This window comes from Ooceraea biroi, chromosome 3, assembly GCF_003672135.1.
Source record: "Ooceraea biroi isolate clonal line C1 chromosome 3, Obir_v5.4, whole genome shotgun sequence".
Classification (NCBI taxonomy): Eukaryota; Metazoa; Arthropoda; class Insecta; order Hymenoptera; family Formicidae; genus Ooceraea; species Ooceraea biroi.
In genome coordinates this window covers 14,990,885-15,567,600 of record NC_039508.1, presented here as the reverse complement: position 1 = coordinate 15,567,600, position 576,716 = coordinate 14,990,885, and the positions used below count along the sequence as shown (strand labels likewise).

The 576,716-nt window shown below is 42.0% G+C and overlaps 16 protein-coding genes and 2 long non-coding RNA genes across 30 annotated transcripts in view; 8 read left to right on the top strand and 10 right to left on the bottom strand.

Annotated features, from left to right (window-relative positions):
* Positions 1 to 200,256, bottom strand: part of LOC105277220 (neuronal acetylcholine receptor subunit alpha-7) — a 204,143-nt gene extending 3,887 nt beyond the window's left edge. Inside the window, exons 1-15 of one of the 8 annotated variants that reach the window (XM_011335431.3) lie at positions 199,178 to 200,256; positions 196,633 to 197,157; positions 142,354 to 142,493; positions 135,691 to 135,735; positions 113,963 to 114,072; positions 97,953 to 98,133; positions 80,193 to 80,268; positions 76,554 to 76,748; positions 66,222 to 66,308; positions 48,757 to 48,843; positions 10,981 to 11,090; positions 9,372 to 9,586; positions 7,923 to 8,123; positions 7,205 to 7,357; positions 1 to 6,023 (exon numbers count right to left, since the gene is read on the bottom strand). The exon at positions 1 to 6,023 is cut by the window's left edge and continues 3,887 nt beyond it. In XM_011335431.3, the coding sequence (XP_011333733.1) occupies positions 7,273 to 7,357; positions 7,923 to 8,123; positions 9,372 to 9,586; positions 10,981 to 11,090; positions 48,757 to 48,843; positions 66,222 to 66,308; positions 76,554 to 76,748; positions 80,193 to 80,268; positions 97,953 to 98,133; positions 113,963 to 114,072; positions 135,691 to 135,735; positions 142,354 to 142,493; positions 196,633 to 196,774 (1,674 nt within the window). In that variant the 5' untranslated portion in view covers positions 196,775 to 197,157; positions 199,178 to 200,256 and the 3' untranslated portion in view covers positions 1 to 6,023; positions 7,205 to 7,272. The other 7 variants (XM_011335428.3, XM_011335432.3, XM_011335433.3 and 4 more) reach the window with 7 other exon arrangements.
* LOC105277219 lies at positions 179,190 to 183,874 on the top strand. The gene is made up of 2 exons (XR_893573.2): positions 179,190 to 182,783; positions 183,256 to 183,874. It is a non-coding gene; the product is annotated as an uncharacterized LOC105277219 (long non-coding RNA).
* A 16,491-nt stretch (positions 200,257 to 216,747) lies between the features above and the next one.
* Positions 216,748 to 409,145, top strand: LOC105277218 (toll-like receptor 3). Its single transcript, XM_011335426.3, has 6 exons — positions 216,748 to 217,720; positions 274,931 to 275,002; positions 331,425 to 331,484; positions 352,177 to 352,218; positions 397,693 to 399,359; positions 399,423 to 409,145. The coding sequence occupies exons 1-6, from the start codon at positions 217,634 to 217,636 to the stop codon at positions 400,048 to 400,050; spliced, it is 2,556 nt and encodes an 851-aa protein (XP_011333728.2). The 5' UTR covers positions 216,748 to 217,633; the 3' UTR covers positions 400,051 to 409,145.
* Positions 409,146 to 409,964: 819 nt separating this feature from the next.
* On the bottom strand, positions 409,965 to 412,643 carry LOC105277214 (mitochondrial fission 1 protein). Of its 2 annotated transcripts, XM_011335423.3 has the most exons (5): positions 412,459 to 412,643; positions 411,756 to 411,965; positions 411,563 to 411,668; positions 410,556 to 410,652; positions 409,965 to 410,478 (listed from the first exon to the last, which is right to left on the bottom strand). In XM_011335423.3, exons 1-4 carry the CDS (start codon positions 412,501 to 412,503, stop codon positions 410,564 to 410,566), a joined length of 450 nt encoding a protein of 149 aa, XP_011333725.1. In that variant the 5' UTR covers positions 412,504 to 412,643; the 3' UTR covers positions 409,965 to 410,478; positions 410,556 to 410,563. The 2 variants fall into 2 exon arrangements, with proteins under 2 accessions (XP_011333725.1, XP_011333724.1); XM_011335422.3 differs by having other exon boundaries at positions 409,965 to 410,652.
* A 45-nt stretch (positions 412,644 to 412,688) lies between these two features.
* On the top strand, positions 412,689 to 420,315 carry LOC105277216. The gene is made up of 2 exons (XR_002193117.1): positions 412,689 to 412,777; positions 416,929 to 420,315. It is a non-coding gene; the product is annotated as an uncharacterized LOC105277216 (long non-coding RNA).
* LOC105277215 (maf-like protein Cbei_0489) lies at positions 413,154 to 415,772 on the bottom strand. Its single transcript, XM_011335424.3, has 4 exons — positions 415,592 to 415,772; positions 415,195 to 415,436; positions 414,985 to 415,131; positions 413,154 to 414,134 (listed from the first exon to the last, which is right to left on the bottom strand). The coding sequence occupies exons 1-4, from the start codon at positions 415,679 to 415,681 to the stop codon at positions 413,996 to 413,998; spliced, it is 618 nt and encodes a 205-aa protein (XP_011333726.2). The 5' UTR covers positions 415,682 to 415,772; the 3' UTR covers positions 413,154 to 413,995.
* A 5,053-nt stretch (positions 420,316 to 425,368) lies between the features above and the next one.
* LOC105277213 (larval cuticle protein LCP-17) lies at positions 425,369 to 434,165 on the top strand. Its single transcript, XM_011335421.3, is given in 6 exon segments — positions 425,369 to 425,486; positions 425,489 to 425,503; positions 425,506 to 425,540; positions 431,190 to 431,326; positions 432,016 to 432,290; positions 433,757 to 434,165. Coding segments are annotated over 6 exon segments (570 nt in total). The 5' UTR covers positions 425,369 to 425,383; the 3' UTR covers positions 433,762 to 434,165.
* Positions 434,166 to 434,382: 217 nt separating this feature from the next.
* LOC105277212 (endocuticle structural glycoprotein SgAbd-8-like) lies at positions 434,383 to 437,754 on the top strand. Its single transcript, XM_011335420.2, has 2 exons — positions 434,383 to 436,339; positions 436,756 to 437,754. Exon 2 carries the CDS (start codon positions 436,757 to 436,759, stop codon positions 437,150 to 437,152), a length of 396 nt encoding a protein of 131 aa, XP_011333722.1. The 5' UTR covers positions 434,383 to 436,339; position 436,756; the 3' UTR covers positions 437,153 to 437,754.
* A 3,001-nt stretch (positions 437,755 to 440,755) lies between these two features.
* Positions 440,756 to 444,043, bottom strand: LOC105277211 (endocuticle structural glycoprotein SgAbd-4). The gene is made up of 2 exons (XM_011335419.2): positions 443,923 to 444,043; positions 440,756 to 441,639 (listed from the first exon to the last, which is right to left on the bottom strand). The coding sequence occupies exons 1-2, from the start codon at positions 444,037 to 444,039 to the stop codon at positions 441,256 to 441,258; spliced, it is 501 nt and encodes a 166-aa protein (XP_011333721.2). The 5' UTR covers positions 444,040 to 444,043; the 3' UTR covers positions 440,756 to 441,255.
* Positions 444,044 to 453,776: 9,733 nt separating this feature from the next.
* On the bottom strand, positions 453,777 to 456,422 carry LOC105277210 (endocuticle structural glycoprotein SgAbd-2). Its single transcript, XM_011335417.2, has 2 exons — positions 456,341 to 456,422; positions 453,777 to 455,950 (listed from the first exon to the last, which is right to left on the bottom strand). Exons 1-2 carry the CDS (start codon positions 456,350 to 456,352, stop codon positions 455,561 to 455,563), a joined length of 402 nt encoding a protein of 133 aa, XP_011333719.1. The 5' UTR covers positions 456,353 to 456,422; the 3' UTR covers positions 453,777 to 455,560.
* Positions 456,423 to 463,981: 7,559 nt separating this feature from the next.
* LOC105277209 (larval cuticle protein 65Ag1) lies at positions 463,982 to 465,484 on the top strand. Its single transcript, XM_011335416.1, has 2 exons — positions 463,982 to 464,063; positions 464,838 to 465,484. The coding sequence occupies exons 1-2, from the start codon at positions 464,052 to 464,054 to the stop codon at positions 465,222 to 465,224; spliced, it is 399 nt and encodes a 132-aa protein (XP_011333718.1). The 5' UTR covers positions 463,982 to 464,051; the 3' UTR covers positions 465,225 to 465,484.
* A 101-nt stretch (positions 465,485 to 465,585) lies between these two features.
* LOC105277208 (endocuticle structural glycoprotein ABD-4) lies at positions 465,586 to 469,877 on the bottom strand. Its single transcript, XM_011335415.2, has 2 exons — positions 469,681 to 469,877; positions 465,586 to 466,953 (listed from the first exon to the last, which is right to left on the bottom strand). The coding sequence occupies exons 1-2, from the start codon at positions 469,690 to 469,692 to the stop codon at positions 466,516 to 466,518; spliced, it is 450 nt and encodes a 149-aa protein (XP_011333717.1). The 5' UTR covers positions 469,693 to 469,877; the 3' UTR covers positions 465,586 to 466,515.
* A 3,726-nt stretch (positions 469,878 to 473,603) lies between these two features.
* Positions 473,604 to 486,121, top strand: LOC105277206 (sodium- and chloride-dependent GABA transporter ine). 3 transcript variants are annotated; one of them, XM_011335412.3, is made up of 12 exons: positions 473,607 to 474,110; positions 475,669 to 476,491; positions 479,375 to 479,562; positions 482,109 to 482,243; positions 482,570 to 482,795; positions 482,902 to 483,169; positions 483,425 to 483,653; positions 483,921 to 484,033; positions 484,263 to 484,403; positions 484,485 to 484,685; positions 485,008 to 485,184; positions 485,486 to 486,121. In XM_011335412.3, the coding sequence occupies exons 2-12, from the start codon at positions 475,683 to 475,685 to the stop codon at positions 485,654 to 485,656; spliced, it is 2,658 nt and encodes an 885-aa protein (XP_011333714.1). In that variant the 5' UTR covers positions 473,607 to 474,110; positions 475,669 to 475,682; the 3' UTR covers positions 485,657 to 486,121. The 3 variants fall into 3 exon arrangements, 2 of the variants coding, with proteins under 2 accessions (XP_011333714.1, XP_019886524.1); XM_020030965.2 differs by lacking the exons at positions 473,607 to 474,110; positions 475,669 to 476,491 and adding exons at positions 476,500 to 477,212; positions 477,318 to 477,767; XR_003406325.1 differs by lacking the exon at positions 485,486 to 486,121 and having other exon boundaries at positions 473,604 to 474,110; positions 484,513 to 484,685; positions 485,008 to 485,149.
* Positions 486,122 to 486,221: 100 nt separating this feature from the next.
* Positions 486,222 to 493,666, top strand: LOC105277207 (1-phosphatidylinositol 4,5-bisphosphate phosphodiesterase). The gene is made up of 19 exons (XM_011335414.2): positions 486,222 to 486,672; positions 486,813 to 486,872; positions 486,972 to 487,112; positions 487,418 to 487,497; positions 487,630 to 487,765; positions 487,975 to 488,075; positions 488,178 to 488,344; positions 488,444 to 488,654; positions 488,756 to 489,014; positions 489,248 to 489,445; positions 489,588 to 489,735; positions 490,174 to 490,331; positions 490,543 to 490,945; positions 491,096 to 491,266; positions 491,340 to 491,474; positions 491,536 to 491,710; positions 491,794 to 491,997; positions 493,119 to 493,365; positions 493,552 to 493,666. Exons 1-19 carry the CDS (start codon positions 486,502 to 486,504, stop codon positions 493,618 to 493,620), a joined length of 3,234 nt encoding a protein of 1,077 aa, XP_011333716.1. The 5' UTR covers positions 486,222 to 486,501; the 3' UTR covers positions 493,621 to 493,666.
* Positions 493,667 to 493,891: 225 nt separating this feature from the next.
* Positions 493,892 to 508,991, bottom strand: LOC105277202. 2 transcript variants are annotated; one of them, XM_026968199.1, is made up of 23 exons: positions 508,758 to 508,991; positions 506,329 to 506,699; positions 504,462 to 504,568; positions 504,206 to 504,354; positions 503,246 to 504,115; positions 502,600 to 502,793; positions 502,467 to 502,509; positions 501,716 to 501,871; positions 501,249 to 501,375; positions 500,987 to 501,166; positions 500,735 to 500,893; positions 500,471 to 500,647; positions 500,228 to 500,379; positions 500,082 to 500,143; positions 499,591 to 499,923; positions 499,252 to 499,519; positions 499,102 to 499,175; positions 498,778 to 498,997; positions 498,268 to 498,686; positions 495,613 to 495,797; positions 495,061 to 495,335; positions 494,660 to 494,798; positions 493,892 to 494,582 (listed from the first exon to the last, which is right to left on the bottom strand). In XM_026968199.1, exons 2-23 carry the CDS (start codon positions 506,568 to 506,570, stop codon positions 494,383 to 494,385), a joined length of 4,731 nt encoding a protein of 1,576 aa, XP_026824000.1. In that variant the 5' UTR covers positions 506,571 to 506,699; positions 508,758 to 508,991; the 3' UTR covers positions 493,892 to 494,382. The 2 variants fall into 2 exon arrangements, with proteins under 2 accessions (XP_026824000.1, XP_011333707.2); XM_011335405.3 differs by lacking the exons at positions 493,892 to 494,582; positions 494,660 to 494,798; positions 495,061 to 495,335; positions 495,613 to 495,797 and adding an exon at positions 497,714 to 497,989 and having other exon boundaries at positions 508,758 to 508,989.
* Positions 508,992 to 509,359: 368 nt separating this feature from the next.
* On the bottom strand, positions 509,360 to 512,477 carry LOC105277203 (RNA polymerase I-specific transcription initiation factor RRN3). Its single transcript, XM_011335408.3, has 8 exons — positions 512,079 to 512,477; positions 511,680 to 511,883; positions 511,317 to 511,536; positions 511,118 to 511,223; positions 510,893 to 511,045; positions 510,333 to 510,809; positions 510,060 to 510,238; positions 509,360 to 509,964 (listed from the first exon to the last, which is right to left on the bottom strand). Exons 2-8 carry the CDS (start codon positions 511,881 to 511,883, stop codon positions 509,666 to 509,668), a joined length of 1,638 nt encoding a protein of 545 aa, XP_011333710.1. The 5' UTR covers positions 512,079 to 512,477; the 3' UTR covers positions 509,360 to 509,665.
* Positions 512,478 to 512,938: 461 nt separating this feature from the next.
* On the bottom strand, positions 512,939 to 516,590 carry LOC105277204. Its single transcript, XM_026968364.1, has 6 exons — positions 516,491 to 516,590; positions 515,826 to 516,396; positions 514,518 to 514,667; positions 513,834 to 513,989; positions 513,367 to 513,493; positions 512,939 to 513,284 (listed from the first exon to the last, which is right to left on the bottom strand). The coding sequence occupies exons 2-6, from the start codon at positions 516,150 to 516,152 to the stop codon at positions 513,046 to 513,048; spliced, it is 999 nt and encodes a 332-aa protein (XP_026824165.1). The 5' UTR covers positions 516,153 to 516,396; positions 516,491 to 516,590; the 3' UTR covers positions 512,939 to 513,045.
* A 378-nt stretch (positions 516,591 to 516,968) lies between these two features.
* LOC105277201 (sn1-specific diacylglycerol lipase beta) lies at positions 516,969 to 525,278 on the bottom strand. 2 transcript variants are annotated; one of them, XM_011335404.3, is made up of 14 exons: positions 524,312 to 525,278; positions 521,389 to 521,487; positions 520,915 to 521,127; positions 520,355 to 520,671; positions 519,694 to 519,837; positions 519,417 to 519,585; positions 519,195 to 519,318; positions 518,978 to 519,121; positions 518,799 to 518,910; positions 518,623 to 518,715; positions 518,297 to 518,451; positions 518,081 to 518,218; positions 517,871 to 517,989; positions 516,969 to 517,198 (listed from the first exon to the last, which is right to left on the bottom strand). In XM_011335404.3, the coding sequence occupies exons 2-14, from the start codon at positions 521,481 to 521,483 to the stop codon at positions 517,021 to 517,023; spliced, it is 2,001 nt and encodes a 666-aa protein (XP_011333706.1). In that variant the 5' UTR covers positions 521,484 to 521,487; positions 524,312 to 525,278; the 3' UTR covers positions 516,969 to 517,020. The 2 variants fall into 2 exon arrangements, with proteins under 2 accessions (XP_011333706.1, XP_011333705.1); XM_011335403.3 differs by lacking the exon at positions 524,312 to 525,278 and adding an exon at positions 521,827 to 522,105.
* Positions 525,279 to 576,716: the final 51,438 nt, after the last annotated feature.

Genomic DNA, 576,716 nt, shown 5'->3' with positions numbered 1-576,716 from the left:
CGGCGAAGGTAATCGAGAAGTCTAGCCGTTCTACCGGAAAGAGAACCGCGCGTGTGGAAAACCGGTGCACCGCTTAACTCTTTCTCTCTCAATAAATCTCTTACCCCCATGACACAAATTTGTCGTTAAAAGTAAGAAATAAAAATGGAAAGTATCAAAGTATCAGAAAAGATATTTGTGTTTCATTAAAATGTATATCTTTTAATACAGTTATGTTAAACTGATTATTATTTTTTGCTTATTGTATTTTAGATGTTCCATTTTTTCCCCTACCCTTATAAAATAAAGTTCTTATGAACATTTACCTACTCTATAATTTTTGTGCGTAATCAATCTACTGATATCTTCAAACGCTGCTACAATAACATCCGAGAACAGCCAAATGTTTTCCGAATTGGGAAATTATTGGAGATCGGAGAGATTAAGCGTGCAGAAAAGTTTTCCAGACGAATCGCGATGGGCTGAAGAGAACTTGCGCGCAAAGATAACCGTGTCTCTCTCTCTCTCTCTCTCTCTCTCTCTCTCTCTCTCTTAAGTCGGCCTGATTCGTCGCGAGTTTCAAACTATTACGCAACATCGGGTAACTGAGATAAATTTATACGCGTAGCGCTACACACGAATCGTCCCTCGCGATTGTTGTTTAGATCAAGAATGCAATAGCAACGACTCTACTCAAATTCTACTCATTTATCTCCGATCGAGAGGCCGATGATAAAGAAAGTTTTCCACGAGTCGAATTATCCCGGGGCGCGACGAAACAATGCTGCGGGCCATCGCTAGAAAATCGACTCTACTCGCGGCTCCGCATTAATCCGAAAAAGCCTACGAAAATTGATGCACGTCATTACCGAAGCGCCGCTCGCGTCACACGACTAAAACGTGGCTGTTATTCTGACAATTCGTCATTCGTTATATTATTTAAATTCGGTCGACGAATTTCTCGGGATATGTCGTGGTGTCGCTTGAGCTCCGTTTCATTGCGCGTTTGTGAATTATACCGCATATCTCGAATATTAAAAACGCAAATCGCAGGTCGCTTAGCTTACGGCTAAAATCGTGCGCGATCCTTCGCGATATCGCGCGCTCCACGCCCGGTGGAGGAATTAGAAGTTAGCAATAATAGTAACAATAGTAGCAGAGCGGTGTAGGTAGGTAATAGTAAGTGTAGCTTCTAGCGGTAATAGTAATAGTAATAGTAGTATAGTTAGTAACGACATTAGTAATAATCATAGTAGTAGTAATGATAATCATAATAATAATATTAAGTAGCGCTAGTAGTAGTGGTAAATAGTAACGGTAATCATATCGACAGTAATAGTCCTGCGGTGTGATAATAGCACTAACGCGATGATCGTCGTTTCTTTCGGCATAAACAATACTAATAATAACCACGTGGTCTCACACCAATCAAATGATTACCGTACATCGAGCTTAATTCTCTTAATGTTACACGGATTCGTTTCTCTCTTTTTCTTAATTTCTTCCTTTTTTTTCTTCTTTCTCGTGGTACAATGTTTCCCGTCTGCCGTGTGCGTGTGCTCGTAACTTCGTCTCTCTCGCGCTCTCCATTCAAACGCTCTCGTTAATTGCGTACGGGCGACTCAATCGCAGAACGATCCTCTGCGAGTGTGACGCGTTTTAGTCCCTTAAACGTACAAACACCATGTAAAATTTTTCTTACGCTGTGTACTCGCTAGATTCGTTTTAGTGAGCGTTTTGGAATTAACAATGCGCTACTCTCCCGCGCACCGCCTTTACCTCTCTCGTATCGCATATATAAAAAAATCTCCGGTATGGGGGCAACGAAGATATATATATACACACACATACATTTACGTGAAAGGATACGGCCCGTATTTTCGACGTGCGTTTAGCGTGAAACCCGGCCGTCCGATTCTGATTTTTAATTCGATTCCAGTATCGAAAATTGCGTTCGGAGATAACGTGAGCGACACGACAATCGGACGAGCCGGTTTTTCATGCTGAAAGCGCGTTCGTGATACGGATATCCATGTGTGTACCTTCCTTTCTCTATTGTAGCAGGTGTCGTTTCACGCGGGTATGCCATTCGAGGCTCGCAGATTGCGCCTCGTTCTCGTCGAACTGATTTGTACGCGACAGTTTCGCCCTGGCGGCCGATTTCACGACGGCGTCGCGACGCGCCCTCGGATTTCTCGCTTCCTGTCCCTTTGTGTCTCCGGTCCGCACAGCCGCCAATAGTGGCCGTCGTCGTTTTACCTCGTATACTTATCGATTACGTGACGCGCGCGTGATGAGTTAGAAAATTACGCTAGATCGGAGGACGCCCTGGGTGAATCTCCCGTCGATCGGCCGTGCCATCTCGAAATCATCGGTGACCTCCGCACGATGTCGATCGTCCCAGCGATTCTGCAAGGTCCGTTTAACCCGCGGATTTCTATTTTACACATCGCATCGGCCGTATCGAGTCTGCAGAACCGCGTAGAAAAATCCGCGGACAATCTGCTCGAGTGAGCAAAACTGATCTCTCGATTTAACAAAGCTCGTTCGAATGAATATCAGCTGCTCTCCGAATAAATTGCATAATTACCGAATCAATCATTACTCGAATTAGTCGATTCAAGTTAATTACGATTATTAATGCAGCCGTGTCGAAAGAATTTCTCTAGCGGCGTAATAATATCTTAATTACTCAACGCTACGATCTACGTATCTAAAGTATTTCAACGCTTCGCGTATTCTAATCGACTGCCATTTGATTATTCCTGCGGCAAGCTGTATAAGCAACAGCTCGCAGCTACGAGATTTTAGAATAATATTGCAATGATGCACCAACAATATTCTCCTAGCAACGTCGCGTCGAGAGATCGCGTGGTGTAAACGGTCCTTCAGTCTTCCTCTCCCTGCATGCTCATAAATTCTATTCGCGTTTCGTTGTGCTCAGAATTGCTCCTTGCATCGCGTACCTCGTCCCATTCCCTCGCGTGCGTCCCGAGGATCGCATTATACCGCAATTCTTTCGTTCTCGCGCTTCGTGCTCCGCGAACGCTGCAAACCTACGTCGCGCGATATGATTGTCGGCAATGATCGACGATCACCGTTCCCCGAGAAACGTTTTGCAATGATTTTTCTTTGACCTGATTTCGGTTCTTTTTTGGCACGCGATCGAGCATCGTCGATTCAGCTTGCTATAGCAAACAATTTCTTTCAAATATGTGGATAATTATTTTATCGCCGTAACGTTTTTGAGTGGTGCATTCGCGTATTATGTATGTATGAGCGTGTGTGTATGTGTGGGAGGGCGAGATGTGTGCGGTTGTGCGTGTTTCGTCGATGACAATGTTCATTCGTGTACTAACCAGATCGCTGCACGATGCACTCAAGTTCTACGTCAAGTTTTACGTCAAACATTCTCTCGTTTACGTACGTATTTATCTGAGTATTTAGCCGAACACTCTAACGTTATTTTCATCATTATCATGCATTTTCTGTTCGCGTCAGTTGAACGACTACATCATTTCGTCATTTCGTACAATTTCGTTAAGTGAGGCAGGAAGAACAGAAAAGGGAGAGAAAGAGAGAGAGAAACGGACTACGAAATTTTTGACGTCAAAACCTTCAGCGAGTGCAACGTTACAACGACAGTACGCAATATAAAATTCTGGATAATACGAGACCAAGTCCATTCAGTTCGAAAAACTGCACGTGTTCAGCGATGATAAAATAAATAAGACGGAAAGTCAATGACGATACGGTACTTCGACGAAACTCGTTCGCGCAAAGGAAACGATTCGTATAGTCCACGTCACACACGCTAACGAGTGGATCCGCAAGTCGGTAATTAGCTGCGTGCGTTGTAAAAAGTACGAACTCACGAGTTTACGCTAATGAGGACTCCGGAGGTCTCCCGCTATCCGTCCTAAGAATTAATTGTTTGATCAACCCACGCGAGGTCACGAGTTTCCTTTGTAACATACGCGTACCGACGTCAATAATGATTGCGGATCATTTGTCGACTGCCGTCGCAAATATCGCGACGGATAATTGGTGCTCTAACAATTCTTTCTTTCCGTAGCGCGCGTGTAACTGATACACTTCCGAGGTACACGCGTGACCAATTTGTAGAGAATTCATATCTGTGATTTTACCTCCATAAATTCTGCAAGAAGTAATTTCGGCAAAGTGCGAAACGTGAATAATGTTTGAGTGAGAAAGCATGGCGCAATTCGGGTCACACTTTTCACGAAGTTACAGCTCGTCGAAGGGTTTGACAGCGCGTGGCCGAGCAACGAAGCTGTGCGATCCACCGAGATATATAAATCGCTGTCGCGGCCCCCTTTCCTCCCCCTAACGCGTCGATCGCTCCCTGGCAGCGCTTGATCACGATCCACAACGGATTCACCGAGGTCCCCGAGGACTCGAGTACGCGTGGCTCTGTACGGAAAGCAGGGGTGGTCCAACTTGGCAGTTTTTTTCTTTTTTCGCGGTTTATTCGCCCTCGCCGCGCTTGCCTCTGCCTGCGTTGTGCTCGCTCGCCGTTCGCCCTGCATACTCGTGCGGCTCGTACGACCTGGACGAACGAGCGGACGACCGATCGATCGACCCTCCTTCCGCCGACCGGCTGAATAAAGCGACGCGTTGACCGCTCTCTCTTGTGCGCTTGTAAAACTTCTCGCGTGCACACGCACCGTGGTGAGCACGCGCTGTGTGTGAAAACGTCCGGCGGGTTTTTGCGGAAGTGCGGAGGGATCACTCGCGCTTGTGCGCATCAGCTCTCGAGCACGACACGGGTGGACTTTATTAACGGGAGAACGTGGAAAAATATATCGAGCGTGGGGAGAATCGATCGTGCGATCGTTGACGGCGCGAGCTTGTTATCGCGTGCCTTTGCGGATCTTGGGTCTGGGAAACGGCACGGTTAAAACCGCACACGGTTGGTCGCGCGGATCGCGCATGGGAGGGAAGAAACAAGAAGATCCGTCGATCGGGTCACCCCTCGTCCCGGGGTCTCGTCGAGTTGGTCACGGCGCCCACGCGCGTTCACCCTGTCGATCGTCCAAGCCGCACTTGACTTCCTACCGTTTTGAGATGGTTGAACACCCCTGACTCGAGTTTCTATTTGGCAGTTATTTTAAAGTCCGTCTCGGCTCCCCACGAGAGACCCTCAACAGATCGCGGCGTTAATTAATTACGACTCGGTCGTAACGCGCGTGCGAGCGTGCGTACGTACGCGCGCGCGCGCAAAGCGACTAACAGTAATTATATCGTTAATTATTATTTTCATTATTATAAGAAATATTATCGTTATTGTTACTATTATCGAAAGGCCGCAACAACGCTCTTCCGAGGACTGCGCGATCTCCCTTTCTCGTGACGCCGTCGACTCGTCGCGCGTTCCCCACCGCGTCCGCGCGAGATCACATCGTTCGCGATCGCGAGCGTGATCGCGATCGATGGGAGCTCGTGAGATACATTTTTAGACTTACTCGGCGGCGCGTCCTCTATCTCGCCGACACCTACCTTCGTCTACGATCTAGAGGCACCCCCTAAATCTTCGTCCAGCTCGCGTCGCGCGTCGACTACCTACCGGTCTCGCACTACGGAACGTTAATTAAGTCACTTAAACGAAAGAACGCAGCCGCAACAGAGCGTGACGTCGGCGATCGGATCCTTGCTCCCTTTGTTCGTCGTCTCCTCTCGAATCCGGAATCGTCCTCCCGGCGGGTCCATCCCGGAAAAACGAAGCTGCCACAGCCGCTACTGGAAGTCCGTCTTCCCCGCGAACGTCGTTGATGATCTCACTCTTGCCTCCTTCCTTGACTTGCATGTGAGTGAAAGCACATCGCGTGAGTATCGGGCGACCCAGTGATGGCGGTTCCCATCGTGAGGAATCAGGAAATGCGAGAACGTTTCGAACATTCCCGGGGGTGAGTCGCGCAGAAGGGCGCGAAAGGGACTAACGAGTCCATCTCTCTTTTTCCGCGCTTTCCCGTCACTTCGACGCGCTCCGTAGCCGCCTCCTCGAATCGCATCGGACGTCGTTCCTGCAAAGGGGAGGAAAGAAAGCGCTAGTGTAGCACGACAGTGTAGCATGTCTGACTGATGATTTCTGGAGGATCGATTTTGGGGGAAAGGACTTTGGGTTGTGCCGATTGATTGCTTCTCGCAAGCTCACTTTGCCATTAAGCTTTCTAGAAACAAGCTTTTAGTCTCTGCCTTTTTAAAGATCGAAATGTTGAGTTTTTCCATTAAAATCTTACGAATACAACTTAAAACTCTTGAATATCACTCGGTCAAGGAAAGCTCTAGGAAATAACTAGCAGAAAAAATTAGCTCAGGAAAAAGGAACGAAATAAAAATGTACTTTTTATTTGCAATTTTTTTCTGGAAAGGTTTAAGTAAAGAATAATTTATATAAAAGACAAATTAGAGATTATTAATATATTTTTTGGGGTGTAATTACGCAATTTTAATTAAAACATTGAGTCTTCTACGTAGTTTGCCATTTCATTAAAATTAAAATTCTGTTAATTTATGGTCCTTAGCAGTAGAATGCGTTGTCATAAAAATTAATTAATGCTGGCAATATTATGTTATAATTGCACGGAATTACTTAACATTGTTATTCAGACACGAACAAGCAAAAATCGTTATTTCGCCTGTGTTCTACGCAGAGAGACTATATTATAAGCAAGCAATAAATATTTCTCACACTGTAATTTACATGTTTAGTTCGATACTGCATACATATTATATGCGAAGTCAATTGTCGATAATCACAAGCAACGAGTATCCGGATACTTGAAATCGTAATCCGACGGCCGTGTATGTCGGGTTAATACATCAATAATAATACGAATGCACTCCAGAATCACTGACCAGCAATTAGCGCGACGAAATAGCGAGATGGTGGTATTCGTATTGGCGCGATTGGAAATTTTCAGCGCGCGGCGGCCAACGAGCCAAGCTTGTTTCACGACGCTTGTTAACATTACCACGCAGTATTAACTGCGTTATGGTCATCCGGTCCGTGTCATTCGCACGTAATGATCGCGGATTCGGACCGCGCGGTGCGAATTTACATGCCGATTTCGGTCTCGGGCGAGCAGAATTAAGTGAATTAAGCTTGCGAGCGACGGAGCTTCTGATAAAATATTTTCGGCACGGGGAACGTAACATGGATGCAAGGAGGACAATCACAACAGAATGCAATTTATATCCTTACCTAAATTCCAGAAGGCGCTATCTCTGGTTTTTTGTGCATTTTTTCGGTGGTTCGACCGGGGCAGTCTATTACTGGACGATTATGTGTGGCGCGCGACACAGTATCACCACCGTAGCCAAAAGCGTGAATAACGTGAAGATGAACAGGCAAAGCCTTGATTTCACAGAAGAGAAATTCGAATGTTAGTACAGTCAATTACTAGCCGTATAAGTTAGGCACATAAAGATAGACATTTATTATCTGCTTGGCAAAACAAATTCGCACAACTCGGAGATAGAAAATATCCTCTCTACATTTTTTTATAACAGATATAATTGTGGACGGAATTGTTAAATACGTCAATTTTGATTGATATTACTCGGTGAATAAACTTGGCGTTTCATTGAGTAAACAAATTCACCCCGCATAAAATCGAACTTGTGCTACAAGTGAACTCTCTCTTCATGCAATTAAAATTATTGCGCGAGCGTACTCGGAATAATTGACGTTGCTGAGCAAGTAGATCCCAAATAATTACATAATGGATTCGCTCGGAGTTAAGTTATTCCAGGCCGGCGGCCGTAAGTTAAATGTAAGTCGAGTTTTCCGTCTCTTGCGCGAAAAACGAGAAACTGAATCCCGAGCTGCGCCACGTAGAAACGTTATCCCTTTGCCCCGTGACCTTCCGCGAGCTGGTGCACAAACTGCGAAACCACATGAAAGATTTAAAACATCCAACCTGTCGACCACCATGGCGGCGAACTTCCAGTCGCTAATGACCTCATCATCCTCGTCCGCCTTTTTCATGCGGCTCGTAATGAACTGCAATTCCTTGAGAATCGTATGGAGTTCTCTCTGCATACCGCTGAGGGGCAGCGATGCCGAAGTCTCCTCGACTGTCGCCGGCCTGGCCGACAGCGGTGTGCCGTACGCCGACCTGCTGTAAAAGGTCGTGTAAATTATTACTCTTGATGGTATCTCCACATTGCCTCTCCGAATCGGCAGGGCGTCGATAGAAATTTTGCGCTCGGAGAACTTGAGAAATTCTGACTTGCCGAAGTGTCAGGTAATGGTTGTTTAAATTATTGAAACGCGTCTACTGCGATATGAGACGCGGAGAGAGAGAGAGAGAGAGAGAGTTCCTCGGCAATATCATACTCTGAATATTAAACGTTCACCTTCCGCATGTTGGGAAACGACCGTCACGACTATTTGCACCTTTAGACTTGTTCGTGTAGACATAATGAATGTTTTAATATGGATACATTTCTATTAGTAACATAGATATCTTTCTATTAAAATTCGGACGGAGAATTCGAAGGTACACTATTCTGAAACTACATTACATCGTATCGGATCTTTGTCTCTGTTATCGAGTTTGCGTAACGACGTGACAGACAGGAGAGAAAGAGAGGAAAGAAGGAAACGAATTGCTCAGCAAAATCGTCTGGTGAACGAGATAGGATTATTGAAGGATCCGGCAAACGAAACGTCCGGATGGAATATTGCGTTAACGATTCGCAAAAATCAGTTGGAAGGAGAACGTGCAAAGATTTCGGGAGGGAAAATACGAAAGTTCCGGTTTCAGTTAACCGAATCGGCGTTTATCGAGGGTGGAAAATCTCGATATTCGATATTTCGGCGATGTAACTGTTATAGTCATTTTAAGTGACGAATCTCGACTGGCGAATCTCGTACAAGCAGATCTCCACCGTTCACAGTATTGCAGAGCAAACGCTACGTATACATTACGTGTACTCTTGTAATCTATTTGCAGTCGTGTCTTCGATCCTCGCTATACTGCGATAGGTGCAAAACAGCGCGTCCGACCGCAGTGAATGCGCGTATTAAAGTACATGCAGCCGGGGTGTATTTGCTCGGAAATATACGTATTCCGCGCTTGTTGCTGCCCCTTTGATCACTCACAATGGATTATTATGCGTTCGCGTTCTCTGTTTTTTTTCCTTTCTATGGTCTTTTTTCGCGCAACTCGGGATTATGACGCGATTTCTGTTTCCCACGAATAACGCTCGGCCTGTCGTCCGACCGCTGAAACAACAGCGGCAAGCGCCCTTGTTAGCGAAAATGGTGCAACTAGCCAGGAAAATAAATGTTAAGCCTCTTTGACGCCGTGGGATTTTCGCCAACCACGACGAGCTGAAGGGATTGAACGGCGAATCGGTGATACCTTATATAGCCCGAGGCAGGATTGGCGGCGCTGTTCCCGTGGCGAAAATCGTCGTCAATGTCTAAAACATTCGCCAGTAAACTCTTACTGCTCCTCTCCTGCAGCTCCAGTTCCTTCATCCGATTACTCATGAGAATGGTCTTCTTCGTGATTTTCTTGCCCGGCCGACTCATGCGCAACAGGCACGGCAGCCATTGCAGAAACAGTAATTTCACCTGCGCGAACAGTTATCATTCCATTAGACTCCGTCACGCATATCGTATCGTCAATTTGGTAAATGTTAACGTTACTTTTAATTGTAATAGCTTTTTTTTATATGGCGACTTGTTTTTCAATAATAGTGTTTCGTGATGAAGAACATAAAATAGATTCATGAATAAATAACTAAATTTTTGTTTTGTCCTTTCGTGCATAAATTTGTTAAACAAATTGCGCATTTCTTTCGCTAGAAATCACTCGACAATTTTGGAAAGGAAATTCGATTTATAGTGATAGCACATTTGGTAAACTGTGGAAGTGTACATTGCGGATGTTTCGCAAACGGAGCACACTTGTTTGTCCAGAGTGCATTTCTGGCATGTTGACGAAACTTGCACTAACCAACAAGTCGAGAGCAAGTGCTAACACCTCGAAGGCATTTTAAAGTTCCAAGAAGAAAAGCACTGTCTTTAATAGTCGTAATAGTCGTGCAGCTTACTGTGCAAAATATATTGCTAAACATTACTCAAAGTACCTTTTGCTTATGATCATAAAATTATTTTGTGCAATTTTGAATGTATAAATAATGCTTCTAATTTTTTCTAAGTTTCTATTGTTTATGCAATGCAATTAGGAAGTAATCCGATTAAAAATATTGAGCCATGATTTTAGTAATTATCTGGGAAAATTCCACTGGTAATAATAATGCTTCCAATTAAATCGGGTATATTTATGACCGCATTTTATCACCGTAAATTATAAATTATTGCTTTCCCAAATTGTTGCCCATTCGATTATAGAGCATAATGGAAAGCAATTAAATTTGTAACGATGTCAGTATAATGCGAATGCAACAATGACGAAAGCAAGTGCAATCTCGGCTAATCCGTTTAGTTAAGCGGCTTATTCCGCTAGGTATCTCAAATGATTTACTTTTATTTAACACTGAAATATTTTACTGTGGTTTGCTACGGTCGACCAAATTATGCTTCTGGAGTAAATTAAAAAAATCCGACTATACGTATGTTTAGTTAATTTGCTTTTGAATGTGAATGTAACGCATTCCGCAAATATTGTGCTGGTGGTTAAAATTTCAACGTACAAAAAGCAGCGTATGCGCTCTACGTAAAGCTACGTAGGCACCTAAATAATTTATTGAGCAATAACCATATTTATTAGCGTGATAAATGTTTATTTATCTATTAGCGTTTATTTGCAGTTATTAGTGTCGTCTACATACGGAATTACTTTGGCAAATTGATATTGTTTATTTCGACGTAGCATCATTAATAACATACTATATTTATCGGTGCATTCGCATTACTTGATGCAGCTATTTATTATTAATTATAATTATAAATTAACTAACTATGTACTATAATAATTACGTCTAATTGTACGTATTTCTTACCCAATTTGGCATCACGTATCTGTCGGGTGATCTGTGATGATAGTTGAGCACCAGAACGGTCAGCACGACGCTGCTCGCCACCATGAACATGATGCAATTGAAGTATGATCCTGAATCGAGGTATTCCCGAAAATCCCCGGAGAAAGAACACAAAAAGAAAGCGATTAGTCACGGAAATGGCGTAGATCGACGCTGTTAGCCCGCTCTCTCGACGAGAATGAAAGATTATTCCCTCGGATTCTTTTAGCTCGGCTCAGATCTCGTAATCGCCTCAGCTTGCGCGAACTCATTTCCCTCCTCCGTTTCCATTTGTGCTCGACGTGCATCCTTGATAATCTTTCATTCGCTTATACGATTGCTCGCGCGTTTTCGGTGCGCACGGAGGGATTCGACAATTCGTACGTTCGGAGAACATTCGCTTACTGACTGTTCCACCGCGAAATTTTATCGAAAAATGAACATGACGAATAAACGCACACACAGTCGAAACTAATGCTATTTGCAAAAAAGAGAAATAAACGCATTTTTAATGGACTTTCGTCTAGTATTATATTTATCGAACAGGAGTACGATTTTACGTCTGCTTGAGCCGCTTAAGATTTCGCGCTTCGTTTTTTCCAATCGCAACTCGTATCGTACCGTACATTAGCTTGTTTTATTTCTATCCTCGATCGAAGAAACTTCTGCCGGTTTCCCCAAGTGGTGTATCGAGTAGCGCAGTATTCTCCAGACGCGATGAAAATTCGAATCCCTCCGCGCGAGTAAAAAGACACACACTCCACGATGACACACTCGCAGTCACAACACACGGCGATTCGGTGTCACCCGAATGGACCTATCACGGGATCGACTCTCGCGACTCACACTGGAGGCGAAAGTTGAGAAAGAAACGATAGAAACAGGCGAAACAAGCAAATTATCTCATCTGATAATGATCAGAAAAAATAATACAGCTATAAAGGAGAAAATCACACGTATACACGAGAAAAAACAGCGTACAATACATTCAGCAATAAAAAAATCTCTAAAAAGCATGATGAAGAGAAAACTTAGAAGATGTCGGTTAAACTTGGTTTTCTATGCAGTTTGAGCAAGCAAGAGAAATGTCTAGAAGGAAAATGTGATGGTATTTGTACAAAAGACACTACAATTTTCGAAATTCTCCACGGTCGTGCTTAAAGTCAGCGCTTCTCGTTTCGCTGGAATGACAAAAAGATAACGTATGTCAGTTTAGATAAACGAAAGTAAGAGAACAGAGAAAACAGAGCGTACTTACTTGTGCGTGAGGTGCGTGTAGACGTGTAGGAAGAAGAGAAGACGAAAAGACATGTTGCGCAGAGAAGTAGCGACGTAGAGAGAACGCTCACGCTACATCATGCAACTATCGAGAATGCAGCTCGACACAAAATGCATACTAGGGCTACCTGTAACCTGCTACGACTCATTGTCGTCGATGCACATTTAACAATACCCAGAAATGATAGAAGTACACAGGGATGCATATCGTGAGAACGTTTAAGCTGCGGTTCAAACTACGCACTACGATCGGATTGGGATGCAACTCGTCTGTCGACTTTTGTTATCGGCGCCGTTATATTGCACCTTTGCGATTCAGTCAGAAATCCTGTCACGGCGCGGACAGGACTTACGCTACGACTTAAATTGCCTTGCGGCTTTGTAAGAACTAATGCAATCGAAGTTTACTTCGATCACGCAAGCGGTATTGCGTACGTACGGTATGTCGGTTAATATATAACTTGTGATTATTTTTGTATTTCTTTTATGTTATCGGTCGTACTGTAAACTTCATCTTCTCCCCCTTGTGATAGAACAAACGTTTAAAAGTGATGAAAATAGACCTATCAATGCATAGTGTCGACGCGTAAGATCGAGCGGATTTTGATGCAGTAGTTCTTTTAGTAATGTTCCGTTTCTACAAGAATATCATTTGAATATCCTACCTTCTCCCGAACTTCTTACTTTTTTACGGCCGAATAACCAGGCCGTTTTACGTAATGCGTTATACTTTGCGCGGATGCGAAACGTTTCTCGCAAATGAAAGATCTTCGAGCGATACATTTTTACTTGCCTCGTTCTGGTTGCGCTCTCGGACGCAGTCGAATATTTATTTCCCATTTTGCGAATGCGAAGATTCGCTCGTAATTCTAATTACGGAGCCTTTCAGCTTAATTATTGAATCGTCGTAGTCGGGCAAGCACATCCGAAATGCCGCGTTAAGATAAGTGGTCGCAACGACCGAACGAGGCGCGCGAAAATAAGAAAAGGAAACTGGAGAGCTTCGAATGTCGGCGAACAAAATATTAAAAAGACTTCTTAGCTTCTTCTACGGTTATCTCGATGGTTGTGTTGAAGGGTTCCATAAAGCTCGGCACGATGTCTCAGGTCTATGATTAATCGCCGTATACGGAAGTGGCTATTTTCCCCCCGTCTTTATTAATGAACCCTTAAAACTTGCCTGCCATTAACGTAGCGGCTGCATATTTATGCGTTTCAAGTTACTTAATCCCTCTACCGCCTGTCTGCTAAAGGTAGATGCAGGATCGACATAAAAAATACATATCGAACATACATAGCGAAGTACATAAGAACAACACGAAAGTGCTTGCGGTACCGCGCTCTGTTTTTATACTTCATTATTCATTCGGTTACTCACAGTGCTAAATTTGACTTGTAATTTGAAAAATAACCGATGATTACTTATACTTATTTATTGACGGGTAGCACGTTGCAAGTTTTCGCGAGCAAATTTGTTTTTCACGGCTATCGTCGATCAAACAATTGCATTTTCCCGAATGCAACGTGACGCGGTGGCTTTCATATTAGCGCGGCGTGCGTCGGGGGAATGATATTTCGCCGGAACTGCCTCGACGTGTGTGCAATGTCGCGCGGCTAGTGATATTTATTTCAGATATTTATTTCATACGCACGTACGACGAACATGCAACGGAGTGCATGCAGGGCTTCAATAATTACGCAATTACATTGGAAAGCGTGAAAATTTCGTTCGCGGCTTTATTAACTGGCTCATCGATCGTTCAATCTGCAGCGCTAATCCTCATGATGTCCCTCATGTAAAATACGTTTTTTCACAAAAAAAGTTAAGACTTAGTCTGCTTGATAATTGATAAATCCTCGGTTTCAACGCAAATACATTTACTTGTCGCATTAATGTCACACGTGCTTGTCAGTAAAAGGATGTTTATCCGAGTTTGTACGTAACGACTGTTCGCGATGTAAACACACACCATTGCAATATCGTAATATGTATCTTTTGCGATATGTATCTTCATGTGTGGTAAAAAATAATCCGACTTGCTTCACGTGACGTATTTCGGTCTCGTTACGTTCTTCAGTTAAATCGTGATAAAATAGCCAGCGTCGTCGAATTTTCAATTCAGTGAGAGATGGTCCGTTTAAATTTAAATTATTCCATTGAATTAATTAGTTGTTACATGCGCTGTAATGCCAACCCGGTTAATACAATGGTTAATGCAGAATTTACGGCCATTGTAATAAACGTCGATATTTCACTGGTCTGCGAAATAATTTGGCGAGAAAACAATGACGCTTAATTGATAAGTTGAAAAATCACGTTTGTTACAGGAATATGTGAAAAATCCAACACGAATTTTATTTTATACGTAATTGTTTCGTATTTTCCGTACAGTCCTGGCGGAATTTATCGATTATATCGTATGAGAGGTATTATTAAACGGTTGAGAAAAATAAAACAGACACGAAATGAAGTGGAAATTTAAAGAATCAAATGTCGGCATATTTCGCTTTTCTGCTAACCTATTTCTTTGTGGTACTTTTCTTACTTGCGGTTTATAATTACGAAATACCAACAATACAAGTATTATAAGTGGAATAACTCCTCTATTAAAGAAAAGTGACAATTCAAAATCCGTTTTTTTTTCATGATTTACAAACTAATTTCTATGAATTACTGCTGTGCCGCGGTTTTATTCACATAACTTTATGACGCTATTCATCTTCGACAACGCTCTTTTGAAAAGTTTCACAAGAGTACTTGATGAAAAGAGTACAAGTTGTTAATTACACATTAAACTTAAAGTTTTAAAGAGATTTATTTTAAATACTGCTAAATTTTCGCTTGATCTATTCTAGACTCTACTGTTCGAATACAAAATGTATGTTCATAAAGAGAGTTAAAAGGCTTTTAATTTTTATTTAGCATATTAACAGTTTGCGTGTAATAGACTGATAAAAATATTATTTTTTATTTGTATTATATTCTATTATAGAATATAATACAAAATACATTCTCGAATATCGATATCGGATATTACACTATTGCAGAGACAGAACTAATAACTGTCGACTCGTTAAATGTTTTATTATAAAAAACCTATCGATTGTAGCAATTTTTATGTACCTGGCTTCCGCTTCACAGAATTGGCATTAAATGCTTTAAAATGTATTCTATTTGTACGAACAAATAAATTCCATTATCGATGTTCTTCTTGTCGTTTTGGGAACTGGACCAAGGACCTCGTTTCGTTTCCCGGTCGCATTTCCTTCCGAGAAGCTGCTCGTTTTTACCTTTCCCTTCATTACTTCAACGACGAACCGACTCATTCGTTATGTAGTCACGTAACAACTATTTCCACGTCTCTTTTTCTCTCCGTACATATCTCTTTCTCTCTCTCTCTCTCTCTCTCTCTCTCTCTCTTTGTCTTATCAGTCGAATTGCATCCCTTGACGCCTTTTTTATACGCTATACATCCCCCGCTCTGCTCATTCAAGTTTACTGCTTTACTCGATTTCCGCATTTACGTACTACTTGCGGAGTCGTGAGCCGGACCTTGATTACTCGGAACAGCTGGTTTTATCGACTACGAATGCTCTATTTGCCGCATTTTACTTCCTTCTCTGTCTCCGCCGGCATACTTAGCCGCGCTGTCGCGCAAGCATTTTCATGCTTACTATTTCGCTACAGACGAATTCTTAATATTATAATAGCTTTCGACAATTCCAATAATCGAGCACATCACGATGCCTGTTGGGGTGTTCGCTTCTCCTCTCGACGAAAATTCTTTTCCCGCGTTTCGCAGTTTCTATAAATAAGATTTTGTCATTCAATCAGAGTAAACTCATTCCCAGTATGTGTAACACGAAGTTTGCAACGAAAAAACGAAAAGAATTCCATGCAATCAGAAAGCGGATATTGTCCTCTCGACACATCTCGTACACGTTATAGCTTGGTAAACGCTTAATAAACGCATGACTACCACGTTATCAAAAATTGCACTCGTCGGAAAGAAAAATATAACTGATAAATGTCGTGCACGGGGGTAGTTACGTTTTTTGATTACCAGCAATGTGCATCAACTTTTCTTTCATGGCAGCCTCATTTCTGCTAATTCCGTTGTTGTCCTCCTACGATGTCGTTTTGCAGTTACGACTTCCTCCATTTTCGTAGCAGCCCGGCAGCATTCGAGCGGCTTTACACCTGCATTACCTCTTGATCGCTCGATCTCAGGGATGGATTTTATCCTGTTTTTACAATAGTGTTCTTACATCGTTCTGAAACGAAGCGTTGTTTACAGAGAGAGTTCTCTGAGGGACTTCATACCAGCTAGTGATTGTTGCAAATTTTAATATATCCATTGCTGTCCTTTGATGGTCTTTGAGCACGATTGTTCTCATCACGTCTCCGGCTGCCATTTGCTCGTTTTCTGATCGCCAATTCCATCGTGGTGACGCTCAGCTTTTCCATTATTCTCCCGGTTGCCGCTCCAGTGTCCGTCTTACATTGTGTCCTCATTATTCACTCGATTTTTGCTCGCGATGTCACGTAGAACCTTCTGTTTTCTCGTCCGTGATGCTCTTTCGCGTCTTTGAGAAACGAGAGGAGAAACACGCGATTGCATTTAAGGATCTATCGCTGCTACGACATTTTTGCTTGTTCTCTGTTGTCTCCCAATTACTTTGAGTAATCACGCTCCCGCGACTGCGCTCGTTTCCGCATGGAGAACACTTTCCCGTTCGGCTTTTCATAAACGCTGCTTTTCGGTTTGACTTTTATTTTTTTTTTGTCTCCTTCATATATTTCTACTTTCTTTCGTTTTATGTCCTGCGCTCTTTTTGTGGTCGTCCTTGATTACTGTGAACGTGCGTTTATAACTCGGCCACGTGCCAACACCTTTTACGTCCTCCAACTTTTGTGCAGTCATATGGGACTTTCCGCTTGGGAGTGTCCGTGCAGTGCTCACGCAAGCAATATTCTGAAACGTTTTTTCCAAGTTGCGCTATTTATTTTACAGCCTCGTGTTTCGTACATTGGTCGCTGTACTTTTATCATTGAATCAAATTATTTGCGTATAACTCGCCATATTTTTTTTCAGTCGGAGTAGAAATTTACAGCAAACGAGAAGTTCACAGAGGAGAGAAAATCTGTTTGAAAAATGCGTCGTGACGTATCGCAAGAGGATTATAACAAAGATTGCGCTCTTGCGATTCCACATCGGAGTTCCATCATGAACTGCTACTGTCAATCCTGACTTCTTCGTAAGCTTTCGTTCTCAAGTGGAGCATCGCACAGGATCTCTCGACGAAGACTTACTCCTCATCTTAAAATAATTCTCTCAACGGGAGGGAAGGGGCGATTCGTATCATTCGATCCCTGTGGAAAACGATCGCAATTCTGCACGAGAGGGAAAGAAATGTGCCAAGGTAGAAAGAAAAAGAGAAAGAGAGAGAAAAAAGAGAGAAAGGGAAGAAAAGAAAGGTAAAAGAAAAACCGCCCTTCTTATTGTGCAGCCACGACGGGAAATAAAATAGCGAACGTCCTCGGATAGGACTTTCGTCAAAGTTGCATGATACTCGGAGACTGCAGCGGTGTCGTTTCGTAAGCCGTCTGTAAGAATACGGAAAAAGGAAGTACGAAGATAGAAGGAGCATGGAAAGAGTCACCCCGTGGCACGGTCGAGTGACTCTCAGACCATCCACCTGCTCGATTGAATTCCTCGACCGACCAGAAGAGACGCAAAGGGGTCGCGATGAGTGCAACGATGCGTTATCTTCTGCCCTTTCAGTATTTGCATAAGTAATACCGTTTGCTGACGGGAACGGATTACAAATAACTGGCAATTATACGTCGAGCGATATGCCGAGCAAAAGCGCCTTGTTGCAAATTTATCATTGCCGTAATTAATGAAGACGGAGCGACCAAACGAAAAGAAAACGACAATGCTAAGAAAAATGCAGCTGCTGGTAATTAATTGTTTTGTGCGCATCCTCGTGCACTTCTTTGGATTGGCAATAAATTCAAGCACGTAAATTACGTAAGTACGATCCGGCACATAGATTACGTAGGTACGATACTATAACAATCGGATTTTTCTTCTTCTTGCTCATCGTTTTCCGAGAATGAATATCTGTATCTTGAGCTCAGACCACTCTTTAACCCCTATTCTCCTTCCTCTATGCAAGTCTGATTGTCTTTGATCGTCTCCCTTCGAAATGTGGGAATTTTTCTCAGGGAATTCCCCGGGCAATCACGCTGAGGACGTGATCGAATCGCAAGCTTCGGTTGCAAACTATTGAGAATCTCTGCTTTACGCCACGACCATTGTAGTCGGCGACGATGTAGCCTCGTTTCGCTCGCGTGGGTGGGTACGCCAGAGAACGACGTGCAACACACCCATACGGAGCCATTTAAATAAGTCACGCGCGAGTTCCCTTACGATTTTTATCAGTATCGTCCACCTGTCGGTAGATCCCGTGCTTCTGTGGGTGTACTACGTGGTTGGTGGCTATACACGTGCGGGGGTGTAAATAAATAAATCACTGTGAACGCTATACGAGCTTCCGCACCGCTGTTGCTCCATTGTGCTGGCCGTCTGCTCGATGCTCCACTATCGTTACCATAGTAATTCTTCCAGGGCATTATTTAAAGCAAGCAATCCGGTATTTACGGGCTGAGAGAATTTCGAGAGAGACGACACACCACCGTCCATGTTTGCACCGGACGTTACGAATAAATAATTACGAGTACACTGCATTTCTCAAATGTCGTGATGGAATTTAAAATATAGAGATGATGAGATGTACAGCGAGATTAAGAATAATAGTAAACTGTATATTCTCGCGATATCTCCGAGTATGTCACGTTGAAACGGATGCGCTATTATTATCTTAGAAGATGGGTGAGTTATTTCAAAAAACAGAAGCGGGCGGCTTTAATTTCGTTGAGAGAGACAATTTCTGACTGGTCACGTAGCGTTATTGCAAAATTCATATTTCTCATAATGAAGATTCAGTGGCTACGAATCGCTTATGCGACTGTTGCACGTATGTAGAGGGAAGTCATAAATTTCGTTGCACCGAGTCGCAGTCCATATGTTAGCTTGACGTTTCGGAATTTTATTGAATGCACTTGCCGTGCCGTTTACCAAATCGGCAACGGATTCTCAAGGTTTTACGTATCTTCTGGAGAGTGCATGTTCCGCCTGGGATTATCATTGACGGTTTGGCACTCGTTTATGTGTGGCTTCGCGGATTGCTCTTTAAAGCTCTTTCACGAATATGTCAGAAATGTGCAGTTATTACATATTACAAATCCTTTCGTCATATGAATTTTCATGTTGGTTGCACCATGAGATTCTGACGCTTTAGAAATTAAAAAATTCGAATCGTACAATTTCTCTTTCTCTGTCTTTTAACGTTAGTTCGCGTCTGAACAATACAGCGTTAAAGGGAGTTAATTCCAGTGCACGATTTTTTAGTACACGCTATAAATTTTGCTATATCACATTATTTTACGCTTTATCGTTTATGAGAGAAACAATTTTTTTATTTTAAAATTAGATTTGAATGACTTATATATTAAATGCCTTTAGTTATAAATCTGGAAAAAAATTGGAAATAAAATTTAAGGTGTATTGCACTAAAATACTAACAGATAAAAAAAACATGTAATAAAATCGTTGGATATAAAATATATAATGAAAACAATTTCAAAGTTTAAGTTTTAGATGCATCATTTCTATATATTATTAATAATAATGCAGGAAATAATCAAGATTATTAAAACATAACATAAATATTAAATATTGAACATTTCCGTTTGTATATTCGAAGTGGCTTTTAAACTGATGATAAACATAACGAGAAGAAAGGAAATCTATGATAGATACATTATTGCCGAGAGATGAAGTTGGTAGATAATTTCGAATTTACATTTACATAATGCAGAGTGCAGCTTGCGCCCGATGCTACATTTATAGCCGACATACCAGTCTACCCAAGCAATGTAATGGAGGTAGATGTTCAAATAACAAGTTACGCATATACACATGAAGAGAGAGCCGACTGCTGGCAGCGTGTGACGCAGAGAAAATACGGGAAGATAGCAATTTGCAACGGTGGGTACGGTTTACATTCTCGAACGGTGTCACCCAAATTGCGCGCCGCTGCACGCTTATCAGCAGTAAAAATGATATATCGTCGGGGCCAGGACCACGCAAGGGCTTAATGGCTCGCAAAGTTAAACCTAACTGCGTTTAATTGTAAAATGAATCACGCCTAAGCGCCCCGACGACGGTTTGCGCGGACACCACGAACGAATCACGCAGAAAATAAAATTTGTCGCGGCTTGCCCCGTGAGATGTGCATTCGTGCAAATTGATTCGCGATTCCCCTGCGCCCAATTGTGCGATTCAGCAGACTTGACGGAGTCTTATCGCGACAGCTAGTTGAGTTTAACTTTTACACGAAGCGAGGATCGCGAGAGTATAATTCGTTAATATTTACGAGCCCGTTACTATCTTCAGTCACAAAGTAACGAAACTATGGCTTTCGGGAATATGAGGCAGATTTCACCAAGACGTTTTTCTGAAAATTCATAGTAGACATGATAGACTTTTATACGTTCGATTGCTAATCTTAATTGCTGGTATAAAAGCTATATTGGCGGCGATCGTTGACGCATTGCAGTTAGATAGTTTCGCGGTACATTCTCCGTAATTATCTAGGAATGACAAACGACTGCGCCTGTGCGAAAACAGTTGCGGTTTTCTCTGATATCATCAGCCGAGAGAAAGAGAGAGAGAGAAGGAGAAAGAGAAAGAACCGAAAGTATACGGAAGATAAATACGATCGGGAAAATGCGCTATTCAGTTATGGTTGATTCCAATAATTTCTCTTTCCATTATTGTGCAACCGCATAGATTATGTTACAGCGGGGTAAATTCCCGACATTTGCATCTCTCTTCGAAATGGACCAGCGTTCTCGCTCGCGCGATCGGCTTCATATTTTCTCATATATATATATATACATACATACATACATACATATACATATATATATATATATATATATGTGCGTATGTATCCCTTCATAATGTGCTATCTCTCGTTTTCTCTCTCGTTTCTCCTGGCCAATTCTCGCCGCTGGCGTTATTTCTTCGTTGCGACGTACAATCATGCGCGTATCACTCGCCTTCCACTCGTAAATTATAATTATCGAGCGCCGTTCCTTCTCGCAGCGAGACCAATTACGGAGATCCTGCAAGCTACATGAATTGAGGTTTCCGAAATACGGTGGATGGCATTGTGCCAGATCATTAGGACGAAGTGCCGCGTCTATCGCACACGTTAATCTTCCGGCACGCAGCAAGAAGCGTCAAGATTCGGGGTGCAAATGTTCGTGCTGAATAATCCCGCGAACCCCTAACCACCCTAAACACCTTTAACCTAAGCGTTATCTATTCGCACGATGTTTTTATTGATTCGCGGATTACCTTCGCAAATATTTTCCGCATACATCGCGAAAACACGAAGCTCTCCGTTCCCAGTGTGAATATTTTCGCGCGCATACTGGTTTATTATTTTCCGAAGCGTTCCGCGAGATTTTATTCTGTTCTGCTATCTTTTACGCTCTTGATGACATTTCATTATAGTTCTGTTTCGCTATAGTTTTCAGTTCTCGACAATATTTCGTTCCCATCTATCTTAGAGCATTTGCGCTTCTATCTGTGTTGGTTCTTGGCATGATATTGAATATGTATATTCGCTGTCGTCTCAATATGACTTTAAGTTAATTAGCCTTAAGATATCATGATTATCACTGATTAAAACGTTTGTATGTCCTGATCTAATTCGATTTGATTCTCGACACCAATCGTCCTCATCAATATTGAGCGCAGGTATTCCTGATGCTTTCTTATATATGTATATAAAGAACTCGGTAAAATTAGGTTGCGTCAAAATTTGTGATATTCATACCAACGACTCCCGTTACCGTTAAAATAAATGAAATGTGATAAGGTCGCGATGCATAATCCGAACCGGTACGCGTAATTCTAGAATAATAAATAATTTCCACGTCCGGAAGAGTTATGTTAATTTCATATTACTCGTAATGAATGTTTTACATGAAAGGTATGCGTAATCCGCACTGAAACATCGAGATAAATTCGTACATATGTACGTAATTAAGCCTTAGTTTGTATGAACTTCGTATCGTCGCACCTCTGATTGTGAGTAATACGTCTAAGCTTGAGTTTTAAGCCGTGCTTGAAATATCGATTTTACAGATACGATGGAAATATTCCTTCTGGAATTTTGTACTTTCCAAGTACTTCGACTCTACAATTATGATTACAACTATGTCTGCATATAATCGAGCGGTGCCACTTGAGAAGCAGTGAGCAAGACTAGCGATAATAGGTGATACAGGGAGAAGAAGAAGAAGAAGAAGAAATAGAAAAAAGAGAGGAGAACAGGAGAGGGAGCAATAGGCGAAAAGAGCGATGCACTTTCCATGTATTATCGTCTAATATGCTCCATAAGTGTGGGACTCATTTTGTTGCCAGCAGCAGAGTCAATCAATGTGCGCCATGCACGAAATATACTCTACGTACTGTATGAATCGCGCGAGACACTTCGGATGCTCGAATGCGCGTCAAAGAAACGACAGGGGGGGAGAGAAAGAGAGAGAGAGACAGAAAGAGAAGTACAGTGGGCGATAGAGAGAACGAGCACTAAGTTCTGCAAAATTCGAGGCAGAGCCTAAGTTTCTACGTGAGGTATGCACCAACCAGTTGTTTACGGAGGAACTTTTAATAAGCCTTGCCTGAGAAATAGGGAGAAAAGCGACTTCGTGACTCTCGAAATACGTTCCACAGAGCGAGAGACAGAGGTGGAGGCAAAAACAGACGGGGGGGGGGGGAGAGAGAAACAGAGAAAGAAAGGGAGTGAGACACACTGAAGGCAGAGAAGCTAACTACCAAGTTTGACATAGCATGAGAGGAATAAACGTTGATCGTTCTACGATGCTGTACGTCGTGCCGTACACCTCTATCGCAACGTGTATACGCGACGTTCCAGCGAGTTGACAGATCGACAGCAGAGGGTAGAAATCCGCGAGTGGAGGAACGACACGAGATCGCGAGGAGTTGCGAAGTTAGAACGGCGGAGGAGTGGCAACGACAATGGCGGCGGGTGGTATGGCGGTTTATAAGTAGCTTGGTACAGAGTAGAGTGACTTGTCATACGCTTTACTTATCGTACGGCTACGCAAGTTGAAGTTTCGCGACTGCAGAGCAGACAGGAGGCAGCCTACAAAAGAGAGAAAGAGAGAGAGAGAGAGAGAGAGAGAGAGAGAGAGAGAAAGAAAGGAAGAGAATTATAAGGGTAGTTTCTTGGTAGTAGTTACGCAGAGAAGGAGAGAACTCTTGATTCTCGAGTGGTATTACCGAGTTACAAGCCGTCATTCGGCGCCAATAATTTTTTTACGATCGACATATTTCGAGCTCTTCGCGAATTTCGAAATGTCTCTCCTTTTTTCCACAAATTCAGAATGGATCTCTCACTGAGTACACATTGTTTCGTGTACTCAGCGCTTTAATTCATCCAGGATATCTGATCTTTCTTCGGTCCTGCGACAGATTGTCCCAATTCTACTCATTGTAACGATTAACTTATCTCCGAGACGAAAACGAGATACCACTCGAGAGCGGAGATGCGGAGTAGAAATGAGAGTAAAAAGAAGAGAGCGAGGGAGGAAGAGGCAGGCAGACAGGTGGTCAGAATAGATACAGAGAGATAGAGAGAGAAAGAAAGAACGGCGGAAAGAGACAGTGCTGGATAGTAAGAGACCATTTCCTTGATTCAGAGCCTTCGGTGCAGTTTACACTCTCACGTACTTTTACCACTACCAATGCAATACTAAACTCGTAAATTCGAGGCGCTAGCACCCGGTCGGAAGGTCAGAGACTCTGCGTAGGAGAGAGTTTGCAGATTGAGATCGAGCGTGATAGCATTCGTAGTTTCCACATTCACACACACGCACGCGCAAGCCTCCTCTTCGCGTTCTCCGATAGCGGGTCGCGGAGCTAGTGGAAAAAGAGCTAAAGACCGAAGCAAAGCGTGTCAGATCGCGTGCACATCGGCGATTGACGCGAGTTATGAGCGGTAAGAGATCGGGTGAAAATGATTTCATTTATGAATTCAAATTTTTATAATAATTCGATGAACGCACACGTGAACCGTGAATAGTGTAGCTGATTATTAGTTGCATTCGTGTTCCGTTCCCATAAATACGTATTGATATTAATTAAAATTTGATTGATATTTATGGGAAAGGTTCACCGAAATGACTCAAGATCCAGGAAATGTGCGACATCAATACATGCACACACACATCTCATTGAATTGCGCGTACTCTCATCTAATTTGGTAAATGAGTTTGTTTAATCGCACAGTTCACAATTTGTCACTGCTACTTTCCCGATGTGCACGCGGTTTCAGAGGGAGACAGGTCTGAGAATCTCTCTCGTCGCGCGCTAAGAAGCGTGCGCATCGCTCGTAGGGAATTGGCAGAGCGACAAAGCGTTGCCCGCTTGAATGGGAGAAAGCTTGCGCCGTTCTATTGAAACGCATCAGCTCGCAATTTAGAGCCCTTCGGCGCGAGCGAACACGCACGCCGCCCAAAGGCTCGCCCACACGCGTAATCAAGGGTTGTTAACGTAACGATAGATCCTGCCGACGTGTTCGCAACAGTCGCGAAAGACGTTAAGTAGCTGGATTGATATTGGCGACAGAAGGCCAGGTGGACGTGTCTCACCGTCATATTTCGAGAAGATACAAAAGAACATGATCTTTGTTCAATAAAAAATATATCGATTGGAGAAATATATAAAAAGATCGCTTGATTACTATAAATATAATTCCTGTTGCTTAATTACTAGTAATTTTGTTATGTACTTTGCGTTTTGTGCAGAAAAATATGACGGTGCGACATTTATAGATTTTGGACTGAGATTGCATAGCAGTTTATCGCTGAAATCGGATATTTCGTTCGCATTCAGTCACATACGGCCAACGAAATCATGACGTTGCCTCTATTCAGTCAGACGTGAGCGAGCTTTTGGTAGGTCGATTATCATAATGATCATCGTTCCCCCGTTTCGTGTGCGTTATATCTATACACGTAACTACGTTTCTCCATCCGAGCGAACCCGTGCGCATTGCGTCGCATAATTCACATTTCGCGTGGCGTATAACTTGTGCGACATGGAATTGCCGTTATTTTGAAAGAGTCGCGAGAACTTGGTCGAACTCTATTAAGCACCGTCGATGTGTGCACCGCTCCTGCAGATGCGATTACGCGTTTCCTGCGTGCGATACGCGAGTTATTTCCGTACAAATTTATCACGGCGCGTTATCGGGAAAGCTATCGGGGAGCTACGGAGTTAACGAGCTACGAGATGAAAGAAATTCGCTAGGAAAAAATGCGCAATGCGTACGAGGACGCTTCTGTCATATCGCGAAACGCCATTCGTGAATCACTTTTATGCGAGAATTCGCAGCTCCGCAGTAGAAGCGCCACGCTGAGTCGTATGGTCTCAAGCCCCCACATTCATATCCCACATTTATCGTTACGTATGATCCGTCCGATCCTGGCGACCCAAGATAATCCTGCATACGATCTCCATAGCTAGCTAGATAAAATACGGAACGTCACGACCACATTTGTCGTCCGACGTGGGACATGGATGCGGATCTTTGAAAGCGCGGAGTCTTCCTCGGAAGGACCGCGTAGATTCCTCCCGTTTATCGATGATGACTCTCTAACGGTGTGTGCGATCGAACGAGCTCATATTTTCGTTGGATGTCAAGTTTCATGCGCGATGATAAATAAACGACGACGGTGCGAAACGCATAAAGTGTTTAACGCACATGCACGCCCGCCGTATCTCGTGGTTGTAATTAGGAATGACATATCGCAGTTTAATTGCCCGGCGGGCGATTTATTCGTTACAAAAGCTGTGTGTGTATAAAACGGTACATACGTTCGTGTTGTCTGCATGTATGTACGTACGTACGTGCGTGGGTGCTATGTCTGCCGAGTGTGTGTGTGTGTGTGTGTGTGTGTGTGTGTGTGTGTGTGTGTGTGTGTGTGTATGTTACTGGTCACTGTGCCATTCGTCGATTCATTAACACTGCGTTTGCGATCGATGTTTTATCGTCGATTCTTATTTTACGCGCCATTTATATTTACACTCTCGGATCTTAAAACTTTGTCGCTGCGATTTATCGCGGTTATTCGCGGTCAGTTACAATGCGGAGACCACGCCGGAAAAAAGCAATAAGATGCGCATTGTGGCCGAGCCAAGTACCGCCCTTTCCATTGGCCAAATTTATCGTCCTGCCCAGCGGACGACCGTTAAAAGGACCTTTTCCGCTTTTTGCATCATCGCGTCTGCAATCCAGCCAACGTTTCCCAGTTTTGTAAATCGCGTCGAAGCACTCATGTCCGTGATGTAAAAAAGTTAACTTTAACGCGCAACTCCGCTGCTGCATTTATCGATTAATTATTCCTCTAATGGTCAACGGCGACTGTAACACATAATAACGAAATACGCGATACGTAATTATATCTTCGTTACGTTTGCTGAATTATAGACGCGAATTTATGTTGCCGTAATACTCGGCGGTGTATATCAATCATTCCATTTACATTCAATCTGGCAAGTTCAGGTATACATATTCCAGTTAGCTTGCTTTGCCGTGTAACCATTATCGTCATAGAAATAACGTAATATCATGTACGCAGTAAATGCGTACAAATAAAATAATCTTCTATCAGGTTTTAGTATATGTATTTTAAAGTGTCTCTAAGTAGTGGAGAGCAACTTGCAACAAAACAAAAAAATACATAACAGGGATGAGAATTATAACGCTCGCCGACTTTATTTCAAAGGATATGCATTATATATATGTATAAGACACAATGTCAGATAATAACAAAAATTCCTTGAACGTGACAATAAGATGAAAGTAAGTCCAATATGTGTTTCCGAGTCGCATCAGTATTTGTTGCAAAAACCAAATGTAAAGTCTGCGGATTGCGTAAATGACATGGTAAACGATTCGATTCGCAACGTTGCCATACGCCGATATGCAAATTTAGGCGACGTGATGTGGTCGGGATCGATATGATTATCACACAAATTAGATCGTCGAAAATTCGCAATGTCGATCACCGGCCAAACAAATATCACGTGTTCTTTCGAGACCACGTAAATGACTGCAAGCGCTTACACGATAAGCGCGCGCGCGTTAATTAATTTTCACAAATCGGTTCGTTCGACCATTCTAAACCCTGGACGCCTGCGACGAATGCCTGCCGACAAAAGCGCTGCTTGCGATAGCAGTTGTAATGACGCACACGACATGCTAGTCAGATTCAATTATTTTATTTCCGCGTGGTGCGTCAATGGCGACGTGATCATGATATCAAATTATATTACCTCATGGGATATTAGATATCACTCGATCGGCCGCGATTAGTTGGAGGCACGTTTCGCGGTCGTGCTTGTCGTCATCGTTGTTGCCGCGAATAGAAAGAATGGCCGCAATGGGAGTTTGTCCGAAATCCAATCTGACACCATTAATTCGATTCCCGACATACGCGACACACATACGCATATTTTTCAATCCATCGCTGCAAAATTTAATTTGATATTTAAATATCAAATAGTCCGGAACATGTACACCGACTCCGTATTTTTGCGTGTCATGAATAATCGAGGATAGACAAAAGAGGTAGAGAAAGGAAAAGAGAGAGAGAGAGAGAGAGAGAGAGGCACAGAGAAAGAGAGAAAAAAAGATAGAGTGATCGCTGAAAGTTATTACTGGATAGAAAATGCATTCTGATTGAGAGATAAGACACAAGATAGATCCGATACATAGACTCGTTAACAATAGTACAGACTTAAAAACAGAATGTACAAATTACATTTACGATTAACATACACACATACATGTATGTGTACGTGAATTAATATGTCTCGTTTTTCTTTCTTGTCTGTTTAGTCCGCACCGATTTGCATTCACTCGATTATTGTGTTCGAGCGCGTTTGTCGATATCAGTCATACTCGTTTTTGCGAAATTTGATTCCAACGCTACGAACGGCAGCTACGAATGTTTTACCGATAATGAAACAGCCATTTATATTCCATACTCTCAACACGATTAAATTAAAATCATAATTTGTTATTGCGTATACATTTTTTTTGCGCGATCGCGTTGGAAATTCGATACGTGTCCGCGGGATAGATATAATTGCGCGATAATACGAAATTGTTCTGTCGCCCCGAAATGTGAAAATATATGCTCCGAAATGTGAAGAGGGAATGGGTCGCGAAAGATGTGCGCCAAATGCAGGAAGGAAATTTTTCGCGCGTTCGTGTGTCAGCCGAAGCAGCTTATGCTCGCTCGTGTCTTTGAATTTACATGAGCCTTTAAATTTCCACGTGAATGCTCCGCTCGTTCTGTGCGGTGCATTCGATATAAGTATCCTTAGAAACGAGAACGGCCGTCACAAGAGCGCGTACTTTTGCCTCTACTTTGCGAATTTTCGGCCGGTCAGAAACTGCTTTAGAAATTAAATACCACGCGGAAGGAAATTTCAGATCTTTTGACTTTTGACAGATCTTCAAGATAATCGGAGTCTCGTCTAAGCGTATGAAAGAATCGAGATATATTTCGCTTTCACGAATCGGTTCACTTTTTTCATCTGCCTTGTAACGTCTTCGCCATAAATTTTCTTTACTAAATAATAATAAAAACATAAAGACAACTTCGTTACAGAGTTTGTTTTCGCGATTTCAGCTTAGCATTAAGTATGCTCTATATCGGGCGAAAAGGACTCGTTGTAAGCGCACGGGATTACGATAGCGCTTTTTCTCTTTAATAATGTTTTCCGAGCAAGCCAAGCAGAGGAGGGGAATTTTTTTCAAGGGAATATCACGCGTCAGGGAGAATTCGTTCGATAACGACGCAAGTTAAAGCTGATTATACTTCGGAGCACGCTTTCGAGGTTGATTGCAAGGAGTTGGCCGGAGTCGGTTTTGTGCTTCATTTATGAGCCACTTTAATTCGTAGGGAAATACGCTCAAAGGACTCACGATACTGAGTCGAGTCAAGCCCGAATTGATGTATATGACATAGGATTACGCAAAGTAGCCCGCGATGACGAGATGGAGTGAAGCTTTTATGAGTGATGCGCTTATTATGTTGTAATTCACCACCTGCTATAACTGCTAAAGTTTTAACGCTCGGAAACACATTTAACTCTATATAGCGCATGCCGTGTTCTACGTTTCATTTCCTGCCCGCCACATCGAATAACAGCCGGTTGTCTTTCCCCGCGCTTCTTACTGGGACGTTTATCCTTTTACTATACGTCGCTCATAAAGATTCATAACGTAATAACGGTGCTCGTGGCAGGATGAGATGATGTGCTCGGCAATTTGTCATCCTGAGATGCATCCTTTATTATAAAGTCGTTAGCGTTCGGGCGAAGATTTTGGAAGAAGATTAACTAAGACACTTAAAAATTGAACAAACTTCCGGACTAATGTAGGTGATACTTACTTTTCTCAATTAATTATAAGTTGAAGGATTAACAAAGAATTTTATTGTCTTTGTTCATTGAAAGTTATGTATATTTTTATTGCAAAATATACATATTCTACTAAAATATATATTATTATATATACTATTACAGAAGGATTAATGTTCAGAAATAGAAGTGTACTTGTACGGCTTTACATTTATACGGTATAAATGATATAGATTATAAAGATTATAAAGATTAAATAGAGATAACGAGGATGTGATAAAGATGACGAGAATGTAGCGCTGCAACAGCGCAAATAGATTTCGTATCATCAAGTAATACTGAGAAAATGAAACTGAAATTGATGAACTATTTGCTATTAAAAACGATATTATGAAACTTTGTTTATGTGATGCGAAGTTACTCCCGCTAATGCAATCTGACTTCTGCACAATCCAAGTTCGCATCTATACGACCCCTGATTGCGAAATAAACCCGTGCTTGAGCAGCTTAATCCTTCCGTAATTGTTTCTCCCGTTACCAGGATATAATTATCGTTTCTTGACCGTCGCACGTATTCCATGCGCCTTTATGCGTCGGTACCTTGGTAAACAGTACGTGACCCTCAGGTTGCACGTGGAAATCGTCGCTTTTGGCCAATGGAAAGTATCGATGCGCTAAAATTGCTATGAAAACGGTTAATAATGTAACAGTCCTTTTAACGGTTAAATGTGATTTAGCTTTTCAATAAATATAATATTCAAAAATTGTCACGCACAAATATCTATAATATTCCGCCGAAAATACATTTAATTTTAATTTCCGTAAATTTTTTGAAATATTCGTACAACGCAACACGGAACAGACATCGTTTGATAAAAAGATTATTGTTACTGTTGCTAGTTACTGTTTTATAACTGTACCACTTTAATTTGTGATTAAACAGTTTTATTCTTGAGTGAATAGCGTTAACTAAAAATAGCGTTAACTAAAAAAATAACTTGTTTAATATAAACTATCTAAAAATGTCACCGTGTTTCGTGTTCTGCGATCAGTGTGAATGATATCGATGTAGTGACTAAGTTGTGGAAATGAGAATATGGAGAATGGAGAGAGGACAAGTTTCATCGGAAATTGGCTTCTTCTTATAAATGCAAAAAAGAAAGTAACGGGAATTCGGCGAAAAGGCGAAAAACTCATCACTCGCAACGCGATGCCAGATACAATAGTTTCGATTTAGCACAGGCGACAAGTATCTGTCAGCGAGTTTGCGAGCAAGCGTTTTCGGAGAAAATTTCGAAGATCGTGATTGCAGTTGCCGCGTTTGTCAAGTCTTACCTGATGCTGCATCAACGTGCAAGCATTACACTCGTGAAAGACGTGTTAAGCAGTGATTACATTCAGCAGACATTGCCTGTAACATACACACGCATATCCACTCTCACCTTGCACTCGTGGCACATTCACACCGCATCGTCTACTTGCACTTCTATCGCGTCCCAGATAGACACGATCGACAATATTATCGTATCGCAAAATTGGGTGCTCATGCAGGTTATAGATACCTACATGTACCATTTCAATCCTCGTCAAACGCGTTAATAAATATTTTCTTGTTATTCTCGTGGATTGAATAATAATGAATGGAAATTGTGTGATTGTATCCAATAACTCCTCTGGATTGCATGTACGTGCACCATAACATTTTCTGTATAAATTGTTTATTGTATTATCCAAGAGAAGATATTTAAAAAGAGAGTATTGAGTAATAAATTGAATAGATTTAAATCACTCGTTCGATCGCATGAAAAATAATAATTTTCACATATTGTTTTATTGTCCCAATTGATATAACTTTTTTATAAAAATAATCCATATGCATTGTGTTAGCGATATTCATCTGCATCTTAATTATTAAGAAAACGTTACACGCGTGCGGAATATTTATTATTATAAATTAATTGATGTTTTTTGATAATTCCAGTTGACAAATATCATTAATATAGCGTAGAATATCACTGCGATGATCTTATCATTATTCATATGACAAGTTATGGGAAAGTTGAAGGAGAGAATCTAGACGGTCCCTTTGACGTGAATGAGAGAGGACGCGACGTGCGGGGAGTTTTCCACTTTCGAATTTATCGCGAAACTCAGATTGCTCGCGAGATCGATCTCTTTTATTTTTCTATATCGCGTCTTCTTCAATTTACAGTTCTTTGAGCTCTCCAACGAGTTCGTTATAATCACATAATTATTAATTAAGCAAATTACGCGTGTATCTAAATGCATCGCGTTTGTAAACACATCAATATTGAGTGGGAAGAAGAGCCGCGCCTGTTAGAGACCTTAGCATTCTGATTGAGAATGCGCTCGATACCAATCTTTGCAATTGCAATCTTCGCACACAGGAATCATACCAATTTAAAAGACAATTTACTTGGAAGTCACGCCTTTCTAGTTTCCAATAGACACAGAGTCTCTTTTATCCGCTTCACGAAATAGTAGTTGAGCCAGATTATCGCGATAGTATATTGATTACCTTCTGACATTAAAGCGGAAATTAGCTTACGATGTAAGTTAAGATATCTCGGCATGGGATCGCAGGATATTATGTAAAACGCAAGCTTTTTGTTCTTAATGGTCGTGGAGCTGATTGAAAAGGTAATAATAAGTGCTTGCTTCGAATTTAGATAGGCGAGATCGTAAATTGTTATCGATAATAAATTGTTTCGCAAAATTGTAACGAAAGATAATATTCGAAAATTCGGTCATTGCGAGCCTTGCCGATCTATTCCCGCGTTAAAGAAAGGGTGAAACTCCCCACAGCGTCGAATCAAGCCTCATCGGGGTAGGCAGGTAGGAAAGGTGGATCGGTACCTATAAGTGGCACCGCCTCGGAGGTTCGCGTCAACACGTGGGCCACCAGCAGGGAAAACACCGTCTGTGACAACAGGATGGTCACACCTGCAACATCATACACACACACACCCGCCTGATTTCGTGTCCTGCATCAGCGTAGACGACGTGCATGGGTGCGCGAAACCAATCCGATCGATTGATCGATCGGTTCATCACCGCTGCATCTCTTCGTTCCTCTTTCTCTGTTTCTCTTTCTCACTCTCACTCTTCCACTTTATCTCCTTTTCGAGAATTATTCTCTGAATCACGTGGAATTTTCCTGCGAGCAAACATTGCGCGCAAAAAGAAAAAAAATATAAAGAGACCGAAGATGGGAAACGCGTTGCGGGAGAACTCGCGAGGAAGAATAGGATCGACATTTTCGCGGAACTTCCGCGCGGTTGCAACTGCGACCATTACCATCGGTCGCGATGGCAAGCTCCACCATTTCTCTCCCTGCTTTCGTCGCGCCCGGTTTCACGGAGGAACTCTTTAGAGCAGTCACGCGAATTTCATCGGTGTCATCCAACTGGGGGCTCCCGGGGAAGCCGGCGGAATACGTGGGTGGATTTTGCAGAATCGCCTACGAGGATATGAGGATCGTGGTGAGAGAAGACGTAGACCTTCCGGGAAACCCGACAGTCCTCTGCGAATTGGTGTTGCTATTGGTTTTTCCAACGAACTCGGCGGATATCAGCGGGCATTTGTAACGGATCATCTCGGTCACCAGATGGAAATGATCGCAGTCGGAAAACATTAATCCATTAAAAGGAAAATGCAATGTCATTCTACGTTTATTCTCCGAATAAACGAATGATCCCTCTGCGTTAAACGCGGAAATTCTTGCGATGGAAACAAATATCTTTGCGATTCATTAATTTGTCATGGTATTGTGTGCCATTTGTCGCGATCAAGCTCAATCGCCAGCAAGAAATGAATCTCCTGGGCACGCGTGCACGTCGTCTACGCGACAAAGATCCAGATAAATTACATTCAATGACAAAACGATCCTTGTTCACGAACTTCTTGCTCTAGCTTCTCGTCCGAACGACCGTTTTTCTTCCGAGAAGAAAGGCATTGTCACACCGGCGGAGTGTCAATGTCGCTTGTTTAATCCCAAGTAGATTGGATGTTATGAAGGCCGACTATTTTGGGGATCAAAGGGTTCGCGTAATCCACCGAGCTGACCGATAAATTGGCGCGGGCTTAGAAAACTGATCGAACAGAATCGCAACGTGTATCCCCGATTATCGGATGCACGAATGTACTTGCTGCCGCTATGCAACAACCTGCGTCGATCCTTGCATAGACGAGACTTTGGCTCTGTCCGACAATTCGAATGATCAATTCGCGTCCAAGAAATCTACTTCACGAACCGATTTCTCGCGCTAATTCCTCTTCGCTCAAATCGGCTTTATTCATCTCCGGACGTGAGGATTTATCGACGTCTTGCGGAAAATTCGTTCAATTTCGAAGAAATGCGACACGTGGTATCGCCTGTCCGTCCAAGAATTCACGGGTAACCAATCTCTGCAATAGATTCGGACCGTGCCAATTCATCGGCGATTCTCGCGAATCGAGAAATTCGCGTGAACCTTAAAGCTGCTCGTTGCGTGGAAGCGTGTGATAGTGGTCTCGCTGGCACCAAGATTGGATCCGTACGTGCGCCGACTTCATGACGAAATTATGGATGCAAATCCGTGGACAGAGCGGTCGCATCACGATCCTGTTCAAAAGGAATCGTCTATCCGTGCGTGTCATCCATCCTCGATGATAGAGATCCGGCTTTACATTTTGTCCCGGCAATCGTTATTAAATATAATAAACATCGTACTATTCTTATCATAAATATTCTACATGCATCATAGTAATTTTATTTTAATATTATTATTATCATTATTAAAATTTTTCTATCATATTCATTATGTTATTATTATTATTATCGAATGATGAATTTGGAAGACTTTTTGCTCGATTGTCGCAAACTTTACTTCTTCTTCTTTCGTGTCAATCTATTCTATTTCCGCATCAGATCAAAAGAGATTTACCGAGCTCGAGATGATGATACAAAATAATACTCCTGCCGGAACCTCGTCGCCTAATTCTCAGTTTCGCGTCGTCCTTTGTTCTTTCCCGAGCGGATTTTCGCGTGAACGTGCACTAAAAATTGCGCGCGCGCATTTTTGCGCATAAGAAGACACACAAGCGCGAGAGATGATGGTCGTCTCTCTGGTACGCACGAGATATAATATAACATCAACGAATATTTCAGCACGATCGCTCCACGTCAGTTACCACGCTCGTCAGCTACTGTGCACGTCCTGTATGAAAGCCCTTCTTTGACGTCCCTTTGTGGCGCGACGCTCGCAAGCGCGAATGTATTATCAGCTACGTAACGCAGTGACTATTATCAACTCTCACGGCTTTTCAATTATCATAAATCGATAAACTGATTAATGTGCATATTGTTTATTAAATTTTTCTTTCTTTCACGAATAACAATAGCCTTCAAAACCAACAAGCGAGCGAGAGTTAATAACGTCTACAAGCGGAAGCGTCGATGGTATCTCGCTTCGCACGATCTGAATCTTACCTCTTGTCCCGCTAAATCATTATCACGGGTACGCATCGTCTTTAAATAAGCGGATAGGCGGAGGAGAGAAAATGATAGATAGAATGAACGAGGAGAGAAGAGATAGAACGAGAAGAAGAAGAGTACGAGAAAAAAAGAAAGAGAGACAGAGACAGCACGAAACGAATGGTCGAGAGGATGGAATATGTCGGGTTTGGAGATAGATCGTGCGGGAGGATTCAATGGTAGAGAAGAGGAAAATAGGATCAAGCCAAAGACTGCGTGAGCAGGACCGACAGACGGAGAGAAGACTAGAAAAAGAGACAGACAGATAAACAGAGAGAGAGAGAGAGAGAGAGAGAGAGTCTGGATCAAAGGATGGACGGAGCGAGAGAAAAGCTCAAGCCGATTCCAGTTACCTGCGCTGGGATGATGTCGGCAGATGCCAGGGTACATTGCGCTAAACATCTCTGTCGACACGAGAACGAAGGTAGATACGATCCATAAAACGCGAATTAGCGCGTAATCGCACGCGACCAAGTACCGCAATTGTCATCGCGGTTTTATCGTAAAGTCGAAACTTTCGCGAGAGCGCGGTGACGGAAACCGCGATTCTTCTTCGCGCTTCGGAACAACTCCATGCTGACAAAACGTTCAACTTTCTTCTTCGAGGACAAAGATGTGCGAGTTAACGCAAAGTTAACAGCCCAGTCTGCCAATTAACACTGTACTTATCGTGATTAGTTACGTGAGCGGGATTATACGATTGAAAAACGAGCGAGACGTTATTTGTAATCCTCGCGCAACGCTCGATCTTCCGTAATTTATCAAAGAAAAATCGGCATGTCGTCACGTTCTGGCGTGAATTATGGTTTCACGCGCGTGCAATGGAAATGGAGAATTCCAGTACGATCTTCGAGAATTGTGTGAGTCGCATGAAAATTGCAACGTGACGTACGTTACCTTATTTACTCCTGAAATGAATAACGCGAGCTCTGAAGAATATTTGAACAAAGCGATCTCTCTGAGGTGAGACAAATCCAATTAGCGATGCGATCCCGGCGCCTGTCGCCCGTACTCGCTTGCACTCTTTTGTACTTTGTAGGACGAGATTTGCAACACGTGGACTCACGCGAGTTTGCACGCGCTGAGATGCGTCACGCGCAGTAACGTTTCTCAATGATATCGCATCCGTGCACAAAACTATTAATTGTGTTTTATCAAATAACTCTCTTGACTATATATATAATATAGATATTAATATATGTATATATATAATATATATATCGCTCGAAACGAAACATATCAACACCAACCAACAGACATTACACGTGTATACTTAACGTAGATATGTGGAAAGCATATATATAGTGTTACAGGCAATGTCCGAGTATACAGGCACTTTCAGAAAACCCAACGAACCAGCAGCTTGCAAGGTGGAAATGAAGAAATCAGGGCAAAGAGAAAGAAAGTGAGTGTGGTAGAAGAAAGAGAGACAGAAGAGAGAAACAGACTGAGACTGAGAGAAAAAGAGAATAAGACATAGATAGATATAGATAGAAGTGTAAATCGATATCCTCTGATAATTATGCAGCAGCAAAACGGTGGCGAAACAAAGAAACGATAAAAAAGAAGAGAAGCTCGCCAGAGACAAATAAATCGGTCAGATTGCATCGGTACTTTGTCGTAAGAGATATAGATGTTTTCCAGTGTGATGATAGTGATGGTCATAGTGCTGGTACTGGTGATGATGGTGTGACAGTAAATCGTGATGGAAAGAAGGAAAGTAAAAGTTATCGAACGTGACTCATTAATATTGATAATGTTGATTCATGCAGGTGAACAGGTCATAGGTCGTATTGCGATGCATTGAACGAAGGAAACGAAGAAAATGAAAGATTTCAATGTGGAATGAGTGTATCCGTGTATGTGCATGTGTAAATATATATGTACGTAAGTATATGTGTGTACCTATGCGTAAAGTATTCGTAAAGTATTTTTTTCTGAACAACTACACGCGTCACCATGTGAATGCAAGATTGTTTTCGAATTCATTCCACGTCGTTGTCGTCGTCGTTGTTGTGTCGTGTGCCGCAACTATAGATGATAGACGAAGTATTGAGTATTCCCAGGTATTCGACAAATCGGAAATCGAGTTCTTCGGAAAGACGCGCGGACGCCTCGTCGGTCTTCTCTCCAGCCGTGCTCGTCGGATATTCAAGTTGACGGTACCATCGCCGTCCGAACTGGAACAACGGCTTGTCTTTATCGCGATTATCAGAGGCCGCGGAAATGGGGGCAAGTGCAACGAGGTGTTCCGTCAAATTCAATTCCTCTTAGAGCCGCGGCATTATCCTTATCCGACTGGTATCTCTAAAAGCGGGTCTCATCGGAGAGACGATGTTTAATTCCTCTCAATTTCCTCCTGTTCCTCCCACCACCCCTCGCGGCACCATCCCTATTCGATTCTCGCGGAATCCTCGCGCCGTAATGCGCGACTTCTCCGATTTAAACGAAGATTGCTCAGCGACGTAATGCGTCTGTCGTACGATGCACCACTTACGGTAATCAGGATATCGAGCTATATGCATGGCTGAGAAAGTTGCAAGAAAAACAAGAGAAACTAACTGATAGTAGGAATACTTTCAACGAAATTTTTCCACCACGTTGATGGTGTAAAATTTAGAATACACGTTCCTAAGAAATAATAAATTAATATAACCGCACTGACAGCCACTATATATGACATTATGACATTCGCAACACGAAGTTCAAGTCACACGAAGTTCGAGCCAAGCGAGAGAACCAATCAGCGTCGCAGAAAAGAGGCCTCAATATTCGATAAAAAAGACCTTCACGAAGTTAACACGCCTTTTTTAGAATAGGAATATGTTTCTATCCTTCATCAAATGTAAGGTGACAGGCTTTCTGTTATTATCCTTCGCATTTTCCTCCATTTTCCCTGGATGCGATAGAACCTTTGCGCTTGAACATTAAGATTATCTCACCGACGACGTAGCTGACTATGATAGTACTTACCTCGACATTTGCTCTTTCTTTCCCTCTTTTTCTACAGAAATTAATGGCTCTGCGTGACTTCTATCCGATTCGCGCAGAGTCCACTCGCGATTTCCACGCTGAAGTCCCCGAAAACTCGAGTCTGTGTACGATCGACGAAAATCGTTATTTTTAATTGCATCATCGCGCAACGAAAAAGAGACGATTTTGACTGCGCGTCGCGACGCGGTTCCGTTTTTCTTCGTTAATATATAGAACTTGTAGCTTTTCGAGTAATTGGACGAGTTATTTTTTGTAAGTAATGTTGCTCGCGACGCTAAATCCATTAGTTAACAAAGAACCATATGCGAAGTCGTCGAGTCAGAAAGGACCGATCCGCATCTTAGTTATGCTGTCTACGGGATAAAAGATCCGCCATGCGATTTCTTATTCGCGACGTTACGCGCACTCAACGGAGAATTCGTTTCCAAGATAACTCCGTGAATTCTCCACTTTAAAGAAGAGTCTAAAGGATCGCGTATCCTTAGACGACGCAGATTCGAGATTTGCGAAAATCATCGCGATCATTGCATTCCGCTTGCGTTGCCACGTAGAGAAGCTTAATGCGCACGATTTTGTTCAACGTTTCTTCATCGGAACGTCACGTCTCTACATGTTTCCACTCGCGACGTTTTTTCCCGGCGAGATTTCCGACTATTCGCAACGTCGTTCTAACTACCGTGGGAATGAAAGGAGAATGCGAGATACTATCGAGGCATACACAGGGGGTGTGACATTTTTTAGCTACATACGAAGGGGGAGAGCTTTCATGTCGCAACTACCAAAACAACGAAAGCAGCTCCGCAAAATTACGAGAGAGTCAAACGAGAAGCGTGAACCTTCGTACTCTGTTCGTGATACTCAGCCCGCATTCGAGATAATTAATTGCAACGGAAATGCGCATCGTGAGACATGAATTTCGTGGCATGACAAGTGGTAATATAACGTTAATTAATAATAGCAATATAAGGACGAGAATAGAGTGATATTGTACCAGCTCAAAGGGTGAACGAAAATAAGCCGTTCGCGCTGAACACACATAAGAATTCTCTCTGGAAAATAATTATGCATGTCACACAGCAAAGTTTTGGGGTCGTAATATGTTTCGCAAGCAAGGAGATACGCAATGCACATACTTAATGCAAGAGTTCACGCATTTGTCTAAAAGACGTTTACAAGATTCAGCAGTTGGTGCTTCATTGTGCGACAATGATTACAACTTGCTCACCTTGCAACTTTGATTACCGTTCACTTACAGATGCTATTTTCAGTACATTTCTTTTTGCAACGTTGCTTTTGTCAATCCGGCGTACTTAAAATCTCGAAGTAAAGATATGACCGCGTAGTCCTCTTAATTCGGTCGTACGAGTTTGACAAAAAAAGAGTGTATTTACAAAAATCCATTTCCGTTTTGATATCGCCGACTTCAGGCAGACAGACGTGCCAATTGTCGTTCTGGATGTCGACAACTAAAAAATGTCACTCGTCGGCGGACCGTCCTCGGAAAACGTGGGGAACCGTCGCGTCATCGTGCGTACGTACACCCGCTATTTGTACAGGCTGCCATTGTTCACGGCGAATAATGAGGGTGCTTTTTAACTCGATGCTACCGAGGCAGTGATGTACAACCGTAGCGTTTCCAGGAGCGCGTCTCGTTATACGACAATGACGCATTACGGCTGATGTTCTCGCGAAGCGGTGCGAGGATCGACCGTGAAATAACGTGCTTGCCTCTTTGCGAAAATGCAAAAATGTTAAGTGCACGCGATACGTCTTCCTCGTCATCGGTGTCCTCGTTATCGACGTGAAATTAAATTGCAACGACATGGCTTGCACCGCAGCGGAGGAAGATTTCGCGATCATCTGACAGGTAAAGAGAAAATTCAATCTTGCAGACATGAAAAATAAAATGAACATAGGATCCTCTCTCTTGTATGTCCCGGAGTATATTCACGCAGACTATTTTTCATTGTGGTGCAAACTTGCTTAGTAACTTGCGAAATTTTTATTCGATTATTACCGTCATGTTTTCAGTGAACGAGCAATGAAAATATATCTTTGTTAACGAGTATAATGCGTGCGTGCGTGTGTGTACGTGTGTAAATTTCTGTGGCATTTTGTGCTGCTTAACATGTATAAATATGTATATAGGTATGAAGCGAAGGGGGAAGAACAAAGGGAGAAACAGCATGTATATAAGTGTATATAGTGTGTAGAAAAATATATAATATGAATATAGAGATATATTTGTGTGTAAAATATATATATAGATATATATAATAGATACGCAATTTGAAGATATCAAAAAATAATAGCGAAGCGGCAGCCGTGGGAATGTAGGAAAGGAAACCAAAGACGTTGCGGCAGAGCAAACAAACGTCGTTCGTCGGGGTTGGTGGCCTGGCTTCCGTTCTTGTTCCTCGCTGTTCACCATTACTATCCGCGAATCGCTGTAACGATGAGAAAATACCTCCACGAGACTCGGAATACGATCGACCTTCCCGTAACGTTATAATAAGACCGAATAAGCTCAGAATCCTCATTCTATACACCATACCGCACTGTTTGCGCTAAAATGAATCCTCGCTCGTGAAAATAAATGAAGGGAGAGAAATAAAGCGATCGTTCTATGTTTTTATATTTAATGCAAACTTTTATTTAACACGAATCTGTCATAGCTATCATTATTTGCACGTACGTTGATCCTAGATTGTTTTGTGAAAAAGCAACGTGAAAAATGACAAAAGGTGTTCTCGGTTTCGAAGCCGAGGCGAAACCGTTTGAGCTTGATAGGCGAATGGAAGTGCGGTGTATCGTTTACTCGAGGATCGCGAAAACGGGATTCAAGTTTCTCTCGTCCTTGGTACGTGCGTTCTTCGCGTTTTCCCGTTCCTCAGGCAGCGTCTTCGCGCGCGGTGCGCTAAAGCTTTTATGCAAATCGTGATTAGCCTTTTCGTCGAGACCGGAAAGCGCTCGTCTTCACGCTTTCAACGCGAGCTGGTAACGTCGTTCCAACAATTTAATACAAAGCCCTCTTGTTTAACCGGGCTATTATCGCTGGTGTCGCGATAACGGCACCGGCTAATTGGCCGAATTTTATTTCGTGGTATAAGGTGTAGACGGGGTAATGCACCGTGAAAACTGCGACGCTAGTTACGGCGCTGCGCGGGTGTGTAAAAGTGTCTCACCTGTTCGCGAAAGTATACAGAGTGCTCCGTGAAGTGCCCTGCAGGCGGATGAGGCGTTTCATAAAGCTCAAAGCGGCTCTATCTCAGGCGGGATTTAATTCCGTGACGTGATTGCGAACGTAACAAGAACTTTGATAATTATGAATATTTACTAATCAGCGATGCATCTTAACAAGACAAATATTTCCTTTTCGTCTTAGCCATAGATAAGCAAAGAAGAAGTTGAAGGCCGAGAAATTTCAGCGGTATCAAAAACAGAAATACAATAACAGAAAGTAAGATACGGACTTCGCTTTTCAAAATGGAATGATACAATATCGCAAAATACGTGCGAGAGATTAGTTTTAGCAATGCGTGATTCGAATGGCGTTAATTGCGTCACGATAAAAGTCTTTTTAAGTCGTTGTCGTGCAAACAACGAGCTCAAATGTAGCCAATTTTCCGAAACTAAGATTTCGGAGCACCCTGTATGCTGGACACGTATGTGACGTGTGTGGGCGTGGGAGAGATACGCGGGTGCATTGCCCACGCGAGAGACAGGACTTTCTCAGATATTCTACGTTTGTCTCTTTACGGCCTGCGACTGTGTCATGCATGCCACGTCGAGCGTGCACGTGTTCGCGTCGTGTCGTGTCGTCGGTGGTTTATTGGAAAATCAATTGCACGTAAGGTGAATTATTCGACTCGCTCGGGGAAACACACGAGGCGCACCGTACGGGGAGAGAAACCAGACGGGGATAGTAGAGGGTGTGCTATGTCGTCTTGCGTCGAGCCGATATTGAAACCGGGGCGACCTGGTTGCACGCATTCTGCAAGGATTGATGCGTTGTGTCCTAAAAACGTAATAGCTCGATGGGAACACCTAGTTCGCGCTTGTGACTTCCACAGAACGCGATAAAATTCCGTACCGAATGAATTCGCTGTCCATATTTCAAACGACCTAGATTGCTTTAAAGTAATAAAATCTAGTGTCGATCGAAGTGTCTTATTGCATGATATTATTTTTACTTGAACGTTTGTGTTTGTTCACTTTTCCAAATGATGATAAGAGCTTACACGGTCCATGGATGAAACGAGAAGCGAGTAAACCGACTCTCATATTGTCTCTTTGTCGTTTGTTATATTGATCTCTTATATGTACATTAAGAAATATATATTCACACGCGTAATGTTCTTAGTATCCAAGTTACACTCGCCGATTTAATAAATTGTTCCGGATGTTTAAAACACGGAAACATCGTTTCGTCGTTTTGGTCGATAAAGCTCACGAGCATCAAACATTATCGTGAAGGTTGAGCGTGCTCCGAGAAAAACAAATCTCGTCTTGCTCCTTTGTTTCGCAAAAGATGCTGAGCGCAACACGCGGTCTTCCGGCTGCAACTAGACTCTGCATCGTTGGCTCTATTTGTGAAGAGCCATGAGGAAGCCAGGCCAATTGAAACCGGAGAGTTCCGAACGTGCTCGGTGCCAAGTTAAAGAATTACGGAGTCACAACGATTTAGAAACGTTTAAATACGTAAGTGGAAAATTTGATTAAAATCTGAAACAGATAGCAGATTCATTTTGTCTGTTATAAGTGAAATGAATGGGGCGAATCGAATTTCACGTTGGAAACTCGTTTGTTGATTAATTTCTGTCTACTTCGACCTATTTCTACTAATTCGTCCTCGAGATTCTACGATGTTCATATGAACAGATGATCAGATAGAAGATTTATTTTAAATCTGGGAGAAAGTATAGCTCGTTTGAAATAATAAATCTTCTATCTATGTGTCACGTAATAACGGCGTGTATGTGGTACTGGAGGGTGAATTGGATTTTAGATTGAACACTCCGCTCGTTGATTCACTTCTACTGCGCCTTGCTCTAGTAACTTTCTCGATCGTCAGGAAGTACAGTCTATCCTTGATCATTCCGCGAATTTTTAGCTTTATTATTTTATTTTGGATTGTTTGATTAAAATGTACAGTTTATTAAAAGCTTCCGCAAGCTATATTCGCTGTCGCCTTTGGTATTTTTAAATCTGACTTTTATTCTCGATTTAAAAATACCGAAACTAAATTTGCCTTTAAGTGCTATCGCCGTTATTATTCCATAATATAATTGGGCGACGATTCTTATAATAAAATTAAGTTTTTAAAATTCTCGCAAGTAACTTGTTTGCAATAAAACATAATTAAATTGTAAAAACCGTATATGCATGCAAAAATATATTTTCAATAGATGTTACGAGATAAAATCTCTTTGGCACATAACATGTTCGAAACTTTCCGGCTCGGAGATGAGGGATCGTCTCGAAGCTATCGGAGAGGCGAAAGATCGCGAAAATCGGAGTTATATCCTCGTCGCGCAGGAAATACGGATGCGTGTTTTTCCGCTCGGAGAACTCGAAGCGAAGTAAAGAAATAAAGCTATGCATCGTTTACGCATACAGACACACTCAGACCATTCGTGCCATCTCGTTCGCACAAGTTTTCCGCATTCCGTGCACTCGCATTCGCGAAGAGTTTTTCGCTCGGACTTCGAACGCGAAGCCGCTCGTTTCATTCGCGGGGCGATTCCAGGAGCCTCGTCCTGTTGCTGCAACGCGCTAATTCCAGAGCTGAATTTTACGTTACCGATTTATACGTGCAATTTGCATTGCGCGAGAGTTCCTCGCAGTTGCCTGATGGAAGAGAAAACTCATTTGCTCCTTCGGCTCGCTTTTATCGTCTTTTTTTGTGTAGTTCTCTCGTTGCTGATGTCGAAACTCGTTAGAAAGTATACGAAAATGCTCTAAAAATGGAAGATGATAATACCTCTACCGATGTCATCTATAATATGGACATTTTTCTCGTCGATCGTATCTTATGTTATTTACGGATTAATCGAGCGTTTTGCTTAATTGTCTCATTAAATATTGTTCCTTTCATCTCTCCTGTCGAGGAAAAACTTGATGTTGCGTTAAGTATGAGTTCACCACTCACGATCGGTGCTGAATTCATACTTCCAAATCGAGATTTCGTACTCGCGGTGGCGAAACGTTAGCGACGTTCCGAAATGAGGGTACAAACGGAGCGACATGGCATCCCGCGATTTCGCGAGCGTTTATAAATTGAGATACGCGAGATATAGCGTCGCATTGATGCCGACAACATGCGAGAGTGTCGCGCCGAGGGGAAAAAGATCCTCCAAATGACGCCGATGCGCGCCTGCATCTTGCTAGATTAGACATGGTAAAACGGGTGCGCGGAGCGCGATGTCAGCGCGTAACGCGAGCACGTGGATGGAAAAATGAGAAAATACGAATGTGCGTTTCTACGCGAGGGTGGAACGGGGAAGAGAGGTGAGCGTATTCTCCTCCTTTGGGTTCTCTCCTTTTGAGAGAAACTCTACCTTTTTGAGAGAAACAGAGGGAGGACGTAGCTCCTCTTGTGCGTGCAAAGCGCACATTTAATTTGCACAGGACGGAGTTTCTCTGTCTCGCGGAGTATCGCTTTCCGCTTATTGTTAGCCGGACATTTGCCATTACCTGTCCTAGATCGAGCTTTGCGCACAATGATTTCATTTTAATCATATTATTTTTCCATAGTCTGTTAGAATTATTATAAACATGTTTTTGTTTGCATCTTATTATTTTACGGAATTAAACGAAATTGCACGTGGGACGTAATATTGCAGCTCGATCACTGGCATAAGGAATTCTCTCGCCTGTTTGCAACTGGCGCATATATTTCGTGAGAGATACGAAAGGATACCGCAGTCGTTGCTGCTGCTGCGCGAAGAGGAATTATGGTGAAATGAACACGAGCAAATATGCGATGATGAAATGAATGCGCGAATATGGAGGCAACTCAAATAGAGAGATACTCGGGCCAGGTCGACCATACTTTTTTATCGTTTGCATTTCACCCGCATTTAATTTCCGTCACCGACGCTGAGATGGGTTCCCGATTTTCATGCGAAACGGCCGTACGTTCGATTACGGCGCTTACGATGTCCTCAAGGCAAATATGATAACCGAGTGACCACGCACATAGCAAAACGATAACGCGCCGTACACGTCCCATGTTTGCTTCACATCGAACACTGTTAATTAGCAGGCACTTTGCGAACGCGCAGAGAACTTCGTCGTGCCGGCTGGTCCGCGCACCCATTTTACCTACTTCGTGAAGCACCCTCCTCGCTGAAGAGTACACTTTGTTGTATAATGGCAGAGGGAATATCTAAACTCCTGCGAGAAAAATGTCCCTCGTGGAATATGAATTTTCGTGCGCGCGTGCAGTAGCTGTACGAACTTTAAAATACATTCGCGAGAAATGAAATCTAACGGAAAAGGAATGGAGTTAACATAACAAAAATTAATTTCATATGCTACGAATAGATAAGAAAATTCTTTGGCAAATTTATATTAATGTTTTTAATGCGAATCTATCTTAACATTGTTTTCTTTGATTAAAATAATGTCAAAATAAAATTCATTTCTATAGAAGACAAACATTTTGTCCATTTACTTTGCGAAATCGGTGCTTCGATATTATTGTATAAATAATAAATGGCAAAGTTCACTAATAAAAAAACATGAGACCGAAGTAGTGAAGCCTGTTTTTCAACAACTGCCGAATATTTCAATAAAAAGAATGTAGAAAATAATTCAGGGATCTGAATGTACATTACATAAAAACATGAAGCGGTGAGTAACAAAAAAACCCTGTTTGGCACGTTACACGAGGACGCATCGGATTTCTTGCTCCGTGACAAGTTCGACATAGCAACGCGGATGCAAAGTCGCGTCGTGGAAATCGATGGACATCGGTCCGAGCGCGTAGTTCCTCTCGTGGATGACAGATATTAATTCTCAGCAGCTGTCTTCCTATTGGCAACGTTCCCTCCTTTCCAGAATACACGCAAAAACGAATTTCTCTTTGATTTCCCGTTAATTAATTTCGCAAGTTGTTGGGCACGTGGAGAGCGTGCTTGCTTTCTTCTTGCTCGCGAATGTCAGCGTCGCCGAAGAGCGAGGCCAATTCTTTCGACAGCTTTCATATTACCGTGTCGATGCACCGTGCCACACGCGGCGAGGGTAAGGCTGCATGGGTGCCGATTACAGAGTCGCAACGTTGACAGCGGATACGTAATAATCGGTAAAGGTCGATTGACGCGTTTTAATTTACTTCGATCAGCGTAGCTCGATGAAACCGTCGAGGTGTCACCCCCGCAAAACGGATGGCGCACAAATGCCGAAAAAAAAGAATGGACCACGGAGACAGGAGAGACTACGAATCGACAGCTGCGATCGGTTCTCGCGATGAACGATGACGTTCCGCTCTTAAATGAGCTTCTCATGATGTAAGATCCGCGGTCGCGAGAGAAAATCTTTATAAAATGATATTTCTAAAATCACAGTTATATTATGCCAAAAAACATAAAATAAATATGACACTTCCAAAATGTCGTGAATAATTGTTCATTAATTTTTATGCAGTTTTTAGGGAATATTTACGAAGTAGAAAATAATTATGAATAAGTAATGAATTAAAAATATCTATCTATTCTTATCTAAGCGTTATTTATTAAAACATAAGTATATGCATCAATAAAAGTTGCTTCGGTTCAAAGAAACAAAGTAAAATAAAGTTTCGGACATAGCAAAAACATGTGGGACAAGTTACTTGATAAATTATGTCGAATGCGATGCTATACTTCTCGGCCGTAGCGATGCAAACTTATTCAATTAAAGCCGATCAAAGTTAGCGCGAGGAAATTTCCTAGGCGCATTGAGAAAGTGATAACTCTATTTCTATCGTCTTTCTCTTCGTCCCATCGAATGGACTTTCGTTTTTGGCAATAACTACTACAGACGTACTGGACTGCTTTCCCTGTTTCTTCTCCATTTCCTCACTTCCGAAGATATCTCTTTGGCGGTCCTTCGATGTTCTTTTTATTTCTCGCAAAACTTGGTAGATTGACATCTTCGTATCTACTGTTACGATGAAAGTTTCTTGGATCCGATTGAATTCTTTACTATTCGTGAAAAGCTATGACTGAAGTGGCGATTTCCAATTGCCCGAAGATAATAAATTTCTCAATTGATTTCACATTCGCAATGTCTTTGGATAATATCATAACTGGATAATACGGTATATAACAGATTATATTATTTAGGAAATTGAAAATTTATGATAATTTTAAGAGATTAAAAAAATTTATTTAATAATTGAAATCGAGCGTATTATTTCACTGCAAATTCTTGGCATCTTCAAGTTCTCGAATGATATAAAATAAGCCCTTTTCAAAATTACGTATCTATCGAATTCCGAATCTAGAATTCAGCTTTATATCTACTGATACGAATCGTATGGTCCGATTTCTCAAGGACTATCGAGTTATCGAGAGTCACGTTTCCGCTCCTTTTCTGGTCTATCCCCGCGATTTAAGAAACAAACGATCGCAACGACGAATCTCTGTTTACTTATGCGCTTCTCGATAAAGAAAGATAACTTTACCCGTTAAATTGATGCGGAACAACGAGTCTCCTCTTCCACCAGCTCTCGCGAATATTCCATGATTTTCAATTCTCCTTCATACGGGAGAGCGTTTCGTTTCAGCTGCAGGGCGCCACGCCTCTCTCGCTTACGCTACGAAATTGTCGTACGAGATCTTCGGGGAAGATAAAAAAATGCTCCTCGTAATATTATAAATAATGCGTATTCATCAACTTTGAAACTGTTCCCACATGATATGAAGAAAGTAAAAAATAAAGCTTTACAAAATTGCCGTTTACTGTTCTATAACATTTCCGATGCAAGTCAGCAGCAGTGACACGGTAACGTTATCCTTTTTTTAATGGAACGAGAAAAAGCATCGATTTTTCTACACATTGAAAATTTACAAGGGGCAGACCTTCTAACCCCGGAGTACCCCTGTATTTCTGAACCCTTGTGATTCAATTTGAAGGATGGAAACCCCTGGTATAAAAAATGCAGACATATAAATAGATAAAAAGATTCTCGCTTGTGTTTAAGTATTAACGCGCGAGGAGCCCCCGCGAAGATTCCCGGTTGACTTTCCGCGATTTGTATTCGCCAGAGATCCATTTTCGATCTCAATACGTGCGAAACGATACGTGATCGCGATTGAGTGATCCGACTTTTCGCGCAGTGTAAAAACTCAGTTGTACCTAACAGGGGTATTGCGTCGGAGACCTGGGGCAGGGTCTCGGCGACGAGGTTCAGGAACACCGTCAGCGATAGCAAGATGGTCACTCCTGAAACAGTCGTAGCCCACCTATGCTCAATGATCTGTTCTCGTTCGTCGTATCCGTTCGCGAGCGGCGTCGACAGCCACGTCGTCACCCCCGCGTGCAGCAGGTGGAGGACGCGATCGTCGATCGACACAGTCGCACGTCCTTCTTTGCCTGTCGATCGTCTTGGCGATCGTCGACGAAGAGAAATCGTCCGGAGCTGAACCGCGCGTCACGCTGACCATTTTCGACCGGGAAATGAGGATAGGAGTTTATTCACGGCCCGCGATTCAGGGCGCAATGGAAAGGAAAGGAAAAAAGGGGTTATTTTCGGCGACGCGGTGGTGGTCGATCGTAAGCCGGGGCAAGTTTTGCAACTGCACTTCGCCTCGGTGGAATTGTCGACGGAGATCTCACGAGGGCCAGTGCCCCGTGCCGTTTTAACCGGCGATGTTTTCCCGATAATCCCGGAACGGATCGACCGCCTGGTTCCGCAGAGGATTCAGCTCCGTCCGAAATTTGTTTCTTTTCGCTCTGCTCGATTTCGAATCCCCGATTTGGGACCGAGGGTAATAATAGCTTTGTTAAAGATAGATAATCCACGGCGTGTACTTAAAATTTACGAGTAAATACTTGTACGAAATAATCGAATCGCAGTGACGCGATTTTAACGCTTAAACGCTAACTAGTTGCTTCAGAGCCAGCTCGGGAGTATGCATTTTGAGTCATTCGCATCAAATAATACTGATTAGCCCGCAATTTACGAAATTATAAATTTATATTAGATATATAAATAGAAAAATATGAATCTTTAGTATACTAAGTGGTATAAATATAATGGCTGAAACCACACATGACAATATCGCAAAAAATATACGGAGTAAAATAAAGATATTATTGTTATATAAATAATATAATTAATATAATTGATAAAAATGCACGCGCGTGCTACTTTTTTTGCTGTAGGGCACAAAGCGCATCGATAATAGATTAATTTTCCACACCGTAGTTTCTCTGCAGGGTATTAATTCCGCTATTAATAAAATTCTATTTAATTTCTGAGAGAAGTATCCATTAAGAGAATAATAAATCGCATGCTGAGAACAAAATTTGTTTCGCTCTATTTAACATCTCTTTGCCGCAACGCTGGTTTTACAGAAGTGCAGACGTGGAACTGCGTTCTTTTTTTAGTTAGATTCAATGGCACGATGCCGAAATTGTGAGTTACACGAATGAATCACGGAGACGAGAATGATTGCGTTGAACCGATTTTTATTTATCGACAAAGTCGCGGGGCTGGAACGGTGGACACACAACTTCCGTTTCCAGGACGATCCGCGCGAGTATGACCCGTGGGAGGATGGAATTTCGATTTAGTGAACTCCGACGCGGTTATATCCATCGATTCGCGTGCTTCGGACGGTTTTACTATTGGCATCGGGCCGGAACGCTCATCCCTGGAAAATTGTACTCCATTGTACGAGAACGCGCGAACGCACCGTGCGTCCCGCCGCATCGTAACGATCTAGTCGAACGAGTTGCGACGCTGCGGTTTAGTCCTTTGAGTTTCAATTGACTGTTATGCGACTGCAAAATCCAGGCGTAAAATCCCTAGCAAACTCTTCAAAGCTCGTCGTGAGATAGAGATCGCGATTTACTTCATTCGAGGAAATTTACCTCTGCTTGGTACGAAAATCTTACATTTTGCATTTGCAATGCAACGCGCAATTGCAATGTTAAAATGAACGGAAATGTGAATATGCTGCCGAAATGATGAAAAATTTAATTCAGCATGATATTATTTGACATATAAATAGACCTGTGAGAGTTGACATATCTTGAATAATTATTGATTAAAGTGACACAAATGTAGTCGTAAATGAGAGAAGCTGATACGCTTGCATAAAATAGAGGCTATTTGGAGAATTAGATAAGTTATTCAGCAGCACTAACGTCTAGTTAAAAAAAAAAACAGAAAAAACGGTGGAAAAATTCACAGGATAGTATGATGAACCAGAGTTTTTCCTAGAATAACGAGAGTTGGAATGCATTTTTTACTAAATTCACGTACGCACACACGTACACACGTCAGAAACGCATTGTGTGCGCGTATGTGGAAATGGAAAGAAAATATATTTTCGATTATATTTAAATGATTTTATGACTGAAAATGACGTATCTAAAATGAATTAAAGTGAGCCTGTGTTGACGTAAAAACATTTATTTATAATAAAATGTATCATATTCTCTGCAATATGTATAACGATGTTTTTACAGAAATGCAATATATGCTTCATTAAGCGTCCTGCTTTTTAATGGCACTTTTATGGTACGGTTATGGGAAAAATTTATATCCCGCCAGAGAATTTAGAAATCCACCTGAGGAAAGAAATCGCCATCATCACTGAAATAATATAAGAGAAATTCTGGTCACGAAACGAAGCAATTTTGAGTAATTAAATTTACGGTAAAAAATTAATTGAAACACAAAGACACAGAAATTTTCTATAATATTCACATCTTTTCTCCTCTTGGAAATTGCACGATTACGCATAACGCGATGATATCGAGCGTCATGCCGTACTTTCTTCCTTTCCTTTTGATCACGATGGTCATCAATAACACTTTTTTGTGTTTCACCAAGAACAGTTTTTGCGACAGGACAAATTGTTCGAGGGCGATGTCGCGCTGTTGGCGCAAAATTATTATGAATCGGAGCACCGGCAATTTACTTTGAGAGGCGATTTCTCAGACCGGTCGAAACTCTCGGGTGTCGCGGGAAAATGAAAACGGAAAGGGACAAGAGGCGGAAGAAAAACACGAAGTCAGTTTGGTATGCTTCCTCCATCTTTCCTGTCTTATCTTATTCTCGCGGAAAGAGGAATAAATTTTGTATATTCCTTTCTCTCTTGCACCTCTCTCTCTCTCTCTCTTTCTCTCTCTCTCTCTCTCTCTCTCTCTTTCTCTCTCTCTTTCTATGTCTTTGTTCTAATGACATCGCTCTTTCTCGAACCTCTTCGTTCCGCCTCAATCAGAAAACTTTTCGCCATAATGCCGGTCGTTTAGTATCGTCGGACGAAGGACGGCATTATTATAACTCGCCGAACTATGAATTTACTATGAGAGAGGTAATACCCTTTCGTAGTAGACGTACGAAACTTCGGTGTCGAGAGAGAAGAAAGATAGAGAACGAGATCAAGAGGGTGGAAGAAGGAATAAAGTGTCGTCCACCGTGAAATTTCGTCAGAATTTTCTTCTGGCTTTCGCGGAATATGAGTGACTCGATATGGGAACAGTAGGGAGAGGATGTGGGGTGATGGTTATCACCTAAGTTTTGCTGAAGTTTCCCCAATGTGGAAAGAAGGGAGAGCCAGAGAAAGAGAAAGAGAGAGAGAGAGAGAGAGAGAGAGGGGGGGGGGCAGAGAAAAAGGGAAGAAGTGAGGGCAAAAATGGAAAAACCGTGGGCTGCATACTGCGGAGTGAAAAAGTTCCCTCGTCCGAGGCTTAGATGACGTCTGGTGACACGTGGAGAGTATTTCGGGAGGTGATGTCTATCGATTCCCGAGTAACTTTCCAAAGTGAAGCGTGGATGCGATATTTCCATCCTTTGAAAGACTCAAATTTAATTGGGGACCGTAGCTGCGAGTCATCAAAGTTTTAATGGCTACGTGAAAATTGATAAAGTTTTACTTTTGTTTTATAAGTTGGATATAATTCCGTCTATCGCTATAATAATAAAGATATTCTTACATTGCACTTGTAATATATTAATGATTGCTTTGTTTAAGAATGACCATGAGAAAGGAACAATTATTAAACCAGAAAAATATAAACCAGATCTTTAGACGTGAAGTGGATATCCTCGGACTGTACGAGGCGAATTTCGTTCGATGATTTGATTATTTTGTCCAGTAATATTATCGACGCGATTAATACGTAATAAAATTAGCAGGAACGGCTTTAAATTCGAGAGGATATCGCGGAATTCGATTAAACGTTCCGTAGGTAGGCAGCAGGAATGTGCAACAACGAATGTTATTGATACTAATCGATCGATTAACTAGTTTGTATGCGGAGGCGAGAGCGGTCATAATTAATGCAATCAGAAACCCACGAGTGTTATAATCTATCGAGTGTCTATCGGCTTCACGCGCGCGCGCAATAGCTATTCAACGTCGTTTTATTGCAATTAGAGTAGCGGACCGAAATTATCGACGAGGCGGAATATAACGTGCGTGCGTAAAAATCACCCGCTACCGATGTATCGCGTACGATAATTGCTAAATCGACAAACGCGCGCAGCGCTATTTCCTTCTCGACAGAAACGCGATGTCATTATTCTGGTTCCGATCCTGAGCGAAATCGGTAACGATAAATCCGATAAACCAGAGTCGCTAGACATCCTATTTTCACCGAACCTCCAAGTCCACTTTTTCAACGCGAAAGCTCAGATCCGATACCTTTCCCTTTTTTAATCAGAACGTCTTCTTTTTTCCGCGATGTAGAATGAAAGTAATTTCGGATAAAGTATTGTGACGGTTTGTCACAATGGACATAAGTCGTGAGTAAATCCATTTTCAATAAGGATATCACATATCTACTTCGAGTATCTATATATTTCTTTCTTCTCTCTCTCTCTCTCTTTCTTACTTATATATTTCTAAAAAATGGAAAAACAGATTTCTCAAACAACATAAAGATATTCTAAAAGACGAAAACATAAATTCTGCGCTAAACCACGTGAGCCCGGAAATCTATCAAGCGAAGCTAAATCGACTTATCGACACCGATTGCCGTATTAATCGAGGCATTAACGTGGGCCTTGTAATATGCTGTACCTGCGAGACGTTGTAAAATCGCGTTCCTCTTCCGCCCATCGGTTTCCTAGCGCCGTTAGGCTTCGCCGGAGTGCTCGTAAATGATTAAACTACGAGACTCTACATTATTCCGGGCGTTTAACGAGCCAGCCGCCGCCAATTACGATCGATCGTTCGATGGTGCATTACAGAGTCGCGCGCTACATTTAACGCTACCGTTAAAATGAACGAACCAGAGTCGAGGGTGAGCGGGGGATCCATTATTCCGGCGGCAGGCGAGGCGTGCCGAAATCCCACACGATGAAAACCGGTAATCCGGGCTGTGCCCAGACGTGAGCCGGAAACCAGGCGGAGACTTTGCTGACGGCTTTGCCGATCCCGGTCGTACGATCAAGGCGGCGTTATCCTCTCCCAACTCCTTCCTATCAATTCAATTAGGCCGTCGCGACGCTCGTGGGACGGCACGTGTGCTCCGGGCAACCGTGAGTGAGAGAGAAAGATCGTGGAAAGTAATCTGCCATCGATTTAGCGTCAATCGGTTTGCCGAATTATATCGTGCTACCGGGTCGAATAACGGAGAATATCGCGAACTTCAGGAACGATGCGAGCAATTTAACTTCCGATAAACTGGACTGGCGTATTCAATTTTTCACATTAGCGTATTTTACGGGTTTGTTTGTGTTAATTATATATAGTATACATTTATAATAATTTACTTGTGTATGGTAATTAATAATAAACTTCGACTCTACAGTCTAGCGGGTATTAGACTTTTTTCTTTCGATTACGCGGTCAAATAGCTGGCATTTCAAGCGATTTGACCTGTTCCCTTCAAAGATATACCATCGATTGAAAGCTGATCCTTCCCAGGAGGATCTTATTTGCATTTAATTGGCCCTGCCAGAGATGTTCCCATGGAGACGTCACTGTTCGCTCATTTTCAATCGTGAGCGTGTTCTCACTGACCATAGATAAGCATATATTGATTGTCACATCAATAGCCTCTATGATCGTTCAGGATACATCAAGCGATTGTCCATTGTTACATCATTAGTCTACATGGCCATCTAAGATGTCACGAATATGTCCAACAGTCCCATCAGGACATCTCTGTAGTTACAAGATGCAATCTCTGTATTATTACAAGATTATTGCAATTATTTAACCAAAAACTGACAAGTAGTTGATAAAAACTTTTCGTCAGGCTTTTATCAATGTAATAACTTATCCATGCAGCTAGACTCATTTTTTTCTACGTTGTGGAAAATTAAAGATTGCAATCGATCGCTGATGCATTATCAAAGTATCATCTTTCTATATTTTCTTTCTATATTTTCTTTCTATATTTTCTTTTTTTCTAAGAAACGTTAAAAGGTAAGATTGGCGCAACGAAAGAAAATTCTGAGGTTGAAATTGGTGGGATGTGGTTCCCGAGCTGGCTCGTATATTTTCCCGCTATTTTCGATACACCGTGGACACCGTGTCTCTTCCTTACTCCTTCCGACTCGCTCTCACGCACGCCCGATTTCAAACGGACAGCTTTGCGTTCGCACTACGATCATCGACGGCACGAGATCAGGCCGCGGCTGCGGAGAATTGGTTTTTCTTCCGCGCGCTTATACATGCGCGCCACCGAGGATCTTCTTGGATCGAGCGGACTTACCTTACGCTTCCAGGCTGGAATGGAGGAAAGAAGTCAAGGGGTGTAGGGAAGACACAAAAGACTTGATTACATCGCGTGGTGTACATTTAAGGCCCCGCAAGCTCTGTAGTCGCCCGCAGGTGTGAGGAACGCGCGGCCTCGTATGCAGCAGCTTCCCTCTGGCGAATCGAGAGATGCACTCGCTCGTGTAAGTCAAAAGTCGTTATATTGGAGGGAGATTGGGAAATGGAAAAAAGGCGCGAGTCGCACAATAGAAATGGCTTTCTCTCTCGAGTCTCAGATTGTCGTTTTTCTTGTGCGAAGCGTTGAGAGAAACGTATTAAGATACGCGATGAGTCGATTGCAAGAAAATTCGCATTGCTGTCGATGTGCAGGAAACAATAATTGGATGATGCAGTGATTCTTGCTGGAACAGATGTGGGAAAGATTGAAACCACGAGTAGAAAACATGGATCTGGAAATATCTTTGTTGTATTGTGGAAATCGTATTAGTTATTAGAGTAAAACCAAACAGATGAAATATCTCCTATATGAACCATCATGGATGTGCATGGTCGACAACAATCGCTGATCAATCCAGTAATTGATCAATGCCTTCCGTCAAGACAGTTTCGAGTCGCGATTAAGCGACTAACGTCACGAATTCTCCGAGCCCCATCGAGCGCTCCTCAAGATCGTTTCTTGTTTCTCGTCTCTCTCAGTTCGTCGATCAGATGGCAAATGATGAAGCGACTTTTTTGCCGTCGCTTTCGACGTGTGACAAGGATTCCGTGAGGTGTGGATTACCGATACTTACCGGAGTATCTTGGATTCGAGGGAACGGCGCTTGGAAAGTGCGCTTTTTAAAGGAATCACTGATGTGGGAAGAGACACTTTCTAGAAATCTAAGCCCTGTCACGAAAGAGCACAACGGATTAAATGAATGCACATGCGATCGATCGATCGATCGACCGACCGATCGATTGACTGGCGAGGCAGCCCGATGTCTAATCAATACAAAATCGTCGCACCTGAGCATTACACGTACGCACCGCTATTACGCGATGCGGTCGGCAAACAGCCGCTATCAGTAACCGATGGAGCCACTAACGCCTTCGAAAACGCTTCGAGTCCAACCGCAGACCGGATTGCAGGGAGACAATTAACCGAGCCGGCCTGAATCACGAGACGGGACGGGCGATTTGCGATCCCGCCTCTAAATTATGAGACGAGACAGCAGCAGTAGGATCCTGGATCTTGGATTGCGCTACTGAACTCCAAACAGTCGAAATTCTAATTGATAAGAACGACTGTCGTGTAATACTTCCTAATCTGTGTCTTTCGTGCGATCGTCAGCTCGTCTATCTCGTGCCACGTGTCAAGATGACTCGCATCTTCTGGCCTGGTATTAATTTAATCTTGCCCTTGCGCAGCAATAAACGTGCATATTTGCGAGGTTGATCCTCCTCGTAGAAACGTCGTCTGGGAAAGCGCAGAGTAAGCAAAGTAGAATTCCCCTCGTCTCTGCAATGATTTTCTGCGTTTATCTGTATTCGTACAGGCGCGGGAAAATCGATTACTCTGCATTTCGATAATTTTGTCTTCGGCAGAGAGTAGTAAACCACGTTTCTCTGTTTCATCTCGAGTACTTGCAAAGTACTTGCATTTCGAAGGCACGATTGCCTTCCAAGAAGAAGCTAACGAAGCTGACTTGAGAGCAACGAATCGATACACATCGAGTAATGGTCTAGACAATTGAACAATTAGGCAATATCAGCTCAGCAACATTGTCAAGAAGAGCTGATCTGTCAAAGACTGGCTTTTCAATTTATTGGTTGATCAATTTAAACATTTGAAGAGCCAAACGTACTTATTTTCGAATACGATTTGTGACTTGTGATACTCTCGTATAGAGAACAATGTTTTAGAAACGTTGGGTGCATTCAAAAGACACAACCGTTCTACAACAATACAATTAAGTAAATATTTTCTGAACGCTTCCGTTCACTGAGAATATTTGCAACATGTTCACTTGCAAATAGCAAACTGTTCAGAGCAGATGCTGTTTTTTTGTTTGTGAGAAGTTTGTTATAAACTTATAACTATGCTCAGTGATTACTTTTCACTCAGTGAGCGTTTCTTCAACAGATGCATTCCTCAATAAATTTCCTCAACAGTTGATGTCTCCGAATGCATTTTAAAAGCGCTTCGAGATATTCAAGAAAATCATGATATTTATTTATTTGTGTACTTTTATTTATATTCAGATTGTTTTATTTACAATACAACTTCATTTAATCTGAAAACCGAATCATGTTGGAAACAAAATGGAACGCTGTTTTGGTTAGCGAAGAGCTAAACAGAAAGTTTGCGGATTTTATGTTTCGTTGCATTCACAGTAGAATTCATTGTACCATTATGATGTTCGACTGTGGTAATAAAATCTTCACTGATATTTTCGACAGGGCTGTCAGGGGATTTGTCGAGAATATCGCTTTATGGCTGCATTGAATTTACATTAGTCGAGCTTACTCGATAATGCATTGATAGATAATGCGTACTGGACAGTCAGCATAAGACTTAGGCTTTCGAAATTAGGGTGTGCTATTACAGTAGCCCACTTTTGCGTATGTAGTTCGCCAACCAATACCTATTGATTGAAAATTCACAAGATACATAGCACAAGCTACTTTGACGAATCCAGATTTAGTAAAGTGAAACATAATCGTATAAGTTGTTATTTATATTTTTATGATATGTTCTTTATGATTAGTGATTATTAAGAAAACATTACGATCTCTATTAATTGTTATATTGCTTAACAGATGTGCATAAAACTTGACTTTCCACCTTGATCGATCAAACTTAGTCTAATATATTATAAAAATAATAAAAATAGAGAAATATCTTTATTAAATTTAGCATAATAAAATTAATTTGGTACTGTGACAAATTGTTTTGCGCCTTTACTATTTCGAGTTTGAAGATGCTTATAAAAGCAGACTAAATAATATGAACGAAAACTGGTTTATTCTGCAGAAATGTCTCGTGACAATTGTATCTCTGTAGCTTTCAAAACGAGTAATCCAGTGTTATTTATTAACAATGATTACGTCAAAATATCCGTGTTGTAGTGACTTCTCTCTGAAATGTTTCATTTCTCGGTTGCCTATTGCCCTCATCGATCGATGCTTATATATAGCAGCATATCCGATATTTTGAAAACTTTTGATACCGTCCGTTTTCGCTATATCGGGCTGAATCTCGAGATTCAATATCGTTGCTCCCAGAGATCCGTGATGGAAATTGAAATTTGCATCGGCCGCGGCGTGCCCTCTTCGAGATCACGGCGAATAAATGAAACGCCCGAGCGATTCGCAATGCGGATAACGTCGGGTTAAGGGAGATACATGAATCGTAAATCGCGCTGCAAGCACGTGCGCCGACAACAAGAACGGTGATACAAAAGTTTCTGACTTCGCATTAAAATCGCTCGGCGATAATATCCTAATTAGGAACTTTCCCCAACAGCCGCTAAATGGACAATTAATGGCGCGAAATATCGATGCTACACCGTAGCACCATAGCTATCGTTGCATGCGCGAATGCCGTAAAGTTTTAATTAAACGTTTCGTATTTTACGCGTGAGGCGTACAACATGTAACTTACTCGGAAAGCCAGTCATACGGTCTCATTCGAAAAACTCTCAATGGCAATGAAAACTTCGTAATTTAGATTGAACGCTAGTAATTTCTGCGTCACGTCACTGTAAAAGCTTTTCGATGTATTTAACATCGTATGTAACGTGTTCGTAATGCGGCATGAAAACCACCATGTTGCGGTAAAAGAAAACAAAGTTACATCAATGAAAATACGAATATCTTCCCGATGGATGAGTAACAACGGAAACGCAGTCGTTTTGAAACGCTTGAAACTTTTTCGGTTATTTAACTCGAGTGCATTCTTCCATTCGTGTGCGAGAAAAATTCCTCTTTTTGCGCGAGCGGTGCTTTACGCACGAGGCATTCGAGATCTGAATTTTAATTCTACAATTCCAAACTAATTCTCCGATAGATTTTTTCTAGATTTTAATGATGAGCATTAGCGTTAATGCTCGGAAGTATTCCGGGGCATTCTGCATGCTCATCGTGACGAACAAAAGAAAGTTCCTTGAATGCGCCAGAGCGTTCTTTTAGGGGCACATTGCCACCGCGCACGTTCGCGCGCATACATCGCGTATTCTTTTCAAAATCCGGCACATACGGGCGGTTAAAAACAATTATGCGGCTGCACGCTGAGCAATTTCGCGGTGCGGTACAGCAGTGAAAAGTAGCAGCGGGCTTAAACATGCATCGTCCCGTCTGGCGGCATTAAAAGCACCACCGTTAAAACCAGGTTTTCGAGATAGACATAAATTATGGTCGCGGCGTGTTCGCGCGTTATCGTTGGCGCGCGGGCGCGATATCGGCGCATCGGAAGACGATGGTGTACAACGTGCAGGATGATGCACGTATAATGTGCACCGGCAGATGCTCGCACAATCGCCTTCGATGTAGCTGACGGGCCTGTCTTCCCTCTCGACTGCTCTGTGCGATAGCTCGTGCGCTCCTGCATAAATTTGCATGGCGCGCGGCGATGATCGGTGGCGCTCCAAGGTGCACGATAGTACAAAGCGGACCCGGTTCGTCGGCCGCCGTATCGGCTTTCCGTCTCATGCGCTATTTTCTTGTCACCGTTATGGATTATTCCGTCGATTTAAGCCGAGAGCCGAGGGGCTGCACGCCGCCTCGAGCACGGACGAAAACTGAAATTACGGTGCTGTCGCCTACGTGCCGATTTTGTCGATTAGCGCTCGAAGCGCGATTTATGGAACTTCCCTGTAGATTGCCACAGGAGAGAATCGGCTGCGCTCTTCAATCAAAATGCGTTAAACCTTTCGAAGCAAAGACTCTCGATCATTACGAAATGTGACAGTCAAATATCATCGCAGTTAAGTGATGTGAAATCTAAGATTTCAGATCTAAGAATCCGAGCGTAAAATTTAGGATCTTAAATTTTACGCTCGAACTCTGCACTCGACGTTAAACACGGCTGCGATAATCACTCGCAATTTTCACTATTGGATAAATGCCATTCGGAAATCAGATGGCCAGATTTAGTGCCAAATGTGGGATGTGAAAATGGGCGGAACGGGCGGAACCGATACATAACGTTGGGAATGCAGCCGGACGTTTTGCAGCACGCTCGTATATACGATCGTTAAATACGCGCTTGGATACTATTAGGATTACTCGTATAATTGAAAGGATATTTGAATTGTTTAAAACTTTGCCCCGTTAATTATTCGCGTCCAAGAGATATTTCTGGCATTACAGCTTCATTTACGTTGAAACATGGAAAAGAGAATGGAGAATAATACTTAGAGTGAGGAATAGTCCGAGGAATAGTAAAGGCGCTATAATTTTGACGTCACTACATAAAACGTGCAATTTCTTGGATCGTTGCAGCTGAAAAATAGTTTTACGGCTTACTCGCGACACGAGACTTGCAATTTCGCTGACCTTAGGACTTAATGAAATTTGCGAGCGACGTTTGTATGTTCAACCATGTACATATATACGAGACAATCAACATCCACATCGATACCACAGTGCTTTTATTCGTCAATTTTCAAATTATTTGATTTCAACCCATTTGATGCGTTTCCGATAATTAGAAACCCCACGTGAAGCGCTTCGCGATAATTAGAAACGTTTCATCTTGCCCCGAGTTCCCGTACGCGATATGCCTGTTTGTAATTTTAATTTGCAAAAATGTCGCTTTATGTCACTTATACAGTGGATGTCTTGATTTACTGTCGATGTAAATTTCAGTAATTTCATCATTTTAATCGTTGGAACTTTTTATTTGCGGTACAGACCGTGATCACGCGTGAATCGATCTTGTGTGTGTTAAATTTCGCAGAAAGATTTCTCTTCGAGAAGGCATACGACAACAACGATATGCATGACAGCTAAAAGCCATATTTCGCGACTGACGAGCGTTAATCGTGTGGGACAGACACTAGAAAGAATGTTACGCGATTATTCATCCATTCGTTCGAAGCGATTACAAAATCCTCTTCACATGGTATGGACGGACAATTTAAATAATGAGATCATTCAGTCGATGGAAAAAGATTGAAATTGTTTTTTATCTTTTGATGAAATGATATTTATCTCTATCTGTGAGAGTCCGCTGTCAGAAATATCTCAGAGCGAAATTCTCATAAACGAATTTTACGATTCACAGCGGGTAAAAATCAAACGCCCTGCTTTTTCAAACAATTATATCTTACTGTCTTCTTCAAGGATTGAATAATTCATGTTTTTTTAATTCAATCGATAATAATAACTTTGTTTTTTGAATCTTTCATTATTTTGATTCGCAAATCCAGACATACAAACAATTCAGACTCAGAATATAATAATGTAGTTTCCAATCTAAAAATCTGAAAAACTCGATTATAACATTTCGAACTTTTCGAACGATTCCATGTCACTTTCTTGAAAGTGAATAGTAGAAATTGCGATGTTTGATCGACTAAGAGTGGAAGGTCAAAGTGGCCACTTATCAAGTCCTTGATTGCCTTAGCAATCTGGCACCTTTGCACGCTATCTCGACTGCATAATTCATCGAACCAGAAGCACGACTTTATGCGAGCAAGCATGTAATTAGCAACCCGCCAAGTGCTTCGTGCTGAAGTAGCGATTTCATTCAACCGCCTGCGGTCACGATTCACGCAAGCAACTTTCCTTCCCCTCTGAAAAGAGCGAAGCTTCTGTTCGCGTGCTGAAGTGTCACGATTAATCGACAATTACGAAAGAACGATTAATCGGTGGATTTTTAATCGCAATGACGATGCAGATCTTTTTACTGGATCCAGCAGGATACCTGTTGCCACTTCGTTAAAGTTGAGGAGCTCTCACACTAAAGTCGTGCTTTTTACGGGCGCGTCGAGTGCGATGAAAAAGCGTATTATTCGACTTATCAAGTGAAGATTGCTAAATACATAATAAGAAGCGTTAATATAATGGACTAACAAATTAAAATAAATAAATTCAAAAACGAAATTTGTTTTTCTATCTCCCAAACTCGGTAATATCTGAAATATACAAACCTCTTTATTAATCCTTACGTTAAATTAAGCTCAACTGTTGATTAAATCGAGATAATAACGATCAGTGTTTATGCATCACATGTCTTCGCGCTAATTAAAATGAGCTTAAGTAAACGGCTACATGAGATCAAAGCGTTCACCAAACGCTCATTAGAAACTAATTTCCTCGAGCTGCTAGCTCTTGTCGATTAAAAGGTGCCAGGAATGGCTTAGCAATTCCGGCTTCCGGAAGCTGTGGATGATCGATTTATCTGTCTCTCTTACTCTCTCTTTCCCTGATGCTCTTTTCTAGGAAGCCAAGTACATTAGATGTATTTCTTTCGATACTTCCGATCGTTGGAGGGAATGGAACAACGACGGGATAGCTGAATGGCACCCTGAGAAAAGGACGGAAAAGGGCACTTCGTGGAAACGAAATAGCGCCTAAACGAATTTGCGTTCAGTGCCGCTCCTATGGGGGTTTGTTTTAAGATGCATCGCACGGCGCATTTATCCCAGCCACAGACTTTAATTAAACTTTCTTTCCCAAGGGAGAGAAAAGTACGTAGCAGAAACAGGGCACCGCTTCTCCTTGGGTGTATGCGTGTATATATGCGTGTATACATGTACGTGTGAGGATCCTCTTTTTTCTTCTTCTTCTTCTTCTTGTTGAACAAACAGAAGGGACCAGCTTCTAGAAAACAATCGATTTTCCTTGCACCGTGCATTGTTGCACTGGACGACGTTCATTATGCTTTGTTGTGCCAACTTTAGCCTAGCTTAAAATGCGTTTAATTCAAATCAAATTCCTTTTCTTACTGTCTTGAATCGACAAAAGAGACTGGAAAAATTGTGAATCAAAATTAATCGACTCAATCGTGGAACGATTTATATTTGCGTCTCATTCGGATCTCACCTGTTAGCGGTAATCTAGGACGCCACGTGTAGTAATACGATTGCAAATGCAAAAACGCTCTAATTCAATTTATGCATTGAATCGCGTGTACTTTGCGTCGTGCATCAGAGATACGAGTTCGATAGAAATGAATCCCTAAAAGAGTTAATTCAACGTGCTTTCTTAGCAACGGCTGCTATCGTTCGTGTACCGTGAATTGATTTTTATCCCTGCAATTTTTCTTTAAGCAAGTCGTTTATCGTTGCGTCGAGAGGATCATCAGGATTATACGTTTCGCTTGCACACGACTGCTTTACCACAATTTTATTTAAAAAGATGAAAGGTATTGTAGCTAGCCGACATCAAGCTTTTATACATCGAGAACATCTTTCGTCAAGTCAAAATACATAATACGGCAAATCACATTGAGTTTAAGATCTGTTCTGCGATTTTGTGAGCGGTTAGCACGCTGTTTAGAGGAAATACTAAACAGGCTTATACATAAGTATTATAGACATATGTATGTGTGGACACTTAGAAGATATGATGTACAACCATTTATGTATGAGGTTCTACAAGGAAATCTCAAAGCCTAGGACAAAGAATCGGAATACAGATTCACTGTACATGGATATCGTAAAAACAAATCATTCGGAACGTCGCAAACTAAACGAACTAAATTCGGCATGACAAGTGTCAAAGATGTGAGTATCTTTGTGATAGCTATAAATTTCATATGCGTTTCATATAGCTGCAAGATCGCGAGATCGTTCGTGTTCCATTCTCGGAAACCGTTTAATTCAGCTCGTAACCATAGAAATTAATTTTACGGCGGTATGCTACAGCATCCTCGCACTCGTAAACCTAATTTGTAATTGATTTTATTGGTCGCGACGTCATCGACGCGACCATAGTTCGGCTCGTTTGTCGGATTTTACTTCTGACATTCACATCTTTACTGCTTGCTATCCCGACGTAACGATCACCATTGCGCGATGCAAGTGTAAAAATAAAATCGTACATAAAGGTCCTGGAGAAAGCCTGTTCCGTGTCGTCGTTGGCGAATGAGCGCTCCGACGAATGCGCACGTACGAGCATAATTGAATATCGAACAGAATCGCGTTATTTCCGGCAGCATATTGTAAATACATCCGAGTACGATATCGCTTCGATTTCACGATGTTCCCGAATGATCCGTTTAGGACAATAATTGCGACAATCTGAATATCGCATTCAATTTATTTATGTCTCAAGGAATATTTTCTGACAGAAAATGCTCCAGATTTTACGACGAAAGTATTGTTCTCTTCTCTCCCTTTCTTCCTTTCTCTCTCTCTCTCTTCTTTCTCCACTAAACTTCGTTTGAATTGAACGATCCATTCAAAACAGTAATTGCAACGTTCCAAATGTTTCGCTTACGATGCGTTCTCGTTTTTTCATTCCAAAGAGGAAAATACAAGGAATATTTTACGATAAGGTAAGGTGCGATCGCCTTTTTTTGTGATTCGAAATCTCTCGGCGAAATATTGTTTTTTCTCTATTAAAAGTTGGACAGCAATTTCGACGAGAATATAAGCGGCAAATTCAATTTGACGAGTTTAACGCGCCAGAAATCTGGACAGAGATCGGTCCTGCGACGTCTCCTTCATTTCACTCTCCGACGAGAGCGGGACGAGAGAGGTCGGGTTTCTCGAATGGCTCGTGCCACTAAAACGCGATAAACCGGTGGCAGGATTTGGGAGCTCTTAACGTTGATCCTTCGCGACATTCCCTGGTACGAAACACCAACTTGTGACTTACGCGCACAACGTACGTACGCGTCCGAAATCGCCGCGCCTGACAGGAAGATGCTTTCTGTCTTTCTGTCCCTGATGCACTCACCAGGAGAAGCGTCTGCGTCGTGTCGGACATAAAACGGAATTGCCGGCCGTAATCGCGAGAACTTTAACAATCTCGACGGACAAATAATTTCGCGGGACAACGTAAGAATAGACGATCTCAACTTTCTAGTAGGCTCCTGGGGAGCACTTTTAAGACATCGCCTGGTCGCGCAGATAAGATCGCGTTTCCGTGAAATTAAGCGTAACTCTGGGCCGAGGAGAGAAATTAAGAGAAGGATATGGGATAATAAGTCCCGACAGGGAGAACGGGCAGGAGGGTGTGGAAGCTGCTATCGACTCTCGGGAAACGTATAATCCTGATTCTCGCGGCGACCTTTTATCTCTCCACCCTATTTCTGACTTGAGCTCTCTGAGCGAGCAGCCCTTTAGAGCGATAGGTCGCCCGAACACGCCGGCCCTTTCGAGAAGCAATCGAGTTGCCCTTTTCGGCGTGCTCGGCTCGTGAACTCGTCGAGCGCTCATTATTCGAACGATAGAACTGACTCACTTGTCATCCTAGACTACCTCCGTAATTCGTCGTCTTCGATTTTCCACCTCTTACTGTCACCGGTTACTTCGTCGAGGCTTTCCAGGAGTTGCGCAAAGGATAGGCGAAGGAGCGTTTGCAGGGCGCGCCGTTCTATCCCTGCTATCAGCGATCGACTAAATAATGTCTAAAGCTCTGCATGTAATATATGTACCGCTTTGATATTATTAACCATTCATACACATTTTGAATTAAATATTATCGCGAGCACAAGCGTAAACAGAGAATTAATTTAACGTAACTGTGTATTTACTCTATTTGACATTTCTGTATAATTACGATATTTCCAGATTAGTAATTACGCACGTATTATCAACACGCGTAACGTTAAATAAATAAAATCTTCGACAGATAATCGCGACGCGCCCTGCGTTTCATGAATATATATATATATTATATACACATATGAATATATATGTACATAGACACTGTAAAAACACGCTTGCCAGATGCGAGTTACCGTTGCTTGATGATCATAGATACCTATTAAAGGGACAGCGTCCGAGGTTGTCGGCATACTTTCTGCCACGAGGTTCAGGAAAACTGTCAGCGACAGCAGAATGGTCACTCCTGCATAGACAGGTCGAAAAAATTACACATCATCATTGCGTTACAACGCGCGAGCCTAACGTTTACCTCGTAGGGCACCTAGATTAGGTCCAATTTATTAGAGATCGTTGAAAGAGATCGGATAGAGTTTCGGGCACGAGTATTCTCGATTTCCTCGAGTAACGCGGGTCAGCTCGAGTTGCCCACTCAGACTTCTGAGTTTCCTTTGCCCAAGTTCGTAGCAAATTCTGACTCGTAGCCGCGTATCTTGATTACGATCTGTCGATTGATAGCGCTGATTTGCGAGTCCAACACGAACTGGGACGCGATCTGCGCACGGATCGACTCTGTGAGATTGCGTCTTCGTGTTTTCGATCGTGGAACGATACATGTGATTCGGATGATTCGATCGAGAAAGGATGATAGATTGAAACTTTCTTCCTTCCTGAACTGATCATCGTTTCATTCTGCAATTCCGACACTGTGGCTCTCTCATATTTAAGAAGCACAATGTTGCATAAAAAAATCATTTATACGTAAATCTCCGAGCTGAAAAACTCAGGAGCAACGCGATGAGAGAAGAATGAAGAGAATTCGCTTAGAATCTGCTGCATCAGCGGAGGAAGCGGATGGTTTATGGATGAGGAGAACTCGCTACGTAGCTACAGCGTAATATTAATAACGACGGAAGAACGCCGAGAATGATTTGCTGGAATTCGCGCCATGGTTGCGCAAATTATGCGACGGCTTGCAAACATTCGGAAAGACATGTCTGCAATCGAGAGCGCGTGATTGGACAACCGCGTGGATAACCGCGAATAATCGACGGCTGTGTGGCCAAGCCCCATCCACGTAGTTTCTAATCGCCCTCGGGGGTACTCAAGGGATTACCTCGCGAAGTTCAGGACGTGTAACGGACGCTGCGTGGATGCACCGTGCCGCGAGGAGCCGCAACATTAGGCGACTTCGGTGAACCTTGCCTAAGTCGCCGGCAACTTCATTACCGCGCAACAACCTTCGAAGTGACCAGTGAAATTCGATTATCTTGCTGCCGCTTTCTGGAATTGGGAACTTCTGTGAGCGATTGACAACTCTCGCCCGATGAAACGGACGGTTTGGCTGCAACTAATTGGGTCACGCAAATTCGGAATCGTCATGTGAATTCATATTGAGAATCGTATGGAGAACTCGATTAAGAACTCAGTATAGTTGTAAGTGAATGCTAGTTGAAGGGTTACTCTGTGCAGGGATGGCGCAGCGAGGAGTAGAAGTGTAAGCGTAATATGATACAAGCGTGATACAAGTTTGCATGGGAATAGACTTTAATGAAAATAAAAAAATTCTCGTACAGTGAAAATGCCTCATAACATGGAACATTTCCACGCGTTATAATTCATTGGAAAATGCTCTATATTGTATCACAGTACATTTGTATTAATTATTATTTATCTTGTTCGATGTAATAATAGGAACAATAAAGTGTACGTGTGAAATTGTGTAAATTTCCATGGAAAACCAACAAATCATGAAGTTGCGAGTTAACTCGCCAAGTTCGTAGTATTATGATGGCTTTTGGAAACGTGATGTGACTTGACAATGAGTCATTAAGCTTGATGCATATGTACATAGTTAAGTTATCTGAGACTCCGTCGTGGGGCACAGTAGCTTCACCATTACTCAACGAATTCCCATCGTCATTAAATTGCCGTTTGCAGAAAGTATGATATATTCGCTTCGTGTGCTTCAGCGACGAAATGGCGATCTCGTACACGGCAATCAATGGAGTTAATTAGAGAGAAACGCATGTGTACACCTGAGCCTCGAGCAATATTACTGGTTGAATAATTTATGCCGAATTTAATTACGCGCATCGTCGTGGATGTCGGTTTTATGGATGGCTTCTTGATTGGCAAAAAATTGGCAATAATTCCCGAAATAATTCTCGAAATAGTTTCTTAAAAATAATAAAAAGAAATGCGGTATATTGATTGTTTTAAGTACTCATTACAGATTCTATACATTTAAGATATAGACGGAAATTTACTGGAAATCTCTTAGGATCCCTTGTAACATCATCGTTTCGATAGCATAAGTCGAGAGTGCAAATCATGTAACTCGCACACGTGAACAACATCTAAATGTGAATTTTTTTTGTACGTTTCAATTCGTTTAAAAATCGTTTGAGTAAGATACGATTGCATGGATCGAATGAGAGCACCGTACTTCGACGAGATCGACGGGCATAAACCGCGACAAGGTGCGTCCGCGGTGGGTGGCAAACCGCCAATAACATCGGGGATTGTCGGTCAGCGGGGGTGAGTGTGCAGCCTGAGAAAGGTTGACCAATTAGTTCCTTGTTACTAGATCCGAACGCTTGCTGGAATACTGAAACGCGTGAGATCGATGTTTTTTTTAAGCTCACGTCCATAATTTGCATGAGAAACGCTCGTCGTACGAGCTCTGATCGTGCAACGCACATCAAGGATTTTTAAAGCAGTAATGATAGTTTTCATTCAAATAAAAGTTTTCTGTCAAAACAGATATGGGATTCCTGATAGTACAGAATTATAATAAAAATTATTCAACTTTTTAAATTATTTCTTAAAAGTGGAAAATTAATTCCTACATTCCAGATAATTAACGTTGATTTATATAACTCTATACTTTTCGATATTATTAGAGGACTTGGAGCTCTAAAGTACGTACTAAATAATTTCCTTTTTCTTTATTTTACACTTGATTATCTGTTGTATTTTTATATCTACGAGTAGAAGTTATGTGTTTGTTGAGAGGCAGGCCAGCTCTACGTAGGGATTCACCCCGTGCTCTTTGTCATGATAATGTTCAATCAAACGCAGCCCTGAACGAAGGCGGGCTAGCTGCGCAACGCACACAATTCCCTCGTATTTACTCGGTTAATGAAATTCACGGACGGCCGCAACGCACCCCCTTCCGGAATTTACGACGGTGTGATGTTATGTAAATTTCGTTCGCGCGCATTTTTAAACATAATCAAACGCAGTTTAGCGCGATATTGTTGTTAAAAAAATGAGGATTTTAAAGCTGTTTGAAAACTCTCGCAATTTTCGCGAGAACACTGTTTCCTTTCTCTAATTGGCAGTTTGCATGTATTATAATTCTTTTCTTATGTCTCAATGGACGTCAATGAGTGTCGCGAGAAATCTACGAAGATACGTACGAAGAGTCATTACTGACGAAATCTCAGAACTTCTTAATGATTCCGATATATCGACATTTCCGAGATGAATGTGACGTGGTCTACTGAAAGTTCCAAAGTCCCTAATCCTTGTGTGATCCTTGCGAGGGAAAGTTCTGTTGGAGAGTGCGCGGGCTCATGAAGGATACGCTAGACTTCGCCAATGATTAATTACGGGGAGTAAATAAATGTTCAAAGAAAAATACGAGGTTCAGGAAAACGTACGGGAGCAACGACGCTTTTTGATAAATCGAATCGACGTAGTGAAAAATTTCTTTTCCGCCACAATCGCTTCAACCATCGCGCGTGCGATAATCACGTCGATTATAGTGCCAGTAAATTATTACGTAAAGTATGTTGCAAAACTTTAATGCTCAATATTTTTAAAAGTTAGTTAGAGATGCTATCGGGAAACAATACGAAAGTACGTTGGTACTAACTTCATCGACTTAACGTTACAACATAATAGCAGCCGCTGAAACCAATCGACAGAAATGTAACAACGAAATGGTTGGCGATGAAATCTCTCTCCGGCCAAGGAAACGATTTCGAAATTCCATTTCACATCCTTGTTCTTATTGCTGGACTGCAGGGAAGACTTTCGGCAAGGAAAGAAAGAAGTTCTTGCGGCTTAAATGGCAACAGTATTTTACTCGCGGTTTTAAAGCTCGACCGGACTTAAAGGAAACGGACAACGTAAAACCAACAATAGCGAAACACCCGTGCACGACAAAATGCGAAGACAAGGCCAAAACAATGCCACGGAGGTCAGAAAATGAAGAAGACGCAACGTAAAGATACCGCGAAAGTTTCGGACATTTTGTCGAAAAATTCTTCAATGAATTGCTTATTCTGTGTCAGTCTTCCCGTTCCCTATAAGACCCTTTACAGGATTTATTTCACCAGTTTCATAACACGTCACTTGACAGCTGTGGCCAAAATTGCACAGATTTCTCATGTAAAAATGTTGTAACCGGGTCACGGAAGCTTCATAGCCAAACAGTAGCATGTTATTTAATCGCGTTACGCAAACACCGGATATATGTGTACATTTAAAAAAATTTTTAAGATCAAACCAGAGTCAGTTTATTACATCGTGAGCAAATTTAATACAGAAAGATTAATGATGTATTAATTAATGATATTTTAAGAGAGCAGGAAATGCGTTTCTACGCTGATTTTCAGATAGGTTATTTTCATGAAAAAAAATTTAATTGCATAATATGTACGCGTGAGCTTTTACGCATGATATCATGCGCACCGCGTAGCAAAGGGCAGTAATCATGATAATTTTCAAGACGCTCGCTCGTTTGCGTTTAACGGCTCCCGAGCCACATGCTTCGTATAATATATAAATTAGACCGTTGGGATGTTAAATACCGCAGAACATCTCGAATCGCAAGAAGAAAATGTAAGAAAATCTGTATATATTCTTCGCGAAAAGTGGAAAATTACAGAATATAGAAATAAAGTAAATAAGTAAATAAGGTACTAGTCTAGAGATTAGAACATAAAAAAACTCGAGAGCAAGTATACAAGCTGGAGAAAAACTAACAAGAAAATATAATTCTAATTTCTCAAGAAACAAATTTTCGTCTTATCGCATCTTACCGCTTTGCGAGCGATAAAAAATTCGCGGCAATTTAAATTCGTTCTGCAAATAGAGAGCAATTAAAACGTTGCCGTAGTAATTAAATTTATTTGGTTTGCTAGTTCGTAAAATGTAACAGTTTGGAGAAAGTACGGAGAGAATCAGTCTTCTAAAGATTAGCGAAAAGGATATTTAGCTTTCATACTGACGACAAATTTCATGTTACCCTGACGAGGCAATTCCTCAAAAATGTCAGAATGGAACGATCAAAATCGGGGTTGCCGCGGTAAAGGTGCTTATCAAAAGTTGGAAATGCCAGTTGGCGTCGAAGAAGTAATTCGTTTACCCTAATCATACCGTCGCCGGAAATTGCGTCGGCGCGCACATGGGGTAATCCCGTGGGATTAACGACAGGCGGTCGCGTGGCGCAAAAGTTATCCGCGCCTTCCTTTTCGCTCGCGACTTCTCATCTATCCAGCGCAGCGAAGGGGAAGTTCGCGAAAGAGCGCGATAGTATGTCGCTGGAATCCTTAATAAGGCAGCAAGAGTGCTATCAGACTAACGTAGATAGAGTCACCGGGCGCTGCTGAGCCCGGAATTCTTTTCTTGTTTTCACTCGGTGAACCTTTACGAGCCATTATTAAATACAGAAGGGTGGAACTTTAGCTGGCACAGATTGAGACCAACGTGTAATTCTTGGCTCGTTTAATTTTTACGATACCAGAGCGACGAGCGCTGGTAAAACCGCTTTGAAATTCTCGGATTTAATTTATCAAGTTGGGGACTGGCGTATAGTTTCCATGATAAAGGTGTTTAATTATTAGACCGTATTCTCAAGTTCTGTTCGTTGAATTTACCGCGACTGGCTTCAGCACTGTTATTAAAATCAAAAAGAAGAGAAAGAGATACTGTTAATATTCAAGGAGTGATCGAAGATTAAATAACACTCGCATACAGTGTGTACACGCACGGAAGTAAGCGTATTTTGTTGTTGTAATATCCAACCTGTGAAGTATGACACATGATAATGAGGCGCCTTGCATACAGCCATGTTGCAATGCCAGGCTATGCTGCAACTTGCTATAGTCGACAGCGTCAAGCACAAATTGCGCAAGTCGAGCACTCACGTTTATGGCCTTTATTCAGTGTGATTACTATGTCGTGTGATAACGGTTAACAACGGTTAGTTGAAGTTAGTTGATGCAAACTCTCTCTAAAAATTAGAGATTGCGAATAGAGATTGCGGCAAAAAATATATGCGTTTTTGAGAAACGATGCGAAAAATGGATATGGCAGAATTTATCTCACGAATAGATAAAATTCCGTCGAGATTATAGTCTACCCAACTCTTGTTCGGTACTGCTCGGTATATAGATCACGATAGACACGTGAAAACATACATTGAACTTTATTCGCGTTTGCGAGCATTTTTACCTCAGCATTCGGTACGATTGCGTCCATTTCCTGCTCTTTCTATCGATAGGATATCCCGTCGCTTGCTTTCCTAACTCGTCCGAAAATCACGAGGCGCTGAATAATAAAGTTGTCAATTTCTGACAAGCCTCAATACGACGCACATGGTTCGACCGTATTTTTTTATTACGTCGAAGTCGCATATGCGGCGGGATATTGACGAGTACGGGTTGTCCTAGAACAACCAGATTTTAATTTTACTGACAGCTGCTTTAACGAACATGCGAGAATTCGACTTTCCTATGGAAAATATTCCGTGAGATATTATCATCCTATTACACTCTTTTGATATTTAATATTACATATCTTTTTATTTAAACCACAAATTAAAATTTCGTAAAAAATATATTCAAAACCTGAAATATAGACAAAATTTTATTACTTAATCGCATTTCTCTCTCTTCTCCCAGAAAAGACTCCACGTTTTCACAAAGAGTATTCTAGTCTCACTCGCGTACAACTCAGAAAATATTAACGTTTCGACATTTTAATTACAAGAGAATCTACTCCAAGTTAGTCAAAGAATTAATTAAGGTTAATGGTTCTGGAACTTCCTGTATAATCTGTATCTCAATCGAACATCTCGGGGGAAAGGAACGGAAGCTGTAAATTTCTTACTTCATAATTTAATTTACGATGTAATTTAATCGAAACTCATTGACGTCACAATAAAGCGGAACTTAACGGCCAATAAAATCTCGATCTGTCGACATTCATTTATGAAATGACATTGATTCGGCGCTTCGACTACGACGAGAGCTGCACTGGACACCAAGAGGAAATATTTTCACGGTAAATTTTGCGAGCTACCGAAAATAATGCGCGACGTAAAGAGTGCGCGATGCCCAGTTCGTCTCTCTGACACACCATAACGCCATAACGCTCGTCGAGAGCAACCTCGGACACGAGGGCGACGACATCAACGCGAAGCAGCGCCGACATCGATTCTGGGCTGTCGTTTTCGCGAAACACCACAGGGAAATTCAATTTTCGCAAGCGACGAACGAACGAAAAAGTTGTTTCTCAAATCGCCCTGAGATGACCTGCCAAAGTTCATCTCGAGATGAGACCGTCACTTGCAATATTTTTTCAATATTATAAAATTATAAGTGATAATAATAAAAATGTATTGATTTTTATGTAACAATACACTCCACTTCATTAATTTAATAAAAAATCAAAGTATCTAAGAAATGTATACTAGACGTTGTAACTTTTATGTAACTCTACATTTGTATTTTGTTATTGTAAGAGTTGGGTATCTTTTATTAAATGATTTGTGAGGATTTCGAGGAAGAGTTAATAGGAGGATATGGTATCCCTGCACAGAGATATCGCCCGATAATTGCCACGTCTTTCGGAAGATCTCTTAAGTATGACAGATGGAAAAACGACTGAGGGACTTGGCACGAAATTCACGACGAATTCATCATAATTACAGAGGCGCACTTCCGAGTACTTCCGTGCGAAAAATAACGGAAAACTCCCTCGCGGAAGAAAGGCGGTATTAGCGGTCAGCGCGAGGAAGTACGTTCGACTATCCGTCGAAAATTGACGATTTGGACGGCGAGCACGTGCCGACGTGAATGGAAACAGGTACATACTGTAAAACGAGTTTGCTCGCAATCGGAGCTGATACACTGGCGAAACGATTCCCTAATATCTCACTTTGATGTTCCGCTTGGATTTTATCCAGCCCGTCGATTGCTCAAGAAACAAGATAGCAGTTATCCGGTCCGTCTCGGCGTGTTTGGAAAGCTTGATCGAAAATCGAGACGGGAAAAACGAAGCGGGAAACGGTCGCACCTTTGGAAGATTACGAGACGAAGCAGGACTTATGGGAGCAAGAAATCAAGTGAGATAACTGATCGAGATGTTGTTTCGTTCCTCGGCTTTATGGCATGGCCGGTCTCGGCACTGTTCGCTGTGCAATTTTTGCGCAATCTTACAAAAATCGTGTGAGGTATTCCTCAAGGGAGAAGCCCCATTATTTTTGACACGTTGAAAACTTCAACGAGAGGTACATAGGGACTTCTACTCTCTACGAGAGCTGGAGATTGGATCTGTCGGTGCGCTATGAATATTCAGAAGTGCGCGGGGTGTCATTTTCTACAGCTCATTCAGCGTAAGCTGAGCCAGTGATCGCAGGTAGTTATTCGAGTATTAATCTTGAACAATTGAGAATCTGGATATCATCGATACTCCGTTGATCGTTCGATTCTCGATTGACGAACAGAGAGTCCTTCGATCTTCGGTGGTTAATCGACGATTTCTCGTCGCTTAACATTTCTATTAACAGGGATTGTTTCGTTACGACGGAAGTGACTGCGGATACATTTGCTCGAACAGGACACATCTGTGTTCGTCGATACCGTCGGCCAGTTCGAGGATAGTACTCATTGGAAGACTTGGGGGAAGCACGTATGTAATATTTCACGTGGCCTACCATCGCTACAGGACCAAAGGAGCCGTTCGAGACAGGCTTATTTCGTCGAGCCTCTAAAATATGCATCGCCGACGGCGTTTACATGTCGAGAGATACACGGTGCACCATGTAAGATGCAGCGTACTCTTACGGTTAACACGATGTACCGGTTGCCCGACATATCCAAAATTCAAATCACGCAGCACTCTTCCTAGAACGACCCTTCGTAAATGTAAATGTAGACGTATAAACCCGCGAGACCTCGAAGGCGCCCATAGACATTGCAATTTTACGAGGCGACATGGTGACCCCGTTGGCGTCTGTCGCACAGAAGACGCATAAGCACTAGAGGTATCGACACGTAGTAAGACGAAAAAATGACTTGGGCTAATCGTGAAACACACAAGTTGTTTCGAGACTGCTGTTCCATGCGCGCGACGAGACTTCGAGCTTCTTGTACGTCGCACTCATTGTCAGATTGTTGAACGAAGAGAACATGAGACGATCCATCTACCTAAATGTAATGACAAAGCAAGATGATAGATCGAAGACCGATAAAACGTTGGACCGATAAATCAAAGGAAAAATCGAGATTAATCAAGAGACTATTCAAAAAGTAATGGTTTCCTATTTCACCAGCAATACCAGAGACGATAAAAACGCGACTCCTATTGATGGCTGGGTAATTGCTGGAAGGTGTGTTCGATTAATCGATACGCGAGTGAAAGTGCATGCGCACCATTGTCGGCGATAAATATCCGGGAACGAGAGCTTTCGAGAGCCCGGCGACCCTCTGGACGATTTAACAACAGCCGGAAAAGTGTGCGTGTGGTCCATGAGAGGAAAAAGAAATAGTCTTCCTGTATAGATCGCCGTTACATGAGAGTCGCCCGACGGAAATGTTGCACGACGTCGTTTGGTCATCCGTGATCGAGGTAGAGTCGATCTTGACTACTTCCTTCCGTCGTCAAAACGAAACAAACGTAGGACAGTCAGCAGTGGCGCCGAGAGTATAAAGTATCAACGGAAAGTACTTACAGAAAAGTAAATGTACGTAACACACGCGTGTAGATATGTAATATATACAGCATATCATTTCACAGTACACCACGTCTTACTTTACCAGGATAATCCCATAACTTACTAATCAAAACACATCGCTCACTAATTCAGAGTACGCAACTCGGAAACTAAGCTAGAAAAATCTCTATCGGTAAAATACGAACGAATGCATGAGCTGAAAGCTTTAGCGAACTAGTTTCAACTTTCCCGATATCTTAACACGATAAAGAAGAACTTTCTAATCGACTGAAAAAAATTCGCTTCTCAAACTTTGCAGGAAATTTGGGTCTTGACGGCTCGGGAAATTTACGCGTGCGAAATCATCGCGTCTTGAGAGACCTACACGTCTCGCGAGCTTCTATATTCTAAATTGAGTCTCTATCAAGTGTATATATTACATATCGTGTGAACAGTAACAATTCCAACGAACCAACCGAAAAGAAAGGAAGAGATGTGTCTTGGCTGGTGTGCAGGCAGGCATGCTACGAGTTACGTTACCTAGGGTGAGTTTCTCGCCGGAATCGGGCGGCAGGGTGAAGCCCAGTAGGGCCATGCTCGATATCAGCACGCAGGGCACGATCAGATTGAAAAAGTAGTAGAGGGTCCTCCTGCGTATCTGTATCGTAAACGTGACGTCGACGTACGGCTCCGGGCAGCACTGATACATTATCGTGTTCTTCTTCCCCGGCATACCTGAAAAAAGTGCCAGCACCAATGTACACGCCAACATGTCTGTCCGACGAGTTAAAAACAAAAATAGCACATCAATAGTTCACACCACAGGGTGAATTGTTCGTATTCCGATCACACTCTTGATCAGTTGCCATTCCTCTCACTCTCTCGCTCTCACCCTTTTCACTTATTATTATTCCTGTACACATTTTTCCGCACCATTGTTCTTACGGGACAATATTCCCGTCGGAGAGAACACACAATGAAGCTGCCTATCTATCTATCTCATTTGTACATCGGACTGTACTTTTTTATTATTACCTCCGTCCTCTATCTTCTCTACTTCTTGCTGTACCGTGATCCTGAAGGGATCTCTAAAATCCCGAGACATAAAGCAGGGGTCTATACTTCATCCATCCATCTGTTTTATCGCGAAACTACGAGGACTCGTGTTGGAGATCCGTAAACGCCATCGAATTATAGCGGTATCTCGCGCCGAAAAGATTTGCGCGAGCGGAGACATGTCGACCTTACCGTAACGATTCTTTTACCGTTACCGCTCACGACCTGGCTTTAAACTACCCTGAGATTACGTCTGGTAGTAAGAAGCGAGAGTATCTCGCAGAGTTGCAAAATGCTCATCCTATTCTCTCTATCTCGGTGACTTTGTCTCAGCCTGTCGCAATGAGTTAAGTTACCGGCGAACAAATGGCGGCGACATATGCGCCTCGCGATAAAACGGAACTCGCCTCGGGACTTTAAGTACAAACGCGATGCACCCGCTGGCGCGTATCCTCCACGTGAATAGATTCACTTGACGAAAGAGGATTTTCCGATTGCTTTCGAGAACTTTTTGAGAACGAAGAATTTCTTAATAGCCTTTCTGATCGCGAACGTGCTCTCGAATTGATCTTGAATGTCGCGATATGTTGGACACTTACTTGTTGCTGGTCCCTTCCTTGCTGTTTCTTCCTCTTTGTATTCCGACGCGCGACCGTGCCAATGCGTCCGCCTCGAGATAATTAACGTGTCTCGGGAAACACTCAGCGGCTTTAAGGACGACACTCTTAATTACGCGCGCCACGCGTGGATGTGTCGGCGGATGTGCACCACTACGTGCACAAGCGTGTCGAGTGTGTCGTTTTGCCGGTCGGAGCAATAGGTCGAAGGCATCGAGCAGGCATTCTTCTGTTTTATTTTTCGGTATCGCAATTGAACACACTTTGTCTCCGCCACCTTTTAAAACAGCCGAAGCTTGATATCGATTAGCCTCGCTTCGCGTCTCTTTATTCAACGCCTCCGCTTTACATTGAAAAAACCATTGACTCGACCTTCGCGTGAACGTGGCAAAGCGAAAGTACATACGTGTCGATGCAAATCCTTTCATTTTGCACGCGTTATTTCTTACATATTTGCGAAAGCTATCAATATATCTCTCTTGCTGTTTCGTTTCTGATGATAGAACACGCCTTTTCCTCAGAACAGATTTTTCCCACACATGTGGATGTCTCCAGAATTTTTTTTCAAAACATTAGATCAAGACTACTGCAAATACCTCCTTGCAATTTTGGTGCATCGAGTCGCACGACGAGTCCCAAATCCACTTCCAGAAAATGCACGCCACGCATGAGAACATCACTTTCCGATACGTGAACACGCGAGGAACGTGATCGTAAAAGGACACGAATCAATAAATGAGGCATAGAAGAAAGAAGAAGGGAAGAACATGGCGAAGAGCGTCGTATCACCGCGAACGGGGACCGTCATAAAGTTATACCCGTTGCGACATCGCGAGACACGAAGGTCTCATAAAATCTTTCGATTTCTATTCACCCGTGACATCAATCGAGACTTTGCGCGAGACATGAAAGCTCCGGGACACTGCGATGTAGCATCTGCGAGCCTGGCGAAAAACCGGGAGGGATGCGGTTTACTTAACGACTTCCATCAGCATTCCTTTACACCCCGATGACGCTGTTTCGTATCACCGGAGAAATTTGTGTCCTAGAATTTGCTGAGAAGCTGTGACGAACCGAGGTGACGGATTTTCTTTCGCGATATACTCTGTTGATGTAACTTTTTCTTTTACAAAAGGCAGTGTTGGAGAAGTAGTGAAGTGATATGAAGAATGCAAAATAAGTTAAGAAGTTGTTTGCATATATTAAGTCAGTGCTGATTAAGGTTTTGCTGATTTTGTAATTTTTCTTTACTGAATTAATTTTTCTGCACCGAACTAATATAATATATAAACAGAAAATAGAAAAACTTGAGAATAAGAATGCAAAACGAAGTGTTAGTTAACTTCTTATATAATTACAATAAACGAATCGAGATGCGAGTAGAACTCAGCTACACAAATACGTTGCATCTGTATGAATATGTAACAACGAAACTACATGAAAAGACGTAACTCGGAATAGTCGTATGCTCGTTTAATGCTTCATTGCTTCAAGGAACATGAAGCTAGATGAGGCAGCTGGAGAACTTGTCGTTAGTTGCAAATGATAGTCTTCCAGATGAAGATTCGCAGAAGTAGCAATCCCAGCATCCGATCCCACGTCATTGTCGAACATGAAAGACTGTACAATCAATAGATAGCTATGCGATCATATGTAGCGTACATATGAAATGTGGACGAAAGGCTATATCTTGCTATTAAAGCTAAAGCCGCGTAATTACTGGACGCGGAAAATAGAATTGTTAAATTCCATAATAGCTCTGCCCTTTGCGATATATTATTGCGTTCTATTCGTAATTCCATTTCCATTCTGTACTTCCACAACGTACACGCTGTACAAACAGATTCGCAAATTGCGACGGATTAACATAGGTGCATTATCATTGTGCATGCGTGCTGAGAACAGACGAGGATTAAACCTGAACGCGAAACGGTAAGAGAGAATTTAAATTACATCAAATCTGATTCTTTTCTCTCTCCTTTTCTCCAAATCTAACTAATTTTCTTACCGAAATAAATTATTTCTCGCCCTTGAACGCTAATAAAACAATTTCGATGTTCACGAAAGCATGCTGTGAAATGCTTGAAAATTCCTTTCGATCGATCGGTTCTTGACGAGAGACAAAGTGTGTCACATTTGGATATATCAGAATCTGACAATAAAATATAATTCCTGACGATGCTAGCTCTCTATTCTATAATACGCTTCGATATCTGCGATTACGCGAAAGATCTCCTCGTTTTAATGCATCGTTGATCCTACTTGACTCAGCGTTCTACTTCCGGATTAACGCTGCAGAAAATGGGAACGCATAATGTATTCGTCAACGTGTCAGATCGATTCGAAATTTTATTTTTAGAGATTTTATCTTCTAAAGAGACATTTACGTTTATTATGTAAGTATTCTCATACACATAACGCACATACACACAACGCACACGTACCAATACAAAGGCAGATTCTGATTGGCCTGACAAGTCGTAAACTTGAGGCCTGTGAAACTCACCGATGAGGTACCATTCCCCGTTCATGATGAAATTGGATAAGTCACCACCCTCCTCTGAGTTGAGTACCAGATCGAGCTACCAAGGTCAAAGTTTGATTAAGACGGGCACGTATCTACACGACGGGGGCATTCCGTTAGGTAACTCGAAGCTGAACGTGCACATGCAGCTACGGATTCCGTTCGCGTCTACATCTACGAAACGGTACGTCCGCAATCTCGGCGTTACGTGATAAGGCGTGCAACAGGGGAGGGAATCTCCGATAGGCCATGGGATGGTGCGAAGAGGAGACCCGGTGATTTCTCTTTCTCGTAAGCAGCGCGCCGTGCATGTACAGCGCGCCTGGAAAAACATTCGTGCAGCCGACAGGCGGAAAACTGGCCCTTTATCATCGCTGAAAAATTACTCGTCGCGCAGTCAAGGAGTCTTCAGTGCGCTCGGTGAAGTGCTCACGACTCGTGCAATTCCATCGCGAATGCACGGAACTTGCGTTTCTCGCCGCTTTCTATGCGGAACTTGAAATCATATCGCACACGTCGCGAATATTTGATAAGGCAGTGTGTGTGTGTGTGTGTACGTTGGTACGATCCGCGAAACGCAAAGAAACGGAAGCGAGATCGACTTCGGCAACATCGCGGACCAATATTTCACGGTAAGGAGTTTCCGGAAGAAATTTTTTCAAGAACCCTGTAAGCTTCCCGTTTGACAAGCTGAAGGTGCGATAAATGAAATATTAGGCTGAGAGGGCTGCGCGAAAGGTAAAATCAATAGCATCCATTTCCATATAATCCCCCGTGACAACGATAAAATATTAACTTTACGAGATACCTTGATTCGCGTAGATTTCGCGCCCGATTGCTCCGTGCAGATGCCTTAATTTAGATCTGACACGAGGGTCGTCCGAAAGAAAATTTCACGGTCTGCTACTTCCCCACGGATATCGCAAAGTAATCATATTAAAGTAATTAAAAGAAATCCTGGACGGGAGATTCTTGCCTCAGTCTCTGTTCCTATCTGCACCGGGCAGGATCGGAGAACGGGAAATAAAGTGACGACGTTGGAGATACCTCGTAGAGAGGATTTTCCGGTTTCTTCTCTGTAAGTCCCGTATCGCTCTCGCCGGATATCTGTTGCTCTTTGATGTAGAGCCAAATGGGATATGGTTTGGCCGGTTCCTGCAGACGACCTCTGGTCATCGAAAAAATCACTCTCGACGTACAAGATCAGCCCGGTTGTTTCAACATTCAGCCATTTACGAGAGTGCATTAGCTGTCTACGCGTGAGATCAATGTCGGTCATAAATATAGCGGATAATTTTATTCGGATTTTCGAACATCGCGGATATATCCGTACACGTCTTGCAAATGCTTTTTCGCTCGAAGCTTTCTCACGATTCAGACGAATGTTATTCCTCGGGGATGTTATTATTCGCAAAAACGTTACTTTCCAATATTCCAGGACACAATGACGGTAAAACGAGTTCGATAAAAATTCAATAGTCCCCGATGCACTTCGTACGTCTTCGAGAGATACAGTAGTTTTTCTTTTTCAAGATACATATAAAAATCTGTGCGTACTGGGAAAATCGAACGAGAGTTCCCGACGTAGTAATTTAAGAAGGAAGTGTTTGACCGGTTATACATGTATATGTCGTGTTTATTTTCTTCCCTTTCTTAAAGAGATCTTTGGTTAGATTCGTTCTCAATCAAATAATCTAAGCAATCAAATTGACTCGTTTGTTTCCCCCATCGTCGTTCTCTTTCTTCCCTGTTCTCGTTTTCTTGATTCTCCCCTTGCTCCATGATAATTTTGATGAGCATTTTGACGCTATGTAGCAGGTGCCAGTATCGTGAAATTCTCGACGCGCGAAAATTATAGCTGATACACCGAGCTCGTAAAGTTAGTCCCTCATAATTCATCGTGACACATATATATTTTGCTCCATAGCTTAGTTCGGTCTTTATTCACGTAGCGGCTACACGTGGTTTACCGTGGCAACGTGATGCATCGGGAATGGACATCTCGAGATGCAAATGCGCCGCCGCCGCGCAGCGCCTCAGCCTCTTAACTAATTAAATTCAATCTTCATACATAACGTCCCTTTATCCGACGCGTTTAATCAAGTCGATGATATTAAGCAACGGTTCTGCGACGGAATCAGCTTCTCGCGCGTGTCGTCGTATCTGAGCCAGTTAAACGAGCCATTTTCCGCGATCGGCCGCACGGTCCCATCTGTAAATCCGCAATTGAAGCCGGTATAATTTCCGTGAGTTCAATTTTCCACGTCATAGATACGGATAAATATACCTGACGTCGATTACGCGTTTCCATCGATTTGAATAAACAGGGATTATCTTCGCGCAACCGTAATATTGAAATATGAACTCAAATTATACCGGTTTGAATTCACGTTGCAAATGGATTGGCGCATGCATGCGAACAATTAATCTGTAGTTTGTTACAGATGATGCAACTAGACATCATCTCTCGCAATTCTCGATTACAAAATAAATAATATTGTTATACTCCGATACTTTATTAGAGAAGTTGGTTCCTCCATCGATGTCGGCCGATGGAGTGATTCCAATTTTCAATTCTCAGGCTTTTACATCGCATCAGTAAGCAATGATTATCTGCGCGCTTCCGTAAACGCGATTCTAAAGTGATGCGCGAAGAAATACGCGGCAGAACGGACTTGACACGACGGAAGGATTGTTAAGTTCAAAAATTCGCGATAATCAGCGATAATTGAGTTCAAAGCCAACTTATATAACATCGCGGATGTGGCCGATTGGTAGACCCCGTTAACATGCTCCGCTGTTAACGAAGGTACATAATTCGCGTTCGCTGATGTCCACATGACACGTACAGTATTAGAGATACGCGCGAACGCGCACGTTTCCTTTGTAATCAGGGATCGGGAATGCAAACTGTAATTTCGACGAGTTGAATTCTCGATGCTTTAGACATGGAAAACGCGTCTTGCGGCACTCGTCACGAATAAACATGGGAACCGTTTTCGCATGCATGTGCAGCACCGAAATTCGAACTCGTCCGAAATTACTACTCCCGGTCCCGATTTCCGTTTGTTGGTTCGCGCGATAGCGCAAACACGTACACGGGAACACGTGACAAGGAGATAGAGGGAATCAGCGTGTGAGCGATGAATATCACCTACGCGTCGTCAAGAAAGCATGCAGCTATGCCACGCACGACACGGTACGGCCATTAATTTCTGTACATATATATACACACATAACATGCGACACACACGCTGTACAGATATATCAATCAATACGGTTGATGTTGATTCGTTGAGTGACGGAGGGCGAAATGGATTGAACAAAGTTCGGGTGTACGACATAGAGACGACATAGTTTTTGCTTTGCACAAATCTATATATAGACATAGACAATTTATGTCATGGGGGAGAGCAGTCGATATATGAGTTGGGGCTGGGGAGAGACAACGTTTATATGTGGCGGTGGAATAATTGGTGGAAATGCGCTCAGACTGCATTTCGACAGCGGGAGCAGTGCAGCCTGCGGCGACGGCGATGGCGATGTAGCGGCGCGTAATCGGGAATCGAGAACGGGTTACGATATTTCGGCACCTGTCCTATCGAATCGCGATTGACCGCGGTGCTCGTAAATTCTGTCGCGGACTACGCGAAAACCTGCATAGGGCGTCTCCATCTCGTTGTCGAGAGCTTCGCGGGCTCGATGCTTCCAATTGAACACGCGGGGTTTATTAACCGCAGGTTTTATTGGTTGATTCTCATTCGACTATTTCTAACGAGTTCTGTTTCACAGGTTTCAAAAGTCTATGGGAAATTTAGAAAAGAATTGGATTAATCTGAAAAATACATGTACAACGTTCTAGTTTTAAACACATTTAATTTTTAATCAATCTGAAACCAATTATTTTTTTATTCTTTGTTATATCTTCATAATTAATTTTTCCTAGAAATCGTTATATTATTAAGAAAAAACGATCACAAAATTAAATTACTCGTAAAATATTTTTTAATAACTCTTGACGCGCACGTAGAACAAAAGTCCGATATTACGTTTGCCGCATTCTGTCAAAATGTATAACTTTGAAATATATTTAATAAAAGTTTAAAATATGTCTATAATAATATATAAAATCGTTGAAAATTTTAATATTAATTTAGTATATCTTTTATAATTGCAAATGGCAAGAGCAAATAGCTTCATAATTCTTTATAATCAAACAAAAAACATTGTAGTTGCGTGCAATTTTAATTATAATAAAAATGAATTAGTCTCGTTGATAAGCTTGTGATTCTGTGACAAAGCCGTGATTTAACCACCAAAATTTGCCGAATGATTCGCAGCATCTCGAATGTATGAGCAGACCAAAGTGAACTTGTGCGAGAGAACGTGAGCGAGCTCGGTATTGATTACTGAATCTCGACTGATCTCTCTCTCGTTCCGCTCGTAAATATCGAATTCGCGATACCGTCCATATATGCACGCACACGTGCGTACGCTGTTTGGATGCTTTGCACAATCGAACAGGAAAATCGTTGCTGCGTAATATTCAACAATGTAATATATGACTGTTCATTGATTTTTTACCTATGGTTTGTGAGCAATATAGAACTGCTAAAATATGTATCGGAGCGTTTGCTTTAATTTGTGACGGGGTATCTTTGGTCAGACTTTGCAGGGAAACCTAAAAAGTCGGTACTTTTCAGACGTGAGGTCTGGTAAAACAGCAAGAATGGAAACTTTGCAACGTGTACAGTACTTTGTCGTCGGTATGTTATTTCGACTTCGAACTTTGACAACGCGGAAATGATATCCACGTAATACTTCACCGGTACGAAATAGCGCGCGTTATAAAGTTACGGTGCGGTGAAGTTACAACGTTCAATGCTGACTTGCCAGTTTGTTTTTGCACGAAATCGCAAGATTGAGGTAAGACTAAAAGGAAGGGTGAGTTCCGCCGCTGCCGCCGCGTGCTGCACTGTAGAAAGAAAAGGTCGGCGGTAATGGCACCGCCCGACGTTGCGATGTGGTTTTATGGGCGAGAGAGGGTTGGGAGTTTACGATCCTTTACGATCTACGATTCTCGTCCCACGCAAATGTAGAGAGAGGAGATCGCCCGCCTCGGCACGCCCTGTTGTCTCGTCCTGGTCCTTAAGCTCGAGTCTTCACCGATAAGAAGGGTACCTTCTCGTCGTCAGCTCCACGCTCGTACAGCAATCGACTTATGGACAACGAGTGGGCGACCTAATTTTATCGTATGTCGATCGACCGTTGAACGAGACGTCGGCGTTCCGAGCCGAGACAGCGTGGACGAGCCGGGCGTGCGAGCGATCTACTCGCGCAATCATGGGATGTCCAACTTCTCGTCGAGTAACACTTAAGGGCTAACAAGGTGAACACAGCTTAATGTATTCATCGAGAGAGGTCGGTACATCTTTTTATTTTTTCTCTTTTCTTATTGGTTTCGGCACGTGGTCTTACATGAGTGCCCCAGCTCGCACGCACTGCACGTTTCATGTGTCAGATCGTAATTATGGCTTCACTCTGCAATTCGTGATCAAGTGCGCCGAGGAGCACGCAAGTAAGAGCGCATCCGAACAAAGCGCGTCCGCTTCGCGCATACGCGTCGCGAGTGATCGCCTGTCATAACGTCCCCTTTTGTAATGAGGTTTGCCTTTTTGCGGCAAATATTGCTATTCATTTTATGAAATCTGTGTCGTTATCGTCGTCCTGCAGCATCATTTGTATTATCCCTCATTGTCTCTGCAAGTGGAAGCTCGCACGTAAAATGGTGTATTTTACAACTTTGTTTTATCATTTCTAGATATGCTCGAGCTTGATTACATGTATAATAATATAAGAACAATTTATTTGAGTGTGTGCTAATTAATTAATGATAAAATCATGTTGTATTATCGCTGTGTGTAAGTGAAATATGAATTAAAAATTGTGATTACTGCAATAATATTGTATTAACTCGACAACGAGATGAATTTTAATTATTCAATGTAAGAGGACATACACCGAGCACAGGAAACACGTACCGGTATTGATTTTGTGTGTACCGCGTGTAGTGTAATAAAACCGAATTGATCTCACGTTGTGGTCATTGTTTAAATGCAAGCTGAAAGTACACACAATCGATCTTTGATGTCATTCTATGTCAGTACCGAGACAGACAAATCGAAACTGTTCACCGCACCGATCGATACCAGCTGCTCAAAATAAATGTCCGCAGCTCGCGGCCCGTTGATTTACTAACCCCGGGGTTTCAATTCGACGCGATCGAGAAACGTATTTCGCAGTCGGACGGGCCGATAGCGACCGTTCGTCTTGCCACGAGGAGGAATAAATTTCAACGGTGGGAATTTCGTGAGAGAACGGCCGTTCGAGGATGCGGTACTGACGGATCGACGACTCCATGCCATCATGGGTATACGACGGTGAACGGAAGCGAAGAACGGCGAGGAGAACTTGTGCGCGGAACGCGAGCAAGGGTGAAGGGATGCGCGCGCGGAAGAAGGAATCGAGCAGCTGCTTCAGGAGAGAAGTGTCCCGGCGGGTCGTTGCAGCTACCGCGATGCGGTAGCAACACACGTGCAACAGGTGAAAGGCAGGTATCGAGCACCCCGTTTATTTCCCGATGTCTAGTATCGCCCCGACGGAGAAAAATTTTATTGTTGGCGATCCCGAAATCACCCGGCGCGTGTCACGATTCGATTAGGAATTTAAAAAATGGCACCCGTCGCATCACGTCCAAATTTTTCGTTTTATCGTATCGCTCGTCCAACGAAATTTTTCGTTTTATCGTGTCGTTTGATGCATTATTGTTTTGTTCACTCTCATTCTCTCTCTCTCAGATCAGTTGCTTTTCAAAGTTCCCCCGAGCGCATATTCAATTACGTATGCGCGAACGAGGCGGATTATCATCAGTATGCAGGAACACTCTGTTATGAGCGAACTTCTCGTAGACGAGTACCGCCCAATTAAGAATAATCTCTTCGCAGCGCGTATAGAAGCGAAAACCTTGAGCATCTCGCTTCAAGAGAAATTTCTCGGTCATTTTCTCCCCTACGGTAGATACCGCCGAGTGCAATCGCGCATTTGCATTTCTCACCATCTTGCTCTTTGAATGAGATTGCGTCTGAAATTTTCTTTACGCTTTGAATTTTCGCGAACGAGTTGAAATGGTAGGGGAGAACTAAATTACCGCGCAAAGATCGTTTGTTCTACGTATTTCAACGTGGCACGAACGAGGGTAATACGAAAGAAAATGCTGGCAAATGAAAATCTGCGAGATTGCCCGCAGTCTATCACTCGGGAACGCGAGCGGCATGAGAAGCGTGCGCCTTGTTGTCGCTTAGCAACAAGAAACCATCATGTGTGGTATACCTACCGTATATATGTGCAACATAAACCGCAAGCCGCTGATCGGCATATGTGCGAATATTTAGTGACGTGTTACGCACGCTTACTGGAGATTAGACACGTGCAAGTCCGTAATTGCACGGCGAGGCCGTGCGTAAATCCGTGCTCTGCTAATTAAACGCAATCAGAGGCAACACAAATACGGTTTTCTTTTCCGTCCCTTCTCTTGAAGCATGATAGCAGAAAAAAATTGCGATCTCAATTATCTTTACTTTCGACCATCAAGTATGACATTAGATACATTGCATGTACGATCGGCTTGCAAATTGCGTAAATGCGTATGTATGTGTAAGTTTAATTTATGGATCTTCACATAATTAATGAACATGTATCAATCTACATATTATTTACGCACGATTCAAATTAATGCAAAATTATTATGGTATCTACCACTGTCCTTTCGATACATAATATATATCGTGGAAATGATACGGCACTGTACACAGATTTGTGTATTCAGTTCGGGGCTCTTTCGCGGTCAGTTTATGTAATCTGACTGGTGTAATAATTAGCGCACAATTAGTATATCCTGCACAATTATTATATTATATCGATATCAATGAATAAGATTACCGTTACGTTTACATGCGATTTGTTCGATATTTCCACTTGCATGACTTTCGGGAGCATATTTAACTAAGGAAACTGGTTCATTGCTCTCTGTGGTATAATTAATTCACTATCTCGAGAGATCGATATTTCTTCTTGAAGGATCACCTCGTGATCTCAAGATAGCGATAACGACAAGAATCGAGGGCAAGACGAGGCCACACCGATGCGCACGAAGCGAACGCGAACTTAGCCTAAGCTTAGCATGACGAGTACTCATTTCTTGGATTCTCCGTTACATTCTCTCACATTCTCGTCCCGTCACTCAAACCGATTCGATCCGCGGTCTCTCCACGAGTCGTCGACCTGTTCAATTAAAATTATTTAACCACTGTTACGTTACGGTCCGTGCAAAGTCGGCCGGAGCAAAATGAGAGTGCAGAAAATGACACCCCGGACGCCAAAACTTCTAGATTAGATTTTTCATGCTCAGCGCGATGCATTTTTCCGAGATCCTCGATGAAACTCGGCTCTTGAGCTGCGCGTTAATAATCAATTTTCTCCCGTGAGAAGCTCGGTGTTACGACGCAAGCGTCGTGTAAGTTACACACTTAGCCAGATTCACTGTTCTTGTTAAGTACACGAGTCAAGATTGTGACAAGTATTACTAGCAGATTTTGTATAATACGTTGACTAACGATTTACCGGATGTTTAATCAATCAAATCAAAGTACAAAATAATCCGCAGTACGCGGATATTTCACTTGGATATTCAATTAATCCTGTGGTATTCGTCCTCTTTCAATTTTTTGCGTATATCCTCACGTGCGCATATAGTATGTGCATTACGTGCATATCTTGATCTGCAGAGCGGTTCATTGATTTGTATTATGTCACATCTGCAAAACAGACTCAGGATAAACTCAGTTTATGATTAACCGTTCGCGATTAACCCACTGACGACGGCTTAACGTTGGTCCGCGATTCTCGCTTTATCTACCATATTGTTGCGAGAATTTACGGCTCGACTATCAACAGTCCGGCATCTTGCAACAGTTGTGTACAAGTTGTTAGGAAATGCTGTTCCTCTTTCTCTCGTTGCAAATGGCTCCCACGAGACTACGTTGCTTATGTTTACTGACATTTCGTCAAAGAGATGGTCATGTCATATCATGATCTCCGGCAAGAAACTGCTTCGAATTTCGACAGAAATTTCGTCGGTTGAACGCTGATAATACTTGTCACAATTGCAAAATCGCGGAATCTCAGGAATTATACATGTAGATGATTGTGCCATCGTTCGCATTCTGTTACGCGTTTCATCGGATATTGCCAGAAGAAAAGTTTCAGCAATATATTGTATTGTACGTTACTGTCGGATTGTCGGCCGAGGGAGAGGTTGACGGATCGAAGCGATCTGGGGTGCTTGGCACGAGGATCGATCGAGAATTAGCTCACGCGAGTATCGGATAGAAGCGCGCGTTCGCGATGGAGAATCTCAAGAATGGGGACTTGCCTGTCGCTGGCATAGAGACGTCACTCAGCTAGCGACTCCACAGAAGGTAGGAAAATTCGGCTAGGATTGATGGATTAGCGGATCGGTTGCAAATGACTTGATCCTCGGGCGGTGACCGAGGTGGGCGTATGACTTCTCGACGGACCAGGGAGAGACAAGAAATAAAAAATCCGTGGACGAGGAGATGGATCCTGCAGGAAAAGGGAAAGACAGATAGTGGAGGAAGGTCGGGAGAGGAGTTCTCGCAAATTGTTCATAAACGAAATGGCCGGAAGCGCTGGCGATGACGAAGCGACCGGAAAATTGCATGGAACGGGAGCGTCGTCGTCGATTATTCAGCCGAGTGAACGCGAAGTCATCTCTCTTTTTCTCTTTCTGTCTCTCTGCTTGTCTCTCGCCTCGGATAAATCGACTCGAGAGGAAAGTGATCCTTGGCTGCTGCTGGCCCGATTAAAGCGATAGGCTCATGGTGCGTAGTCGCGGATTACGCGCGAGCACTTTCATAATCTGCCATCGAGTACGAATAAGAGCGACGTTAATTTCTCCTCCTTTGACGCGACCGTTTTCCCGATCAACTCTTTGATCGGGACCGAGTAGTCTTCGCGCTAGTTATTATCGGTAATTAACGGTGATTTCCTCGTAATTTCGCGGAATTAAACGAGCCACGGCTAAAACATTTTAACGTAAAGTCTCTACGAACGTGAATGTACTCTTCAGACGCAGCAATCACATCGCTAATTACTGATTAAGTGTTGAATTAATTCTTACGGAAAACATATGTGTTACGTCAAGATATCTGCCAGCAACGACAGATTTATTCACTACTCCGTTGATTATATTCGATTGAATACTGACAATTTATTTTGATTGAGCGATATTGCATTCGGATCGAGTAAGTGATATTGTCGACATATAGTCAGACATCAATCTATCTCCTCGTAATTGAACAAGATACAAGATGTTTCTACGTTTAAAAATCAATATATAAAAATTCATATAGATACCTTAGTATACGTAATACTTACAAATAGCAAATCAGGTATTATTTAATGTTAACATTAGCGAAATCTAGGTTAAAAACGCTTAAGAAAAAAACAGCTCTATCATCTCTTCATATACTCGCAACATTCCTCAGTAACGATTTTCAACAAGCTACTGAATACTCTTGAATGCTATCCGGCTTCGTATCGTACATAATCCCGAAGTACGGCGAAATACGAAGTAACGCGAGGTGCACAACAGGCTCGCCTTCCTCTAGCTACGAATTACCGTCGTAATAAGTTATGCACATCATGCGCACCAAGGATCATCGTTGCATGCACGAGATCAGATTGCCGAAGCGATAAAAATACGAAACAGAAAGATAGAGAGAGATTTAATATAAGCGTGAGTACAAGCGTACATGACTGGTAATCGTTATAGAAATAAAAACAGAAGGAGGAAGGAAAACGATAACTGGACTCAAGAGAAAGGCTCGAGGAGGATTCACGAAGAGCCAGGGGGCTTGGGAAGAGTACCCTTCGCGAGATTTCGGGATCGGCGTGGGACAATCGTTGCGGAGTCGATAGTAGAACGACGTGGACATGTGCTCCATGCAAAATGCATTTCCAGCTCAGACATAATCACGTGGTCCCTGCTTTGACTGTCGATGTATATGTGTTTGTGGGAAAAGGGCATGTATAAGTATAGTTTTGGGGTTGGTTTTGTGTCTCGTGGTCGTCCTACACCTCCTCCTCTTTCTCTATGTGTCTGTGGTATTTCCTTTACACGAGGGGAATCGGGGGGAGACACGCGAGGAGTAATCTGTGTTTGCACATATAACCGCGGAATTACCACGTCGCCTTTTCCACCCGCTCCTCTCTTTCCCCGTTCTTTCTCCCTCTCGTATTACTTCCGTAATGCACTCGTCTCTGTATGTATGTATGTATATATATATGTATATGTGGATTTATAATATATATAGCGAAAGCTCTCTCGTTCGATACTCGAAGAAAAAGCCCGTGAAAGCAAAGTAACACCGGCAAGCGACATCAGCCCATTATATAGCGCCCTCCTCTACGTAGGAAGGTTTTATATATATATATGCCGAAACAATCATTATATAAGGTCCAACATAGCTATAGCCAATTAGTGTGCCCAGATTGCGCTCGTGACGTGGATACGAAATCTCGGTTGTATCGACTGCATTAATTAACAAGTCGCCCCAGCACTCCCAAGAAACCCTGATTGACTTGATTCAAGCGGGCAATTAGAACAAATCGTGCGGGAAAAAATAGATCAAATTGGTACGCTGATGAAGAATCGGTTTAACGTCGCGCGACCCAATTGCGAATCGCAGACGAACATCGCGTGCAAAATTAAAACTTCATTGTCACGAATAAAACGCGCGCGAACGAGTTCCCGTGCGTCGGAAATGGTAGAGATGTTTATACCCGCCTCGTAAAATGTGTCCATCTCTGCGGCACAGGAGCACTACGCTCGCCCATTATCCGTGCTTTAGTGCGAGTTGAATAAATAAATTTGCTTATCGGAAAACTAAATTTTTATGCACAAGCTCGGAATCCACAACGTGATTTGTCGTTTCCGTTTAATCCATTCTCGTGAATCCGAATGAACGGCCTCGGTCGCAGTGTGTCGAGACTTAGAAAAACGAAATAATAAGAGCGAACGTGTGTGCATGTAAGTGTAACTGGAATGGTTGCAATTCTATTATGAAACACGAGAAAAGCTTTAAGCTGTTGTTAAAATGGAAGTGAGAAAATGGACGGAACTTAATCGCGAATTTAATTAAGGAGAAAAAGAAAAATCGGAAAATACTCTTTGCCGGACTTCATTAGCAGATGATTGTAATGGTGAATAAAAAGGGCTTTGGGCGCAAAGTGGCGGCGTCGTCTCCGCGGAAAAACGCGCTTTTGTCCGAAACGGTTTCGAAGATTTAAAGGAGTGCATAGTAATACTCCAGTCGAGTGATCGATTCGGCGACGGGCATCTGCGCGCCGTTATCTCGCGCGCGAACGACAGCGTCCTCGTTATTAAAGGCGACCATCGGTCGGAAAATCGTTCTCGTCCCGTGAAGGTTTTATGAGTGACGCTAATAATACTTCAGTTCGGCCGGTATGATCAACGGTGATTCGAGAGACATTGATCCCTCATTAAGATTCCATTATTATCGAACCTTACGGTCGGCGAGAGGTTCGACGAACCGACGCGCGGATATTCCACGATCGATTTATTACACGACGGCAACAAAATGGCTGGGCAAGAAGCTGCCATGTAAAAGCTAATGGATTATTTATCATTTAAGAGGCGTGTTTTGCATTTATCAGTTAACGGAAAACTTATTGTGCCACTGCTTGTTGTCCAATTATGTTACATAAACTTGATCTCTTTTAAAGGGAAACGAAAAAAGTCGCACCGTACGAAGACACGATAGTTAACTAAAGATGCAGCGGTTAAAATATTCCGCGCGCGGTTAAAGTGCTCGAAGACATTGCAGCTCGTGTCGCGTTTAAAATTTTATTCTCCCAAGCAATTTAAACGCTGAATTAAAAGCGAGCGACTGTTATGAAGATTTAAGCGCAAATTAAATAGTGAAGTATTCGAAGCTGCACTGGGATAAATTTTGTCCGCGTCGCGCGATCAAGATGGACAGAGACAGATGATATGCGAACTGACACGAGAAACTTCACACGGGTTTAGACAAATAATAATCAAATTTATTGCTTTCGCGGGCTGGAAATCGATGAGGCCGCGACCGTGCGTTACAGAAATGCAAAAATTATTTATTGTCTGAGAGATAACTCCTGTATGAAAAGCGGTGCCAATCTTTTTGGCCGCATTGACGTTAGCCGTACTAAAGCGACGGAAACAAAGAGGAGAATAATGGGGTTTATAAATCTGTCAACAGCAATAGCAATGAAATTATACGACGTGCATAAGAATGCTGAAACGGGCATTTATTTATTGTAAAATGCGACGAGACCGCCATATGCGCCTAATGATATTATTAAAGTCAATAACATCAAATCGAGAGAAAATCGTTAAAAAATATACTCAGAACACAAAATCGTAAAAATTATACGTGTTGATTTTAGAAACTTTAAATTCTAATATTTGACAAAGATACATATTTGGTTTCAGAAATAAAAAACTGTTCACGAATGGTAACGTGTATTTATGTGCATCGCTGTTCGTGTGTGTGTGTGTCGATGTGTATGAAATGAATCTTTATATCCAGTTTCGACTTACAAGCCGATATTTCATCTGGATAAAAAAAATATTCCCTTTTGAAAGATAACGATGACAATAATAGCGCTAACAATGGACTCTTTCGCGATGGTGCGTTTAAAATTTTGTATTCGACACTTGTTGTTCTCATTCTGGTGTGTTCTGTCGTCGCGATAACCGCGTTATTCGCCCGTTAGCAAATATTCGCCGAGCTTTACGATGCGGTGCAGCGTTTTACGGTGCATCAGAGTCAAACGGAAAATCACGATTTATCATTTTCAGTTTATTTTATGATTCTGCATCGTCAATTGTCGTATGACTCGCAAACGTCGCGATAAATCGTTATCGTAAAGTACGCTCCTTCCTCGCTCGGGATCGTAAAAACGGTGTCGCAATAAAGACATCGAACAGTCCATGCTAAATTTGCGTATGCATATAAAAATGTCTTTTTATACGTTGCGACACATGAAACTCGCCACACTAAGGCAACACTCAAAACTCCCTTCATGTAAAAAAAAGTTACCATTAATGCATGTAATTCTCCTACTATCGCAATGTCATTAAACAATCATTAAAACAAAGTGTGAATAGAACAGAAGATAATTAGGTATATACCACTTTTGAAAATCAATATATTTTTTAACAAAATACTCGCATTTCATATTCATCGTAATGAAAAAGGATAAAGTATTCAAATGCATTAAGTGAATTAATGGATCTTCTTTAACTTTAAGTCAGGCAGAATCGTGAAATAAAATACCGAGTTATAACAATTCTCATTTCCATCAACTTCGTGTGTCAAGAAATGACTTCGAGGGCCGAGCACTGACGTGCTTCGCGTTTGTTAGCGAGCAGTTCTTCGCACGAGATAGTCTCAGGAGGCTCGGAAACTGTCACACGGACGTGGTGAAGTGTCGAGGAAGCGTCGTAAGTAAAATGAATTTAACATTTGGCGTTTATATGCGGGCTGCAAACTGCGCGTCGTGGGAACGACCCCGACAAACTCGTGACGTCGCGAGTTAGGCGCGACGCCTCGCGTATACGCTTTAATATCTGGTGCACAAACGCGCGCGCCTTGGTTTCTGTACATTACGACGACAGCGAGCAGTCGACGTGACGGTGACAAAATTTATCACCTGATGCGAGAAAGTAAAATCGCAAGAGATTGCATCGGATCGCGATTTTTCACCGGCGTTCCACACTAATGCGAATTTGATTATACAACGCACCAAGATCACGATCGTTTGTACAAACGTACAAACTTTGAATTCTCGTGTTGGATGCTTTCTAGCTGCAGATTTAAAGTTAGACAGAAATTGTAAATTCCACACAATCGAACCGAGGATTTTGGTAAATTCACATAAAAAACTGCTGAAAATTTTGAGTATTTGGCATCCTATTTGACATTATATTTGACGATGGAAAAACTTATACGAGACTACATCGTAACAAAAAGAATATCTTCTCGTAACTTCCTCTGGAGCGGAAACATCCAAGAACAAAGTCGCGGTCATTGTTCAGTTATCTGCGGCGAGCTTTACAGAAACGATAATTAAGGACGATTAGCGCATAATCTGAAAAACACAAAGTACGTATCGCGAGGAGTGTCCCTTTTGAAGAAGGCAGTGGCAATTTATCCTGCATTGTGGATAAAATCGTCGTTGACAATGCATCGTTGAAATATCCATGATACAATCTACGAGGGTGTCGAGATCGTTCCATTAACGGCGGTCGCCACGGGTTACCCGCAATTCGGATATAATCGAGTTGAGCTAGTTTAGCAAAATTTCACTCTCGGCCCAAAGTGTGTCCCGGTATAAAGTCATGTCTAAAAGTGAGCTCGCGTCTATAAAACCAAACGACCCGCGTGATATAAATCAATTTCTTCCGCAAGATTTAAATGAATTATCTTAACATCGTTTCGGACGTTTCGTTAAAACATAACATTAATCGCAAGTTTACTCGAGCGATTAAGTTTTCCAGGGGAAACATTGACATGCAATCAACGATAAGCAATGATAAACGCAAATCATGGACTGTTAAGAAATTTGTGCGACGGTGTAACTACGATCGAGCGAGGTGTAGTCGTGAGCTCTTCGACATTATAGAAACAATTACCGTCATCGCGTGGTTCAGCGCATGCAAATAGTGTTTTTGGTAATAGTGCGTCGAGATCGTTCCATTAATGGCGATCACCTCAAGTTACCCGCAATTTGGAAATAACTGTACGAGGCAAGATCGAATCCGACGATTCGGACCGCGCGCTGTCGGCATATATCCGCACGGTAATCGGTTCCCGATGCTGCACCATTTACGGAACACTGCATGTAAGTGCACGTAAGCTCCCGAACTAATTTGTGCAGTGAGAACATTCAAAATCAATCGCGTCGAAAGCCGAGAAGCGAACGAGATAAAAATCGGCAAAATCGCACATAGAGTGACGTTTTTCCTGTTTCGATGGATCTATCGCGGAAAATCTATCCTGCTCGTTTAATCCTGTTGCGGAATTTTCAACGTGCCCGACGGAGACGTGATGAGTTCAAACGGAAGACGCGGAGAGAATCATAACGAAGGATGATCCACGTGACCACGATATCCTGCTCCGAAGTGCTGGGTGTCCCTGAACACTTCCCTATCTTATTCCGTCCCTTCCCTGCCGCGGCATTCGATTTCTAGCTCACACATACGGTGCGTGTGATATGTGTACGTGTACGTAACATGTAATGCTATATATCATATATATATATATATATATATGCCTATGTTATGTATATAGATCCGAGCTGAAGCTACGAAGCGTGAGAACGGCTATCTATGGAGCATCGCTATTGTGTTGCTGCACTTGTGAGTTTGTGTCGGACAGAAGAAGAAGCCACGAGGTGCCCTGTCATGGGCGCGGGATGGGATTTTTCTGGTTTCGGCTGAGGGGTATGAGGTGGGAGGTGAGTCGAGTCTCTCGTGGCAGCAAGGGCTCCCTGATGGCGAACGGACACCGAAAGTGGCTGCCATTTGCGACGTCGATAGAGCGCCGAGGATTCCCCGCGGTCCTCCACTCACCAGAAGCGATAGGACACAGCGGGATAATCCTTGATAGTTTTCCGCGTGAAAATTCGGCAAACTCGTCAAGCGAAAAAGTGGCAAATCCTTGAAAATTGATAATTAGTTGGTAAAAAGTGCGATTGAGACGTTTTTATGCGCTGCAATTCCGGTGACGAGTTAGCCCGTAATTGCTTATTAATTGTAAGATACACGTCATTAGGAAAGTGTACAAGCGTTTATCGGAAACAGAATACTGCAAGCTTTAATGACTTCCATCGTATTAAGCATTTACAGAAAATATAAAATTTATGGATTGAAATAAATAAATATACAATTAACACATTAATTGTAAATGTACAATTAACACGTTAGTCGTAAATGTACAATTTATATATTAATTGTAAATGTGCAATTAACACGTTAGTTGTAAATGTACAATTAACAAATTAATATGAAATATGAAAGAAAGAAATGTATATTAAATATAAAAATGTTAATTTTGTAATGTCCACACTGTTGGATGCAATTTACGCTGTTTGAAAAATCATGACCAATTACAGAAATGATTAATGCTCGATTAATGATTAAAGAAAGAAGATATTAAACGGAACTGACTCATACAATTTCCTACTATCCAAAAAATCTACATTGATAAATACCAGGAACTTTCAAGAAAAATCTCACTTTATATTAAGATCATTACTCATTGCGAGGTCAACGAAAACTCTCTGGCGGATCTCTTCGAGATCATAAGCAAATGAAAATGCGATCCTCTTCCTCATCGCGGTCGTACGACGGTTACGTCGGTCGCACTTGGCACAGCCACATTTCGCGGTCCCTCGCCCCCTTCCACCCTCTGCGTCCGGTTCACCCGAATAAAAGCGCGTAATAGCTCATTCGGAAGTATTTAAGGGATCGATAATAATCTTGGTGCTCTCGGTGTGTATTGAACGTGTGTTGGTGTGTAAGTGGAGACAGTAGTGTACCTGGTTGCCGTCGTAGGTCCAGGATCCGAACTTCATTTCACAGTGTTGGTCGTCAAAGGGGAACCAAGTGATGTCTATCTTGCATGTGCTCTTGAAGATGCCCGGAGGGACGTACAGGCAACTGCCGTTATGCGTGACCACCACGTTTGTTTGGAACGTCCCGTCGAAACCCTCCTCCGCACTAACGTTTCATATCATACTTCCATTAATTACCCTTATCAGTTGTCGATCCTGATCGTTTTCGCGGTCGGTCTAATTGTAGGCCCCCTTTAATTATCGCGCGATTGAGCGGGGCGTCGTCGATTGTTATGTGATTCGCTAGCAAGATCTCGCACGAAGGATATCGACAAGCGGAAGAACGCGGATGTCGGATTTGGATGTGGGTGACAAGGAGACAAATGGAGTACTCCGGAGACACAGGAATTCCTCCATTCTAATTACATTTACTTGTGACGTTGCATTACTCGTCAGAAATATATCGTCTCACGAGGAAATTAGATGAGCTTGTGATAGAAGACGATTGGAAGTTCAACCAACCTAAAGCGACTTCCATCGTTCCGCTTTACGGATGCGTTGCATTTCTCGGAGAGCCTTTGGTTCGCGCTATTGCCGTTTATCTCGCGAAACGTAACGTTTGACCGTATCATTCACGCAACGTCGTGAACGAGCAATAAAACGTGAATCACGAAGTTGAAGGAGAGTAATAAAGAGGATACTCATGGATGTTATTCATGAAAATGCAAACCGCTTAGGACCGCTTTTACGAGAGCCCCTTTAAGCGCGACCCGGACCGCTGAGGAGACGACGAAGAACAGTGAGAAGGTGGGAGAGGAAGGGTGCTGTGAGCATCGTCCGTGTTCGCTTAATCCCGTAAGAATAATTTGAAGCGAGCACTTAAACGGTGTTAAAGGATAAAGGTGGATACTCACGCCGGTCTCAGAAACCTGCGCGCGAATTTTTGCGACATATTTATCTATCAGAGCGGCTTATTAAGTTTCCGAACACTCGCGGCAAGCCATGAGAGCGCGCGAAAGGATATCCCTGTTCTCCCGGCGATAAAAGACGAAGAGGTGTCTTTTACACCGCGACGCTTAATGTGCACTCGGTGAGAGTAAGTCGAATATTGAACGATACCTGTGAGATAACACGTAAAAATTGATATTGCGCGCTCACGAAGATGCTCGCGAAGACTCTTGCGAAAGCCGAGTACTAGTATCGATGTTAATGTTCTTTCGCAGTCGCTACGCGACGATGCTGTTGACGTGAGTCAACGAGCGGTATCGGCAACGCCGTTGCCGAAGGTTTCGAGGATGTCGTTCCCGTCAATCGAAAATCGATGCTGCCGTACCGTTAAAGCTCTTGCGCTTGCCGCTACTTTTACGCGTTATCGCGAAATGGACAAAGGAATAAAGCAGGCCGGAGGACAGTGAAAAAGGGCGCTTCAATGGGTTTCTCTCTCGCGTAGAATGGAGTTAATTAATTCGTGCGGGGGAATAGAATTTTCAGCACCGTTTGCATTAATCGTCATCGTATGTGTACGTGTGTGTGTGGCTTCGTACGTGATCTTGCCCGCTTATCCGTTTATCCGTGATATTAAATGCGGTCCCGTCAGCGGTTTTGTGTGTTTTGTCATTTGGCCTAGATCGCACACTGGGGAGCGACGTCTCTCTTTTGGCGTCGATTAATGCGCGTTTAATCGAACTCGCGCGCGCGACCCGACACCAGGGAAAATAAACTTTTGTGAAATCGATCGGACCGAAAAACCGGCCGAATGGGATCTCTAATGCGCGTTTATTCCGGCGAATTGGGGATAGCGGCGTCGTCATCGTCGTTGTTGTGTGGCTAATAAAGACTAACGAGAAACGGGGCTTTACCCAAAAAATGTGTCCGGTTAATTAATCTCACTCGTTCACGACGAAACAAGACCGGTCAGTACCGGCGAGTGCCGGGCATTGGATTTCGTTGATCGTATTCCTATTTTACGGAAAACTTCGTTATCCGTCGTCACATTTGTCTCTGATAGCATGCGAGGAAACGCGTGTTGCTCGATACGCCGGATAGGATGCGCGTTTTGCGACGTTCCGTCATACTGACAGCCTGTGTTGTGCGGGCGCGTGTGTCAATTAGCCTGTGTAGAGAAAATGTCGTGCTCGACCGGGTCTGGGATAATTTAGAACACCATGAGAAGCTGGACACGCGGCTGCCGACATTATCGATCAATAGAGATAATAACGTGTAGAATTTAATGACCAAATCGTAAGGGGCTAATTAACGACGCCGAGGGTCACGTCAGTGTACAGTATATAACGGTGATTCTCGACCAGCGGATTATTGCGAAATTGGCAGATTGCGGCGCATCGCTGACAGAAACGTCAATTATATCAAACTACGCGACTTCAACTCTCTCGGTGAGGCTTTATACAATTTCTCCTTGAACACTGACAGCGCAAATAAAAATGTTGCTGCCTTCTATACCTGTGTGAAGTTAGCACCCCATTTTTGAAATTTTGAAATTCTAAAAGTTGTTCCAGATTGTTCTAGACTTGTTCCAAATTGTTCCAGAAGATCAAATTTATATAATAAAAATTTTCGCAGAAAATTGAAAAAAAACAATTTTTTACCTGGCACCCCATTTTTCGAAAATCAAACTTTTAAAGGTTGTTCCAGGTTGTTCTAGTTGTTCTAAACATTGTTCCAAAGTATTAGATTGATTGGTCAAAACCTTTACGAGATATCGAAAAAAAAGAATTTTGGAAAAAATCGTTTTTGGACATTCTTTCCCAAACAAAATAACTTACAACATTGTCGATTTAGAATATATTTATAACCGTGTAGAACAACTCAGAACAAAAATTTCAAGACCATAGCAACAATATAAGGTCCACTTTATACTCTTTAATGGAAAATAGTATTTTTCTATTTTCTTGGGTAAAAAACTTGTTCCAGGCTTCCCGCTTTAGAACTATCGTTTTCTCGAGTAGAACAACCGGGAACAAAATTTATACGCCCCGATTCTAAACCTAAGGATGACTTTACTCTTGTACCCTACTCCAAAAATTTGGTTTTTCGCGATTTTCTTGGATATAAAACTTGTTCCAGGCTACCCGCTTTAGAACTATCGTTTTCTCGAATAGAATAACCGGGAACAAAATTTATACGCCCCGATTCGAAACCTAAGGGTGACTTTACTCTTGTACCCTACTCCAAAAATTTGGTTTTTCGAGATTGTCTTGGATATAAAACTTGTTCCAGGCTTCCCGCTTTAGAACTATTGTTTTCTCAAGTAGATCAACCGGGAACAAAATTTATACGCCCCGATTCGAAACCTAAGGGTGACTTTACTCTTGTAACTTGTAAGGTTACGAATCAGGACGTATAAATTTTGTTCCTGGTTGTTCTACTCGAGAAAACGATAGTTCTAAAGCGGGAAGCCTGGAACAAGTTTTATATCCAAGACAATCTCGAAAAACCAAATTTTTGGAGTAGGGTACAAGAGTAAAGTCACCCTTAGGTTTCGAATCGGGGCGTATAAATTTTGTTCCCGGTTGTTCTACTCGAGAAAACGATAGTTCTAAAGCGGGAAGCCTGGAACAAGTTTTTTACCCAAGAAAATAGAAAAATACTATTTTCCATTAAAGAGTATAAAGTGGACCTTATATTGTTGCTATGGTCTTGAAATTTTTGTTCTGAGTTGTTCTACACGGTTATAAATATATTCTAAATCGACAATGTTGTAAGTTATTTTGTTTGGGAAAGAATGTCCAAAAACGATTTTTTCCAAAATTCTTTTTTTTCGATATCTCGTAAAGGTTTTGACCAATCAATCTAATACTTTGGAACAATGTTTAGAACAACTAGAACAACCTGGAACAACCTTTAAAAGTTTGATTTTCGAAAAATGGGGTGCCAGGTAAAAAAATTGTTTTTTTCAATTTTCTGCGAAAATTTTTATTATATAAATTTGATCTTCTGGAACAATTTGGAACAAGTCTAGAACAATCTGGAACAACTTTTAGAATTTCAAACTTTCAAAAATAGGGTGCTAACTTCACACAGGTGCCTTCTATTCTCCGTCAAACATTGCCGAGAAGAGTGACGTAATATACGTCACACGTAATATACGTCAGCCATCCTCGTCGTCATTACTTTGATAGATAATATATTGTAATAGATTGCGGCAAGAAAGTTACAGCACTTTTGATATAACGTAATATAATTCCGTGTAATGAAAGTTAAGATTCAGCTTGACAATGCATTGCGCTCGATACCACGCCATCGTAAACTTCTCGCGAATCTTCTAATAGTTTTCGTTAACACCTTTTGACCCCGCGACAGCGGGATGTGACTACACAGTTTCCGCTCGAAGAGAAACCAAGTATCTGAATGTCTAATGAATGTCTTAGCAATTGTTCGACGTTAAGTACTTGCACGGCAAGACGGCAAGTGTATTCGCAAGGTGGTTAAAACTGCACGAAAGTTACGTGAAAACTGCGACCCGCAAGCTGTCGTGTACGAGATCTCTTTAAACGTTGTTGGCATGTATCGTTTAGCGAACCGCAAAACGGAGCGGAAATATATTCAACGCGATCAAATATCGTGTGCAGGTGTCAAATTTTCAATGATTAAATTATAAAATTAGTTCAAACATATTCGGACCTGTCCAATCTGATTTTTTACTTGGTGAAACACGCGATGTCGCGATGGAAGAGACGAATGAGCGCAAGGTGCATTTGCAAGTAATAAAAAGACATTTAAATTTTAAGCATTGTTCTCACCCTCTTCGTGGCGGCGCAACATAAATAAAGCGGTACTGGATTTCATTGCCATCCGCCCGACGATACACGAGGGTAGTTGCAGTCAGTACTGCACACGATAATCGGGCTGCGTTGCACATGTCTCCGCTCATTTATCCTGAGCTTAGCCGGCCAAAAGCCAACGAGGAACAAGGAGGAAAGCCGCGCGAAGGAGAGAAACAGACAAAACGGGGGTCAGCTCTATGTTTCAGTTTCACCGTTGCGATGCTACGGGGGTAACTTGTGAGAGGCTTATGTACTTTATCCGGTTCCCTAAGCAAGCATCTCTGCCGGAGAGAACGCGGCACCTGGCGAATGTTTGTTCGAAAAATTCAATTTTGAACGCCTCAATTTCCAAACGTCTGTGTGGAAGGAAGAATTGTCTGTGTGCTTTGGATTTTTTCGAAATAGCAATAGCGGAGACAAATTGTGCAGGACAACCGAGAACATGGAATACCCTGATTTCTTCGACCACACAGAACGGAGGACAAATAATGGTTTTAATCTAAATTTAAATCAATGATTTTTGTGAACTAAATCTGAGTAGGAATAAGTAAGGGATAAGGTAAATTATGAACACAAAGTTTCCTAAAGTTTTAACTAAACTTCATCTTAGAAATCCAGAAATTATCCAGAAATTTAAATGAATCCGTTTAAGATGGGATTTTGCAAATCCTTGTAGAAACTGCAGTTTTTAATATTTAAAAAGAATTGTCCTATTAATAAACAGTTATGTTTATATATCTAAGTAACTCGAAGAAGAAAGTAAATCTTACCAAGTCATTAATTAAAAATTGGCTTTAATTTTATCATAGAATGTATGAGTAAAAGAACATCGAATAGTTCTGTGTACATGTATAAAATAAAATTGTTTCATGTAACATTGTAATTATGCGCTTACACGTTAACAAAAGTAACAATTACACCGTTGTCGCATTTGTAACATCTCCAGTGCGGCGATAATCAAAGCGTCAGCGAGTAAATAAAGCGAAGATTGAAGTGGCCCGGAACAGAGCATGGTGGAAGGATATTTGATGATGGACCCTGATGATGAAACACGGCACGATTAAAGGACAATGTTTATCGGGCCAAGTTCTCGCTCGCTCGCACTCACTTTGCGTGCTCTATCCTACGGTTACGCCGGCATGCATCAAAGTCCATGCGCTGTCGCGCTCATGAATTCTGAGGGGCGTTTTCGTCGATTGTTCCACGTCGAACAAAGGCGGATCCCGCTGCGGTGCCTATTGTCGGGCTTTCGGATAAATTCTGTTTTCGAGGATCGCTGACCCCCTTCCTCGGTCCCCGGTGTCTCTGGCTATGTGTCTGGTTCTCTCTTCGCTGTCCGCGAGCTCGCGCGCACAACTCTCGTCCGTGCTCCACGTCTCGCGATATTCATGAGACGGGAGTGCTCTGGCGAGAGCAACAAGTCGCGCGCTCTGGATAGCAGTAGGCGGCCACCCTCCTTTTGTTCCGCGAGTAACGGCCATCCCGTTCCCACCTCATTGTGCCGCAACGTTGTGTGTGCATCTTTAAACAATATCGACGAGGCGAGTACTTAAGACGCGATTTAACGTGCGCGGTAATCCACGGCAAGTATTGGCGTTGCAAGAAAAGAAGTGGCCGCAATTATTATTATTATTATGGGGCCGATTAAGAACCACCCGCGCGCATCGCTTCGGCATTGCAGCTCGGGTGTCTTAAGGGAGACTTTACAATGTTACTTTCAGGTCAGCTGAATAAACTGCCGACGAGTTTCGCGAAACGGTAAGGCGACACTCGGTTCAAGGAGAAGCCGACGCGGTATCGAGATGCATTCAATCAACAAACTGACTCTTGATCAACATGTATTTTTATTTTCATTATATTTTACATATTTAATCGATTGTATAGAAATATTCTTCAAAATAAATGCAAATATCTTGATTCGCAAAGAATAAATAACGAGTTAGTGTTTTACGAATATGTTTCTTTTTTCTCATTCTCTCTTTTTTTTTTGTAAAATTTCAGCAACGTTAGTTATAGTTTTCAACATGTCTACGACTGGAAATATGACGCAGCCCGTTCTGCGTATTCCGTGTAAATAACGCATAAAAGTGAAAATATTACTCGATCGGGGGTCGACAGGAATATAAAAATATTACGGATCGATGAGACAGGGAAAATCCTGCTGTCCACCCGTGGTGGTTGCAATGACGCGCCCTGTACGTAGCACGCAGACGCTGCGCGTTACAAAATTTCGAAATGTCGATCGTTCGCATCACGAGCGGATTCTGTGGACATTGTCCACAGTAATGTAATGTCAGTCCAATATTCTCGTGTGTACCTTTGCGATTCTCGATTATGACAACTTATCATGGTCATATACGCGTCCGCACACACGCAAATACGTCGCTTGTGATAGGAATTACAAGTTCGCAACGTATTGCACGTGACATCGATTGATCAACGATTAATCCAACGCCGGTTTCTCTTGGATCTGACCGGTGGTCCAAGGATTGTGTTCCTCACACGCAGAACTTTATACGCGCGGTGATTCAGATATCTTTGATGTACGCGCAATTCTTTAAACCTTCCCAGATTCGTGAGAAATTTGTTTGATTTTGTTTTCTTGAAAAGAACACCGATTTGGTAAAGATACTATGAAAGAGCACGATGTTGTAAAAGACAGACACACAGCAGTTTTGTAAGAAGGCTATTTGTAGAGAAGAGAAGATTGTCATTCCAACTACAAAGTTACTAATGCAACAAGAGTTTTAGAGTTTTTTCCGCGTTAGAGATTGGCTAAAAAGAAAGACGAACGATCAAGATGCGTAGTCAGTAGTTCGTCAGCACGACACAGCATTTTCTAGTGATTCACCTGTGAATTATCTTCAGCTACAATAGAATACACACATGTCACTAAGTGCATGAGTGTAGAGTGTCTGCGTGATAGAGTTTGTATATATATATATATATAAATATATATTCCGTGCGATTTTCCTCCGTGCGAGGATATATCTGCGTGCCAGGAAGAAAGCCGAACAGAAAAAAGAAGAAAAAAAAAATATTATTAGATATCAAGCACAAACGACAGGCAGCGACAGCCTTGTCTCGCATCACGGTGAGATCGTAAAATCGCTGTCCGTTTAATCTCGTTAGACCTTATCGTTATCATAAACCCGGAACATGCAACGACTAACGAGCCGCGTATCCGCCCAAGCACCTTCGTCGCGCAGAGATTGAAATGTCAAGCGTGGAATTCGGGTTGCGCCCTCGAGGCCGAATTGATCGGTAGGCGTCTCCGTCCTCGTCATCTATGCGTTTCATGTTTACGCGTTTACGCGTCGACTCTGATCGATTTAACCGTCCTCGAACCGTAGTTCTGGTTCTCGTCGATGATTGGATTTGAGTTATCACGACTGGGTTTTTCGCGAGCGACGTTATGCATCTTTTATCGGTGGTCTAACGTTTCTTTTACAGTCCAGGACGGTAGGGGTTTCACCGACCCTGCCACGAAACCCGCTCCCTTTCGGTTTTCTCGCCACAATACGCTTACATAGGTGAGTCCCAAGCCACGTGTATCGGTGACTAAAATATCGCAGGAAACTCGTGTTCTCTTTGGTGATCGCGAAGAGAGAGGTGATCAAAATTGCGTTTTTCCAGTTCGCCCGTTTCGATAAAATTTTAATTCTCAGAATTTAGTTATCAAAAGATTTAATATCGCGAGTATCGATTTTTAATCTAAACAAATTGCAGAAAAAATTGATGGTCAATTATATATTAATCGAGTTAGAGTTCGAGTTGAGTCGAATGTAGACTCGAATTTTGGGACGGTTCTGTGTATGTATGTGCATGCCGTTTGTCCGGGTCGTTTGTCGCGCTCCCATGAGCAAATAGTACCAACGACGTAACGAGGTGCGGTAGCCCGCTCTCAAACTCCGTACGTCATAAATGTTCGGGCGAACTGTCGAGAAGTTAACGGCGCCAAATCAGAGAGAGACGATGCGCAGCCCTAACTCTCTCCTTTGCGAAACTAGGTAGCTCGCGGCGAGTCGCGAGTTGTGAATATTGCAAACGATACTGATTTTCGGCCTTCTGATTGCATTATCTCATGTGCAGTTCGGAAAATAATAACGTTAATAATAACATTATTCGAGTAGGCGACAGCAAATAACGATGAGAACCGGGGAATCACATCTATTACAAAAATTCGTCAAGTTCGCGCTCAGCAGGTCGTTGCGAATTTTCGCTGACGCGTCCATCAGAAAAGTCCCCTCGCGGAAATGTAGCGATCTTGCAGCACGCGTTCATGGTGACGGAGATACTTTGTCAACCGTTTGTCCCCGTTTGCAGGCTCGTACGCGCGATATCAACGCCTCAGATTAATATACGCGATTTTTCCGACTGTCCCCGCGAAGAAACAAACGAGAAGATGGATATTTCCTCGTGTACAACTCGCGCGATGCTCTCGGATGCTATTTCGCGCGGAGAAAAACGGACTGCGCGATCGGGACGGTACGAATCTCGAATGGAACATTTCCTCGTCCGACTACGTAGCTCGGGACCTCATTATCAGAATGCATATTCGTCCTGGTTAATAATCCGGAGTTTCAACAGTGTGCGTGAATAGAAGGGAGCAGGCACCGGGCCTGGTCATGCGGTGGCCCGCAGTAACGGGGTGGCCTGACGTCGCGTCTCAATTAATTATTCACATAATTACAACCACCGCTCGCTGAACGCCATATTCGCTGTCGGCACGACGGAGCAAGCTCCGAAGGCTTGTATGATTTATGTACCCGGCGACTCCACACTTCGGGCATTGTGCCGGAAAGAGTGAACCGAGTCAGAGCGGAATGCGATCGTTGCATAAATAATTCTATTTGATTATTGCAAATTAGCTTATACGAGAATTCCCTTGATCGTTGCTCGAATCGATCGAGCTTGATGCATTTCTTGTTGCGCGAAACAGATTGTATCCACATGACTGCACTTGAATTTCGCCAATATTATCAGTAGTATTTCATGATATTTGTTTCTAAAATAAACATAAATTTGACTTGATAACGAGAGAACATGCTGTTCAATCTGGCGTACGTTCGTTTGTTATTCCTCGATTATGCTTCATGTTACTAGAGACAGCAGTGCTTTCAACTCGATTGGAGAGTCCAAGAAGCATGAACGAGAGATATACATATCAGGTGGAGCCGAATGTGCGGGAGATATTGTGAAAATCAAATACATCCTCAATCCGACGTGAGTAAATAACGGGAATGATTACGAGTCCATATTTGTATGTAGATCGAGGAAATAGTATACCCGCGCGGGGCGGCGCACGGATGGATGCGAACCGTGTTCTATATAGTACGGGTATCCCCAGAGTGGCGGCCGATGGAATCGTGACCGCGTTCGTTCGAGAGCGTATGATTCGATTAAATAACTGGATCAAGTATGTAAATTAGAGTAGTGTCTCTCTTCCGACCGAAAATCGCACGTGGATCAAACGCGTTCAACTTGGTTCGATTAAGCGCACGCGGAGAATTATTATAAATTTATATATTTATATAAACGGGTAGAGAGAGTCCTATTCGATTGCATCGTCTCTGGATGGATCAAACAAATCTCGCGAATACGTTTCACCGGATTCGATCGAATTCTGCGGCGGTTCCTGTCTCCGTTGCGGCTCGTATGATATTTGCGTATAGATGTATGTGACCCGTACAATGGGTTGACAGCGGCATGGATAACCACGTCGTGACTTGCCTCACATTCGTGTATCACATTCGATTGTCAAATTCGTATGGAAGTGTGTCAATACGATCGAGTGCACCCGCGTTTCTTAGATTTCTTATTTCATACCTCACGAAACTTTTGAAATTTGCCATCTGAGAATTTTTCAAGATTTCTGACTGATTTGTGATCAACATTATGCACGAATTCCATGTGTAACAAAGCTGGTATCCGCGGACAGATCTTTTTAAAAATGATATTTATGTTAAATCTTACGGAATTTAGACAAAATAAAAACAATTCTCGAAAAAGCACAATATACTCTTCAATGTAAGTCTTCCAGTTACATGTATGTGATGTGTACTTCAAATAAGAGTACTGTAAACCAAATCTGATAAAAGAATAAAACTGTGGGTAAGCCCTTTCCAGACTCTTGCGTGTTATGGAACAATATAAAATGTACAGTATTATTTTCCAATATTCTGAAGCTAAGAACCGAGCGCGTAGTTTCGGCCATGAACGAAATGAAAGACGTTGCCGCAGCCGCTTCATGTACTTTTCAGTAGTAGCTCGTTGATGCGGTCGGCGCGAGACGAACATACGTACTTACAGCCGGGAAGGTGTTCAGGCGAAACGGATTTTACGAGCCGCGCACACGCCAGTACCGAAGCTCTAACCCCGCGGGTTAACGGCGGCTTAAATTCAACGGTAACGTCCGGAAGTACCTCTGAGCGGTATACTCGAGATTCGTTTTACGGTTTCGCAGGAAGCGCCTTTCCCCATGGAGGGACCCGCGCGTAACGTAACCGCTCCCTGAGGCCTGTTACAAAATGGAGGCACACGCTGGACCCTCTTCGTCGTTATCTTATTTACACTCCAACTTCTCTAACAGAATCGAGACCGGCGTCTTCAAAACTCTAACGCCCGTAGGACTCATCCCGCATATAAGTGCGTAGCGCGCATTACTATGAGACACTCTACTCCTTGTTCGCATTTGCGAAAGGGCAAAGGGAGACAGCTGCGTTCCTCATTTCAGTGAAACGGCAGAAGATAATGTCAGACTTTTGAAGATGTCAGTTATATTGTACTTCATCCTGGCACAAATTTATCCGAGATCTTAATTTAACGTGAAAATTGTTAAAAGAAAAGTGGAGATCTAGTACAAGATTTTGTATAATTTCTAATCGAGCGAAACCAAAATCGGTACCATTGTGTACCAGCAGTATCTTTCTGATATGATTTTTGAGAAACTTTTCTGAACTCTTGAGAAAAAGGAAAAGTATATAACGGTGTCCTACATTTACATACTACACGGAACAACGAGGTCGGAATGTACTTTTCGCTCTTAACAATGGAGAACGTGACGGCAGTTTCGATTCGTAGACGCGCAGCGAGCACGAGCTTCGAATGAGTGCACGTAAAGTCGATTCATGATGGCGGACGTGTAAATCAAACCTCGTCGGCCGGCGGTTGTTTCGTCGACAATTCGAGCCGCGATTGTTTTCGGAATACGATAGCAGGTAGCTCGGCTGCTATCGAGACCACGAGACGTCAGGTAGATTTCGCACAGTGCCCCGATAAACCACACGTTCACCGATGCTCCTATAAATTTTTCCAGTCGATAATGGGAGCACATAAGTTAAATGATTTAACGGTCCACGACGTATTTATCGGAGAATCGACGATATAATTTTAGGCGATGATTTATGTGCCGTGGACTTCGAATAAGGCTGAGAAAATATTTATAGTCTATCATGATGAAAGCCTCATGGTCAACATTTTGCATACGCATAGATTGCTCAGCAGCAAATTTTTCGTATTGCACAGTTCAGGATTATTTGTTTTTTTTTTAAATTCAGGTTTCGCTTGATCGATCTCTATTATTACTTCATAAATAACATTACATATTCTATCGCGATTACATATGTAATCTCGATATTACATCAATGTAATTTTGCATAATATAATAATATCATTTATTATCGATTTTTATATTTTGAGAATATTGCAACACGCAAATGTATTTCCACTGAAATAATTTGGTAGCAGAACAGTACGAATGATCGCGAATAAATTTTACCGCGTCGGGACACGGCGATACATCGCGTCATGACGAACTATCGACGAAACAATAAGCGACCATTATGAATTGATTCTGGTATTCGCGACGGAGCGAGCAGTAAATGGAAAATGATCGCTGGAGAGAGCTGTCAAAATTCAAGTTTGACGAGTCACCAATGTTCCTATCGATCTTCAGTGTCACTTCTCGTTAACGAGCCACCACTTATGCAGCCGTCTAAACCGCATTCGTCGCGCATTAGAGATTTAATATCCAAGTTCTCCCATTGTTCACATTTTGTTATTTGCATCTTTCTCGAATTTCACATCCAGAGACGTAGGAATCGTAAGGAAAAAGAAACTCACAACGAACGTTCCTGAAAAATTGATTCTGCGCGCGTGCCGCGAAAGTCGTCCAGCAGTGGTCCCGGTAGTACCGAGTCATTGTACGTCCCCGTGATACCCACAAAGGCAAAGTTTCCACGAGACGAGACTTTAATTAATTGAAGCGATCCCACACACTTTACCAGCGCGCCGGCGGTTGCCGGCGTGGAATTTCTCTCCGGACCGGCTAACTTGGACGGTTGTTAGTTGTGGTCGGACGTGGATTCGGCCTGTCCGACTAACTACTTCTTCCTCTTTCACTTACTGTCTTCTCTCTTTCCGTATCTTTCCATATTTGGCTCTGTCCACATATATATCTCTCTCTGCCATTTGTACTTTGCTTTTATAATGCTCGAGTAAATCTGTTCAACATTTATCTCACTGCTACAATCAATATTCTAATTGAAAATTAATTAATTCTATTTGTATTAAAATTTATGCAATGTTACTGACATTAAATTATCATAGTACAAATTGTGGGTTCGGTATTATTATATCAAATCAATAATTCAAATTTTTAATCATGTGAATCTAAATGAAAATTTTGTACGTAGAAAAATGTCTACGAGCTGCAAGCAACGCCCATCTTGTTAGCTCATTCAAATTTTCATTTTGGATAGAGACCTGGTCCTATTTGATTGTTAATTCAAATCAGATCGAAATCCGTCAGTTGGTGACGAATATCTAATTTTCGCCTGGTTGATCGATGGCTAATCCAAGACCCGATCGAAAATAATCGGAGCGTGTAACGTTTACGAAGAAGGGAAAGAAAAATCTGGTTCAACTTTGAAATCGAAACACGCTGTTATTTCATCCATCACTTTTTATAATTAAACCGCCCGGATTTATTCACTAGCATTTCGTTTTCAATCATGACGAGAATTCGGTGGGCGCGTTTTACTGCCGATATAAAAAATATTCCGAAACACACTTTTCATTTTTCCATTACCAAAGTTTTTCTTCTCGGTTCACAACAGATCGCATTCCCTTCCGTCTGATCTCTCTGCATCATGCAATCGACCCGATCGGAAACGTATGGCTCACGCATCAGTCGCGTTGCATTAGTGCGGCTATGAGAATGGGCATGATGAAGCGGCACGATCATCAACGCGTCCGTTTCGTTATCGCGCAAATCGGCTGGCAGTGAACGGCGGGCGTATTAATTTCGCGGATCGTCGAACGTGAATCGCATTAAGTGCATTCACGTACGGCGACCCAGCGGTCGAATACAGCTGCACCCTATAAATACCTAAGACTAATTATTCTAGAGGCTATGATAGAGAAAGTGGCTGAGAATGTGAGCCGGCCATAGGGTCACTTGTTTCGAAGAAGAGGAGATTCAATTCGGATGCAATCGCCTCACGTTATGAATTTCCATCGTTTCCATCGACGTTTGCTTCGCGAGATTTCAACTGTAACATCGTGATCGTTCAAACAATTTTCCTCGTGAATGTCCGTTTTCCGCGCGGAACGCGCGACCCATGACCGACTTCAGAATTTCTTGAGAAATGAAAATGACTAGTACTTATGCAATCGTTACTCTATAGAATTTCAATTAAAATCTGCATAATAACTGCGTTCGAAAGTTTAAGCGATTCGACCCGTTTCCGGACTTCGCGGTTTGTTATTCTTATGACGGAAAAACGCAACACGTTGAACACGACGCGAAACGAGAAGCGAGTCGATCCGCTCGAAAAGAGAAATTTCTACAATCGGGATCAATAATTACGTGGATACAATATTTACAAATGAAAAATGTAGAAATATACATAGTAAACAAGTATATAAATATGTAATAAGTATATACTCGGCTCTTACTAGGATTCAAGTAAATGCATGCACTCTTCAGGGATCTCAATAAAAATAAAAAAATGTATGTATATATATATGGATATATATATAAATAGATAGATAATACTTTTAAATAAGAGATGCGAAGCAACACTAGTGTAAAAGTTACGTACCCTTTTCAATCTTTTTCTTTTTTTTAATATTACATTTGCAATACCATAACGGCATGTGAAAAGAGAGTACGAGGTATATCGAAAATAATATACACTCCGAACGGAGCGTCTTCGAGGAAACAAACTCAAAGTTAATGAAAAAACTTTTGCTGCAGTGGCGTTACTGCTGCGCTATTTCTTAGACGTCGCAGCTTTTCTGAAAAAGACATTCTTAAAAATCTTAATTCCCTGTTTCAGGAGTGCACACAGGAGGTATGCCTTCCGGACAAATGACAGTCATTACGTAAGTCTGGCGGTGATAGTTAACGCGCATACATTGGGGAGGAACAATGAGTGCGTTTCATTTCTGCGATAAGAAAATTGCAATGTTTTTCTCCACGGTTTCATCGCCCGATTATATTTTCTCGAGTGTCACGCTATTTGTGAATCGTTGTTTGCGCGATTCCTGACTTCCCGATGTTTTCGCGACATAAATATTCGCGTTTAAAGTATTGTCAGCCTGAAATCGCGATCACGACCCATTGGAAATCTCGTGGCTTATCCTCATCGGTATGTAGCGATTGCAGTTAAATCACGGCGGATTTAACGTGATTTTACGCGGATGACTGAGGATTTCGTATAACGCAAACAGGTCGAATATTTTTATTCGTGTCTTTAAACTATTGTATACTCAATGCGGGATTCAGTTTTATTTCCCGTTATTGTCAATTGAGAATAATTGTTATCGGCTAAAAACAATTATAACTTTACGGGTCTAAATAGACACTTTTTCAGATGTAATTTCACGTGAAATAATTTGAAAAAACCGCGAATCTTTTGGAATTTCAACGCGATGCATGTGGCCTTGGAAAATCAGTTTACAGGCGTGTTTTACGGATGTCTTTTTACCAGTCATATTTTATTAACACGATGATCACGGGTGTAGTTAATACGCGGCCTTTTTGGTCTGTCCACTTTAATTAAAAATTCTATTACGGAACCGACGCCCCTCTTCACGTGCGCGGGCGAGACTGAAATATTCCTGACAAATGTTGTTAGTCGAAGTTACTATAGCTTGTCAATACAAAATGAGAGTCGCTAAGCAGATGTAACGAGGCCAGATTACCTGTTGTACATAAGAATATCCGGTTTCCAAAGCTTGTTCGGCGTAATTCGAAGGTCCTTCACTCCGCCGTACTCGGTCTGGTTCCACTGGAGGTTGTAGTCCGTCCACTCCTGCACATGGAAAAAAAGAAACAAAACAACAGATTAGAGCGAATTAATATTGCGTGCTCTGTTTCGAATACTTAAGACAGGAAATATGAAAATCCACAATACGCGCAATAACATAAAATGGATAATTTGAGACAGTTATTAATTCGGATTTAATTATAAGTACAATTTTCCTATTTAAACGCGATAAACATTCCTTCGACCAATCCTCATTATGCGAAATAAATGGTCGCATAATTGTCAATTTTCGTCTCTCGGGTCAAGTAATACAATTATAAAATCGATGTATGCGCTTGACATTCGCTTTTACGTTCATATTATCGCCGTTTTCGAATTATAACGCGCATAAATACTAAGGCCATTGTAGCGAACGAAAATAACTTACTTGATACAAATTTATAACGATGCAAGAACTGCTCCGTGCTCGAAACGAATTTAATTTCTCAATGCAATGTTGTGTGATAAACAATATTAGATGTACGATAAATATTAAGTAAGTAGTTTTATTTTTTGTTTTCGATTGCTATTTTATTATATAACGTTTGCTGCCACAAAGTTATATCGTGTGCAGTACAATTTTATAGTTTGTTGTACATTTTCAATATTTCACAGAATCCCGATAGAATTCGAAGCAACAATTAGTGAATGTTACGTGGAACATGTATTCCGAACTGTACGTCATCCATTTTCATGCATCTATCGTAATACGGATCGAAGGATTCGCGGAGTTTTTGATCGCGAATAAATTTACACGAGTTAATTAATCCCCGTTATACGAAAGATTAATTATTCGCCCGAATTCTAATAATTGCCGACAAAGTTCGGCCGGTTAATTTGAGCGGAAGCGATGAAATTTTACGGAAAGGCTGCTGAAGAAACTCGACCGTGAACTCTGTCATCAAATTAGTCGGAGTGCTCGTAAACAGGCGGAACTCTTCTGGACCGTCGATCTGTGACGGCAGTTACGTCGTCCCGAACATCTCGGGTCAGAGTTGACAAGAGGAGTTAAGAATCGCGATTAACCACGACGGAAGTTTCTCACGAAGAATTGCACCTTACACGATTCGGTAATCGCGACTCATTCGTAGACTAAATACGGGACGCGATTAATTTCACGGAAGCTGTGATTGCGAAGATAAACGCTCTCGCGAATATATCGCACGTCCGACAAACGGATATAAACGGATGAAATAAATGGACAATAAGCGTACAAAAATAAGAGTAATATCGTTGCCGCATCCGTACACTTCCAAACATTATGCAAAATCGAGTAATTTAAATTAGAGTTATCGCTGGTTGTAGACCGGAGCGTAACTCTATACTTCATTTACATCACGCGCGCCATACGATAAAGCTGCGAGCGTTGTTAATCCGACGCAACCGCTATTGCCTTATACAGAGTGCCGTGATTTATGCGGGAAATTATTACGAGAGGAGGGAAATGTATTACGGTCAGCACGAGGGGCGGAGGGGGAGGGGTGGGCGGGAAAGATATCCGGGAAAATCTCGTAAACTCGATAAATCATATTTCCTCGGCAAGCGAGTTAACGTTCGCCGGGGAGAGGGATTCCTCCTCAAAACCGTCGACCCTTCAGCTTAGCCCGGATATTCGACGGAGTCACGTATTCACGTCGCTAAATATTCATCGCTACAGGCCGCGGCACGGCCGCGAATCAGAAAACTGCAATCTCTCGAGTGCGAAGTTCACGAATTCGAGAGGGATAAGGCCGCGGCGGCATGCGCGACCTGGTTTCGCGATCGCGTCGGCGGCGACGGTGGCGGCATGCCGCTTGCATAGGAAACGCACCGTGCCGCGCACGCGGCAGCACGTTTCATAATGTATACTTCAATTTCCGGTCCGCGCGGTAAGTCCGCGACGTTTGCTCATTAGATTACGCGGCTGAATTGCGCAAACGAGGGATTCAGCGTGCCCGCGCGGTGAAAGTATCCGTTCTCGTCGGTCGACAGAGGCGCCGCGGCGTGTCCCACGATGAACTGAGATTCTCTCAAGTTCCGTTTCCGCGCGATAGCTGTCGTTTTCCACGGTTTTGCATCTCACGGAAGCGAGACGTAATGAAGGTTGTACTCTTGACAACGGCGACGACGATAGCATTCCTCGAAAAATAAAATCTCTCCTTCAATGTGCGAACGTCACTGTCTGTTTTATATCCACCGCGCCAGATTTCGCAGTGTTGAAAGCGGATTTCCCCCTCGTCGCTTGGTGATCCCGCTTTGCAAGTTGCTCGTGAAGCGCGACTCTTGACTACATTTATCCTTTGTGATCCAATAATTTCGTTAAATAGATCAATAAACATTGTATTTGATAGGTATCTTAGTATTTCCTTAATGGAGTAAAGTGGATGCCTTTCGAATATCGGTTTATTAATTGATACGCTACTATGGACGGTATATTGATCTTCTAAATAATAATGAATTTGCTTGATTTACTTATTTAATGCAATGCTAGCTCAGACTTCGTCATAATAGCATTATGTAGGACATGGTAACACAGTTTTCAAGTTTGCTCGAAAATCTCCACGGGAAAAATGCGTCGCATTGCTTCATGGGGCTAGTTTTACAACAGTATACAAGTACTTATACTGTTATACTGTTACTTAACTTTGTGTTCTGTGTATTCCCCTATGCAGTATACTTAACGAGCCATACTCTCGTTTCTCACCATCCTGGACGTTGAATCATGTACAATCGAACCCCTTTTTCCACGACAAAGTGTACGCAGTGAATAAGAAAGATGGAAAAGAATGAGGTCATTGATCATGATTAATATTAACGCAAATTGTTAATGAAAATTGCACAAATATTCAAAGATCTAGACAAAGAAATATCCGTATATCTTGATAAAAATATTTGCTGCACATCTCATTTCCTACATTTGATTTACGCAACAACAAAAATATAATTTAATTAATATTGCTGCGCGAATTTCTGTTTTCTTATTTTATTTGCTGAGAGATATTTCCTGCGTCGACGAGAGTGGAGGTATATGAGCGGAATGATCCGCGAGGGAACGCCCGAAACTCCAGTGATTAAAGAGAAAAATACGATAACACTTCCCCGTAAAGCGTGACAAAACTGTGGCGCCGTATCAGGGGTGGGCTAACTTCTATTGAAGTTTGGATTAAGTAAACGTTTCGACATAACAACGCCGATGCGGGGTCCATGTCGATGATGCTGCACGATAAATAAGCCGTTTTTGTGTACCGTGTAGCTATAAATTTCTAGAATCCATAATAACAGCACGGACATTAGGGCCAACCTTTATTGGGGAATAAAAAGCCCTGTTTTGCATGTACGGAGGAAATGCGTGAACTTTAGGCAAAGTATTAAACACCTAGCAGCTGCAAAATAAATGTGCGAAATAAGAGCAAAACAAATAAGTTTGTTAGCAATTTTAGGGGGAACACTTGGCCACGATTGAAAGCGAAGTATACCGGTACGCTGACAAATTTCTCTATTGAAGGGAAAACTTTTAGAAAGCCAGTAGATTTTTCTCTTACGTAGGAAACTTTTATCGAATCAAACTTTTGGCCATTTATCGAGCCGCAACGATGTTGCAGTGTTGTAACAATATCTTATATCTTCGCGGTACAAGCGGTGCCTAATATAACGGAGGAATGTAGTTCAGTTCAGTCTGCACGCTTTCACGCGAAATATATTGTACCGATGGGAAATGAGAGTCAATTGAGTCATTGAAAGTATGTGCTTTTCTCTTTCATCGATCACAATGTTACAAAGATATAAACAGTTTCAAAAGATGTTTCATTCAAACATTCCATCCAATTCACGAAAGTAGCGCGCCTGGAGAGAGGAATTGCCCACTAAATTTCATCATTTTCGAGAAAAATAGTCACACTCATTTTGCATCGTTTATTAAGGCGAAACGTGTCGTAAATCACTATGACCAATGCGAATTAAGAAAACCACACGTGTTACGCGAATGCGTTCTCTCCCCTGACCGAAATAGTGTGCGGGCAGCTACGCACACATGCTATTCGTCTTCGGATGGCCACAATGGGTAGGCGTATGCATTCTACCAGCTTCCTCGCGCGCGTATTAATGCAACGCGTGCTTCGGGTTAAGGTCGGCGGCTATATATGGCGATCTTCCGAAACCGCAGCCTCTAGCTGGGCTGCCGCACAATCGTGACACCGCGCTGACCGGATTGGCGATTCCGAGGATCGGATTCGTCCGCGAGCTGAGATAGTAAATTACGCAGGCGGTACTGTATATCCGAAGTTTCCCCGCAGCCCGTGATTTACAATTGTCAGATCAAGTTACGCGAATTAATTATAACGCGCATGAGCCATTTTGTAAGGGCATTCTGCTTCGGTTCGGCCAACTCTTTGCGATGAGTAAATTGCCGACGAGTAGTTCACAATTTTGCGACCCGATATTTTCTCTCTCAACGTTACGCGAATTTATTTGCGCTCGCGAACGCGTTATATTCTGATATTTTATTGTATATTTTTCTATTTTTTTTGTTTCATTCATATATATATATATATATATATATATATATATATATATCATATGTTTGTTAATCCACTGCTTTTATCGTGTAGATATCACTTTACCAACTGCGATGTCGAATTTGATTTATTAATTTTAAGTATATTTATAGTGCGTAATAAACATGACCTATTCTACTTTTGAACTATTTTCAAACTATAAGGCTTCTGTGAAGTACGCTAGATGTAATATAAAAATGATTTCCATCCGTTTCAAAGTGTCATATAGATTTACGTTACGACAGATACGGTATAGTCGTACCAGAGTGAAATATGTATCCAGTATCCAGACATGATGTAAAATCATAAATGTCTAAAAGGCAAAAAATATTCTACATCAAATAATTCAACAAAGTTAAAGTCTTGTCTGTTAAAGGGAGCTAAAGTTCATACTGACTCACATGACATACATTCATTCTGCTGACACATTAATTTTTGCAAATGTCTTTCATATAATAACAAAAATGAAGAATAACGAAAATGTGCAAAATTGAGAATATCGATTAAATAATACTAGCCCTGTAAAGCTGTCTTACAAACTTTGATCGCGTGTATCATAGTCTAGCGCAAGAGAAGCTCTGTCATAATCGTAAAGTTAGTACTAGGTATTCGTTTTTGTTGCATAGTCGGAGACACCAATGGTGGCCGGAAATTTCAGTAGTCATATCACTGCGCAGCCAGGAACGGTACGATAGATATTATTGATCTCGTTAGAGTGATTAGAATTATCGGATTATGCGGCGAAGGAGAAGCGCCCGGTTAACTTGCGTAGGTTGGCTCCCTCATAGATTGTAGTAAAAGTCAAGATCACGTAGTCATCTGAACTGTTAATTCCACGGATGATAATTCACCAAAATATATGATCTTCCATATTTTACATAACTTGATACGTTATGTTACAACATTGGTTGTAACATATATCCCGTTTACTTAGCGTTTTTAATAACGAATATATGTTACAATTCCAATATCATCCACATTTTCCAGTGGAAGGAAAAAATTTCTCAACGTCAAGAATAATAGGTGCGCGCTACTTTATCGTGATTGTTTTTTACCTTCTTTCTCTAGAGAGGTATAATCCGTTCTTTATTCATCCAATGTAATAATTGAGGATACACGGCTTCTCTTCTCTTTTTCTAAAAACATAATAGTTTCATACAGGGGATTGTCCGATATTAGCGTAATAACGTGATGGTACAGAAAGCCGCCGCGGATCTTAGGAAAAAGAGGTCAAAGCGCAGTGTCAACCGTTTCCCTCGAGAATCTGGATTATTCTCTATTATTCACAATTTTATATGTCTCGTACAACTCCGTTCGAAAAATCTTTAACCTACTTATGCCAATAATTCCATAGGAATGGCCTAATTGAATACCGAAGACACAGTCAATTTAACCGATGACTTTTCGGATGAGAGATAACGCCTTTTAAAGTTTAAGTATAAGTCCGCAAATCTCTGTTAAGCACAATAGAGACGTTGTTAAAGCGCACCTGGTTTCCATCAAGGCCAGCTTAACGGGACCGGCGGCGTTGGACGGGTGTATACGTGAGACTCGTGACACGAGCAGCAATTAATTCAATTTTCGTAAAGCGCGACAGCAGGCGCAGCAGATCGGGGGAATACACGCGGGAGCAACATTCTACAGGGTAAATTATCAGTTTCGCATGCGCACTTTATCTTCCTCTCTCATTCTCCGAACGACTTTATAAACGACTTTATAATTGTTTAATGTCGATTAAACGGAATATGATTTAGAGAGGCCTATTGTTGGCGAATTTTCACCGCGACATACCACCACAATGAGTGCGCACGCGCTTAGAAATGAGCGGACATTAATTAGTGCGTTGCTTGCAATCAGTCATGTTAACTCGGTTAACCACCGACGATTCGTTTCCCGATCGACGGAGCGCGCGTTTGTTTAATGACTGCAGATTAAACAAATGCCTCTGCGAGCCTTCCCTCAAAGAATCATGCGTGCCGGCATTCAACAAATTACCGACAAGCGACGATGTTAAAGCCGCAAACGTGCATCTGGATTACGTGTAGAATCTAAATTTTCTGTGCGCTACAGCGCCGGACTTTTATCGGTTGTTGTGTTCCTGTCCTCGAGAGACTTCCTTCATTCCGTATGCATTGTTATTCACTATCTATTTCGGTTATAACAAGCAACGTGGGGAAGCACGTAAGCTGCATTTTCAAATCCCGACCTCGTAACGCTTTATGCCTGCGTATCAACTAGGGATTGCAGCAGGATGCACGCGTACGAATGCATATGCCCATCGTCTATTTCGCGAAAGCTCCATGCACAAGGGCAGGAAGTGCATGCTCGAGAAAGGACATACACTGGCCGTTCGTAAGCACCGATATCTTGTCTTGTCTCTTATTCATTTTACGTACGTGTGCTTTTGTCCGGAATATACGAGCGACGCGATAACATTGCTTCTTGCGAAACATGTCCGAAGTTCCCTCGAATTTCGATTCTCTTAAACTCGGGGAAATACATACTTCTCTCTTTTGATAAATGCGAGCATTTCGGTAGGACGAGATTGCGGAACATCGGGGTCAGCCCTTTGAATCGTTCTGAGTTTGTCGTATGATGACATCGTGACGACATCATGTATGCCGCGCACGACACAAAATAAAATTAAATTTGATAAAAGATCGGCCGTGACCACACGTCGCGTGAGATTTACGTACGTGATTGTGCACGAGCGCCGCTCGCAATTATTAATCGAAAAAATTTACTCTCTCAGATTTGTGTCATGGTTTTACCCAAAAACTCGCTCCCGTCAGTCCAAGCAGTAGTATAACGATATTCATTCGTCGATCAGACTCCAATCCGCGATTTAATCCTCCTTGAATAGCCGTAGCGTGCGTAGCCAATATTTCGAAAGATGACCAGACAATGTTTCGTTTACCGAACAAGGTCAGAATAAAATTGCGGAGATAAATCAAGACTACAACGCGTCATGTGTTATGATTACACGTCGTAAGAGAGGACGTTTGATTTCTCGCTTGCAATTAGGTCGACCAATCGTGCCGGCGGCGGTCGTAAAATCGTTAACATTTGCAAAACGTTCGCCATAACGTGACATGCTGAACGCTTCGAAACATTTAACGTGACGTGTTACGTTATTGGTCAGCGAGCGTAATCCTATATCGATGCCAGTACATTCGCTGTACCTTTGACACCGTATCGAGTTACAATGGCATTAGAGTTCACAGTTGAAAACAGATAATATCGCTTTCTCTCTCGTATTTCTATAATTGGAAATCTCGGTTTACGCAAACCTTGGATGTTCAACTGGTGTGATCTCCCGCATGTGTGCGATATGATTTGGGCAAATCGCGCTCTTTGAAAACATCATCTTTCTTAGCATTCATGTAACTGTAATTTGATCACATGTAGATCAAATTATTAATTGTTTGACGTAATTATGAGAGGAAGTAGATATCGAATTTTCTGATAAACTCTATGCGATTTACTTTCATGATTCTTTCTTAAATCATTCAAGGTTCTCTTCCCCTAACGCTAGAAATTCGTATTTTTAAATTTATGTATTATTAAATCGGCAACGCAACCGAGAGGTGGATGATGTATACTAGGTACAAAGTGAGAAAATGTCTCAATTTGAGCGGAGTGCTTTTAGCGCGCTTGCATAAAGCACATTAATGTGGATGAGTTATCGACGGGATTGCATTACACGTGATTCTACAAATTATCACGCCGCGAGTAAATTAACTAGCACAAATTCGAGAGATACTTTTCATCGGTAAGTTGAGTATCGCATAATTGAAAGATAACAAAGTGACAAGGTAATTGCCTTCACAGTAATGTCTCAAGTCACTCGTGACTGTGCGAGTTCGGCAGACGCACGATTAAATCATGGGCGAATTATCTCGCGTGACTATCGAGTTTTGCTTCCGGCGATAAATAATTGGACGCTAATATACGCAGAAAGCGCAATTCGACGAAAATCCGGTGATTTTACGCGAAACGGATTACCGGCTAGGGGAAAAGCGATAATACCGCAATTACGATACCGCTTGGAGGACTCGTACGTCCTTTGCCGGAACTTCGGATGTAAGCGCGAATTAGGGATAATTACTGCTGAAATTGTGACGTTCCTGGTTGAGTGGTCCTATAGGACGATGTACAGGAGAGCGCTGCTGTGCAGTTAAACAAAATTTTGGATGCACACGGTAATTAAGGATAATTGCTTGCGAAACGTTAACAGGATCTGTGAAGCACCTAGCATGCTGCGCGGACAGCTGCAGGTCTCTACGAAATTTTGGATGCGACAAATTAGAGTTGATGCAAAGACATTCTGCAAACCTTGGTCATATAAAAATAAGCAATTTCTCATTTGGAGTATAGAACAAAAGAAGTCATCGAGCTGAGATGAGTTCTCACGTGAATTTCTTTCGTTCAATGCAATTATAATACGTGTGAATATTTGGTCGCATAATATCCCTCGTATTGATGAAAATAAGCACGTCGAGTAAAATATCGGAACACACGCAATTGACGATTATTCACGATTGCTGCGACAAGCAAATCAAATTCGAAATACTGAATTCAGTTTCATTCAATTATAAAGCGCTAAATAAAAAAAAATAGTAAAAATGAGCCGCAGATACACTCGCGCGAAATGTAGTGCGCGCGTGCGTATGGTGTGCGACGTGCAAAACCGATTCCCCTGATATGATATTAAATAACTCGCGAGTGAACGGAGATATTGCACCTTCAATTGTACATTGCAAGTGATACGGTGGCGGGTGCTTATTTGCATACTAGTGAAATTATGAATATGTCGATGAAGAACAAACGAACGAGAAGGATCGAAGCGTGCTTCGAGAGAATTCAAGCGCAAGCTTTTAAGCGCTATCGGTCTGAACTTTCGTCTAACGAAGGATTTCTGTATATGAAAATGGTGCCTGGTAATTGGAGATTTTATGCTGGATCTCTCCTGTGAGTGGCACAACAATTTCGTTGTATAGAGCGTTGTATAGAGCGTAGTATAAAGCGTGGAGTCATACATCGCAGCTCGTTAAGCGCCGGTCGATCGGGATTATTCATATTGCATTTGAACATGCTTGAGCTAGCACTATTTATATCAACCAGGAACTATGTAAATGTTTTTACTTAATTAGCGCGTGTGTCTTGGAACGTTTACGGCGTCGTCCCCGTTTATCTCTCGCCAAATAACTGATTCCGCCATAAAATCGCTCCTCCGTGAACGAATTAATCTCGTTTAATTTCGACGAATTTCATATCAGACGATCGTTCGTGATCGTTTAATCAGAATTATTATCCGGGAATGAGCGCGCGCTTAAATGTGTGCGGGATCACACCGTAAAATGAAAACGATAATCGCTGTATCGCTGAAAGGTCCATTTGCGAGAATAAGGAGTGAATGCGTAAACGAGGTTTTCAGAAATTGTTCAGAAGGAGAGAGAATGCGGTCGATTAAATCTCTCGAGACAAAAAAACAAACGCGGGCGTTATAATTGCCTACGTTCTATTATCATTTCATTATATCGACGATAAGACGTACATCAGCGCCTCCGCCGAATGATTTAATTTAATTAAATTCGCGAAACGCGCGCGCACGATTGTCTCCTGCAGACAATTCACTTTCTACGAACAGATCAAACACAATTCCGGAATAATTTCCAGAAATTAATTGCAAATTTTTTTCGGAGGAAAAATATCAGGATTTGTCTTCGGAGTATCACACTCGACATTGATACCACGATATTTTCGTTTATACTCACACGTAGATGCAAACATATAACCGACTGTTTGAGATGTAACTCGTTCGCCACTTCGCGCTCGCTCTTACTTACGAAGCAATTACGTGCCTCGCAATCACGAGCAGTTGCAATAAGCAAACCTCTAAACTATGATTCGTTTGCGGTTTCAAAGCGGGTTCTAACCCCCGGGAATAAATATAAATTGTACGTGAACGTGCGACATGCTCGAAATTGTGAGTCCGTTTGCCAGGCGTATCGCGCGTTCTTGATTTTATCGGAGCGCTATTACGCACCTACTTCACCGTTCTGCCGGACGTATCAAAGTGCAACTACAATCTTGCGGTGCCATCGCTAAGTACGCGGAAACTTTCGGGGAATATAATATGTACGTGGTACGTTTATATACGAAGCACTAATCTGTAAGTGGAGTTCCCAGCGTCTACGAGATATACGAAGAGGAATACCCTGCATGCGACAGCTCTCACATCAAACTTCTTGAAAACATCAGGCACTGGCATGTTCGTCTGTGGACGGAGGGGACTGAAAAGTTTATCTCGAATTTTTACGTGATTCGAGGCCAAGTTCTTTGTTAAAAATGTCATTGTACTTTCCTCTCTCGGACGCCTGTCCGGCGCTTTCGCTTTTCTTGTGCGAATTGTACGACCCTTCGCGGGATCTGTCCCTTTCGCGATGGTCTGTCATGTTCCCAGAAGGACGGATAATATCTTTTAGCTCGTACAGCAAACATATCGTGTACATATAAATGCAGTCATACGCAAGCCCTGACACGTCCCAATTTTTCTACGCGGCTTCGCTTTTAACCTTTTGCGATGAAATGGATCACAAAACCTATATCACCGGAAGTGGTATATTTCATCCCGGTACGTTCTATGTCGTTGTACATTCTAAAATAAAATTTTATTTTATTCCATTGTAATCTATAGATATTATATAATATAATAATATATAGGCGAAAGTGGCCATGATCATATCTTAGATTACACGCGTGTTTAATTTATTTTATTCTCCAGTTTTCTCTTTGTTTTCAATATTTTATCAATTACTAATGCGACGAGAAAAATTTAGTTCTGCTATATTTTTCCACGATATATAAGAAAATATTATTCTGAAATTTAATGAAAAAATAATATTACTTTATATTGCAAAGTGGAAGTTACATAGGTACTCAAATAAAGACACAGTATACCGTTTTGTATTCTGTTGCCAATTCAATTGCATGTTAAGCTCACTTCGGATCGATCATTTGCCGTTAAGTGATCGGTGTCGGGTTTCCGTGTTTCATGTCACAATATCTGTGCGAATTAGAGGAATCAAGTAGCACCTATCATTCTATTCGTATCATGTCTTGCAGGTGAATTTATGCTAATGCCGGTGAAGAGAAGAGGGTTGTGATGGATGCGCACGTATACACGTATGTCTCTTCAGGTACCTGGAGATACGCATTTCCAAGGATCGGATGAGGGCGGTCGATGTTGGGCGCGATAGAGTCAAGTCGAGGGCTTGCCGGGTTAATGCAAGTGAGCGAATGCACTTTGCGGAGATTAGATAGATAGGAAGGACACGATACCGACTAACGCTGCTCCTTGCGCGCTTGTACATACAATATGTATACATATACATATACGCTGTATTCTGTAGGCAGCACAACCACTTGCATTGCATCCCGCCCGGAGCATCACCCGGACGAACGATCATCATTAAACACTCTCGAAGTTGAGCTCGCATTTATCGTTATGCGATTCGCTGAAGATGCACGGAACATGCATCCCCGTAAACCGCGGCATGTTCGTGTTTGACAAACACCGCACACGCTTGCGTTTGCGATTTGTCGATCGGTACTGCTTTCCAGAAATACGCGCGGACAGGTGACAATGCCAGGCCATCGTTTTACGACATCCCGCATTCTGAGTTCTGTAATGAATTCCGCGCTGCTTACGTCAATGCTTTCAATCTCCGTCTAATGGTACGAATATGCGGTCGAATGAGTCGGTTTGAAAAAATAAAGTGGATAGAAAGACATTTCATCGGAGATTGTAATGATGTAAGTTCTCCAACTACTTTTCTCGATTTCTCGGTGTTTTCCAGTGTAGAAGATTGCACAAGTGGAGAAGAAAGAATAAGAAAACTTGTCCAGATCGAAAACAATGCTGTCGCTTCTATAAAATATGCGTAATATATAATAGTGCGAGATTAAGATCTATTTTATGTGTTTTCCGGCGACGAACGCCAATCGACTTCCATATCAGGGAATAGATTCGATTAACCGGAATTGCCGTACATTTTCGTTTCCTCTGAACTCCCCTAGAGCATTGCTTAGGAATACATAAATCAGCCTATCACGCTAGTTCTTCGGAATCCCATATGGATCGTTTATTGTGGCTTCTAAAACGAAGAAAAAATAGGTTTATCTCTTGTTCAGGGAAATATTTATTTATTTAACTGCCAGACTATTTATCTAACTGCCGGGTAACGTTTAATCCGTGTTTAAATCAATATCAGTAACAGAAATATTTTATTGTGCTCATAAAAATTGCAAAAATTGTTAAATATTTTCTGTCGTAATGCAAAATACTTAATAGTTAGATTTGCTAGTGTTCGAATGTTCTTTCATCTCATCAAAATCGAATATTAAAGAACGAAAAAATACATGATCATTTCTTGAGAAACGATTTTCTCAAATTGATGGAGGAATCAGTGAAAACGCGAAGCACGTAAAACGTCCCGATATAATCAACGGCGAGAATCTACATGAGATTTCACGTAGATACACGTATCCTCCGAAAAGGCAGTTTAGTGTCTCTGCCGAGCCATAAACGTAATTCACCCGTGCTAGCAGTCGTTACGAAGAATCAACCGGAGCTATCCCCTGGTAAGCGAGTGATAAACGCATTCTTCCTAGTCGGCCGTGTATTATCGGTGTCCTCCGGGGATGCTGAACAATGTCGTCGATCGTTAACCGATAGTCGGATAAATAGGCTTGCCTTGACATAAACATGCTCTCACCGATCGGCTTTTCATTATTCTTCGTCGGGCTCCGATTAATGCACAGTCCTTTCTTAATGTCAGCGCGAAGATGTCACGATATCACAAAATACAGTTCACCGAAATACTTGACAATCTTATTATACCAATATCATGGATCGCAATCGATCAATCTTACGTAATGCATAATAATTCGATGAATATTTAGGAATAAGCGGCTAACACAACGATTTGTTCCTTTGTGCTTGGGATTGTTTCTATTATAACTTTTGTTGGCCGAAGAGTTACACCTGTCACTGAAAACTGGACGGTTCTATTTAAAAAAGCGTTCGCTCTCTGTACACCGGCTATTCGATATTTCCGCCCGTCTTGCTCATTTGACAAGCCTGCAAGCAACTCAGCTGTCCATCATTTTATTCATTCGCTGCTCCATGCGCGCTCGTGTCGTTCGTGTCGTCGTTGTCGTCACCGTCGTCGTCGTGGTGACGGAAACGCGATAAAAATTTTGTTGCCTGCTCATTCGCGAATATTTTATTATTCATACCTTGGAGAATATAAAACGTGCGTGCTCGCGCCGTCGCATAATCGCCGGCTGTTTCTCGTTACAAGTGTCGCGCACAATGTTACGTGCCGAATTCGTAGCATCGTGGCCATATTGCATGATGTAAAAGCTTTCGGTCGCACAATGATAAATGTAGGAAGTATGCAAATATTTGTCCGAGCGCAACTTGCCCGCCATATATTTCATTTCTGTGTCGCAGAAACAGCCGGTTAATGCCGATGAGTCCGCGATTTATATCGTACGTAAAACGTTTTCGAGAGATACGCGCTTTACTCGCAATCGCTCCTTCATGCCGACTTATTTGTATCGTGAAATATATGGATATAATGAAAAATTATGTGTGTTATAAATCAGCAGTGAAGGGAACATAAACCTTGAGCCCGTCTATCGGCTGTCGAGAAGAATGGCGCGCTAAATCGCGCCGGCGACATGCCTGCTTGGACAAAATGAGGAATAATTTTCAATGAGAATACATCGCGAGTAAATTTTTATCGTTTCATGTGAGTGAGGAAGATGATTCAGTCGCGAAAAAATCTCAGGAAGCTGCAGTAAATTGATAAATATTCTTATTAGATCGTTTTTTGATAAATGCTTCAACTTCTACGTTGAAGCAAAAGATTTGCACATTCGTTGAATTTGTATTTCCGCTTTCTACGTATGAATATATACGCGCGCGCGAGTCATCCGTTTTTTTTATTTTCGTGTAGATTAAATGTACTCTAAAACTTGTTTTAATCTATGTGGTATAATTAATTAAACAACTTCAACGGATTTTTATTGTGGAAAGAGAGATTTTCTTGCTTATGTTTTTCACGTTCTTCCTGTATCTCTACATCTGCTTTTTACCTTTTACTGGCAAAATGTAATTACCGTGAGACAATTGAATAGTCCTTCATTATACAGGTTTATCTTGAAAATCCCACAATTAATTGGAAAAGCGTTATCACCATTTCCATTCTCGCACATGCTTTCAGCAAAACCCGACTGTTTTAGGATGTACTAGAAGTGCGTCTCCTGGAATGAAATTCTACCTGCTTTAACAAAGATTACGGCGTCGTCTATCTTTCTCGACTTTCCTCCGCTAATTACCAGGTCCGTCGGAATTCACGGAGCGTTCGCACGGCAGCCAATCAAAAGTCCATCAAATGAACTTCCGACTTAATCGCTTGCGGAATGAGTTTACTGTCGAGAAGACCGTCCCGCGTTCCGACGTCGCTGAATATCGCTGTGTTATCCAGAGCGACGAGATACGTTCGGACTAGACGAAATAATAGGTGAACGCTATAATTGGGGGCTGTCACGAGGATCTGCGACAGTCACGTGATAAGAATTTCTGTTAAAACCTGTTGCTGCGTATTTGTAATCGTGACGCGAAGACCTTCCGTTTTTGGCATCTTTTCTCTCGGTGTGATCTCCAAAATGAATTCGATATCCAGCTCACGCTCGCGTCCGTCCCTCTACCCCGCTGTCTGATTTATATTCCGGAACTCGTCGGGGTCGTGTTTGATGCTCCGACGCCGGTACGCCGGAATGCTGCATCTCCCCGAGAAAGAAAACCAACGGCTTTTGAATTTTTTTGCCGATCTGTGTAATTCGAAAGTTCAGCCGTTATTGCGAGCTGCAAGTATTTCAAGCTATAGAATCTAAATCAGTAAAACATCACGTACGCCAATAAGAAAATTTAGGGTCGAGTAGACTGTGATCGTTTTCCGCGATGTGGTATTTCTACGAGGAAATGAAACAGTTGCGGGAGAGGGAGAGTATCTCGCATGGGTGAGTTGTAAAAGCGTTTGATTTCGCGACGCTCTTGGCGAATCAACTCGATACTCCCCGTTTCATCGTCGGAAACATAAGAAACTTTGTGTAAAACATAACTTTGCGTGTACATGGCAAGGAGATAAATTAGCGCTCAGTTATGACTTAGCAGTTTTCCTGCTGCTGAAAAGTAGGTGAAGCAATCCTTTTTTCCTCAGTGGATTAAATCGGGACGATACCGAAAGATTTTATCGTTACTGATTCCATGCACCGGCGGAGAGTGCACAAGCAGCTCTTTTACATCGAGTAATTACATCGTACATCAAAATTCTCAGATAAAATGGCGAAAAGGCGTTCGTATAATTCTCATATATTAAAGTAAGCTTTGCCATAAAGAAACGGGGAATGAGAAAAGGAAAATGAGGAAAGAAGTGAAATGTATGCACATATATCGGCCAGCGTCGAGCGATTTTTCGAGCGAATGAGAGAGCGAAAAGCATGCGCGCGCTTATTATATTATATATCGATTCTGTAAGAAAAAAAGAGAAGAGTATAGTATTACATACTTTATCACGTCGTCAACAAAATGGAAAAGAAATACCGACGTGTGCGAGTGCTAGACAAAATGCCAAGTTATCGCTTGTAACAATGATTAATTATTTGCGATTACGCATAGCATTACATAGGCGACGCGAGCTTAACGACAAACCATAACAGTGCAATTTCGCGACAGTTATGGCAGGCACACTTGATAATGCGGCGCCGTTAACATGACATTAAAATTTATCGTCAGGTACGGTGGAAATTGGCCAAGGGAATCGTTAGAGGGATTAATGTATCACCGCCGTGACGTTCAGCGATTCAAACGCCGCGAAAACCATTAACATGTGCGAATTATTTCGGCGATAGACGATGAGTGCGTGAGTGTGTGACTATATGACCGCGATATCTATCTTCACGAATATGCATCGCGTGAGTGAACGTCGCGAATGAACGTAGTGTCAAGTTATACGTTCCATCTTCGTCGTGTGATCTCTCATCCGCAAATTAATTGATAGCAGCAGTAGCAGCAGCAGTATTTTAATTCGTTTTTTAAAATATAATAACATGAGATGATTAATTTCATTCTCTAAAAGATGTAGTATGTATTATGTATTTCAATATACTATTCAACAAATTTCAATAAATTATTTAACATGAATCTATGCAGATTTGCCTGTTATAGACTTATCGATGCAGTTTATTTTAATTCTATTCGTGTTTCAGTCAAAGACGAAAACTAGAATTACTATAATACCAATTACTATACTATATAGTCTTGAATATGTTTAATCCGTTAAACCATCACTCTCTATCTGAGATCTATGACAAACTATGAGAGACCGTCATTTCTATTTCAGACTCGGTTGACTTTTCTGTTTCGAGAACGTTCTTCCGCAATTGCATATCTCCTGCGCAACCGGCGTAAAGTACGGGTGTGCAACAAGGAGTCCAGTGAACCAAAATTGTTAGTCCTCGTCACTGAATATCGAATGAACGCGGAGGGAAAGACGCGCCACCGAGATACGAGGTCCGATTGAAAGGGAGCAGAATGGAATAGAGATAATTATCGGGCACTTTCGCGTTCTCCCGAGGGTCGCTTTCAGGATTCTCTCTCTTTTTTCTTTTTACTGCGTCGTTCGCGAGGGCATTTATCAAGATAAACTTTGACGCCGACCTACTGACAGTTGATTTACCGACCCCGAAATTGAATCTCGGAGTGGACTCGAACGACCTGTCAGAATCGCGATAAAGAAGCGCGTGTCGAGAACAGCTAGGCTCGCGTGAATTTAAATAATCAATAAAATGAAAAAGTATGTAAATAAAAAAGTATATAAGCTAAAAGCAAGATAAATATTTCAGAGACTTATTCTGAAATGTAAAACTTTATCGCTTTATCGTATGCAATAAGAATTATTGTATTCTGTACAAACTTTGATATGAAACATTCAACAGAGATTGCAGTCAATCTCGCTCTTCTTCCTGCCGTGAAGAGACCTAACTAGCTGCTCCGCGTCGACTGCTTCATTCGTCGGTTGGAACGGAGCGGTTGATCTAAAATGCCGGCACAACGAGAGACACGATGTACCAACGACGTTCCTTGCGATGAAACGTGAATGTCACGACAACGTTCTCGACTCCGTACATTTTAGCGTTGCTACATCGTGCCAACACGCGAGCGACATGTTCCTACGTGATGATGTTACGTGGACGTTCTTCCTCTCTCCACCTCACTCGTGCTCATCGTGCCTTCATTGGTCCTTTGTACTCGCACGCAAAAGGGACTGAACATCGCTGATCTCGTTCCCTCGGTGAATTAAGGATGTGCACGTGCAATTATTTGGACACTTTGTCGTCGTGTCGCAATTACATACGTTATTTCCGGTAATCGAGGGCACCGCTCGAAATCTCGATTCGTAATACGTTCGCCTTTTGCCGAAAACATGAAAGGTCTCTCTCTCTCTCTCTCTCTCCCCTTCTCTTGTTATAACTATTGCGTAATTAGCTCATATACATGAAAACAGAGATTGTATTTCAGAATTATTATCATTTTTCTCATTTGTATCAGAGAATATATTGGCAAAAGTAGCGAACGTATTACATTATCAAGGCTTCAAGAACCTTTATTTCAAAAACCATTGTGCAAATGCCTGGAAAAGCTTTGGATAAGAATTCAACAAATCGTGAAATGATAATTAATTAAATAATAATATAACGTATAAGATTTAAAGATCGTTAAATAAAAACTTTTGTTAAGAACTTTTTAGTTTGTTAGAAAATCTTTGTGTGAGAAGCCATAATGACATAACGTTACAATAATGCAGTTCTATTCCAAAAAATTATTAAAATTGATTCCGTTTTGATAAAAAATGTAGATGATGTAAAAATGTTTCACTGCGTGAAACGTTATTATTCATAATTCTTAAGTTGAAATATTAGATGACTCGTTAATTAAATCTACGATCAAATATAATGATATAACATAATCAGCCGACATCACGGTCTTATTAATCGGCGAGTGTTACGTTAAAAGACGTCTACTATGCCGACATATTCGCTTGTCATATGAATTTGGGGCGTCGATTAATATTATCTTGCCCGCACGATCCGCATATTGCTTGAATATGAATTCGCACGAGTAAAGTGCATTATATTATTAACCTACTCTGAAAACCGCAGCTGCGTATCGGTTATTTATCAATGAATTATTCAACGAACTAAAAAGAGTTGACTTGAAAATAACAGATTTCATAAGGGTTTTGCTTGAGGCAACATGTTCTCTTGCGGATTTGTATACGAACGCATGGTCGAGATACAGCTAAGCAAATCATTACATAATTCAGACATTATGTATTTCGGTTATTTTTCGAGATACATGAAATGCAGCGCTATTATATTTATGCTCATTAGCAATAATAGTGAAGTAACGCCTGCTATTGCCGAAGCCGTTAAATATACGTTAATCTCGCGCTGTCATAATGCACGTGGGATCGCTGCCAAGTACTGCTCTAAAATTCCATTTAGCTTAGCGAACTTGAAACTTTTGATTGACTATCTTAAAGTGGGTTTATGCGGTAAGTGATGTTTCATCTTAACTGATGAGACGACGACGACGATCTTTCATTTAAATCTGAGTTTTAACAATTTTAAAATCTGTATTACTCACTTCCTCTGATTGTCTTGAGTACTACTATATTTGATGATTAAAATCCAAATTGGAATTAATATATAGGCGTTTTATTATCTTGTATGCACAGAGACATATCTGCATGTTGAAGTAAAGGGAATCGGAATTTAGAATTCCCGAGTTTCGTGTTAATGAATTGTCGAAGAGTCCCTTTACAGACGTTTTCTCTTCTTTGATTCGGATTTCGATATTACCGAGAAGGATTTCACAGCTGTCCGTGGCTTTTTGCCGTGGCTGGCAGAACGACTGGAGTAAAAAGGAGCAACGTAGTGAAAAAAAGTGCAGTCGGAATCTACGAATAGAGGAGGGAAAAAGAAAGAACAAATTGACAATGAAATGGCAAAAGAAAGATAAAAGGTACGTCAAAGTGAAAGCAAGAGACGAAAGAGAGACGTTTCTTTTTAGCGATCAGGAATCAATCCCTTGAAGACAATAAAGTGGCAATAAACGCAGGAGATGATATCGATATTACATGATGTACGAACGAGATAAGAATTATATGAAGACGGGAAGATATCGAGCCATGAACGACATCGACTGAAATAGTATTTCAAAATCCCGAATTAATTACCATGTGTACCGGCTTTTTCAGGAAGCATGAACGAAACCATGAAAAGCTGGCGATGAAAAAGACCAGCAAGATTATCTCGCGTCCGCGCAAACGCTTTGAGCGCAAACAAGATAAATAATTAATCATCGTCCGCTAACCGCATAAAAGATAATTCACTTGCACGGCTTTGATGTATCAACGCGAACAATGCTGCAGCAGGAAAAGAGACGGCAACCGAAAAAGGACATTCACGGATGTCACCATTCGCGAGATAGATTTCATCAAAGTTCAGTTTTTAAAATTGCGTAGTGTTAAACTAGCCTTTATTCTTTGTTCCCTCCAATCGATCACATAAAAACAAAGACATAAAGAGGAACATTTCATTCTTTCTTGTATATTCCAGTATCACCGGTAGAAAAAAACGACGATTGGAGAAAGGGAAGAACGATGAGAGGAAAATGGAGTGACGAGAGGAGATCGTGAGTTCAGAGTGCATCGTTCTGCTTTTTCGATTTTCTCGAACTCACCCCCCTGTTTGTATCCCACCTATTTACAGCCTCTTCTTTTTACCCCTCTATTCTCACGTTCTTACTGCCGTACGCTGCCTTTACCTTTTTTACACCCGAGGGAAACACGGAGCAGCTTCTTAGAAAGATGAAGAAGAAACGGTTGTCTGGCGTTAGATGCTCGCCTACGACGCAGTCGATGCATAGAGAACGAAACGACAATAGCAGCCGTCGCATTTCTGATCTACTGATTGCTCGCCCACCCAATCCGACCAGTAGTATAGCGAGAAAATCCGTAAAGCTCTGCCTCCTCTCTATGAGTTATTTCTACGCAGAAGCGAGGTGACTCATTTTTAAATTTTCAACCATGATGGATTTAATTTCGCGGAACTCTAATCGAGATTTATTGGCAAGCGCATCACAGCTTCGTAAAACATGTAATTGTTTTTGGTATATTACCTTCTAAAAATGATTAAAAATAATAATTTTTATATAAAGATACCATTATAACACGTTTTGTTTTTTTCATCCTATTATTATAGATTGAAACAATAATGCAAGGTAATAGGGATTATATAAATATTTTAACAAGATCTTTCTGAAATTTGACTTCCGTAATTACATGTATGGCGTGAAGTAAAATATTTCTGCATACAAATACAATGCAGCAATGAATCGTTCATTTAAATCCACTACAGCTTTCAAAAATGTAGTTGGAAAAACAAACCTTTCCCTAATTTCGCGTGTTCCATGTGAATTGTATTTGGGAACGTAATTATTGAATATAACCAGACATATTCTCTCGAATTTTCGCTGCATTTTTCCTCCTCGCGCTGCTTTCACTTCGTGATGTGCGCCGCGACGGCAGATGTATTTTTTATCAGCGATATTACAACGCATCCTCGTAAATGGAAAGACCGCAGGCGATGGAAAAGTAACCGGTACAGTTATTGATTTTCTGTTAACCGGCTATTTCGCCGAGAGAATTACCGCGAACGCATTTTTAACGTGTCGTTTACTCCAACGTAGCATGCGTTCTCTATGAGAATGCATAGAAGAATCTAGTTCGTTTATCTCATTTACATTACTTATACGTTCGCGTTTTTATTTGGAATCGAGGAAATTTGTTAAGAGTTTAGAGGCTTCCTCCGAAAAGTAAACGTAATTCTTAGTTCACTGCTTTACAAATTAATCAATTGCATAGAAAAGATGAAAAAATTTTGTCTCACTTACCAGTTTCAACCACGCGTTGGTCGTCAGTATTTGGTTCTTTTCATCCTACAAACAAAAAGTAATATTACATACTAATATCATAAAACTCACAATATTTATTGCAATATACCTAGTTACGCATATAATTAATTATAATATACACTCAATATACAATTGCATAATTTCTGCTTTATTGTAATGAAATTCAATCATTTTTGCTTCAATAACGATATAAAAATAATGAGTTAGACATAATTAAATTGCTTTTATAATACATACATGTGCGTAATATGTTTAATTAATTTAATTAGTTCGTTTAAAATACATGTAATCACTAATAATTGTTCTCGTCAATTTCTTATTTATGGATTACTTTCATCTTCTTGTATACACGATTTATTTGAAGACGATACTATTGACGTGCTACCGATATATTGCATGTATCTTTGAGTTAATATCTTCACGTATCTCATTCAATGTTGGCACGCAAACTCGCATACATAGTCGCATACATTCCGATCGCGATTCAAGCAAATAGTACACGCGTGTAGCAAATATTTATTCACAAAATGAGTTAGACGCGCGATTTAACTTCAATCGTACGCTCGATAACGCGCATTGTACCCGCACAAGATTCTAAAACAATAAAAAAAGGAAACTCGATCAGTATTTATGAACAATTGCGTTATAACACGAATTTTGGAATTGTAAAATAAATTAATTACTATCTTTGTATTTAATACAGATTTAATAGAATATTTGATAAAACTAAACATGCAATCGAGAAAGTTTCCCAAAAGCTTATCCAAAAGCTAAAATAAAAATCAGTAGCAGATCTGACTTGTATGTATTAAGAGTTTCTTTATAAAAAAGATAACGATTGTTTTATGTGGTCAAGGTATGTAAAATTTCGTAATCGCACTACTCTGAATATTACAAGGTTGTGACAAAAGTAACTATAGAAAAGTGCAGATGCGGATTTAATCGTAAGACCTCTAACAAAAAGATAATCAACAACTACAAGTTGTCGGTTGCAAACGGTAGCTACATTCGACCGAAAAGAATCATTTTCTCGTATAGTGTTATCTGAAACTTCAAAGTGATTCATAAAGCAAATGCATTTTCGGCATCGCCGACATAGAAACTCCACATTCCCATAGACAGCCCGCATTAATTGAATTCGTTATTCGACGGTTGCATTTCGTACTGTTGTAAAACGAGAACGAATCGGTGAATAGGTTTTGAAAAGGTCGAGGAGCGAACAGATGTAAATTTTTTTTAAACCGAAAATGTTTTCTGGCAACACAATAGCACCGAAAAAGGGATGTGACTACACGCAGATACGTTCTCGCATTTGTTTGTTAAATTGATTAAAATTCGTTACAATGCAGCCTTAGACGTACAATAAATGAGCATTTCGCCTTTTATGTTATTATTTACAATTTTCCAGTAACTATACGGATTATAATTCCGATAAAAAGAATTCGAAGAGTTGCGAATTGAGGATTGCACAAGAAAGTGCGATCTTGTTGTCTTCACGTCGAGCAAACCGAAGTAATAACATTTCAATTTTCAATTAAGCTCACGTTATCAAAGCGTATTTGAAGAAGAAACATCTTTGCAATTGAGAGTGAGTATCTCGTTTCATTGCTATTCATGAACGGAATAAAAAATTATTATTTGTATCGATGTAATAAGGCTGCTCGTTTTAAAATAATGTACATTTAAGATTTATTATTCTGATTTATAATATTATGATAAAAAATGTCTATCAAATAATTTATTAAAAATCTATTAAGGAAAGTAAAAGAATTTTGTCGTTTATAGTTTTTCTCGGTTTCGCATTGCACTATACGCGTAAAATTTAATGAAGATTTTTACGTGACAAAGGCACCGGTTATATGGTCTGTGAATTTCCCTCATAGTCACGTCTTTTCTCGGCGCACTTCCGCTTCCGCTACGTCAGTACTCTTTATGTATGAGTAACACAGACGCATTTTATCATGGCTGGACTCATTGGTGCAGTATAATTGCACCTTGTGACAAAGACTAAAAACTTACGATATCGCTCAGTCGCTATGTCTAAGTAAATGTGTATAAAATTACAAGTGATGTTGCAAATTAATTCTTATTATATCGAGAATCATGAGATATGACGGTTAATATTACGAAGTTATTGCGAATTTTCGCGAGGCATCGAATGAACGTAGCATGTACACAGACAGAAATTAATTTTCTCGTTACGAGCGAGATGACGTAAAATTTTATTTGGAGTGATTTTTCTGGAACGTTTATAGATTCCTTTGTGACCCTTCGTAATGGACAGTGCGATGTTCAGTTGGTCGCTCCATGTAATGTATTTTACGTTACTGTCGACATGATATAACAATCGATCAGTCACGCTGAGCTCAGCTCAAAGTAAAATCCGGGACAAGTAAAAAAGTGTGAATTTTACAGCTCGGTTTCTCGGCCCGAAATTGACATAGAGATCCGCCGTGACGTCGTGGCATTATTCGACGGACTTTGCGGAGATATATAAAAATATGGCACGATTTTCGATCGGTGAAAGGGTCTCATTTCGTAGCCAACAATAGCAAGTAACAATGAACATTTCATTTCTCTCGTTCCGCGGGAAATGAAATGTATCACGGATTAAATTTCTGTTAATTTCATTCGATAGGATCGATCCATGAAAAGACCTGCTCCTACCACTCGATCATCTGCGTATCATTGCACGATTTATATTTATATAGAAAAGCGAAAAGTCTTAATTAAAAGCAGGCTATTAATCAAGGTAATTAACATCATCAGACGCTGACAAAGTGCATAAACATTCGTCAAGCGGAAAGGTACGGCCGTTTCGAAACAGGAGTTTCCACAATATACGTTATGATTAATCGATGCAACGTGTCGCAACGTAAAAAGTTCGTGACGCATGTATTGGTCGTATAATATGCAAGTTGCATATGTACACTGCATGAGTAAAGTCTCGAGGCATCGTTTGTTAATAATTCGCGTTTGCAATAATGCTCGCAATTCTTGTCGTCCTACATATTTCCACATTTCGAAGAAGAGAAAGCATGAAAACGATATTAAGTTTATGTGAAATGCAGTTTTGTTCCATTCTTCATCGCTTTTATTTGTAGAGCATACAGTTTACTCAGTTCTTGGAAAATGATATATCGTACTTTGACATAGTAAGCAGAGGAAAACAATGAAACGTTTCTCTCTATGGAATAGATACGTCTTGTTCGATTGCAGCAACGGTGCACCAAACAGTAGCACGAGTCGACGGTTTGTCGGCCATGACGAAGAATAGAAAAACCCCTCTAATGCGCGCGCGATTAAACGATCAGAAATTTACGATTCTCTGTGAAATGTAAAAAGTTTACAACGTGAGGAGAAACTTGAAATTAAAAGAGAACGCAATACAAGTTGCTTGATATTACACAACATGCTACATTATATATCGAAAAGACAATAAAAACTACGCGACATGAAACATGGAGAGCAGCATAAACGTTGCATATTGAGAAAATTCATATTTGTCGAAGCATTATGTGTGACCTAAATCACTGTACGAGATAATCCTGAATATCCAATATTGTATGTAATATAAATACTAATGGTTGTTTTTTTCCAGAACTCTCTCATCTGGTCTCGGCGTTTCAAAAATGCGATTAGTTTTAACATACTGCTTTGCGAATGCAAGAAGTTTTGTTGATCGCCACCACGTTCTCTGCTTTACTCACATCGGAATCACATTCTCGCCATCATGAACTTTCTACCTCTTTACGTAACTAATTAAAGGGACTCCGCCTCTAGGAAAGATTCTCACATTCCATTTCCGAGATCGAATGAAAGTTTAAAAGCCGAATGTATCAACAAAAAACTTTTCTCGAGTGTCACTCTCGTATTTATGAGAACCAGCAAATGGGAAATGGTTTCGATAGAGTTTTAAACCAGAATCAAACTATGCTAAAACTAATTTGAAGTTGTAACTCTGGCTATTATTATTATATCTTATTGTCCATATTTACTCATTAAATATACACTCGTTCTCATATTAAATAAACTGGAATATCATAACTTTTATTTGTATAATTTATTCGTGGTATAATTTTATTTGTTTCGTAAGTTTCATGACGTAATCTAAAAAATAATACTATAAAACGCAATCATAATTTGATATCAGTAGAATTTTTATTTATCTTTACATTTTTAAATGTTAATCTGCAAGATTTATCGAGTTTAATTGTAATTCGATAATTTAATATAATTAGTCGTATAAATTCATGACCGTCTATTAAATTTTCATTGTAAAAATTTCAGGAATAATTTAAATAACACATATTTTAAATATAATTATCTAAACATATTTTCATATATAATTATACGGAAGAAATTTAAAATATAGTAGAATTTTTATGCTGTGAAATTCATAAATTAATTCATTTTGGTTGTCGAGTTTCTTGCTGCAGCATGCACCGAATGAGAAAACTACAGAGATGCCTGTCATTTCCAAAGGCAACGATACTTTGAAAAGGGCAACGGCAAAAACCTCAGTCAGCGTGAGCGATGTGACTTAGTGAAACGACGACGTGGATGTAAGGGTAGTGCGCGGAGCATGTAATGGAATATGTTTTGCTACTAGAGAGAAAGAGGGCCCACCCCGGAAACGTCTGTACTCTTAATGTCCGGAACACGTAGCGCAGTCTTCTGTTTTTACTGGAAATATATCAGATTGTATGAACTTCTAAAAGGAAAATTATGACGCGAAATAATGATAATAACCGCAACAACGGTAGATAACAGTAATAATAATAATAATGTGCAAATGAATAAGAAAAGATAAAGAGAGTTGTATTATCATTATCCGCATAATCATATCTTTCACAAGTATAAATAAAAGAAAGTATAAATAAAAGTAATGCTTGAGGGCATTTGCTTGCAGATGTTTGCTACAGACAGTAATTATATACTGTAATGAAGTATATTTTCTAAAGTTACATGTATTTATTTTAAAGAGGGAACCCGCGAGAGAAAAAACTATAAAAAGTGAAAGAAAAATGTCTGAATAAACTTCATTTATTGGATACGCGAGACGTGAAATATTTGATATGAAAAAGGAATCTTGCAATCTTCGTTGCACGTAAAAAATGAAATATCAGAAGCTCGTATAATATAAAGATGCTTTGATGGATATATTCCCTTGGCAGTTAACGTCAGCATAAGAATGTTTAGAGAGGAAACATCTCCGATCGGTTTCTTTAATCGGGGCTATATATTATCCCGCGATCGGGAACCGGCGGAACCGATGTGGATTGCTGATACCTTCGGCGTACCTCCTTCGGCCAATTTATAATTGTGATCAGAGAGGCTCTTGTATCATAAATCCTTAATGACCGCTTGAAACGCTCGCGTCCATTCGTTACGCCCATCAAATATTGATCGATCGGGACTTTATTTATACAGGTCACGATAACGTTCTGCGACTAGAACGTTATGAACTATTCTTTAATGTTCGACGGGGATTATTCGATACGTCTGCAATTTCAAGCTTGCTCGCTATAATATACATGCATCGCCGGAGAGAACGTCGGAATGCAAAAGATATACACATATTGCCATCGATGAAAATTTAATATACATGATTGCTGTAAGCAAGAATATTGCAGAGGTAGAATCGAGTGATCCGTTCGCGAAGCGCGCGGAAAATGCTGCCCTGCTTTTCTTGTCAAGAAGTGACATCCGCTTCGGCATGCGTCGTGAGTATTTAAAGTTATGTCACAATGCGCTTCTCGCGTTTGTGCAACGAGTACTTTTACATAATAGAGAAATCGCATTTTCGCAGTATCAAATCACAGTTTCGTAGTAGTTTTCTTTTTTTCTTTTCGGGCTCGCTGAAAATAATTCGCGGAAGAATTCAGCAAGCTCCTTTCAAAAACATCTTGCAGAAAGTGAGAATTTCCTTGAATACAAAATTAACGGCTGCGCGAGACTTAGACTCTTTTTGTTTCGTCTTCAGATCCTTTCTTAGAAGCCGTAATGCCTGTGCTATTTACCGCGTGTACATAAGTTATATATAGGGATACGCGCTCTATATAATGATGCTGGAAGTAAATAGCCGCGATGAGAGAGAGAGAGAGAGAGAGAGAGAGAGAGAGAGAAGATGGAGAACGTAATGCAATCTTTGCCTCATTCGTCGCTCGTTAACCACACTCTCATTTAGATAAGCCCGATTTTGATGTACAAAAACTTGTGCGGCTAATCTTGGCGGCTTCTTATCTCGAGGGCTCACGCAGAGAGGCTACAGAATAGCCGCCATAATGAATATTCACCCTTAGGATTTGGGACATATCCGCAATCATGCTAGTCCTAACTATACTCTAAATAGCCAACTTTGAACATTATTATGTCGCTATCAACTATTGCGTATTTAACCATTCGCGGCCAAATGCCTGCTCTAACCGTTATTCATGTCACTAACATAATGATCAGATTAGAAAGGAGCTCATTGTGCTTATGTATATACGCATTGACACACGTAACTAAACTGGTAAAACGATTTATGTTTGCTGTATTAACTATTTACATATATTTCTATTATCAATCTTTTACTCTTATTATTCTGATAAAAATATAGTAAGTTGATTTAGCTACATTCATGTAAAAATGACTTACCACGTCGATGATTTGCTGCAGAGTGATGCCAAACTTCACCTCCAGCGGCTCGCTCTCATTCGCGACCGGTCGCTCCAAGGTGTTGTAATTTAACAGCAGGTTATTCAATAAGCGTTTCTCGTGATGTCCGCAAAGGCTCTCTAAGACAAAGAAGGAGAAAAATCGAATGTCAGTCAAGACTCATACTTTATTCCGGAGGGTGTGAGCCACAAATAATCGCGACCCTTGTCAAAGCGTATTTGCGAAGGGATACGAGGGAAAGGATTCTCACCCCGCTAACAACAGCTTCTTTTTTTCTCGGAAATAACATAACAGGAGGAAACTTAATTATTCTTGTTACAGTGGAACAGGATAAAAAATCTGAATTTCATTTTTCTGTTGTCTGTCTCTGTTCTGAATGTTGATAACATCGCACGATAAAAAGCGGTTATTTCTACAAGTTTTAGCACTGATAAGAAACTTTTATACAATCTTTCATTTTTATTAAAATAAACGCAATATTTAAAGAGTTTAATAATTTCTTTATTAAATTCCTTGAAAATTAATAATATTATCTAATCATCTGCGATCGATCATCTCTCTATCTTGCATGGGATGGACGACGGATTAATACGCATCGATGATTACACAGTTGAGGAGCTTGCAACTTGCACAAGGTACGACGGAGAGTTCGGCACGAACTCCGAAGCCATCCTTAGCCGCACTTAGTCCAGAGAGTCCACGTTCAGTTCCGATCTATCGCGGCTAAACGACAGCGAGTAAACCACTTTAATCCTTTGACAAACCCGGGGCAAGTGCATTCCCTTCCCGAGACCCGGACGAAATTGTATTCGAACACGTGCCACAGCAGAAGCAAGTTTGAGCTTCAGCGGGTGTGCAGTGCTGCTGCCGAATACGAAATGCAACAGGACTCTGTTCACAGAGAGAATAATGGTCATCGGCCGTGCGGCCGAATTCAGCACACGTGCGCCCATTGAGAACAGACCGAGATATCGTAAGGTTGCGGCAAATACACCGTGTGTGCTGCGAAATGTTCACCGTCACGCAGGGTGCACCATGAAGCACCACCTCCTCGGTCGGTTCGAATATTTCGCGACCACTCCGAAACTCTTCCGAGAGTCATCCCGTTCTATCCTTCTAGACGCATTAATATTCGGAATTCAGGTTCTGAATATCTTTGCAAAATTTATCAGTATCAATCATGTTACGAATTCTCTGTTGGCCGATAAGCACGTACTTCATGCAACTTGGTTCGTATCGGGGTCGTTTAGGTTGGCGCGGAGATGTTATGTAGCTTATAGTATCAATACGGTGTATTCCGTTTACATAGAGCTAAAGTTTCGTGGTACATGTACACTCTTATCGATTAATCGATAGAAAAGGATTTACCGTTTTCAGCTTTGAAATTACTTCGCAGATCATATCGAAATTCTTGTGAATAAAATTGTTGATAATTAATTTGGATTTATCAGGGAATTTTAATTTAATTACATTTCGACGTAGCAACGCAAGATAAGATGTCTACTTGGATTGGCAATGCGATGGTAGGTGTAGAGATTATTTAGACACGTGTAATTATCACGCCTACTTACATCGAGCGGGCTAATGATTTTCAAATGAGCGTTACATGGCATTTCCGGATCACAAGAACGAAACCAATGCGAAATTGTTGATCAGATTAGTCGAATGCATTACGCACGTATCGATGTGACGTTAATTTGTAGTGCATACACCACGGATACATCGCACGGCATTGATTAATCATCTTTGTACGCTCAACGTAGGACGTATGCCGCATATTTAACTACGCGCACCAAGCAAACAGGTTTGCGAATTATTAGGACTGCGATTAATTATGCGGTAAAAAGTAATTTATCGACGCATTCCCAGTGGTTGAGTCCAGTGAACGATATATCGGGCGCTCACTAAAAGAACGGAAATATAATTCAAAAGCACCACTTTAATTGGCCGCTTTGACGATAACGAGGGCAAATTCGCGATCGCGAAACGCTATCGCGTAGAATATGAAAAAAATAGCCAGCAATGCGTTATCTCTCTCGGGCAATTTTCGCTTCGAAAGGCAGTGTCGCTCAGGGATATTAATGAATTGAAAAAATCGATAGCGTCACCAAAGGACGGATAAGCGTGAATCCCTTTTAACGATCCCTCGCACGGAAGTAATACGGTTCGAGACTTGTCTTGAACTTCTTGAATGAGCGACAGCAGAGCAGACCGGCAATAAGCAACTTCGTCGAATCGTGCAGCGGTCATTTAGCCGAGTGCTAGAAGACGATGGCAGTAATTAATGAGGGGTGCGTAAAACCGAAGAGGAACTTAGGGAAAACTAAGCGGACACGTGCATTGCAGCTCTCGTCTACCGGAACTTGCGTTAATGGGTTTACCATGGCATGGAAAAGCTGGAAGCTCACGTAGAATATCTCCTAATTAATACATTATACATCCGATAGAAAATCAGTGACTGCGATATCCTCATAAAAAGACTAACAGTTACGAGCAAACGTTTTTAAAAGGCCAAAAATCCAGCTTTGAAGTCATCAATTTCATAGGATTGAAAACCATAATGTAACGATTAATTATTCTCATTTGTTCCTATAGAAGAAGACGCTTAGAAGAGATCACATTAGCTGTTGTACTAGAAAACAAATGGCCAGTAAATGGGTTGCTTGTAAAACATCGCGTGTGCTATTTCACTTGCTGCTATATTTTGCCGTTGCGCTTATACTTTGTCTCCGCAAGTTTATATGGCATCTTATGCTCCTCTCGGATTGTTCTAATTGCCTCATGTACATTCACATAAAGTCTACATCGTTCGCCATTTGCATAACTTAACGGTTCGTGTGTATCTCGAGAAAGCATGTAACGAGCGTTTCGAACGATAGCTCCACAACTTTTCCACGTATTTTCGCATTACTCCCGATAAAGCTTCGTTATAGCTTACCCGTGATGAGCATTAAGCCGTTTTATCGCTCGAATTAAACTGCTACAGCGGTCGAATTGTTAACGATGAGAAACAAGCGTGTGGCGAAAGCAATTGGAGGTTACGAGGTACGCGAATCCTATAAACAGGATTATTCCGAATCCGCTAATAAATTCCTGAAAATCAACATTAACTCGAGAAAGGCAAGGGGAACGCGTTTTCGCAAATATATGTATAAGCAGAATCATTCTCAATGTACCATTATTCCATTTTCAAAATGAGAAGATCCTGAATGAGAAACACATTGGATACATTTCCTCACATGAGATCACTTTATCTCATTAAAATACGCAAGAGAGATGAGAAACATTCCGTCAAAAATAGCAAGCGTTCACGGATTTCCGACACTGCGGAAGCTTTAACGTGCCATTATCCGGTCAAGGATGGGCCTTTTAATGGCATCCTCACAAAAGGTTCACAAATGAACCGCGATGGCTTCATTTGACCGCCTACGTCGATTTAGATTAATGAGATCGATCTGCGGAAAGAATCAGAGGGGAAATAAAAGTACGGTAGAGAGAGGATTTAGAGTATAGCCCACGAACAACGACATAATAGCCATAAAATTCGTTTTGTCGAAATACGCGTCGACACGAATGAGCATGGATATCCTTTTCGTTGCTTCAACGTCACCGTCGCCGACGGCAAAGTACCGTGCAGGAAGTACCGGATGGCAGCTTTGTAGGAACCGATCATGTGCCTATCCACACGTGTGTATACTTGACACATGCGGAGACTGCGATATTTTCCATCCCACGTCACTGCTGACGACATGCGATAATGTAAAAATACCATCCGCAATAAAGAATGAACTACGATTGTCTAGTGACGTATATACGTTAAACACAGCCATTATTATTCGGGAATGATTATGATATGAATGAAAGCAAATTCAACGGCATATACAAGTCTTCTAAAACATTTTGGAAATTGTTTAATATAAACTTTATTGCATTTTATGTAATTATTTCATCAAGAATATGATTGTTTGGATTAGTCCGAAATCGTATTAAAATATTGAAAAATAAGAATGTTTAATATTGTTGAAAAACCTCTGAGTATGCTCGCGAAAAATTGAAAAACTTATAACTCCCAAAATGAGCAAATAATCGCATTATCATTATCGCTGAGATTCATTATAATTCTTACTCATCTTTTTGCTTACTGCGGCTCAGCCGCAAAGGGGAAGGAGCAACTTTCAATAAACTTGTGCATCGAGTAAATAGGATTACTTTTATAGAACACGTGCACAGCGTTAGGGGCGGTTTTTACAGCCCCGACGTCATCCTCATCGTCTCGACCGGTTAAGTCTTCGAGGTACCGGCAGAATCCGCACCATGAATGGCAGCCCTCTTGAATATCAGCGTGAATTCGCCCACCCAAGTATTCACGCGTGGGCATCATTGCACACACACACACACACTCTCCAGCTCCCCTATGCATATAGTAAGGTAATCTACTCATAGAAACCCACTTAACTGTGGGTCACGTGTGGCCGACAGCTCGATTAACTATCGCAGCCGAGCTTTTCGATTGTCCCTCACACTGAACGAGATAGTCAGGATTCGCAGAAATTTTGATGACAGTCCAGTCTCTTCAATTGTGTGCATCAATATGAGAAATCTAAAGTTCTTGTTTTCTTTTCTTTATGACTGATATAAAAATCTGAGAACTGAAAATCTGAGAACTAAAATGAATCATTGTACTTATGATATATCAATTTGAAAAAAGCAGCTTGTTTGTAATGATTAAAATACAGCTCTTCTCGCTAAACGTGAGAAGTAAATTTAATGTAGAGAAATAAATTATACAGAATTATCACTTTATAAATTCATCATACATATAGACAAAATCAAGTTCAATCGTATTTAGATTTCTATTTCTACAATGTCAGCGTTGCATCGTGGCGTATGCAAAGATAAGCAGCTTTCGCTATACACAATCGCATTACGATCATGCGTGCCGCCTTTATCGTCGTCTATGGTGCCGGGTCGATGTGTCGCGATATGTGCAGCAGTTTCCATAAAGACAAACATTACAATGTCCATCTGGTACCGTGGCGCATACTCGTGCTGTGCCGCGACATGCTCGCGAGATGTGCATTTGCTTGCATGCAACACGCAGCAGCATATCCACGATATGCTCGGCGATGAGTCTCGGCTCAGCATGGCTATGCTGAGCATCGTGCATGTGCATTATCGTTTATCTGCGAGTTTCGACGTTGCAGCGCGCGGTTAACGACATTAACGCGTGCAAAATAACGACACCATGGTCAATGCAAGAGGCGTAGTTATGGACATTATGTGCGACATCTTTCGCATTGCACTGTACACACTTTTTTACAGTAGAAAATTGTGATTCATGACTTAATTAGTGAGAGATTATGATTCATGAGTTAATTAATGAACGTAAAACTTTGAAATGCGTTAACGAAACGCGCTGAAAAAATGTGCAAATTATCTCAGAGAGAAAAAATACGCTTAAAAATCGAAACGCCCATACATTCAAGGATTTTTAAGATATCTGTCGACAGATCTGGATCATTTCGTATTGCAATAACTTTCTTAGCGTTCTCCGGTAGCGTCTTTACGTGAAGAAAACCTTAATAAATAAGTGTCATTCGGTAAATACTATGACATTACTTACGAAAAACACGCACAAAAGGCGAAGTCACGAGGAATAATATTCGCATTTGGTCGGGCACTTTTGTTCCCTTCGGATGCATTCGTCTCGTAACGTAACGGCAAAGTTAAAGCAGAGCTGTTGCTCAACAGCATTTTTCATTTCCGTCGTTACACTCGCAGAAGAAGTCTAAACTACCATGCCACTACCGCCATAAAACTGTCTCTACCAAGCAGTCCTATCGTTTCCTTTGGTTGCACGATAAATTTTCCGGAAAGTCAGTGAAGTCTATCAATCAGTGTCTACGACTGACGTCCATGGCTTCTCTGTCGGATGGTCTGACATCGGATATTGAAATGTTAAAGAGGAGTACCAAAAATTATTATCACGTTAACGTATTTTCCATTAGTAACAGCTGAAGACAATTTTATGCTAAACGAGAGAAAAGAACAGGACAGTAGAAGAGAAACGTTTATGACTGGACAGGTGGATTTCTCAACGTCGTGACGATGTCTTGTTAAATTCTGCAAATCTCTGCACCAGAAGTCATAGAAAGTGATCACTGTAATGAACGTCATATCAGTGGAATCATATATTTGGAATCGAGGAATAATACAGAATAATTGTAGAACGCACAGTATGATACAACAACGTCACAGTATGATATAACAAAGTTCAAACGCGAAAATAAATAATCCAGGATTTATTTAAAAATATCTATAAATGGATAGAAATATAAATCATTTCTATTTATTTTTTATATGTCTCTTGTTTAATATTGATGCTGTGAGTTTATTAATTAAACCAATTAAAAATATTTGTACACACTTGGAGCTGTTATCGTGTCCTACTACTTCTCTCGAGGATACGAAATTTGCCGATTGCATTTGTAGCGCGCGGTTTATGCGTGAATGTGCGTTAGTAGGACACATCGCTACAAGAAAAGCTCGACGAAGATCGAATCTGGGATCGAGAAGCTCTGGACCATGGATCGCACGTGTGTTCGTCCGTGTGTCAGCAGATACGAGAGAAGAAGAGCAGGGAAGAGGGAAGTCGGGCGCGCAACGGTGGCGGCGGTAGCGACAGCGGACGAAAGGGAGAACGTCGAAGCGGAGGCGTGCCGAGGCTCCAAGAGCTCCATTGATCCACGATGAATATATACACCGCCTACGATGTAACTTTGATCACGCTGTAAACAGGATACTCCGTCGACCAGCGACGTTGTCTCTGTCTTAAGGAGACTTCGCTCCCAGATCGACGCGGTGCACCGCGCTGCAACGCATTTTCACGGGCTTCAGAAAGGGAGAATGCTTGATCCCTGTCGCCTGTGACTCGAGTTGCCATGCTCGATAGTGACAGCATGCCGTCGCGACGGCAGGATTGTAATGTGAGTAAGGATGTCGTTTCCGGCGTATACGGCTTGAAAATGCTACGACGTGCTGGAATATCCAGTTGAACAAAGCTATTCATAGGATTCGTATTTTATTTACAAATCGAAAAACTTAGGATTCGCGATGTGATTGTAGTGATTTTATTATTTTTTATGGAATTATACATTTAAATGACAAGATTTTGTGTTTCGTCAAGATTATTTCGATTTGAGCATACTGATGTTGATTATTTTATCGATAATCGATAATCAGAAAATCATTAATTTGTAATATAACGTGAAATGACTAACAATAAGCTTGATATGATGATTGTTGTGTTTCGCTAGGAAAATAAATTAAATTCTTGTCAAAAGTAACATATATTTGTAAAATTTCTCAGAATAAATTTTCCGATCTAATAAATAAATGTTATATTTGTATATTATATTTGTATATTATATTCTCATTATGTATCGTGTTATATACCAGGTAATAACATCCAAGCACATTACGTGCGCGAATATTCTTTTGACATATTTATCTACAACGGAGTGTACTTAATTCACGTAAAAGATCGCGACCCCTTCGTGGAGCACGCTGAAAGGCGATGCAGCACTTATCTGGTAAAAAAGTTTAAAGCTTCATTGATCCGGAAAGGGTTTACGGCGGCTACCAGGTAACTTTGATCACATCGCGCACCGCAACCAAAGTACTCTATCGATCGTCGCGCGCGCGCGTTTTCTCCCATGCCGATCTCGCCGAATAATAAATTTAAAGGAGTTCTTAGACAATGATTTTATATTAGTTTGATAGAGAATCCCCGCGTTTTTATCAATATTCCCTGTTTCTTTGAAACGCCGTCTCGCGAAAATCTCGCATTTAATAAATCGTCTCGCGATCACTTTTCGGCAATATTCAAGATTTCATTTCTTTCTCTCTTTTCCTCTCTCATTTCCGTTCCACAATATTGTATGAACTAGCTAGGATAAGATTGACTGATTTCTTATCCTGCAGAATAATAACGTACAGTATAAATCAATAATACAATCAATGCACTTCGATCGGATTATCTGCGCACAGTCGTCCAATTATATATTATATATTTATATATTATATATTTCCATTACCTATCCGATAGGTCCTATCGCATGGTATGTATCGTCGACAATTGGCAATGCGAATAGATAATATAAAGAAGTGCAGAATCTCGATATTGATCGTTAATATAATATAACTTCATAGAACTATCTATGTATGTACATATATATATGAAAATCGCTGATATGCTGAATATGTCATTCTTCACTGTCCGCCGTATTTTCAAAATTCAATCGAGCTGCTATGAGCTTTCATGTACAGAAAAACTCAAAAATTTATATTCTTGGAAAATGAAACCGTCTATCACGCGTTTCGGAGTTATCAACGATTTTTCCGTGCGCCAAATCAAATTGTACAATTCACAAGTGTACAGCAACGACTACCGAGGTTCGTGCATTTTTAAACGACGAACTGAACGTGCATTTTCTCGATAAAGCAACTTGTGAAATCGAGGCTCGGTGGCGAGACTCGCAGCACGCACACACGAGGGTGCAGATGTACGCGTGGCCTTACTTTCTCGTAAACGTAAACGTCGCAACGATAACGATGCGGACAACGAAAAGTTAAATGCCTCCAAATTTGCGGAAACTAACCTGACCGAGAGTAGCACTTCCGCATTGTCCGCATACTTACTGACCACCCTGCATACGATACGTAGCGTGCATGGACGAGCGCGCGATAGAGAGTGCGGTCTAACATGGCGAGAAACTATACCACCGGAAGTCCAAGCCCAAGTTCAAGTTTCGGCACGGTCTAATCAAAAGCCTTAATTGGCTTTCGGCCAACAGAGGTGCGACACCAGTGCTCCATTTCACGCGCATACGAACCTTCCATAGTTTATGTGAATTCCCATCGGAATCGAGGCCCAAAGTGCATAGAACATCCTAATACAGTTAAGCATCCGGAGCATAACGTGAACTGAATACGAAGATCCATATTTTCATTACAACTTTATCGACAATCGCGATGCAACGCTCGTATAAATAAAATTCAATATCTACTGAAGAAATATTTTCGGAAAGAAAAAGGGAGAAGGAAGGAAAAAGAACTTTTTTATAAGAGATTGAAATAATAATGTGTGACGTAAGATAGTTATTAAAGTAGAATGAGTGAACGTGTCTCAAAAATTTTAAACGAGAACAACTTCACATGCTTGTTGCCAAGTACAAGTTTGAAAATGTATGGAATTCATTACTACCTGAATGGAGAGATCGTCGATGTGCTGTCGACGGTCTCTCTTATTGTTCGAGTTTTCCACGAGATGTAAAATCGAAAGTAGCGCAAATCTATGCGCGAGGAACTTAAATTAGATTTTCCTGTTAGCATGTGTCACGTAAAGGCTCCTGAACAAAGAATAAAAAATGAATAAAAACGTTGAAAGTCGCACCACAATCTCGATGATTATTTGTTTTGGATATATAATCAAATGTAAGTGAAATATACATCAATCACTAGAATCTACGAATCACTAGAAGAAAAAAATCCAACACGATGAAATTTTTTATGCTAATAAGAGTTTTGAACAACTTTAGAGGCAAACTCTTCTTTATATTATCTTAATTAAACTGTACTGATTCTAAGTTAAGCAAAAATTTTATCATTACAATTAAACATGGAAATTTTGAAACGTCCTGCATAATAAGATGTTTTAAAAGCTGTGATCTTATGGTGTATAAATGTAAAATAATGTAAAAAAATTATATATTTTCCGTGTTTGTAGCAAGGAATATATCTGCATACTTATGACATAGGAATTTTGCATCTGAACGCTCGTAATTGAACCGGATACATCTCTCGGTTAAAAGTTGACTTACAAATCTGGAAATCCGCATTTTCCTCAGTTAAGTCGCCGAAAATATACATAGAACGTCTTTGAGTTAACTATCCGGCTTTAGCGAGCGTAAAAAGCACTTCGCGGATTTTCCGCTCCGCGACGTTTTCGGTATTATATCCGCTTTATAAAGCGGCGCGAGGAAGCCAGCGGAGCGAATTGTCGTCACTGCGCCCACCGAACCATGAATGCATAGAAGCTAAAGTAAAATAACACCGCAAACTCGGGCAAAGTGCGCGAGGAATCAACAGTGAGGAATCAAGAGCATTGGTATCTCATGTGAAAAGTGCACGCGCCGCAATTATTCCGTTTGTAGTCGTGCCAGTCCCTTTTTAAAATAGTCTTGCATTTTTTCAACAATTTTCGCGATCTGAGATATAATCGATCATCGATAAACGATTATAAAAAGACTAGAGACATGCGTCTCGTATTCCACGAGATTATCTTTTTTCCCCCTCGGAAGTATTTTAAAATAAATCTTGATATTACATCTTGTAGAACAAAACGGCAGGTGAACAGTGGCATTGTAAAGTTATACCGGTTTGAGTATTCCGCCTACGCGATATACACGTAACGTATGGGTACTTGTCTCTGACGGTCCCCCTTTTCGCGAAGCCATCATGCAAAATACAAAGATCTTGAAGCGAAGTAACCGCGCTGCACGTATCGACCGACGCGTCACTGATGCGTTCTGTAAGTGGCGGCGCCGTCTCTCAATTTAGCTCCCTTTGCCACGTACTTAAAAGCGCAGCGACACATGTTCAGTCCCGCCTAGGGCTCGGAGGCCCTAATTAGCTTCGGTGCAAATAAAGGGTCATCTCTCAAAAGAGACCCGGTGAAAAGCCAAGAGGGGGGGAAAGAAAGGCACGGGGACGAATTCGCGAATGGGCGCGCTCAAAAATTCATAGGCTCGTCCGATCAGTCAGAGGGATTTAATTGTGGCTTCCGCGTGTTTCGTTTCGTTAATTACGGCTTTTCTGTAGAATCATTTATATATACAATTGTTGGTCGCGTGAATTAATCCGGCGAGATAAAGCCATTGTTACATTACGTTGTTCCAGTTCTTTTTTCCACGACCTGTTTCGAATTTAAACGAGCGAATTTGCAAATCCGCATCATCGCCGGTTATTCGAATTTACAAAGTTTCCTTTGAAGAACTTTTATTCACCGTACACGTCACTCACTTATTATGGATAGGGCATGTATATACGTACACATTTACACATACATATATGTATAAACATTTTAAGGATTGTTTGCATATTACAATTCCTTATTACTATTCCGCTTATGGAACTCGTCGAATATCTCTAATGAAAGAACTTCACGAGAGTGACGCTGTGCACCGTAGTTTCTGGAATTTCATTAGCGCGGGCTGCGCCGAATTTCTCGTTGACCTCGCGCAAACGCGAACTACCTCACGCTGTCTGATTTTCACCAGTATTTCAGCTTTCGTGTTTGTTCGCTTTCTTTCCCTACTTCCCTGTGTCTTGCAGTTAGCAAAAGTCGAAACCGGCGGAAAGAGAACCACCAAGAATTAATTAACTAACCGTTCATTAATAAACTTACGAAATAAGTGGCGAGAAAGCGTGGTACTTCTTTCCAGCTCGCCATACTTCCAGTTAACCATCGCTAATAACGACAAGGTAAATTATGATTCCTGGTATTTTCCAAAAGTAAAGAACAATTAAATTTACCCATTGAAGAACGCAAACATGAGGATAACCAGGACCTACGTTAAAAACAACATAATATAATGATTACCAAAATTTAAGAATTGCAAGCTTGTTTCATGAGAGATAAATAGGGAAACATATATGTAGATACATAAGAAACATAAAGCATACTGTTGCGTTTGAAGCTTTTGTTGGCTGATTTCGATATTATAGTCTTCGCATTTGTCGTTAAATTATTCTAACTTATAATGAGTTGTTCAATTGATTAAGCATTTAGAAAATACTTTTATTCTGAGAACTAACAATAAGATATGGAAAAGTTAACAAAAGTAATGATACAAAAAAGTAATGATAACGATGAAATACAAGTACAATGTATTAGCGATCTGTTATACATAAATTTATTATAGAAGAAATGTCAATTAAGCTGAAACTCCGTAAGTTTGTAATTCAGTGCAAAGTATGGGACTTAATTATAACGAACAAAATATGTATTTGTGCAAAATTAACAATTATATTAGAGACGTAAAACAAATATCGGGAGGCATTAATTATGCAAGCTCGCGCTATGTTTCGTCACGAGTGCACTCAAAGAAACATTTTGTCGTTCTTCAAGTTAGTCGGCATTCACTTTGATATCGCGCGAAAGAAGATACGATAATTCTCATTAGTAGTTGCTACCCTCACGGGCTGCGGCTTGTGGCTGTTTCTCGTCGCACATAAGAAATAAGCCATTACTGAGATACGGCGGAACGTGGAAAGACAGTCGAGAAGCAGAAAAGGCAACGCTTATAAATAGAGCGACCGTGGGCACACTGAGTACACGGATAATGTTTTCACGACGAGAGGGAAATTTCTGCGACGAGTTATTACCTGCAGTGTGGTGAGAATAAAGGCTCACACGGTACGAGGCATTCTTCTGCAGCCTTTTTTTATTGGATCTCCGTCCTTGCGGGAATCTTTGTGGAGGAAATTATTTTTTGCCCGGCGCGATGGACGCCTTGTTTTAAACTGCAGGGGTGAGGCGGACGCCTGTGCGCGCGCCTTTTCTCTCGTTCAATAAGCCCGCAATCATTCGTGGCACACGTTTGACTCGCGGCCATCTTTATATACAACCGAATCATCCCTACCAGGCTTCCTAAAGCCTAAAGTCTAAAAATTCTTCTCAAAGGGGGCTTATATACTCACGATAAAATCGCAGATTATTACATCAAAGTAATGAGAATTCTGGCACACTTGCGTTCTTTTAGAGATTGCACGTTAAGAATTAAATTCGAGATTAAAAAACATTTTCATTTTCTTGTTAATGATTTACGTTTTTGCTTTAATCAGCTTGCCAATTTTCGAAAGCACTTGCTCGATTTTAGGTATTCGAGCTCTTCAATTATTCAATCATCATATGCTTCATTTTGTAACAATCGTTCGCGTATTATCGAATAGCAAAATAAGCAAATAGCAAAACAAATCGCCCGTTGCTGCATGATGTTCGACGAAATCGTTATGCAGCATGCGGTGCTCGCGATTACGTGGCACGTGAGTGTTCTCCACCAGGCGCGCTCCTTCGGGAATCAAACGAGCGATAATGGTTGAATTGATATCCGGCGCGTGGAAATGGAGCCGAATGGCTCGCAGCCATCGCATCATATCGGTATACAAAGGTTTATGGTCCTCGCGTGCTGGCACGTTGCCCGTAAATTGCATCCACCGCGGCGACACGACGTTTCGGCGCTAGACGTCGACGTGTTGCGTACCTATCCAGTACCTTCCTGGCATCCTGCACGGCCGCGAATACCTGCACTGTTCTAACCGATAATAATGTGTGCGCGTTTCTAGGGTAGACCACAAATCATCGTTTGGTTTGTTCAGAATTTCATCGAACGGATTCCGCTTTTTCCCTAGCTTTTTCCTTTTTGCTTTTCTCAATTTAATAAAATGAGTATAAAATACATTCCTCAAGAATATATTTTGCGTGAAATATTCAGCAGGAAGAATGTCAAATTAGAACAACCTGTCCCTCGAAAATCTTTCCTGACTTTTACCAGAAGCATCGTTGAATATATCTTGAACAAATAGAATAACAATTCTTGACATATTATAGCAACTTTTGAACAAACAATTCGCAGAACATACTCGCATAGTTTAACTAAAATACTATATAGTATTTCACTAATTCCGTTAAAACAATGTACAACAAAAATACAATCTTGCAACAAAAGAGTTTCCAGAATTTTGTTATCGCAAACACAAAGCGTTTGTAAAAACGCATAGACACATGTGCATTGTTTGTAGAATGGTTTCGATACGCAACGGATCGCGAGATCGTCAAAAAAACTATCCGATACCTGTAATTGTGAACAGAATTATGAGTTCAAACGTTTTCGCTCTGTTGATCTTCAAAGAAATCGAGCAGAGAAGTTTGCACACGAAGCAATCGCACGGAAGTGCAAACGACGCGGCAATTTATTCGCTCGTGACCAACTGGTTCGCAAAGTTCGCAGACGAACTCGGGTATACACCGCAAATTTTGCTGGTCTCTGTCGAACGTCTTCTAACTCCGGGCTTTCTGCCTCGGTCGAAGGTTTGTATGTGGCCATTAAGAACTTGTCGTGCACACGGAATCGTCATACTTTCGCGCTATCTCGCAAATTAATTTTATCACGGTTATATTTATAAAACGCGACAAATATGTGCGCAAATATAATTTAAATAATAATTAAAACGCAATAATGATGTACACATCCAAGAAGAGAAAAATATGTTTTGCAAATAACACATGTAATATTATATATTTTTGATCAATTAATTACTGTAGCTCAATTTAAACTGTTTTCATTAATTAAGAAAAGAAAAATATATTTTGTAAATAACAAATGTAATAATATTATATACTTTTCGAATCATTATTATGGCTTAATTTAAACTGTTTTTATTAATCAAAAGTTATTCCTATGTTTTAAGTAAAACGATATCATATTATGAACATAGTTCGTTTCCGGCAAAAAGTTATTTTATGATATTCCTTTTGCTTTTTACAACTTTCACAGATCTCCGACTTCAAAAGTTGAAAAAGTTCAAAATTTCACGTATATACGTCACAAAAAGCGATGGAATTGACGAAGGATCGTTAGCTCCGGGAAGCACGTAGCAGCAGCACTCGCAAAAGTTAGCCGGAAGAAAATAACTCGGGCAGAAGTGAGTTATACCAGATTCCGGTCGTGCGGTTTCATAACCATGCGCGGGATATTAATTCGACCATTACCGCACGAGTGGTTTCCAAAGCTGGCGGCGATCAAGCGGCCAGCACACGTTTGCATGCAGAACACTCGCACGGGGATACGGATCACAGGGTGATTTCTACCTGCGCGAGCAATAGATCATCCCGAATCTGCCATTAACTCAAATATCTTTCAAATGTACCCACGTGAAAAAAATTTAATATCCAGCAGATCGCTTCTAGATCGTCGTGCGTTACGTGTCAAAAAGACGAGGTTGTATTAATTGCGGTTCAATATACAATGAACGTCCTTTCACTGTCTCTAGTGACGTATCCAGAATATAAAATGCACTTGATTGTAAGGAGCTACCTCTCTTATTCCTGATTTCTTGTCTCGAGAATCTCTTTACAAAATTTTCACTTACCCGAAAATCGATATCACGGTTGTTTGATTAGATTTAGCGCGTATGTCGTAATGCATTTCATATTTAAATTTGCGTAATGCGAAATTGAATTTGCAATTAAACAGATTATGTTAAATCAAGAATTATTTCGCAGCAAATTCAGAAACGATCAAGACTTGGCGAATATTTGCATTCGCGCACATCCGCACGTAGATGGATCCGCTTGAAACTTTCACGGCATAGTTTGGAGTCTAAATTTGTACTCGCGTGATGAGTTTTGCCATTAACCTAAATATATTTTGCATTTACTCCGAAATTCAGGATGGATTCGAATACTACGATAACGTTCTAAGTCTCGTAATATGTACAACCATACCTGTATAGGTATGTGTAAAAATGTAACAATATTTTGATGAATATTAATGTAATACAGGAAAGTGCATTTTCATTTCCAATATTTCCAACATCCGACATAGAACTAAACTCGGCAGCAAATATGTGTACGACGAGGTAACTATTTGAAAATAATTTCTATTTCCTTCGAATGCATATCAGACGATTCTATTAGGCAAATCGTTCCACTTTACTTTCCGCCAATGGCCCGCTCAAACCACCAGCTCCGCATTAGGAGGAGATCTTCATTTGCATAATGAAAATGCCTATTATATTCCGACAAAAAACGCCATTTCACTCAGTCGGAGTTTAACGGCGACGGAAAATGTCTTCCAAGGAGTTACATCCGAGCGGCTGAAATCGCTTTATGACGGCGCGCATAAAACGTTTCACCGCGTAATCCCACAACGAAATCCACTTATGTGTGAGCGGACGCGTCCGGAACAATGGGGTTAATGGGAAAATTTAAGCAAGAGTTTGCTGGGTGCGCCTAAAGGGACCGCGTTTTCGATAGGTCGGCCGTTATCGAGATCCGCGACACGCCGCTACCGCGCTTATCGTAGGTACGCGCGCGAGTAGGTATTATGCCTCACGTTTTACGATATCGCAAACGGGCCGTCGCCGCGCGTACTGTCTCGCACGTTAAATTTGTTAAACGACAAATGGCAGCACGTGCCGGGAAAGCTAGGCGCGACTCAAATGCGAGCGCGTGCTTCGATGCGGTGCATTTTACGATGAGGATGTGTCTTCCACGAAGAAAAGCCGCACACGCGGATTCCGCGCCAGCATAATGATTCGTCGGACGAATAGTAAATATCTGAACGCTATTTTTTTGTACGTAATGCGCAAACAACCACAACAGGTACGTTCATTTGATGGCATCGTGATGTGGGATGCATTCATGTACAGCTCGTGAATGGGGTCGGGAATCCACACGTGGGGAACTGGGGCTGGAACTGAAAAACAGATGGACGAAACGTGTTCGGTAGATCCGGGATGAAGAAGGATTTCGCTTCGCGCGAAGGAAAAAGCCCGACGCACGGTTGATTCCAGGTCGCGGAATATCATTCGAGCATGCATTTTGCACAAGTTATGCGCACCGCTCGCGGAATTTGCGGCGGATTCATAGCGAGTAATTAAGCCTCACGGAGGTAATTCGACCGCCGAATATTGCGCGCGTCGTTGCGCTAATTATATTATGCGCTATGCACTCCTGAACGTCGCGCGGATGACTCTCGCTCCGCGTACGATTCACTATACGCTTGCACGTGAATGAAATTCGCTCGCCTGATCGGACGTACGATGCGATCGTGATTCGAAGGGAGACTCGCGACGTAGGGTTCCCAAGCTACATCACCGTACGGAATACCGGAGAACTGGCTATCTCCAAGCGAATCAATGCCCTTCGTCCTACATTATTCAGTTCAATCAAATACTGCTTCAGGCATTCGGGTCAGTTGCAGAGCGGCGCCTATAGATGCCTACAATACAACGACGCGTAAATTAGTTTCTTAACAATCGGAATTTTTGTTGGAAATAGCATATCTAGCATAGAATCTATAAAAATAAATGTATTATTAATGAATCAATTATATATATAAGAAATTCTATGTATATAAAATAAATTTTCGCAAATGATACTGGAAACTTGAATTAAGTAAGAATTAAGTGTCATGAAAATACACGCAACAACGATACATTCTCGTAACGTAATTAAACGTAATACTGTAACGTAATTAAGTAGAATGGATAGAAAATATAGCAATTTCGAGGATACAGCAATATGTTTATAAAATTAAATGTTCGTCTGTTTGTTAATGTATGCATTTGTAATAAATTAACTTGTAATGAAATATGCAATTACATTGCTTGTTGAATATTTAAATAATAGATCTAACACTCGGCAGAAATGTTCATTTCCCTTCAAACTCCGCATGACAAGTATGTGTGTCTAATTAAACAATGTAGCGCAGTAGACTTGTCCCGTATACAAGCTTGCGATGTAGAAAGTTGTCGCACACTTGTCATATATTGATCCTGAAATTCGATACACGTCTGTCGATTGTAAATAACCGCGTTGAATGGCGTACGCTGAACGGAGACGTCTTTCGTGCACAGGGAACATTGAGTAAATAAAATCATACATAGGAATAAGTCACTTTTTTCGGTCGGCAAAAAAGGAGCGTATCGGATATCGACGGTTTTACAAATGACCTACATTTCTTCTTTGTTCGCTTCCAGGCAGGGAGCGCGTCGCGATATGCACGCCTGTGACTAACGAGCACAGGGGAGACAAATTACGCCTGACTCGCGATTCGCCGAAACATCCACATATTGCAACGGAGAGCTTCTGCTAATCCATGGTGGAAGCCACTTCGAATCCATTCGGGAATATCTTAGCAATCGATGATGCATGCAGATCTTCATGAAATTAAATAAAACTTCCAAACTCAAATTGGAATTAATGGGAAAGCGGAAGTTTTTCTTTGCATCCAGTTCACATCGTGAATTTTTATTTGACAAGACATTTTCAATGTTGAATGCCTCCACCCAATTTGTCATTATTGAAAACGACCACCACTTTTCTTAGTTAGCGAAAGTATAGTAGTTTCAACATGCATCTCGTCGTTACATTCATGTAGAAACGTTTTACATACACACGATAGTACGTGCTGCCAAGTTAGCAGTTGCCTAGTAACTAATAAGTTATAATCCTATGCTTTGTGCAGCGTTGATTCTCCTGCGGTTGCTACTGCCATCAACGGCTGCCGTTGTGCAGAATACACCGTCTAGTCTCGAGCACATAGAAAGCCCGTAGAGTGGAGGGTAAACAGGATGTGTGACTTGCGCTGTTCTCCGGGTTTTAAAACCTGAGGCGGGCGATCTAACTTTTGTGACTTTATCCGTTGCCTTTGACTTTCCCAAATAGGAGAAAGTTTAATTAATTTCTGTAGTCGCGTTATCCAGACTGCATCCGATGAGAGTACATTTCCTCTATCGCGCAAAAAAACGTATTAGCAGTTTAACAATACACTTTTGCGCCGGCTATTTTCCTTTCTCTCTGAACCTCAAGACAACAAGAGATAGCAGTTAATTACAGTAGGATCCGGAGTTTATCGAAGATCAAATTTCCGCATAATATTTCATCGCTGATACCGGATTTGTACGCGCATCAACGCACATTACTAAGCAGCGATTTTCCCATGCACGTTTCGTACACACGTACATCGTTACGTCAAATCCTACAAGTAATAGGTAAATCGTAGTGCAAGGTAGGTATATCGGACGCTTCGTCTCTCTCGGCGAGACACATTTTTCATGTTGAATCCGGAAATAGTCTGCGCCGCTACGCGCACTAGTATTTTGAGAAACGATTCATATTTATTAGGAATAATGCGCTTTCCTGAAAACCGGAAATTAGGTCAAGGCAATACCGTTCACTCAAACGCGTCGGTAGATACGTTTCGCAAACGGCGATATAACAATTTGCAAAACGGTTGCTATGAATCAAAGGTACTACGATATATTTGCATAGCTTATCACGAAGCAAATATTTTAGGATACATTCGTAACATTCACAATTTCAATACATTAAGCACAATTTTCATTCGTCATCGTGCACTGCAGCAAAAGCATAGCAAGTGACCGACCTGAAACCATGATAAACGAGGAGAAAGATAACGGAGAAGATAGGTAACAGGTGCAAAGGATAGGATCTTCTTCCGATCACGAGAAAAGCGCAACTGATATCGTTTGTCACTCCGGTGCGACGTGTACGATAAATCGAAGAAACGACGAAGCTCACCGAATCGCAGAATCGATTATCTATCGCACTATTGCAGCATAGTGTCGACGAATGAGTTGCTCGGAACAAGTAAGTATCAATAAATGCGTTCAGCCTCTCTCGTGCATTTAATTCCACCTGCCGATTTCGTTTGCACCTGAGCCTCATCCCTTACAGCGCGGCTTATTGCAATAGAGCGAACGTTATTTCACATACTCCCGATTATTCTATAGATTGCATCTAAGAAAAAATGGAATAAAGACTTGTCAACGTGTCGTTAAAATTAGGATGCAGACACCTCGGAAAAAGATTCAATTGAATTAAATTGAATAAAGTGAGAGTTCTTTAATTATATCTCTTCGATAGAAGATTAACAATAATAAATAAATTAAAAAAATGAACCGAAATATTAAACCACCCTAAATATATTTCTGTGCTGTGATTACATAAGACAGCGATGGATTGAATAAGGGGACACGTGCCATAAATTCACGAGGAGACTGTCACCGACCGGCGATCCGTCGGGATTTATATTTAATGAACTAGCGGAGATTCCGGCTATTCTCCAGAGCTGTGTTCACATCTGACATTTATCGCGGAATATTTCGACGTTACAGTGATTGCCGAAGCGTGTAAGAAAGAAAAATGTAAACGGCGATTGAATTGTCGTTGATATTTACAGCGCCAGATGATGTGATACAAATATCAAAGGTTCTCGGATTAGGAATGCTATAAAGCCAAAATGTATGTGCAGTGGTGAATGTAATGTTCCATTATTTTGCAGACTAGGAATATACCTTAGTCTATTGCTGAATTCTTATACTGCTGAAATATTTCCATGTGTACACGAAAACGGCTGTTCTAAATTTAAGATTGACTTTGGTCGCACAAAACGACTGCACATTTCTGCCAATAAATTCATACGAATTGTGACAACTGTAGAGAGTTGGCTAAAGTCTTTTTATAAAGAGCCGATTACCACGAGGCATTCCCATCCCTATTGCAAAGTTAAGAAGAGATTGGAGGGAATCGAAATCTCGTTAAAAGAAAAGCTTTAAACTACACGTTTCATGGAAGGAAACGAACGAAGGATTTTTATGTCATTCCATGAAATCGCGCTAGCATTCGACCAGATCGAAGAGCCAGTAGATAGACAGAACTAGACTCGACTTCTTTTCATACTGTTTGCTAGTACTTGATTCAATAGTTTTTATGTCGCAGCATCAGGGAGTTCATGTTTGTACATGGAGTTCTGTCACATTACGTATTCCGTTTTAACGTGTGTGTATATATCAGATCAGTCGAATACTTTCAGAATTTTCCGCTTTTTTATCAAGTAAGTCTGTATCTTCGGAAAATTTTTTGCAATTCCTTTGAAGGAAACAAGCTGAAATGTTAGCGACATTACAATTTCACGAGAGTTTCATACTCATCATGCGTTCTCCGTCGATAGTCATATGCCACAGTCTCCATCTCGCTCCTTTTTATATTCCACATGCAACGAACATTGATTATATTTCCGTTCGATATTCGTAACGGCCTTCATTTGTATATGTGCAGACAGGAGAAATCCATGATGTAAAGTGTAGAAACGTACCACGCTGGAGGGCTGCTTGAGAATTCTTTGCGACATGAATCACGATTCGTTGCGCCTTTCAGTCTTTCTCTCTACAGTTTCGCTATCTTCGCGGTGCATATCTTGCGATAGTAATACGGGCACCGTCGGTGCAGTCGGAATTTTACGAGATCAGCTCGGTGAGCGGGGCAAAGTTTAAGTGCATCCTACTCGAAAAGAAGCGGGCATGCTCCCAAGTTCGCCGATCTGCATAACTATACATTACAGCAGTGTTGTACTCGAGATGCACGGAATCAGCTAAGAAAATAATGTAATTCCTGAGAATATATTTTACGAGCTGATTTTCCCGGCACGATGATACCTGTGAAAACGTGGACTTTGATGCTTTTTCTCAAACAAACGTTTCAAGCTTTTCAAGATTCTTACACGTGTTTGAAGCTCGCAAATGTCTCTTTATTTAACTTTGATTACGTTCGCCCTCATGAATAATGAGCCGAACACGGTCGGTCCGTTTCGCGTGCATACGAAATCGGCGTACGAATCAGCTTCCTGTGTGAATTTGGAATCCGTCAGAATCACGTCCAATTTGCGTAATGCAACCACAACACTTCTATTGACCGAAGTCCAAGCTTTGTTGCCGCGAGTTCATGAAGATCGATCGAACCCTTACGAATTCATCGATCGATAGAGGTCACCCAGAGTCAACTCCCAAGTTAACGGTATTTGCATTTCAGCCGCGATTGTCTTCATTTAAAGGCACGTGCAGCGTATATACAAGAGCACAAACGTCTCTCTACGGTGACGTACATGCTGTTCTAGTGAATAAAATACCCGAATACCCATGATCTCCTTCCCCTTTGTACTTATGTATCACGGACGGAGGCATTGTAGATACCCGATATTATGTATCGTCCCCTTTGTTACCTCTATCCGATACGTTATGTAAGAATATCAAATTGTTATGCGTTTTTTCTTTTTTCATTAACAAAATAACTTGAAATAAATGCGGATTTACGATTGCCATGCTGAATCTAAAATATTTCATTCAAATATTTTTAGTACTTGATGTCCGATAAGGAGGAGGAGGAAAGAGACAAAAAAACAGAGGACTTGCACTGGGTGAATTAAATCACTCGCGTGAGCGAAAGATTATTAGCAGGTCTACAATACTAATTGTAAGGACTTAATTTTGCGCGGTAGTCAATTAGCGTTGCTTTACACCACTAGTTTTACAGGCATGTGCACGTTGTGCTTCTTTTATCTCCTGCAGCATTGCATGCGGGGACAGCATGCTCTCTTCGTGTTTGTCCCGGGAGTACAAGCTGAATTTAAACAGCAAACATGTTTGCCGCGAATAACTAGTTTTCCTTCGCGACACCGCAAAATGCGCAATTTCGAGCAATATCGCAATTATCTCATCAGTCATTTTGAAAAAGAAATAAACCCGTATAATTGGCGCAAAAATTCGTCCTCTAAAATTCTATGTACGCCCTAAATATATCAGAAACTATCACCACGTGTTACCGTCGACTAGTATTAAGTAAGGGAGTATGCGATTCGCTTGTAATAGCTGCTTTCTATTTGCTTAGAGAGAAACTAGGTTGAAGTACAAACAAGGTTTCTGCGGTCGCGCGACTTCCTGCAAATTTACGCGCGTGATACAGCATTAGGAGTTATAATAGACGTATTTCGTATTTCTTTTCTAGTAATCCATATGTATGGTAGCAATAAAGTGACTCCAGTATTTTAGTAAAATGCGTATCACATGATAAACATGACATCGTTCGAAATTACCTGGTAATACGTAAAGATATTGAAAAATTAAAATCCTGAAGAAAGAGTTGGAGATTAACGATTCATTAAAGAGCTCGAAAGCTTCGCTTTTTGCCTCCTCTCCTCCCTCCCCCCCCCCAATTACACGTCTGCATATTGCAAATCGCACGTTACATATTGCTGCGGTTAGTAACTTCCATTACTTCTGTTACTCTCGTCTAATATTACGTAACGGAGGATATGGAACCATTTGCAACCTGTATCCGGGAAACTCATACTCGCCGCGTCGAGTCTGCGGGTGCATATTGCATCCCACGACTACGAATATAGAACAGTAAACTGTAACTTGGGCATTGTTGTTTAAATTATCTGCAGAACTCAGTATGTGAAAACAATGTTGGCACATTTGGTAAAAACCTGAATTATTTTCTCGACAACTGTCCACTCGCTTTAGAGAAAGCATGCATGCTTCTTCAAAGAATTTAATTTTGTATATTTTTGTTGAGCAATATATCCCAAAGGAATTATTGAAACAATATCGAGACAATTCCGCGATCAAAAATACGTATGAGAATCTCTAGAAGAGATGAACGAAATCGTTCTCTTATCGATGGAAATTGTCCGTCGCATTACCCTTTTCCCCTTACCTCACATCTGTTGTGTGTTCTGGCTTTTGCCGCTTTTGTTAGTCTCGGTTGATATTGCAGACAGAAGATACGGTATCGCTTTGTGCCGCTCCTTGCAAACTTATATCCGCTTATTACTCTCAGCCGCGTGTACAATACGCGTGACTGCAACTTAGACAATATTGTATGCTTTGGCTTTGTTGCCTTGCGGCAGAGATAGCGAATCGAGAAAGCCTGACCTTCCTCGTTACGCCTAAACCACGACAGAAGGAAGAGCAAAATTTTTGATCGAAGTGCGACAGCTACGGTGACAGCAACTGGTAACAGATCTGCGAAATGATTAAAGCTGCCGTGAGAAACACGACGTTCAGACACAGGTGAAACGCGACGCAACGACTAATTAGTGCAATAATGCGACAAACAAATGAATACAATTAAAAGTTAGTTTGCTTTCGAGACTGCAAGTACTATCGTACTGAATTTCACGCATCATTAGAGATCGTTATTAATTTAGAGGAAGCGCAAAGTTTCGTAGCTAAATGGCCCGGAACGTCTGCACTCGTATTATATTACCGGAGAAACGTCAAGCTAAAGAAAACTACCCGCTATCGTTGCACATTTAATGACGCGTTTTCAGCGATTCTCATTTACTAATTATTATATGTATCGAAAGAGTGCCATTCTATGTATTAGAAGGAAATATTTTATGAATTTTATGCGATAATGTTTATTTTTATATCTATATGAATTTTCATCGCTATCTCAGTATGCCACATACATGAATAAATTATTAAATATCCGTTAATAGATAATTTAAAAAAACCCAGCGGCACATACAACACATTTCTATCGTTCCATCCACAGGGATCCTAAAAAATGTCAAAGTAAAAGTAATGATATCAAAATATATTGATATTGTCGAGTTCCTTACTAACGAAATTCGATTTGATTAGATTGCTTGCCAACGCCGCTAGGAATTTAGGACGAAATTGATTGTGCAATATACGCGAGATCAGCATCCTATATGAGATTGTGTCAACATTATCATAATTTTCTCGACAGCGATTGCTATTGCATATAATATTTCGAAAATGCATCTTGTCAAATCCCAAAATATGGAGATAATGTATCAGTGTAAACTGTGTAAAATCCATCAATGTGTACGAATGTTGTTAGAATGATTGAAAGTATGTTTTATACTATTACTATCGAAAATGAAAAGAATTGACAGGTAATTATGTGTGGTTGTAATTATGTCAATAAAGTATATATTTATTATTATATCAACGAAGCATTTAATCCTCGACAAAATAAATGACGTTGGGATTAGAATGATTATTATCATTAATCATTCAATAATACTTGTAAGCGTTAGTCATTAAAATGATTAATATAACATTGTATTACATCTTGTGTATCTTATTAAAGATCTTCCTCTATCTCCTAGAAGAGATATCTTCCTATTTTTAAGATATTTAAATAAATTTACAACAAACCGACTAGTGCAGTAAATGCAGTAAATTTCAACAAATTGCTGCCGCAATATATTGTTGAGTATTTCTCAAACTTAATAAAGGTTCATGTCCGTAAAGACGATGAGTGAGTAATCGAAAAGCGAAAGGTGTGGGTAAATCGCGAATAACGTTTCGAGATAATGGAGGCGGTGATTGAAACTGCAACATCGTCTCTGCAATAGGGAGATGTAAGGATACCCCTTCGGTCCGAGGGTTAATATCGATTCAACGAGCTCCCACAAATCCATTTACGTTCCACATGTTTCCGGCAACTTGCCCTACATTGGCTTTTGATTTATTAACTTAAATTAACAAAAGCTACGCTAAACAGACACTACACTCAAATATTCGCGAACAAACGCGCGAGTTGAAATCCTAATAAACTATTATCGAGATTGTTATAATTTTTCCGACAAGACTGACTTACTATAGCAAACAGACGATACGATAAGAAAACTTGATAAATTTGATAAGTTTCCTAATTAGTTTCCATTTACGAGCGTAATACGCACTAACGCAGAAGCAATCAGAGCGCGTAGGACATGAACGGCGCTTTTAAAAGTCGCAACGATACTTGAGAACTAAATTGGTCCTCGAGAATAATCGATAATGCGTACACCGCCTGGCTATCCCAGACTCATCCTGGGTTGCTCCCAGGGACAAATGGAATCCGCTTACAACAAAAACCAGTTGCTCTAGAATAAATTGGAGCGTTACGTACTCCTTCGATCGCCGGGATGCGAAATCGCCGAACATTGGAAATGTGTCGAGGGTCCTCGAAGGGACGGTCGCTTTTCGAGACGCTGGAAGATGCGGAATGCGAGTTGAATGGATGAGTTTTGTCCCACAGAAATCTCGCGCTGGAAGGATGTACTCGCGCTAATGCACACAGTCCGAGGTAAAATTGTAGATCGAGTCACACGGGCTGTTATGGGGAAACGCGGAACAAATTTAGTTGTTCATTTTACGCCGCGAAAAGGACTCGGTTCTATGAGATGTCTCTGAATGCGCACAGCATCCAAGGATATTTCCGGAATTTCGGCACTCGTTCGACAACTGATCAATAAACCTGACATGATTTAGTCATTTAAGTGTTGCGCATCATTGGGCATCAATTGTCTCCAAATCAGGGAAAAATTATAAAGTAATTACAATAGAAAAACTGGTACGTATTGCATTAAGAGAATAATCGAATCGTGCGACAAATTGCAAAATGCTCGTGAATTACGAAATACTGTTGCCCTTAGTTCAAGGAAAATTCAAGGTATGATTATCTGCGCGAGAGTTAAACAACAAATAATTGATATCGGAATCTAAACGCAATAAAAAACATAACTTTTAATTACATTGATCAGATAGTTCATTTTTGAACTTTTGATATTAATGGATTTACCATTCTACTTTGTAGCGTAAAATATATCACTGCATATACAAAATATACAATGATACCACCATTTCTGTGCATCGCGCATTTATATGCCATGATGTATGGCTTCTAATGCCGCATAGATAAATGTGAAAAAACGTGATGTGTGTGATGCTTTGCAAAATGTTTGTTCCAGTTGAACACTTTTTTATGACAAACATGATTAACAAGGATGTACATAATTGTAATGATATCAATATTATGCACGCACATATGTGAATGTTCTTTATTGCAAAAGCATTTAAATGTATGTATTCTATTATACATAATATCCTCGTGTGTTTTTGGTTTGAATTAATTGAATTGGTTTCAATTAATAATTGATCCGAAATTAATTAAATTTAATAAATTCGGGGCTGCAATTAGAAGGTCTCATCTTTTATATATTTTCTGCGTCGTGGTACGCTTAATATAAACGAGATCAAACTAGCAAAATCTCACAATGCGTTACATTAAATTCACGTTATTTAAAACCCCGAGGCGTACGTTGATTATAATTAAAGTGTCGGACTAACGTCATTCGAGTAAACACCTGCGCGCATTAACAATTATCGATTTTCGAGCGAGGCTATAGGATCCCCTATTCTTGACGCAACCTTCGAGCCATCCATCCAGTAAAAATAATTACGTAAAAATATAAGCCACGCGTTGCGAACTTTATTTTTAATTGCACAGCGTTTATCTGCAATTGTTTCATGAATTGTTTCTTCGCGAGCTACGCAGATGTCCGACGAAAATAACATGAGGACGCAATAATAACGAATACTTGACTCACCGATATGTCGTCTATCGATACCCTCTCCCCATAAAGTCGTACCAATCGATCAGAGTGCCGCCCCGTAAACGAGGTACCGAGTGGGCGACTAATATTTTATTAGCATCTCGTTAGCACGTTGTCGTTAGGGGGACGAGACGCTTCATAAAATATGCAAGAAGCCAGGGATGCAGTATCCGCGGATACAACGCGCTAACAACGCGTCATAAACAATACATGGCATCCCTTGATCTCTCCACACACTAGTTGGCTGCACTAGTGAGGATGCAATAGTGTCGTGGCTTTTATTGTTCTGTCGATGCAACCCCGCAAATCGAACGCACGCGCGAACCACCACGGCCAAGACAAAAGCTAATGCCTAACGTAGTTAACGCTAAACTGACATCGCTAAACTTTAATCCGAGAGAATAACGTCGATCCCCATTTGACGCTTTCGATTGTCAGTGCTCGGCGGGGCGGCCTCGGCGAAGGCTTAATTATCCGCGGAAACTCGGGGGAAATTAGGATAGACCGATACGCGCGCGGATACCTGCCGGGAAGACAATGCTTCTTCTCAAAGATGACGTGAAATCAGGTTCCTCGATCGAGGCTCGTACCGAGAGAGATGAGAGTAAAGTATTTTCAAATTATGCTCTTTGTATTTACTTTATCATGCTTCAAAGGATATTCACTGCGAAGGATATTCTGTCATGCACAGCAAGAGCTATCCGCGAGAGCTTAATTACTACCTATAATCACATCTTGTTTGTAAATAGCAAATATGTCCATGATCAGACAGTATAGATAGATCTAATTAAACTGTATTAAACTCGTGTCAACTTCAGAAAGCTTTGCAGAGTATCCTCAAGATTCGCGTTGACTTGTTGATACTTGATACAGAGTGGGTCAGTTCGAAGGGTCGGTTGAAGACCAATCAGGCTTCTATCGGATTCCATAGTGCGCAACACTTGTGATCGGATATTGACGTTTCGATAGATCATCTTACATGTCGAATGTGGACGCGCATTGAATATTTATGAATTTCGTTATTGATAGCAAGCCTACGTAGACGAAAGTTAGGATTCTTGACAAAGTTATTGGATATAAAAGTAAAGTACTTTGCGCAATAAAGGTTCTCGAAAATTTTAGAGATTTTCTTTTTTTTGTTTTGAAAAAATAAATAACATATAATACTATACATATACAGTCAAATGTTTCTTTCAACGATGCAGAAATAAAAATTTCTTTTTGAGGTAAAAATTTTATGTTAACAATTTTCTCATCTAAAATAACAATACATTGAAATACTACGAAGACAATACCTAGACATCGGTTCGCGTTTCTCGATATCAGGTAGTTGCACGCATTTCTGCATTCAAGCTATACCCTGGCCTTTCGGAATCAAAAATCTTTTATGACACGGGATATTTTATATCAAAAATGTTCAATATCCACATCCTCTTTCGTGAACTTTGCATTTACAAGCGGGTCACACGTGCGAGGCATATTCTCGCGCCATGCTCGTAGTTTTCTCATTTCGGATTCTGAGCCTGCTTCCGATTAGCATCACTTTTTGAATGTCAAAAATTCAAGATGTTGCAGCCAGCAAAAATAACGATGACTGATCGGCACGGTTTAATAGTCATATTTTCGCTGATGCACGATGCTATATCTCATAATCCCAGATTCTTTTTTTAAGTATTCTGTTGCTGAAAAAGGCTAAGAAAATTAGTAATTATTAATACGCGTTTCTTATTTATGTGACTTCTATATAATGATCTTCGGCGAATTAAAGCGCGCTACAAGTGTCATCTCACTGACACTAAACGCCGACCAATCGGTACAAGTACATAGGGGTGGCATTTAGCTCGTTGAGAGCATTTGGATACGAGCCATAATACCGGCGAGAACACGATGGTATATATGCGAGAGGCAAGCCAACGAGCGACACGCGAATTCAATATCGCGGAGAAATACACATAAGCCAAACAGCTAATCATTTGATTCGGCGATTCAACGTAGCAACAAATTATAAATTATCACATAAAGATGAAGTTATATAAAATAAAATTGATTCATTAAATTTGTTAACTATGTACGTGAAAAAATCAAATCGCGAGAAAAACGTTGTGAACTGTATGATTTAGGAGCATTTGATTTCAGTTTATAATTTTACAATCGTTTTTAATACTTTTGAAGGAAAATTTTTATACTATTTTTAAAAAGTGACATCATATGCTATTATTAAGTTACTTTGAGTTGAATATCACTATAATAAATATAATGTCACCATTAAATACAAAATGAAAATGTCAAAGTTTTTAGACAATTATAAAAATAAAACAATAAAGTTGTTCAGAGTTATCAAGTAATTTACGACGTTCTTTGCTTATGGTGTTCAATTGTTCACTCGACAACTACGATAACTAAACAGTATCTAAACACGATTATGAAACATCCTGCAATGTGTACAAACGATAGAAATGTAAATGCAGTTACACAATTTTTGTTTAGTAAACGACGAAGCAAACCCACTTAGAAGTTGCGAAAGGAAAGTAATGCAAATTACTTTCATTTCTATGGCTAGCGATGCACGAATCCTCGTGGTAAAACTCGTACGAGAATGGCAAGTTCTCTTTGCTAAATATGGTAATTAGTTGCGAAAGGTATACCAATGGAAGAGAGATTCTATTCGAGATCCCTTGTTTAAGCTATTTGCATTGTAAGTCAAGAACATAGATACGACAAAACTGGTCTTCTTCGATTGCCTCATCGTCGTATTTTGTTCTATCTATTCTTGATTACTTACGAAATTCGTCATGCTCTCATTTACACCGTTCTTAATAATATATACAGGGTGAGGCACCTAAAACAGGCCACCTGAATATCTCGGCTGTTATTGGTGATAGAAAAAAATGTGTCAGACCAAACTTGCATGGTTTCGAGGGACACATAATTTGTTCTAAATAGGTTTTTATTAGGTGGACGCGTAGAGGTCATATGAAGGTCAACTTCGTTTTTTTAAATGGTATGATATGTTTTTTTACGTACCATCTAGTAGAGCGTTTGAAGATGCGCACATTGATCTACGGGTCAAAATCATTCAAGGTCACTGAAGGCTAAAATTTCTAAGTGCTAGAACTTTTTCATTTCTGAGTTTACGGTATTTTCAATAGCAGAGAACTCTAGACAATATAAAAAATATTGATATGAACAACTCAGAACTTCTCGGAAAAGAAAAATTTCTAACGGCTAGAACTTTTTCATTTCTGAATTTACGGTATTTTCAATAGCAGAGAACTCTAGGCAATATAAAAAATATAGATATCAACAACTCAGAACTTCTTGGAAAAGAAAAAATTTCTAAGGACTAGAACTTTTTCATTTCTGAATTTACGGTATTTTCAATAGCAGAGAACTGTAGACAATATAAAAAAACTAGATAAAAAATAATGATAACAACTTCGCGGAAAAAGAAAAAATTTCTAAGGGCTAGAACTTTTTCATTTCTGAGTTTACTGTATTTTCAATAGCAGAGAACTCTAGACAATATAAAAAATATTGATATGAACAACTCAGAACTTCTCGGAAAAGAAAAATTTCTAACGGCTAGAACTTTTTCATTTCTGAATTTACGGTATTTTCAATAGCAGAGAACTCTAGGCAATATAAAAAATATAGATATCAACAACTCAGAACTTCTTGGAAAAGAAAAAATTTCTAAGGACTAGAACTTTTTCATTTCTGAATTTACGGTATTTTCAATAGCAGAGAACTGTAGACAATATAAAAAAACTAGATAAAAAATAATGATAACAACTTTGCGGAAAAAGAAAAAATTTCTAAGGGCTAGAACTTTTTCATTTCTGAGTTTACAGTATTTTTAATAGCAGAGAACTCTAGGCAATATGAAGTAAATTATTTTCCCTTGCAGTTGGCCTCCAGTGACCTTGAATGATTTTGATCCGTAGATCAATGTGCGCATCTTCAAATGCTCTACTAGATGGTACGTAAAAAAACATATCATACCATTTAAAAAAACGAAGTTGACCTTCATGTGACCTCTACGCGTCCACCTAATAAAAACCTATTTAGAACAAATTATGTGTCCCTCGAAACCATGCAAGTTTGGTCTGACACATTTTTTTCTATCACCAATAACAGCCGAGATATTCAGGTGGCCTGTTTTAGGTGCCTCACCCTGTATATCTTATGATACGCATTGCAATTTTTAACAGTAATCCTTTTATTTCACAATTTTTATTCTCTATTGCCTTTTGACCTATGTTGTGATTTGTTCACATCTAGTTCTTACAGACACAGCAGCGAAATGCTGGACAATAGGAAGTTCTATAATCCGCGAGTAAAGGACGCACAGAAACAGAGGGGAGAGTTACTAAGCTCTCCTCGCATGTGCAAGATGATCGAATTTGATTTTCCAAATACAGGATGTACGTACGTTCTGTATAACAGTATCGCAAACCATAGCCGGGTACCCTTATCGCCCAGCGTTTAGTCCCGGATGGTCGCCATAGTAACAGGCACCCCCGAAAATCGCCCTTCTGCCTGTCTCCCTCTCTGCTGTCTCCCTTCCCCTTTCCTCCACCTTTTGCCTTCGACCTCCCGTAACTTCTCTGGTGAGTCTGTTGAAATTGGTTTACGAGCATAGAAGAGACACAAAGAGGAAGAGACAAAGTGTGATGAGTTAGGAGAAGGACCGAATCCTAGAGAAGAAAGGGATGGTTATGGGGCAAGGATGAGAAAGGGATGTGAAAGAGAACGAGAGAGGGGAGGAGGGAGAATCGGGCGGGATGAGAAACTTGCCACGCCAACATTCCTCTCGATCTCTCGCAACAAGCGAGCCGGGAGTACTTTCACCCGGTTTCTTTTTTCCTCCTCTAGATGTTCGACTCGTTTCGCTCGTCCTCCCGCGCGCAATTCTCTCTCTGTCATGTACACTCGAGCTCATTTAGCTGCAATCTTGCTCATTCGATCTTTACCCTAGACTCGACTTTGATTTATCGTGAAACCGTAAGGAGAAGAATGCTTTAATGCTCTTGCTAGGATCACAGTGCGTTAATTTCAGCCGACAGTATCAGGAAATCGTGCAACTGTCCTAAACGATGACCTGATCAGGCTCGAAAGTGTCAGACAAACGATGTTCCTTGGAACAGGTGTGCAACCGATTCAATGTCTTCAATGTACGCTATCGCGGAATATCGACTGACACCAATACTAATTAATGCCGATCGAATAACGCGTGTTATCTCTATCTCGATTAAAAAGAATTTCATCAGCGTCATATAATATTGACTCTCATCTAATGATTCTTCGGGTCACTACCTAGAATTAAAACTGGAAAGAGACCAGTTAAATTAGTCCCTATAAGTCGCAGTTAAAATCGATCTATCGGGAATAAAACATATTATTTTAATCAAGAGATGTAGATGCACCTACCGCCGTGGCCAGGTTTTCTCTTGCGCACGAAGTGATGGGAAAATCAAGCCACCTCGTTCTCTTATTTGATTGTTTCCTCGCCGTTGCTTCCCGACATCGCGCGAGTCTAGGTCTCGTTATCGACGAGCGAAACGCTATTTCTCTCGTCAGGCGTATTTACCTAAGCGACGTTGCGAGATGAACAAGGCGTTCTACTTATTTCAGCGGAAAATATTCTTGAGTAGGCCGCTGAATACGGCCGGGGAGAAAACCTTAGCCCTCTTCTCTCCCTTGATGGTAGTGGTCGTCATGGTAACTGCGTGGAACACGACGCGTCATCTCGAGAAAAAACGAAAATTGGATCCGGCTTGTACCAATTGACGACCAGCTTCGTCGTCTTAGATCTCCTGGTGAGGTGCATTCCGCGAAATTTGATCTTCCGGCCGCTTGATTCCGGGCTTTACCGCCGTTCCCCAATGTCAGAGGACGATAACGAAGTTATCTTGTATATCTTCTCCCGAGGAAGCGGGGACGCCGTAGAAATAACCGGACACTTTGAGAATTAGCGCTGGTATTAGTGTCGTGTGATATCACTTCCGACATGATCAGCAGGTGATGAATAACACAAATCATTTATCCAAATAAACTTCACGCTCTCGTAGAGCGATATGCAGATCCATTAGCCGATTATTACGATTTCGTGCGTGAAGCAAAAGGGAAAATGCACGCTCAGCGAATTGCGTTGATCGCGGGCAAATTAATAATCGCCTGTTTTCATTAGAAAAGATATCGCGTCGGATAATCGTCGAAAACGAACGGAGACGATTAATGAATGCCGGACGCGCGTATCGTTTCAATATTTTCGGTGATACGGCCGCGAATTAAACAGCGATGCAACGCTACGCGATAGCGTACGGACTATATGAAGTCGATAAGAGTTTAACGTAGATTTTCACACGGCTTAATCCTTGCCGCGCAGTCATGATTTCGAAACTGATTCTCGTTTGATTGAGAAGGCAATTATTTTGTCTCGTAATCCCGACATTCAAATAATTTTCGCGCTGGCGAAGCCAATTTGTGGACGGCGTACAAAGCCGAGAAACGACCGTCTGAATGACATTTTAATCTCTTAATGGCCTGAATTCGCTCGGAAAACTTGTCATTCGAACGGATATCTCAATTTATCCCCTCCAAATACTTTTGATGTTACCATCCGGTCTTGTCGTGAACTTACATTATGTGTCGCCATTGAAATTAAAACGAGAATACGGCTGTCGCTACTTCATGTAATTACTTACATGATCTCGGTCATCGGATCTAAGCCAAAAGGGAAATACTCATTTAGAGATATCTTATCAGATATACCTCGTCATCTTGTACAAGAGAAAAATTCCTAATCAAAATTAACAGATAATAGAGTTAAAAGATTTACATTCTCAAAATCATAAAATGATGAATGCATTCTCGTGACATATCGTTCAGTTTAATACGTAATTCTCGACTATCGTGTGTTCTAGCAGCTCCACAAACACACACACACACACACTCTCTCTCTCTCTCTCTCTCTCTCTCTCTCTCTGACCTGATACTCTATCCTGGTTTCTACACAGACCACTGATTAACACACCTCCCATATTGATTCAATCATTATCTCATCACTACATGAGATTAAGCTCACTGCAAATAGTTTCGATGCCGAGATGTAGGTACATGCACACATACAACACGGACATTTTCATTCTTTTTTTATAGGGCTACGGTCGCGTTATTGATGTTATTTAATTTTATTTGTTTATTGTGCATCGCGCACGATATTTTTCAAAAACAACGGTTCTTCGAGCATTATTCTCCGTACATATCGAGTACGAGCTTGTCACGTGTAACGTGGATGCACGATATTGTTCGCCTCGCAGGATAGATAGGTTACGCTAGCGTGTATCCGATCCGAGCATATTTTCCCTGTAGTCTTACCACAAGGGGGGCGTAAATGATCCGGAGAATCTTTTTCCTACCTCCGCGAAACGTACCGTCTGATAGAGCATCCGCTCCCACAGTGACGCGCTTTTACCCTGTCTACATTCCGCGACTTTATAGTCTTTATCCAGTGCCGCCGCATAGGCGCCGCAGCGCAAAGTTACCCGCATTCGTCAAGTACTAAAACTATATGTACGTCCTATATATATACGCCGCAGTTCGCTACGAAGTTATATTAACGATATTATTCACATGCGCCTGTCGTAGAAACTTCATTGTTTCGTATGAAGAAATTAACTTACCGTGCAAGAAAATTACCATACGTACATAAGCGCACATATAGTATAGAATATTATTAATTCCGTTAGGTACAAATTTCATTAAAATATTGCATTATAAATTATCTTTGACGTTTACATTTAATTTTCCTAAGGAATCAGACAAGTTAAAGACAAGAATGTGTAAAATAATAAATAATTTAAATAATACTTAAAACAAATATTTCTTTCAGTAACTGCTTTAATTTTTTATTCAGAGTGTTCGTACTATCGACACCATTGACGTTTTCTTCGTGCTTCTATCTCCGTCAAAGACACCGGAATAAGTAGTTCATCAAGTACCTATCAAAAGCTCAAATAGAACTGCATGTCAAAATCCGGACTTTGAAAAAGTCATGAATCTCTCGAAGCAACAGTATTATTCCGAACAAAATTAATCTGTTATATCAAGAAAAATGAAAACTTGGAAATATATTATTATATTATATAAGATAATTGCAATTATCCTTTTAAATAAGTAATGTTTAAGAAGCACGTTTATATGCGTTTTATTAATAATTGTATTAATTATCACAATTTTATACTCAGAACCATTATACGTGTAGTGAGACTCTCTTTTACTCGCTTTGAAACATCGTTTCATAAAACAGCAAGCTTTCAGAAGAAGCTTTTCTATGTGTAGAGTTCTTATGACTCATGAAGAAGTGTAACAAACTTTTCTTGTGGGCTGTACCCCTCGAATGACACTCTCAATACAGATTCCTTTCGTAACACCGTCAACCATTTTGCTCCCTTCTCAAGCCCCTTTTGCTAACCGAGAAAGAGAGAAAGAGAAGAAATCGATAAAAGCTACTTTCTCTTCCTCCTTCTTTGAAAGACGTAGAAATGTATATACATAAATATTTAGTAAAGCCGGCACAATTTTCATAATCCTATTCCTTGGCAATCATCATGAAAGTTTCCCCAATAATTAAATTCACTCCTATAAGCCAGCGGAAATTTGGTGCGCAACTCTATGAATGCGAGAATGTTACCCTATGAGAAACATAAAGCTTCCTGTGTGCCGGTGTGTGATATTAAAGTAACAGAAGCAAAATGCTATCGTCGTTGTATATTTTCCAGATGTGGATTTTCGCGAACGCGAAACACGACGAGAAGGAAAATGAGCTGCTGTGAGTGAGAGATCGCAAGAAGAAAACTCGCGCGATGCATCTCCGATGTCGGAAAAATTACCACGCTCGAGGGAAAACAGAAGAAAGGATGGAAGTCACCGAAAAGAGCACGAAGGGTTTCTGGAGACTCGAAAGCTTCACTATGTTTTCAAAAGTTCGTGCAACCTTAAAGAAATCTCGCCGATGTGATATTCCTTTTTTACTCATAAAAATAGTCGATCGTGGTCGAATCAAATCTCCCTTTCTTTCTCTCTATCTATCTATCTCTCTGTTTCTCTTCCTTTTTAGTCGTTCCACTTTCGTCGCTAAAATTACGGCCGTACTCGGGAAATTATTCGCGCGCGGATGCGCCGTGATGGGGAAGCGCAAGACGTATCGGTAACGAGGGAAAAAGGGCCGAGAGATTAAACGCCGTGTAATTACGCGACAAGGTTCGCCGTCCGTAGATAGCAATTACCCTTCGGTAGCGGGGAGTGGCGTTTTCTTTGGGGGTGCGCGCACGAGAGGAAATACACGGAGCAGCTGCAGTTGCAAGCGGAACGAAATTGCCTCGATTGCTTTCTCAGTCAAGCAGTCGCTGTCGGCGAAATATTTTTTTATATTCCGTATCTTTCGCGCGCTTCGTATACACGTTACCGCGGTACTCCACTATTTGTGGACGAGGACGTGTGACAAATCTGTCAGCATAAAATAGATCCCGCGAATTTGGTACACTGGTAAATTAGACGAGTGTGAATAAGGCAGGTTCGCATATTTATTTGGCACGTCTAAAACCAGAATAATAAGAGCACCTAATATAATATATTATACTATATTATATACTACATATACTATATATACTATATATAATATACTATATTATATATAAATACCAGAGTAATCTATATATATAAAATCCCTATTCTGTCGTTGAATTGATCGGGTACTTCCCGATATGCTAGAAACACCAAATTTCGCATGGTGATAGGGGTTCACCCCAGGTAATGGGAAAATTCTTGAAATCTTTAATTTCGGTCCAGGGACTACCTGGCGTAGACAGGCTGTTGTACTAGTATAATTATCATTGATTAACACTGATTGCATGAGAATTGCATCGACAAACTGATAGAGTGAACAAATGTATCATATATTAACAGTATTGACCATAATGATAATTTTGAGAAGCTTTATAACTAATTATGTAATCGATTCGACTTGGAAAAACGTCGATATAATTTGTTAAACCATGAAACCATGTACAAAGGGAGAAAATATGCGAAGCGCAGCCTGCGCAGCAAAATATATTATGCAAACAGCACGCGTGACTGTAAGCAACGAGGAAACGACGCTATTGCTTTCCGAGTGAAAAAATTCGCATTTTTTAACCGTTTCGCTTCTCCCTGGACACATGCGGCCGCATGCGAGTGTCGGTTTAAGCGTCATTTATTCCTTTCTCAGCGCATGGGTGTACCAACAGAAAAACCCATTTACCAATGCACGTTTCGGCGGATATGCATTGGCATCCACGGACGCTTCTGCTGAAATTGGATTTTATGGACTTTCGATCCGTGTTTGTCCGTCGGGCAAGTGACACGTAGAGATTCGCGCCGAAATCGCGTCGACGAAAACAGCTCGCACATATATATGCAGCGTAAAAAGATATATATGCAGACTCACGTGAAAAACGAACGGCGACGCTAGTCTCATCTTTATTCGTAAAAGAATAAAGAATCCACAGCTTGTTTACATGAATCCGGGCATGTTTCCAGAAAGCGCGTGCTCCGTTCATTTATCGTTTCCGCCTCCGTAAAAATCTCGTGTTTCTTAATCAACGTTTATCGTTTAGACGAGAGTGTATTAGTGTACCTCCGTGATAACGTCATTCTCGATTAAGTTTTAATTTGACTGGTCGATGCTGTCTTGCGAGACACCTGTGATTATTCGTTAATGCGCAATGCCAAGAATAACTTTGACATAGCGAATCTCGTTTCGTCCGATTTTGACTTGATATTTCATGCGTCTTGATATTTTACGAGATGAGCAAGTGAACACACACAAAAAAACTCTTGCTACAAATTTTACAATATTCCGGATAATATGTGAGATATAATCAACAGCTCCGAAAGGTTAAACCGTTATACACAGACCAATCCGTTGATGCATTGAACCTATTTTACCTCTGTTTCATCTTCTTGATATTTTTTGTGCACACGGCATGAAGATTAAAAGCATTGGTAGCATAACGTTCATCAAGATACCTTTTAATAATACGATGCCCCAGCTTTCTCCATTTATTACACTGTTGTACATTACGACATCCCACTTAGTATCTCGTAGTATATTTCCTCTTTATTACTCTCGTAAAGAGTCACCAAGCGTACATACTGATTAAAACGTTAATGAGTACGATAAGGATCTTGATAAAGATGTGATTAACGGCGTGTCACACAGGGTATTTTCAAGACACGGATAATTCGTTACCTAATAAGTCTCGTAATATTTTACGTTGAATCTCCAATCGGCTTCTTCAGGGAATCTTACATGAACGTTTATATCGGATCGTATTTAAATAGCCCGGTTGTTATAATTATAACAGAGAACAGAAAAAAAGTACCGCGTACTTGATTGCACCGTTTTAGCGAAAATACATGCGACCGGTAAAATTAAGGGAACGGCCAAACTCGATTCCCTCATTTAAAAATGGAAATGGTCGCCAATTAAACTGCACGGGGCCAATCACTGTGCACCTTCGCTCGTAATTCATTATGGAAATTAATTCTCAATCACACGCGAGGCGGACCCACACGAAAATTCTTTCTACCCGCATGCTTTTCTCTCGATTGTAACCTCGAAAAGTCTCACATTTTTATTGAACGACACCAAATTTAATTGCGAGCACTGGGCGAGCTTTTTTAACAGACATTTAATTAATGAACGACAAGCCACGATATTGCATTAACCTTACGGTTTTGTCTGCCACGCCCTGATATAATAGAGATTATTATATAATATAAATTTTGCAAATATTACGTATACAGATAATATAGATAAATAAATGCAAATGCTGTTTTATATTTTCTCTTTGTAATACCATATAATTATTCAAAGAAAATAATGAGTCGACATGCTTAAAATTCAACTGCGTAATTTGCCGCGTACATGTAACTTTTTTGGTGCTCAAATATAATTACACTTCTTCAAATACTGTTACGTTCTCGAAGATATTTAAATGTAATATTTATCTTAATGACACACAGAAATTCTTCCTTTAGCTGCTTTTATCACATTGCAAAACTTTCTTTAAATTCAAAAAGTTAAATTTAAGAAGTTAGAACATATGTGTGATCAAGAAAAAAAAAGTTGAGAATTATATACGAGAGTTTGCTACGAACATTTAGAAGTTAGAAAGACTATCGTAAAAGTTAGAAGAAGCATAGAAACAATATCCACATCCCAGCGGAGAGCTAATAAACAGCAAACAAAGTATCCAGTCCGACGAGAAATCCGTGACAGTTAGTCATGTAAGTTGTCAGCGTATCATTTCATATGGGTTGCAGGGTGGCAGTCGGTTAATGGGTGGCGTTCACTCGCGCGGGTGCAAAACGCGCGCCGCTCGGCTGTGCGCCGAGTGTTTACCTATCTAGGGAGAGGACCTAGGGCCTAGACGGTGGGCAGGGTAAAATCAATGCGCGGGTTAGACGAGCCAGAGCAGAACGACAGTGTGTAAGGGTGAAAGAGAAAGAGAGAGAACGGGATGCTGCACGAGGGTGAGAGAGAATGGTGAGAGAACGAGCGATGAAGCGAGAAACCAAGAGAGAGACGAAGAGGAGAGAAGTAGAATGAGAGGAACACGTACGATAGCGGACGATGGCGGAGAGGAGGACGAGCAAGAAAGAGCCTGCCGAGTCGGAGGGTGAGAGACGGGAAGAGAGAAATGAGGAGACTAAGGGGGACAAGAGGGCGAAGCGAGAGAGTGAGCTGTTGGATAGGCTGCTCGTAGTGGTGTAGGTTGTAGGTTCTAGCTACGGTAAGGATAGGGCGGAGGTATCGGTAGGCGGGTAGGTAGGTAACGGGAAGGGACTGGACGAGAGGAAAAAGGGAGGATGGTGCGAGAGATGCGGAGCAGAAGGGCGCAGGATTGTCGTCGAGCAGTTCGTCCGTCGTCGTAGTCGTTGTCCCCGTCGTCGAAGGGTGGCCTCGACGCTTTGTGAGAAGGGACGGAAAGCGCGGAGAGCCAAGCGGCCTGACTACAGCCGCTCTAGAGAGCGGTTCTCTGAAGGGTGCCGTTCTGACACACTGCTCCATATTCCAACCGGCCGACGCACACCGACACACTGACACCCCAACGAACGACCCACCCTCTTTCCTCCTTCCATCCTCCGCTTCGGCTTTCACCCTCAACGCGAGACCACTGCCGCCGTTACCGTTGCAATTCAGACACCGTCCACGGACGGTGGTGATCGCCGATGCATGTGACGCAGTACTCGTAATGCCCGCGGCGACCCGAGGGATGCTGTTTCTGTTTCGTTAGGGTGAGTGGACTGGTACTTCGAGCGGCTTTACGACTGACATAGGTGTTACGATCCAGCAATCGTAAGTCCTTATCTCACCGAAGAATGCGCGCGTGGAGATTACAAATCGTCGCTGCGTCGCGATTCTATTCAATAGTCATGAAATTAAATAGCGTAAAACAATTTTTCTATTTTTGTATCGGAGATTCAAAAAAGCTGAGACACATCTAAATGAGGATATCAACCTTCTCATTTGCCTTCGCAATGATACAGATTCACGTGTATCATCTAATTCAATTCGATCATCAATTGCAGCTCACGAGATAATGATACATTTTGCCAAATATGAAGAAAAATCACAAATAATTACGATACTTTAAAATTGTTTTGTCTCCGAATAAGAATTAAGTATAGTGCACCTCGAGTGCTTCCTTGAATGTTCAACACTCAAAATCTCCTCTAAGATTCGATCTGTTTATATAATCCTCTCTAGCATAACTTCCATCGACAACTAGAAGAAGACATGGCCAGATAAAACGTGAGAGACGGCTGTTTCTGTCCTTATTGGGTCAACCGATATATGCACATCGACGTTTAAGAGGCCGCAGATATCGAGGCAACCTCGCTTGCTCGAATCACAAGAGCTTACAGTTTCCAGATAAACACTCCACTGATGGTTTTCAATGTGCTCGTATATCGATTTCAACGTCTTGTCGCCCCCGACAACGTTATCCAACTAGCAGAAACTAACGGTGGATGCCTTCGATCCTCGAACTACTCTAGAACGTGGACTCGATAGTGGCAAGATAACTGCGATGGCGTCTTGCGGCTCGTTCCGGAGAATTCATCGTCATCGCTGTGTTAATTACGCGGTATCGAGTGTTTAATTAATTAGTGCATTGATTACCACGTCATGCACGCATAATGATCATGCTTGTTCCGCCGAGATCATGCGTGTATTAGGTGCATACTTGCGGTCCACTCAGTAATAGACTTGTATTAATGAATTATTTGATTAAGACAACATATTCCTTTTTTCTACCTTTTATAGATTCAAAATAAATTTGTTTTGGTATTAGTCACAAATAAAAAACTTTGATTATATAAATTATATCATATATGTGCAAATATTTTTTTATAATATTTCATCATAGTATTTATCATCATGTTATTGAATCTGTCGCGTTAAATATCACTAGAGTCGTTTAGATTCTATAGAAATCTAATATTTGGTCACGTATTTGTATTTCTGTATTATAAAATAATTTGAATGTACAAATAACAGGGAATACGAGCAAAATTGCTAAATTGCAAAAGAATTACATCGTGAAAAATGACTTTTGAGATCATTGATGAGCTTCATAGTAGTACTAGGAGCATTGAAATATAACGTACTTATTTTTCAATATCATAGAAATCCCATGGTATAATATATTATACTGTAAGTGGAAATAGCGATACGTAGTTACAGCTTAGTATCACCATTTCATTTGTTCTCCGTTGATCCATCATGAAAACTGAGTTAAACGCGACAAAGTCACGCGAAATGAACTGCGAACAATTTGCAGTAAAGTCGAAACTAACATCCCCTTTCTGTCACACGCAGCGTGAGCATTCCCGTCATATAGCGCTCATCTCGCGCGCTACACCAATAGCTCAACTAAAGATTGCCGTATAATCCCGGCCATATATCCGGCATCTTCATAAGCCCTCCCATGTATTATCCCGTCCTGTAGCCTATATCCTGTCTACTATATCTGTATCATATTAGCCTTTATTTTTCGGGTACTCGATTGCAAACTCATGGAGGTGAAGCCGACCAACTTTGGCGATATCACACGACAGCTGTTGCTTACCCATAATACTACGAGTGCAGGAAGGAGGCAATTTACCTTACACGCGCTCTCGCTGGGCTTTATTCCAAACTATACGAGACCATACCTCTACGTGAGGTCTATACTTCGTCTCATAACTGGCCAGATTTAAAGCCCCCCATGAAAAAGAATAAAGTTTTACCCGCGTCGTACACTATCATCATTCCAGATCTGAAATGAAAAAAAGAAATGCCGCAAACGATATAATAAGACGGAAATGTTTACTTCTACGAAACAACTGTTCGGAGCAGAGATAAATCTAACATTTTAACCGTAACCGTGACAAAGGACTCGCTAACTCTAACGCAACAATGCGGTACGTGCTTAATTATTCTAGCCCACAATTTTTGTTGAAAGTCGCTAATATACGGAGAAACTACACAGTATGCTTTTTGGGCGCAAATTACACTAACGACGCGTCTTAAACAATGCACTCCTCGCCTATTGCTATGGGTCTGGGTCGTGGCGAGTTACCGTAACGACCTTGTCGCGCACTCGCAAAAAGATAGAGACCATAACTACTTGTTGGCTCGCCGACCTAGCTGTTGGTTCGTACTACTGCGTACGCCACGTAACAGAGGGCGTAAATATACAGGGTGTCCCGGGTTTTAACCGACAAACTGCGGGAGCATATTCTACTAGTGGAAATAAGAAAAAATTCTTATATCGAGTTTGCTTAGAAATGCTTTATTACAAAGTTATAAACCAATATTGAAAAGAAATATGAGATAAGTAACAACGGAACATAGTGTAGAATTTGGAAGGTCGAAGATGTTTATGTTATGTGTATTCACATGTATTCATGTTCACTATGTTGAAACGATTCAGTATGATTGTTACTTTCACAACAGTAGCTGTTAGATTTCAATCGTCGTGTGAACTAGCAATTACTATCAGAATGCCAAAAGTGTTTTCAAATGAGGAATACACTGATATTCATTTCGTGTACGGATTCTGTGACGGAAATGCACGAGCTGCCGTACGAGAGTATCAATGTAGATTTCCTAACAGGAGAGTACCAGATAGTTCTGTGTTTAGTAATACCCATTTGCAATTACGTAATTTGGGTTCATTTCGACCTATGAATGAATATGATGATGTTCGTTCAGCTCTAAGACACCGACGACGCTCGGAAAGAATCTTAAATCTTCGCCAAAACAGCTGGATACAGTCAGACGGTTGTCCATCGCACTATGCTAGACAAGTTAGAAACTGGTTAGATGAACATTATGCTCATAGGTGGATTGGTCGAGGAGGACCGGTTTTCTGGCCTCCAAGATCGCCCGATTTAACGCCTCTTGATTTTTATTTATGGGGAATTTTAAAAAATAAAGTTTACAGTACAGAAGTAATCTCGCTTGAAGATTTAAGGCAACGAATTACTAATTCAGTTACTGAGATGCAACAAAATTTTCAGGAATGTCGTACTGTAACAAATTCTGTACTACGTCGATGTCTAGCTTGTATCGATGTGCAAGGACATTTTGAAATGCGTCACTAAATCATTGCGTAGATAATTTTTATTTTTGTGAAAAAATCCGTTGTTACTTATCTCATATTTCTTTTCAATATTGGTTTATAACTTTGTAATAAAGCATTTCTAAGCAAACTCGATATAAGAATTTTTTCTTATTTCCACTAGTAGAATATGCTCCCGCAGTTTGTCGGTTAAAACCCGGGACACCCTGTGTATGTCGGCTACGAGAGATCTGCACTCGTTTTCTCATTTATCTCGAGAAATTCGCGCCTGTTATCGATTCCTCAGAAATATTAATATTTCATTTGTGTGTTAGAGATTGCGAAAGACTAATGGCGTCCAAGAACTCGCGCTGTAAGATTTTTCAAAGCGAGTACACGACAAAACAAAAGACCGCTTCACGATAACTTTGATCGCTTAATTATTCACGGCAGCGACGAAGATTATGCCGTAATAACGAGAAGAGACAAGTCGAAAACTGCTTGTGTGCTAGCGTCATTTACGCGAGACTGCACTCGCATATCAGATTATGGGGAAGTTTTCGCTCCCAACTGCATAAACAGTTCCGCGTAAATAGCATTTCTTCTTCGCAGTAGGTTTCCACCGGAAAATCTCGAGCGCGTTGGGAAAGTGCTCGGAGCTTTTTTCGATCCACCTGTTTAATCGGTTAATTAGATTGAATAATTGAATTAATGAATAGATAACAATGTGATCTTTGCGTCTTCGAATTACTTAATCAACTGAAATTTAACCGGTCGAATATCTCAATTGTACGAGCTTAAATTAAGCTAAATAATCCAGAAATAAGTGACCGTAATTCTAATAATATGCGATAAAAGACTGATACATATCTCTGGTATCTCCGTAATATTTTGTAGAATGCTATTCATTCTGCTGCATTACTCACTGCTGTGTCAAGCAAAAAAGTGTACCATATAAATCATGATACGTTACATAGATTATGATACGTCTCTAAATACGTCAGGTAAGGTAAAAAGTGTCGAGTGCGCGATGGTTCATTCGTTGGATGGTTACTCGTAACTGAATAAGCTCCGTGACAACGAGGCCGACTGATGTCGAGGTTGGAGCCACTTACTTATTCGCCGGGGATTGTTGGACAGGTAATTAGAGGAGCAACGCGTCGCCCGTGGGCCTAATTATAAAAGGAATCCTTCTTGGTTGGCCCCTGTCGACTTCGATCTTGCGAGGTACCCTTCCCTTCGCGCCCGCTCTTCTTAAATCTTACATAAGCTCGTGTCGGGATGAGAGAAGAACGGAAGATTTATGAATGTTCTGAGAAAATATTCTTGTAGGGTCGGACACAAGGCGACAGTGCGAAACCATTGTGACTTAAGAATCGTTAATTCGTTAATTAAAATGAAATATACTAGAATAATTGTGCAACGAAAAATTATAAGAAGTCACGTATCAACATCGACAATTTGTATAACGATTGACAATCGTGTTTATTTGACAATAAGGTTTATTTGAAAGTAAATTGAATTAGTGGAAAGAATAACAAGAATAGCAAATTTCACAAAAATATCTTTGAAATCTTGTCTTAGTCTTATAATTTTTTACTCCACTACGCTAAGATGCAAGTATCAACATTGGATTAAAAGAATTGAGGCACTAAACTTCATCTTTTTGTAACTGTTCATTCGTTTGCGTCCTCTAACTTCATGCTCAAAGGGAACAGGAAAGACTGTGACTGAGAGTTAAGTTTGAGACAGAGAGATAGATCGAAACGAGATCGTCACGACAAAAACTCAACGCAGGTGTACGCACGTATAGACGTGAGCGATTGTGATGTATCGATATCGCGCTTGATTGCGCGATTTGGCTCTATGCTCGTGTCACATCGGCTGTTCCTTCAAGGATCGGGCTAATGTAGGTAGCTACCTTTGTGTACGCATATACATATGTGTGTGTGTGTGTGTAAATATATATACATACATATAAATACATATATACACACACACATACACACCGTAGCGTCTCGGTTTCGATTACTTTCGCATTTACATGAGATTGGCTACGCCACTTTGATCACTCGGAATCTAAAGCTCGGGATGTACACTCGACTGTTTGTAGCTTAATGGAAACGCAAGCGACTGATAACGCGCGGTTCGCTATATCGGAACTTCAAAGCAACAATTTAATGGCAGGACATCCGCAGGCGGAATTGTTTTCGATATAAACGAGACTACTGATTTCTGCAAACTGTCAGGCTCAGAAAGCCCATTATGAGCGATAAATGGAGATCAAGGACAAACAGTTTCCACGATTCTGATTGCGCGATTGACTGTCGACGATGACAAACGTTTCCTCGTGACGAACGAAGTTCGAGGATCGTCATAATACAGAAATCCCCAATTTCGAGTCATGAAGCGAACGCACGGATGGAAAATCTCGAGTCCAATCATCCCGCGCCATAAAGCGGACTACTTTAACGCGCGGAAACGACAGTCCAATTTTTGACGCCGCCCCAGTCAACGATCCCCGAAATAATCTATCCCACGAAATATTTGCATTCCTCGCGGGAGAAATCCGTATATCAAGAAGCTGTAGGACTTTACATCTTTCGGAGCCACGCCCAGTCTGCCGAGCCTCCGGAACTGCCGAGAAATTCAAATTCTAATACCACCTCGCGGAATCCACTTACGCCAACGAAATGTTTCATTCATCGCCACGGCGTCTGGAGCCACGCCGGGCCGAGCCGAGCCGAGCCGGACCGAGTCCTGCTACGTCGCGCCGCGCCTTGAAAAGTCAAATTTATCTGGGTCAAAGGATATTCAGATTTTTACATGGCTAGGCGCTTTTGCATCCGTCGCGACAGTTGTCCTTGAAGTTTGACGCCCGCTTCGAGTCTCGGGAGTCCTGTCCGTAGAAGAGAAGAGAACGTGACTCTCACCCCTGTCGCGATGGCTTGTATTGTCACGAATAAACTTCAACTTTTATATCGGACGTGTGTGAAAAGTCTAGCTTCGATCGCGCGGTCACGGACCACGAGTATTTATTCTAGCGACAGAGAACGATATTTTGCCGGGCATCAAGACCTACTGGCCCTCCCGTTGCCGCTGTTACCGTTGCTGCATATTTACTTCACGCTCTTAGCTCTCGGTAAATACGACAAACCGAATCGTTCAGAGAGAGATCCCTGCCAAAAAGCTTCAGGGACTTTGTCGACGCCCGCATATCCCGCTTTCCCGATAGTGGCGACACAATCTGCTTCGCACTCTACTTTGCGCTGTCGACCATCATACACGCGAGCGAATTTCTCGCGAGAATGCAGATATGTATCTCGTTAAACATACCCGTTTCGCGCGATTAAATCGATATGTGCGAAATCATAATTACGCGAATGTTTATTTCAAGTAATTATCATCCCTATGAAGCACGTAGAGAAAAGCGCATCTTATTTATTATTCAAACGTCACTTATGTATGTCGGGACTTGTAGATATATATTTTGTACATCGCTAGATTTGTGGATAACAACGTAGCACTTGATTATTCCGACAGACAATCCCTGGCGCGATACCAGGGTAAATTGCGAAAAGTGGGCTGGCCAAGCGTGCGCACATAAATCACCATTAAAAGGGCCGAAGTGAATTTCGACGTTATGGATTGCCGTGATTTAAATAAAACGGATCGGTGCTCGGGACAGCGGTCTTGTACGGTCTTGTGTACCCAGAGTCCCGAAAATCCGCGCTGCCTCCCTCCCGCGCACTATCACAACCCGACCAAAATGATGAAGATGCTGCGGCTCTCTCTAACCACGTCTCCCGGGAGTTTCTGCTTTTATGACGGATTATAAATCATTTTGGGGATTCTCGTGGGCGACTAGTCTCTTACTCCCGGGATCATAGTCGCAACTTTCGGCGGGCAAATTTACGCGCACTTTCGAGATAATGTATCGCTCGCGCGAAGTTAATTCGTAACGAATTGGCGCTGCGACATAGCCTCTCGGGGAAGCCATCGTTGGATTTTGCGAGCTTCGGCTGAATTTACTGACGCTTTCTGTACTTTCCGACTTTCGTGTGCTTGCCTTTCTTAAAAATAAACATATAACTTGATGCAAGAGAATCTACGCTAAGAGAAAACTTTATATATCTATTGTAGGTAATATAGATAAAATTATCCATAATTAATAAGAGATTTTTTAAAATGTTTTAATATATCCAGATATAGACTAAAAATGAAAATAAAAATTAATCCTCGAGAAATGTATTAATATTAATAGCATATATACTTTAGCTTTGAGCAACTCATTTCAGTTATGAGGGCTAAATATACATATATATTGAATAATTAAAACACCAATTACTATTTTGCTGAAACATACAAGCACAAACGTTAATCTTTTATAATCTATACTAATGTTTAATATGCACGAGTAAGCATATTTTTACATCTTACGATCAAAACACAAAATTGAAAATTAAATGTATTTTATTTATTTTAAACGATTTATTTTCATAACATTAATTGTTCATTTTTGTGATTATATAAATCCTATATTTCATACATATTCAGATTACAGTTAAATTTTAAAACTATTTATTTGTACCAGTAATGATTTCTGCATCAAGGCTTTCGTTCGCGGTATCAATATCCACTCATGGTACATTTTCGACAAACGCTTGTTCATTCAAATGACGTTGTCATGCGTGAACAATAATCTCGGATATGATTTTTTTATTCTCATATCAAATTGCAGCAGCAAGTCAAGCTCGTACGATCGATCGATATTCAGCGAAATTACGGTTTTTCCCTCTACCTATAATATTAGCAGTTATACAACGCGAAACGCGCGACTACAAATGTCGGACACCAAATTACAACGGTCATAAAACACATCGGTCGGATTCTAATTATCAGATAGGCCAGTATCGCGATATGCGAGAAAATCTCTCGGATCGAATTGCCGAATTAAATTTTGGTGCGGAATCAATGTAGGATTCGCCATTGATTGTAATATAATTTCAATAGCTGTCACCACTGAATTCATGTCGATTGCGCTCGTAAACACGTATCGAAAGAGCCAATTAGCTGATTCGGAAATAAATCTTTTCCACTAAAAAAAAGGTGAATCACATGACGGAATATTTCCTCCGAATTAATATTCTGTGCATGCTCACGCGTACAAGTAGAAGCACGGTTGCGAGTTTGAGAATCAATATCAATGTTATAGACGTCTCTGCTCTGTTGCGCCGCAATACGCGCAATGTAAAAATTTCGATATCCGACAGTCGTGGTGCTCAACTAGTGACAGTAAAACACCGAGTCGACGCGTTAAACGAACATGCTGCAAGCGTAATCCTCAACGGAACATTCTGAAATTTTAACGAAGACTGACTTCCGCTCTGCCTTCGACGTTTTTCCGTCCACGATGCTTTCTGGGGCATCGATCGCAGATTACTTCGCCAGAACTTTGAAACTGATTATTGCGAAGCGAGCGAGTATTTCGTGCGAGCGAACGTGAGGGAATCGAAGCTGCTTTACCAAGAACGGTATATTAACTATTTTCGGGAAAATATTGGGTCGTCCGGAAAGTTCGTGCCGATTTTTAATAGATGGCGTTGGAACATATCTGAATATATCAATGTTATTGAAAACATACGATTTATATACATATGCTTAAAGGTGACATTTCAACGCATCTTTAGGAAAAAAGTTGTTTGAGATAAATTGATTCGTGTCAGTTTTGTACTCTTTTGAAGATGGAAGAAAACAAAGAACATTTTAGACACTTGATGCTTTTCTATTACCGGAAAGGCAAAAATGCCTCACAAGCAACAAATTCGATATGTTCTGTTTATGGAGAAGGCGCTTTAGCTGAAAGAACCGTACGTAAGTGGTTCGCTAAGTTTAGAGCTGGTGATTTTAACCTTAAAGACCAAGAACGCTCGGGCAGACCCTCTACTACTGATGATGACCAAATCAAGACACTGATCGAGAATAACCCGCGCTACACGACACGTGAATTAGCAGAGATATTGAAAATATCGAAAACCACTGTCCACGATCATGTAGTGAAGTTTGGTTACGTAAGTCGCTATGATGTATGGGTTCCGCATAATTTGGCCGAAAAAAATTTAATGGATCGCATTTCCATCTGCGACTCGCTGAACAAGCGCAACGAAAACGTACCATTTTTGAAGCAATTAGTGACGGGTGACGAAAAATGGATCATTTACAACAATGTAGAACGAAAAAGATCCTGGGGTAAGCGAAATAAACCAGCATTAACCACTCTGAAAGCCGGCCTTCATCCAAAAAAAGTCATGCTCTGTGTCTGGTGGGATTGGAAAGGAATCCTATATTATGAGCTCCTACCACACAACCAAACGATAAATGCAGATAAGTACTGCTCGCAACTGGACGAATTAAAGACAGCGATTCAGGAAAAACGTCCAGAATTAGCTAATAGGAAGGGCGTCGTGTTCCATCAGGATAATGCCAGACCTCATGTTTCTTTGACTACCCGACAAAAATTGTTGGAGTTTGGCTGGGATGTGCTACCTCACCCACCGTATTCACCAGACATTGCACCTTCAGACTTTCACTTATTTAGATCTTTGCAAAATTCTCTTAGCGGCAAGAACTTCAACTCTTTGATCGACATAAAAAACCACCTTGAGGAGTTTTTCGCCGAGAAACCTAAGAAGTTCTGGGAGAATGGAATCTTCCAGTTGTGTGAAAGATGGATAAAGGTTGTGAAACAAAACGGTGCATACATAAGTCAATAAATATTTATCGATATAAAAAAATGTTGCCTTTGAATTTTCCTTCAAAATCGGCACGAACTTTCCGGACGACCCAATATTTCGCAAGGAAGGATTTAGTTATTACGAGACTTATTTACTATGTATAACCCGAACAGTCGCGCAGAGAATAATTATGTGAAAATTCTTTGGACATGCATATTAAAACCGTGACGTTCATAAATAATATTAGAAAATTAACAAAGTCTTTTATTTTTCCTAAAATCTTCCCATCATTAAATAATGCTCCATGAATTAATTATAATTATTTCTTAATAAAAGTTCAACTTAGGTTAGTTCAATTAAAGAATAATCCACTTCTTTACATGCGAGAATTGCTATTCTAACTAACATTTGGCATAGTAATATCTATCGGCAATTCGCATTTGATCATCTCCTACGCGTCATATCATTGACAGGTGCTTTGCTGGTCTAGTCTGACAATCGATCGATTGATGTTACAGTTGACAGACTGTAGAGTTTCGTATTGATCAGACAGTAAACGATATTAATGCTTTATTGCTCTTCAAAGCTATGCGTATGTAGTATACGGAATGAGCATGTGCGAAATCATAGGAAATGAAAGATATCGGACATTAAAAGCCATTATTACATAGAATTTTATACATACACAACATTCAATTATCCCCATCACACTTTTCGCGAATTTGTCCAAATGATGCATTAATTTAATCATTATTCTAATTTGAGAAAAATAGATCAATTTAACAATCTCGTCGGCCAGTCTATCTATCTAATATTGACCTATTTATTTTAAATATCCGTCAATTTTTAAATTCTCTCTCAATTTAAAAATTCCTATCACAACGACGAAATCAATTGCAACGTTATAAATTCGGAAATTAGATAATCGTACACACGATATTGTAAACGTAAATGCTGCATTGCTCGTTAAAACAGAATACAGTACGCTATTTTGTGAGAAGTGATCTCTTTGGAGGAGGAATTCTCGGAGAGCTCCTCATCGATGCTCTGGTAATTGAGGAACAACCATCGGCCACCATAAAGCGTAACGTAGAAAAATACGCAGCGCCCGCGGCAGTTTTGCAGGGAGGCTTTTTCCCGTTTGTCCGAGAATAACTCACGATCGGTCGGCGATCGGCACGACCGGCGAGGGCTCTGGGAGAAACTCTCAGTTACCCTGAAATCTGGCCCCTCTGAGGAGATACCTCGTTTGAGACCGGCGATAAATCGAATGACTTATTATCGCGAGCCACGTAATCTTAGACTCACGAAGAAATGTGCGAGCCATGCCGTCGGAAATAGATATGTCGCTGGTCGCGAGCTAAACTCGCGCAATCGCGTACGAAAACCACGACCATGAATTTTACATCAGCATCAGACCGAGGCTAACAGATTCTCGATCGAAATTAAATCGGGACGACGCGAACGAGAGCCGTGGAAAGCTGCCCATCGTTCTCTACTTACTGCATAGATTGATTTACGACTGACACAACGTAACGAGGGTGAGCAATGATCGATCAAAGAATCAGCAGGTTGATGACGAGAGGAAAAAGTGTACAAGAAATTTCGTGATTATTTGAAGTAGAATCATTGAGAAATGAAAATAACAGCAAGATATAGTGTACGGGTTTGCCGACTACATTATACATACATCATGATCGTATCATCACAGTTCTATTTTCACATTCGATGTGGAAGTTATGACATTCTATCAGCTAGCATGATATTGGTGATAAAATATACGTTCGCTATATGTATTGCAAGAGAATAATGATGATTGAAAATGTTACACGTTCACCAGAAAAATATGTCGGAGCGTTAATATCCGAATCCTGTATACTGAAAAGATCGCTTTTGTGGACGATCTTTAATGCATGAGTGATGGTGGCACAGGGATATTAATCCCTTGACTCCGTTTCAATCAAATTCCACGTTTAAATTCAGCGGTTAAACTTTAGTGCTGCCAAACGATCAGCGATCACAATTTCAATCATCGTGCAATAGTCCTCTTCAGTATGTTTATCGCGAAAATTTATTAGTTGTAATGATTTTTTATGTTCTACACACAGATACATCTTTTTCCTATCCGAATGAAGACATGTTTAATCTTCTAACAGCATTTCAGTTATAAACTAGATGTTGGATAAACTCCATATCCGAGTCCGCGCAGCTTGTAAAATTTGTACAGAGAAACCAACGTCGGCCATGTCGAAACTTTGCCATAACTGTCCGCGGAATGACGATGTTTTTCCGGTGGAGTTTCTCAAACCGTGAGATTTAATTCCGAGTCGTACCGAGTCGCACGTTTACGAAACTTCGTCGACCAAACGAAATGCAGTTTTGTCGCGGTCCAGCACCGATGTGTCGTCATGGCAGGTCGTACCCAGTGCACCGCGGATGTGGTGATTCTATTATACGTTGCACCATTACTGAATACGTTGTCCGTAATCATCACTGATGAACCGATTTATTATACGTATGTGCGCGTCATTTTAGTGTAATCAGCTACGCATAAATTATATAAACGACAACACACTTTCCTCGCACGTGTACATAAACTTCATATAGTATTCGTATTCGTATAGTATTCGTATAGTGAACGAAGAATGTGCAACCAAAATTAGTTTAGAGCAACTTAAAGCTAGCTAGCCAAGTTAACATATATTATTGTAATTAGAGCAAGTCATAGGCTATCGTGCTATTAACTTGAATACGGTTTTTACACTTATTATAATCAACATGATTATATTTATCGATGCGAACGATATCTATGATTTCTTATTTACTGCGTTGATGGATTAAGAAATTAAGAGTCTGACCAAAAATGACGTTAGAAGATAGTGTCGCGGGAGTGCTGTTCATTAAATTATGTACTCGTCTCAAGTTATTTTCAGATTTCTATATCAGGACAAGGTAGCCGGACGAAGTAACACGCTTGAATACTGGTTGATAAAAGTCTCCGTGTACAAAAATCGACTCGAGTGCAAGCGTCCTTGAATACTAATAGGCAAGAATATATTATATTTTTATTCATCTTCGTATCAATGATTCATTCAATCAATGGTAATATTAAAAATGTAGGATAAAAATTCATGATGGTTATCACCGTTATACATTAAATTAATTATATATTAATTTAATTTTTATCTAAGCTGCCATCAAACAATAAAATTTGAAAAGTTTTGTGACAAGAATGTCAGTCCTCATCATCTAAACGAAAATGTCTCAGCAGGTAAGTAAGCAGAAGATTATAATTGCATTTTGGAACTAACCACTATTAAATTAGTCTTATTTGAAGCGCATCGTCGATCAAATGTAATACTGGTAAACCGGACGCCTTTCCAAACTTTTGTCGTCACATAAAAGTCAGTGCACGTTAAAGCCTTTTGAGCGAGAAAATTCAAAAACGCATTATTAGAAGAATACTTATTGTTAGATAATGAACACATGCATCCCTCAGATTTTACGTTACTGTAGTATCTTATTTGTTAATATTTTTAATTCAACTAAGACTGTACCGTAATGAATCATTATAATATCATATCTTCTAAATGATAAATATAACAACTTTTATCACTCAAGCCGTTGGGAGTTTCATGGTTCACTTTCTCGTCAATACCTTCAAAATCGTTCGTTCGAAGAAATATCGGCTATGCCGTTTCGTTTCTGAAACGGTCTAGACGAGCGATAAAGGAAATCATGGGCGCGGGTAATGTCGCGTACAAGCTCGCCGTAAAATATCGAAAGTGCGTCCGGCGAACTTACCTTGAGGTAGGACGGTGAGCAAGAGGACTATTTGGAGACCGGCGGCGACCGTAGCACAAAACTTTATTCGCAACTGCGGTAGACCTCTTGTCTGGTGCGCCATGGCAGATGAATTTTGCAGGCCCAGGTCGAGGCGCGACATCGACTTGCCGATGTTCTTCCCAGTCGTGGCCCGTCGTGGCCGCGACGCACTGCACAATTTTGCGTGTTCACTTCTACATGCAGCGGTCACCGCCGCAAGTGTCGCCCGGAAGCGCTTTGTCGCCCGCTGCGTCACTGATCATCATCATCGTGCAGGTATCACGAGTCGAGTTCAATTCCACGCGAATCGTCCGCTAATCGATACTCGCTAACGCACCTCCCGACTTCGCCGTCATAACCAAGCGTTCTTCCGCGCTCCTCGGTCGTGCGTATCCGCGAGGTCTCAATCGCTGATAGTTGACGACGTTTTACTGTTCACAGTGAGAACGCGCTACGTTCGCATGACGATGCTTCCCGGGGTTTCGAGCATTCTCGCGGGGAATCCTGAAAATAATGATTTCGCGCGTGTGAACGACCCCTTCACCCTCTCGTACGCTCTTATCGGGCGCGGCGTCGTTTCGCGACATGCCCTGTATTATATCTCGTTAATTCGCCGAAGCTGCATTAATCGTTAACACGTGCCATTCACCCAACGAATGCTCGTTAAAGCTTTTCTTAATACTTTTTATGGTACGTAAAAAAATCTTCACAAACATTGTATTCTTGGATTACGATTCTCAAATGGTTACTGTGACACTTGTCCGATCGAGATTTTCAACACTCAATTTAAAGTCACTTAAACTCGTATTCGAACCTGTGTATAAAAATAAAGATGCATTGAAATTTGAAATAGTTTTTATTCGCTGTGGAGAAGTGAAATAAGACACTCATGTGAATAATGCTGTCATCTATCTTTTTGCTGATATATAACGGTTGTGGTCGTTATGAACATCGAAGACAGGTGATTTACAAGCCTAGCGCTTGATTTACTATTTCACTATCAGCAAGAAGGGATTTCTCGTATTCCCCTTGGAAAAACGTGCTGCGACTGAGGACGATCGGTTTTGCCGAGCCCCGTTATCGTAAATTTTCTATCTTCTCAGTGAAACCGAATGAATTATTAATATAATTGAAAAAGCATATGCAGACTCATAAATCGATTTCTGCGAATAGACCAGAATAATTTTGCGGTCTAGTAATTCATTAATACTGTCGCAACAAAAAAATGAAAAACGCGAATATATTCGATATAATATAATATATTGAATTTAAATGGAATCTATAAACGTATTTGTAATTTTTATAATTCCATTATATTATATTTAAATAATCTCATATATTCTATGGTACTTGAATATTATATACCATTCGTAGAAGAAACTAAATATCATCTTGAGAAGCACAAAAATATTGTTAAATTTGTGTTTAAGAAAACACAATCACAAGAGGAAATCATCAAAATAAAAAAAATTAACATTTTTACTGTCACCTTGTGAAAAAAAACTTAAAAAATGCGATACGCAAGAGCATATTATGCCTTTGTTCTCGCGCATTTTTACATACAAGAGCGCTGAATTTCATCAAAGAGGACTATTCTGCACTTGGTAACAAAAATATGCGAATTAATTAGTTGCAACCCTTTCCAATCGAGCTGCCATTGATCACGACTCCAGCGTTACGATGACCTATTTATCGAACTCACAAGAGACTGTACATTAAATGGCACGTCATTACCGTGGTTTCTACCTATCGATACAGGTAGCAATTTTTTCTTATTGTCTCGCATGTCTCAGAAGCAACAATGGCGCGAGTTTTAATCTCACGGGAAATGCGTCTGTGATGTCCTGACTTGTTCTAGTCGATACAAACGCATTTACGATTATATTCGGGAATTTTCACCCCCCATATATCCCTCATCAATTACGCGTACGTAACGAGCTCGCGGTTTAGCACACGGTATTCGAAGAGCATGTCACCGGCTCTCATCGATAGGGCGAAAGAGATCTCGTCTCAAGAGGCTCAAGAGCTCGCGCCCGCTCCGGTTTACAGGTGTCTGTGGCGTCTACGCTTCCTCGCTATCGAATGCTCTTGCTCTCCCCCACGCGGCAGCATCCATCGTTACGAATGCTCTCACCCCGTTCTCGACCGGCACCAGAGCTCACTTCATTACTTGCTCGCACGCACCACCTCGATGATGCTACCCGGGATTCCTGGCTGCAAACGCGAACCAACTTAGAACCGAGAACAATACGCTCGATACTCGCGCGTTGTGTGCGTTGAAAAATTTTGCGAAAGGCAACCGCCGCGAACGATCTCACGGAGGGAGTCCGGAACTCTGCGAGACTAGTCAGGGACTATTTCTCGGGCTCCTGGCAGTGTCGACGAACGTTCGACGAATCAACGACTAACTGCAGCACGGCGAACGACGCCGCGATACTTTCCGCGTTCGCTTTCCGAGTCGCGAGCATGCTGTCGCGTTTTTCGAACTATGTATGTTTCCTTTCTCTCTCATTTTCATTCTCACTCTCTTTCTCTCTCTCTTTCTCTCCCTTTCTCTCCAGCGAACTTTGAGAGGGGCGCGGGTGTACTATCGCGACTCTTGGCAGCAGCACGGACCTGCGTTCGCGGCCTGGCCGGCGATCGTCTTCCTCGTCTCACTACAGTTCATCGCGCGTTCCATCCTCCCGCGGAGCAGCACCACCACCTCCGCCTGCTCCGATGCCTCCTACTTTACCGGAGCGCAACACGGTGTTGCCCGGTATCCAGGCAACTTCGCGGAGCGTGACTGCTCCCTCTGCCAGCAGCTCGTTCCACGTAGGCAATGAATTCGCCGATCTCTCTGCGGTTCTTGCTTGCGTTTTTCTCTTCCGTTTGGTTTTCGCACTCTCCCTTGGCACTCTTTTCTCCTCAACAGGGATCACGCGCTCGCACGAACGTGCATTCCCGTGTATCCGCGTTCACCATCGTCGCTCTTCCTGCCCTGTTGCGGCAACCTATCCTTCTCCTCCGCACTCCCATTCGCCACCGTTCTTCGTCGCTCCGTCGTATGCCTTTTCCTTTGCCCTCTTATCCGTAATTGCTTTCGTCCGGCAAAGTCGTTCCACTTGCGTGCACGGTACTATCTCGCATCGCGCGCACTTGGTTCGCCACGAGCGGGATGCGAACGCGAGTAATCCGTATGACGGGCGACTACGGCGACGAGCACGACCACGGGGACGACGAAGAGACACGGAGCCCCTCGCACAGGCCGCGCACGCACGGAGGGTGTACGCCGCGAAGTTCGGCCGAATGTGGCAACTCGCGCTAGACTGGGACAGCGGCTGGCAAGAGGGAAATTATGGAAGATCAGGGAGACAGGAATTAAAAGAAAGAGGTGGCAGAGAAGTTTAGATAGGTGAAGAGAGAAAGAGAGAAGGATGGATGCACGGAGGATGGAGAAAAACCGCCTCGTCCCTGCGAACGGGTATCCGAACCGGAAACCGAAACCCCTGAAAAAGGAGGCGGTTGGGGTCGTGTACGAGCTGCCGGTCGAGCTCTCGCGACTCGCAGCCACCGCCGCGATATAGACGCGAGGAGTGTTCCCCACGATCGGCACAACCCTCCTCCGCCACCTCCACCTTCGCCAGCAGCCACCCTCCCCGCGGTCCCTACCTCCCGTGGCCGCCTCCGGTTCCCACCACGATTTCGCGGGAGGCTGCGGACTGGACCAGCACGCAACCAGCGTGGCCCCCACCACGATCGCGAGTACCAGGAGAGCACAGCTGGGGGGGTGTGAAGGTGCGGGGGGTGACACCGCGGGGATGAGGGGGCACAAGAAGGCGGGCGAGACGGGCGACCCGGGGGCGGAGGAGAGAGCTAGAGGACAGCATCCCCGAAGCCCACCCCACAGATCAATATTGTACCCACCACCGAGTACCGGAGAACTCACCCTGTCTCTCTCGGATGAGTGTCGCGCGCAGCGCGCCGCGTCTTTCTTATCCCCTAGCGAACTCCCCTTGGCTCACGGCCGTTGCCGTGTGTTGCGAGCTCACTCTGCCTGCCCGTGTGTTTTTCCCTCTAGCTCACTCTTATTCTTGCTTTCTCTCTCAAGGGTAAGCGCGTGCGAGGATATGCGTTGATTCCATCGCGACCATCGCGAACGATGCTGGAGCATGGTCCAAGTCCGCCAAGGGGGATTAGCCTCGGCGGACGAGATCCCAGGGACGGCATAGTTTCGGTGCACCGAGGATGCCGACGCGACAGGAACATAAGTAGAGCGCGGATGGATGCCATTCTTGACAGATGAATCGATTGTTTTCCGAAGTTTCTGGGAAAACGCGTGTCTAAGACAAGGTCGCCCAGATGGACGGTTGATGGATGAACGGAACGTTACATCTTCGGGAGTTTCGCATGGGTCACTATACGTCGACCAATTTTGTATTACAGGGGAGACACATGTGTGACGGATTTCTCTGCAAGTTTGGAGCGGACAGAATTAAATCGCGAACGCGATGTAAGATCGTAACGCCATCCATTACAACATGAATTTAAATCAATATTTAAACGGTAAGTTCTTTTTAAACTTAAAAACGATTTAAGAATAACAACTGATTTTTCTATAAACAAGTTTCGACGTGCTTATCAAAAGATATTGATCTGACTAAAGTAAAGTAATAAATATTAATATTTATTAATAAATTAATAAATATTAAAATATCTCACAAATAAATACTTTTCAAAATAGATTAATGAGTGTAAAACGAGATAGAATAAGATTGTTGCTTTACGTATTTCTTATTATTTGCTTATTTAATGCCACAAATGAGTCACATATGAATAGAATTAAATTTAGCAAACCGATGCAGGCAATCTCTTTATCAACTGCTGCTTGCTGAACAGATTACGGGAAAGTCATGCAAGGCGCTTTAGTCAGCCGCAAAGATTGCAAATTGATAAAGCGCTAAATTTTATTAATTTTTTTCAAGATATCGTTTATAATACCTGACAAATTTGATAAATAAAAAATACATAAACATGCTTTTATGTCTGTATTTTTTTGTGAAACGGTCAATGATGATTTTATCAGAAGTAGATATTTGTTGGAACGTATTTTACACTGTGCCACCGAGCCATGAAAATGCAGCGAATCTACATTCTTACAGTCGATAACCAACTCTCTACCAACATCTGCGTTTACTCATATGCCATTATCCGCTAAATCCTTACAAATATTGTACTCATGAAAATATATTCTGGTCGAAAAGACAGATTTCTCACAATTTTCCGTGTATGTGCGTTTTCTCGCAAGATATGTTTCCTACGTACGATAATTAAAAACAATTTCGTATCATATATTATGAAACCTATACTTCTTATTATATCACTCGCATGATATTATTCTACAATCTTAATATTTTTGCGATGGATATAATCTGATATCGATATTTTAATTTAGAGTTTGTTAAAGCTGATTAATTTGAAATAGCTATAAATTCAAAATTGTGTGATAGATGGTCGAAGTATATAATCAATGAAATTTATTTATTCATCAAATTTACTCATTGATTTTACGCAATAATAACATGGATAAATTACGTCTAGATAAATTACATTAATAATTAATATTTGCATAACTGTATCTCTAATAACACTGATTAAAGTTCTCATTACACAATGCAACTGCAATTGATAATTTGTAATCAGTCATGAATAACAAACTTAGGCAAATATATATACATATATGTATATGATCTAATCATTATATATAAACGTTTTCCTAAATACAAAACAAATATGATTATGTATTTCATAATTAAACGACTCTAATTTTTCTCACATACTGCGCGTAAAAGTTATCTGGAATATCTTAAATAACGTGTGATATACAGTGTATGCGCTATATAATGTACATACACCGCTTAAATGGAATTGTCATTAGAAGTGTTCATAAAATTTACTGACAAATGACGCTGATTTAAGAATTCAGCATATCCCTTTTATATATACGAGGTCGTTTATTCATTGTTGTAACTTCCTTAGAAGCCATTACAAAGACGCGCGCTCCCCTATTCTGAGATAATTCGGTTGACACAAAGCTGTAGCTACCTAAAGTTCACGGAGAGAGGAGAGAGAGAGAGAGAGAGGGCGGGCAATTTGCCATACGCTACATTAAATTTCACAAAAGCGCTTGCCACGCTAGTATAATCACTAATCAAAACTACGTTTCTAGAGCGTGTCAGGCATCGCGTTCGTTGCTGTGCCATTTAGAGCAACGTCGAATACAATTACCTCTACCTATTCAGTATGCTAATTACTGCAAGACACCGGATGAGGTAATATATCGTCAACTTGCCCCCTCCGCGCTATTTCGAGATGGTCAAGGCTGAGATTCGCCTCCACGCTCCCAAGGAAACAATGCGCTCATGAATTTGCGTGCACTGGCAGATTAATCGGCGCAAAAAGTCATTGATATGCAAATTTTTACACGCTTTAAGCGTATCTCCAATCTTATCCTTTTCATTAACATTCTTCAAGAGAAACAAAGTGAGAGAGAGAGAAGCTTTGGAAGAAGAATTATCGCATGGATCGTTTGACTAATGGTCAAGACGCTTATGAATATTAATGAATATTAAAGAAATTTTGATACATTCATTAAAAACTACTGAGAGCGCGTACAAAATTATTCATTTGTTTCGCCGATCATCGTGACGACCGTCATATGATTCTTCTGTGGTGTTACGTTCGGAATGGTCAAGGCTAAAGCCCAGACGGACGGGCGGACACGAAGAATGAGCGATGTTTTGTAGGACGCAGGTATACAAGCAGGAAGGGCGAGGTTGCACCTGGCAACCCTAAGCTAGAACTCGAACTCACGCCTCACAGGCTCGTCCCTCTTCGCCGAGTCCGGTCCATCCACGGTCCATTCCTCACAGCCGGCCGTCCCTCTTTGGGAATCAGCCTGCTGGCCGTGCACTCGCCCAAAATAACAGAAATTGTGGAGAAATCAGCGTTCCCCACGGGCCATCCTTGTGGACTATTGTGGCGTCTCGAGTAGCGACGAGGCTTCTCGTCGAGGCGGAATACCATTGTGCGTTGCCGGGTTTTTGCTCCTTTGAATCGCTCTCGCTATCGTATATCGCCTAGGGGTGGTTTGACTTCTGCGTCCTTTTCAATCTCATTGCACTTTAATGCCGATTGCACGAGGCACCAGGTGTCATGCTGGTATCCCCCTGACGTATCGCTCGCTATCGCCCGTGGACTTTTATTTACGACGCGCGACGAATCCGATGCGGAACGCTCGGTTAAACGCGCGCGAGGGACAAAGTTCTCTGGTGTGTGCTCGAGGGGGTGAAGCAAAACCGCGCGCGATCGACCCGGGGTTCTCTCTCTCCCCGAACTTTGAGGTCAAACATTCGATGCTGGAAACGTCTATTTGGGTCACTCTGTTCGCGAACAGATCACTCGAAACTTTTGCGCAATTGACGTATCCGGGACGGAATGTATGCGATCTGTGCAAATATGTGTTTTCCACGCTGCACGTCGGATGAAACGGAAATGTTAACGCCTTCGCCTATCCAGTTCGGACATGAGCCTGCGTACGATTCGATACTATCTGTTATGATAGGAATGAAACTTTGAAATTGGATTTCCACAAGAACAAACGAGCAAATTATATAAAATTTTTAACGTAGATAACGATCTTGTCTGACAAATAATATTCCAAATTAGGCAAATAATATTTTAGATATAGAGGAAAGTCCCCGATTATGAGATACCATATCGATTTTGCCGAATGTAAGGAAATCTATAGGCAGAATTTAAAAATGTAATACGTTCTCTTGAAGAGAATTTAATAAGCTTTAGGTTGGTGAAATGAAAAATCTAATTTTAATATTATTTTTTCTGAAAATTAAAAAAATTTGAAAAAAGAGCTTTACGCAAGATCGAGAAAGTGTGCTCCTAATATAAGATACCTCGAGAAATCGGTGTTAAAAGTGCAACATACATTATTATTGCAATTAAAAAACTTTATTAGATAGTTTTATAAAAATACTGCTGCCACAGCCTTCGCCAAATCTTTACGATTCCACTGTCGACGCATCCTCGTTTCTCTAACCTCCATAGTCAGATTTTATAAAAATTAAATACACAAAAATTCGTAATATAAATTCGTATTAACGTTTCTTTAACCTTAAGTAGTATTTTCTTTCTTTTTATTACACTGCATAATCTTCATATTCGAGCAATAATTATCTCATATTAAGAGTACCCTGAATATCTCATTATACGAGCCACACGCCTAGCGATTCCGCGATCATGAAATCTAACCTCTACAATTAAGCAATTCAACAAATTGCGTATTTTCCTGTTACTACGATTCTACTCTATCATTGCATACTGAATTTATTGCCAACCATTTCTTTATTATATAATAAACAAGGTTTAAAGACTAACCTCAAGTTACTTTGACATGTTCACAATTTCATAAATCTTTTCTTGCAAAGGCTAAACGCAATAACGAACAATGAATTTTTCACTAAATACATTTTACACCAAGAGTAATAAGTTCATGGTGGAACTAACAGATAGTGCTCACTAGTTTAGCAGAAACCCCATTATCTCATATTAGGAGCATATCTCATAATAGGGGATTCTCCTCTATACAGTGAATGCAAAAAGTATTCGTACAGGAGAAATTTCTTTCAAAAAATTGTTATTTGTAGAAAATAAACTTTAATTAACAATATATTAATACTGAATACAATATATGTTATACTTCTGAATAATATTACATCAACAAAAATATAATAATCGAAACATATCGTCCTTATAATTAACAAAAACAAAAACTTGTATTAATTCCTTGCGCAGAAAGTATTCGTACACTCCTTTTTTAATTAAAAAAACTTATTAATTAATACTTTGTAGGGTTTCCATTAGCATTAATTACAGCTTGTAGTCTTTGATTCATCGAGTGTACCAACTTTTGCGTAACAGTTGATGAGATAGAATTTCATTCTTGTTGAAGAGCTGTTTTTAAATCATTTTGATTAGAAATTTGCCTTTTTCTAATAGCATCTCCAAGAATTTTCCATAAATGTTCAATAGGATTGAGATCGGGTGATTGGGGAAGTGTATATAATTGTTTCCGAACATTATATAAAAGCCATTGTTTTATATTATATGCTGTATGTTTAGGATCATTGTCCTGTTGGAAAATATATTTTTCCGCGATTCCTAATTTTTGTGCACTAGTATGAAGATTTTTTTAAAAATCTCTATGTATATTTTGTGGTCCATTATACCATTAATAAAATGTAGATTGCCGACTCCAGCTGCGCTTATACACCCCCAACCAAGTACAGAATCGTCACCGTGTTTAACCGTCGGTATAAGATTTCTTGGGTCTAATTCTGTATTTTTTTTTACGCCATACCATACGCCTGCCATCGGAGACAAAAATATTATATTTGCTCTCATCTGAGAAAATAACTGTGTTCCAGAATTCATCCGGTTTATTTAAGTATTGTTTCGCAAATTCTAATCGTTTATTGCGATTAGTCGCATTTACTCAGAACTTTTTCCTGGCAACACGGCCATGATATCCATTTTCTCGCAACACATTTCGAACTGTGTTAGCGGAAACGTCTACACCGCGATTTTTTAGTTCGCCCGCAATCTTTGGAGCACTTGTTTTCGGATCCAGCTTTACTTGGCAAAGAATGAAACGTTTGTCGGTTTCAGTGAAGGTTTGTGGTCGGCCGCTTCTTGGTTTATTTTTAACTGTTTTTCTAATACAAAAACGGTAAATTATTGATTGGACTGTTGATCGAGGTCTATCAATGAGCTGAGCAATTTTCCGTAGAGATTTACACTGATTGTGTAATTTAATAATGATTTTTCGCTCTTCTTCATTAGTCTCCTTATTCTTGCAACCCATTTTGCTCTAATAACGCAGTAAGACTGATATGGATAGTATTTCTAGGACCGTAACCGAGAAGTAAAACACACATTCCTATTGTAAACAAAAAAGCTCCACGTAAACACTTGTGTCGCAACGCTACAATCTAAATCTCTCAACTGTACGAATACTTTCTGCGCAGTGAATTACTACAAGTTTTTGTTTTTGTTAATTATAAGGACGATATCTTTCAATTATTATCTTTTTCTTGATGTAATATTATTCAGAGATATAACATATATTGTATTCAGTATTAATATATCGTTAATTAAAGTTTATTTTCTCCAAATAAGGATTTTTTCAAAGAAATCTCCCCTGTACGAATACTTTTTGCACTCACTGTACGTATACGTATTTTTAAAAAATCTATAAAATATGTTTTTAAAACTAAAAGAATTTTAAAAGGAGAAAATTAACCAATTAAAAACTGGAGAAAATAAATAAGTCTTACAATGTATTGCAGCATTAGTCATCAAAGTTTAAATAGGTTAGCTCGTCGAGTTGATCGGTATTACAATCAGCTGACTCGTTACTTATGAAGTGATAAATTATTTCGTGATGCTTGACCGACTTTGATTATTATAAAAACGAAATACGATTAACTTTGCACTCTATCGAGTACTTTTACGCTAGGTGTGCAAGTGTAGGGGGACTAGCGTTAACCGCATTTATTCTTGTCTTACTAACTCCTTTCAGCTATCGCGTGTCACGGCAATAAAGTTTCAGGACAGCCGCTTGGCATACGTTCAGTTTTCTGCAAAATTATGCACTGTGTCGATGTAGATCCATCACGACAGAGTTGTTTTTATTGATTGCCGTTTTCGGTCACGCGAAAGATGCAATTTCAACATTGACCAATTTTGCCGAGAAGACTTATATCCGCGATCCAATAATTAACTCGTGTCAATTATCTCTGTACGTTCCGTATTGAGTGATATCTCGAAAGTGCATCTCGTATACTATTCCAATCAAACAGAATTAAAAATGTGTAATGTGTCGATCAAAACGTCCCGTAGGATCTATGCATACTCGCTCCTATCGTATAATTAATACCGAGCTGTTTAATAACTATACCTGACATATCCGCGTGCTTCATTCGTGATCAGCGTATACGCACGGAATTTCTAATTAAAATGCATCGAATGCATCCGAACTAACGTAAATGTCTCGTTAATCCCGTTGATTACACGAGTCGGAGGACGGGCCTCCTCGTTGTACTATGAACCATCTCGAGCCTGATGACAAGTGACGAAGAAAAGCATTCGTTAGGAGAGCGTTTCTTTTTTTTACTGCTCCCTACGGTAAGTCACGGAGGAAGTGCGACAGAGGAAGAGCGAAAGAGTGAAGGACAGGTTGGAGGGTGTAAAAGAGCCGGGGGATAGAAACGCTAAGCAGAATAAGTAGAGGAACGTGTCTCTGTGCGTGAGGTACTCATTTGGGAGAGAACCTATCTCGCTTTTCTCCTGCTCGCCTCCTCCTTCGCTCCTTCTATCCTTCTTTGTCTCTCGCCGTGCGTCTGTATATCCCGGAATACTAATGACGCTGCGAGAAAACCCGCCCGGTAGTAACCCAGAGGTACCCAGGTTACCTGCAAAGTTTTCGCTTCACGTGCCAACTCGCAGGTTCGTACCTACTTCGAAGGTGCCTCACTAAACGGCGTAACGTCCGCCGCGTTTCATAAATTAGGAGGAACATTCCTCCTGGGAGGACAAACCCTCCCAAACTCGACGCGGAAATAGAAGACGTACTCCACAGTGCAGGACCGGTTATGGCCGTAGGGGGAATACGATTGTTTCACGATGGCATACGTAAAAGGGGAGATGCTATGGCAAACAAAGCAGCGGGTCACATCTCGCGTGGCTTGTAACGTTATGCCAAATTGCCAAGACGTCGGTCGACCAGTCGCGATGGTTGCGGTTACATAATAAGCAGACCCTGCCGAAATTAATTAACTGCTGTACGAATTCCGTACACGAGAGGGGAAAGTTTTGATGGATTCGAGTTTGTTTCTTGTTTTGTGATGATGCGGGATGTAATGTCCGAATGGTTTATAGCGAGGGCGGCGGATTAGCTGCCAAGATTAGTCTCTGATGAAATTACCGTATCGTTCTTATTGCAGAGCGTGCAGCACCCGTCCTTTTCCTCTCGAGTGGACAAAGAATAAAAGCAATATCAAGTGGAGTTAAATGTTCCGAGAAATTATTAATTTCTACGAAAATAAGAGATGCCAAGTTTCCTTTTGATCATCGAATTGGAAGCGACCGTACCATTGGATGTAGGGCTAATAAACGAGAACCCCAGGATAGCCCAGATGAAAAAAAGTCAAGCGAATCTCTTTCTCTTTTTTGTCCGAGTACGCTGTCTACCTTCTTCTAAGAACTTTGTGTTAGTCAGCATTTGCCGACTGGGAGTACAATATATCGCGCTATTTATTATGCAATTTTTTTCCTCCATTACATACGTTGCATCCAAGCGAGACAGAAAATTCGTACTCCATAAAAACCGGCCGAGTCGCAATGCGTTTAACTCGTAACGATCTTTTTATCTATCATGACGTGAATTATCGCGATCTCCCCGATGCTTGAAAAATATATGGGCATATCTTAATAATTCTCGTCATTATTTCGAACATGGACGAATGCACTTTAACAGAGTTTTTAACGTCGTTAACATAGAATACTTATTTGCAAATCTGCTAACTCGCAAAAGTAAACACAAAAGTACATCGTGATCACTAATAATTATTTTCTTCTTTGTTCTTTAATATGGATTTATAGAAGAATATGCCAATACATAAACAGAATTACATCCATCTAGGGTTGTTAGAGCTACCGTCCGATAGCAACCCCTCTTAACGTTGTGAGGTTAATCATGAACTAACAAGGATCCCTAGAACAAACAAGAGTCCCCTAACTTGCACGCCGAGGATTTCATTTCTCGGAGAACTAACAAGGCCGATTCTACAGAACGCATAAATAAGAAATGAGACGCATGAGGGCGCATTTGTCCAACGAGCGAAAAAATATTTTCGTCTCGTTGGCGCGCGTGCGACGAAAATTTATTGAAAGCCCTTCTGACGGAACTATTCGTTTCCGGAAGTGGTCGGGAAACTAGTTCGACATTCAATTTCTCTCCGCGAGACGATTTGTCCATCACCGCCGTCGACCGAGGTGCGACCCCAGGATTCCATATCGTGCCCAACGACTCCGTATCCGTCAGGTAAGTTTCGTTCTCCGATCCCCCTCTATCCTTCAACCCCCGTTCCCCTCTTTCTCACACTTCTCACGAAAACTAAGTACGAAGTATAAGCGAGCTTTAAAAGCAGAGGATTGAACTGCGGGAGAGCGGATGAGAAGCTAGCTTCCTCTCGCCTAGCTGCACGAAATCTGATACGGTTCACGCGGGTATCGCAAGAACTTCACCCTGTGCCAAAAGTTCCCCGTTCGTTATATGTGTGTGTGCGTGTGCATGTACGTGTGTTTGCGCGCGTGCGATACTTTCTATCATTCCGGTGAACGTTTCGATCGGTCAGTCTGTCTGTTGGTTGGTTGGCCGAAAAGGAGCCCGTAGATAAGGCTCCGACATCGTTATCTGCGTTGCTTATTGTCAGAGGACACTGTGGAATTGACCGGAAACCAAACCCGCCACTCTGCCGTTGAATGTCACGATTGTTTTTCGTCTTTTCTCTAAGATACATTGGGGAATTTCACCGTCACCGTCACGAAAATCGCTAGAATGAATTAAAAAAGAAAAGACCACGCGACTGTTCTGATTAAGGCATTTTTTATGAGATCCGCGTGATGAACAATAATTTTCGCCCGGCCAATTTCAGAGAGAATCTCCATTGTAATCGACAGTGGCGCGATGCTGTTCATAAATCATGACCGAACAAACGATTTGTAATCCGTAGCCGTAGCGTACCGATGCGACGGACGCTACGAATCTATCGATCAATGATACCGTGATAGCGCGATTCGCGTTTTAATTCTGACAAGTACGCGAGATCAAACTGGATTTATGGAGGAGCGTGAAATTTAAGGATGTCTCGTGAATTATTACTCATACGACGATAATTACTCATCATTTAGAAGGAAAAACAGTTGTTATATCGACATTTTCAATAAAACATTTATTTCGTTTTGAGAATCAACGGATGTTTTGTTCATCGAATACTCTTGTTATCGAATATCCCGTATATCTGATATACACGCGTTCGTTTATAATATTTATAAGGCGTCATCGTATTTCTAACAGGAGTGTATGATATTTTTATGCCTGACACGGATTTACCGTGATGCATGCGTCCTGTATACGCGCGCATTCTTTCGGCGATGCAGAATCGATTGGACATCGTCGTCTCGTCTACTGCAAGTCACAGTAAATAGCGAATAGCGGGACGAAATTCGAGGCTAGAGCGTCGGAAAATATGCGACGAGAAAACTAAGAATCGGCAGAAAATTTTAATTAAAATCCCGGATCTGGGTTAAAAGGAATTTAATTAAAAACAAGAAAAGTGGAAATCAAACGTTATAAACGACCTCGCGGATCGCAATTTACTCGCAGTTATTTATTTATATTTAATTTTCACGGTAACGCGACTCTCTCTCTCTCTTCTCTCGCGCAATGGTATTAAATTCACGAGCACATCCGATGCGCGACAGGCACGGGACAGGAAATATAACTGCGTCTAGTTAATGAGCTATCGATTCAAACTAGAACGCCGTTTTACGATTTTATATGCGAGGCAACACGTCGGCGATCAATCACAATTACGAGATCGTTTGCCGATGCGAGTGCCACGAAATATCGTCACGAGAGTTCATCGAGCGAGATATTACGAGCGCCGGTGGAGCCTTCGCAAGAATGTAACCAGCCGGTATGACAAATCGCCTACATGCCATGCGCAAATCCAATTTTACGAAGCACGATCCCGGCGGATGGAAGTGCATCGGCAACGCCGAGGGACGCCACGCAATACGCCCCGGTCTCAGGCATGACGGCGGCTGAATTCCGCCGGGAGTGCAAGCTTTTGGCGACTTAGCTAGGCAACCCTGGCCGCCCTTGGATGGCGGAAAGGGGGTGTATATCGGAGAGGGTGGCTCGAGATATCCTCTCGAGGACGAAGAGCGCGTCGAGCTAGTGATGGGAACGAGACGGATACCAGATTCGATCTTCGACAACGCGACGAGCAACTCCGGACGTTGTTCGAGGCACGCGCGACTATTTTATGATCTCGCGAACCGAAATTTCGACAGTTTCGAAAATCACGCGAAGAACGTCAATGGGGTGAAGCGAACGCGAGATCGTCCGGAATGATCTTTTGATTTTATCGTTCTTTCCGGTAACGCCAAAAATTCTCGTGACTTTTAAAAAGTTGGGAAATATCCAACGTCAGGGCCGAACTTTGAAGACTTTCGATCGTCGAAGTTTGTTGACATTGGCAGAATTCGGAGAGTGCCCATGCTATTGAAAACTTCGTAGTTAACGGCACGGGTGAAAAATTGCGAGTGCACCGTCTGGAATCCCGAATTTGCGCTTGAAAGCCAGTGGGATTCCAGGCCATCGCTGCCTTCTGGTGGTGCAATCTCACCCTCGCCCTTCGAGGGTTTCGTAAAAAAAGAAAAGAAAATCACGTGGAGGCTGGGTCAGGGAGTAATGTCGAGCGCGGTGGAGAAAGGCATTTATTGCGCGAAAATGTGCTTTCCCACAAATAACTGTCTTCTTATGGTTTTCTTCGACTTCGCACATAACTGTCTTGGACACGGTCATTATAAATCGCTCGACGGTCTTTTCTCTGTTACGAATGCTCGTCCATCTTACGTTAAAGTTTCCGATTTTTTCCGCAACTTCTGTTTAGGAATATTCGTGTTCGTGTACAAAAAAAGGGGAGCATAAATCATGGTTCAATGGTTGCCTTTTTTAGCACGAGATTTAGCGAAGCAATATAAAACGTTGTTTCAATTTATACTCGGAGACGACAGAAATATGAGCACATTCAATAGAAAAAAAGGTGACTTCTACCACAAAATCGGTGCAAGGAAAAAGCAATAAAAATAGCAGTATACTACGTTGCTTTCTCTCGCAATCTCTCAATTGTAACGACGTAAACGGAAGGGGGGAAGCTTCGCCGCGTTGTTTCGCGCCCGCTTTCGTATGCGACGAAGCAAGGTTGTATACAGTTAGGTAATAACTACGAATGCATGCCTTATCCCGGCGGTGAGTACTTAATGTAAATGATTTTGCCAAGTTTCGCGGGACAAAGGGCGCGGACGTAGTTTCGAAACTCGCACGCCGGCAACAGCCGCGGAAGTTTCTCTGAATTTTAATGAAAAATGGAACGGGTATCGCGCGTCGGCCGTATTTGCGTTACGGATGCTGGCGGTGATAGTAGTGGTGATGATAGTAGTGTTGGTAGTGATGGTGATGCTGGTGGTAGGAGGCACAGAACAAACACAGCTCTAGTTCGGTAAATTGTTTGAGATTATCGCGCATTACTATCAATTAGCATCTGCGCATCGTGTACACGCTATTCGCGTAATACCACGGAAAAAGGACGGATGATGCCTCGTGCGGAATGCAGGGCCGTCGTTTCGTCGGGCGTCGTATAACACACGGCACGCGGTGCATTCTCCCGAAACATTATTTCGGGTATTCGCAGTTACACGAGAGATTTGGATTTCGGAATCCTATGAAACATCTTTTATGGATGTTGGTAACATGGGACACAGCTCCACCAAAATATTCGTCGCATGGGATATTCACGAACTTGAGAATCAATTTTGCGAGAGCTTATGTAATCGGCAAGAGGATTAATAATATTACATTATTTTGCACTGTAGTATTCACGTTTTAAAATGATATCATTCTCGCATCCTACGTCTATACGTCCATAATAGTCTCTATTGTGCAATAATAAATCGACTTTAAGAAAATTTAAGACTTAACACTTAACAAATCAAAGGATTGATACTACGAAATGTTATTAAATGAATCACCCGATGAAGATTATGCGCTACGTGCGTATGTAATGAAATGCGCACCGCGTAATTGTAACGAGGAAGTCACCTGGGAATTGGTCAATGCACGTCTATTAAATCCAGTTTACTTAAAAAGATCGTAAATCGTTTTAAAGCGCGCAATTTAACACTCGATTTATACGAGCGCGAGGTATGTTTCAAAGGCGGACGTATGGCCACCCCGTTCGTCCTCGGTTAAATCGCGTTCGCAATCAGTCGCCGCAATCGTCGCGATCGACGACGAATTATGGTCGCGCCGGCCCTGCGACATGAAACCCGGAGGGTGGCGGCAATTACACCCCGCAGGGCCGCACTCGCCCGAGGATACATCTGCCCTCTCTTTCCCCGACGTGGCCGACGAAATTATGTGTGTAATAGATGCGCACGCGTTCGCAACTGCCGCAGCAAAAACGATGAATCCCGATGAAGGGATTACGGGCAATCGTATCGTATTTAACCCCTTAAATGAGGGGGAACGGATACAGCGTATTTTATAAATTTGCATACTGATACGAAATTTTCCACACTCAAACTCAGTTTTCGGGAAACCAGCTTATCTTTCTATTAAATGTCGGTACGCGATCTTGTATTTGTTACATAAATGAAGAATATAAACTGAACTATCTCGAGAAACAAAAAAGTAAAACTTAATTAATGTTTCTTTTATCAATAAGATAATAAAATAATATTTGTGCTGAGCCTGATGTTAAGATTATATTCTCTAATCATATTTTACAAAAATATAAATACATTTTGCTGGAAGTAAAGAGAAGTATGAAATTGGAATTTTATGCAAATTATTGTATTTATGCAAATAGCTGCATCAAATAACGCGTCGAACGTGAGAAAATACCACACAGCATGCTGTTTCAATCTAGTATTTCATGCCATTTATTGGATAACCGAGAATCGCCCGTTTAATCGAGATATGATTCACTCTTATCGTGTACGTTTGAATATAATCGTTAAGTTGCACAATTAATCACTGTGCGAGAGGAATGCGAGAAAATATAGGAAATGGTGCGGAGAGAACTTTCGTTACTTTCATTCATCATCACAATTGATTATTACTCTCGCTCCTTTGTTTTCAGAACATTCTCCTCGCAACGGCTAATTGTCTTTATAATTCGCGTTTGGAGTTGAAGATAAATGCATTCGTTTAAATATAACACGTGTAAAAAATTTAAATACATACTACGTAATGATAAAAAATGTTTCGATTGCCAACTACTATTGAATAGTAACTTAATTAAATGATATAGCACATAAAAACTAATAGTGCAAATTAATTTTCCGAAAACAAAGTTATTAGTAAGTGTAATCGTCATCACATTAATTATATATGCTTTTAAGTACGAATGCTTTGTATAAGAAAATGTATTTGATTCAATAATAGTTATTATATCACTATGCTCGAAATGCTCGACTTTCTTTTATAAATCGATTATTATTTTTCATGTAATCATAAATTGTATCGGCTTTCTTATCACAAATTCCTGTATTAATTTAATAAAATGCAGTTACTTGCAACTTTTCAAAAATTATTATAATATTTAACATTTACTCACCGTTTCCGCACCGATGTAACCGGAAATCTGCAACATTCGCTGAATAGTACTCCATCTTTGATTCTTCGTTCTCGTCGTCTACACTTCACTCACTCGTGACGTGATACGCACTTTACGTAACTTTTTCGCAAATTTTTGTTACGTGCCAATTATCACGACGCGCTTTTTACGAGTAAATGTACTCACGTACGTGTCCGTTCGAAAGCGTGCTCCTTGCGAAATTCACCCTATTCATACACCGAGAGTCGAGTCGTTTATGTTGCATGCCTCATGCCGCGGGCGCGACGGCCAATTTTCTAACGGTCGCGCATCTGTTTATTCACCGCGAGTCGGGTAATGTAAACGAACGGCTATAAACACGTACCTTAATTGACGCTCGTTACAATCGGCCCGCCGCGCGACAGTCCATTCAATCTCTCTCTCTCCCCCAATATCCGATTATGCACGCGACACACTCCGAACGTGAAAATAACGACGGCGGCCATTTAGGTGGAAGGTTCAGACGCGACGCGAATGTATCGAGTAATATTGCGTGGCATTAATCACGGCGACGCTGATTAGCGACGCGGGAACGAGCGATACTTCATTCCGCACTCCCGGCATCCGTGTGCGCTATTCCGCCCGATTATAATGCGCGACGCGGAAAAACGATGCGGTGCGGAATCACTTCGACTCCCCGACGCGAAACGTACCGTACCCAGCATGCATACGAAGTCTTGATTGCGATTCTCAAAAGATGATTCGAATCGACTCGATTATCGAATTTCGATACACTTGACTAGACGCGACGTTCTTAATGTTAAATAAGAATAATTGCCATCGCGTCACTATAAAATAGATTGTCCATTATATGACTCTGCAAATATAAGTTGCAGTCGCATAATAAATATGATGTAGGAGACGAGAATAAATCGGAACCGATTCGCCCTGACGTTGGCTGCTTATGCACTCCTTGACGAACCGAGTTAGTCATGGCGGGTGTGTAACGCGCGTACGACACGCGTCTGCCGCTCGCGCGTCTGAAATGTCGAGAAAACATTTCGCTTTCGTCGCGAAAGTGCTCCGAATCTACGTCGGGCGTGTACCAGTGCGTGTTCAGCTCGAGGATCGTTCCGAAATTGCCGATCCGCCGCATTAATCACGACCGTAATTCTTGGACGATCGACCGTTCGCGAGACGGAACAGCCCGATGATCGTAACCGTCGATCATGTACGAGCGACGGATCCGCTTAGCTCGACAGGCAGAATTGCGTGAGATTCTGGCGTGTAATCAGTCATTCATGCCGAGCTCGCGAATTACGCAAGAATAGTACCCGGTACTCGTCATTGAGTGGACTCGCCATCTCGCAAGGCAATTGCAGCATTCTCAAAACGCGCTCGTGTATGTGCGCGCGCGTGTGTGTGTGCGCGACTCGGTTCCCCGCATACCGACCCGCGACCGACATAGTCGCGCGAGCCACCCTCGACAGGAAGACCGCACCATGCGGCCCTGGGTCCGCGACACCGCCTATTCGCGTGAGGCAAGGTATACGCGCTCGTATTCAACGCCTTCATACATACGCGCGACCGTACCCACACACAAACATGGCGCGTCGGTCTACCTCTCTCTCTTTCTCTCTGTCGTTTTCTACTCCGCCGCGAGCCGTTGACACGGCTAGTACCTCGCGCCGCCACCGGCGCGCGACGTGGCGCTGCGTCTCTCGCCCTGGCGCCATCGTGTTAGGTTATCGTCACTGCGCCGAGTTCAGCCGAGTCGGTGAGGCGGACCACAGTTCGCTCTCCGCAGCTCATCGCATCGCTACGAGGTGGATCGCGTTCTCGTGCGCGCGCGCGCGTGTGTGAGCATATATACGCGAGCCGTTAACCCCGATCGTGCGAACTCGCGTGTACCAGCGCGGACTGTGTGCCGGGGATTAGTGAGCGAGGATAAGAGAAACGGTGACGTCGATCGACGGAAGGTGTGCTCCTCCGATCTCTCGCCGACGTCGGGGCGAGAGATCCGCGGACCGCGCGCGAACTCAAAACGGACGAATCGCGCGACACATGAGGAGGAGGCGAACTCGCGCCGCGAGTTCGGACGCAGGGCAAGCAGCCAGCGGCACTCTACCAGCGGCGAATGCAGCTTCGGGATCGTCGTCTGCGGCCGCGGCCGGCCGCCACGCATCGACAGACATGACGCGATGATCGTCGAGGCATCCGGTGCATCCGCCCTGACTGCTCCACCACGCCGTCGCCACCGCTGCCGCCGTCGCCGTCGCCGCCGCCGTCGATCGCGTCCTCCGCCCGCGTTCTCCTCGCTCTCCTCTCAGTGTGCACCTCTGTGTCTCTCTCTTTCTCTGTCTCTCTTCTACCTTTCTTTCTCTCGCGCGACCGTGCGGGCCCGCGACACGCACGGGTCCCCGGAGAGTAGTGTGACGGATAAGTTTTCGCCAACGTAAGCTCGCCAGCCGGGAATCATGGATCGTGTGCACGGGCTTCTAGTTAGTGACCTCGGCCAGGAGGATAACGCCGGAACGTCGGCAGTCAGCGTGCTCTCTTCGACGGTGAGTCTTTTGAAAAAGTTGTTACACAGTGCATGGAATTATTGCGTCGTAATCCGTTTTCGGTGAGGCAGGTGCTGCTCGCGTGGTCCCGCGTGAAGGACGCGCGACCGTCTTTGTGTTTTTTCTCGGTTTGCCAAGGTGGGCTTGTTTGCCCGCTCGCTCGCTCGCTTATTTACGCGTCGCGCGAAATGTTTACGCTGCAATCGGATACGTTGCGCGGGTGTCTCGTGCACATGATGCTGTTTCTATTCATTTGCCAGACGTAGAGCGCCGTTTTATTGCGATCCGTTCGATTCCGCTTCTGTCCGTGACATACGATTTTAGCTGGAAAACTTTTGCTGGAGAAGATGTCGTGCATGTGTGCTTCTATTTTGAGAGAAAGTCGGAGCAATGTTTTGATTTATTGACCATCAAAGGGATTTCGGTGGTTCAGTGAAAACTGATAACGGTGACGATATTAATGATTCGAATATTGTGTAGCGCGGATGAATACAATGCTGTTTTATGTAAACAATTAAATATGAGCGGCTAATGATAATTGTTGCATTGGTGATAACATTTGTAAATTGGGGTATTTGAATTGATTTGAAATTTCTTCTTCACGTAATGGTTTTATTTAATTTAGATATTCTAAATTATTCAATTAATTAACATGGAATAAAGGTTGCTAGTAAACATAATGGATAATAATTATTTAAAAACTTATAGTTGAATATCTGATGGACAACTCATGATAATGATAAAAAATACTTTTGTTATTTGCGTCGACTTTTATTCATTTCATAATTCAACGTGAAAATAGCTTCCTTGCCATATTCAGGAACTGTTTTATACAAACTGTGCAAAAAATCTCACAACAATTATAATAATCGTTATATTTTAAAGAGAAGTACTTTTATGAATGCGAGACTTTAAGAGTTTCTTGTGGCAAGATGACTGCATCGGCACTCGTTCTAAGAATCTCTATCGATCGTAAGTCCAATCGGTGAAGTATCTGAATGCATGAATAAAACAGCCAACAGTAACACCAAACAAGAACAATTATCATTACTGAGGAATTTAATATTTTAAAACTTGACATTTGGGATTTATTTGCGCACGTGTAATTGCGCTTGTCATTAGTTATAATCGTAAGTAATCGCGTGTAAAATCAATTATTTTACAGTTATACAATTAAAGTATCGAATCAAACTGCGCTGTACGATTCCAACAGTTCTATGTAAAATTGATAAAGGATATGCGATACCAATCTTGACAGAAATATGTTTTGCCTCGTACCATTAGTATTCTCATGTTTAATTTCCATTTTAAGTTTCATACTCCAAGTTACGAGATTGTAGCAACTGCATCATGTAACTACTAATAATGTATACCGACGAAGGCACGCGCGCACACATACACACATACATGTGCACCGACTCGTCTGCATTCGCATTGCATACCGTTAATGCGAATACGAAAGTCCCAAAGTTAGTCCCGCAGAGTTTAAAACTACGTGCATTTACATTGTCGGACTTTAAACGGCGAGGCGTGAAAAAGCCGCGACAAAGATTAGACGATGAATAAACGATCGCTAATGCCTGATAAAAAATTCACAGCGGACGAGGTCGAGCGCAATGCTTGCCTCGATGCTGCTAATACTGCTTTACGTAATTAAGCCTGAGCTATCAAGAAGGCGCGATAGTAACGAAATTAATTGATAATGGGCGACATAAAGTGCATTTAGCAGGCTGCACCATGAAAGCGCGCCGCGTGCAACATAACCGATATCGTAAACCAAGATCTTTCATGTGTTGAAGATGCTTTTTCCTCTCTCTCTCTCTCCCTTTCTCTCTCCCTCTGTCCTTCTTTTCTGCATCACGCCTGCTATCGTATCTCAATGCATAATGCATAAACTCCGGATGACCGTGGCGCGTTCTATTCTTCGTAATCCTCCCGCGATGCGTGCCTCCCATCTGGACGAACGCGATCTAATGCGTGTCGTACATTGCCGCGAGTGCTGACACACACTGCGTTTTTCTCCTCTTCAAAATACTACTTCTCGGATTAATGCATCGGAAGCACTGCGCATTCCGTTTATTCGATCAATCGCATCACCGTCGTCAACACACCGTGTTCGCAGGATTCTCTCTGCATCCTGCAACCTAATAATAAACGCTACTATCTTTTTCTCTCTCTCCCTCTCTTTCTCTGTAGTTCTTTCTCTGTCCGCTTGCTTCTCTTTTACTCTGCTCCGTTCGCTTGTGTAGCTGCAAGCTGGGGAAATGGTATCACGAGCGCAGTCAAAGAAAAAGAACGATGGCAGGGATACGAAGAAGACCGAGAGGGGGAGAGCTATTGTAGATTGCCGCTCCTTTTCCATCTTTTTCAGCTTCCTTTCTGTTTCGCTCGTCTGCTTTTCGTACCTCGCGTTTTCTCTCTGCTGAAACTTTATCTCAATTTAAATATTATCATTTATTAAATGTTGCAACAATTTAATGCGCCTGACGAGGTTTTCATTAATTTGGCTTCCTTTCTAACGACGCGTTTCAGTGTAATAACAATTTTTCTATATTAGTCTCTACATACATTATTCTTTGTAAACGTACCTATATTTATTACGGTTTTTCTTTTCCATCAGTTGTTTGCGGCATCTCACAAGAAGCATCTATAATCGTCGTTCTTTATCGCGTTTCGTAGGCGTGGGTTTAATCCTTTTCACCAACAGTGTAAGCGTACTCATCTCCCTTTTTCAATCAATATTCTCACAAAAGGAAATTCTGTAGACTCATCCACCAGTAAGTTATCTGGTGGAACCGAGCATTAGGAGACGCAGTTCCGAGACCGCATAATAAATGATTCTTTCCTCTTTACCATTCCGCTCTCAGCAGGTATAGTTTTTTGAAATGGCCCGAAGCAAGCTGACCCGTCGAAGTTCTACGAATCGAAATGTGTATGTCTAGCGCGTTTGGTTACACTGGACGGTGACGAGGCTGCTGTGGCAGCATTGAATCACGTACGCGGGCGAAAGATTAAAACGGCTTAAGTGTAACGTTCGTCACAGAGTCAAAGGCGACAGCGACGTCTATGCAACGAAGAATGAAATGCGTGTGGCAGGCGAGAAACGAAGCAACGGAAAATGATAAACGTGTCCTGCGGACACGAGCTCGTTGTGCACGTTTGGATTTTTCGTAACCATCTTACGGTGATACGGGGAAAATCTTGCTTTGCACGTTCGCGATATAAACACCGTCAGAAATAGCGTGCAGGAGTCCACACATTTTACAATTGCATGTACGCGTTACACGATTCTGGTTTCTTATTGAAAATTATGTACTCCATGTGCTAGTTGGTTGTTATAGTATAAAAGAAATGCGATTTTGTACAAACACCTTTGTTTAACATTTTCTATTGGCGATATATACGAGTTTCTACGTGCAGTTTGTATTTAAAATATATCAGTGATATCAAAGCGTAGGTCGAATGTCGCGGCATTCAACCTCGTAATTACGAAGCAAACGTCGAATCGCCACGGGCTTGAGAACGGTGATATTCCTTAATATATTCGTCACAGCGTTCGTTACGCGCAGATTTTCCGCATTAATGCGTCGAATGAACGGAAGGCTCGAGGCTCCGTAAAAGCTCGTAACAATTTCCGAGATTGTACAGCAACCTGCGTAAAGTAGCAGTATCCCAAGTGCCCGAAGTTATTCGAGGCTTACGACTGAATTTTCAGATTACCGCGGCCCATTTCCCTTCTAATTTCCGCGAGCTTGTTTCTTAGCTACGCATAATTATTACGTAGTGGTGCGTGGGGGAGAGCGAGACGTTTCCGAAGTTTATCGCTTGACTTGGAAACGATGCGTTTAATACGGCAATCAAGTTTCTCACCGAGAAGGATTGAGAAAGAAAGCTCTGCGTTCGTTTGTGCCACTGTTAAAGATTCGTCTGATCGTAAAAAGGGTTGTCTGTTGCATGCGATATTTCGAATCCCGTAACTTACCTATTAATATAGATGACACTTCTACTTCCGTAACAATTGCGGCCTGACCTCTTCGGATGGCATAAATATTTATCGCCTCATTAACATATCATCGATTCTGAAGAGAATTCTCTTGTAGCTGTAAATCGCAGTGTCGTTAAAAGCTATCACGCCGATAGAAGCTATTAATCATTCTCACGTAGGAACGGAGTACCGCTCATTGGCAGCATTGTTCAAGTGTTTGTTAGCTTGAAGGAGAAAGAAATTCATGCGTAGCTAGATATAATAATAATCTCAAAAGTCCAAACGACTGATTATATTTAATTTCGCTATTTCCATACTTGGATTTGGCTGTTGCTTTCTTGACAGGTATCAAATAAACGTTTCGCGTCACGGAGTAGAAATCTAACTGTCTTACCTAGCTATAACAAGATTTTCAAAATTTTGACTAGAATGTCTCGGGAGCGTACGGAGTATCTGAGAAACGTGAGCATAAATCCTCGCAACTGTCAGATGCGAATTAGAGATTGGATATCGCGACGTTGCCTGCCACTGCTATTGCCGTTTCTTCGGCAAAAGTGGATGGGAGTCTGAGTTACGTTAACTCAGTGATAAACGTGGGTGCGTGGATGTCCGTGTATATAAATCCCGGTCGTGAGATAACGCCGCAAGGGATATCGTATTCTCGTTCGGATACGACTTTACGTCCCGAGATAACGCCAGGGGCCGAAGCCTATTAGGCACGAGGACTTTTCTTATCTACTGCTCGGACTAGACATTTGAAAACTTAACGTGAATTAGCTCAAATTGGAACTAATTTCTTTGCCTTTGTGCCGGCGTGTCGCGATAATTTAATTGACGCGAGGCAAAGTAGCGTTAGAAGCACCAATACGTCGCAGTCGCGCGAAATGGAAAATTACACCTGAATTAGGTTCCTATGCGAGAAGAAATAGCGGACCATTATGCGCATTAACGTAACCGATGGCGCCCCGCGTCGCGCCGCGAGGGGACGCTTATGCACCCCGCGCATATGTCGCTCTTAAACCCTCGTACGTAAAAGGTTCGATATTTCATCCGACACGTGGTGTTTTCGTCCCGGCAGGATCTGCCACGTAGTTGAAATAAAAGCTTTGACGATCCTAATATATCCTCCGAGTGTATGCTGTCGTATTCCTGCATTTCTAAGCTACGCTAAACCGTGTCAGCTGGCATTTTCCGACGTGGAAGACGTTCAGAATTGAGAACAACGGAGTTGAATTATACCCTTGTAGAGTGTGTTTTTAGTTTTGACGGCTGTCCGACGTTCACGCGGCTATGATCGTTAAATGAACCAAGACAAGAATATCGAATAGGTTACAGATCACAATGAAAACGACGTAACAGGGACGAATTTCTGAAACTGGGTTCAGATAAATGCACAGGATTACTGGAACGTGACGTTCTACTTGAGTTCGCAGTGCTTTTAAATTTGATGTACGCCGTTGTCAAAATGATGGATCTTATATGAAGAGCACGATAACCCGTTCTTCGATTCTTGATCGATTTCCATTAAGCGATCTTTTACCGAAGAGAGACCATTGAGAGCGAGAATTTTTCGCCAAGATTGAGGCGTGATTAATTTCGTTCACCGAGGCCCCATTGAAAAACATTCCATGAGTTTTCTGTCGCGCGTTGACGTACGGTAAATGGATGAAAATAGCTGGGCCGGGAATACTCTTGGTATCCAGTGGCAGCAGCATCAGCATGGTATAAGACAGCGCTTACCTGCCTACATGCCCCGAAGTGCTTGGCGAGAGAGGACACGCTAGACCGGTACTACCGCTTTCTCTCTTTCTCTTTCTCTTGGTTCTGTCTTCTTATAATTCTCTTTCCTTTCCATCTTCTCTTTTCTGTCTCTCTCTCTCTCTTTCTCTCTCTCTCTTTCTCTCTCTCTCTTTCTCTCTCTCTCTTTTTCTCCAAGCTCCGTTTATTTCATCTCCCTCTTCGGTGCATGCTGTGCCAAGCTTGAGCATGAACCGAGTGCGTCTCAATGCAACCGAACCGGTACGGTAATTATTATTGTGGTGCGGCAAGCGAGCGAGCAAGCAACTCCACCCGATACTCGATACAGATCGGTACGCGTTCGCAATAAGCGCGCACACGTGTATCGCGGTAGCGTGGTGTGTAACACGCGTGCATATAGATCCCGGCGGAAATGTCAAGAGCGCGCGCGAATTTGAGAGCACGGTATAACGCGGAACCGCACGTTCTCAGCTCTGATTTCCACAGAGCGATCCGCTGAGATCAAGTCGACGTATATACTGCACAGCCTTCGAGAGGGCGATTCTTTTGGCTTTGCGTAATTTGATCTTTGCGGGGAGAGCGATACCTAGAAGGGCCTTGTCGAGATACAAGGAGAGAGAAAGCCGTTTATTACCGTTCTACGCCAAGCCTAAAAGGCTAATACGAAAGGAAAGAGAGTATGTCTATTAAAGATTTTAGGATTAAATTCTTAAAAATCTTAAACAGCGAATACTGCAAGATGGGATATGTTGGCAGCAGTAAAAGTTACTCGGCATTAACGGAAACAAGTTTTATTGCTATGCAAAGTTTATTTCAACAGTGGATGAGAAATTGGCTGGACATTGGATCGTAGCAACTGGAAAAACTAATTTTTTACAGTTTTACTTGCTATAATACAAGAGTACCGTGTAAAGCGTTATTATTATTAGCCAAGAATTATCAGGCATTCTTAATTTGGCTCAATGTATAATAATTGTAGTATGTGCAGCGCACGGATTATATTTAAGCCGTGCATAAAATTAACTGGCCATTATCTGAAAATAATTCGAGTAGTTTTCGTAACGTTCCAATTTCGTTTTATACTGTTTGAGAATTCTTTTAACGAAACTGTATCCCAGTAAAATGAGAAAATCTTTGTCAAGGAAACGAACTTCGTCGCGCAATTGCGACGGGATGCTTCTCGAGAGACTCTGGGAATAGCATGGATTGTGTCATCGCATATCTTTTATTCATGAGTTCTTTTTTCCCGGTGCGTTAAAATTATGTGTTACGGATATATTGGTGAAGTTCCCAACCAAAGTATATTTTGCTGCGGTATTATAAGTTCTCTCTGGTCGAGCAACTTTTAATGACAGTTTTATTTCGCGCGTTTCGTATCGGCCTAATGCGGCGACGAAGTTTACTAATAAGGCAACTGACTTGGAATTTGCTATCGTATATATGTCATATATGCAATGTGTGAACGCATTGAAAGTATATGTATAACCTCTTTCATATTTTTTATTAATGGCACATTTGTTGATGAATTTGGATTCGATTCTCAATTTTAAATAATTTTAAATAAACTTCATTTTTATTCGTTTTATTTCGTAATTAAGTACTTAATAATATTATAATATTTACTTATATGTATATATAATTGCAAGCTCGTGACGTATAATCATCTTGCGTTTAATGCGATTCAGAAAAAAGGCAATTTCAAATTTTTCTTTAGAAGACTCGTTAACAGATAACATGTTGTAGTACAAGCCGAACGCGCTCAGACATATAAGAAGAGATTTACGCCCATTCGTTAACGATCCGCTGTGACAGCGACGCAATTTTTTACGCTAACGATCGAACTAAACGTAGCATTACAAATTTTTATATCGACATTATTAAAGTTCATCAATATCCGATCCATGCACTACCACCGTCACCGCCATCGCGAGGGGAGTTATTTCCTTCCATTTCTATATCGGTTTCCTTCTGCGCCTCGGCGGGCCGAGAACTCACGGCTGAGGCAAGAAGGAGCGGTTGAAAAATTTGAATGGCTGAACTCTTGGAGCTCATAAATCTAGAACAATTCCACGGTAAAGGAACTCTCTCTCATTCTCCTTTTTCCCTTTATCGGTCTGCTCTGCCGCCGCCGTCGCGCTTCACCGATTTAAGTATGGTTTTGTCGCCGGCCGCTCGTGCGTTTTCCAATTCGCAAATCGCTTATTTATTAACGCGGTTCGCATCGGTAATCGATAGTGTGCTGCGGGCGTTCGTTATAATGCGATCACTGCATAATTATGCTGCAGGGATACTGTAAAGCATATTTTGAAACGTATTTCCTAGCGGATATATTCATGCAAGTCACATAATGTGGTACGTTTTGTAAAATCCGATATTTAAATAATACGTAAAATTTCTCATTTCGGATTCTCATGGGACATTCTAACTGTGACTGATAATACGTTAAATTTTCTTGAAAGGAATTTCTTCACTGATAATGATTAATATTATTATATTATAATATTAATATTATTATTGAATATTATTATCATCTCTATTTTTTATTAGGATCTTATAAGAATCTTTCAACAAGATCTTTAACGGTTCGAGCTGTCCGTTAATTAATAAAAATTCGATGAAGATTGTTGAAATTGAATATTAAAAATCCAAACATTTCTCGCTCTCTATAATTTCTCTATATACTTCTCCCTCATTTTCATCCGTGATATTCTTCAGATATGCGATACGCGTATCAGTATACGGGATCATGATATGCTAATGGTATCAATTTCTTTCAATCACAAAGTTTACCTTCCGCTCTTATGTCATTCATTGTTCAGTTCGCCGAACAAAATTGGATACGAGCGTATTCGTGTTCGGGTTGTCAACGAGATCCGTTGGAAATACTATCTCTCGCCTCGCTGAAGTCGGATTTCTCTGATCGTCTTACAGCAGGTTCCGCTCGCGCGGAAATCTCTCTAACGAGCATTTTTCCGTTTACGCCGCACGCTTACCTTCTCTCGACGGTTTAAACACGGCTGTATTTATAGCTTTTCTAAATAATCCCTATCCGCTGCAACGACGGCGTGCGCCCGCGCACAGGCGCCGCGGATCATTGTAATCTCGGATAAACTGTATTTTGATAAACGAGTTTCTCCCGGCGGGGGAATTCCGTGTTCGCTCGCGTGCCACTGACAGCTTTGCAGTGAATCGGCCGGAACTTTCGAAGCGGGTTAAATTGCGCGATAGTCGATAGATTCTGTTGGTCCGCGTACGTGCAACACATGTCGCCCGATACGTGTATTCCTTCGACTACTGGATAATGGAGAGATATCGTTGAAATTTTTGTGAGCTACTTGGTTTCCTGGCAACACGAGAAGAGCAAACTTCGCGAGTGTTACTTGAGTGGAGATTGCGTTGATTCTGAATCAGGAAGCGCGTTAATCACATAATATCCCCACTAACACTGCGACCTTATACTCGAATTTATCTAGTTTGTGAAAAAGAGACACGTTCGATCCCTTGTTTCGAACTTTGTCGAGTACCACTTTCGGACCAAATTGGAATCCAGCTTTACAATAGTGAGGTTTTCGGTACACATTTACGTGGACTTCTCCGTTAATTTCGAACTTTTAAAAAACTCGCAACAAATTCGGAGGTATTTCCGTGCAGCTTCGTAGTTCGTACGTGTGTGACTCTTGTCTTTTCTGCCTGGATACCGCGCCTTTTCCAGAAAGACATATGCATCCTGGGGCGCGCAGCGTGCACGTACGCTGTACGTCGTCGACGGCAGGCAGCTCATTAATGTTTTTAAGATGAGGACGTGGCCCCTTTGACCTTTTAGAGAACAGCCGCATACGCGCGAACAAGCAAAAGGATCCCTCTCCGCTTGTGGAAAGCCGTGGAGTGAAGTAAAAAGCGGAGCTAAAATCTCCGAGGGATCCCCCGCTGCTGCTTAGTCGTCTCGCGATGGAGTCGCTTGTCGTCTGCCTACCCAAGGTAGTACTCGCACGAGTAACGTTTCTTTCTCAGTTAATAAAGATGCGTCTCACGTTACTTCCGGCGATCGACACTTAATTAACGACACCACATGATTCCAATTAACCTCTCACTGGATTAACGTATTCTGTATGAGAATCCACAGCTATGAAGTCTTCTTGCACGCAAAATATTTGGTTTATCAAGCGAACGATTGACGGATTAACGAATTATGGTATCAGTAGCACAAATTGGTCTCTTGCTTAAAATTTTTTAACTTCTTTTATTTAGATTTGTACTCTTTTCACTTCTGATTATACACGAAATATCTAAGCCCGATTTTACAACACTGCCAATGTTGAGTCTATTGTAGGAACATGATCTTGACAATCTCGTGCGTCGGAATCGTAAATAACAAGGGGAAAGCCCGAACTGTACGCGCGAGTTACGATTTAAAATCGATCTCTCGATGTTATCGATACCATAAATAATTTGAAATGTTGGGGCGTGAAATACGTTCGTCGAAGAGTATCTCGCTGACGCGAAATATTACTTGGCTCAAGAAAAAAAAAGTATCGACCAGTTTACGTTCTCCTCGGCACACTGTCTCGTACACCTTATAGTGCCAGGCTCGTGTACCGCCTCCAAAAAGATGTTTGTTTAGCCGTGCGGAGACGAATCTATCGGGTGTCTCCGTCTAGCCGATGTCGTCGCGTGTATCTTGGCGTGCTGCGCTTTGTATCCGCGCTTTGTGCGCGACGGCAACGAAAACCCTCATCTCGTATTTCGATCTCTGCCCGACCGCAGATGTCCCGCAGCGTTATTATTCGGTCTTTCGTTTCGTTCCGCTCGATTCTTTTTCTTCCGCGCACAACAACCGCGAGAATCGTGAAAAAAGGTCTCGCCGTGTCCGGTCCTCTGTTCGTTAGTACATACTACAATAAGAGAAAAGGAACACGGCGCGGAGTTGTACAAGACGAATTGAGGGGCGGAAGTATCGCGCAGTATCTCATGAAGATATCGACATTTCAGTAATGTCGATACTTCATTGGGAAATGTCGATTCGCTCTCTTTCTCTATTGCCGTTTAAAAAATTGGCAATCTTTTCTTTCTATCTTCACTACCAGTTGCTATCTGTTATTTTCCGTGTTTTGTCTCTAACAAAACAACCATCACAAATTTTTCCCTTCGATCTACATCGTCGATGATGGTAATGGAACATCGATAGCATGCTCAGTTCGATAGATTCGCACATACCTTGACTGTACGGCGTATCTATCGGGTGCGAGTTCAATAAAGCGGCCTCAGTTCCGCGACTGGTATCTCAGGGCCGCCGACCACCTGTCTCCACCTCTCTCTCGCTCGCCGGACAACCGATTGCGAGCACATGCCACCTATAACACGGCTGTCCCCCGGCCGTTAACAATTTTGGCACGATTCCCCAGGGGCACGCCCGCATTCACCTCTCGAAAGACCTTTTTCCATTCACGCTCGCCTACTGTATGTCACAAGTACTCTTGCGATGGCCTATACATCAGCTCGTGATGCTTCTGATTTTCGTATCGCGTAATTTATAGATCGCGATCATCTCATGCGAGATTCAGTTTCGTAAAACGCGGTATTTAAACTGTTGCTTAGAGGCAAGTTCAAGTGGAATTGACTTAACGCTTCAATAACTGAATCGCTTAACTTACGTATCTGTTATTTATATACGTTAGATTCTTTTTTATTATGAAAAATAATATATTTCCAATACAAAGCTCACGCAAGATATAACTCATAATTAAATAATAATTTTGTATCTTTCGCACATTTTATTCGTGATGACAACTTTTTAGAAACTTTTCTCTCGCATTTTGTGAATTTTCGCACCTTTATTTTTAATCGCACTATTTTTTTATATTTTCCATAAATATAGTTTTATTTTTAATTCGATTTCTACACACTTGTAAGAGTTCTATGGATAAATAAAATAACATTCGTGCGGGCGATATTAAAATGGATATTTCGACTATCGGTTTTGGAAATACGATCAGTGCGTTCGACATTGGCACACGATTTTCATATTTATGAAATTAATAAACAAACATATATATCTCTCACGTTGCAGCTGAATAACAAGACTGATAACATCATTTATTACCGAGCATCACTGTTCATTATCACTCAATATAATATTATCACAATTATTACAAGTGTAGACGTCCTTGCGCGATATTCTTTTATGAAGGGTGAATTTCAATACTCTTTGTAGATTAATTTGCTATATGAAAAGATATCAACGTATACGCGTCATACATATCGCGCGGCACGTGCTCTTATTATACATTACACGCAGATTACTCTCTGACGTTTGCATTAAACTTTGGTAACGTATTCAGAGATTAATATTCTTCGTAGAAAATTTAATAGGATTTTTTTATAAAGGAAATTTGATAAGAATAATAATTAATATAATTTAATAGTCATATTTTTTCCAAAAACGTAATATTTTCAATTATATATATTCTAGTTAAATTGTAGATTTAAACTTGTGTTATTTTGCAAGAATCTTGCTATTTTAATTTCTGAGTAATTTGATTTAATAAATAACATACTTTGATATGCATTATTATATATTTGTTTAACTTGTGTAAAGGAATAATTCATTCTAAACTTGTTTAATATTCGCGTGAAGTTGAATACTTTGGAGAACGTTTTAATGAAACATGGTTTAAAATAACATTGCGGTTTCGTAATCCATTCGGCAAATCGTTTTGACACCTAATTAAGCCGAAATCGTTCGCTTCCCGGAGCGCTCAGCGGTGAATCAGCTCGCGATTACGAGATTGAATAATATGACTAAGCGTCCCCGTAGGCGTATATATTCATACATGTTAATGCTCTCACGCGGATTACCCGGGACGTGCGAATACTTTCGCGGAACTTTTTACTTTCCTCACGCCAGAGTTGAATTTAGTTAAAACTTTCGAAAGCTCTCGGTTAACGGCCGCCAGCCGCTAGTTGCGAAGGAGAGTCGTACGTTTCCAATTCCTAGGAAAATTTCGTGCTCAAAGTATTGTAATTTTGTTGAACGGCCGTTCGTCGACGTTGCTGCCCTACGTATAATCTTAATGCCCGCGCTGTGGATCAAATGGATGGTGGTTCGAATCGGAGGAGATGCTTTCCACCGGCACGTTTATTTAATTAAAAGTTTCCTCTTTCGACCGATGCCATGGAAAATGCATATATACGTCGTGTCGTTAATCCGCCGCCCGCGGTAAGATATAAACTCCGTGGATGATTTAGCACGCGCGGGCGCGACTCGTCGGCGTGTTTCGAATCGTGGTGGCCGATAAACTTTTCCCGCAGCGAAAGCCGCTTCCACGCGGTCAGAAAATAGCCCCGGTAGCTTTGCGTTAAAGAATAATGCGCGCGAATGAAAGCTTCTCTCCTTCCCTGTTCAGGAGAATTTAAATCAGAGCTCGATGGGAGTCTGGATCGATGGTCGAGCCAGAATTTACGAAAGTCTCGTCTCGGCCTCGGCCACATTTCCCGCGTGTTTTCGATAGTGCAGGCAACGACCGTGCGTTTTCGTTTTCCGCGATCGTGTTGAAGCTTCGACTTACCCGACTCGAGTCGCCGCGAAGTCCTCCCTTCGCGAGGCGGTGCGAATTAGAGCCTGGCTCCGTTCCAACATAACGACTTCATCGTTTGCTCCACGCGGAAGAAAATATTAGTGACATTACTCTTAACAAGGCGCCGGTATCTCGCCGACAATTAAACCGCTTTTTCCCCTCGTAAATTCCATTCATCTCTCGTCGTACTCGTTCTCGTCGTTCTCATCGTCGTTGTCGTTGTCGTAATCATAGTCGACGTGTAATTTAACGTCGCATGTTACGTACCGATGAATACGTGCCACTCGGTGCATTACGTGACGACGCTCTGTTGCATATTTTACATTGCAAACGCGCAACGGTTCGATACTCGTCGTACGCGAAGATCGGTAGCTAGATTCAGTCTCATGATATTTTGCACCGGACGGATAAGCCGCGTCGATATAATCCACTTCATGTCCGTGATTGATGCCGATTGTTACGACGATAGCTCTGCTCGATTCATGGCATAATACAGAAATCCAGCTTTTCACCGGATACTAGCGTGTCGCGCTCGGAAATTACTCGATCGTTGACTTTATTTGCGTCGAGTTTCCATGTGTTCATTAAAGTCGGTTGAATGCTATTCGCAACGCGGCATCGCCGCCAGTTAATTGCACGCGATACAAATCATTATTTAATTCATTAAAATTTCCGGTGCGATTAAGCAAAATTATTGGATATTCTTTGACGCTTTTAAAACCACTGCTTTAGTTTTTATCAGACACTTGTTTAGTAAAAAATTCATTTATTTAATTCATCTATTATTTATTCTGTGTAGTTATACATACAAACAATTAATACTTTTTGATACAAAGTTGTTCATCGAGAAATTTTAAACGTAACTAAATGTAGCAAAACGAAACGAAATGGTCAGTTATAAAACAGAATTAAGTAGCTTTTTTTTACATGGCTGATTATTTATTTAAGGATTCACCGAACTTTTACGTAGCTACTTAAATATTAAATCGCACGAAACTGCAGTGCACGTGTTAAGTTTGCAGTAGTGACCTATTTTCTATAGGTCCAACATCGAATATATAGGTTTAACATTGAATTTCTGTTACGATAGTTACACTCTGATATGAAATAGATCAGACTGATCAGAAAAAGATTGTAAGAAATTAAGTTTATCCATACATGTCACAAGTACAATTACTCGTAATAAAGAAGAATCTGTCGCGAAAGAGGTCAAACGGGCCGACGTCATTATTCATCCTCGTTGTAAATCACGTCACTACCGCAAGGTTAATTTGCTGGCGGTGGAAACGTGTCACTATACGTTAAAAATTCAGCAAAATTAGAGTGCGCCGCCCCGAAGTTCACGCGGTCGGCGTTAAGTTCTCGGGGAGAATACGGCCGACCGTTCTATATTTCATTTTCAGTCGCAAAAAGGAAGCGCGGAAAAGAGGTTGCCGAGCATTGTTAGCGAGCAGTCCGCGAGCAGAGAAGTAATACCCGACTCCGCATTGTTTCCCATTTACGTATGCCCTCGCGCCTCCGGGAACTTCTTGTTTCCCGAGGTTTATATCTACGACGTCCTCGCGTTGTGCCCGGGGATCGCCGGTAACTTGTGTATTGAAACTTCTCCGGCGCAGCCCTCGTCGTTCTCGTTCTCATGCTCGTCCTCGTCCTCGTCCTCGTCCTTGTCCTCGTGCTCGTCTTGCGTTTCCTCGCAGCCACGGAAAGGCGACATTAATTACGACCGTCAAGTTTCTCGACGACGAAAGTCCGTTTCACAGCGCGCGGTGGTGCGCTGCGCGTCGAAAAGTTTGCGGTGCCTTTCGCGATAGCAATTAACGACGCGTTCATCGGCGGTCGGCGTTTATCGTGCAACGGAAACCGAAAACGAGACAGCTCTTGGCTCATTCTTGGACATGTTGTCGCATTTCGTTCTTGCGTTCGCGTTTTTTGTCGGCGTTTCCACTCTACTACTAATGTGCGACCGTGACGCGAAATAAACTGCCGTGAGCATCGTTCGTTCTTCCGTGGCAAGAACTGCGAGGAATATAAAGCGACGAAGAAGGGATCTGTGAACTGGCCCGCGTCTTATACCGGTCGTTGTTGCGACAACGCTTTACGCGCGTGGTGTTAACGTTTTACGAGCTCGGCTGATGTGATGTCCCTTTTTCATATTCGGTAGGAGAAGAGCATCCCGTGGCGCGCGCGCGATTTCAGTGGAACGGTGTTGTCAGCGTTTGTAGTATCAATCGTAAACGACGGCGCTGTTATCACCCCGGCGTATTCTGAGTATATCTACGATACCCAAGAATATATTGAATTTTTTATTTTAAAAAAGTGAAGTAAGTTTGTGCTCGTGTTTTAAGAATTATTATTATAAATTGTGAATATCTTTCTTATGCAAAGTTTATATCTGCACATATCGTACGTTTTGAATGAAATAATGAATTTCGGATTTAAGAGGTGAGACAACGGAGATTTATAATGTTATATTACTTTGGTAATGAGTTTCCTCGTAGTTTATAATCTAATTGTAAGTAAAATCATTTTTAAGCGTACATCGGATGAGCAAGTTTCGTTACAAGTGATAACAGTTGGAGGTTATAATCAAATTCTCGAGTAATCACGTCATAATATTTGATCATTAATCTACTTTCAAACAACGCTCACGACCGTCGAAGTGAAACGCGCCGAAACTTCTGACAATCCCACCATCCGCGACGCTGACATTAATTACGGCGTAGTCAAAGGACGTTGCAACGAGCGCCGAAAAGTTTTGCGCCTGTTTACATTGCCAATTAACAGCTGCGGTACGCTATAACTAGACAGATAGACGATATAGGCGCTCTTTCCTCGTTGAAATAAGCTTCTTGCTACTCGTGCCGCTTTTTTTCCATTCCCGCTTTCCGCATCGTTGCATTCCTGCAATTCCGCCCTGGCGCGAAACAAACCGTCCTTGCCTTGACTGTTTTTCCAAGCAAGAAATGCGAAACGCGGAATGATGAAATGCGAAGCGTACGTACAATGTGTTGTGTAAGATTTGTACTACGTTTTAGGAATGTATGCACTCTAGTAAATTTCGAGTTGGCTTTATCGTGGCGCAAATTTAAACCGAACAAACTTGTGTGATATTATTTAATAGAAAATTATACGATTCTAATGAATTAAATAACGGAATGTAAAATTTACGGAATGTAAGAGAATAATGAATTCTGATGTTTTAATTAATTTCAGCAAGATTTTAATTAAAAATATATCAAGATATTTTATGTTTATACTCAAAAGTATCAAATTACACCTGATATTCGATTTTAAAGACAGCGAAATTTTTAAACAATGGATGGAACAAACTATGTTCAAAATTTCTATTTTCTTTAAAATCAACTACCAGATTCACATTATTTGAATAAAAAGAAGGCATCTAGTAAATTCTCCAAGAAAGATTATTATCAAATTTGTTGCAGAGGATATTTCTGAAGCTCTCTCAAATATCTCGTATACTTTACGCATAGCTTGCGACAGAAGAGTGCACGCTAAGAAGGAAACATGTCCCGTACGAGGGTAATCGACCGGTTATAATGCACTTTAAACTCGTTGCATCGCCATGCTGCACTCTAAATTCGAGCGAGCGGGATCGCCAGCTTGATGAACATCCTCGGATTTGCAAGAATAAGCGGCAGATTACGGCTGGGCCGTAAAAAGATCCCCCGGAAAAACGGGCATGTTTAAGCGCGTCATTAACGATATTAGCGGTTTCTCGCGCGAAGGCGCGCCCGCATTTGCACACTCGCCTTTTTCGCGGAGCCCGAAACTTTTCGAATCGCACGATTTACGAGACGGTTTTAATATTAAAGCTTTAACGAGGCCGTGCAGCGAAACCCCCATATTTTCATAAATTCTAAGTGAAAGCGTCGAGATACAACGGCAGCGGTTTGCGGAATCGGACACTGAAACATTGAGATTCATCATGGCCGCTATTCTTCACTCGGAATACCAAACGAGGCCCTTTAAAGAATCGCGCACTTATTTTTCCGCTGCGTGCTGGGCACGTTTCTGTTTGTATGAATTGCACGGATAAAAACGCGTGGGCAGTTTAATTATATTTTTCTCAAGCAACTGCTTGCATGCAATCCACGAGCCGCAATGGTATTAAAATGGAAGCATATTATGTCTGAGAAAATACCTGGTTGAGTTTTGCCTTAACGTTCACTGGATTCGTATTCTTGATATCTTCTGGTAGACGTACTTATTAAAACATTTCTAACTCGCAACACACACACACACACACACACACACACACAAAATTTTTGCTGCAACCTTGTGGCGCGTCTTGCTCGCCAATTGGGCAAAATGCAGCTGCACCGTATTGTCGGCGGTCTGTTTCAAGAATTAACCGGGAAAAAGCGCGTGCTCGCCGGTATACGCAAAACGCGTATTGAAACATTCCGCTCGTTCCGTTCTCCAGAAAAACGCAAACGCTAAACTGCTGGCGTCGACAAACTTTCCTGGCCATGACGAGGGCGTGTGTGGGGAAGTGTGCTCTGCCAGCTCGCTGCAATTAACAACATTCGCGGTGGTATTGTCGACAAACGCGGGGGCGTGTGCGATGCATGCACGCGGTGCACCGTGATGACGCGCGACAGTCTAGGGGTCGGAAAGGGGATTGCAAAATGCACTCGTGCTCGCGCGCGCTTGCCTATTTTCTTTCGGAACGCGCTTTTTGCGCTTGTTACTTTTTTCTTTTCTACGTTCCTGTTTAACCCTCTCGCGAGCCTCCTGCTTGCCTGCTCTCCACCCCGCGCTGGTAATTTACTCGTAGCACGAAATAAACCACCGTTACCTTGACTACTCCCCTGCCGGGTGTTTCCGTGAGTTTTCACGGTTGCGTTTTTATCGCGCTGTATCGCGCCGTGCCATCGCGACTACCATGTCGTCGTCGAGGGTGAGAAAGAGATAGAGAACGACATGAGGGGTCCAAGCTTGTTTGTTCGTCGTAGTGTCATTTCAACGTGCCCCGTCGGGAGCGATGCGCGTTCAGTTCCGTGCTCCGAACGTTACTTTTTTCGTTTCCTTTTACAGGTAGGCGCGTGGATCGAAGAGGAATCCGAGATAGCTGCGAGTTTACGACTACATCCTTGCGTAGCTCGTATACGAAATGGGAAAAAGTCGCACGCGTCTTGGTAAAATAAATGATCTGGTTATAAAAGTAATCTTTCAGTAAAGAAAATATTTTTCTCTCGTATGTCCCATATGTGCGAGAATAAAGTCACACGCTGAAAATACAGCTTGTGACTGTCTCCAGTGAATTTATATCAGCAAATACAATTGAACAGATTGTCAGAAGGTTGTTGTGCAAATGCAAAATGTCTCATAAGAATTTTAATATCTTGTTACAACAATATCATTTTTATTATAAAAATTATGTATGCTGTACGTGCATGCATTTTCATCATTTTCGAGTCCTAACAATGTTTTTCCGGCAAAACGTGTGGAATTTAATGTTTGCAACATTTTTCCGGGTACCGCCCTCAATCGCACATCGATCCGCTCTTACAACGCTATACCGTGCATTTATTTTATATTCCGGAAGTTGCCGCCCCGTGCGCTACGTCGTTTGTGACTTCCCCTGAATTCGGATTGCCCGCGATGTACGTCTTACCGTGCCGGAAACTGCACTCCTCACGTGAAGAGTCGGTATTACCACGGATAAAAAGGAATTTGATTCCATTCCTCGGATTTTCCTGGGAATTCCGGGACAATTTTCAAAAGCTCTTTTGTAAATATTCCTCGGACGATCGATATCTCCATCCGATCTTTTGCCGATGACGTCGAATTGGTCTTTTCATGATCCGTATCATAATCATTTCCGGCCGACTGTGATATTAAAGAAACAGTTAAAAGTTAAAGGTTGCCCGCTCGGTCGGGGCGAACCGTTTCCTCGTAGAATTGCAGTTGAACTGGTTTCATCCGACCGCGTAAAATTTCGGGGTATCTCGAAGTGCTGACTAGGGCATAATCTAATTTTGAAAGTTGCAACGAAGTTACGTTTGGCAAGGCAAACAAAAGGCGGCGGAATAGTTCTCACGAATCGATTTTTCCAGAATCGAAAAAGGCATCCTTGAGCTTGGGACTTTGAAAGCTCTGATGTAACATTCTTGTTACGCGTAAAATCCTTCGTTTCGTTTCCCTGGGAAAGATAGTTTCGACAGGCGATAGCTCGTCCTTATCTGATAGCACATTGTTGCGAGAAAAATCGTATCGCCACTGATACGCGCACGAAGATACACCGATACGCCGAAGAACTTTAAGATCTATAATTATATTGTCAATTTAATCATTCGAGTGCATTTAAAAGCTCTTGACAACTTAATTTGAATGATATTTTTGGAGGTCTAAAACAATGTTTTATTGAAGAATGTAAATGGAAGGTCTATCTATATTACACAGCTCATTCCTAATTCATTAGCACAGTGGAATCTCGCTTTGTAACATTTACACATTTTCCTGGGAACCTCAGATGCAAACTTTCAACTGTATTTTCATCAGGTCTAGAAGCACTCGCGGTTGCCTTTACTAGATCACGATGCTGTCGAGTTTCGCATTTACACAACGCACAAATACGGGCATCTAAATACGTAATTCAAACTAAATGGGTCTACCTTCGGGCAGAGCTTTCGTTAATGCCATAGGCGTAACTAGGAAACTTTTCTGGGGGGTCCATGGCCCCTTTGTGAGATTTTATATATTTATTTATAATATTTTAGCATACAAATTATATGCACAGAAATATTTGACGGGCAGTTATTATTATATTGATGCATGTCGTTATCTATGGACTTTTGCAGCTTTTGTCGGAGAAGATAAGTATAAAGTGTTAAGTAATTGTCGAAAACAATCAACTTTCCTATCGATAATAATTGGACTTTTCGTTTGTTAAGTAAGCATTAATCTCGGAAATACTAGATTCTTTCTCGTCTCGTGAGACGTATTGATGCGCGTATTGATCGCAGAGGAAGATATTGCGGAGAGGTACTTAAATCGGCGTTAATTATGATAAACTGCCTCTCTCGACGAAATCGCTGGCGAGCTTTCATGCAGCCAATGAGCGACTAAACACGTACAGAGCATCATCAAACGCTGGACCGATCAAAGGCCACGAAGTCTCCGATGGATACCTCTCGTTTGTTCGATTCGAGAGCACGCTATTATCTCTCTCCTCTTATTAACGAACTTGGTGGCATCGAGGCGACCGTTCCATTATTCCGAAACGATGCTCTCGTGACGACAACGCGCGACGGGGGATTTTACGAGACAAGGGACGAAAACCGTGCGCGTGGTGCACAATATCGGGTTTGTCCAACGTGTTTACGGCATTCGTGCATAATATGCATCCCAACACACCGCACGTCGCATACGCGACCGCGTACTTGTCCTCGAATAGTATCGGAAGCCCGGTCACTGTCGGTGCGCCTTTCATAAAGTCATTATCCCTCGTTGAGAGCGCGTCGACGCACTGCTGGATATCGATTATGCATCCCAGTCATTATCGATGTACTTTCCAATATTGCGTTCTATCTCCTTGCACTATCCTGCTATTATGTTTATTAAGCGCGAATGGCATGCACGCAGTGTACATCGTGACACTGGACCCGACAATCTGTTATCCCTCAACGCTCTCCAAAGCACAAATCGCGTTATGCATCGCGTAAAACAATGATGTTATCGCTGTTGGCGAGTATTTATTATTCTGTTTTTCAATTTCTCCCGTTTCATTTTTCATTTCGCCAACCGGAAATTTAATCTAAGAGAATCGATAGATTCTATTAACTGCTTCATAAATCTCGACTGTTTCTATTGACTGTTTAATATCAACCACATTATGTATGCATGTTAAATCGATATGAGCTCCAACATAAGTTCCATCATCGTAAGTCATATTGATACTCAGTGCCCCGAAATCTGATATTAAAAAGATCAAAGCGGCTGCTTCTTGGGTAACGTGCGCATTTACTACGCCCGCTTTACCTACAGTATTTGCAGTCGAGACGCCAGCATTATTCGCCTTTGTGCACACTTCAGTGCGACTTCTCCCAGAATTGTGCACGAATCCGCGGGTTACCGCCAGCTTTACGTTCAAACGCACACGGATGACACATTTCGCATTCGTTTATATATTCCTTTGCACATACAGATTAGCAAATCGATATAATCGAACAAAATTAGATATTTATGTAAATCGCGCGAAATTAGGCGGACTCGCGAGATTTAGACTCGAAATTGATAACACAAATGTTGTCGACACCGGATATTATCATTTGCTTTCTTCCGCTATTTTCGTCTAGACAATCTTTCGTGGAAACACTGATTGTTATAATTAAAAGATTTAATCCAATTTCGTCTAAACCACTTAATCTTCAACTAATTTTAGTTGTCTAACGCGTCTCTATGCCAATCACTGTGTAATTGATTTTAGACACAATCAGATTTTACCGATGACGTTTTTCTTCTTAAATATACAGGCTATTGTTAGGATTATATTTTTGCAGCGCGACGTAGTCATATGTCTCTCTCGGATTATAGCGCAATTAAATTGGCTCGAAGAGTATTCGAGCATTGGCTGCCAGTCTCTTCCACGTCACTGTGAAAACGTTGATTGATCTCCTATGAGGTCAATACGACAGTTTGCGTACGAATAATAATCAAATATTATTCCATAGTGGACACGTTTGATTCAAGCTCTGTTGAGCTCTGTCGACTTTCGATTGCACTTTGGCGAGCGAGTAGATTTGCATCGTGTCGACATCGCGCGCCTAAGGGTTAAATTGCCATACATGCAACACAGCTGTGCGCGTTATGCAACTCTATCTTTAGTACTGTATGTGCTAATCGTGATTTCTACGCGCCCGCGCGCATTTATGTATTTCTCCACGCAACTTGATGTTCGTTTATTATACAGCGCGCGGTATACGTTGGTCTTTCTCCGATGTAAATTATCGAATAATATTACAACATGAAATTTCAAGTTAATTTGTTGGATAAAAATGTGTAGCATGTGTAGCAGCTCTGATCACGATTTCCATTCATGAAAAACAGAATAAATGCAGATTTAATTTAATATCATTAAACATCACAAACTTACGTATTTATCGCAATATTGCAATCCAAAATTCTGTTTCTGTATCTATAGGAACTATATCACTTTTAATAAACTAATAAACTAAGTTTATACAGTTACCATTTTGTTTGTAGTTTAACACAAGAAAATGTTAACAATTTATTCTAATGATATAAATAATTGAGCAAAGAAGCAACTTGGACAATTTTTGAATCGTTTCTGTACTTTATAAAATACTTTATAAAATCTTCCAATATCATTGTTTGTACATTTATATTGAACGTATAAATCCACTTCTCCATTCATATTTGTGCTAAATTTAATTACAGTTGATGTAACGTAAGCATCAATAATTCCAAGTAGTTTTCGCAGAGAGATATAGCGTTACGTAATACGTGTGAATACCGGGACGTAAGAACGCCCAAGTTCGATGGATAACGACAGGATCCTTTCGAGCAAATATTAATGCGTTTAGATCGCATTGGCACAGCATCTGTGCGCGCGTGTCGACATCGGTGTCGTCGTCGACGGGATTAAGTTAAGCCGTTGTCAGACGACACGACGCCCGGTGCAACCCGTAAAGTCGCTCGGATACGGATGAAAATACGCTGTATTATTGATACGAGCGGCAAAGTAAACACTCCCCGAACGATACGTGTCTCTGCAAGGAAGTCGTGGCAAAAAGCTCTCGAAGGAAGTGAACCATGTGCGGCGGAATGCCGGGCTCTCTCGCCATATTTACTGTCGAGATGCAGATACCCGTGTGCAAACATGCAAGTTTCCTCCGCGCGTAGAGACACATATGCATAGCACGGTATGCGGGATCCCGACGCGACCTTAATTTTAATAACAGATTTTTTGATGAATTTATAAAGTCGATTTTTCCTCAGGGGAAATTTCGAAAGTCTTAGAAGAGCCGACAGTCTTCCGCCGTTTTTTTTTATTCCATTAAATATCTTATCCGATAATTAAACCTTAAATGAAAATCCTGCAGGGGTGAATCTCGATTCGAATGAACAATGAGGTTCTGTTATTTAATTGGATCCTAAGAGTAGTTCCGAAAAGCACTTTATTCTCAATCTTTTACAAGCACGGCTCAAATGTTATTAATAGAATGTTATTAATAGAATATTTTAGTTAATTAATTTTAGAGATTGGTGAAAATATTCTGTCACGGTTGGAGATTTTCAATTATTTTGTGTATATGTCTTTCGTGTACGTCGAGAGTTATTCAAGAACATGGCAGCGAACTTCTTTTCTTCGACAGAATAAAAGTCGTGAAGTATTATTTAAAAGTTGAGCAGTCGAGATCGGCGTTTGTTGCTTCTTTTACTTTGTGATTTTACGATAGCCATCGATATTGGAAACGCAATGTTTTTATATTCTTCTCTTTGTTATTTTGTTTAAGATGAGATACACAAATACTCTGCTCTACAAGATGCAATGGAGAATATCATTATTTGAATCCTCCAGGGGCAACATGATCCTCTTCCAGTTTTGATTAAGTTTAAACAAAGATTGGTTTTTCTGAAAAATAGTTTTAATAAATGTAATAAATAATGGTACAAGATGTAAGTTGCGTACGTATAATGTAGAAAATAATAACGTTACCCGAGTTTATATTTGTGCAATTGGATTATTCGGAAAAGAGTTAATTTCCCTTTTCGGTATTATTATTGGCAAAACAGGAGTCTCAAGCGGCGTCTGTCGATTTTACGAAGAACGGAAGAGGAAAATTATCGCACCCCATAGTGTTCCCGAGACTTTTTATCTCGCGGCAAAGCGCCTGAACGCCTCAACAGAGTCGCTCTGTCTACACACCAATGAACACACTCGAAGTGGTCTAATCGCGTTGGAAGCCAGCCTCCGGCGTGTATTTTTCCCTAACTTCGTTACGGCCGCGGTTATTTGCTCGCGCCTGTTTGTGCATTCGTTACATCGGTTTGCGTGCCGGCTCCCTCCGACTTTTGACTTCGTTAGTTCGAGTTATGATTTGGAATCGCCGCAGGTGCGATTACGCCGCCACATGTAACATCAGTAAAATCAATGAAAGATAAGTAAACGATCGGTATGTGTGTGTGTTGAGGCGGCAATATGGGAAGTTATTAATGTTCAGTTTTTTAATCCATTTACATTTATAGCTTATATTTAGTTTCTGAGATAAATAATCTCTTTAAACATTATTTTTTATACTGATTTATAGAGATAATAATGATTTATAGAAAGTAGGATAAAAATTGCAAGTGTCCAATATCTATAATTGTTTCCTCTTAAAGAATTTTTCTTTTACAAATACATGTATACACATGTATACGTGGACCACATAGAGTCGGTGGTGACTGACGTGGCAAAAGGTATGTGGCTGTTTCGGAAAGCTAATTAATCTCGCAACGGTAGCGGGGTCAGGCAAACGTTAACTAACGCGCGGCTGAAACGTTATCTTCGATCCGACATTCGAGGTAATTGTCGCTGTTCCGGTCAAAAGTCAAGCCGAAGTACCTCAAAGCCGAAGCGTGTTTGCGCGTAACCCGAGGCGAGCGGAGGTAACTAACCCTCACGAAAGGGATAGAGGGTGGCGGTAGTGGCGGTCGAAAACCGCGCGAGTGGCGCGGCGCGGTTCAAGTTGTATTTACAGTCGAGATGCAGATACCCACCACCCGCGTGCAAACACGCATCGCCCGTATGTATGCACTATGTGCGCACCGACAAGCGCGCCGTCGCCGCACACTCAGCGGCTTCGAAACGCACGCTGCAGCGGTCCATACAGGCAGGCGGTGTACTTTTCCTAACGTCATTATCCTCGCCTGGGGGCTTGTACGGGCATTCGTTACGTTGCTCTCGTGAGCGTGCGCGCGCGCACAAGCGGCGGGCGTATTCCATCCCATCCTTTCTCGCCGTATACAACATCGTCGTTGCCGTCGTCGCCATCGTCGTCGCCGCCGTTGCGGCGGATTTCCTCGTCAGTATGCTAACGCATTCCGCCGGTCGGACGAATGAATAAAAAAAACGGGAAGAAGAAAAGGGACGAAACGCGGGGGCAAAGGGACGGCGGGAGTGGTTGGTAAAAAATGGCCGAATCGAAACAGCCCACGGCGTTAACGGCGTGTACGCCTCGTCTCGTCATTGTGCTTCTCGCGGTATACATAATACATGCGCGCGCGGGTAATATTAGTACGGCGAACGCGACGACTCTTTTGACGAGACGTCGTTACCGGCGCTTTCACATCTCTCACTTTCGCGTGAGCTTTCACATTTTCTGCCCTTCCTTCAGCCAGCCATCCAGCCAGCATCCACCACCTTTTTAATGGTCCCCGTTCGCTTCCGCGCGCGCGGGAGTATTAATTTTCTTGTCGCTCTTCGTTGGATAATCTCACTGTACAAGCTCCGCTCCGCTCCTTCCTTCGGTATCTCTCTTTACTTTCTTAAATAATAATTTACATGCAGATATCTCTTGTGGCGCGTCGTCATAATGTTCACATTGCAAGCAACTCGTCAACTATCATCTTGAAATGTGTGCTTTATGTGCTGACATGTACTCATAAATAATACTCAAATTCTCAACTAAGAATACTCTTAGTTGAAAGATAATAAGTTGATGGCATTAAGAAGAGCATTTAACACTTTGACTTGTGCATAGTCCTATTTTATTGATGTGTTCACTGGCGATAAATGTGCCACAGTTTAACTGTGCCATGATTATAATCGAGCAGGAAACGCACGATTGATTGGCACTTCTGTGAAATCTTGAAGGTAACGACGCAACTCCACGAAGTGATCAATTAGAGTTGAGTGTTTCAAGGATACCAATATAATGCTGCAGTGTGTGAAAAGAACACATCATCACTTCGTTAGTGGTCGCGCTTGTTGCATTCTTCCGAAATGCTTTTAAATGAATAAAGAGAAAAAAGGATTACACTCTTAATTATGATTTCCTCTCAAATTTACATATGCGCGTATTTCATTTTAAAGGATAAAGCTGTGAAAAATTTATAAAACTTGCAAGTATTTTAACAAGTGTAAAATTGCGTGCGCGAATGAATTTTAATCGTCGGATCATCCCATTGTTCATGCGAAAATAAAAAAATCACGCAGCGGCGCGTTGCTCTGTTTTAAAGCGAAAAATAGTAATACTTTTATCTTTTACAGGGAATGAATGTAAATGCTTTCGTACACGTCCAGATTATTTTTACTGTTTATCGCTCCAACGATTTATCAAACGTGATGTTTCGCGCGACGCGTTTTCTCCCTCGACAGATTCGTCAGGGCGAGATCTCGTCAGCGTGCGTATCGTAAATTCATGCCTCACGCATAAAACCGGAAGCCCCGAATTTTCACCAGCCGTGCATTATTACGGCCGACGCCTTTCGCAAATCCACAGGCCATGCGCATAATTTAATAACGGCCGATTTCTCACTTTTCGTCACGGCGCGCCGCGGCGACCGCGCCGGTTCCGTAATATTTGCGGTTTTCACAAGCCGAGCTAGTGCGGGCTCGGCAAACAAAGCAATGAAATTCGCGCATACTTATGGACAATAGAAGGATCGGCGGATCGTCGAAAAGTCTATCCCCCTCACGTCGTATTATTATACTTCGTCTCTCTCCCTCTGTCTGTTGGTCCGGAACTATGTCGAGAGATCGAGAGTGAACCAGGGAGTAATTAAATGGAGCGCGTTGTGCCTTTAAAGACTTTGAAAACTCGCGCCGTAAATTACGCGTGCCGACGCTCACGTCGACCGCCTTTGCCCATTCGCTGACGAAGAAAAACGAGGCGCAAATATTAAGCCGAACCGCGCGGCCGTCCGATCTATAGGGTGTCTCATAATATCCACCGAATGTATTATCGGATATCATAAATGTTACAAATACTTCAATGACTATCTCTACTACGAACCGGAAATCGATCTGCTGTCAGTGAACATACTTTCAGAAATGTAATTATAAAAATAGTTGAAATTAAGTTTCCTTTCCTAATTTTTGTTAGAAAATTTATGGAAAACGTGTATTTTCTATATTCTTTTATTTTACGTAACTCGGTGATTCTTCAGCGTCTCAACATTGAAACAAGTTAGTTTCTCTAGTTTAGTCAACGTAAGACGAACTATGAGTTTGAAACACCCTGTGTACGTCCAACGTATGAGTACGTCTCGCTCTTCTGACTTTCTCTCTATTGCCAGTATGGCGCACCATGGACTTTTCTGGTAATGACTCTTTGGTCCTTTCAATGTGCCGCCGTTTACTGAAGTTATTGCCGGCTGACGTCCGTGCCCCTCGCAATCCCGTCCCTCCTCTCTGGCAACCATTGGAAAGTAATGCATCAGGGTAACTGTTTCTTCGGGCTGGGATATACGATCTCAAAGGGTTAAATGGAACCCCGAGATTTCCAAAGTGCTCGAGGGAGGGAACGGTTATGAGGCAGCCAGAACGCGCGGCGTTTGACTTTCGGTAATACATCGTAGCGTCTTTCATGCGATTCGATATTACTCAGAAAAATGAACGGAGAAACTACCCCCGGTGCATGCTTTCATATAGATTACGGTATTAGAAAGATATCACGACAGAATGGAAATCCGTCGTAGATTATCGCTGCTCGAGGGATTAAGCCAATGCTTTGATGCGGATTAGCTTCTAGATTAGCTCTCGTATTAATCGCAGGAATCTCAAATTATACGCAAAATATATGAGGATTATATGGATTCTGTGAGATATGGACATCGTCAAGATGAAACATTTTCGTAAAGTTTTGTTAATTTTCGTAAATTAAATACAAATTACATGTTGGCGAATTTTAATTAAAGATTAACACGTTTTATTTATTTGGTACGAGTCGACAGTTTCTACGGATATGAAATACGAGTGACTGTAAAGAGCATTAATGGGTATTTTCGTCAAATTGCGTCGAAATTTCTAATATCAAGACTTCTAACGTAATCGTCGAGCGAGCAGTAACCGTGCCGCCTAGATGTTATAAGCTGGAGAGTCAGCCATTTCGCGCTTAACACCTTCGCACCCTACATTAAATGACGTAGTGCACTTCTAAGCTACGTTGCTACGCTGGAAATGGTGACAACGTATATTTCGCAGCGACGCGTTTAATGCCCGCTTATCCTGCGACTTTCGGTCGCCGTTGAAATTCTACAGTATAATTACAGATACGATATTCGTTGCGTGTGGCATGTCGAAATTTTGCACAGCATTTCATCTAATTCCCTTCCCCGTCAAAATTGACGTTATTACTGCTGCGAGTTCGCGTCGATGCATTCACCACGCAAACAAATGAATAATTCCCGAGATTAAAGTATTTCGCGATACAACTCTAATTAGCACAGTTTTCAAAAGTGCGTGATAAATTCCGAGTTATGACTCGCGTTGCTTTGTGAAATTCCCGTCGCGGTTTTCTTTCTCGTGATTTTGAAGCGTTTAACAGCGGTACCAGCTGCCGTTCATAAAGCGAATCAGTTTTCGCTTTGCGAATTTCACGGTGAGCACACGGACCGTGGAGAATCAGAAGTGGTCTTTTTGAAAGCGCGCGTGTGCACAACGTGTCGGCGACGAAGGAAAATTTTAAGCAGGAGTTTAGCGCCGCGTAATTATAAGCTTCTTTTGCTGATTTAGCAGCAGCTACGTTGCACGGAATAATCAGGTAAATTTTAGTCTCGCGGTTCGGAAGTGCGATATGCAAGTTTGATGTGAATAACAAGTGCCCGGACGGATGGAGTTTGTATACGTTTAATGCAGTTAATCGCCGCATCGCGGTGTTAATACAACGCAGCGTGTCATTACGCGGCGATTTTAATCGCTCGAGCGTTTCAACTTCGAAAGTCAATTACATCGATATCGAAGCGGCTTTGATCGTGGCTTTGATTCCCCGCGTAATTACAGATGCGGCAGACAAAGCGGTACACGGAATACGGCTGAATCGTTTTCATTAAAAGCGAACGACGACGGAAAAGATCCGCCAGTCGATTTCGCTTTCTAACGTCGTAAAACTCGTCTCGAGTACCAAAGGTCGTAGGCTGCGCTGAGAATTTTTCATTCTGCAAAGTGAATGCCGATAGTAAAACTTTTTGTATAGCTTTTTGGCACCAGTAAAGCAATTATCCAAAATTAAAATTTGTATAATTCGTTTTTACTCGTACATTTTTCAGGGCATTATTTTTGAGTTTTAATATTAATGCTTTTTAAACGGTATAATATATATACACGTATCTACGATATTATTAACACGTGAAACGAATAAATAAGTATCTATTTATTATATATCTTAGCAGGAAACGTATATGCATTTCAAGTGAATATGCATGCTTGCAACGTGGAACAACGATCCATCATTTCTTTATGATTCTTTTAATATTTTGCCTTCACGGTGAGATATCCTTCTAATTGCTTCTCCTTGCCTCGACGCGTATGCGAAGTCAGTGTGAAAAAAAACTCGCCCGTTGCATCTGCTTTGCCGGCGTAATCGCGCGACGGCTTTGACGAATCAATCAGTCGGCTGCGGTCGCCTCGTCAGGTTCTGCAATTCAAATGAGAATTTTCCATGGGTTCGCATACGCGTTCGCTCTTGCTGCGCGTATGGGGCCTTTAACTCGCGCCGCGCGCTATGTTCGATAAAGCGGACTGCATCCAGCTGCGCTGCGTTATTATGGGATGAGTGCGCATATCCACCACCGTCGCTCTAAAAGCCTCGATCCGTACTATTACCCCCACCTCCATGCTTTTAACCGTATCGTCCGGTACCGGTATCGTCGATAATCTTGCTCCAATGGTAGAAGAAATTTTAGAAAATTGTACAATATGGCCGATATGGTAATCCGCGGTAGCGGATACTTTTATATAGTTGACCGATAATGTAATCGGCAAATATCGAAGTATGATTCTAGCATAAACGTGATTAAACAAAGAATTACCATTGCGGATGATGTGATTTTAAATAGATTTTATATTGAATAGTCTAGCATTTAGTAAAAACAGTTCTAGCTATTTTTTTAGCAAAACTTTTGTTGAGAGAAAGAGAGAGAGAGAGAGAGAGAGAGATTTATCGAGAAAAATATCTTGTTCCATTCGCGTACAATGTTGATAAATTCTGCGAGAACAAAACGGGATACGGAACTGTCGAGAAAGAGAGGGAGAGCCAATCCTTAGAAGTGTAAAACCGGTGTCGAGACTTAGCTTTGGGCACGGTAATCTTAGCCACTTTGCTACTCGGTATCGTGCACAGGTTCGGGTTACACCGAGTTGTTCTGCACCTTTCGCGATACTCGTTATCTTCTCTTAGCAGGGACGATGTGGCACGACTGATCGGTTGAAATATCGTCCGAGTTGCGATACTATACAAAGCGAGAATTAAGCTAGGTATCGTTTATCCGAATCATTCATGCATGACGCAGTGTTACACATAAACGCACGTAAAATATAAGATTGCACATTTAATTGCTTGCCAACGTTCGGACATAAAAAGATTGTAATTGCGGTTTGAAGTACCGTATACGAAGCAAGTGTACGAAGTGTATTTTCTTTTTTATAAAAATCGCGTGAATAAATACACGCTAGTAAGGAAAGGAACTCGGGGTAGTCAACCATTGCGTCGTAAACTGCATACGTTATTCAATGTATGTGCACTTTATCGCATGTAGCTTTACTCGAGATTAGAAAATTACCGTAGAATTCAATATGGTATGCTCGACAAGTAGCTCTCGAGCATTTGCGTCAGCAGCCTACGAAAACACGGAAAACGCGTCGGTAGGGCAAAGTCGCAACATTGGGGATAGGAACGCGCTCGTTTGGCGCATCCCGAATGCGACGCGGGCGCTTTCACGAGGTGGGCGTTACACCACGTACGGTGAAATTTATGGTGTAAGCTCCTCCGATTCGACGTGTGCTTTGCTGAAATTCTCGAGTGATCAGTGTGTAGGAAGTTCGCCGGATATTCTGAATTCCTAATGCAATTCACGTAGAGACTAGAGCGCCTGTGGGAAATGTATCCGCGACATGCTTGCACTTATATGTGTACGCGCGCACTTGTGTATGGATGTCGACAAAGATCGCGCGAACCCCGTATGAGGGTTTCCCCGCAAGAAGGCTGTAAAGCGGGCAATAATCATCCTCGGGCGAGCGGAAATTCACGGCCGCGCGTCACAAAAAGTTAACCAGCTTCGGGCCGCGTTTCTCCGCTCGTTACGATTCCACGTCGTACGTCTTGGCTGGATAACATTGCGCGGTTTCCGGATGGAATAAGTGAGATCATCCTGCGGGAGCCGAAGGCCCCCGCTTGTCCGACGCTCCAGATAAAACGGAAGCTCTTTCCGCGTTTTCCGCCGCGGCGCTTTTAGGAGCGCGTCGGTAAGAGCACCTAAGACACTCCGAAATAGGCAGATGCTTGAGATTTTTTGTGAGTTGCTACACGGAAAAGAAAATCTTGACGACGCAATGACGACGTGAAGAGGGGCTCGCATAGTAGGTTGTTAATTACGCAGAGGACGAGCTCAATTTCATCGCCCCAGGTTCCGCAGGCTCCCACAGAGTCGTTACGAGTTGGTAACGATGCACTTTTTCCAATTATGAAGTCGTCTTAGCCGCGATGAAGAAACATCGCGTTTCTCCATAAAATAAAGCGGACGAAATTAATTTCTCCTAATTATACGAGAGGAACCGTAGGATATTTTTCTCTCAAGAACAGGATAGAGAAAGAGCAATTATTTAAACGGGAGATTTAAGAAACATAATTGTCGATCGTTATAATGTGCATACAATTTTCTCAGTCACCGAGAATACTGGTAATCTTTGAATGAAATGTCAAGTCCGGTCTCCAATTAGAATGACAATGGAATAACGTTTTATTGTGTCGCGAAAGCATGAATATGAGATTGTACATAAAGACTGCGCGAGATCATATTTCTATAGCCGCTCGGCACATGCTCTCGTAAATATAAATGGCGATCCTCGAGAGTACATACATTTTTATAGATATATTTTCCTTTATAGATATTAGCTTCATCACCATTGCTCATATATCACGCGAGAACGATTTGTTTGACTAAGAGCCGCGTAGAGAGCTTCGTACAATCCCGATACGTGAGAGTAACTCAAATTATATTTATCAATGGAGTGCGTATACCGTGCTCTTGCTCTCTTGGAGGCGCCCAAGCGTCGTGAGAACACGAGTCGCATTTGCGCGGCGCGTGTAAATAACGGCGAATTTGTAAAACCGCTGATCCATTTGCGGGGTACTCGAGCGTGCCGAAGTCGTCGCTAACCTAATACTTCCTTAGAACTATGTTACGTCGCGTCGCACGGCGCCGATAGCTTTCGGCCGGCTAGTAGCTGCCGACGGCGACGGCGACGACGACGACGGGTGGGTACAAAAAGCAAAAAGGATCGTCAATGGTGCGCGCTCACGTCTCCCTGAGAGCGAATATAAAGCGAAAGCACTCAGTGCGTTTCCTGTCGGGACCTCTTCACACCGCCAGGGACGCAGCCGAGGACCCATAGAGCCGTCCAATTCTACTCATGGATCCACGCACGTTTCATGTGCGGAGGATGGTGCAATCGCCAAGGTGCCGTTTGAAAAGTCCTTAAAATTTAATGTAAAGCCCTAACTCTCGGTGTTGTACCGACTGAGGGATTAAGGACAGAAAGGATTGGGGAAGAGCGAGATGGACAGCAGAGCCACTATAGAGAAATACCTCGGGTATTATGCCTCGGGTAGGGTTTGCATTAAACGAGCAGCGGTGAATATAGCGGTCCTGAAAAAAAAGACGAGAGAAAAACATAAAGCCCACGGAAGCTGTAAAGCTGGAGATGGGACGCTGCTATTGCTATCGCTACTGTTTTAGGGGGCGAGACTGAAGGTGGAAAGGACGAAGATGAGGGCGCTATGAATGGGCGATGAGTAGAACGTCTGACAAAGACAGAAAGAGAAAGAGATATAGATCGATAAAGAGAGAAAAAGAGAGGTGGCGGCAGAGGGTGAAATGAAAATTAAGGGAACTCGCGCGGGGAGACGGCGGTGAAGAGAAATCCGGCGGATTACGAGGGAATCGGTTTTTCGGGTATTAACCTAGGCACGCGTGCCACCAACACGCATACATACACATCAGTTACGAGATGAATTGTTTTTATTTGTACTAAGCATACAGAATATTTTACATGAAAGGACTGGTTGATGTGTTAAAAAAAGAAATAATTAAAGACCGAAAAAATCTATCTACAAATTAAGTTAGTTTGGTCGCATTAATATTTCTGGAATAGGAAAACCAGCGTTTGTTTGGTAACTAGATGAAAAGAATGGAATGGAAAAAAATGGATATTTTTTCACAAAGGTGTTGTTTTAAATTTCTGGGAGAGAGGTTTACCAGTTTTGTTCTCAGCACGTATACATTTACGCTCACTGCATTGACGAGACTCTGTATTGATTTCCGCTGGATTTATTATTTTACCGAATTTTTTCATGACAAAATATATCGTACCTTTCTATCAGCCTTTTCGGTTTTCGCACTTATACACTATACAGATACTGGGCGGTTATACTTTCATCTCCAGACTGTAAAATAATATTGGTTGTTTTTGCGTCAAGATATTGATATAACATCCTCAGAACCGAAATATATTTTCGTACAATAGCTTTCTTTTACCTCCCGAACATTTTTATGTGCTTGCGCGCTCGAGCCATTATTTCTCGTGAAACACTCTCTTTGCTTTTATGAATAATATTTACGTGAACGACATCTTCTTAAACGGAATCTCTCATTCACGAGTTGCACACAGAAGTACACCGCGACTGTTTATTCCTATTAAATCGTAGTTGGTAATTATCTCGTCAATAAGGTGCTACCTGTTGCTAAATTTGGCAAAAGTGTTTCGCTAATGGCGACTACGAGGACGGCGGGACGCAGTAAGAGACGAATTACCGGATAAATCCTGTGCGTTGCGCAGGACTGACGACACCGAGACGAAACATAACTTTTACTCCCCCTGGTCGATTCTAGGGGAGGCTAATCCGATCCTTAGAATCCTGCTTGAGAGAGAGGCTGTCTCTCTGACTCGCTTGAGGGAAGAAAAACGAGCGTAATCAGGGAATCGGGAGTTAAGGACGAGAGTGAAGTTAGGAGATGGAAGTGCGCGATTTTCTAGCATCTGGGTCAGATTCGCGCTTTGCAACATTTGCAAGCGGACGGACGTCGGGAATAGTGAGATGGGAAAACGGAGAGAAGCGAAGGGGAGGAGAATGTAAAAAGGGCGGATCCGTCTCTGCACGGATTCTGATATCGAGCCCCTGTCCCATGGTACCATGGTGTATAAGCCGATTACGTACGGCTTTCGCATTCCGGCGCACGACGCAATTCCGTCGTCCTCTGTTTCGTATTAACACGTAATACAGCATCTACAGAGTGAAAACGGGAAGGAAGGGATGAGATCGAGGGGTGAGAAAGGGTTGAGCGAGGGAGAGAGCCGTCCCGTGCAGGCTACTTATTAAATGAGCGCACTCGACTGCTCGGCGACGAAATCCCGCTTGTCGCGCTGATTCACATTTCCGCGCTTATGTTACACCGCGTCCTAGCTATCGTCGTCCTAGCTATCGTCGTCCTAGCTATCCGCGTCTGGATCTTTTGTTCCCGGGAACGCGCCAGATACGTCCGTCCGCGGCTTTTGTTCCGGAAACGCGCGCGTGTCCGCCATAGTTTGGATGTTTTATTTGCCACCCCGAGAGGAAGAAGTCACTGTGCAACTCAGGGAACGTCTCGGCTTATCCGGCAGGAATTTCGTTCTTGTAATATATGTCTGATGCCAGTTCGCCCCGATGCTCGTCGATCGTTCGCGGTGATATATAGCCATGCTTAATGCAACAACTCTAGCCTTGAATGAAAAATAATATGAAGCAAAATGGTTCTACCATAATCAAATTTTCGTGCAATATCTTTCGATATCTGTCGTGTGGCATCAAATCAACAGGCATATAATCTTACATAAAAATTTCTATAGCTTTATTTTATACTAAGGAAAAATTTCATTACACTTTTCAGTACAATTTTCTAACGAATGCGTTGCAAAAAATTCTACAGTCTGAAATTTCAGATCAAGCACAGATATTTACTATATATCATGCTATCGTCATTTCGGCTTTAACTTTAATTTAGTAAGTAAATCGGATCGAAGACAGACGTCACGATAGCAATCCTGCGTTTTATGCGGCGCTTTTGCTCATTACATTAGACTCGATTCACGAGTCCGATCCTTTCGAGCGAATGCATTCTGAGATAAGACTTCAATCAATCAACGGAATCTTTTTCCAAGGTGGACTTTTCCTCGATCAATCGCGTCCGTATTAATCTTCCTGATACGGGATTTCGACTCCTACCCGAGTCGGGGAATAACGGAAGAATCGGTAACGCCCGCAACAATATCGGTCGCGATAAAACCGTGGATGCATTTTCCGAAGGCTTCCTTTCTCTCTTTTTTTTTTATATCCGCCGAGAACGTGCATCGTGGCGCATCGGACTATCGAGAAGCGCGATGTCAGATCGAGTGGCGCTCGTAAAATTGCGGAGTTTATCGATCCGGCCGTTGCGAGAAAAATATGCATCCGTGCGCGCTGCGGGCAAACTGCAGTTCTGGCGCTCCTGGCTTTCTACGCGTACGTGTAGGTGCGTGTATATGCGTATCGTGCTTATACCGAGTGTGTCCTCTCTATTATTAATACGCAGTCGTACGGACGATTAAACGCGGGCTTGCCCTCGGCCTCGGGTCCGATAATTATTTGTGGCATAGTTCGCGTTGGCCCGATTTCGAAAACCGCAGTCGACCGCGATTTGTGTCGATCGCAGTCGACAAAATCATTTCGCCAAGTCATCATCTCCGCGTTGCCTTTACTTTCCGTTCGCTTTCCGGTTGTTCGCGCGATTTCAACGCGGCTCGTTCATCACGCTGACGAGCTTTTCAGGATAGAGGCACTACGAATCGGTCGCCATTGTCGCCGTTTATTTGACCGGTTAATCGCGACGGCTGTGCGCGCACGCACACACATGTACAAACGAAGCGTGGCGAAGCGTCGAAAAACGAACGGTGTTACACTTTATTGGATTTCTGTAATGACGGGCGTCGCTTGCCCGTGTAATTCGTTCGACGACCCAGATACTTCCTCGTACGCGCCGACCCTGTTTGTTACATAAGCGAAGGCGACGGCTTGTCGTGTAAAAACCACGTGAGTGAAACATCACTTAAGACGACATGCTATTGCCGGTGCTGCTGTTGCTACTGCTGTTACCGCGACGCGGTGCCCCTAATCGAAAATGTCATTTTCACCCGGGAGTTTATGAAAAAGAAAATTATTATTACTAATTGCGTTCGACTTTTATTTACGATAATTTGAGGATACTTTTTATCGCAGAACAATAAATGTTAAAGACTGAGAAATCACAAATTTGAGGAACGATAGGATTTAATGGATATCTTTTACTTATCTTGTAAAAATGTGTTTTTCCATTTGCGTGGATCATCCCTGTCTTAGTGATAAATTTCATAAAGCCGGAGCGAGCTGAAGCCTGAATTTAAAAGGGAAACCAAAAAATTTGTTGTCATCCTCGTGTCGCAGCAAATACTCGAAGAATATCCTCGGAGAAGCCTCTCGTGCTTCAACGCGCGGCTCCTCTCGTCGAATCGGCGTGCACTCAGAAGGGAGAACAGAACGATATCGCTATCGTGTAGCATAGGGGCGGCTTGGCACGTATTAATGCTCCGACTGCGGAGTAAAACGAATGATTTGTTGGGGTGGCTTAAGCTTCGTTACCGTGGCTGCTTCAGGGTGGCAAATGGTGCTGCTGTACGGAAGCAGCGGAGGGAATCTCATGAAGGGGGCAGCGAAGGGAGACGTTACGGGATTGACCGAGAGAGAACACACGTGTGCAGGGGCGTCTCCAGTGAGAGAGGGCTGCGCTTTGAAGCGACGAGGACAGCGCCATATCTAGCCTCGCGGCTAGATGAAAGGGGCGAGAGGAGAGAAAGGTGAAGGAGGACGAAGGGAGGCAGGGCCGACGGGGAGGAGGTTGCAGTCCCGTCTCATCTACTTGATTGCATCGCCCGGATTACAGCCGGGCTTTAACGCATCCCCCTCGGGACGCTCTCCTAGCGTGAAAACAAAAAGAGAAGCGAGCGCGAAAGGAGCGTGAGTAGGAGAGCGACGGGTGAAGGGAAAAAGGGACAGGAAAGGCTGGTGGACCGCTTTCCTCGTTTTCACTCCGCCTCGGCTCGACGCCGCGGCGGGTGCTCAAGTGAAATTCCCTGAGAATAATTTTCACTTCCACCTCCGGTGTCGCCTTCTCCACTTCCTTTTTCTTCTTCTTATTTCTTCGTTTCTTGTCTCTATGCGCGTTTTTTCCTTCTTCTGTTACTGCTCGCCTTCCCTGCTCCTTCCTTTCCTTACCTGACGTCGTCTTCTTTTGAATCTCCGAGCTAAACCTCTTCCTTCGACAGTAAGCAGAACCAGCCGCATGCGAATCCTCACGAACGATGCTAATATGCTGTCCCCGAATGGTAGTGAGAGAGAGAGAGGGGGGTAGATAGTTGAGCGAGACTACTTCTCATCTTCTATAGGGGCACGAATTCGAGCCGAACTGATTTTGCGCGTAATGAGCTTTCACGCTTTTAGGCGACGCGGCGGTCGCTTCAAAGCGAGTCGTTCGTGCGCGAGCTATCAAGCTGCATGATTCGATTAACTCTTCGGAACGTACTCGCCAAAAATATCGAGACCGGATAAAACTTGGACAGATAGATCTCTTAAAGCTTTGCTTCTTTTGCAAAATATCCAATTAACTGTATCCTCCATCAAAGTTATTATAGTATCGATTTATAATTTGCATAAATCTTTTTAGAATTTCATTCGTATTTATATTCAAAGTAAATTCCTAGTATGGATGTAACGTTTAATCTAATTTACACTTAAATTAAAAAGTACGTGACAGCCCTTTTGAAATTCTAGAGCTCGTTCGCCTTTATTTCACAGCAGCGTCGCATTCAACACTTCGTATTGTGTTTCAACTGTGCGCATTGATCTCGCGCGAGATCTCGACATCGCTCCTTCGCGTTGATAGTACCTCGTGCTCTCTTGCTTTGCATCGGTGATCGCACAGGATGATCTCGAGCGTGCCGAATGGGAGTATGCGTCCCGCAATGTCGCGCGTTCGTGTGAGCAATAGCGCTCACGCGATCTCGCTCACTCGCCGCCCTTTGAACGTCGCGCAGGGATCGATCCTTGCATTCGGCTTTATGGCACGCCTATTGCCAAAAGCTCGTAATAGCTGACGCGAATGCTCGCGCGCCGATTTAATTAATTCCTGCGGTTATGTTTAGAAATTCGCTTTACGGAGCATTAACGGGCTCGCGCTCGTGCGTCAGCTCGTCCCTTTTAAGACATAACGCGTGATTAATACAAGCGTGCGCGCGTGAGCGTATTAAGCCCAATGAAACTTTGAAAGCCCGTTTTGGACGATATATCTTTCTCGATATTGCCAGACCGTGCGATATTTTCGCGGAAGAATCCCCGTGACCTCGTCCTGACCGCGTTAAGGATCCCGGATCTCGGCCGCGCCTCGCCTCGCCTCGCCTCGCCGCCTCGTTCCACAGATATAAACGTTTCAAACGGCAGGAATATCGCTAATCCTATTGTAGAGAATTTATGACGGTCTAATCGTCTAATGAATACTAAACGCCCCCACTCACTCGGCGCGCTCTCGTGGCGAAGATTCGGCCGCGCTAATAATCTCATTAATTCGTCCGAGTTTCGCGTATCTCATGTATTTTCCTCCGTGCAGCGAGAAAGCAGCCGAGGCGAACCCATAAATCCATCGCAAACTTTCTTTCTACTCTAACGGCACGTTTTGGTTTAAGGAGAATGCTTAAATTTATCGAACGGGATCGCGTGTTTGCTTTGTATCACGAAACGTTCGTTCCGCATTCCTGCACGTTTATGATACAATATATATATAGAGAGAAAACCGCATACAAAGAATGTCGCGTTTATAGGCGATTGTGTCTCGTTACTAAGTTGGCTCCCTCTGCTTTTATTTTAATCTGATACTTGGTTGTTAAATGTGTAGTACTGAATATTAAGAGTTCGCAATGAGTGTACGCGATCCTTCAATTTAAAGATTATTAAAAGAGGAAATGAAAACTGCTCTAGGATTGTGAGAGAATGCATCTAATCTAATTATTGATTAAAAATCTCAAGGAAAACTGGACATCCAATTATCCTTTTAATTAACGTTAACCGATGCTGGGGGAATTGAACGCTCAGGCTGCGTATCCGAATTTACGGAAACGTGCCGCCGCATTCCCCCGCGTCACCCTTCCTGTCTCCTCGTCCCGAGTGAGGAGGATCCTTATCAGCGTTGCTGCCTCATCCCTCGAGTTGGGATCCTTGTTTCGCCGGCGGCGATGATTGGATCATTTTGCATAGCGCGACGTAGTCTGCGCTTGTCCAACAACGCCGTACACGCCGGCAATAACGCGCCGCCGTCTCGTTTACTGCCCTTTGAGTGCCCATGAAAGGGCGAGGGTCGATCGTCATGAAGCCAGTCGCTGCAATCGTGTCTGCCTTCGGACACTTCCACCAGCTGTCGCGAAGGGTCTTTCGATAAGCAGCCACGATTTACTCGTGCACGAGCCCGACACGAGCCACTTGGCTCGCTTCGTCAAAAATTAAGCGTCGTGTCTCTCGCGTGAGAGATTCTATCGAGCGACTTTATACCTCTCCACCTGTGGGACTGTAAGTTGTCGCGGCGTGAACTTATAAACTGCACAACTTACTTCTGGAAGATAACTTGGCACAATGTATTAACGTACAACGAGAGTTGTGAAATGATTGATCTATCTATCTACGCGCAATAAGTGTCAAGATAGTGGTTGGACTTGTAAACTTGCAAATCGCAGTTGTATTAAAGTTTAAACACATTTTTGTTACAAATGTGTCACTGCGAGATTCTTGGATTTAGTAACACTTAAAAAAGGAAGTTGTATAATTATAATTGTATTATAGTTGTATTTGCAGAGTATAAATATGTCAAAATGTCCTCGGATCCTTAACTAATATAATTAATAGATTGACACATTAATTATTAGTACACAAATTCTAGTCTCACTCGAATGACTTTAGAATAATTTATTTATATCGCTTGACCGGACTTTTAAATCAGTTTCTGTTCTTAAAATAGACTGTTGTAGTCACGTATCTAAGACTTGGATTCGAATCAGATTAATGTGATCTGCTTTCGCAATCTAGGTGGCGGTTCCGCGCGAAAGTCGGAATGGCGTGTGTAGGAGCGATAATGCATGGTCCTGCTTAACGCGTTCGGAGTGTCGATAGGAATCGCGCCAAGGATCGATTGTGTCGCGGGTTCTCAGCCACAGCTGTGTCCACGTGCATGCCGTTGTAGCAGCTGGTGCGAAAGCTCTCTTGTGCAAACATTCGCTCGCGCGTCCAGTCGCTCGCGAAGTCACCTATGACAGATGGACAAGAGATATGATCGTGGTCATTCGATCAGTTTTTTCGCTTTCGGGATCAAGAGTCGAATATGCGTGACACATGCTATGCACGTTGTTACGCGTAATTCGAGGCGCATTATGCACCAGCTACTTTAGGTGAGGCCGGCTGCAACGCCGGTATGCATGTATGATGCGGCCATATGTCGGTTACGATAATTCTTTAAAATTCCAATGTTGGGCTAATATTTCATATTCGCCGTTTGATGTTGAACTTCCGAAAATGCCAGAAACTAGTTGCGAACTTCTCAAGTTTTATAGACATTTTACAGACTTGCACGCGCGACACGTGAAATGTTTCAATTTTACTTTTGGAAAATTATACGTCAATATCTTAGACCTGGAATAACCATGGTGCCATTCCGGAAGAATGAAAATCGTCCTTCCGCCTCGAAACCACCAAATCGTTCTCTGTACCTCAAAGCCGCAGAGTTGGTCCTGCCATCTCAAAACCACAAAATCCCATTGGTTGAGCCTCTGCCACAAAATGATATCGCCTGTTTTAGTTCCAAAGCATTAAATCCATTATATCTTTTTAGTCGTAACATATCACATCACGCATCTTACACAGTTAGATATTTCTATCCTTTAAAACATTTTTCATCAATTTACATAATGCGTATTCAAATATAGGAAACTCTGTCAGTTCTGTCAGCATAATCGAATATATGTTAATACGATTTCCCGTTTGAAATTTCATACGCATTTCTCTTCTCTTACGTTTTGCGGTAATTTTATTACCTCGAATCCCGTAAGTTTTCCCGGTGGGTCCCCGTAACTTATCCCCGATGCCATTCCCCATTTATGCGAAGCAACATGAACCGCACAACCTGCCACTCCTCGCTGCTTGGCGGGAAAGCCCCGGCTTTCGTCCGGGACGACGGGCACGTCGTCATCGCCGAAGGTTCGGCCCGGTCTTGGGTGAAAGATCTTATCGACTAATTGGAGCAGCGCGAGAGCGGCGATAGAGGAGGATTCCCTCGTGCGGTGTCTCCTCAAGTTTAATACAACGCCGGCGTCTTCCCATCTCTCGGGAACCGACAGCTACCTAATTACGATCTCTCCTTTCCGGCGAAGCGGGAAGGAGAGGGAACATGAGGGGAGGAAGGTGAGCTAGGTGGATCGGAGAGGGTTGAATTGCTGGTCTGGTCAGGTACGACGAGGATTGTTGCCACGCATCAACGCGCGCGTACGCGGGAACTGTCGCCGGTGTTATCGTTATCGCGACAAGCCTTTTTCTCGTCGGTCTCGTCTCGTGAAGAGCTCCTGTGGTTTTCTAAGATCTTATCGGTTAATTAGAGGTTTGGCGAGGTTGAACATGGAACGGATTCTGCAGCGTGGGCGAGACCGATGTGGTTCACGCTTTTAATATGCCTAGCCCTACGGTAGTCTTTTTTTTGTTGGCGTTGCACACTTGATAGATCTGGCATGATTGCGTGTCTTCCTTGCTCTCGAGTCTTGAAAGAAGTTTTAAATTTTTATGCAAGCGAGTACGTTGATTATGCAGATGGAGAAGGAAGAAACTGCAGCTCGGGACAGACTAATAAATAAAGAACAAAGGGATGAAATGATTAAATGAATCATACGTTACTCCAGTTGAAATAGCAGATTAAGCTAATGATAAATCTTTTCTCATTATTAATACTGATTAATAAATGCAAGTAGACATTTTTAAATAAATGTGACATCATAATTGTATTCGTAGTTTCATTGAAAGATCTAACAAATGAAAATCTTGGTAGATTTATAGGCTTGTGTGTGTGCAATTTCTAAAAACTGAAATGTTTTAAACCCATTACTTCAAATGGTGCCTCCGTTTTTTTGCGTTATTGTCGCTTACCGGTAGAGAACATGCGATCGCGCAAAAAGTATCCCCTGACTGGTTTATTTTAATCAACTTTCCATGCAAATATCCCAGCGGAAAGGATGGAACGGGGATAAGCTCAAGCGGAGGCTTTAAATCCCTCAGTATGCGAAGGGAAAGAGTTAAGCTCCGTTAATGAACACCGCGAAACTCTATAAAGCGCACAAATACCGATCTTTCCACGTTCTCCTTTTTTCTCTATCTTGTTTCGATTGTGTCGCGGTTTAGCTTCTTTTCGTGAACGCGTCCAAGCGCACGTTTCACCCACTGACGTCGCAGGCTTTAAACAAACAAACTTCGGGATTATCTCAGGGGCTCTGGGAATTTGCTCTACGCGTTGTTTCTAATTCTATACGCTTCCCTGAGTTGGGGATAGTTGCGTGCAAATAAAGCCGCGAAGTGGGTAGGCGCACGGAATACGTGTCGGATATCGAACCAGTTAGATATCTGCGTTGTCTGCCTATTCGCGCTTCTTGGAGTGCGTCTATCTGGAAACGAGCGAAACGTGTGCAGTGAGAGGTCGAAAGCATCGAACAATACGAAAGAGCTATTTTTGGAGGTTGTTGCTGTAAACTAATTTCATCTATTTCATTGCACCATGAATTTTTAATTTTCAATTTGTGTAACTTTTCTATTATTCGATAGTTCCTTTTGAGAATGTCGAGTAACAAACAATAATAACGTAAAGTTTTTGTTAGTCTCAAACATTAGTTATGTACATTGTGTTATAGGTACATAAGTATATACATAGATATGTACAACATGGACATTGATTTTTTCTCTCTAACCATAGTGTATGATAGAAATTTTATTTTCGATTATGATAGCCATCGTACGTGAAAAAATATTCTTCATTTTCAACAATTTAAGAACATCGTGAGTGACTTTTCATCGACAATATGTTTCGGTATAATTGTTTCAATATTATGGTAAATGACAAATAAATTATTTTTTACAAAACTGAATTTTTGCTAGTGCCTTTTATTGTAAAAGTTTGATTGTCCATATATAACACATAGGAACATAGATATAGAGTTTTCCAAAATTATTTAACGATTCAAAATATCAATATTTATTGTGATATATTCGAAACGAATGTTTCTCTAAAACGATATTGAAAACGGAACGTATCAATATTTTATTTCCATAACTGCCTCGCTATAACACTCATGCCGCCTAGATATATGCTTGTACACGTAGAGCGTATTTATACTTCCTGACTCACGTCTACGGAGGAGGATTCGCGCACTCTGACTACAGTCGGTTCATCGTACCGCGAATCGATCGGTCGTAACTCCTTCAGGGACAAATTATTCCAACGTTCGACGTTCCTCCGTCGAGAATTTTTACGCCGCGCCGGGGAATATGGAAGTGATGCGCGAATTCACAGACTCATGGGACTGTGATTTTCGCGTTATCGTGAAACGAGTATCTACCCTCATTCCTATTCGTATTTATACGTGATTTCATCTTCCTTTCTATGCGAGATAGATCATTTAATTTCTCAAATAGGTCTATTTCTGAATTTTTTAAATAATCTCTTCCTTTTTGACATTTACAAAGTATTATATGACATATTCAATATAAGTATTATATGACATATTCAATGAAAATTAATGTATGTGATGATTGATGTAATATTTTCATCATGTCGCTATATATTTTAATAACTTTTGAAATGTGAAGTTTATAGATTTAATATATTTTATCCGTCAGACCTTTGTAGTTCCTACAAGTTTTATGGAGTACGGAATTTCCTTTTATTTCGCAAAGTTCACTCCGCACGTGTGCGTAAAACCGCATGTAAGGAACACGAAAATAGGATGCACTCGTTTCTCCCAAAGAATGTGTTCTTGAAGCTTCATGGTGGTCCGGCGATTATTATTAGCTCGCTTTCGTAACTACCACAATCACGGCGAACGACTGACACGTGAGAATAATATTCCTGTAAAGTGTATCCACATTGCCAAATCTTAACGTTCTTATTTTTTGCCATAATGGCGCAACTTACGATCATAAACTTTAATTTTCTCGAACCAACTTTAGACCGTGGCTGCACCGTGGTCTCTCTTGGAGTATACTTTCGTAAACGTGGCGTTTATGGTGCGAATCGCGCACGTAGAAATATCATACGTGGAAAATTCGACCAGTTCCGACAGAGTCGCCGATTCCGAAACGCGAACACGTACGCCCATAAGTCTCAATACGGAATAAGTACCTACTAGCGATCTTGCTGACCACCGTAAAGGCCCAGCGGGGATGAAGAGAGAAAGAGCGAGAGCGAGAGAGGAAATGGTCTCGACCGCGGGTATACCGATATATATTTTCCGGTGTCTTGGGGCTAAGAAAGAAGCTCGTGGCAAGCTAGCCTGAAAATTATTCCAGCTGTTATAATTTTCGCTCGAATTTCTTCTTTTAACGACGATACCTTCTATTTTAATTGACACTGAGTGTGCCTCATAATTTTGCTTTGTCCTTACCTCATCGTTTAATTGATATAATGAATCTTTGTTTTGTCATTTCTATTTCGTTTGAAGAACGAAGCGTTATGATTCGCTAGGTCGATTGCGCGTCGACTTGCTACCTCGAGCAAGGGAATTATGAGAAAATTCGTCGTTTTCACCCTGTTTTCACGCGTCGCTGATAAAAAAGACCAGAGGATATTAACCGCAGGAATCCTTAAAATTTGAAGAAAGGAGCGTCGCGCCGTCGTCTGGAGTTCGCGCGTCAGAGGCGAGAAAAAAGGCATTGTGCGAATACGTCAGATTTCCCTTGAATGGATAATGTGGGCGATGCTATATAAAGCACTCCACAGTTACCGTTTATGCTTATTAACTCACATAAATAATCTCTTTTTATTCTTTAAGAATACCGTGCACAAAAATATCCGATATAAATGGCGTACGTTAAAAATATCATCATTAATTGCATCTTACATTGCACCGTTGACATTTTGAATAATCTATTCAAGAATAGCAATATTGGAGTTTTGCGTATAGGAGTTTTTTTTTAAATCAATGCTTCTGATCACTGATCAATGTATGTACTCGAGAATTCAACTCAAAAGAATGAAATTGTATGGATATTCCACGAATATATAGCATTGAGCAAAGAAAATCTTATTGTGGAATTGTATGCAGAGCGATCTTCAAAAAATGCTTTCATCGTCGTGGCGGCGACAAAAATTCACAATGAAGCAAACGAGCCAGTCCGACGTCGCAGGTTCGCGCGCTTTGTCTTAATTACGAAATGATAATGGCCACCGTGCCTTCTCGCCGAGTCTTTTAACGGAGCCCGTATCTCGTCAGGCGTACCGGCGGAAGGCGTCGGATTTCGCACAGAGTCAAAGGTGCAACGTCCGTACGCGCGCATGGCTATTGTAACGTCAACAAAGCGCCGTGAATGCGGCATCTCGAGCGCGAGAAAATTCCTTAAAATCGGAAGAAAGCCCGTCGTGCCGTTGCAAACGCATGGTCGCTCGCACTAACTCGGGCTAAACGCGACAAAGGTGGGCCATTGTGCGAGTGCACGTGAGATCTCTCCATGCTGCTACGCGCTCAAACGTGCACACGTACGCTGCACGCGCGTGTGTCTGTAAATTCACTGTACGCGACCGTATCGCGAGCGCGTTGGCGCTTATCGTCGCACGACACGACATCCGGTCTGGAGCTCACGTAGCGGTATCTTTCACCGAAATTCCACTGTACCTGTTCTCCGGTCCTCCTAGGAACGCAGCACGAGCTCGTCCCAACTGTCGTGCATCTAGCAAACCATCCTTAAAGGCGAGTCTACTTTGCTAGGCCAGCAACGAGTATTTTGATAAGGACGAAGTAAAATAGGACACTGTAGACCGCGCCAAAGCGCAAACTGTTCACCGAAATACGAGTACAATCGCGAATGCCCTTTTGCACAGGAATCCAATTTCCGATTTTCAATCGTCCCTTCAATCGCTGTTCCCTTTGCGAAAAGAAACGCGACGTGTTCAAATGGTTACATAGTGGGGAAAACGTTGACAGTTTTGTTATCTCTATACAGAGATGCGAGATTACGAGATACCGGCAAGTTTTGTTAGCGCGTGTTTAAATTAGACGAGACACGCGCTGTGTTGTAATTGATGTCGTAGAACATATAACGTGGCGACTTTTTTTTAATTATACTCTAACGCGGCTAACTATTAACATCATAATTCCGAAAATGCATCCTGCTGTGCACTTCTTCGTAACCGCTGCGAATGAGATCAGGTCAGGTTTATCTATTTCATTGGGGAACGGTGTGCTTTGGCAATTATATTCTTTTTGGGGGGATAGATTTTATTTTCTTATTTATAGACACGTGGGAGTTTATCATATATCTTTTTTGCGGTCTATCGTCCGTCTTGATTAGCCATTTCGCCGCCCATCGCGCGGCGTGAATCGACCTTAAGACGGCCCTCGGGCGTCTCGCGAAAAGGGAGCTGCCAGGAAAACGTGAGTCAGGTCCGAAAGCACGTCCTATTAACGATCAACCCGGAGCTGATTCACGCCACTCTCGAGGCTATTCGTTACAGCCGTCGGACGGTGCGTGGCATCTGCACAGCGCGGGTACTGGGAGAAGAAAACGAGACCAAAAAAGAGAGAGAGAGAGAGAGAAGATATATAAGGGAGCGAGAGACCGAGAGAGATGGGCAACGAAAAAAATGCGTTATTAGTTAACCGAGCAACGTTGCGCGCGTACACGCTCGTACATATAGCGGCCTAAAATAGTAATATCGCGGGATATAACGAGGCACCGCAACGCCGTCGCATCGAACGTGTTTTATCCCCGGCGCGGCCATAAATCACGCCATGTTTAACAAACTCCAGTGCGCCGGATCCGCAATAATACACATATTCGCCGTGAATTTACACGCGCGCGCGCACGAGGCGCGAATGTGCGCGCGTCCCGATGATGCATCTCGTACTCTGCAGTTTTTTCCTTTTTTTTATGCATACCGCGTCGTTTTATTTTTTTTTTTCGAGCTTTAATCATTGTTTATCGCGGTCACGCACGTGCAGTATATTGCGTTTGGAAGAGGCTGACATAGGGGGACAGGATGGATTACCTTCCCGCACGAGGGGTTTGATACACTTTTCCACGACGATCGCCATTGGCGAGTCAATCATTGCAACGTATAGCGTGTAGTGTGCTCAAATTCAACAAAATACGTAAACGCGATCTACAACGGTAACGAAACGCATTTTTCGCAATGTGTTGGTATATATTTTTTAGGGTTTTTTTTTATTTTTGAGCGTACATCGTTCAATTTCTGGTTACCCACTCGTTGCGTGTTGTTAACACGAATTTTTATGATCGCTATTACGCGATATTTATAGCCACAATTGTGCAATCAGCGGATAGCATAATTTGTAGGATTAAGCGTGGCGTGTTTAATGGAATGGAATGAAAGATATGTCATAGAGATAGATATCAAAGTAATATAAGGAATGTATTTACTTTTCTCTTGACACAGCGTGTTTGCGATGCTTGAATGTTGTAACCGCGATACGTGAAACGCGAAGTCAACGCGTGATAATACTCAAGTGCCTATGTGAAATTATTCGCTTTTTAGCGAATAAGTAAAATTAAAATAAAAGATGGAAGAAAAATGAGAAGAAAATAGTTAAATGAGGATAGAGATAAGCATGGTGCTCCAAATCATCAATGTAATGTTGCAGTGTTGTTACGCTATGCAGAGTCTGATGGAGTTTATACTTAAAACCAGTCAAGTGAGGTCGAAGTTTTGAAGTCTGCGAGGATGGTGTGTTACAGATCCTGTCTCGCTGCAATTTTGGGACGTTAATCATGCAACGTTAAGGCGCTGCTTCGCCTTCGTATCGCTGTTATCGAGTTCGCGCTATTATATTCTTATTGCCCGTTCCATAATCATCCTTTTCTCTCCCTCCGGCGAGTCTTAATTACCTTGTTTACCGCCTTCATAGGCGTCGTAATACCGGCGCGGCTATGCACCACCACCGTAATGCGTTTGATGGACTTTGAAAACAACCCCCTCGGCATCTCCGCAAGTTAGCTCCTAGATTACCACGTCTTAATTTATTACATAAAATACTACGTGGGTTTTTTTAAAGGTCCCGGATAATCTCACGATCATCGAAAGTTTGGAGAAGAAACTTTTTACGAAAATAGCTTGAAATCTCTATTTTCGACACAAGAAAATTGTTTTTATGGCGTTAAGAAAATCTCGCGTTAATGAATCGCATTTAATTTATCTCGCTATTCATAACGCTCGATAATGATCCGTGTGCAGAGAATGACGGCACTTGCCCGTCCAGTGATAATTATCGCGATCGTTTGGAGGATTCATTTAAATGCAAGCTCTGAAATTTGAATTCCTTCTATTCCACAGTTTGTCAGGCAACAGGATTGTGTGCATCCTACCCTTTAAATTAAATCCGCGCTTTACGGCCAGCATGCGGAGTGGCGTTTCGTGATTTGACACGGGACGAGGTTTACACTCGCAGCTGCGGCGCGCATGTTTAAAGTTACTTGGCGAGGGATTTACGACGGGCACGGGACGATTGTTGTTACTGTCGCAACAAGAGCATCGCAGACGGGTGGGTTTAAATAGTCGTGAATAGAGAAAATTCCGAATATATGCACGTCTCGGAAAAAATGTTTGCACCGTCCGGCTTTTTCGCCAAACTGCGTTCGTTCGGACAAAAACTTTGGTACGATAACAATGGGAAAGAATAAATGTCGGATTCCGCAAACGCGACGCAGGTGTATCGCTAAACCGATAATATTATGTAATTTATGTTTTTTTTTCAAGATTGATGTGCAATCAAAATCTGATAAAGAAAGTTAACATTCGTAAATCTCAAATATAAAAATATAATATTATAATATTGTATAATAAGCCTACATTATCATATATTATATATCGCGATGAGCGTATCTACTTCTTGGTCTGAACTTTCTTGTCTGTGAGCAGACATACGGAATTGTCTGGGAGGGATCTGGCTTTAATCGAGGGACGGCGCGTCCTGTAGTGTATCGAATTCCTTAGCTGATAACGAGAGGCAACGTATACGCACATGCACAAACGAATATAGGGCGTACAGTCCCGCTTAAATCGACACTCACCCTTTAGGAGCCCTCGAGAGCTCCGCTTTCCCAGTTTGAGGACGGATGAGGCTTATATACGTGTGCAGCTATCGAGTATTACGAGAGTGGCGAATAAGCGCACCGTGTCGACGAATACGGATCAGCCTTAATACCCGAATGATCCTTCAGTACTCGATATGGAATCACTGCTACGATCCACGCCGCGCCGTTGTTCGTTTTTCATCACATTTGCCGAATAGAGCGTGCCGTCGGGACCTGTAGTGGCCGTTAAAACAATCGCAGATCCGAGGCTTATAAGAGTATTATCTAATGTGTACTCTACAATTTCTGATAGAATATCGCGACGTGAAATCGTTTTCCAGCGCTCTCCCGTAAATTTCTATATTGCTTTACAGCTCTATTTCTCGTGTCGTGCGTTTTTTCACTTTTTTTAAATTTTTTATTTTCTATCTCTCGAACAAATTTTGCGCGAGTTCTCAAATTCGTACGCGTTCACTTATCGCGGAATACAACAAATCGATATCAGTACTTTTTGGGACAGGGAGCAATTTGTTAGATACTTGATATCATTAGATATCGAGTCTTTTATCTTATTATTCTCAAGTTACGAAAATTTATATATTTTTTATTGTATCTAGCTTGTATAAAAACGCGGTTTATGTCTACCTTATTCCAATTTCATACTTTGAGTTCGTATCAGAAAGTTCGTGTTCGACGTGACCTAATCGTCGCGACATGTATAGTTGTGCCACTCGAGTCTAAATACGTTTTTCAACGTCTCACCCGTCATTCGGGTACGTATTCACGCCGAACGTCGGGCGTCATCGGTACTCAGGCATCTGAATGGGGGTTCGGAGGAAAGTTTTATTTACTTTAAAAATGCGGCGCCAGAGATCCGCTAGTTGACGCGCAGGGGAAATAAAGTTCCGCTGAATAGAACGAGGAGAGGACTCGAGGAGGTAGGACGAGGGAAAGAAGCAATAGAAACGCGGGAAGAAAGCCGACACGGAGAGGAGGTGATTGCAACGGCAGGCGGCTGCCGGCAAAAATCCGGATAAGTTGAAAAAGTCAATTATTGCGGCGACGCCAGCTTAGCGGTCGCAGCAAGCGATGAGCGCTGCTGGCTTGATGCGTGCGCTCGGAAATTGTCTGTCCGAGAACGCGAGCGATTTACCCGCGAAAACCGCTGGCTGGCACAGTCCGTGCGCAACCTTACGAATAATCTGCGCGAAAATGAAGTGCCTGCCTTCTTGCCTTATCTATAATTTATTCGCGCGGCACCGGTGCGCCGTTCCCTGCACGGACTGCTCGTGTAACACGTGTTTCACCGCGAATTCTTTCCAACGAGCAGAAGCTCGCCAGACTCTGCTCGGAAATATTACTTACCCGAAGAGGTATTACGCTTGAATTCACACGAGCGTTCTGCCTCTGTTTGATATACGTTTTATTTTCATGAACTTGCCATACACGGCGATTATCGACGTCGACATTCAGTTCTAATTCTTGTCAATCCACGAGATTCCAGTAGGCAGTAGCTACAAGTCGAGAGAGAGACAGAAAGCAGATAATACTACTGACTAGAATATATTTGAGAAACATATATGGCTAGTATAAATCATTATGTCGCTTCTATCGATAGGTTCGCAAGGGATTAAAGCTTCCGGGATGTAATTGCGGATGCATCAAAGCGTCCGGATTATAAACTTGATAAATAAGAGTCGCGACTAAAGGTATGATAGTATATGGCGTCGTGGTGAACGCGACATCAATCCTATTTCATTTTATTAAATGTAAAACACAAGTTATCGTATTCGACTCACGAAATATCGCGGGCATCCAATTTCTCGGGGTAGATTTTTCTCTTCTTTCTTTATCTTCTTTTCTCTGTACATACACCTGCATACGTGGTACCGTGCGTATCGTCGATCTCTCGAACGAAAATTCTTCAGCTACTCCATGAGCTCTCGATATCCCGCGCGCCTCGCGATAATGCCGAAAGCCGTAATACACCAGATGCAATCCCTCTCGCCCCGCGTATAAGGGATCCTCGCTCGCGGTGCGGTGGCGCTTTCGATTTTCCGCGCAATTTTCGAACCACGGGCGGACAGATGGCCCACGAATCACAGCCATTGTCGCTCAACAATGCCTCCGTACCTCATCTTCCCCGTGCAGGTCCTTGGTCGCGGTCTGTGTTATGTATATATTACCTATCCGTTATGTACACACCCCCGCGGACATACACCGCGTATTATATCACATAACATACGCGCTTGGCGCGCATACGATCATGTGTACAGGGTGTCCCGAGGCTAATGCACGAGCGTAGCCGAGCTGTCAATTTTTCGATGAATTATGAGGTTGACCTATCCCCTCGGATTGTCGATAATCGCGAGCCTTTAATAAATTGCACCGGTACTTTTGCGATCTCGGCGCTCGAATTAAACTTCTGCCAAAGTCCTTCCGGATGAAAGGGAGATTTTGTTATATCCATTTATACCCCTTCGCAACTTAATTCATCAAAACTCTCGTCGACTTTTGATCGTCGTCTACCTCAATAACCATCGATGCTTCTGCGACTTTGTAGCAGAGCTTCATTCTTCTTAGTCACGATTCTCTATCATCTGGGGCTGAAGGCTCGCTCGCGCGCGCTAGGTAGAGACACCCCGTACACGTACTACACCCGTACTACCCACTCATACGTACCTCCCCCGGAGAGTATTACGTACCTACATACACCGGCTATGTGGCCAGGAATATAGGTGGTAGGTAATATTCGACGATGCCGAAAGCACGTTCGAGCGATCGATCTCTTGCCCCTCTCTCTCTCTCTCTCTCTTTCTCTCTCTCTCTCTCTCTCTCTGTCCTCTTCCTCAACACACCGGAGTTCCTAACCCCCCTTACCTCCTCTTCTTCCTCCTCCCCGACGAGTGCCGGTTGCATTCGGGGTTCCAGACTTTGGCGTCGCCACTGGGAGAGGAACGCCAGAGGAGAGAAATACGAACAACCAAGAGCGAACGAGCGAGTGAGCGAGGGTGGTTGGAAGATCAGGGGAGAGCGGGACGTCGAAAGGGGGTGCGACGATCGGGGGTGGATACCCTGCTAGGTATCTCAACTTACGATTGCCCCGAGGGCGTGCACAGAAGTGCAAAGCAATCGTCTCCCAGCCTCGACCCGTCTCGAGCTCTGTGGGCTCTCTTCTCTGCCCCTCGGAAAGGGGTAACGTATCGAGATACACGCGAGAGCACCGAGGGGTTGGATATCTCTCGGCAGTCCGCTACCGTTGTTGCTGCCTGGTTTCGGGCTCGATTTACAGCACGAGAACGCACGACTTACGGAATTCCCGTGGAAGTCCAATAGCGTTCTCTCCTTCTTCGTCTCTCCCTCTCGCTCGCGCTCGTTTATCCCGATGTGTGTGTGCACGAGTATGTGTACTATGTTTACCTCCCCAACGATCTTCTCTTACCGCCGAAGCGAATCAGCCGACGTCGCGGATTTACGGCGCGCGGAATTCGGACGACGCTCGTTCGTCTTCGCGCGTTACTTCCGGTAAGTCGGCGTATTCTCTCGCTTCTCTTTCTCTTTCTTTCTCTTTCCTGAGCCGCGGGCGTGCCGATATTTTTCTCCGAGCAGGCTGGAAGCAGGGAACACGAGACAGGGGCTCGCGAGATTCGCGAGGTCGATTCGAGAAGAGATTTCGCGCGCGTCTGCGAAAGGGGCGGCTCCTATTATTTTGCGGTTCCGCGCCTCCTGCCGACGTGAAATATACAGCCTATGGGAACTTAGTTTCCTCGCTGCCTGCGAATTCCCGGGCTGTCGGCATCGGAATTTCTCGTCGCGTTATTTTGCGATTTTACACTCGAATTATAAGCAGATACGCGGCGCCCACGAGCTTGCCTCATGTTTGCTGGAATTTTTGAGTCGTACACGTTGATGTTGTTTTTCGTGCTATTTTGTGGCTTCTCTTGGTATGTGAATTCACGTACTTTTGCCATTTCTCATGCTTAGAGACTTGATTCAGAATTTCTCCACTGAACCGTTAACAGAGACTTGTTGTCAATGTTAATCATATTCTGGTTCCCATGCAATATGATTTCAAAATAATAGTAGTATATATGTGTACACCTTTTTCAATAATGTGGAATTGATCTGTAATAAACTTATATCATTAGTGTGACACTGTGGAATTACAAAAACGAAACTATCATTAGTAATTGTATTTTTATATAAAATCTAATGTTTAATATTATATATTTAGAATTATTAGAAGTATCAGCGCAGAAGATGAGGAACGTATTTGCACCAAATTTATCAAATGCATGTTAAATTGCACGTTAAGAAATATGTGCGCCATAAGGCCGTAGTTGGGAATTCTTTAATGATCCGCGATAGAGTTGGTCTTCATGCAGTAACCGGAAACGTACGGGCTTACAAGGAGATGTGGGCGCAAGAACGAGGGCATGCGTAGCGAGATTCTGTGACAAACGACACGGCTATACGTTATCTCGCAGACCGAGATACATGTCTTGGGGAAGAAGTTTCCCCTGTAGTTTCGCGCTCGAATTACAACGGGAACGCGCATTCGGCGCTTTCTCCGCAAGTTGAACGCGCTTTCTTTCGCGCTCTATAATTCGCTGTTCCCGTTTTCACGTACCCCCTATCATTTACGCGATTCCCAACGACTTCGCGGACGGAATTGAAAAGGAGATACGCATTATGACGACGTAATACCTCAATCTACTTAGAGTTATATGTGCGATATGAATCTTCTGGGCAACGCGCAAAGCCATTTCTACTGTCAAATGTGTCAAAGGGTTAGAGAAACACGAGCCCGACTATTAAAGTATGATAGACGTGCGTTAGAACGAACTTCAGCAGTATTTTTCAAGAGGCGCATCTAGAAAGATATACGAGCTTAATTAAGAACGGACATGCATCATAAAGTTTCGTTCGTGTGCAGTTCGTGCGCTGCAAAAATTCGTTCGCAATTTCGAAAAATTTCACGGACTACATGGTCGCAAGACATATGTACGTTTCCAAAATAGCTGAAGAGATAAATCCATCTTTCGTGTTTGCGTAAATTAAAGTCCTTTTCCAAGCTCGAGAATAAGTTACGTCTACAATCAGATAGATGAGAAAATGTCTCGCTGTATTCATCCATGTTATCAACTTCGCAAAATCGCAGAGGTAATTTTAAAATAATGTTGCGAAGGAAAATATCATGGAAACACGATAACTTGCAGATATGTCGAGAGACTCGGAGCATTTAATTGTTAATATGATTCTTCCAGTGAAGGAGAGACGTCTAGATATAATTTCATCACACTTGAAAAATATATTTCTTTTCACAAGACACATATCAAAATTAATTGTCGACGAGAATATATCGTAAATACAGACAAGAGAGAATAAACGTATTATTCGAATTTGAAGATAAAAACCTTATTCACTGTTTTGGGGTTACGCCAACGGCATTAGCAGCAAATTAAGCTCTCGATGCCAGCGCGTAAACGCGTCGTAGTCGAGCATCGATTTTGGTGAGGGTGTGCGCTTGTACGTGGAAGCGAATTATCTGCCGATGCTCCGATTCAGGCGGTCAGAACAAGGTGCTCCGTCGAATTCGTGGGGTGATCGATATCGAGCGATCGGAGCTGAGGCGGCGCGTCAGTCACCTTCGGATTCCTCAAAAATTGCCAGTTAGTGGTCAGTTTGCGGGTGGGGCGCGCTCTATACTCGGAATACTTCGGATAGAATCCGTGAGAGAACATTCTCGACGTCCGCAACGTCGGCAACTGTCGAATTAACCCCGCTGTGTACGTATGTATGTACACGCCTCCGGAGATACGAGCACTTCCGGTACCCGGACCTGGGGAAGCCGCGGTTGGCCGAGCCACAGCGCGATTCCGCTCGCAAATACCGCTCGCGGATAGTGTCAGTTTTGCCTGGTTTCTTCACCGAACTATTTCGAACTCCCGCTAACAGCTTGAAAACGACTTCCGTCGATTTGACGGAGTGCACGGATCAGTCCGCCGCCCTTGCACCGTCGCCGGTTCCCCGATTTCTTTAAGCGGAAATTCCTTGGCTGGCGCAAGAATTCCGCCAGCGAAAATTCCAGCGTCTCCTCGATAACGCTCGCGGTGTTCGGAATAATTCTACCTCGAGCGGCGTTTTTACGCGCCGTCATTACGATGTCTCGTGCAAATCGAAATAAAAAAAAAAGACTATCGATTATATGTGAAACTACAAGTATCGAAATATTATGCAGGATTACTCGTAAAAAATTGAATAATATTTAGGAAAAAATAACGTGGTTATATAAAATTCTACTTTTATACTAAATATTTAAAAATTACAGTAAAAACATTTCAGGTTTTATGTGATCAGACGACGGTGATATTTCTTATTACTGATTATCCGACTTGGTCTTTCAATGACAAGTCTAATTTTCGCGACGCGTTTTGCTTAATGAAAACTGAAAGCACAGTGATGCACCACAGAGAGCTATATTTGCGGTTCTCTCGGTTTCGCGAAATAATGCACTGTTGAGATGAATATGCAGCGTATTGTGAGGCACATGTCCTATCTCGCTAATATGTAAAATATATTATATGGATCCGTGTCAGTCACCTTTTAAAATCCACGGCCTAACACGACGTGTCACGCTCGAGGAATTGCTCTCGTGAGAACGTCGCCATGTGTTTTATGTGATGTTTGCTTATTAAAGAGCAGGAAGCAACACGCCGTTGATATTAAGCGCGGTACATTTTAGATAATATAATATTTCAAAATGCATATAATAAAATAATTAGAATTATAAAATAAGAAGTTGATTAAATCTTTAATTAAATCTTTTGCTTCATACATATTACACAAGTCTTGCTCGATCGATACATCAATGATGCTGCATTAAATATCATCCAAAATTGTCATCACATTGTAACTGTGATACTAATGTGGTTACGAAACAGAAACGTTTTATTTATTTTTGCGTACATGAGTGCATTCGCAAAATTGCGCTCTTTACTCTTATTCTTTATTAAGTCAATGAATTACTTCCAACATCGGGCTCTCGAATCTACACGACGGACCGCACCTGGCGCGCACGAATTCACCGACCTCGCAGGTGAAATGTACAGTTTCGGTTTTTCGGGGTCGTAGCTCGTGCTCTAAACTCGACCATGAGCCATACATTTCGAGAGATTATTGTTGGGAACAAACATCGAGGAGGAAGGGGGAAAAGCTTAAGTACCGAATCGATAGTATGTGGCGACCAATCCATGGCGACTAATCACGAATTTTGTTGTTGCAGAAGATCCCCCGACTGAACCACGAATCATTGGAGTCTCAAGCCAGCGCCAAGTCGACATTTCTTTCGACACGGGTGAGTTTTTATTTTTATATGCACTTCTTCCCTTCATGTCATACACCCTCTCGGGGCGAATCTATGCGATTACTGAAACCTCCTGTGTTTACTTACGTGCATCTTTTAAGGGAGGTCTGCCTCTCGGGGGCTGTAATAAACGTCTCCCTCGCCCTCTCGTTTTCTTATCCGCATCCGAGTACCGTCACTATTGTTAAGAAAGTTTCGGTGCACCCGCCGTGCCGTTGTATCGATATCGCGCTCGTAACGACGAGGGGTCGAGTTGGTTGACCCCGCATAAAGTGCGGGGCTTGTGGGTCGTGTGTCGGATATCTTGAAAATCTCGTGGGTCAGGGCGTGGTGCCCGGCGACGACGGCAGGGTCTGCAATCAGGCTGCGGTGTGTCTCGTTCTTTGCCGTGGTGGTGAATGCAACGCGCGAGTCTCGTCTTGTCTCTTCTGTCTCTCTCTTCCTTCCTCTGAAAGGAACACATCCATTCTCACATATCCACGTGTACACATACACGTGCATCCCGTTAAAGACATACACATAGACATATTCACAGTCGAGTCGACTGCCTATTCTGATTAGCGGCAAATAATACCCGTAACAATAGCTACCGTTCTCCGCTCCGGCTTGTCCGTTGCGCGTCTGTGCGCACCGACGTTCGCCTGCGTCGTGCATGTACATGCATTTGTGTTCGTGTGCGCGTGACTCTCAGCGTCAGTGCGTGCGTGCGTAAGACCCTCCGCCGAGTCTCGTCGAAGGGCTGACGGCGCTCTTCGTACCGGAGACACAAGCCAGTCAATCCCCATCTGCTTCCGATTCCTCTTGGCTTCTCTTTCCCTCTTTCTCTGGTTCTCTCTTCACAGATGAACTTCACAGACAGATCTCCGCGCCCTGTGTGTATTTCCCTCGTGCCCTACGTCCGCGGAATTTCGATGATCTCCGCGTGGAAACAGATTTATCGCGCCTCCTTCCGATCTTTCCGGACGCTCTTGATATCCCCTGGCCGTTCCAATATCGATCACGATGTGCGCGAGTAGCCAGTTCGAATCGCATCCGCCGCTTTCGTTCTACCTCTTTTTTTTCTATTTTCCCTTTGCTTCCGTTTTTCTTGTAAACGTCACGAGTTGCTGATACGTTGAAGTTTTTATGAGCACTTTGCAGGCAATTCATTCGCGATATGAAAATGGAAGTAAGAATAAATGTATCAAAGTTCGCAGTTTTGTCTCGTACTTCAATTAGTAAAAAGAGACGTTGTTATTAGTGACAATGATAATGACGGTGAATAGAAAAAAGCAGCAATCACGACGACAGTTTTCAGTTCTCTCGAAGCTTTTCGTCGCTTAAGCATTTCGTTATCTCGTTTTCGCTGTTGTTTAGCGTCGCTTCTTATCGTCAGCCAGGGCGACAAAAGTTATCGTTCGATCGCGGCTGCGGGCGAGGTGTCATCAAGAAATAAATGGCCGAGAAACGAGGAAGGTTAAGCTGCTTTTTCGCCGCTTAACCGCGCTCCTTCGTTATCCGAGTCTTGGCAAGACTTCCGAGACATTAAAGAGAAGCAACGTTCGGAGACAGGTCGGGGGTTAAGCTCCGGGCTTAAGGTTACGGTTAATAGTGGTGATTAACCCTTTACGGAGCCAATCTTTACGCGCGGATAAAAAATCACGCGAGATTAGCGAGGGATATTGGAAACTCCTTGAAAAAGACAGTACGACGTTGGCTTAGCGAAGAGGACTTTGTTTTATTAAGAAAATTGGAAAATGAGGAAACTTGCACAATGAATATTATACATTTTATTGAATTATTTCTTTCTCTCGTTCTGTTAGTTTATATGCATAAGATGTGGAATATAATTCGCATATATCCGATATTTTATAACATTTTGTGTAATTTGATATGCAATTATCGTAATGCTAAATTAAATTGTAAATTATAATGTCGGATTTCAAAAAACTGTTTTAAATATTAACGATAAAGCAACCTCTCATAACATTGTCGAATTTTATTTTAAAAATAAGATATGAATATTATATCACTTTTTGGAACACTGTATCCTCCAAATATATTCTTCCCGATTATATATTCAGCGTCGATAAAAACTACGATAAACTTTCTTATTAGTTTCACCTCGAGTCGTTCATCGTCAAGCGTCGAGCGCGTTATCCCGTCGACCCAAATACATTCGATCCTTCGTTATCGCTCAAGGATCTCAAGTCCCAGTCAGCAGAAACCACCTAATCCCACGGAAAGCCCTCGTGAAAAAGCGTCGATCTCCAATTCATTCCGTCCCGTTCGTGCACGATCGGGCAGTGGAGCGGAAAGCTCGCCGCAACCGGAAGTCGGACGGTCTCGGACAGCGAGAGAGGTTCCTTTTTTAGAACGAGAATAATGACTCGAATTACGGTCATTTTCTGTGCGACCGCACAGGTGTCCGATTGTGCGCGCGCGACGGGAATCGCCCGCGCACACACATGCCGCATCGTGGTGGCTAGCCACCACCGCCGCCACCACCATCGCCACCGTACACGTGTCACCTGCACTTCCACTGCACGTCAGTAGCCGGCGTGGTGGATGTATAGTAAAACTCGCGCCGCGCGCGAATCGACGAGGTGCACGACCGCGTTAAACGCGCGGCAGTGCATTTGAAAAGTCGAATTTAAAATCAGCTGAAGTGCCGAGGAGAACGGCACGTTCGAACGCTCTCCAAACGCTCTGGAAAATTAAATTAAATACATTTTAACACATTGCACATCTGATTACAGAGATTACCGGGTGTGTTTTATTTCGGCACATGTTACAGCTACGCCGCTTTGCGACTAACAATTGGAAAATACTTGCACGTCAAATGGGACTTCAACCGTGCTTGATACGGGGAAGTGTTTCGGTTGTTTAGCTATCGAATGCCGCGTAATTATCGATTGTTAATGTCTCAAAATTGCGACTTGGAGCGCTTTTCCAAAATGCGATCGGAATATGACTAGCGATAACATGGTAACATACTCTGATCGTTTTCGGTTTACATCATGTACGTACGTGTCGATGTTAATGACATTAAATTGGCTAAGCTCCCACTTTACGGTGGTAAATCTGCTTTAGTTAGATTGTTAACTCTGGTCGAAACTTCTACACTCATTACTTCAGCTCATTACTTCAGCTACGGCATTTACCGATAGCATGTCCCGTGTTATACTCTTTCTGGCCTTCCCGTCGAATCCTTGTCGCTTGTTATCTCGACTTTGGACTTTGCCGCTCGGACCAGTATTTAATTGAACTCCTCGGTACCCCATTACCTGAAAAATCTGTCCTTCTAACCGCACGCTGGAATATCGGGATTGCCTCGTATATCACCACCGGAAAAATCGCTATTGACATCCGATCGTCGCCAGCTACTGACCGAATTCTCTCTCGGGTGCGAAACGCGACACCCGTTCAAGGCGACGTCGTCGGAAAGGGGCAAGACATCCAGTAACGTCGAAGCCGTTCGATATCTACAGTGTTCTACTATCGAACTTGATTTTGTTAAAAGTTTTTTTAACAAGTTTTAAGTTGATTTTCTCTCGAGTAAAATTTTGCGGGAAGTGGTTGTCGAAGAATCTTAATACTTGCGATGAAATATCTCGATAATCAAATCATCGTTCGCTAAATGCGTGAATGCCATGCTCGTTATCGATTGATCATTGAAGCTAAAGCACTATTTCCGCTTTCGCTATGCTTTTGGAAATGAAGGATACGGGAGAATTCAGTGATTTAACCTCAATGGTCAGTACATAACGGAGATTTTCACCATTTCAACGTCACGCTCGTAACGGTGGGTTGGTCAATGATGGGTTGAAGCAAGAGCTGAAACTTGTTTTGTTAGATGGTAACCTAGAAGCTTACTCTGCGAGAGAAAGTTATTTTTAATATCTTTTAACAGTAGCTTTTGTTAGATCGATGTTTTTGTTGAAGCATAACGAATTTAATAAAAGATCGGAGATTCTAGGGCATTAGAGTGTTCGCTATGTTTAGAAGCGACAAACGTATGCAACGATGTGTGAGAACGCTTGAAAAATGAATCGTGACGCTAAGCGCTCATACGAAGTAAATCGTATTTAATTATTTCTTGGCGACAGAAGTGGATCCGACTGCACGCACGTTCGTGTCTGGTTGGTTGAATGCGCAGTGACGATTATATTCGCCTCGAAAAACAGAGGAGGATTAGCGCCTCGTCTCTCTCTTTCTGTCTTTCGCTCACTCGCTCTCTCTCTCTCTCTTTCTCTTTCTCTCTCTCTCTCTCTCTGCCTTCTTCTTCTTCTATCTTTCTCTTCCTATCTCTGTGTTTAAATCCGCTTTAGAACCACGCTAATTTTAATAGGTCGCCGTGCATTATTCAAGCAATTGAAGCAAAGCGCCACGTCGCTGGCGCGCGGCATGTTCCGCCGCCGTGCTGTATTTCGCAACGTTAACTTTGTGTAGAAACGAGCAAGATCGCATACATTTCGTTACCGCGATTTCGTCACGTTGCGATTCGGCTCAACCGGACATAATAAAGAACGTAACATGCGATAAGGACCTCCGCCGTCATCGGTCGCGTTAAGGGAGCGAGTTCTCGTTATCTACATAGTTATCCATAGTCGCGACAGCGCAACCCACAAAGATATCAATCGAATCGTTTCCGACATTCGATCACGATCGCGTGAATCGCGAACTGCCACCGTGCCGACCGACATTTCCCGGTTCTCCAAGTTGATGCGAAAAAGCTACAAGGGCCGGTGCAGCGCCAACCGGGATGGGAATCACGATCGGTCGACGCGTAAAAGCGATTATCGAAAGTTTGCTGACGTGTTTTTCCAGTCTTTGATTTCGAGGCACGTCGACTCGCTGGCCGCCAGCTACACAAAGTCCGGTCGCTTGTGCAATGGCCGCCGGTGGTACAACGGATACGTGTAAAGGGAAGTGGAAAAATAAAGTGGATACGCTACCTCGTTAACCTTTAAGTACCCCGTGAACCCCTCGCGGAACGTTACACACTCGTTTCCTGATTCCACACTGAGTTTGTTTAATTGTGACAATCTGAGGTCCAGGTAATACCTCGTTTTACTGGCCAGTCGTATACTCGTCGTCGTAAATTTCCGAAATATTTGCATTTAAGCGGACCGATATGAATCTCCGATTGTCATAAGCAGAAATGTAATAAACGATTTTAATTTTCTTGAGGATAAATTATTTCAACGAAATTCATAGCCTTTTAAGTGATTATTCAATTTTCTTCCATTTCGATACATTGAATTACTTTTACCTTGAAAATTTCGTTCAATGTTTGGCACGAGGAGTCGAAAGAGGAACGACAAACTTGGACGCGAGCGTTCTACATTTGGACATGCATTTCCTCTATTTTCAATCAATATTAGTTGTTCCAAACCTGCAAATTACTAATTCACTTAACATCGAGTTATATTATCGAATACATAATGACCGGCTCTGCCTGATATACACAGCTGCGCTTGGACAGATAGATGTCCAGTGCTCGGTCATGTTATTTGTAGACAAATATGAATCCATCGCAACGGCGCTTTAATCGCGTTTGTTTTGTCGCATCCGTTTCACCGCGGACGAGCGAATTAACGAGCGAGCCTGGTGGAAAAGCGAGCCAGTCGACCGGCTGTCCGCTGTCTAATTTTTTTTCTCGATCCGGAGCGCCGGCCACCGGTGACACGAAAAAGGTCGATCGCCGACAGCGTCAATCACGGTCAATGGACATAAAAGAGATTACCGAAACTTCACTAATGTGATTTCCTTCCGTCGCCATTCGGCCAACCCGATATACGCGTTACTCGCAGTTCAGCCGCATGTCAATGGCAGCCGAGGCAATGCAACAAGAAAGCCGAGGGGTCGATAAGGCGCAACATCCTCGTCTGGTTCTCGCGCGATACTTCCTATTGTCCATAAAGATTCTGTATGATTCCATCGTAACATTTCAAAGCGAAATATCGAACTTCCAGCGCGTCGACGACGATTGTTGTTGACTGGACCGTTCGCAATCATTAAACGGACCGTTATTTCTGTATTTTTTCCGTTCTATATTTTTTCCCTCGATATACTTTATACGACGTTATTATTTTTTGCACCATCAATCGAGACATTTTTGTCGCTAAATTAATTTCGATAAAGGTGAGCGATTTTTATATCTATATCGATTGTCTCGCGTTCATTTAATCAAGCGAAAATAAGAGATGGAAACACGGCGTTGATTTCGATGCACGAGTAGATTTCGAATGATATATGTGTACGTCATTAATAAAAGAATTGCTAATATGTTTCGATATGTTCTTGTTAGTATCTGGGAAATTCGTGTTTTGCAATTCAAATACAATTTTTACTTATCGTGTGAATAGTACAGATAGCAACCATGACTTTTAATCACGATGGTTCGAATTGTCTGCTAGCGTGTATTTTAATTTTTGTCTGGGATCACGGTATCTTTGACGACATGAAAGGCTGTGAATGCTGATTGCATCGGCGCTGTCAATCACGGAGGGCGGACAAAAATCGCGATTGTTGAAACCTGGGTAATGCGATTTCCCCGCGCGACGTTCTTTTCCACACGCGTCAGTCGCGCTTCAATTACATATCGTGCAATGGCAGAATCGTATGCCAAAGATCATATTGCGAACGGATAGACGAACGTTACGGAGAAGTGAGAAAAACGGAACGAATGAGAATCGCGCGGAATCGTTAAAAGCGCAGCTCGCGCGCACGGGGCTCGCATGAATATAGAAAGGTATTTTGCAACGGCAGGATTGGAATCGATATGATGTTTACAACAACAATACGCTGCGTATAACTAATATAATTTTATTGGCTAGCACATGTTACAATAAAACGAAACATTGTCCGTTACGCGAAATAAAATCTTGACGCGTATATAATTTTATCTGTGCCATTATCTTTTTTAATAAAACTCGTAATTCTACTTGTACTGCAGCAAAAATATTTGCAAAGTACTTCCAAATCCTTTATTTAAAGTATTTATACAGCTACGCGATATATTACGCGATCGTTAAAGCATTATTCATCCATAGCTGAAACGCGTTTGACGTACCGTAACGGCCGATATAGTTCCATTGATCGAAGCGTGCTCGATCGCTATTTTCTAATTCTCCCGGTTAAACGATACGACGAACGAGGCATTCGGCCGGCATTGTCCACAGAATGCCGATCGCGCGCTACCGCTTACAGATTTTTCCTCCGGGAGAATGGATCCCCGCGGTGATACGACACAGCGTGAAAGCCGATTCCGTCGACGCTGTCAATCACGGCACGCCGGATATAAAAGCGATTACCGAAACATCGCTAATGTGATTTTCCCGGTGAGCGGTTGTGAGTCCTCTCATATCGGCGACAGCGTGTATTGACTTTTGCTCGGCTCCTCGTGAATGAAAGATGGCGCCGTGGGACCGGTCGATATAACGCTCGGCAATATTCTCTTCGCAAAATCACTCTTACGTCAACGCACGTCACGGGAGTCCGCCAAAAACCGACCGCGTGTAAACTGAAAATCGACTTGTAACTGGAAAACGAAAATTCTGAAAGAAACGATATTCATGCAACAATACGTGCATTATATCATATTGTTCTTGATTTATGTAGACGTTTGATTGATTTGTCAAGCACTCGTCGTCTCTTTTCGTTTTTCGCTAAAATTTGAGAACCGGAGCATTAGAAATTATGCTCGAATGGAGATTTGTACACGAAATTTAAATTCGTTACATTTTTTTCCGGAAGACTAGTTAACTTTGTGGTTAACCGAAAGGAGAATCATAGAAATGTGGATTGGCAATCTTGGCGATGGCCAGATTTTTGGTTTACCTCGACCTTAGAATATTCTAAGGTAGTGCGAATATCGCGTCTCGATAGGGATGAAATGCAAAGGGCGGAAGAAAATACGCCTTATCGAAAGTTCGCAGGCAGCGTCGATCTGCGTCGATGGTTGGCCTGGGCGCATTCTCGCCAGTCTCTATCTATCCATCTCGCTCTCCCGTTTTCTCCGCCGCAAAGGGAGAATTGCCGGGTTATTTACCTGAATAAACCGCTCGATAAAAAGAGTACACACGATCCCTCGTCGTCGGCACCGCAGCGCGATGTACATTAATAATTTCGCGGATACTTCGCGCACAAATCGCGCGCGTGCCTTCCACCGCAACTTACTCCGTCATTCTACCGGAAACACGACATGAATTCGTTATGATGCGAGTTGACCGACGTGACTATACCGCTCCAATTATCGCGCGTTCTTCTCTGCTTATTTGTTCGTAACGCAATATACGGGGGTTATAAAATTGCTTGTTGTTGATAACATGATTAGCTATGTGAGGGTAAAATACGTCGTAGTCGGATTTAGGATAGGGTTATTATAGTCATTGGATGCAACGAATGGGGATGTAACAAATGGATGAAGGAGAGAAGTCAACACGCTTGTTCGTAATCATAAGTAGTGCAAATGAGTCCATGAAAGAGCTAAATGCGAATAAATCAATTATCTCTCGTCGCGTTATATTATTGTTATTTCAGCAGCGTAATATTTAATGGGATTAGTCTGTAGTAAGCGAGCCATGTGCAATATCAGGTCATACATACTGTGTGGCCATTGAACTTTAAACTCGATAATTTTAACACACCAGAAATGACATCGCTGTCATCGTCTGTTTGCTGAATAAAAAAAGGGCAGCGCAAATAATGTCGATGTGCTGGTTGGGAGTCCACTTTCTCGGCGAGATCACAAGATGAACATTGATTTTATGTTGAAATATTCGCTATTTATGCATCGCACAGTGGTACTTCGTTCTTATTGATTATTGGTCTAAATATAGTTGAGTTATTTGAAATTCATTACAGATGTTGCCTCATATTTCATTTATTTAATTCGTTCATAATTATCTTTCTGCAATATTATTGCATAATTTCGGTATCATTCGGGTTTTGTTCTCTGTTAAATGTACAAGATATCTGAAATATAATTTTAATTTGCATCGATTCCATTTGCGCACGCCCGTTACTCTTGCATTAATGTCGCGCATCACATCGTTCAATGGACGTTGCATTGTTTGTGTTACGAAAATTAATCTCTTATCTTATCAAAAATGATTGACATCGATATTTCGAGAAATATTATAAGGAACTTGCATAACGTCAATTAATACTTTTTAATAATCGCATGCAAATAAATGGTATGATAATTAATAATATGATAATTCGATAAAAATATGCCATAACTTATTCGCAATCATGTTTGTAACGTTTAGCGATTGTAATTAGCTTGGTAATACGATGTAACAATGTGTGTACGCAATTATTTAATCATAGTTTACATTATTAAAATGTTTTCAAAACTTATACTTTTATTGAACTAACTTTTTGTTATTAAAAATGGAAATACAATAACACGTTTGCCAATTAATTCAAGATGAACAATGTGAACGTGTAATCCACATGTACATTTCTATACGACACAACCACAAAGAAAGTAGTTTTTCGTAGCAACTTTTGTATCATTTAATTGAGACGGATTTAATTGGCACGCTTTTTGCCCAAGCTTTCAATCTACATATTATATAATAAGAAATATCAGCGTGCAAGCATATGAATATTAAAAAAATTCAATGTGAACGTTTTAATCTGGCTTATATTCATCTGAGACATGATCCATCTACGTCATTAAGTCACGCCATTAATTGTAGCCTCTGGCGCGTGTCAATAAGGCTCATTCGAGCGTGTCATCGTGGCACGGTCTCTCCGTGGATGTTTCGGTGTTCAGTAATTATCGTTGTAATAATCTCTCGGATTCCCGCGGGACGCTCCGCGTGTGGATTTTCCGACGCGGCGCGGCGCGTACGACCGACGCTCTTTAGATTATTACTTTCTTCGAATTACGTGTCGCGCTGTCGTCGTACCTAATCGCAATTAATACGAGCCGCGAGACCCCCGCAGCGAGTTGTGGCCTCGTTCAGCCAAAGTGGTGTCTGGTTATTAAATTCCGCGTGTTTTCCGTGCTCGCGACAGTGTCACTGTCAGTGCGTGCTCTCCGGTAATTCCGGGCGCGCGGATAACCACCCGGCCATGCATTAGGCGGCGGATTTTATCGTCCGCCCTGGACTCACCCAGCGCGCGATTATCATCGCGATACCTTCGTCAGGCCAGCACAAACCCCTCCAGCCTGGAAACGTACTACACACGCGTGACGGAAGTGTACACGCCCGGTTGTTGGCGGCGCGTACAGGTGCTCGTGCGCTGGCTATAATATACGGAGTGTCCCGGAACTAGTTGTAGATAGCGAGGTTGAAATTAAGAAAGACACGAGTGGCGTCGACAAGCGATCGCTGTAAAATGAGTATGTATAGGGAACTGGAAGATTGTGGGACATTGAGATTGAGATTGAATAATCAAAGTGAATGTGTGCCTTTCTATTAATTTAGACTTGAAATGCCTAATGGAAATTTCTTTCGGCGAGAAGTTCTGTTTATATATTTTTATTTTTACATTTTGGAGATTTATTAAGAAGCCAGTATTAAATTGATACAGTGTTTTTCTGTTGTCACTATATTTGATTTTTGGTTATAATCTGCAGCTGACAGAGCTGATATGAACGAAATTATATTACGCTGCATCATAACGTTCCCACCAATAAATTATCAGATAATTGTACAATTTAGGATCGACGTTGCTGCATAATTGCCTCATGTATTGATATCGGTTAAACTCGAAATACTGCGGTTGCATTTATCCATATCGCGAAATCGTCATGGTCAAGCGTTGTGCTTGGGAGAGATTTTCTCCTCGTGAGCATTCTTTTCGCTTCGCTCTTGGCTGGGAGGATTATGCAAACGCGAATCGTTTCATGCCTTCTTCTTTGGAAGACATTAGATTGTATGCGGAAGAAAAAGTGCCAAAGCCCCGCGCGTTATACTTAACCCCCGGACCTGAGGGTCGTTGCAGGCCCTCTGATTATAGTGCATCTTGCGCGGCGCGATGCACGCCACGCCGATAAAAGTCGGCGTTTTACGATGTAAAATGATTTTCCGAGATTACGCGCAGCTATGTGTTTCGCTCCGAGACCAGGTAATTGACTCGAAATTGAAAGAATGTCATTATACGACGGGGCAGCGCCGCTTATCGCGACCACTCGTGTCTATTAATCACGACGCGAGATAATGTGACCGCGTTGCCATTGTGAACTGAGGGTTATCATGCGCACGTAATTACACGTTCCTAATATCTTCCGCCTTGCGCCGGTAATTAGGCTCACTCGATGTCTCCCTCCCGATTGCAAGATTACCGTTTGACGAACGTGATTTTTGTAATTTACAAGAGTGGTATCGCGTTATATGGGTCTCCGTAACTGATAGCGGAGGTCGCGAATGCCTCAATCACGCTAGATTGGCTTTGCGCTCGATAAACCCGTGATTTTTATCTTGGAACGTTATTAATCACGTTCGATATAATAGTGAACGTCGTTCCCGGTTATTCGAAAAGCTACTTAATATTTGGCGATTGTACACCCACGATTGTGATTTATTGAGAGACGCTGTATTATTCGGTATTTCCCGTATATTCATGGGATCAATAAAATAACCAGCGCTTACGGAAAAAGGTCAATCGAAAAAGTAAAGTAGTTTTTAAAGTTTTATTACAAGTTATTAGCCTTGTTGTTGCATATAAAATAACGGATACGTCCGTTAAAATAGAGTATTTTATTGATATACATTATATTTTGAGATAATCCTTTGAAAATATTGCCCATATTTCATGGATTTTTATTGAGTTGATCAATGTTCTATGGTGGATTATGTTCCCTTTCTCACTAATCCGTTGCGATTCAGATGGAATCATTTTTGCGCCCTCGAATTTGCGCGATCAAATGTTCCCATCTCACTGAATCGACCCGGGAACGTCAAATGATAGACGTTGGCACTTTTCCTTTTAGATGCACTCTGTTTTGCTCCGAATCCGATTGCGTGCGTGTATTTTGAAGCAGCTTGAGAGTCCGTTTTCTGGACTTGGTCGTCGCTATACCACTGATCTTTGACGTCACTTCCTGCCTTGCCGGTGTTCCCTCTTTTCAAGATCCGACGTAGATTGCGAGCTGCAACGAGGCCGCTGTTCGTGCATGGGGTTTTACGGTTTCGTTCCTTTGTTCGTTCCTGCAGCTCTCTCGTCGCACAAAACCTGCAGACAGACAGAGCGCGAAGTAGAATGTGGTTGAGGGTTTGAGACGCCATATATTTGTAGAATCGCAAATGCCGCGAAAGAAGCCTCGCAGAAGCCTGCTAGAACTTGCAAAGACGAAGTATTCTCTCTCCTCAACGTTGTATTTAGTAACGTACTTACCTATCTCATCCTTCAATAGGTTTGTTTAATGCGAAAGCTGCATTCGATACTAACGAAGATTAATGGATTTAATTAATGAATTACGATTAATAAATCTAATTAATTTACCATTTACCATTGAATTTATCATTAATTATATATGATGTAAATGAGAAAAAAGCAGAGACAAGACAGACGGCGAGAGAGAAGTCAAGGCGGCATACTTGATGCATTCGATTATCGCGAAGGGAAGGTTGATGGAACTTCTTGCCGCGGCGAGAGGAAATGCGGCGGTTACGGAAATGGTGCCGATCATTACCGAGCTACACCTGCGTTGCGTCGTGGAACTGCCGGGTATAAGATGATTCCCCGATAACGTGGAAAGTATCGAACGAGCTCGTAAATAAATAGGCGTACGATTCTCTACTCGTACTATATCCAGAGATAATTGTGCACGCGGCCGTAATTTTCTCAATTAAAATATGTGTAGCGCGACACACTCTTGATTTTTAATTCACATAGCGATCTCTCGTGCAATTTCACTAAAGATCTAGTTGACGAAACTACACGGAATGTTGTTTCTTATCTTGCGCGTTTTATTTTACATATATTTATTTCATCATTTTCTTAATTACGCGGAGAAGTTATCGCATAGACGCGCGGATGTCTTTTCGTGCACCGACGCTTCTCCCCGTTTCTCATTTCCGAAGTACGAAAGCCGCATAGAAATGGCCTCGTACAAAAACCACCGGTAGTCGTGTACATTGGCATTGTAAACGTCGTAGCGCTTCGCGATGCTTCTTTTCTCGACGCGCGCGGCTGCGGGCGGATAATTTGTAGTAACACCGAGCGTCTTTGTTTCGCGGCTAAGCGTTTCCTCGTTATTGTATTCGCTACGAGGTTGTAACAGTTACTGCTGCTGCGTAGCTCTCTGTAGGTACCGTTCGTTGCCGTACAGCGCATCGCAATAAATACCTCACGAGAGCTGCTGCCGCCGCCGTTGCTGCAGTCGGAGAAATTGTTCGCGTAATGGTATCTCTTATTCTTACGAGCATACCGACCGCCATCCCCTTCGTTCGCTCGTTTGTTCGTTTACGGTACCGTGGAGCGGCCCGTTAAAAATTTATTACAATCTGGGTGGCTTCATGTAGTACCCAGATGAGGCGTGGGGCGAAGGAGGACCAGCCCGTAAAGCCCGTAGCGAGAATTACAAGTTTTACAATTTGATTATCGTCGCAAAGTGGTTCGGTCGCCGTAGTTACGAACTGCTCGCGACTACTTGCCTATTAAGAACGAGACTAGAACTTCACGGACTCTGGTATTATTTACGAAAGCCAATGGCTTGTTCGATCGACCCAGTTTCGCTTTTTTCTTTTTTTCAAGCAAGCCATTTTATCTCGCCGTTGCCCCTTTCACCCGTTCCTCACATTTCCCCTCGCGCGTTCCTAACTTCCCTGTTCGGTGCTGTCCGCAGCAGTCTTGTCATATTCGACTAGAATATTCAACCGCGAGCTATTATTGGCAAACCCTTTCCCTGTCACGGCTGCTTTTTATTTCACGAAAGCTTTACGTTTGACCGTTACGCGACAGCAATTTATTTATATTAGTTCAAATTATACTCTAATTTTTAGTGACACCAAATGTGCTATAAAAACATCGCCGATGTATTTTCTCGCGGTAATCTCATTTTAATAAGTCACTGTCTGTCTGTTTAAATATGTCATATCTTGAATTTAAATAATTAGGATCAATGTATTCAGACTCGATTTCTTTAATATTGATGCAATTGACTATTTAATGACTTTAATAAATCATAACGAATTACATTACCGCGACAAATATACTTCTTGATACAGCATTCATGCTGCTAATTACTCGTTATCAAATGTTATGTTTGTGCACACTGTTGCTTTTAATATAAATCTAATATAAATTTTATAATGTAAAATCAAATTACTTATATCGTTCAACGTGTAATAAATGCTCTGAAATATGTCTGTCGCTTGCATCCGATAACGGCTTGAAACTCCATCTAAGATTCACGTGTTGTCGTCCGCATCAACGTTTTTGCTCGACTTTGCTCGACTTTGCATTACCGCGCCATTTTCGCGGGAACGATCGAAGAAGCCTCCAGCTACTCAACCGACTAATCTTGCATCCATCTCGAAACTCCGGCAGAAACTATCTATCGGTCCGGACGCGCGCGAGATATCCGGTCGGTCCGGTCTAGCTACTCCCAAGACGATCGCTACTACTGATTTATCGTCCTATTTTACTATTACCCCGCGGTGCACTTCGCAGTTACGCTCATCCTCCTCCGTTTTACTCCTCTCCTGGCCACTTGATGTTGTTCTCCCGGTCGCAATCGGTATTAATACGTACACTTATCGGAGATTATTTATCAGAGCTCGATCAGTCGACGGACGCGCGCGACCCGTGATCGTTCCAAGTCATGGCCTCCACCTTCTTCTCGAGACAATCAATTTGATGGGAATCTACCGGCGAGCGAAAATACCGTGGGCGGTCGTTCATCCTTGTCAGACGGTAATTAACGTAAGCAAAGATCGTTATCTTCTTTGAAACCGGAGTGCCTTTCCTTCTCGCGCGCTCACTTGCCGTCTTCTTTCCTTTGGCGATTCCCTTCTTTTCACCCTCTTGCGTGTGCGTGGGGAAGGGTCCCGAGGCCCTTCCCTATCCTCCGCGTGCTCCTTGTGTTCCCCTCTTTTTATCGCGGAATCATCCCCTCCGTTTCCCTGCTTTTCTGTCCCTTCGGAACCCGCGGCTGTCGACCGTCTGCCGTTTTCCTCCCTGTGCTTCTGCCTCATGTTCACATTCCCCGTTCTTGCATCCCTCGCCAGACCCCCCCCTGTGTTTTTCCCGATAACGCGACCGAGAGTGGCGAGGGGTGTGTGTGTTTTGAATTTGCCGTGTGACGCGATTTTCATTGGACCGCAACAAACGCGCGCGCCGTGTGGCGGACGCGCGTGTCGCACTGCTTTTCCGCACGACGTCATGGCGCCGTGTTTCGTGTGATGCGTAGCGTTAAAAAATTACTCGCCAGCCACTCGTTAGAAGGGTGAGTCAGAACGCATAACAACTCTGTGCGTTAATTTTCCCATTTTTAGCTTACTGCGACGTTTGACCTCTGCAGTACGGAATACTTGCGGTTAGTCCACTCGTGAAAAATGTTTTTAATATTCTGAATAACATCCGCGAAAATTAGAGAACTACTCTTGCACATATGACAAATGAGATTTTAAAATAACCATTAAGCCATTAAAAATTAAAGTGTGTACCTTTATGACAATATATGGATTTGATACTTAGAAGCGATTGATAAACGGATAAACGGATTTGTACTTTTACGAATAAATAACGAAAACTTTTATTCTTCATGATAGCTACCACGCTTTCGCTGATAATCAACCAAGAGTAGGCCCCGTCGGACCATCGCAACCATCGCGTTATACTGCGACCACTCGATGAGTTAACGCCCGTGAACGCGTAAAACGCTCTCGATCGCGCACAGAGTGCATGCAATACACACAAACACGCGGGCAAGAATAATGTACGCACGCACGTACGCACGTACACACATATGCGCACGAACAAGGGTTGAATCGAATGAATCCATAACGGATATGACAGAAGGGTTACCGTTTTTCCCATTACTCCGCCTGTGTATCGGGATCCGGAAATTACCTGCCGTCGTATTATCATACGAGGGTCAAATCGAGACCTGGGCTCTCTCTCCCTCGCGTATGCCCCCCCGGGGCTCTCCTGCACGCGAAATATCGTCATGCCACCGTGTCCACCAATCAATAGCCTACGTGTCTGGCAGTCTGAATTTTCGGTGGCGGTGGCAGCGATCGGGATGGGATAAAACTGCTTCGGAATGTGTATCCGACTGCGGTTTAAAATGTCTGCACATACGTACGTACGTCCGGAAGCTGTCCATCGCGGAATCGCGTACATATTTCATCGTGTAGGGCCCGACATCGCGCACTTACGCGTCCTGAGGCAACACTCAAGTTTGCGTCATTACTTACCGTAAATGGTTCTTAATAATTATTGTCTACCGTTGTTTATGAGTGTTCGGGGCATGCTTATATTGCTGTGAGAAAGGCATGCGGATGTTGCGTGATGCCTATCTATGAATTAATACGTTGATACGAGCCAAAAGTCATGTAGTTTTTCTGTGTTATGCTTGGTGGATTTTGTTAGTTTGTATTAAATACATACAATTATTAACACAAGGAATATGCAATGAAAGATGAAAATAAAAGCAACTTCAATAAAAAACCCATCCCGCAGCTACATTATTAAATTAATACAGATCTTCTCTATAATTTACTTGTAACGTACGTTGCTACGGGAATTGCACCCTCTTAATTCATGCACTTTGCAGGGGTTGGCTCTCTATTTACCTGACCCGAATATCCAGCCTTGCTCGCGTGCACGTATCCACGGGGTTCGCGGAGATTGATGGCGCAGCCAGAAAACGGATGATGTTCTGTGAAAAAAATAAGATGCGGAACGGGGCGACTTTTTCTGCGCCATCCTTTGTTGCTGAATTATTGCGTGCTCGCGCGCGCGGAACGCACTCGCAGGTCGTAAAGCAATAATAGGAACGTATGGCGCTTTTTAATAATGCTTTCTTTCTGCTCTCCACTGTAGCGTCGAACCCCGTGCCAGAGGTCGAAAGTTCAAACACACGAAACTATATACCAATGCAATAACGAGGAAAGCATGTGATATTCGTTTCGCAATATCCGCGATTTTCTTTGCCCCAATTTTTGCTGAATGGATTAATAGTAGGTTAATTTTAAACAAGAGCTCAATTTCACTATTAATCGGTTATTAATCATTATAAATATTCTCATACATGACTATAAATTTTTTTTAGAGAAAAGAAAGGGGAAAGTTTACATCTTATGTATTATGAAAAATTGCCACATTCTCGTCTTATTTTTTACCGCGACAAAGGAGGGTTGTGCCCTTCCGTGTCGTTGATTTAGGGACTCACGGACACAGGGCATCCCCTTATGTACACACATGCACGTATGTACGTGTCATATCCCCGTCGTTTCGGAACATCCGTTGGTGCAGAAAAGTTGTCGAAGGCGAAACTTACTTGACCGGCTTGGCGAACTCTCCTCCGTGTCTCCCGCAGCTTCGCGCGCGCCGGATGTGTTTCCAGCACACGATCGTAAATACTTTTTATTTCTTCAGTGTACACGGAACTTCTATCCGTTTACCGTTGAAATCGCGCTGCGTCGGACCTGCCTTCGTCGGCCACCCTTTGCGTTGAAGGGATTCGTTTAAAGGTTTATGAGAATTGAAGGCCAATAACACGTTAGGCGGGAAGAGAAGCTCGACTTACAGCTTCGATAAAGAGAAGCTTCCATTAGTACCGCAAAATAATTTATTTTTCGTGCTTACTTTTTATCTCACGCTTCCCGTATTTGTGATTTTCCTTCATTTCTTTCCACGATTTTTATATTCTCGCAAAGTTATTCGCAAGTATTCTCGACTTGACGAACACCCCGTATATCCACGGATGTCTGATGGTTTTACGGCTCGGCGATGAACCCCTCGCTTACGCGGAGAAGACGCGGAGTGGTTCGTTAATGCGGCGCATTATGGGGTTCTATCGAGCCCTGGCTTTGCGAGCGCGGCTCCCCGGGGCATTCGCCCGAGCTGACGAGGATCTCGATACCGCTTGTAACCTACCGTGACGTGGCCGCGGAACAAATTATTTTCAAGTTAATTTAATTCCGTCTCGTTTTATCTCCGGGCGTGTAGGCGAGAGGAAAGCGGCCGAGAATTGGATGCTGGCAAAGTTTCGAATATTTACTTTGACGGAGGACATCTGGTATACATTTTTATTTCCGCGTGCTATTCTGCGAAGTGCCCGCTCTCCACTTTGCGTAGTATGACTCGCGTAGCATTCCGTTACGGATAAAAGTTGACAATGAAGATTCGGGACTCGGAGTAAAAAGCAGTGCAGTCACTTTTGTCGGATGGAACACTGGAAACTTCTTGTTCAAGACTATCAATGCAGTGCAATTGAAAACAACAGTGTGCAGTACTTTGAATCTACTTTTTCAAACTGCTCGTTTCGTTGCAGCTATTCATATCAGAATGATTCAAACACAGAGTAAGATAAATTTCCGGGCCCGCTAATGCATAATAAAAATTTAAGTATATGCAGTAGGCATGTAGAATTATTTGAATTTCAAGTTCATTGTAGGGTCAGTCTTTATTCCGTGAATGAACAATGATATGTGTGACAAGCGGAAATCCGTTCATTTTCAGTGCCGGAGTGTCTCGCGTATTATGAATCACCGCTTCGAATTTAATGACGCGTATGCGAGCCGGAATTAAAGAGTAATTACAAGATGTTTGTGCGATTTGTCTTGCGTCGGAAATTTAAGTAAACATCTTGACAAACGGTCTTTTTGTTTGAATTTTCCGCGATATGTAAAACCCATTAATTTCTTGTTCGCACTTCATAGAATAGTATTACATGATAAACAGTTACATCATAAAAAATAAAATATCTTATGGCCTCAAATTCACATCGAAATTTGGGCCAAATCTGAATAAAACACACCTGCATCACAGTCGCTTATGATATCATGGCAGAAAGCAAAATTGCCTCGCGTAATTTAATATTTAACATTACAACTGCTCTGAAAGCTTGATTCGTTTATGCTTGCTGTTAACGTGCAATATCGCGACGAGCCATGCATCCCGCTATTTTTATTTATCGCATCGCGTTAAGGATGCAACTCTCTCTTTCACACATATCTCTTGACATTAACGTAAATGTGGTATACGTTTTTGACTCGTCAGTTTGTGAGTTGCCTCGTCGGTTTAACGTTAATATTACATTCCTATGCGACGAATGTAAAATAAAATTCCCACACTGGATATCTCCGCTTTCAAAACGACGGATATTTGAATTTAAGTAGAGCGTTACTGCACTTGCGCGTTTCCTTATTACGACGCATTAGCGTAAACCTCAAGCCTCGTTGCGAATAAAGCAGACACGGAGTAGGCGTACTTCGAGCCACACTGATGCTGTAAATGTCCAATTTATATTCGGTAGATTCAAGGTAAACTTCATTAACCAATTTTCCCACCTTCGAGATACTAGTCTTTTACGTGGCATTCGTATTCGCTGCTTACATCTTGCAAAAGCGCGAATTGAGATTCATCTCAAATAAAACAGCTCGGAGAGAGCCGCGTCGCAGCAACTGTACAATTTACGCTTGCCGGACGTAAATTGAACGCCAAGTAGAACGGCAACGTCCAATTCTTCCGTCCTCTAAAAGTGCGAGAAATCGTATATGCATTTTTATCTCTTACATTTCGCAAAATTTATCAAGCCACGTTCAGTGACAAGAAAAGCATGAGAAACAAAGTAAAGGAATATAAATATAAAATTTAAATATATGCCATATCGTGCAATTTCGTTGGCACATCTAAAAATACGCGCACAAACGTACATGAATGAATCGCTTTCGTAATTGCTGGAACAGCGTTTTTATCGGGAACGCCAAATTAAAAAGCTTTTACTTTGATTTCACTTCATTCCATCCACTTCTTCAATCTCCTGAAAAATGCAAATTTCCGTAGATGGCGAGTTCCGGAAATAAACGATTGATCCTTTATCGGTTTGCGCGGCGATGGATAATATTACCTGCGGGTTTTCTCGGACAGCGAACGGTGTGTTATCCACCGCGAGGAATCGATTAGAGAGTTGCTAATAGGCATCGTAAGCGTATTCCGCTAAATGTCAACCGCGTTCGAGAGATTCCTCACGGCGGATCGCACGAAAGTGTAAGCAGTGGCGAATGGTGGTAGCCGATGTTCAAGAGACCATTAAAAGCCCGAAGGCCAACGTCGGCAATGGACAATCTATGGTCGACATCAAGGTCTCTGGCACCTCGGTGAGTTTCGTAGAATGCGCACGTTTCATCTCGTAGTACATTTACGACGGAGAGACGCAGCTTCGCGGTAGCTGCTGAACGGTCGTATCAAAATTGTTCGCTCGTATACGTACAACCGCGACCAAAAGTGCACTGTATACATTTAATGAAGTAAAGTAAATTAAATCGGTTAACCAGTGCAATACAGCGAACACGGCAAACGTGGACATTGAGAGATGGGTAGCGTTTACCATTAACTGTATTGAAGTTTTGAAAATTTACCGTGCTTTTTATAATTGTCGAACGTTATATAGTGCAACTAGTAATTTATTAAAGCTGTTCCGTGTTCGCGGTCGAGATTGTTTGCGGCGTGCACGTACGCGTAGGATGTTCGAGAGCAACGAGAACGCAAATGTCGTACGTACTACTTACGTCGTAAAATTGAGAGCGGGTATTCGCTGGATTAGTAATTCTGCGGTCGTTGTAGCGTTGTTAATTATAACTCAGAAGTTTATTGTTGCAAACAGTATTGTAATTCTGCGCGGCATGTAATGCCACTCCTCGCAGTTGTGAAATTTTAATTTGAGTTTATTAAAACCAAGTAACGCTTTTTATAAACTCATTGTCTGCAAGGTGTTGCAATTTCACGTTAAAATTAAAATATGTTAAAATAGCGATTGAATAGGAAGGAAATATCATACCTATCATATCATATTATATTTATATACGCACTGCCGAAATTAGCGTTCAATTTCGGTCACATCAATTCAATATCATAAGTAGATTGAATTTATATATATATAAATTGGCCAAAAATACTAGCACACTAGAATAATAAAATGGTGAAATGGAATACTCTCTTTCTATCATTTCATGAGATCAATTTAAATTTCGGGAAGCGCAAAATTTCTTTTTTATTTGGCTCACTTGTTCTATTATCCAAACATCAGCAAAACCGTCAAGCGCATTTTGGACAGAGATATTAAAATATTAATCGCTGTATAATCAATACGCTAATGTCGCTGGCCGATTAAATCACTCGTTCGATTGTGGAACGCTCGATAGGCGTATAAAAGCCGCGATGCCAGGCCCTGGCGATATCATCAGTGTCAGCCACCGTTTACCGATGCTACGCGCATCACTATGTGCACTTGCATAACGTTGCATGGTGCAGCCGCGCATTCAGTCTCACAGACTCTCGCGCACCATGCACGTACGTGCATGCGAGCAAGGTAGAGCATAAATAACGACTACACGTGTCCGGCGAGTAATGCCTCGTAATGCATGCCGGTGTTCCGAGAGTCGACGGAACGAAACGCAGGGCCGCGAGATAGAGAGCCGCAAGAGGGAAAATATGAATATGCGGGTGGGCGCGGCGCGCGGATGGAGAAGGGGGTGGAATGGTCGCGGTTAAAGAGAGGACTATCACCGACACTACTGTCGTCGCCACCATTACTGCGACTGCTGGAGTTTCACGAGACCCGGTGAATGCCTTTATAAATATAGCGACGCCGTGTGCTCACCCTCGCGCGCAGATAGAACGCAGCCTCTCGCAGGAGGTAGAGAACCGGAGGATGGGCGAGGGTGGCAAACGTAAAGGGATACACGCTGCGCAGGATGCATGGGAAATATAGCCCAAGCCTCTCGCTCGGCGGGCGAGTTATCGATATCATAACTCGAAGAACTCGGATGCGCCGTCGTCGTCCTCTCGTCCGCGTCCCAATCGTTGTCCTCTCGCCTTTCCTTCCGCACGTTTCCTGTATATTATATAGCACACTGTGTATGTGTATGTGTGTGTATATATATATAACGCCTCCAACCTTACCAACTTTTTTATTTATCAGCTTTGTCGGAAAATCCCCCGGCCGCCCGCTTCCACCCTCGCGTTCTCCATCCTTGTGCACTTCCGCCTTGCTACCTTCTCCACCTCTCAGTTGCCTTCCCCGTTCCTCGTACCCTTCCTTTCAAACCCCCGATTTCACTCGAGCACCGTCGTCGTCGCGCTTCTTCTCGCCTTATTTTTCCACCTCTTGTGCCCTTTATTCCTCCCTTTTTTTTACCGCCATTCCGTTTCCTTTCTCCACGAGTCCACCCCGCATCACACCCCCGCGGGTGTATCTTTCTCCAAGGGAGCTAATTGTGCTCGCTGTCTCTTGTTGTCGTCGGCGTCGTCGTCGTTGTAGTCGTCGTTGTAGTCGTCGTTCTTAGTCAGAAGGGCACGAAACTGGGGCTCGTCGTCGACGTCGTTGCTTTAGCACGTACGAGTGAGCATTTGTGTGCACCGGTGTCGTTAAGTATTCAAGTATCCGAATATCCAGATATATCATCGCGAGCAATATTGCAGTTTTTCCGGAAAGGATGTCATGACTGATGTATAAAATTTTATTTCGCCATTTTCTTGTCAAGTTGTTTATCGATGGAAGACAGTAAATCTTATTGATCAGACGCGTGTACATCTTTTTCAGATATACTTTTAGCATATTTTCATATGCAAATGATATTCAATCCGTCTCAATTACGCGAGAACTTGACTGAGTCCTTGTACACCGAGGTATTTTCATATAAAGTAGCTGCTTTAATTTTATGCCGTTCTTTGTTCAATTGTTGAAAAGGATAGCAGCCTATTTATAAATGTTAATTTTCGCACGTAGTCTTCTACGATTTTCCGCGCGCTCCGCGAGTGGCGAGGAATATTTATCAGTGCGCGCCGTAACGCACGTGAGCGCTCACATTCGAATGCCGCATCTATATGCAACCCGTTGCAAGTATCGTTAACTAGGTATCTTATCTAGCAAGTAACCGCATCTGCATCCAGACGCCCCAGTATCGCGTCTTTAACGACCCCGGTGTAAGTATGCGAGCGGCGTGCGCATGCACGAGCCGGGTGGATGAGAGGGAACGGGCGGCGGACGACGGCGGTGAATTTAAGCTAACCGTCTTCGACTCGCACGCCGGGTGAATTAATCGAGTTAATTGTTGTGTACTCTGCCTCTCCCTTCGTCGGCGCTTCTTTGCGCCTAATTAAGTGCATTCGGCCGAGCAGCAGGGGGAAAGTTAAACGTCGCTTAGTGCGCGCGGGCCCGACCCGGCGTCGTTGCTCCTCGCTGCGCGGCGTACGAAAGTCTTTTGTATCCGCGTCGTCTGGCGACGACGTAGCGATATTCCTCGGGGTCCTGGTAATTGTGAATTCGTTGCGCCGGGCGCCGCGACGCAGCCGTTTCGCGCGGATGATGCCGCTCCGGCGAATTGGAAGACGAGTTAACTCCTCCCTCTCTGCAGGACTCGAGCGATCTCGCTGCTGGAATAAATTGTTTCCTCGCCTCGGAAATATGTAGATGTTTTCCCGCTCGGTTTTATTAATATTTAAATAATGGATTCGCCGATATTATAAATACCGATACTTGAGTAAAATTAGATAGCGTGAAAATGTATTGTGCATTAAAATCTCTCTTAATCGTGAAAAATGTGATATTTTATGGATATCATCGTCATTTTATTGTTTAAAGAAACTGTTGCTGATAGCCATTAAAGATACGTGAAGTGCATAAGCATCGTGAATCTTGGATAAAAAATACATGGCATTAAGAGAGCGAATGTCTCTGAACTGATAAGGAAAAAATTAACCGTGAAATTAAAGAGCGCGGTTAAGTTAAACAGCGCGATTAAATATTATAGTTCACGGTGGGAAGCGAGACAGAAGTGACATCCATGGTTTGCCGAGATAACTCGTATTTAACCGATATTCAGTTCTTGGCTGCACAAGGCGCTGCATGTCGCGGTTCCCGCAGTTATTTTCTATGGAACCATCGGTGTGCATTATCATCCGTTAACACTGCCAGCGCGAGATTTCCCGCGGCACGGGTTACCGCGACATATTCCGGACAACCAAAATTATTCCACGGGATGTCGACCATCGCGTTTGAAAATACAAGCGCGACGTGGAATACATGAATGTCTGAAGCACGCGAGTCCTTTCGCAATGACGAACGCATTTGCATCCGATATCTGGCAGACATAAGTAGCATTTCACCTAACCAAGGCGCAGTTGTCGATGATCAATACCCCTTCGATGCTGACAAATCAGTGCAAAGAAGGCTTAACTCGTAGACGTGAGAGCAACGCTCGATCTGGCTAGGTCGACGTTCGAACGTCTTGTTTGACGTTCATGGTGGTGGTGGTGTATGGATCGACAGTGCAATTCAACCAATCTTTCCTTCTACACTTCCAATGTACATATGCTTCTTTCACGATCGTAATGAGATAATAGAATTATTTATCTCGAATTTATCGCTCCTGCAGTTTCGAGTTTCTCTTGGAGTTTCAGCGAAAAGTATTGATGCCTTTTCAAACAAAGAAGAACAAGTGTGAGATCAATCTCGCACTTGACAAAGAATCACCGAGTGTTAGTTTCGAGATGCTCCGTGTGACAGTCGTCAAGTGGTTTAAATTTATCGGTTCGGGTGGACGGACGGACGCTGAGACGAAGGAAGGAAGGAAGGCGCGATAGAGACGTGCGCGTCGTTGTCCTAGATGGGCTATTAATTTTGTATTTCGTTTAAACGCGTGACGATGGGATTGCACCGAGCGGAAATTCATTTCCAGACTGTCTCTCTATCTCTCTCTCACTCTCGATGGTGCGGCGCATGACCGCGACTCTCTTATTGGCTTCCGTGCCCAAGCGAGATGCCTCTCAACGCACTCGGTTACAGAGGCGGTTTATCGAAAGTTTAAATTATTTCGCTGTACGAAGTCGACGGAGAGGCGGAACGGAGGAACGGGGAGACAAGTGGGAACTGTGCCTGGGAGCAGGGGGCCGAGAGGGATTTTCTCGTCAAACGGACGTGGTTGGTCCCCTCCCCCCCGTGCCTTATATGCCTACCTGTCCGCCTCTCGCGCGGAAAATCGATGTCCCGCGACCCGGAACGATTTTCCGCGGACAGATTCGAAGCGAAATCGGTGGTTTTAGCCGGCGAATTCCCGCGAGTTAACCCTTCAAATACTCGGCAAATTTTTGTCACGCGGGATGCGACAGAATAGGAAGCGATGGAGATTAAAAAATTTCCACCAGCGTTGTTTCATATAAACGCGTTTTATCCAATAAAAAGCAACGCTGTTAACATTTCTCGTATACACGCCAATTGTTTACGTGCCATATTAAATACATCAATGTTGAAGGTAAATCTTTATGATTTAAATTGGAAACTATTGATCCCTCGACATCAGAGCGAAAGGAAAGTTTGCCACAAATTTATCAAAGTTCTATTATTAAAATTAAAGGCAGGCGCTCTTTGACGTTCCCTACAAATCAAGCGTAAAACATGGACGTATTTTAGTATCTGATCATCTGATATGTTTTGAATGTTGTCGAAGGCACCGACTGTCAGCACTTTGTGTTGCTCAGAGCGAGCGATCACGTAAGAGAGGTACACGCGACAATCTCTTTTCGTCGGTGGAAATTCGGGCTATGTTGATTGTGCGCATTAATCGCCATTAGTCTAGGGGGAAAGTTGGTCCCGCGGAACGGCAAACACGTGCTGGTCGACCGCTCGCGGGCAAATACCGTGCAGGTAAAACGATCACGCCGCTAATACGTGACTGTCAGACGACGCGTAAACGGCACGTCCGGTATATTGGCAGTCAATTAAGGTCGCGATCGTCGAAAATGCCGGATAGCCCGCAAGAGTCATTTATTTTCCGCGTGAACTTAAACGCGCGGAAAACGCGATCGCAGTCGTCCTTGCCGACATCGTTTCGTTTGAGGCATCCTCGTGCCAGGAAACGCGATACTCCCCTTCGATTATCAATGCCGACGGTTAACCGAGCAAAGGTTTTCATCAGGGGGTGCACTCTTAGCCGTAGCAATGGTACATTAAATGCTTTGAAGAGCGCGGCTTGAGTAAAAGGGAAAATGAAATACGCCGGCCTCTCGGAGGGCGGAAGGTCGATTTAATTTCGCTTCGAGCACGCCGGTCAAGGCAGCACTACGAATCGCATCGATAGTAATCACCCGTGTGTGCACGTTAGTGCGTCGAATGCATCCGAATATTTGTTAACTTAATTCAATTTGCTAACCTGTGACTCGCGCTTGTACAGTCCACAGCGGCCGAGCACGCTCCGCTCCGGATCAAACACTCACGTGAACGTGCGCTATTTCCGAACGTCGCTTTAGACTAGGGGAAGATACTTTAATCGGCGTAACCGAGTGCGCTCACAAACAGCAGCTGTCTCGAAAAGTTTTGTAAAATAAATATGTGATAGTTTCTGCATATGAAGCGCGAAGAACGATAAATGAAGTGTGACTGGCTCACACCGTCAGAATTAATTATCCCGTTGCTTCTCTGCTATTTTGATATAAAGAACTATTCTTTTACTATTCTATTGTTTTTCGTTTCTTTCGTCACATGTGTTTGCGCGCGCGTATCCATATTGATGAATATCCATCCCATCGCTGATTAAATTGTCCATTGAAATTAAAAAAAAAAACAACGCTCGGAAAAAAAACAATGAATGTTACGCGTATTACGAGAGATATGCAATGAGGAGCTTAATGAATAAATAGAAAGAAAAATCAACAAAAGCGTTCTACCCTACACGCTGAACATTGTTGAAGGAAAATCCAGTTTAGCTATATTTTGTAAACCGTGCGAGGGAACGAGTGCGGAGTGTTTAAACGTAGGCGATGGGGAGAATCACCGTGCAAAAGATTTTATTAGCGTTTTACGTGCTCGGGGAACGGGGAACGTCGCGTTTCAGCGCAATCGGTCGGCGATTTTTTCACGCGGAATTAATTAGCGCCGAACCCCGAAATCTCTAACGCCCAGGGGGAAGGGGACCCAGGGGGGAACGCGTCGTATTTACTGGACGTGCAATTGCAACGCATTGCAGCCTGAGTATTTACGTGCGGCTCGGTCGAATTCCCACGTCCGAACGCGCGCAGAAATTTCAGTGAATAGAGCGGACTGGATGCGCGAGCGCACGCGACATCCGCACCCTCAATATTCGCGCCCCATCAGTAGGGAGAGGCTCTAACCGGTAACCTAACCGGTGATACCCTCGATGAAATATCCCCGCTGGACTTTATGGCTTTCGCTTAACCCTAACCCACATAAGCGACCCTAACTGCGACCCAGCACTGGGACAAAGACAAGGGGTGATCAGTTAATATTTTTAGCTTTTAGCATGGGCTACAGGCGATGCTAATGACGAACGAGATTATGGTGATTATTGCTCACGGGGATGTCGGATTTCCAAGCGCTCTGAGAGAGGGAATCTTTGTCGTTTTAGACGAGCCCTTAATTATCGGGCGTTTTACGAATTTCCGAGACCCGCATGCACGCCTATTGAACCCGTCCCCTTGATTGTACGTATTTTTAGTGCCGTAAATATTTACGTAATTTACGGCGAATTTAACGAAGCGCACGTGATCCTGTACTCTGATCTCGATGACTCGAGGCTATTTCGTGTTACGCGTTTGCTATGCGGGCGTAACGGCAACTGTTTAACGCGAGTTTATGATGCGATTGGTTAAACATTGAATTTTACAGCATGTGAAACGTGCTCGAAATCGGGAATCTTGTTTCACGACGTATTACAGGAAGTACGCGATTAATCAACGAGGGGAAGCTTGTGCTTTACAAAAGTTCGTAATTCGTATAGAGTTAACTGGAGCGGCTACGCAGAACGTGGTTGAAAATTTTCAAAAGAGAATATTTTATAAGCATTACATTTTATTCAGTCATAATTTTATCTCGATAAGATAAATGAAACGTATATAACTCTTGCGATCTCATATATTAATATTTTATTAAGTAATCGTTAAATTAAGGTCCTACCGCATCGTCCAGACCTATTTAAATTTAAGTGAAAAATAAGACGTGGTCCACTCGCTCGATTAACCAAAGACTCTATTAATCAGCTTTATTAACTGTAGACCTTTAACACTTGAAATTGTTCGAGCAGTACATAGATAAATACATGCTCCTAACAAATGACTATTTTATTGTTTCTTCCGTGCACGCGATGCTAGACTCGCTATTAGAGCAACTAGCGCCGCAGCTGAGCCCGCATAGTCCCATTTTCCTGTCACGGAGCACGGGCCCGTTGGTGCTCGGTTGCCTTTGTAACGGGCCGCCTCATCCCGCTGCGCCGGAAACTTCACAATTTATTCCCGTTGTTCGTCGCCGGCGCCGCCGAGCGATATATAATCGGGATTATCAATCGCGTGGGCGCGACTCTCGGCAATCGGGTCAGATAGCGGGGGCAAAACTGGACGGCAGAAATAATTGCGACATCAGCTGACGCGCTCGCTGTAAATCCCAGACTTTGGCCCACCATCTGTCACAGCGAACTTGGCGCCATACGCTACGGTGGTTTCTTACCGATCTGCAACGCGGGCGTGGAACGACGGCGCGGAAAGTTTCGCCTCTCCTCCGGGCCTCCTTGTTTTCAGCATGCCGAGCTGCCTGCCTGCTGCCGGGAAAATATCGCGGACTTATGTGTCATCAACAAATAATTACACGCCGCCGCCACCACTACCACCGCAGCCGCCGTCCGACGTGTCGCCCTGAGGCGAGAAGTTTTTATCTCACCCGGAAACTTCCGGCGCATAAAGACGACACGGCGGGGACTACGCGATGCGACGCGGGAGTCTTTTAAACGTCGCCGGAAAGAAAGTGTGCAATAAGCATATTTCACGCGTGCGCTGCTCCTCGGCCCTTGAAGGAAGAGAGAAAGATTGGGCTCGTTTCCCCGCGAGATAAACCGCTGTGAAATTTCCGAGCGCGCTTTGTCCGAGGTTGGCGATAATTAATCGCGATTCCACCGCTTCTGCCTTTCCTTGGAAACGACTGCGGATATCGAAATGGATATCTTCACGTGCATTTCAGCAAATCAATTTGATTCAAGGAATGTTTGTTGAACAGAAAATTTACTAATAAATGAAAATGCAACATCAATTATTACAAACAAACTTGCGTGATGTTATGTATGAATAATATTATTTATTATTTAAAGAAGTGAAAATATAATGCAGTAATAAGATTTTGCATAAATAAAGAATTTTCAGAAGTGTAGAGTGTAACATTGTTGTGAATTCAACGCTGAATATTTATGATATGAAGGTACTGAATACTGAGTGTGCAAGGAAAATGATAGTCAAATATCTGTGAGCGTGTGGTGAAAACCTTTTAGAAAGGGAAGGGAGATAAGTGACAGGAACCGAGCTGCAATATCGCGCGGACAAAGGATACGTATCGCGGATCCCCGTGTTTTCGAACCAGTTCTTCTGCACGACGCTCAACGCGAAAGGAGCAGCAGCATCCCGCTGCGTGCAAACACGTAAATACGTAAGGAAATCATTTCTTATCTAGACGCGTCCGCCCAGATCAAACATTTCTCCACTTCGGAAACTCCCCCGGTGCTCTCGACCCGCGCTCGTTCCCGGTTATTTACTAAGCGAAGGAGCAGCAGTAAATCGAGTGACGGCCTAGTGCTCGCGCATACGCCGACTGCTTTATTGCGATTTTATCTGGAGATATTGACAAGGTATGCCCGTGAAGAACGAGAAAGAGAGAGATACAATTTGTTCTTTATAGCGCCGCCCATTCTTGAATGTGACAATCACTGGAAGTTTCATTACAACCGGTACCATAATGAAGCGCTTTTCCGTTTCGACTCTTCTTGTGTGTACCACTCTCCCTTCCGTCTATCGTATTTCACGTAGATTTGCCATACTTTCATCATGACGTAAATTGAGCAACGTCCTTGGGATTTGCCTAGGGGTGGGAAAGAAGAAGGATTCTTACGAGCGAACGACAGAAAATAAGTGGAGCGTTCCATGCCAAATCGATCGGCCGGTCCGATCAAAGCGAGGGGCTCTGAATGTAATCCAAGCGCGCTCGCGCTCGCGCGCAACCGGGATTGCTGGGGAAAAATCTAATTTGAAACTTAAATGGGGGGAATTTGTATCCCCGTTGCTCTCTTATGATGATTCTTCGCGCGTAGGAAATGAAACTCGGCCGGGCTCTCGAGTACCGAGAGCGCGCGACGCGATTACGTCTCGATTCGATTCTCTCTCGTGTACGCGAATATTCTTCTTGCCTCGTCTCTAGGTCACTGCAGGTGCCATCGGTCCTCGTTGCATCACGCGAAATTTTAACATCAAGAAGAAAAAAAGGAAGATTCTTATGAAAGATATAATACGTTATTATTTTCAAAGTTTGCATCGAGAGAAAGAGAGAGAACTTCTTTATGTAAAACAAATAGATGTAGAGAGATAGTTGGAATGATAGGAGAGCCGAAAGTTTGCTTTTCGGAGTGTACATTGGGAGAATCGTGTAGATATTTAATGAACAATTTCGCTCCTTATCGTAGCTACACAAACTTTCTAGGGCACACTAATGCATTTCTGGTAGCATTCGATTACATCGCTTCGCATCGCGTAGATCATTTAGTGGATCGCGAATGGCTTTCTTTGTTTTGTTGCGGCTCTTGTTACCATTAAATTACCGAACGCATCTATTACAGTGTGCCAATTATGTCCAGATTAAATTAATTACGACAATAGATACAGCAACATACGATAACGGTAATAATGACAAATGTAGGACACCGCTCTCGGTAAGTGATCGTTCGGAGTTCGCGATAATGGCGCCGCGGAATATTGTCGCCTCTAAACATTTTCATTGTCGTCAGACGAACGCGACACCAATGCGTTATAGCACGACGAGATGACGTGAAGCAAGTAAAGCAAGCCGTCCCACGATATAAAATCCGTAATATGAAATGAATAACAATTACATTGGTAATCTTAAAATTTATGTTGTTTCACCTGGAAGCTTGAACTAATATCAAATATTCCAGTAGCAAAATTTCATTTAATATCAGTCCCATAAGGTACTGGAGTGCAGCAATAACAAGATCAGAAATAATGGGAACAACAGATGTACCGTTCGTCGGTCTAACGACGGACGCATTAATACACGCGAACGTAACGATAATCGCATGCGATAGGAGTCTCAGTGGCTGTTCTTGTTCGGCCGCGTTACGAGCTTAGCGGCTGGAGCATTAACGTTACTAATGCGCGAATCGTTTTGTTGACTTTGGGACCGGTTAGCCCGAAAGTTTCGACGCCGAGAGGACGCGAATTAATGCTGGTTATCCCGCGACGGCGCACACGCGTCGTATGCGGTATGGTTTTGCGCCGTATAGAACCACCAAGAGGAGACAGAACAGGGGAGCTGCGAGCGTCTGAGTTAGCGTTCGAGCCATGGATTATCGCTGAGTTCGCGCGGGACTCGCGAACATCATCGAATGCGCCAAAGTTCGTTCGTTTGTGGGCCAACGACGTTAACCCCGTCCCCTTTCGCACTTCCAGCAGCGTTAATCCTCCGATGCACTTTCGGGCTTGAAATGATCCTGCGTCGCCTGTATAATTTCCCTCATGACGTAACTCAGTCGTGTTAATCACGCTGCGGTCTTGTTTCGCTATACGTACAATCTTCTTTTAGTGCATTCTGCTCTTTCAAGTCTTTAATGAATCATCAAGAATTAATCATCAAGGTATTTGATTTATATTAAATCTTAAGAGACTAATTTTTTATCCATTTCATGTAGGTATATATAAAGATATATCTCGTTGAAGCTTGATTCATGTCCTAATTCATTCGTATGAATAATGGTTAGAATTCTGCAGGCGTTACCGATTACGTACGGTACAATATACTTATTGATTACTGCGAAGAGAGAACTGGCGCCGAACTCGGCCGCGAAACTTGTTGCTTCGAAAGCCCGAATCGTGCGACAAACGGCTCGCGCGGAAAAGGTTTTGCGCTTTGCCCTGAGCGGTAGTCCTTGCAGCGTCAGTATGGTATAGTTCGCGGAGTGCATTGTCGGGCGGTGCAACGGCAACGTGCAACGATGCTGTAAAGACATACTTGTCGCCGTAAATACGCGGCTACAGTGCGACAGCTTACGGCGGTGGGTATTGTTCAGCGTGTCAGACTGTTGACTTAGTTTCTTACCTGTGGGTTTCGCGAGAGCGTTTTGATTCAGGGCTTCCGTCGCTTGCCGCTTTAACGAACGAAGCCGTAATACTACAAACGTACTACTGAGGCTCGAAAAAGTTCCATTCTCCAAGATTGATTCGTTTTGATAATCAAAATCAGATTTTCTATGTAGATTTATTATTACAGACCTGGTTATTACGATGATGAGATAATAATGAGAAATAGTAAATATGATAAATAACTATAATAAATAATAAATGTTAATAATATTTTTATTATTCAACTAAAATGCATAATTATTAATCGCAAATACATTTATTATTTAAAATAATAAATATTTATTATTTAACTTAATAAATATGGTTGACACATATAAATAATCAGAGAGCTGATTAAGATGCTTTCAGCTATTAATAATCATTTGATCTCACAATGAAAAATAAAGCAAAAATAGTCCAACATAATCTCAAATCTTAATTTTGCAATGAAAAGATTGGTTAGTTCATGAATATAGCAAAACATTGATCGTCGATGGACGGCGAAACAGAATATCAGTGCTGTCAGCGGTCTTTTGATGAACGTGATATTATTAATTGGATTTATCCGCGAGCGAGGTCCCCATTGTCTTTTGATCGTGCCGTCAGTAAAATATCTAATTGTTTCGGCTGCATCGCGCGTGGTCCGCACCATTAACGAATCGTTAATACTGAATTGCAACAACCGCGAAACGCTTTGTGCTCTAAAGCGTGGCGCGGTTGGATAAAGAGCATCCGAGAAATATATCCCGAGTTTGTGTGCAGGGTACATTAGCGGCAGAAAATACCGGGCTATTACACTCGCGCGGTCGCGTTGGTGAATTCGGAACGTACGTTTCCGAACTTTAATCGGGATCGATGAACTCTCCCGCCGCATGCCAAGCGGCGGACGACCCAGCGATCGCGTCGGGTACATACACCCCATCGAAAATAAATTCGTACCCCACGAGCGCGCGCGCGCGTAATGCAGCGACGCGCGTCGCGACGCATCGCGTCGACATAATTACGATTGCACGCAGTTATACCATGGAGTAACTAGTTTTGGAACGTTGTTTTTCGACCGTTGTTTCGCGTAAACTGCTATCAATTAATCGACTGCTGGCTATTGCAGCACGTAAATGCAATAAACCATACTCACGTCTCACTGCATTTCGCGAAATAGATACGTGACCGCAGATAGTGACAGATAGTGACGACTATTTCTTTGGCTTGCCCAGGTGCTTCACGTTCGCGTACTTTCTTTCATCCGGCTACATCGCGCGCTGTCGCTACATGTCCGCTCTCATTTTGTAAAGCGAATCTCCAAGGAGGATAGGCTGCTTATTTCTTCTTCCGTGACCACGTCCAATTTAATTACGCGTTAAGTTCCCGTAGGGTCCGTAAAAACGTGTCTGGAATTGAATTAACTTCTGTTTGTCGAGAGCACTGTCGTGTAATCTCCCCTGGATTACTTTATGACTAAAAGCTGCGCATTCGTGACGCACGAAGGTGCCGCGCCTCGCGCGCGACAGCGCCGGAAGAGGTCGACGACCGTATCCGATATGGGAAAGAGAAGTCCCGCTTTGTCGTTCGTTTTCGCAGGAAATACACGCACTTTACGTGATTTTCCGAAAACGCGTTGGAGTTTCCAATGTCCGTTTAATCCGATCGCACGATTTCTTACATTCGCGATCACGCTCGTTTCGAAATCTCTTCAAGGTTTATAACGGGCGAAGATTTCTCGCGATGATGGTTTCGAGTCGAGCGCGCGGTTGAAAAGGATCATCGTTAAATACGGTTTTCCTTCGTCGCGCGCGCGCGCATCCTACACGAAATCCGATTAAACGTTAAAGCGATTGACAACGCTGTCAAAAACGCCGTCGCAAACTGGAACGATTCTCGTCTCGATATTCATACCGTTTCCGATATTGATCCAACGACTTCACATCGGCGCCATCCTCACATTGAGTTCACGATGTATACGTCGCGGCGTTTGATTAAAAATTGACGAGTCCCATTGCATTGTTTTCATCGCATATGCATGTGCGAGTGTAATCTTCAGTCAAAGCATACAGTGCGCGACGCGCAGAATGAATGATATCATTCGGCGAACCGTTGCGCTTTACGTAAGATAAGATTCTGCGTAAATACCACGCGTTGATGCGGTAATCAATTGCCAGCTATATTTAGGTTGCCGGTCTATTTAAAAGAAATATATCTAAAAAACGCCATTAATTTACTAATTAAAAATTTCGTACCTGTCCGAATATAGCATATTTCTTTTTGGCGTCTAATCACTCCTAACACGTCCTTAAAATTTTTATGAAAATTTGTGCAATCACATGTATATCAAAATATACTAGCAAACATCGAGAAGTATTACTTATGCATTGTTAATTTTTGCTAAAGTGGCTGTCTCGAATTTCGTGATTATACTCTTCCTTGAACATGTACTCCTGCGTATATTTCAGTAGGAAACAGTCGCTAACAGCGGAACCAGATCCAAAGTCGGATGACAAGAGTTCACTCGCTCTAGACAGTTAGGCTATCGTAACGGCACAGTGCAGCAAGTTCATCATTAGCGACGTGAGGTTGACTCCGAGGTTGACTTAGTCCGATACTCGATAACGCTGTCGGACGGGCGGCCCGAGAGTACGAACTTTGAGTGCGAGGGAAAGCTAGCGAAACTTAAATGGACATTTTTCCATGTAGCGGAGCGGCCGAAAGTGGAAATTTATCGACCTTGCATTTTATTTTCGCGTTGGCATGTTGGCGAACTGTTGCATTAACGACCGCGTGCACGTGCGGATGTTTTGTGCATTCTGCGTATTTGTGTGTTACACACACGGCAATTTTATAGTGCCGATAAAAATCGAACGACCGTTTGTACTTTAAAACGCGAGCGTATCAAGAAAAACGTAGGTGAATCGTTTTTCAATGGGCGGTATGAATTATTTCATGCTTAGGCGAATCGCGACATCATCTCTGGATCGACCTTCCTTCCTCCGACCGACGAGCCCACGTGGAATTTTCATTTGTCCTCGCGTTTATTGAATAAACGATTATAGTTTGTAGTTTGTGGGCATTGTGGTTCTGACATTTCCGGATGCAGAGATATCGCGTAAGAGAGAATCGCAATTCTGATTTGTGATGATAAAAATTAAAAATAAGTTTTGCAGTCTCTTTGATTAGATTTCGAGCACGCATGAGCTAGATATTGAGAGCAGGACCATAGTCCATCAAAAGATACGAGAGCTACGGTTCAATAAATATTGCCTTTACGAACAATATGTATTCCGACTCGCTTTACCCTTTCAAAAGGAACATTCCATTTTTTCCGCGCAGTGATTTCAATCCACAGGAGATAAATATTAATATTTTAAAAAATCAATTTGTGCCTCTCAAAGGCATATAAAGGATCCATCGCTATGCTGTTTACTTCATACGCCACCGATAGATATCAAACGATCGTTTGTAGCGTAAAGCCGCTTCCTGCATTTGAACGCATTCCAAGAACGAAGATGCATCGGTTCTAGTAGAACGATATAAATTATTTCGTACTCATGCGAATCGGGTCATGCGCGTGATGTTTTTCTTGTAGGTGAATATCGTAGCATATTATCGAATTTTTTGTTCCAATACACGTAGACGGGTGAATAATAGAGTATTGGATTCTTGTACTGTAACGTATGTGAACGGCATTTTAGAAAAGTTTTGCGAAGACTTACATTTTTTACATGTACTTACCTCTCTTATTAGATAAAGTTGTGTAATAATAATAATAATAATAATAATAATAATAATAATAACGTTAACGTTGATTGCGATGACGAAAACAGCACGCAAGTAACAACTGTAATAATAGTAATTCCAGATTGTAATCTACGAGCTACGCGTTTCCATTAGCGATACGTTGTTGTGCAACGCGAATTTTGCCGTGGATTTTGCGCCGTGTCGCGAAATATCCACTTGATTGCGCTTTTATATGCGCAACTGCATAAATGAGGTTACGCGAGTAACCAGCTTGCCAGGCGGTTTAAGTGGCAGACGAGATGATGGATGAGCGTTTTATCGGAAACGATTCTGTATGCGTTGTTTCATTGGCTTTTCTTCTATATCGATGCTCTAAGAAGAATGACGTAAGAGCGTCTGTGATAGATCTATCGAGTTATCGCGATGCACTTCGTTTTATCTCACTTTCTGTCGGTTTAGTGAAAAATGGACTATCCTTTATTTTGCGCTTAATTAATGCGAATCCCGATAAGATGTGATTGAGCATGACAAATTAGCACTCTCGTTACGTTGCACGTTTTGTGTCATAATTGTACCGCCCGATTTATATCTTGATATGTCGCACTGTACACATGATTGAATTGCTGTCGCAAATCTGCATATAAAGACACTCTGTGTAATCGGTCATGTTTCTCCTGTTTTGCGGTGTATCCGGAAACATGCGGTTGCGTCTCTTGCGGAGACCCCTTCGACTCGAGTGACACTGCCAGGTGTAATGTTTCATACTTGACATTACAGCCAGTAACGTAATCTGCTGGTTTTGCTAGAATCGGTGATGGGCGGAGAGAAAGAGAAAGAGAGAGAGTGATCTCTCTGCGAGAGGGAACAGATCAGCAAGAAAAAGAGAAAACAGGAAAAGAGAGAGGAGCGTTGCCGGAAATGGCGAGGAAAAAGAGACGCAGTGGCCGAGAGATGAATGGCAAAAACAGGAAAAAGGAAAACCTCCGGCATATAGGAAAAAAGAGAGAAAAAGGTAGTGAGACTGCAGGGAGGAGGAGCGGGATAGACGCAGGTCCTTCTCTGAAACGCCAGGGGCGCGTGTAAACGAAGAACCATTAATCAAAATCCGCTCCCGTGTCGTTCGGTATCGTTGAAATCGGAACAAACGGGCCGCTTGCCCTCCCCTGCACCTCTCCCTGCCTAACGGGTGCACGAGTTCCCATATTAAATGCGGATATATCACGTCACGAGCAGAGTCGAATGCGCGCTACATACTGTTCGCTCGCCGGGGGAATCTATGAGCATTTCAAACGCGAGCGCGCTGGACAATCGTTTACGTTCGTTCATGCAAATCCGCGAAAGCAGCGCGACCGACGGACGCTGGGCGGGATCGCCAAAAACTGATCAGATGAATTTCTGGGTTCCGATCTGTCACCTCGCGTTCTAAATGAGGCTGTTCGAGATGACGTTTCGTGTTCGCGGTCCTCGTACGACGGTAATGAAACGCGGCATCGGCATCGACGGACGTTTTGTATTCGTATTCGTTTGACGTACGAAAAACATTTCCCGGCACGTGCGGTATTGCTACGGAAAGCCCATGAATCAGACTGACGTATTGCCAATTAAAATACATTTGGAGGATTTCGAGCCGCATGATGCGCTTAAAGTAGTAATTTGATAGCCATCGGAAACCTGCATGTAAATTCTAAACGGACATGCTCACACAGACGCCGCACTATTCGCGTGAAATACGTGGAGTTAATTATAGTCGATTTTACCGTGAATAATAATGTTGACCCCGAAAGACCTCGACTGCTGTCGAGACGCAGGATGCAGTTTTTAATTGAATCCCGCTAGGATAGGCCGTTAAATTCTATTTAAGTTTTGAATCATCGCTCGCTCGGTGGCGGAGAGCGCGAGGTAATAAGCACCTGCTAATACTCTCGCATAGGCCGTGCATTCTGTCCGGCCTTTCCGTGATACAAACGACTTCCTTATTTCTGAAGAACATTGTGCGGATGCTAAATTAACCTCGGAACAAGTAAAAAATGTCCGCGCAACACGCGACGCGATATTTCACGCATGACAATTTCCTGTGGAGTCGTCTTTCTCTCTTTTGACAGTTGCTCTCTCTTTCCTTCCTCGAGATATTATTAATTATCGCTTGTAGTTATCATTTATTATGCATATATATGAGTATCTTTTGTTTTGATAAAATTTAAATGATGCTAATCGGGAACCAAAAGAGTTCACTTGAGGTTGGATTGACCGCGTGCAGTCACAAGTGAATTCTCACCGAGAGTCTCGTGGGTGAAGCAGTTTGTCTGGAATCGGTCGATTTAGAACTGCACTTGCATCAATACACGCTCGCGGTTACAGCTCGCGGTCCGGCACGCGATCGCGAGTCAGCAAATTAATCGTGTGCACGCCAAGGCGCGTACTTTCTTCTGCGAAGATACACAAAGAAAAAGAACAGCGGCGCGAAAGAGAGCCGCAAGGTCGGTTTTCCGTAATTGCCGGGAAAAAGCAGTCTCCTTTTTCTCCCTTCGTCGTTCTTTGCCATCTCGGAAAATCAAGTTACATCGCAGCGACCGATCGAAGCTGACGATTTTGTGTGTGTGTGTGTGTGTGTGTGTGTGTGTGTGTGTGTGTGTGTGTGTGTGTGACTTCGTCTTACTTGGCCGTTTAACGCGCCCAATGAAATTCCGATGACGTAATTGCCGCGCTAATTAGATAATTGTGTATTCGACTTTGCGATCGCTCGACGGTGAATTCGTAACGAAATAACGGGGCAATAAAAGCTCCGACGTGCACGGGGCGTGTTTTTCCCCTCCTTTTTCTGCCCCTGCGACCTCCTCCGAGCGTCTTTCTCTTTATACCATTTCAACGAAAGGTGCTTTCATTATCTTGGACGAGATAAACGGAGAGATGCGACAGAAAATTGCAGGCAAAGGTGGAGCGCGCTTCCCTCGTTCCTTCAAAGTTTTACCACTCAGATGAGAATTTAAGAAAAGTTTGCATGTGCAACGGATCTTTCTCTTTATGCCACTCTTTCTTTATCATCTAAGTCACATTTCTTTCCTTCCAAGATAATGCAATAAGTAATTTTTATCGTAATTGATAAAAACTCATAATGACACTCATTCTATGGTTACGTGCGTATATGTGATTTAATATTAATATTAATTTGTCTGTTTTTTACAGGAATATTTAATAATGAAGTTTAAAATCGTGATAAAAGAAATTCAATTAAAGTTTTGTTAAAGGTAACGCGTGCATAGAAGTTTGGAAAGATTCAGAATTCAGAATTGAAACATTCAGAATAAAAAAAAAAGAATGGCCGTCGTGAGACAGTATGTACTCTACTGTTTTACAGAATGGAGAAAAGCGGCACACCTCGTTCGATCGAAATCGAATTACGTAGGAATCCACGATATTGAAATCGTACGCTTTACGAGCACGAGTTGCAAGAGGATGCGGGCGGAGAGTAGATGGCGAATTCGAGAGCGCCTCCAAATCGATGCCGTTGTAAATCGTGATCCTTATTAGCTGTCGGCATTCGATCTTTCGCTAATCACATTGAAAACGCATCGTACGACGATACAAATATAAAACGATAGTTCTGTTTCCTCACGAAGTAGTTTTCAGAAATCCGTGCTTTTAAGTATATTAACAGTTTTGGTACTGAGATCATATGATATTTGAATAGTTATGCAATTGTTGATATAATATATTTGTAAAATGCGATTAGAATATATTTAATTACTTGTGACAATCAATAAAATATAATATTTATAATATAAAAAAAAAATATATATATAAAACTACACATTTAATAATGGTTTTTTAACGGATTCTCGAAAATCTTAATATATTGTAAAAAAGGAGCAACGTATCCAGAGAGATATCATCGTGCCATAATGACGTGCTGTCGAAAATTTTCGAAAATTGATTCTGTGATGGGCGTGTTGCGGGAACACGCCCAGCTGCGCACGATCCAAAGAATTCGTAGGTCAATATCTTGCAGCTGCACGTTTTCGGGCACCGGGTGTGTGTAGTTTGGCGACCATAGAAAATGCGGAAATTTATTCCGCTTCCTGTGAAGTTGCTGCCATTAAATATACGAGATGACTTTTGAAAGTTTATTTCATAAACATAACAAAATAATAATCAATCGGGCACAAAGCAAAACAACTTTCATACATGTAATTTTCTTACAAAAGGTGCCAGAGAGGAAGTCATTGATCGACTAAAACAACAGATGGAAGTGCATACAATAAAAACGATTTTACACACACACACACATATGTACGGATACACACAGATAGCGTGCGATAGTATATGTGAATCATCTTCGGGCTAGAGTGTAAGATTAAAGCGACAAGTACGGGAAGATAGAAGAGAATCGAGAGAAAGAGAAAACACGGTACTAAGGTTTCAACGGCGAACAGAATTCAAGAACTCGGATCGACCCAGCCGCTGTACATCGAATACGAATAATACGAGAAAGTACTAGCTCCTTCGCGGTACTTCGATAAAACCGATCGTTTCCTGCGATCGTTATCGTCATGTTCGAGAGAGGTTTTCCGCTGCGAAGTATTCCGGACCGCGATTTTATTTCGGACTCGCGCTTATACTTTCGATACATCCCGATATGTCCGCGGAAGTGTTATTATAAGAATCGCTCCGCGTTCTTCGCCAATCAATTTCATATCGAGTTGAAGCGCCGCGGAAAGAGAAATACGAGCCCCGACCGATTTGTCGCGAAAATGAAAGACCGCAAAAAAATGCGTGTGCTCCAGGTGCGTTTTCGCGGCGATAAGGATCCCATTTTCTTTTTCTTGAACGCGCAGTGCACATCGTACGTGGTCTTAGCTGCGGGAGCACTTCTAAGAGAATCTACACCCTTGTATCGCTATCATAAACTGTACATTATTGAGATAATATACGTTCCTCTACTTTTATTTCGATTATTTTCCGCTTACAAGAAACGTTATGGTAGTCTTTTAACTTTACTAAATATTTATTAATTCATAATATTATATTATCTGAATTTTTGAAATAACAAGCTGGAATTATTCTATATTTAAAAATTTTTGCACATCCATTTTAGTCATCGGATGCAATCTATGCGATGTGTTCGAGGTCAACCAAGTCTTCCTAAAAGAACTTTATAAAATCACTTGGATGACCTTAATTTTTATGAAATTAGCGTATCATAAGATTAATGTACATGCAAATGTTGCTGCATTACCACGGTTAGTAATACATAATTTATGTTCATCGTTATGCATACTTTTACCGTGATCGCATGATTATGCTAGGAATAAGAAAGTTAAAGTATGAAAAGAAGATCACGTGATGCTCGCTGTAACTACAACAACAACAATGTTAATGCTTTTTTAACGTGCACTACAAGAAGCGCGCTCCTTGCGCTCGGCTCATAATAGCCGCTAATCTATTCTCTCTATTTTCCGTCCCGCGGTGTTTCGAATCGCCTCCATGTCTCCGCTCGCTTCGTTCCGGTGCATCTCACCCTCCCTGACGCGATGCAGAAGGAGAGAAAAGGCGTGTGTCGCACATAGCTTTTCGACATGCGAGGGACACGCGAACACGATCGTCGAACCAAGGGAGTGCGTGACGTCGAAATAAAACGGACACGGAAGAAGGGCGGCTTTGATAGCGGCGCTCGGAGGAGGGTGTAGTCGTTTTCATTCCCATTCATATCTATTGAGGTATAAACAGAAATACGTGCGTGCGTATCCTCTACTTTGCAGCCGCACCGAGTGTCAGGCATTAACGTTGAATGCTCCGAATGTGTTTGGCGAGGTGTTACAGCGACGACAACAACGACGACGACGACGACGAGAAGGACGAGAAAGACGAGAAGGAAGAGAAACCGGGATAGTGTTGTTGGTGGTATTGGTAATGCGCGTGGTAGTCTGCGGTCGCATCTACACGCGGTTCATAGTTCATAGTGTAGCTACCAAAGGCAAAGGCGCATAAACGCGCGGAATGTTCGTCGAACGCGCGAGAAAAGATTACGCGCGATGTGCGGCATCTTCCGTATGGAATCTGTCTTGCGGGGAGATGGAACATCCGCGATGCGATGCAATTTATTTGCTAAATACGGCACGGTACATTGTAAGCCTCTTTGGTAAACGCGTGATAAAACCACGAGAGAAATGGCGCATTCGTACGATTCATTATCCCAGACACGCGTCTCTCTCATATCGCTTTTCTCGTTCGTAAGCGAAGTCTCATCTCGTACGAGATATCGCGATGTGTTGTCCCATGTTGGCGAGGAGAGGGAAAGAGATAGAGAGATTGTCGAGCCGGTTTTCCGACGTTTTCTGCGTTATTTGATTTAGCCTAGCGACGGTCTAGCTACTCTCGTTTGCGAAACGAAATGAGAAAGTTAGGAGACGAAGCATGGCCCTCCACTTTGGCGGAGCTTTTCAGGTCCCGGGATGTTAGTTTGACAGATACACAAACTCATGAAACGAACCCTAGATGTAGAGAGATTAGATAGAAACATGTAATTGTGGAAGAGAAGTAAAAGACTAAGTACAGGTTTCCAAGTAAAAAATCTGGATCGTTTCAGGTAAACTTCGTTGTGCTTCAAGAGTTTGCAGTTCATCATTGAAATATAAGATAGAAGCGTGATTAAAGTGATTAAAGAATTAAATTAAATTAGACCTAATTGGATTGAAGAAGATACAGCTTTATTATCCATTACCATCATTTCTTATGCATGCTCTCTGAAATTTAATTCACTGAAATTCCTTAAATTCCTAGAATAATTCTGACGTCGATTAAGAATTAATTAACAATGTGAGTCAGCGAGCCTTGAGGTTAAAAAAACTGTCAGCTGCTCTTTTTGACTGATCCTCTAATTTTCGCACGATTGGAAGAATACTCGTTAGATTCGGTAACACCATTCACACGCGTATGCATGCGCGCCGCCATGCTCTTATGCGGTACGACACAATGTGTCTGGGCGTTACAATATTCCGGACTGGAAAGTGTAAGGCGATAATAACGCACTTTAGCGCGCGATCAATTGGATTAGCCGACATATACGGTTGACTATTATTACGGGCTGGCTCGTACCTCGAAACGCTGTCACGCTTCGTTTTATGGAATGGCATTCGCTATGGCGCGCGTGCACGCACGCCGTTCCTCTCGCGCGTCGATTTTATTCCCAGCCCTTGGGCGCGTATCCAAAGTGACATAATGCGGATCAGGAGGGAAGACAATGCAAGGACGATCCATTCATTATTCATCCGGCGGTAAATTTTAAAGACAACTCCACTTGCGAAGGAAAATCCATTCGGGATATCGCATGTATGTACGTTAGAAGGATTATTATCTAGCTTTTTTTATATTAGCATTTTATACTGCGGATTTTTTCACTCTTTGCTGGAGTTGTACCTTTTCTATTAATTAAAGGCGTGACACGGAATGTATAAAAATTTCAAATTCAGCACGCATATCCTACGATTTTCTGTGTTTCTAGGTATAAATAAAAAATAGAGAGGTTTTCTTTTTTTATATATCTTCATTTTCCAATTTAATATCTTTATATCTTTGCAATTTTTATTCTTTCTATATTTAATCCCTTAGTGCATTGTTATTATGTAATTTTATGGAGTTGAGATATACAAGAATTTTTGTACGCATAGTAAAATAAGGGTTTCTCTGTCTGTATGAAAAGCACGTACACGTTCGCGAAAAATTTAGTCGCCATGTACGTTCTCTGTGCCGAAGCAGAGACCGTAAATATACCCCTGCAAATATAACTTCGTTGTATATTATTCATTGATTAGCTCTCGACACGCAATACGATACAGCTGCGCTCGGCCGCGAAGGTCGCACATCCCCAGATAATCCAGATCTTTCTGCACAGCAACGAAAAATGCAATTCAATTACGGGCCAGTAGGGACAGAGAGAGGGAGAGGGAGAGAGAGGCCGCGGCGCGGATCGCTGATGCAGCAATTAGCGCGAGTAAACGCTCGATGGAGCAACTCGCATTTCCTATCCATCGCGGTAACAATTCCGCCGAGAAAACGACCGATAATTAGACGATTTATCACTCCGCCCGAGTTAACGCCGGCCGGCCGTCCCATCTACACGGTCGACAATGAAAAAGAATTACTACGACGAACGTCTGATGGAACATACGGCGGGTTTGAACATCAATAAAAGAACATTTGTCAAAGCAGAGCGTGTACGAATGACAAAACGTGGAAATAAGTTGTCCTCATATAAATGGTAAGATGGTAAATAATAAGGGATTTTATGTGCTGATTAACTTTGAAAATAGTTCTTTTCAGAGAGATATCTTTTGCATCATGAAATATAAATACACTTGAGATTTAAATTTAGAAAACAGGATAATAAAATGGTGATAAAGATATTAAGAAGAAATTCTATCATTTTGGAATATTCCAAACACGATATTTACTTCTCGTAATTGAAAAAAATATTTAGTTAGCTGTGACACACTTTGTAAATTACTTTATCTCTATCTCTGCTGAGGATTGTCACACAATAAAAGAGGTATAAAAGGGACCATTTAAAGGATCGTTTTGAGGATAATGGTTAACCGATAAAGAGTAATTAGTTATTATTTTATGTCTCGCAGAGTTGGCGGTCTAATTTGTCGATGGTATCGCGGTCGCGATTGCGCTCAGCAAAAACGCGAAAATTCCCGTGCCACGAATATCGAAGCCGTATATCGTCGGCGTAATTTGCGTACTGCTGATCAGATCGCAACCAAGGCTTTACCTTCGGAGATTTTCATTTTGATACAGCGAGACGTAACGTCCGCAACGCGAATTTTCACGGAGATATATCCTTCGTTCGTCCTCGTTCGATTCCCGCTCGTATCGTCGAACCTTCATGTCAGATCGTAATTCCTGGTACGGCTCATGTACGTATTGTCGATTATATCGGCGCTGCCTGTCGAGAGCGCCCGAGCAAATTTTTACCGTTGACACGTTGAGTGGCTACGTATCTCATCTCATCCCGTCCGATCGGCACCAAACGGAATTTAATCAAAATGTAATTTTCAACCGTTCCCAGTCATCGATCCGAAGAAAATTTTTATCATTGACATTCTGTGCGAGGGCATACAGTTTGTCTGACCTTAATCTGAACGCTTGCCAGTTGCGATCCAAGAAAACTTTTATTATCGATACCTCGAGCGAATGCACATATTAGTCCACTCAACTTTGAAAGTTCGTCGATCGATTGCGAGCAATATTCTGGCGAATTGGAAACGCGACACAAAGTCCGTAAACGATGAAAGTAAAATTTCCTAGAAAGAGCTGCTTTTATAAATATTTATTTGAGAAAAAATTACTTCTTCAAATGTTTACGTAAAAATTGTACATGATAAAAAATATCTTAAGCGTGCGCATAGAACTCTGACAAGTTATCAATATTTTTTGTCGATTTCCCTGGGCCGATATGTATTTTACTCCACTCAACTTTGATCGGTAACTTCATTGCGCTATTGTTTTTTCAACAATCGTGGTGCTATGAACGTGGTGATAATAGATCCGCTTTATTCGAGCCGACAAAGAGTCGCACGCGGCGAGTGTTTTCACGGGGGGTGCACGCCACTCGTGATGAAAATCCGGACATGAGAGGCTGGAAGAGGTAAATCGGCACCTTTGTACACGGACACAGCAGGGTGCGACCATGTGCACCGGGGTAAATATCGATTCGTGGTGAAATACCATCAGTTTCGGCCACGCTACATATCCTGTCTCTCTCTTTCTCTCTTTTCTTCTCTCTTTGCAACTGCTCGAAATTACGTGATTTTAGATTTCTGGACGATCGACTTTGATTTGCTTGAACAAAATACAGCTCAGGAAATAAGCGTCGAAAAAGAAAAAGAATAATGCGATAGACATTTGTGAAATAGATTAAATTATATTAAATTATTTACTTGTTGCACTATTGGTATAATATGTAAGTAAATTTTTTAGGAATAAAGATTGTTTATTTCATATATTGTAATATGTTCCGATATTCTATATATTTTTATATTATAATATTCCGCTGCTTTTTTTCGAATGCATTCGGATTAATCTTTTTACAATACAATATAATACTAGACAGAGTTTTTATATTATTATGTAAAAGTACAGTGTATTGCGGGAGGTTGTACGCATCCATATTGATGTACTTATAATTATACAATGTTTCGAAACGGAGATGCAACTTTTAATTAAGACATTCTTCCGTACGGCATTCGCATTACAACGAAATAAATCAATCGACCGGGAGCTGGAGAACGCGCACAAATATCGAGGCATTCGAAACATTCCAATTCCAGAGAAAGGAGATCGAATTATCTTTTTAATCAAGAAGGTCCCTCGCTCGCTTAGCTTTGCAAATTTGGTGATCGCGAAGGAAGGGAAATATATCGGCACGGTCGGGATGGCTCCGTCTCTCGCTCTCGAGTTAAAATTCAATCTGACGACGTCGGTAACACGTCGTCCGTGCCCGCTCGGGCTGACGGTATACGAAATCGGAAAAGGATCGCGCAAATTTTCAGAATTTCATCAAAAATTCAACGGGTTCCGCTTGCCGGAGCTTAAACTGATTCCATCCCACGTGGCTGCAGTCGTGGCTGCCACTGCGACGCCGTAACGTTCACTCGTCTAATCTGACGACGATCAGACGTATCACTGAATTAAAAAATGCTAATTGTGCGATAGCTATTCTGGAGATCCAATATTATGAATTTATCAAACCTTTCCTCTTATTACTCCACTCTAGTTTCATAATAGGTTCTTGGGATATTATCTGCACGAACTACATTAAAAGATATCTTTGCTGAAGGAGATAATCGAATCCTTTTTCTGGCTGTCTCTCGGGAAACTGGAGACGTGAGACGCTTTTGTAATCCGAAGTTCGGACGCGATGTGGCGAACGCATCGACGCTTAAATTCTGCGCGAAGGACTCCCTCTTGTCCTCTTCTAGTTACCGCTCACGGCAATGAGGAGCTCGGAGCGCATCCGTACATTTTTCACTGTCTTACGGTTCTCCCGTTATAAATCTTCCGCCACTCGAGAGAGGAAGAGAGAGTTAGGAGGGGAGAGAAAGTAGAATCTATTTGCGGATCTATTATTCATCGTTGCGCATTGTCCAGTCTCCGGACGAGCTCGCGCTTCGTTTCGTTCAGCTCGCTCGTTCACCCGCTTGCTCTCTCGTTTCGTCCCGTTCCGTCGAGCACTCGCGAGCTAGCGATCCGCGAACTAGCGAGACCAAGTTGGGGCGTGAGCGAGAGATTCTACTCACGTCTCGAAGACGATCCCGAATGTAGGCGAAACGAAAAATCGGTCCTCCGGAGATCCTATGGGCGCGTCGTGATTCATGCACGAGCCAGAAGAGGAGGGGCAGCGGGAAGGAGGTTGGCGGCAAATGTAAACGGATCTTATCTCGGTCGATGAAGCACGCCGTTCGATATTCCGATATATATGTATACACGCATACACGCACACACATGTGTGCGCATGCACATATATGCACACTATCCTGAGGATATCGAGCTCGGCATAATGGAATTCCTCGTTATATAAATTTCGGTGCACATTTTTCCCACCGTCCATCGATCTCTTCTCTCGTGCGCGCCGCAGGCTCCTCCCTACATTTTCCCACTTGCTTTCTCTCTCTCTCTCTCTCTCTTAAAGTGCACGTACCCCCTTGCATTTTATTCCATCTCTCGGCCTGCTCCATCGTTCGTGCCGTTCTCCCTCCACCGCGGCGCGGAATCGCGGAACGATTCCTCAAACGTTCTCCGGGAAAACGAAATTCCATCGATAAAACCACCGACGCGCCGTCGCTCCTCCGAATGATTTTAGCCCGCGGAACAAAATGCACTGCGGTGATAAAAAGCGATCCTCTCTTCTGCTTCTTCTTCCTCTCTCCTCTCGTCGATTAACTGCCGTTCCATTCTCGCGCTCCGATCGTGAAGAATCGCGAGGTGGTAATTCCCTTCCGAGGCTCGACGTCCCTTTCTTTATCTTTCCGACCGTATTACCCTCATCCCGCTGTCGTTCCCTCCTCCGATTACGTTCTCTTATTTTTTTCCCTCTCACCGCTGTAATAATCGACCGATTCCGCGGGTTATCGCGAATTCTTCCGATCCAGCTGCTCGATAATTCTCAATCACCCGTCGCGCAATTTTTTCCGCTTGTCTCGCGTAGCATGCGTGTGATAACCGTCCGAACGATCTCGTTCGGCAACTATTATCACGCGAGGATGGAATTCGGTAACCGCGCGTATGATTTATCGGACCGGAAATGGAGTTCACGAGGTTACGTGGTTATACCCGGCACGATCATAAACAATCGTTGGCATCGAAAAATTTGAGCGCGCGAGCGATCAGCCACATTTATCGGCAAAGTCCAGTAGCCGCGTTTTGCCCGCACACCCGGTGCCACGTCTCTCTCTTATGTATTATGCATTGGTGTCTCTAATGTTGGTGCGCGCAGCGTGCGCTATTGATTTAACGCTACTTACGTATGCGCGTTAATTTCGTTATACCGCGTGTGCCAAATATTTTACGCGAGACTACACACCCCGGAATATATTAGCGCCGGTTGAATCATGCTGCCCCTGCACGAGAGGCACATCCGAGCTTTGGTCGATTCTTTGAAAGACGCTTCGTTCAATCTTCTATTACCTTTACGTATTCCTTTAATGTTAATAGCGTTGAGCTAATCGCCAAAGTGGAACTTCTTTCGATCTTCAGCGCAAGTCTGAATGTAACGGTTGGATGTAGGAGCAGGATTTTATCGGTTATCATGCAGATAGATTCTGGAGCAAAATATGCTTACAGTTTCCAGAGATAGCCCTTTGCCTCGAGATAAGCTTACGATATTCTAAATTATGACGTAACGTCGTTTCAATGTTGAAGATGTGTGCGAAACTCTTCAGACTTCGTACAACACAGTGTACCATTCACTCTAGTATTCCATTACTCGGAATATATTGCGTAGTCGTGGTAGCGAAAAGTAGCACCAAAAGGCATCGCCGCGACAGCGTCTCGTCATATCGTTGCCGTACGTGAATAAAGCCGCATGCACATTCGAACACGAGCGGGTCCACGTAAGTCAAGCAGTTTGAACCAACCGTACGTGCGAGGAGTACTTTGACTGTACATCCTAAATGGGCTGCACATGGAGAATGTCATATAGCCAACTGTTTCGCAGAAGAGTTGTTGCGAAACATGTATTCTGCAGACTTTCAAGTTATGACTTTTATATAGATACACATTTTTCTATTTATAAATAAATTGTATTTTAAATTAACTCTAATTTTTTTCACACGCGAAATTACACTCCTGTCCCTTCATAGCGCTGGATTACCTATCTCAAACTCACAGAGCCGAATGTGCACGCGGCTTAAGGCAAATCGGGAGCCCGCGTTCTCGTCGTGCGCGTTTTCCCAGTTCTTTTTTCTGTTTTCTTTTTTTCTTTTCTACATTTTCGCATCACCGAGCGGACCGTCTCGAAATTCATCCGACGGGAAAAGGAGGCGCGCTCCAATCCTTTCGGTAAATAATTTTCGCCGGGCGGAAGGGCCCGCTTAAAGCCGACGGGAGCAGAGATTTTCTCCGATTAATTTCCGCCTCCGTCCTCGCCGCTCGCGCTCGTCGTTCCCGCCCGGTGTGGTTCTTAGTTTCGAGTCCACCGAGGCGTATCGCACATCCCCCGTTCCCTCTTCGGTTGTGCCGTCATTTCCCTCCTCCTCCTCCTCCACCTCTTCCTGCACTCCCTCTGCATCTTTCTCCTGTATTATGTATTCAGGTTATTCGTTATTTATAAGTATTATTCTTAAACTTTTTCAGACCTTATTGCTCGCGGGAGTTAGCCACCATCGCGGGTAATACAAGTATGATTTATCCTCGCCTCGTCTGACCTCGTTCGTGTCGTTTCCACTTACGAGGCGCCGCGGCGTTCCCACTGTCAAGAAACGTGCACACCCCTTCGAGTTTTATGAAGCTCCGGTGGGTTTGAAGCGCGAATGAAACTAATCCTGACGTACTCTTTTGTTTCGTTAGTATGTGCGAGTTTAGAACTCGTGCGGTCAGTCTTCGCTGTTATCGTACGAATTGTCGGAGATAAAAGAGAATGCCTCCCACAAAAGTTTGATGGTTTTAAGCGCGGGATGAAAAAAAATCTGAAAATGAAAGAAAACTTTTCATCTCGGTATATGCTGAAGGCACACTTTACTTGAAAATTTGGAATTTTCACGAAGATGAATACCGCGTTCGATGCTGACATTTTCGCCGCGCGGGACAACGCCGGAGGTCGGTACTGGAAAAAAGGGCTCTCTCCGATTAATTTCCGTTCCTCCCGGTCTTCCGTCGTTCCGTGCAAAACGCGTCCGGCTGTTTTCGGACTCGACGAGGCGTGTCATATGCTCGATGCATGATTGCCCAGATCGTACGCCGTGCCGTAGAATTTGCGCTTATCGTCAGAATTTTCGATAATCAGGTTATCAGGAGCGAAACGCAAATCTATCCTCGCTCTATTTCCTTACTGCCAGTTGGAACGTGTGAAAGTGGATTCGACAGCGAAGATACATAGAAGTAGACGCCAGAAATCGATTTTACCGTATGCTCGTATACATGTGGCACACATTCGAAGTAATCCAGTTAAGTTTTAGCGTGATCACTTACACTGATGTAGTACTATCAGCGTCGGTAAAAGCATCAGATTAATATGTGAAAAATACGTTCATCGCAGTATGCATAGTAATTGCGCGCTGTTCCGTGCCGATCAGGAAGGAGTTAATAGATTACACTTCTGTGAATAGAACCAAATCGGTGAGCACGATATCAAGATAAAATCTGATTCAGGCTTCTCTCGGCTCGGTCCATTCACACATCTTTCCCTGTATTTGATTCTCATCACATAAAACGCGCGACCACTACCATAATTGTTGCTTGCGTGATTTTATCTCTCCGGGCATTGGAGAGGTCGAGGTCCAGCAGCGTGAGAGAAAAAATAAAACTTTATACCGATTAATTTCCGTGCATCTCTCGCTCGCTCGCTCGCTCGCTCTTTCTCTATCGCGTGCTTATTCACGCAAACGCGCGAGCGTGTTTTCGAGTCCACCGAGGCATATTACACCCGCGACGTATCGCCGCCCCCGCCGTTCCGCCAGGTCGTTCGCTATCCCGGCTTCCATCCCCCGATCGCCCCCTCGACCGCCCTCGTCATCCCTCGTTCGTCGATCCCGAATTCGTTATAACCAGCCGAGAGCCACGCAACCGTAACTTCGCAGGATACGATGTACGCTACAAAGTGAGAGAGAGAGAGAGAGAGAGAGCGCTCGACTAAATCAAATTTACAAGCTGCTGAGTGTTTCCTTGCCTCTCTCTCCTCTCAGATCGGCTCGTCTGCAGCCGGCCCGGCGCCCTCGACCCTTCTGACGACGCTTATGCCACAGCGGTGCCACTATTTTCGTCAGAAGTCATTTAAAAGTTTTTCGTGCCGCCGTCTGCGCACCGAAGTAGACTCTGAATTATTTATTCGGTGCCGGCTGCACCTCGCTATGCACGCGTCGTGATCGTCGGGGATTACGGTCATTATTTCCCGGCCGATCGCATTATATGCAATCGCGCGGTGCAGCTCTTCTCTTCCTTCTACTCAGAGCGAGATATAGGAGCTAAGAAATCGAGAACTTTTATAGGTATCCGATAGACGTTATATAGCTATTTTCTGTACGTCTTAATCGGCTAGGTATATGAAAGGAATATTGCTATTACATAACTATAAAGATGCATCAGATGTTTTAAGATGCCTTTTTTAAGCTATTGAAGCATTGTGTATTGATTGAATGATAACACGAATGAATATGGAAAAATTAAGTATGATTTTTATAAGTGCAAGAAGTTTATGAATTATGTAGTGATACTATTGATGATACCTCTAAATTAGTTGATTGATTATATTATGAATAATATGAATATTACTACCAATAGACGTATGTAATTAAAACATTAAATATTACTATCAGAGATATATATTAAATATTAAATATTACTATCATAGACATATGTAACATACATATATCATTGAAATCATTGAAAAGATGCGAGTTATAGCAAGACTAATGTAATGAACTGTATTACAAACTGTATTACATATACATGTAAATTCCAGTTTGCCGATAATGACAACAAGTAATTGGTTAACTTAAAAGAATGATAATGTGAGAAAATAATGTGAACTGATCTGTATGCCATCGTCTCTTTTAATAATTCTCGCAATTAATAATAGTATTATATGTGCACGGTTTTGTTTAATAGATTTTGTACATTGCAGGGATTAAATATGTGTCACATTAAATATTTTAGCGATTATTTGTACAAAATATTACTTATTGATGCGAGTCAATATGATATGCGATGAGAATTTAATCTACAACCGAGATAGATATATAGGCACAGCTATTTTCCATTCTGCATAAAACTGTATCAGTGTATTATTAAGGATGTTAAACGGTATCCGTACTGGAAATTACTCGTATATTATTTCTAATCTCTGATTAAAACTGAAGTAATCATTGACGATTTTTAACCTTTTTTTATTAGCCTTCGTTTCACAAATAGTTTTTTACAAAGTCTATTCAAAACGTGAAAAAAATATTTAGCAAAGTTATTCAAATTTATATCACGTTGTTTTTTTATTAATTTTTCTATTATTATTATAATCAATGTGTCATCAAATGATGTATTAATGATACATTTTAGCAAAAGCGAAACGTAATATTGATGACGAGATATGTTCCACAACATTACTATATTAATTAATACAAAGATAGGATATATAATATATAGTTAATCTTAATCAAAATAATTGATTAATTTCAATTCATGTGAAAGGTAGTTTGACGGTGTAACGAATCGCATGAATCCATACAATTCCTGGGCTTACATATTTAAATGGAACGCCAAAATGCAATGATCTCACGAATTAACATTAACTTGTTTCTCCATGAACGTTTATAATCCCATATTACGTACTTATTTTGTTTAAAAATTGTAATCATGTTCCTTCAGTCTATTAAAGCAACGGCGTTGGCAAAGTATTGATATTGTATCATCGTCTCAAAGCATGACACGTATTTCACTAGAGTACCCTCGCTCTTTCTGGTTGTGCAAACGAGTAAACTTGGCAGCACGCGCGATTAGCATATAGCCGCGTGCATAGGATACACCGTGAGGCGTATGCACGTGCATGCATATGCATCGCACAGGCCGGAATTAGCTCGAAATGTTTAATTGAACGAGCATCATCGACGCGCAAGTCTGCTTGTCGTCGTGATTGATGTATTGCGCAAACATAACTCTCATCAGATCGGCGTTCTCCTTAATAATATCATACACTACATAAACATCGACTAATTATTCTTCCGACGAGGATGGTCAAACATTCGATAATTACAACACGAAATCTGGAAAATATATAGCGTTATATATGTTTATCTTTCATTTAAAAAATTGCCAATTAATTAAATGGTCGTGCGTAAGAAAAGTGATCGTCAAATCGACGACTTGCACGATTAAAAATTAATAACAATCCGTAGCAATGTTTCGTGCGTTTTATTTATTGTCAATGTGCGACCTTTCTCGCGATCTTTGCAGGGAAAATCCGCATCATACAAGTACCTATACGCGTACACGTGTGGTTTGATGTGCCTGATGGCGAACGAAGAGTAGGACTGAACCGCGGGGAGGGAAAGCAAAAATACCTAGTCCATGATAAATGCCCCCGACACCCATCATGGTACAGCGACATCACGGCGCGTCCCTCAAAACGGAGTTACAATGCGGCCTCTCGTAGCCATTATGCTAAAATGCAATCTCCTGATAACCGCAGCCGCGCCATCACGGGGCTTAATCTCACCTATCTGTACAGCCGTCGGGGAACGGAAACAAAATGGGAATGAGAGACCAGTCCGCCTGGCCGGGTGATTCGGGATAAAGAGAGCGACATTGGGGATGCAGAAGGGATAGCGAACCGGGAAAAAGAGCGAGAGAGAGAGAGAGAGAAAGAGAGGAGCACCGAGAGTGCGAGAGAGCGGACAATGGTGGCGGAGACTAGAGATACGAAAAGAAATAAATTCCGCAATCGATAAGCGTCCGGTTAAACGTCAAAGCGCACCGGTGTGGGTAGACGAGGCACTTTCGATCCTTGACAAAAAACACAATCGCCGATATTCAGGGGATATAGAGCGTTCTCTCGGTCTCTCTCTCGTTTCTCCTCTCTCGCTTCCCCTCTCTCGCGCTTTGCCTCCCTTTTCCCGGTTCGCCCGCATCTTTTTTCTTTCACGGCGGAAAGTCGAGTTGATGCTGGGGTACACGTTGTAATGCCCGCGAACTCTTCGGACTTGTTTCTCTTTCCTGTTCTCTCTCTCGCTTTCGCTGCGGGGCAGAAGGGCTCCGCAATTTTACTACATTGCCGATGGAGATATCCGGGCAAGAATTATTTCCGATCGCTTGAAGAATTGCGACGAAACGTTTCAAACGACATGCCAAGCGTTACGTAGTGAATAGTTTTCTGCGATCGATACATGATCGTTGTATTTGAAAGTACTTTTCACATTTATTTTTACAGAACTGTATCTATATCTATGTATTTAAACATGATACATATAAATTGTACATCTCACGTATCTCTTATTTAATATTTTTAGGTATAACGCTCTTCAAATCGATTTCATCGAGATATAAATTTTATCCTACAGAGTACAAAATAAATGTTTTTACATTGTATGGTTTATTTGAAAGTGGTGCAAGTCAAATTTCCAAGCGAAATGGTTCCATTCTATTTGCATGACGAACATAAATGCATCATGAACAATGCGTGAATATTGAAATATCTGTTGAAATATCTGTATCACCAAACCCGTTTCATTGACTGTGTGCGAGATGTAACTCATTTTTTAATATAAACAGGTTAAAAAGATTTGATTGCAATTTCGTGCAAGCTATTGCTTTTAATAAGATTCTTAAAACTTAATCTCTTTTTACGCGAATTGTCTATTTGGAAAATCGAAGGCAGAATCCGTGAAATCCTTCATTGTCTTTTCTAAACAACTCGTATATTGACGTCGTATTTCGTGTGACGATGTAATTCGCTCAGCCATCGACAACCATTTGCACGATTTAGTCAATGGAAGGAAGAAGTATTCCCCGAGTGTGGCGGCAGCAAAATCGTTCGGCGTTTAGCTCTCTTCCGGAGAGCGTTCGGAAAGTTTAGATACCTCTTCGGGATCCTCTTCCAGACGAGCGAATAAGCAGGCATTAAAGGCTTAGACCACAGATCGAATTGGAAGTACCTACGTAGCGTTCCTGCACCTTTCCTTACTAACCTTTCCTCCATCCTCTTCTTCTTGCAATTCCTCTCCTCTCTCTTTTGCTTTCTCTCTGCGTTCGATCGCTCGCTCGTTCGCCATCGTCTTGCAACGAGGACCAAGTATGGCCGCGCTGGGATAAGTTAAGCATCGAGGATCGTCGAGATGTTCGAGCAGGTCGGCTAGGCGAAGCACCAGGAGGAGGGCACGCTTAATGGAGGATCATCGTGCGATTTCGTTCGAGTTCCGCCAATGAGTTGTTCGCCGTGACCAGGCCAAGCTAGGCCAGCTCGTAAAGCCAGTTACGGTTACGGCCCTCCTGTGGTTTTTTCAACCTGTGAATAACGTATCGTAATACGGTGATAGGTGAGATCGCTCGAGCATGGTGGTCGGCGAAGTGTCGGTGGTTCGCGGAATTATGCTCACGTAGACGTCAGCCGAACGATACGCTTTTCTCGCTACAATACAGTTTAGAACGTGTCCGTTTCCTGTCCGGCACTTTGCATGTGCACACGCGGGAACAATACCACGCTTTCACGTGCCTGCGTACGCTTGAATAAGTATGCAACCATAATCTGTAATTGTATATTTGCTCAGCTGCAGACCGGCAATCATTCCAGTATTAGGCAAACATTCTATTATTCTATTATTACTGCTACAATTCTGATCAAGCTTGAGGGCGTTATAAATAATTCTGCGGCAATTTATTAATCAATGTAAAGGTATGTGTATATATGTATAAATAAGAATAATTAGGCGAGTGGATATATTCAATCTTTTATGCCGATTAATTGTTTAACATACAACGTTAATATAACTAAATATATAATATGTATTGTTATGTTTAATACACAATACTCGTGTAGCATTATTATTATGTCGGAACGTTTCATTTGTCGTTGAAAGCTCGACTCTGTAATTTCACGTTTTAATGCTCAACTCTCTCGTGCACGATGATTTCAGCGTTTTGAACAACATTTTTGAAATTAAAGTATGGATTTTTGTCTTTTTTTCAGCATCACCGAATCACCGCAAAGCAGTCCAAGCTGGATTTCATCGTTTCCAGAGCGCGTTCGGTGAGTCGACATTTATTTGATATAATTATAATATGTCCATGTCAGAGTATTAGACGCGCGCGGTTTCAAGGAATTGAGCTATTTCCGTTAATGGCACAACGTAAGACGGTAATCTCTGCCGAAAATTGAGATAATCCATCAAAAATTCAATTAGAGTAGAGTGTATTTGAAATTAATTTGAAGCATAAAATTTATTCGTCTACTCATCGTTTACGGCTTGAAAGTTTCGATGGGAAAAATAATCATTTTACTTTTCCACGAGAAATATCGTTCGAGCATCCCGTATAGGGCACACAGTTTTGTTGTCCAATGCGTTCGAGAACCTCTCTCCATGATTACCTTCCGAGAGGCGAGCTTAAATCTGAGTCGAGCTTAAAATCGCTCCGCCGCCGACCTACAAGCTCGGCCTGTCGTGACAGGAAGCGAGAACGCAGGAATGGCTGAGGTTAAGTATCGAGGATCGTCAAGCTACTCGACCGACTTCGTTCGAAAGATGAAAGCGCTCTTAATGGAGTACCATTGTCTGGTTGCGTCCAAGTTTCGTCGTCCCGCGATGTCCCAAGCTTACCCGAGCGACGGCATTCGCCGTTTTATCGTTCGGGATTTTGGGTTCGACCGGACGCCACTTACAAGGTGGTCCCCAAGACGAGGGGAACTGCTCGAACCGTCAGTATAATTAATGGCTTCATCAGTTCGCTCGCCGACTAATTAATTTGCCGTCTCGGACGTGTCACCTCTCTGCGAAAACTTCCTCTTGGCTCTTCTGATACATGGGTTCGAATATTAATCGGCTGGAGCGCCGAAGGAAAATGGAAGACTACCGAGGACTATGATTAAAATGTCCATGTCCATGATGAAGATTTTTTTACGTGTTATGGGACAAGCTAATTTGCATTTTGATGTGTGAAGAGGGAGGGAGAGAGAGTTTCAACACTTTAAATTCTTTTATAGCATACTACAACATAGGTATTTCAGTGTACTTTATGCTAAAGACCTCGGAAAAAGAAGTATTTCTCTATATCTATTTTTTATATGTATATGCGTTTTGTTGCGAGCTATTTCTAAGTCTGTTGTAAAACATTTGTAAAATGGAGGATTATTTCAACTGATTATTTCAACATTTTCTTAGTAATTTAAAGTCGGCTTTCTCAGGAAAAAATTTAAAGAGAAATCCAATCTCTGTTGCAATTTCTTAATATTGAACAACATAGATAAGTCTTGTTTATTTTGATTTATTTTTACAACGTATTGAAAACCTATTAGATTTTGGAGAGATTCGCATAAGTTCATCATTTAATGATGCTTTTACGAGGAAAACGTCGATGATACCGTCCGATCGCGTAATTATTAATTGGTCTCGATATTAAACGAAAAGTGCCAGCACATGTCGATTCGCGCTCACGCGAAAAGCGATCATTTGCGAAACTCATTAGCACGTTCAATGCAATTTAAATTTCCTCTTTCTCTGTTTCTCGGTTCTCGCTCTCTCCGACAGCCTCTCCGTATTTCCCGTGGCTGAGTTGTCACGCATATGCATTATTATGCGTTGTGCATATGTTTTCAGTCGCAATGCACCGTCACGTCTTGACGAGCGTGATTCAAAGATAGGATATATCTCAGATATAGAGTTACGAATATTATCTTATGCGAAACTGGAACTCGGAGAGAGAAGTTGCTTATTTTAATTTAGAGATATCAACATGTACAGTTAGGACCAAATGAAATTAATTTTTAGTTGGTTCTCGTTTGACAGACGTTTCCTGTCCGGCACTCAAAATTGAAAGATACATATGTAAAACTAAAAAACAATTAATAAATTAAACGATCGTAAAAAAGATATTAACGTACAATAAAATTTTCAGAAGAATCGAGAGAAAATGTGCAATTATCAATGTTGAATATATATTGGGTCATTAAGTATGAAACTTTACAAATGTAAAAGCGCCATCTTTAACATTTGTTACCTCAAATTTGGCGCCAGACGTCAATATTAGGTTAGGTTAGTGTGATAGATGTATGTTCGCTCTTCAAATGTCATATTTGTTTCTTCAAATATCTTCATTAGTTTTATTGGTGGATTCTTTTTTATAGAACTATGGAAAAGTCCAAAATTCGTGTGATTTATGAATATGAGTTCCGCCGTGGAACCACAGTGTCGGAGACAGCTCGTAATATCAACGCTGTATTTGGTGAAGGTTCAACTACTAAAGCAACGGTGGGCAATTGGTTCAAAAACTTCAGAGATGGAGATTTCAGCCTCGCTAATGAGCCACGTGGAAGACCAAAGACGAAGGTGGATAATGATCACTTGAGAGCCGTAGTAGAGTCCGATCCATCTCAAAGTACACGTGAATTGGCATCGATATTCAATGTTTCTATACCCACCATATTGTTCATTTAGCTGCAATTGATAAGATAAAGAAGTTGGACAAATGGGTCCCGCACGAATTGACCGATGCGCAGCAGGCGCAACGTCTAGAGGCTTCCCTTTCTTTGCTTTCCCGTCACAAAAATGAATCTTTTTTTGAATCGAATTGTGACCTGCGATGAAAAGTGGATACTCTACGACAATCGTAAACGCTCACATCAGTGGTTGAACGCTGATGAACCATCGAGACATCACGCGAAACCCAACATTACACAGAAGAAGTTTATGGTGACTGTTTGGTGGTCCAGGTCAGGTGTTATCTACTACAACTTTATGAAACCTGGTACATCGATAACGGCTGAAGTATATTGCAAGCAACTGGACGAAATGATGCAACAACTTGCTATTAAACAACCGAAATTGGTCAATCGGTCAATGCCAATCCTGTTGCATGATAATGCTCGACCGCACACTGCACGACTGACCGTGGCAAAGCTACAGGAGTTGGAATTGGAAACTCTCCGTCATCCACCATATTCACCAGATCTATCACCTACCGACTATCACTTCTTCCGGAATTTGGACAACTTGTTGGGGGGAAAATTCTTCAATTCTCAACAGGCAGTCGAAACAGCCTTCCGCGACTTCATCGATTCCCGTACTCCTGGCTTCTATAGTAGAGGCATAGACCAACTACCACTAAAATGGCAGAAGTGTGTAGATAACATGGGCGCATACTTCGATTGAAAATAAATCATGTCCATGTGCCAAAAAATGCAAAAGTTTATGTTCTATTTGTAAAGTTTCATACTTAATGACCCAATATTGTCAGACTAATCTATAGTAAAATTCGGAAATTCCTTTAAGGATCATCTCCCGGCTTGATCCTCAAATTTATCATCGTTCGTTTCGTCTCCTCGGGACGGTATGTCGATATTTTTCGTATACGCTCAAGGCGGAATCGCGGCGGGCGTTAAAGGGAGATCAGCATCCTTCCTGGAATGAGACGGAGGTCGAGAATGACTCGACAAAGCGGAAAAGGGGATCAACGAGGGGAAAGAGGAGGGTGAGTTACTTGGGAAGGTTACGGTAATCCGCCGAGCTCATCGTGTAATTTCCCGCAAGGCAGCGGAGAAGTGGCGGCGTGTACGTCGCTTTTGTCGAAACTTTTCGAAAATATATTTTACCTCTCCGTTCTCGCCATCATCCCGCATTATTTGCACCCTCTCGGATCTGGCTACGACTATATGCAGCAATCAACATTCCTTATTTTAATTTATCGTTTTAATTTAATATTTTCATAAGCGTATATTTCGCGTCCTGGGTTTTTACTCAATCTTATAATTCAGGTATATTTTCTATTAATTTGTTTCTTAATTACTTTTTTCTCATTTTGTCCATCACGTTTAAGTGAGCTCGGGGTGGTGCAGTTTCGCGCGTGTTGCCAAGCTTAATTAGGCTAATGGATATTCGTAATTGATGCAACGAGACTGTCCACTCGAGCACTGAATAACGTCCACCGACCCTGCCATGCTGTGATATAATTCGCCTACTCGACGAGAAACTCGTCCGGGCTCGTGAATTTTTCGGGCACGTGCTCGGTGGCACAATCTTAGGATTGCATTATTCAAAATTTATCATGTCTTACACGAATTATGAAGTTTCATATTGTCGACATAATATGGGAATCGATGATTTCTACTATGGATATCTACTATGGGTCAAGTTGGACGAGTATGAAAGCATTATCGATAATATATCGAAAAATACGAAGCATCGAGAGAATAGTTCGGCGATAATTCTTCAGTTCTTTTGGCTGTCTTTTTGATCTTTAACTTTCTCAGAGTTACAAATTGCATAATTTAGCATATATTGATTAATCTTCATACAATACCGCGCGGTACGTAGTATGCAAAGTGAAGAACTGAAATAACAATCCCTAGGCGAGTGTAGTAAGGGAACTATATATAGCGGCACGTTTAGTGGTCCCAAACTCATATTAAGATTCGTGACAAGGATATTAAGATTAATGAGCCTATTGTACACGCGAGCGTGCGCGAAGCAGAACGGAAAAGGCTCCAGCGTTTTCAGACGATATTTCCATGTCGATTATCGCATTAATAACGCGTGAGAGATAACGTTGCGCTTTACCTTTCTCGCGTCTCCGACGGTGAGCACGAGCGGGTAAAAATTGCGACGCATTTCTCTCTGCTGCTGCGAAACCACCGGCGCTGCGAAAACGCGCGGTCTGAAATATTAAACCGCGCTAAAAGCCTAAAGTTAAACATCGCGCCCGATTAATTACGAAAACATGACCGCGAGCGTAGAAGCATCGCGTCGCGCCGCTTTCCCGTATATCTCTGTATGTATTTTTCACACGGGCTTTGCCTTCCTCATTCGTCGACGTATCACGCCGGCAAAGAACGGTGGCGGAAGCATCGCAGAGAGGATGGAATGGAATGGGACGGGATGGTACACGGAACGACGACGGTGTATTCGGTTTCGCGAAATGCGACGAAGGTGCATTAAAGTGCGCGATCCTTTGGCCAGGGATATAATAGAATTTCCTCCGAGGAGGGGCTCCTTGGAGAAGATTAGAACTGACCGCCCAGGTCTGAGAGAATAGGCGCGTCTTTCATCGCCGAGACGCGAGACTTATAACTAAAGGCACGTCCTCGGTTGTGGATCGATCGATTCGAGCGAAATATTATCACGTCAACTTACCGCCGACGCCGACAACGACGACGACAACGACTTAATACCGGCACCGTAGCTTCTCTCAAACTTTGAATTTACGTCGGAGTACCGTGTATATCAGCGCTGGATTATTTCTTTCCATTAGTCTATTATCTAATCATCTCATCGCAAAATGTCGAAATTTGGTACGCCGAATAGGTGCTCGATACAAGCATCTTTGCACCAAACGTTAAAATGCATTTGTAGGTGCATTTATGTGACGGGCAATGGGATGTTTCGTCGGGTGCGCGCGATAAAAGGCGTCGTGATAGATACGCTAATGTCGCCACTCGCGAGTAGGAGAAATATAATGGAATCTATGACGCGTAAGCGCGTCTTATGGGGTTGCGCGCGGCGGGAGATAAGCTGCACCACCACCACCACCACCACTACTACCACCGTCATCGCCACCGTCACTACCGCCGCCGTCTCCCTTATGCAACGAACGGGCTAAGTCACTCTCGGCGGCACTCGCGAAATCGATAACGAGCCTCGCCCGCCGCCGTCGCCGCCGCGCCGTCACGCCGAGGAGACAGTCGACCGCGGTCGAGAAACCGCGTTGTCGAGGTTCCCCGACGTGGAATTAACTCCTGGGATATCATAACTTCCGTCTCATGAAGTGCGAACGCAGAAGAAAAGACTAAAATTGCGTCTACGAAAATTGTTCATATATACTTCATGTAGGTTTTTGAGGCGTCTAAATATAGGGATAATTAGCAGTATTACCTTGAACAAGCGCACGTAAATGTTTATTTATAAATGTGCTTATAAAAGAAGGTATGAAAAGCAGAAGAGAGAATAAATAAAGCAGAAACTTCTTTCTTTGTGTTACGCGTTATAATGATCAAAGGTACAGATAGTGGGAAGAGACTGCAGCAGAAGTACAGAGAAGTATAATTACGCGTATAACTATGGAAATATCGGAGCAAGTCCAGAGCTATGCTTCATAGACGGACCAGGGCGAACGTTATCTCGCGTCTTGGGACAGGAAGTTCTCATTAAATGCAATGGAATAGACAAAACAGTTCTTAAGAACTCTTATCTGCGCCCTCGGTCCGCCATTACAAATGGCAAGCATTTGCGGAATTTATTTTTAATCGGATCGCCGGGACGGAGGCAGAATAAAAAGACCCTGCCTTTGCCCACTTCCTTCTTTTTGGCCGTTACTTCTGCAATGCTTGAAAATTCTCTCGACTGCGCGGCGGTTACCTACCTACCTGATGGGCGGCACGGGGGATTATACCCCCCTTCCTCCCGAAGTTTTCCAACATTGTTTATCACGGTTGCCACGAGAGAATAATCGATTAGGGGGGGAAGTGTACCCCCGATCTGGTTCTCTTTTTCCGCCCACTCCGGAAACTTTCGTCCTTCCGGCTAACGCCAAATTACTGGTTTCGCCTGGGCCGCATCTGAATGGAGGCTGACAGCACTTCGCAGCTAACGTGCACTCAACTACTTAATAATGTAACAGTCAGCCAACCACTATGCGCCCATTATGTTTCCATGCACGTTGCACAAGAACCCAGAGGTAACAGCCTGCCGGTGGTTGTAATATAGGATTCGCATCCTGTATCGTGTTGCATCGCTGTGTTTGTGCACGGCACCGCGTCGGGAGAGGAGGGAGAGGGAGAAAGAGAGAAAGGAAAAGAGGGTGCGGAAGAGTGGGAGATGGAGAAAGAGGAGAAAATTTATTATGTTCTGGGATAAATCCCCTAAGAACAAAAAGCAAAGCGCAACCGCTGTATATACACAGGAGTGAGTCGGCAGTTATAAGGTAATAATAGAATACAATGTATCTACATAACGAATAAACGTGTCGGAACAAGAGGATATAAATTACAGTTACGGCGGAAACTGCAAAGATTAAGTGCGCATCAGGAAAGGGTTAAATGAATTTAGAACATTTTAGCAGTTGACCATGGTGTATCACATATATGTTTCTGTACGTATATTCTGTCACATCTACAGTGTCTCTTGTAACAGTTGTATAATCTATACTAACATGAAGATTATTTCTGACGAAGGATTATGAAGGGACGCAAAAATAAAACTCTTAAATAATCGAAATTAAAAATATCAAGAACACAAGAAACTAAGCGCATCAAGTAACAAATGCAAATCAGTTTTAATTTGTCGAGATTAATATCTCATTAGCGAGACAATAAATGGATAGATAAGGCAGTCAGGATATTCTTAATGTCTGTTCATGAAAAAAGACTTGAAGACAGGAAATTTTCTCTGGAGCATTTTCTTCCTTCTTGTATGTTTGCTCTCTTTTCTACTCTCTTTTATCCGCGGACGAGTCAAGAACACTGTGTCTTGTTCCCTTTTCCCAAGCTATTTTTAATCCCTTAAATAATGCGCCGCGATTATTTCCGCGGTACGTTGCACGGCATGCTCGTCTCGGCATTTACTCTTCCTTCTTAAAACATGCTCTATCAGGTCCTTCCGGGCTTCTTTCAACGTGTACGTGACGTCTCACGTCTGTCGGCTCCCCTTTGATATCGCGGTGTTCGAGATCGTAAGAGTCTTTAATCCAGAAACACGATATGTTACCTAACGGCGCTTTAAATCTCGTTTAAAAACTTTAGATAGACGTGACATCGTGGAGAAAACGTGATAGCGAGTTTACAAACGTTGTTTGGATTTAATCAGCGTAGATCCCCCTTTATCTAAAATTCGCTCTTTTTGTAGTCTGCTTTTGTATCACTTTCATGTCTTCCATGGATTAATAAATTTCCATGCTTCTAATCTTGAATCTTCATTATCCAATAAAACTCATGAAATCTAGAACGTGACATTTGGTTCCTCAGTAACTCAAGCTGACGCGATTTTACCTTACTTGTCATTTAATTATGCATTTGCGGCTACAAAGGGGTACAAGGTTATGCGAATACAACGCTGAGAACTCGACGTGCAATTGTCACATCAGAAAAGTGGAGTAAGACTCTAGATCGCGGTCTGAATGTGCTATTCATCCTGATTGCGGGTTCCGCGCGGACTTTAACGTGCCGGTACATCTATTTTTCAGTGTCTTCCGTTCGGATTGAGACATTACGATATACATCTGGTTGGCACGGATGGACAATTTTACTGCTAAACATAGCTTCCATAGATAGCTTTATCACCGCCTTTTCCATCATTGTCTAATATTTTATTGAACATAGGACTTTTTTAGTAATATTGCATTGCAATTTTAATGCTGTTAATAATAAAAAGTGGAAAAAACTTTAAGATAAAATCCACAAAGATTTGTTCTTAGGTAATATATTAAATAAATTTTATTGACAAAAAGTATTTAATTTATGGAGTAAAGAATTTTCGTCGAGAAAACAAGAAACGACCTCGTTTACGAAGAATCGATTATCACAATTGCAATCACAAGAAACCGCCTAGATAAATACAGCCAACAAAGTCACAAACAATACATAATACTTCAATTGAAACAAGGTTACATCGATCGTTTCTTAAAATAAACTTAAACGCCGATCAGTTGCAATTGTTACAGCTCAGTAAAGGTATTGCACCGGCAAATGGAAGCGGTTGTTGCCGATCACTTTCGGTTAACCGGAAAAGCCATATCCTAAAAAAGCGTCGTATTTTTTCGCAGGTAGCGCAGGGATATCGTACATTTTATCGCGCGCGATAAAAATTCGTCGATAAACGTTATGTACGCGCAAGAGCGTCTTGAACGCGATCCGTGCGTTCCTTGTACCTTCGTTACGAGAGTGGGTACGTGGATTCGCGGCACTGCATGTTTTCGGCGATAAACTTTATAGCTGAAATAATAAAATCCGTCCCAACAATATCGAGGAAATGACGTGAGATCGGCGTACCGCGAGAGGAACGGCGCAAATTTAACGCACGTTCTTCTCGCGATGGTATAAACGGGGATTCTCGATAACTTCGCCGATTACCCGAACGGAACGTTTTACGAAGCGTATTACGCGACATAGCGGCCGACTAGACGAGGATAATCTCGATTATCGTGGCAGCGTTCGAAATTATACGATCTCGCAATCTGTCATTGCGAATTTCAGTCAGGTATAGAAGGATTCGGGAGGATAATTCGATCCGCTTAATATATGATGAAATCATACACGTAGGTATATAATTCGATTGAATTAATTCATCTGTTTAAGAATTCATTTTATTGAGTTAGAGGATATTATTTTTTCGATGAATGATCATTCTGAAACTTGTCATCAAACGTGAAAGATGTATCGCAAAGATGAAATATTAATATTTGAAGATTTCGCTTAAAAAATTAATTTCGGCACAGGAGAAGGCACGTTTCGTTAATATTAATGGCCTCATTAATTATTGTCGCGAATTTTAATCAAAGTATCAAAAAATTAGGGATGATTAAAGTCTTACTTTATCTACTCACACGAGTTTTAATTTATTTCAGAATTAATCAAGAATTGCGATAACTTAATTCATGTACTTAAGAAACGCCATTCTATTCGGAATTACAAACCACTGAAACCGATAAAAATTTCGCTCGTCGCTTAGAGAAAAAATTATTGCAGCAGAGAATTTCCCTATGTTTGGCTATATTCCAACTATTTATTCAGTTAGGCTTTTTCCGAAAATATAATTCATTTGGATATTTTTTTTCCGGTTTAAACACACACGTTATAATCGGCTCGGCCGGACTGCCGACAAATTTCGCGCTTAAAATTACGCGAATTTGGGTAATGAGACGGTTTTTCCTTCCAACGAGCAGCAGTGGCGGTTAAAACGGCGTTTAAGCGCGATACTTGAAATTTATCACTCGGCGATCCTTGCATAGATAAATGAACAGTAAATCGCAGTATCGTGGCTCGCGTGCGACACGAGCGCGTTTCTCTTTCGCCGTCGCCCGATATCGCGAATCGGTTCACCACCCGCAGCAAAACTTTTTTCAGATACGTGTAAAAAAAATTTAGAGGACTCGCCAGCTCGCGATGAGCGGATGACCGAGGGGTCGTAAGAGGAAAGGGGGCGGGAAATGAAGCACGTGTGAACGCTACGTGCGGCATAAAATTCTGGGCTCCCTCCCCGTATGTGTGGCGTATGTAAATTGCGTGCAGCGCGCGACGCGCATGAATTTAACTGCCGCCGCATGTAAATTCAGCGCCGGTGCATGTAAATTTTATTGCAATCAGCTATTGTAAACAGGATTACTGCGTGGGCGCGACGCCGAAACTGGAGAGTGAGCCGGCCAGTCGATGAAATCCTACGAATATTTCGGATTCGGGGACATCTGGCCGTCAGATAGGCATACAGGGGGATGCTTCCGAACTTCGATACTGCTCGAAGGTATATCGGTATCCGGGAGGCAGTGTCGAAAAAAAAAAAACTAGGGTATCTTTATGCGGAACACGTGCGCTAACGACATTTTAGCGGATAATCCTGAAATACGTGGAAATTCTGGAATACTCTGTACGCCCATTAATCCACATACCAATTATTAAAATTAATTTTAATTAATTCGTAGTCACATTTTCTCTTTGTATATTATATGCGATGCAACAATATGCAAAGTGTGAATACTTTTGGAGAAACATCAACGTTGACTCTTTCTCTCCCTCTTCTCTCTCTCTCTCTTTCTCTTTCTCTCTCTGTTTTTCTTGTGTGATACTCAGTTTGGAATGAGGAAAATTGCCGATATCTCATCAAATTTAAGCTGCCCTAGGGGCAATGCAATTTAGAGTGTAGCTTGAGTAAATCTTTCTGCTGAGCGTTGTCTTCACTGCTTCTCGCTTCGCTCGTGGTGAATGTGTAAGGACATGCGGATTCTGGAAATAAGAGAGGGACGGCGTTTAATTTCGAGTGGTTATGTTGCAAATTCAGTCGCTGGTGGTTTGCAGATTGCGCTCGCAAATATTTGTGTGCCGCGCACGTCGAGCATTTTATTAGCGCTCATATTAAATGGCGAATATTAATTAGAGAAGAAAGAGAAGAAGATATGTCGAGCCCGCAAACAGAAACGAGAGCGAAATCTATCGTTTTATATAGTGGGCGCCATCCTGCAATCTCTGAAAAATCACTGTTGCTTTATTTCATTAGGCAACCCGGAAATACAGAAAGCGTTATTTAACTGTTATATTACATGCAGCAAACGGGCAGTTCTTTTTTTTTAAACGGTACACTGGCAGTATACAGTTTCCAATGATTCTCTTGTTTTTCAAATACGCAGAATTGTAATTTCCGTTAAACAAAGATTCGCTTATGATGGAACCTTAACCGTTTTAAAACCACATCAACTGTAAACTAAGTTTACAGGTGTAAATTCTGTTCTCCACTATAATTATAATTCTCCTTGGTTGCGTTGGAGTAATGTTCGTTAATAATAATTCTGCTTCGCAATTACGTGTGTGAAGTCGCTCTCAAAGCTCCGAGCGTGGTGCTCACGGCATCAACTTTTAGCTTCCATCGCGCTCTGAATTCGGTCAAATCGCAAAAATCTTTTTGACTCTCATTCGTTGTCATCACTGATGCTGTTATGCACGTCTCTGAATCTCGACGTCCAAAGCGCGTCATAAGCAAGCGAAGCATGTAATTGACTATCTGTCGGTAAATCCTCTGTGGTGAATGTATCGCGGTCTCTCTCTCTCCTTCTCTGCCTGCACGTTATATATCGGCATCGTCGAATTTCGACTTCGTATTTACCAGACTGTGCGTTATAGTCGGCCGAGCGAGTCGCTCTCGCCGTTGGCGTATCATGGTGCCTCCATACATACATATCCGGCGGCATAAAACCCGATGGATCTCACGGACGGTCCATTGGGACTGAAGCACAAAAGAGAATCAGGGAGGGAAGAGAAACGTGAGTCTAAAAATCCTATTAATTAGTGCGTCGCGCTGCGATACACAGCTGCATTTTGTCACAAGTCTCATTACGATCACTGAGAAGTCGCTTTGATTTGAAGCAGCATTCTCTTCAAATAAGGAGAATTTGTGTCACAGTTTCAAAGGAGTAAATGCATTCGGGCAATTTAGCGCGAATTTCAATGCAATACAAATCTTTGACAGTTCAAAGGATTACCAAATTTGAATCCTTATACATTTCCGTGTCATTTAGCAAAATAGTAGTCGACCCTAATCCCACTAATCCAATTACGCGAAACCAATTCGTGACGCGATGATACAAGATGAGGGGAAAACGTGAAAACGTGCTATGACGCCCCGGCCGACCGACTTGCTAGCATGATTGGCCAGGCGCAAGATCGAATCTCGGTCTCGGGAGATCGCGCGTCGCGCAAATGCAAGGGCGGCCGTTTCATAATGGAGGAACGACGAGGAGCCAATCGCCGTTACGTTTACACGTCGACCGGCATGCGGCGATATGGCCGATTCTGAAGGAGAATTCCTCGGCGAGTGCTTCGGCGATAAAGAGGATTTAGATCGATTTAAGATTCCAATTTCCGGGTTCCTCGCGAGGTGGACCGATCCCTGCTTCTCCGCAGCCGCCATCCACGAATACGACGACGACAAAGTCGGGAAACGTTGCTGGCATATCGCGCTGAAAGGGGTAAAACAGTGTTTCTCAAACTTTTCCATACCATACTCCCTGCTACTTTTTTCCCGCCTTCTTTCCAAATTTAAATTCAATGCTTAAAAGTCACGAAGTTTAATATTTACTGCAATTTATAACTCGGTATGCGTTTATTTAATAAAATACAAAAACCTGACAACACTTGTATAAATAATATAATTTGATGTATGTTAGCTTTATTGATCAAGTTATTCTTATTGAAACAATTCCAATTAAATCTGCTTCCTAATTTATCGAAAGTGAATCATTTATTATTCAATAGAAGCGGCTGCCACAAAATTTATTTCGATAAAGGAGGTTGTCCACGAAGCCAATAGCTCGTTCCTAAATAAATCATGTTTCCAATTCTTCGCGTAGCTAGATTTGAGAAGCACTGTGGGGCAAGGGGATGTTCAGGGACGCAAGCGGACACTACTGGTACCCCAGCACGCGATGAAGGAACAGTCGGCCCTCGCCGCGCGAATTACCAGTTTCCGTTTTTTCTTTCTTTTTCCTTTCCTTTCGGTCCTCCATCATTTTCCCCTTTATCGCATTCCTATTTCTCGGATCTGCCTCATCTTTCTCGCCTCGCTGTTCTCTGCGGGCGACTCGAATTTTTACCCTCGGCCACGTTTACTTTTTGCCACGCCGCGTCGTATTTGCGGAGATTGTAATTTTAATTTCGACGTGATTTTTCCTCGTATTCTGCATTACATCGAAGGTGCTTGTATGCGTCTGCATGTGCGCAAGTGTGTGCGCGCGCGTGCAGATCTATGTATCACATAGATAACTATTTCTCGAACACCTCGTATCTTTTTCTCTCTTCGTAATTCTTGTGCCAGGGTAGTTCGAGCTTTATCTTTCGGTACGTGCTTACCGATAAGCATTCACGCGCGACAGATGCAGTTCTAATTCTTACGGATGTCTTTGTTCGGAATCCCTCGTTTTTAGTCAATTATCTGTACAATTGCATCGCGCAATATCGATCGCCGAGTCGGATAGTCGGATTCAGTGGCGTTTATCTAGTCCTGTTTTTCCGCAATTCCCGAATTTCCTTCTGTCCATTTCCTTACTGTATTTCTTGTCGTATCGGTACTCTATCTGGCTTAGGGGCTACTTAGATCGCGGAAGATCGAGATTAAGACAGTCAGATGGACATTGCTGGTTCCCGGAACGCACTCTGACTAGATCCGAATTTACCAATCTCCGCTCTCATCGCGTTTATTTTTCTCATTTTCTTTTTCTCTCTTCCCTTCGTGTCCTCTCTCAGTCTTTCTCATAGCTCCATCATTGTCTTTTCTCTCTTTCTCTGTCGCGACCTCTCTCATTTTGCTCTCTCCTTATACTGACTTTTTGCCGCGTATTCCAACCGGTGGAATTCTAATTTTAATTCCGTGTCTTTCGACTTCGCTTCGCCACAGTCCACCCGTATAATCGTCCGCAAAATTAGATAGCGGACTAATCTCGTTTCCGCATATTCAACGAAACGCACGTCTCACTATTAATAAAACGATTAAAACTATTCTTAATTAATGTATTTTATTTTATTTGAAGTTGCAATGCGTGGAAATATTTTATAAATCCACGAAAATGTGTTCAGAAATTTGAGTTATGAATTGTGCTGGTCAAATCAAAGTTTAGTAAGATATTTAAGTAAATTTTTGCTTCTTCCAATTTAAGTATTGTGACTTAACTTAGTATAACTTAATATACTTCATTAAAGATATTTTATTTTTATAAAATATCAAAATTATATACGTTGTAACGTCGAGAAGTACCAAACCAACATATGTTCATATAACGTTTATAATCGAAATCAATTTTATTCCAAAAATAACACAAGTATAACTTGGCGAGATGATAAATTCGAAGGGGAGGCACGTGATATATGTCCGCGACCGATAATATTTATTTTAATAATACTCGCAGTCTCTATCTCTGTACCACATTCGCGAGAGATAAACGGCTTACGCATTCGTCCATCCACACGTTCATACGCGCGTAATCTTGTTCTTATTCTGACAATGGAATACCTCTCCGAGGCGACATACTTTTGAATCGGGCCAGATATTACGCGCGCACCACGTTTTATCCTATAACGAGCTATCTGACTTTAAGGTCTACTTGGATCGAGTAAGATCCAGATTTTAGCGAAGGGGGCACAGGGGCGGGTCGTCCACCACTAGTGCCCGAGGTTTGAGTGGATGATCGACTCGATCCAAATTACCAGCCTCGGCTTCTCTCGCTTCTTTTTTCCTTTCATTCGCCGTTGTTCCCCTGCCTTCCGCCGTTCCCCTGTCGCTCCTCTGCGGATATTCTTCTTTTCTTTTTTGCCCAACCCTCGTCTTCATTGTTGTCTTTCTTTTCCACCCTCGCCGAGCTACACTCCTTTCGCCCGTCCCCGGTAGCCTCCTCATTTTCATTTACTTTTTCTTTATTTACTTTTTATATCTGCATTCTACTCCGTGTTCGCCATTGCCTCGAGTATGCTGGCCAACAGCCACTACTGTATCCCGTACTGTACTGCGCTTGTAACCGCTCAAGAGCCCCAGGATTCTCGCATAATCTAGATAAGAAGTTACGAGATCGTTGCATTTTTCGCGTTACATCGCGATGACGTGACATTCCTCGTATCGACGTCGAAGGCTCTTCTCACGAAAAATGAACACATTCAGTTTATCTCGAGATTAAATCTCTTAGGAATGATCTGAGATGACATGATAGAACTTTTACAATTCAGTGTAGCTGTAAACATATTAATTTTCATTTGCATCTAAGCTAGATTCAAGATAAATCTAAGGTAAGCTGAGTTCATAAGCTTTTCGGGTACGTCAGATAAGAGTAAGCCATTAGGAGACTAGATTGGCAGCGAGATAGATAGGAAGCAAGAGTTTCATCCAGAATCTAGGCAATTGCTGTAATCTACTAGTAATACTTCAACAAATTGCTGATGTATTTAAGCTGCGATCGTACGAAGGGACATGGGAGAAAATGTGATACGAGAAACTGTAAGCCTCACAGATTACCTTGTTGTCATCCTGTATCTAACACGACACGAAAAAATTCCCCAGACGAGGCGGTCCTACGGTTTCAGCAACTGCCTACTCGGATAACTCGGTCTCGACTCGACTCCACTCGGCACCGGACACTCCCAATTGCTTGTCACGACTTTCTTCCCACACGTGCTTTTTTTCCCTTTCCCCTTTTTTGCCAGTGTCCCTTCGTTGATTGTTATTTGTGTTTTTCCGGGCTTTCCTTCGACGCCCGTCGCGACGACGGCGTCCCTTTTTACCGTCCCCTTCCTTCCCAGCCTTCGCTCGCTTCTTCTTTTGTCCAATTGCTATGTACATTTTTAGCGTCCAATCTCGTCCGACTTTGATGCTCCCTAAAGCTCTTTTCTTCTTATCTCCGTTCCTTTATCCGGCCTCCATCGAGCAAGAGTCTCATTTAAAAAGTGCATTATTATCTTCAGATATATATAGAGCTACGTTTCGCCTGTCGACCTGTGCGTGAACGATAGAACGTAGAATTAAATATTTCTCCGTCCAACTCAACCGTGTTTCCCTCCTTCTTCTCCTTCGTCGATTCTTCATTCTCTCTTTGACCGTGGTCCTCTCTCGCTATAATTTACTATTCCACTTTGCTTTCCTTTCGAGCCCGTCGTCTTTGCCCCACTACCTTTGCACCTCACTATAAATTAGTCTTTCGTTACCCGCGGCGCACTAATCGATCTTGCTCGCGCCTTTATCCTTCCGCTGAAACTTTCGACCGCACCCCTTGGTCCTTTCCGCTTCCCTGTCGCTTGCCGACTCACTCTGTCGGCGGCGCGTCCATATTCCGCCTCTCCTCTGCGGTCCATCGAGTCCAAGATCCAGATCTCTGTGGAAATACCTTCGTCTAAAACCCCCTGGCCACCCTCGCCTCTTCACGACCTTTCGTTCTCTCTCGACCATCCCCCGCTTCCACGTTCTTCAAGCACTCACTGCACACCCCCTTTCGTCTCGTTCTTTAGCCGTTCCCTCGCGTTTCTTTTTTCTACTTGTCCTTTTCTCTCTCGGCTTTTTTTCTTCGTCGCACTCACGCTTGCTCTTCCCGCCCTCCTTCGTCTTCTCGTAAGGAAGGTCGTAATTGGCCCTTCGGCCACGAGCGACCACGGTGGAAAGCAGCCGAGAGAGCGAACTCCGGATAGCGGGAAAGGATTGGGGGTTGTGCGGGGATAGGGTAATAGCAGCGGCGGCAGCGACGGCGGCGACCGTGGTGAGAGATCCTCGGGAGTGTCTACCCTATATCACGGGGGCTGCTGGGAAGTACAAGGGACACGGGGCTCTTCCTTCCACCCTCCTGGGAGCGAACCGGCCATCCCGTCGCTCTGAACTTTACCCGGGGTGAGATATGCAGAAATTAAATATTCATTCGGGTTACCGGTCCTCTCGGTTCCTCCTTCTCTGCTTCTCTCTCTCTCTCTCTCTCTGGCTCTCTCTCTACAATTTGCTTTCCTCCTTCCTCTCTTCCGCGTGTGTCGTTCCTCTCTCGTACTCTTTCCTGCTACCCGGAAGTAGTGCTCTGGCTCGCGGCCAGTTTCGTCGAAGCTCTCGAGGTTCGACATCTTCCTGTCTCGTATCGTGCACATCCGAGAAGGATGGTATGTACTAGCATACGGGTGTCCCAGAAATCAAACATGTTTTCTCGAATCTCACCGGTACCAAAAGTAAAATTGAGAAGAATGGGGGACATCGATCAATTCTACATTACGAACGATCGAATATCGAAATTTTGCGAGTCTAACTTTTGCGAATACAGCTATCTGAAACTGTCTCGTTCTCTCTTCTCGGTTAATCCAAAACGGATTCTAGACTTTAATCCTCCCATTCATTCATCAAAGTATGTAATATTGAAACGTATGGGAATTAACGAGGAAGAATGATGTCCAATACACGGATTTTCATAAATCCGATTCAGTCACGCCAAATAATCCGCGATTGACAGGGGTGCGCTCCGCTTCAGCGACATCCTGCAATACAAGCGTCATCATCCGCTTTCCTCTCCCCGTGCATCCGACCGTCCCGCTGTTCCGTTTCCTTTCCTCCGAGTCCGACGATTTCCGCTCGGGCTCGAAACCGTAGCGCGCATATTGCGCCGGAAGCATACCTGTTAAAGCAGCCATCGATTTTGATGAAATAATGACGAGTGACTTACGCGCCGTCTCTAGCCACCGGCAGCGATAGCGTGCCGCAGGAAGTAAGGCACAGGATGCGTTGCATTGCGTAATGTTCTACTCCCTTTATCCCCTATCACCCTTCCGTCGTTCCGTGGCCAACGTAAATTCTGTTTTCTGTTAGCGTGGAATTGCGTCATCCTCTCCACACTTCCTTCATTCCAAACACATCCTGCGGGATGAGCGGCTACGGTTTCAAGGAGATGAAACGCCTCGCTCGGGATAAAAGGATTTGTTTTACTGCTATCACAAGGCGGGAACAGAGACAAGCGAGATTTGGATATCGTTGTCGCGCGTCGTCGTCCAACGGTGGAACGTTGAACGTTCCACGACGTTCCACAACGTTTTGTCGGAATCACGCGACCGATAATTCGCACCGCGCCGAGACGTAGTCGCCGCGTTTTATGGCTAGAATTGCCCTCGGAGTTCTTGAGCCACCTTTGATTTCCGCCACGCTTCAGGAGAATCTGGATTAGTGCCTATGTACGTACTTAAATATAGAGTTTCCGCTGAGACGAGCGAGGAGAAGAAATCTTCCTTGAAAAGCTTCGTTTAATTTATCTTGATGTCAAAAAAGTATTATTTTATATGTGGATTATCATCTGATACAAGCTTTTGTTTGTTATGACAATATGTTGCAAAGTCTATGGACATACGGCATTTGCATTAATTGTCTATTTTATTTCTATTTGTAAGTGACACATTCCGAGACAAGGGAGAAAATTACGAGCACAGATTTCAGAAACTGCAAAAGATCCGTTCCCCACTGTTCTCAGAATGAAAGTGTCTACTCCATTTATCCCATGTGACAAGATTTCTAATTACGCGAGTCTAATCCCATCGCGACTATTTCTCCGGTAAGAACTGATAACTTCGTCCCCTCTTCCTCTTTCAATTACCATAATTAACATTCTACGATGATGGAATTTTACTGAGAGCAACGGCTCGCGACAATTTTCGAACTTGCTTCAATTAATCTCATTACTTACAACGAATTTATTAACTTTATTCAATATTCAGATTAATAGTTTTGTTGGAAATGTTATACAAACAATAACTGCAAATTAGGGAAACTAAGAAAACATGATTATTTTTATAAACTGAAAACTTTGTCAAAATCTGTATATGGATCTTTGCAAAAAGCTTGATATGATAATCTTGCTCGACTTAATTTATAATCTTTTATATCGAGTCTAGTCATATATAATTAACGGATGTTCTTTGAGATCGTGATTCTTCGGTAAAGCGCTTTAACATTCGCCGAATGCTTTACGCATGAGGAAATAAAATTCCTTTCTAGATGTGTTCCGGCTTCTTGCGGTTGGCGGCAATATCTCGGCGTTCATTCTACGGTGATCTCACGCACGTATTTCACGACATCGTTTCAATGCCGTGAAACGTTTTGCGACATAAGAATGCAGGTTGCTTCCTGACTGTGATTCATTATCATCGTCATCGACTCGTTATGTCGACCGTCATATTTTATAAAAGAAATAATGCGCAATGTATGTTGGTAATATAATGCTCGAACCTATTAGTCTACAGATTTATTACATTTTTTTGCATTTTAAGAGATGGAATTGGCAATCATGAATCAGTGATAAAGAAATGAATTAATTTGCCATAAAATGTATATAATAGATAGCCATCGAGAAGTATAGGATGTCTATCTTGTAATGGAAAGCTATCGTATATCAGGAAAATACATTAATCTTTCGAAATACATAAAATTGCTTAGAAAATCATCGGCGTTTTGCATAAATCTAGCTCAATAGCAAAAGGGGTTAATAATCTGACAGGTCGATTTCATGTTTCAGCCGGGTCGTAATGGTCCGACCGGTGATCATGCCGCGCGTTTCACGGCGCGGTTTGAATTTCGACTTGAATACGAGCCAATATGGGGTACATAACTCCGTGCCGACTATTAGTTTCGCCTTTACGAGGCAAATGAACCATGCTTGCGCTCGTAAGATCGTGAAGTTTACATTTTTAACGACGGAACACGTTCGCCCCTAGTGCGCCTCGAAAATTTGTTTCGTGGCGGGCGAACGAGCGAATGAGCAAAACCGCAACGATCGATTCTCCGTGTTTAGAAGGGCACTTTGTTCCGTGAGAGATCGATTTAACCCCAGCAACATAAAGTTCCGATTTGTAACGCGGCACCGAGGATGGATTAATCATGACTCCTTTATTGGAAGAGTGCATTTCTTAATGTTTGACGAAGTCTTTTGTTATCTCGATTTATTAAATTTAAGAAAAAAATTGCTGAATTAGTGTATTGCAAATTTTAAGTAAGAATTACATCAGGATTTAAGTAAGAATAGTACTCGATCGAAATAATTCAGCGACAGTTTAATTCGCAGTAGTGGTAATAATATGGAGTAATACATTTCGTAATAAAGGGCAATGTTACAATCGCGCCGTATTACGGTGTCGTCCTTGCGCTCCTCTATAATATCGATATATTAGAATCCCGATGAGACTGTAGCATTGTGCGACTGCGACAACGCGGTTAGAGGTATTTCCTGTCGACAAGGGACGAACTTTAACTAGTTAAAGCCACTTTCAGTAAGGATCGCATTGCTGTGACCTCTTTACGGGATTACGATCCTTATGGAAAATTCCAAAGGAATTGCTTCGACGACGAACGGAAACTCGTTAAATTAATTTTGCCGCAGGAAAGATACGACATCGTTGGCACAGTTATAAAATCATGATGCTCGTTGAGAATTTATTTACATGTATCCAGTTAATTAATATTCTTGAACTAAATATACAACTCTGTGTAATTTGTATAATCTGTCATAACAATTCACAATTGCTAATTGTTGCAATTTTATTTTGATTTCAGAGCAATCAGCAAAGAGATGGATGGCGTCAGGAAACTGGCGAGGTATGTTTTTGTATTATCTTTTATTCCTACTTTGATTTGATAGATTCTTTTTTACTAAAAAGGAATAATTCTTAAGATTAAAAGTTAAAACATTTTTATTGATACCATGATGTGCAAAAGGAAGTGAAACAAATAAGGCAAAATTTATGTGACTGACATAAAAGTGCAAACGGACTACGGACGCCTGTCGTGCCAGTTGCAGAATGAACGATTCACTAAATTGACGTAACATTGTTTGTCGTTGCTCCGCTGTATTGCAATTGTGTGTGCATAGCAAACGTCGACGGAGACGGTCGCTAAAGTTCAAAGTAATTTCAGGACACGCGGCAAAACGTTTAACACAGATTCCTTAGCGTCCATTGACGATCCCGGAAACACGTCCGCAGCATTGTTTGAGTTTCGATTTGAGCGCAGTCCAATATGTACCACGCGGTACATAGTCGTCTATATTAGCTTCTCATTTGCCTGGTACACGCGATGTTACCGACGATGCCGCGAAGGCGGCCAATTAAATTAACTAATAATACGCGCCCAAATCACCTTACATCGCGTGCCGTTCGATCAATTACCACTTATATATGTATAACGGAAAACTGTCCCGGCTAATTAATAAGGGCTATCAGTCTCGAACTATTACAACGGAAAAATTGTTATAATCGATTTTAGCTATAAAATAATTGCGTGAGTGAATTACTTGGAAATAAGGCAAGATTAGAGTTTAATTTTCCTGCATTTTGAAATTATACCTTTTTCTCTCGTGTATACGTAACTTCTCAAGGATCGCATACATATGTATACTACTATTAGGATATTGAAATACTTATTTTATTCCATACTCGTCAGATTTTGCTTTGCAATATCTTGCAAAAGCAGTGATTTTTCTTATTCTAAATTTGATATTCGGATAGAATGAATCGGATTGTATCGCGCCGCGGCATAAAAACCGACTTATCATTTCCGATTTTACTGTGCAGAATTTCCAGATAAGGCAAAAAACCAATAGGGCGCATCAGAGGGTTAACAGCGATCCCAGTAACGTTTACCGTGGCTCTCCGGGTTCGTATATTTCGCGGCATTGTCGTCGTTTGAGTTTCGTCTTGAACTCGAGCCAATGCGCGAGTCGCTGTTTTGCTCTCAAAAGCGCGGCGAATCGCGTCGTAAGAACGATCGTTACGGCGATTCACGATAAAATCCTTATTCCACAGTTCGCCGCCGCTGCCATCGAGAAAGAGAAGCGAAACCGCTTTCTTAAATATTATTCGCCCCCGAGCGTTCTATTATTCCACACAAGACAGGAGCAACCAGAAATTCGATCACATCGTAGCGGAGAATTTCCACCGAGTACAACGCGCAGCTTCGTGCCTCTCTACCTTTTTCGTTCGTTGTTTCCTCTTCCCCATTTTTTTTCCGAGACGAATTCATCCCTATCCACGCGGATCGAATCGGCAGAATTATGTTGTTGCGTCGGCGAAACGAGGTATTTCGTTTCTCGCCTTCGACAGGCGCGCTCTAGTGTTTTATGTAAAGATCGAACAATTTTATTCCACGTCCCCGAGTATGCTCCTCTCTTTTCTGACCATCTTTTTTTTCTTGCTCTGTCTCTCCCTTTTGCTGTGTCTCTCTCTCTCTCTCTCTGTTTCTCCTTCAGGGACCTCTCCCTGCGTCGGTGCCATAAATTTCACCCGCGCTAACCCCCTCTCTCCCCCGCTCGTGCTTTGCACTGTTACTCGCCCATATATTCCGATATCCTAGAACTCAACCTTGTTCCCGCAACCCATTTCGAAGCACTCCCGCGGTTACTTTGGCTCGCCCACCTTATACGTATATCGCGAATTCCGATATCGCGACCACAGACCTCCATAGGTATGTACATTCGGCAACTGTATCTTCGTGCCGCACATAGAACGGATGGGGCTTTCAGTTTCATCATCGTTTGGGACACTCATGAAAGAGCGCGTGCGAATTTATTTTATTCGTTTTAGCCGTATCAAGATCGAAACCTATTCCTTCTAACACCGTGAAAAAAAATCGAGTGTTATTCGGTTATAAAAATGATTAAACAGGAATGACGTCAAACCCTTGTAATGAATTTGATGGAATGGCGTTCGCGCTATTTTTGTCCTGATGGTTAAAGAGAAAGATATGATGTATGAAATAGACGTCACACTAGCGACGTTTTATTATAAAGCGCGCCCGAGCGCGAACAAAACCCACCGTCCATCCACCGATCGAACTTTTTGATACATTCTTTTTCTAAAAGCCCACGTTTCCCTTGTTTCGTTTTTGCGTGCACTCCGTGGAACATCAACAACGACATGTCGTCCTTCGCTTTTAATTTAGCCAGTGCAGTCGATCCTCTCGTACGTCTCCCCCCCGAACGATTTTCATTCTATTTGCTTGGCCGCCGTTTAACGGCTGCGCGCAGCTAAAACCACCGCAATACGGTGGATGCACTAAGGAATCGTATTTTTCTCGTCTTTGATTCTTCCGAGAGACTCCATTTTATTTGTACAGTGCCGTCGTATTCCATACGAATCCTTCTTCCACCTCGCCAGACACTTCGATATCCCAGTGCTTAACCTTGTTCCCTCGAATCCGTTTCGAAGCTTTTCCTTTGCTCTCGCTCACTCATTTCTCTTTATTTATTTAATACGAAACACCTCGATCAATTTGTAGTCGGTTCAGTTTGTATATTTCGTTTAAATAGTTAATCCATTAATTTATAATACGATTCTAAATTTCTACCGACTCATGCTATTCTTGTCGCGTTGTGTATTTCCTACACACACATATAAATTATTCGTATTTTTTATCGTAAGAGGCATGATTCTTCAGGACACGACAAATTTCTTTCGTTTGAATTTATTCTGGTCCATCAGTCGATATCGTGATTCTTAACTTTCTCGCTAACGTATCCGTCTTTTCAGCGAGGAGAATCCATTCGATCCGACGATTTCCGTAATCCGTAAGCCACTCGATTCTCGCTCGTCGGCGTGAAATTTTAATACCAAATCGATTCCTCCGTCGCGGCTTTATCGCTGCCTGCTACGCGCCGCGGTATCGATTTCGACCGTTGCGACAATTACGATTGACGTCTCGATACGCGATCGTGGAGCGGCCTGATCGGATTCCCTTGCACCGACGTCGCTGTTGCTTTCAACAACAACGGGGCTTCACCTTGTATAATCCACCTGCTTCGCCAAGTTACCGTTCGACTTCGAGTTCCATCATTTCACAGCGGGAGAATACACTTTCTTGCCAGTAGCGTAACCAACGACCTCGCAAGTCTCAAGGGAGCCCTAACACCGAAAGTAGAAGAGAAAAGACGAAAGAAAAAAGACGGGAAAGGAAAGTCGAGGGTGGAGGAGAAAAATAAATCTATTTATTATTCCGGTACAAACCCCATCTCAGAGAAAGAATAATACAAGGGCGGATAATGTAAACGATACAAAGCGCAGCGAACAATAAACACTGAAATGATAAAAAGGAGAAAGGCAGCAAAAAGAAGCGAGAGATAAATATGAAAGCCGATGCATCAGCGCGGAAACATCTGTTTCGTATCGGAATCGTGTAACACCGAGAATATCAGAGTGCTACCTTGCAAACAGCGAATGCTTCAAATAATAATAAAGCAAAGTCGCGCGAGCGCACATTTCGAACTTGCTGAAAATATCTTAAATAATTTATCCGCGAACGAATTCCGAGAGAGAATGGCAAGAAAAGCAGCAAGATCGAAATACGGTGGGATCAGGAAGGCAAAGAGTAAAATCAAGATGAAACACGGACCAGCAAAAGGGATGGCAGGACAGGGAGGACGAAGGGCACTTTAGCTTCTTCTGCAGCGGAAGGTGTGCTGAGAGCGTGAGTTACGTCACTGTCTCTCGCATTCGCGCGCACTCAAATATTCGAGCCGCGTCATAAATTTCGTCCCGTCGTCGTGTGTGCCCCGTGTGCCGTTCGCTATTTTGCCATGAATTCCGATATCCTAGAACTTAACCTTGTTCCCGCAACCCATTTCACAGTTCTCTCGTTTATTCCGGTCCGGCTTTCCCGATACCGGCGCATTCGCGCCCCGCACGTTGCACTTCTGCGGGAGAAATATATCCGGGCTGACGTTCGCGTCGACGCTGTCGGTGCTCTCTCTCTTCTTCCTTTCTCTATCCTTCTCTTTTCTCGTAATCTGATAATGCACATCTGCACGGAAGAATTCGGCGCGAAAATCCGGGACTCGCCTGCGGCAAAGCCGCAGAGAGAGGATCATCAAAATTCGTCCATTAACGAATTCGTGCACGTTGTGCTGGTCAAGTAAGTTGGAAAAATTTTCCGCAAGACGTAGAAACGTAAACAGTCTAAAATTCAGCACAATTGAGTAAATATCAGATAATCGAGGAATGCGTATCGATTATCCGGCATCGACAGTATTGCTGATAATGTAATAGTGTTCTTGCAATCGTAAGTAATGCCTTGCAATCGACAGTGAACGAAGTGGCTCAAGAATTTACTGCCACGATCCGCAAAATAATTAATGAACTGATGAATGATAGATGGTATTTGCCAATGGAATCGTCAAAATCGCGAGTACACTTTTTAACGAGATACTGCGTCGTTCCGACCACCGGCTCCGCGTTTGCTTCAATCAAATCTTCGACAAGCTTCGACGAACGTCAAATTCCCGACAGTGTACGGGTGACCTGAACTTTGCTCTTCCGGAAAAGTCGAAACACACGGGTACTCTCTGAATCTTGTCGTTGCACCGAGCGATTTTTCTTCCTCGTGTATGTCCTCGGCCAAGCCCCATCGCGAGATCTCGTTCCGTTTGTGCCATAAATCCCATCTGGTTGCGAACACATCGGCCCTGTTGCTTTTCCATGAAATCCGCTATGAACATCCTCGAACCTTAACCTTATTTCTGCCCGTCTCTCGTTTATTTCGGTTTGACTTTCCGGACACGCCGAGTCCCATGACGTTCCGTTCCCTGAGGAAAAGCGTAACCTGTTTGTAGGTTTCCGGTACGTACGCGCGCGGGTCATCAATGACTCGATCGTTTTACGGCCGGCAGAAATTATTGAAAAACGATCCAGCTCCATCCTGTCTCTCTTTTCCTCTCATCGTGCTCCTTTTTCGCGCTTAATGAATAATATAAGCGGCGCATTTTCTCCGGTAGTAAACCATCCAACGAATTTCGTGGCAAATCCTTCCGTGAAATCAGTTTAACGCGGCAGCTTAACGCGACAGTCATATTTGTAGGTGAAATTAATTTAATAAACTGGATTACTGGCATCGCGATGCAGGCAGAGGAAGAAGCGCAAATGAGCCGAGCTGTAAACGTCGAGCGAGTTTGGTAAAATGGCGAAAAGCACGGTATTAGGGCATACCGCGATATTTCGAGGTTCGATCGTTATTGCGAGCGAGAATTGACGAAATAATAGTGCTGTCCGTTCGCGCAGGATAACGGAATAATCCGAGATACCAGCGGTCTCCGACTTCGACCGGTCGCTGCGAATATGCCATCACAAACCGCATTCCCCACCGTATCACTGAGTTCACCAGCGGTGCACCGGTACGTCACTGCGGATACAAACTATTGGATTACACAACGGGCAACGTTCTCCGTCGCGCCGCGCGGACGTCAGCCCAGATATATTCTCCCCCGTCGAAAAGGGCGCGCTAAGGAAGTTACCGTGTTGCGTAAGCCGCCTGCAATTCCGTACGCTACGTGTCCCGTACGTTCCGGAACAAGGGTTGCCAGCCGGTGTTTCTGTAATCAACGGCGATGCCTCCGCGCTTATCTCCGTGCGAGCCCTGCCGCCACCACGACGTTGCGACGACTTCGCGTGATCTCGGATAAAGGGTCGCTTAAGAGAGAGAACAGATAGAGAGCGAGCGAGCGAGGAAAAGCGCAGGAACACCGATTCCTCCGAGTGACTTCGCGAGGAGGGATTACTGTGGCATTAGCAGCTAAGCGTGCCGTTAAAGAGCGGGATAAATTCGAGTTTTCCTCGTGTCGCGACTGAAATTATTCACGATGCTTCTACGGTGGTTTCTGCTGGCGACGATTTATTATAAAACGCTTCAACGCCGCGTTTTCGGTGGCATATTCACGTGTGCCGCGCTCTTAGCCACTTACGCGTTCACATATATCAACACCCCCTCGGTTCGTGTACCCTATTAAATAAAAGCCTGGATCTGACGAGCATATCTGGCGCGATGTGCGCGAGATATATCGACCTTTTTAAGTCCCCTGCCGAAACGCCGTAAATCATCCGGCTAACGCCGAAAGAGATATTAAAGATCGACCGTTTTGTTATCGGCATCCTGTGGAACAACGAGCGGTCGCGCATTTCGCAGGAGTGGTCTTCCTCATGAATGAAATTTTCTTCCTCCGCGCCGGGATAGAAACTCACCTTGTTACAGTTTATCGGTACTTTCCACGATGTATCCCGAGGAGTTCGAGCTTTATCTTAATAGAAAACTCCAATATCCACGGCTATCTTAATAAGCCAGACCGCGTCAGCGAGAGTCATCGGCTGTGTGCACACCGCTCGCGATATAGTACGTATATATATGCATATACATCCACCTCGAAATTGCGTAACCTCGTTTTCTCGCAGGCAAGCAGGCAGGCTCGAAACTTTCCTGTTTATTCCGAGCGTGGCGAACTCCCTTCCCGTGGGATCGCGCCGTACTGGTCCGGATACGTACTGCACCGGAAGGACCTGCGCGCGCGTTCATCCGCGGTAATCCAATCTCGCGTTTTTCGAAAGATCCGCGTTTTTTTCTGCCGTTCGCTCATAATCTCCAATTTTCTCGCTTCGATCCGGCAGGGCTTTTCCGGAACGCGAGCCCCGCCCGGCATCCGTCCGATACCCGGCACGGAAGTGGACCGGCGACAGTAATGTAACAATGTAATAATGGAGGTCACCGAGCGTGCACCCGAGACCGAGAACCGTATTGCATTCGAGAGCGCGCGCTTGCCCTTTTATACACCAATACTGAACTGGTATTCGGAACTTGCGCTGTGGCGAGAGCTCGTTTCCCGTAACCGGCGTCGAATCTCGCTCGTTTATTCCGGTTCGACTTCGCTATATAGTGCAGCTCGCCCGCTCTGGGGAATTGCAGATCGCGGGACCCTCAAAGTCCGTCCGTCTCGCTCACGGTAACCCAATAATGTACTCTAGTTCACACAAAGGATACTGGCACGAAGGATACGCGCGCGCGCGCGGGCGCGTGCCGTCGGCATCGATCCAGTAATTAATTCTTTCGACCGGAAATCGTCGCGAGTCCATGCGACTCGTCCCTCACGAGAGATCCTTTACGCGGTTTCCGTTGCACACGAGACTCGAATGCCGCGTAAAGTTTTAAGGCTGAATCAATCGCGCAGTTTGCAACGAATCGATTTCGAATCCGATCTCTAGATTTGCATAAATGCAAATCACTGTTTCGTAGATTACTGATAATTAATTTTTAATCGGTTTCTATACGCACAGTAGGTTGACGAACGATGTAACATGTAGAAGCAATCGGAATAATTGTGACAGCGAGATGGGAATAACGGGCTGGAATATTGTTCAGTGATTAAGCTAATACATCTCTCTAAAGCACATGATGATTGCACATTTAACAAGCACCGTAAAATTATGATGAAAACACGATTATTAATTCATTGCAAATATTGCGGTGTCATATTTAATTCAGAGTCACGATCACTCTAATTGATCCTACTGATTGTACTGAGAGATGTACTTCGATCAGTTTTACATCGATCTAATTTTAATCTGTTAAATTTACTGAAATGAATAATAATATTAATATTAGCTCGTATACATGTTGATAATGATATATTTTACAATTAATTTTGCCTCTAACTCACAGGCAAAATTACATTTATGCATAAAAAATTGACATTATTACTTCTTTATTTTTTTTGCCGGAAGTTTAATCTTTCATGCGGAGATTTGATAAACGTAGTTCATTCATCTGGCGGATTCTTACGGTATGCCTTGGGGAATGGTGCGGAAATAAAGAAAGCATCGCCTCTGTGTAGATTTTTCACAGTATATGTTCATTGATACGTGATCCTTTTATGGAGCGCCGAATCGACTTTGAAGCCAACCGGGCTCGCAGATTGAGCAGCGTAACGAAGGTTTTTAGAAACGAGATCCAATAACCGGCACGGAGTTCTACTCGCGCGCGGCTACGGACGCGTAATTTGCGCGATTTACGAGCGTATCGAGCGTGGAAATCAAAATTGCAGCTCGCGGTGGGAACGTAAAGCTCTCGAAGAACCGAACGCAGAAACCTACGAAGCGTCACATCGCAAACTCGAAGTCTCAGAAAAATTTCCGCTTTATTGGAATTTAACATTCCTGACGGACCTCAACCCGAAACTTGGCAAACGCAGTTTATAGGATGCTCGTTTTTTACTGTTTGTCATTTTTCCGTTCTCGGTAAAATACGATGCCAGATGCTTAAGGATTTCCGTAATTTGTTATCAGGATCAATCTCTGTTTTATAATGTCACGCTTTATTTGAGGACATGAAGGAAAAGTATATTACAAAGTTAGAAACCCTTTTCTATTTGTGTGAGCAATATCACGTTTCCTATTTGTATTTTACGATGTTATAATTAATATAATAATATACTTTCTACTCTTAAGTTTATGGATTAATCACTAGTGAAATGTTGACTACTAATCGAAGCTGGATTTTGCGGGACATAAAAGCGACAGTAAAACTCGTGATCCCTAATGGACTTTTTGATTTAATGACCCCATCAATCGCGAATCGGAAAGAGCAATGCTCGGTCGCGCCCAGTTCCGGTCTGGTTCTTACCGGAAGTAAGGACCGCTAAGCGCCGTTCTTTCCAAAAATTATGTGTCTAGGTATTAGGGAGTCCGAAACGGCGAATTATGATATCGAAAAATACGATGCACGCGTGGAAAGCATTGATGAAGTAATTTCTCTGAAATTTCAATTCGTTTTCAAGTCGTTGAGTGTATGTCAATTTGAAGCGCACGTGCAATTAACCGAATTTTTCTATCCATTACGTGGAATTATTTGATGAATATGGAATGCAATAAAAGTTTGCAATACACGATAACAAAAGTACCAAAGTGCGCTGCTTGCACCGAGCGCTCGAAAACGCATCAGCGAATAGAAATTAAAGTGCACCGAAGATTGATCTTTAACGTACGATCTTGTGCATAGCATTCGAGACGGCCGTCGTCACGAGGGGAGAAGAATTTACGATGAATCGCATTCGATTTTCTCGAATTGTGCGCCATCCGCCTCGAGCTGCTGTCGTCCGTCCACCAATAAAACCGATAACCGAACGCTCGCGGGGGTCAAAAGTAAAACTCGTTTGTGAGGCACACCATCCGCGAATGACGATATATCTAATGCGCTGTAGCAGACGGTAGTAACGCAATAATGAACGTACCCCGGAATTTCCTGGAGACCATTCTGCACTCCTTGCCCCCTATATGCCCGTCCACTCTCCGCTCGCGTCGTAAATTCCGCCGCATTTTGTGCTGCGCTCTGCAATTTTACCGTGGGATTCCAATATCCCGCGACTAAACCTTGTTCTCGTAACCCCACGCCGAATCTCCCTCGTTTATTTCGGTTCAACTTACTACAGAACCCCCTGCTCGCCGCTCCCCATTCCTCTTCGCAGCCTTATCCTCTTTCGCCCACGACCAGTACGTGCTCTCCGCAGTCGTCTCCTCAGGGACGTCACCCGCCCCTGGTCCCTTCAAAGACCACTTGTGGTAATTTAGTCGCGTCTTCGGATCACAAAGGCCCCGCACGGTAGAAAATATTTAAATTCTAATACGTCCCTCTTACGTGCCGCACTCTCGCGAGCGAGCGAGCGCACCCTCGCTTTAACGTGTAATAAAGCCGCGCCTAGTAACCCACGGGAAATACATTTACATGGGGAAGAAGGGGGTCAACGAGACTCACTTCCGCGCAGAGAGGCGGAGTCGCGCCCGCTATTTCGCGAATGCTAAACGCCGCGTTTGTCTCGTGTTGCATCTACGAACGGACAAGGCTATCTGTTATTTTTTTATTCCGCTTTCTTAAGTATACCACTCTGCTGCTCCGAGGGAAACACATTAACTTGCACTCCACCGTGTTACTCTCCTTACTTTCCTTTATCTGGCATTTGAAAAAAGAAATGGATGGGAATTACTTTGCGAGCACGTTTCATGCATATGTATGTACACTTACGCAGCGGTAAACCCTTATCGCCGTTAGGCTTCCACGGTGGTAAATTCGATTAGGCGTAATTTAAGCGAAGGAATAGTGTACTGAAGCACGCACTCAGACCACGCATAAACCTACGGTTTTAATATTTTACCGCGGGATTATGCATGGTCGCCCTCATTTCGTTCCTTTCTCCTGCGAGATGTTACGACCGAAGCATTCGCGTCCACTTATCGACTCCGTGCTCATACAGGAGCCACTGCTGCGGGTGGAACATAATTTGGCACTGTTATCGATTCCGTCTACTCATTCGGAGGAATGCAAGCGCAGCGAACGCGCTCTTGTTTAGCACACAGACGAGGGAATTGTTTCTTCTTCGTTCCGATCCGTCTAATCCGAACGCATTAGTCGCGCTACGGCTACTTAGGTTCCCCCGGCTGTGCTCGAAGGGTTTGCTCGAGGGAATTCCGTCTCCGGACCTCCAGATGAAAGTCCGCAATCCGATTTGTTCCTCGCTGCAAGCGCGCGCCCGACAGCAGCACCCACCGCCCACCCTGATGCCCCGTTGCAGCGACACGCCGGCTTCATGACACGGATGATCGGCAGGAATTCCCCGGCCTCATATTGTTAACGCGGTTCCGTATTTTATTCGCATTACAAGAGCACGCCGAGACGGCCATGCCTTCTGGTAAGGCAACCATACGGCTCGGTTGTCAAGGGATAAATCGAGTCTTAGCATTCCCCACAGTCACCACCGCCTATTCGCAGCTAACGCGATACATTTGTCTTTATCTTCGGTCGTTATCTCGGCTCCGGAGCGTATCTTCCGCAAACTGTTCCCACGTGACTAAGTGGCTCGTTATGTGCACTAGTCGTGGCGTTGTCACCTTCCGCATCTCGTCCTCGCGGAAAAACAGAAGAGATCCACGAAATTCTACCAAGTTGTACATCGGTTTCTATACGAAACATTTTTAGAATTTTTACAACATGATCACGACACATGATCAGTGAGGAAATGTCCGAAAGTTTGTTTAATCTAAATTATACATAAATTTTAGAATTTAATATCTTGCATTTTGTAATCAAGAAATTTATCCGCAGCAACACGCATTTTACATTAAGATATGCGATTAAAATACGGTGGGAGATATGTATACCCCGTGGAACAGCGAGATTAAACCTTCGCCAACCGAAACGACCACGAGATATGTACGATACAACTCCAATTATATGACGCAAACCGCGGGTAGCCTCAAGGGTCAGTAAGTAATCAGTATACGCAGTTACGAATTAATGAAAGATTACTCTCGCAGGAACTGTCGGTTGTTGTTAGCGTACATTCGAGGAACCATATATAATACAAACACGAAATCGTGTGCGCATCATTTATTTATGGACTTTTTCTCGAAACTGCGCGCTTGATGATGCTTCACGAGTTATTCTGCGCGATTATTATCATCGATGCAGAGGAGATACCGGCAACGTGAGGCGTACCTCGGAAATAAATGCGACGTGGCACATTGAAAATGTGCAATGATATGCACGTTATTATCACAGCGTTTCTCGGAGGTATCAACGCGCGCTCAATATCCGCACGATTCCTAACGAGACTCTGCGATCCAATTTCGAGTCGCGATACAAAACAGCACGTCCTCCCGTAAATATGTCAGGGTGTATGGGCGCAGAACTCGCAGCAGAGGATGGGAATATAAGAACTCGTTACGCATTCCATTCCACGACACATTTCAGTATCGCGGAATCAAACCTTATTCTTCCAAACTCACGTTTCCCTCGTTTATTTCAACTTACGCCGCTACCTCAATCATTTCTCCCTCTTTCCTCCTCTCGTCCCCCCTGTCTCTGTCTCTGTTCCTTTCATCGCGGCTCTCGTAGCTCGGTATATATTTGCTCCTTGCACGTTCAAATATCGCGGAGTTGCCTTTCTACCCACTTTAACCCACGAACGAAGTTGCCCAGAACGCGCAACATCTTCGGCGATTCTCAAGGCTGAAAGAACCGCGCGACGACGATATATACTGTCGGTAGTATTTTTTCCTTGAGATAGTCCCGACTCCGGAGATAAAAGCAGTAAATCAAGCCTGCAGTTTGTTGCGGCACCAAAATATACCATTAAGTAACTCCCGAGCGTTGCACCGAGTGCAACGCGCGTTTGCTGCTGGCGTAGGTACAGATGCTGCTGATACAGTGGAGAACGGCTCAGAACGGCGGAGTCGTATGTATCTCAGTCGCATCAGCGGAAGAATATTGCGCGGCAACTCGAGATTAATGGACGAATATCGGCGAAACTGCAGGACGCGGAAGCATTTTCACGACCAAAGTTGCGACATATTATCGACTATATTACGGCCCGATTTGGCTCGTGTTCACATTCGTGCGCCGAAATATTTCATCGAGTTGCAACACATCCGGGATTAATTAGACTTAACTGGATCATTAACTGATCGACTTGATTACGAGAAGGAGGTGAGACCGACCGCTCGTCTCGAAAGAGTTCTTCGCGAATTCTACCCTCGTGTTTTCTTCGCCACCCACCACCCGTGCCCCGAGAATGTGTACGCTCGTTGGTCCTTCAGATGCCGCCTGCGGTAGTCACTTCTCGTCCGCACCCTGGCAAGCTCGAAGCCTGCCGGTGACGGAGCAGATACTCTAGAGCGGCGCTCCATCTCCCGAGGTCTCCTGCGAGGGGTAGCAACGAGGTGATCTTCCCTCTTCGGATGTTCCTGCCGCGTTGCCCTGCTCTTCCCCTACCTTTCTCTCTATATATATTTATCTCTCTTTCTCTCTCTGTTTCTCTTTTGTCGTTTCCCCTAGCAACAAACGCTCTCCATCCTCCATCAACCCTCGCTTCGCCAGGGTTGCCAGCTTCTCAAAACAATGCACTCTGAAATTGCACGGAGAGAATGATAGTATCTCTAATCTAGTATTCACTCTGAGCATAGAGAAAGAGAGAGAATGTGCGTGCGAATGGTATATAATTTTTTATTGCGAGGTGAATTGACGATTACTCTCTGATATTGTTCGGAGACTTGAACGACAGATTCTAAGAAAACATGATAGTGTCCAATGTCAGTCAGAGGCAGGTGCATCTGAACTTGGAAAGAGATCGACGTGGAAAATTACAAATCCGACGTGAAAGACTGTAATTTACGAAAAATTGCAGAGCCCGGCGCGTGACAAAGTGACAGAGCTATTGCTATAATTATAGTTGGCGGTTGGTAACGGCGCCCCGCCCATTCGCTCGACGTGCACGTGGCTGGCGTGACGGTGTGTGTCCGATCGTTATTGCGGAAGTAACCACCGCCGTCGCCGCGATGGGCCCGAAGAGAAAAACGTGTGGGGCGGAAGTCGGGAAAAAGCTGCGAAGTGCAGTCGACACTTTCGACGTTCCCTCTCGCGAATGTCGCGAGCACGTCGTCATGCTGGGAGGGCTGCGAAGCGGTGGGATGCGGGGTACAGTGCTCTCGTAGCACTGGGGTTTCAAGAGAGCAGAAAAAGGTTCAATTAAAGAACGTCGTTTTAGTAACTGGAATTTCGCCGAATGGACCGTTGTTAGCGTTGAGTATAAACCTTTTTTAAAATGCCCAATTCCTTCTTTAACTGTTTGGATTGTGAATTTTGCGTATGTCTGACTGAGTTCCGCTGTGTGTGTTTCTTTTATCGATATTTCTTGAGGCTTGTACCGTATTCATTGCCTTCGAATTTAATTTAATTTAATAAAACAAATGAAGATTTTGCACTAAATATTTTACATTATAACTTTTGTAGCAGAATCAACATGTTTAGAAATAAATAATTATTTTATTTGAAATAGTATCACCAAGCTTTAAATCGAGGAATAAAATTTATCAATGTCTTTGAGATATGATCTGTCAGAGTAAATAATTAAGTAACAATTATAAAATAATGGCTTTAGATTGCAGCGGGTTCTTGGAACTGTCGTGAATATTCGCTTCCATAGCATCCGGTGTTCCTATATATATTCAGTTACCTGATTATAACTATATTTGAAACTGTCTGGGTAACAGGAAGCATCGAAACTGGACTGACACGCTCAGCAGTGCGTTAATTGAAGGATGAAGGATAAGTGATCCATGGACCATTAAATTGTCTGATCGGTACTTTAACCGAGTCACTGAAGAACATGACGAACGAGCGTCGACGTCACGTGCAATAGGATTAATTCATGGCAGTCTGTGATCTACGAGCAATGCTGATACTGTGAGGAATTGATGTTTGTAAAAAAAGAGACAGATTTTATAGAGAAAATAGTATTCTTCTGTCGATTAATTTTCATAGCTTAACGCGCACTTCTTTCATTTCATTTATAATATATATCGTAATTGTAAGAGTTACACTAGATACACACGGTAATACTTGAGAGAATCATTCTGAATGCAATAATTTCCTGTCGAAACCGCGTCTCTCAAATTTTGACCATTTATCGGCTTTCTCAATTAAGTGATTCGATTGTTTTCGACTATCCTGCATCCGGATCGCCCGATCTACTCGGACATCTCGAGGAATTGCCGTCGGACCAATTCGAACGCGCCATGAATATAGAGTAAATAGTTCTATGCAATTATTATTACACGCGTTATTAGGATCGCAGCCCGCAGGAATATTGAAACGGTGCGCGTGGGAGGTATTTGTGAGTGGGGAGTTAACGATCGTGCGGTTGAAATCGCCGGGGTAATTCCTCCATTGTGGATCTTTGCCGGAAATATTTTCACGTTGATTAGAACTCACGCGGTGCTCCCTTAATACGATAGTTAGTGCAATTACAAACGGCGCGGTGCGATGCGGACGCGGCCGCGTACAGAGTTAATTCGAGAGATTAAAAATCGCTGATTCCGGGCGCGCTTAATCCTCGAGAGCTGCTGCTGCATGATCAAAGTCCGCGGCCGTTAACGCGATTAGCCATTATCTCCCGGCTATTGATTAACAATTCCTTGTGCTCGATCGTTCGAGAGTCACAGTATCCAATAATGCGAAAGATGCAAATTAGGATGCTAAACTCAATATGATTCTTACGCTACCGATTCCATCGATTTCTCGTTTCTAATTTTTTTTTCATGGTTATCAAATTTCATTCATATCATGCACGCACGTATGGACAAATTACTATGAGCCTCTGAGATTTTCCCGGGCAACGAACAAATAATTCGCGCAACCTCGTTCTCGTTCACCGGTGAGTTTCCGCAAAAGCTATGGTCCTTCTTTTTTCTCCTCGGCGCGGGCGGCATAAAGTTCGCGAAACAAAACGCTATCGACGGCTTTCCGAGACATCCCTGTCGGAAATTTCAATCGACAGAACGTGTTTAAACGGTGGACAGAGCGCTTTCAGAAAAGAAGCCGTGGGTTTTTCTCTCTCAGCGGGTTGGAAGTTTAAGTGGTCGAGCGCGAAAGTAGGAGGGCGAGAAAGAAAGAGAAGGGAAGAAAGGTCCACCCGCCGAGAACGAGAGAAAAAGAGTAGTACGGCACGAATGGGCTTTGACTTTCTATATTTGCGGAGAAACCGGCCCGGTGTTCGCGTGTGGAAACCTTTCATTAATTTCACAAAGACCGCCACTTGACCCCCTAACCGTCGTCGGCGTTTCTTAGGTTTCTTCTTTTTTTGTTTCGAACGTAGCCCTGCTGGAGGAATCGGATAACGCGCAATCGCGAACGGCAACGAGCGGCTTATGCACGACTCATTAAACCCGAGCTGGACGAAACGTGGAAACTCGTATCCTCGCCACACATTCAGCGCCGAACTGTGCACTGTGCGCGCATTGGACAAATAAAACTCAGAATCAGAGAGTCGCATTAACACTAAGTGTGGACGGAAGTGCCGCATTTTCACCGCGCATTTAGCACCGAATGTGACTCCGCGTTTGAGTCTAATCTTGACATTAAGAATTTTAATTCCCGTGGTCTCTGGTTTCCGTGCGGTTGCTGGAATTAACCGTTAGTGAGTCTCTATTGCTTCATTCGATTTATATAATAATGTGTAATATATAATATCATATAAACGTGATAAATTTAATGAGAGCTGATCACCGGGCAAAATTGTAAATTGGGCATGTTTAATTCGTTCGATAGAACGTTTTAATTTTCTCTGCAGAACAGTCTCCTTATTTACATGTGCTTACGCTATCAGTTTCCATTCGCGGCACGATTCGCTGGTCTCACCTACCTAACCGGATTCACCAAATTCTCAATCGAAAGTCAATAATTGCACAGTTAGATTTGAACTCGTGTAATTCGACTGTGATCGGGGAACATTGGTTAATCTCAACCGAGTACACAGCGCGAGGCGCTTTTGTACAACATTTTCGCTTTATCTTCGCGCCGCCACACGTCGAGAAATACTCAACGTAGTTCCTCTCATCGCCCACCGCCATTAATGCAAATATTGTTTCAACGTGCGTTAGTTAACCGCATTCGCTCGTCTATTCTAGATCTCTAGTGTTTCATTAATTTTTCCATAGATTTGTCTATTTATCTTTGTCTGTGTTTATCCGTTTCTATATTTAATCTAGGCCATTTAATCTAGGTCAATTAATAATATTACTCGGAATAATAATTTTGTCATGCTGCAAAATTCCTATTTTTTTAGTTAATAATTCAATTCGATTCACAAAGAACTCGATTTTCATATTCAAATCTTGGTAGTCGGAGAAATGCTTATTCAAAGAAAGAAAAAATATATATTGATGATAGATGATAAAATATATCCTTCTTTTTATATATTTTTTCTCTTTGTATTTTTAACAAATAACATTTAGATATTATTTTACGAAAAATTTAAAAGATTCTAATAATATTTGAAAATGTTTCTGCTTTACTAGAGAAGAGACATTAAGACAAGATTTCGTTATAAAATGGACCACGGATTTCTCTCTCGCTACATAATGAGGGAAAAGCGGTGAAAGATTAATGCTCTGTCGATTTAATGTGACACAAAAGATTCTCCAAGATGAATTGCTTATCGTTAATTCCATTACGTTCCACGTTGGTAAATCAGAATGAAGAACAGGGCATAGTGATCCATTAGGTAGTAAAAAGAAGTTTACGTTATAGTTTAAATATTATTTTTTTAAATGTTGGCAAATAAATTATTTAAGTTTTACTTAACATGCAAAGGCATCAACTGAACATTACGGAAAGTGGCATACAATTCTGGAGTTTGGAGTTATAATGTTCCATGATTGCGGTCGATAGATCACGTTCAGCATTGATAACCACATTATTATCGAAGTTTCAATTATTACAACTCCTTTCTTGCGAAGATTGCACTCCGCGGTAATGGCAGAAAGGAATGGATTATAAGGCCCCCTCGTTATTTGCATTGTCGATAAATTTACAAAGACTCGTGTAGCCAAATGGAGCTTAAAAATTCTCGCGCGAGCGTTTTCCGCATTGACAATCCATGATTCACCATCCGTGATATTCGCTGATGCGTTAAATAATCCGAGAGCTCGTCTGCCGGAAAAAAATCTCGTAATCCGTTTAATATAGCTTGTTTGAGATTACTAGCCATTCGCGGAACTAATGGCGGATTTTTCGCTTGCGTTAACGGCGGCGCGAGCGATTAATAAAACGCAAAGTGCGCGGCAATGGTGAACGATCGGCTCAAATTGCCCTCGAAACAATTGTATCGCAAACTCGTTTTATCAAGAACTACGCCTCTCGCTCGTTGCTCTCCTCCCAACTGTAACCTACATTTTTATCGCTGCTTTTGCTCGCGCATTTGCTCGCATTACGCAGAGCGGGATTTTTACTCTTCGATAAATCAGAATAGTCTCCTGGCATCCAAATGAATCAGATATTTGAAAAATAACGTGAGCTGAGTGGAGAGAATGCGTGCGTGAGACAAGTGTATAAGGGTGAACGAGAGTTACCAAGTACCTCTTCCAACTTTCGGATAGAAACTTCTAACTTCTAAGATAAAAGACCAGAGTGTAAAATAGCATTAAATTTATTAAAGAACTATGAAGATATTACATGCACTTGCCCCCACGTGCACTTAGTCTCGCATGCCCTAGATCATTGTTACTGTCAAGAAGTTGGCGGGTTGTGTCCCGTAATACGTGAAAATCTCACGGCTTGATTTCGCTCAAATCCATCGTATCTGGTGAACGCTCTTGATTCTCGACATAATGCAGCTTTCGTGTCAAGATCGCAATAACGAAATTATTGGTTGCAGTCGCGTCACTTCGTTTACGTTGCCGCTATTCATCCTCGCGATTCACGAGTCTGTGCAAACGAAAAGATAATACCGAATGCGTTCAACATAATAAAAATAAAAATCTAGCACGTTCCTTGCGCACGCATGACACAAATGTAGGCCATTCGTATACGCGAATGCGAGGCAATAATCGCGAAAAAGCTGCAGACTCCTGACGATCCTTTCGAGTGCGCACAAAGAAGACATAACTCCCCGGACACGACACAATAAAAGAGTGCGAAATCGATCGGCACGAGCACTCGCTCGCGTCTTCGCCGTCTTCGTCGTCGTCAACGATGCAGTCTCTGGAAAACCGGTTGTGAAACGCGAGCTCTCTCACGTATAAATATCTATAAACACCGTGTATTTGCCCGCAGAGAGACGCACCTGTCTCCAAAAGCTTCGTGCTCCATCGTTCCGTGGATAAATTCGAGAACGCGAGCGCGTATACTCGGAGCGTTTCCGGAATAATATCCCGTAATGGAGATGTTGCAATCTTCGGGAAATAATATTTATCGTACCGTAGAGGAACTCACGACAGAGTATTTTTGTGCGACAGCCAGCAGGAGCGAAACGCGACGGCGCGTTTAACGAGGAGTGGTTACGTAACCGTGAGATCGTCTTGATGGTCTCGCGCGTGTTGCTTCTTTTATAAATATTGTGCATTAACGGATATATAATTTATTTAGCGTTTACGGTAATTGATGGCTGTATCCGCCGTTCTCGAATTAAAGTTGCAGATGCAGGAAGCTGAATATTCCACGCTCGAAACGGAATAGAGGCACTTGCTTCTTTCGGTATCCCAGACGGCGGAACGAAGGCAATTATTCCAGCTGCGCGATATCGGCACCGTAGAAAATCTTTAAGAAAGACGTATACTTTTCTCGGAGATTTTAATCGGAACCCGTTGTGCGTTTCGATCGTGCAGACATTTCAATTAACTCGCCGTTTTGCATATAGATGTATGCGCTGCTCGATCGCGACTACAATTAATTGCGCAAACACGGGCGGTGTCGTTTGAAAGGTGGATATATACACCAAGAAACGTCACGTCGAGTCGGGCGCAGACCTATTTATTCAACGATTGAATGCACGTTTTATGTTTCGACGGACAAATACAATGCAGATTTGTTCTGCAAGCTGACGTTTACGCGACGTTCCACTGATCGACGAACGGTTTTTCCCTTCCCAAGGAAACTGAGACGTGAAAGCTCAGTACGAATACATGCGAATATGCCGTTAATCCGACGGGTTTCGCACCCATCCATCTGGGATAAGGCCTCTTAATTCACTGTAATTAGTCATATTCCCATCGAGGTCTCTTCTCGGCCCGCTCTCTGCGACTTGACTTTCCACTTCGCGTCACGCCGCCGATCAGAGATGCTAATTAAAATTAATTCTGCAAATTTTTACCAGCCCCCTCTTTTTCCACATCAATTGTGTCGGTCAGGCTCGTTATATGCTTGCATCTACACGTTTACTTCTGAAAATGTTTTGAATAGCATCTTCTGGCTATCTTAATGCTAAAATATGAAAATCTGGAACGATTAGTTTGTAGATGTCGTATAAAATAACGAAATATTTGATTACAGGATTGAGGCGCTCGATCTACGTTGAGTACCATAATTTGCCTTGCAAGGTGAACGTTAAACGCATTAATTTGTTGTCCATCGTGCGCAATTTTATCGTTGAGAAATTAACTCTCGTGCTCGTCGAGAAATTAACTCTCATGCTCGTTCGTTTTTTATATCTTCCGCAAAGGATACACGCGGAGTGTAATATCGGAGTGCATATTGCGAAATGAAGCTGCAAGGTAATTCAAAATATCCCGACCGAGCGTTATGTTGCGAACGCTTTTATTTTATATCTGCAGCGATTAAATTAGAATTGTTTAAAAAAACTCTTCTCTTTCGGTATATACATATTTCATACATACATATATGACTTTTAATATTGTGTTATAGAAACTAATTGTGATCTACTGTAGCGGGCTATTTTTAAAATCATTTTTTTACTCAATTTCGTAAAGCGATCGTTTATCGACGCCAACAAAGTTTGTATAATACGTGTTATACCAGAAAAAGAAGCATCATGCAAAATCCCTATAAATTTCCCGCAGAATTTCGTTATACAAAACTATCTCGCGCATCTCCTGTCTCGCCGAGACTTGCCTTGCCTTCCACTGAAACCCACCAACTAATTGATTACGGTAATCAGTTAATTATTATTGATAAGGATCTATCCCAGGATCGCGTCACAGGCTGTCGAGTGACGTCCGCGCCTCTTAATCCTTCCCGAAAATTTATGAAGCCCGAGCCGAGCCATCCACACCGTTGTCGATCCGGCGGCCTTTCCTTGTCGTAAATTATAGAGAGCGGCATCCGATCGGATGACATTCACGCCGTGGCGTGGAGATGGAATTAATTACTTAAAACCGATATCGCCCCTCATTGTGACGTCGTCATGGTGAAACGCGTCATTCGCGCCATAACGCGCTCGAATTTTCATTTTCAGCTTGAAACTTTCCGCCAAACTACTAAAATCGCAGACTGAAATGGACCGATCCTATCGATAGCTTCGTTATTCCTAACAAGAGCCAATATCGTGCAGTCTAAATAGCGACAACAAAATTCAAGAAAACCGTTAATCAAAACTCGGGATGTCATTCTTTTAGAGACAATGGCAAATGGTAATTCTTGTTTCCCGCATACAATATGTACAAAACTTCTTTTATCGCTTTTTTATGATCGTACATTTCTTTATGATATGTAACCATTGTTATTTTTCCTTTATAAAGTACTTTAATTAAATATTTTATAGGTCAGTGCGATTTGCAGAATATTCATATGCATCTCTACTTTACAAACATATTAATTATTATTAAAATTATTGTATAAATCGTCATTAAAATTATCCAACACTTACCTAACATGTAATGTAATTTCTCGAAATCCATTTTTCCTTCTATAGTTCGTCTTTTTAGTTCGTCAATCACAACACCTTTGTCATGTTATCCCTCGTCGATCATTTCACTTTATACGCATACATATTTACACTCGCGACACGATAATTTGTTTTGTTAACGAATTTACGATAATGTTCTTTAATATTTATGTCGGTAGTCGGAATTTACGAATTTAATGTTCAACTATGACGAACGAAAACTTTCTGGTTTGTTTCATTATATTTCATTCACAATACAAAATACAAAATAAAAGACAAGAAAATCACTACCAGCACTGAAATTTATTAACGCATATGTAAATTAATTAATTACGAAATACATGAAGTTCTCAAGTTTAGTTGCCTCGTAATATCCAGAAACTTATTTTCGCAACAGTTTGCGAATATTGCTCCACAATATTTTTGCGGAATCTGCTTCGCGATATCTGTATGAAACCCAGCTCGCGGTATTTTTCTGAAATGTTTAAACGAATTTAATTTTTAAGAGATAGCAGATCATTTTTAAATATTGATATGTACAATGACATATAACTGACGTTTTGCGTGCTTGCGTTATTAAATACGCTCTCTTTGCGTGACATGTCACATAAGCATCATACTATAAGTGCGAAAATTTTACACTAATTTTACACTCGCGTGTTCACATAATCACGAATCAGTCCGAGAATTATTTCGCCGCATTGGTACCTTATAATTTTGGATTTACCGTGATTGCATTGCTTTTGATTCCTGCTGTTAGAGATGTATGGTTTGCCAATTTCTTCGCTTCTGGCGGCCCAGAACGCGCTAGTAAGTGTGAATCAGCCTTAATGGCGCGCGTTCTCCACGATCGAGAGTGTAAGACGTGTAATTAAGCGTGATTAGCTGTCGTGGCTGTTCGAAATCCCTCTCTCTCTCTCTTCCTCCTGCTCTCGTCCGCTATCGTTTGTAATCTGATTTTCCGCCTCGTATAACGCGCGCACGACGGGACATCGACGCTCCGAATTTTGCACGTCGCGGTGTGCCTGAGAGCAGTTCGGATATAAAAGCACGACCTAAACTTTCGACGCTGCCAACGTCATTTATTCCTGCATTTATTCACTTGGCAACGAGTAATAATATGATCATCGGAACTTGTCTCGTGAATTATATCGGCTAAAAACACATCAAATTGCAAAAAAAAACGGTTAACTAAATTAAATTAACGTGAGTGACTATTTTGAGCGAAACATTGGAAGGTACATGTAGCTCTAAGACAAACTGTGTGAAACTGGTATAGGAATAATGTGAATCACGTGAATACTGACTGCAATATTATATATCAAATAATAATAAATATGTGTGCAAATTTACAAACTGTCTCTGCAGATTCTTTAATCGATTTTGCTTTGATACCTATTTCTATATTTTTCGCCCTCATTCGCCGATACCAAGATTTGAAAATGCTCAATCTACCATGACTATATTCCAATTGCACTTATCCGACGACAGCCTGTCTCGCTTTTCATCGCTCGTCTGCTTAGCATCACGCTTCGCGTATTAGTCTCTCGCGTATTGCGGCAACGCGACGCGATTTTATGACGAGGACACAGATAAAGCGTGTAGTCGCACAGTCCGCGAAATGTGCCCCTCGGAATCCTCGTTTCATCCGTCTCGTGCTCGTCCGGTAATCGGATTTTCCGCTCGGTATCGGCGGAAAGCGCGTGCGGCATCGCGGCTGTTAAATTTAAACGGCGCGGCGAGCGAAAGGCGAAATTTTCATCCAGTCCTCGGCCGGATATATCCACTTCCGGCGCGGCATGTGCATCCGGTCGTTCTCTCCCGAAAAACCTCTCGATATGCTAATACTCTTGATGCTCCAGGTTGCGCGTTAGCACGCTGGCTGTTCTTTTTTCGCGAAAACGTTCACGTCGCTTCGTTAGCTCGTTAAAGCAAGCTCCATTGATTTCGCACGCGCGCAAAGGAAAGGACTCCCATTTCCCGCCTGCTTAGACTTTCTTCGACGCGTTACTGTTACACATAATTTAATTTTCCTGTCGCCCGAACGCGTTCTAAGATCCGTATAATCAAAAAGACGCGGCACCTTCTTCTACGAAAACTTGAGTGCACACGAAGTCGTCTCGTCTTGTTAGTTGCATCAAGATCACGGCACATCATGCTGTACACTTGATTGAATTTGTTTTCAACGATGCATACTAGAGCATAACATTATATATAAAAGTGATAAGAATTGTATCTGAAATTAAATTTTGATATTCGTACTGGGATTTTTGTAGGATTGTACGGCGATGATTATGGCTCGAGTATGCGAAGAATGTTGGTATCAGTTTTGCGCGATAACGAGCATTATACGTCGCAAACGGAATGCGAGACCTTCCCGATCCGTACCAGTAATCACGGACAGTTCGGGACGTAATTCACTTTGATCGCTTTTCGCATCAGTCGTTAAACGGCCGTTAATATCGCCGTTAAAGACCCTTATATACGGGAACTACATACGGGACGCTGTTGCATAATAGTGACCCATATATCAGAAAAGCATCTCTCGTTTAGACACTGTTAATTTGCGACTGTAATAAAGTAATATTCACTTGTGTGTATTAAAACATTCGATAAATTTGATGATCGACATGGATGAGTCAGTTTTATATCCGTATTCGCGTGATGCAAAAAAGTCCTGATGTACAGAATAAATCAATTAAAATTGCAAAAATTTCGGAATGGAAAACTCGTAATCATAAATTAATATCGGGCATAACAGTTGTATAATTATTGTAGATTGAAATATACTTTGATCTTGGTCACAACAGCAATTTGATGTATGTATTTAATCAAAGATGAAGTTTCTTTGTTCGCGTAATTCAGTATGCAAGCTTTTAATCAATGCAACCTTTTTTTGACTGCATTCAAATAAAAATAGACAACAACTTGAGCTGCCCCGATTTTTGTGTCACTGCATTTTCACAATTTTTTTAGTTTATTCTTAAACTGGTATATTTCATATTTTTACGCTCTGGTTAAGATAAATGTCTCTTTTCTTTTGCATAACATCAAATGTTAATAGCTTTTGAAATACCTCTACTATCGGCGAACTAGCTAATAACCCGCATCGACATTATTCATAAACGCGTATTTTTGAAAGCTTATATTTTTATACATTTTGAAGATCTTCATCTCTTTAAATATTCTCAGAAGGTATAAAATTTATACATGAATATTTCTAGTACATCAAAGTAAATTTGTTATTAGTTTCGGAACATCTGAAAGACGGCTGTAATTGGCACTTGCAAATGTTATATGAAAAGTAATCGTCCTGTGCGCGTATTTCGCACACCATTATACTGGACCAGATCCTCGAGCGCTCAAGCGGGAGATCTCAGGCCTCGACAAAAGCGCTGCGCACTTAACTCAATCGCGTGTTGCGCGCGACGAATCCCCGTTTAATCAGCACCTTTTAGGCGACTCGAGATAAGACTCGTAATTAGTTATACAGGTCGCTTTGAAGCGCCGCCTCGTAGTCCCGACTTCGAGCTACCCAACCTTTGTACTTAATCCGATTTTCCGCCTCGCGTATGCGGGGTTGTCTCTGCCGAAAGACGAATTCGACCGGCGAACCGAAGACGTGCGGTGAGCCAAAGCACCGTCTTCAAGGTCTTCAAGGGATCCTCCAATATCGAAATATCGATATTTCAGTGTCCGTAGATCGTGTCGGTTCGTCTTGCGAGGAATATTTCGAGATACCATTGTCTTGAATGCACTAGCTTGAAAATTATGGAGATTATCTGCAAAGGATAGCACTGTTGTACGGAATACACAATTGTATGGTGTTTTGTAAATTATTGAATTTATACTATTGAACTAATGCGTTTCCAATTAACTAGGTGGACTGAAGAAATGATTCTTCTTTATTTTATCTTTGTTTAAATCTTTGCGGCAATGTATGTGTTTATAGATAAAGTAACTTTATTCTGTATGTATCACACATACAGAACAAAATAGTTACTTGTTTAGAAAGCGAACAGACTAGACGTAGTAATCATTCAAAAGTATTCATAGTAATCTGTTTTTAAATTAAGTTCATCTTAAATATCATCTTGTATAAGTTTATTTCTGTATCTTCTGTAACAAATGATCGTGGATGGATTATATTACCAGAATTCTATTAATATAATAATGAGCTATTAATCATTTTTATTTTTGCTTCTGTTGCGCGAATAAACTTGCCAATTTCTCCGTCTCTTTATTAGCGCTACTTTATTCAGCCGGAAAATTTTGAGCGATCTGTATTCCCTTAAGTTGAAAAATATAACATATCGCAATCTCTTACCAATGACTTGTCAAAGAACGGAATACGTGGCGTAGAATGTATCTTCGGGACATGTCACGCGCGAGATGACGAGTGAGGAGTGAGACTGCACACGTGAGACGGAAAAGCTGAGAAAATGCAACGATCGAAACATGAGACATGTGAACTGCTTTTCATCGCGACTGCCGCGGATCGGAGCAGCTCGATTGATTCGACGTGCTCGTCATCCACCCGTTGACACCATGTCGCCCTACATTTCGGGATCGCGTTTTCGCAACTCGCCTCCGTGCGGTTTTGCCTCGTCGAATTTCAGAAACGCCATTTCATGCGCGGTCCCGCTATTTAACCCCGTCCATTCGTCATCGCGCTCGCCGGCCATCGCGCTATTTTATTCGTCCGCTATCGTGCAACGATGATGAAGAGCCGGGGGATCGGGTTCCGTGTGCAGTTTTGCTTTAATGTGTTTACAATGGTTACTGCGTTTTGCGGCGTCACAGCGGGCCGTGCACATTCGTGTCACGTATTCACGCGGTAATTGGCGTAATTGGTGGATAATGGCGCCGCGCCACGCTGGATATTTCGAGGCGATGTTTCGGTTTGCGAGCAGACAACGAACTACAAACCGGTAGCAGCCCCGGACCCCGGCCACGGCTCGTGCTCGCAAGATTACGTTCCGGCCAACGTGCGATTATCCGGCCACCGATTTCGCAGTTTTGCCCCTCGACGGTTCTCCTGGTAGCAAAACTCGCGTGTGAACATCCGGCCCTTAATTCGCGCACACGAAAGCGACACATTCTTACAATTACTGCCGGTAGTAAAGAGCCCCAGCGCGTGCGCCAAAAGACGGTCGGGAATGTAAATCGTGATATTTCTGAATTTTATTCTTTGGGGGTAGTTTTCGACAGAGATGTCGAGCGGGAAAGAGGAAGAAAGAGAGCGAGAGAGCTTGCATTATACATTTGTCGCCGCATTAATACTAATAAGCCCGCAACGTAGCGCGCCGATAACCGCGCGAATAAAAAATGAGATATCGCGCATAGGACCATAAAACGGCTAACGCGAATTTTATGAGGCATCTCCTTAAAACGGCGAGAATTTTATTCCCACCGTAACAACCGTCGGAGCGGGGCCGTAAGAATTACACTCTCGCCTGGGCAGCGTTTTATTTCGACTTTCAAAGTCCCGTTCGCGAGATATACAACCACTCGTGCGGCCGAAATGCAACGACGCTTTGGTGAAGCTTGTCGTCATCCATTTTTAAAGTTTCCCGAAGATTTCGCCGAGAGATCGCGGACGAACGACGTCGAGGCCGGCTTATTGACTTCAACGTCGGTGAACGCGCGTCAATCCTCAGCCGGAAACGATCGGTAAAATTTTATGCCATAGAATGTTATTCCCGCGGCATATATCCACGGTCAGAATAGCATCGAGATCAGGGGCTCGATGTTTCGACTAGTCGATCGTTCAGGCGAACAAACGCGTGCAATAAAAACGCGATGATGTACGATAAGTCTGCTATAGCGGCCGCTTTGCCGATTTTAATTCCGCCTCGCATGTAAACGGAATACTTTATTGTCGTACTGCATTGTCTGCTGTGCAGATATTCCAAATTAAAAAATCCTGACACGCATATGCGTGTAATTCCAACAAAAATATCCTAATTCATAAAAAAAACGCGGTTTTTCATGCGTAATAATAGATGAAAAAAAAGTGAATAAATAAAAAAATATTTTGCATTTTTGCGATTCGATGTAGTTTCAAGCATCGATTCCGCACGAGATATTGCTGGGAAAGAATCGGAAGTTATATACATAGGCGGATATATCTGTCAGGGTGTCGTCGCGTCTGACGGAAAGCTTAAATACCTTGTTACTGATACCACGTACGGATTTAAAGCATCAAGCGGGTTCTATTTAGAAGAGTTTGAGCGAAGAACAAGAGGGCAAACTAGGCAGACGGGGTGCGAGGGGGGACTATTTGGTGAGAAGCCGCCTCAAGTTGAAACCGTATAACACTGTTTCGCACCCCTTACCAGCCACTTGTCAAAGTGTGACAGAATATGTGACAGCCGGATTGCATTTTCGCGCGGCGTTTCGCGGAGGCGGAGAAAAAGGCGGAGGAAATTTGCGCGCGCGGAATAGAGGAAAGCAACGCCGCTACTGCGAGCAAATAGATAATATACGTAGCAGTCGAGACAGTTCGAAAACTGCGTCTGCGAGGAAGAAACCTAAGTAGAGTTTGTCGTCAGCTAATTTGTACGTCTATTTTCTGTCAAATGTTCACACATAAAATGTTATTTAAGATACAACGTTTACCGGAAACGAGAGGAGGAAGAGAGAGAGAGCGGGAAAAGGCTGGACGTTTCCTCGATTTTGTGGAACGCTGCGAGCGCTGTTTCCAATTCGATGTAAATTGTGTTTTTAAAATTCCCACCAGCGCATTGTAAGCAGAAAAGGTCTGCTAATACAGGTGACTCAGTGAAAAATGTTTGAAAAATGGAAAGAGCGGTTTGGGGCCATATAAAGTAAACAGTGCATTAAAGAATTAATATGAATACGGTAATATTTCTGCACTTTTAATACTTTAGTTCGTCCCAAAAATTCGTTATTCTATTTGTATTTAAAAAACTCTTCCTGCGGACAAAATATTTTCTTTTATCAAAGAGAAAATCCGCACAGTAATGAATTAATGCAATCTAGGCGCGTGGAATGTGAACAAAAATACTTCTCCAGCATATTTTAATGAAATTGTCGAAAATGTCGAACTTGTTTCTAGTTATTTTCGTATATGGGATGTGGAGAAATATTTCTGTCTTTGCGCGCTGTGACGTAATTTATCATAATTACGCAAAGCAACGCTCGTATATACCGAACCTGTCGCAAATTGGGCTGCATTACGTCGCGCGGAAATCTGTGCAAACAAAAACCGCCCGGCGGATTCGCGTTAGCTTTACAACGTTACCTTTCCGGCCGGCGGTTCCGGATCGTTACGCGAATAATAATTTCGACCCTACAAACTTGTGTACAGGTTCGTTCAGTTTTTGATCGTCGAACCGACGAATCTCGGCGCTGGGTCGTCTATTTTAATTAAAAAAAAAAGTACACGCTCCCTGCGCACAAACGCGCTTGTCGTAATCGAATTCGCGAGGACTCGCAATTGCACGCGGCGTTTTATGGAAATGACCGATAAAACAGAGGAAGCCAGGGAGGGAAAATATCCGAGACAACTCGAGTGCGATCGCGTCCGGAAGAGTGCGATGGCTGCTTCTTGAAAAAGTTCCGCCATTACCGCTTCTCGTTGCCGGTCCCGCTTCTCGCGGACGAGTGACACGCCGTCAATTTTTTCGAGCCATTTCCAGAAGAACATAAATCCAACCACGGGATCGTTTGTCCATTTCCGGATCGTTTATTGAACGCCTGATATACGGCGCATCGAATCGCGCCGCTTAAAAATATCGGGACGCGTTACCTTCCATATTTTATTTAAACACACGCAATCTCTGTTTTGCATCGAGATTAACCCCCCTCGTAATACACACACTCGATTATTAATGCACGGTTATTTTTGCATTCGGCTTTACTCAACCAATTCCCAAATGGCCGAGATGTGATTTATGGCGTGCCAATATTCATTTGAACATCTCGAAAAATATTTCTTCACGGAACTCTCCGACTTATTCATGTTCGTTAATGCTACGTTGTGACAAGAGGATTTAATTTTTTTTAATATTACGAAGACCATTACGAAACTATAAGGATTACATTTCGATATTAATCCGTCATTTGATTTCGACGGCGATTGATTTTGTACGAGATAAACTGTATTAAACGTTCCGCACATCCGGTGTGAAATTCGTGCCACATCCACTTGCGTCTCGATGATACCGGGACGTGCTCGCTTGCCTCGGAGCCGATGCTGGGGAATTCACTGTCTTCACTTTTCAGCGCGTTCGAAGTCATGGGCCGTCTATCGAATCTGCCGGGAGCATCTTGCGCCGAGGAGAACCATGGATATAAACGCGTCACGTTCGATCGCGCCGGCGACTTATCAGCCCCGGCGATGTGTGACGGCAGCGATCGCGTTTCGCCAGGTAGCGTCGCGATAACTGCGAACGAAAGGAGACAATAAGCCGCGAAAATCCGATGCCTTGCCGGCATTCGTCGGCGTTTCCCTTCAATCGTTGGATAAATGAATGACGAATCTACCTGTCGAAGCTTTCGCACCAAATATCGATCGCGAATGAAGAAAGTTGCACGAACAACTTTAGGGATTAAGAGTCGAAATTATTTTTGCAGCAATAGCAATATTTGCGTTTCTCGAATATATTCAAATGTTCGGCATCAGAGATTAAAAAGTCCAGAATCCAGAATCCAGAAAAGAGATGGAAAGATTCATCCGCAACTAGATAGGCTTGCATATGAGTCCGCTTTTCCGGGGAAAAACTCGCAACCGAAAGAAGCTGCGACAGATACGCGTATCTGGGACATGTTGTATTCAAGTATAATCCCCAGGAAGACCGTTCTTCTGCGAGTTATTTTGTATGCAGAACTATCTCCGCGTGAAATTAGTAGCTCAGTATTTTGCAGACGTCTCGGGCTCTCTCAAAGTTGCCGGCGACAGAATCGTTGAGGCTGATCATCCGGTCGTCGGGAGTGGCAACGCCGAAGAATACAGAGAGACGCATCCACGGAGGAAATTATAATTCTGCCGCGAGAAATTAATTATTACGCGACCGACTATAACGAACGGTGTCTTTGATAACGACGCGCAAGCATCCCGGCGATAAGTATTCATCGACCGTCGTTGTTCCTTTTCCGTCTTTGTTCTTCGTTTCTCCACCCTTTTCTCTTAGCATGTCGCACAAACGACTTGACAAGCCTGCAATACGCCACTTTCTCAATTATGAAGTTCGCGTAATTGTGGCCGATTTGTCAGCGAACTTTTCCCGCGAGTTGCGTGCTCAACTCGAGCGTACAACGCAATGTGACTGCGAAAAATCAACGGAGGCGAAATCGATTTCTCTCGCGTGGAAAAATGACAGATATTTCAGCGGAAATTCGTGCCCGAAATTAATTCGACGATATGGCGATCGGATGAAACCGATGAAACCAGACAAGTGAAAATAAAAGTTACTGAAAGAGGATATCGAAGAGAGAAAATAATAAGTGCAAGAATACATATTTCACCAGGATTTCCGTCCATGGCGCTGCAAAGTGCTCTCTATTCGTGCTGCGCTATCTCTGCTTCTGATTTTAACGAGGAACTCCAGGTCAGCTAATTCAGATACAATGACGCGTACGTGAAATTATCTAATGGATGTTATCTAATCTGCTGATCATGGCAGAATGCGTTCGCCCGCGGAATCTCAACGAATATCCGTTCAATATGCCGGTAAAATCCCCTAATTTGTGGTAATTTTAACAGTGGAGTGCTGCTGCCCTCACATGATTTCAATAATTTCCCACGTACGCGTTCGTCGGAGCCCCTGAACCCACGGAACATTGCGCTCCATTCCGTAAATTTCTTGACTCTGGCAGATCGAACGTTACCGCCATGACAATTATTTCTCGCGCTGCTACCTCGCGCCCGTTTGTTCCAAGCAATTCCAGAGGGTAGGGAGAGTCGTCCATAAAATCGCGAGCCGGACCGGTTTGTGCGCCTGCGATGCACGCCGCGAAAGGGTTAAAAGTCGCGTCCGCCGGTCACGTTGTCCTCGCCGTCCATCGGCGAAAGTTATCGCGATCGCGAATAAAAAGCGACGTGCGGTGGTTGCGCGCGGGCGCTTTTAACGGCCGGTGGAAACAGATTCCGCGACGTTATTTTTCATTCTCGTCGGAAAAGGAGCAACGCGCCGCTTCCCTCCAATCCATATATATCCGAGCGGTTGCCTCCAGTATCGAGCGAATGTCGATAGACTGCTTGCGGCCCGACAGTCGGAATACAAACGGGGCGGCGATATTGCCATAAAAATATCCAGCCGCGTGTACAAAGCTATCGGTAGCCCGCTACCATCCCGTCTTGCCCTCACGCGCGCCCCTCCCTCCCTTTTCAATCTCCGCTCCCTCGCCCCGATCCCTGTAAGACGAACGCACCCCGTTCAGTTACTCTGTTTGCACCAACCGCATAAAGCGCCGACCGGATTTCGGTTAGGATGTGTTGATAGATGTATCATAAACGTAGACCTAGACGGGAACAGACGGAATATTAATGATGCTTTCCGAAAGTATTTTCCGACCCTCCTCGACGCAGACATAGACGTGGATAGTATGTTTAGATTGCTCCAAGGCAATGCTCTTAAACCCGTTTTGAATGATAGAACGCTTCCGAGTAACAAATGTACGCGGAAGGAAACATGTGAGGACTCACAAACGAATATATAACATATTAATGTAAAATAAAAATAAAAATGCTGCTTTTTGAGCTTTGATTAAAACATCGGTAAACTAGAATCCGAGTTGCCTGTGAAAAATATAGAGCTGCGCGTTAATTAAGAATTAGCTAGCCAAGCTGTGTGATTCGGAGTGTACGAGTGTACGAAGAGGAGTGTCGATGTGAAATGCAACGATAATTTTTCGTGACGACGAGAGAGAATGAAATGACACACGGCGGGATGAAAAATGAAAGCAACTTCGTTATATACCCCAACAAGTTATTACGACCGCATCAAAACTTCGATACGTAACCACGACGGACTTCAATTAGCGTGTGCATATTAATGCACCGAGCGTGCACGTGCGTTTGCACGAGTGGAACGAAAAAAAAGGGTACGGCGCGGCGCCGGGAAAAAGTTGCAACCGAAATCGCTGCGCGCTTACGAGGCTGCTTTATCCACGGCCGCGTAATAATGGACGTGCGTGTGTGTTTATCATGTACATGTGAGCACGAACGCGTATACGTGGAGTGGATACGTTTGCAACGTGCGGCTGCAATTTGAACGAAAGGGAAAAACTGAGGGGAGGAGAAGATGGAAGCTTACATCGATCGCGTTATCGCCGCATTGTACGTGTAATCAAGGTTTCGCTTTCTGAAAGCGTCTCCCGACTTAATAAAATTTTCAGTCGAACGGAATTTAGAGTGACCCTCCAGGAAAATGACATGCAAGCCGCGCGTCGAGCACGGAATTGAGACTGCATTCTCCGAGGACGACTCTCGATATTAAATCCCGCAAGTGGACAATCAGTCACTCTGCAAAATTCAAGACTTTATTTCTCAAAGAACATAATACAGCTGTATATCAATGTTTTACAATACGTTTTTATCCGTTTTTCCATGTAATATTATTCTTCCTGAGTGTTTCTATAATTTCTATATTCGATTTCACAGTTAGTGTATTTAGAAGCTTTTCATTCAATTCTGGTTTTTAATTTTGCCAGCCCGAAAAAATTCTTCGCTGTGCTTTTAGAATTTAGAGTAGTTTTCAATGACTCACTTGAAAATTTTAGTCTAACTCTAAATAATAAAACTTTCGTTAAAGCATTTAGTTTGTAGGCAGCTTGAAGTTTCGCGAAGCAGAAAATATTTCAAGCTTCGGAAATTAGCGCGCTTATTTTCGTCTCGAAAATTCAGGTCGTTTTCGCCTTAAAGACCTAAACATGTCAGTGTTATCCGTACTATTTTTATTATAGCTTATTTAATTTTTGAAGATTGTGTGCTAATAATTAATAAAGATTTTTAAAAATATGCAATTAAAATTGATTGTATAATAAATTCACTTCTCTATACATAAACGACGTTCGTTCGTCATCCGTTACGCTTCAGTCGTATAAAGCGCATCCAAAGTTCACGCATCTCTGTCTTTTCGATTTTTATTTGCCGTCACGTCACGGCAACGAGAGTTCAATTAACACGCACATAAATGTTTCGCGCGAATGTGCGCGAACCGATCGGTACAACGCTGAGGCCCCGGAAAAAAGTTGTTAGAGAACGTCGTGACTTTGTCGCATGTGTGTATCCGTGGTATGCGTGTGTATGCGTTCATTCTCGCAGGCACGCACATACATTGTGTCCTACAGAAGGCACAGGCTCATAACTCGCGATTTAAATTTGAATAAAAAGCGTAAATCGAACTGGGAATCATGCGCGGCAATACGAGTCTCACCGCGCGCGCAGCGAGTATCGAATCCTGAAAAATCTACCTCTTTCATTCCGCTGGAAAAAAAAATAGTGAAGCCTAGTCCAGTCCTCTCCACGCGTCCACAATGACGCTGTTTGTTATTTTTTTCAATTACCTTCGTTTGCGCTCTTCTGAATTTTTTTCTTAATATTGCATCGCACGTGCGTGGATTTAAAGATATTTTCGATTTTATTTTATTTAAATGCGTTTTATCGGTTTTTCTATTTGAGACTATTTTTCTTTCCACATGCAGGATATTCTTTGCTCGAGTAAGAATTGTTTGAAAGTACTGCAATAGCTAAACGTTTTGGTTATTAATGTGTTATTGTACTGATTGTGAGTAAGAGTCAGCATATCGTTATTTCTGCTGAGGCATAATTCGAGAAAAGAACATACAATTACTGAATATCAATAATTTTACTGATTTGTTATTCTTGTTAGAACTGTTTATTCCTCTCTGCCACAGTTCCGAAAACTTACGAGCATTTTCCGTCGAGAGAGCCTATATTTTCGCGATTGCCCTCGTCCGGAATAATTGCATTTCCTTTTCCGACTTTACGCGGCAATTTCTAGAAACGAACACTATACGCTGAAAATACACGGGGTGATTATCGATCGTGGATGTCGGCAATTTCGAAATCGCTGTGTGTGCATCTCTGCATTCTTTTTGCCGCTCGCGAGTGTTCCAATTAACGTTCGCATTAACATCGCTGCTCTGCGTATTCGCGTGCGAGCGAATAAAACCGTATGCGTCGTGACGCGTAACGCGCGAAAAACGTCGCAAAATTGAATCGACAACGAGGACGAGTCGTTTCATACACGCGGTCTCGGAACGGCAAAACGCGAAAATCGAACAAAAGTCGCCCGACGAGAGGAGGCTTATTTCCGCGCCAGGTGAGCGCGCGTATTCGTCGCGCGATCCAAAACGGGAGGCCCCATGCAGAATTGACGTGTCGTTAGAATCGACGACCATCGATGTATCGGCAGAATCGACGACAATAGGTGTATACGTGTGTCGAGAGGTGAAGCCAATGCGGCGAACGATCGGTCGGAATTTTCGAAGGCAATCGAATGAGTTTGTTCGCCGTCCTGGCCGTTAGTTCGATTGAATTTACGAACGGTAGTGCAACAAAATTGATAGATTCGGACTGCTCTTTTCGGGCCCGTTATTATCGCCGAGACGAACGATTAATGTTCCGCTACGGTGAAAAATGGAAAATGAATACACGGGCCGCGCTCCATTACCACCGAGCGGGACTTTAATGCGAGATCCTTTGATGAATTTGCGGTCCCGATTTTTCCGAGAGAGAATTTGATGGATTTGATAGCGAAGGGACGGGCAGCCTCTATAGACGAAGACGAGTATGCTCGATGGAAAAAATTTCGAGCCGCAATTCGTGGCGGACCATAAAAAAATTCGAGGGTGTTAGTGACTAACGAGAACGATACCTGCTACTCTCTTTTTTTCCGGATAGAATATCGATATTGGTTAACAGCAATTTCTGATAGAAGTTGCAATGTTGTTGAAATGTATTGTTATTAAAATGTCTCATGTAATTTCGCGCTTGACAGATGCGTGCCGTATCGCAGAAAAATGTGACCAAATTGGAAATTATTCCCATTGCACTTTCAGAGAAACACCTGCAAGGAAAGACTGCGCAAAGGATGTACACGCAAGGCAAAATCTTTTGTTGAGGGAAAACTAAACTGATAGATTTTCCCGGTAATACATCCGTTTTCATTGACATGGATAATCGGCGGAGTGATTTCACGCACGAATGCGGTTAATCAGAAATGCTAATATTGAGTGTACATTACGATACGACGATTTGCAAACTGTTAAGCGTAATTCGGCAGCGGGCGTGTCTGAACGCGCGGGAATTAATTCGAACGATCGAAGGGAGCTCAATAGCGGGAGTGGCGGTAAAAATTAGCGATTTTCGCGCGATCGTCGAAATTCGAGCAGGGCGAACGTTCAGCCAGAACGGCCAGCCGTCCCCGACGGGAATGATTCCCGAACCAGGGACAAGGATATCATTATCCAATCGACCGGCGGGCACAGCGGGTGCCCGTGAATTCGTCGGCGCGGTACGACTGTATCATTGTCATGGGATGCAGTGAGCAACACTCGGTGCATACAGCCGATATATGCATCGTGGACAGATGATTGAACGCGATGATTGCCAGACGGACTGGAGAATACCGTCGACAGGTCCGGCAAAAGCCGATAAGCAACGGTGCCTTAGGAAATTGGGTGTCAGAGGGAAATCTGACGATTACAAAGCTCCTGAATGAATCAATGACGTGATTTACAACCGGAAAACGCTGCGCCACTCTGATTGGAAGTCTGGTTGAGAAAGAAATTTTGCCTCCGATTCTAAATTATACAATATAAAATTATTGAGTCGTGACACACGCAATAGAACATTCATTCATTTCTCAATAAAAGTAAAATAACAAGGTGAGAAAAGTGATCAGTGATAGAGTTCTTCGTTACAGCAATCGGTTTATTATATCATATTTTAACATTTATCATAGTTACACATTCTACAAAGTGAGTAAGCGGCGATTTAATGTGCCACGTGGGTACGAATAATCTCGGCGGCGGCCCTGCCTCCGCCTGTCGACGAGCACAAGCCGGTCTATGATTACATAATGATTTCCCCATCGCCGCACCATCACCATTTGCACTTGGTCGGCCTATTCTTGGCAGTATCGGAACCCGGTGTTCGCACATTATCGGCGATTTCGGAACGCGGGTACCATCCGTTCCGATAACCGGATAATAGTCGCCGTGAGAGAAGCCGACCCTCTCCGGCCGCGAGTAACGCCGTGCGCGTATCGACCGGCGAGTTATGAGGTCGCGCGCGAAAAAAATACGCGCGAACCGTAATTGCGAGACTTAATTGAGACGCGCGCAGGTGCGCAGGCTTCAATTAAGCGTCGCCTTTTGGACATGCACGCGATTTAATTAAATTTACAGAGGACGTAATTTTTTCAGACAACCCGTAGATGCGCGCGGGCCATTTAGACCGCGGCCACGCGCGCTGTATGCGCATATTTACGTGTGAATTAAAATCGCCTGGACGTATCACGCCTGCGAGTGGGAGCGGACTTGTCATTTTCTCGCGCCGCAATCACCCAAATCCCCCCCGAGACTCTTTACATAAAAGGATCATAGCGCGTCGAGCAAAATTAAGATTAGAAGTAATAAGAATAGCTATAAATGTTGCGGGAAATGGAAAGATAATATCTCCGGTGCGCGCTTAATATAAACCGCTTAAGTCGAGATAGTCCATTTTTCAGAAGGGACAAAGGGAAATGTAAAATCGTAACGTACATGGACGCGCGCATGGACGTGTAAAAATATGAAATGATTAAATATAACATTACCGAGCTCGATTCATTGTTACGGGCACATGCAGCAAAAAATCATTTATCTTCCCTGACAAAAAATGACCAACCGGCTGGCGCATTTACATCAAAAGCTACGATGGAACGTGACGGGGTAATACGCAACGTAATATCCTCTCTCGAATTTTTGGCATAAATGCCGCAAGTGCCCTAAGGGGCAGTATTCACCACGGCCCGACGCGGCGGGGCGGTTCGAAGGGTCAAAGGGCGTCGTTAACGCAGTCGGCGTACTCCGGTCGCGTATCAAAGTGCTCGAAAGTTCAGCGGTTTCAGCCTCAGCGGCGGATTGCTCCCTCGGATTAAATAAAAAAGGAATAAAGAAGAACGTGAGAGAGAAAGAGAGAGAGAGAGAGAGAGAGGAGAATGTGTGGAAAGAAGAAGCAAACAAAAGGCGGAGGTGCACGGGCAAAGATCGCGCCGCGAGTTTTTTATTCGTTTACGCTCGGCCGTTTCGTAACGAAAAACCGCGACGCGAACTAGTTTCGCGCACGGAATTCCCACTCGAAACGCTTTGCTTTCGACTTGTTCTGAGATTTAATTACAAAAAGAAAGAAAAGGGATATACCAAGTTTTTCACGTATCTATCATTTGCCCGTTAGGGGAATGTGGTCGACAAGAATGTAGTTTGAAGTCGATTGCATGCCACGCATTCTACATAAGCATACGGTGCACGCAAAATACTGCGGATGCTGCGAAGTCCAATCTTTAATGCGGAAAGAGTTAATCTTCATTCTTTGGACTGAGAGATGAAAAAGTCAGTGCTCGAAAAATATAGTTAAATCGCGTACTTATTAAAGTATATTTGGGTATTGTACCTTTGGGTATAATAAAAGTCGTCGTCGTTTTAATAATAAAGATTCAAATAAAGCACATGGGAAATTAGACATGACTACATTAAAAATGAGTGCTTTTGTGAAATCGTTTCTCGCCGGCGCTGCATGAATAGCAACAAATTAGCTGAAGCAAAACGAAGATTTTCTGCAACTTTAGAGAACCGAATTAATTATGTCCGTAATTTCTACTCTCTTGAAAGTCAGGTGCCAGGTGCTCATCGATTTTTTTACCTCTAGGTCGAATTCTATCGAGTCGATATTATAGTCGCGGATCGTTCTCGTGAAAGACGACAGTTCCGGCGACGGTTGAACGCGCTTTTTCTGTCGTCCGCGCGACGAAAGTAATGGCTCTTTGAATTTAGCTGGCGCAGAAAATGGAGCCGGCGGGTGAAAAAGATAGAAATGCAAATGCCGCGCACTCGAGACTCGTACAATTGCAGCCGCGCATCGCTTTCTTCCGCAATATCATCGTCCTCGCGCAGTGAATTTTTGGACAGAATAAGACGTACGGTTGTTATATTCCCTCGAGTTTCAACGTCTTCCGGGAGCATCACGTAATACAGAGAAACATGAAACAGTAATAATAGAATTAGAATGCGGGATAATGTTTGTCGTATACCTACTCTCCAAGCTTTAAATCTCCATGAAATATTCTTCGTCACTATGTAACTGTTTCTAATCATACGAGTTAAGAGACATAAATTGCACACTACGGTTACTGACGGTTTAATTTGCCATTAATTAGCAGCTTTAATGTGCCCTCCGGAGAGATATCTGCCGTGTTCACGGATAAAATATCTTCTATTCCCCTGGTTCCTTGTGCGGAGTAATGCCAAAACTGTTACCCGAAATGTTATGTAAAATTTCACTAAAACTCTCAAAGGACCGTTAGCGCTCCTCGGGTATCATAAATTGTTATTTCATTTTACTCGATAAATTCTGGCTAGTCACGGACGAAATTTCGCACGGTGAAAACTTTGCCTTCGGGTCGACCGGATCGCGTAAATCGCGGCTAAAGAATGGAAAAGCGCCCGCCACCCTCCCAAGCACATCAAAAACTTAAGAGAGGTCAGGCCCAGTAACGTAACTAAGATGGAAGATTGCAAAGAAATTTATCAAATTTTTACTTTTAATGTATATCGTGCAATCATGATTTTTCTCGTACCTAATTTTATATTTATAATAAATATGTGTAAAAAATTAACTTAAAAGGATTTTCCTGGTTTACGTGCAAAAATAAATATTTTCTTAGAAAATGGAATGGCCGTGGAACAATTACTGAATCGCAAGAGTCTCTAAATTGTAGCTAAATTATAACCAAATATATACATAACTTGTCTTTTCATGTTATATGATACACTGTCGAAATATATTTGCTCACTATTCATGTAGTCGAGGAAATTGTGGATAAACGGTTACTACAAAAGAAAAGTAAACCTGTGCAAGCTCCGAGGAGGAAAAGATATGTATACATAGAGTCGAGAAGGGAGATGGAAGCACACTTAAACTCTGACTACCCTTAGGTGCATTCTCATCTAGTTACGCCACCGGACGGACCGAGTGTTCCCATGTTCTTGGCGCGGCGCGCAAAAAGCGAATTCCATTTCCGCACGTTTTGCACGTCCGTTTGTAAACGCGAAATCCGTGCACTGCAAATATTGTGCGCGAACGTCGGACAAGAGCCTCGCCCCGGGGCGACGTCCAGCGTCGAAAAGGTACATCTAGATTATTAACTCTTAACAGGCCGCGCTGCAAAAATTCGTGTATCCGTGGTCTAGGCGAAATAACGATAGTGTCATGACTGATCCGTTAACAAAAGTGGAAATTGATGGGTATCATATTTTTTCACTAATCGAAACTACATGGAAAATGAAGAAGTCTAAAAATGATAACGTGCTTGAAGAATAATAATATTATACAACATAAATATAAAAAATGCATTTTTCCTGGCAAAGATATACTTTAATATAAAAACCGATTCAGCGGAGATGAATTTTCAAAATTAATTTAAGATATGACTGGCAGAAGCAACCAAGTTACATTATCGGAAAGCTGGAGCATTATTGAAAGCATCATGAAATATCGCATATTTCGTTTATTGCAGTAAAGATATGAGATTTTGTGACACACGCGTTAGGTGAGAATACCATGTTTTATGCATGGATGCAATTAGCGTTATATGCTGGATTGATTTTATCGTCGGCTCGTGGTGAAAAGTCAAATACATTTTTCATACAGACGCAAAGTTCGTTTATCGAGTAATTTTGAGATGTGAAAGTCGTCCATTTAATGGTCGTTTCATCGAGTGCATTTCGAACGCACGTGTGATTAAAAGGGTTCAGCCGCAAAGCGGTTAGTAACGCGCGCTCGTTAAATCCGCAGCTGGCGACATCAATTTAATGGCACAAGGAAATTAACCGCTTTCACCTAATAAGATTAGGATTTATTTAATTCACCGTGTGTGGTGAACCTTGTTGCGGAACTTTCCAGATTTATGCGAGAGCCACTCGCTCCCGAGACATTGCGAATTACAGTTTAAAATGTCGTTATACACAATCGATGCACGTTAAATAGATGTATCTTGCTCGTCGAAACGCTAATATGAAAAGATTGCTAGTGAACATGATTATGGCTTTATGTGCAATCATTTAATCAGCGGCACCCGCGGAAACAAATACAGCGTAATGTAGCATACTGGTTATTAACTGTTGATATAAATATCGTTTATAGTGATAATATGAAAGAACACACACACACACACACATATTAGCGCATAAATGCAAAATGGCAAACATTCGTACTTGCATCCGGGTCGTCAATAAACCTCATTTAGCTAAATTAATTATCTTCTGAAATAGGGATGTATATTCCAAAATTGGTATATTCCGCACTTTAAATATACGTGTATATTTACAGTCAAGATTAACTCTCGTGAAACCGGCGGAAACGTGGAGTATATGTGTAGACGTATCGCGCGAGTAGCACGCGGTGTCGTAAAAGTCCGGCGGAAACTTCGGAAATTGGAGGCCCGGGTCTCCGCCGGCGTGAACGCGCATTGCAGGTCCCGGCTGGCTCCAGTTTCCGCTTTGAAACGCCTAATCTGTATGTATGCGACGCATTTACATGAACAGTGAACGGCCGAGTACGCGCGCGAGAGTTCGCCATGCGCATATCGCGGCCCATGCTAATGGACGAAAGGGTAATCTGTAATCGCTAATTACATCGAGTTAAATCCGACGTATTCACCCTGAAACGAGGGCTGAGCGTGACGTTATATTCCGTCCCGCTCACCCCGGCCCGCCCGCTACGTCAGCGTTATGATTAGTGCGGACGATAAGTCGAGATGTCTGGCGTATTCTCCCCGTGCTCGGTTATCCGAGAACAATTAACCCCCTTCGACCCAGCAACTCCAATTGAATACGCATATTTCACGTTTACATCATGCGAAACAGTATTTACCTCAATCAGAGTTGCATTATGTTTCATTGCCTCTGTTGACATTTTAAAATCGAGTAATATTAATGTAGAAATTAAAAATTGATTTTATATGAATATTTTCATGGAAAATTACGATCATACAATTGCGTACGAATAATTCAAGAAGCGTCAATATATTTATTTAAAAATGGATTCTGCTACTGCAAATTTGGGAGAGAGAAAGAAAGAGAGAGAGAATCTATATTATCTATTTATATTGCACTAAAAATATCTAAATGCAGAAAAGGGACAACAAAGTTCAATTTGCATGCTGCACACATGCATGGCAATATTTTCGGAACTGACGACGTGATAAATCCATAAGCAACGAATGAATATTTCCGTTCAAAAGACTCGGTGGGACGTATCTTCGAAAATAAACAATTTTACGTTGCATGAATATGTCGGCGACTGCGTTCTGGCTGTGCACAGCGGTGGCGGTGGTCGTTTCGCCGTGATAGAGGAAAAAAAATATTGTCGCGTGATACGTGGTGATATCGATCAGGTGTTCCGTTCGAGAGCCCGTATAATTCGCGTTCCTGCAGTGACGAATAGTGTGAATAAAGATATAACGGTAGAGCGAGACGAAAAATAGGTTGAAACGTCGCCGTAAACATTCGTATAAATAAATGTAAATCTGCCCAGCGCGCGCGAGACCGTTACATATATAAAGCAGACGAATAAATGTAAATCTCGCTTTTCGGAAAATGGCACGCCGGAATAAAATATCCGAACCGTATTTTGGTGAGAGGCAAAGGGAGAACAGAAGCTTAACGGCTGCTATTAGTAGTAGTAGTGGTAATAGTAGTAGCAGTATTAATAGTAGTTTTGCATGTATGGTAGTTGATGGTTTTGCCACACAGAGCTGAGCTGATTACGGTATGATGATAATTAACTGCGTTTATAAGCGCGTTATGAGTGCACGTGCTGCGGCACAGCACAGCTTCATACCTCCGCGGCGCGATTAAAGTTCGAATGACGTGACGCAAAAACGACCCGACGACGACTTTTAACGAAATTCTTCGGTCGGATAATCTGCTGGAAGAGGAACATTTTATTTTCCGAGGAGTGTTAACCAGCCTCGGATGAAGGAGAACGCCGCGTTGTGCGATGTGCTAATAAACTCGTTATTGGGGACGATACACTGCACTTCGTTAGTTTTTGTAGCATCAATGTAACGATGGATTTTACTCAAATTCCTCTTTGAAGATCTTAGGGATGTACGTTTCTCTAGACGTTGTTCTAGAGGCACATCTTGCTTGACGGAATATTAATTAGAAGCAATCCTTTGATATAATAAACTTTCTTGCGTCAAGTAAGTCATCTTTAATTTAAATCCAAATACTGCGATAAAAAAAGAAAAATTTCGGAACATGCAAATTGCGACCGTAATAAAGAAATGAATCACGTCTTTTTATTCTGGGTGAAATGCATGTGACACGGTGCGCGTGAAACCGACCGACATGATTATTCGCGGCGGTTATTACACGTTGCTCTATTAATTTCTCTGGTTGTCGCAGCAGACGATGACGTCTGAATCGGACACCGGCATTCCGATTCCAACCGCACGTTGTCGCATACGTAATTCGCGCCTCGTGCACGCCGATGAGTCGCGTCGCTCTCCAGCTGCCAACCAGCGGCTTTGCTGTGTTGCATAAATAATATCGAACCGCGAATCACGTTTGCAGTCGCTGGATCCCATGATGCTATGCATTGACAACACTTCATCAATACCGTTCACGGAAGTTTAAAAAAAATTTCAAAATAGGGAGATGTAAATTACTGTAGAAATGTATACTACAAACTACAATTAGTTGAAAGTATAATAATAAAGAAACAAAGAAATGGATAACGAGAGAGAGAAAAAAAGAGAGGACTGCCAGTTGCTTTTTGAAACGCATCGATATTTGTCGAGCATAGCGGCTGGAGTATTTAATTCTCCGCGGTAAGTACTTGAGTTAACATCATTAACAGTATTAACAATAGAGAAGATAACTGATTATGTTGAGCGAGAGGTGGCGAGGGAAAGTCTCCGTCCTAAACTCATTAAACAGCAACCAGATCTTGTAATGCTGCGTAATGCGGCTGAAATGGGAAATGAGTAATGGGGTCAGGCGCGCGTTGGGGGTTGCGAGAGAAATTCGGTATTCGGTGGGGATTGCATAATCCTTTCTTAATGACGCGACTGTTTTTAGCTTTAATACGCGCGCTGACACGCGGCAGTGATACAGTGCGAAACTGGCGAATATCCGGCCGCGTTTTCGTGCGCCTCGCGTATTTCGTCGCGCGGATTAGCAGTCAGTACGCTGAAACGTGTGGGGTTGCGCGGGGGTGCGCGGAACGGGCACGCATCTAGACGCGTTCTAGATTCATGCAAGCGGCATGGAAACAGATATTGAGATTCGTGCTTCATCCAACTCGCGCAATTGTTCGGTCCTCGATGTTAAATTCGGCGAGAAACAAAATCGCACGAACTCTTAATCTGTTCTGGAAATTCGCTAAAAGCGGTATACCGCAAATACATCTTGTCTTTTCTTATGTAGAATCCTCTTGAATGTTTAAATATCGCTCGCGCGGATTATCAGCGATGGACAACATCGAAAGAATTGGCATCTTCTTAGACCGAGTTGCTGATGTTCGCGTCAAATATGCATCGGCGATTTTTGAATACTATATACGCGGCTTAATGCGAGCATACGGAGTGCATCAGCGCAACACCGGTTCGACGAGACGAAGCGAGCTTTCGAAATAAATCCTTCCGTACGCGTAAATCACGCGAGCTCTTTTTTCGAAACGCCGTTAATATTCCCGACGTTTTCCTAGCGGCTGTCGGGCCGCGCGATCGATTTCGCCAGAGGTTTAGGCTTCTGTTGACCCGGATCGTTATCGCAAGAGAAATATTTTTATCGATCGCAAATCACGTTTCCATGATTGTCCATGAACGATGGGACTGCTCGACAGCAATCAAAGCCGTGTGCGATTTGTCAGATCGCGCGGATAATCTTGATCGAACTTGCATGATCCGATAGCGGATAAAAGACTCGCTTTGTTCCAGCTGCGACGATTGAAACGCGCTGTAGTAATTATACGAGACACATGAAAGCACATTTAGCAATGCTACAATAATATCGATTATTGCTCACAATGGGGTATCTTGGTGAAAGGAGCGCACACTAGCGATGGACTTTACTTCATAAAAAACACAACGAGGGGTATATCTCGGCTGGTCCGATTCACGTAGTATATCTATATCACGCAGTATATCTATATCATGAGCGGATCGATATCGAATTTTTCGCCAGATCCGCCGATAAGCACCAGACTCTCCGGGTCCGAAACACCGAGCATCTTTTCCCGTTTCGGAGATCAGCCATTCAGTCCCGGTTGGGTTTTACGGCATACTTGGGTCACGGCGCGTTCGAACTCGTCCGGACGACCCGGCGTGCCCGGCGTTTCCATCTCGAATAGAAGTTTTTACGCTCCTGGAGCTTATTATCCGCGGAACGGCCGCGGGCGCTCGTATTTCCGGATATAATTTAGCCTGGTCGGGCTTCCAAGCTGCGCACGCGGCAGGCTTAATTTCGCATCTACGCGCGCGATCGCGCGGCCCATGGAAAACGGAAATAACTTGCCGCGCGTTACGAGGGTGAGAGAATGAATGAGCGCGTTACGCGCTGCTCCTCGACGCCGCGGTGCCGGACTCCCTGGAAAATAATTCAACGCCGTCGTCGTAAAACCGACGTAAATTGGACACGCTATGTGCGCCACGCGATATCGATCTCCCGAGGCGGCTGTCGATAACGCTGTCCGTGGAATCGATGGCGTGCTCGTTCGCTCCTTGAAATTTGACGCGAATTTTATTCCTTGAAAATTATTTCTGATAAATCAAGTACTACTGCTCTAAATTCCTGTCATTCAAAATTAATCAGAGCTTCCTCTTGTTTATCATTTGCAGACATCGCGGCGCAGTTTCACGATGATTGGCGTTCTCCATCTGCTCATCCTGGTTGGCCTGTTCGCCTTCGGTACAGCCGAAGCAAGGACCTTCTGCCCTAACGGTTGCACCTGCGACGATGACACTCTGGTGGTCTCCTGCGTGGGCGCCAACCTGGACGTTATACCGATCGCGCTGAATCCCAGCATACAGCGGATAGTGTTGAAGGAAAATCGCATCAAGATCGTGGATGCGGCGGCCTTCCAATTCTATGGCGATTTGAAGAACGTTGACCTCTCGAGCAACCACCTGTTCACCATACCTAACGGCAGTTTTGATGCCCAGCGACACTTGGTGGAGCTCCATCTTAAGCACAACAAGATCTCGGCGTTAACCGAGAAGACATTCCAGGGTCTCAAATCCCTTACGGTGTTGAATCTGCGGGACAATTATCTGGAGACGCTGAAGAGCGGCTTGTTCGCCTACCTGCCGAAGCTCGAGGAGCTCGATCTCGGCCAAAATCGCATATCGAAAGTGGAGCCAGGCGCATTCCAGAAGCTGGGTACCCTGCGAGTGCTTTATCTTGACGACAACCAGCTAAGGACAATTCCATCACCAGCATTGGCTCCCTTAAATGCCCTCGCCGAGCTTCACATTGGCTGGAACGCGTTTTCCTCGCTGCCAGATGACGCGTTCAAGGGTCTCGAGCAGCTCGCGGTGCTGGACATCATGGGTGCTGGATTGGACAACATCAGCGATGGCGCATTTCGTGGTCTGAATGCTCTCCGTACCTTGAAACTGGGCGCCAACAAGCTCCGCGAGGTACCGACGAAGCAGCTAGCGGTACTGCCACGTCTCGAAGAACTCACTCTAGGGCAGAACTTCTTCACGATACTGCGCTCCGGTGCCTTCCAGGGTCTGTCGACACTGAAGAAGCTCGACGTATCCGGCGCCAAATTGCTGACTACCGTGGAAAAGGGCGCCTTCTCGGACAACGGCAACTTGGAGACTCTTGTGTTGAACAGTAACAAACGACTGGCTACAATGGAGGACGGATCTCTGGCTGGCTTGCCGAATCTGAGGCATCTGATGTTGCGCGACAACGCCTTCGCCACGTTCTCGGAATCGCTGGTAGCCTGGAACGAGCTACGTCGATTGGATCTCAGCGAGAACCCGTTGGTGTGCGACTGCAGTCAGCTCTGGCTGGCCGAGGTTCTGGTGCCGCGCAACTCGAGTCCGGTGATATGCGCCGAGCCGGCCGAGTCCAAGGGTAAGCCCATAAAGGGCATGACGCCTGACGAGCTGGGCTGCGCCTTCTCGGATCCACGCAAACAGGCTCTGCTGGCGACGGTGTGCGCCACCGGGTTAGCCCTTCTCGCTGGTCTCGCTTTGATTCTGTACTACCGGTGCCGCAGACGCGTGCGGGACGCGCTGAAGGATTACAAGTGGAAGAACCGCGCGATATCGCGGAAGGAGCACGAGTACCAGAAGACCTTCTCCGACGACGAGTACAGCGTGCGCTCGGCGCACGCTCATCATCACCATCACCACCAGTCACCGCAATCGCCACCGGTGCCGGTGCACCATCATCACCATCATCTGCAGCAGCAGTTGCAGCAGCAACAGCAGCAGCAGCAGCAGCACGGACAGATCGTGGCCGGCATCAAGCCGATACCAGTGACGGAACTGTAGCTAGAACTTCGGGCGGCGAGCCCTGGGACCGGTGGGGTCTGGTTTCTGCCGCACGGCAGTACCACCCTCGCCGAGGGCTTCACCTACATCGACGGCGAGACGGCGCGCCAGATGCGCCGCCCGGGAACGCTGCCCGTCGCGAATAACGTGTCCGGCCACCGCGGAGGAGTCGGTGGAGGAGGAGGTGTCCGAGGCATCGTGGACGACGGCACGGCGTCGTTGAGCGCCGCACCGGTCGACAGGCTCGCGTCCACCGGTGCGAGATCACATTATTCCAGTCACTCTCTGCGCCGCACGCCGCATTCGCAGCCGCAGCTCTCAGCCAGGGACGCGGACGACCGGATGCGGGCGATGGAGCCCGGCCTCGTTCAAAACGGGGTTCCGGCCGATGGTCGCCATCAGCCGTCGCCGCCGCCGTTGCCCTCCAGGCATCAGCCCACTTGCGGCCAGTCCTCGTACCCCACCCTGCCGGTCAACGGCCACGCCGCTCATCACTATCATCATCACGCGAGGGAACGCGAGAAGGACAGGTCGTCGGCTCGTGAGCGGAACCGCGAACGAGATGGTCCTCCGCCGCCTCCGTTGCCGGTCACGTCGCACCGGTCCGACAAGCACCGGGAGGTCCAGATGGAGATGGAGCTGCGCGAGAGCCTCGACATAAGTGGCATCGGGACGTATCGAGCGTAGACGAGCGTCGATTGACCGATGGTCGCGTCACGTTGCAGATCAAGAAGACGAAAAACAAGATCCGTAATTCATAAGTGACACAATCGCGCGATCGCGTGGTCTTTTCCGCGTTGTTTCACGTGCAAAGCAGAGAATTCAAACGACTGGAAAATCAGTCGAGCTAGATTAAGCAGTAGAAAGACTGAAGTTCCGATGTTATCGCGATGCACAGAACCGGTGAAAAACGAACGAGGGGAAAACTAAGTAAACGAACTTGACGAAGAAGAATATCAAGCAGCGAATATCAAGAAAGCGAGCGTAATCGCCATATCGCTATAATAAGCGCAGTCGGCAGTCTATTCAGGACATCTATTTATATATGATTGACACATCGATGTGGTCGTGGATCGACCATCGTCTTCGATATGGCAGCGACGTCGCAGATAGTGGAGGCACTTCAGTTTGAGCTTTCGGAGGGATGAAAACGGAGGGATTGAACATCGACGTTATCCAAGATTTCTGAAAGCTGACAGCTCCGGAACTTACAAGGTTCCGAGCAATGCACGATTGGAACCAGGATGCGAAGAAGATTCTTCTCCGATTGCGTAGATTACATTCCTCACATTTGGGAAACGCTGTCCTCAAGTTTTATTCTTCGAATTTGTTTTAAGTGCTTTCGTGCTTTCTTTTAATCTTCGTATTTAATTTAATGTGTAACGTTAAGCGTTAAGTATATCTGCAAAAGATATCATTTTTCCGGAACGAGATAACATTTCGAATATCACGTGAAGCATCAGCCTTAAACAGTTCTTAGTAAGGCTACTTTCTCGCGTAACTACTGGAGGGCTAGTATCCTCTAACTTCACTACGGAGAGTCGTCTCATGAATTTCGGGGAATATCCAGCGAAATGACTTTCGCCAGGATTTTTCTCCGGCTTATCACTGATGACCACGAGATTAGCAATGTCAAGAATGAGTGATGCTAAACGGAAATCCCTCGCGGGTGGATAACCTGCGAGCAGACAGGGTCGGCTCACGATCCTCCCCGGAAACGACGGGCCATCAGCCACGTGGAGCCTGTTGTTCCATGTGATATATATATATATACATAAACGTACACATAACGCGTAAAAGTACCGTGTACGCGGTCGACCACTTGACGATCGTGCCGAGGCCGCCGAGCTTGATCGAAATTGAAGTTCGATAGCGCATGGTCTACGGCGAGTTACTCTCGCCGAGAGATCCGGATACAAGAGAGAGAGCCTAGCGAGCCGCGGCTCGAACGCACCGCAGAGGGTGGTTTGAAAGCAACTCGTCGGGATCCATCGATCGAAATTGCTCGATCGTTTTACTCGAGGCAACGGGACAATTCATAGTCGCGCAAGGCAAAAGGGTGTATCATAAGCAAAGAGATGAGACCGTGCTAGGCATACGTAGGACTGCAGCTATATAAAAATATACATATACAGATATATATATAAATAAAAAAATTATATATATATACATAAATTATATATATATTCTAAACGGTCGAATTATTTTCGAAATAAAGACTCCAATGTACAGTGGCACGGCGGAGACGGTATAGTCGAGCCGATGCCACGCGTCCTCGACTATCGTAACTTTAAGGAACTTAACTTTAGATCGCCGTAGAGTTTTTCCGTCGGATACCCGCTTACCAATGGGGAAGAGGTAAAGGGAATCTCGGTGAGCGGGTACCCGTGTGCGATTTATAAAAATTAATCCCTCGCATGCAGAGAGATCGCGGGGTGGAGAAACTATCAAAAACGATATCGCGCGCGCGAGTTAAGCGGTACGAGGAGTTTTCTTTTTCTGGTCTGGTGTGCGAGACCGTGCAAGCAATTTAACCATACGAAGGTTTACGCTGTTAGGGAACCGCGCTGGTTTCTGAACGCGAGTGTCGCCCTTCGTTCTAGCGGATGGGTGTCCTTGTGCCGTCACACTGTCGCATGTTTCGCCGAATGATAGATAAATGTGTCGTTGTTTTTACAGTTTTTCCAACTTCAATCTTGTTTCGAGGAACGTCTTACGTGGCCTTTCAACGCCGCGGATTCCACTCGAGAACGGAATCGATCTATCTTGCCGGTGTCAGGATCTTAATCCGCGCGAGAAGAACCGCATCTCATCGCGTCCTCGCGATAGCGATGGCACGAAGAGATCTTGGCCCGCCTCCTTCGAGTCACGTTACCCGAATCGCGTTTTAATTGTTATTAAATGAGCGCTCGCCACGTGGATATCTTTCGGGGGGGAGGGGGGGGGGGCACTTTTACTCTCGATATTACGCACGGGGCAATTCCCGCGGCGGTGTGCGGCGTGCATCGGGAATCCCGCGACCCCGATAAATCGCGAGGACATTAAAATGCACGGGGCGCGGCCGAGTTTAAGTTGGTTTCTCGAGTGACATAATGGCTACGGTGGAGAAAGGGAGAGAATGAGAGAGTCAGGGAGGAACCGGAGAACGAGGCGAGGTATAGCGAGGATGTACTTTACGAAACGAGATTATTTTTCCGCCCGAGTGTACCCGGTGGAATTCCACGGTCACCCGGCCTGAGAAAGGTGACTGCACCTTGAATCGACTCCGGCGGCGGTGGCGGTGCAGCGCGATCCAGCCGCTCGCTTCTGCCGCTTCTGGGCGTGGAGAGAGAAAGAGACAGAGAGAGAGAAAGAGAGTAGCAGAATCTCTGGTGGAATCTGCGAAACGAGCACGAAGATCAGACTCGAAGCATTGACTCGTTGGCAAGGCGGAAATCGGACGGAGATTGGACGCGTTTACTATTTGCGAAGACGCGTGTCGCGGCTTTTATGCGCTCGGACCCCATCTCCGAAATATCGTCATTACTTCCGGCAGTCTCTTTCGGTAAACTTTTCGTCGGCAATAATGCAAGACGTATCGCGAAGGCGGATTTGTTCCTTTCGAAAAAAGTTGCGAGCTAAATACGGCAGAGATTTGATTTACAAGATTGCACGTTAAACGGAACGACGTGCTCGAATTGCTACGAAATAAATGTCGCTGAATAAAACACCGCCGCGCGCGATGCCAGGTACCGAGCATGATTTATCGGGGGAGAGATTACGGATGCATCTCGAATGGCGAAGAAATGGATATGCTGCGAGTGAAAGTTACCATCGATAATGGAGTAAACCGCCGTTCGGTACTGGCGAAGGAAGAGATATTGCAGCTCTATTTTTAGGTATAACCACGTAGAATATCCCTCTTCTCTCCCGTGGATGCATTTGCACATGTCTCAAGGACACTCATCCTTGCTCGGGAAGCCCTTCCCACCCCGTTCACGCCATTTGGCAACTTTATTATTTGATATGCGACGCGAATTTGTCGGATGAAGCGCGATTTATGGCGTTCGACTACGTTCCTGCGAGATAGGATTAAACGTACTTGTCACAGTTCACTTAATAGATCGAATCGCGAAAGGAAAGTATCCTTTTACCGTCTAAAAAGATTTGGCCGTCAAGTTATCGAGAAGGTTGGATAAAGGTGGACTTTTCTAAGATCGTGATTCATGTAAGTTTTATTTAAGTTTCCAATATCGGCGTCTCGATAATCGAAGTATACGTCGGTGATACGATGGTTTTGTAAACATTCCGTGCTACAATGCGCTTCGAGGAGGCGAGCGACCCAAACCGCTGAAAAATATACCAACAATAATCCACGTGTTCACGAAATATCGAACAAGCTATTCCTAGACGTAAGTTCGACGCAAAATCAAATCTGTTTCTCGTAAAATAAATAACGTCACCAGGAATCTGGGAAAAGATTTTACAATATTATTTCTGCTCAACTATTGACTGCCACGAAGAAAAGCCAACATTGTTATCACTGCATCGTTGCAAGGCATAAACGTATGCGGCACGATTTATTAATTTTACATTTTACTGTAACAGTTTTTAATATCTTACAGATGCTAAATCTCGATATCCACGCAATCGATATCGATGACTGCTATAAATTCGCGAGTATTTGCGTTATGAGCACTGCACTTGAATCGAATTTTGCAGAAAAACATGTAAAGGTGATCCCTCATAGCGATATACAAGTAATATTTCAAGTTTCTTTATGATTATATATACGGTTGTGCATTTACATGTTACTATATTTAGATACACGAAAACATTGCATGCTGCTGCGCTGTACATTAGAGAACCGATGTAACGTGTGTTTCATGACGCGAACACTCGTGAATCACTGCACTAGACGCGGCAGAGCAGAATTTCGCTCTATAATGTCGAAATGTCGAGAGAGAGAGAGAGAGAGAAGCAGAGTATAGCAGTATGTTTAATTCCGTAAGTTCGAAAACCGATCGAAATATCCCAGGAAACTTTGCGAATTTTCGCTCGACTCTACCCTCGTCGAACTCTACAAACCGAGAGCAAATCAAGGGGCTTCTTTACGGAAAGCGCGATATAACGTTTGTAGTACCCCGAGCGGCGGTCCAATAAAAGCCCCCTTCTCGAGAGAGATAGAGAGACGAACGGTAATTCCATGTTCTCTAAAACATGTTAACTAAAATACAGCATTGTTCATGACGATTCCTCAAGCGCGACTCCTTTGTTGTACATTCTTATGTTATAATTGATAAAAGACACGGCGATATTCGTACAGCGAAGAAGCATTTTGCATGCATCTTTCAAGAGATGCGAAACGTTATTTGCGCCAAATTGTCATTTTAATGAGAATTTCTCTCACTTTTTGATGTAAAGAAGAATTAATAAAAGCGCTTACAAATTGCGACGTGGATATTTCGAAACTATCGAGTGAAAAAACGTCTAAAATACATTTTATGAGGATTCTCATTAAAATGACGGTACTGTTTACTATTTATATTTTTCGTGTAATTCGTGTAAATTATGATGCGTTTTCTATTTAATCCCTAGTAAATTTGCGATCTTGCGATATTGTCGAGAAAAGTTAACAGCGTAGACCGCAACCAGCGCACGAAGAACACCTAAGTTCTATTATATTTTTTCATATGTACGATCGATTCGGGATTTCCCTCGTGATTTGCGATCCCGGTTTATTCTACGATTCCGAGACAAGGCAACGGATTTTAAATTTTAAGTAGTGCATTTGTAATTAAAATGCATTGTAAATGTTGGGGTTCAAGTATCATAGGTAGTTCAGGGCAGAAGAGAATATTAAAAAACCGTCGTGATAGAAGTGGAACGGCGAAAAAGTGTATATTTTACAAGTGTATATGATCATACGAAAAAAAAAAAAAAAAACACCAGTGTAACATTATATCGTATCGCTAGTCAGTCGACGCGTTCTGGAAAAGAAAAGGAAGAAAAGAGAGGATACAGGTGAGCGAAGCGCATATAGAAAGGGAGGATCGTTTGGACGATCGGCTAAATTAATTGAGATATTAAATTATTGTACAAAATTGAGCGCCGGTAGTTCATAAGGCCTATTATATCGTTTCTCCGTATCGTATCGATTACGCACGATACGCGCTCGCAAAGTGCCGCGGCACAATGAAATGTATGAATGAAGATGTAAAAACGCGCAATTTCAATGTAAGCCCGAATCGCCCTTTAGTTTAGAGCAGATTCATATTTGTTCATGCTTTTCATAAAAATGCAACTAGAAATGTGAAAAAATCCAATTACCATGAAAATGAGAATATTAATCGATCACGATGTGATGCAGAACCGTTTCATCTGTCATGCGTTTCATCTGTCTTAATACCGTGTCGATTTCTTCTCGAAATGCATTGTTTTCATTTTAGCGCAGTGTCATAAGTACTTTATTCACACATATCTCGTATCTTACTCTTATCTCATTGTGACGCGGCTCCCTTTCCTCAAAGTCGGCGCCGTGTCAAAGGGCGCGCGCCCACCACCTCTCATCTCATATCTATCATAACACACGACTCATCCGGGTTCCTTCTGCCGTTCGAGAGATAAGCTCGAGTTCTGCCATTCGGCCGCGAGCTCGCGAAACGCTGTTATCGGGCGACGACAGGGACGTCGATTGACGAATTCCGCGTACTTGGCGCAATGCAATCTCTCGGCGGAGGTGTGCCAGATTGGTGCAACACCGACGTTTATCGGTATTCATCCTCTCGATAAACTTAGTATCAATACGCGCTCTATGTGCGCGTCATTGTGATCACGATTCCCGGATGTGCGCACGATAACGGGAACTTGCGGCGTGAAGGCAGACGTAACAGTTAATCCTCCGTGGTTTCACTGGCTTTCGAGCCTGATATCAGTGTTACAATACACAAGGCAAATTAAAATCTTTTTGTAAAATTTGCTCACATTGATTCACTGAACAGCGTCAATTAACGAGAATGTTCTTTAAAACATTATATAAATTAGTTTTAAAATTAAACACACATCGCAGCGATTTTTCTTTTGCAGAACGTACAGGTTCACGAGATGAGAGTATGTTGTTCCCTATTGTGTGCTTATATGGTTTGTTAATTGGATTCAATTTGTAGGAAAAACTAATTTCACCCACGGAGGATTCATAGATGGTTAAGCGGGTTTACCTTCGCTGATAATACCGCATATATCGAGTTTGAACGACCTAATTTGAAATTGTGATATGCGTATAATACAGTTTATTCGCACAGGCGGGCTGTGCGAGAAAGTATGAGTTTCATCGAGTGAACCGAACGGTATCCACATTCCATATGGGGGATCGTATATTATTAGAGTGAGATATTTCGCGCTTCTCTCCAGGATGGCGGAACTTAAAGCTTCTTCTATCGACCGATATCTTTAGGCGATTGTAATGTAGAGAGGGGTGATCTTCTTCGATCCCGTCTCTGTGCACTTTAGATTTCGGAAGACGATAATAGAGAATCGGGATCCGTTTCCGAGATTTGATCGTCGGACGAGCTGACACGCATACACACGTATAGATACGCACACGATACCCTAATCTCATCCACACAGCGCGCACACCACACACTGTACATTCGTGTAAAGTATAGCGGGAGAGCCTTATTGAAAAAGCAATATGCATCCTTGAATTGCTTAAAGCGTTTCAAAGCTGCTAATCTATCGATTAATTCCTACACTAAGGGGACAGGAAGGAGACAATCTTCTTCCGGCGAACGACGGAAACTCGATGACCGCGGCTCGTTTCGCGATCGCCGAGGCGCCGAATTCGCGCGAGAGGAATAGAGAAGCTGCGACCCACGGATAACACGCGCGCGCACGATTCGGGGTTCATCGCAAAGATCTTCCCTCAAATTTCGAGCACATTGCTACTGCAGATACGGCGCGCGTTCAGCTCGGAGGTATCTTCTCCTAATTTTCCTCGAATTTTCCGAAAGCGTTGTAGAAATTTACAAAACCAGCTACGCCAATTGCCCGAAACAAATTAAAGCAGCGATAGAAGAGCGCATTCACCTACGCAATGGTAAAATGGAGTTGACAGAACAAGTTTAATTACTGAGCGGAGCTCCCGTTCACCGAGGGGTCTCTGCGAAAATTCGTTCGCAATAAAAAGCACGCCGCGGCTGAAAAAGTTGGAGAACCACCATACCATGTACATACCTGAGGCACGTTAAACCGCATTTCCTCTGTGCAGATCGGGCAAAGGCCGAACGCGTTCGTAAGTCGCGCACTAAAGTAAGTCGGTGAACATCTGTATCGGAAAATTCTCAGGGAAAATTCAGAAAAGGTCCCTTCGAGCTAGGGCGTGCACTTCCGCGCGGCAGCCGCGATCGAAGTTTGCGGGGGAAGTTTCACGATCGTTCCGAACGGTCGTTACTTCAAGAGCGTTTCATGTGCGAACGCGGATCCCCGTAGCGTTTGTTACATCGGTAGCTGCTCATTGCGTCCGGGAGCGGCATTTCTGGACCTTGGTACGCAAACTTGGCCACGGTGCGGCACGGCGTTTCCATTAAACGACCGTGTCAAGCTTCGACGGGCAATCCAGGTCGGCAGGGAGAAAGAAAGAGAGAGAGAGAAACAGAATGGTTATCACTTGGATCATGATCACATATACTGATCACTAGCCGTTTTCGCTGTCGCGGACTAACCGCGAGGCCGTCAATGTCGTTATACCGTGGGCACAAAGGTAGAAAAGCCTCCCCGACTTCGTTGTAAATACACCCCTTTCCCTCCTTGTTCTCCGGAGGCAACGATCCGCGTCCTGGCCGCGCGTTCAGCCGCTAGATGCTAGGTGTTATCATCATCGGCCCTGCAACCCCTTATCGACCCTTGCAACGCGATCCTTGTAACGAATAGACGGAAGTCCAAATAATTCTCGGCGTAACCGTGAGGCAATTCCGAGCCGGACACGGTCTCGTGTTCGGGCGTTAAACGCGGCGCTAAATGCGACTGCCTGATCATCTCATCTCGTCGAATCCAGGATGCCTCTTGGCTTGAACGAGTCGAATTCCGCTCGGATGGCACGCATTTAGCGACGAGCGCACACGTGTCCGTCCTAAGTGCGGCGGTCATCGTCGGATCTTCCTCATTTCACCGCAAACGCAGTCCTATCAGGCGGAATAAATCCATCGGATGACTGAGTACATATACATATATAGATCCAGCAGCTGAACGCGACGCGGCGGGACGCGGGGCGACGCACATTACGAAATCGCATTCATCGCCTATACTCGATTTTCTCCTCTACTTATCGAATCTTTTTCATTGAGCTGTATGTACCATAAGGGCGGGCCCGCGCGAGGCGTTGCGTCTCGCCGAATTCCCTCCCGCGGTCTTCTTTTCGTTCTCCTTCCGGTGGAGGAGCCGATCCGATCAATGATCGGCTAGTGTAAATATTATTGTCGCGTGTGGAGGAACCGGGGAGAAAAGAAGACGAGCGAGAGAAGCGCATCGCGCTCGTCATCGCCGTCGTTTCTCGGCGTGGAAAAAAGATGAGCGAACGTACTGACTCGTCGAATCGAGCGAAGAGAAGGCTGTTTCTCTTTCGAGAGAAAGAGAGCCTGTAGGCCATAACACAGGTCATTCATAATATTAATAATAATAGTAATAATAATAATAATAATGATGATATTAATACTAATAGGGATATTCCAGTGTTATTTTGTACATAAACGACTTTATCAACGGATATTATATAAGAAGTCATCAATAAATCTATATATAAAAAAATATATCGACTGGACATTGTTTTTGATTCACCTATTCATCTATTCCTACTTGATTCAGCGTTTCTGAAAATTGCGAACAGACGCAAATTAAATTTGATGCTTGTTAGAAAGAAAACTAAATTTAATATGCCAGTTTTCTCTGTTAATTATATTATTCTAAATTATTCGTCGAATTATTTCGCTAAAGAGTCTGAAAGCAATGCTGTTTTGGACGAACGAAGCACCACGTCGCGCTTTAAAGGCGCTCGCCGCAGTTACATATTTGTTGCCAAAATTGCTAGAGTCAATATTCGCGTCTGTGTTTAACGATGCATTTAACGCTAGATATGGCCACCTAATTCTGAGTTCCATCTATCTAATGCGGAAATCGCATTCGATGTAAACACGGGAGGAGAACCCGACAGTTACATTTGGCGTAATGTGAATCCATTTGTACGTGATATGAGGATCATGTTGCAGGATAGCAAACATACAACGCGGATTGGACTGACTTAGTGTTGCATGTGCGCCGCAAAATATAGACGTTTCGCGGGTTGTTTTCTCAAAGAAGTCGGAATTTCATTTTTAACAATGTTATAGACGTCACATTCGAGAACAAATATGTATCATAAAATCCATTCAAGCCGCGCGACTTGCTGCAAGCAAATAAAACTGTATTAAATTTTCTGCGCGATGAATAAAATCTCCCGTGCGATGCCGCGGAAGCAGGACGCTGTCCCATATTCAGCATAATTACGATAGGATCGTCCGATTCCGGTAGCTTTGAGGGAAGTTGTGTACGCGTACAATAATTCGCATAGGGAGAAAAACATCCATACGATATGGTTTCCAACATTGATTTCTATTAAAACAATTCAGTAACACAAACTTGACGTACAACGTTTTCCCTTAATTATATACAAAAACTTTATATATTATTATGCTTTATATATTATCACTTTTTGACATAATGCTTAAACACACTCACGTAAGTTAAAAAAGATTTTAGATATCCGTACATAACTTATAACCATCATATTTTATGTGACATTATGTGCAATCTGAAAAATAATCGCATGCAACTTTGGAATGTACAAAAAATTAAACTTATCTGATTCTTTAGTAGATATTTTTAATACTCATACAGAACGCAAAAAAAAAGATAACGTTTGCGCAAATACATCGGAGATAAGGAAACAGATTGCAATGTAAGCAGTTCCACGACTAAGCTTACTTTTCCGCTCTTTTATTCTCTTTGTTTTGTGGTTATTAGAAAAATGTCATAAATTACACTTTTTTTTTATTTGGTCAAAGTTCCAGCACATTCATTTTTCGGCTTTTACGATTTATCCAGAATCTGAAAAACGGCAAGTTACATTACTTCGCGCAAAACAAGCTACCTCACAATCGCATTTGTTGTTACAATTCTCTCACTCGAGTAACTATTTTTTGGCCATCGCAATGCCCAGGCCCAGAATACTTGCGAGCCCGATAATTACACCTCCCGCAACAGCAATACCGACAAGGCCCTCTGTAAAAAAAAGAAACAAACAAGATTCAACGCCAGTGCCACGAAACTATAATTACTAAGTTGTTCTGGTAGTATCCATAATTCAAACCAAATCAGTCGATGCCAGTGAGCCTCGCGAATCAAATGTTAGTTATGCAAGCCAATTACCACATTTCGTGCCACGTAGGTAATCTACCATCAGTGATCCACGCTGGATATATTCCATTCAAATATTATGAAATATTTCGTAGTATCATTAATTAACATAACACACTATTACAATGTACAGCTATTATATAAATCATCGATTCACGTGGCGCGGATGAAAAATCACGTAAAACTGGAAACTGTTAACGACAAGAGGAAAACGATATCACAACATCACCACGTGGACATGGCATTAAAAATGGGGATCACTTGTATCGTCGATACGAATTTTTATTACTTATTATACAAAATGTACATGACATGGAATGTTAGATAGATGCGTTGCAGAAAGTACGACTACTAAATCTACGAAGCTACTGGATCTACGTTTCTCTAGCTAGCGTAGTAGAATATAAAACCTTGATACCGTACCATTACAGGAGAGGACTAGCTAAACAATCATAGAATAAAAAAAATGAAAATGATTTGCAGCATCATGGAAGAGATTAGGTTACACGGTCGTGCAGCAGCAGCATGCAATATATTTGCTATTCTGTCAGAATTCGCAAGATCCCTTTTGGGTTAGTATGGAATGCGAGGATACGAAATTATTACGTGGAGTACATGTAAGATTTAGCGAGCCAGGAGAGCAGAAAAATCGTTAGAAGCAGCCAGAAATGATACGACTGAATGAGGATGTCACAGAGGCCTTTTAGCGACATCGCCCCTGAGCAAATTACAATTCTTATTCTCTTAAGCCGATAATGAAGCATGAAAGCGAAACCTTTTTCCATTTTCTTCTTTATCAGCGTCTCCAGCTGCTGCACTTGCACGTTCGCAGGCTCGATCTGGAGGAATGCTCTGACGTACGACAATGCCTTTGTGTATTCCTGAAAAACAGCGGGATCAAGAAATCAGGGATGTTCAGACACGTCACGAGCATATCTGCTCCTGTTCCCGTTGCAAGTGAACCTCACCTTTATTCGGGCATTTCCAATTGCCAAGTAATACAGGCAATCACGCCTCTCCGTTTCACTCTGTTTGCTATACAGGTCTTCCAACAGCAGTATCCCTTTTCTGATGTCGGCCGTGTATTTACTTCTCACAAGGCACCAGGCATATTCGAATTGCGCTTTTTCCGTGATGTACGACAGACGCACCTGCTCGTTATACACGTTCTCGAATTTCTGAAACACAACAAGTAGCAAGTACATTTCGCAGGATGATGCAACGTTCGCAGTCTTTTACGTATGATACACTGTTCAGAGTGTTTGATGATTTTGCGAACTCGTTACGCGATTCACGAGTGACGTTGAGTTAATTGCGACTCTATTGCAGAATAAAGGTGAGAAATATTAAGGTAAAATATCGCTCTTGTCGCTCATGACAGTTAGAACAAAAATAGGCAGTTCTAGATTAACAATAATAATAATTCTTCTGGATCTAGAATGAACTTGTTCGTCCGATTTGCGTAATGCATGGAAAAACGATACGAAGTGATAAATAATAAGCAAAATATCACAAGTAAACCTATCATGATGCATCTAACCTAACTTTCTGGTGCATGTCGATGTTTTCGTTTCCCCGTTGAGGTTAGATCACGGCTAGAGCGAGGAACGCGAACACGGGACGAGAGCGACATCGGCGACGTGAAAACAATTCATTTTCGAGTTCGCTTACCTTCAAATCTTCGGAAGAAACGACCTCGTTCAGTACGTCCTCCATCTTTCCGAGTGGATCCACGTAATCGGCAGTTCGCTATCGAGGCTCGAGAGCATCGATATAATACGCTACACGAGAATCAGCTTGAGACGGTTACAAGTGTACAACGAACGTCATCGTCAGACGACGTTGACGTGCTGCAAGAAGCGTGAGACACGAAAAATGCAGCTGCCTGTCGATATCGCGCAGCAGATGGCGCTATTCGTGCATTGCACAAGTGTCAAGCAGGATTTGTTTTAGACACTACACGCGGAGTTAAGCTCGAGTATAGATTAAGGTTAGCAGCGTAAGGCTATTATTTGTACAATTATTTGGCGATATGGAATAAGTATTAATAGTATAAGAAGATCGGGATAATATGATAATAACATTTGAACTTCGCGCGTGGTCCGGCATACGACATCTAGTTAGGTTAAGGTTTTCAGTTTTAATTTGTGCTACAATGACTAGACAAGCCTGTGACATATTGTCAAACAGGTGCATATCTACTAGCTGTTATTTATATTTAATTAAAATAGTGTCAAGTAGTGTCAAGAAAAGCGCGGAAATGACAATAGCACGTTCGCTTGCGCGGAATCTTCTGCTTCTGAGAGGACACTTCGGGCAGAAAGAAAGTTACGGAAAGTAAAGTAGTCTTAATTAATCTTCCTTAATTAATCTTCAAAACGTAGCTTTTATTTCGTTCAGACATGCACTGCTAAGAGTGACTAAATCGGCTATCTCTTATATTTATCATGTTTATCGGGTTTATCGTTAACCTATCGCAATGTTTTCAGTATATCGCAAATCGATATATTTCATTGAAAGAACGAAAAATATTTTTGTTGTAGAAGTTATCGCGAAATCAGACACTTTGTCGTTCTTTCAAAAGAGTTACAATTCTTTTCACCGTTGCAATGTTCGCTTTCCTTTTTTCTCCTTAAAATGTGAAGGATTAAACGAAATATTTAATCCTGAATAAATCAGGTCTTGCTATCAGAAAACGATAAAACACGTCACGGCGATTACGATCTGTTTATTTTTTCTCCGATTTTACCGTGTATGGAACAAATTGTATAATATAATACAATATATTTTACACAGATTAGATTTACACAAATGCGGAGAAAGTTTTTACGAATGATAACGAAATCTATGTTGAATAATTTAATTACGATCTCGACGAGCGTTTCGCTTTGTGTCTTTGACAACGCGCGATATAATCATGAATATTAATGAACGCGATATCAATATTAACACGCATTTATGTACGTCCATTATATGGCGGAATGTCGGACCATTAAATGTACAAATACAGGAATTTGCAGATTTACGTGGCTTTTAGCGTAATAAAATCTATCCCCGCAGTAACCGTCGCGTTTCAAGTACCGACAACTTTAATTCTTCGTACATATGAGCGATTCTAATTTTTTTACCGCAAATCTTATTACATTTTGGCTTAATAAGCATGTAGTGAAACTTTTATTCATCACAATTCACAATTAATAAACTATTGCTAAACGCTGGAAAATATTTGGTTCAATCGCTTGGCCAGCGAATACAACGGCAAACCTACTACAGTGTAATAATCACCGTCTATTTTCTCAATTAGGCAGCCCCCCGTACCTTGAAAGCCGTATCCTCCGGCTTTGTCCCTGGAATTAATATCCAGTTTAAGCGCACAGATTAAATTGATTAACACTTTCCATGCCGCATCGATTTTATGTGACTTTCCATTCATGCCGCGTGTTTGTTCATGGTGCAATAATCGTATCGTACGAAATAATTATAATTCACTCTTTTAACAAAAAGTTGAGAAATTCAAAAGAGCGTTGGCTCGAGTCCGATCCGAAAAATCTGTTGTATTTTTCGAAATGAAAGCGACATACTCTAAACATTACGAATCGAGGTCTTTCTCTTCTTGTTTTCCAGATTCGAAAAAATTCGAAATTAAGTTACGCAGCTGCTGCTCGTTATATGAAAATGTCAGATGAGTTCGTAAGGAGGTGCAGTACAAAAGTTGTAAAAAACTTTGATGACTTTGAAGAAAGGAATAAAGCTCAAGTTTAATGAAAATCAAGATAAATGCGTTACGACGTTGTTTGAGAAGAATCCTTTGAAAATGCTGCGAAAAATTTCTTAAGAAGGTATCAAATCAAGATAATGACAATTAAAAGAAAAAGCAGAAGTTTCCTACTGAAACGTGTCTAATGAGAATGTCTGCTTTAGAGGATCATATATATGAGGGCATATATATTCGAAGGGATTTAAGAACATTTTTATTTCTCATAAATAATGAATAAATATCTCTCCAGATATGCCAACGTTCCTTTTTCTGATACAAACTATATACATAAATCAATATGACGTGAAATATCTCAGGAGAATATTCTCCTTTTATGATGATAATAAAAATATCAAACATCCTGAATGGAAAGACTTCAGCATAGGTCACCGGCATCATGCAGCATGGAACCTGTTAATCGCGACAGGGTAACAACTCACATCGGTTCACCAGTTTTTATATATTCTCTTATTTGTCTCTCAGATATATCTCCAAACTTTACTTTGGTGGATTCGTAGAATTGGATTAGGGTCTTTGGTGTCTTTAGGCATACGCCAGTGTAGACAACGTGTTGCTTATTTGCTAGGCTAAAAAGGAACGTTGTGCCATTAAGTCCATTCCAATGGTGCAATCTGACGCAATGCAACTACCTAGATAACATTTGAAAAGCTTCCGATTCATCACGCGGCTTCCCATAAATGACATTGTCCGTTGTCACCATTGTGTCTGCTCCTATGATCAGCAATGGGGACACTGGATCTGCTTTTAAACGCTCGTGCACCTCGAGCACCTTGTACTTGGCTATGTCCTGAACGTATTCCCCATGATTGTCATATTTGGACCTGTCCAGGTTCTCATCATACAGGGATGGTATTATCTCTGCGCTTATACGCTGTCAAACATTGCCATTAGTCCAGTTAACAGCCTACCCGAATCCGATCCTTGCACGATACAATTCTTGCGCATACAACTCGCATGTTTCATCTTCTAGCGATATTTAATAAATTTTACTTAATAAATTCTTCATTCAACTCAGTGATTGTTTACCAAGTGCTTCATTATGTCATGCCGCCTTGGAGATCCACTGGCTAAAATCACCCTGCCATTTGCCAATGCTTGAACGGTTGATTCCAACATTTTCCGTTGCACGGAGACACGGTAATGATTAATTAACACTTGAAAACGCGAATAAATAACATTTGATACTGACGTAACCGTTTCTGCTGAAGCGCAACGTGGACGCACCGTAGGCACCGGTCGGTAAATGCGGACTGTTGTCTGATTTTACATGTCGATAATGCCAACCATTGCTGTGAGGACGCTGCAGGCAAGAAAAATACTTGTTCCATTACATTTTCCAATACTTGCTCCATTACTTGTTCCATTAGTTGCTCTAATACTTGTTTCGGTATCTATTTCTTTAAGTCATTATTAATTGCCGTAGGTCATTAACAAATTAAATTTTTAATTTTGAAAATGTCAATACATTTTGCAGTTATTTGTAGTAACAATTCAATTTCTAGTTCAACTCATAAATACACACTGCATTTTAATATAACAAGTCATCCAACGTTAAGAAAAAAATTTCGCTAAATGTCTTGAATTAGAATCATCTGTAATTTATATAACTATTCTTATTTGTATAGTCTGCTCTTGTCACATGGTTAAAAAGTTATGATAGTTTAAATAATTGATTAAATAGGTAATTTGTCAATTTTTTAAATCAATTAAAAAGATGCGTCAGTCACGGATCAGGTATGCGTAAATGCGTGCTGTAATCTGGTGCACATTTATAGCGTGCATTCGAAAATATATTAGCGCTAGAAGCAGAACTGTTCTCCAAGCGCAGAAGACTCTAATACATCGTAATCGGTAAATTACGTAAATGCCGCATGCCATGAACGAACCTAAAGGTCAGTCAGTCCGAGATCTTACATAATCGCAAGGCGAAAGGTTGACCCATCTTTGCGCCGTGCAGCCTTCCAGCTGAACAAAGATTTAGCAGCACTTTTTGTGACCGTATGCTCCGCCTTAATTAATCAGCTAGTCACATTTAATTGTTTACAGAAGAGAAATCCTTAGGGAAAGGGACTCGATAAAACTGAATCTCTTCTTGATTTTAATAGTTGCTCTTTTCAGATATACAAATAGACTTTAAATATAAATTTGTCAGAAAATCTTATTGCAAAATAATATTGCATTAGATTCTGCCGCATTTAATATTACCGTTTTTTCAAAGTTGAATTGTATCGCGGCTAGAATAAATATACAATTAAACGTCCGCAATTATTCAATGGCTTTGTTCAAGTCAAAATCAACAAATGCTCGCGTTTGCAAACCTATAGCAAACAATTTAATTAATTAATCACTTTAATTTGATGCAGATGCGAGCGGATACTATCTGCAGGGTCAAGTTTATTAACGAGTGCACGTGGTGAGCGGTGTGCCGGTATTATTTATTAGATAATTGCTGCTTAGGATCGCGTGAGGCTGAAATATCACTTTGTTGCTTTATTTGCGCGCCTATACTTTGATCTGTAATAATTGACAATTACGTTTATGTAATGCGCTGCTGGTATATCTAAAATCTCGAGAATGATAATTGATCACGATGATTATCGCATGATTTATAAACACAGCTTGTTGCTAATTATTAATTTTTCAAGTTTACGTATCGCTGTATGTAAATTAGGCATTTGTGAGATTGGAAGATAAAAGAATAAAAATGCTTGGAATTATAATGGTTGAAGGATAGGAAGAATACTAAAGCATGTGGTTTCAATTATTTCCGCAGTTCTCCGCGTTTTATGCACGTAAAATTGATATTGTACTGCATGTGTGTGAGGAAACGTTTTTGCAAAAATTTCCGGAACTGCGAAATTAAAATTTCTCTCTTCGTCTCTTTTCACGTTCTTACTAAGTATCTAGTGAAAAATGATATAGAGTTAGACACATTATAATTAATATATTCCGAGAGACAATAAAAGATAAGGTGAAGATTGATAATGTACTTATTACGGTAAAATGTAGTTATTAAAAAATAAAATGAAAAGCTAAACTATTTTGGAAACGTACACTCGCTGATTTGAAAAATTATACTCAGTTATTCAGTTACAAAACTCTCTTTTCCAGACAGACATTGTTTAATTAATGATATTTTTTGGGACGAAGTTTGATCAATTATCGGGAATATAATAAATGAGAGAGTCGCGAATCCAGTTGTAGATGTTAGAAAGGAGAAAAACAAAATGCTTAATTCACATAGCAAAGTGCATCAGATATTTATGCCGAAGCTGCTGTAAGCAGGATATTGCAAACCAGTTATTAAAAGCACTTTACACGAGCGCGACTCTCTATCTTTCTTCACTTTTTGATCAAATCTACCTCATGCAAATGAATCATTTACACGGTTTTTTATTATCTCAACAGATTTTCGTACTCTTCGTGAAATCAACCTTTATTCAAAATCCCTTGCTCCTTTGCGCGACAAATATGCAAGTATATGATGTATCAAATATTGATTACATCATTAGGATAATCCGAAAGACGTTTATCGAATGGTTAAATAAATTGAATAATCTAGGAGATATATGAATAATCTGAGATGGTTTATAACTTAGCAAAACATGATCACGCTCAAATTTTTTGAACGTGTGACATGATCGAATCACACCTTTTATATACCCCCTAACAATATAAAATAAAAATCAAATGATAAATGCCATTAGCGTGATAAATATCAATGTTAAGAAATATTTTCTCCTCTTTCCTCTATAATGATTTTACATTTTATGTTTTAAGCACGTATTTAGAAATCCAAAACCAAATGTTGTTAAAATAATGTTACACCGTAATAATTATACACGTAATAATTATAACTTGATATATAATTTTGCAGCTTGTCATTCTTGCGATTTCAAAAAGTTTCTATAATATTTATACTATATCGTCAGCTCTTTGAATTAACATTATTAACATATGCGTATTGATGTGCAAATAACTGTGGGAGGTTTCGCGTGCGGTCGAAATGTGTGCCTAAGAAGGTGAGATTTAACAAATTGACCAATAAGTGAAATTACTGGCACAGAAAGAGGACTTCTCTCGACTTCCTTTATGAAGCTAGAAACGACTTCGTCGCATTATAAAAATGTGATCGAAATAGCGAGTGGTAATTGCGATGGTATTACACCGCACCTTCTGCGGATTGCGCAACGATATTAGGCGCTCGATCGGCAGCAAGATTTCGCCAATCGGCGAACATAATTGATACGTGATGCGGTGTCACTCTCGCATCGTTGCATCTGGAATACACATGAAAAAGAAATGATCGCGCGGACGAGCGATCGGAAAAAAAGAGAAAATCTCGATGATCGCCGTCACGGTGCGGCTTAATTTGACGCGGCGCAACGCACGCGAGCAGCTGAATTTATTCGACGTGCTCCGTCGTGAAAATCCGTTAAAGTGTCATAAGTGTCCGCGAGCCGCAACGAACACGGCAATCGCGCCGGGCTGACGTTATTAAATGTGATTGCGCAACCAGCACGAGAAGCGGTTCCAAAGGACGCGAGCATTATGACACCGTGGCATGTAACGTGGCCTCTATGGAGCTCGCTACGTCACGCCTGCGGAGTGCCTGCGGTTTTGTATTACATGTAATACGCCTGCACACGATCGTCAGGAGCGTACTTCGATCGGAACCCTTTCCCGGAACGTCGCTCGTCGATCTTTCTGCGTCGCGCTTGTGACCGCTACGATCTCTAGATGATCCATGATTAGCCGGAGATCCCTATCAACCTGGAACCCTATCAACCTGGAGCTTATTACTCCTCCATATAATCGCACGGACCCGCCTCTTTTTAAATTAACTTTTTAGATTAACGTTAATTGTAAATTCCCTAATGCATACGCCAGGCTTGTATGCAATACGTACCCTTTGATCTCTATCGTCTTATCATCGTCTTGTTCACAAGCCGCAATAACGTAACGCGGCTTGCCAGTGCTAAAAAACCGTGACCGTATGTAACACTTGAGAGTTTGTCTACTAAAATGATGATAGATGTACTTGGAAAATTATGTAGATTTATTGCAAAATAGTAATGGTGTGTCATTATTTCGTATTTTTATTATCGACGTATTACTATATATCTTACCTTATTTTATTGTATGTATGTACATATTATTATTCAAAAAGTCTTGTGGAACATGCTCTTTGTTTAAAATTACAGTTATTCGAGTAACAGAAACATCCGCATTGTGTTATTGCTATGATCGAGGTAGCCTATGGGCACGTTTATTAATAAGGCAATCCGGTAGCGATTATTTTTCCATTGAAGCAGGAACGAACAGTCACAACGTATCTCATAGATACCTTTGTTTAATTAATTAAATTGTCAATTTCCTGTTTTATTGCCTTGTACTGATAGATGCCACGTTGCATACACAACTAGCAGTTTAAAAAATACGTACTTCCTGCTTACCCGCATTCTTACACGAACGTCTTGCCTACCGTTCATGGAAATAATTCTTACCTCGAATTTTTTTATTTGCGATGGACATCTACTCATCGCAGTAAGGTCGATTAGCATGGTATTGCGTAATACACATTGTTATTCGATTGATATCTCATTGCACAAAATGCAGCGGCTGCCTCCTGTTACTTTGTAACACTTTCATCACAGCAAATTTAATTCCAAATCGCACAAGATATCTATCTTGTAATATGTTGAATAAATTTATATTTATGCGTCTAAATAAAAAAATATCACAGAAAAGAATGCAAAAGAAATCTTTTGTCACCTGCAAAAAAAACCATGCGGTACCTCTTTGCCTTTACATCTAATTTCATTTCACAATCGCAGTTTTACCAGGATGCAGTGGGTCCTCTTCATACGCTCAGTCCTTCATCCGTTCCTCGGCTTTCCGAAATCCAAGCCGACGAGAGACGACGCGAGACCGCAATTCGCGTAATCGCACCACCGCTTCGTTAACCCGATCCTGCGTATGCGGATACACGTGTACGTACACACGATGCACCCACACGATCTCCGGTAAGTACACGCGAGACTTACGTGACCGTTTCATCCTCTCAGCTGACTCTCCTGGTGCGGCACGATCCGTTTGTACGTGTGCGTATAGTCCCAACCGAGCAATTCCATGGGAGACGACGAGACTACCACCCATCGGAATGCAAATTGTGACTTTAACGTTGCGCCGATAGTCTTCTCCAGAGACGACCTGAAATGTTTCAACGGTCGCGCCATAGCGGCACGTTTTTACATTGGATTATGCATCATGCCGAGGCGCATCGTCTCCTCCGAGGAGGAACGCCTTTCCTTTTCTCCCGCCGACATTCTTGTCAAAGTTCTCGAACAATCTCGCGCAATTTACTGGATTTTCGTGCCACTCAGCGGTATTACTTAATCAGCGCAAATTTGCATGTATTGTTAGCTTTTTATTCTCCATTCGTGTCGATAGTTACAAAGCAATTTTTGCACACTCGATTAAAGTGTTTCCATCTGAGATAAAGTAATCAAAGATTGTATTTTTGCAAGAGATGAAAGGAGCATTTAAATATTTATAAGGGCAACTAGGTTACTAGGTAAACTACGCCTCCGATTTTAGCATGCACGAAAATGATTCATCCGTTATTGTTGCATGAGCACTTTATTAATTCATGATGCGTTTTAGGTTTTTGCCGAACGTTGCACATATGTGAGAAACGTGACTCGCGAATGCTGGAATATTCATTTTCGAGGTCCGCCAAACCGTCTGGTTAGCATGACTCGTATTTGCGCGCGACCCGAGGCTCTAACACACGCGTCATAGGTCAACATGTTAAACAGCGAAGGATCTTGGCCAAGGATCATACTCGCGCACACTGTTCCTTTCGGAGATCTCGACTTATTTCTCGCGCTTTCCTATCGGTATGTCTCGAGGAATGTGCAGGAACGAAGATTTAAATAACCGAGCGCGATCTCAATTAGAATTTTTCAGCGGGATTTATATCTCAATCATCCACATTCCTAGCGCGCCTGCAAGATTGAAATATGCACGACGCAGTGAAATCAATAAGAGACTGCGATGATAACTCCATCCGTTCGCCATTCATCGTATCGCATAAAGATTCAATGAATTTTTTCGCTTAAGACAAGATACTGAACAAATCTGTCCACTCGTTAATCTGGAAAAGTATTACGACACTACGATCGATCGGGAAAGAAAAATCGCGGATTTTCCGATTTTGAAGATCCTATTCATTTCACTTGTTCCACGAAATGAGCCATTCTTTCCCGCTTACGGTATCCTATCTTCTTCTTGTACACCAGATCATTGGAAGAACTATCGATGTCGATACGAATGGAGCCGCTGGAGGAAACGAAGCAGGACAATCGTACCACTTGCGCCTTAAGGACAAATCCTCTTAGCTGCACCACGCGTTCTAGGACAAATCGCCTTCCAAGGGATCGTGCGCATTCCACGGCATCCCCGATGCCGCGTCACACGAATGACACGACGTAAATGTCGATGTGCGGCCGTGGAGGCTCGCGAGAAAGGTTGCGTGCATTCGACACGAAGATTAATAAAGGGATTGCGGGGGCCCGCCGGCGCGTGTCGCACCTCATGGGACCCCATCGGTCCTCTCGCGAGGCACCCTCGTTCGCGAAATGAGATGTACGACCCATCGCAGCTGGCAGCGGCACGGCGTAAAAAATGCCGTACGGTGTTAATTATTCATGCGAGATTTCGAAAAGTGATAAGGAACATGTATACTGAAGCTCGGCTGGTGTGACGAGCGGCGTGGCGGAGGTGTTCGCGCCGGACCTCACGGCTGTGAATGACTGGAAATTACGCAAAGCACACATTGCTAAGGTTGCTTTGATGCGCCACACAATATCTGCGGGCGTATCTGTTGTTTCCACGTTATCCGCCTGTTACGTGGTGCCCATGGAACTGATGATGCCACCCGACTCGTTACTCTTCACGGATGATAACGTCCGCGTGTAACTCCGTCTTCCGAGAGGATGTATCTAGCTATGTACCTAGCTATATGAAAATTGGTAATTCCTGGAATTGTTGAAATTTTAAAGGGGACAGTTTCATTTTCGGGACTAGAGAAATAAGTCTAAATGAATGTAGCAAAATTTACTTTTCATGTATAAACATTAGAATGAGATTCGGCACTGTTTTATTGAATTTTGATATAAAGAACAGATTTCTATATTCTCTCGGGCTATCACGTCAGAGTCGATCACGAAGATCTCAAAAGTGAAATCGCGATGTCTTACTGAAATCCTCTTGGAGATGAAAGGGCGTAGCTTTCATATTAATAACGTAAAGAGCGCAATAATTATAAGCGATAAAAATCGGCCGGATTGTGTACCTGCAGATCGAACGATCACCCTCGTTTGCAACTGTACGCTACGGTCGAGATGCAATTCAACGTGAATGCTCAAAGTATGCGTCGCGTAACGGTCGGCGTAATTCATTCCAAGGACCGGTGCGCACTGGTGCGGTAAAAAGGAATCGCGACGTATAAGGAGTCTGGTAATTCGCAAAAATTATAATTAGTCGCTAACTTTTTACTGCATCGATGACAAATGTCAAGGTTTCAATGACTCTTAATTATGTCTTTGTCATAAAAAAAGAAATATTACTCTTAGACATTAGACATTTCTCTCTATGGGAAATTTGCGATAAAAAGTTAGTTCGTTAATTTGATATACGATATATCATAATATAAATCTCAATTTAAGAATTTTGCGAAATAAGTAAATTAACCCACTTACGAATGTATTTATTGTGCAATAAGAACATTTTTCATCTTTACGAATTATTTTTACATATGAATTTCACACGAATCGATATGAGATCCCCGAAATGTTTTTAACTCGAGATAAGCATGCAGTATATTGATAATAAGGCGACTTTCTTGTGAAATGACAAGAATCCGGCGAATCGTTCGCGACTCCTCGCGATTTGTCGCCTCTCCCATTGTGCATCTCTCAGTAAACTAATCGCGGATTTACGATCTGACGATAATCGTAAAAGTCGAAAGTAGCCGATAGCAATCGCAAAGGTCAACACAGGCGGTTCAACGCGCGTGGACGCGTTATATTATAGAAAGAAGCGGAAAATATTTTATACGCAAGCACAAGATCCGTTCAACGAAGCTGCGAAGATTTCGATTTCCAAGAATACAGACGCACGCGACTTGACGAGCGATACTGCGCAATAATCTTTTGATTTCTGCGATTCCTGAAAATGGCGCGTTGTTATTGCCGTACCCTTTCAACGTGATGATGATGATGTCATAAATATGCGGCCTCGAAAACTCAATCGTAAGCGTAATGAAAGGGATAAAAAGCACGAAAGAAAGAGATAGGAATAGTCTAAAAGCATTCATCGTGAATTTTTAAGGAACACAAGGGTGCACGAAGAGCAATAAAATCATAAAAATAGGAAAGAAATACATTACGAGATACAGTGAAGTATAATAAATCCAGACGAGAGGACAGCTTAACAAATGATGACAATGAAGATAATGTAGAATAGGCATTTCAAAGCAGATACAAAGTAGATACAACGCGTGCAAGTTTACACATTGTTACACTAATAATTGTAAAACTAATCTGTTAAGCATCTGTTATGTATGCAAACACACGGGCACGAAACGTCGCCGCCACCGTAAGAGACACACGCGCATTAGGATATCGTCCGTAACGTAGAATTCAACAAGCGGGCTTATCAGCGACTTGACACGCGCGCATAAAGTATGCGCTTCCCGTATGCATGCATTACTCTAATGCAGTATCGCGCTACGTGTCCACGACATTATGAATGGTGCGAGGAAATCCGCCACCACAAGCCGCTACCACGCCGCGATGCTATAGCAAAGCGACCGTAATCGACCTAGACATTGCATCCCTGCGTGCACCCGATAGCCGCGATGCACTTTGCTCCACTTCGCCGGGTCGCGGTCGAAACCGTGACAGCCACAAAACGGAACGATTTCCGATTTCGATCATATCAGGACCGCGACTCATCCAGACGCGGATAATGGCTCATATTTCGATATGAGATGTCTCAATTTAGCACTTTGATATTATTATTGTACGGAAATGAATCTTAATTAATCAAAATTTTCAGATTATTAAATCATCCAAAGATTGATTGCATATGTATTATAGATGTGCTATAGGAGATTTTTCAGTATTGTTTGTTTGAAAGAAGATAAGGGAAGAAGTTGGAATATTATATTATAAATTTACATAGACTCGCGGAATGCAATTCATTGACAGGGTACGTGCGTTCTTGTACATTAGACCAGAAATAAAATGTACTTTTTGTCACATCCATGAGTAAGACTGTTCCAGAGATTAAAATAACGAGTAATAATACACACGTCTCTCTAATAAGCAGTATCACAGCTGCGACGCCTCGACAATCATACGTCTCAGACAAAGTCTTACGTTTCTGCAGAAACATCATGCAAAATAACATTTTTCCACGTAATATATTTACGCGTTTAATCGTTGATTGACAAAAACAACATCTAAAATTGAACGATAGGGGAACCGCGTAATCGGCCACCGCACCCCTCGCCTCGCGAAGTGTCGGCCGATCGGATGTCCGATCGCGAAGCGTACCGGAATCAATCTCGGCCCGTTCACGCGTCCAGACACGCGTTGGAGGGGCTGGGAGAGGGAGGAAACCGAGAAGAGCGAGAGAGGACGGAGATGAAAAAAGGATGAGCGAAGTCTCCACTCCTGATTCATCCCAGGCATTTTTCCGAAGATGCACTGGTCAGAAGAAGAAGTGTATTGTGAAGAGAGGGCAGGGATGACCCCTTTCACTGCACCACGTTGGCACCGTCGTGTATATAAAGAGCCGAAGCATCTGACGAAGAAGCACAAGTACCACCAACCCATCTGCATCTCAAGCAAGCTCTTCTGGTCGTCGGCGTCCGTGTGACAGAGAGATTATGTACACTATTAAGGTAGGTGCACGCGCACACAACGCTCGTCGGTTGCGACGAGCGCGCCCGCGAAGACGGTCCCGTCGTCGTCCGGGACCGTCCGCTTCCTCGAGCGAGCTATCGACGCCGTCGTCGAGACGGTGCGGGGTCTCCATTCTTCGCGAGAGTGGATAAACGGCGTGTCGTTTGAAAAAAAACGTTGGAAACGCGTGAAGAAATAGGCCACGCTCTCGCTTTGGGAATTTCGGTTCATCGATCATCGTTGCATCCGCGTGATGGTCGCCAAGATGACGTTAGGTAACGACGAGCGTACAGCCGGGTCTCTTCTCGGGCGTAAAGACGTCTCCCGCTGTCGCGAGATTAGTGTAAGTCGCGACGTCGGAGCGGACCTCTTCGAAGTCGCGCGCGATTTGTCGACGGCATCGCGAGATGACATTTCGGAGAGAGACGTAAGAGTTGCGCAAATTTCATTGCACGTCTTTGACGTTACGTACTCGTGTGATTGACGGCACGCCGTCCGCGAGAATCATTTTGCAACGGGGCTAAGTTTACCGCGATAAGTTATCAATCATTAATTAATCGAGCGCTCATTTTCGCGAACGTTGCTTATTGCGTGTATTTTAAAATTTGCCTACAAGTTGGACCATGACCGACGCGGAATTCGTAGTATCTAATCATCATTTTCAGGATAACAGAATTATATCAAGTATAAGTATAAGCGCGAAAGAAGTATGTCTTGTTTTCGCCGAACTTCGATACTCGCAAATTGATATAACGAGCCAAAAGTTATCTAAAAATTTAACTTTTCTTTAGATATTTTTTCGACTTCTGAGATTCTACGGACATTTTCTTTCTCCGTTTTGCGACAAACTGAGATATTATACAGTTGTTTCGTAATTTGAGGAAGATCATTCATTATCATTGTGCATCGGACAAATAGTCAGTGTAACAGCTCGCGCAGATTTTCTTTTGCATCGCATAGGAACGACAGAGCGAGCTTGAGAAATGTTAAATTGCTTTTCCAGCGAGTTATTATAAGAAAAAGACAATTTCCGCGTTCTCGTTCGCTCGTCCAGCCTCGTCCATCGCTCGAAGAATAAATTTCAGTGTTCAACTATTCGGATCCTCTTCTCTCGGTGCGCGCGTCCGATATCAGCAGAATTTTTCACGAGAAGCCGTTCGCGGAAATGAGCCGATAAACTTTGTGCGACTTCGGCAATTTTTCCGACGCGCTCTCGTATATATTAGTAAATATGGTAAATATGAGATGCGCTCAACATCGCATCGTATCGCATACGCGAGGCCGACTTGTGCGCCGGGGAAATTCTTTAAAACTCTGACGTCCGACATTCGTCCAAAAATGCGCCATGCACGTTATAAGTCACATACCAGAAACGCATCCGTCTCCTCCGTCGCTCAAATATATCGGATATTACCTACGACCTTTTTGGAAACATACAAAATTCTGCAGAGTTGGGAGAAATCTTCTAAAATTCGAGGCAACGTGTGCTTCTTTCTTCAAGAGTAGCGAACGAGTTGAAATACGGATTTACGCTCGTCCTACAGATGCTAATGAATCCTCTGTCTCACCTTGTATTTAACGCTAAATCCGACTGTCTGCTTTCGGATCCTATACGTGAATACGTATACGAAACGGAAAATTAGAATCAGAAAGCCGGATTTAGACGGTAATGTCGCAATTTCAGTGAGTGTCAGTAATTTCATACGCGTCGAGCTAATTGAATGTTGACTCGTGTGAAAATGATGGATTTATGGAAAATAAGAAGCTAGGATAAAAATACATTCATCGTCGTGACGAGTATTGTACATTAATTATCATAGTCGAGTTCTCCTGCATAGCACTCTTATATGCCACTTGTCGCACGTGCCTGTAAACTTTTTACAGTTTCTTCATCCTTCTGCAACGTGTTTCTTCATCTCGCGGTTCTCCGTTACTTTCAACTCCTGACAGTTTTAAAGTTTATGCTAAATATTTAATTGTTCTCCAATGATTATTTTTTGTCGCCAAGCGGGTTGCTCGTAATGTAAAGCTCGTATAACGCTGTGCCGAATTTTGCTGATCATGATAATGATAATTTCAGCAGTCATTTGAGGTAACGCTCGGGTATTGCGTGACACAAGTGTTCGCGATGCGTGGCATGTGGCGCACGTATGCCGAATAAATATGGAATTGCGAATATAATTACCGTAATGAATGGGACATCGGACGCGCATTCGTTACATCATACTGGTGGCTCCTTGGTGACACCTCTTTCTTTGCAAATGATAATTGCACACACGCATTCTCGATGCCTCAATACGCATACGCATACATTATTTCGATGATTAATTCCATTAAGAAAATGAGATGACAACGGCCGTCGTCTGTATTATTAATTGGGTGATTAATTATGATTACTTCGGAACGTTGCAAAATTTGTACGCGCATTATTTGTTTGAGGGCATTACTGAATACATGTTGCAAAGTTCTTGTTGCGGTTTTATACGCGCGCTTCTAAAGAAACTTTTAAAGAAACTTCTAAATATGGCCTAATTTGAACGCAAAGATATTTTAAGCTTCTAAGCCGGAACATCTTACGTGTCGATATATAAAGAATAAAGCGTGAATCTTTCAAGGCAGATCAGTGTTAGCGGAAGCGCATATCCGTGTTCCTGCACGGCGTCATTGAAATCGGAATCTTCAATGTCAACTCATCGTGCGCAAGATGTATCGATTTCCCGGCAATCTTCAATGAAGGTGACGCGCTGCAAAAACGTACCTATCTTACATCTCGTTAATCATATTTTATTACCGTCTTATAACACAATCGGCGCTCCTGCGCGAGGTTATTTTCAAGCTGCAGTTATCCGTCCACGTGCGTGCTTGCAAAACGCGAATCCTGATTATCGTTACGACGTAATCGCGCTTACTGCGGAGACCGACATTGTTAACAACGTAATAAATTTTATCTTGCATAAATTGCATCTGGATAAATTCCATGCGTTCTCTTCTGGACTGTTGGAATCCAAGAGTTTTCGTCAACTTGACTCTTTCGGTCTTCCATCAATATCGTATCTGATAAACGATGTTAGCACAACTGTTATACAATCTCGTCAATGCTAAAATTAGGTAAATCCAGACGCGACAGGCGTTTGCCTGTTTCGATGAAGCGCTTCCTGCATATCTACGACCTTACGTAGAAGGCAGAAGCGCCTTCGTTTCTCTGCCTCTTTCATAATCATTTCAGCATAATCTACCGCGTTATTACACAGAACCGGTGGATCAACATGACGGTATCATTACACGTTAATTCCCGCCGCATCTCGCTCTGCGGTGCATTTGCGCGATTTTCCTCACTTGGTCATCTTTCCCGGTCTTTGCTTAATAACGGGCTTGCCGATCAATTAGCATTTTAGATAAGGATTCGTTTGCCAGGATAACAATCGCGCGGGCGTGAGGCGTGAAACAATCCCGAAGCGTTTGCAACTGTTCGAAAAAAAGGAACGGAAAAAAAGAGAAACGGAGATCTTGCGCGAGGCACCTCGCGATGCGTTGTAACGATCATTAACGACATCGACCTTCTGCCTCCCTCGAAATTACGTGTATCGAGAGGCAATTAGCGGTCTCCGGTTGGCCGGTTAACGGGAAAGCAAATGTCGATCCCTTCGATATAAGCACATTCGCATAAGTAGTCTCTTCGACGAAGATTCACGAGAAGGAGGCACGTTGCTCTCCTCGGCAATATCGATCTTCTTCACTTGGGAATAGAGGATGAAAGGATTGACCTTTACTTCGTGAAAAGCGCTTATATAGCAATTTTAATTATTCTTCTGGACTGCTCACAGGGAATCATATTCCTAATTTCATCTCTTATTTGTACCGAGGAAATGAAAGATGTAAGGTTTTAAATTGGAGCAAAAAGATTAGATTGCAAAACGGGAATGGCTGATGAGGAAGTTTGATAATCCTTTTCAGTTATTATCCAAATAATGCGAATCCATGGATGATTTTCTACAGATCGATTAACGTGAGCAATGCCGCACGAAAATCATTGACTATTGCAAATTACATTTGACAGCTTTGTTAATCCATCGAGCTTTGCCGCAGCGGCTCTTTAATCGCACGTTGTCCGATTAATGGAAAATCAATCGAAACGATCCTCTGATGCTCATTTCATCACGCGGTAGTCGTGTGTTTGAATTGGAATCCAAAAATCTGACTGATATCCACAGAGCCGAGTATTATTAATTGGAATTAGCCGAGTGAGCTCGAAATCGCGAATTCGCCTTGTGCGGATAGGAATATCTCTCATACAGCACGCATGAAAATGGCTACAGTTTGGTTCGTTATATGTGTAGTTTTACTACAAATCAGTTCTCATCAAAGTTTAGCAATGTATTGTCATTCTTAAAGCTTGTATAAAATTATAAATATACATGATTAATAAATAATTAAATAAATAATTAAAAATAATTAATAAATATAATTAATAAATAAAACAAGGTTTTATATCTTAGCTTCACTTATACACTGTATATCTACGCTCGTATGTTTCAATTTAATTTTAGAGCGCTCTTAAGCAATTTTGCACACATTATGCATGTGTATGATTTACACGATCCTGAACTCTAACATTAAATAAAAGATTAAAACAACAATAGAGAAACAAATCGAAACTGGTTGATATTTCTGACATGGTGAGATATCTAGTTGCCCCTGGGCTAGATTGAAGCCTGATGAAGTTCGTGAATGAAATTACACGCTCGCTCCGCGTTTACGTCGAGAAAAACCAGCGCGCTTCACGGCACCACTTTCGTCCTGTCATTACACGCCGTATTTCATAATGTCATTTGCAACTGACGTAACACTGCGCCGTGCAGTTTCAAAGCATTATCGTCCTCGGTTGCCCTTTACAACCGTGCCCAACGTTCACACATATATATATACACACATACACATATGCGAGCATACACACTGTGAAGCCATTTCGCGTATACTTTCACGAATTCTATGAATATTTGAACAAACCTAGAAATTTTATCGTGCGCAGTGTCGAAGATTGACGTACTATTGTCCACGAATGTCCTCGTGATTTTCCTCGCGATCTACAAAAGTATGTATATCGAGATTCGGTTCTCGTGGATTCGCGATGAAATCGTATCTCGTTAGCTATCAGAAATATCTGCGTTGATTTTCAAAAGAATTTGCAGTTTGATCGAATGTTGAAAATTAACACTTGGTTGCACGCGACTAAAAATTAGATGAAAAAATCCTCATCTTTTTCCCGCGTTTGCAATACGCGGTTCGTCTGCGCGGATTCCACGGTTTTCATCGCGACGCGTCATTACCGCGGAACCGTGAAGATTACTCGTTCGACGTGCTAATAAAACCACGCGCATTTACGGTCCGCCAACATTGAGACATTAAACTCATATTACACGCTCGACGTGAGGTAACAGCAGATTTTTCGTGCTCGCGAAGAGTGCGGACGAACTCGAATTCCCTAAGTTCTTTTGCGACTTTCGACACGAAACTCGTTCTTTTATCCCGCTGCGTTTATTTATCGATAATTATCTTTTTTTTTTAATATTTTGTTCTCACAGCGAATAATTTTTATTGAACGAGATCATTGTTTTTTCAAGTAATTAATACGAGATAATTATTGACAGGTGCTGGTGGCGGTCGTACTTTGTACGACAGGTACATTAAGCGCACCACAAAGACCCCCCGTAGGTGGTGCGGAGAAGGATGCCGTGATCACGTCTCAGCAGCTCGAAGTTAACTTCGACGGCAGCTACGTCAACAAGTAAGTTGTATAATTTTATTTCTCCAGTATTGGCTCAAAGGAATATTTTAACACCACTTCACGATGCGCCTCGCTTTCAGACAATTCCATCGAACGCTCCCCGAATGCGATTATCGATTTGAAAAGATCATTCTGTTTAACTCACGACACAGACAAACGCAAATAACGTCGTAAATAATATTTCATCAGAACCTTTTTCCTCCGCATCGCTCAAACAATCGTACCATCATCGATAAATCCGTCGTCATTAATAAATCAATAAATTAGTAATCCCGCGAAGATCCTTCGTGACGTGAACATTCCGCGCGACCTACGCTTAACATTCGCATCCTTTTCGCCTACATCTCGGTTACACACATCAGGAAGACAATGGTTACGAGAAGGTCGGCAGGTACCTGCTTGCATGCCCGATGACACCGGTTTAGTGGCGCGGCTGCCGATTGTCGCCTACAACGACCTGGCTGCTGCATAACTCCATTGTTATGCGCGAGTGGGTGCAGTCGCTACCGTGCCGAGGACTTTTCTCCTCCGTTCCAATTTTTTTTCATCCCGACAGCAATGGGATGTAGCCTGCAGCTTCATGCATGAATCGCGAGTACATTCTTCGGAGAGAGCAACTAGCATAAAGACGTGTGTGTGTGTTCTACATGTATCAGATTAAACAATTAATGTGTTACGTAATCCTGTAGCTTCGAGACGAGCAACGGGATCTCCCATCAGGAAACGGGCCAGCCGAAAAACGTGGGCGGCGAAATACCCGTAGTCTCGCAGGGTGCGGATTCGTACACGGCACCGGATGGCCAACGTGTTAGTATCTCGTACGTAGCGGATGAGAACGGTTTCCAGGTGCAGGGCTCTCACATCCCAACGGCGCCGCCCATTCCGCCGGAAATCCAAAGGGCACTCGAGTGGAACGCCGCTCACCCCGAGGAGGACGACTATCAGAAACCGTCACAACCAAGAGGTGAGATTCGCCGTTCAAATGAAGTAACGAGTACTCTCGAACTCGGGTTTGCGTCAGCCCGGAATTACTTTGTGGCACCACAGTTCTGTCTGCGCCCCATCCGTGACGCGAAAAAGTCTCGCGATCGCATTTTGATCACGCACACGTTCCAGCGATAAACGGACAAACGGAAATCCGGGATAAAATTCGCGCGAGAGGGCTGTAGACGTGGAGACGTGATTTCTCTTTCATGTTATGGCACGAAACGAAATCGCGAAACCGCTCGCGTGCCGTAAACATACATTTACAGCGAGCTCGAGAATAGACAATTAGCGGAGATTAATAATGAAGCGTGCGGCTTCAAAAGGTAAAAGATTTGAAGCAACGTTTCTCTATCCCTCGGGGAAATCACTCGCACGACCACGTGTGCTCTCTGCGTGGCAGAGAAATAAAGTTTCTTTGTGCCTCTGACCAGAGATATAATTAATCTTATAATTGGAAGATACGCCATCATCTGGCGTGGACGATCACGCCACCGCAATCATATTTTTTTCGACGTTAGCTGAAAGCCAATCGATTCTTTCGGTGCGGAAAACGTCGAAACGTTGACGGCAACTGGATTATCGCATGACGACACAACGCGACATTCCGGGCTAAACTGGTAAAAATCGAAGCGAATCCACGGCCGCGAAATTGATTTACCGTGAGCAATCCTGATCGTCGCTCGCAAACCCGTTTTGATCAAGCAGCCACTTAAATTTCCTCGTGCGTTAAGCATTGTTCTGCGTCTCCCCCGTGTTTTCCGGCAAATTGGGGGCGATGAGGGAGTTTACTTTATCGCAGCTGGATAGTCGCGTAGACTCGCTGCGGCGTCGTTTAATTCACTTTGGCCTGAACTCGAAATTGAAATTGGCCCAAATCCGGGCGCGCGCCGGTGAACCGAAAATATCTTTGTGGCGGCCGCGCACATGGAACGAAAACAATCCTGGCGTACGTTAACCGCTTTTAACGGAGCGAAATCTGGTTATTCCGTATGGAGATACACATCGTCAACGGCGGAAGACTTCAATAATAGGTCGCTGATGATGGCCCCGTTCGAAATCCATCGTTCGAAGCGCAGAACGGATGCTCTTAGCAGAGCGAGAGTATTAGATCGAGAGGATCCAATTGCGAATCGCTGATCTCAATCTTAACGCGGAATTTTTTCTGCGACTTTTACTTCGAGTTCCACATTCATACGTTCACATTTCATGTTGTTTTTCGCGTTTGCAATCTAATCAAAATACGCATTCTTCATCACGTCATACTCCACCAGAATCTCTGTCCACACGTGCGCACATACACGTACAAACACACACACGTACGGAATAATGCGTCTGTCTGTGTGTACCGGTAACTGCGTTACCGTAACACCGTAGCGCCGCAGCTTGTCTGCGTTAAATATTTCAGAGACTATCCTCACGCTGCCGGTCTCCCTTCTGTTGCAGGTTAATCAGCCCAACTTTACCTCAAACGTGACCTGATTCCGAGCCAGCTTGCCATGGATAGAACCGACCCCGAGCTTTCGACGCAAACATAAAAATAAATATAGTGTGGTATATTAATCTAGGATACAACGTAACACGAAGACAAGGCATGAGACACCGGATTATACAATAAGCTATATACTCCCGAGATGATTCTTTATTTTATTTGTATAGATGAAAAATAAAGTGCACTGTTCAGCGGTTTCACGAGGGAGGGATGTGCCGTGCGGATGCACGCGCGCCGCTTCCGCACGCAAGAAACGCAAGAACGACACGCGCGTGCAACCGTTTACGCGCGCGTCGATCGTTAATAGTACATATGTATACTTAACTTGTGATTTTTGTATATAAATAAAAGCGTTTTGCCCAAGTTGGAAATCTCATTGCTTCGACATTCCCATCCCTCTCCTGTCGTTAAAAGTTTACGACAGCGCATAACATTGTATGCACAAAATCTGCAAGCAATAAATTAGATAATTAGTCTCTTTTAAATTTTATATATTACTCTTTTTATAAATATATTTATTATATCTATATATTGATAAAATAAACTTTATATTTTTTATTATTAAAACATTACTAAAACTAAAACTTTTTACTGAAACATTTAATTCCTATTGTTTCGGATTAACTATTATTTAACATTGTTATAGATTCTATATTCTTTATTATTATAGAATATACTAAACTAAGAATATAGTTCATAGAAAGCTTGCGAAAACGCAAGCGAGTACTCCTTAAAAACGGACCGTGAGCCATTTCCCAGCTCTTTATTTTTCACGAGATCATCATGCGCGCTTTGCAATGGGGACGCGCATTTCCGAGTCTGTTATTTAGATATCGAGCCTCCAGAATTGCGTGCGCGCGAATAATCTTACGAGGAGGAGGTGGAGAACAGGTTCCCGCTTTACATGCGCTTTGGCTGTAAACGCAAAACGACATAAGTACAGCGAATGCTAAATAATGGCGGGAGCGCGCGCTTATGTCGTAAAAATATTCCCCTCTTTGTGTGTGTGCCATGCTCGCTCGTTCGCCACGAAAAGGTTGAAAACTGCAAGTACATCTTTGGCTTGACGCCGTCATTGTGCAATATCGCGTCGTGTAGATTTTCAATTCGCTCATCCTCCGCGCGATGAACGCTGCATTAAAATACCTCCGCTCGGCGCGCCTGATAGCAAATCCAGCCTAACAATGAATGTTAAATAAAAAGTTGATGCCTCGTATTGTGACGCTATCATCACGTTACGCTACGTTGTGCTACGTGTCGCGAAAGATCTTCGATTTCGATTTTAACGACGGATCCTTTTACGAAATATCGCTGCGTGATGCGATATTCTGTTACGAATATCAAATGCACATTTATGACATCTGACATGATCATTCAATAGAGGGTATAATAAAACTCTGCATATTACACATATACCAAGCATATTTAAAGAAATTCCACTGAAATGAAACGTTCAATAAATGTGACATGATTCCTATCTACACGATTTTTGTTACGACTTACAATATATATATGCGCGCCGCATATACGAAAACTTGATTGACGAAATTATGTGCGAAACTCATGAATGCAGTCATCGTTAGAAAGATGAACGTTATCAAATGTCAATAAGGATTTGCAATACAGTTACAGCGTGCATATAGCGTATATTACCTAAACAATTTCTTCTAAGTTTAATGGCTCTACTGTTTAAGGAAAAATGTGACTTTTCGCAAGGATTGAAGCCGAGAATTGGCGAGTATTTACAAAGCTATGAGTCCCAAGCCTCAATTTGCGGGGAATCCCTTACAATGCTTGACTACAAATACTTGTAATTAAATAATAAAAGGTGTGGCCTGTAAGAAGGACATGAATAACTACATGCGGTTGTTCTAACACATAGTCCTCAGGTATCAAGAATAAAAAGTCACGTAAGTGCAACTACATCGATCGCGAAAGGAATCCTGAAGAAAAACGAGTGGGTACACGACGTGCGTCTCAAAGGTTAAAACACTATATGTATTTGCAACGTACTTGAACTTTGCAAACGTTTGTGCATCTTTATGGGAACACGCACGAACAGTCGTAGTGTACTGAATTTTTTATTTGTCTAAAGGTTCGACTTAAATTTTAGAAGGATATTGATATTTGCGCTCTGCATTGCGTCCCGTGACTTTCGCTACATCGCGCTTGTAATCTTCGCTGTTTCGATCTCGGCAGATCTTAGAACGCAATCATTGTGTTCGAACGCCAGATAAATTAATGATAACGTCGAATACGCTCAGTGGCGGACAGGGATGCAGAATTCCCGGCACGTATCCCGAGTCATAATGTAAAATTATAAAGAAAGTATATTTTTTTAAAGTGTGCATCGGCTTATAATAAAGCTCGAACCGGTATTATCGAGTGGCATTTCAAGAAATGCACCGACGATAGCATGGAGCACTGCTATCTATAAAAGGAAGATGCCGTGGATAAACGCCCGTCAGTACGGTGCACGCAATATCTGGAAAACGAAGGAGAGAGTTCAGAATCGCCTGCCAGTCAAGAATCTCAAAGTATGTTATTGCAATTGTAATACTTTTGTAGCAATCATCCAAATGGTTTAAGTCAGCAAAATTTCGAAAACTATCTTCAAGCACTTCCTCGCTTATCACTTTGGATTACAGTTTAAAAAATTATCTTTCTATCTTATGCACTAGACAAACAAAAATAGCGAATCTTTAACTAATCTATAAGCTTTATCAATATTTCTCTCAATATCGCATTTACAAATTTCATGATAGTTTTATGTATCTTATCCTGTTGCTTCAAGAGTAGTGCGAATCGAGAACTTCTTGTATAACAGCAGAAATTTTTATAAGAGAGATACCAACATAGAAACCAACATATAAATAAATACATGCATAACGTATACAGTGCATCTAGTTAAGCATGACACGAGCATCCCTAATCTATCTACAATCCTGTCTAGGATGAATCCGCGCGTAATTATTCTGCTGAGTCTGGCGGCAGTAATATCGGCGGCGAACGAGCCAGTAGCCATCCTTAAGCAGGAGCAGGACATAAGCCCAGATGGCAGTTTCTTTGTAAGATGGGAAAGCGCCAACGGGATAACGTACGAGGAGCAGGGCGTGCAGAAGAATCTCGGCCAGAAAGACCAGGCTGAGGAAGTACGCGGCTCGGCGGCATGGACTGCGCCCGATGGACAGAAAATTAATCTGGGATGGCTGGCGGATGAGAACGGTGCCATCTTCCAAGGAGCGCATTTGCCGACCCCACCACCCCCGCCGGAAATTCCGCCCGTCATCCAGCGCGCTTTGGACTGGATAGCCGCTCATCCCTACAAGGAAGAGAGAAACAAAGTGTAATCTTGCTGACGCGCGCACGTTCACGTTGCTTGTATATGCTTAGCCTGATTATCGTGTTGAAAGAAAAGTTTGTAATAAAAATTTTAATGTACTGGACGAACATGTAATTTAATTTTTTGTGCGTTGTATTATAAGATTCTTAACATTGCTGACAGATTGAAAGTTAGAACGCTTCGCGTAAATTAAGAACCTTAGAATTTATGTATTCTTTTTGTTAGCAATATATAAATCTAGAAATACATGAATATAAATTAATACATTAGGCATTTTGGACGAGATTAGAAATAATTTTTCTTTACAACCTTTTTTAGGTCTATACTAGATTGATTATTGTATTAATATATTGAACGCGTTGTATGAGATTTTTATACGTACTCTCAAAAATATTATTGCTTCTGAAATAAAGACATTTTCTTATATAGTTGAATAATTAAGATAAATGTTTCTTTTTATACGATGTCACTTTCTTCACTTGTGGAATTCGCGAGAGTAATTTTGAGAGAAGTCATCTGACACATGAGCATAGTAAAGTTGTCAAGTTAGGTGTGGACGGCTATGCGGTAATAGAAAAATCGGGGTCAGAAATGCTCATTACCGCAGAAGAGAAAGACAGATCGTTACGTAAGTGAGTGATAGTGAGAGTTCTTGCCGCGCATTGTCAACCTCATCTTCTTGGAACGCAGGATACAAGTATATTCAAGCAACAATGTAACTGTGCCAAGGGTGAAATATGCATCGGGATAATTTAATATTAAAACAAAAAGATAAAAAATAAGAAAATAAAAATTGAAAAAAAGTTCAAAAAACACTGCGTGGTGGTTTCATTTAGCTCGATATTTATCTTGGTACAAAATATACAGTGCATGAACTGATATACATGCACTCTCCATATTGCAGTAATTAAACAGTATAATTGGAGTTTTCTGTGTTGTTATTCACGCTCACCAAGTTAGCAAAGCGAATGAGCTATTTAATCTACAAATATTCCTCACTGTTTTCGAGTATATTTCAATTTTCTTCTTCTCTTTTATTGTTTCTTCATTTTCACTTCTCATTTTCCTGCCAGGAATAATTGTAATTGTGTACGTGAGTATAAACAAAAGAGAGCATAGATTGCACCGTCTACAGGAATATTTGTGTACGCCACAATTATTACGCTAAATTGTTTGCGAAAGTGTGTATACGTGTTGCACTTGCGCACCACTGCATTTAATTTGATAATTAATATCAAGCGGCCGCTTCATAATTCGGTTATAAATTCCACGAATCGTGTTTCTTGATTGCGGCCAGCAATTTCAATTCGACGGTACGATCATAATCGGTATTTGTTGAATCGCGAGAACAAATAAGACTGCGATAGATAGAATTAATCGCGACCGGATAATCGAATTTATGGAACTATTAATAAACATTGTGAGTCGCCGCCGATATCACACCGATGCATCGTGCATCCTAATGCATATTCAGATTAATATTTTGTCAAAATTGCGAAATCGTTATAACGCTTGTGAAATATAGTAACACGTTATAGTAGAAGCAATATCCGTTTTGCGTAAACATCATGCAGTATCGAAAGGCACGTACTTTCTCTAACTGCAAGTAATAAAACCGATTTTAAACAGCGTGCTGTTATGCTGCTGCACAGCATCAGTAATATTTCATAATTATTATATATTTTTATATACTATTTTTGGTAAATTAACTATAAGTAAAAATAAACAATTGAAATCTTTTCTCAATTAATTTAAGTAAATTTTTTAAGAAATATTAACATGTATAAAGTTACTCTATATTGTATCTTAATTTCATATTAATTAAAATCACCATGCTTTGCACTGTAAATGAAAGATGCGTAAAAAATGGCTTTTTATTCACTTTGACTCAGCAATTGTATTTATTTGTGAATCCTTAGTCAAGAAAAATTGCGCTTTTGGGAACAGCGACAAAACTTCTGCGCAATTTTTTCTCCGAGGGAATAAACTTTGAAAGATTTAGACCGCAGACTTTTGTGCCGGGAAGATTTATACAAGCTGCGGTTACGTGAGTAAATTTGTGAATTTAGAACGCGATTCATGTGCTAAACAGCGATACATGATGAATGTCGCGTCGTTCGCCGGTGAAAGTTCAACGTGAGTGCCGCGAGATACAATCGGTTCCGGTTCCTCCACCCTTGGAATCATCGGATGTCAACGTCAACGTGTAGAATCGGACTTTTACACCTTTTTACCTTTTAGAAAGTGTTCGACTGGATGACTGGCCTGCGAAAAAGATATCGCACAATGGTTCGCCGCAATATTCTGTGACGACATGTCAATTCTACATCAGAACAGTATTACATTGCTCGAGACCGCAAATCTCCGTATACGTAGTGAAGCATTCTTTGATTTGACTATTAAAGAAGATGAAAGCAATCTCGAGAGAAGAAATGCGTTATCGTCGATTTGTATCTCTCTGTGTGTAAAGTGACGTAGAGTGACAGCGTTGAAGATTCGATCGCTCTGCCCCATTCTTCTCCAGATAGCCGATCTCTTGATATGGACAGAGGTTTGATCGTCAGCAATGGCGTTAAATCACTCAGGATCAAAAGAGTCACGCGTCGACCATAGATACTACGTTAGAGCTGATATGTATTTGTCATGCGTTAGCATCGATTGACAGCTTCGATTCTGAAAGAAATCTCTCTATTAGTCATTGACTGCAACAGTGAGATCGAAATTCATCCAAACAAAATTGACCGCGCGTTACAAAATTATCGAACTAAATAGAACCTTGAGAGATACAATCTAAATTATCATCCGAAATGTTAAAATAAATTATAACGCTATTCACGCACTGAGATTTTTATTATTTTATACAGGTATTATAATAATTTTATACAGGTATTATAATAATTTGATCTAGATTTCATTATAACGGTCAATGATATGTACATTAGACTGTTACCGAGCACCGTGAATATATGAATCATCATTGTTTAACGTTTAAGTATATGAGCGAGAGTGTTTAAGTAAATGAGCTGCGTCAAGCTGTCTAAACGTCCATTGCACCAAACGATTGTAATCAAAGTTACTGGCGGTCCCCATATGACGCGTGTTACATAAGACGCGCGTCTTCGTTCACTCTGCGTGATTGATTAATGATAGCGAGCAAGGTCCGTCGTAATAAAGACGGCAGCTGTGTTTACAGCAATATAATATCTTACAGTAATAATCGCGCGACTTTCTATCAGTAAATCAGCCCGACGTAATCGCGATGGTGTCTACGTATCCGCAAATCTTTTGACAATTCTCGAATACTCGAAATCGTTGATCTCTGGCTGCCTTTCAAGCTGTGAAGTTTGGATCGCGATCGGACGATCGGCGCGAGTAAGTCGAGAAGCGGTGGCTTAGATCGATCCAAGTAGACAGAAATCAGTTTTTGGCCGCATTGAGGAGGCAAACGCGAATTGATTCTTAATTCACGGAACGAAGATGGAATTCGCGCTACCGTCGACCACAAAGTTTCCTGCATCTTTCCTGGAAAGTGTCGAGGATATCCGGCATGAATTTCATATGGTCCTGCACTCCGTCAGGGGAATCGGGTATGTTAAATGGAACAGCGATGTCTCTGCTGAGATGCAACGTTTATTCTTGATACAACGCGACAGTATATACTTTGCCGACGAGTCAATTACATAGTCGGTCGTGATACATGCCCGTGTCTCGTATATCATATATTAATACAATACGTTATATAATAACAATACATATGCATGTATGTAGATGATACCGTAGGTCTAAAAACAGTAGTAAAGTTGGAATCGCGAGAGTATACATTAATATACAATACATAATACAATTAATAAAGTACACACGTACAATAAATAATTACATCGATTACGCCGGTGCGCCAATCGCACCGATTACATCAATGCATTAATTACGTCGATTTGAACCAGAGCAGTCCGTGTCCGTTTCGGGGTGAGGAAGCGGGGAGGGAGCGAGGATGATGCGGGCGGCGGTGACACTCATCTGGCGCCATCGTGAATCATTTCCCGTTCTCGTGGCGGATTAATTACGTGAGGTCGTGAGATCACATGCTGGACGGCGGCGCCGATCGCGGATTTACTTTTGATTCTCCTGATCTTCCTTGGACGGATGCGCCGCGCTCCACTCGAGGGCTTTCAAGATGAGCGGCGGGATTTCCGGCGTGGTGGGCAGGTGTGCGCCCACCGGTTGGAACCCATTCTTATCGACCACATACGTTAGGGAGATCGGCTGGCCGTCGTCACCGGTGTAGCTGAAGCCACCCTTCGCTGACATTGCCTCGTCGTCGGTGCCGACACCCTCCACGTGACCCTCCTCCTCGGCTTTTATACCGTTACCGCTTTCGTAATTCCACTTGTAGGACCCGTCCGGGTTGGGCCCCTCCTGACTCTGGCTGACAATGGGAATCACGGCGTCGGCAGGCATCGCCGCGGCGTAGGCCGCCAACGCGATCAAGGCTACCTGATTGCAGAATGAAGATCGTTTAGTGTTTTGGGAGTAATTTAGGTTGATCGATGTAGTTATCTCAGTTGGAAATTCAAGAGGTACGATATTACATTTGACGGGAGAAATGTGTACATTTAACTTTGCTAGAATCTAACAAGCTGGATTGGTGTTGTTTGCATTGATGACGTAAATGCGGCGGTATCTTCCAACCGTAAAATGCAAAACGAAATGAAGGGTGCCTTCAGCTACACCGGTGACGACGGCCAGCTGATCTCCCTCACGTATGTAGTCGACAAGAATTGCATTAGAATTTGCAATTTAGAAAATAATGAATAATGATGAGATCACTAAATCCATTTAACAGTTCCATCTTAAAAATGTTGATTGCCAATTTATCATTGGAAAATTGCCGCAGTAGATTTAGTGTCACTGTTATTTGAATTGATTTTACACATTTTTTTCCTGGTCCAACGTTCAATTTACATATCAATCTACACGTCAATCTCGTGTCGCATTTACGTAACAAACGTGATTTCTGCGTTTCGACTTACGGCAATCTGTTTAAAGAAACAAATATTAGAAGCAAAAGTGTGAATAGAAGACATTGATAATTGATTGATCGAAATCTCTTGAACTTGACGTTAGGATATTGCATGGTGTCAGCTAATTGCATCAAATCATCGAGATCGTAAATCCGCGAAGGATACAACGCAGACGACTGATTTGAAGGTAAAAGTAATATTTATTGCGCGTATCCTTGGAGATTGAAGACTTAACAATTAATTCCACGGAGTTATTGATCGAACCTGTCGTTTATCGATACCGGATTGGATCTCGGTTGAGTGATGATTACACGAACGAGAATACACCCGCGGCGAATGTAATTTAGCATCAATTTACGTCGATAAAATATGCCGTCGACATGCTACATCGCTGTACAGAGAATCAAAGTATCTTGGTCTACCGCCAGCGAATAAGCTTCCAGATGCACACACATCGCGTGAACACCAGCTTTTTCATTAGCTTCCTTGTTTGACGTTCGCATCGTTGCACAAGCATTTGTGCGGAACGCGCTAATAGCTATCGCCATTTATTATAAATATTCAACTCTAAGACACTTCGCTAAGACACGTTTGCACTATGTAAAAATATTTATTTAGTCACAAGATCTTCTATTAAATAAAAAAACAACGTGCGTACGTCGTAACGCGAAAACGCATTCAAGATACTTCGAAAGTTATTACAATGCTGACATTACGATTTTTATATTTATAATTATGAAAATTATTATTAATTTAATTCTTAAGCTGATATTTATGATTCAATATTAATCCATTGCTTGACATGATTAACAGATGAAACATGTTAACAAAGAAGGCTGCGCGAATCAGTGGAACGAATGCCGCAGTAGTGATACCGTTCTGAGACTGACACGACAGAAGTCGCGGTAGTATCATCGTTATTGGGTCAGACATCACGGCTGCAATAATGTAAACCTCGCGATTCACGTTGGCGTGTATCATTGCAATTCTCTGAATAAGTTTAACAAAATTTCTTACTTTTTTTTCTCATCCGTGAGATAATGATGATACTGCAAATAAGATGATTTATAAATAGATTGATATTCTAATTTAAAGCGGAACTTCCTGTCGATCGATTAATCGTTCAAATGTCGTAAAAGATGTATAATCGCGCAAATCGATTAATACATCTTCTACGACAGACTCGTCACGTACGTATATCTTTCCCATCGTTTCGTTGATTCCATTGTCCGAAAGTTTGAAAATTATGACGATTGTTCCAGGAAAACAAATACGCACGGTGCTTACTAACGACACGCTATTTCTGAGGAAAAATGATTTCGGTTTTCGTTAAAGCGAGTTCTGCCCCACGTCACGTGCATCTGCCACGTACCGGGTCTCGCACGTGAAACTTTGCGCGCATTATATACGAAGATGACAAATTTCGGGTGTACTCCGTCGATCAATATTCTCAGCACCGATCCTCCGGGACACGCTGCTTAACCACCAGCCGTCTCGTCCCGCGTTCTGCCCACCGACATCCGTAGCTCTCGGTATGCAACTCGAATAATCGGGAAGTGTCACTTGCAATGTAACTTGAAGAGCGTGCTCGGATACGCGCACAGGAATTGCCGTGAGATGCGCGCGACACGATCGAATTCACACGTTTCACCCGCTTGCGATCAGCCCGGGTCGCGGTGTCACGCCGGGGCACGAGTTCGTAAGGTAGCCTTCCGGCATCCCCGCGTCCGGGTTTTTCCTCTTAATTAACGCTTACCAATGGCGTGTACATGCTGCGGCGGTAATCGCTGATGGGCAAGTGTTTATCAAGCCCCGCAGCGCTCGTCGTATTTATACCCCTGGAGGCATCACCAACACCACCGTTGACCACCATGTTACGAGTAGGATGCACATGGGACACGCAGAGGGGCCGCGGGCGGGATAGCAGAGAGATCTACGCGGATTCACGTTTAACGGCGCCGTTGCGGTCGCGTATGTGTGTGCATGTGTGCCGTCCTCGACGATGGAGAACCCATATGGGGGAGACGACACACTCCGTATCAACATCGGAGGAGAGACCACCTTCCCCCCCGAGATCACCATGTCACACTATGCTAAATGTCACTCCCGCTTAGTTCTCCGTTGGCGCGGGCGCTTGCTCAATTGTCGTGATTTTCTTTAACGAGATGCACGCCGATCCTTTTGTCGGATCTCCGTATCCGGAAGCCGCTCGCGGTCAGGTCGATCGATATTTCCTGCAGCGAACTGGTCGACACCAGCTTCGCGTATGTACGTATGTCCTCCTCGTTTTTTCGTTGACCGGATATTCGTATTTGGGAATTTTTTTGAATGCAATACCTCGTACCAGGAGGAGGAGAAGGAAGGAGGAGTACGCTTAATGCTTACGTAATTTCCTCTCGTTGCATCGTTAGGAGTAATTCTATTCTTTGTGACGTTCTCTCCATTACCGCATTGCGCACTGCAAAACAAGTAAAACAATTTATTATCAATTTTGTACACTGATAATAATGATCGGTGTAGAATTCTAGTCTTATTGTTAATATATTTGTGGAGGCTTCAGAGGTTTATCGAATAAAAGTAGTTCAGCTAATAATGTCCATCACGGTCTTCAGTCATTTGGATATTCAAGTACATATTGTCACTGTCAGATTAGAGGATCGAGAGGGAGAATCGTGTATGGCGTGCTTGAGAGCCCGTTTGCGGCTGTCGTACAGATTTATGTTGCGGATTTTTGTAAAAAAAGCTGTATCTTTCACTTGCTAACACGCATGCAGGCGACACGTATAGGGGATTGTTCAACCCCGTACCTTCCACAGTATTTATTAGCCGCATTGGTCGATCGTTTCAATGTGTCCTCTGACAACATGTGGACACGGTAAAATTGAATTATTTTTCCGCTATTTTCCAGTGTCGCTAACCGACAGTTTCAGTTTTATTGAACGCATAAATACCGCGTAACGCTACTCGTCACCACTAACATGCATTTCGCGATTCTAAATCCATCAATCACGCTGTCATTAAATAATCAATCAGATGGATGCCCGTCAAATGGCCTGTTTGCCTCGTTTTTTCTATCGCACATTATTCGCGCTCGCGAGCGATTTGACGCAGTGGGATCAAACAGAATGCTCATGCATTGGCTGACAAACGCACGACGTACGCAGCTGCATTGTCTGCTTAAATCAATCGGAAACGGCCTGACAACCCCTCATTATCAACCGATAATTATTTGACGCGCGCGCGCGCACGCTATATCGCGCCAGGCATTTACTTTGTCACGGCTGAACTTTCCGCGTGGGAATAATGAGCTCACGTTAAGCGCGCGCTTATTGCGATTGCAATTGTATAGTTCGATGGACAAGTACAATTTCAGGGGCGATTTCAACACAATCATATTGTTAAAACAGAGAAATAGCACGCGGAACTTCAGTTTATTTCTTGCATGGATTATATCTGAAATTGAGAAGAATGATACGAAATTTTACTGTGAGGAAAAAAATATAATTTATGGTTTATAGATGGTTTATATTTTCTAACATTTTCAATGTTGAGCCACGCGTGTAAAGCGACATCAAACGTTTTTTGTTACGTAATAGCACGAGAGTACAGTGGATGTAAAGCGATGGATGTGCCGGAAGCTGCAGCATTATGTATGTAACGTAACATGCGTGCCTAATTGATAATCAATGCTATTCCATCGGGATGTTTGAGATTGTCAGTAAATATCGCCGATCAGCTATGTTAATGTCTGTTCAGAAGCTAGGTGGGGGTTGTATTTGTCTTGGAAATTCCGTGTCACGTTTCATGGAAGGAACCAGTAAAAGTGCAACAAATACGATGTAGATAGTGATCTAAAATGATAATTTGAGAAATTAATTTTTTCTTTCAATTAATTACCAACGTGATACATTATGCTATAATCGCTTAGGTAATATCCAAGCTTTTAGTATCCATAAAATTACGAAAACGTTGTTGAAATTAATCTTGCTAATTAGTAGGAGTAGTTTAGCGATGCTGCAATCTTTTCTCCGTTCGCGACTTTGGGTAAGGCCATTCGGTTTCTCCGTGCAATTATTGATTGCGGACGTTACCGGTGAGGTATACCGATGTAACATTAGACAGAATCCAATAGAGGAATGGTGAATTATGCCTTGATAGGCGTCAGTTTTCTTCTTTTACGGGAAATGTAAGGGGCACGTAGCACGACAATAAATTCTCGAGTGTCTCTAGGAATGCCAGCTGGTCGCGCGTGTGCAACGTCGTGTACTCGCGTGATTCACAAAGTCACGTCATCGATATATCTGAACGATTTTCTCGAGAGCGCATTTGCATTTACGAGTCGTTTCAGAATGCATGAAAAGCCAGCGGTTGGTTTAAAATAATCCGTCAATCGGGAATAGGAAGGCAAGCGCGACTGTTTCTCTTGGAAGATGAGAACGCTGAACATGATAAATGTTTAAATAAGTCTCGCGATTGCTCATTGAATATTTTAGCGTGCCGTGGCACATGACAAAACGTCGGTTCTGCATAAGTACAGAGCAGCACACTGCGAGCATTGTAATTTGCAAAAGACGGATTATCTATTCGACGCACATAATTTGGTACACAATTAGAGTTCTTCTTAAATTATTTTTTATACTACACTATATTTTAACAAGATAAGGGAAAAAATATAATAGAAATATACTAAAGAAAATAATAAGTTTCTATTTTTAATTGCTTTTGAGCAGCAAAGCTTTTTTTTTAATTATTATTACACTAAATGAGACGCAACAATCATTCGAGTTTGCAAAGACTTATTTTAAGAAAATTTTAACGTTTTATTTAAGTTTTTAAATAAAGAAAATAAACTTCTTTATTTAAGAGACTTCTTTATTGGCCACTTTGGAGTTGAGTCACCGTTGCATTGTACTATTCAGACTCACGCTGTGCTACGCGTAAACTCGCAAGGCTTTCCGTGCAGTTTCGGATGCGACAAGAAACGTTAATTGACGCGCAAAGAAGCGGGTTGAACGATCGCTATCTCGCCGATCGCGAGACGACCGTCTGGTGAATATAGGGGAAAGTTAGCGCGATACGTTTGGGCTTTTAATTAACTGGATTACGTAATGCGGTCGCACTGCACATAATAAGTAGATAAGCACAAAGGATGTGGGAATAAATATCAATTGTGAAAGCGGCTAACTGGGTAACGTCTATCGTGACGCTCTCGGGATTTAGAAGCGCCAGTTCAAAAGGGGTGCATCCTGAAAGAAACCGCACCGTACGCTTCGATCATTAATGCGATCGCAGTTTCCCGTCATTGGCCTCACCCGTGCCTCATCATTAATTTCTCGCATTATTGACTAACATTCGCGACTTTATCTGATCGCTTGTTAACGCGATGAGCCTTCGATGAGGAGCCGAGACACTGCGGGTGTCACGTCGCCTCATAGAAATCGTGAAAGTACACATCGCGAGATATTTTATTAAACATTTTTCTTGTCCGATTCATGCTGTAATGGGATTGTAATCTCGTAAGAGCTCGTAATCATGTGCGCGTAATGTACTGCGCGTCTACATTAACGGTCTATTTAGACGATGAGCTGTCAACTCGGCGCGAAAGCTACTTACTATTTACTTTTGCATGTTTATTGGTCATTTGCGATTTTTATACTTGGAATACCTCTTGTGGATGTCTCTTTGCGCGTTTTGTACGCGTGCGTGTGCACGCGTTATATTTAATAATTCAAGTCGGGGGTTACAATTGGCAAAACTTGCGACTGCAGCTTCGACGAGACGATGGTCCCGTTGACCAACATCGCGAGCGATGCACCTCGACGATCTCTTATTTTTTATTCACCTGATAGATCGAGTCCCGTTCCGATACGGACGTGTCGCTGCCGCCCACTCTACCCTGCTTTCCACCGTATTGCATTTATAACACACAATCGCCACTTCCCGATTGCACGCGACAGTCGCGGCGTGCGACGACGAGAAAGTCGCTCTGGGCCGTTAACGACCTTTCGTTACTTTAAAAGATATGCGTGCCCCGGGTCGCGTCCCTGATTCTCGTCAAGCGCGCATCTGGACCGTGCCATAATCAGCCTCAGCATCTTCAAGATTAATGTGCGGTCTCCGGATCTCTGCGAGGTCTGAATTTGCGGCTTTATAAGGCGCACCGACATTGCCCTTGCGTGAGTTGGTTGCCTCGAAGTGACTTGGTGACGTTTTCCAGCATGAGAGTAACAGGATCAGCTGCCACCCAATAATTTACATCTGCTGAAAATTAAGACCGAGCGTTTTAATTAATTTTGAAATATTTTAGCAGGACACCGTAACTGTTCTACTTTTTTTTCGAAAGATCTGAGATTCTAGTACATTCTTATGTACTAGAATAGATATTTGCATAATATAATGTGTGCGTATAAAAAAAGAAGAGCCTAATAAGCCTAATGAATGATAATGACACCTCATGTGAGAAATTTTTTGTAGACCTGGAATATCACAATTTTCTATAGAGTAATATTAAGTAACGTTACAGATGCTTTCGTAGTTGCGAGTCGTGTCAGTCATTTACAGCGCGTAATAATACGCTTTGTGTGGCAAACTTGCGCAAGGATTTTGCTAAATGATGCCTGAAATATCGAAAACTTGGCTACACGTGTGTTTCTTCCGAAAGGTTACACGTACACGCGCGTGAGCGTATAATATCTCAGCGTACAACGATCACTGATGCAATCGTCCGAGCATTATCTTGTCTCCCGGCGGGAACAAGAACGTATAGAATGATCAAATATAATTGCGTCGCTGTTAGGCCGTTTACGCGCTTACTGCGTGCACACACTGTATACATATACCACTTGCGATTAGTAAATCACACGCATATAGCCATTTTTCAAGATATTTATAAACAATATAATTAAATCGGCATTAGTATTCTTCAGCCACTCGAGAGAGAGACTTAAATCTTTACTGCACGCAACCCACGCGATCAGGATTCTCGATTTAGAAGTTCCAGGATGCAAACTGCAACAACTCCGTGAACGTTATGCACAAGGTCAGTCTTTTATCTTTACGCGAAATGGTAAGTTTCGAGTACATAATGCGCGACGGGACTCTAGAGAGAGAATCATTTTCTCTGTAACGTATTCCGCAAGGACTATTTCACGTGCGATTTGATCGGAGACAGGTTTGACCCCGCTGTAGTAATTGAGGATTAAATCCATCCCGCTGACCTGTCGATTTCCGGTGCTGCGCTTTTCGCACGAGCGAACCCGCCGCGGCGGGTTCATGAGACGAATGATGGCGCACGTAGTTATTGATTGTTGCTCGAAATGTCAACGATAAACGCAGCTACTTCGGGCGCCAGGCACTCGGTTTTTTCTGCATTGAACGTAGATGGATAATCCTAGTTAGGCGAATGTCCCTTGCACGCTCCCCAAAGAGAAAAAATTTCTCGCGGCTACCGATTTTCATTCTAACAGTAGGCACCTCGAGAAATGCCATCCTCTTTAATACGAACATCGCACAATCGATCAGCATGAGATGGAGATCAAACGGTACCGTTCAGGAACTGTCAGATACATGACACGAGCATCACAGAGGATGACAGAGGCATCTCGTCTCTTTAACACGTAGAAAGCAACCGGTCGCGCGACACTCCCCTGCCTATGTTTGCCGTGTTCATTCACGCAGTTGTTCGATCCTGCGGCCGCATACTGCGTTCGCTCGTCTTGCTCCAATCTGCCAATTCTGTCTTTCTCTCTTTCCCGCGGCCGGCGTGCAGCCGGCTTTCATTCACCCGCGTGCATTCTTCAGGATGCGCCAGGAGGACTGGTAGGCGCATCCGCGTGCAACCTTTCCTTTTCGACACGGCCTTAGGAACGGCCGACGTAAGACGTGCCTCTATATTGCGACAACCAGCCGCTATATCGTACTTATAAGGCCGCGACTTGCGATGCGTTTCTCTGCCGGATGATATTTCGACGTGCCGAGTCTCTCGCGTGATGCATCGCCTGCCCGAGTCTCGTCGCCGTTCGAATCCTTCACCGTTACCCGATCGACCGTCATCTGGGTTCATTGACGCTCCGTCTGTTTCATGTAAAATCATTTTATTAATTATTTTATAATACAAATGCATTTATAATATAAATAATTTGTTGTAGTTTAATAATATTTTTAAAACATTTCTGTAATGTGATATGTTTTTATTAGTTCGTAAAATTTCAAAGAATTTAATATGATATGATATGAAATTATGAGATTTTATTATTAGCTTAATGGAATCACTACCTTTCTTTTTAATTTATTATAAATTGTTGATACCAAAATATTCTCTAAATAAAATCGAAAACGCAGATTTCTTACCACTGTGACTTTATCTTATTAAGAACTTTTATTCATATTGAATTGGAATAAAATCAATGAATTTTTATCGACGATGCGATCAGAATGTCCGTTCACTCTTAAATTTTCTATTTTAAACGCGTCAAAAGCATCGAGGCCATCGGTGATGTTTATCAGTTCGATGCATTCGCGAAACGAAAAGCAAACCAGTTATTAATATTATGTCATATCGTTATTGATCTATAGCTCTTCCAGCGATTTATTGTTTTTGATTTAAATCTGGGATTTCAAAATATTGAGTAGCTCATCATCCTGTATGGAATAGCTTTATGTTAAATACACTATAAATACGCTTGCGGTTGCTACATCGCCAGGAATGATTAATGAATTTCTCTACAACATAATGTGTTTCTATCTCAGTCCGCGATAAACTGACACTTGGATATTGACTACTTTGTTCTTTTTTGCGGAGCTATAAACTTAATTGCCCGGGGCTATAAACTCATTAAAAATACCATTTCTGCGATCTATCACTTGATTAATATAATCGCGAAAGTAATGACGCCAACAATAATCCCTCGACCATTAATAAAGAGCAATAATGATATGATTATTACATGTCTCGTTACCATAAGATGCAAAACAATCATTTCTACGGTTTTCTCTCGTCAGGAAATCTGCATAAAATATTCCTCACGTTAACTGTCCTTTTGCTTCTTGATTTCTGATACAACAGAGATAATCGCCAATTTATATCGAGCTTGATGCACAGAACGCTGTTCCACGGATGCACCGAGCATCATCGAGCATTCACGAGCCGCAGCTACGGGAGACAGCTGTTCTCATGTTAATCGGCCTCAAAAGTCGGTCGCACGCCGTCTCATCTCTCACGAATTGTCCAAGTTATTTTCACAGAATCCTCGCCACCGAGAGAGCGTTCCGCTCGCACGCGCGAGATGAAAGTAAAATTGAATTCGGCGTGCGCGTTACGTCTTCTCGCCTGCGGGCAGGTGGTCTCTTAGAGCGTTCGCGGTGAGTACTTATATGTCAAGGTCGTCTTCGACATACGTTGCCTCCTCCACCAGCTGGCATCGTCGGAATAAGTTCACATGGGAGATCATTACCGAGGAATTGCTTTCGGAATATCCACGGAACGTGACCGCATAAATCTGACATACAACACACTTGTCATCATAGTCAACCTTGTCGTCAAGTTCGTCGAAGAATCTGTCATTAAAATAGAAGAAATTACTCCACCGATGGAGCTTTTTCGGAGCAGCACAGTTGTCGCAACTTCAGTATTTTGTCCGCTTTCCTCTAATGAATACTTCATGATCCACGATCCATGATCCGTGCAAACCGTGCGATCCGTGATCTATGACATTATGTCGCAAGAGATGCGCACGATGATCGTCTCGCTTAATCACGCCGAGGCGAAAGTCTTACTAGAAAAATCTAACGTTTCTTCTTTACGTGCCACATTAACAATAAGATACATTTCGTCGCGTTCATCAAGCTTTCGGTGGGACGCATAAAAGCCACCTGCCACACGGTCGCGCCTGCATGCGAAACGGAAAATTTGCCAGAGACATAAAGTCGCGTTAAAATGCCGCCGTGACTGGTTAAAGGGTCAACTGCGCGAGGCTTGGCGCGCGAGAGTGTGTCACTTAATCCGGCCTTTTCCAAATTATAGCTATAAATGAAAAGTTATTTGGAAACACCAATTTGCATATATTACAATACGCATAAAATCAAAGAGCTTGAAACGTAGATTGGAGAAATATTGGATCATAAAATGCGAGACGGAGTAATTGCAAGCATTTTCGACATTTCTGGGAATAGTATTTCTAATCTATTTGTTATTTATTGCATCTAGTAGTCGTGACTAAGCGATCGCGCAGATCGATATGAAAATCAATTGGGTCGTCAAAAAATCTATAACTAGCACAAGGAATCCGCGCAGATCAACATCGTGACGAGGAAGACTTTCTCCTTGGCGAGGGCGCGATACTGCAAAAGATGAGAACGAACGTGCATACCTGGGAGGAATCGATACGGGCAATCGGTCGACCCGCTGGTCTAGTTACGGTTGCGCAATCGCAATGTCTGACTCAACTCCGTCTCAGAACCATGAAATTATTTTGAGAGTGCCTCGTATATTAAGCAACCTGGAAAAACATTCAATTTTTTGAAAAAAAACTAGAAAAAAACTAGAATTTCAAAGAATTATAGAAGAAGTAATGAATGATAAATAAATCGAGGAAAATTCATATTTTTATGATATATAATAAATAGAAAACGTTTTATCGAATATCACATTATTCATGACGATAGTTCTAAAAAGAAAGAGTTTTATTTTATTTTTTCCTGCTAGAAGATAATTTCACCGTTTCACCTTTATAATGGTCCGAATTCCGAATCGTGCAAGTGCAATGAAGCGTGAGGAGAATGACATGGTTCACGATGCCAGAGAGAATGAACGAGCTCGCAGATCAAATCCTTTCAGCTATTAAATCGTCGGTCTGCGGAGGTGGGCTTTAGATTTGTGTAGATATTGCGCATGTGTGAGGCGGCCTTGCACATTTAATCAACGTTGCTCGTTTAAATGTGCGTTTGTCGACAAGAGGATTAAATTTATAATAATGCAGTAGCGTGATAGTTGAGAGTAGTGAGATTTTCGCACAGGAATGTAGAGTTAGAGGATGATTGTTGTGCACTGTAACAAAGACAGAAAATTAAATGAAATATCAAATCAAACGCCGTTTATAGGAATTGATTTTGTTTGAACTTCTAAATAAATAAAGTTCGAGATTTAGAATAACTCGCGCCGTTACTAGTTAATTATGTTCCAGATACATTGAAATATCTTATTTACTCTCTTGAAACGATTGCTCCGTGCTGCATCCATGACAATCGATCATGAAACAATTTTTAAAATAATCGCGCGGTGTTCGCAACATCGTTTATCCCGACATATCTAGGATTGTCAATTGCAAGCAGATTTGGCTGGGGCGTGATTTCACTGTAGCACGGGAGATCTACGATGATCGAGCTGGCGATTAGATATTTCGAGGTGCATCCAATCGTTGCATCCGCTGATTGCGAGACTCGTATGCAGATTCCCGCGTGGATATCGCTAGGTGCGGGCTTGTAGAGATGTAGGCAGCTCGTATGGCTGTATAGAAAGTGAATGATACGAATTAAAGAAGATTTAATTAAATTAAAAAGAAAAGAGATAAACATTATCTCGTTCTTGTATCAGAGCATATTTATGTCTCGGTGATAGCCAGATGTGTTTTTATTATTACAACGTACATTTCTTAGACTATGCTCCAAAATAGGATTAGTTTATGAAAGAAAAGAGACAATCCGGGATTGAGGAAGCTCGTCTTGCGCGAAGAATATTTTTAATTTAGTCAGGAGAAGAGACAGATGCTCGCATCTTCTCTCGCCGCGTAATTTCGTACTATTATTCATGAAACGTGGCATCGCCGACGAACTAGTGATTTAATCCTTCCGACCACAGGTACACCTTGAATATGGAAAACACCTTAGGAATAAATTAATTTCAAGGACCGCCTCCTCCCGAGCAGCTTGTAATTGCGTGGCGGTCGTTTAATTAACGCAACGTCGTATTTTATGTCTCTATTAATATAGACGCGCGTAAATCCTCGCACATCGAAGGATTGACGTATCGACTCGTGCGATTTTGCGTGACGCGTTGTACTTACTAATCCACGGGTGGTTCTTTTTCTTTTTCGGTACGGGACAGCGCCATGCACTGTCCTCGAATACGACATACATGAGCTCCTGAACGTAATAACGGATCTCTCGGACGTCGGCTAACGTGATGTCGTAATTCTCGTTTTTATAGCCGCTGCACGTCCCACCGTAAAAGAGATGCGAGCATTTATCTTATTTAAATCGCACGCTCCTCTGTGCATTCGCAAGGATACGCGCTACACGGGAATAGCGTGTCGCGCGGTTTGGATTTGCGCGCACCCCGCTGTCAGGAGCTGACTCACCCCTGCTGTTCCTCTGCCGGAATTACGAAAATCTACTCTCGAGGATATTTTTATGCAGAATAATTCACGCAACAATTTTGCAGGAATGTAGTGCGCATTTTGAAATTTCGATGCAGGACTCCCGTTGGCGATTCTCTTTGGGAATTCCCCGCGATAAATTCCTGAGAATTCCATTGAAGAATATTTTGCTTACGTGAAGATTAAAAATAGAAATGCGTGTGTACAACACGCTTTGACAAACACGCCGCCAAATTTACGGTCCAAGATACGATAGCACTTGACGTTCCTCGCTATTTCATCGTGTGACCAATATTGCGTAATCTACACACGCGCGGCTCGTGACTCGTCATTAAATATCGCTTAGTATTCGTATTATTCGTATAATCGCGAACTCGTCGAATCGAACTCATCCGCATAGCTAGTGACGTGCTATTCAAATCGCCGGCAAATTGATACGTATTTTAATGAGCGAAACAGCTTCGATGTGTTTATGGCTCAATGGTCAAATAAATTTTCATCAAAGAAGGAACGCGTGACTGATTTAAGCACGTTTATTTCGAGCAGCGTTTAATATAAACGTTGCCATTACGACAGCATGCGCTACGAGGTTTCGCAATTAACATGGTGGGTACTAATTGACTGTACTAATTTGACGGTGGTTTCCGCGGAATGTCGTTCTCGCAACAAAACTCGCCAAATCGTGGGAGAATACAGAGAATTCACGTAAAATCCAAGTATCATGATACGCATGGTGTCGACGAGCTCGATTCCCGATACAACAGATTTGAAAATTTTGATTCACTGTAATTACACTGATCTCTCATGCTCAATTTATTTCAGTATAATAGATTACATTAAAAATGAAAGAAAGATTGTATCCAGAATCGAGCTCGTTTTTATCTGAGGAGCACGAAAACCCCCCGCTTCTATAATTAAGTACTCCACTTTGCCCTGTATTGTACTCTTACATCTAACTCGCACATGAATGATTTGTACTAACAAGTGTCAGCCGCATGATTTCAGTTCTGAGCGTCGCTGTAATCACTTCCGCAGATTGTCCTCTTCGGGATGTTTAGCGATGTACTCTAGGGCCCTCAGGATACCGGCGGGAACCGGAGGCGGGGTTGGAAGATGATCACCCTTAGGTTGGAAACCGTTCTCGTCGGCGATGTAGCCTATACCAATGGATTGGCCGTCAGGGTCGGAATAGCCGAAAGATCCCTGAACGCGAATAGCGTCTTCAGTAGGGGAGATTTTAGCGAGCTGGCCCTGTTCCTGCGCTTGAATGCCATTTCCGGTCTGGTAGCTGTAGCTGTATGAACCGTCCGGGTTTGGTCCGTCCAGGCTCGAAGCCAGGATGGGGATCGGCTCGTCCTGCTTTGGTGGCGCAGCGAGTGCAGCCACTGCGAGCACGCAGAGAGATACGATCGTCTGCAAGCAACATTGAACTTAATTAGAATCGAAGAATATTTCGATATCTTTAAACTAAACGTGGAGTACGTGGCACGTTCGGATGAAATATGTCTGAATTCGAGTCACGTTATGCATCAACACATATACATTTTACTACATGGATATCTGTGATTCAAAATCGATACAATATATTTTTACTATTGTGATTTAAAGCAAGAGAAGAATCAACAAGCTCGAGTACATATATAATATACATGTAACTTCTCTTAACTCTATAAACGATGTTCAACGCTCCGAGTAACAGATATCTCAATTTAAAACGTTGTATTGCAGAAAGTATAAAGAAATATATAGATCAAATTAGTCCAAATTTTCTATTAATTTTTTATATAAAGTATCAAGACTCACCAGAGCGTTCATGATGCTGATCACGACTGTTTGTCTCGTTGTAAAATCGGATTTGAAGAGGCGCCTTTTATATAGCGTGTTGCCGAAACCTTGCCAGATGTGAGAATCTCCCTCTCATTGATAGATTTCTGGCCAGCACGGTTGACACATGTGAACATTGCGACATTTTTAACGAAATTGACAGTGGGACTCGAGGCAAGAATGCCACAAATATGGTATAATGTCTCCCCAGTGTGACATTTGTGTTTTCTCAATGTCCATTGATTTACACGAAAATCAAATAGTGCGAATGGAAACAGCAAAGACAACTTTCTTTCTTCTCAAATCTTCAGACATTTCCTCTCCACGATCAGACACAATCTTGTAATTTTCATTTAAAATTGATAATAAATAAATATCTGATAAAAATTCTCGATTTTCATTGACTTTGAGAATCCAAATTCCTGTATATCCTTTACCCATCTGCCTTCGGGGATCACAAGGTAAGCACGTGCGGTATGCTTTTACCTGAGACTAACAAAATTTAAGATTAGCCTAACTAAAATAGCTGCGATGCGTTTGTTGCTTCTGAAAATTAATTAAGAAAGTTAATCTAAAACATTATGATAAATTGATAAAATTTAGAAAATTCAAGAGTTATAAGAAGACACAAGACGTAGTAAATATACATAGTTTTAAAGAGCGCTTGAAAGGTAGTTGCATTGTATCGCTGTAAAATGTTAAAAGCGACAAGGCAAATATTATGTGGCAAACACGTCCGTAACGGAGGATTATTCCTCGCGTGTCAAGAGACAAATAAAAATTCTCTTGGCTAAGACGATCGTAAATTTTCCTTAGTGTCGAGAAGCGCGGGACCACCTAATACGACGCGCGTTTTCGCCGCATTCCATTAATCCGATGATCTCGTTATGCGAATTTTCGTTTATTTCGCGCGCGTTATAAATTCAGCCAACGTGTAACAAATCCGCGAAGCCTTGGAGGACGCAACGCAAGCCGAATACGCAAGTTCATTTATCATTTATCTTGTGACCGCGTAACAGGGTGATCGCACGAACTGTCTGTCGTTCTTCAATTGAATTCCTGAACCCCAAGCAAGCGAATAATTGAAAGCCTGGACCAATCCTCACATTTCTTGAACGTCAGAAGAAAGCCGAAAGATTGTCCGGAATTTTATTTTTTTCTTATTTTCTGACAATTTTCAATTGTTCTTGCTTTACAGGATTTATCCTGAACGATTTATTTTTCTGCTTCATTTTATTGAAACTTTGAATGATCCGAATAATAGTGCTGCATTTACTGTGCATTTCAATTGTGAGATCCAAACATGCCGTTCATCGTTTCACACAAAACGCTCTGTAAAACACGAAATTGTTTAAGGATTACAATAAATTACCGAATTACTTGCATAATGTATTAATTTAAACGTTAATTTAAAATTCCTTTTTCACCGAGGAATTATTTAGGAGATGACGAAACGTGCATAATCCGTTTCATCAATCGGGCCTTCTTTTTTAGGAAATATAAATTTCTAATGCGTATCCACAATTGTGTAGCGCTTCAATAATCTCTTGGCGAGTGAAGCAAAAGAGGTCATGAGGTTGCGAAGGACTCGCATTGGTACGAGCGTATCCTTTAGGCTATTTGGCAGTCTGGTGCTTGGAGTTCTTCTGATATGTATGTAGATACACGCGAAAACGAAAGTCTTTGATGAAACTGATTCGCACACGTATGTGACTGTGAGACACAAATTCGGCATAGGGGTCAATGTCTCTTGGATGGTGCATTCTGGAATGCACGCTTGTCATACTGCTGTTGAATCGGTTGCGTCAGTGATCTAGAATGATTACTTAAAAAAAATCAGTAAATTGCTCAAGCAATTCGATTATTACTTCGTAATAGGGATATATTTGGCAAGCGACGCAATAATTCTCGTCGAAGGCTAAAATGACTTTACCTCTAAGGCTCGAGCAGGCGTCATCGTTTTTCGCAACTTTTGAAGTTCCAGCATTAAGATATCTTGCGGCATAATTATGCTTCAATCTAAATGTCTAGTCAAATGGAATCTACGAAGTTAATAGACAGATAAAGTCGGCCTATCTTAATAGTTTTATCCTTGAGATCTAATTTATGAGAATTTCAAGGTTTTCAATTGCTTATGATTCCGGAACTGCCGGTATCTTAATCGGATTTTTGGAATATTTAGAAGGAATATTTTATCAACTTAGAAGGAATATGTGATCAAGTCGATTCATTTGGAATCGAAGCGAGAAATTGACGCGAAGATAATCACATCATTTTATCTTTGTATAATGCTTTTGCTCGATAACGAAAGTTCGAGTTTCCCATTACGACTTTATAGTGTCTCTGTGAAATTTTTATAACGGCTATTTGTTTGTTACTCGTAATTATAAATATTAGCGCCAGACAGATGCTAATTTAAATACCGAATCAGCCGACGATATTATCTGCTAAAGGAGTATAAAGCGGATGTATCCTGCTTTTCTGCTTTAAATATGTATGGAGTTATGAGTTAGAAGTGAGTAATCGTGTGCGTCAGTTAGAAATAATTTATTGAAATATTTATGACCTTATTAATTTAAGCTGTGCGAAACTTGCAGAGGAAATATCATTTTGTGTCCTCTAGCTGATTTCGTGCAGAATTCCTCGCCAATTTTCCTCATACCGTCGATAAAGCAGAATTGGGACTTGTGATCTTCTGCGGGGCCTTATGTTTTAAACAAAAGATAAATAGAAAAAGAAATAAAATAAAAGTATAGTAAATTTTATTAAATCTTTACTGCATGACTTGAGAGAGTTCTTTTTCTTTTGAGGATTGAATATTCCTGATATTTCTATTAATAAGAATTTGCGTTCATCGCATGATCAACTGAATATTAACAATGGATCATGAGCAGACACAGAGAGTCAGTGAAAGGCACCATAGATCGCGCCACGAATAAAAGACGCTGTTTTAACATATTCAAATATTTTTGCACAATAAATACTTACACGAGTAAAATTATAATTGCTTTTGCATATTTTTCCTTCGCAAACATTGTCATAAAACAGTTACAAAACGCACATATCAAGAAAATGCGGTCTATCTCAAACAAAAAAATGTGTGAACAAGCAATACAAAGAATTTTTCCTGAAAAATAGATCATAAATATAGCATTGTTGCGAATCTAGAAAATCAATCTAGTCAATTTTATTATTTGGATAAAAAATTCTCTTTCAATCTAAGAGCAGAGTTTTTTTGTTTTTTCTTCTAATGATATCCAAAGAAATCCTTTTACGCGCTCGTTGCCTGATATTCGAGACAATGTGAGATGTGATTTCACAAAGCGTAAAAATGAGCGGGCGCCAGATCAAAATTACGTCAGGATATTTGGATGACGGGGGAACCTTTTCGCATCGCAATTAATTGGCTCGCGGTTTTGCACGAACAGCCATTACCCCGCCTATCAGTAATTTCGTGGAATACCATTTTTCATCATGGTACCCGCGCGCATCCGGCGAACACGCGCGCACGCTGTCTATCGCTGTAAAGTACAGGTGATGAATTGTCATAAGCTGTCGTCTGCGGCACTTTAATCACCGACTGCGTAACATTTCGTTGAAGCAACGCAAGTGAGTTTGGCTCATCTGCTACGTGAAAGTAAAAATGCTGTGTATAGTATTTAGGTTGGCGAAAGATGGCCTCCTTCTTTTTTCTCCTCCTTCTCCATCTTCCTCTTTTCCTCCCTGTGATATATGCACGAATTATGACTTATTTTATTCCATTACGAGGAGATAAACGTGTGGGACCCCGTCTACGGAACGTATCGGCCATAATTATAATTAATTGGCCGAGTTGCGATGACTCGAAGTAACGACCACGCTGACAATAATCATCGTCGTGCAACATATCACATTTTAATATCTCATATATGTGAGATATTAAAAGATATAATCGTCATGACACCGTAGCATCGGATGAGATTGTTGTATAATATTAATATCAATAATATAAAAATAATAAAAATGCATTTTTCTCAAACCTGTCGCTTTACAAAAACGTCTCGGGATTTATCTTCTTTCTTTCTCTCTCTCAAGCTGTCCATTTAAGAATTTTATTGACCAGTTTATAAAAGCGAACACTTAGGCATCTATCAGCTGTACCAGGCGAAATTCGGTGTACAACTGCCGAGGCATACCGAAGTTGTTACGCATCGTTGTTCATCCGCGCCGCGCCGCTGACGGGACGATTACAAATGCGGCAGATTAATTTAACGAGCATATCCGCGCGCTGGAAATTCGACAAGATAAGACTAACGAGGACACAAAGGCTAGACTTGTGCGCAATTAATTTGAGAATTAGAAACCCGTGTACGCACGGGTTTAATTTTATTACGAAATACATTGTGAGGAACAGGCGGCTGGGACTTATATACATATATATCGGGACTCATTATGAACTGATGATGCCTGCTCACGGCGAATTCTGGCCTTCAGTCCACGAGATTGGCACGGCTTTCGGTTTTAGACTTAGGTGAATATTACATTATACATACAATCATAAGATTTTTGCCAAGTCCCCGTGATTGTAACGCATGTCGCACGCGACGAGTATGAAGATGATATATGTCTTCAGCGGCGTCTCGTGTGCGACAACTTCGGCATAAATAACAGGGATTCTCGAATAAATTACAAACGTGAAAGATGTTAGATAAGTTCGCCACGACATGGATCTCTCGCCCTGGTGTTCCACCGGCTTTCAATTTAATTCGGCGACGAATCGTCTCTGCCGAGTCACTGCCGCGTTTATGCATGAGATGTAAGATGAGATTATAGATCTGCGTAATCGCAGATCTACAACATGATTTATATTTTAATTGCTTTTTTTATACAGTCTCTGTACTTCTTGTGGAAAGAGAGCAACGCTCTTTTTTGGGGGTTACTGCTTAAAAATTTCACACGAGAGTGCACGTGTTCACACTAAATAATATTATTAAGTTTATTATATATTATATATATATATACCGTCTTTTTTTATATATTCTTGGTATACATGAGTTGTAATTTTTTTTCGAGATAAGCGTGTCAGATATATTTGAACAACCTTTATTCTCTCATAGTGCATTTTTTTATTTAATCATATTTCACTGGTAAATATGAAACTTTATTTTAGAACGTTGAATAAGCTTTTAAATAACAATCCGTAATGTAATGGCAATAATGTACATGTAAAATGAATCAAATAATTCAATAGAAAATATCAACGTGAGATATAAAGTTCCAAGTAAAAAATATTAATTAAACGTATATTTCCATGTATGAGGGAGATCGTCATCCTGAATAAAATAAATATATATGTACCATCATTTGCATATGATAGGCCGCTACTTCCTGTTATGTCCGGGTTAACTTATTTTGCGAGCCGTTCGGCCATGAATCCACAGTCACCCGAAAAAATGTGTGGAATAATACGGTTCGGCATAAGCGATCTGTAAACAATGAACAGGCGTTCACACTCGTGGACGGTGGCAACGCGTTTGGCAAACCTAATGCTCTTTCACCGAGCACCGAGCGTGGGCCGATACCTACCTGCTCGTGTGAGAAAATTAGCGGCACTTACATCGATCGTCTGTGACGACATGCGTGAAGACAATCCGCTAGATATTCGCCGAAGAGGTACTTTCAGACGTGCCCGCTTAATACAGACTCACGCACGATAATTCGACGACTAATAATCCGAGAGAACCGTGACTAAATTTGATTACGATGAGTTACATCAACCGCAATCGACACCTCGTACGCCGTTTTTAACATATCATGAATACTCCCTGATGGACACGAGTTGTCCTTTAACACAAACATGCTTTTTTTATATTCCAATGATGCGTTCATCATTGTCAACTGCAACTTCTTGGACGAAAAATAATCCCGACGTGACTTCATCTGCTTTTAGTGGACGGTTAGTATATCTTTTTTTCCTGCATTTTTATGAAACTCATGTATAGATCAAGGGCTACTTTTTTTCTGGTCAGATTTCCTCATAAAAATATCGGAATAGTGCTTTTTATTAATTATCGTTAAAAATAGTAGTGACATTTAGCGAGAAACGGTATTTGTGGCGTTGCCCGAAGATTTTATCTGAAATGGAATATAATCAATGCATTAATCATGGGATATAGAATTATTCTAAAATTCTAGTTCTTGTCAAACGTTATAGCTTTCTTAGAAGAAACATTATCTGACTTCTTTCCTAAAATTTTATTTCGGCATTATATTAAACATAAATATTTATTTATTTTTAATATTTTTCTTGAGTAATTTATTAATAATTATCTTTAATCTTTAATCTGATTTATTATTGCGATAAAATGGGCAATACCTGGTCTGATAATTTAAAAAATAACAGTTGATTTTATATTGTTTAATAATCTCAATAGTGATTAACAAACATGTCGCATATTATTAAAGTTTTGCATGTATACATAAACAATACATTTTTAACATGTTAGTAATATAGATATGACAAATGAAAAATAATTTAAAACTGAAACAGAGCTATATAAAAAACCTATTTGTTTTAATATAAAACGCATATGCAAATAATAAACGAAAGAATTTGATTCAAAATATTTCCATTTACATCTACGTCATAAATTTGCAGAGACATTCGAGATTGAAAAATATCTTTCTCATGTGCTGATTGAAATATGCGAACACATATCAGATTTATATGTCTCTCATCTGAGCGTCATGCAGTATGCAAGTAAAAATGCAAACTACAAGAAATAATAAAAATGATCTTTTAACTTAAAACTAGCATAATGTTTATCGATAAAAATTGCTAGAATTCCCAACATTGTATGTTTCTTCAAAGAAATATTTCTCAAAAATAAAGCGGTGCGTCTAAGTTTCAAGATGGTCACGTGAGTAATACCTTCAAGGAGCAAAGAAATATATTTTATGATATAATTATAATTTTTTATTTATATATTTTATATTTATAAATATATCTTCTTCTTCCAAAACGTGTCAGGAAAAATGTTTTGATAAATATAAGCAACAATCTTAAAAATGAAATTGAAATAGAATAAAGTTGCTAAAGCAGTAGACTTTAGCTTTTTTAAATGAAAAAGTTGTACGGTACTCATATTAACACCAGTCACATTATGATTGCGCGTCAGGCGAGTAGCTCGAAATTGTACGTGAAATGGTTCTAAATAATCGTTACGTAGGAACAACTGATCCTGAAATCGACGTCGTTATACAATTCACGAAAAATCGATTAATCGCTCGCTGTTTTGCATGATCCTAGCATGGTTATTCTTCGCGGTGACAGAATATAATTCTATTTTATCGTATCATAAATCGAGTTCGCATCTTTGCTAAATTCAGATGCCGACCTTTTGCGGTTTTAGGCATCGTTATGACCTCAGGTTTGTGAAGTCCTGCCGAGGAGACCAGGTCTTGCACGCGTGTGTGTGCGTACGCGTCCGACTCATCCGCAAAATTCGGATGTATGTTATGGCTCATCAGAGTGGAGGGAGTGGACAAGGAGCCTCGGGGGGTGGAGGGGGCTAAATAAGGTATTACCTTAGCAGAAGGTCCCCGAATCTCCGGGTGGATATATAAAGCGGAAGGTGTGCACGGGATGTTAAGTCAGTGCAGTGAGAAGCTTCCGAGCGACAGCTAGTAAAAATAATATATTATTTTCAACATGAACCGATTGGTGAGTTCGAGTTTCTGTGTAAATAAGACGTTACATAACGCAGTGCCGCGAGATATCTGTAAATGTGGTCTCGGATCTGCGATCTTTTCTTGTAGTTAGAGTGTTTTCATAGACACAGGCAATTGCTCTCGGAATCATAGTATAAACTCTCCATATTGTTTAAGCTACAGAGAAAGTATAAATATTCTTGAAGACTTTGATGTAATAATTGATATAATGAATAATCTGTGTTAGTCCATTTCTTACATTTTTGTTACTTACATTACCTTTTTTCATGAAGATGTTCTTTCGAAAATATTATATTGTTTGAGATTGGCAGTGCAGATATAAAAATGTCATATATATATATATGTATATTTAGATTAATTAATAAATTTAATAATTGCTTTAATTGATAATGTAATTAATTTTGTTATGTTGTATTGGATTAATACTGCAAATTAATTTAATAGAAATATAATTAATCAAAGCACACACACGAACATCACGCAAGTCACGTAGCAAGTATGTGAGAAAGTTCAAAGCAAAAATATCGCTTTATCAAATTATGCACTGCCAAATGAGGTTGAATTATATCAACAGTTTCGTTTTTAATGTATATTACATTTCATATAATCTCGATGTTAATTCTCGTCGATCGCGTGTATATTAATTAATTTCCTCAATATTGGAGTATTTTTCTTCGAGCAACAGTTTTTATACTAAACAATTTTAAAGAAATCCAGCTTTTTTAAAATTATAATTCAAAAAATCATTTTAATATCATCTTTGCAGGTGATCGCCCTTCTGTGCGCCCTTGTGGCAGTAGCAGTAGCCGCTCCCGCAGGTGAACCCACCCAAATCCCTATTCTCAGGCAAGCCCTGGACGGCCCCAACCCTGACGGATCCTACAACTACCAGTACGAGACCGCTAACGGCATTCAGGCTCAGGAAGAAGGTCACCTCAACCACGTAGGCACCGAACAGGAAGCTTTGGAGGCACGAGGCAGTTTCAGCTACACCGATAACGACGGCCAGGTCTACCAGGTCTCGTACGTAGCTAACGAGAATGGATTCCAGCCGGAGGGCTCCCATCTGCCCACCGCACCCCCTGTACCGCCACTAATCCAGAGAGCTCTTCGATACATCGCTGAACACCCCGAGGAAAACGAACAGCAGTAAGGATACACGACGTGGCGAAATGTAGGCGTGGAGGACATGGGCGAATCGAAGGCGAGCCTCGGGGAAGCGATCGGGAGAAGCCTGGTGCGGACTTGATCGCGATCGTATCAAGGATCTATCAAAGGTTCGATCCCCGACACGTCTCGAGGCTCTTCGCGCCGTGACTATTTTTATATTTATGCGCGTTCATTCTGAATACTTATTTTTTTATATACCTGTGTATGGAGAAAATCTACTGTAAATAAATCTCATAGACATGCAAATCTCGTTGGTTCGGTGTTTATTGGGGGCGGATAATGGATAGACGGACGGCGATACCTAGGTTAATTGTTGCGTTAGTGACTGTTTACGATAGTTTCAACGAGAGGAGCGTTAACGAGGCAGTAAAGCGTCGGGACGCTATAAAGTTGCGAAAAGTTTGGTGCGCAAATTTCTTCGTGCACGAAGCGACGTTCCTCTCAAGAACTTATTTTTACGATCCATTTACTTTATGAAGACGACGCATATCGTCAAATAGTGGTATTCATAATTAGTATCCTGATATCGAAATCAGCATACCGATTCCGTCTTTTGACATTTTGAATCTTGAATTATGTCAAGATAAAAGTCCTAGACATAATTCCATGGACATGAATGGCAATAATTTAACTTGTAAAATAGCACGCTACATTATTATTCAGCTACATTAATGATTATGGAGCAAGCCGGACAAAATCATTTTTTTACATTATTTTATGATAATGCATGTATAAAAAATAAATTAATACAGTTGCTTTCGTTGTAGTTTTGAAATTGACATTATTCATATAGACTGCGATTGCAAATTGTCCAAACTTGAGAAAGAACAGGTATCTACAAATATAAAATGCGCTTATGTCAAGGATATTCACACTATTAGACGATTACCTATTTTGGTTCCAATTTCAAAATGTCAACGATCAGAAAGTGACAGAAGACAAAAATACTTATAGAATAAAAAATCTTTGTATTTCAAGAATGTCATCTGCGTTCTCGACAATGAGATCACGCGTGAACTACTTAAAGCGTACGAGGAGCACAAATCGATGTTTATATAAGGGGCAACTACCCCTCAATCGATATATCGACCTACTACTATAAAAAAAAGCAGCTTAACCCTCAAGATCCATCCAAGCCATTGAAACAGTAAGTCTGAGGAATTTCTATAAAAATACAAATTTATTGGACGTCACATTGTGCAGGGCGGCAGGAGGGTTAGGCAGTGATGCGGCTGAACTCGCTACTCTGAAGGCGCGCAGTAGTTCAGTTTCGTTTATTTCAAGGGTAATCTGTACTGGCGGCTGTCGCGGGGCACGGCGTTCTGCGTGGGGTTGTCCTTCTCGAGCGGTTCCGGAGTTGTGGGCTGCTTCGCGATCCACTCGAGGGCGCGCTGGATCGCCGGTGGGATGGGCGGCGGGGTGGGAATGTGGGTGCCGGACACCTGGGTGCCAAACTCGTCGGCGGTCCAGCTCATGGCGATGGGGGTGCCGTCCGGCGCGTTGTACTGCACGGAGCCCTGAATAAGCTGCGTCTCGTCGGCGGTGCCCGCATATTTGCGACTGCCGCTCTCCTGCTGGACGATACCACCCTCCGTCTCGTAGGCGAAGGAGTAGTGACCGCGGGTGTCGCCGAGATCACGCGAATAGCTCACGATCTTCTCCGGCTCCTGGAAGTATTGGCCGTGGACCAACCCGCACAGGGTTACTAACAACTATAAAAGAAAACATAAATGGATGAAGATAATTACATGTCATTATTGTCTTCGATCGTTTATCTTGTAATATATTACGATATATTTTTTTCGTGAATAACATTCTGCCAAGATTTATGTTACACGATTCACATCTGCATTTCGTTAAAATTCGCACTCTGTCAGGACTGGACCGGCGCGATTTTTCAGATAAGAAGTCTATTCGCGAGTGTAAATGGCCTCTTGCATAATGATCCGGTGATTCCATTAAATGAGTTCTCTCGCACGATGATGCCGAGTTAATTACATCACCTCAGATGACTAACAAATGTGCAGTTGTCTATAGAATTCGACGAGGCGGTGATACTTATCGCTGACTGAGTAATAAATACGTTAACTCTCCGCGCGATAAACATTTACGGTCGTATTAAATTTGCGTCCATAGACTTCGAGGGCATGAAGGCCGCAGTAAAAATGACTGTGATGCGACACGCATAATCCCGCGACATCTTAGCGGACGGATCCACAGGCAGGGTAATGAGGACAATGGTACTCGGACAACCTGTCGCAGTCGTATCAAGAAACGTCACCTCGACGAAACGGCGTCGGCGATGGTGCGATCAAAGAAGCGGTGCGCGCCTATATGCTTTAATCGTCATAATGCTTGCGCCGTAAAGCCGCGGAGGATACCTTTCCCCGCGAAAGGTCAAGACAAAATGAATGTGTTGGTAGGTAGGTCACGATATGCTCATTGCGATCGGTAAGGGGAACGGGAGGGTACCATGCGCTAATGACGTTTTACATTGCTTACGATCGCTTCGAAACGAGCGAGACTCTTTCCCATAACCGCTAGTCGAAGACTAGCATCCGGTGGCCGAGACCGATTGGTTTTGCGTCGGTTCGGTCGACGTGCTCGTCAACGTTCACCGTGCGAAGCGAGCAATTGCATTGGGTGAGAGTAAATGCATTTTTCTCTGACCGTGATGATGAATTTCAAAAAGCGACGGCCTTAATCATGAGTATAAATTACGTATAAGTATATAATTATAAAAGTAAATTAAGAAAATAATTAAAATAATTTTACTAATACTGACAATGAGATGTAAAATTAAAAACTTACTTTCTTTGTTATCGCATTGAAAAATGTGTGAGAGAGCGACAGCGACAGTATAAAATATTATCGCTTTTACAGTAACTCAAATCCGTTTTAATTAAAGCTTCGCATTGTTGTTGTCTATTACGTTAGACTTGCTAGTTCAAGATGTTTCTCACACGTGCCACTTTCAATGATACGATGACGCATGTTTCGATGTGAGGAATTGGCGGGATTCACGATAACATCATCGACCAATATTCATTTCATCATCGGAGGTCGAACAGATGGCTCAGACTGGCCAGTAAACTTGTGCTTTCTACGCGAGAAAGTAGACAATTAGAAAATGTATATGTATATGCAAATTAACGGTTCAGCTCGCACGTAGCTCGTAGCTGACAGTGGTCATTCTCAATGCAGGACGCGCAATAATATTGTGTAAGTCTTACAAATTTTACAGATTATGTAATTTAATAGATTATGCAATGTAGCAATGATCATTTTCACATAACGTTTATACGATGATAAATATTCTTATGATATACATTACATTAAATCTTGCACAATCGTTTACGAGTATGTACGTGATTTCGACTTCAGCCTCGCGATTTGGAGAAATTGATTATTGCATGTGCTTATCGCTATGAAAATATATGGAATATACGAGTAATATGGAAATATACGTGGAAATTGAATACGTTCTACTTTTCGTGGAGGGCTGCCGCAAGGAAAAATTATTGCGCGTGTTTTATCGACATTTTTATCGGAATGATTTATTATAACTGCATAGTAAAATAACAAAAGTAGACCGTGGCACTAATAAATGGCCTTTATATAATAAATGAAATGTATTGGTTAATAGCATAGCATCAGTTTGAAATGCGTGTATTAATGGTGATTAATCCGTGCATCTCAAATTGACGCTGCTAATTAATCGCGTTCCATTTATCGGTTAAAAATTGCTTGATAAAATGATATAAGCGTTAATCTGCGATACAAGAGTTAATCTGTTCTACTTATATCGTTAAAATTTAACCTAATGCTCTCTGTGTTAGCGAAGAATGTGGGATGCAATTCATTATGTGTATCTTATATCTATAATGTATAATGCGCAATTTGCGTGTATTCCCCTGTGTGTTCCAGATATGTTAAGCTCGTAAAATTACAAAAGCGCGATGGCGCATCATTTATCTACGCTACACGTAAAAGCTTCTCCCGCGTAACTGTCCTGGTTAAATTACAGCTCATATTTATGCATACGTTATACGGAAGTTACCCCTGCGCGTTTGTTGAGGAAGACCATTATAATATTATCATTTCCACGTGAAATATATCAATTTCTTGACAAACAAGCGCAACGAGAAACACGAAATTCGACTCCGATCATCGCTAGCTCGATTTAATCCTCGGATTATTGATATGGTCTCAAACTGCACTAAATCTGGATTTTTCTTCAATAATATCCCGCTTTATTCTTCTATTTCTCGTTACGATCTTCCTCGCGCGATATTACTCATTCGTGCTACGTTCTTTTGCGAGTGAATTGCATCATGCTTCGACAATCCAAAAGTTAATCACATCACGCGGGAAGATTGTATCATTAAGATCACTAGGGAATCCAGAGGAACCGCCGACGAAGACGAGCACACACTTACCAGGGCACGCATACTGCTCGACGACGATCACGCGTTTACACGCTTGCGATGCACGCGCCCGAGAAAGCGCCGTGGAGAGGAATGGTACAGCACGTTCGAGCGGAATAGACGATGCTGGCGAAAAGGTAGGTAGGTAGGCGATAGATAGGCAGGTACCACAAGCAGCGTCACATGTAGAGCGTCGTTCGCCTCTCTCGATGGTTGCCGGCGTGAAGTTTGCGAGCAACTCTTGGACCGTTGGGGGCAGAGCCGACCTTTATACCGGCGGACTCCACGGAGATACCAGCCTTTACATAACCCGGGAAAGTTTATTTCGGCGCGACCGCGTTGCCCTCCCTCTAGAGTGCTAGAATCGGGAGCACGGCGTCGGGAGCGGCACCCCCGCTTTGAACGGCACCACCATGAACACGCAGCCTCTACCTGCGCCGCCCTGCGCACCCACGCCGGGATTGTCTGCACCGACGAGACCCTCGAGCGACTACACGTGCGGGATTTTCCTCCGCGTGGCTTGGCAAGGTGATGTCGACAGTGTTCGTGTACCTTGCAGTTTTCGCCCTTACGTAATAACACACGAGACGATATCTTGCGCAATCTGTGGACTCGGGCTTGGCGACCCTGCGACTTCTCCTTTTTCCGTTCCCGCGGTGGATCGATGCGATCACGAGCGATTCCGAGATCGTCCTCCGGCCTGGGGCCGCACGGATGCGACGGGAAGAGAGAAAGAGACGGATGTTTGGTCGCCTTTTCGGGAAAACGATCTGGTCCGGTCTCGTAACATGTTGGTCCCGTAATGTATCGCATCCCAGCATCTCGATCATCACAATCGGAAATTGAAAGCGGTGTTTGCGGCTCCTCTGACACAAATGGCTTTTAAATGATATAGACACACGCGGAGCTATTTTATTTCTTTACAATAAAGGTACGTGTACCGTCGTCTGAAACACGTTTTCTGTAATCAGAGGATAGAAGATTAATGCTCGCTTGGCCGATCTCCGAGCGCTGACAGCTGGAAACGCGACGGCGACCTGTACAAATCGGGATGATTTAGAGAGCAACGGAATTATTTCATTAACGTTTTACGATCTTGCGAGAGATTGGAGGTAGCTCGTTGCAGTATCTGGTCGGAGCTCGTTGAGGTATTTATGAGGTACCACCAGCATCGTTCTTTGCTATGTTCCAAGATTCTATGGGGAAATCTCTAAAATACTAGCAATCTCGTCGTTGCAAATACAAAGCTCTGCAAAAGGAAATTGAAAATCGGAGGAGTAAAATTTATTCGCGTTAAATGATGTAAGTATTGCGTCGCTCCTCCGACGCAGAATGTCGAGACACTCCTTATTATCCGTATAAACTTTCAGATAAACAATATATCGAGCTTCAGATGGAAATCATAATTTCGATTCGATCATTCTGGTGTCAGATGGGCGCGTTCGCCTAGTAACTAGGATCAGGTATTCGACGGGAAGAAGCTACACAAATGTGTGGGCTTTAATGTCAGATGCAAACGAACGGGCACAATGCTCCATCGTGAAAGGCACGGGCACGTCTCGTGCGTTGCAACCTTAAAATTTGGGTACCTTCGCCGAGCATCGGTGAACGCGCAAATATTGAGCAACAGTTATTTCTAATGCGACCCTGACCATCGCGTGCCTCAGATTCATCTCCGTCCCGTCTCATCCCATTGTTGTTTGCGCCACCGTTCGCACTCTCCTCCCTAATTCCATCGATAATTTCAACATTACGAAGCGCGTGATATCCATCGAAGGTTCTATGACGGAATCGATCGATCGATCGTGATCCGTGGGCACTATCGTGGCTGCTGCTGAATCTGCGAGCTGCGGAGGAACGTAAATTGCAACGGCGTGAATCGCTGAAATTTTAATCGCACGCTCGGATAGCCGCGCGAATTATTTTCCTCACAAGGGAAAGAAAAAGGTTACGCTCAATTGTACCTGTTACTTACCGGAGGATAATCGTGGTGCTGGCGTATTAAGCACCCGTTACCCGATCTTCCGTGGGAATTGAAACCAACAGCCGCCAGGCTGGTCCTTGGCCCAGTGATCCTACCGCCGTATTACGTGCGCGCGCGGTCCCGCTCGCGCTAAGCGCGCGTGAAGACGGTGGCATTACGTGATAATCAATATTTATCGTGAAAAAAGGATCGCAGTGAAAGGAAGCGGAACTTTTGCTATCATTAAATGGCATACGAGCTCTCTGAATAGCATCCTAGGTAATAAAAACATCCTATAATTTTCTGTTCTATTTACATGTTTGCACATACTTTTATAATTGCAGCTCTCATAAGCTCTCGAAGAGTCTATTTATGGATAATGCGAATTGCGTGCAATTTTGCTATCTTTTAAATATTTTTTTAAAATACGCTTTTCTGCGTTTTAACTTTGCATTCATCGAAGAAATAGAATATATTGCTGTATAGACATTATAATTATTAATAATTAAATTTGACATTTTATACTTGGTGTGTACAGAAATTTCTCAGTTAAAACTGAAAATTTCGCATTTCTTTTATTCTTCTCAATTAGTTAGTGCAATTTAAAGTGTAATGTATTGTAGCTCTTCTTTGTGTAACCTCGTATTTATTTATTGCACCAGAATAATTTAAGATAGTTTATTATTAGGAATAGTTTATTCACGAAGATAAAGTAAGAATTCTGGCTTCTTTCTGAGAATTTTCAGACTTCTACATATCTGTTTGGAAAAGTTTCTAATCATTATATCTATTAATTACAAACCTGTGTATACTGTATTTTAATTATAAATAAAAGTAAGATAATTGTGTGCTTATATAAATAACAAAAGAATCAAAATGTAGACGACAGGATTGCAGAGAACTTGTTGTTACGCTATTATATATATATATATATATTTAATATATTCAATAAGTTTTGAAATCGGATTTTGGACAACTGCTTACTGCAAGTTTAAAAGCGCGGCAGTAGATACGGATGCCACTAAACAGGCGAGCCAGTTCAGTAATGTTCAGTTGGTTGCCTATGTTCAGGATAAAACTAGTCGGCGATCACTTGATCACAATCGTTCTAAAGTGTCAGTAAATTAAATGACTTGGGAAAAGTTTTGCGCATTAATCAGATCGTTTGTTGATACATATGCCAGAATCATGCCAGAAACGTGATTGTATTACCCAATTTGCATCGATATAAATCCTACATAGAAACCAATACTTTCTATACGAAAGATCCACAGAAAACTTGGTAAATTACGATATATCTTTCACTATAGGCAGATTTTATAATATTGGTTCACAGAATTTGAAAGCGACCTTGCGCTGAGAAGAAATTACAAGACTCTCAATCGCCTACATTAAATTTAGTCGGTCATATTAGTATAATGATATGATATCATTTTTAGACATACAGAAACAGCAATATATCTCTCAGATATTACGAGTTTCCAGTTTTATCCGTAATCTGGAGGACAGACGTGCGGAATAAAATTTCAAGTATTAATCATCATCATTTACATATAGGAAGCAAACAAAATCATTTTCCTGTAATACATTATTCAATATCAATTTAATCCGCCTATTGACAACTAGAGTTCACATAATTTGCGCAGCTTGCCAATTGATTATATCACTCTCCCTACGCAATCATTAGACACATCATTAACTATCATTTCAGTTGATTTCTGCTGTCATCTCGCCTGCAATGCACGCCTGCAATTTTCTGTTAATGGTTTTCAAGTCCCATAAAAGTGAAATTAATCTTCAGATTGCTCGTTCATCTATGCGTCAATCCACATCTGTCTCTCTTGATCATATGACCGAGCGTGCATTGATACCTCTCCCTACTCGGCCATCTAAATATCCAGCGAGGCGCTGGTCATGAGAGAGGTGGGCACGCATCCAGAAGAGGATATCACGGGTCCCCCGCCAGAACCGACCAAGTTGTACGAGTCATGCGATTCAGGCCCGAGTCTCGCAACTCTATGCACGCGTCGCGAATCACGCGCGTACGACGTCGCTGACGGCGTGACGTTATTGTGTCACATTGTGCGTGCCAGCGTGTGTGCGTGCGAATCAAGATCATCATCAACGATCCCGGAGCGCACACGAATCCGAATCGACGCGAGAAACACGGCGACGGTGCTGGCCACCACATCGCGCGACCCGAAGACCCTCGCGCGCATTTCTCGCGGTTCCGCTCCGAGAACGAGCGAATAAACGAAACGAAAGGCGCGTTATGCCGCGCCGTCCGCGATAATATACACGTGTACGCTCGCGTCCGCGCGAGCGCGCGCGTGTATGCATATATATATATATATATATACATGTGCTTGTGCTGTACGTGTAGATCATCTCGTTATCATTTGAGTGATAAGCGAATGACTTTTGCTCGACGGCCCGTTGGAACGCGCTGAGTCGCTCAAGGCAAGCAACGATCTGACAGGTAACACTCTTCGGCGCGACACGTGATGCACATGGTAGATTGTCATCGGATGACGTTCACCAGCGACGAAATGCGCTCCGAAAAGCGCGCGATTGAGTGGCGCGATTATTTGACTCTTCTTGGTAGAAGCGTGCACGGCTTTTGCATCAGTGTTCGTCTTTGTGCACAATGTTCAGTCTGAAAAATTTCTGTCACGCGAAGTAAACTGAATGATATTATCTTGACCCCGATTAGCATACATATAAGTGGAATAATAAAGTGGGCACAGATGTACGTCCGTATAAAAATACATTGCGTTTCTTGCAACGACGAAAGCGATTAGCTTTTTAATAGCAATAGCGGTAACACCAATGTGCCTTGCTGTAAGAAGAAACATAAATAATTTTGCGATTTTACTTAAATAGCTTTGATAATTGTAATGACTATTTGCGATCTTTTAATTGGCGCATGGTTTGCATATTAATTGTTCGAACGTATATTTGAATATCGTAAAACGCGCGTGAGTGTCGTCGAGTGTAAGAATTTTCTAATAAATCATTAGGTTGATAGCCGTACACACTTGCGAGTGACGCTATCTCTAGCTATCAGAATGTCATAAAGAGTCGTGCAACGATAGTCGGTCGTATCTGCAAGAAGTAAATGTACAATCGTGCCTTCCTTTCCTCCTTACTTCAAAGCAAATGAAAGTTGTTTTAACAAAAGTTCAAGCTGTGCAAAGAAGTGGAACAGGACGATAAAATTAAATTTATCTCGTCAAACAGGTAAACCAAAAACATTCAGATATTATCTGTGAAAAGTCTAAAGACTGAAAACAAGTCCATCCGAGTCAAGATACTTAAGTTCTTAGAACTTTGCTATAAAGTATTAGTGCAATGTACAGTTGTTTTAAACATTGCTTCTAAAGGTCTCTTGTTTTTCATGAAAATACAATTTATTTTGATTTTTGCATATGATAATGAATTATTCGTCAGGGAATTCCAATCGTCAATTGTACTACTCTAAAATTGAAATTCATCGCAGGACGGCATCTAGTGTATCCGACAATTTATGTTAATCATATGAATATTATCGCAGAGACTCTTTGCTATTCAAAGCTGTCTATATCGGCAAGCGAATTACGCGTAATGCCGTGTGTCCGATTGAAATTTAATATTTCGTCGAAAACGGCAAAAGAGCATTCGCGGAATATTTAATCAACATTTTGATCGTCAGAACCAAGGGGCAACCGCAGATTACCAACTCAGTACGCGCTTTGATCGTGTTGCTTGATATCTAACGGTGCGCGCATTCTTCTCGTTTAAATCCCACGAGTATCCTATCGCCCCACTGTCCACTATCTCTTTCTCGATAAAATCAGCGGAAGTGCACTCAAATCGTCGTTCGACATTCTCTCTTCATTGTAAGCTTACAGATTTCTCTCTAAAAAACGCTTTAGAACTAAAATTCCCGAAATTTGATATTAATAACTATTATAATTGATTAATAATTTTAATTTTTATTTAATGCCAATAAAGATTGTTATCTTTTTCTCAATGTTTCCCTTTCCGTGTCCATACAGATCGTCATGCAATCATGGACATCGAGAATGGCAACGACAGCGGTATCAACGGTAGCATCAGCGACGAATCACGTAACAGTAACAAGTCCATCTCGCTGAAGCAGACTGATGCTGTCCATAACAGGTCCCTCGGCAGACCAGTCGGCTGCGTGCACAGAATGAGCACGATGCCGGAAGAGGAAGACGTGTCCGATGACACAGATCCAGACGTGATCAAGATCGGGCATCATCAGCACACGAACCGCGCCGAGATCGGGCCCGAGTGGTCCTCGGAGGAGAAAAGTCGTTTGCTGAACTCCGCCGGGAGCAGAATCGTCATCAGCTCGGCGGGTGCGAGCAATGGTAACACCGGAAGGACGACCAGTCGTGATGCCGAGAGTCCCGAGAGCATTCAGAACGATCATCATCGGTGGTCACCGCAGTCTCGGCCGGCGACCGATCAGACCGAGTCCAGATCGAGTTCCGACCACGACAACGGATACCAGAGCCCTGGCAGATTGTGCGTCAAGAACGTCGATCAGCCGCACGCTACGAGGCACCATCATCATTGCCATTGTCCCAGCGTGCGCGCACCGAGGGTTACCAGTGTCGTTATGGACGAATGCCAGCAGCAACACTGTTCCTGCTGCCTTCAGTCATCACCACCTACCTGGGCCTCCATTCTGTACGAGGCCAACGGGAATCAGGCCCGCTCGTTTGCCGACACGGTTTCGATCAGATCCCTAGCGTCGATCGGCCTGGGTTCTTCCGACGGCCGGAAGCTTACAATACGTAGAGTTCCCACTTCGCCGTCGGAGCTGCTTAACGTGGTACATCCGCCGCCGTAAGTGAGACACATTGCCTACGATAGTGCCTCAACGATTTCGAAGGAACGGGACTGACGTATGAATCACGTCCTGTGGACCGAATTTCGCTCGCGAGCTCGTGCAATTACGCGCACACGTGTCCGCTTGATCGCTAACTCGCTTACAAGTGAAAAGTTTCTATGAAACGTATCAGTTAAGCTATGATCAGTCTACCCACTTCTTGGCTCATGTTAGAAGACTTTTAGAAGACATGATGGAGTAGTTCTTGAGATTCCTCGTTGAATCTTTCTTATTTTGTGGAAACACTTGTTTGTAAAAGAAATCTTCTCGCTCTGTTCTCGAAATCTATTATTATTACCCAATATTATATCAGTACACTGGTGTCATGATCAGGCTAAAACAGGATATAAAAAGCTGGTCGCCAGATGTTTCTCACGTACGAGCTAATGCTCTGCGTAAATACCCTAAACAGACAGAACAGTATATACGGCACATAAAAACGAAGCTGTAGTCCGATGCAATCCTCAGTAGGAAAGATCCTTGGTAGCAGCTCGGATGTATGTTGTAATTATTTCGGCGATTATCTCTGAGCAGTAAACACCGTGCGCATTTTAAATCGTTCCTGACTTACTTAATTACATCCCAAGTCGCAAATTCTCTTCGTTGGTGCAGTACTACTTGGACGAGAATAGTGACAAAATTTCCGCACAGAACCTAATCGCACAGAAATCATCAAAGGTCAGTTGCATCGATGATCAATGGTTAATTAAACACAATATCCTTTGCTCCCTTCTACATAGTCTTAAAAAAAAATATGTAACGCGTATAACTTATAACTTATAGCAATCTAGAAAGGAGCAAGGATCATATTAATCGGCGACGTCGATGAAATTGATCTTCAGTTTACCACGGACGCTGCTCTAAAGCCGCGATAGTTGCTGGCTCAGGATTGTCTCGTGTACGTAACGGTGGATCAGGGATCGAAATCGGTGTAGTACTCTCGGTATAATTCCGGTGAGTTGGAACACGCCGCGAAACGCTGCAGAAACGTGAAGGCGAGAATGATCGCTAGCCGTGAGACGCAACGACGTATCTGTGTCATCGAAAATTGAACTCGGCTAAATTGGACCGGTTTCGATTATCCTGATTAGAATCCCGCTCTATCGGATATCTCATCGGAGTCGCGAGTTCCACGACGTGACGAGAGATGCGCTATCCGCCCAAGTTGCTCGGCACGAAGCCGGCAGGTCTCGTCATCCAGGGACTGCAATTCCAGCGTATCGTCCCAGAGACGTAAGTGGATAATAGGTGTACAATGTAAGAGACCATACCGTTGTTGTAAGTAGGTTCGTGCGGCTCTGTATCGTTACGGTTCTGTCCCGCTTCTTCCATTGAAACGGGACGGCGCTTGAAACGACCCGTAATCGTCGTCCTACATTTAGAGCTCGTCACGTCTCGTTTTTGAACCAGAACACGCGGCGGGTCTCCCGCGAAAGACACCGCTCGTTATCGCGGGATCGTTAATGCGGCTAAGTAAAAAGCTGGACAATGAATATGCATAGCCATCCGGGCACTCTCTAGATAACGACACGTCCAATTAATCATTAATTAATCCAATTGATTTATACCTGAAGCTGAAGTAAAAAGATTCAAAATTATTGCTGCAAATCTGATGGTGAAAGAAAGGTACAATCAAAACGACTCATAAATTTGATAATAAATAAGAAATTGTATTCACTGAATTTTAGAATTGTGCAAATCAAAAATCGTAATGATAATTTAAAAATTAGTTATTATCTTTCTTGTTGTATTTCTTACTGCATTTGTCAACCAGTAACATTTATCTGTGTTTTTATCGCGTTTACGTACGACGGCATTGCACCTTTTTTCTCTCTCATTTTTTTAAACATACCGGCACTGTGAAAGTAACAGCATTATTATCGTATTCGCGGTGCTCCCGTTTCGCGATGTATTAGTTTTCCGCAGTGAAACGAGCGAGAATGTACACAGGTGCGTCGCGTATATTTTTTAGCATTGTCGACCGCCCTTTCCTGTCCCCTTGCCGTCCATGGGCTGACATCATTTCTGCGCTTACCGCACCGTAAAGTATGAATTTATGCGATAAACGCATAAAAATTCCTGCCCGATCTCGGCGCTTACGTAATACACTGCGAGATCGATATTACGCGCCGTATTTCGCAAAACACTATCACAATACGCCACCAGATTTTTTTTATCGGGTTCGTTTGCAGCGAGATCACCCCGTCGCGGGCGGAAGCGCGAGCGCCAAATCGGCAATCCATGATTTCGAGTAATACGGAACCGCTGCGTTAATCAGGATATCACGATAATCAAATTCGACGACTGCTACGCGCACTCGCTCTATATAAACAATGACGATGAATATTTAACGGTTGCTACCGGACCTGCGGACGCGTGTCATGCAAATGCACGGACAGGACTGATGCGTGACCAACTCTGCATGATTTTCCGTCAAATAAATTCATGATGCATTAAACAATTTCAATAGCTACATGCGATATGCAAGATCACGATAGTTAGATTCATTACAACAATAATAGCCCTCAACCGATCTATTATCTCGATGAAACTAAATGTCTACTACCCAGTGGAATATTGCAACGGCTGTTCTTCAATCTTCGTGAAAATCAAATAATATTATTAAATAACATTATACTTTGCTGATGTTAGTCGTATATATACATGTCACCGACATTTCCAATATGTTTCTACTAAAATGTCATAACTCGTAAATTTGACGCTCGCATTTTTCTCGGAGTGCTCTCAATTTTTCTCTCGCATTCCGCGCTGGTTTTCGTACTCTAGCCCGTCTGTATTTGTAATATAAAAGCTTGACGTCACGTCACACATTTTTGCAGTTTCGAGGACGAGTTTTCCACGTGTACCAGTTATGACGACGGCGACGCGGATGACTCCTGTGATTATCGGCAGCCCAGGAGGCCTCATTGGGCGAATAAAGTGCAATTTGTGTTGGCCTGTATCGGCTACTCCGTTGGTCTTGGTAACATCTGGAGATTTCCCTACTTATGCTACAAAAGTGGCGGTGGTGAGTCTCGTAACACGAATATATTAATCCATTGCGTAAATTATGTGTCTGATATCTCGTATCCGATTTCATAAGAGTATCTTGCGATGAGAAAAGCAAGGAGAAAGAGCAAAAGAAGAAGAAAAAGAGGAAGATCACGCAGACGTTCTTTACGATACGATCAAAATAAATTCATTAGATGCAAAGTGAACACAGTTCCAAAGCCAACACAGTTGTGATGTATCGTCGCGATTAGCATAACGGTGATAAGAATATGTGATTATTTTACACCTTGCAGTGTGAACTACGTCAGTGATGAAATAGCTGACAAAGCAATTGCCTGAGGTATCGACCTCCAATTTTTACGAATATTAAAAACGCCGCGGAATTGCTCGAACCATGAAACGTCTCTTTTATTCTCTTCTTCTCAAAGGTATCTGCTGCGTATTCCTTTCCATCTCCATTACGAGAATAATGTGACAGGAAATCGCAGCAATTATATAAATAAAATATTAATTAGCCCGCATAAAGAGAGTGTCATTACTGAATAAGACTCATTCTTTCATAAGTGAGGGTAGAATTACATCCTATCATGGAAGACCGAATCAAGGCGGATTTCATGAAAATCGTGACGTCTTGCGTAAGACGAGCTTTAGATTCAGAGCAGTTCTCTCGCAATTCCTGCAACATAAGCGTGTATCGTGTTGCCAGCAATTTTCAAAGTCTGGAAGCATCCGGAGTCCGGATGTGTGACGTAATTTGCTCGCGGAACTTGATACATGACCTTGCCGGAACACGGCTACTCCGCCGGGCACCGTAAATGATTTCAATGACACCGGTGGAAATAATCGGCCGAGTATCACCTCTCGGCACACTGCCGGTCTAAATTGAAGTGCCGGAAAACCGGCTCGGATCCGATCCGATTTGCGCGATTGAAATTGTTCACCGTTTCGCTCGGATTACGTCGATTTGAATCCGCGCGTAAAGATTAGACACCAAAATGATCAAATATTGATTGAAGAATGTGATTGACGGTCCGTGTCGAAATGAGCTGCTAATCACTCAGTTTTATCAATCACGCACGTTGATTAGCTGTCAAGTCAAGCGATTTCAGCGATTAATAATTATAAACGTGAATTTGTTACGTATTAAAAATTTCTCATGCGTACACTCATGCGTAAAAAATTTATAAGTAGAAATTTATCATTTCACCATAATGTGATAATGGTCTATGCAAAATCTATTCTGTATAAAAGATATAACAAAAAATTTATTTTAATTAAATTGCACATTGTAAGGTAAAGGGAAATATAAAAATATTAATTTCTCTTTCTCCCTCCCTCACTTTTATCATCATTTCCGCCTGTAGGAAATTTAAAAGCAGCTTTATTTAATTGTAGGTTCATGTATTTTACCGCGTATTTAATGAGCTAGAAACTACTTCGTAATTTCGTAACGATCCAAGTTACATTTGTTCTACTAATAACACGTGACACGGGACTGCCAAAAATGTGCACCGCGTACTTATTACAGTTTCATGAAATCACGTATTCAACAGAAGACCGGAAAATCAAGGGAAATGATACGGCTCCACCAGGACGAGATGTAGCCACCGATATTCTATCATGCCACAACACTAAATTGCATTTTCGTTAGGAGAACGATATTGTCGCAAATAATTGTAATATTATAACATTAACGCGAATATACGCATCATTGTTTGTAACAGCACAATTGGATTTTCGTGAAAAATTAAATCGCCTGCAATCTCCGCTGATACGTCACGTTGAACCGGCTGATTGTAATCTTCACATTCTCATTTAATATCTGGCGATAATTTATTTGAAGCGCGATCACATATATTATTCGTATCGTCGATCGAACTAAATGAAAACTGCCATCCGCGCGTAGCTCAGCTAGATTGAAGCGACGAGAAAACAGATCGGATAACGTCGTGTGATTTACGCGAGCAACGCACGTAGCATTTCTCTGCCGGGTGGGATTAATTTACATCTTTCCGAGGTGCGAAACAAATTACACGTATGTGACCGTCGTGTGGTTTTGCACGCACATACACGGATCCACACTGAACAAGATTCCGTTTCATCTTCCACAGAAAAATAACGTCTAGCCGGATGTATTGTGTGTCTCTCGCTGAAAAGTACGTTTCACATTCGTCATCCGCGGTAATTCGGTAAATGAACGGCGAGTTCTGACCATCAAGGAAAAACTCGTCAACAGCTGACTAATCGTCACCTATTCTCGCGCCGATTAAACGCTCGATGTCAAATTAAGTCGTAATCCTCGGTGCAATGATTACGGCTTATTGCGAATAAAGAGTTACATCCAGTGACCTTGCTACTGCCCACAGCATGATTAATGTTGAGTACTATTACATACGCGTGAATTGCGTTTAACGAGACGTTTGGCAGACCCTGCTACCACGTGATAGACACACTAATTTTTCATGCCGAAACGGATGACTGTTGAGATTTTCCAGATAGGTGATTATGTAGGCTTTAGAACGAGGGATACTCGAGATGCTTAAATCCATCGTATCTTTTTAGGTGTGTTCCTCGTGCCTTACTTTTTGATACTCATTGTATGTGGCGTACCGTTGCTATATATGGAGCTCAGCATCGGACAATTCACTCGTCGCGGCCCAATCGGTGCTTTGGGTCAAGTGTGTCCGTTATTGAAAGGTAAACCAATAAGTCCATCTTGAAATGATGGATCGCTAATAAAATCCGACAGTCCACGAGTATTCGACGAAAGATTTTCATGCGCTCTTTTTATAGCATCGCAAAGTGTGCGCATTAACTTGAAGCACACTCTTGACTTGGAAAGTATAGTTGGAAAAACTCAAATTAAAATTAACTTAATCTTCTCTCTTTACTTTTTACGATAGCTGAAGATTTAAAAAGAGTTTGAATTCCAAATTAAGTCTTCTTGAAGTGTTTTAGAAGTGTACCTTTCAGCGTTAATGTTCTTGATACGATGTGTAAATGAAAGATTCTCATTTTTCTAGGAGCTGGTCTATCGTCAGTCGTAATATCGTTTCTATTATCAACCTACTATAATGTGATAATAGCCTACGCAATCTACTATTTTTTTGTGGCTTTCCGTGCGGAACAGCCATGGACGCATTGCGACAATTTGTGGAACTCGCCACGCTGTTGGCTGCCCAGTTATGAATCCATCGATAATCGAACCCGTCCAAACTTGACAAGGACACCGTCCGAGGACTTCTTCGAGTAATAAAAATATCTTTCTTTTACATGTACCGTTTGTAAAAGATTTTGTAAAATGCAAACACATTAATTCGGGGTATTTGAAAAAAATAATTACTTTTCTATTTAGCAACAAGGTCCTGCAAATTAGTAACGGCATAGAAGAACCAGGGATTTTGAGATGGGAGCTCGTGGCATGTTTGATAACCGCGTGGATCATGGTATATTTTTCCATCTGGAAATCCATTAAATCATCAGCGCAAGTAAGGTACCTCACAGCAACGTTACCATTCCTCTTGATTGTGGTCTTCCTCACGCGCTCTCTTACTCTGGACGGCGCCTCAAAAGGTCTACAATATTTTTTTCATCCACGCTGGGAACTGCTTGGCGATGCAAAGGTACGCTAAAATTATGAAGTTTGTGCATGAAAAAAGAAATACGATGCACTTTTATACGTGATTGAATCCGATTAATCCGTTTTAAAGGAAATATTCTCTATACACGATGTAATAATATATTCTTTCAAATCGTAATAATTTTGATTGTAAAATATAATTTTTTTAGAATAATAATAATAAAATAGTAACGATCCTATGCTCATACTTCTATCAACATTAGTTCAAATTGATTAAATTATTGTTAATTGTACCTAGGTCTGGATAAACGCTGCAGCGCAGGTCTTCAATTCTGTGGGTATCGCCTTCGGATCGATGATATGCTTTGCAAGTTACAACAGATTCCACAATACGATTCTGGTGGACACGATCGCCGTTTCAGTTATAAATGCTTTCAGTAGTTTATTGGTCGGAATATTCTCGTTCGCCACAATTGGCAACATAGCGCTGGAGCAAAATATGTCCGTCGAAGATGTCTTGACCGACGGTACGTGCAGAGATAGAAATTAAGCTTATATCATGCGTGCGCGCGCTAAATGTAATAAATTATACATTACGTTACATTGACATATAAATTTATAATCACATTCCGATATAAATCACTTTAATGGTAGCATAAGACTTGTAATCGTCGTAAGGTCCAATAACTTTTTTACGAGATCATTATATTTCTTTTCTCTTTTTCTCCGCTGTTTTACATTGTCAGATTAACTCCTCCTGACATTTTATAGATAAATCATAATTTCCGTTCAAGGACCTGGTCTAGTCTTCGTCATCTATCCGCAAGCGTTAGCTAAGATGCCAGCTTCTCAACTCTGGGCTGTGCTATTTTTCTTCATGCTGGTCTGCCTTTCGTTGAACAGTCAAGTAAGTATATAATGCATCAGAAAACTGTGTATTGTCGTAAAGAATTTATAAAAGTGCAAGTAATGTTACATTGAAAATAGAAAAATAGAAAATTAAATATCAAAGTCACTCAATCAAGCGTTGCTCAATCGCTTAATGAATGCAAAATGTGTTTTTTCAAACTTTCTATTTTAGAAATCGCCGTATTTTGCAATGTTTTAACGGTATTACGTAAATCTCGGGATTTCAGTTTGCCGTTGTTGAAGTGGTCGTCACATCGATTCAAGATGGCTTCCCGAATTGGGTGAAGCGTCATCTTCTCTGTCACGAAATGTTGGTCCTTCTCATTTGCATCGTGTCGTTCTTATTTGGATTGCCAAATATTACGCAGGTAGGCTAACAATCGAATCGATATTGATTTATCAAGAGACCAGATTTTTTCTTTATCACTAAGATTTTCCAACTGTCTCAGGGTGGCATTTATTTCTTCCAACTGATAGATCACTACGCCGCATCCAGATCCATCATGTTCTTGGCGTTTTTTGAAGTGATTGCCATTTCTTGGCTTTATGGCGTGCGACGGCTGTGCAATAACGTCAAAGAGATGACCGGGCGTCTGCCTTCGATGTACTTTCGCTTTTGTTGGTTCCTCGCTTCGCCACTTCTCATAATGGTATGCTTCCTTTCAATATCGTCATTCCTATACGATGTTAGAATATATGAATAAAGTAAAATAATTGAAAATTGCTGACTGTATTAAATGGATTGCAGTAACGCAGAACTCCGTGATTAAAAACAGGCGATTATTATTTTATCGCGATTATTATTTTCGAAGCATAAAGTGCTCGATGTTTCCTTGAAAATGACAAATTAATTGTTCAATCTTGTGTTTAATCTTAGTTCTGTATTTCGTTACGCTCCATTTAATGCAGTAGATAGTCATCCTCAAGAAAAACAAACGTGGACGTGTTTTTATAATTACCTTATCTTCCCAGGCTGTATGGGTGTTCAGTTTAATTGATTACGAGCCGCCGACCTACCACAACGGCGATTATATATATCCATGGTGGGCAGAAGCGATCGGATGGGGCATCGCGTCTCTCTCCTTAATTTGCATTCCCGCTTTTGCTATCTACGTCTTTGTTCGAGCGGATGGTGTCACGTTTGCTGAAGTATGCTGAATTGACATTGTTGAATTTATGGCATTACCGTAAAGCTAAAAGCGATTTCCTCAGTTATTCACTTCGTAAAACGTTTAATACTTATTTAATAATCGTTCAATTATAATGCAAAGATCTGTTATGCAAATTATAGCTGACAAAAAATTCGACATTAGAAAATGGCTTGATGCAACAAATGCTGAATACGTTAACATTCATCATACTTAACTCGTTAACATTTCATAGAAGATTCCACAGTACTCTTAGAATTAACGGCCAGGAATATATTTTACAAAGAAACTTCCATTCGCAGAGACTCAAGAATTCCATCAAACCGCACTTCGAGGCGTGCAAAGTTTGCGGACAGGAATACTGCATGGAACCTATGCACAATCTGGAGGAGGAAGTTCTTAAAGAAGCCCAAACAGACGTGAATACTTCCATACAATTGAATTCGCACTATCTACTGAAGCCTCAGATGTGACAACGGACAATGCGGAGAGATGAGAAAATTTTCAGTGTGTACATTTAATTGTCCACAAGCCACTGGAGCAGTTTTGAGGAACGGTCGTTGTTTAAAAAACAGAAAACGTCGTTTAATCATGTGCCTTACGTTTTGTTAGTCATTCCAAAAACTGCCACAGCAGTCAACAACATTCCACTTTACTTGTAGCTCGTTACAAGTACGTATAGTTAGATATAAATAATTATCTGTGCGAGAGTCATTAGAATAAGAATATACTTGTTACCCCAATGTTATTATATTACTCTTTGTAAAACTGTTACTCCTCACAATTCTTGGCAATCGCCATGTGATAGACTATAGACGAGCACTGATTCAAGTTCTAGAGCTATATTTCTGTATATATCACACCCGATACGTAACATGATGTGCGTATTTAATATAACATTGTAAATTGTAATTTTAATAAATTAATATATATTGCCTACATAGGAAATGTTCAGTTGCGTGTTTCCCTCTCAATGTTTCACTTGCACTTTTTCTTCTTTTCTCATAATTATCCACGATGCGATACGTACGTATTACATTTGCTGTTAGATTACGATTAGATTGTGTTAGATTGTAACACGCAGATCGAATGAGAATCGCCATGCGATACATCGGTTTATGTTATAGGTTTAGAATCTTCATTACGCAACGGGTTTCGATCGCATCGAATCCTTACGCGGTAAATTAGATATAACTAATTGGATTATGCGTCCCCGGAACACAAGTCCCGCGCTGGTGCACTCTCATTTAAGCACCGGGCAAGCTTAAGTTCAGATCGAAGTTTACCTTAATAGCGTTCCGCTTAAAGTTGCCGAACCATGACGAAGAAGTTCGAATTTAATTGGCGCATCGAAGTGCCGGAGCTCTTGAGAAAGGGTGCGGTATTCGATCGATGGTTCGAAGACAAAGAGACGACCGACTACGAGCCAAACTGTTTATTTAAGGTTGACGAGTACGGGTTCTTCATCTATTGGAAAAGCGAGGGCAAGGTTGTCTGTTATTGTATAATTTCTGTAGCTTCATTTATAAAAATATAAATACATATAAGTGTATAAACATGTATAAATATTGTTCGGGTTCATTTCTCATCGATCGAGATACACATAAATCGATTATAATCTTTCGGTAGGACGGGGAAGTTATAGAATTGGCTCAAGTGAGTGACATCCGTTACGGAGGCACGCCAAAGGTAAATTTTCAACAAAGAGAAATTCCAAATGAAGGAATAATTAATAATGTACAATAGTAATTCATTTTATCGAGTAACATTGGTGATCGATCTATGTAGGATCCAAAATTGTGCAACAAGCTAAGCAAACATGGGACGTTGGAGCAATTGGATGAAAAAAGTTTAACTATATGTTCTGGAGTGGATTATACGAATATCCATTATCAGCATATTGTATGCACGGATGCACAGACAGCTAAGGTAGTAGTCGATGGATTGATAAATATCTATTAAAGTTGTACGCGCAAATACAAGCTTCAGAAAATTTTTAATGGTTTACTGAAATGAGATCTCCTGCAACTTCCTACTTTTGTCGTGATAAATTTTGTATTCGTATTTAATTTAACTTAATTTTATTATGCATCTTAATCTTTGTTGAATATTTAGCCTCATTCTAAATATTGTCTTAACATTTATATATCTTAATCATTAATGTAACGAATATTTTCTTGATTTAGTTTCTCTTCTTAATTTAAATCTTATTTGCATGTTATTAATTAATTCAGGATTGGCAGGCTGGTTTACGTTTAATTACGCACAACATGAAAGCATGTAATGTTTGTCCAAAAATACAGCTTATGAAGCAGTATGTATTCATTAACCTGAATTTAATATATCTCCACAAAAAAATATAACAAATATTTATCTTTTTGCGCTAGTACTGCTTTTCCTTTTATCATTAAATGAAATCTGATTGATCGTTAATTGAATCTGCTAGCTGGATGCGACTAAGTTTTCAAGTTGATCCGAAGGGAAAAGTCCCTGTCAAAGTGATATCAAAGACTTTTGCATCTGGAAAAACTGAAAAGCTCGTTTATCAAGGATTAGCGGAACTGGGTTTGCCCAGTGGAAAGGTGAGTCGTTTAATATTAGAACCTGCAAAAAAATATCTCTATTATTGTATTATTTAAAAATGCAATTGATGAAAATGAACTAAAAGATTCCTCAATTTACCTATTTTTATAGTATTTGTGGCATTTAAAATGGTAGTGTTAATTATTAATTAAATTAACAAAAACCCACGGACAGTATTTCACATAAATTATTTTCTTTCATATTTTAGAACGACAAAATAGAGCCAGAGAATTTCATATTCGATAAGTTTTACAGTTTGTACTTTAAGATCTGTCCTAGAAATGACATCGAGGAACTCTTTCAATCAATGTAAGTGCTCGGTTAAAGACCTTACCGTGAAAAGCAATTTTTAATATCAAACGTAGTAAGCTTGATAGACGCTTGTCTTCGTTTTCGTGCCGCTCTTTACAGTACAAAAGCTAAAGCCGAGACCATAAATTTGACACAATTGGTGGAATTTATGAATACGAAGCAGAGGGATCCGCGACTCAACGAGATTTTGTATCCCCTGTACACCGAGAAAAGATGCACGGAGATCATCAACGATTACGAAATGGACGAGAAAGCGAAAGCGGAAAGTCAGCTTCTGCAAAAATTATAATTTCATTTTATTATTTATTATTTTGTATTTTCTTTTTATATTGTACAATATATGATATTTCATTTTATATACGCAGAGAAATTGACGAAAGATGGTTTTATACGATACTTAATGTCGGATGAGAACGCACCGGTGTTTCTCGACAAGCTAGAAGAGTGGATGGACATGGATCAACCGCTCTCGCATTATTACATCAATTCGAGTCACAACACTTACCTCAGCGGCCGTCAGATCGGTGGTAAGAGCACTGTTGAGATGTATCGACAAGTTCTACTTGCTGGTTGCAGGTAAGGCAACTTCTCGGTTTTATATAGTGACGATAAAACATTGATTAACAAATGTTTCTAAGTAATCTTAAAAAATTTAAAGAAAACTATTCTAACCGCAGGTGCGTCGAATTGGATTGTTGGGATGGTAAAGGCGAGGACGAAGAGCCCATTATAACTCACGGCAAAGCCATGTGCACTGATATCCTCTTTAAGGACGTGATCTACGCTATAAGAGACACTGCATTCGTCACTACAGATTATCCTATAATTCTCAGCTTCGAGAATCATTGTTGTATGAACCAGCAATACAAACTGGCGAAATATTGTGATGAAATCTTTGGTGACTTGTTACTAAAGGAGTCTTTGAAAGATTACCCCGTGAGTAATGCGTCAAGAGAAGCGTTAACAATTATATGATATAATTTAACAATTATTATAATATAAGTTAATAATAATAAGTTAATAATTATTATATAATTTAAATTATTATATAATATAAACAAATGCGATTAATAAATGAATAAATTTAAAGTTTATTCAAATTAATAATAAATTTAAAATAAATTAGAAAGAGAAAGAGAGATTGCATGGTTGCAAGTGTATTATTTCAGCTTGAACCTGGAAGCCCTCTGCCTCCGCCGAGCGCGTTGAAACGCAAGATATTGATAAAGAACAAACGATTAAAGCCGGAAGTGGAAAAGGCTGAGCTCGAGCTCTTTCGTTCCGGCCAGTTCGAAGTCAAGGATGATGTGACAGAGGATGCCAGTGCACCTGCAGCTGCTCCACCCCCTGAGCCTGAGCCGCCAAAGGTGATTGGCGATATTACGAACTTTAAGAGAATAGCGAGAATTGAATTATTATTGAATTAAATTCCTTTCTTTTGAAATTATGATCTCTCAAAAAGCTTTCTTCGCTTCTGAAGTTATTTTCGATATGTTTGCAATTGCTTAGGAAGGAGAAGCTCCTGCCGGAGGCGAGGGAACCGAAGAAGTGCAAGCAGTTCAATATACGGGCAGCACTATGCGGGTTCACCCTCTCCTCTCATCGATGATAAATTACGCGCAACCGATAAAGTTTCAGAGCTTCGAAACTGCGGAAAGTACGTGATATAATAATGCAATAATAATTTCTATGTTAACATTAATTCAATATCTTGTCAAAAGAATCTCACTATAGTTCTTCATGTACGAAAATAATTAAGTAACATATTGACGATTATCTTCAAATTCTTCGTGCTTCTTTTTCACAGTTGTATCTTTTTTAAAGCGTTATCTATACATTTAATTCTTTTCATGGTATTTTAAAAATTTCAAGGAGCAGAAAGTTATTTAATGAGTATAATCTGTAAACGCGTACAATTTGATATTATATCGAACATTTATACACAAAAAGTCACTTTGTATTAGAACAGGTAACCGAAATAGCGGGTGGGAATGCGTATGTCCCGGGGACTTAAGGAGGGTTAAATGAATGAGCGTACATGCGCGCACGAGTCGCGTGCGCGACATGTACTAATGTCTCAACCCTGACGTTTCAGGCAAGAATATACATCATAATATGTCTTCGTTCTCCGAGACTGCCGCTCTTAACTATCTGAAAACTCACTCCGTGGAGTTCGTTAATTACAACAAGCGGCAAATGAGTCGAATATATCCAAAGGGCACGAGGGCTGATTCGTCGAATTACATGCCCCAGGTAATCGCAATAATACAGAAACGCGTTCAAGTCTCTCGCGGAGTTATTACTATTCGCGTATTCCTATTATCTAACAATTTACAGGCCATATCAAAAGTCGCGCATGGCTCCGTTCTCAATCAATTTTCCGTATGATTGAGGAGTGCACGATTCTTGATATGCCCCGTCTATCCAACGACTACTTGCATTTAAGGTCTTCCTGTTCTTTTAGGTCTTCTGGAACGCTGGCTGCCAGATGGTGGCTTTGAATTTCCAAACCCCCGACCTGCCGATGCAACTTAATCAGGGGAAATTCGAGTACAATGGCACGACGGGCTATCTGCTGAAACCCGACTTCATGCGAAGACCTGATCGAAGCTTCGACCCTTTTTCCGAGGACGTCGACGGTATCATCACCGCGCAGTGCGCGGTCCAGGTCATAGCCGGGCAATTCTTGTCAGACAAAAAGGTGGGCACGTACGTGGAAGTGGATATGTACGGTCTGCCAGCAGACACGATCAAGAAGGAGTTCAGAACACGAATGGTGCCGGCGAATGGTTTGAATCCGGTCTATAACGAAGAACCATTCCTGTTCCGGAAGATCGTGCTTCCTGACTTGGCGGTGCTCAGATTTGGTACGCTGTGTTTCGCGATGTTTCTTCCTTCTTTTACATAAAGATATACACATTATATTATCTGTTAAAAAATTTTTTTTAATTCAGCTATATGCATTGTTTTAAATTTAAGCGTAATATTTTTCAATCGTGAAATTGTATTTCATGCAGGTGTATACGAAGAAAGCGGCAAATTACTTGGTCAACGAATCCTGCCTTTGGACGGTCTTCAGGCTGGCTACAGGCACATCTCCTTGAAGACAGAAGCGAATTTCCCGATGGCGTTGCCCATGCTCTTCTGTAACATAGAACTGAAGATTTATGTCCCCGATGGATTTGAAGGTAGCGTCCGAGTCGCGGCTCAAAAATAGTAGCACTCTCCATAGCTTTCGTTCAAGTCCGCTTCCGATTGCAGATTTTATGGCCGCCTTGTCGGATCCGGGTGGTTTCAGCAAGGCTGCCGAGAAGCAGAACGAAACGATGAAGGGATTAGGAATAGAACAGACAGATACTAAGGCGGAAGCTAAGAAGAAGGAAGAACCAAAGAAAGGTAATAAAATTATATGTAAGATACATTATAATTTTTATATATTATGCTATTTTTCGAGCAGAGGAGCTGAAACTAGAACCTATCACGTTGGATTCCTTGAAGAAGGAGAAAGGTTTTAAATCGGGCAAGAAACAGCAGAAGGAACTGGATGCTATGAGAAAGAAGCACATGAAGGAGAGGCAAACCATGCAGAAGAATCATTGCAGCGCGATCGAGAAATTGACCAAGGGGAAAGAGTATGTTAAGAATTTTCCATTTTGGTAACAAATTTTATCGAAGGAATTTGCGAAATTTAACATTTAACATTTAACATTTTCAGCAAAAATGCCCTGGCGCAGGACGCCAACGTGAAGAAAGTTATAAGCGAGCAAACGGCTCAATGGTCCGCTATGATGGAGAAACAGAGGAAAGAAGAATGGGAACTGCTGAAGAATCAAACACAGAGCTCTCGCGATGAATTGAAGAAGCTGATCGAGGTCGTGCAAGCCACGCAAGTTAAACAACAGCAGGCAAAACATGATAAGTTAGTTACGCCATTTGTTTAGTCGAAATAACATAAATCGTTATACGTAAATTTACATACCTCGCTGTATAATACAGGGTGAGGCACCTAAAACAGGCCACCTGAATATCTCGGCTGTTATTGATGATAGAAAACAATGTGTCAGACCAAACTTGCATGGTTTCGAGGGACACATAATTTGTTCTAAATAATTTTTTATTAGGTGGACGCGTAGAGGTCATATGAATGTCAACTTCGTTTTTTTAAATGGTATGATATGTTTTTTTACATACCATCTAGTAGAGCGTTTGAAGATGCGCACATTGATCTACGGGTCAAAATCATTCAAGGTCACTGAAGGTTAAAATTTCTAAGTGCTAGAACTTTTTCATTTCTGAAGTTACGGTATTTTCAATAGCAGAGAACTCTAGGCAATATAAAAAATATAGATATTAACAACTCAGAACTTCTCGGAAAAGAAAAAATTTCTAAGGGCTAGAACTTTTTCATTTCTGAAGTTACGGTATTTTCAATAGCAGAGAACTCTAGGCAATATAAAAAATAATGATATCATCAACTCAGAACTCCTGTGAGAAGAAAAAAATTTTAAACTCGAGAACTTTTTCATTTCTGAAGTTACGGTATTTTCAATAGCAGAGAACTCCAGGCAATATAAAAAATAATGATAACAACAACTCAGAACTTCGCGGAAAAAGAAAAAATTTCTAAGGGCTAGAACTTTTTCATTTCTGAGTTTACAGTATTTTTAATAGCAGAGCACTCTAGGCAATATAAAGTAAATTATTTTCCCTTGCAGTTGGCCTTCATTGACCTTGAATGATTTTGACCCGTAGATCAATGTGCGCATCTTCAAACGCTCTATTAGATGGTACGTAAAAATCATATCATACCATTTAAAAAAACGAAGTTGACCTTCATATGACCTCTACGCGTCCACCTAATAAAAAATTATTTAGAACAAATTATGTGTCCCTCGAAACCATGCAAGTTTGGTCTGACACATTTTTTTCTATCATCAATAACACCCGAGATATTCAGGTGGCCTGTTTTAGGTGCCTTACCCTGTATAAATTTCACTTTGCCTTTTTCGCCTGTGCTTATCCAAAATGCGCACATTGCAGAGATATTAAAGATATGAATTCCAATCAAGCGAAAGTGTCCGTGGAAACGGCAAAAGAAGTGATGAATGATAAAACTTTGAAGACGAAAGGTGATAAAGACAGACGGCTTCGTGAGAAGAAACAGCAGAACACGAAGAAATTTGTGGAGGAGAGAAAGAACACGGAGATCAAGCAGGGTCGTGAGAAAGAGAAACTGAAAGTTACGCATGAAAAACAAGTACAGAACTTGGACAAAGATATCGATGAGGTAAGTCTGAGGTGACGAATTATCTTCACGTGCAAAGAAAATGAATAAATAAGTGATTAAAGAAAGAATAGGTGAATAATGAATAATAAGTTAAATTATATAGAAATAAGAAATTATATAACTTATGAGAAGTTAACTGAAACTGAAGTGTGCTGTGTAAAATAATGTGTACTGATCATGTTGCAGAGTATCGATATGTACAAGAACGAAGCAATCGAATACGATAAATCAGCCAAAGCGGAATTTTATGTATAATTCTTTCAATCTATTATTGATATACTTACTATTCGTTATAATGTCTATATATTTATTTTTATATCTCTTATAATTATATTAGGCACGTCTTGCATTATTTTTCTTAATTATTAATAAGCGCAATATTTATTATATATTCGGTAATATACGTATCTTGATAAAAATAAATATTCACATATGTTCTGTTAAAATATTTTATCTTAAATCATATATTAGATTAGATATATTAAATTGTATTCTTTGTTTATAAGAAATTGTACAGACAAAAGAAATTTTCAAAACGTAATTTATTTTTAATATTTCTTTAAAACTTAAATTACCAATACATTTCAATAATTTCAAGCATGTCCAGAAGTGAATATATATTGAGTGAACAAACAACAGAGATAGCAAACGCAAACTTGTTAAAGATGAGAAAATGCCTTCAGTCCGATTCATTCACAAGACTATACGTCAAAGATAAATTGTAATAAACATTGTAATTAATTTTGCGTTCGCTGTTCTGTCTCATTGCTTTTTCGCACAGTTTATACTCATTTTGAGAAACGATTTCCTATGTTATCTCTGAAATATAGTCAGAATTGTGCGAAAGTTCAATTATTTTCGAAAATTGCAATCGGAATGTATATAACACTATCGTTTGGCACATTATTTGTACGTTTGCGGTTTTTTGTACAATATTAAGAAGCAGAAAGCACTAATTAAATTAATTGAACAATGAATTCCTAAATTCTCTTGCAATCCTTCTGTGAACTGACCTATTTAAGAGTACACAGCATCTTCTTGTAATTGAATGAAATTTTGCACGAATGACATACGGTATACACGCAAGGAGATGATAGATCCGAGGCATGACCCGATCCAATAAACTATTACGTGTTCCATAGACGAAGTGCCCAGGCAACCGTATTTAAGGGAAGATGCCAGCGCGGGGTTGAAGTAACCGCCGGTATAATTAAAGGCTATAATGCATCATGTATATACTTTGAATATTAATATTAGAAGGTGTCATGAAAAATTAACTAAAACATTCACCAACCTGCCACTACCAGAGATGTCCCTACGAAGGCGTCGATGACCGTACTGAATCTCGGATTTAAATCGCCCAATACACGAGACACTACCCGGCATAAGCACGTTGCAATGCATTCTACAATAGCTCCAAATATAGCGGATACCTAAAAATCGACATGTTAATTGATAATTTGTAATAATTTGTAATAATAAAATTAATGCAAATCATAGATGCAAACGAAGCATACATCATACATTACATAGTATGCTGTAGTATGCAAATTGTAATTTATGATATACAAAAATTAATATTGATTAATAATTCGTACGACATGGAGAAGCAGATAGCTAAAAATTAATATAATTTAATAATAATACTTGTTTTACGCAAATTAAATTTCGCTGTGAGATCAAAATTGCCCTTGCCTGTAAATCCGTACTGCAATCGCCGTAAGCTCTGTTCTTGTGCGTAGAAACTAGTTGGAACGCCCACAACATTCGTATGTATCTAAATACGGCGAGACCGCCAGCCAATTCCGCGCATATCGTTAGGAAGGCGATGATGAGGGACTTTTTACCTGCGACCACGTCTTCTAGATGCGTGTAGGGACATGCTGAAGCCTCGTCCCAATGCATCGACCACCAAATCGTTAGTAGAAACAAATAAAGCGCGTACATCCATACACCCCAATTGTCCGCAACTGAGAATAAATGTTTTAGAATGGATAAAACGTAAATAACATAGAATAAATAACAAAGAACATGTACAATCAAATTTAAATAGAAATGTTACGCAGATAATTATATGCCAACAGCATGATATATATAATAATACATAATAAATAAATTTTATAATTAAATTGCAATATGTAATAGACAATATCCAAATTTTTATATAAGTTTATGGATTATGGACTATCAAAAATTAATCGTATGATACCGCGTTTATATTGATAATAAATGAAGAAGATGCCTTACCTATGATGAGCTCAAAACATGCTCCACATAGTTCTGCTGTAGCTATGAATTCTAAGACGAGCCTCTTTGTGAGAGGATAAGAATGGAGGTAAAAAAGCGCGTATAGCCGTAGCCAATACGCCATCCAAATAGTAACTCCAATGTACACTGTAGATACTATCAAGTCTATTGATCCAGGCATTATCCTATTAAGATACGTGCGATTCGTTTAAACAAGTACGGCATCAGTGAAAACGTATGAGAGTAACAAAGCATATTCAATATAATTCCGTCCACCAGACAGATCTATCATTAGCGCGTCCGATGGTATTACATAATTAAATCATAAAACAATATTTTTTTCTACGGTTACAATCATTAAAACAAAACTTGATGAGTATCTGATTGTTATAATCGATCTGTCATATATTTTTCCGGGTGATAATATGCATTAAATGATAAAGCAAAGTGGATGCATTATGTAATTAATATGTATTGATCTACATATAATATCTTTTACTTTAAGCTCTTAGGATACAATAGAAACTTACGAAGTAGTTGTTGGTTCGATTACGCTGGTTATTATTTCAATTTTGTATTATCCCGATTTTCATAAATACTTCGCGCAGGAAATATTCACATTGAGTAGAGCTTCATGAGGCAGTTATTTAAAACTATGAATATCGAATATATATATATATATACACGTTGAGTGTGTCGCGCAGCTTTAAATAGCCCTCGCCGAAACTGTCTCAAAGTGTAGTATCGTACAGCGATACATCGCTGATTGGTCCGGTGCAGAGAACACAAAATTAATTGTCCAAAAGTTACCGAAAAAAATAAGATTGTATTCATGTGTGATATCCCAGCCATAGATTCTAGAAAACATCGAATTTATTAGCAACCTCTTTTATTTGAAATCAGTTTTGAGCACTCTGCATACACCGAGGATCCGCCCGATCTGATACTACTTGCTTATTAAAATCTTTATAGCCACCTTTGATTTTCGCCGAAGCACTTCGTATGTTGCGTGGGACGACCGGCTGTGTTTCTCCAAGAAGACTTATACCTGTATGGATCGTTGTTTACGTAGAAGAGAAAGAAATGACAAACGACGATGCCAGGATTTTGAAATTCCAATAATAAAATTAATTCAATTCGTTGAATTTAACACTGATTTAACAGAAAGAATGAAGCAAGAAGTGGTAAAAAACGATACAATAATATAGAATAATAATACAATGAAATCAAACGCGATTAAACGCAAGCGATAGTAGGCTACTCTCTGCAGACGTAAAAGGTCTTTCATATTCGTCAGAATAAAAAACAAGAGTCGATGCAGTGGGATAGTACTCCGTATTCCTTCTAATTCCGTATTTCTTCCCCTTTGAAGCGTTTATCTTCAGTCTATCAGGGATAATCCTTTGCTTGATGAAATTGTAGACATTCCTAGGGTGGTGTGGGACAAATTGATAACGGCGATGTTTTGATATGTAGTGATGATATCAGTATAGTCTTTCATGAAGTGACACTCTCTTCCGCAGTGACTAACGACGATAAAATGAAATAATAATCAATATTCTTATTTTATAATGTTTGCAATATTAATACATTTCAGTATTACAAATCAAAATTAAATCTGCAACACAATTGCTGGTACAAATTAATAATTTATGTATAATTCGACAAAAGGTAATTTTTATCCATAATAATATGATTAATAAAATCATTAATGCAATAATAATTAAACTTATAATGTATATAATGTACATTTGGTTTGAAAATGTTACCTAGACGGGATGTCACACATGATTACTATATACACAGAGTACATTTCAACTGAAATTAGCTTGTGAAAGGGCACTTTCATATCTTTCACGGGCATAATGAACAGAAATCTTTGTAAAAAATTGGACATTTACTGCGTAATGCATCGATGATATCGTAGATACTGTAAAACATGTCTCACGACGCTGAAACTATACACATGTTTGTAAATTTACTATTAATTTTTAAATATGCACAAAGGCATTATATATCCCTGATAACACTTTCTAATAACAATTAATTCTTATGAAATCAAATGCATATATCTAGATTAATCGTGAAGAAACATCAGATGTACAATCAAGAATCAAATCAATTTTATTTTGTAGTTTTATTCCTTTTGTAGAATTAACTACATATCTTATTATATATAAGTAAATGATTTTGTATCTATGAATGTGGATTAACATGATGCTTATTACTGTAAAAAAGAAACATTTATTTACAGGAGTTAATGGACTCCCCTTTGTGTTTTTTAGCCGACGTTGGAGAGTCATCTTGATTCTGCGTTCTTGACATTAGCCTAGGAATTCTTTTAGCTTTTAGGTAGGACATCGTTTCACTCGATGACCTGCAAGTCAAACAAAACGTTCGCTATATCAGTTACCATACTTATACAGTTAATTAGACGATTCAATTATACGAGAAAATAGCTTTGAATATATAAGTTTCTCAATAGCGGTACATTTGGTTTAGAAATGTATATCGGGGAAAATATTTCTGGAAAAAATTGAGATACCCATTACAGGAGAATTACAGTGAGAGGAAATTGAATTAGGAATGGTCGCACTGGCGTCGCAGAAAATAACTTTCATTAGTTAAAACAATTATAAGATACATCGTACATACCTCGTAGTCTTTTGCTCGGTCAACATCTCCGTTGAATTATTTTCAGCAGAATTCGAACTTATGCACGTAGAATAAGGAATGATCTGATAAGTAGTTCTACTAGTGAACTCGTTACTCGATTCGTTATCCGCTACTATCGACATACTAATGCGCGTCTCCGCGTCTAACGAAGTCTTCCTCTTGTTCTCCAGCTCCGGCTTCGTAGCTTTCGCATCAGCGGGACTTTCACTCTTGGGTTTCAATTTACCGTCTTGTGTAGGGAAGTTGACAGTAGGTAGAGTAATGAGCTTATCTCCTCTAGTGTTATTCATCAACTTGATCAGTAATTTTGATAGTTCCTCTCTTTTTCTCGTAACGACAATTTCCTCAAACCACGTCTTCAACGTTTTAATTGGCAATGTATAGTCCGTAATCGGATTCTGAGGAAAAAAAAGAATATTTCTCCGGATTAATAATTCGCGTAAAGTATGCGAAGTAAGCGAAAAGGGAGAAACATATCATTGCACTTACCTTAAAGAAACTTTCCACGTACTGCAGTACGTACATTCCGCAATCTGTGAAATTCGACTGCTGCGGTACTTTTGGACACGCGCCTTTAATAGTATCCTTGGAAAATGTCTTTTCTACACCGAGTTTGGCAATATATTCGCAGGTTAAATAATCTCTTAATGTTGCTACCACTCGTGCTCTGCTAGCACCAGCAAGCGAGTCGAATATCAATATGCAGGGGCTGTAAAATAATTTTTAATTTTTAAATAAATTTTAATAATCATCAAATTTCAAAATAAATGGCATTGAGATTATATATGGAATATATATATGCATGTCACTGACACTTTGACAATTTCCTTCTGCTCGACTTTGACGTCGGGATGAGGCTTAGTTTCTTCAGATTGTTCACTCTCGTCCTAGCAATGAAAAAAAATCAATCAAATATTTCCAAGTGGGAAAAACCATTGCATTAAATTATTAATTATATTTCACCTCTTCATCGCTATCGATTTCCATTTCCTCATCGTCCCCTTCCGCTTCATCCCTCTCAGATCCATCATCCACCGGGTCTATCGTTATAGTTGCAGGCACGGGAGTTATTGTTGTAGAGCCAATCGTCACAGCTTTCGCTTTCCCTTCTTTCATCTTCTTGCTCTTTTGTGCAGTCTTATGAACATCATCTCCGTTAGGTTTTGGAGCACACGTAGAGACTTTGCCGACCAGCCCAGGAAAGCAAATTATAGCCAAAAACCAATGCGCACTACAAACAACATCGTGTTGTTGTAATATACAACTTCTTACTTCGCTTAAATATTACTAAAGGTTACTCACTGTTCATTGATAGGAATTATGACAAAATCTTTCTCAAATATATTGACATTTTTCGTCCACTTTTGCACCCTAGCGTGTCGTTTGGCAGCGGGTGTCATTGGCACGATGCTTTCGGCAGCTTGGGCGTGCGGGCTCGTTAAGCGTTTGTAGAAATACGAACTGAACACATGAGTCCTGTGTTGATCGGACTCTGATAGTACCTCTAAAGTTAAATATTTTAAATAAAAATCTATAATCACATCATTTAAAAATTGGTCTTCGGCAAGGCATAAGTAATCTTCGGTATTAATAGCTATTCCTCCTTTTGCAGGTGGTGGTGGATATACGGTTATTCTGCAAAATAAAGCAATTCTCGTATTAAATACACCTAGTATTTAACACTAGATATCGCAGAAAGAAAATATTACGATTTAAATGAATGAAATTATAAAATTATTTATAATATATTTATTATCGATAAGTAAAAGTCTACTAATAAAGAAAAATCTTACGTTTGTATGCTGTCAGTGAGATTTCCAACATTTGGTAAGCTTTGATTCACTTTCCTTATACACTGTAAATTAAGTGTAAATTAAAATAGCAATATATATACGTTATTATATAGTATAATAAAGTATACTCTAATTAAACAACATACGTCCTTAGGGGATGCCCGTAGAAGTACATCATTTGCCTCTTTAGGATTTAATTCCTGTATTTTATCGCCCCGTGAAAACAAACATAGTAATTTAGCCTTTGAATCATCCTCCAATCTGTCTGGTAATAACGTGATACGCTTATGCGTGTGATCTAAAGAGTAACAAAATTGTAGAAATTACAGAAATTTCGTGAAAAACAATTATTAAACGTATCTGTGTTCGTATTCGTTGGGCATGAATACCTTTCCCAGCAGGATCGTAATACGGTCCCTTTGGATCTTGCATCCCTAACAATTCACGTATCATGGCTCCTGTAGTCGTGGTCGTGTAAAAGAACAGCACCGGCATGGATTTCCCGAAATGAATCAATAACTTAATTATATCTCGATATTTTACATCCAACGTAACAAAACTTGTATCTGTAAGGCATTAGATAATATTTCAAGATGTTTATAAATTGTCTCGGAGACACTTGTCCTTTCGCGTAGTGAATGAAAGCGACTTACCGTCTTCTAACAAAGGTACGCTAAATCTTATGCCATTGTGAGTAATTACTATTTTCTCTCGAGGAATATACTTATAAGATCCTATTCTGACTGTTCGACATTGTAGAGCAGTCTCCGGTAATTCCCCATTTTCTAACAAGCTTTCATTGTCACTTATACCTGAAATTGTTGCAGTTATTTTAGTTTTAGCGTTTCACGTGCAATTTATTGATTATTGACCGACCAAAATTTTTTACGAAACGTCATACTTACTATTTTCATCATATGAACTAGAAACCGTGCTGTTTGTAATTATTGGTTCTTTATCCAAAATTGTATCCACTTCCTCGTCAAAAGTGTTATTCGCATTGCCTACGGCTGCATCACTATTTATATTTCCTATTTTTTTAGCCCTGCCCTCTTCTTCCTCGTCGGACGATATCGTCAAACATTCTAAAAAGTGAGAAAATAATCGTTAATATTATACGTATGCATATTTCGTGCGTATAAAACACGTTACTATCAAACACGTTACCTGGCTCTTTATGAATAAGCTTTGGTTTTGAAGCTGCGCCTTTACCCTTTCCTTTGGGTCGCTTGCTCGTGGGACCGTCTCGCTCTGCTTTCTCCAATTTTCGCTCGTTGTTTTTCTTATAGAACATCTGCAAAGATATGCAGTCGTGATATATACACAAATATTAATACGAAAAATAATGATAAAAAAAATTCTTGATAGAAACAAAAGTACAAGATGAGCGCTGTAAACTGCTTTCGATATGACCTGTAATGATATAGCAACGATATATTATGGAATAACGTTTCAATTATACGACTAGTTCTTCTCTAAGTTTCTTAACAGCTGTGCTGAAATAAGAGCATTTTAGTAATCTAATTTTTTTGAGCGACTCATCGGTCACGCGATCGATCGCGTTATTAGAGTTAAATAGTACGCTAGTAAGTATAATATTGGTCTTCTGGCATAGTCTCAGTCATAATCCTTACATCGACAGACATCCCAGTCGCCTTCTTTTCTTCTATGGGTATCGACTTGACTTCCTCAGTTAATTTTGTATTACATCGTTCACATCGGTTGAAGTGAAGTGAACTGTAGCCGCAGTGTGGACAGAGAGCAAGCATTCCCTTGACCAAAATAGGCGCCTAGCAATAACATGATACACGTCGTACTTGTAGCATACTTTGTTTTCACAGTGATGTGCTTTAAACTTCCTTAATATGTTACAGAATCTTCATCGATTGCAGCAATATGACACAATCGCATCTTGTATGGATTGCCATTAGCTACATTATTTACATCTACTCACATTCATTCATTCATTTATTCTCTCTCTCTACTTCACTTATATATATTTTTAATTTAATATAAAGTAGAATCTATTATATGTATATAAACACATATCACACATTTATATCAAATATTAAGAAAATATAGTAATAATATCTATTATCATCGATATTAAAGCAAAGAAATTGGCATATAGTAAATGATATTACTTAAAATTATGAATTTATTAGTGTTAGATAATGTGAGATATTATAGGTGACATTTTCAAATATTGATGTGATCATACTTTTCGATAATACATGAATATTACCAAGTTTAAAATTCCAGAAAAATAAGATCCCAGATATATAGTAGCATATATAGACATTTAAATTAAAAAATTGTCACCGTAAATTTTATGCCAATGTCCTTTTATATTGTGATTTCTTTATGATGCAATTACGAGCTCACCTCATTAGTCGTTAAAGCAGTATTACTGTTTTCATCTGATGCACTGAAAATATTATTATTTAAGCATTTTGGACAATTGAACACGAAATTAACAATGTAAGTAAATAGAAAGCAAGTCTTTAATATATCTTACTTAGTGCTTTGGGATAAATTTTCATTGGCTGTAGTAGAGCTTACAGTTTCCTGAGAAGAATTACAATCACTATGATCACTGCTATCGTGGGGTGTCCCAAATGCAACAGCATTTGTCTCCACTATGTAGTTTATACCTAGTGTAGGATCATCCACCAAGGAGACTACTGTTTCACAACCAGACGAAATGCTCAACTAAAAATATTGTATATAACAATAAAAGATTATCAAAATATTCATTTTCGCTATTTTCATTGTGTGGCTAATACTTATATTAAAATATCACATAATTGCAACTATTTAATTTATACAGTGTTCCACAAGAAAAATTAAAAACCTGAATATTATTAATATATAATAGAGAATCTACTTTACACACACACACACACGCACACGCACACGCACACGCACGCACGCACATCACATCACATTTATATCAAATACTAAGCAAATTTATTAACATCTATTATCATCAACATTAAAGAAAAAAATAAAGCAAAGAAAGTAAATGATATTACTTTAAATTCGAAATTATAATTTATTTTATTTTATTTTATATCCGAAATATTTTCTATTTCCGATTTAATTTTAACTACAACAATCTGTAAAGTTTAAGCAGTATTTCTAGAAATGTTTTCGCTACATACCTGTTCTAATAGATCGTGTACAGTGCAATCATCGGTCGGTAGATCAAAGGTAATCAATCTCTGTTCACCGCTAGCTAACATTACTAACATCTTCGCTGTATTTGCTTTAATTTGATCCTGAACTATGGCGCTTGTTGGGTCATTAATAGTTTTTTGGAGATAAGCGACGCTCTCACTCGAGCTGTTGGTCTCGTGTTCTGATCGTGGCGAGGAAGACTGTCGTGTTACATGTCCTTTCTCTTGTACGCAATCCGGAGGATTAACGTCTGCATTAGTATTAACGCGCATAACTTGTGAGCCCTGCGTAGAGCGCGCAACTTGTTGCGTTCTTTGTTGCACCGAGTTCGAGGTTAATGGGCGACGTGCCGGATTATTCGGTGGGGTTTGAATGGGCTGCTGCGATGCATTAGAATGTTGTTGTCGTTGTGCGTTATTTTGTGAAAGCCTTTGTTTCTCCACGTGCGACTGTCTTTGCGATTGCATTTGCTTGATTTTCGCTTGCTTGATCTGTTCGTGCAAGTGCTCTATATCTCGCATCCTCGGTGTTTTAGACATTTCAGGAGTAACTACGGCTACAGGCCGTACGTACGGCACACTCGGGCTATTAGGAATACGGACCGGTCTTACGACAGTCAAATTCTGTCCCAGCTTTGGACGGATAGTTTTGCCGCAGACAGACGCCGCAGATTTCGGAGTGGAGTTTTGTATCCGATTCTCCATCGTAGTTAGTACGTTTATTCCATCTGGGCTTTGAGACGCTACACCCACTTGTACACTGTTTAATTGTTGATTTTGATTCGGACAAAATTTCGGTAGATTCTTCTCTGTTTGCCCGGTATTGACCGAGCCTGAATTTACATAGACAGGTGGCTGGAAGCAGACAAAATCATTAGGATTATATAATTAAGAAAAATATAATATTTTCGACTAAGAGAGAACTAGTATAATATATAAATTTACCGATGATGTAATGTTATTTTGTATATGATTTTTAGTTAAGATGGCAGTCTGGTTATTTTCTTGTAACAACGTATTTTGTTTCGTCGCTGCAATAGTACTAGCATTTTGCATTTTTATCCATTGTATTTGTTGTCCATCATTTTTACACTCTGTTTCAGCGCATAAAAATAAAAATCGACTTACAATATTGTCATTGAGAGAAATACCAAAGATCATCAAGGCCTGCATAGGCACACAAATATTTATCGATACTTACCAGTGCTATCTACAAAGCCCACGATATTTTCATTAATAACATTCACGGTATTAGATTTTATTATTTCCTGGGCTAAATCATTCGTTTTGATTATAAAAACATTTTGCCTGAAAGAAAATAACCACTGTTAGAAATATTGTTCTATTAGTACATCATGGTACATACATAGTTTTCAAGCTATACATGCAAGATATCAATAGGCATAAAATTTTGTACATCATATTACTTAGATAAATAATTTTACTTAAATATTATTTAATATATAAATTTTTATTTATAATCATATAATGATTATAAATGACTATATTATATACGTTAAAATTATATAGACGTAATTAACTATTTCATTTTATGCTTATGATAAGTGATCAGATGAATGTGAGGAAGATGGTGCATTGGTATAGAAATATTTAAAAACTTTTTATTATCTGGATGCGAGCCTTTATGTCAATTAAACGAATATCTTAATATATATTGATTGCATTTTTTAATTTGGATTATTATTACTTCATTACTGTTTGATGTGACTTTTAAATTGTATATGTATATTACTTGGTCAAAAACATTTTTAACTGTTTAATTTGAAGAATGTTAATAAATGAACATAATCATAATAATGCACGTAATAAATTGAGGAATTTAGAAAAAGTTAAATGTTCAGTGACATCACTCCTAGTTAACACATATTAAGGATGGTTTGCATGAACTATATTGCACAGAATACATTATTTTAATATTATCCACAAATATATGACCCTATTTTCTTAATTATATTTGTTAGATCTGTATTTTATATTTCAGAATTAATATGAATTCTCTATGCAAATATACACACACGTATACACAATACATTCATAATCAATTTTTCGTACAGTACGTTTATATTAACGTATTAGCAAGTAAGTTTATTACGAGGTTACTTTGATGATTTCTTTGAGGCACACGCGTACAAGTAATTTTGAAATTTCCTACCTTAAAAATTATTTAATTATATATTCTAGTTTTGCACATACTATTTATAAAATTTTTGTTAAAATATATAGATCTGAAGGACACATATTTTATACACTACATATAACATTTAAGATAAAACATATAAGATGTAAATATCCTATCTTGTTTTATATTATTTTATCAAAATTATATGTTTAACACAAAATTACAATACATATATATTTATGTACATACATATTTATGTATGTATTTGATATAATATATAAAAGTACACGATAGAAGACTACTTTAAGAAGCACCTATTATATTAATGTCTTTTCTGCGTTATTCAATTCTGATAAGCAAGTTATTTTAAAACTAAGTACATTAATAGATACGTACATGCAAAATAATCAATCAAAATAATATCAACATTTAACCGATGAGAAACATAATTCTTTGTCTGATATATAAAAACATAGATTACTTGGCTTGATTCAAAAATCTCATAAATAGATATTTGGTAATACAAAAGTTTGAGCTTTTATATTACTAATTTCAGGAACCAAAATAATATTTTGGATACCCGTTTTTATGACCGTTATACCATATCCATTTTTATGACCATTTGTATGATCCATTATATCATAAAGTTAAAATACACAATTTAGAAATTAAGGTATTGAAAGATTTTGTTAGGATTATTGTACATTATAAAAACTTGTACATTAGACACTTATTTCGATATTAAAAAATTCATTTCTCACAACCAGAACCACATACCAACACCCCATCTATTTCCTCCACGACAGATTTCAAGTTATAAGTTAAATTAAATCCTTGAATATGAATTTTTCTCATAAAATGCCAAAAGCTTGGAAAAAGTTATCATTTGAATAGACTCATAATTAAAAATGCATGCTGTATAAATTACCCTTGTTCCAATCGCGTTGCAGTTATTTGATTGCCTAAATTTATAGTTTGCGGGGTAAATATTGCCTGCCTGTTTTGAGGTGTAGCAGTACAAGTCACAAACTGTTGCGAACCATTACCGCCGTTATTAACATCCTCAACAACTAACTGAACTTGTTGTCCATCTACAGTACAAACTCTTGGTAGTTCTTCAAATGTCAAAGTACCACTGGCATTGGTCACAACGTTAAAATATTGTGCCATATTACTTAAGACTTAATTGCTCGCAAATATGATCCTTTCTCAATTAATAATGACCGATTGCTGCTAATATAATGAGTTGGACCAACTCATCAATATCATGTCTGTAGAAGGATTTGTGTGTGGTATAACCTACGAGAAACAATTATAAGTTATAATTGATTTTTAAAACATATATAATTTATAATATGTTCAAAAGCGCTAAATAAAATACTAGGACAAAAAAATTACAAAGAAAATAATTCATTAGAGACAGAAATATATATGTTTATAACAGCATATGCCTCTTGATGTATTTCTCTTATAAAAGCTATATTTAATATATTGTAAAAACTTTAAATATCATAAATATTATTCAAATAATGTATATACAAAATTATATGTATATGTTTGTATGTAAAATCATGTATCTACCATATATCTAAAATGTGACTGTATTAAAGTATTTGGTAGACATATCTGAATATATGTAAATTATGTTAGAACGTTTGTAAATTATTGTTAAAACATGTTATGTAGAACATTAAGATTTTCAAAGATGTCAAAGGTGCGGATTTAGTAAGAATAAACATCAACAGTAAATTCACATAAGATTGATGAAAATTGTACAATTTTTAAAGTAGTCTCCTATAGAAAAATACTGTAGAAAATGAATTTTTAAGCACAAATTCTATTAATTAGAAAAAGTGTTTCAGGAATATATACATCTATTGCTGACATTTACATGTATCTCTCTTTATGTTAAGAAAATTATAACTTTCTGTACAACATGTGCTTCAAAGAGTTTGTTATAATATATAATTGAACTATAAAGATGAAAGATAGATTAAAAATTAAGAATGATCATGTACATGTTGTATATGAGTTATACATTGTGTAGACTTATTCACCAAACAAACATTTTGCAAATTATAACGGCATGCAAATTCTAGCGTCGTATAAGAAGTAAATTTGAAGAAATAAAACAATAAAATATTATTGTGAACAAAAGTCTTTTGCAAAAAAATGCATCAATTACGATGTAAGTAAATGTACAGCTTTTTTTCTAATTTATTGTATTTATATATACGAAATGCAAAAAGTAACTATTAAAGACACTCCTTGATATATCAGAGTTTATCCACTCTTTTAAGATACGGTTTGTCATGACATGATATATGTCGCATTTGACAGTAAAAATTATACCACAAGTTACGTTCCAATAAATTTTATATATGTATCTTGTGGTAAATGTGACTTAAGAAAGCACTAAACATGTCACGCGTCTTAAGATTTTATAATTAACCATTAGTTAAAATAAATACTAAAGAGTTTCTAATGTAATATGTGTCAAGTCATCCAAATAATTGATATAACCGTTGGGACAATTTTAGTAATATTACATGAATATTGATATATATATGTGACAATTACTTAAGTCACAGATTACAGCGTCTCTTAAATATTTTCTCATGCAAAATGTGTGAGTGTAAGAAGTTAGTCTAGAACTATCATTATACGTATCGCGGCATTTAAAAACACATCCAAAAGGATCACCGATAGACATGTACTGGGGCAAAATAATTAATTTTACAGACACTTAATAAGGGAAGGCTTTGCAGTGAATCTTAAAACTACGGTTGAATTTTCGTAAGGAGTAACACCAAATTGCAGATACAAGATCCGTAATAGCAAAATTTGGCAGATTCGACTGTACTGTCCCCGAATTTACTCCGACTGACACACAATGAGAAACGAGGGAAATGATTCCGTTTCGATTTGACACGGTGATAACCTAAAAATCAATGGACAAAGATAGTCGTAATCACATTTAATCCCGTTTGTTTTATACGCGAACCGTTGCGAAAGTTGATCAGCCTCGATGATGTGCGAAATGAACGCTAATTACGAATAATTGGCATGATTTTCATGAGCGAGATGGAAATTGTTCACCGAGTTCACCTGCGAAGCGCTCATAACCTCGTCGCGCGGATTGCGAGATCGTTCGGGGCGACCGAGAGCCGGTAGCGAGGCGTTACTCGTGATGAGGTACGATACGGTGTAATCGACTGATCAGCCACGATTAAACGCACAGTATCTCCAAACGTGAACAGAACGCACTGTGACGGTAACGGTAACGGCGATTCCTCGGTGCACGCGCTGAATAGCCGTTCTCAAATTTAAAGGTACAAGTGTAACGTCGGTACTTACGACGTACACGTTGATTCACTAACACGTGTAGTCAGAGTCGCATGAGCGAATTTGCCGTGCGCCTTGATTCACTTTTTCCTTCGTGTTTTACTTCGCTGTGATCGCCGCGAGTAAATAACAATCACACTTCGCCATTTTACGTATCCGCTCGTGTGAACAAATCGCGATGCGACATCCAGCAACAGCCAAATTGTGACTGACAACGAATAGACGGACAGAACGTTGCACGAGAGATCGCGCCACTGCGCAGCGCTCGGCGCTGAACTTCCGGGACGCCACTCGGCACTCGGCGGAGTTCGATTTTGCGTGTGTATCCAGTATCGATACAGCGTCGTGTCGTGTTAAAAAAGTTGTTGGTCTAAGGTTTGTCTAGGACGTTGATTGAGAGGACATAGAAAAACATTATTTAATTGTACGTTTGACGTAAGAAACATTAACATATCGTGGCGCTCCTTCTTACAGGATTAGTTCACTTTTTTAGTTATAAAAAAATATTCATACTCGCAGAAGAAATAATTTAAATTAATAATTAAAGGACAAATAAATTAAAATTAACAAAAATAATTTAATAATAACGTTATTAAATTGGACACTCTGTTTTTGTCACAGTTCGATATATTATCGATAAGGATAATTTAGGATAATTGTAGTATAAGATTAATAAGAGAAGCGCACTATTTACTAACCGTTTTTCAACATAAACTATATTTTATTCGTGTTACTTATAAATATTCCCGACGTAAGCATAAAATCGCATTAAGTTTCGAAAAATGAAATTTCCGTTTCTTGATAATTATTATACACTCAAGGAAAAAATACTGTACTTACATAAATATACAAATCACAGCGGCACAACTTACTCACGCGTTTCGCAACAGTTTTTCGCAACAATGTCTCTATTAGTGGTATCAATTCTCATCCGTTACGTTATACCGAAGTAAAGGAACTATTCTTTGCCCACTGCGCTGTAACGCGTAAGACTCGAAGGGGAAAAACGTCGAGAGCAAAGCAGATGATTGTTTCGCTATTCCGAAAACGGGCAGCTGACCGCGCTCGTTGTTCTCGATTATGGTGTAACAGTAGGCGAGTTGGTATGTACTCGTGATTTCAGCAAAATTGTGGACTATCCGGGAATCGCACGTCTTCAACGGATTTAGTCCGCAATTTACGATCCTCGATATATCGAGTTCCTGCAGGAACAATATGCCTGAAAAATACGAGATACGTGTTCACAGAATTATTTCGATCAACACACACATTTGTAATGCACACGCGCGTGCTTTGCGAAAAATCCGCACTCACCGCTCTTCAAGGCAACGAGCTCCCGGTGCCTCGCGACGAACAGATGAAAGAACGCTTGGCAAATGGAATAAAAGACAATGTGCGGCTTCGGATCGCTGTCGGCGTATTCCGCATACTCGTGCCTAGCGATATAATCGTGGATCCAGTTAATCATTTTCGACATCGCCAGTTTCACTAGTCTGCAAAGAGACGGGCCATCACCGTAACATCAAATATATCCATCGCAAAATTGCAAAACGCTGTTCGCGCGGATATTAATTACGAGTTAATTACCCGAGACCGATGAACGAGGCGTTGGCGCACAAGCTAGACACGTAGCAAGCAGCTGACTGCCGCAGAACCACCGATACGTTGGGATTGTTCGCTTTGCGCCACAGCCAATCCATGAACGTCTCCGCGACTACAGGTTTGAAACTGCAAACGTAGAACGTGATATATTGCACGTACCGACTGGCGTGCGTGGTCAGTATTATCGTTTCGAATATCCGGAGCACATCGACGTATAGTACTCTCAGGGATTCTATCTGCAAAGCGCCGCTTGCGAAACAGGACTCGCGCATGTACTTAAGAAATAACTCCATGCACGTGTCTAACGTATGTGCGATCGGATTAACGGCTTCCTCTTTATCTGTATCGCTATTTATTGTAGACGAATCGTCACCGTTAGCCGTCTCGCTGATATCATCGTCTTCCTCCTCGTCATACGTCTCCACTTCTTTGCGGGGTATGTTAACGTCCAGTATCATCAGCCTAGAAATAAAGGTACGATGTGTTATTCTCTTGTATGAAATGTAAAGTTTTATCTTGTTTTATTTTTTGCACGGGATAGTTACTTGTTAATAATTAAGGTCAAGATGTTTGATCTCTGTTTAGGCGTGTACTCCATTATCTTCAATAACGCGTAGATGTAAATTCGGTGCGTGTAGGTGCTGTGCACTATGTACGGAAACTGCAACTCGAGACACTGCAACACGTACTCGTCGGACCTAAAATTATTTAATATTATTTAAAATTGTTTAATAATAATAAAATTGCGCACTCATTTTTCTAAATCTTACATTGGCACCAATTCCAAAATTTTGCGTAACACATCGTGCACGTGATCCAGCCTCTCTACGTCCTCATTTTTGAACTCGCCAATTTCGTCTTTCGCATTGTTACCTTCTGGACATGAAAAAGAAATATCGTGATAAATGAACGTTGCAACATGCGTAACGCATCTTAGGTCGTTAATATCACCGAAGGTGAGAATCTTACCTAGCTTCAACAATTCAACTAGATGATGTATCACAGTTCTTATGTGACAGGTTTGGACACATATCAAATCCAGCAAAAGGAGCTTGTATTTGGAAATCACCTCTGGCGATCTGTTTACCCAGTCGATCCGAAGGAGGGCTTGAATAAATAATTCATGTCTGGTGCCTAGAGAGGATACATACTGACTTAGGTCAGTTAGAAACTCAGCTAAATTGTCATCCTAAGGGACATGAAGAGAACGATAAATATAATGCTTATTATATATAATGGATTACTCTTCGTACAAGCTGTATGGTACACCATAAATTAAGAAATTAAATGGTAAATGGACGTAAATATATCATGCGATTTTATTATTCGTACCTTCAAACTACCTGCTTGAAGCAAGTGTATCAAGTTTTCGTATTCTTTAATTTCACTACCGCTCTGGAAATTATATAATATACACTTGACATTCTTTGGCAGTTTAAAGCATACTTTGTTAGACCGCTTAATCAGCTGGTCTCTGACTCCTGTGGCTTTCAGTATAGAAGACACACTACTGATCCTTGAGGATACCACTGACATCTGTTCGACGCATACAAGATAAATAAATAACTAGATAAAATTTCTTAATAACAAATTGATCTTGCGAGGTACAGCATGTACTTTAAATAAGCACTAGAATTCAGAATTTATGACTATGTTTTTGACACATCTTTACACAAAAAGAAAACCATGAAATATCGAATAAAATAATGACGGGAGAGAGGTTATACTTACTTTGGCATTGATTATACTAAATTAATCACTTTGTCAAATAAAATTCTCCCTCTCCGAGTAACGTTCGCTCTTTTTAACGAATGCCGTAGATATATTCGTTTACGTTTTGGACGCGTACTATTTCGATACCGCTCGGTATTGTTCCTCATGTGCCCGTCACACGTTGACGACGATGACTACACGATGATGGACTCTCGGCTATAAGCCATACGCTAGGTTTAGTTCACAATATCACGACGATTATTGGCCGATTATCGCCTTCCTATTCTGAACTAGAGTGATTCAATTATAAAAGTTCACAATATTAACAAATCTTATGCAACTTGCAACATTCAATATTGCAGCTCACCCGCACTTTTGACTGCGGTCACACGTGCACGGGTGAATAGGAATATTGCCGTGGATTCAAACGTACATAGATGGCATAAACTCGACGATTACTATGTAGAACAGAGACTTCTCTCGCAGAGCTTTGAATAACGTACCAGAATTTACGTAGGTAATTCTTGCGTTTGCGAATGTCGATTCTTGTTCAGTGAAGAAATAAATATGACTGTTCACACAAAGAAAATGATTAAAATGATATCGAAATAAGAAAATAATAAAGAAAATGAAGAATTAATTATAATGCAGAAAGAATTACTTTTGATTAATTACAAGCAATAATAAAATTGAATTAATTATAAAATAAGTAAAAAGAAAATAATAAAGAAAATAAAAAATTAATTATAATATAGAAAGAATTAATATGATTAATTATAAGCGATAATAAAATTAAATTATGAAATAAATAAATGCAAGAAGGAATAACTTGCGGGATCTTTTGCGAGTTCTTTTTATTAACACTAAAAAGTTATTTCTTTGGATTACACTAAGGAAAATCAAAGTAATAAGGTATATTATTCTCTAAAAAGCTTTCATTATCACATATTCCTGAAATTGTTGCAATTATTTTATTTTTAGCGTTTCAGGCGCACTTTATTGACTGACCAAAATTTCTTATGAAATTTTTTGCGTTATTCTTACTATTTTCATCATATGAACTAGAAACCGTGCTGTTTGTAATTATTGGTTCTTTATCCAAAATTGTATCCACTTCCTCGTCAAAAGTGTTATTCGCATTGCCTACGGCTGCATCACTATTTATATTTCCTATTTTTTTAGCCCTGCCCTCTTCTTCCTCGTCGGACGATATCGTCAAACATTCTAAAAAGTGAGAAAATAATCGTTAATATTATACGTATGCATATTTCGTGCGTATAAAACACGTTACTATCAAACACGTTACCTGGCTCTTTATGAATAAGCTTTGGTTTTGAAGCTGCGCCTTTACCCTTTCCTTTGGGTCGCTTGCTCGTGGGACCGTCTCGCTCTGCTTTCTCCAATTTTCGCTCGTTGTTTTTCTTATAGAACATCTGCAAAGATATGCAGTCGTGATATATACACAAATATTAATACGAAAAATAATGATAAAAAAAATTCTTGATAGAAACAAAAGTACAAGATGAGCGCTGTAAACTGCTTTCGATATGACCTGTAATGATATAGCAACGATATATTATGGAATAACGTTTCAATTATACGACTAGTTCTTCTCTAAGTTTCTTAACAGCTGTGCTGAAATAAGAGCATTTTAGTAATCTAATTTTTTTGAGCGACTCATCGGTCACGCGATCGATCGCGTTATTAGAGTTAAATAGTACGCTAGTAAGTATAATATTGGTCTTCTGGCATAGTCTCAGTCATAATCCTTACATCGACAGACATCCCAGTCGCCTTCTTTTCTTCTATGGGTATCGACTTGACTTCCTCAGTTAATTTTGTATTACATCGTTCACATCGGTTGAAGTGAAGTGAACTGTAGCCGCAGTGTGGACAGAGAGCAAGCATTCCCTTGACCAAAATAGGCGCCTAGCAATAACATGATACACGTCGTACTTGTAGCATACTTTGTTTTCACAGTGATGTGCTTTAAACTTCCTTAATATGTTACAGAATCTTCATCGATTGCAGCAATATGACACAATCGCATCTTGTATGGATTGCCATTAGCTACATTATTTACATCTACTCACATTCATTCATTCATTTATTCTCTCTCTCTACTTCACTTATATATATTTTTAATTTAATATAAAGTAGAATCTATTATATGTATATAAACACATATCACACATTTATATCAAATATTAAGAAAATATAGTAATAATATCTATTATCATCGATATTAAAGCAAAGAAATTGGCATATAGTAAATGATATTACTTAAAATTATGAATTTATTAGTGTTAGATAATGTGAGATATTATAGGTGACATTTTCAAATATTGATGTGATCATACTTTTCGATAATACATGAATATTACCAAGTTTAAAATTCCAGAAAATAAGATCCCAGATATATAGTAACATATATAGACATTTAAATTTAGAGCTTACAGTTTCCTGAGAAAAATTACAATCACTATGATCACTGCTATCGTGGGTTATCCCAAATGCAACAGCATTTGTCTCCACTATGTAGTTTATACCTAGTGTAGGATCATCCACCAAGGAGACTACTGTTTCACAACCAGACGAAATGCTCAACTAAAAATATTGTATATAACAATAAAAGATTATCAAAATATTCATTTTCACTATTTTCATTGTGTGGCTAATACTTATATTAAAATATCACACAATTGCAACTATTTGATTTATACAGTTTTCCACAAGAAAAATTAAAAACCTGAATATTATTAAGGGGGGAACCTGCTTTAGAACGTTGAAAATAAGGTATAATTTTACGAATTTTTTTTTTGGAGAAACTATACAGCGGATTATTATAAAACTTTGATGCATTTATTAGTACATGTTTAAAGATAAAAAAAATTATTTTTTCATTTGAATATATCGCCTGTAGAGGTCGTCCTGGAGGCAGCTTAGTGCAGCCGGCATTGTAAATTGGCGAGCATTCTCCTGTCTCCAAATTTCATCCAAACTGAAAAATTGAAATATTTTCTCGTTATTTATGAATTCCCATCGTCGATGAACCTTTAATATTCATAAAAATATTAAGTTAAACAATTACTTTTGCATGAAAAAGTTCAACAACTTTGCCTAAAAATCGTACTTTTGTGTTCGAAGCTCCACCATTTTGGCACTTTTCAACTTTTTTCTTCTCTCTTTGGTTCATCGACGATGGGAATTCATAAATAACGAGAACACATTTCAATTTTTCAGTTTAGACGAAATTTGGAGGCAGGAGAATGCTCGCCAATTTACAATGCCGGCTGCACTAAGATGCCTCCAGGACGACCTCTACAGGCGATATATTCAAATGAAAAAATAATTTTTTTTATCTTTAAACATGTACTAATAAATGCATCAAAGTTTTATAATAATCCGCTGTATAGTTTCTCCAAAAACAATTCGTAAAATATACCTTATTTTCAGCGTTCTAAAGCAGGCTCCCCCCTTAATATGTAATAGAGAATCTACTTTACACACACAAGCACGCATGCATACGTACACACGTACATATCATATTTATATCAAATATTAAGCAATGTTATTAACATCTATTATCATCAACATTAAAGAAAAAAATAAAGCAAAGAAAGTAAATGATATTACTTTAAATTCGAAATTATAATTTATTTTATTTTATTTTATATCCGAAATATTTTCTATTTCCGATTTAATTTTAACTACAACAATCTGTAAAGTTTAAGCAGTATTTCTAGAAATGTTTTCGCTACATACCTGTTCTAATAGATCGTGTACAGTGCAATCATCGGTCGGTAGATCAAAGGTAATCAATCTCTGTTCACCGCTAGCTAACATTACTAACATCTTCGCTGTATTTGCTTTAATTTGATCCTGAACTATGGCGCTTGTTGGGTCATTAATAGTTTTTTGGAGATAAGCGACGCTCTCACTCGAGCTGTTGGTCTCGTGTTCTGATCGTGGCGAGGAAGACTGTCGTGTTACATGTCCTTTCTCTTGTACGCAATCCGGAGGATTAACGTCTGCATTAGTTTTAACGCGCATACTTCGCCAAATACCAGCACACTTTGGGGAGCTTCCCATACACCTCAACAGTTTCGAATTAACAATGAACTGACTGGAACTCTGGAAGTCACGAACGTTTCATCGGGAGCAAACAAAAACAAATCAATACAGACCAACGAATTCGCGCGAGTCGTCGGTATGATTTCCGCGCGACCGTTGTGTGCCGATGTATCGTACGATTCGATGTATCGAGCTCTCCAAGACCGCATAAACAAATCTTCGATATAATGTATGTACTTCTTTACCGCCATTCCGGAACAGACTAAGATAAAATATAAAATATAATATTTTCGAGTAAGAGAGAACTATTATAATATATAAATATATAAATTGTAACATTCAATATTGCAGCTCACCCGCATTTTTGACTGCGGTCATACGTGCACAGTGAATAGGAATATTGCCGTGGATTCAAACGTACATAGATGGTATTATAAACTCGACGATTACTGTGTAGAACGCAGAGACCTCTCTCGCAGAGCTTTGAATAACGTACCAGAATTTACGTCGGTAATTCTTGCGTTTGCGAATGTCGATTCTTGTTCAGTAAAGAAATAAATAATATGACTGTTCACACAAAGAAAATGATTAAAATAATATCGAAATAAGAAAATAATAAAGAAAATAAAGAATTAATTATAATCTAGAAAGAATTACTTATGATTAATTACAAGCACTAATAAAATTGAATTAATTATAAAATAAGTAAAAAGTAAGAAAATAATAAAGAAAATAAAAAATTAATTATAATATAGAAAGAATTAATATGATTAATTATAAGCGATAATAAAATTATGAAATAAATAAATGCAAGAAAGAATAACTTGCATGATCTTTTGAGAGAATTCTTTTTATTAAAACTAAAAAGTCATTTCTTTGGATTACACTAAGGATCAAAGTAATAAGGTATATCATTCTGTTGCTCCAGTAACGTGGCCAAGGCTCGCTCTATGTTTTCCGGCAAATGATCCAGAAGCATACGTGGCATTACCGATAATTTTGCAAATTCTTCCGCCTGTGCCCATCTCATCTCGTATTTTCTTTCCTTTGTAAGTTGTTTTTTGCTGAAAAAAGTTATATCTTATTAATATTACTTAAAATGTCGATAGATATATCTTTTCTTTATCCGTATCGAATTATTTAATTAAATAAAAAATACAATATAAAAATAGAATGGAGATTTTAAACAATAATTATACCGTTACTCGTAAAATATATAAAATAATATATGTGCAAATAGAGTTTTTATATTCCATGGAAACGATTCCATGGAAAGCATTACCATATGTAAGTTCATAAGAATTTTAAATTTGTCTAGACCTTGCAAATTTCATTAACACGTTGCAGACTGGTCCAGACAAGCCGGGCCAAAAATAAAGATCAAACAAAAGTCCATTAAGCTAAGATACATGAAAGTCTTGTTTTATCTCCTGCTATAGCACATTCAAGAAATTATATATGCGTTGCTTGTGCGTAAAATACGAGGAAAGCAGTGAGCAGACACGCGCTAATTAACATATCTGCATGGTTACTCAAACTCTGCCATGAATGTAAATTTATGTGATTCATTTATAATGTATTAACAGGAAAAATAAATTATTGTGAAAATATGATTCATTATCTAAACTGAGTACTTTTTCAGAGATATGAGCTTACTTTATTTACTTTATGCGAGTTCAATATAATTTAATATTCAAATGAGGAGGTATATCTAATATGTTTGGGGAGGAACGCACCTCTTGCCTTCCGTCTTCTCGAGTTTGCATCTTGCTATGTGAAGTATACGACCGGCATTAAACAGTTTCACTTTGGAATACCTTCTTTTCGTTATGTCACGCTCGATTATTTTGCTATCCTGCAAAAGGATGAATAGAGCATATTAAATTAATAATAGCATATAATCACAGTGCGAGATGTATGACGAGGGCAGCTACTATGTTTCTTACCGCATTGACGGACTTCACAAGTAAAGGCGAGTGAGCCGGTACTGTATTAATTATGTTATAATTCTTCCACGTCTTTGATAGATCCCTCTCGGGCACGCCGAATAGAGCGTATCCAAATCCGTTCAGCACTACCCTATACTAAAACCACGAAAGCTCTTATTGAAGCGATTCAAGTTTTTTTAATCATTCAAGAATCACGAACCCTTGTCGGGGTACCTTGGGCAGTCGGCAGGCTCGAAGGGTTGTCAGCAATGACGTCCTCAAGTTTTCTATACTCTCCACACTGAGCCGCATTACAAGATCATCTCCAAGCCCTATGGTCAGTACAAATTCCTCCGTGATCCTTGCAGCTTCTCTGCTGAGCAGTCCAGCTTTTTGAACAATTACAAAAAGATTATATGACAGACAGAATTAATCAATAACCGACACGGAATTCGAAGTTTTATTAATCCTGGTTCTGAATTTTGATGTCCCGCTAGATTAATCTTGCTGGAAACGTCCAATGCTAATTATATGCGTGAGCAATTTTAAGAGAATATTACCAGGCGTAGCGAACGCGTAGACGCGCAAGTCCGGATAACGAGGACGTATGAGCAATCCCAGCAGAATGGCTAAACCGGCCCCTAAACTGTGACCTGCAAACGCGCGTTACTTCATTGCAGAATTTACAGTTATGTTGCGAATGATCGCCCAGTGCCGTTGAGTGCAGCGCACTTACCCGTAATCGTCAAATGGTAATTGGGATACGTGGCGAATGCTCTTTCCAGAACCTTGTACTGCTCCAACTGCTTCAAGATTACTTTAACTCCAATTATCATGCCTTTGTGCGCCTGCAAGTATCACATCAATTTAGAATCGAAGATTCTCCACGCGGGAGAAAATAAAACGATCACTGACCGTGCTGCCGGGAGGAACGCCAGGACACTCGAATGAGTCGGATGCGGCCGCGATATCGGTGATTAAATCCCGCAAGGATAACGAACCTCGTATGACCACGGCAATACTAGCAGTTTTGTGATCCGCTATTACGCAGAACGGTATCTGCAAGATTTCAAGTTACGCTTAAAATCGCGCAAAAGTAACGAGAAGACAGTTTAGAAGGACATATACAGACTTCGCATAAATGATTCTTGAAGGAAGCGAAAAGGATGTCCTCCTCAGACAGTTTCGATAGGTATTTGACGCCAGAAAGATAGCAAAGACAACAATTGTCGTCCAGAATAACGTTACGTTTCCGTCTGTGGAGAAAAAAAAGATACCTATTTACTCTGCAGAATGATAAAAATGATGGAAAAAGGAATTACGATATTATAAGCTTTACGTTATATTCTTTTACCGGAAACAAGCGCAGCACGTCATGCCCCGTATTAAGCGGAAACAGCCGGTACATAAATGCTGATAAATGACGAAAAGCCAGCCGTAGGAAGCGATCGAGAGTTGCAAAAAGTAATGAGCAGCTTCCAAGGACATCCAGCTAGGCGTGTTGGAAAAGATCACGCTGCTGTCTATAAAACACGGAGACAGCAAATATTTCACAATTAACAGCCGACGTTTACCATATGCGCATCTTCATATACCTATTTCCAACAATAAATGCATCATAAATCGCTTACCTGAGGTGTATTTTGGACGCGAGATTAAATTCAGTCTTCGTAATTCGTGAGTCTCGCGTTTCTGTCGGACCCTCAATAAAATACATCCCGCCATCACGTCCGAAGGGACCAGGTCCGTACCGCGGAACAGCGCGGTTAAAAGACCTGCGCACACACATTCGTGTCATCATTATCCATGAGAAATTGCATTATTAAAGAAGTAAGCCGTTCTGTTCCTCTCTCTCTCTCTCTCTCTCTCGGTGCTTTCTGTTATACGACGGTGACATAAAAGACAGAGTAGTTAACTGACTTGAGCCATATTTCAGTCAGAGTGATTCAGATTAGTCATGGCAACTTTTCAGCGCTCAGCGCCAGGTAATTGTTGGTAATTATGCAGCGGATCAAGATTCATTACCGCTTACCAAAGTAATCACGTGCATTACAAAGCGGTCGCGTAATCGCTATCTCCGAGCGATGAGAGAGCGACGTACGCGTCGAGAAGAAAGCCCCACCAGCACCAAAACCAGAACGGAGAAATCAACGATTTGATTGATCGATCGCCAGGCGGCCGGGCAAACCGATCCTAGTTTCTCGCGTTCTCGGTTCCCGATGGAAAGCAACGCGTTCCAGTTTCGGACCTGCGGCAGGACCTCTTCGTAGGTCAGCCGTACCTATGTCTCACCAGCGACATGTTGAAAGGTCTCGTTCGCGCTCTCGTCCTTGCGCATCCACCACAGGAACTTGAATCGCCGTAGCCAGATGCGGGAGACCTTGCCGTGCTCCACGGAGCTCTCCAGCTGCTTCTTGTCCAAGGAGCCGATCGGATCGAATACCAGGGCGAGGCCGAAGATGCTGAGACCGATGAGGATCCAATCGAAGAACACCAAGGCCTCCACGACGGTGATGGAATACTGCTCGTGATTGCACTCGACGCTCTGTCCGAAAATCCACATGGTACCCAAAATGTTCCATCCAATCTCCGGCAGCAGCATCGATATCCTTGCATAAATAATTAATGCGACTTACGCAAGTTCTTATCGAGGCCAAATGAATAAGTCGCAGCTGTATAGTCAACGGGATATTGAAGCATGAGAACGAATACGGCGGAAATAAAATCGAGGAGGAAATGATCTGAGAAGAAATTCTTCGGGAAGAATTACGCTTCATGGGAATCATTTTGGTCTAGAAATGATTGGTCTAGAAAGCTGATTGACGTGACGCTGGTTTACTTTTATTGCTTACTTGATCATTAGGAGCGGTTCAACGTAGCGTCGGGCATGCGTGTCCATGATAGCTCCTTTCGCGCTATGCCTGATGATGACGAGTACTAAAAGCGTGACGATACCGAGCATGACCGCTTCACCTAGGAGGTACGCGCGCACTAATTCACCTCCCAATTGACAGTTCCACGTATTCTCGTAATACTTTATACAGGCGATCCCTATAAGAATCAACCTGTAAAACACAGTCGATTATAAAAAATAAACTAGGAATAATAATCCGCATAATTGCGATCACGAGACATGCATCTACGGAAGACTTTGTTGCTGAGAATAGCGTCAATATCGCAATTGTAAAACTCCAGTTGGGTTTAAAATTAATTAATTAATTTCTCAAGAAAATTGATTTTTGATAGAATTTTAAAACGACAGATATCTGAAATATATCAAATCGAAATTTTTACGATCAACATTCTTCGTTAATTGATAAACTCACCATACTATGCGAATAAATAATTCGAATAACCCGGGATACACGAGATCGTCGGTTGCGGCCAACCATTTTCGTCCGCAGAGCCTCAACGCCGGCATTTCCCTGTAAAAAGACAGTTATGCATGAAACTTTGTTGGAATTTTCTTGAATATATTATCTAAAAATATATAAAAAAATTATACAATATGATATCTACGAAGAAATATCGTATATTTCTCAATATAATTCTTAATATAATTAAGACGCATTTTTACTCTGCGCGAAAATTGTATATATGTGTGTCAGTTTGTCCACAAATGTTTTATTAAAAAGGTATTTCGAAATATGTTTCTGGTTACTTAGATAATACCTGGATATTTATAACAATAACTGCGCTGACCAATTCGGTCACGTTCGCGAAGGTCTTGCGAGGGTTCGCGAAACCGCAGAAAGTTTGCTTACCGAGGCGCTTTTACAGGTTTCGTAATATTGCAGAATAAAGAGCAAACGTGGCTTTCTATGATCATAAATATCCCCAAGATTCGGACGGTATGTACGCGGGTATCTCTTCGATCATGAACCGCTGCATGGAGAAAGCGCCGGGAGAAAGTCCCTCTGTCCATCCCATATCCGAGACTATATTGACACAGCCTTCCAACGTTTTCAAATGGACCGTGAACCCGGTGATTTCAGTCGTGGTAGAGCTAATAGAGTAGCTGATTATATGATAATCGATTACGTCTGCGAACGAGACGGACGACGTAAATCTGGACGACATAAATAACGTGTGCAAATGTGTGTTGGAATTTTCTGTAATTACAACTGTATCATGTAACTAATTACGCAGCTGAGAAATATCCGAGTAAACACTTTTAGTTTTTTATTCCTATAACTGAAGTATATTTTATGCAGGCAGGAGAGTATCGTACATACTCGTGCATTAATCATTATTTCGTTCAATCACATGCTGCAATTATTACGTTTATTGTTTTATAATTGAGTATTTTGCAAGATTTGGAATGAGAAAAAAGTGAGACAACGTATTATACACGATTTTTGATGATTTAAAAATTTATACATTTTCTAACATAAGAGAACCCTTTAATGTTTTTTTTGAAAAAGATAATAAATTCGTACAAATAAAATAAAGTCTTTATAATAACATATTTTTCATTTAATACAACTGAGGCCTTGCTTAGTGATCTTTTTCTCGCTTTGTCCGTGTCTTTTCCCACTTTTTTCAACGTTTCAGACATTTTCCGGCACTTTTAGTTTTGTGTACGAATTAAGGATCGCTCTCTAATCGGTTGCGTAAATAACTTTCAAGCGTTTAACCGCGATAAAGCGGCTTACGAGGGAACACATATGGTTTTCGAACATGTCAATTAGATGTAGGTATAATTGTCCAACTGCTTTCTTTTATAAAGAACGCAATTAGACGAAAAGCGAAAATTATACAAGATTACAACGTGATACTATGTTAATAAGGGAAAGTTCATATTAACATCGTAATAATACCGCTGCTGATAGTGTCAGACAAAAATTGATGCCCTTTTTTTAGCTAATTTGATATCAAAGTACAGCTTGTCATCCATTGTATAATAGCGAGCGTTATTAGCTTTGAGATACTAAGCACACAACGCTATTTAAACAAATTATATACTTGGAAATGTTGAGTGTGACGCATTTTGTATAATTTCCATGATTGACGGAGGAACAAAAACTTCTCAGAAGATTATGAATCTACAAGAAACCATAAACGCAACTGCACGACCGCAACTGTACTGGCAGCAATTAATGCTTCCTCGAAACTTGTTTTGCCATTGCCTTACACAACATAGCATGGTTGTGTGGAAAAAGGCATAGAACTATTTCAAATGCGCATCATATTCGGCCTGAAAAGTGGAACGCTCGTGAAATAGAAAAATACAACGCTGCTGAATATATTTCCACAAGGATGTCCTGATATAAAATTTAGTGGCAAATAAAACAAAATAAAATTTTAAGATTTATAATTCATAAATTGCGCGTGTATATATATATGTATATATTTATCGTTCATCAGTCACGCGCCGGTAGATCAAATTACGCGAAATAAAGTGCATTGCATGCATTCCGTGACTTTAAACTTTAAGCGTATTCTTGCAAATGTCTGCGAATTCCGGCGAAGCAAACGCAATCCGAAAATTCGTTTTATTGGAATTTTCTGTGTGTAATAACAGCTGTATCATATACCTAATCACGCAGCTGAGAAATATCCGAGTAAACGTTTTTAATTTTTTACCTAATCACACAGTCGAGAAATATCCGAGTAAACATTTTTAATTTTTTATTGCTATAATTGAAGTATATTTTATGCAGGCAGGAAAGTACTCGTTATCTCTCGATGTGAATTATTAATTAATCATTATCCGTGATCATGCATTTTCTAAAGTTTCTGTAGTTTAAATTAAAATTAAAACTACAGTATCGAATATAATTTATATGTCGATACTTAATACATTCACCAATGTTCTATCTCCGTAATACATTTCTGTATAATTTAGAACTTTATTATTTCGGAGCTTTTGTGTTATCATAACGCTTGTAAGCGGCCTTGAAATCAGCAATACTTGACTCACGAAACACGATGAATAATATAAATATAATTTACGCACCCATGCTATTTTATTATCGAGTAATATGTTTTGTTTACTAATATTGTGGTGATTTTGTATAGGAATTTATAGGCAATATTTTGCGCTCGTAATATTTATTGTAAAGATAAAACATTTTCAATCTTGATCAGCATTTTTATCCAGTAGCGCAGAGAAGAAAGCAATTTGAGATTTGAGAACATTGTACAACGCACAATGTTATCTGCCTAATTCTTCCTCGGCTACACTTGTGCACTGACACACTGTTAATCAGGATTAAAGACGCATTTCGTAAACTACGCTTTACTCACAGATGCGCGAATCAATACCCGGCGAATCCGGATGCGCGTTGCACACGCGTTGAAGTCTCCCCTCGATCGACGTGCCGCGAATGCGGCACTCCACCTGCTCGCTCGCCCGTGTCACGGGAATTCACCAAGAGCTAACGAACCCGACCGGAATTCGTGCCTAATCGCCGTCACCGGACTGTGCCTTTCTCCGAGTCGTGCGCGAGTTGCAGGCCGCGATGAAACTGGAGCACTTCCTGCGCTTGGGTTCCCGTTAAGCGCTCGTCGCGGCTCGAGAGACCGATTTTTCGCGATTGCGCACCGCACACACCGGAAGCCGATCCTCCGCGGAGATCACGCGGAGATCGACGCCGCCGAGCAGGATGCAACCTCTTCGTACTTCTTCTTCCTACGCTCGGTCACCGGTGTCACCAACCGCGAAAGGATGCGTGGTCGTGACGGAATAATCGTTTCGTTGATCTGACTAATCGCTCGCCGCACGCGCTTATTTCAACATCACCGCCGAAGCCGCACTTATCGCACGTACAAAGATACGCATATCGTCCGCGGCAGCAGCCGGTACCAGCTCGGACATTCGCGGTCGCTGCAGTAACGGTGATAGTAACGGCCACGACGAGGAGGACACTGAGACGCGCGAGAGAAGTCTCCAGGCGATCGGCACTTGGCGATACTCGGTGACGGAGAAACGATCGCCTCGTGCAGAATTGCATTGAAACCGTATGCGGGATCTGCATATACGATGTGCACCGCGCTGCGACTCGTTCACCTTGCAGCGCGCGACACCCCGCACGAAGTGACCGAATCTCACGATCTGGTTGGCCACGACTGTCCGTTACCACCGCGGAGGACTTTCCCTCCGTTCGTCGCGGGTTATCGCGCGGTGTTCTGGCCTCAAGAAGGAAAAATGCGGTGAAAAAGGAGGAGAGGAAGGAACGGGCTACTCTCCGAGAGGGATAAGCGGGCATCGAGAGCCGTGCCGAGGCAAGCCGTGCCGAGGAGGTGGGAGTGACGAATCGGCGCACCTGGCGACTCCGTGCCCGGCCGTTCCTCTCGCGGGAATAGGAAACGCGGTGAACGCCGATATCCGGTGGATCTAAAAGGGAGATCCCGCTGCGGAGAGGAATACATGATATTTTTATTGCTGGCAATAAACCTTACGTGAAAAATTCAGATCCATTAACACCTCAATAAAGTTGCAGAACTCGATTGTTTCAATTTTTCAAGTCTTCTTCTTCTTTCACTTTACCAAACGCTGTTACTCGTAACAGTAATCTTTGCATAGAAAACTATATATGATATATGCGGCTTCTAAATAGATTTCTCTGCGATTCTATCTATAATGTGATATCTAGGAGACGATAGTAGATATAATCGGAAAAGGAACTGGTTTCCACCGTATTCTCGAGTACCGAGGTAACATCGGTATATATCAGTCGATCTCAATTACGTTTTACGTAAGGTGCAAGTCGATCTCGTAACCGCATCACTACTACATCTGAGTGGAAAGCACTGACCACGCGTGTACAATGACCGTATTTGCAACTATGTACCGTATATCGCGCGGGATATACTATGCATCAGTTTCTTACACGTTCGTACGTAATTACGATATAAATACTCTTCCTTTTTTTCACGGAATATGGTAGAGAATATTTTTCGATTAATATTATAATTTCGCGCGATATTTTTACATACGAGATCAACTGAATTTGCTTCTTCATGATAGAGGATCCTGAAAAATCAATCAAAAAAATATGTAAATGACTTACTAAACGTTCACTGACGTGTCGCGCGAATAAACATTTGGCGGATGACTAGCTTTTGTTTGAGCACGCCCGCGCCGTGACTTTTCAAGGCAACGAAAACCGATTCCGGCGCGCAAACGTGTTTCGCGAGAATGTAATAAAATGACGTGGAAACGCGCTACACGTTCTTTTCTCCTTTCTCGGGGGGAAAAAAACGTACCCGGCTCGGGAATTAAGCACCTTCGTCTTGTATTTATGCACCCGGCTAGGGATGCAATTTCGTTTCTTTCTGGATCACGGTCGTCGCGCGCGAGTTCGTGGAACGACGCCATAATCGACGTTGCTCATGCAGGGAAGTCGTATCATTATCCGCCCGAGACGATGCGTTGAACCGTTGTCATGAATACACACACCATAGCAGACATAGCAGAGATTAATATAACTTACTAAACAAGACGAGCGCGAATAATTAGCAATTTATAATACAATCGGGTTTTTGTGTGACAAGGCCTAATGTGTCAGCCTTGTTCTGTTGATCTTACGCATCTCTTTCCTCAAGGAATTTCTTTTCAACGTTCCTTAACCGATAAGTAATATTATTATATAACGGTTTTATTTGCATCTTTTAGTCCAGTTCTAATTATAATGTTATTCTTATAATTATTCTTATTATAATATATTATTCTAATTATATTTTCAGTTAGAAAGAAAAGAGAGATAATGTTTAGCATCTTTAATATCCAGAAGAGAACGAGTCTCTTAGTCACATATAAATGCTGGTATAAACAATTTAGTTTTTATTCTTCGTCCGCCTTTTTATGGAGTTACATATGTAGGATTGTGTAATATGGATCTGAAACACATACGTCATGTTTTATCGACAGGCAATTTTATCTATCGCCGCGTAGAATCTAAGATCTAAGAAAAAAGTCGCGTTTAAATGCATTAACATAACCGGTTATCATTTCGCCGTGCTATCTTAATTTAGTTAATTTACGTAGTTCGCCCGTCTTAATGGCGTTAATGCGATGTCTTTTCTGAACAGTAATTTATGGTACGAACTGTTCGGACATCCTGCTTCCTAACTTTGTGCTTGCTAACTGTGATAAGATCAATTTTCTCCATATTTCTTCTAGGTTTAAAACGATGCATAGAGCTCCTAATAAAACAGAAATACTTTTTAGTGAGTCAGAGATATAATCAGCATGAATAATACATGACTTCTCACACAGTTTACGCTATAATTTTACGCTGCGAAATCTATAATAAATTTTGGCATTAAATTGGCGCTACGATATACGTGAGCAATTTCGAAACGCATAAACGCATGTTCTTTCATCGATCACGTTATAATAATCACGAAAGGATAGCGTTTGTCGAATGAGCGCGAACCGATCGTACGAGCACTTTGTCTCGTTTTGATAGGCCTTTGCAGAGAACACGATGTGGACTTTCACTCGTGCACGACGAAACCACGACGAGCCTCCTTCGAGGCGAATCTGTGTTACGTATGCGTGCGTACAAAAGTGCATAAAAACACACGAGCGGCGTATGTCTCACGCTCGTATAATTATTGTCATAGATCATTGCAGCATCAGTATAAATCTGAAGGATAAATTAATAATTAGCCTATAAACTCTTATTATTATTGTTATTGTTGTTATTATTATTATTATTATTGTTATTCTGTGAAGAAAATTACAACTAAAAATGATGATACATAGAATACTAATCGTATTTTTAAACGTTAATGTAATATATAATATAACATTTTTTATATATATATAATATATATAATAATAATATATAATAGTAATATGTAATATAATAATAACAAATTTTTGCAGTCTCATATTACAAAGAATTTGCACTGACTAGATTTGTTATCTCTGGTGATAAGTGAAATAAGCGCATGATTTAAAATTCTAGGGTCCTAAACTGCGGCTAAATTCATTCCGAATCGGATAGTCCGAATCGTCGCGGATGCAAGTACGTATCGGTAAATTACACTTGGTAAATAAATTATTATATATGTCATTTTAGTTTATTGTAACACGTTTTCGTGTTTATTTTGTACTACAGCTACGATTATTTAATGTTAAACAGCGCTAAACAGTTTACATTTCTCGGATATTTAGTTAATAAAAGTAATCGTTCATTTGAGAGGTTGGAACGACACTTGCCGGACGTAGCCGCGTGAAATTAGCCGCGCAATTTGAAGAAACTAGAATAAATAGTAACGCATTATCGATTTCGTCCGAATCGAGATATCGAGATACATAACTGATGCACTATCGTGCGTCGTTTCTATCATAAACAAGACATTCCGCGACATTTGTATGTAACGTTCCTGCTCGTTGATTCAAACGGTCAGAAATATTAAGTGCAATATTAACGATCGCTCTCGCGGTGCCGAGCATGGCGTTCAGTGATCGGGAGTGTCGAATATTATTCCGAGTAATTGCGAATGTTGATTACGATAACCTGCAATCGGGATGTAACACTATGCCGAATATAATATCTGATGATCGGGAGTGCCGAGCATGGGTATTGAGTGATCGGGAGTGTCGAATATCATTTCGAGTAATTGCGAGTGTTGATTACAATAACCTGCAATCGAGATGTAGTACCGTGCCGAATATAATATCTGATCGGGGGTGCCGAATATAACAGCGAGTGATCGGGAGTGTAGCATACCGGACTAGTGGACAAATATGTGTGCATTTTTGTGAAAGACGGGACTACTATAACGGGACCTATCAAGGTGGATCTTGCGGAAATTAAGCGAAAATTATGCAGTAATTGAATTCGGCGAAGCAACAAGGACAAGATCATGAGACTGCGGCTGGTAAGTCAATTTATGAAGTATGTAGAAAATTCTTTTTCTTTCGCACTATTTACCAAGTGTAACATTAACAAGGTAGTAAGATAGATAGTGAGATAGTCCACCGGATATGCTGAAACCGGCAAGCTAACACGTACTATATGTACAGTTATTTTAAATATATATATATATATATGTATATATATATAATATACATGACTAATATAATTCAACAAAAATATATACGCGTCGGAAAATCACAGACCATGATATATTCGCTCGCTCGCTTGCTACTCGCTACGCTCGCATTTCTATTTATCTCTCTATTTGTCTCTCTATACCTTTCTCTCCGTCTCTGTCCATCTATGTTCGTGTCTGCTTTCGTCGCTTACCTATTTATGTAGATTATAAGGTAAACGGTGCCTTTTCGAAATTGCCAATCGCGCGATAGCACGCCAACTTGTTTGTTTCGTGTTAAAAGTCATAAACACCGTCTTAAGTGTTTGTCCGAGTTTACTTTATCGTCAATGTCCCGAATAAAATTCGTCTACTAATAATATAATATAAATAATGAATAATAAAAATAATTTATATTATTTTCCTTGCATAATAAATGTTTTATTTATTTTTCATGATTCGTACTATGATAATTGTGCTTCGTTGTGCTCGATACTAGTTTCACGATTCGAAACGGATACTAAATTTTTTACAAGAAACGGAATTAAAAGATAGACAGGAAAGCATTTTCAAAAACTACTATTTGAAACAGAAAAGATCATAAAATATGTACAGAAATGCATTTATAATTTTTACACATATTTTTCTTTTACATGTACAGATAGCTGAAATTGTTATATTAAAACAATTATGAAATATGCTTTTTGGATTAAAGAAAGATATTTGCACTATTAGTTATTAAGTAATATCTCGATATTTTATTATTAATTAATAATTTCAAGAAAAATTATTTTTATTACCGTTATTGTTGTTGGTCGGTAAATAAGTAATTGCTTAACTAATTTTTTAATTAAAGATATTACAAAGAGAATTTTACAATTCCAAGCACGTATATCTTCAAAATTAATTTGTTTCTAATGAAATATATATTTCTGCATTTTTTGTTCCTGAAATTTGAAGCGTTCGTTCTGTAATACCGTGAGAAAAAAAGTTTGTGATGTCAGACAGTTCATCATTCTCCCGGTAAATGGCGCCACTGACATTACAACGCCGCTACATGCAAAACCTGAAACGTGGGGAATTTTGCTTATAAAATGCCTAGAAGATATTATTTAATAATTATTTGTAGCACTAATATACATTATATATTACATACATTAATAATATTAATTTCAAAACCTTATGTCAATAATTTTTGTAAGCCTCTTAATTATCCTTCTCTTTAATGAGTTTAATCATTATTTAATATAAATAAATGTCCTTATTAATATACGGGAAACATTATTAGATAATGTTGAATCACTTTAAAATTGTTTGTTAATTTGTACTACATATATGCATCCACTTCAAGTAATTACGCAAATAATCATTATTTTCTCTTTGAATTAACGCAAATATATAATCGATCGCAAAACTCAGAAATCCACACGAGAATCGCACAGTATTACACCGCACAGACCGTACAAGAAAAATCCTCGCGCCGAAATGATGAAAAACGCGAACGTGTCCAGGCATCCTTGCGTCGTCGCTAAGAAACAAAGTGCTCACCGCGATCGAAATTAATCTCGTATCGATTATGCAAGTTGGCGCGCGAGAGACGACGATACACGCGAATATACACGCGCGGCCCCCACGTGTCCCCCAAGGCGAGCACGCTCGCGAGCACACACGCGGCTCTAGTAAGCACGAAACGGGAAAAGGGAAAGAGAGACGAGACTTGCGTGTCGTTTAAGCTAGAAGGGTAAGGGGGTGAGGATAGGGAAGGACCGGTCTGCAAGAAGATTCTTCCAGCTGGGGGGTAGTAAAGGTTCGTGCTAGGTAGATGGGGTGGTCGGGTCGGCGAAGGAGAGCCACAGGAGGACGATGGTGGCTGGAGGTGAAGAAGGTGGTGGAGGGCGACGCGCGGGTCCGCGGGGGTTCGGGGCCGGCGAGAACTGGAAGAGGGTGGTGGAGGGTGGTTTAAGCAGTGGTGGGAGTGGGCCGAGCTAAGACGCGTAATGACGCCCTGAATCAATATGTGAGGCACTGAGATATGCATACGAACTAAGACAACCGCACACCAACCAGCGCCACGGCTCCTCTGCCCGGCGTCGCGGCGCGGCGTGGCGCGGTATGGTGCGGTGCGGCGCGGCGCGGCGCGGCATCAGCGCCGCGGCGCGCAAAAGGTGGGGAGAAATTAAAGACGAAGCAGGCACAAAAATAACGACCCACCGGCCGTGCGCCCCTCGCCACCCTCGCTTTCCTTCACGGAGCCTCCCCGCGCGCACCACTACCACCACCCTCAGCCGCCCCCCCGCGCCTGCCGCCACTCCCGACCGCTATCCTCTCGTTCGTCCCCGTCCCCCTTCTTTCCATCTTTTAAGCTCATTCTTCCTTTCTCTTGTAAATTCGCCGTCCTCCTTCCTCGTTCACCCGCGGAAGACGTGACTGCGACGACGGAGATGAGACGCGGCGGAGTCGGGACGACGGCGGTCGTCCGCGGTGCAAAAGACGGGTGGTCGACGTGGCAGGGGCGCGATCGGTTTAGTGGATCGTTTCGATCGGCACGATGTCCAGACGCCGGTGGATAGAGAGAGGACCTCGCCGCGATCCAGCCCGCACCGATTAATCCGCGTGTTACACCGCGAATCCCATTGCGTGGCAGGTAGGAATATAAATCCTATTATCGTAAGAGCGTACGGGAATACGTAAACGCCGGGATCGCTAGTCCAGGTGGAGCGATTAGCTACGAGTGGCTCTTGGAAAAACTTCTCTTTTTCTAGCTTCATTCTTATTTTTATATTTGATGCGCGGAGACTGATACAGTCAGTCATATGCATTCGTCAACAAAATTAATTTTATTAAAACTACTCCAACATTTGCATCATACCGTTCAATGGTATTACCATGTAAAATATAGTTTCAACTTACTTTTCAGCTGTTACTATACAATTAGAGATAGTTTACGCGACATTCAAATGAGTTAATTATTATCGCAAATAACTAATTAAATTAATGGAAATTATTGATTTAGAAAATTATTTACTTGTATCAAATCTCTTTATTTTTTATAACTTAACTTTTTATGGCTTGGATCTATTATTTATAGCATTTGATTTATTCAACAATATGATACCAAGTGACATTTTATCTCGAAATTGGAATTAACATGGAGAGAGAAGACTTTTTTTTATGTCTTCTTACACTGTTTTTTAACAGTGTGACATTGTTTTTGCAATTACCTATAACATAGTTTCTTATTTCATGGCACGGTCTTAATTGACTATGTATCACACTGGCCATTCTGCTTCGGGATCCTTGATTTTAAAGAGGCTTTCGTGAATCATTATCGAGCACAACGAACAGTACGATAAACGACGAAACGCAAATGATCGCTCGATCACTTCGAACGTAAATTTGTTGCTATCGTTAGGAAAGCTTTTCTCTCGCCAACAAGAGTAGATTTTTCTTTATGTCTCAGAGATATCCCTGAAATCTGTTTACGATCGAAACTGCGAAGATAAGGCAATATATTGACTACTTTAAATCGTGATGCTTATCTTTATCGCATAACTAGTTTAGATTTAACCGCTTTTGATAAACGATCTTTTACATTTATTTTACGCATGTCGCAAACATAAAAATATATTTTATATTAATTGAATAATATTTTTCAATATTGCGGAAAATATTAAGATTGTTTGAGAGTTGAGAATACATGTCGCCACCTGTTGCAATTTCTGCAAAAGAATGATTCTGATAAAATTTATGATATAATATCGCATTATAGGAGAATTTTCAAATGGATTTCGGATCCAAATATGTAATTGTTTTATCATTTTTATTATTTTCGCATGAAAATAAATTGGCTGACAAATTGTATAAGTATCCATTGATATCAAGTGATTCTTAAGCGCTGAAAGAGATGAAAAGGCTACGTATATTGGCACTACACATACTTGTAAGTCTGTGTATGTATCTACATACAATTAATCACTTTGTTTGCTATGCGTCATAATATACGACATCTTATACGATTTATCGCTTTATACCTGATTTTATACACATACACTGAGATTCACGTTTCTGATCCATTAATCTCACGCACAATCCGTTCCTATCGCGCGCTATTTTAATTTCGGTGAGTGTGCCAGTGAACAATCCGAAAAAGAATCGGAAAAGGGGTGGGGACAGATTTACGGCTTTCATTTACATGTGACCTAATTCGTCTGGATGTAATCAATGGCTACGACATACGAATCAGATTGGAACCCTGATTTGGTTAACTACACACGAAACGGTAATAACTCCCCCTCGTAGACTAAATTTAATGTACAAGGGTACCGGTATTGATCACGGAGGTCGAAAGTCAACGATCGTGTCCATTTTAAATATGCGTCACCCTGTAGCGTTTGGCAATGAGGCCGCGTTGCACTGCGCAGCATGTGTATAATATGATTCCACGCCGAAGGTCACTGTAATTCTAATGCTTAATTGCATTCACAGTACTTTCCAAATTTTTACGCATTATTTTTCTGTATAACATACAGTAGAAGAAGGTATTTTAATGTACATTGACGTATAAGATTTAACATATGCAAGCTACAAGCTACAAGATAAGATGTACCTTATCAGAAACCATTGACTTTAATTTCAATAATTGAAAAGTTAAGTGTTAAAGTCAGTAGCATATAGTAGCATGCAGCTTTTAAACTTTTGATGCTGATTATTCCACGTGAATAATGTTTATGTTCTGCTGTATTAATAAACTTGAGAATAATTAGAGTGTTGAGGTCGCGAATTTTCAATCAAAAGCAATCCTATAAATAGTGTATATGCGGTGCGAATAGTTTTGTTTCACGAATTTACCGCGAATGAATAGAGCACTATATGATTCCACATGGCACCGCTAAGTTAGTAAGGGTTAATTACAGCTCGAACTATCTCGGCACATACATTCGCGCCCCGAAGTTCGAGCAAGTTTCGGCGATATGTATCCAACACCGCGTATCTACGTTCATAAGTAACAAAAATTATTTCCATCTGCAACGCAAACTCATAAATCTCAGTCTTGCTTTTCTTATTTCGCGCAACCTGCATACGGAAACATATCTGGAGAACGTCGCGGATAACTACATACATCTCGTCGGTACACTTGCAACCAGATATAGAACAATAATGAAATATCTAATGGGGAAAATAATGATAAAATTAATAAAATAATAAAAGTTAGTGATCAAGTCATGCACAGTTCGAATAATGTCTCATGAATCGAAACGTCTTATTAATGAAATATATAAAAATGTATCTTCGGAGTACGTTCTGGAGAGTCGCTTTCTATTCGCAACGAAGGATATCCTGGACACTAGTTAAAATTCATTAACAAAAAGGGCGATGGTCTTCCGACGATACGATTCGCTCAAGCCATACTTCTCATAACTCGCATACATGTCTATCGTCGTGAAGGAAGAACCTTCATCTCTGCGGTGTAATCAATATTAAAAGTCTAAAATGTCTCGCGTGTGTGGCGAGCCGGCCGCGTGTAGGGGTCGTAGTTCGTCGGCGGGAGTCTCGGCTGAACCCCACGTTGCCGGTTGGAAGGAGAGGACGGTGGAGAACGGGCAGGCTTGGCGAGGGGTGTCGGGGGATGGCCAAGAGTGAGCGGTGGCGGCGGCAGCGGTAGAAGTGGTGGTAGTGGTAGTGGTGGTGGCACGAAGAGGTGGAGGTTCTCATTAAGCAGCCCGGGCACCGCGCGCCGGGGGTTCAAATAAGAAGAAGAAGCGCCGCTGGAAGAAGAAGGGAGAAAAGGAGAAGAAACCGGTAAGACTAAGACACAAGGGGGGTGAGAGTGGGTAGCGAGCGAGCAAACGAGCGCGAGCGTGAGCGCGAAGAGGAAGAGCCGAGGGATACAGAGGGTGGAAGAAGGGTGAAAAGAGGGAACGCGAGGGAGACAGAGTGCCAGGGGGGTTGGGGAATTATCAGGGCTCGCGCGCGTGAGGGGTGCCGTAGGGGGGTGCCGGGGAGGCAATATGGCCGCTACTGATGAGTGATGCTCGTAACCCTTACTGCCATCCATCCCCGACAGATCCGTCAGTCAGTCGGATCTCTTAACGCACTTCGGAATTATGCCTGCCACGACCCTTCTTTATCTTCATTGCCGGCATTGTCCTGCCGGGAAAAGCGCGACGTCTTTGGCTCGCTGCGTTGTACCGAGTCGGTATATATTGTCTTCTTAATTAGAGGGAAAGTTTCCGCTGATCGGGACCATCTTACTTTGAGTTCTTTTCTTAGAAGAAGTCACTCGCGAGACTCGCACAGAATCTGCGGTGCTTTTATTAATTATTTCTAAGAACTTTATGGGCGATAGAAGGATTAGTACATATAAATAGACTGATAAGAGAGAAATCTGTAGCAATGAAATTAATATATATCAATATATAGTTATATCACTTTTCCTGATGTTTATTTTTTTATCAATTTCCAACGAATTTTTATATTAAATGTTTTATATTTAAATAATTTATATTAATTTATATTAAATGTTTTATATTTAAATAATTTATATTAAATTTATATTAAATTTCGAAAAAAATTAGAGCTAGATAGTCGTAGCTTGGTTTAATATTTAATAATATTCAATATAATACATAATTTTTTATACGCATTATTCATGCTTATGGTTGCTTATGGAACAGCCTACTGTTGATTTGAAGATATCAGTTTTTTCTTAGTATTTAAATTTAAAGAGAGAAAAGTTTTCTGTATATTGTAATGAGAAGAACGATGGTTAACTTTTAACACTGGTACATTTTGTCTTGTGTCTAGATAAAGAGCGAAGCCAATACCATAAACCATAATTCATTATCTAAGTTTGACTAACTTTTTAGATTCTTTTCTCTTTATAATGCTGCTAAGAACCAACTCTTCTTTTAGATAAAAATTTGCAGATACTTATAATGTCTCTTATTTATAATTCTACATAATGTATATTCAGCAAATATTTGCCACGTTAATAGATCAGAATGCATACATAAAAATCTGTACATGATAACGATGTAGTTGTATGTTTGAAGATATCGATATGTGGACGGATGGGTAATTTTCAGGATGCCTTCCGGAAACCAGTTTCCTTACGCGATCGCTATAATCCGCGTCACTTGCTGCTGCAATCCGCGGGCAGTAAATCAAAACGCGATATCGCCGTCGATCTCATAAGCCTCGCACAGAGCGTCTTTACGTCTTTGAAGCAATCGAGGCGTAGAGCTACTCCGCTGCACGCTCGAGGGTGCATTCTCGCGCGAGGCACAGATCGCTCGCCACCTTTAACGACCGAGAGCCATAGGACCACGTCGTATAAGTACACACGGGGTCCGCCGAAAGGTATTAAGAAGGTACCAGGCAACCCTAACCTAACTGCAGCAGCCCTTGGACCGATCGTCGTCCTCGTCGTTTTCTCTTCCTCTCGCTCCGTCTTTCTCTTTCTCTCTCCCTCTTACTCTCATTTCGCATCCCGTGGTCGTCTTACTCCGTGGGCCGAAGTTAAGGGTGGTCTCTTTGTCTCTCCCTCTCCTCGGCCCCCGGCGCCCGAGCGACCCCCGCGTCGTACGCGTGATACACGGACGAAGGACACGCGTGTGCGTGAAACCTCGCAAGACGGACAACGGGGTTGTTGGGTGGATGGCGTCGTTGGGGGATGAGAACGCGAAGGAGACGAAGGATGGTGGGTCGAGGGGGGGTGAGGAGTGCCAACGGAGGGGAATGCAAATTAGAAACGCTTGGGCAGAAAGCGGGAGGAGGAGAAAGAGGAGGAGGACGAGGAGGACGAAGAAGAGAAGGAGGAGGTGAAGGCGACCGGGCGTGGGAGGACAGAGGGGTATATAAGAGGTGGTGACTGAGGGTGGTGGCCAAGGAACTTCACTTATGTAAACCGGTGAGACGGTGTGCGCCGGCCGTCCCGCGCGTGTGTACCCTCCGAGCCGCGCGTATACGTGTGTCCTGCGTGTGGATGTAACAGCAGCGTAACCCGGTTGCGTGTGTGTATATATCGATTGCCGGCCAAGCAGTCCCATCCCCCTTCCCCATCCTCCCGACGCGGAGGGTGCACCCACCTCCTCCTCGTCCTCGCTACCTATAGTAATTATTGTGCTCCTCCACACATGTGTGTATTTGTCGTGAGATTTCGCGCAGGATGGTATGCGTGCAGCTACACCGACGGCCCGCGGCCCGCGTGTTCGTGTGTATCCGAGTTCCTTACATGCCTCGTCCGATAGTCTCCGCACCGGGGAGCCCCGGCATTTAACGGGTGTCATCCTGTAAAGCGTACTCGCGCGCCCGTTGCCAGCGCGAATCGGTCGCGCGGTGTCGATCCGTCGTATCGATCGTTCACTCGCGCGGCGGCGGCGTCCTTTTTCTGCTTCCCGAAGAACCGCTACTTTTCCGCGGTGGGCGTTCGGTTTCCTGCGAAAGGAAGACGTCTTTGCCGTCGCGGATTGCTCGAGTTATCGCCTCGTAGATAGAATCGTCGCAGAGGCGGTTATTGCGGATTTACCCGTTTTGTAAAAAGAGGGTCGAACACTTTTTTTACGATGGCGTCTGCGACAGAGAATCTTGATATGCGACATGCAAAGTGATTCAGGATTTGTAAGGCTAATGCTGTCTTATTCTTGTACAAGAGAGAAAAAAGAAAAGAGAGAGAAAGAGAGTACCATGCTTTTTCTTACACATATTGTCTTTCGTTTACGGTACTCCAAGAATTACTTTAGAAAGACATATGCCTTCTTAATGTATGCGCGAATTTTTGCCATTATTGAAGAATTAATTCAATGTAACAGTTTTACGTGCTACTTTAAAATCTTTGAGATTTTTAATTAATTCTATAAAATAATTATAAATCTTTATTTAAATTTTACCAAGTTTAAGATAAATTATCTCCAAACTTTAATGCCCCTCGTTCCTCTTACACGTACAAATCTTTTCTCCATATATATTCTTTTGAATAGGTACTAAAAATCGTATGCATGTTCGTGCCACCCTCTCGTAAAGGTGTATAATGTGCGTGTTTGTACGATACTGGCAAGTCATCGAATTAACACGCAGTGCCCAAGTAGTCGCGCCACCTGATAGATCAGCCTGGTGCTAATGTTCTTGTTCGAAATAAATGGTCAGGCGAGCGAGCGCGCGCGGGTGAGCGCGTGGTGGTTTCTAACTCCTTAGCCGAGTCTCGGGATCTTGCATGCACACATATGTACACACTTAAGCACGCACATACACGCAGTCGATGAGGCGAGCCACCCTAAAGTCTATGTTCGTCCGGGTCCCGGCTCGCGCGCGCACACGTATGGTCCACCCACACAATGCGCGTGTGGGTTCACACACAATTTCACCGAGTCGATGATACACGCGAGAGTCTAAGCCACTAGCGAGCGCAAGAACATCTCCCGGAACCCTTCGCGCGCGCGCCACCCTCGCGCAACCACCTCGTCCATCCTCCCCCTCGGACACGGACCTTAAAGGAAGGAGGATGAAGCGGGTGAAGTGGTTAGAAGCCGGAGCGGACGTGAAACGAACGGACCGACGGACGCAGGACAGAACGCGCGGTATATAGCAACCCTATCTTGCGACACACAACCACAAGTCATCCTCCTCCACTCTCCCTTTGCCCTTCGCCGCGCGTATCTTGGTCGCATTCTCAGCCCTATGGTTCACCCTTGACTCACCCCTTCGCCACTTCGACTCTACTCGGGTCTCCCTTACCTGCTCTTTCGGTCTCTCTTTGGTCTCTACACGTTCCTTCTTCTCCTTCTCACCCTCGTTCTCTCTCCATCTTCCTGTCTCGTCTGTCTCTCTCACCGTGCCACTTCATCGTGAAACCTCGAAGGCAATCAATCCTCTGCCTTACAGCGCACTGACCACCTTCCAGGAAACTTCCGTCGTTGCGGTGGGGCGAGCCTCCAAAAGAAGCAGACGCTGAATTTTTTGTGCGATTTGCCCTCATCGACTGGTTAGATGAATTATTCCCTGGAATAATTAATGCCCCGATAACATCGCTTTGTCGCGTTAATTATGCGCATGTAATTTTAATCGTGGCTTCAAAGGCAATTGAAATTTTATAAATCACTTACGTAACGTACACGTACGTACCTTTAATAAAAAGTATCGTTAGCTACGTTTTTAGAAACCGTGCTTAAAAGTAGGAAAACCTTATTCCAAATTATGCAACTAATGAAAAGAAAAAATTAAATAAAAAAACTCGGTTTTACAATTTCTACGTTTCTAAATTTTATTCTACCGTTTCATTTCCGGATAAAAATCTATCTTTGGAGACACTCGTGATGTTTTCAATTCAAAAATAGAAATCTTACAGTTTCACTCGGGATTTCTTTCTTTCGGAAATGCGGTGTGACTATCACCTAGTTAGAAAAACATAGCAATACTGTTGTTGTACTTCTTTGTTCGAGTTTTTACGTCCAGTACATCCATGTTCTCGACTCCGCACGCTACGCTCCAGTATCTACCGCTCTCTTTCTCTCCTTATGCCTCGGAGGCAATCGATTCACCGTCTTACAGTGTGCAAAGCATCTTCCGAGAAAATTCCAGCAGTCGTTTGCAACTGCGCGGATAGATCCGACGAGAAAGAATTACGGATGCTTAATCGTGCGTTCTATACGACGAATTTGCATTATTTCGCTTCCCCGGCATTGTTTTAATCGATCTACCATCTCACGACTACACGTTTCGCGAAAGTTCTCGCCCGAGATGAATCTGCAGCGAGAAATCGTGAAATGTTAATCGCCAATTCTACACTGTTACACATTTATGACACATTGTATTAGGAAATTCGCTGTTCAAATTGTCGAGGGTGCTAGGTTATCAGAAATATGAAAAAATTGAGAAAGTGATTCTCACCGATCAGTGATGGTGTGACACGAGACGAGCACTGATCGGTGAGAATCGCTTTTCCAATTTTTTTCATATTTCTGCGCAGCGTCATCTTGCGTGGTCTTCGCACCGTCCCTGTTAAAAGTTTCGCAGGCAATTAATCTTTGGCTGTACAGTGTACTGACCACGTTTACAAGAGAACTTTCATCATATTACAACGTAGCGACTATGCTCCCAGAAACTTCCACTCGGTTGCGCGTGATGGCTTGATCCGGAGAACAAAATCGTGAATGGTTAATCGTTACTTGCGCCAGCGATAAATTTACGTTACATGCTGCTCTCAACGTCATTCCGACACGAAAATTTCCAGGTACGGGCCAACTTGTATTTTTCAATATTGCATCCGTTTAAATAACTGCACCGAAACACGCATCACATGCTCATATTTTTAATTCGGTTACGTAATGCTTACTAATAGTACTATTAGTTTCCGGAATTTCTGTCATAATAAAATCGAGGATTACAGCGAGCAATTTTTTAAAATTTATCAGAAATAAAAAAATACTTAAATCATTTCATCGTGAAACACGTTTTATCACTCATCATTACCATACTTATTTCGAGTATGATTCTTCTAGCAACTGAAATTATTAGCAAATTATATTTTACGGGAGGGAATACTGTTATTCACATAAATTTTAATTACTGTGAAGCTATTGAGCTCTTAATCATCTTTTGCAGAAGAGAGATATCCTTTACACGGGCAAGTTCGAGTATTGAAAATCGACCGATTCATCTTTGATATATAAAATAAGACAGTCCTTCAATCAGAACTTGGGGCAAATCGCGGACAGTTAATTCGCTCGGCTACTTCAGCTTCTTGCGGTTATTTCTACGCACGGTCATTTCCATCTCGCCGCCATCTCGTAGCCAAAGGCTACGAAAGTCAAATCGGGAACCAATCAATACCGATAATTAATTAGAAAAATCAGAAAGAAAAGAACTCACGAAACTCGAGAGCCCGACCGCTGGTGGAAAAATTGCCGGAGGCTTTCGTTTGACTCCACGTAGCTCCTTCCCACGACTTTTCATCCTCCTCGCGCTCAATCCTCCCTTTCTGTCCATGAGATCCTTCACGCGCTCCTCCTCTCCGTTCTTCTTCAGCGTCGTGCTCATCTCTTACGGCGCTGTCGTGTCTTCATGCCCTTTTGCCATTGAATAAATTAACGTTTTTAGTTTGCCAATATTCCTGGGCCGAGCCTGGTGAACGCTATATCCTTCGTTCTATTGGAATGAATGAACTTCTTTTTCTTTCAGAGCCGAGTCGGTCGGTGGCCATCGAGCCCATTCATCCGCTAAAATTCTGGAGGAATTTTAATAACTTGGATTCGTGCTGATTAAAACGGAAGTCGCGCGCGCGTCTACCAACGAGCCGACGGCGGCAACTTCGGACTCTCCGATATTTCGCTTTTGTACGTTTACGCTTTATGGGTATACCGAGGTTCCTTCACGTGCATTTAACAAGAGTTTGTTTTTGTCTCACGTTGGATTCAATTTGCTTTATTCCAGCATCCGGTTTTGTTTCGTGAAGTATGGCGTAATAGCTGGAACTTTTATACAACATAACATTCTTTTAACAATAATGTACATGCGAGTGAATTGATTTAATGCGAAGATCGACGCGTTTTAAATTGCTATTCGGTTGATTTATAAAATTTTGAAACATTCTCTCAAGGTATGTTTGTTAACTGATTAAATTATCTATTGGCTGTCTGTGTAATGTTCCATCAATGCATTTTTTACGTAAACTGTTATCTCTTCACTGTTATAATTTCTCCTTTGACCCAGTATCGTTGGGCAAGTACCTCCTGTCTTGCGATCCATAATGGACTACGTGACTTTACGACCGCATTAACCATTTAATTCCCACTCTACAAGTAGTATCAGTAGCATCACCGCCACAGACCTGCCACTCCGGGGTGAGGGTGTCATTCGGTCTGCTGGTCTGTCGGTCTGTCGGTCGGACGAGGGGCAGAGAGAAGGAACGAGAGAGAGTGAGAAAGAGAGGGGGCGCACGTCCACTATCAATTTATCACCCAACCCTCGGCAACTTTCCCTCTCGGACCTCGTTCTCGTTTTCCCTCTTTTCTCAGGTCGTCTACTCCCTCCCTCCTCCTCCTCGTGATCCGCTCGATGGCAAGGGGGGGACCGAGGGGTCAAACAGCCGGGGCAAGAGAGAGCGAGATGGTGTATAAGACAGAGCGAGAGGAAAAGAAAGCACGATGAGGAGAATAAGAGAAAAAGAGAGAAACGAGACGAAACGACCATGACCAGCGCAACGTAGCGATGGTCAGTTCGGGGCTATAGGTTCTCGCGGCTTCTACGGTCTTGCAGCGAGCGGTGCATTCACATTTCTCTCCCCTTACGTCTCTCCCAACCCTGGTGCATGCCACGAATGCAACCTGCTACATGCGCGCGTGGGCAAGAACGGCGTGCACGTGCAGCGTCCGTCGCCGATGGACGTATAACGTCTTTCAAGTGGGGGTGACGCTCATTAAACCGGAGGAATATTAATTGGCGACATCCGATCTGTCGGAAGATCGGCGTTATGTCTATTTGATGCGATCTCTCGTGCGGGTGGGAGAGCCACGTCGCGTGCTCACGGGTCGGGAATCTCGGTGCTCGCTCAGCTGAATACTTAAGTTGCACCTGCTCGAGCGACATTATAATTTAGCGCAAAGAGTTTGATGCGTTGCAATTAAGCCTTTTACACAAACACACACACACACACACACGTATACACACACGTACGCTTTAGACTTTAGGCTCGACAGGCAAAAGTACGATAAAATCATAATTGGTAAGGTTCACTTTAAATATATAAAGTCGCGTCTGGAGTGGATTCTATATGAATTATAAACTTAGCCCATTTCCTTTGCGAGTCCTTCCCTAAAGAAGAGAGATACATTAGAAATTAGCATAGGCATATATTTATAAGAAATTAAGAGTTATATATCGTTGTGGAATCAATATATTAGAAATTGATGTTCGAGTTATTATATTCGAGTCCTTAGAGTTTAAAAGAATATCTCATTCCATATTTTATCCCCTTATCTTTTATTGTTCAATGATGTATGTTATGCAACGCTAATGATGATTAATAGAGAAGAGAAGTCACGTTGCATTGTTGACCTTTCGCATAGATAGTTTGCAAGCGCATATAACGTATGATGCATGTTTAGTTGATAGGAGCATCAGTCTAAATATCATCTTTAAATACACCCTCATTTTTTAAACAGATATACGCGATTCCCAATGTAGTTCTTATGAATACGTATTAATTTCAATTACGACATAATAACTATTATCTTGGCACACTAACGCTAAATTATTAATAATTAATATTTGGCCTCGCTCCAGATCTTTTTTCTTAGCTTAAGGAGATATGCGTTAACATGGGGACATGTTAACTCGGACGTGAAAGCAAGGCTTAAAGACACAAAGAGATGTGCAAAGAAGCTCTAACAAGGCGATTGGGCGCATTAATCTGAAAATAGAAAGGTATTGCCTCAAGGAAAAGTTAATTACATGACATAAGGGTGACATGACATGACTAGCGCTATAAGAAAAGTTAGTTTTTACCTCGGAATCTCCTGGCACATTTCTTCGAAGTTTTCACGAATATGAGATTATGTACAGTCATTTCTCTAAATGGAAAAATTATTTTTTATCTGATTGAGCGACGCACTTAAACTTTTCCACTTATATATCAGCCATACAAGTTTTAATTTTTTCACACGAATACTATCGGAAATATCGAATGATGCCATGATCTTGACCTTGGTGGAGAAGGAACTTTCTCTCGGTCATCGTTGCGCAGGTCAGTTTGACCTTAAGCGATATATAAAACGCGAAGGACATAACAGGATACGGAGAGAAACTTTTCCGCTGGCGGAGGTTGGGACAGCCGGGTGAAAGGAAGAAGAAGAAAAAGAAAGCGAGGATCCAGACCGGGAGCAAAAGCACGAGAGATCCTGGGCGGTTTGGGGTGGACGAGGGATGAGACTGGGTGGCGAGCAATAAAATCAAGCACCGGGGCCGCAACCCTTCCGCCGGAGTTGAGTCGTAATCTTGCTTGCTACCAGAGGGTCGAGGCCTACGAGATCTCATTTTCTTTTCCGCCGGAGTAATTAATTAGCATTACGTTGGTAAATCACGGGGGCCAACTTTAATGTGTTTCATATACTGACGTCTGAACAAATAAATTCTGTTAAAAGAGAATTTACTCGGAAATGAAAGTAACGTATGATTCTGTTGGAAATGTAATAAAATAATTAGTGTACTAGAGTTAAAAGCAATTATAATATGTATGCAAAATTGCCAAATTAGAATATGTCATATACCAAATTGTGCACTGTTATATTTTGTGTCTCAATTTGTCCCATATATCTTATAAACCTGTTAATACATATTTACTTGATTCTTAAGCACATTCAAGTTTAGAAAATATTATGTAAACAGCAGCATCTCGATAACATCGTTATCATCGTTTCCTTCGAACGCGCGAATTATGTTTTTCTAGCTGTAATTACTCGACTCTCCGATACTTATTTGGAAACGCGCGGTTCTGTTCAGCTCGATTATATATAATTCCGATCTAGTTTCATCTGTAGCAAAATCATTAGGACGTGGAAGCGCAGTCGTTCGTCGTCTCTCGTACACTTCTAATGGTGGATTTTCTCTTTTAACATTTACGGACGTCCTCCACCGTGTAATTGCGGGACCCATGATAAGGTAAATGCACGTGAATGCAACGAAATCCGTCTCGCCGTCCGATGGAGGAAGAATTTCCGAGGGATTGATGGAGAGTGGGTGATCGGGACGGGAGAGGAGGGGATAGACGGCGCACTGCGATGGTTGCTGCAAGAAAATTAAGTACCGCCTGGTAATTTGAGGTATTGATTTTTATAGCCTCTCTCGGTAGGCATACATTAAAGTCCTCCCTCTTTGTCTCCCACCCTTGTAACATCCATCCCTTCGCGAGCCACCCTTCCCTGCGGGGGCGACACGAACGCGGCAGTGCTTGGCGATCGTCCGCGCGACTCTCTTCACTCCCATCCTCCCCTTTTCCGTCCTTTTCATGAAAATTTGCGACGATACGTGCTCCTTGCCACTTACGTCCCTCACGTCAATTAAGCGATTCTATACGAGAAGGAATTAATTTGCGTAATAAAGCACGATTCGCCAGCAATTAAGCAAATTCGTCCTGTTCACGGTGGCCTGACTCATCGTTACGTAAGTTTTTCTAGGTAGTTGGCAATCTTTTTACATCATTGAGTAGTTTAACGGTTCCGATGCGATGTATACACGAAGCGTAATTTGCGATCACCAATTAGACTCTGAGCATACCTATTGTTACGCGAGATACGTTGCATCGAGATACGAATTGACGATTACCTTTTATGTGATTATCTCATGCTGCGAGCCTACGAAATTTCAAGATTCATTCGTCTCTCTTGACGTACTCGTGAAGCATATCTGCAAAATCTTGCGACATTGAAATTACTTCTCATGCACGACAGTCGTAGCATAGGAAGATGGGCCTGAATGAAGCGCACGATGTTAGTGAAGTTACGGTAGAGAATGAAGAAGGTCAGGGGTGAAAAGTTCGATGGAAAAGTGGCCGGATGACACGTGATCCGGTGTTAAGAGACGGGGTAAAGGTCGCGGAAAAAAAAGCCAAGAGCGGAGGCTGTATACGGTCCGTTTACTCTTTCTACGTCTCGGTGTCGGTATATAGAGGCAAAAAGGGGAAGAGAGGAGAGAACCTCTCCCGTTCCCAGTTCATATGTGAGCGTCGATTTCGCGGTCCGCTGCGCCGCGTGAGTGGTTTGCCTGCCGCTTAAAAGATCCGAGACACGGTCGTAGCGATGGGTACTCGACACCGCGCAAACCCACTGGAACAAATTGACAAAACAGACAGACTCAATTTCGAATTTGTTTTATGCCAGCGCAATTGTGGGACACGGCTTGCGATAAAAGTAAGTTCTTCCAGAAACACTTTAGCTGCGCGTAAATTTTTATTTTAGTGAGATTCAAAGCAGATGATTTTTGTGTTATATTCGGTAATCTTGATATTTATTTGATACTCTATAGTCAGCCGGATGACTGCAAATTGACTCATGTAGAGTAGTATTTATGGGTGAAATTTTGAAGAGATAAGATGCGTTTAGTCATGGTGCGCGACGTCATGTATATATACTGGTATAAAGGAGATACTGTGGATACACATAGTATAGTGGCAAGGTGAATAAAAGATTTCTTAAAATGATTTGCCCCGACAACGTACGTATTACCTGAGCTTCTAAAGGCAGCGACGTAAAGGCTAAAGCGTCGCACCTGTTGCTTCAGTTCTCAGCACCAAATCGAAGACCCCGGCTCCGACGAGATACCATAAAATGGAATTTCATAAAGTGGAAGCATTCGCAGTTTGCGCGCGTTATATATTTTCGTGTGATATACACACGTGCATGTGTACATGGCGAACATGGTTTCAGATTTATTTGTCAAATCGACTTATTCTGATTTGGTCGTATTCGTTACTCTATTACTATTAATAGTGGATTTCATCTAATTTTAATTTGAATACTTGTAATACATTCTCACATGACTACGTTATTAGATAAAGATAAGATACAAATAAAATATTAGATTACTCTTTTGTAAAATTAAAAATTTTTTCTTGACACTTATGATTAAAAAGGAGTATCAATTTAATTTAAAATTACAACAATTATGTTATTAGAATATGAAGGGATATCATGCTATTAAACACTTGAAATAGATAAATATTTCTAAAGAATATATGAGATATTATCAATTTGAACTTAATGTCACGGGGAGAATGTTTCGTTGGTATGGCATGGGCGTTTGTTCGAATCCATCATTACTCAAGCGCCGTACGGCGTACCTATTCCACGGGACGAGGTAAAAAATGCTGATGCCAGGCCAGCGTGGGGTCCGGGCTTATGCACGCTTCAGGAACCCGGACACTTCGGATTTAGCGGTGAGCTCGCACGAATAAACAATCGTACCTTCGTGGGTGCTGCCTTATTAATGGACGTGGAAAAAAGGACGCTCGACACACTGCGGCACGCGAGCGATTAATGTCGTCCGGCGATAAGCACGCTAAGTAAGGGTGTCGTAATTAGCACCTCGTCCGGCTTTCCGCGATCGATCGATGTTCACGAGACCATTATTTTTGCGTGAGGACCACGTCGGAGACGTAATTGAGATATATCGCGCAAACACAAGGATCGGATAAACACTTGATGTTTGAAGCGGGTACACGAATCGCGCGTTTCAATTACCGGGAATCCGCGACGAGATCAAGCGGGTGAAACCGACCTCGGTAAACCGCGGTTCCTAATCGCGCGGTGAATCGCAGGAAGAAGCGCGTGCGACTCGCGAGATGCGTCCAACGCCCAAGATGCGTCCTGGATACCAGATTCTTGTATTTTTACAGTGCAAAGAAAGCGCAACTAATACCAGCGATTTATACGAAATTGTGTGAATACTTGCAAGAGAAATAAAAAATGGATAGTGAAGGGTCTTCTGAATGTCTTGCTTGTGCAAAAGAAACTTCTCGGTTCCTATTTTTATAACTTTATTTCAAAGAATTTTGTTATTATCAATTTGAGCAGCATATGCAACAGGATGGTAGTGCTCTTTCGATCTTGAGATCAGATGCCACATCTTTAAAGGGCAATTGGCCACGAATGAAGCGTACCATTATTCATGTCTCTTGAGTCACTCCGTCTGTTTACAAAGTTCCGTCCAAATTGATGGGTTTAGATCGGCCGTGTTCCCTTGCTAGTCAGCTATCTCCGCTAAATTCTCACGTTTTGAATCAATCGTGTAGTCGCTCTAATCTCGCGTGCGACAGCCGTCTCTGGTTCCTCGGCTATCGCCATGGTACCATTGAATTTCGTTGTTTCCCGATACCTCGAAAAAAAATAGGCAGAGTCATTAATAGCGCGACGAGCAACAGGAAGTCCGCGTTCTTAGTGACGAAAAAACCCGTCATCAGACGACGGTACACATAACCGCGAAAGAAATTGCTGTCATTCGCAAGTAGCAATCTGGCCGTCCAGGCAATATATCCATTATTTGCCGACGTGGTATTTTGTACCGAACCGCGTGGTGCGCGACTTTCGCAGCTTCCTCCTCATCTCTCTCTCATCTCGCCTCACGTTCGTCCTCCTCGAGAAAACAAGCCTATTTCGTAGCGAAATTTCTCACGTGAATGAGGAAGTACACGCAAAATTTATTCTGGAGACGTGACGTAAGCGACATTTGGGACACTTTTTAAACTGGACGAATGTTATCTCAATTTCTCACGTTTTATATTCGAATGTCTCATGTATCAAAATTCTAAATTATTCTAAATAAAACGCTGATGTGCATATTGACGATACAAGAACAAACTTCGCAATCTCGCAATCCCATTACATGATACAACAGGTGTTACTTTCGCTCTCAGCGCTTTTGAGAATCCAAAGTTCGCTTTTACGCTGTGTATCCGAGGGACGAGTACACTCGGGTTAGATCCACATCGTGCTGCTAGCACGTGATTTTAAGTGCTCGTTAACACGTGAGCACCGAAAGGTTTCGTCGCCCTGGCGAACAGGTAGATTGCCCACATAGCTTATATGTGCACACTGATGAATGCACACGTGCACACGCATACATCTATATTCAGGAGGTGGTGCGGAGCAGGTTTTCGAGCTGATATCATTTGTATCTCCCGCGGCCACGACCCGGAGGCCTCTCTCGCACCTTGACGTTCCTCTTGCCCTCTTCATGGTCCCCTTATCCTCGTGGATCGTCTACGTGATATTTATTTCGCATAGGCTCTCCCCCTGATTTTATATTTGGATATCGCGTGGTATGCTTTTAACGGGCGGTGTATCTCGTCGAGGCGTTACGCGCGTTTACGCGCCGGCAAAGCACATCATTTATCTGCGATAGACGCGAGACGAACCATGGTCGGGGTAATTTTACACCTGAAACCTCGAGTGGCAGTTGCGGTTCCCACGTATGTGTGCACGCGCGCCAGACATTATATCGGTTCAGTATCGTCGAAAGAGAAAGAAACGGGACAAAGGAAAGGGAACTAAGTGTTTCTTTATTCAGTAAAAATATAAAAATATAAAATATTTTATATTTCATCAACTATTTAATCTTTTTGCAAAATTAGAATACATTCCGTTATTTGACAATATTTGATACCTTATTTTATGTTATAACGCTGGTAGTATTATTAACTCTTTAGGATCCTTTTCAGATATCTGTTTGCTGCACCTTCCTGCAATTTTCATGCCAGAAATATTCTAAAAGTATGTATGCCGGTAATATAGGATATATATGTACTTCTGATACTTTAATTTGACAAAGAATGCAACATACGAAGATTCCTTTTCCTTAAAAACATTATAGCGAACAATTATTTCAATTTTTAATGTCGTCACGGTGCAAATTTCTCGTCACGGTTATCCGCGTAGAGCTGTTTCTTTTCGTCTCAAAATGAGCTTACGGTATAGTATCATGTTGGAGCTCTACACTTTGATTTTATTTGCACGGACCAGAATACCACACGGTTGCAATGCATCCTTCTAAGCGCATCCAATGTGCAACCGTGCTTTTAGCTGCAATAGCTCTCCGGTTAGACTTTCAACTTGGGTAACATAACACCTTAAACCCTGTTGCTCACATACGCTGCATTCGTTCCACGTGTGTGCGCACATACTCGCGTGCGCGCACAATAATCCGCGGAGGCTTCAAGGAAGCCAGGGCTGGTTGCATCTCTCCGCTGCAAATGCATTCCGTGAACTTCGAGGAGAGAATAGCACAGGGGCAGGATGGCATTAACCCCTTTAGGACCGGTAGCCTATATGTAACGTTAGGGGAAAAGTAAAACATACAAATACTACTGCATTAAATAAAAAGCAACTTTCAGCGTTTACAGGCTAGTGACGCGATGCACTTGCAACTGTAATTGAATTTGAAAGCAAAATTGCCGAAGGTACAGGATCGGTGGCTTTTTTAACACGTCGAGGATCAATCCCTCTAGCAAAATACACAATCGAGAAATCACGGCGCACCCAGAGATTACAGTCCATTTTGCCTAATGGTTAAGGCAGCCCTGCACGTAGGGCGGGCCGCGGGAGAAAGATGAGGCCGTGTCCGCGATCGTGACTGCCCGTGACATACACGCTCACGTTATACATACACCTTTCCCTCCACCCCGTGCCGCCGCGTCACGGACTTTCCATGGTAAGGCGTTCGGTTACTACACGATTACACTACCGATGAGCGCCGTCCTCGTTCGGCCGGCAAATCCGCCTGGCACGACTCTCCTCGCCGATAAAAGCCCTTATCCGACCGTATCATTGCCATCCCCGGACGAGCGAGGTGACGATAAAAATTATGAGGGTGGATCCATCCGCGCGCGAGGACTCGCGTGATTTTCGATAATTAATTAGATTCGGGCGTGCTTGTAACGCGCGTGCGCTCGCGTTACGCGCTGCTTCGTACCTGAAGTATCAGAGTCCGGCAGATTAAATCGAGTACGCGGGTATCATGTTCGTATTATGCTCGATCATGCTTGTACTCGCGAGGAACGCGATGCATACTTAGGGTCCGCCCGAGAAGGAAAGAGCGTGGTTCTCTTCTCTCTCGGCAGTCGCGAGTTATTATCGCTATAATGACTCTTCCGTTGGCCAACGAGCTATCGACATCTAAGCATCTCGTGCAAGAGCGAATGATAAAGAGAATTATTGCCCGAACGATCGTGATGCCCGCGGCGTAAATCATGCATCGTGCGACCGGCGAGACAAAAATTACGAGCGCAACGTTCCTAGCTTTCCTCGAGCGCTCAACCCTTCGTCTTTCGCCCCACGCGATCGCCTGGTCCTCCCCGCTACGAGGGTGACGATAAAAATTACGAAGTTGTAAGCATGGTCTACAAAGATTTTAACTTTACAGAAACTGTGCTGATGCGTACTCTCTGGATCTTGGTAGCCCCCTCGCAGCACGCTGTAATAACTTTTTTGTTACCTGTGATGCTGAGATCGTACTGATTGCGAAAGATTTCTTGCGCGTTTATCTCACCGTGTGCTTTGTAATATTCCACGCTAGAGCATCGCGAATTTCATCGGTCTACCTTCACGAGTGCACAGTGATATAAACCATGTAATAATAATAAACCTATATCAAGCTTGTTGTTTGATACTATCTTACGTTTTTAAAAATTAATATTACTATATGATTCGTTAGTCAGAAATATTCTATAATAAATATACATTTCACGCTTTGATATTTCTATCCCAAAATTGATGTAAATTCCACTTTGAAACGCTACTTGAAATTTTAACAATCTCGAAGCAGGAAGCAGGAATAAATTTAACATCACGAATACATCGAGAGCTGCACACACGCGAGAGCGCAATCTCGCAATCGTATTGACCGCGACAGTGCCACCGCATGTAACTTCTGATGGAATTGCATCTTCCGAGTGTAGCCGATACGAAACCACGTGTCACGTATTATCCGCGATGCGTTTTCTCACGCGGCCGATGGAATCGATCGAGGCGAGGTATCAGGGCAATCGCCGGGCAGGCGGGAAAGGCGGAACCGAATGGGTAGGGGGTAACACAAGATCTTCATCTGTAACATCGCAAATTGAACGAGGATTTGCTGCGACCGCCGAGTCGTACCACAAGTCAATGCATATCTACGGCGTGGTATCGGCTGGGTTTGATACACGTATCGACTTGATTTAAATTACTTTAAGCCGCCGGGTTCCCTGTTATTTGCAACTCGGTCCTCCGTGCCAGCAATAAATTAGACGCGCGTACGTGAAGATGCGAGCGATACGGACGTTGCCCCGTTGTTGCTTTCTCATCGTCGTGCACGCGTCTCACGCTTCGCGGGCTATCATTATTTTGACGGTAATTAATATACGTATGACCGATCGATTCTTCGAGGGTTGCGTCATCGAAGGCGCACGGCGGGAGATTGCAAGATCGAGCGGGTCGCGCACGTACATATGTTCGAAGTACCTCGAAGCGTGTAAGATTTCCTTAATGGAACTTACTGCGATCCGGTGAAGGCGTGATTCTATTTCAATATCGGTCTACCTGCGGTTCTTTGTATGCATCATTCTCGGCCACTGAAGATCCTTCGGCAATGAACTACATTCCATCGTCCACGCGTGGGTTTCATCGACAAAATAAGATACGGCTGGTACTCGCGTCACGTTAAAAATGATTAGTGTCCCGATTGCATGTGCACACGTAATAGTTAACTAATAATTTTCTGAAGACATAATGTCCGATAGTCATGATATTAGCTGTCGACCGCACAGGAGACATTATGGTGTTTTACTGGCTCCGTAATATTTCCTCTATTCTCTTTCATCAAATCTTTTTTTCTTTTAGATAATATTTTTATGAAGAGGCTATTATTTCAGTGATCGATTTTTAAATTGATTAAAATCATCTCTTTGTTGTTTGAATTTCCTCAAAGCTTTGTTAGTCATCTGTTTAAAAGTTGAAGTAATGAGTTTTCACTCGATTGTTTCACTCGGCTGTTACAGTTATAGAAATCTGTCTGTTCCGTGTGAGATTTTCGCGAGTTCTTCCACATGGAGATTGCGTCTGAACTATTTAACAGGTGTGTTTCGCTTCGTAAAGCAAGGGATGGGCATTGTGCACATGCAGATTGCGGTCGCTCGTCTTCCTCTATTGTTTTTTTCTTCCCTCCCTCGTCCGCGCCCATCGCCACCGACGTAGCTCGGCGTGCTCTCTTCTTCCGTCACACGCATGCGGTGCCACAATAGGTGCCCCTTTCGAAAGGTAACGGCATTAACTGTGAACGCACTAAACATTCGCAAGTAGCAAATAGGCAGGTAGAGGCGCAGTGCCTTAATTGTCGCCTTCCTTCTCGAGATTGTATGGCATGCCAACCATGAAGTAATGTCTGCTCGTATGGAGAGTCACCGCGCAGAGGATGCAAAACGCTCCCTCCGCGCGACTCGCCGCAAGAGTCAAACGCCTCATTAGTGCCTTTCCAATCGACTTTCGAATGCGCATTGGAATTGCTTCGCGTGGTCTCTCCGAAATCGATCGTACTCGATTTGCACCGGCAACAGACTGATTCGTAGAAGTATGAAGGGCATCAGAATGTGTTTTACGCTCTGATGACGTAATGAGATTCCTACACGGGGCGATAATGTCATTTTATCAGACTTTATTTCACGCTTAGATTTTTTTCTTCTGATTCCATCTCTACAATGATGAAGTCAATAATTGATTTTTTTAAAGATTTGCCAACAATCTTCGATCACTCTTTTGATTAATAACCATCATTTTATTATCTTGAATTACGCGATTAATTTTATTTGTCATGAGTTTTTAATTGATGAGAGAAATCTCGTCAGATGACTTGTTCTATCTTTAATGACAGAAGAATGCGATAGAAGTTTTGATTAAATTTTCTTTAATTTCGATGTCATCCAAAGTCGGTCTGGAGATTTTCCGAGACGTCACGCTGGTTCTCGTAAAACGTTGACCGTGACATAGAACTTGCGTGTCGATCGAAGGCATGGTCGCTTTCCTAACGGAGGGCAGAAGGCGCGGCGTCTGTCAGGTACGTTTAAAGACAAGTTAAAGACTGAAATTACACAGCCAAGCGCAGCCTAGTCTAGTCTTGCAAAATTCCTTCCCACGTTTAAAGATCCACCATCCATCAATCTATAACAGAGAGGGAAATCTTTGCATTTGTAATCATAAGTTTATAAATTTACATCTTTTCTATATTTCCCGTAAAGAAATAACTAAAATTACAGCAATATTTGACCAACATCATTTTATAATTAAGATTAGCACTCTCGTTCGACCGTAGAACTTTTATCAATCACGCTACACTCACGGTTGCTTTGCATCGTGCAGGGTGAAGGAATCGGTGGCGAGTGGTAGCGGTGAGCAGTGAGCGAGGATGAGGATGAAACAATAAAAAAAGTTGGAAGAAGAAAGGCATAGAGGGACAAGAAAGGAAACGAGACAGTCTCTCGGTCAGGGTGCTGGTCGAGGGGAAAGGGTAGAGCGGGAAGGGGTGTCCTTTCCAGGCCGCCGCCGTCGTCACCGGGGCGCGTTAAGGCCAGTAGATACGGCCTAACTCGCCGGACGCGAACAACGGACGTTCAAGCGGAGAGCTCAGTGATTACGAGGCTGATTGGCCGCCGCCGAGATGAGACGGCGGCGTCCGTCCTGTCGACCGCAGCTCGTGACGGAACAGGCGTGCGCTCTTGGGAGAGAGCTTTTCTTATTTATTCGTACCGCCGCGCCATGCGCTGCCGCGACTGCAACCGGAATATAACGGCGTACGCGATGGGGGAGGCGATCGGGGGAGAAAGGAAGAGGAATATACCCTCTGTGTACCGCGGAGAGCTCGTATATAATTTCATATCGCGGCGACCCGGTGCGCCGCGTAGGGATAGGCGCCACGCCCACCTGTGTGTCTCTTGGGCGCCAGCCCAGGTTGCGTCTCCTTTCGCTGCACCGCAGCGTTTGATGCTCCTGTGCTGTTGCCGCCACCGTTGCTGCTGTTGCGGATGCTGCGGACGCTGTTGCTGTTGCTGCTGTTGCCGCCACTGCTCACGTCTTTGTGTCGCTTTTTCTCTCTCCACTTGTTTGCTCCGGACAAATCGTCCGGAGAACGGATGTTCAGAATAAATGCTTCCTTTCCCGTGAAATTTTCGATCAGAGATAAACGGATCTTAGTATATAAAAGAAGGAAATAAATCAAATAACAGAAGGTACATTAAGTTGTATTGATATGTGATAATAAGAGAGATTACTCGACAGTTTGATTTTGAATAAACAGAGATGCAAGAGTATGATAGAGGATTTGTCCGTGCCTTCAATATTTATGCACACGCCTGCTCTTTTTCATTAGTACAAATTCTTCGTAGTTACTGGTTCGCTACTTATTTGTTATAGCTTTTCGATTATGCATTTTTAACTTCACTGTCACCACTCCTTCATCAACTTCGTCCCTATACCACCCATCACTTGAACCCGCTCAATTTCCGCCGCGAACACCGCGAATCTGCGAAACCGCAACGCGTGACGACCTAACTGCTTTTCGTTTGAAGCCTTAAGGCCGTCTCCACGAAGCCAAATGGGCCCTCGTCCTCTCCTCACCTCTCCTCCTACACCCCTTTATTCTACGCCCGCGCGATTCCATTTAACGCGACCCGCAAAACGCGCGAGTGCGATGCCCTCGTCTTCTTTTAACTGTTTTTCTTTTCTTTTTACATTTGCATGGAATATTGTTTCTCATTCGTCACAAACACATGTATGTTTCAGCAAATTTCGATTTCTATATCCGCATAAATTATACTTGCGTTATTTAATTGTTTTATTTATGAGAATATAGTTAAGAAAAATAAGAAATATGAAGTCTTTATTCGTTTATCATAATTGAGGGTAAGGAAGAAAGCATTCAATAGAGAGGATAGGGATAATTGAATAATTCTAAGCCATTCTCAAAATCTTGAAAAGCCTCTCTCTTTCTCTCTCTAGAAAGAGAGTCAGAAAGTCTATAAAGCGCTATAATAGTTATTTGTGCTAACACGAGAATTCTTACAATGTAATTTAATGCAATTTAACGGACATCTTTGAAAATGCAATTTAAGGAACATCTGTGGAAATGAAATCGAAAAAAGGTCACATATGTGCGGAAATCTATAAAGCCTTGGCTCTCATAATAATAAATTCTTTAAAGTGCATCGAATCTTTAAATAAAATTTAAAAGGCTATGTCTTCAATTTGCTCATATATTCGACAGTGATTAAATAACTCGATTATTGCAAAGACATCGTTCCATTGATTCACTCGACGTGACATCTGTACCTACGTAAATAGGAGAAATCCTAAAATCAATAATGCGATTAGAAAGATATATTTACATATCGTCAGTATAACTAGATCCATTCAAGACTCAGCAAGAGAGATGCTATCTTCGAAAAACCGATTCTCAAATATACGCGCGCAGTCGAGAGCAGCGCACTTAAGCGGGTTACGACGGATGTGTATAATCAGGTGATTAGCAAATTTCAAAAATAACGCGGAAGCAGCTGGAAGAAGCACGAGCTCTCCGGAGAGGAGGTAATGATGGAAAAATGCTAATTAAAGGTTTCGTTTAATGGATGGAAATGAAGACAGTACGCGAAGCTATTGCCGCGACGGCAACACGAACAGTTCAAGAGTGAAAGTGGCATGCAGCAAAATATTAATGAGATCATCTGATTGATCGCCTAACAGGATACGTCGGATTTGTGAATCAATTTGCTCGACATTGCTCAACCCGACTGAGTCGCAATCGGAACTGAATAGTGCGTCATAAAAGCGAGACTAATACGTGGTAAAAGAACGCACGGACATTGGAGAATAATCAAAAAAGATAATGAAGTGAACAAGAACGTAGCTGCAATGCAATGATATACCTTGATGGAATGCAGACAAAGTTCCGTGAAACATCGAAGAAACATCGAAGAGTACACAGGAACAAACAGTGTGAGATTTAAGACCAATAAGTAAAAGATTAATGAATGAGGGAAGAAAACTTAAAACAGAGATTTCTTATTTCAGTTTTTTATTGTTTCAACTTATGACATCTCTCATACAAAAACAACGATTGTACAGTTGAAATTGAAATTTTACAATTAAAATTGGGCAATTGTGCACATTTTCTTAAATAAAATCTCACTTTAATAAGTGATACGATCAGATAGAGAGAAGCGCGCTAGTAGAGCAGGTCGAGTAGGCAAACAAATCGCCGACGGAAGGAATGGTGTGGAGGGAACTCCTATGGCGCCGAGAGTTCACGAAGGGCGAGGAGACCGGATAAAAGAAGGACGAAACACACGGCCGCAACACCGATCAAGAGACAAAAGGGAGGGCGGACGGGGGAGAGGAAAAGGAGGGCGGGCAGTAACGTTCTCGCGGAGATACCAGAGCACACACGACGAGGAAGATTATTGTGTAGCGCGAGAGGGTAGGGCATGACCCTGGGCGGCCACGAAGAAGATCGGTACCGCGGCAGCCTCACCATCCACGTCCATCCGCGCGCGCGCACGTGTACACATGAAGCACACGTGTGCTCCGCACACGAGAACCTGTATGGTGCACCATGGAGGAACGTGCAAGGCTGCCTTCGTGAGAGCGCGAGGGAACATCGTGCGGAGTTCTTAATCGGTTTCGATCTATCTGCTCTCATGATATCTAGCCGCACGGATAAGCGCAGGCTCAAATAACCGATCCGACAGGTGTCCATCATTCCATAATCCTCGTTTTAATTTAGAAGCTATGTAAATCGGTGATCGTTCTGCGAGGATTCGGTATGTTCTCTTGGAATCTTAAAACGTTCGATATTTAAAATATTTTTAAGTTCAATCACATCGACCTTAGTCCGAATTGTATTTCCTGATTTTGACGATTGGATTTCTACGTTATCGCGAGTTGAGAATGCCATGGATATGGGTAACGCTGAATATATATATATGTGCGGCATCGGCGCGGTTCAAAGTATATATACTCCAAGTATTCGATTTGATATTTCACTTAATTCCGGATCCCACGTATAGATCCATTACGAAGATTACGGCGCATAGAATGCATACCGGCAATTAAACTCCATTACATTACATTCATACGATTCGCATCGTGATGCGAATTAAAAAGAAGTGCATGGGCACGGTGAGACTCGACGAGAAAAGTTTGCGCAATGCAAACAGGATTAGTGCACCGCGATAAATAGGCAGTCGTGACCGTCCCACACCTTCCACATATCCCACAACTTATAACAGACTTCCACTTTGCCAATATTGTTGCATAACCGTCTTCCATCTTCCATCAACCGAATATCGTTGCAACATACATGACGCGTTAATTATCACATGTAACGTTGCTGCAATAATTATACTCGCACGTTTCGGATAAATGAGTCATTACTGAAACGTACTATTTCGCCCACATATACGCCCAATATCGCGGATGACAGAATTATTGCGAAATGATGCGAACTCAACAGCTCGAACGATGGATCCAGCGACGATCTCGACCCGCTCTCGCAGGATGCAAGAGGAGCACACGCGCGGCCCAGCGCAGACACAGGCGTCATGAGAGCTGGAGCAAACACAATGCCCGTCACGGATTTCTTAATCGCTCTCGATCTATCTGTACCGTAATATCTGTTGCGGCTACGCGCTCACGAGCGCGCACGTTACATATGTATGTGTCTTGTACGGACGCGCGCTCGGACATACGTGGCACGTACGTGTGTAGCCTGCATGCTCTTCTTGCCCGGTACCCGTACGGCTTACCCCCTCGTTCCACGGGTCAATGGCTCGCCGCCTCGGCTTTGCTCCGATCTACTCCGGATTCTCTACTCCGCTTCGTACACACAGCCCCCCGTGCCTTTCCTCCCTCGCCCATCGCCTCCGTCCTCATCACCTCATCCGGTGTCCACCTTCGTCTTCTCCCTGCGTACCGCGCTTTGGCTGACTTCGTTCGTTCGTTTGTTCGTTCGTTCGTGTTACTCTTGCCGCGAGCACCCCGGCGTTTCGGAGACTTCAATGCGCGACAGCTCCTCTTTTCTCGTCTCTCTCTCCGTCCCCGTTTCCTTTCGCTCTTCCATTCCCGCCCCTACCCGCGCCAGGACACCCGCTCGCTCCTCTCTTTTCCGCGGCTCGTCCCTTCCCCGTTCCAATCCGGCGCGTTTCCACGGTTAACAGGTATTTTCGGAGCCGACGCCTTTCCGTTATCGATAGCACACACAGTCCTCTCCTCCGCGTGCAATCGACATGACCTCACGAGGTTTCTTCGTCCGTCGATTTTTCTACAAATAATTTCAAAGCAAAAATATGCAAATTTACGCTATGTTGTAAAGTGGGAAAAAGGAGCAGCAGGGTAATATTTGTTAAGAAATATATATTTTATTATTTATTGTCCAAATTTTTCATATGGTCATTTTTCAACTTTAACTTTTCAACATTTGTGTGTATTTTTACATAATCTCTATCTTTCAATTCAATTATTACATGGTGGATAGGTAGCGATTATGATTGTGCGATAAAGTTTCAATAGATATTACAAAAGCCATCGCTGCGTGAAATTAACCAATTCTAACGATTTTATAAATCAAGATAATGTTTAAAAAGATTGCGAAGTATCACGAACCGTAATGAAATAATACTCGAGCGAGGTCGCGGGTGCGCACAGTGCAGGGATATTTTTGCACTCGGTAAGGATTTAACGATCCAACGCGGATTAACGACGATGTTTCGATGACCGCAGCGAGAGACCGACTGCGCTGATGGCTCAATTGTTTCCGACGAATGAACGATCGTTTTTACTACCGTGGCTGACGTCTAATTGCGTCCACGTCGCGGTTCCATCATCGTGCTGGAGCACTCGGCGTTTATGCCTTCTCCGGATTGTTGTCGCTCGTCACGAGCGAAATATACGCGACCGCGTATACAAACGACTCAGAGGGGGTTGCATCTTCCTTTATGACGGCCGCTCGTTTATATTACGATGTAAGTACGTGCCGGTCGGTTTTAATACGCCACTGTCGGTACGTGGCACGCGAGATTTCGATTCGAACAAGACCTTTTCGTCACGCATCACGTAAAACAGGCCAAGTACGTGTGTGTATCGGCCGCGCGCGTCGTATCAAAGGACAAGGTGCAATAAATCCTGGACGGCCGTCACTTTATGATCTCACCACCGATTGCTACACTCGCTTGCGATCGACCTAAAAAATTCCGCGTCCCTGAAGAGAATGCATTGGGAAACGAAGCATCGGTACGTTTCCGCAAAATTGTCCGAAGACTCGTGTCGAAGAATCATCGGAGGATATCCGCGAAGCGAGTAGGATCTACTTTTTGCCGAAAGGCCGCATGGAGGGTCCTTCGGCTGGTCCAGCACCAGGAAACGACCCGCGTATGAAAGGGCTTTACGCGCCGAAACGGAACAATACATGATGTGCACCGTGTGGCCATGGGGATCAAAAGTGCAGCGTCGTGATTGCATCGGTCCGCCAAAGAACAAACATCCACCGATACTTTGTACTTACACGGCTTTATGAGCAATCAGCCGGCGCTGCCCCGCGCAAATTGTTTGTTCCTCAAACCCATTTAGCTCCATTCCGTGAAATTCTACTCGAATAATCACAGCTTCAGTGCCTGCCAATTACGTTTTTGCGGGGCTGTACGAACGCGCCATGGTAAAGTAGATATATATATATATATATATATATATATATATATACGCGTTTGCTGCACATTTCAAAGAAACCTGCGCGCATTCGCGGGATATGGATACGATATTGTTGCTCCGGTGCTGCGATTCGACGAAACCTACGAGCCGGGCATTCCGTCGGTTGCATTGCGCGAAACCGTTCTCTTGTATGCACCTGACCACGCATTGCATGAATAAAGAGCAAATACTTTTTCGCTTTTATTTACCGCAGGAACTTTTCGAGAAATATGAATAAAACATTACAAATGCTTTTGTGTGATAAGCGTCGGTTTCTATAACAGATAATCTGTATAAAAAGAATTCAACAAATTTTACTTTTTACGTTAAATTGGACTAGGTACATGTTTAACATATGAAACTAGCTAAATGTGAATCGCGCGACAATCTTGTGGGCAGCAAGATTATTCTTATTCTTACACTTGAAGGCATCAGGACGTAATTGAGATATCAAACAGGGATTAAATCGATACGATCGCGGCAATAATCAATCTTTGACTAAACAGTGTATCGCAGTGCTCGCCTTGATTGGGTGGCGAAACAAAGCGTAGCGGATGCCATTACTTCCTTTTGTCCGTGGTTGTGTGAAACGGATTCGGAGAGAACGAATTCAACTACAATCGAAATATTAAATGCCTTTGAAGTACTCGACAGTTGTCGACGCAGGGAGTTCGCTATTTGTTATAGAAAAAAAGAGATAATCGATCAGAATGCTCCCGTTGCGTCTCTTTGTCGTATTAATCCGAGTTCCGAACCGAGCTGAGGCATTCGATTTCCTCATGATCACAATTATTTAACTTGTATATTTGTATACGTTAAGTAAGGATAGCATATACCCAAATACCGAACAACATGGCTTCGGCTTTTAAGATTATCATATAAAAAAAGATACGTTAGAATATCATGGTTATTTGTGCTGTGTACATGAATAATTACCACGGTAATGATTGCACATTGATAATTTTTATTTAAAATCTTTTACGCGCTAGGAATAATATTTAATATACCTGTGTTTCTCTCCAAAACCGGCAAATGATATTTAATATAGCTGCGCTATTGCTAGATAGACGCGCGAGATCGATATTTACTGGTAATGGTGCTGCCGCGTAATATCGAGAGGGGTCACACCATCTGAACTTCTGTCGCTAACATTAACAAGTATCATGGTCGATGTACTTAATACTATGGTATTAACTTAACGTGCACACTAAGTAATAGCTAAGATAAGTCAAGCGTGGTACTGAGTAGGCATGTGGCGTATTATCAGTGCAATTTGTCACTCATTATCCAATATTGCGATCTAACCGGTGTTATTCGATCTCTGTTTCATCCGCGAAACCGATGAATCGTACATATTCTTATCAAATAAAGATCTAATAATACACTCCAGCTCACATAAGTTCGTCGATAACAGTTACCGAAGGGCAAACATAACGTTTGGAATTCCAGCGGGTTTCTCTCTTCACCAAAGTAATCAAAATTACACGTATTACATTACGCAAAACACGTACAAATTAATAAATAATTACAACAAAGCAACTTGCACAAATCTTACGAATACAAGAATAAAGTCTGTGAAAAGTTACGTCGGTGTATGATACATTACGAGATACATTGATAATTATAGGACTGAGGGAAAAAGTGCTAACAGATATTAATTTATCGGTCGACGTTGGATCCGAGGATCCGAGGTCGATTGCCGAGGGGGCCCGAGGGGTCCGCGCAAAAATGAGAGCGATCTTCCGGATACGAGGGGGCCCATGGATGTGCCCCGCGCCGCGAGTCCTCTTGCCTGCGCGCGCGAGCGCGCGTCCCACCTCGGCCCACCGTGGAAACAAGAAACAAACTGTAGCATCGAACCGGCCGGCGAGGGCTTCCACTTGTGGGAACCATCGTGCACGCCGTGGCGTGCTCTCTGGACCACGAAGTGAAAGGTCTGACTCGCGGAGTTAACTGACTGACTCGTAGTGTATTTGAGGTGTACCGGCCGTGGTGCAAGGTGATGTATCCCTCTACCGTCTTCTCCCATATATACCATGAAGAGACACAGGAAGAGAGAAAGAGAACGCGGGAGAAGAGAAGATGGAGGAAAAGAGAGAGAGAGAGAGAGAGAGAGAGAGAGAGAGCATATGCACGCACGCACGCACGTGCGACCATGGAGCGACCGCGGAGTGCAGATCCGTGTGTCCGTGTGGTTTGCGAGGCTTGCGTGTCGTTGTTACATATGTACTATACGCGCGTACGTAGTACATAGAGGACGTTACGGCCTCCATGGTAATCGCCCATAAACCGCGAAACTATCCTTACATACGCGCCGAGCTGCCCTGCCGCCCCGTTTCCCGTTGGTCCTGTACACCTGCACTCAATCTTCTTTGTCTATTGGAATCGTTTCAGCTCCCGCTCTCGGGATGCTCGGGAAAGTGTGCAAGACGCCGAGAGAGCGCAGGAAAGACGACGCGCGCGAGTATCTCGCAGTGTATTTGAGTATCTCGCGCGCGTCCCCGAACAAAGCCCGGTATTGTACCCTCGTTAGAGCCTACCCGTGGACCGCGTTCGACGGCGATTAGTTAGCACGCGAGTCGTTTAATCGATTCCGCTCGTTGCCCCCATGCCCATTGGGAAACGCATCAGTCAGGATATCCTGCTGTTTCCGCGTGCATCGATCGCATCCTGGTTGTCCTTACGCCGAACGAACCTACCGCTGTACCACTAGCCGTAAAATAAGAACCGGAATTGAGAATAATTGTCATCGCGATGTTACACAAAAGACTAATGAGGATCGATTGTTCCAGCCGACGATTAATTTTCCCGTGGGTTGGCTCTATTATAGCTGTGTCTCCGGCGAACTGCAACAGCATCAATTTACCAAGCTTCTTGCGCGTTAAATCAACATTTAACGATCTTATTCAAAAATTAACTCCCGAACGAACCGCCCGAACACTTCGAGATCACGTAATTCACCTTTCTCTTTTCCTTCAGACGATTAATCGATAAAAACCGAAGGTCAGTCGATTCGAAATCCCACGAGGTTCCGCGAATTCTCTTCCTGCGATTAATTTTTCGAGAAAAAAAGGAATTTCGCTCGCTCGACGAGTGAACGTAGCGAAACGCGCGAGAGACCAAAGACAACGCCCTTAGGTATTTATATACGATGTTGGTGGTAAAGATGAGAAGTAAGAAGCGGGAGGTTGGGACCCGGCGGGGGTGCGCGGGGGATGGTCGAGGGTGGCGCGAGGGGGAAGGGGGAAAGGATGGAGATGAGAATGAGGGCGTAGGTAGGGGGCCAGAGCCGGCTAGGTATGTATAAGCAGAAGAAAGCGCGGGTCGATTAAAAGTAGCGAGGGTGTTTCTCCTCTCGTTACCGGAGAGCGAGCGAGTCGAGGCGAGGGAGAGATAAAAGCCGGGCAAGCGAGAGGGGAGGACCGACGGAGGAGGATGTGGTGGAAGAAGGAGAGTAATTGCCGGCAAAGAGAGACGGACTTAGAGAGGGTGATCTAGATGGTCGCGAGAGACAGAGAGATGAGGAGGGAGTCGCGACGTGGAAGCAGGGAGACTGCGAGATGAGGATGAGGAATATACGACGAGGAAGAGTCGACAAGGGCGAACGAAGAAAAAGGTCTGTAAAGCAAACGCAACGAAGAGAGACGGAGAGGCGCGGTTCCAATCCGAGAGGGTTCGAGAAACGGCGCCTTCGACGCCGGGGGAGGGTGGACGCGAGGGGCAAGGACCCACCGACTCAAGAATCTCGACCTTTATTTGGATTTAAGGAAGGAAAGGGTTGTAAGACATGTCGGGGAGCCGGGAAGGCCCGGAGGGCGCGGGCGGGCTCGCCGAGATGGCGAACGCATACGGAAGCAGCCCGGAGGTACGCGAATGTAAATTTTACGATCAAAGTGGCGGATTAATACGACGGCGATGCGCCGCCGCGCTTAACGGCGAGAAAGAGAAAGAGACGTCCATTCGCGGAAATATTCGGATTGGCGAAACACCAATGACGCTTCCGGCGAAATCGACTAATCTACCTGAAGCAGAATCGAAAATTATTAACAATCTCCTTCCTCTACGTGGTTTTGTTCACAAAATTTATATACACATCTTTATCCACTATCTGGTTCTTAACAATTCTGCATTTATATTATCTTTCAGAGATCAGATAATCAGACCGCTTTCGTTACATCGTTAATACGAAAATGCTTCATTTCTTAAGGCAGATATCCGAATTTGAAAAGTTTCTACATTTCGATTAATAATTAGTATAAACGCACCGTGTGGAAAACTTTTAGGGGGAGCGCGAGGAGGAAAATGAATGAAGTTGAACGCGGAAATACTTTCCCGCATCTGCCGCGCTGCTTCATCAAACGAATCGTTTGAAAACCGTGTGCGCCAATGGTGAGACGGAGGGAATCACGAATTTCATCTCTAACCCATCGGCGGCCCCGGCCATCAGCTGCTTCGGAGTTAAACTTTAATTTAACGCATCACGGACAACCGTGCCCTCTCTCCTCCGTCTCTCCTGTCGTTTCCTGCTGTTGCAGAACATGTCCTAACCCGTACGGAAAAAAACCCACGTTCATGTAGATCGAGACCAATGTGGTTTCGTCCCGATCGCCAGTTCACGTTTCTGTCTTCACGATCCAATGCGTACGGATCGCGCTTTGCGTCTCGATTGGAAGGTAGAACTAATAACACCTGCTCTCTATGGTGATTAACCATTGATTAAACTCCATTCACGCGCGATCGTCGACGGCGACTCAATCTGGACTATGGATTCGCTCACGATAAGCGTGCCAGCAAACTTGCAGGGTGTTTTTAAAAGAGATTCGTTAACTATTTTCTATACTTGCGTGACATATAATTTATTGATAAATTGAGAGTTAGACAAACATGCAATGACATTCATACTATAATCCTCCTATTTGATGTATTTTGAAATTTATGAAATTTATGTTTCGATTTAATATTTAATCAAACATAGGATTATATTATGTAATAAAATTACCATATTATATATTACCATATTATATATTATAACCAAGTAACGAGAATTTTAAAATAATTTATATCGCGTTAGAGATTTTTTTCAGCAACATGTTTCGTGTTACCCGAGACGCGATACAGAACGTTATCCATCAGGAATTAAAAAGAGATCATGTGAATGCTCGTTCCCGTCTCTCACGGTTCCGATATATAAATCCATCGGTACGTTCCGTAGAGAAGGCGCGTTAATTGAACACGGTTATCGATTTTCTCCGATCATCGCGGCCGAAAATACACACGTGCGGCCATGAGCGAGCACGTTGCTCGTCATCGCTCGCGTGTGCACGCTCGTGCTCGCGTAGCATGACTTAGGGGGACCTCGCGGCCGCCCGTGTAGTTCATTTTAAACGAATTACCGCGATAAAGAGCCCGACAAAGCTGGGTCTATGTACGCGCTCGCGCTCGGTCATACGTGACGTGCGTGACCGCGCGCGTGTGCGAGCGTGCGTGACACGTCCATACTCCCGCGCATACTACGATACACTCGGTTACATCCACCTCCTCCACCTCCTCCTTTTCATCTCCTCCTCATCCCCTTGCCGCCAGGTTTCTTCAACTTCGACCATGCGCCCTCTTCCTTCTCGGGGCCATCTCCTCGCACCCCGCCGCTTTCTCGCTCGTTTCCTTGTGCTTCTCTCCCTTCTCTCTGCTCCCCTTTCTCTCTTCCTCTCCTCTCTCTCTCTCTCTCTCTCTCTCTCTCTCTCTTACAATCTCGGATCTGATTCGATTTGTCGTACAATGCTGCTCACGATGTGATTACATGCCGGAGGTCCTTGCAGTCTCGACGCGATGCCAGAGCTTAGGCGGCGTGTAAGTTTACAAAGTACGACGCTTCTTGGCACCCAGAAACGTCGGCGGCCGCCACCGCGTGCTCGGACGTCTTTTACGGATCATCATCGCTGCATTTAGTCGAATAATGATGTTGCTGAATGATTACGTTCGATACCGTTAAAAGAAAATGTTTCCTGAAGAAATGACGTGAAAGGCACATAAATTATAAAGAAACGATCTTATTGCGTAACGAAGATGAGAGACAGGTACAACGTCGATGGATATCGAGCCCCGATTCCGTAACGGTCGATGTTCAACGCGATTAAACTTCTCCCGCGCAACTTAGTTGAAAGCAGATCTCAACCCCGACATAGTTCCAGTCAACCGTAGTTTCGGTCTTTTTAAACGGCGCTCGATGCTAACGAGTGGCAACGCTGCGTGGAAGTGTAACGTGGCAGTTTCAAAGACAACCCGACGACGAGCTCGTAAGAGCAAAAAGAAAGAGAGACGAAAGAAAGAGACTGCACACACATACACACACATACACACATACGTGCAGCACGGGTATGATCGATTAAATCGAGAAATCACGCGCGCCGTGTGTGCCCTCTCGTGCTCGAGTGCACGTGTGATTCGACGTGTAGCGACGGCCGATTGTTCCACGTTGGCCATTGTGCCGAGGACGTAAACCTATTCCACGCGGCATAGAGCAAAGTAGAAACGTCCCGCGGTGAAATCAATGACGCGGCATAAGAGGGAACAAGTATCGCGTCGCGATCTTAATTCATTTCGCTCGTGTGAGAACGTGTGTTTAATTTCGCGACGACGGGAGATAGGAGCGCCGAGTGAGACTGTCTCGACGATGACCAGCGAGAAACTCGTTAACGCGACCGATAACGTCCGCTCGCATTATACTTTTCGATGTGACGCGCGATAATGAAAGTATCGCGCCGTCTGCGCGGGTCTAATAGAAACTGCTGTTAATTGTGAGAGCGCTATCGATGATTAACATGTTAATCAGAACGTTGTATCGTGTCAACGTTCGTCTGACACCACGAAAACGCAATGCCATAAACGAACATCTGACTTGCAACACCTCCAAGCGTATCTTAACGTTTTATTCCGATTTTTCGATATTTCGATATTTCGGGTGTGCTCTTACCTTCATGTATTACAGTTATTCTAATGTCTCCATAGGTTCATATAGATCCACACTTTGTCATTTCTGCTATGTTGAACAACGATTCATCGATTATAAACGAGCCACTGAAGACAGACATACGATATTTGATACTCAGCGTTATGCCAGCACGTGCACTCGGTTGTTGGCGCGTGTGGCTAAAAGTTACCGTGTTAACGCGATTAAACGACAAGATCCCGACCTGACGAGGAGAGGAGAGCCAGGGCAGAAGGTATCCCGTTCCGGGAAGACGCCGCGAGATGGTGAAACGCGATGCGCGGGGTTGTTCGAGGCGTTCGTAGGCCGATCTCTGCACGACCCGTCAGCAGCGCAGAAAATTGCGCTCACGTGACGCCGGATAGCGTAAGTACACCGTGAGCACCGCGCTGCACCGGGGTTGTGGGGTCGACGTGGCGGTGAAGGAGAGAGAAGCGGCCACAGGGAACGGCATAGCAGATGAAAAAGAAGGGAGAACGAAACAAAGCCACGGGGCGCGAGCGCGAGCGAGCTCTAGGAAAAGTCTTAAATCCCTGAATGAACTGGTCAAATGGTACCACGGCCAAGCCGAGGAATGAATGGTTTGCGGCGGCAGTTTCAGCCGATCACAGTTCGGCTTCGAGAGCGGCCCTTTCCTCCCCTCGTCCCCTTTCTCGCCCTCGCTTCACCACCACCACTACCATCTCGAGCTAGAGCACTACCATCACAGTGCCACACTCGGATCGTCTCTAATTATGTCATAACAATTTAACTGTACGGCTGGTCCTTCTTCTCATCCTCCGCCTGCTTCTTCTCCCTTTCATCCCGCCGTTGAAACGCTCTTTCAGTGCGGATCTTCCAGTGTCCTTCTTCGGCTTCGAGCTCGACGGATTCCGGTTTTCGCGAAACGAGCAACGGAAATCGTGGACGCGCTCGATCGATGAATTTTACGCGTCGGCGCGATCATCTCGCGCCGCTCTGTTTGCCGACAATAGGATCGCGTTAGAGACGCGAGGATGTTTCTTGCATGAAGATACCGTTACCTATTTGAAATGTAATAAATCCCGAGATCGTCGTGTACTTGTACAGTAGTCGTGGACTTGGCAAGAAAGCCGTCAAATTCACAAAGCACAAACGTGTACGTATTTTGCGTGAAAATGACTTAAACCGCGCAGATGTTTTCGTCAAATCGATTGATATCCACCTGAGGTACGGGAAACATGTGAAAACTGATTAATCCCCCTGTCGACGAGGGAGGAAATACGAGTGACGGAATCGGCCGGGTGGTTTGCTCTCGTGATTTCAGTGTATGGGATGGTCGATGGAATCCTCCCCCAATCCCCATTTCCTTTTCGCGCCCGGACTAGCAACGTCGGTCTTTCACCACTCTTCATATCCTGCGTAAATATTAAATTTGTGTCTCGATAAACTCGTAGGATGCAATCGCGACGCAGGTAGATCCGTACGCGTGTTTTATTGCCCTCGACGAGTGCTAATTTCACGCCTCGATCTGCCGTCTCGTCCGAGCGAACGTCGCTCGTGACACCTTCATAATTATTTTCCTCCGCGAGCCATGCTTTCTGCACAAAAGCGTTTTCGGTGACGGCGCTCTATTCTGTGCCTCCTCGTGCCGCGTACCATCAGCAGCGAACGATTGACAAAGAGAAATTGACCGCTCGACCGTAGAGGAGGAGGAGGAGGCGGCGGGGGAGGAGGAAGCGGTACGAATCACACAAAACTCAATCCACCTCGTCGAAAAGTGACGAGCGTCAAAAGCGTCTTAATTAAGATAAGAGATCTCCTCGAGATCTTTCGCTTCTCCTCTATTGTGTGATAAATGATGAACCTAAGAAGTCCTGAACGATGGCATAGTCTCGTTTCTCTGATCGTTTCCGCCGAAGCTTCGCGTTCGCTCGACTGTTGCGCTGAAATTTCGTCTCGTTACACGGCTCTCATAAAACCGCGAGGTACCTTCCATCTCCATTCGCCTCTCTAATTAGCCTTCTACAGGAGGGAAAGGGTTTGCGGACACGAATGAGTCGCCGTAAGTGGACAGCGGCGTGTCCAACGTGTTCGTGGGCGGTACCAACGAGAGAAGCAGGAAAAAGTAGCCTCGCCCCGCACCCGTACGTCTATATCGGCGCTTTTTACTCCACATTCTCGCGGGCTAACAGCCGGGAATGAGGGACGTCGCCGTCGCGGTGGATACTCGTCACGTTTACCGCGGAGGCGTGCTGCGGACACGCATGCGGCCTGTAAAATCGCCGTAGCAGTAGGCAACAAAGAGGCCGCGCGACGAAAGCGAGTAATTTCACACCTATGAGCATGCGAGCCTTCAACGGACACTTCGAGAGATCGCGGCATCACGTCGTCTCTTCGTGGGAAAAAGCGGGATCCGGCGGCTTCATCATTCTCTCGCTCGAGATCGGGTTTACAGTTATCGTCATCGTCTCGCACGAATGACAATACGGAAAGCGCAAATGCTGCATTAAACAGCTGTCATGATACTTGCAAGATTTATTTATATTACTTATCGCGCCATGATGTAAAATATTCGGCTCCAGCGCACTCGATCACTCGAGTCGGCTAAGAGACCGCCTGAAGATCAAAGGGATGCGAAAGCTAAAGCTTTCTGCGTAATAAGGTTAAAGGATCAAAAAATTTTAGACGTGTCGTCCGCATGATCTGCGGTTAAGATCTGAGCTGTGGAGCTCCGCGAGATGGAAATAGTTCACAGTTCGAAAATTCAAGTAAACAAGATGGGCTAAAAATTTGTCAAGTAATTTCGTATTAAAATTAAGTTTGCCAGGTACATAGGTTCGTCTTACAATGTACTTACAATGTCTTACAATCTTACAATGAAATGTACAAGAAACATTAGAGGAGCCATGCATTTTTCTGCAAGACCGTAGAAAAACGGTTAGTCTGTCCAGATTGTAAAGCTACCGAACGCGTTCGCTAACTATCCGGATCGAAGATAAACTTCGCGATCGCGTTAAAAATTTGTACGCGGGATCAAGCAGCGCGCGAAGAGGAGCTCACACGGCGAGCTGCATTCATTCAGCGGGAGACGTGAGTTAAAAAGAGGAGCGCCCGAAGAAGCCGAGCAAGAAGAGGATGAAGAAGGGAGATGCCGGAGGGAAGCCGATCGATTCTCGTAATACACTCAGGCATGGTTTACTCCCTCATCCTGCCTCCGGCTTCTATCTCCTGGACACGCATCAGTCGCGCATCTCGACGTGGTCCGGGCTACGAATGAAGTTAATGTGGGGTCGTGCGAGCCGAGTGTGGGAAGCGCGGGACTCCGGACTATCGGCTAGCTTTCTGGCCTGATCGTCCGGGTATCGGGCCTTAAGAAGCGCGGACACGAAAAAAGCGACATAGTAGGCTGTCGTCTTCGACATCTTCGTTCGTCCGACGCGAAGAAAATCGTTGCTTAACGCGCTTTGATACGAGACGCGCGAAAGATTCATCAGACATTATCAGAGGGATCGTTCCGTTACAGATTAGCATTCAATAATTTTTGAAATGCTATTTAGGTGCTAAAAATCCTAAAATTCTACAAATTTTCTTGCATTAAGCTTCTTTTCATCCCCGGAGATTTTGTGATGACGTAAAGAGTAAATTAAAGTTTGCAGATAACAGCGGAGTGAGAAACACCTAGCAAAAGCTTAAGCAAATAATAGTTTATATATCCAAGGATCATAAATATCACGTTTCATGATTGATGAAATAACTCAATCTACTAGATGTCTATATCGCGTATCTCGAGAGATCGACACACTTCTCTTTCTCTCCTCATGCGGAATCCCGCATGATTTTCACGGCTTGTTCAATAACGATCATGCGCGACCGCGTTGATTCGCGTGAGGGCGTACACAAACGCGAACCGCCGACTTTCTTGTCACTTGGAATGAACTAACTCGAGCCTCGAGTCATTGACTTCGCTTCCGGTTCGGTTCTCTATCGCTCGCATTGTTATCCCCAGCAGCTCTCCTCGTTCTTCTCCGTTCCCATCGGCTCTCTATTCTATCTCCACCGCCGTGTCCGTCTTTTACTCGCGTATCCTTGTCCTTCTCTCGTTCCGTCTGTCTGTATCGCTTGCTACGAATTCATTGGCTCTTTCTATTTCTCAGGATCTATATACTGCTGCCGTCAATGCAGGATTCTCAGCCGCAAAATTTCTTAATTACAAATTGATCAAACATGTGAGTTGGAACTGTCCAAGATTTTTTATCTTGATTTCTTTAAACATCACTCTTATTATAAAACTGCATATTTTTCCGATATTTAATTAGATACAGTTCTTTTATAAAGCATAAGAATAGAAACTTAATTATCGAAATTTGAATAGATTGATTCGGGCAACAATGATCTGTATGTACGACATGCACTTGCTCCTCGTCTATCATCTTCCGACTACTCTTATCCATCGTACACGCTATCTTTCTTTACGTGTCTTGGTAGCGTTACAGCTACCTTCACCTCGGTATACCTTGGTATAATAGAGAGAATCGAGAAGGGCGGACCTTGGTTGATTTCCCGTGTCCGTCCACGTACCCGGTGGCCGACGATGAATGGATACGTTTCAGGGGTTGCTGAATTAGTAACGCGATACCTGCCACCACGGTTTACTCCCTGCGTCCTCGCGCCTCCTCAGGCATCATCATCCCGGAGAATCAACTTTTCCCCCCCTCACCGATTATTATCGCGGTGAGCGTATTCCCTTTTCCTTGATATTCCTTCTCCGGGTCGGAGATCTCCGAGTGTTACGCGATTTTTTGGAGCGTTCTTTTTACATTCGCCGCGCATTCTCGGACGGCACCTATCTAACGCTTTATGACTTTTCTATGCCTGCTGCTTAGCGGCCGTGTCGACCGCGATAAATTCAACGGAGCTTAAAGGCTCGCGCGTATGTTTTATTCTATCTAATAGTTTCCCAGAAAGAGAAGAGAGGAGCATGCACGACAAGCCGAGCTCGTCTCAATGATTCTCGTCCAACTTTCTTGTAGATCTTGTAGATGGTTTTGCGAGTATCTCGCATGGATCGTGCGCCTTTCTTTTTCTCTCTTGCTGTCCCGCAATATTTGGTTACATTATTTTTATTGTGTTTTTATCTTTTTAAATTTTATTTATGTATTTCCATTATTGTATTTTCTTATTTTAATCAATTTTCTTCATTATTTGAACAGTCTTTGTCACAGTCGATCCGTTAGTCTGGATTGTACGATAGTGGTTTTGCGGTACATCGAATAGACTGAATTGTCTTATTCGTTGCTCTCATACGAGTCTTATAAAATTTTATCGCCTCGCCACACGTTTCCTGTACGATCTCTCGGAAAAGATATATATTTCTTGCCGGCCGGCAAAGGTCACACGTTTCTTACCATGGCCATAAAGCGCCACATTGTGCGCAATAAATTCGCCACGCTCTTTAGACGTACATGGATTTTTTGCGCGGCCGCCGATTGATAGAATGTGCATAAACTCCGCTTCATGTGCAGTTTGTGGTCGAAGCTGCTGCATTGGATTCTGTTTCCTCGCGAAAAACCGTCGCTCCTCGCATCGGGCGTATGTAACTTTCTTATACTGTTATGATTACTATAACTACCACCGGTTTTTTTATCTTGCATCCGTAGCATAGTAATTATGGTACTGTAATCATTCATGATTTTTTATTACTAGTATTTTATTGCAACAAGAGAATAGCCTTCTTATCATTCTGGTTGCCGTACATAGCTCGTAACTACCGTAATCATTCGCGACTTTTTGTTTCGGGAGAGGAGAGAGAGAGAGAAGGATCCTCGAGCTATCGCTCCCACGCGCATTATAACTCCGCCATTCCGCACAATTTGTAACATCGTCATTTATGATACGTAGAAATGATCATCTCGTGCTGCCCGAAGTCAGACCCGCAATAGGTCTCCTCCTCTTTTTTATTCCCTTTTTTGCTTCATATCCGAATAGATACCCTCGGAGTTACAGGTATGCGAGTGTCGTGGGTAGAACAATGTGGTAGTTTGTCTTTCTTTTCTCCTCCTCTTCCTTTTTTTCCCCGGTTGCACGGGATGCGTATAACAGTGCATGAGGCCTAGCCCACGAGTTTTATGACCACGTAATGGGCCCCTTAGCTTCTCCGACAGGGAGGCTTCACGCAGAAATACGGAGCGAGGTCCCAATACTCTCGCTCGACCGACGTTTTCTCAGTCGTTACATACGCGCTACACACTTCCACGTACGAAAACCTCGCAAGGCCGCAAAACTTTGTTGCTCAACCTTTTCTATTTTCTTGGAGCACGAGTATATTGGGCATTGATCATTGTTATAATAGTGATCCTAGATGATCTGACTGTGATGTTAAATATTACATGTTTTTGTAATCTTGTTTTAAGTAATTACACATTAAAAAAGAACAGTAAATTGTATAAATAATAATACACAGTTATCACACACTTTATTTGATGAAAAATCTATGATCTTTCAAAATATTTTATATTCTTCGTATTTACGGAAAGTTGATCAATTTTGTTTGGAAATTTTCACTAACAAGTTTTCCAAGACTCCAGATTTGTCAAAAACGTCATTATTAAAAGTTCAGATAAGCCAAACTTTACATTTCATGGAGATTACTGACATTCATCTGATGATCGTTGTAACCAGTTTAGATTAGACTGAATCATTTATCTGTATTGCATCGCGGTGCAGCCAGTCACGAATACCGGATGCGTGTAAAATAATCATGCGCGTGTTTATCATTCGATAAATGGCGTCTGCAGTTCCGCGCTCCGTTTGCAATTGTTCTGAGACGAGAAAAATTGGCGCGGTTATTTCAGGAAAAGCAGGTTGCATCGCTGTGTTTGAGGGGAGCACGGCGAAAGACAAACGAATGAACTGCGGGCGACGGGCTTTACTTATGTATCGAATTTCCGTTAACGAATCGCGAAGAGACGGTGAACTTGTGCTTACACGACGTCCGTAATGCTGTTAATTGCTTTTACGCAATTAACGTCGAGCGCGATTCCTTGTCGCATGTCCCATAACGCGGATATCGGCGAAATTTCTACCGCAGTGTATATTCCTGGCAACGAGATTTTCTGAATGAACGCGAGACACCTGCCTATAAAAATAACGTAATGCTTCGACGGTAGCGTTGCTGCGAAGTCGAGCACGGCTGCCGGGAAAGAATGAGCGCCGAAGCTAACGATAGCGATGTTCTCGCGCCTCGTTATTTCTCTGTAAAATGAGGAGCTTGTGGGCGCGCATGAATCAGAAATACGAATCGAGCTGTGAGCAACTGAGAATTTTGCGATTCTGCACCGACGAACAGCGAAGCGATTAATGTAAAGCCAAAAGGCAGATTTATTTTTGCGATGATATAGTTACACTCTTTTTGTCATTAATGATAATAGTTTCCGCTTCTGTCGTTAATATTTTCGTCAACGAATAACGTTCATCGAACAAGCTCTAATCATCATGATCAGAACTGTCAGCGAAACTCATGATTATCTGACTTAAAATATTGAATACGCACGCGATATCGTACATCGAAGACCAGTTGCTGCTCTTAAAGCACGAATAAAAAATTCAGTGCGAGCCCTTTTATGCACTCGTTTTCCGTTTTACGTACTCGACACTCGGCGCTCGGGCTCATACGAGTGCCAGGCCTAGTGCTCGCATGAAAGTTCTCGGCGTGCCGTGCGCCCGTGATCCGAGGAACGTTTCTTCAGCAATAATCGTAAGAACGCGAGAGGCATTCCGCGGTAACGGTAATAACAGTAGGTTCGAAAGTTCGACGTTATTATCCGCCTTCGACGAAAGAGCACACGCGCGATCGCCGGATGCATGGATCGACTTATCGTCGATTCGATGACGGCGACGTGGGCTAGAGGCCACCGCTCTGAGAGAGTCCGGATTGCAGGATCGTAAAGGACCGGCCGATCATAAGCGCGCACACGTTCAGCTCCTGATTTTCCAGCCTGTACACGCGCGTCTATGTGTACGTGCACTTACGCGGGTGGTTAGGAGGTGGATGGGGTCGGAGGTCGGTCGTTAAGCCTCAGCTCCAGATTAGTACCAGCGAGACCGAAACTTTAAACGAGATCATTTCTTAGCTTAACCTCTCCCCCGCTCCCTATCCCCTAAATCCTCGATTTAAATCCGCTAATTGAAGACCGGTCCAAACACCAGCGGATTCTTACTCCGCCGCGATAATTCCGGCGACGTCGCGCGATCAGCACGAGATGAACACCCGACGTAACTTATGGACAGACGCGCGTTACTTTTTGAGTGAATTAACGCGAGGAAGTCGAACGATTCTCCAATTACTCCTTGCGCGGAAAACGGACGAGCTGAACGGCGAACATAGATTATGGAAGCGACAAATACCGCAGATGGTTGAAGCAGGAATTTCACTGCATCGATATTTGTCGGAATCTCCTCTGCTTCTCATCTTTATCCGCGACGAAAAATACAGCAGTGACGGGCTGGAGTCATAATGCAAACTTTATTAGAGCGTCGATGGTAGCATTGTTATTCAACTCGTTGTTGCATTTTCCATTGCTTCTGAAGAAAGAGAAACGCGTCATCCGAAACGCGCGTAAGAAGTGACGTCTCCGTCGAAACGTGCCGTCTTGAGTTTTACGAGCAATCACAGCTCCACGGTTCTTTGTATGTGAATGTGCCCCGATTAACCGGCCGACCATCGGCGGACGATCGCTCGATCCGGTCGTCCAGTCCAGATCCGAAGCAACCGTACAGCGCTTAGTCATGCTCGGCGTTCCCAGGCGAGCAGCATGGCCACCGGAGGAACATGTATGTGTATATATAAATACAGGACGTCCTAGAATCCTCCATTTGAAATTTTCATTCTTAGATTGCTCAAAAGCTTATCGTTTATTTTTGTATTTAGCAGTAAGCAATTAAGAGGAAGCGAAGTTTACCTGAATTTGCATGCACAATAGAATTTCATCAGCACCACGACGGTTTTGTTAGTTTGTGAAAGGATCTTAACTTTCTAGCCGAAGACAATCGATATTTCTCGATATTTTGGTTAAAAGAAAATTTATACGTAACGTTGACGTTAATTCATTATTGGAGAATCTATAATTGAATTAAGCCGGGGATTTTGGAACATCCTGTATCATATGTACGCACGTACGGGTACACACCGACGCACCGAGAGCGCGGCGTGCAAACGTACAGGATCGGTAATACGCGGACGTGCAGTCGAGTATATCGAAGTGAGACGGAAACTAAGAAATGAGAGTGAGAGAGGAAGAGGGATGAACGCAAGAACGGTGGAGATATTCCGAAGATAGTCAGCGGGGTCAGGTGAGATGCTGTGTGGCGGGAGGACGACCACAGCGGCGTGCCGGAAGCGAGCAGGTGACTGGTAGTTCCGCTCCATCGAGCGCTGTTCCGCGCCATGGCCACTCAAGATCGGCTCGGTGGACTCCGC

What these genes read in the sequence shown, in the direction of transcription:
- LOC105277206 (XM_011335412.3), top strand. Translation starts at nt 475,683, where the DNA reads ATGGACATCGAGAATGGCAACGACAGCGGTATCAACGGTAGCATCAGC. An exon ending in AGTGTGTCCGTTATTGAAAG is followed by an intron (nt 482,244 to 482,569) that starts GTAAACCAATAA and finishes TCATTTTTCTAG; the next exon opens with GAGCTGGTCTATCGTCAGTC. An exon ending in AACTGCTTGGCGATGCAAAG is followed by an intron (nt 483,170 to 483,424) that starts GTACGCTAAAAT and finishes AATTGTACCTAG; the next exon opens with GTCTGGATAAACGCTGCAGC.
- LOC105277218 (XM_011335426.3), top strand. Translation starts at nt 217,634, where the DNA reads ATGGATCGTGTGCACGGGCTTCTAGTTAGTGACCTCGGCCAGGAGGAT. An exon ending in TCAGCGTGCTCTCTTCGACG is followed by an intron (nt 217,721 to 274,930) that starts GTGAGTCTTTTG and finishes TTGTTGTTGCAG; the next exon opens with AAGATCCCCCGACTGAACCA. An exon ending in GGCGTCAGGAAACTGGCGAG is followed by an intron (nt 352,219 to 397,692) that starts GTATGTTTTTGT and finishes TATCATTTGCAG; the next exon opens with ACATCGCGGCGCAGTTTCAC.
- LOC105277202 (XM_026968199.1), bottom strand. Translation starts at nt 506,570, where the DNA reads ATGGCACAATATTTTAACGTTGTGACCAATGCCAGTGGTACTTTGACA. An exon ending in AAATCGATAGCGATGAAGAG is followed by an intron (nt 499,176 to 499,251) that starts GTGAAATATAAT and finishes TTTCATTGCTAG; the next exon opens with GACGAGAGTGAACAATCTGA. An exon ending in ACGTGGAAAGTTTCTTTAAG is followed by an intron (nt 498,687 to 498,777) that starts GTAAGTGCAATG and finishes TTTTTTCCTCAG; the next exon opens with AATCCGATTACGGACTATAC.
- LOC105277203 (XM_011335408.3), bottom strand. Translation starts at nt 511,883, where the DNA reads ATGTCAGTGGTATCCTCAAGGATCAGTAGTGTGTCTTCTATACTGAAA. An exon ending in ATTTTGGAATTGGTGCCAAT is followed by an intron (nt 511,046 to 511,117) that starts GTAAGATTTAGA and finishes AAATAATTTTAG; the next exon opens with GTCCGACGAGTACGTGTTGC. An exon ending in TTGACCTTAATTATTAACAA is followed by an intron (nt 510,810 to 510,892) that starts GTAACTATCCCG and finishes CTTTATTTCTAG; the next exon opens with GCTGATGATACTGGACGTTA.
- LOC105277212 (XM_011335420.2), top strand. Translation starts at nt 436,757, where the DNA reads ATGAATCCGCGCGTAATTATTCTGCTGAGTCTGGCGGCAGTAATATCG.
- LOC105277215 (XM_011335424.3), bottom strand. Translation starts at nt 415,681, where the DNA reads ATGTTGGAATCAACCGTTCAAGCATTGGCAAATGGCAGGGTGATTTTA. An exon ending in ATGACATAATGAAGCACTTG is followed by an intron (nt 415,437 to 415,591) that starts GTAAACAATCAC and finishes AATGTTTGACAG; the next exon opens with CGTATAAGCGCAGAGATAAT. An exon ending in ATAAAAACTGGTGAACCGAT is followed by an intron (nt 414,135 to 414,984) that starts GTGAGTTGTTAC and finishes TATTAATTCCAG; the next exon opens with GGACAAAGCCGGAGGATACG.
- LOC105277204 (XM_026968364.1), bottom strand. Translation starts at nt 516,152, where the DNA reads ATGGGAAGCTCCCCAAAGTGTGCTGGTATTTGGCGAAGTATGCGCGTT. An exon ending in TACACGATCTATTAGAACAG is followed by an intron (nt 514,668 to 515,825) that starts GTATGTAGCGAA and finishes CAATATTTTTAG; the next exon opens with TTGAGCATTTCGTCTGGTTG. An exon ending in GCTTATTCATAAAGAGCCAG is followed by an intron (nt 513,285 to 513,366) that starts GTAACGTGTTTG and finishes CTCACTTTTTAG; the next exon opens with AATGTTTGACGATATCGTCC.
- LOC105277201 (XM_011335403.3), bottom strand. Translation starts at nt 521,987, where the DNA reads ATGGACAGAGGGACTTTCTCCCGGCGCTTTCTCCATGCAGCGGTTCAT. An exon ending in TTGTGAAGTCCGTCAATGCG is followed by an intron (nt 517,990 to 518,080) that starts GTAAGAAACATA and finishes ATCCTTTTGCAG; the next exon opens with GATAGCAAAATAATCGAGCG. An exon ending in GAGAAGACGGAAGGCAAGAG is followed by an intron (nt 517,199 to 517,870) that starts GTGCGTTCCTCC and finishes AACTTTTTTCAG; the next exon opens with CAAAAAACAACTTACAAAGG.
- LOC105277211 (XM_011335419.2), bottom strand. Translation starts at nt 444,039, where the DNA reads ATGGTGGTCAACGGTGGTGTTGGTGATGCCTCCAGGGGTATAAATACG. An exon ending in GCAGCATGTACACGCCATTG is followed by an intron (nt 441,640 to 443,922) that starts GTAAGCGTTAAT and finishes TTCTGCAATCAG; the next exon opens with GTAGCCTTGATCGCGTTGGC.
- LOC105277214 (XM_011335422.3), bottom strand. Translation starts at nt 412,503, where the DNA reads ATGGAGGACGTACTGAACGAGGTCGTTTCTTCCGAAGATTTGAAG. An exon ending in TTTCTTCCGAAGATTTGAAG is followed by an intron (nt 411,966 to 412,458) that starts GTAAGCGAACTC and finishes GTTGTGTTTCAG; the next exon opens with AAATTCGAGAACGTGTATAA. An exon ending in TTGGAAATGCCCGAATAAAG is followed by an intron (nt 411,669 to 411,755) that starts GTGAGGTTCACT and finishes GCTGTTTTTCAG; the next exon opens with GAATACACAAAGGCATTGTC.
- LOC105277207 (XM_011335414.2), top strand. Translation starts at nt 486,502, where the DNA reads ATGACGAAGAAGTTCGAATTTAATTGGCGCATCGAAGTGCCGGAGCTC. An exon ending in ATTGGAAAAGCGAGGGCAAG is followed by an intron (nt 486,673 to 486,812) that starts GTTGTCTGTTAT and finishes ATCTTTCGGTAG; the next exon opens with GACGGGGAAGTTATAGAATT. An exon ending in GAGGAACTCTTTCAATCAAT is followed by an intron (nt 488,076 to 488,177) that starts GTAAGTGCTCGG and finishes CGCTCTTTACAG; the next exon opens with TACAAAAGCTAAAGCCGAGA.